This window comes from Coregonus lavaretus (assembly GCF_964263955.1).
Source record: "Coregonus lavaretus genome assembly, chromosome: 25".
Classification (NCBI taxonomy): Eukaryota; Metazoa; Chordata; class Actinopteri; order Salmoniformes; family Salmonidae; genus Coregonus; species Coregonus lavaretus.
In genome coordinates this window covers 38,043,588-38,616,706 of record NC_140012.1, presented here as the reverse complement: position 1 = coordinate 38,616,706, position 573,119 = coordinate 38,043,588, and the positions used below count along the sequence as shown (strand labels likewise).

General features: G+C 41.3%; 1 protein-coding gene across 3 annotated transcripts; it reads right to left on the bottom strand.

Moving 5' to 3' along the window:
• Positions 1-107,661: 107,661 nt before the first annotated feature.
• Positions 107,662-515,988, bottom strand: LOC311101197 (CUB and sushi domain-containing protein 1-like; the record flags this gene model as incomplete). Of its 3 annotated transcripts, none has more annotated exons than XM_084142297.1 (71): positions 107,662-107,821; positions 114,251-114,313; positions 114,643-114,778; positions 114,916-115,003; positions 115,445-115,557; positions 115,673-115,834; positions 116,044-116,106; positions 116,482-116,661; positions 117,459-117,570; positions 117,747-117,820; positions 119,079-119,252; positions 120,627-120,800; positions 121,701-121,880; positions 122,058-122,234; positions 131,231-131,413; positions 131,855-132,028; positions 132,724-132,912; positions 137,552-137,725; positions 137,879-138,052; positions 138,680-138,853; positions 140,662-140,856; positions 141,425-141,610; positions 142,934-143,122; positions 144,215-144,361; positions 144,510-144,698; positions 145,427-145,540; positions 145,862-145,942; positions 146,284-146,429; positions 147,412-147,589; positions 148,502-148,690; positions 149,767-149,976; positions 153,250-153,366; positions 153,475-153,544; positions 175,795-175,913; positions 183,973-184,077; positions 189,778-189,874; positions 190,305-190,429; positions 191,595-191,798; positions 193,417-193,512; positions 194,847-194,960; positions 195,404-195,520; positions 206,811-207,005; positions 208,722-208,909; positions 209,758-209,896; positions 210,713-210,904; positions 211,368-211,570; positions 212,271-212,397; positions 213,981-214,172; positions 214,296-214,452; positions 224,369-224,538; positions 226,479-226,667; positions 232,550-232,765; positions 232,995-233,111; positions 235,934-236,122; positions 238,599-238,786; positions 238,951-239,089; positions 239,378-239,572; positions 241,519-241,845; positions 242,759-242,941; positions 250,907-251,019; positions 251,349-251,452; positions 261,086-261,207; positions 263,223-263,347; positions 263,839-263,920; positions 274,519-274,596; positions 275,898-276,010; positions 285,010-285,217; positions 286,308-286,502; positions 364,456-364,568; positions 405,744-405,960; positions 515,922-515,988. In XM_084142297.1, 71 exons carry the CDS (start codon positions 515,986-515,988, stop codon positions 107,662-107,664), a joined length of 10,755 nt encoding a protein of 3,584 aa, XP_083998423.1. The 3 variants fall into 3 exon arrangements, with proteins under 3 accessions (XP_083998423.1, XP_083998424.1, XP_083998425.1); XM_084142298.1 differs by having other exon boundaries at positions 114,643-114,763; XM_084142299.1 differs by lacking the exon at positions 114,251-114,313 and having other exon boundaries at positions 114,643-114,763.
• Between the last annotated feature and the right edge of the window lie 57,131 nt (positions 515,989-573,119).

Below are 573,119 nucleotides of genomic sequence, written 5' to 3'. Positions count from 1 at the left end.
TGGCGCAGTGTCTCCCGAGTGGCGCAGTGGTCTAAGGCACTGCATCGCAGTGCTAGCTGTGCCACTAGAGATCCTGGTTCGAATCCAGGCTCTGTCGTAGCCTGCCGCGACTGGGAGACCCATGGGGCGGCGCACAGTTGGCCCAGCGTCGTCCAGGGCAGGGGAGGGAATGGCCGGCAGGGATGTAGCTCAGTTGGTAGAGCATGGCGTTTGCAACGCCAGGGTTGTGGGTTCGATTCCCATGGGGGGCCAGTATGAAAAATAAAAAAAGTATGTATGCACTCACTAACTGTAAGTTGCTCTGGATAAGAGCATCTGCTAAATGACTAAAATGTAAATGTAAACATGTTGATGGCCAAAGTCAGTATCTTTGCGTTTATTCTTTGTAAATCTTGTATATTTGTATCTTAAAATGTATCAAGTTGAGGGACTTATGACCAGTTTCAATGAGTGTTCAGAGTAACACCTCTGCACTTTCCTTCATACCAATGGACACGGGCACACTACTTAAAAATGGGATGTTTTCTCATCAGTTCATCATACAGTCAGTTTGTTGTCTTTGCTGAACGTTGCTGTTCAAGACAATATATTGACCGAAGCAGAGTTGACTGATGCAGGGATGCAGAAGAAGGTACATCGATTCTGTTCAGTCTTGAGGTGGCGCATTGCCTCACTGTTTTGATAGAGGTAATGTACTGTAACATGCCAGAACATGACATCAACCATTGTGAAAGCTCATTGGAAACCGTAAATGTTTGATGCTTTGAATTAACGTAAGAGGATCGTGTCAGGTTGCTATAAATGCCCTCATACAGACTACTTCAAGTGAGGGATCACCAAAATGCTTTTATAATTAGATTTTTGTCAACAACGTAAGGAATTTCAAGTGGTCAGGGCCGCTTGGTGTTTGGTGGTGATGCCCACAAATTACATCATGTTTCATGTTGTTTATAGAGACCTACTTCATTGGAATATTTTCTTTGGTTCCTTATTTCCAAAGCTGAAATTGAGCTGTGCTTTGCATACCTGGACATGCTGTTACCTCTCCATGAGTCAAGGTCATCGTAGTTCAACTCACCAAAGTTTTCTATGAGGTGAATCACTGGCGAGTTCCCTGTTGCATTTCAAACCAATTTAAATGATTCAACAGCGCTTCAATGGTGCACACCCCTCACCCATTCAAATGGATTTGATCCTTGCATGCTATTGGAAATATGCCAGCAAGCAGTACCATTGCTCTTCGAGCTACTGCAAAATAGATTGAAGCTTCTTCCTCGGTATCAATTAATGTTTTTAAAAGTGATAACATTTAAAGAATAAAAGGCCAAAATACAAAAATTCCCAATAGTTCAGGACACATGAATAATGGATCGAGCTTTGGGGCTTCCAATTTAGTGTCTGGGATTGTTGAGAATAGACTGGGACCTTAAAACACCCATGCAGGTCCATTCTGCAGGATCAGGCCTGGAACCATACTGACAAGTTGAGTAGCAAATCTTGATGATAAATATTTTTCTGTATAATCTAAACCCTTTCAGGTTAGGGATGGTCACGCACACACAACACACAACACACACAACACACACAACACACAACACACACACACACACACACACAATGACAGGAGAAGAGTTGAGACAATTGATAGATATCCTTCAGGGAAACTAGAATCAACATGTTCAAGAGAAGGTGACATTATAAAACGAACGCTATTGAGATGTTACATCTGAAGTACTAGAGCGTTTGAATATCTCAAGGAAATGCCCACGTTTTAGCTCAGTAAGACATGCTCTGCATCTCATAATTAATTGGCCATATGGTCACCGTGACAATAACGATTCCTCTCTGCGAGATTATTTAGATGATTTACTTGTGCTCAGATTCTGGGTTGACCAATGATATTATATGGGAATGCTTTATACTGTTCCTCTGTGGTGTGGTAACTCTAGGACACTCCTGTTCGGAAAGATGTGGTGTTGTAGTGACTGTCTCAGGAGGATGAGTTCCCCAAACCTATAGTAGCCGATGTTACTGCATTTAACCAGTCTGAGGCATTTAACCACCATGAGTACAATACCTTTACGGCTAGCAGCTATTGATCCTATTCTGTTTTTACCTTTACGGCTAGCAGCTATTGATCCTATTCTGTTTTTACCTTGGGAGAAATACTGATTCTAATTGTCCGCAGTAAATAATTCTATAAATTACTCTCTTAATTCAGTAGACGTTTTTTCTGCACTTTAAATGTTACTCAAAAGTTAAACAACAAAGAGAAACATCTCCCCAGCCCTATAGGAGTGAAAAGGTAAAGATTCCTGCACAGATAAACACTAAATTAAGCTTTAATTCATCTTTATTGGTGGGTGGTGTTGTGCTGAGGGCAAACAGAACACTCCCCTTCAATGTGCAAACGGCACCTGCTGAAGTAACATGCGACCATCGCCTTCAGGGGAGAGCCAATCAAACCAGACACAGCCTCCAGTCCTGTGCTCCGAGCGGCCTCCTCTAGGGATTTTTAACAGTGCTCTCAGCCAGCGACGTGCTGACCTCCTGTCTGGCCTGGCAAAGAGCGGTCTCCTGCGGTTACTGCACTTTTAATCTCGCTGTGCCTCCTCTCCAGGAACAAAGGCCTCCACACCAGGTGACCAGGATTTATCATCTGCAAACACGCCTAATGGCCAGGTTTTTTTGTCCTGTTGATCATTTAATGTGCAGGTCTATCTGCAGTGTATCGATGACAGCAACCCCAGCATCCATTTGATTTCACCTCCAAGTAAAGGATAGTTTGAGGGAGTTTATAAGAGGGAAAAGCACTATTTATGGTGTGCCCAGCCATTGTGCAATACCATTGTTGAATACAGCAGAATGTTGACATTCTTTTAGCATCAGCAGTAACAAGGACTTGAGCAACCAGGGATACCAATATCAGCACCAGCTGAAAAGTACAGAGACAGTTCCAGTGGCTTTGAGAAGAAATGAGATGCTCCACAGTGGGGCAGGGGCACCATCAAACTCTCTGCGTTTCACTTACTGTAGAGAGTTTGTCCAGAAAGTTGATCTTCCAGTAGTTGGGGTATGTTATGATGGTGATGATGATGAAGTATCGACAGAACAACCACTGCAAGTTAATCCAAATTCCGGAGATCTAATCTTCGCCCACAGATGGGATCAATCGGCAGACAAGACAAAATGATACCGAAACTACAGTAAGTGGTCAAAGAAGTGCACCTCCTTACTGGTGACATGGGAGTTCAGTATCCTTAAAGGTAAGAGTGAGAGCAGTTATCTCAGCTGTTATTTTGTTGCTCAGAGATGTTCAGTCGCCCCATCCTCCCCATTAACCTCTCTCTCCTGCCACTGAACAGAAGGGGCGCCACAGTAAGCCCATTTATTCCTTTAACAGTCATCTGCCAGTCCCTGCTGTGAGCTTCATTGGGTTGTTATCTTGGCTGGTGAGAAAATACTTTTAAAAAGTGCCAGATTCAAAAGTATTTTCTTGGCCTGAACCTTTACATCTAGTCAAAAATAGGGATAAACTAAACTACAGTTAAAGGGAATGCACACAGACTTTTTTTTATAGAGACTTATGAGGTTTGCTCAAACAATGTTCAAATATGGTTTGAACAGCATACTGCAAACAAGCTTTGGCAGCACCATAGCGCCTACAGGGATGGGCCAGTGCACTTTGCTGACATGCTCAATCAGTGTCAAAGGGTAGGTAACACTCATCCTCTCTAGCTAAGTCAGTACAACTACCTCTGGTCCAAAGATGAGAAGAACAAAAAACAATGACATTTTTTGACTTTACAAATTTGCTAAACGCTTATGTTTTTCTTGTAATTCTTTAAAGCCTTATTGTAATAGACCCATGTGTAGGTTACCCAAGTTCTCCAGAGGTGAGACTTGAGAAGCGAAAGCAACAGATTAAAAAGTGTTAGACACAGCAGGGTTAATTCACTCTGGAGAAAAATCAATCAACAATTCATGAGTCAGTGACAAATGTATTCTACAAATTGACATTTTAAGACACGAACAAAAGGAATCCTCTGTGAGACAATATGCCTGGATGGTCAATAGCTACATCTGAAGACGTTAATATCCCTGTAGTTATTTAAATCTGATATCTAATGAATCCCCTGTGGGATATAAACGAGTCGTCGTCATACTGAAAGATATTAAAACATTTTCTTTCTTCTGTTCTTTGTTATCATCAGCTCATTCACTCTGCCCATCATATTGACCCTGTATTAAAGAACCTTACAGGATTTGATGAAGCCTATGTTCAGAGAGTGTTTTAGGCTTTTGGGAGCGTGCATATTTCAGACGCATAATTCAAGAATAAGCAACGGCAGCACTTTTTAAGGCCAACTGATTAAACTGTTGCAGTTCAATAGATTGATGAAAGAAACCAATTATGCTTTGTTTTCAAGTATGATGGTAATTGCATTAAACAATATCATACCACCAAATTGGATTTCCTCTATTAGAGTTAGGCCTATTTCCTTCGTGGTGTTAATCCACAGGCTTTGGATAGGATAATTCATTGCTATTCATCTGGAAATCCTCCTCCAGTTGAGGGATCATGAAGAAAAATAACTTTGTAGTACCAATGTAATCAATTAATGTGTACTTATGTTTCACTAAAATGTAAGTTGAGAATCATAAAGTTCTTCAGTCTCAGCCTTTGCACATGTTTATGCTCCTTTATACAGTATGAGAAAAAGCAGATTTTGCTCTCCAGCAAATAACATAACATCATGTGGAACAGACATTGCAGCAGTGAGAGAGGAGACAATCTAAAGCAGGAGAGAAGACAAGTCTACACAAAAAGGGTTCCAAAAGGGTTCTTCGGCTGTTCCCATAGGATTTTTTTTTTTTTTTTTTAGGGGGTAGCTTTAATATTTCAGATAGATTGTAACTTCCATCAATGTAATTGTCTGCATAATTTCCAATCCCTGTATGTTTTTTTCTCTCGCAAATATATATATATATATACATACTGTCACGATCGTCGGGAAGAGAGGACCAATGCGCAGCGTGGAATGTGAACATACTTTATTTATTATTCACCACACGAACAAAACAACAAACGATACGAAACGTGAAGTCCTTGGTTACAACACAAACCATACGGAACAAGATCCCACAAACACTGTGGAAAAACAGGCTACCTAAATATGGTTCCCAATCAGAAACAACAAGCAACAGCTGATTCACGTTGCCTCTGATTGAGAACCACACCGGCCAACATAGAAACAAACGAACTAGACAATCACCCTAGCACACAAAACACATAGAAACCACACACCCTGGCTCAACATAACAGAGTCCCAGAGCCAGGGCGTGACAGTACCCCCCCAAAGGCGCGGACTGCGACCGCGCCAAACATAAACCGAACAGGGGAGGGCATTCCTCCTCGGAGGCGGTTCCGGCTCCGGGCATGACCCCCACCCTCCAACCAACCCCCCAAAGCGCCCCTGGTCCGGTCTGGCCCTGCTGGCCGGAGCTGGACTGAACACTGGTGGAGCGGATTGCTCTAGCTCCGGAGTGGAGCAGCTGACCGGTGCCGGACCAGGCACCGGTGAAACAGGCACGGGCTGTGCCAGACTGACGACGCGCACCACAGGCTCGGTGCGGGGAGCAGGGACGGGCCGGACCGGGCTGACGAAGCGCACCACTGGCTTGTTGCGGGGAGCAGGAACAGGCCGGACCGGGCTGACGACGCACACCATTGGCTCGGTGCGGGGAGCAGGGACGGGCCGAACCGGGCTGACGAAGCGCACCACTGGCTTGGTGCGGGGAGCAGGAACAGGCCGGACCGGGCTGACGACGCGCACCATTGGCTTGGTGTGGGGAGCAGGGACGGGCCGAACCGGGCTGACGAAGTGCACCACTGGCTTGGTGCGGGGAGCAGGAACAGGCCGGACCGGGCTGACGACACACACCATTGGCTCGGTGCGGGGAGCAGGGACGGGCCGAACCGGGCTGACGAAGCGCACCACTGGCTTGGTGCGGGGAGCAGGAACAGGCCGGAACGGGCTGACGACGCGCACCATTGGCTTGGTGTGGGGAGCAGGGACGGGCCGAACCGGGCTGACGAAGCGCACCACTGGCTTGGTGCGGGGAGCAGGGACGGGCCGAACCGGGCTGGCGACGCGCACCACAGGCTCGGTGCGAGGGGCAGGAACATGCCGGACCGGACTGGCAACACACCCCAGTACCTCTCGCCATGCCTCTACATTCTCCCTCCCCCTGGTGACCAGTGACACCTGTAACCTAGTGGCCTCCTTTGCCAACCCGCTGAACCACTCTATCCCGGCCTCCTGCTGCCCTGTCGTCCACGGCGTGAGCCCCCCCTAAAAATGTTCTGGCCGTCTCTCCTCCCCGTGGGCCAGGCCTCCATGGCTCTCGCCAGACTCTTGCTCCACTGCTCCAAAGTCCAGCCTCTCTCCTCCTCCCGCGGCTTGACCCAGTCGAGGTTGATATCCTTCAGAGTCACCTCTGGCGTTGGCTCCTAGACACGCTGATTGGTCCAGTTATGGTGGGATCTTCTGTCACGATAGTCGGGAAGAGAGGACCAATGCGCAGCGTGGAATGTGAACATACTTTATTTATTATTCACCACACGAACAAAGCAACAAACGATACGAAACGTGAAGTCCCTGGTTACAACACAAACCATACGGAACAAGATCCCACAAACACTGTGGAAAAACAGGCTACCTAAATATGGTTCCCAATCAGAGACAACAAGCAACAGCTGATTCACGTTGCCTCTGATGGAGAACCACACCGGCCAACATAGAAACAAACGAACTAGACAATCACATAGAAACCACACACCCTGGCTCAACATAACAGAGTCCTAGAGCCAGGGCGTGACACATACATACAGTATATATATATATATATACAGTGGGGAAAAAAAGTATTTAGTCAGCCACCAATTGTGCAAGTTCTCCCACTTAAAAAGATGAGAGAGGCCTGTAATTTTCATCATAGGTACACGTCAACTATGACAGACAAAATGAGAAAAAAAATTCCAGAAAATCACATTGTAGGATTTTTAATGAATTTATTTGCAAATTATGGTGGAAAATAAGTATTTGGTCAATAACAAAAGTTTCTCAATACTTTGTTATATACCCTTTGTTGGCAATGACACAGGTCAAACGTTTTCTGTAAGTCTTCACAAGGTTTTCACACACTGTTGCTGGTATTTTGGCCCATTCCTCCATGCAGATCTCCTCTAGAGCAGTGATGTTTTGGGGCTGTCGCTGGGCAACACAGACTTTCAACTCCCTCCAAAGATTTTTTATGGGGTTGAGATCTGGAGACTGGCTAGGCCACTCCAGGACCTTGAAATGCTTCTTACGAAGCCACTCCTTCGTTGCCCGGGCAGTGTCTTTGGGATCATTGTCATGCTGAAAGACCCAGCCACGTTTCATCTTCAATGCCCTTGCTGATGGAAGGAGGTTTTCACTCAAAATCTCACGATACATGGCCCCATTCATTCTTTCCTTTACACGGATCAGTCGTCCTGGTCCCTTTGCAGAAAAACAGCCCCAAAGCATGATGTTTCCACCCCCATGCTTCACAGTAGGTATGGTGTTCTTTGGATGCAACTCAGCATTCTTTGTCCTCCAAACACGACGAGTTGAGTTTTTACCAAAAAGTTATATTTTGGTTTCATCTGACCATATGACATTCTCCCAATCCTCTTCTGGATCATCCAAATGCACTCTAGCAAACTTCAGACGGGCCTGGACATGTACTGGCTTAAGCAGGGGGACACGTCTAGCACTGCAGGATTTGAGTCCCTGGCGGCATAGTGTGTTACTGATGGTAGGCTTTGTTACTTTGGTCCCAGCTCTCTGCAGGTCATTCACTAGGTCCCCCCGTGTTGTTCTGGGATTTTTGCTCACCGTTCTTGTGATCATTTTGACCCCACAGGGTGAGATCTTGCGTGGAGCCCCAGATCGAGGGAGATTATCAGTGGTCTTGTATGTCTTCCATTTCCTAATAATTGCTCCCACAGTTGATTTCTTCAAACCAAGCTGCTTACCTATTGCAGATTCAGTCTTCCCAGCCTGGTGCAGGTCTACAATTTAGTTTCTGGTGTCCTTTGACAGCTCTTTGGTCTTGGCCATAGTGGAGTTTGGAGTGTGACTGTTTGAGGTTGTGGACAGGTGTATTTTATACTGATAACAAGTTCAAACAGGTGCCATTAATACAGGTAACAAGTGGAGGACAGAGGAGCCTCTTAAAGAAGAAGTTACAGGTCTGTGAGAGCCAGAAATCTTGCTTGTTTGTAGGTGACCAAATACTTATTTTCCACCATAATTTGCAAATAAATTCATAAAAAATCCTACAATGTGATTTTCTGGATTTTTTTTCCTCAATTTGTCTGTCATAGTTGACGTGTACCTATGATGAAAATTACAGGCCTCTCTCATTTTTTTAAGTGGGAGAACTTGCACAATTGGTGGCTGACTAAATACTTTTTTTCCTCACTGTATATATATATATATATATATATATATATATATATATATATATATACAGTGCTATGAAAAAGTTTTAGCAATTTCCCCAAACCATCACACCACCACCACCATGCTTGACCTTTGGTATGATGTTCTTACTGTGGAATGCAGTGTTTGGTTTTCGCCAGCCATAATGGGACCCATCTCGTCCAAAAAGTTTGCCAAAAAGCACCTGGATGATCATCAAGACTCTTGGAAGAACATTCTATGGACAGATGATTCAAAAGTATAACTTTTTGGACGACATGGTTCCAGTAATGCCTGGCAAAAACCAAACTCTGCATTCCACAGTAAGAACATCATACCAAAGGTCAAGCATGGTGGTGGTGGTGTGATGATTTGGGGATGCTTTGCTGCCTCAGGACCTGGACAACTTGCCTTAATAGAAGGAACCATGAATTCTGCTCTGTATCAGATAATTCTACAGGAGAATGTCAGACCATCCGTCTGTGAGCTGTTGCTGAAGCGCAGCTGGGTCATGCAGCAAGACAATGATCCAAAACACACAATCAAGTCTACATGAAAATTGCTAAAAAGCAACAAATTGGAAGTTTTGGATTGGCCTAGTCAAAGCCCAGACCTAATCCCAATTGAGATGTTGTGGCATGCTTGAAAACCCACACGTCACTGAGTTAAAGTAGTTCTGCGTAGAAGAGTGGGACAAAATTCCTCCACAGCGATGTGAGAGACTGATCAACAACTACAGGAAGCATTTGGTTGGAGTCATTGCAGCTAAAGGTGGCACAACCAGTTATTGAGTGTAAGGGGGCAATTACTTTTTCACACAGGGGAATTGGGTGTTGCATAACTTTGTTTATGAAATAAATGAAATAAATATGTAATTGTTGTGTTATTTGTTCACTCATGTTCCCTTTATCTAATATTAGGGTTTGGTTGAAGATCTGATAACATTCAGTATCACAAATAAGCAAAAGTAGAGAAAATTAGAAAGGGGGCAAATACTTTTTCATAGCACTGTACACATACATACACACACACATATATATATATATATATATATAGACACACATACACATACACATATACACATACATACAAACACACACATATATATACATACATACATCCATACACACACACATATCCATGTAAAACCTTCAGTGGAAAGGGTTTTATATGGAACCCAAAAGATGACAGATTCAGGCAGCGTGTATACCATCCACCGCTTCAGAGTATATTACTCACTAACGTTCAGTCCTTGGACAATAAAGTAGATGAGCTCAAGGCGAGGAACTCCTTCCAGAGAGACATCAGGGACTGTAACATACTCTGTTTTACAGAATCATATCAATCCGGATATATTGTCCCCGTCCATTCAGCCAGCGGGGTTCTCCGTCCATCGCACGGACAGTAAGAAATAATTATCCGGGAAAAAGAAAGGCGGAGGGGTTTTGTGATTAACAACTCATGTTGTGATTGTGGTAACCACCAGAATGGCGTCGAAGAAGATAGCAGCCATTTTACAGCCCTCTAATTAGACTCCAGCCACCCTAGTAGACTCCAGCCACCCTAGTATATTCCAGCCACCCTAGTAGATTGCAGCCACCCTAGTAGATTCCAGCCACCCTAGTCATAGACTGTTCTCTCTGCCACCACACTGCAAGCGGTACCGGAGCGCCAAGCCTAGGTCCAAAAGGCTTCTTAACAGCTTCTACCCTCAAGCCATAAGACTCCTGAACAGCTAATCATGGCTACCCGGACTATTTGCATTGCCCCACCCCAACCCCCTCTTTTACGCTGCTGCTACTCTGTTTATTACTTATGCATAGTCACTTTAACTCTACCCACATGTACATATTACCTCAATTACCTCAACTAACCGGTGCCCCGCACATTGACTCTGTACCGGTACCCCCCGTATATAACCTCCCTACTGTTATTTTATCTTACTGCTGCTCTTTAATTATTTGCTATTTTAAAAAAATCTTAAACTGCATTGTTGGTTAAGGGCTTGTAAGTAAGCATTTCACTGTAATGTCCACACCTATTGTATTCGGCGCATGTGGCAAATACATTTTGATTTGATTTGATTTGATGTGCAGGAACTCAAGTCCTTTTGTAAAATACCTCACCATCAAATGCTGACCACATTACCTCCCGACCACGGTGTGGCGGTAATACGGTCACCGCAACAGCCCTACTCCTGAGAGAATTTTCTTTGGTCATCGTCACTGCCGTGTATATTGCCCCCCAAGCTGACACCTCGACGGCTGTCAAGGAACTACACTGGACTATGTGCAAACTGGAAACCTCATATCGCATTTATTATAGCTCTGGACTTTAATAAAGGAAATCGGAGGAACATGCTACCAAAATTCTATCAACACATCTCCTGTGCTACACCTGCATTAATAAACTCTGGATCATTGCTACTCTACCTTCAGGGATTACAAATAAGATCATGCCTCCATTCTGCTCATCCCCACCTTAAAACTTACACAGGAAGCACCTGTGGTAAGGACTGATCAACGTTGGTCTGACCAATCGGAATCTATGCTTCAAGATTGTTTTGTTCACGCAGACTGGGAAATGTTCCGGGTCGCCTCTGAGGATAGTATTGACGTATACACTGACCTGGAGACTGGGTTCATCAGGAAGTGCATAGAGGATGTTGTTCCCACTGTGACTATTAGAACTTATTCAAACCAAAAACCATGGATAGATGGCAGTATTGGCGCAAAACTGAGAAGCACGAACCACCCATTTAACCATGGCAAGGTGACTGGGAACATGGCCGTGTACAAACAGACCAGCTACAACCTCTGTAAGGCAATCAAAGAGGCAAAATGACAGTACAGGGACAAAGTGGAGCCGCAATTCAACGGCTCAGACATGAGACGCATGTGGCAGGGAGTCCAGATAGTCACAGATTATTAAGGGAAAGCCAGCCACGTTGTGGACACCGACGCCTCACTCCCGGACAAGCTAAACACCTTATCCGCCCGCTTTGAGGAAAACAACATTGTGCCGCCAACACGGGCCTTCGCCGCTCACGAGGACTGTGTGCTCTCATCTCCATGGCCGATGTGAATAAACCACTTAAGTGTGTTAACCCTCTCAGGGCTGCCGGCACTGACGGAACTCCTCCCTGTGCAACTGGGTCCTGGACTTCCTGACCGGCCAACCCCAAGTGGTGAAAGTAGCTGATCTTCAACATGGGGGACCCACAGGGGAGCGTGCTCAGCCCCCTCCTGTACTCCCTGTTCACCCATGACTGCGTGGCCACGAACGCCTCCAACTCAATCATCAAGTTTGCTGACGACACAACAGTAGTAGGCCTGACTAGCAACAACAACCAGACAGCCTACAGGGAGGAAGTGAGAGCCCTTGCGGAGTTGTGCCAGGAAAACTAAGGAGCTGATCATGGACTACAGGAGACAACAGAGCGAGCACGCACCATCCACATTGAAGAGGCCGCAGTGGAGAGGGTCAAAAGCTTAAAGTTCCTTGCGTGCACGTCGCTGACGACCTGAAATGGTCCCTTCACTCAGGAGGCTGAAGAAATTAGTCTTGGCTCACAAACTTCCACAGATGCACCATTGAGAGCATCCTGTCAGGCTGTATCACCACCTGGTATGGCAATTGCACTGCCTACAACCGCAGGGCTCTCAACTGGTACGGTCAGCCCAACGCATCACTGGGGGCACACTGCCTGCCGTCCAGGACATCTACAGCACCCGGTGTCACAGAAAGCCAAGTAGATCATCAAGGACCTCAGCCTCCTGAGCCACGGCCTGTTCACCCCCCTGCTGTGGCAGTCATGAAATTTGGTTAGCCGGTTATTGTCATACAAAAGACTGCCGGTCTCACAGTAATTGGTCCTGTGTGGCTCAGTTGGTAGAGCATGGCACTTGCAATGCCAGGTTTGTGGGTTTGATTCCCACGGGGGACCAGTACGAATGAAAATGTATGCACTCACTAGTGGATAAGAGTGTCTGCTATATGACTTAAATGTAAACGACAGTTAATTAACATAAACACATTTAGCATCTCCACGCATACAAGCCACTGATGCGAGCCTTTGGAACATCTATATTTCAAAAGTATAATAAATCAATTTAATATACACCATCACAATAAATCCATTATTTATTTTAGGCAGGTCTAAAGAACCATTACGATATGAAGAAAATATACTTCAGAAGAACAGAATATGAGTTGGCCAACTGTATGGCTATTCACCATGCCCTAGGCTGTAGGCTTGTTCAATGAGGCAGACAAGATATGCTTATAAGTCCTGTGCCATTAATTAATATGATATGATTTTATAGTAAGAATAATATAATTGAACTTAGCTGAATAAAATAATAAGGATATTTTTCCCATTCCGGAGTGAGTGCGCCTATGAAACGGATATGTTGAGCAAAATAGTTATCTTTGAAATAGATCCTATACCCTAGATTTAGAGTTATTTGTCAACTTTAGTTGTGAATGATACAAACCTTAGAATGTCTTAGAAATAAAAACATATACATTGGGGAAAAAAAGTATTTCGTCAGCCACCAATTGTGCAAGTTCTCCCACTTAAAAAGATGAGAGAGGCCTGTAATTTTCATCATAGGTACACGTCAACTATGGCAGACAAATTGAGGAAAAAAAATCCAGAAAATCACATTGTAGGATTTTTAATGAATTTATTTGCAAATTATGGTGGAAAATAAGTATTTGGTCAATAACAAAAGTTTCTCAATACTTTGTTACAGTGGGGAAAAAAAGTATTTAGTCAGCCACCAATTGTGCAAGTTCTCCCACTTAAAAAGATGAGAGAGGCCTGTAATTTTCATCATAGGTACACGTCAACTATGACAGACAAATTGAGAAAAAAACAACAAGAAAATCACATTGTAGGATTTTTAATGAATTTATTTGCAAATTATGGTGGAAAATAAGTATTTGGTCACCTACAAACAAGCAAGATTTCTGGCTCTCACAGACCTGTAACTTCTTCTTTAAGAGGCTCCTCTGTCCTCCACTCGTTACCTGTATTAATGGCACCTGTTTGAACTTGTTATCAGTATAAAAGACACCTGTCCACAACCTCAAACAGTCACACTCCAAACTCCACTATGGCCAAGACCAAAGAGCTGTCAAAGGACACCAGAAACAAAATTGTAGACCTGCACCAGGCTGGGAAAACTGAATCTGCAATAGGTAAGCAGCTTGGTTTGAAGAAATCAACTGTGGGAGCAATTATTAGGAAATGGAAGACATACAAGACCACTGATAATCTCCCTCGATCTGGGGCTCCACGCAAGATCTCACCCTGTGGGGTCAAAATGATCACAAGAACGGTGAGCAAAAATCCCAGAACCACACGGGGGGACCTAGTGAATGACCTGCAGAGAGCTGGGACCAAAGTAACAAAGCCTACCATCAGTAACACACTACGCCGCCAGGGACTCAAATCATGCAGTGCAAGATGTGTCCCCCTGCTTAAGCCAGTTTATGTCCAGGCCCGTCTGAAGTTTGCTAGAGTGCATTTGGATGATCCAGAAGAGGATTGGGAGAATGTCATATGGTCAGATGAAACCAAAATATAACTTTTTGGTAAAAACTCAACTCGTCGTGTTTGGAGGACAAAGAATGCTGAGTTGCATCCAAAGAACACCATACCTACTGTGAAGCATGGGGGTGGAAACATCATGCTTTGGGGCTGTTTTTCTGCAAAGGGACCAGGATGACTGATCCGTGTAAAGGAAAGAATGAATGGGGCCATATATCATGAGATTTTGAGTGAAAACCTCCTTCCATCAGCAAGGGCATTGAAGATGAAACGTGGCTGGGTCTTTCAGCATGACAATGATCCCAAACACACCGCCCGGGCAACGAAGGAGTGGCTTCGTAATAAGCATTTCAAGGTCCTGGTGTGGCCTAGCCAGTCTCCACATCTCAACCCCATAGAAAATCTTTGGAGGGAGTTGAAAGTCCGTGTTCCCCAGCGACAGCCCCAAAACATCACTGCTCTAGAGGAGATCTGCATGGAGGAATGGACCAAAATACCAGCAACAGTGTGTGAAAACCTTGTGAACACTTACAGAAAACGTTTGACCTGTGTCATTGCCAACAAAGGGTATATAACAAAGTATTGAGAAACTTTTGTTATTGACCAAATACTTATTTTCCACCATAATTTGCAAATAAATTCATTAAAAATCCTACAATGTGATTTTCTGGATTTTTTTTTCTCATTTTGTCTGTCATATTTGACGTGTACCTATGATGAAAATTACAGGCCTCTCTCATATTTTTAAGTGGTAGAACTTGCACAATTGGTGGCTGACTAAATACTTTTTTTCCCCCACTGTATGGGCTGCATGATGCGACTATAGGCTACTGATGATTTGAGAAAGTCGCAAAAAAAGCTTGTGCTCTGTTCCTTGCCTCAGGCTGCACATTCTGTTCTCTCATCAAGTGATCATATTTTTACCCATCAGACTATTCTCAATGGAATCTTGCCTTTACTAATATGTAAAATTAGTTTAGATTTAGAATGGTCCGTTATCAAATGGGCAGGAACAGGGGCAGAGGGAAAAAGACGTCAGCCATATTCACTGGAATAGCGAATGAAGGCCGCTTTCCGGCTTGTTTGTTTTTCAATCATGCTGGGTCGGCTACTCCGGTTATTTCACTCCATGCATCAACCACTGTTTGAGGAGCATGCAGCCTCTCGCTACGCGACAGGTGATATTCCGCCCAAACTCTGTATGCCATGGGCTCTCCAACCCTGTTCCTGCAGCTACCCAGTGCTTAATTTGGGAAACCAAGTGAGATCTGTCATGGACATCGATAGTAACATGTTTCCACAACTAAACATATTTAATTAAAATGTTGGCAGCCCCTCTTGCTGCACGCTTGAGACAGGAATGAAGGAGAGAGAGGAGGAGATGGAAATGCATGATGGTGAGATTCTGTATCTAAAAGGTAATGTGTCACTATTACTAGTATAGTACTATTAGTAGTATTAATTATAAAAATATACCAAATTCCCTATTTCTAGGTTATTCTAAATAAAATACAAATTCACTATAATTGTAGGCTAACTCTGTAAGCCACCATGCACAATCAATGAACCAACAGCATCACCTAGACCTATACATTATCTCCCAGACTCATGGATATAAAGTCTGGAACGTAGCATAAGGTAACATCCAGTATGCATAATAATACAGTCCACACTCAAAGGTGATTACTAAAATGTGTTTAATTTTGGAGTAGGCTAGACCAATTATGCCTTCAGAAAGTATTCATACCCCTTCACTTATTCCACATTTTGTTGTGTTACAGCCTGAATTTAAAATGGATTAAATATATTTTGTTTTCTCACCCATCTGCACACAATACCCCATACTGACAAAGTGAAAAACATGTATTTAGAAATGTTTGCAAATGTATTGACAATTATATATAGTTATATCTCATTTACATAAGTATTCACACCCTTGAGTCAATACATGTTAGAATAACCTTTGGCAGCGATTACAGCTATAAGTCTTTCTGTGTAAGTCTCTAAGAGCTTAGCACACCAGGATTGTACAATATTTATTTGTACATTATTCTTTAAAAAATTATTCAAGCTCTGTCAAGTTGGTTGTTGATCATTGCTAGACAGCCATTTTCAAGTATTGCCATAGATTTTCAAGGCGATTTAAGTCAAGATTGTAACTTGGCGACTCAAGAACATTCAATGTCATCTTGGTAAGCAACTCCAGTGTATTTTTGGCTTTTTTGGTGTTTTAGTTTATTGTCCTGAAAGGTACATTTGTCTCCCAGTGTCTGTTGGAAAGCAGACTGAACCAGAGTTTTCCTCTAGGATTTAGTCTGTGCTTAGCTTAATTCTGTATATTTTTTATCCTGAAAAACTCCCCAGTCCTTAACGAGTACGAGCACACCCATAACATGATGCAGCCAACACTATGCTTGAAAATATGGAGCATGGTACTCAGTAATGTGTTGTATTGGATTTGCCCCAAACATAACACTTTGTATTCAGGACAAAAAGTTAATACTGTCTATTCACACCATTATATATGCACTGAGTGTACAAAACATTAGGAACACCTTCCTAATATTGAGTCGCACCTCCTTTTGCCCTCAGAACAGCCTCAATTCGTCGGGGCATGGACTCTACAAGGTGTTGAAAGCATTCAACAGTGATGCTGGCCCATGTTGACTCCAATGCTTTCCACAGTTGTATCAAGTTGGCTGGATGTCCTTTGGGTGGGGGACTTTTTTTTTTATACACACAGGACACTGTTGGATGTGAAAAACCCAGCACAGTTGCAGTTCTTGACACACTCAACCAACCCAGCAGCGTTGCAGTTCTTGACATACTCAAACCAGTGTGCCTGGCACCTACTTCCATAGTCTGTTCAAAGGCACTTACATCTTTTGTCTTGCCCATTCACCCTCTGAATGGCAAACATACATACATACTGTAATCCATGTCTTAATTGTCTCAAGACATAAAAATCCTTCTTTAACCTGTCTCCTCCCCTTCATCTACACTGATTGAAGTGGATTTAACAAGTGACATCAATAAGCATCATAGCTTTCACCTGCATTCACCTGGTCAGTCATGTTCCCATTGTTTTGCACACTCAGTGTATATTTATATTCTGGACTCTGACATTGCTCGTTCTGATATTTCTTAATTTCTTTCTTTTAACTTTTTGGGATTATGTGCGTATTGTTTTGTATTTCTAGGTATTATTACTGCACTGTTGGAGCTAGAAACACAAGCATTTTGCTGCACCTGCGATAACATCTACAAATATGTGTTAGCGACCAATAAACGTTGATTTGAAAATTATTCTACCTGGAACCAAAAGGATTCTACCTGGAACCAAAAATGATTCTTCAAAGGGTTCTCCTATGGGGATAGCCGAAGAACCCTTTTAGGTTCTAGATAGAACCTTTTTTTCTAAGAGTGTAGAAATGGAGAATGTCCTGCACCATTGTCTCCCCTGCTTTGCCGCTATCCGAATCCTCCCAGCACTGCTACACAATACAGGGATTAAAAAAGGGGATTGTCGTCTCTATCAGCTAGGCAGCCTTTCATATGCCAGGAGCACGGGGGGGGGGGGGGGGGGGGGGGGGGGGAGGCAGTAAAACCTGTGTTGAAATGAGCCGTTCACAGTTGTCCTACTTACACATCCGAAACAAAAGCCTCCCTCCACCATGGCAGGATGCACAAGCATGTATGTCTGTGCTTCTGGTTGCATAACGTTTGGTTGGGTGGTGTATACTTGCGCTTCAGCTGAGCAGAACAGCTGTGGATGTACCTGGAGACACTAAGCAGATGCGTTTATTAGCAGGCTTTTCACGCAAAATAATTGTTGGAGACAGTAGTCTCTATAGGATTCAAGTAAAACGGCATTACAGAGATTAAAGAGTAATGGGCCAATGTGATATAATGAGTAGGTGTTAGGTTTGTGAGTGGTTACGCTTAGCCGTCATGTGAGAGGTGGCTTTCCATGCTAATGCTTTTGGATTTGCTCAGAGGTCTAACAGAGGGATAAGAGTTTGTGTGAGGTTTGTGAATGACTACACTTATTATTTTTATTAGGATCACCATTAGCCGACGCCAATGGGGACAGCAAGTCTTCCTGGGGTCCAACACATAACAAAAAACAAATTCCAGACAAAAATACTTTACAATTTACATACATTTAGAACATTAACATAAACATTACAGACTACAGTTGAAGTCGGAAGTTTACAGTGGGGAAAAAAAATATTTAGTCAGCCACCAATTGTGCAAGTTCTCCCACTTAAAAAGATGAGAGAGGCCTGTAATTATCATCACAGGTACAAGTCAACTATGACAGACAAGATGAGAAAATAAAATCCAGAAAATCACATTGTAGGATTTTTAATGAATTTATTTGCAAATTATGGTGGAAAATAAGTATTTGGTCAATAACAAAAGTTTCTCAATACTTTGTTATATACCCTTTGTTGGCAATGACACAGGTCAAACGTTTTCTGTAAGTCTTCACAAGGTTTTTACACACTGTTGCTGGTATTTTGGCCCATTCCTCCATGCAGATCTCCTCTAGAGCAGTGATGTTTTGGGGCTGTCGCTGGGCAACACGGACTTTCAACTCCCTCCAAAGATTGTCTATGGGGTTGAGATCTGGAGACTGGCTAGGCCACTCCAGGACCTTGAAATGCTTCTTACGAAGCCACTCCTTCGTTGCCCGGGCGGTGTGTTTGGGATCATTGTCATGCTGAAAGACCCAGCCACGTTTCATCTTCAATGCCCTTGCTGATGGAAGGAGGTTTTCACTCAAAATCTCACGATACATGGCCCCATTCATTCTTTCCTTTACACGGATCAGTCGTCCTGGTCCCTTTGCAGAAAAACAGCCCCAAAGCATGATGTTTCCACCCCCATGCTTCACAGTAGGTATGGTGTTCTTTGGATGCAACTCAGCATTCTTTGTCCTCCAAACACGACGAGTTGAGTTTTTACCAAAAAGTTCTATTTTGGCTTCATCTGACCATATGACATTCTCCCAATCCTCTTCTGGATCATCCAAATGCACTCTAGCAAACTTCAGACGGGCCTGGACATGTACTGGCTTAAGCAGGGGGACACGTCTGGCATTGCAGGATTTGAGTCCCTGGCGGCGTAGTGTGTTACTGATGGTAGGCTTTGTTACTTTGGTCCCAGCTCTCTGCAGGTCATTCACTAGGTCCCCCCGTGTGGTTCTAGGATTTTTGCTCACCGCTCTTGTGATCATTTTGACCCCACAGGGTGAGATCTTGCGTGGAGCCCCAGATCGAGGGAGATTATCAGTGGTCTTGTATGTCTTCCATTTCCTAATAATTGCTCCCACAGTTGATTTCTTCAAACCAAGCTGCTTACCTATTGCAGATTCAGTCTTCCCAGCCTGGTGCAGGTCTACAGTTTTGTTTCTGGTGTCCTTTGACAGCTCTTTGGTCATGGCCATAGTGGAGTTTGGAGTGTGACTGTTTGAGGTTGTGGACAGGTGTATTTTATACTGATAACAAGTTCAAACAGGTGCCATTAATACAGGTAACGAGTGGAGGACAGAGGAGCCTCTTAAAGAAGAAGTTACAGATCTGTGAGAGCCAGAAATCTTGCTTGTTTGTAGGTGACCAAATACTTATTTTCCACCATAATTTGCAAATAAATTCATAAAAAAACCTACAATGTGATTTTCTGGATTCTTTTTCTCTCAATTTGTCTGTCATAGTTGACGTGTACCTATGATGAAAATTAGAGGACTCTCTCATCTTTTTAAGTGGGAGAACATGCACAACTGGTGGCTGACTAAATACTTTTTTCCCCCACTGTAAATACACCTTAGCCAAATACATTTAAACTCAGTTTTTCACAATTCCTGAAATTTAATCCTAGTAAAAATTCCCTGTCTTAGGTCAGTTAGGATCACCACTTTATTTTAAGAATGTGAAATGTCAGAATAATAGGAGAGAGAATGATTTATTTCAGCTTTTATTTCTTTCATCACATTCCCAGTGGGTCAGAATTTTACATACACTCAATTAGTATTTGGTAGCATTGCCTTTAAATTGTTTAACTTGGGTCAAACGTTTCGGGTAGCCTTCCACAAGCTTCCCACAATAAGTTGGGTGAATTTTGGCCCATTCCTCCTGACAGAGCTGGTGTAACTGTGTCAGGTTTGTAGGCCTCCTTGCTCGCACATGCTTTTTCAGTTCTGCCCACACATTTTCTATAGGATTGAGGTCAGGGCTTTGTGATGGCCACTCCAATACCTTGACTTTGTTGTCCTTAAGCCATTTTGCCACAACTTTGGAAGTATGCTTGGGGTCATTGTCCATTTGGAAGATCCATTTGCGTCAAAGCTTTAACTTCCTGACTGATGTCTTGAGATGTTGCTTCAATATATCCACATCATTTTCCTTCCTCATGATGCCATCTATTTTGTGAAGTGCAAAAGTCCATCCTGCATCAAAGCACCCCCACAGCATGATGCTGCCACCCCTGTGCTTCACGGTTGGGATGGTGTTCTTCGGCTTGCAAGCATCCCACTTTTTCCTCCAAACATAACGATGGTCGTTATGGCCAAACAGTTACATTTGTGTTTCATCAGACCAGAGGACATTTCTCCAAAAGGTACGATCTTTGTCCCCATGTGCAGTTGCAAACCGTAGTCTGGCTTTTTTATGGCAGTTTTGGAGCAATGGCTTCTTCCTTGCTGAGCAGCCTTTCAGGTTATGTCGATATAGGACTTTTACTGTGGATATAGATAATTTTGTACCTGTTTCCTCCAGCATCTTCACAAAGTCCTTTGCTGTTGTTCTGGGATTGATTTGCACTTTTCGCACCCAAGTACGTTCATCTCTAGGAGGCAGAACGCGTCTCCTTCCTGAGCGGTATGACGGCTGCGTGGTCCCATGGTGTTTATACTTGCGTACTATTGTTTGTACAGATGAATTTGGTACCTTCAGGCGTTTGGAAATTGCTCCCAAGGATGAACCAGACTTGTGGAGGTCTACAATGTTTATTCTGAGGTCTTGTCTGATTTCTTTTGATTTTACCATGATGTCAAGCAAAGAGGCACTGAGTTTGAAGGTAAGCCTTGAAATACATCCACAGGTACACCTCCAATTGACTCAAATTATGTCAACTAGCCTGTCAGAAGCTTCTGATGACATCATTTTCTGGAATGTTCCAAAGCTTTTTAAAGGCACAGTCAACTTCTGACCCACTGGAATTGTGATACAGTGAATTATAAGTGAAATCATCTGTCTGTAAACAATTGTTGGAAAAATTACTTGTGTCATGTACAAAGTAGATGTCCTAACCGACTTGCCAAAACTATAGTTTGTTAACAAGAAATTTGTGGAGTGGTTGAAAAACTGGTTTTAATGACTCCAACCTAAGTGTACGTAAACTTCCGACTTCAACTGTATATAAACAATACAACTAAAGAATAATAATGTGTGTGTGTGTGTGTGTGTGTGTGCACATCTATCAGTTACATCTATCAGGATGGCTCACCCCTCACAGTTCTGGGGGACTTCAACTTCCCTACGTCTACCTTTGACTCATTTCTCTCTGCCTCCTTCTTTCCACTCCTCTCCTCTTTTGACCTCACCCTCTCACCGTTCCCCCCTACTCACAAGGCAGGCAATACGCTTGATCTCATCTTTACTAGATGCTGTTCTTCTACTAATCTCACTGCAACTCCCCTCCATGTCTCCGACCACTACTTTGTATCCTTTTCTCTCTCGCTCTCCTCCAACACTACTCACTCTGCCCCTACTCAGATGGTAATGCGCCGTCGCAACCTTCGCTCTCTCTCTCCCGCTACTCTCTCCTCTTCCATCCTATCATCTCTTCCCTCTGCTCAATCCTTCTCCCTCCAATCTCCTGATTCTGCCTCCTCAACCCTCCTCTCCTCCCTTTCTGCATCCTTTGACTCTCTATGTCCCCTATCCTCCCGGCCGGCTCGGTCCTCCCCTCCAGCTCCGTGGCTTGATGACTCATTGCGAGCTCACAGAACAGGGCCCCGGGCAGCCGAGCTGAAATGGAGGAAAACTAGACGCCCTGCGGACCTGGCATCTTTTCACTCCCTCCTCTCTACATTTTCTTCATCTGTTTCTGCTGCTAAGGCCACTTTCTACCACTCTAAATTCCAAGCATCTGCCTCTAACCCTAGGAAGCTCTTTGCCACCTTCTCCTCCCTGCTGAATCCTCCTCCCCCTCACCCCCTCCTCCCTCTCTGTGGATGACTTCGTCAACCATTTTGAAAAGAAGGTTGACGACATCCGATCCTCGTTTGTTAAGTCAAATGACACTGCTGATCCTGCTCACACTGCCCTACCCTATGCTTTGATTTCTTTCTTCGCTCTCTCTCTAGATAAAATCTTGCGACTTGTGATGGCCGGCCGCCCAACAACCTGCCCGCTTGACCCTATCCCCTCCTCTCTTCTCCAGACCATCTCCGGTGACCTTCTCCCTTACCTCACCTCGCTGATCAACTCATCCTTGACCGCTGGCTATGTCCCTTCCGTCTTCAAGAGAGCGAGAGTTGCACCCCTTCTCAAAAAACCAACACTCGATCCCTCTGATGTCAACAACTACAGACCAGTATCCCTTCTTTCTTTTCTCTCCAAAACTATTGTGCGTGCCGTCTTTAGCCAACTCTCTTGCTATCTCTCTCAGAATGACCTTCTTGATCCAAACCAGTCAGGTTTCAAGACTGGTCATTCAACTGAGACTGCTCTTCTCTGTGTCATGGAGGCTATCTGCACTGCTAAAGCTAACTCTCTCTCCTCTGCTCTTGTCCTTCTAGACCTGTCTGCTGCCTTTGATACTGTGAACCATCAGATCCTCTTCTCCACCCTCTCCGAGCTGGGCATCTCCAGCGCGGCTCACTCTTGGATTGCGTCCTACCTGACCGGTCACTCCTACCAAGTGGCGTGGCGAGAAGCTGTCTCCGCACCACGTGCTCTCACCACTGGTGTCTCCCAGGGCTCAGTTCTAGGCCCTCTCCTATTCTCGCTATACACCAAGTCACTTGGCTCTGTCATATCCTCACATGGCCTCTCCTATCATTGCTACGCAGACGACATACAACTAATCTTCTCCTTTCCCCCTTCTGATAACCAGGTGGCGAATCGCATCTCTGCATATCTGGCAGACATATCAGTATGGATGACGGATCACCACCTCAAGCTGAACCTTGGCAAGACGGAGCTGCTCTTCCTCCCGGGGAAGGACTGCCCGTTCCATGATCTCGCCATCACGGTTGACAACTCCGTTGTGTCCTCCTCTCAGAGTGCGAAGAGCCTTGGCGTGACCCTGGACAACACCCTGTCGTTCTCCGCTAACATCAAGGCGGTGACCCGATCCTGTAGGTTCATGCTCTACAACATTCGGAGAGTACGACCCTGCCTTACACAGGAAGCGGCACAGGTCCTAATACAGGCACGTCATCTCCCGTCTGGATTACTGCAACTCGCTGTTGGCTGGGCTTCCTGCCTGTGCCATTAAACCCCTACAACTCATCCAGAATGCTGCAGCCCATCTGGTGTTCAACCATCCCAAGTTCTCTCACGTCACCCCGCTCCTCCGCACACTCCACTGGCTTCCAGTTGAAGCTCGCATCTGCTACAAGACCATGGTGCTTGCCTACGGAGCTGTGAGGGGAACGGCACCTCCGTACCTTCAGGCTCTGATCAGTCCCTACACCCAAACGAGGGCATTGCGTTCATCCATCTCTGGCCTGCTGGCTCCCCTACCTCTGCGGAAGCACAGTTCCCGCTCAGCCCAGTCAAAACTGTTCGCTGCTCTGGCACCCCAATGGTGGAACAAGCTCCCTCACGACGCCAGGACAGCGGAGTCACTCACCACCTTCCGGAGACATTTGAAACCTTACCTCTTTAGGAATACCTCCATGCAGATCTCCTCTAGAGCAGTGATGTTTTGGGGCTGTCGCTGGGCAACACAGACTTTCAACTCCCTCCAAAGATTTTCTATGGGGTTGAGATCTGGAGACTGGCTAGGCCACTCCAGGACCTTGAAATGCTTCTTACGAAGCCACTCCTTCGTTGCCCGGGCGGTGCCTTCGTTGCCCGGGCGGTGTGTTTGGGATCATTGTCATGCTGAAAGACCCAGCCACGTTTCATCTTCAATGCCCTTGCTGATGGAAGGAGGTTTTCACTCAAAATCTCACGATACATGGCACCATTCATTCTTTCCTTTACACGGATCAGTCGTCCTGGTCCCTTTGCAGAAAAACAGCCCCAAAGCATGATGTTTCCACCCCCATGCTTCACAGTAGGTATGGTGTTCTTTGGATGCAACTCAGCATTCTTTGTCCTCCAAACACGACGAGTTGAGTTTTTACCAAAAAGTTCTATTTTGGTTTCATCTGACCATATGACATTCTCCCAATCCTCTTCTGGATCATCCAAATGCACGCTAGCAAACTTCAGACGGGCCTGGACATGTACTGGCTTAAGCAGGGGGACACGTCTGGCACTGCGGGATTTGAGTCCCTGGCGGCGTAGTGTGTTACTGATGGTAGGCTTTGTTACTTTGGTCCCAGCTCTCTGCAGGTCATTCACTAGGTCCCCCCGTGTGGTTCTGGGATTTTTGCTCACCGTTCTTGTGATCAGTTTGACCCCATGGGGTGAGATCTTGCGTGGAGCCCCAGATCGAGGGAGATTATCAGTGGTCTTGTATGTCTTCCATTTCCTAATAATTGCTCCCACAGTTGATTTCTTCAAACCAAGCTGCTTACCTATTGCAGATTCAGTCTTCCCAGCCTGGTGCAGGTCTACAATTTTGTTTCTGTTGTCCTTTGACAGCTCTTTGGTCTTGGCCATAGTGGAGTTTGGAGTGTGACTGTTTGAGGTTGTGGACATGTGTCTTTTATACTGATAACAAGCTCAAACAGGTGCCATTAATACAGGTAACGAGTGGAGGACAGAGGAGCCTCTTAAAGAAGAAGTTACAGGTCTGTGAGAGCCAGAAATCTTGCTTGTTTTTAGGTGTCCAAATACTTATATTCCACCATCCGTGTAAAGGAAAGAATGAATGGGGCCATGTATCGTGAGATTTTGAGTGAAAACCTCCTTCCATCAGCAAGGGCATTGAAGATGAAACGTGGCTGGGTCTTTCAGCATGACAATGATCCCAAACACACCGCCCGGGCAATGAAGGAGTGGCTTCGTAAGAAGCATTTCAAGGTCCTGGAGTGGCCTAGCCAGTCTCCAGATCTCAACCCCATAGAACATCTTTGGAGGGAGTTGAAGTCCGTGTTGCCCAGCGACAGCCCCAAAACATCACTGCTCTAGAGGAGATCTGCATGGAGGAATGGGCCAAAATACCAGCAACAGTGTGTGAAAACCTTGTGAAGACTTACAGAAAACGTTTGACCTGTGTCATTGCCAACAAAGGGTATATAACAAAGTATTGAGAAACTTTTGTTATTGACCAAATACTTATTTTCCACCATAATTTGCAAATAAATTCATAAAAAATCCTACAATGTGATTTTCTTGATTTTTTTTTCTCATTTTGTCTGTCATAGTTGACGTGTACCTTTGATAAAATTACAGGCCTCTCTCATCTTTTTAAGTGGGAGAACTTGCACAATTGGTGGCTGACTAAATACTTTTTTCCCCCACTGTATACACCTGTTCTGAAAGGTGCCAGAGTCTGCAACACCACTAAGCAAGGGGCACCACCAAGCAAGTGGCACCATGAAGACCAAGGAGCTCTCCAAACAGGTCAGGGACAAAGTTGTGGAGAAGTACAAATCAGGGTTGGGTTATAAAAAAATATCAGAAACTTTGAACATCCCACGGAGCACCATTAAATCCATTATTTAAACATTTTAAGAATATGGCACCACAACAAACCTGCCAAGAGAGGGCTGCCCACCAAAACTCACAGACCAGGCTAGGAGGGCATTAATCAGAGAGGCAACAAAGAGACCAAAGATAACCCTGAAGGAGCTGCAAAGCTCCACAGCGGAGATTGGATAATCTGTCCATAGGACCACTTTAAGCCATCCACTCCACAGAGCTGGGCTTTACGGAAGAGTTGCCAGAAAAAAAGCCATTGCTTGAAGAAAAAAATAAGCAAACACGTTTGGTGTTCGCCAAAAGCCATGTGGGAGACTCCCCAAACATATGGAAGAAGGTACTCTGGTCAGATGAGACTAAAATTGAGCTTTTTTGCCATCAAGGAAAACGCTATGTCTGGCGCAAACCCAACACCTCTCATCACCCCGAGAACACCATCGCCACAGTGAAGCATGGTGGTGGCAGCATCATGCTGTGGGGATGTTTTTCATCGGCAGGGACTGGGAAACTGGTCAGAATTGAAGGAATGATGGATGGCGCTAAATACAGGGAAATTCTTGAGGGAAACCTGTTTCAGTCTTCCAGAAATTTGAGACTGGGACGGAGGTTCACCTTCCAGCAGGACAATGACCCTAAGCATACTGCTAAAGCAACACTTGAGTGGTTTAAGGGGAAACATTTAAATGTCTTGGAATGGCCTAGTCAAAGCACAGACCTAAATCCAATTGAGAATCTGTGGTATGACCTAAATATTGCTGTACACCAGCGGAACCCATCCAACTTGAAGGAGCTGGAGCAGTTTTGCCTTGAAGAATGGGCAAAAATCCCAGTGGCTAGATGTGCCAAGCTTGTAGAGACATACCCCAAGAGACTTGCAGCTGTAATTGCTGCAAAAGGTGGCTCTACAATGTATTGACTTTGGGGGGGTGAATAGTCATTTGTTTTTCATCTTCAAAGTGGTAGGCATGTTGTGTAAATCAAACGATACAAACCCCCAAAAAATCCATTTTAATTCCAGGTTGTAAGGCAACAAAATAGGAAAAATGCAGACTCTCTTATCCAGAGCGACTTACAGTTAGTGAGTGCATACATTTTCATACTGGCCCCCCGTGGGAAACGAACCCACAACCCTGGCGTTGCAAGCGCCATACTCTACCAACTGAGCTACAGGGGACTTTACAGTGTCAGAAGAAACACCGTACAGCTGGCGACTGAAGTCAGCGTGCATGCGCCCAGCCCGCCACAAGGAGTCGCTAGAGCGCGATGGGACAAGGACATCCCGGCTGGCCAAACCCTCCCCTAACCCGGACGATGCTGGGCCAATTGTGCGCCGCCTCATGGGTCGCCCGGACGCAGCCAGCTGCGACACAGCCCGGGATCGAACCTTGGTCTGTAGTGCCGCCTCTAGCACTGCGATGCAGTAACTTAGACCGCTGCGCCACTCGGGAGGCCCCCATAGGCATTCTTGTCTGTTCTTTAGATGTTATATCCTTGTATTGCTGCTACTGTATCATCAAAGTGAGTTTCAGAGATGGCCAATATACAGTTTTAATGTTATCCAATGTTAGCAAGTTATTTACAATGTGTGAGGTGGTTTCCCATTATCCACTGGAATTCGATAGACAGTCTGTCGTGGTGATGAAAGACTTCTGACATTGGATTACTGACAGATGAATGATAATGATCACTCACAGGTTGGACAGAAAGGTTTGCCACTAGGTATACTCACCCTTAGTAGTGGAGTGTCCCAGAAAATGATCATGATTTGGCATGGACAGGAATGAAAAAAAATGACAGAAAAATGTTCACTGTATTTGATTATATACAACATATTTAAATGCATTGTTTTCATGATGCATTAAAATCAGAGGTGTAGTCCAGGGTATACGCTGGTATACGGCGTATACCTACTTATTTTTCAGTCAGCATTGCGTATACCCACTTCTAAATCCCCCCTGATGCGCATCATTCAGTAATATCTGTGAGTCAGATTGCCTATTTTCTTCCTCGGGGATAGTGAAGCCATGACCCACCCTCCTCTGCCTCTAATTGGCTGGTACTCGCTGCTTTCACTGATTAGATTGGTTAACTTTAGGCATGAGGACTGATGAGCCAATCAGAGGCAGAGTAGGGCGGGTCATGCCGAGGAAAATATTGCTAATACCTCAGGTGCCAGTGAAAAAAAAAAAAAAAAAAACTCAGGTACCGGTGCCACTTGACTACGATAACGGCAGCAGACCAAACAACGGATGAAGAAAGGACACAAGCGGCGGTGTGCCACCCCAGTTGATGGAAGACATCATTCTGAGGTAAGTTTTAAGGTGGTTTCCAAATGAATCATTATTTTAAACTACTGGCAAATTGCCAGTGACTGCACATTTAGAGGAGAAGAGATGTTGCCGCCAATAGTTAGTGCGAGTCGGCTAACGTTATGAAGCTAGCTACGTAGATTGGGATAATGTGGGGAAACCGGGGCATTGTTGGTTTTCAGTAAGTGTTTAATCAACCCAGTTCATAAGAATTTCATACCAGACTGATGAAACTGATTATCTCAATGTTTATGAAGCTTGTTTATTATTGTAAAGGTCTAAATTATAACGTTAGCCAAGTTACTAAGCCCTAAATTATAACATTAGCCAAGTTACTTAGCCCTAACTAACCTATATGATCTAGTTTAATTGCATAGTAGCTAAGCTGGTAGTTGATTTTTAAGTAAGTTAAAACACAAGAATGGGGACAAATAGTTTAAGATTCAGCCTAAAACAATATTGAGGTCTAATCAGGCTGTCTTATTTTGTATAGGGACAGGTAACCATGAAAAGGAAGGGAGATATTGCAGACTTTTTTGTAAAGAGGCACAAATCAGGCCCAGATCAGGCCCAGGCAGACCCCACCCCTAAAACCAGCAGCCCTGGCAGCTCTCAACCGGGAGCTAGCCAGGCAAGTCAGTGTGAGCATAGAGAAGGATCCAGTCTACCACCACCAGGTCAGAACACACAGGCAGTAAATTGCATCTCCAGTTTATTGAAAAGTGAAGCCTCACACTGTAACAAAAGGTGATTTTGACAGATTAAGCCTCATTTTGAATTTCTGTGTGATGTTATTTATTTTATTGCCCTTCTATTTATTTTGTCTGTATCCATGTTTGTTTTTTACAATGCTACTGTTATATAACATTTTGTACATTTTGTGTTAAATTTGTTGTTTTTTTGTTAAATAAACTCTCCCAAGTATTTCACTCACTAATCTCCTGTATGCTTCAGCTTCACTTGCTGAAAATATTTCCACTTGGTTATGCAGATTGTTAATGTAAAGAGGGGGACCCATGTCTTGCTGATGACTATTGTGATCACAGTAGTGTGTGTGTGTGTGTGTGTGTGTGTGTGTAAGTGTGTGAGAGAGAGAGAGACAGGGAGATGCATAATTAGTTTTGTTGTTGTCTGTAGACATCAATAATGACTGGCCAGACCTGTGGAGTGCTAAACAAACAGAAGACTTCAAATCCAAGAACCCCTGGTTGGGATCCAAAAACAAAAAATTGGGTAAGTTTAGGTAGATTGCTAGTTTGGGTAACTTCTGAAACAGTGGGCACAGATAACTTTGTGTGTGTGTGTGTGTGTGTGTGTGTGTGTGTGTAAAGGACCATGCACACGTACAGCTGTGGATACAGGAGTAGTTACATTGTTTGTTTATGCTTCGCAGGATGTCTGGTCTGTAGCAGTGTGAACTCCATTGGGATCGACAAGGAGCAAGGTGTATCGCTCTCAAGAGAATGGATGAACTTTGAAATTCAAGTGTCTGGCCAGGGAAGTAGAACAACAAGTTTGTCAATCTTGAGAAATAAGGTGAGGAAACATGCGTTGTCCAAGGCCCACACTCAGGCTGTGAAGGTGGCAGAGCAACAGAAAGAAGCTGCCATTGAGAATACAGTGGAGACTATGACTGAGTCCTACATGAAGGAAACTGAAGCTGTGTTTCGAACAGCCTACCATCTGGCCAAAAAGAACCGACCCTTTTCTGACCATGAGAGCCTCATTGAGCTGCAGGAACTGAATGGTGTAAAAATGGGCTCAATACTTCATTCACGTTACAGTGCAACACAAATAATACAACATGTTGCTAGTGAGATGCAGAGCAAAATCATCAGTAGCATTATAGCATCATCCAGTAAGTTAGCTGTCCTAATTGACGAGGCATCTTCTTTAAGTCACAAAGCTGTCATGACAGTTTCTATTAAAGCATCAATTCAAGAAGAAAGCCCTGAGTTCATATTCCTGGAACTTGTTGAACTGGAAAATCAGAGAGCAGATGGCATATTACAGGCGTTACTCACCTGTTTAACTAATGCTGGCTTTACAGAAGAGTGGCTTCATGAAAACTGGGTAACATTTGTATCTGATGGAGCCAGTGTCATGCTAGGAAAGAAGTCAGGAGTAGCAACCAGACTGACTTTGAGATTCCCAAAGCTTTTTGTATGGCACTGCATGAACCATAGACTTGAACTTGCTGTGTCAGATGCAGTTGATGAGGTAAACTCTGTCAATCACTTTAAAACTTTTATCCAGAAGCTATACTCTCTGTATAGTGTGTCAAACAAAAATGAACGTGAACTTGTTAATGCAGCAGCTGAAGTAGGCTCACAACTTCTTCGCATTGGCAGAATCTTGGATGTACGCTGGGTGGCCAGTAGCTTTCGGACTGTTCGTGCTGTTTGGACATCCCTGGGAGCTCTTGTGCAGCACTTTAAAAATGCTTGCAGTGATGAGATGAGGTCCACCAAAGAGAGGCAGATGTACAGAGGTTTGTTAGACCGTGTTCAAAGTCCAGAATTCATTTGTGACCTTGGCCTCATGTACGACACTCTCCATGAACTAAGTCTCCTGTCACAGGAGCTTCAGTCTCGTTCTATAACGCTCCTCAGAGCAGAGCATCTGCTGAAACGCTCAATCAGAGTGATCCAGTCATTCAAAGAGAGTCCAGGTGAGAAATATAGTGAGGCTTTAGAAGCAAAACAGACTGGGGAGTATCGGTCTATAGCCCTGAAAACAAATGCAAAGCTGAAGTCTATCAATCCAGGCCAGTTCTTACAAAGCCTTGTGAACAATCTGGAGAAACGCTTGTCTTTTGAAGATGAGACCATCATGGACCTCAGCATCCTTGATCAGAGTAAGTGGCCATCAAAGCCCAGCATCCGCCATGGTGAAGAACAAGTTAAGCGACTGTGCAAGCGATTTAACTTGTGCACAGACCAAGCACTGAATGGGATGCGGGACCTACTGGAAGAGCCCAGTAGTGAGCCCAAGGACCTAAAACCACTTATGAACTGTATGAAAACATTCCCTGTCGGTACAGCAGAGTGTGAGAGGAATTTTAGCCTTATGAACAATATAAGCTCAGACAAGAGGGCTGTCCTTCTGATCTCAAACATATCAAACTTGATGATGATTAATATCAACGGCCCACCAACTTCCAAGTTTGATCCTAGAAAATATACAAGGACCTGGTTGAAGAGCCATCGTGCTGCCTCTTCGGTGCGTTCTAGACAGTGCAGTGTGAAAGCTCCTGCAGAAAGCAAATTTGTCTGGAATATACTGTAGTATGAGCAAAGGTCAGAAACCCAGTGCTGGGTTGAGAGAGTATATCACTGTTGATGTGTTGTTAATGCATATATTTTTGTTAATTGTTAACTAAATATTGTTGTAACATATTTTGTTGAATGATTTACCGGTAAATGAACATGTTCAAAACAAAGCATATAGCAATATGAACAAGGATGCATTGTCACCTTCAGATTTGAAGTATTTTATTTAAATAAATGTGCAAAAAATAATCGAAACACCATTTCCTGTTTGCCTCATGATAAATACATTTTACATTCATCCAGGCTGCTCTTGTGACCAGTAGTAACTACAAACTGCTCCTAATCAAGTCATGATCATTTTATAATAGTGTGCAAGTAGAAATTACATATTTTTGGGTAAACTAAATCATAGTCTTACATGTCACTGTTTCTAAAACAGGGCTTTTTTCTGGACTACTTAAAAAAAAAAAGGTGAATACTGAGAGTATACCCACTTCTCCAGGGACCACTACACCACTGATTAAAATGATTTGATTCACTAAAACCTTTTCCTCGTTCAACTGTAATATTTATCCACAAACACACCATTGGTTTAAATATGGTGCTGCCTATTACAGATGTACACCAGGAAGTATTGAAAAACAAAAAATGGAGGGAGAAAATGTGCACAATTATGAGGGTAAATATACACACACCCAGTTTAGCTCTCACAAAGCCATTGCCTATGTAGTTGTTGTTGTTAGCATGCTACTGTTATCTTCATCCCCCCTGAGCACGCCCAGCATTAGGATCCATTTAATGGCTGGCACACACTCAGTGGTAACTCTTGTGTGGTGGCAGCTGGAGGAATTCCTGTCCCAGCAGCCCTCGGGCACGGAGTTAAGTTTTGAATTGTGACTGCGTATTGGTCACCTCAGCCAGGCCCATTTTGGAACTAATTCCAAAAGATAAACAGACAACGGCTTTATCAGGAGACAGGCAGGCACACTGTTTGGCTGTTTATTTACGTATTTATTCCCTCTTTCCCTCCTCTATACAAACATGCTGCAGCTCTTCATTCTACATGCAAATACTGTAGCCTTAAAATCAATGATTCGTTTGAGTTTAGCTGAAGTTTGTTACATGCCTTAAATGAAAAATCCACCCAAAAACACCGATTCCTGTAATTTACAGTGTTAAATAACACTATGTGAGAACAGTGTTTTTTTTGGTTAACACATTTTTCATTTTTCCATTATAATAAGGTTGGTAGCAACATGTGAAAATCAGTGTGGAAATCTGTTGTAGCTCAAGTTGACTACAAAACCTACAATGCAATGCTCTATCTAAGGGCTGGCTAGCTAGAGAGCTAGCTAGGTACTTAGCTATCAAATGTAGCTACACATAATAATACCAAACTCATATCAGCATGTGAAGTAGCTAGTTAGCTGTAAAATCGGCTAAACAAACTGCAATATCAATTTAGGAGTCTACAATTTCACCATGTTCAACTTGCAGATCGATGTACCTCGCAGAGTGGAGTCTGACATTCGCAACGTCCATCCAACGGCACCATGCAATGAAGTCTGGACTGAAGAGGCAGACAAATAGGAGAAATGTGGTGGACCCTCTGCAGTGGTGGAAAAAGTACCAACTTTTCATACTTGAGCAAAAGTTAAGTTACCTTAATAGAAAATGACTCAAGTAAAAGTGAAAGTTACCCAGTAAAATCCTACTTGAGTAATGGTCTAAAAGTATTTGGTTTTAAATATACTTAACTATCAAAAGTTAATGTAATTGCTAAAATATACTTAAGTATCAAAAGTAAAAGTATGAATCATTTTCAATTCTTTATATTAAGTCAACCAGACGGCACCATTTTCTTGTTTTTTTTTTAATTTACGGATAGCCAGGGGCACGCTCCAACACTCAGACATCATTTATAAATGAAGCATGTGTTTAGTGAGTCCACCAGATCAGAGGCAGTAGGGATGACCAGGGAAAATGTATGGAGTAAAAAGTACATACTTTTATTTAGGAATGTAGTGAACTAAAAGTAAAAGTTGTCAAAAATATAAATAGTATAGTAAAGTACAGATACCCCAAAAAACGACTTAAGTTTACTTAAGTACTTTACACCACTGATCCTGTGTTAAATTACAAATTTCTCGAGGTAGGAATATCGCAAAAATATGATCAATGGCTAATTCGAGAGAAGACAACCTCCTGCATTATGACATTGGCCAGTATTGACATGTATGATAGATGTTTTCACAATCTAAAATTCGTTCCTAAGTATTCCTATTAACTTCCAGTGTAGTGAAAGGGTGTTATTGCAATGCTATGAATTTCTGCCTGCTTGAATGGCAATAGAGCAGATACACATGAAAACATGACGGCTAAAGGTAGACTACACAAACTCATATAATGAACTCAGTTCGCATTTAAAGTATTGATCATTATGATCATATTACAGAATAAAAAAGTATCAATAAACCCAGTATGCAAAGGAAAAGAAACAAAAAGAAGCCATCTAAGAGCCCAATTTTTGCAGCACTAATCGCCTCTGATTAATTGAGAGATTCAAGGAGCCATCATCTTTAAGTAACATAGTAGATTCAAAACATTGAATATTTACATTTATACAATGAGTGGGTCTAATCCTGAATGCTGATTGGTTAAAAGCGCATTCCAGCCGGTGTCTATTCCACAAGTAACCAACGGCTAAATCTATGATGTTAAAATGCCTATTTACTCTGTTCCATCTGACTGGACAATCCGCTGTCTCATCAGACCAGCCAGGCAATTTATAAACTTGATCTCCACTATAAAAACTATCTTGACATTATCTCACATTTCTTTTAGACTAACATTTAGTTTTCAACAGGAGAGATTTGTATAAACCTTGCTGTCTGTCTCTCCGATATTTGCAACATTGTTTCAATATTCAAATTCGATCTCCAGCTAATGAAGGTGTCGGGACTCGGGAGTCGGGAGTCTGGACAAGACAAACAGGCAGGCAGCGTTTCTCAACCAGTTGAAATCATGAATCAGCTGGCATCATTTTTATGGATATATACAAATAAATGTACATTGAAAAAAGGTTAAACGAAACGAATTGCAGCTAGTTTCCAGCTTCAGTTTGAAGTTATTGTGTTAGCTATGTTGTTGGCTAGCTCCTCTGAACAACAGCGTCCTGACGAGAGAGCATATTTTCTCTGCCAGGCGAAATCGCGCCTCATTAGCTCATTGTTATGGATGTACCCAAATAAATGTCACAAACAGCTTAAACAAACGCAAATGCAGCTACTTTGCTGTTATTCTGGCTGCACTGTTTGACGTGACTGTAAGTTAGCCATAGTTGGCTAGCAAGCAAGGGATAAGAACGTTACCAGCCAGTATGGCAATGGAACATTTAGAACGAATGACTGGGTCGCGTCCATAGATACAGAACAAAAATACTGAATGACTGGGTTGCTTCTCTGGCAACCGAACAGATAGAACGAACGACCAGCCGGCTTGGGTAGCAACCCGAGATTTGTGTCAGGAATATTCTAGCTCTTTTTTTTCATAATCTTTTTTCTTTGTTGAAGTTTGAATACAATTCTCTATTGAATACAATAAAGTTTGATTTTTTAAACATTTAAAGATCATTTGTTTATCTGGAACATTCAGAAAATGTGTCCATGCCTGAGTTGGCTTCATTAATTAGTGAATTAAAATTATTGTGTGATAAAATCAAATTAGTATCATCAGCAAAGAGAATGGGAAGTATGGTAGAAGACACAGCAGCAAGGGCATTGATATAGATTAGGATTAACAAAGGTCCAATTATCGAACCCTGTGGCACACCACAAGATATCTTGCCATGGTAGATGCACAGCTATTTGCATAAACAAATTGTTCTCTATCATAAACATAACTATATAACCAATTATATGTATAATCATGAAAACCGTAAAAATGCATTTTAGAAAGTAATAATTTGTGATCAACCGTGTCAAACGCTTTGGATAAATCTATAAAGATGCCAAGAGCGTATTCATTGTTGTTAACGGCTGTAAGTATTTCATCCATAAGTTGCAAAAGAGCCATATCTGTGTAGTAGTTTTTACGAAAACCATATTGATGATCATATAGAATACATTGTTGAAACCCTATTGGTGCTCATATAGAATACAGTGTTGAAACCATATTGGTGCTCATATAGAATACATTGTTGAAACCCTATTGGTGCTCATATAGAATACAGTGTTGAAACCATATTGGTGCTCATATAGAATACAGTGTTGAAACCATATTGGTGCTCATATAGAATACAGTGTTGAAACCATATTGGTGCTCATATAGAATACAGTGTTGAAACCATATTGATGCTCATGTAGAATACAGTGTTGAAACCATATTGGTGCTCATATAGAATACAGTGTTGAAACCATATTGGTGCTCATATAGAATACAGTGTTGAAACCATATTGGTGCTCATATAGAATACAGTGTTGATTTAAATGTTTCAACATTCTCTTATACACCAATTTTTCTAATATTTTAGAAACACAGTAGTAGTACAGATATAAAACATGGTAGTACAGATATTGGGCGATAATTTGTAAAGATCTTGGATCCCCAGATTTATAGAGGGGGATAACTTTGGCAATTTTCAAATCTTTAGGAACAATACCAGTTTGCATAGATTTGGTGAAGATATACAGTACCAGTCAGAAGTTTGGACACACCTACTCATTCAAGGGTTTTTCTTTATTCTTTACTATTTTCTACATTGTAGAATAATAGTGAAGACATCAAAACTATGAAATAACACATATGGAATCATGTAGTAACCAACAAAGTGTTAAACAAATTTGAGATTTGAGATTTTTCAAATAGCCACCCTTTGCCTTGATGACAGTTTTGCACACTCTTGGCATTCTCTCAACCAGCTTCATGAGGCGTGCCTTCTTAAAAGTTAATTTGTGGAATTTCTTTATTTCTTAATGGATTTGAGCCAATCAGTTGTGTTGTGACAAGGTAGGGGGGTATGCAGAAGATAGCCCTATTTGGTAAAATACCAAGTCCACATTATGGCAAGAACAGCTCAAATAAGCAAAGAGAAACGACAGTTCATCATTACTTAAAGACATGAAGGTCAGTCAATAAGAACTTTGAAAGTTTCTTCAAGTGCAGTTGCAAAAACCATCAAGCGCTATGATGAAACTGGCTCTAATGAGGACCGCCACAGGAATGGAAGACCCAGAGTTACCTCTGCTGCAGAGGATAAGTTCATTAGAGTTACCAGCCTCAGAAATTGCAGCCCAAATAAATGCTTCACAGAGTTCAAGTCACAGACACATCTCAACATCAACTGTTCAGAGGGGACTGCGTGAATCAGGCCTTCATGGTCGAATTGCTGCAAAGAAACCACTACTAAAGGACACCAATAAGAAGAAGAGACCTGCTTGGGCCAAGAAACACGAGCAATGGACATTAGACCGATGGAAATTTGTCCTTTGGTCTGGAGTCCAAATTTGACATTTTTGGATCCAACCGCCTTGTCTTTGTGAAACGCGGTGTGGGTGAACGGACAATCTCCGCATGTGTATTTCCCACCATAAAGCATGGAGGAGGAGGTGTTATGGTGTGGGGGTGCTTTGCTGGTGACTCTGTCTGTGATTTATTTAGAATTCAAGGCAAACTTAACCAGCATGGCTACCACAGCATTCTGCAGCGATACGCCATCCAATCTGGTTTGGGCTTAGTGGGACTATCATTTGTTTTTCAACAGGACAATGACACAACACACCTCCAGGCTGTGTAAGGGCTATTTGACCAAGAAGGAGAGTGATGGAGTGCTGCATCAGATGACCTGGCCTCCACAATCCCCCGACCTCAACATGAATTGAGATGGTTTTGGGATGAGTCAGACGGCAGAGTAAAGGAAAAGTAGCCAAAATGTGCTCAGCATATGTGAGAACTCCTTCAAGACTGTTGGAAAAGCATTCCAGGTGAAGCTGGTTGAGAGAATGCCAAGAGTGTGAAAAGCTGTCATCAAGGGTGGCTATTTGAAGAATCTCAAATATAAAATATATTTTGATTTGTTTAACACTTTTTTGGTTACTACATGATTCCATTTGTGTTATTTCATAGTTTTGATGTCTTCACTATTATTCTACAATGTAGAAAATAGTAAAAATAAAGAAAAACCCTTGAATGAGTATGTGTGTCCAAACCTTTGACTGGTACTATACATAAACATAGATTTGGTGAAGTTATACTGTACGTTAGAGGCTCAGTGATCTAGGGAGACACTGATTTCACCAAAGAGGAACAAATCTCATCATGACCTGCTGATGATATCTTTAAGTTACCAATTACCTCCATCACCTCCATTACATCAGGAGGATCAAACTGAAGCAGAGAAGGGAAATCTCCCTTAATGTAATCCAAGGGATTTCAATCAGTTTTCTCAATTTTCTTTGACAGAGGAACCCACATTTCACAAAAAAAGTTATTAAATTCACATTAAATAACATCAGGATCACTATAGGTCTTATTTCCAACAATAAATTGAGATGGGATAGTTGTAGATGCCCTTTTCTTATTCAACAGTTGATTGATGATTTTCCAAGTTGACTTTATATTATTTAAAGTTTTTTTTTTTGACTGAGGATTTTTTGTGACCGGTTGTAAACCAAGGTTTGAGAAACCCTTCTGCTGCTCTCTTATGTGGTTTAACTAAGGGAAAGCAGTGGTGAAATACAGAATTGAAAGATGTGAGAAAAATCTGGTAAGCAGACTCCACATCAGCCTGATTATAAAAAATTTGAAATATTATCAATCAACGTCTTAAAGCACTCACAATTACTTTTGTTAAATATTCTACATTTAATGCTACTAATCATTCCCATTGGTTCATTTTCAGCTACCAAAGAGAAGTGGAAAATTGGAATGTGGTCAGAAATGTCAGCATAGAGTATAGCTGTATTAACCACATTATTCAAATAATTTGTACAAATATTATCAATAAGGGTGGCATTCAGTGTAGGGTCTAATTTTGTTTGTACACATCATTATTCTTGCTTTCATTGGCCGTGTCCCTGTTGTGTCTCAACAAGGAGGTGAAAACAAACACAGTGAAAATGCATTAACCTCCAGATCACCAAGGTTTTTTGAGCCAGCATGCTGGAGATGAATGTGACAGAGAATCACTGCGAGGTCTCGTTGAAATTCCTGGGAGCATATATTCTGTAGTTTGTCCTTTATCATCAACCCAGGAAGGTACAAAAATTGGGTGTAATTTTTGTCAGTAATTCACTGCAGGGCAGGCACAACTGGGCATTTCTAATTTAGTCCGTTAAATGTTGTTATTATTGCCTCATGTCGACAGGTTAAAAGCGGCATCATCCACTTTCACAGGCGCTTTCTAATATACAGGCTTCCTCACCAACATACTCATTAACCTCCATCTTACGGTTGAGTGCTTTATCTCTAAATTCCTGAAAACCATTCAGGGCTTTTGTCTAAAAAGTGACATGTCCAGGAATATTCTCCACCGGGCGCTGTGCCTTTCCAGGGCAATACATGTACATGCCACCACCATCACCTCCACATAAACGTCACTACAAACTTTTTACACAGGAAGCCCAATTCTGATATTTTTTCCACTAATGGGTCTTTTGACCAATCATATCAGATATATTAACATCAGATCATTTTCAGAGCTGATGTGATTGGTCAATTAGCGAAAAAAAGATCAGAACTGGGCTGCCTGTGTAAACGCCTTTAGAGTCCCATTCCCAATCCCTCTAGATTCTCATCTTCTGAAGGTAAGTTTATGCACATCTTGGTTGCGTGAAAGGCATAACAATACAACTGTTGAACACTGGTCTTGTTCTTGGCTCATTTTCAAAGCTGCAGACAGTTAAGCAGTTGTTAAGACACATTTATGATCACGTCAAATTGACCCACTGGTAGTTCAACTTGGCTTTGAAAGGTAGGACATGCAGTGTAAAAACGGTTTGTTTTTGTTACAGCCTCTTCTTTCCGAGCATGCAAACATCTCTGGGCTACTGTATGCCGATGTTTATGCATGATCGCTAGCTGGAGCTGCAGCTTGGCCCTGTTGGGGACAGGGGGGACCAAGAAGACTACTAGAGACACTCATGCCCAAGAGCCTGTTTCCTCTCCAAAACACAACCAACCGCCCTGGAGCACTTGGCAGAAAAAACATCAACAAAGGTCAATACCTTAAAATAGCTGTCAATTGGATGTTGATATACAGGGTGTGTCGTACCGTATGAAGTACGGAATAGTTTTCTCTCTCTCTCTCTCTCTCTCTCTCTCTCTCTCTCTCTCTCTCTCTCTCTCTCTCTCTCTCTCTCTCTCTCTCTCTCTCTCTCTCTCTCTCTCTCTCTCTCTCTGTAAATAGTGCTTGAAAACCTAATCTTCAAGCACTATTTACAAAACCTCTGACTCCTCTCACAAAATGAAACATTCGCCTCAAAACAGTTTTACCTGTGTTCAAAATCAAACACTGCTCTCAAATCATAAACAAAGTGATCAAAATGATATACACTCTCAAGCAGTCACTAAACAATACACCGAAAAATAGAAAACACATTGTTCAAAACATACAGTTCTCAGGGATAAGTATATTTTTTATCTCAAAACAAATTTCATATTTTCCGTCATTGTCTTTTGATGAAGGAAAACGTGTTCTATCATAGTAGCTCAAAATTGATCAGAAATTACTACTCTGCTTTGCTCTTTGCAATTTTGTTTTTTGTTCTTCCTCCTCCTTGTACCCCTATTTTTACAGTACTGTACCCTGCATCTCACAAACTTGTCCTTTGTCTCTGTGATACTGTAATTCTTGTTCTTTGTTGATATGAACCTGCAACCAGTCAAAATCTATTGAGCAGTCAGTACTGTTAACAAATGGAAAGCACAATGTTCAGGGCCATACAATTTGTCCATTGTACAGTATACAGCCTACAATGCACTGTACTACAGTATACAATACTAAAAGGGACAAAAATACAGTAGTATACTGTACCTGTTCTCTTCTCTGAATGTCCTTACTTTGGTGGACACAGAAAATCGTCTCAAATTGGGTTGCACTCTAAGTCCTGCTTCCCTCATTGTCAGTCCATGGACAAGAACATGGTCTATGACTGTTGCTCGAATTTCATCAGATATTTCCACTCTTTGTCTTCCTCTTCGTCCTCCTCTTCCTCTTTCTTGCCCTCCTCCTCCTCTTCGCCCACCTCGCATACGCACTCGTCCTCGTCCTCTCACATTGTTTCTTCTATCCATTCTCAGACTTTCTCTTTCCCACCTTCAACAACCTGTTTGCTCTCTGAACTGGCTTATAATGGTTGTGTCGCATCATTTGAAACAGGTTAAATCAATTTTGAGTGGTTGTGTTCAATCAATGACATGTGTTCTCTATTTGTATTTCATTGTTGCCACTTGTGTTTACCAGTATGGATGAGATGTGCATTAGAGTGCAGAATGTGTTTTGAGAATGAGAATGTGTTTAGAGTTTTGCTGAAAAGTCTAAGTGAGATCTGCAAATTGTGTTTTACCATGCGAAATGGTTTAAGGTATTGACAACAGACTGCATAATTAGCTAAATGAGTCCAGGCAACTGAGAACTTTGTTCAGCCAATGGGTTTTAGTGTTTTAGCAATTGAGAAAAACTGTAAGAAAGAACTAGAACAAAATAAATTTGTAAACAGCATGTACTGCGTTTTAATTACATAATTTAACATACATAAATATTTGTATTTATCTAATATGATATTTGCTGTTAATAGTGTTATTTGTTAAGTCCTGTCATTAAAGAAATTACCTTTAGCAAAATCTAAGACTCACATGTGTTAATTGGTTGCATTAGGCTTTTATCACTTCCATTATACAATAGCAGACAAACTACAGATGCCAACACTGATATTTTGGCCTGTCTTTGAGGTAGACCTAAAAGGCTGTGGAAAAGAGGTGGGAAAGCCAAGTTACAGTCAGGTTCAGAAATCTTCCATTGTGCTGGCCATGTCAATTAGCTATTCTAATTACAGGTCTTTCATTAATTCGATTAGGGTAATTAAGTGGTCTTAACCCTCTAAGGTCTAAGGGCCCCGAGCTGGGTTTCCACTAAGCAAACATATGGAATTATTTTAAGATGGTCATACCAAGGATCATTTAGCTATTTGATTTTGAATTGTAGGACCCCTTTAAGTATAAACATTGAATTTGGTCTTACTGCTAATAGCCCATAGAAATGCATTGAATAACACTTAATCACTCTAAATGAAATCATGGCTGGTGTTGGATGAAAGGTCAGAGAAAGTCTGGCCTGTTTAGAGCCATGAACTTAACAGTACATACTTCACTGTATAATTACCCCTGAGTGGCTGGACCCTTACAGAAAAAACCCATGATTTCACATGTGGAACATCACATAATTTCACATAACATTTCACATGTGAAATCATGTGAAAACGTGTTTTTGGAACACTTCACTTGATCATGTTTTCACATGTTGCTTTACATGTTGTCACCTGTTATCACATTAACTTCACATAATATAACTTGATCACATGAAAACTTGTTTTTGTAACACCTCACGCGACCACGTGAAATCCATGTGGTTTTTCCGTAAGGGGAGAGTTGATGCACCACAAAGTTGTTCATTGCAGAGAATTAAAGCAAAGTGGCCTCCCTCTCTCGCTTCTTCCCTGGTGCTCTAAATGATATTTTGTTTTCATGCAGGCTGGATGGTGGTAGTGAATCTCAGACATCCTGTTTTAAATCCTATTCAGTTCAAATGTACAAGTATTCAAGTATATCAAGTATTCATCCCACTTGGCGTTTTTCATATTTTGTTGCATTACAACCTGTAATTTAAATAGATTTTTATTTGGATTTCTTGTAATGGACATAAACAAAATAGTCCAAATTGGTGAAGTGAAATGAAGAAAAGAACTTGTTTCAAAGAATTCAAAAACATAAATAATGGAAAAGTGGTGCGTGCATATGTATTCACCCCCTTTGCTATGAAGCCCCTAAATAAGATCTGGTGCAACCAATTAACTTCAGAAGTCACATAATTAGTTAATAAAGTCCACCTGTGTGCAATCTAAGTGTCACATGATCTCAGTATATATACACCTGTTCTGAAAGGCCCCAGAGTCTGCAACACCACTAAGCAAGGGGCACCACCAAGCAAGCGCCACCATGAAGATCAAGGAGCTCTCCAAACAGGTCAGGGACAAAGTTGTGGAGAAGTACAGATCAGGGTTGGGTTATAAAAAAATATCAGAAACTTTGAACATGGAGCACCATTAAATCCATTATTAAAAATTGAAAGAATATGGCACCACAACAAACCTGACAAGAGAGGGCCGCCCACCAAAACTCACAGACCAGTTAAGGAGGGCATTAATCAGAGAGGCAACAAAGAGACCAAAGATAACCCTGAAGGAGCTGCAAAGCTCCACAGCGGAGATTGGAGTATCTGTCCATAGGACCACTTTAAGCTGTACACGCCACAGAGCTGGGCTTTATGGAAGAGTGGCCAGAAAAAAGCCATTGCTTAAAGAAAAAAATAAGCAAACACGTTTGGTGTTCGCCAAAAGCCATGTGGGAGACTCCCCAAACATATGGAAGAAAGTACTCTGGTCAGATGAGACTAAAATTGAGCTTTTTGGCCATCAAGGAAAATGCTATGTCTGGCGCAAACCCAACACCTCTAATCATCCTGAGAACACCATCCCCACAGTGAAGCATGGTGGTGGCAGCATCATGCTGTGGGTATGTTTTTCATCGACAGGGACTGGGAAACTGGTCAGAATTGAAGGAATGATGGATGGCGCAAAATACAGGGAAATTCTTGAGAGAAACCTGTTTCAGTCTTCCAGAGATTTGAGACTGGGACGGAGGTTCACCATCCAGCAGGACAATGACCCTAAACATACTGCTAAAGCAACACTCGAGTGGTTTAAGGGGAAACATTTAAATGTCTTGGAATGCCCTAGTCAAAGCCAAGGGGGGTCAATACTTTTGCAAGCCACTGTATTTTCTCTCCATTAAATTAAATGTGATACATTTTTTAATAAGGCTGTAACGTAGCAATAAGTGGAAAAAGTGAAGGGGTCTGAATAGTTTCCGAATGCACAGTACGACTAATAAAACTTGAAACTGAAACTAGGAGAACCTGGAGGCAAGAGAGCTGAGAGAAAGGGGCCACCCTTTGCCTTGATGACAGCTTTGCACGCTCTTGGCATTCTCTCAACCAGCTTCAACTGGAATGCTTTTCCAACAGTCTTGAAGGAGTTCCCACATATGCTGAGCACTTGTTGGCTGCTTTTCCTTCACTCTGCGGTCCGACTCATCCCAAACCATCTCAATTTGGTTGAGGTCAGGGGATTGTGGATGCCAGGTCATCTGATGCAGCACTCCATCACTCTCCTTCTTTGGTCCATTTCTGAATAAGGCTGTAACGTAACAAATGTTGAAAAAGTGAAGGGGTTTGAATACTTTCCGAATGCATTGTATGACTAATAAAACTTGAAACTGAAACTAGGAGAACCTGGAGGCAAGAGAGCTGAGAGAGAGGGGCCAACCAACACACCAGGGGAGCCCTGAAACATGCCAAAAATGCAGGAGTTCACACAAACTAAAAGGGTCAAGCCCTGAGGCAATTGAAGGTGTCTGGTGTGTTATACAGAGAACCCCACTTCCCAGTCTGGCCTTTACTCCAACCTAGAGAGGTTTTCAGATACATTAGATGATCAGTAAGTACCAAATCCCTTCCTACACCAGAAGCACAGATCTGTAAGCACGTTTACAGTGACATTTACAAAGTAGGGCTTAGTAGCTGCAGGGTACAAGTAGAAAAACAGCTCTGTAATGATTGCCATTTGTGTTAGCAAAAACTCAATGTTTGCTCTAAAATGTTGCCCAGTGTTTTTGGTTCTGAAGGAAGAACAAAAAAACAAACAAACTTGACCAATGAGGAAATACTTTGTTTGGCAATTAAGTAATTGTTTACTCAGAGAAGTGCTTTAAGATCTGTGTTTGTATACCCCAAGCAAGCAACATGGTCTGACACCAAAGTAGTAAGGCTGCCCGAGTAAGTCCAGTGTTCATAAAACGTCTCAGAGTAGGAGTGCTGATGAGTTTTGCTACCCTGAGGCGTTTTATGAACCACCTAATCCATAACCAACTGACATCCAAACCTGTTACTGAGGTCAGTGGTGTTGTATGAGGATGCTATAAAAGGCCCACTCTCCAAGTATAAAACCAAAGCGGAGAAAGATCAACATTTTAATACAAAAGTAATTGGTGAAATATTTTTGAAATTATGCCAGCATGTAAATTGTGGGGCTGTTTGGTGGGAAAGGCAGGGATTGGAATTCCCAGAGTTCATTGCTTTTCTTCGACTCCTAATCAAGCCGAGAAGTCATGTGGAAATGCTGTGGCATCGATATGCAGGAAGGGGAACAGTTGAAATACACGGGAGTATGCAGTTGGACTTAATTGTGTTTTGCCAGCTTCCAGGAGGCCAAATGGAAGACAATGGCAAGCTGTGTGGGCAGCATGTCAGAGACAAGTGATGGAAGGCCTCCATTCTTTACTGGAAAAACTTGTCGTGCCCTGGAGTCTCCATTCCTGTGTGATATACTGGAGTCTCCATTCCTGTGTGATATACTGGAGTCTCCATTCCTGTGTGATATACTGGAGTCTCCATTCCTGTGTGATATACTGGAGTCTCCATTCCTGTGTGATATACTGGAGTCTCCATTCCTGTGTGATATACTGGAGTCTCCATTCCTGTGTGATATACTGGAGTCTCCATTCCTGTGTGATATACTGGAGTCTCCATTCCTGTGTGATATACTGGAGTCTCCATTCCTGTGTGATATACTGGAGTCTCCATTCCTGTGTGATATACTGGAGTCTCCATTCCTGTGTGATATACTGGAGTCTCCATTCCTGTGTGATATACTGGAGTCTCCATTCCTGTGTGATATACAGGAGTCTCCATTCCTGTGTGATATACTGGAGTCTCCATTCCTGTGTGATATACTGGAGTATCCATTCCTGTATAATATACTGGAGTCTCCATTCCTGTGTGATATACTGGAGTCTCCATTCCTGTGTGATATACTGGAGTCTCCATTCCTGTGTGATATACAGGAGTCTCCATTCCTGTGTGATATACTGGAGTCTCCATTCCTGTGTGATATACTGGAGTATCCATTCCTGTGTGATATACTGGAGTCTCCATTCCTGTGTGATATACTGGAGTCTCCATTCCTGTGTGATATACTGGAGTCTCCATTCCTGTGTGATATACTGGAGTCTCCATTCCTGTGTGATATACTGGAGTCTCCATTCCTGTGTGATATACTGGAGTCTCCATTCCTGTGTGATATACTGGAGTCTCCATTCCTGTGTGATATACTGGAGTCTCCATTCCTGTGTGATATACTGGAGTCTCCATTCCTGTGTGATATACTGGAGTCTCCATTCCTGTGTGATATACTGGAGTCTCCATTCCTGTGTGATATACTGGAGTATCCATTCCTGTGTGATATACTGGAGTCTCCATTCCTGTGTGATATACAGGAGTCTCCATTCCTGTGTGATATACTGGAGTCTCCATTCCTGTGTGATATACTGGAGTCTCCATTCCTGTGTGATATACAGGAGTCTCCATTCCTGTGTGATATACTGGAGTCTCCATTCCTGTGTGATATACTGGAGTCTCCATTCCTGTGTGATATACAGGAGTCTCCATTCCTGTGTGATATACTGGAGTCTCCATTCCTGTGTGATATACTGGAGTCTCCATTCCTGTGTGATATACTGGAGTCTCCATTCCTGTGTGATATACAGGAGTCTCCATTCCTGTGTGATATACTGGAGTCTCCATTCCTGTGTGATATACTGGAGTCTCCATTCCTGTGTGATATACTGGAGTCTCCATTCCTGTGTGATATACTGGAGTCTCCATTCCTGTATGATATACTGGAGTCTCCATTCCTGTGTGATATACTGGAGTCTCCATTCCTGTGTGATATACTGGAGTCTCCATTCCTGTGCGATATACTGGAGTCTCCATTCCTGTGTGATATACTGGGCCAAACTGTAAATTACATTTCCATGACTTGTTCCCTTTGTATAATTTCCTGTGATTACTTTATGATTCCTTGGCCAGTATGCCCTTGCTCGTTGTTTGTGGGTCTGTAGTCGAAAAAAAATCAGTCGTACTTTCATGACTCTGCAGCATTAGCACTCTTTGTAAACTGATGGGGACAGAATGTATTTCATAAAGTTATGAGGGAGAACTAGAAGCACTGCACTGATTTAGAGAAAATCCCATTATTTTTGATTTATTACAGCTTGGCTATGAATATGAATTTAAATAAGAAACAATATTATATATCCACCGAAGCACAATATCTCTCTCCACAGATCATTCCATTATTTTTCTTACTTCCGATGATTTACCAATAAAATATGTTTTTATTTTAAATCCAAGATGAGTTTGGCTCTGAACGGTTAAGATCCCACTGTCAGAAGTATAAACATTTCAATGCACATCATTCAAAGAGACTCCATTGACATCTTGGCTCAGGTTACCTTGAACGGATCTGGGGGGAAGGACTTTTACCCCTTCAAACGTTCCTATCGGTGTTATGCAGAAGCGAGCAATAGTTCAGGGAAATAGCACCCCTCAAACAGATATGCTAATATTCACATACAGACGCAGACTGTTTTGATGATCTGGTGGTAGAGCATACCAGGCACGCACACAGATATAGCCCTAAGGGTGCTGGAGCACCTGCACTTTTGCCCTCCTATGAAAAAAGTGCCCTTTTGATTAATGGCGGGTTTTTTTTTTAACACAAATTAATTTTTATTTATTTTTAAGCTATTTTTTTATCTCGTAACTTTAAATACAACGAATTGCCTATCAAACTAGATAATTTCTCATGAACTCATTCATCTTGAAAAAGTCCCCACCCCACCCTTCTGCCAGTGCGAGCGCTGCAGTGCATTGCTGCGCTTTTCCTCGTCGCATGCACGAGCTTCCCATCTGCGCTGGCCAGTGAGTTTGAAATGAATACTGCCAGTGGGTTACTTTGGAATTGCTAGCATGTGTTGTCTCACAGTCAGGAACAGGGGAAGGGGCAACTGCAGTTTGCCTCTGTCAGTAGCAGAACAAAATCGAATCAAGTAAAGACCAGTTAGCTTGTTTAGACAGCATATCCTAGCTAACTATCTGACTCATCTAGCCTACATTAGAGATGATCAGCTCATATAGCCCACCCCAGTAGTGGTTCTATCTAACTCCTTTTCATCTGTGGTTCTAGCTTGCTAGCTTTGTTTAATTGCATATATTCATCTGATTTAATTATAGAAGTGAAAGTATTTTGTCTCACAGGCAACCTTAGCTGTTGATTGCAAATCAATACCACTGGTAGAAATTAATGGTAGATGAGCAATCAGAATACAGATCCTGTATTTTTTCTCAACACTTTTTTGTTGTTGTTTTATTTTACTTTTTTATTAAAAAATAAATGCACTGTTGGTTAAGGGCTGTAAGTAAGCATTTCACTGTAATGTGTGCACCTGTTGAATTCGGCGCATGTGGCCAATAGAATTTGATTTGATTTGATTTGAATAACTTTGACAACGGGGTTTACATTTAGCTCTGTCGTAATTTCTAGATGCAGTGACATTAATATATTGTGATATTTACACTCATCCTAATGAAGGATGATGGTTATAATACATCTGCCTTTCCTGACCACCTCCTCTGACCACAAGTATTATGCAGAGTGCATTACATTAGCACATTTATACTACATCAATGTAATTTCCAAATCAGTTTGAAAATGAATAGCTGAAAACGATTATTTGTCGCAATCTGTCTTTTCAAAATGACCACATTTTGTATTCAGAAATAACCCTCTGAGAAATATGGCATTGGAAACCATAGTCAGATGAGCACAGGCACACAGTCTGCAGCAGAATGAGGGGGGTATCACTGCTTCTTAGCAGCCACTCCTGAGATGTTTACGTCATGCACCCGTAACCAAGGAAGTGAACAGGTGTCGGCAAGCCTTACAGCTCGGATGTCATGCTGCTAGATCAGACGCCTGGTCTGACAGAATGAAAAAAAAATCAGTAGTGATTTAAAGCGCAGAAGCATATCCTATCACAAGCTGTCCACTGATAATGGAGCCATGTGGAAACCATAATAGGAAATGTGATTCACTGGGTCCTACCCTTGCTAGGTGAGAAAACAAAAGTGATTATCAATATTTCCTCCAAACCCATCTTCTAGTCAGATCCAATTTTTTACCCAATGATTCCATTAGACTGAATTCGCCATGGTACTGAACCCTGGACAATAGGGACAATCTTGTGTGCGGCTCCTAAGGGTTTGACATGGCAGAGTTGGGCAGATTAACCCTGGCAGCTAGCCCGCCAGGAATGCTCTGTCCCTCGTGTGACAGTTTTCAGATTGCAGGATTGGCAAGACAACAATTCAGCTGAGCACAAAGGGTGTCACTGCTACTCCCATTAGGATCTGCAGGATGACATCTGCATTATGCCCCTCAGAGTATCTCACCACCCACATTTATATTCAGTTTTCATACACGTTCAAGGGACCGTCAAAGTAACGTTTTAGAATATACTGTACTGTACAGCTGCAAGCATTGATGATAATGTTTCTACAGTTCTGAACTGAACTTGAAAATGTTTTGAAATGTATGAGCTCTTAGGAAAATGTTTAATATAGGCATGCTGGTGAGATGTAAGGGCCTGGGGTTTGGGTAAGGGCCTGGTGTTAGGGTAAGGTTAAATATAGGTATACTGGTGAGTGGTTAAAGGCCCGGTGAAGTCAAAACGTGATTTTCCTGTGTTTTATATATATTTCCACACTATGAGGTTGGAATAATACTGTGAAATGATAATGCCCTTTAGTGTGAGCTGTTTGAAAAGGCCGCCTGACATTTCAGCCTGTGGTGGGATACAGTTTTGGGTAAATGAGTTAATAGACCAATAAGAAAGAGAGGTTATAAAGGTTATAATATAATAACATGCCTGGATTCAACCCACTGCCACTCACGCATTACGAGTGTTGTGCGTTACGCCCCCCCAAACCAAGAGGCTAAGTAATTTTTGTTAAGCAACAACAGCAAAGAAATCATTCATACTTTAGTTTACTATTGTCACGGTGCTATTGCCCATGGCTCATGTGGGGATAAGACCTCATCTAGGTCCAAATGGCTCCTTAACAGCTTCCACCCCCACGGGGGGCCAGTATGAAAAAAATGTATGCACTCACTAACTGTAAGTCACTCTGGATAAGAGTGTCTGGTAAATGACTAAAATTTAATGTAAAATGTAAGAATGGATGTCTTAGGAGCTACTGAAGCACCCCCTAGAAACAGACTTTCAAATTACACCATTCCCTTTTCTATATATAAGGGTTATACACTTATGAATGGATTAATGGAACAACAGTGAATGTCTTCTTGGTGTTATTGGCAATATCTTAAGGACAAGGGATCTCAATAAAAATGCTGTGCCAAAAAAGGGACATCATTGTCTTTTTATTGTCCCTGAATCACTGTGTCTGCTCTGGGAATAATACAACATATCTTCCTTGACAGTTTGCCCAGGACAAAATGACAGAGGGATCTGAAATTGATTTTATACAGATACTAAAATAAACAAGGTCATATTTCACAAGGGAGCTGATAATACCCCCTCCAAAAGCTGTGAAATCCGCTGCTGCTCTTTGGAGGCAGAACACAACTAGGCCATAAATAAAGATGATTGCTCTATGTTATGGTTGAAATGGAAAATGCGAATTGTCCTTAAATGGACTAAAAGAGCTTGAGAGGTTGCAATCCATTTGCTATGCCTTCTGTGCAGAGTCATTTATAGCATTGGATGTTGACAATGCAACCAAGTTGGTGCGTCACAGGTTAAAGAGTTGTTTAAATTTCACAGCTCTCTTGACTCTGAAATATTTTGCTTGAGGCTGTCAACAACCGATGAGTAATTGTGCCAGTCACTTAGACAAAAGAAACACCTGAGCAAATGAAGCTGTAGTCTCGAGTTGACATAAACACAAGCAGAGTCAAACATGATGTAAGCTAACCTCTCTTCCTAATAGCTTCTATTTCATGATTCATTCTGGTGACTCTTATGTCATGACAAATTCAATCGGAAGTACTCTGTGGTAAAGAAATCATATGCCATATTTAATTTGAATTTTCATTTTACGACCATAACAATACTCTGGCTTCTGCTCCTGACCTCTGACTTCTTCCATCATGCATTAGGCCTAGTCATCTCGAGGGCAAGACTTAGAATATTAAATATAAGTTAGCTAAATCACATTTAGGTCGCTCCACCAATTCAGTGCCTTTTTAGAAGTGGAACTTGGTAAAAAAACAACAACAAAAAAACATTTGATTTCACCTCATTTTAACATTCTGTCATAAAGACCACATGTTCAACTTCATAAAAAACAATTTTTCCCATCTCAGAGGTTAAATAAAGAAAAATACTGTAGGAAGTGCTTATTAAGTGCCAAATAAATTAACAGGGTTGACAGACGATTTCATCTTAAATCAGCCATAAAACCCCTCTTGACAGGGGGAATGGAAGCTTGTTGTATGCAACAGGGAGTGGCAATTGAATGCAAGCTTCACAAAACAAAATGAAATTGCTAAAACATTTCTAGCTTGTCCATCTATGGGTAACAGGGTTGATGTGTCATGCTCGGCCCACTCAGCTCACCTGCTTTTACACTATGATTTGACTATTAGACGTTGAATGTTTCTTACAATTTTTTTTTTTTAAAGGAATAGTTTCACCATATTAAAAACGAGAGTTCAGTTCACGTAAAAGGGTTGACCTTAAAATGAGGGGACAGACGTAAATTAATCACTAATCACATGAAACAAATAATAATTTTCAGAAATTACTTTTTCAAAGCAACAAAATAACTAAGGCTTTACAATGATGGTGAAACTTAAGACATTTTTGGATTAAGTGGGTTGAAATCTTCCTAGAAGTGATACAGCGTTGATGGAGGGACACGTCAAAATGCTGAATTTTGGCAATTTAGCAAGCCATTATTCATATTAAAAAGATTAATTGAATTTTCCATGTGGTCTACATTAAAGGGCACTTCATTTAATATAACAGGCTTTTAAAAATGCAATATTGGTGCACAATTTCTACATAAAACATCAATAGGACGCAAAAGGCATTCATTTCATGGAACGACCCATTTACCTTGTTCAAATAGGCCTCATCAGGGCTCATGGAGGTGCACGCAGACACAGTGCTAAGGGACTATTTTTATGCAATCATTTTTTCCTTCCCTTTAAAGAATTTATAGCACAATTCCTCACAGTTATAATAGGTGTGATGTATAATTTGTTGACATGGTAAATCGTGAATTACACACAACCGGTCAAAAGTTTTAGAACATCTACTCATTCAAGGGTTTTTCTTTATTTTTACTATTTTCTACATTGTAGAATAATAGTGAAGACATCAAAACGATGAAATAACCCATATGGAATCATGCAGTAATCAAAACATTGTTAAACAAATCAAAATATATTTGAGATTTGAGATTCTTCAAATAGCCACCCTTTGCCTTGATGAAAGCTTTGCACGCACTTGGCATTCTCTCAATCAGCTTCACCTGGAATGCTTTTCCAACAGTCTTGAAGGAGTTCCCACATATGCTGAGCACTTGTTGGCTGATTTTCCTTCACTCTGCGGTCCGACTCATCCCAAACCACCTCAATTTGGTTGAGGTCGGGGGATTCTGGAGGCCAGGTCATCTGATGCAGCACTCCATCACTGTCCTTCTTGGTCAAATAGCCCTTACACAGCCTGGAGGTTTGTTGGGTCATTGTTCTGTTGAAAAACAAATGATAGTCCCACTAAGCCCAAACCAGATGGGATGGCGTATCGCTGCAGAATGCTGTGGTAGTCATGCTGGTTAAGTGTGCCTTGAATTCTAATTAAATCACAGACCGTGTCACCAGCAAAGCATCCCCACACCATAACACCTCCTCCTCCATGCTTTACGGTGGGAAATACACATGCAGAGATCATCCGTTCACCCACACCGCATCTCACAAAGACACGGCGGTTGGAACCAGAAATCTCCAATTTGGACTCCAGACCAAAGGACACATTTCCACCGGTCTAATGTCCATTGCTCGTGTTTCTTGGCCCAAGCAAGTCTCTTCTTATTAATGGTGTCCTTTAGTAGTGGTTTCTTTGCAGCAATTTGACCATGAAGGCCTGATTCACACAGTCTCCTCTGAACAGTTGATGTTGAGATGTGTCTGTTACTTGAACTCTGTGAAGCATTTATTTGGGCTGCAATTTCTGAGGCTGGTAACTCTAATGAACTTATCCTCTGCAGCAGAGGTAACTCTCGGTCCTCGTTAGAGCCAGTTTCATCATAGCGATTGATGGTTTTTGCGACTGCACTTGAAGAAACTTGCAACGTTCTTGAAATTCTCCATATTGACTGACCTTCATGTCCTAAAGTAACGATGGACTGTCGTTTCTCTTTGCTTATTTTAGCTGTTCTTGCCTAAATATGGACTTGGTCTTTTACCAAATAGGGCTATCTTCTGTATACCCACCCTATCTTGTCACAACACAACTGATTGGGTCAAACGCATTAAGAAGGAAAGAAATTCCACAAATTAACTTTTAAGAAGGCACTCCTGTTAATTGAAACGCATTCCAGGTGACTACTTCATGAAGCTGGTTGAGAGAATGCCAAGAGTGTGCAAAGCTGTCAACATGGCAAAGGGTGGCTATTTGAAGAATCTCAAATATAAAATATATTTTGATTTGTTTAACACTTTTTTGGTTACTACATGATTCCATATGTGTTATTTAATAGTTTTGATGTCTTCACTATTATTCTACAATGTAGAAAATAGTACAAATAAAGAAAAACCCTTGAATGAATAGGTGTTCTAAAGCTTTTGAGCAGTAGTGTATACAGTTGAAGTCGGAAGTTTACATACACCTTAGCCAAATACATTTAAACTCATTTTTTCACAATTCCTGACATTTAAATCTAGTAAAAATTCCCTGTTTTAGGTCAGTAGGATCACCACTTTATTTTAAGAATGTGAAATGTCAGAATAATAGTAAAGAGAATGATTTATTTCAGCTTTTATTTCTTTCATCACATTCCCAGTGGGTCAGCAGTTTACATAGACTCAATTAATATTTGGAAGCATTGCCTTTAAATTGTTTAACTTGGGTCAAACGTTTCGGGTAGCCTTCCACAAGCTTCCCACAATAAGTTGGGTGAATTTTGGGCCATTCCTCCTGACAGAGCTGGTGTAACTACGTCAAGTTTGTAGGCCTACTTGCTCGCATATGCTTTTTCAGTTCTGCCCACACATTTTGTATAGGATTGAGGTTAGGGCTTTGTGATGGCCACTCAAATACCTTGACTTTGTTGTCCTTAAGTCATTTTGCCACAACTTTGGAAGTATGCTTGGGGTCATTGTCCATTTGGAAGACCCATTTGTGACCAAGCTTTAACTTCCTGACTGATGTCTTGAGATGTTGCTTCAATATATCCACATCATTTTCCTTCCTCATGATGCCATCTATTTTGTGAAGTGCACCAGTCCCTCCTGCAACAAAGCACCCCCACAGCATGATGCTGCCACCCCTGTGCTTCACGGTTGGGATGGTGTTCTTCGGCTTGCAAGCAACCCCCTTTTTCCTCCAAACATAACATGGTCGTTATGGCCAAACAGTTTTATTTTTGTTTTATCAGACCAGGGGACATTTCTCCAAAAAGTACAATCTTTGTCCCCATGTGCAGTTGCAAACCATAGTCTGGCTATTTTTTGGCGGTTTTGGAGCAGTGGCTTCTTCCTTGCTGAGCAGCCTTTCAGGTTATGTCGATATAGGACTTGTTTTACTGTGGATATAGATACTTTTGTACCTGTTTCCTCCTGCATCTTCACAAGGTCCTTTGCTGTTGTTCTGGGATTGATTTGCACTTTTCGCACCAAAGTACGTTAATCTCTTGGAGACAGAACGCGTCTCCTTCCTGAGCGGTATGACGGCTGCATGGTCCCATGGTGTTTATACTTGCGTACTATTGTTTGTACAGATGAACGCGGTACCTTCAGGCGTTTGGAAATTGCTCCCAAGGATGAACCAGACTTGTGGAGGTCTACAATTTTTTTTCTGAGGTCTTGGCTGATTTCTTTTGATTTTCCCATGATGTCAAGCAAAGAGGCACTGAGTTTGAAGGTAGGCCTTGAAATACATCCACAGGTACACCTCCAATTGACTCAAATGATGTCAATTATTCTATCAGAAGCTTCTAAAGCCATGACATCATTTTCTGGAATTTTCCAAGCTGTTTAAAGGCACAGTCAACTTAGTGTATGTAATCTTCTGACCCACTGGAATTGTGATACAGTGAATTATAAGTGAAATCATCTGTCTGTAAACAATTTATGGAAAAATTACTTGTGTCATGCACAAAGTAGATGTCCTAACTGACTTGCCAAAACTATAGTTTGCTAACAAGAAATTTGTGGAGTGGTTGAAAAACAAGTTTTAATGATTCCAACCTAAGTGTATGTAAACTTCCGACTTCAACTGTATGTTTCATAGGAAAACGCAGTATGCATTATACCTTATTGTATTACCTATCCTATACAGTATATCTAAACAATCAAATCAATCAAATGTATTTATAAAGCCCTTTTTACATCAGCAGATGTCACAAAGTGCTATACAGAAACTCAGTCTAAAACCCGAAACAGCAAGCAATGCAGATGTAGAAGCATGGTGGCTAGGAAAAACTCCCTAGAAAGGCAGGAACCTAGGAAGAAACCTAGAGAGGAACCAGGCTCTGAGGGGTGGCCAGTCCTCTTCTGGCTATGCAGGGTGGAGATAGTACATGTCCATTAAGGCCAGATTGTTCTTCAAGATGTTCAAACGTTCATAGATGACCAGCATTTTCATTCTCTCCTTTTTCATATTTGTCAATTAAATCGATTATACTTAGACATTTTCCTTCTCCCCCTGATCAAATATTGAAGTTCAGTATACATTGCAATGACTTCAGGAACCCTGGACATGCTGTAATTCCATCTAGTGTTTCATCCTGATTTTTTAGATTTATAGCTGCTGTAGTTGATCAATTTCAATTTAAAATATTCATCACAGCTAATCTGTGGGATCTTTTGTTGCTTCACTCCTCTGGAGACCTACATGGCCGTTCCATTATTTCTATACGTCTCCCAGAAGCATCAGGAGGTTATCTGGTACCATCTACCAGACAGACTTATATGGAGGTCCACTTCTGCGTCTTGGTGCTACCTTCATTTCCTGGATTTACTTACATTTTCCCATCCACCAGGAAAAACATAAGAAAATAAAACACACCTGAGCATTTAATTGTATGGCAGACTTAATTCATTTTCTTTTTGCAATGTGTCCTTTTGATTTAGAGGAAGACATACATTTTTCACTTAAATAAAATAGGACAAGTTATCACCTTTAATAAAATGTCAAACAAAACCAAAATAAGCCCAGGGTCTATCTGATGTGCCTGTCATTCAATTATCCTGAAAAAGATAGATCTATTGAAAAAGGCTCGCATGGGACTGATAAGAGAGGGCATTTTTAAGATTAGAGGTTTTACGACAGGTCCTGCTCAACACTTTGGAGAAGAAAAAAAAGAACTTAGCCTTTGGGGTTCACTTATATTGGCCCATCTTTCTTCAATTGAGGTGACTTCAATTGTGGGTCTGGCAGAATAAATAACTGTGGCAAAAAATATATATAGTGTATTCTGGAAAGTATTCAGACCCCTTGACTTTTTCCAGATTTTGTTTACGTTACAGACTTATTCTAAAATTGATTAGGCAATCTACACATAATACCCCATAATGACAAAGCAAAAATAGTTTTTTTGTTTGTTTGTTGCTATATTCTATATACATAAGCATTCAGACCTTTTACTCAGTACTTTGTTGAAGCACCTTTGGCAGCGATTACAGCCTTGAGTCTTATTGGGTATGACGCTACAAGCTTCGCACACCTGTATTTGGGGAGTTTCTCCCATTCTTCTCTGCAGATCCTCTCAAGCTCTGTCAGGTTGGGTGGGGAGCGTCGCTGCACAGCTATTTTCAGGTCTCTCCAGAGATGTTTGATCGGTTTCATGTCCGGGCTCTGGCTGGGGCCCATCAAGGACATTCAGAGACTTGTCCCGAAGCCATTCCTGCGTTGTCTTGGCTGTGTGCTTAGGGTCGTTGTCCAATTGGAAGGTGAACCTTCGCCCCAGTCTGAGGTCCTGAGCGCTCTGGAGCAGGTTTACATCAAGGATCTCTCTGTACTTTGCTCTGTTCAGCTTTCCCTCGATCCTGACTAGTCTCCCAGTCCCTGCTGCTGAAAAACATCCCCACAGCATGATGCTACCACCACCATGCTTCACCGTAGGGATGGTGCCAGGTTTCCTCCAGACGTGACGCTTGGCATTCAGGCCAAAGAGTTTAATCTTGGTTTCATCAGACCAGAGAATCTTGTTTCTCATGGTCTGAGAGTCCTTTAGGTGCCTCTTGACAAACTCCAAGTGGGCTGTCATGTGCCTTTTACTGAGGAGTGGCTTTCATCTGGCCACTCTATCATAAAGGCCTGATTGGTGGAGTGCTGCAGAGATGGTTGTCCTTCTGGAAGGTTCTCCCATCTCCACAGAGGAACGCTGGAGCTCTGTCAGAGTGACCATCGGGTTCTTGGTCACCTCCCTGACCAAGGCCCTTCTCCCCCGATTGCTCAGTTTGACCAGATGGCTAGTTCTAGGAAGAGTCTTTGTGGTTCCAAACTTCGTCCATTTAAGAATGATGGGGTTCTTGGGGACCTTCAATGCTGCAGAAATTTTTTGGTACCCTTCCCCAGATCTGTGCCTCAACACAGCTCGGAGCTCTACGGACAATTATTTCGACCTCATGGCTTGGTTTCTGCTCTGACATGCACTGTCAACTGTGGGACCTTATATAGACAGGTGTGTGCCTTTCCAAATCATGTCTAATCAATTGAATTTACCACCGGTGGACTTCAATCAAGTTGTAGAAACATCTCAAGGATGATCAATGGAAACAGGATGCACCTGAGCTCAATTTCAAGTCTCATAGTAAAGGGTCTGAATTTTTATGTTAATAAGGTATTTCAGTTTTTTTGTTTTAATACATTTGCAAAAAATTCTAAAAACTTGTTTTCACTTTGTCATTATGGGGTATTGTGCGTAGATTGATGAGCAAAAAAAATAGTTAATCAATTTCAGAATAAGGTTGTAACGTAACAAAATGTGGAAAAAGTCAAGGGGTCTGAATACTTTCCGAATGCATTGTATTCTGACTGGAGTCTGCTTTAAGACATGATCCCATGCAAATGGATGGGCCAATGAATGGTGGAGCAACATACTTTTATTTAATATTAGACAAGTCATTTGTAGCTGCCTCTTGGGAGTTAGGACCCAATTGAACATCTTATCTAACAACCAAATATCTTCCAAGTAAAGTTGACATCAATTTAATTTAACGCCTGTGTAGAAAGTTTTTGTTACAGATAAGATTTTTTTTGAAGATAACACAGAGATATACACAGATAGAGTGAGATCTTAAAAACAGACAGAAAGTGTACACTCGTAGAAAAAAGCGTTCCAAAAGGGTTCTTCGACTGTCCCCATAGGATAACCCTTTTTGGTTCCAGGTAGAACTATTTTTGGTTCTAGGTAGATACCTTTTGGGTTCCATGTAGAACCCTCTGTAGAAAGGGTTCTACATGGAACCGAAAAGGGTTGTACCTGCAAGTACTTGTGCACTTAACATTAAAAACTTGAAACTTGACACCTGGAACCAAAAGGGTTCTACCTGCAACCAAAAAGGGTTATTCAAAGGGTTCTCCTATGGGGACAGTCGAATAACCTTTTAAGGTTCTAGATCCTTTTTTTCTAAGAGTGTAGAAAGAGAAATATGCCGTGAACCTTACTCTTTTGAAGGTGTACAGTGGGGAGAACAAGTATTTGATACACTGCCGATTTTGCAGGTTTTCCTACTTACAAAGCATGTAGAGGTCTGTAATTTTTTATCATAGGTAGGTACACTTCAACTGTGAGAGATGGAATCTAAAACAAAAATCCAGAAAATCACATTGTATGATTTTTAAGTAATTAATTTGCATTTTATTGCATGACATAAGTATTTGATACATCAGAAAAGCAGAACTTAATATTTGGTACAGAAACCTTTGTTTGCAATTACAGAGATCATATGTTTCCTGTAGGTCTTGACCAGGTTTGCACACACTGCAGCAGGGATTTTGGCCCACTCCTTCATACAGACCTTCTCCAGATCCTTCAGGTTTCGGGGCTGTCGCTGGGAATTACGGACTTTCAGCTCCCTCCAAAGATTTTCTATTGGGTTCAGGTCTGGAGACTGGCTAGGCCACTCCAGGACCTTGAGATGCTTCTTACGGAGACACTCCTTAGTTGCCCTGGCTGTGTGTTTCGGGTCGTTGTCATTCCACGACCCATCTTCAATGCTCTTACATTTTACATTACATTTTAGTCATTTAGTCCAGGGTAGGGGAGGGAATGGCCGGCAGGGATGTAGCTCAGTTGGTAGAGCATGGTGTTTGCAACGCCAGGGTTGTGGGTTCGATTCCCACGGGGGGGTATGATTTTTTTTTTTTATAATGTATGCACTCACTAACTATAAGTCGCTCTGGATAAGAGCATCTGCTAAATGACTAAAATGTAATGTAAAATGTAAGAGCATTGAAGATGGGTCGTGGAATGACAACGACCCGAAACACACAGCCAGGGCAACTAAGGAGTGTCTCCGTAAGAAGCATCTCAAGGTCCTGGAGGGGCCTAGCCAGTCTCCAGACCTGAACCCAATAGAAAATCTTTGGAGGGAGCTGAAAGTCCGTATTGCCCAGCGACAGCCCCGAAACCTGAAGGGTCTGTATGAAGGAGTGGGCCAAATCCCTGCTGCAGACCTGGTCAAGACCTACAGGAAACGTATGATCTCTGTAATTGCAAACAAAGGTTTCTGTACCAAATATTAAGTTCTGCTTTTCTGGTGTATCAAATACTTATGTCATGCAATAAAATGCAAATTAATTACTTAAAAATCATACAATGTGATTTTCTGGATTTTTGTTTTATATTCTGTCTCTCACAGTTGAAGTGTACCTATGATAAAAATTACAGACCTCTACATGCTTTGTAAGTAGGAAAACCTGCAAAATCGGCAGTGTATCAAATACTTGTTCTCCCCACTGTATATAACTCCCTGTACATTTCTGACTGCAAGTTTATGACAGGGATGACATGACCCTATGTCTGGCAGGTGCAATGAGACTCTCTCGGCCTGTAGGAGGGAATTTTAATGACCGTGATGGTAAAACCAGGTGTTACTGCTGCATCCCAATGTCCCAATAACCCACAGGCTCCTTGAAGCCAGGTGGAACTGGCCTGTGCTCGGTTGAACATTCCTCTTTCTTCTTTTATATTAAAGATTAGGCATATCTTAGTCTTATTCTAAGTATGCCTTCAACCCTCAATAATAATCCTTCAATGTGAGCCAGTTGGCTTCAACTGCTGTATAGGGCCGTGTCAATCAAAGACCAAAATATCTTTCTCTGTCTCATGCCTCTCTCTTTTAATTGCCTTCAAGACATTTGCCCCGCTAGTGTTTGTCCCCTCACAGATCCTCAAATAGCATATGCACCAATCACATTTAATTTGTCAAATGTATCCTCTCTTCCTGTTTGCCTTCCTCTCATTCCACACAATCCCATGCTGTTTTTTTCTTCTCCAAGCGGAGTGTGTTCAGCATGTGTAAGTGTTGGGTCTATGACAGCTTGTCGCCCGAGGCCATCCACTGAATATGTGACTGATCCTTGGTGAGGTGTGGTGGCATCCTCAGGCATGTGGCGGTGGTGGCATGACAAGCATAGAGACCCCTGGGTAGGTCAGTGGTACAGGCAGCTAGCTGTGCTCATACATGTCTAGGGTAATTCTGATAGTTGAGCACACACAGTGCAAACAGTTTGTGACATGTGTCCTATAAACATGACCATAAAACAACCCAGAAGACCTTTACTGAGTGAAGTCTATATTGTCTGCCATTACAGTTTCCTAGGACTGGAGAGAGAGAGAGAGAGAGAGAGAGAGAGACAGAGACAGAGACAGAGACAGAGACAGAGAGAGAGAGAGAGAGAGAGAGAGAGAGAGAGAGAGAGAGAGAGACAGAGACAGAGACAGAGACAGAGACAGAGACAGACAGACAGACAGACAGACAGACAGACAGACAGACAGACAGAGCGCAACAGGAAGTGACAGAGCTAAATAAAAGAGAGAGAAAGAGAGAGAGGAGAGAGAGAGAAAGAGAGAGTGAGTGAGAAAGAGAGAGAGAGAGATTGCAATTTGTCAAAGATAAATGAAGAGCAACATGGTCTGTGGGTTTGTTTTTGAAGATCATTATTTCAGATCTGAGTTGTGTAGCTAAACATCCAAAATATCTTGTGAAATGTTGTTAATTTTTAAGTTAAGAAACATGACTGCAAGAACACATCACTCTTGAGTCAGACGTTAACCGTGTAGTGAGTCAGCCAGAGAGTGAGTGTGTCTGCTTAGACCAGTGGTCAGGGAGAGAAAAAAATTGGGGGTCTCTTTGCAAGTTACAGGCAAGTCTATGGGCCAAATGCCCCCCCCCCCCCCCCTTCTGAAATTAGATGCAAACACCTACGAAATCGTGATTGGTACAAATGATCAGTGACAAATAATTTGAGTACCGGAACAAAGTTCCTCGTTAGTCGTCGCATCCATCCCACAGTCTGTTGACAGTCGCTACGATACCAGTTACGTTACGTGCATCTGTCCATGAGAGATTCATCACTACTCATTTCCCCTTTTCCCTTTCTTTCAAGAGTGCCATTTTTCTTTCGAGAGTGCCATCTTTCTTTCGAGAGTGCCATCTTTCTTTCGAGAGTGTCATCTTTCTTTCGAGAGTGCCATCTTTCTTTCGAGAGTGCCATCTTTCTTTCGAGAGTGCCATCTTTCTTTCGAGAGTGCCATCTTTTTTTTGAGAGTGCCATCTTTCTTTCGAGAGTGCCATCTTTCTTTCGAGAGTGCCATCTTTCTTTCGAGAGTGCCATCTTTCTTTTGAGAGTGCCATCTTTCTTTTGAGAGTGCCATATAATACCATGGCCTTTTAGCTTAATGTAAAACTTTAGGTTTTGCTGATACCTGCACCTGTACCTACTGCATTCCTTTCTACAGTATAAGTAATGAGGAAGAGAAATGCCATCTGCTAAGGCTCTGACTTGTATTCACGGAGTCTGATAAAGATGTCATGCGGTTCCTTGTAAGTTGCCGTTCCCTCCCTGAAATATTTGCATTCTCATCCTAGCACAGCTTGATATGACATGACAGTGATGAATGCCTCGTTCGAATGGAGACTAATGGTAATGTAATGAAAATTAAGTGCAAATACAGGACAATTATGATGATTTATGAGGGTTTGTGTTTGACACCAAGGTGGGGAACAATGGGTTAAGTGTACAGATATTCCTGTCTATTAAGGTCTGTTTTGGAGCATTATATCTACTAGCTAGCTGTAGATCCACATGGGGTGGGAAGACCAATCTACTATGATAAACGCAAGATAAAAGCATGGTCTCCTTCATAAAGTCTGTTCTATATGTATCATAGGTTCTATTGTGAGGCGGGTTTGAGAGCAGCGATAACGTCATAATATTTCTGCTTTTACCCCCAAGACAGTGAGGAAACTACAGTATTTCCTTAACTTCACCATGGTAGAAGGCCAGATCCTGTGTTGCAAATACATTTCAGCAGAGGCACAGGGATGGCCAAGAGAGTAATATTATATGAAGTACTAAATATTGTGAAGAGCATATGACTATGCTCTAATTGAGGGTTACCATGGTGACATGGAGCTGAGAGAGTTAGGGATATGGAGTTATTAATATCTGCCATCAGTCATCATTCCCACTAGTCATCAGTCTCAGTTAGCAATGCTTGCCACATTCATGCAATTATGCATATTGTGGAGAAAATAAGACAGAGAAAATATTTATGTTGAATAAAAGTGGTTTAAGGGTGCCATAACAAAGGTATTAACCATTATAAAACGGGTTGTTTGGATTCTGGATGCTGATTGATTGATAGCTGGGAGTTATTCACTACAATCCCCGGATAATGCCTGTTAACAGTTCCATTTGAATTATCAATGCGCATCCACTGTCCCACAGCCCAGCCAGGCAATTCATAAACTTAAACTCCCCTGAGAAAAAGCAACATTATTTCCCCATGCTACTAGCCTAGCATTTTGGTTTTTGCGATCTCCACCGTGCCATAGAGAATGAATGTGATGATGAGACTGACAGCTTCTCTGAGTCAGGCAAATTCATTTATCAGGATCATTATAATGCATAGATCCAAAGAAATGGCTGTAATTTCAGCTGCTTGATGTGATTTTGTGTTAGATTTAGTTGGCTAGCTAGCAAAGGAGTGACTGTGTGTTAGATTTAGATTTAGGAGAAGTAGCTAGCCTGCATAACAACCTTTTTTGCTTAGAACGGATAACCAGGTCATTTGGATAGCAACCTTGCCAACAGAATGGACGACCAGCCCGTTTGGCTAGCAATTTCAGAATCTCAGAAATAACAACTGGCTTTTCCCCAGTCTATATCATATGGTGGAAGGATGAAATAAAACTAATTGAACGCTTAATTAAAATATGTCATTCATATTTTTTTATATATGTTGGCAACTATTTTATAAAAGCAATAGGCCCTCGAACATGGGAATTAATGTGATTAACACCCTCTTAAGGGCTGTTTCACTGACCCTTCGCTTCGCGTCAGGCCTAAGAACAGCCCTTAGACGGGAGTTACTCACACAATAACCCCCGGGATTTCATGCCTCATTGCTTAAATCATTTTTTTGCTCTGATGTACATATTGCCTCTGTCATGATATAGCCTGTAGCATATTACTCTCCATGTATTTAACTGATCATTTACAACACAATCATGTAACATAGACGATGAGAGAGAGAGAGAGAGAGAGAGAGAGAGAGAGAGAGAGAGAGAGAGAGAGAGAGAGAGAGAGAGAGAGAGAGAGAGAGAGAGAGAGAGAGAGAGAGAGAGAGAGAGAGAGAGAGAGAGAGAGAGAGAGAGAGAGAGAGAGAGAGAGAGAGACCTTAACTATCTATGGTAGAGGAAGTAGCTAGAATAGTAAATAAATAAAGTGCTGCATCAACACCTTGGCACACTATTTAATATGTGCAACCAAGATCTTAGAAAAGAAACTGAGAGAAAACAGTGTTATACGGTACCCCAATATGTACCCAGTATGCTGACTGCAATTGAATTGGATCTGTTGCTTTGCATTGCATTCTCGTCAGATGGACACCTCTTAATTACAATTGAACAGCTTTTCAGTCTACCGCGATACATCCCTTCAATGTACTTATTTCAGTTCTAGGGTTATGATTTCCTCCTTTCCTTAAACAGATTAAGATTTATCACTGGTGTAAAGCACGTTCAAGATATCCCAATCAAAGTGGATTGCTATGCCTTTGGGAGACATTGCATCCTTTGATATGCTGTATCCTTCACTTAGTAAGCCTGTACAGGATTCTTACTGGATGAGTTCTCCAACGAGCTGTGAGCACCCGAACGCAACACACACTGCCTGCCCATCTCTGTGTTCCACATCAATCTGTCCCTCATCTGCTCACGTCTGTGGAGGAGACGCATGAGCGACCACCCCATCAGCTGTTCCCACATTAAAGCGCACATGCCAGCTCCCATCCGTGTCACACGGCAGCCCTGACAGCCACATGCAGACCAATTTTAAAGATTGGAAAACGCACGTCAGTTTTGAACCTGACAATCATTTCGGATGATGGACTAAAATTGGGGGGGGGGGGGGGGTATGGATCCTATTGAAGGATGAGGCTATAAAGGGGAGCTTAAATCATGTCTGTGTTGGAGGAGCCAGATGCTAATGCATCATTGAGAAGGGAAGGCTGTGAGGCTGTAGCCATCTGTGATGAAAGCAAACACACTTCATCTTCATCCCACGTTAAAAGCAGGAGGAAATCTGTGATGCAGGCATATCAAATGTATATCATAAAAGCGCTGTAAACTTCTCGTGACACCCTTTTCGCACAAAGAACACAAATATCTATAGATTGAGAGGCTGTGTTAGTTATTCATGGGACAGGGAGATTCCTCCATTAACATACAGATGTAGGATCTTAATATGATCATACTGTTGTTGCAGGAAATGCAAACTTATAGTGTATTTGAGGTTTAAAAATGCTTCCAAAGTTAGGAATTTCCACTTAAAAATGTCAGACTTGATTTGCTCTAACAAAAAATGTATCAACCCCTATAGAAATGTCGAAATAATGTACATTTCTCATCCTGTGAGAAACTGGTCAAATTAAGATCCTACATCTGTACATGAAACCTCCAGAACCTCAGTCATTTCTCAGGTTGTGAAATTAATCAGTCAACTTTCCAAATACTATTGAGCGTCAGATATGCTATCATTAAATTACAATCTCTTTTCTTTTTGCCCTTTTCTTCAGTGTGGGAGACCCATGTGAAATTAATAAATTAGATTTGAACGCTGTAATGGTAGATTTGTGTTGTTGCACATACCCGCTGGTCAAAAACTGTTTGAATCAACGTTGTTTCCACTTCATTTCAACAAAAAAATTCAGTGTGATGACGTCGAAAACTGATTGGATTTGCAAAAAGTCATCAACGTAAGGGAATTTCATATTAACTTAAATCCAATGACAGGGTGAAATGTTTTGTTGATTTCACGTTGAATTCATGTTAGTTGACAACTCAACCAAATGTAAATCAAAACTAGATGTTGAGCTGACGTCTGAGCCCAGTGGGTATGCTCTCTATTCAGTTAAATGAATACATGCATATAATAAAAGCAATCAGTCTTGAAGCAGACATTATTGGCTCGCTCATTTCCATAATTCATGACCTTGAGGCAAAGATGTCCACTGTATTTGTCACGATCGTCTTCCAAAGGAGCAGACCAATACGCAGCGTGTTGAGCGAACATCATAGACTTTATTAATTAAAGTGCCAAAACCAAAACAATAGACGATTCGTAAAGTCCACAGTACAAATGACTGACAAGGAACAAAAACCCACAACACCCAAAGGAAAACATACAGATTAAATATGGCTCCCAATCAGAGACAACCAGCCCACAGCTGACACTCGTTGCCCCTGATTGGGAGTCATTATCTCAAACATAGAAATGAACCCAACAGAAATACCAACATAGAAATACACCCAATGAAAGAACACACCCTGGCTCAATATACAGAGTCCCGGAGCCAGAGCGTGACAGTACCCCCCCCTAAAGGCGCGGACTGCGACCGCGCCTCAATAAGGGCCAAACAAGGGAGGGCTGGGTGGGCATACCTCCTCGGCGGTGGCTCTGGCTCCGGCCTTGATCCCCACCTCCTCTCCAACCCCCCAAAGTACCCCTGGTCCTGTCTAGCCCCGTTGGCCGGAGCCGGACTGACGACACGCTCCCCTGGCTTGGTGCGTGGAGGACGAACAGGCCTTACCAGGCTGACGACGCACACCGTAGGCCTGGCGAGTGGGGGGGGGACAGGCCGGACCGGGCTGACGAAGCGCACCCCTGACTTGGTGCGGAGAGCAGGAACGGGCCGGACAGGGCTGACGACGCACACCACTGGCTTGGTGCGGGAAGCTTGGATGGGCCGGACTGGGCTGGCGACGCGCACCACAGACTTGGTGCGGAGAGCAGGAACGGGCCGGACAGGGCTGACGACGCACACCACTGGCTTGGTGCGGGAAGCTTGGATGGGCCGGACTGGGCTGGCGACGCGCACCACAGACTTGGTGCGGAGAGCAGGAACGGGCCGGACAGGGCTGACGAAACGCACCACAGACTTGGTGCGGGGAGCAGGAACGGGCCGGACCGGGCTGACGAAACGCACCACAGACTTGGTGCGGGGAGCAGGACTGGGCCGGACAGGGCTGTCGACGCACACCGTAGACTTGGTGCGTGGAGCAGGAACAGGCCGGGCAGGGCTGTCGACGCACACCGTAGACTTGGTGCGTGGAGCAGGAACAGGCCGGGCAGGGCTGTCGACGCACACCGTAGACTTGGTGCGTGGAGCAGGAACAGGCCGGGCAGGGCTGTCGACGCACACCGTAGACTTGGTGCGTGGAGCAGGGACAGGCCGAACCGGGCTATGGAGACGGATAGGAGACCTGGAGTGAAGAGCTGCCACAACCCGTCCTGGCTGAATGCCTACCCTCACACACTCTGTGTGAGGCATCAGCACAGGACGTACAGGGCTGTGTACCCGTACTGGCATAACAGCACGTGACACTGGCGCAGGATATCCGGGACCGAGGAGAGGCACTGGAGGCCGCGAGCGCTGAGCCGGCACACTCCGTCCTGGCTGCATGCCCACCTTCGCACAACACGTGCGGGGTGCTCGCACAGGACGTACCGGACTATGCCGGACCACTCGCGGCACAGTGCGCATCTCCGCACTCCGCGGAACCTGCCCAGTCTCATGCTGCCATGCCTGAGTACGGGGAGTTGGCTCTGCTCTCCATCCAGGCTCCGCCAACCTGCCTTCTGGCCCCCAAACCCCGGTGGCCTTCTCTCCTCTTCTCCTATTACGCCCTGTGGCAGCCTCCTGCTGCCCAGTCGCCCATGCCGTGTGCCCCCCCCTAAAAAATCCTTGGGGGTGCCTCTCGTCCGTCCGACGATGGCACTGCTGACGCCGCTGCTCCTCTCCTGCCTGGGTCTCCCCCTTCATAGCCCTCCGGTACCGGACGGCCTCCTCCTCGGTGATCTGCCCCCAACCGAGGAGGACATCCACCAGAGTCACCTCCTGCGTGTGTTCCTGGACACGCTGCTTGGTCGTTGTATGGTGGGTTTTTCTGTCACGATCGTCTTCCAAAGGAGCAGACCAATACGCAGCGTGTTGAGCGAACATCATAGACTTTATTAATTAAAGTGCCAAAACCAAAACAATAGACGATTCGTAAAGTCCACAGTACAAATGACTGACAAGGAACAAAAACCCACAACACCCAAAGGAAAAATATGGGTCCCAATCAGAGACAACCAGCCCACAGCTGACACTCGTTGCCCCTGATTGGGAGTCATTATCTCAAACATAGAAATGAACCCAACAGAAATACCAACATAGAAATACACCCAATGAAAGAACACACCCTGGCTCAATATACAGAGTCCCGGAGCCAGAGCGTGACAGTATTTCAGTGCATGAAATCATTGATTCCCTGATTCTCTCATTTAATAACATGAAACTGCAAAAGTACTATTTTAGAGAAACTCTACTGACTGGGATTACATGAAAAAAACCTCTCTCTATCACTTTTAAAGCCTAAAATACAAAAAATTATTTTAATAAATAATATTAATAAATAGTAATGTTACATATTTTGGGTTATTCAATCAGATGTATTGCTAATGACATTACCTTTCAATAAGATGATCTGATACTTTCACATTGGTATTCTGAACACTTACGCCTTTGCTACTTTTGAACTAACATCTACTGTCAAGAGCAGTTTGCGTTCAACTCTATCAAAAGGGTTCTGCGACCAGTGCAACCATGTCGGAGAATGTACTCTAGCTTAGGCAGCAAGTGACTTTTCAGAGTTTGCCATCCATGATAGTCATTAAACAAATCTCATAATGTAGTTTTAAGGCCTCACTGACTCAGTATCGTAATTGGTTTGTTCATTTCTAGCTAGATCTCTATACAATCGAATACTGGAGAAAAACCAAGATAGATCACCAGCCTTTTTTTAAACAGTGGGAATGGTTATTATATGGTTGGATGGACCAAATGAAGGCTTGGGCCCTTTACACATGCTGCTATTAGTCAATTAAATATCTGAATAAATGTATATTGATAAACATTCACCACTGTAAAGTGTATACCACTGATATAAATTCTCACATTTGACATGTTATCTGGTATTGCGGAGAAGAAAAAAAATAAGCTAAATGGAGCTTTTGCTGTACATCTGACTACGCTATAGAGCACAGGTAAGGCTGATTAGAGTCATGTCTCTGTTCCGCCTCTTCTCACCTTGTCTCTGTGGGAATGTCCTGGAAATTAATCTATATCAACGGTAACTGTGCCCCCTGAGTGCCTGTTGGAGTGCCAACAGGGATAACTCACACCACACCGTCTTCCACGGACCACTGAAGTGTTCATGCATTTTACTGATGGTACAGCGCTGGTGCCAAACTCCTCTTTCTATAAATAACGGGGCCAATGTGTGATTTTGGGATCAACATTTCAAAATGGTTTGAAACAAAAATGATTTTTATGCAGTTCCACATGTGTAGGCTTACTTAGATGAATATACGCAAATTGTCCCATAACTCCACCTACAGTATACAACAACATAGGTCTAGGACTATACATCCTTTAAGCAGGGTTCATATAGACATTGGCAAGTCAAAAACTCCAAGATGGCGTAGCAGTGCGGTCGCGGTTTTATTCATTGTCCTAGTGTAAATATCCTGTTTCTTGTTTTTTTTGTCTATTTTGTATATATTTCTCAATTTTTACTTTTCATTCTTTAACTAAATATACTTTCCTGCAACCCGCCTCACCCAACGTGGAAAGGATTCTATTATTTTCTTTATAACTTTCATCAAGAACCTTAAGCTGAAACTAGTGTAGCTGCAACTGAATGGCTACTTGCTATTAGTCACCGTTAGCGTCTTCACCATTGTCCGTGGCCTACACTATCCACCAGCCAGCTCTAGCTCTAGCCTGGACAATTCGTCGGCCAGTCTGCACAGCATGCTATCGACCCAGAGCTTATCGGACTTTCTGCCGGAATCACTGGACCCTAGCGCCGGATCATCGCAACCAGCTAGCTAGCTGCAACCTGTTGTTGGCTAATTACCATTGCCCTATAGCAAGCACCAGTTAGCCTTGAGCTAGCCTCAGGCCCATCTCCCGGCTATCTACCTCTCTGTCAACCGGACGGGACCTCCTAGTGTTGACACTGAGCCCCGCCGATCCAACACGACTGGTTTGCCGACGAAATCGTCTGATGTGGTTTCAACAGGCTTCCCATTGCGACAAACACGAAGATCCATCTGCTAGCCCCGGCCCACTAGCACACGCAAACTACAACTGTGCTCCCTGCTAGCTGTGCTGAAGCACCAATTTGAACTGCTCTCGGACTCACATATTGCTGTTCACTGGACCTTATGATCACTCAGCTGCACAGCTGATGCCTGCTGGACTGTTCCTTTACACGGTACCCTGTCCTGTTTATTCTGTTTAGCCTCAGCCCAAACTTTATCGCTATTACCAGTTGTTGTCTTAGCTCTCTCTAATAACACATGTGATTGCTTTATGCCTCTCTCCCTTGTCAATATGCCTTGCCTATTGCTGTTTGGGTTAGTTCTTATTATACAATTTCACTGTAGAACCCCTAGTCCCTCTCAAACTGCCTCAAATAGTTCCTTTGTTCCACCCCCCATACACGCCGAGACCGGCTCAATCGGTGCCTCCAGTGATGCTATCTCTTTCATTGTTACCCAACGCTTAGGTTTACCTCAACTGTACTCATATCCTTCTCTGTACATAATGCCCTGAATCTTTTCTACAACGCCCGGAGAACTGCCCCCTTTATTCTATGTACCCAACGCACTAGAAGACCAGTTCTTAAAGCCTTTAGTCGTATCCTTATTCTAGTCCTCCTCTGTTCCTCTGGTGATGTAGAGGCTAACCCAGGCCCTGCAGCCCCCAGTATCACTCCTACTCCCCAGGAGCTATCATTTGTTGACTTCTGTAACCGTAAAAGCCTTGGTTTTCTGCACGTAAATATCAGAAGCCTCCTTCTTAAGTTTGAGTTATTCACTGCGTTAGCACACTCCGCCAACCCTGATGTTCTAGCAGTGTCTGAATCCTGGCTTAGGAAGGCCACCAAAAATTCTGAAATGTCCATCCCAAACTATAACATTTTCCGTCTAGATAGAACTGCCAAAGGGGGTGGAGTTGCAATCTACTGTAGAGATAGCCTGCAGAGCTCTATCATACTATCCAGGTCTGTGCCCAAACAGTTTGAGCTTCTACTTCTAAAAATCCACCTTTCCAGAAATAAATATCTCACTGTTGCCGCTTGCTACAGACCCCCCTCAGCCCCCAGCTGTGCCCTGGACACCATATGTGAATTGATTGCCCCCCATCTATCCTCAGAGTTCGTACTGCTTGGTGACCTAAATTGGGATATGCTTAACACCCTCGCCATCCTACAATCTAAACTAGATGCCTTCAATCTCACACAAATTATCAACGAACCTACCAGGTACAACCCTAAATCCGTAAACATGGGTACCCTCATAGATATCATCCTGACTAACTTACCCTCTAAATACACCTCCGCTGTCTTCAACCAGGATCTCAGCGATCACTGCCTTATTGCCTGCGTCCGTAACGGGTCCGCGGTCAAACGACCACCCCTCATCACTGTCAAACGCTCCCAAAAACACTTCAGCGAGCAGGCCTTCCTAATTGACCTGGCCCAGGTATCCTGGATGGATATAGATCTCATTCCGTCAGTAGAGGATGCCTGGTTGTTCTTTAAAAGTAATTTCCTCTCAATCTTAAATAAACATGCCCCATTCAAAAAATACAGAACTAAGAACAGATATAGCCCCTGGTTCTCCTCAGACTTGACTGCCCTTGACCAGCACAAAAACATCCTGTGGCGTACTGCATTAGCATCAAATAGCCCCCGCGATATGCAACTTTTCAGGGAAGTTAGGAACCAATATACACAAGCAGTTAGGAAAGCAAAGGCTAACTTTTTCAAACAGAAATTTGCATCCTGTAGCACTAACTCCAAAAAGTTTTGGGACACTGTAAAGTCCATGGAAAATAAGAGCACTTCCTCCCAGCTGCCCACTGCACTGAGGCTAGGAAACACTATCACCACCGATAAATCTACAATAATCGAGAATTTCAACAAGCATTTTGCTACGGCTGGCCATGCTTTCCACCTGGCTACCACTACCCCGGCCACCAGCTCTGCACCCTCCGCTGCAACTTGCCCATGCCCCCCCCGCTTCTCCTTCACACAAATCCAGACAGCTGATGTTCTGAAAGAGCTGCAAAATCTGAACCCCTACAAATCATCTGGGCTAGACAATCTGGACCCTTTCTTTCTAAAACTAGCCGCCGAAATTGTCGCAACCCCTATTACTAGCCTGTTCAACCTCTCTTTCGTAACGTCTGAGATCCCCAGAGATTGGAAAGCTGCCGCGGTCATCCCCCTCTTCAAAGGGGGTGACACTCTAGATCCAAACTGTTACAGACCCATATCCATCCTGCCCTGCCTTTCAAAGGTTTTTGAAAGCCAAGTTAACAAACAGATCACCGACCATTTCGAATCCCACCGTACCTTCTCCGCTATGCAATCCGGTTTCCGAGCTGGTCATGAGTGCACGTTTTCATTGACCTGGCCAAGGCTTTCGACCCTGTCAACCACCGCATTCTTATTGGCAGACTAAATAGCCTTGGTTTCTCAAATGACTGCCTCGCCTGGTTCACCAACTACTTCTCTGATAGAGTTCAATGTGTCAAATCGGAGGGCCTGTTGTCTGGTCCTATGGCAGTCTCTATGGGGGTGCCACAGGGTTCAATTCTTGGGCCGACTCTTTTCTCTGTGTATATCAATGACGTCGCTCTTGCTGCTGGTGACTCTCAGATCCACCTCTACGCAGACGACACCATTTTGTATACATCTGGCCCTTCATTGGACACTGTGTTAACAAACCTCCAAACGAGCTTCAATGCCATACAACACTCCTTCAGTAGCCTCCAACTGCTCTTAAACACTAGTAAAACTAAATGCATGCTCTTCAACCGAACGCTGCTTGCACCCGCCCACCCGACTAGAATCACTACTCTCGACGGGTCTGACCTAGAGTATGTGGACAACTACAAATACCTAGGTGTCTGGTTAGACTGTAAACTCTCCTTCCAGACTCACATTAAGAATCTCCAATCCAAAGTTAAATCTAGAATCGGTTTCCTATTTCGCAACAAAGCCTCCTTCACTCATGCTGCCAAACATGCCCTCGTAAAACTGACTATCCTACCGATCCTTGACTTCGGCGATGTCATTTACAAAATAGCCTCCAACACTCTACTCAGCAAATTGGATGTAGTCTATCACAGTGCCATCCGTTTTGTCTCCAAAGCCCCATATACTACCCACCACTGTGACCTGTACGCTCTTGTTGGCTGGTCCTCACTACATATTCGTCGCCAAACCCACTGGCTCCAGGCCATCTATAAATCACTGCTAGGCAAATCCCCGCCTTATCTTAGCTCATTGGTCACCATAGCAACACCCACCCGTAGTATGCGCTCCAGCAGGTATATCTCACTGGTCATCCCCAAAGCCAACACCTCCTTTGGCCGCCATTCCTTCCAGTTCTCTGCTGCCAATGACTGGAACAAATTGCAAAAATCTCTGAAGCTGGAGACACTTATCTCCCTCACTAACTTTAAGCATCAGTTGTCAGAGCACCTTACCGATCACTGCACCTGTACACAGCCCATCTGAAATTAGCCCGCCCAACTACCTCATCCCTATATATTTATTTATTTTGCTCATTTGTACCCCAGTATCTCTATTTGCACATCATCTCTTGCACATCTATCATTCCAGTGTTAATACTAATTGTAATTATTTTGCACTATAGCCTATTTATTGCCTTACCTCCATAACTTGCTACATTTGCACACACTGTATATATATTTATTTCTGTTGTATTTTTGACTTTGTTTTGTTTTACCCCATATGTAACTGTGTTGTTGTTTTTATCGCACTGCTTTGCTTTATCTTGGCCAGGTCGCAGTTGTAAATGAGAACTTGTTCTCAACTGGCTTACCTGGTTAAATAAAGGTGAAATAAAAAAAATAAAAAAAAATAAAGGACTTTCAGGGACTTTGTAAAACATTTAATTGTAATTTTCAAGGACCTCAATGTTATACAATTGGATCATTTAAATAATTGTAGATATAGGGCCTAATATAGAACCCCCACCCCCCCACTGCCCATTCTCAAGGGGGACCAGTACGAAAAAAGATATACACTACCAGTCAAAAGTTTGGACACACCTACTCATTCAAGGGTTTTTCTTGATTTTTACAATTTTTTATATTGTAGAATAATAGTGAAGACATCAAAACTATTAAATAACACATATGGAATCATGTAGTAACCAAGAAAGTGTTAAACAAATCAAAATATATTTTATATTTCAGATTCTTCAAATAGCCACCCTTTGCCTTGATGACAGCTTTGCACACTCTTGGCATTCTCTCAACCAGCTTCATGAGGTAGTCACCTGGAATGCTTTTCAATTAACAGGTGTGCCTTATTAAAAGTTAATTTGTGGAATTTCTTTCCTTCTTAATGCGTTTGAGCCAATCAGTTGTGTTGTGACAAGGTAGGGAGGGTATACAGAAGATAGCCCTATTTGGTAAAAGACCAAGTCCATATTATGGCAAGAACAGCTCAAATAAGCAAAGAGAAACGACAATCCATCGTTACTTTAAGACATGAAGGTCAGTCAATACGGAACATTTCAAGAACTTTGAATGTTTCATCAAGTGCAGTCGCAAAAACCATCAAGCGCTATGATGAAACTGGCTCTTATGAGGACTGCCACAGGAATGGAAGACCCAGAGTTACCTCTGCTGCAGAGGATAAGTTCATTAGAGTTACCAGCCTCAGAAATTGCAGCCCAAATAAATGCTTCACAGAGTTCAAGTAACAGACACATCTCAACATCAACTGTTCAGAGGAGACCGTGTGAATCAGGCCTTCATGGTCGAATTGCTGCAAAGAAACCATTACTTAAGGACACCAATAAGAAGAAGAGACTTGCTTGGGCCAAGAAACATGAGCAATGGACATTAGACCGGTGGAAATGTGTCCTTTGGTCTGGAGTCCAAATTGGAGATTTTTGGTTCCAACCGCTGTGTCTTTGTGAGACACAGTGTGGGTGAACGGATGATCTCCACATGTGTATTTCCCACCATAAAGCATGGAAGAGGAGGTGTTATGGTGTGGGGGTGCTTTGCTGGTGACATTTATTTAGAATTTATTCAGAATTCAAGGCACACTGAACCATCATGGCTACCCCAGCATTCTGCAGCGATATACCATCACATCTGGTTTGGGCTTAGTGGGACTATCATTCGTTTTTCAACAGGACAATGACCCAACACACCTCTAGGCTGTGTAAGGGCTATTTGACCAAGAAGGAGAGTGATGGAGTGCTGCATCAGATGACCTGGCCTCCAGAATCCCCCAACCTCAACCCAATTGAGATGGTTTGGGATGAGTCGGACCGCAGAGTGAAGGAAAGCAGCCAACAAGTGCTCAGCATATGTGGGAACTTCTTCAAGACTGTTGGAAAAGCATTCCAGGTGAAGCTGGTTGAGAGAATGCCAAGAGTGTGCAAAGTTGTCATCAATTCAAAGGGTGGCTATTTGACAAATCTCAAATATATTTTGAATCATTTAACCCTTTTTTGGTTACTATATGATTCCATATGTGTTATTTCATAGTTTTGATGTCTTCACTATTATTCTACAATGTAGAAAATAGTACAAATAAAAAATAAACCTGGAATGAGTAGGTGTGTCTAAACTTTTGACTGGTACTGTATATATGAAAATGTATGCACTCACTACTGTAAGTCGCTCTGGATAAGAGTGTCTGATAAATGACTAAAATGTAAATAAATTGGATACATGCATGATGATTTTTCTGTGGCCGACGCAGGCACACATAATAAAGCCATGAATAGTGGTAGCATGAATCTCACCATCACTGTTCTTATAATGAGAAAGCAACCAAAAACCAGGTTCCTTTTGTAATGGAAGGATGTGAATGGAAAGCCAAGTTGCAGCCAACATTAGAAGTTGTCGTCCTCATAATAAGCGCACATGGTTTTACCTCAACAGAGTAGCGCAACACCATTCAATTGAAGCAGCGGGAAACAAACGAAAGCCTCCACATCTCTCACAAAACGCATCAAAAATGAAATCAAGCATAAGGGAGCAGGATAACTTATAAATTGGCTATAATAGATACAAGGTATTTTCAAGGAGCCTACTTGAATTTCTGAGCTCTAAATTCAAGTTCAAGTAGGCTACTTGAAGCTCTTGTATTGTTCAAAATTGCAGGTGTAAAATGCAAACCAAAATGTATTTGTCATGTTATTTCATTACCAGATCACAGTGTGAAGAAGCCCACTAGGCTATGTAATTTGTTGTAATTATTTCCAGAATAATAAATAGGAATAGTGTTGGGCACAGTAGATTCTGTGTCCAATCCGAGGCACAAAAACATAAACTCATTACCCTGATGCGTTCTCTATTAATCTAAGGAGACCCTGCTGTAAATCAAGCAGACAACAACAGATGATCAACATCAATTCGGTAAGGATATTAGCAGTGGCGACTTAAGCGTGTAAATCGCGGTGTGGTATACTCAACCAATTTTTTTTTAGATGCATGCTAGCAAAGCCACTACACAACACTGAACAATAGGCCTACATTCATTGCACTCTAATGGTGACAAACGGTGCCCACAAACTGTTAGGGCCTACATAAAGCTGTCCCGACAGCAGAGCTTTCCTTTCAGCACAATGGAGTAAATCCTTAACATCACTACACCTGGCTATCAGCGGAGCCTCGCCTGGCAGCGAAACAGTTCATTCAGCCTCATTTACTGCCTTTTTTTAAAACATAGCTGATATGGCTGACTTGCTTAAACAAATACGGTATCTACTGACTCATTGTGGATTTGTGTAAGTTGATAAGAACTTCATTCTCCTTCAATAATAACACCGACATGAGTTTTTACTTTTGAACCATACATTATTACATTTACAGTGCATTCGGAAAGTATTCAGACCCCTTTTTTCAACATTTTGTAAGATTACAGGGTTATTCTAAAATTGATTAAATTGTTTTTTTCCCTCATCAATCTAAACACAATACCCCCTAATGACAAAGCAAAAACAGGTTTTTAGAAAAGTTGTCCTATTGGAAGGTGAACCTTCGCCCCAGTCTGAGGTCCTGAGCGCTCTGGAGCAGGTTTTCATCAAGGATCTCTCTGTACTTTGCTCCGTTAATCTTTCCCTCGATCTTGACTAGTCTCCTAGTCCCTGCCGCTGCAAAACATCCCCACAGCATAATGCTGCCACCACCATGCTTCACCGTAGGGATGGTGCCAGGTTTCCCCCAGACGTGATGCTTGGCATTCAGGCCAAAGAGTTCAATCTTTGTTTCATCAGACCACAGAATCTTGTTTCTCATGGTCTGAGAGTCCTTTAGGCGCCATTTGGCAAACTCCAAGCGGGCTGTCATGTGCCTTTTACTGAGGAGTGGCTTCCATCTGGCCACTCTACCATAAAGGCCTGATTGGTGGAGTGCTGCAGAGATGATTGTCCTTCTGGAAGGTTCTCCCATCTCCACAGAGGAACTCTGGAGCTTTGTCAGAGTGACCATCGAGTTCTTGGTCACCTCCCTGACCAAGGCCCTTCTCCCCCATTTGCTCAGTTTGGCCGGGCGGCCAGCTCTAGGAAGAGTTGGTGGTTCCAAACTTCTTCCATTTAAGAATGATGGAGGTCACTGGGTTCTTGGGGACCTTCAATGCTCAGATCTGTGCCTCGACACAATGCTGTCTCGGAGCTCTACGGACAACACCTTCGACCTCATGGCTTGGTTTTTGCTCTGAACACCTACTCATTCAAGGGTTTTTCTTTATTTTTACTATTTTCTACGTTGTAGAATAATAGTGAAGATATCAAAACTAAGAAATAACACATATGGAATCATGTAGTAACCCAAAAAAGTGTTAAACAAATTAAAATATATTTTATATTTGAGATTCTTCAAATCTCAAATAGCCACCCTTCGCCTTAATGACAGCTTTGCAGACTCTTGGCAATCTCTCAACCAGCTTTACCTGGAATGCTTTTCCAACAGTCTTGAAGGAGTTCCCACATATGCTGAGCACTTGTTGGCTGCTTTTCATTCACTCTGCGGTCCGACTCATCCCAAACCACCTCAATTTGGTTGAGGTCGGGGGATTGTGGAGGCCAGGTCATCTGATGCAGCACTCCATCACTCTCCTTCTTGGTAAAATATAGCCATTTTACAGCCTGGAGGTGTGTTGGGTCATTGTTCTGTTGAAAAACAAATGATAGTCCCACTAAGCCCAAACCAGATGGGATGGCATATCGCTGCAGAATGCTGTGGTAGCCATGCTGGTTAAGTGTGCCTTGAATTCTAAATAAATCACAGACAGAGTCACCAGCAAAGCACCCACACACCATAACACCTCCTCCTCCATGCTTTACGGTGGGAAATACACACGCAGAGATCATCCGTTCACCCACACCGCGCCTCACAAAGACACGGCGGTTGGAACCAAAAATCTCAAATTTGGACTCCAGACCAAAGGACACATTTCCACCGGTCTAATGTCCATTGCTCGTGTTTCTTGGCCCAAGCAAATATTTTCTTCTTATTGGTGTCCTTTAGTAGTGGTTTCTTTGCAGCAATTCAACCATGAAGGCCTGATTCACGCAGTCTCCTCTGAACAGTTGATGTTGAGATGTGTCTGTTACATGAACTCTGTGAAGCATTTATTTGGGCTGCAATTTCTGAGGCTGGTAACTCTAATGAACTTATCCTCTGCAGCAGAGGTAACTCTGGGTCTTCCATTCCTGTGGCAGTCCTCATAAGAGCCAGTTTCATCATAGCGCTTGATGGTTTTTGCGACTGCACTTGATGAAACATTCAAAGTTCTTGAAATGTTCCGTATTGACTGACCTTCATGTCTTAAAGTAACGATGGACTGTCGTTTCTCTTTGCTTATTTGAGCTGTTCTTGCCATAATATGGACTTGGTCTTTTACCAAATAGGGCTATCTTCTGTTTACCTACCTACCTTGTCACAACCCAACTGATTGGCTCAAACGCATTAAGAAGGAAAGAAATTCCACAAATTAATTTTAAGAAGGCACACCTGTTAATTGAAATGCATTCCAGGTGACTACCTCATGAAGCTGGTTGAGATAATGTTTTAAAACTTTTTTGGTTACTACATGATTCCATATGTGTTATTTCATAGTTTTGATGTCTTCATTATTATTCTACAATGTAGAAAATAGTACAAATAAAGAAAAACCCTTGAATGAGTAGGTGTTCTAAAACTTTTGACCGGTAGTGTAGACAGGTGTGTGTCTTTCCAAATCATGTCCAATCAATTTAATTAACACAGGTGGACTCCAATCAAGTTGTAGAATCATCTCAAGGATGATTACATTTACATTTTAGTCATTTAGCAGACGCTCTTATCCAGAGCGACTTACAGTTAGTGAGTGCATACATATATATATATTTTTTTTATACTGGCCCCCCATGGGAATCGAAGCCACATCCCTGGCGTTGCAAGCCATGCTCTACCAACTGAGCTACAGGAGCTACACGGGGCCCATGATCAACGGAAACAGCATGCAATTGAGCTCAAAAGTCTCATGGCAAAGGATCTGAATACTTATGTAAATAAGGTATTACTGTTTAAAAACCTGTTTTTGCTTTGTCATTATTGGGTATTGTGTGTAGATTGCTGAGAAGAAGAAAAAATGTTTAATCCATTTTAGAATAAGGCTGTAACGTAACAAAATGTGGAAAAAGTCACAAGGGGTCGGAATACTTTCCGAAGGCACTGTATATAAATATTAGGACGAGCAATGTCGGAGTGGCATTGACTCAAATAGAGTATATATTTAAATTTTTGTCATTTAGCAGACGCTCTTATCCAGAGCGACTTACAGGAGCAATTAGGGTTAAGTGCCTTGTTCAAGGGCACAGACTGATTTTTCATCTTATCGGCTCAGGGATTCGAACCAGCGACCTTTCTATTACTGGCCCAACGCTCTTAACCACTAAGCTACCTGCCGCCCTATTTATATGAGATGAGTAAAACAGTATGTAAACATTATTAAAGTGACTAGTGCTCCACTATTAAAGTGGCCAGTGATTCCATGTCTATGTATACAGGGCAGCAGCCTCTAAGGTGCAGGGTTGAGTAACCGGGTGGTAGCCGGCTAGTGGTGGCTATTTAACAGTCTGATGGCCTTGAGATAGATGCTGTTTTTCAGTCTCTCTGTCCCAGCGTTGTTGCACCTGTACTGACCTCGCCTTCTGGATGATAGCGGGGTGAACAGGCCGTGGCTCGGGTGGTTAATAACCTTGATGATCTTTTTGGTCTTCCTGTGACATTGGGTGCTGTAGGTGTCCTGGAGGGCAGGCAGTGTGCCCCCGGTGATACGTTGGGCAGACCGCACCACCCTCTTGGAGAGCCCTGTGTTTGCGAGTGTTGCAGTTGCCGTACCAGGCGGTGATTCAGCCTGACAGGATGCTCTCAATTGTGCATCTGTAAAAGTTTGTGAGGGTCTTAGGGGCCAAGCTGAATTTCTTCAGCCTCCTGAGTTTGAAGAGGCGCTGATGCGCCTTCTTCACCACACTGTCTGTGTGGGTGGACCATTTCAGATTGTCAGTGATGTGTACACCGAGGAACTTGAAGCTTTTCACCTTCTCCACTGCGGTCCCGTCGATGTGGATAGGGGCGTGCTCCCTCTGCTGTTTCCTGAAGTCCACGATCAGCTCCTTCGTTTTGTTGATGTTGAAGGAGAGGTTATTTTCCTGGCACCACTCCGCCAGGGCCCTCACCTCCTCCCTGTAGGCTGTCTCGTCGTTGTTGGTAATCAGGCCTACTACTGTTGTGTCGTCTGCAAACTTGATGATTGAGTTGGAGGCGTGCGTGGCAACGCAGTCATGGGTGAACAGGGAGTACAGGAGGGGGCTGAGCACGCACCCTTGTGGGGCCCCTTTGTTGAGGATCAGCGAAGTGGAGGTGTTGTTTCCTACTTTCACCACCTGGAGGCAGCCCGCCAGGAAGTACAGGACCCAGTGCCCTGAGCTTAATGATGAGCTTGGAGGGTACTATGGTGTTGAAGGCTGAGTTATAGTCAATGAACAGCATTCTAACATAGGTATTCCTCTTGTACAGATGGTATAAGGCAGTGTGCAGTGCGATTACATTGGTGTCCGTGACATGGCTGGTTTTTCCTTTGCAATCTGTGATTGTCTATAGATCCTGCCACATATATCTCGTGTCTGAGCCGTTGTATTGCGACTCCACTTTGTCTCTGTACTGACGTGTTGCCTGTTTCATTGCCTTACGGAGGGAATAACTACACTGTTTGTATTCAACCATATTCCCAGTCACCTTGTCATGGTTAAATGCGGTGGTTCGCGATTTCATTTTTGCGTGAATGCTGCCATCTATCCACGGTTTCTGGTTTGGGTAGGTTTTAATAGCCACAGTGGGAACAATATCCCCTATACACTTCCTGATGAACTCAGTCACCGCGTCCGTGTATATGTCAATGTTATTCTCAGAGGCTACCTGGACCTTAGCAGGGGTACTTCCTGTTTGAGTTTCTGCCTATAGGAAGGGAGGAGCAAAATGGAGTCGTGATCTGATTTACTGAAGGGAGGGCGGGGGAGGGCCTTGTAGGCATCCCGGAAGGGGGAGTAGCAGTGGCGAGTACTACAGTCAATGTGTTGACAGAACTTCTGTAGCGTTTTTCTCAAATTTGCTTTGTTAAAATCCCAAGCTACAATAAATGTGGCCTCAGGATATGTGGTTTCCAGTTGGCATAAAGTCCAGTGTAGTTCCTTGAGGGCCGTTGTGGTGTCGGCTTGAGTGGGAATGTACACGGCTGTGACTATAACTGAAGAGAATTATCTTGGGAGGTAATACGGTCAGCATTTGATTGTGAGGAATTCTAGTTCAGGTGAACAAAAGGACTTGAGTTTCTGTATGTTATCACAATCACACCATGAGCAGTTAAATATAACACAAAAAAACGAAATACTGCAAAGTTGCTTAGGAGCTAGAAGCAGAGCTGCCATGTCTGTCAGCGCCATCTTGAGTTCGAGTGCCTGTTGACAGGTGTATCGGTCAAAATCGCAGTTTTTCTCCTCTTCCTACCCCTTGTTGAAATCTTCCTGGGCCCTGCTTTTGGGAAGGAGCGTACATCAACTGGGTTGAAATCAGAAGAGTAATAAAGTGTTTCCCAGCCACAGCCTGATACATGTGGGGAGGTGCCCTGTGAAGTGGCTGGAGAGGTGTCCTGGAAGGCAGCTGGAGAGGTGGTCTGAGAGGCAGCTGGAGAGGTGTCCTGGAAGGCAGCTGGAGAGGTGTCCTGGAAGGCAGCTGGAGAGGTGGCCTGGAAGGCAGCTGGAGAGGTGGCCTGGAAGGCAGCTGGAGAGGTGGGCTGGGAGGCAGCTGGAGAGGTGTCCTGGGAGGCAGCTGGAGAGGTGGCCTGGAAGGCAGCTGGAGAGGTGGGCTGGGAGGCAGCTGGAGAGGTGTCCTGGAAGGCAGCTGGAGAGGTGGCCTGGAAGGCAGCTGGAGAGGTGGCCTGGAAGGCAGCTAGAGAGCTGGCCTGGAAGGCAGCTGGAGAGGTGGCCTGGAAGGCAGCTGGAGAGTTGGCCTGGAAGGCAGCTGGAGAGGTGGCCTGGGAGGCAGCTGGAGAGGTGGGCTGGGAGGCAGCTGGAGAGGTGGGCTGGGAGGCAGCTGGAGAGGTGGGCTGGGAGGCAGCTAGAGAGGTGGCCTGGGAGGCAGCTGGAGAGGTGGCCTGGGAAGCAGCTGGAGAGGTGGCCTGGGAGGCAGCTGGAGAGGTGGCCTGGGAGGTAGCTGGAGAAGTGGGCTGGATAGCAGTCGGCACATTGGGCATAAATCAGCTGCCCTCAAGACATACTCTGACAACTTCTGCTCCTGGTCATCCATGAAGACCCTACTTCCACTACGGTAGCCTACATGAGGAAGCTCTCTCAACCCCTTCTCCAGTAGCTTCTTTCTCTCTTTGCAGAATCTGTACAGCGTCACATGACATATGTCATACAACTTTGCAACCGATCTGATTGACTTCCCCTGCTCTGCTACATCATTTGACGCTCTTTTCAAAGTGTGGAGAGGTACTCCCATGTCTGTCTTTCTTTTCCATGATCAAGGTGTTGTTTCCTACTTTCACCACCTGGAGGCGGCCCGCCAAGAAGTCCAGGACCCAGTGCCCTGAGCTTAATGATGAGCTTGGAGGGTACTATGGTGTTGAAGGCTGACCTTCTAGGCAGAGTTGCAAAGAAAAAGCCATATCTCAGAATGGCCAATAAAAAGAAAATATTAAGATGGGCAGTCTTGAGATATGGTTTTTTCTTTGCAACTGCCTAGAAGGTTAGCATCCTGGAGTCGCCTCTTCACTGTTGACGTTGAGACTGGTGTTTTGTGGGTACTATTTAATGAAGGTGCCAGTTGAGGACCTGTGAGGCGCCTGTTTCTCAAACTAGACACTCTAATGTATTTGTCCTCTTGCTCAGTTGTGCACTGGGGCCTCCCACTCCTCTTTCTATTCTGGTTAGAGCCAGTTTGCGCTGTTCAGTGAAGGGAGTAGTACACAGCGTTGTACGAAATCTTCAGTTTCTTGGCAATTTCTCGCATGGAATATCCTTCATTTCTCAGAACAAGAATAGACTGACGAGTTTCAGAATAAAGTTTTGTTTTGTTTCTGGCCATTTTGAGCCTGTAATCGAACCCACAATTGCTGATGCTCCAGATACTCAACTAGCCTCAAGAAGGCCAGTATTATTGCTTCTTTAATCAGCACAACAGTTTTCAGCTGTGCTAACATAATTGCAAAAGGGTTTTCTAATGATCAATTAGCCTTTTAAAATGATAAACTTGGATTAGCAAACACAACATGTCATTGGAACACAGGACTGATGGTTGCTGATAATGGGCCTCTGTAAGCCAATATAGATGTTCCATAAAAAATCAGCTGTTTCCAGCTACAATAGCCATTTACAACATTAACAATGTCTACACTGTATTTCTGATCAATTTTATGTTATTTTAATGGACAGAAAAATGGCTTTTCTTTCGAAAACAAGGAAATGTCTAAGTGACCCCAAACTTTTGAACGGTAGTGTATATATATATTTTTTTACATTGTTTGCAAACTGATATGTGACATGAATGAATGTCAAAATAACATGCAAAACAGGCAACAACAAAAAAATATATACTGTATATACGTTTTTTTTGCTAAACAGGTGGAGCTCAAAACAGGTGGGGCACCACTGAATGATGGGTTGCCACTGGATATTAGATCCAACGTGGATCCAGGCATAACTGTCTTCACAGGCAAAACGAATGAGACACAAAAATATTCTGGCCATTCCTCACGAACACCTATTTTTCCAGCATTTGGGCTGTTGTTGCATCACATTCACTATCACAACAGCTGTTCGCCACTTGACTGTCATTCGGAAATTCCTTCCTGGATCAGATGATGATGTGTGAAAATATCACAGCATAATTAAACAGCTCGACACAAAATGCGCATCCAACAAGTATTATGCATAATTATTGAAGAACCACATTAATAACAGTATCGATTTATGTTTTAAGTATCAAGGTAAGGTGACTGTTTCGGTTAGAAGCATTCGATTTTGCAATGGCATACATTTTTGGGGATTTGTGTGCCTATGAAAACTGTTTTCACCCCATAACATAAGGAGACACAAAATGTTTCATAGTTACACTCCATTTCTGAGATCTCTATACAAAAAACTGTCCGACAGCGAGATCCAGGATTCTTACAGGGTTCAAGTTCAATGTCTACATTACCTGATTAATGCTTAATATATGATATAACAACAAATTACACTGCCATAAATGCAAGGACAGAAAAAGTAATGTTTTACCTCACACGATTTTGTACAAATCCATCAAGATACCAACCACGAGAAAGGGTTTCATACAGTGCCTTCAGAAAGTATTCATACCCCTTGACTTAGTCCACAATTTGCTGTGTTACAGCCTGAATTTTAAATGGATTAAATGGGATTTTTTTCTCTCACCCATCTACACACACCCCATAATGACAAAGTGAAAACATGTTTCTAGAAATGTTAACACATTTATTGAAAATTAAATACAGAAATATCTCATTTACATAAGTATTCACAAGCCTGAGTCAATGCGTGTTAAAATCAGCTTTGGCAGCGATTACAGCTGTGAGTCTTTCTGGGTAAGTCTCTAAGAGCTTTGCACACCTGGATTGTACAATATTTGCACACTATTCTTTTACAAATTCTTTAAGCTCTGTCAAGTTGGTAGTTGATCATTGCTAGACAGCTATTTTCAAGTCTTACCATAGATTTTCAAGCAGATTTAAGTCAAAACTGTAAATAGGCAACTCAGGAACATTCAATGTCGTCTTGGTAAGCAACTCCAGTGTGTATTTGGCATTGTGTTTTAGGTTATTGTTCTGCTGAAAGGTGAATTTATCTCCCAGTGTATGTTGGAAAGCAGACTGAACCAGGTTTTCCTCTAGGATTTTGCCTGTGCTTAGCTCCATTCCGCTTATTTTTTGTCCTAAAAAACTCCCTAGTCCTTGCCGATGACAAGCATACCGATAACATGATGCGGCCACCACCATGCTTGAAAATATGAAGAGTGGTATTCAGTAATGTGTTGGATTTGCTCCAAACATAATGTTTTGTATTCATTTCTTTGCCAAATTCTTTGCAGTTTTAGTGCCTTATTGCGAACAGTATGTATGTTTTAGAATATTTTTTATTCTGTACAGGCTTCCTTCTTTTCACTCTGTCATTTAGGTTAGTATTGTGGAGTAACTACAATGTTGTTGATCCATCCTCAGTTTTCTCATTTACATTTTAAATGTACGTCATTTAGCAGACGCTCTTATCCAGAGCGACTTACAAATTGGTGCATTCACCTTATAGCCAGTGGGATAACCACATTACAATGTTTTTTTTTTTTTTTTTTTTTTTTGGGGGGGGGTAGAAGAACAAATTTCTCCTATCACAGCCATTAAACTCTGTAACTGTTTTAAAGTCACTATTGGCCTCATGGTGAAATCCCTGAGCGGTTTCCTCCAGGAACTGAGTTAGGAAGGATGCCTGTATCTTTTTAGTGACTGGGTGTATTGATACACCATCCAAAGTGTAGGATAATTAATAACTTCACCACGCTTTTTTTTATTATCCATCTACCTATAGGTGCCCTTCTTTGTGAGTCATTGGAAAACCTCCCTGGTCTTTGTGGTTGCAATCTGTGTTTGAATTCCAATGCTCGACTGAGGGACCTTACAGATAATTGCATGTGTGGATTACAGAGATGAGGTAGTCATTAAAAAAATATGTTAAACACTATTATTGCACACAGAGTGAGTCCATGAAACTTATTATGTGACTTGTTAAGCACTTTTTTATTCCTGAACCTATATTTAGGCTTGCATTAACAAAGGGGTTGAATACAGTACTTATTAACTGAAGACATTTCAGTTTAACATTTTTAATTAATTTGTAAAATTTTCTAAAAAAATAATTTCACTTTGACTCTATGGGGTATTGTGTATATGCCAGTGACACAAAATCTCAATTTAATCCATTTAAATTCAGGCTATAACACAACAAAATCTGGAATACTTTCTTAATTAAGGCACTGTAGGTTGTAGACCCCTTTACGGCAGTCAAATGACCAAATTGCCCTCTAGTGGCCTCATAGGTGGAATGTTATTAATAAAAAATGTTACTTAGAAAATCAGGTGTTTCTATTTCATACGGTTTTGTTATATTTCAGTCTTCTGTGATGTATATAAAGTTTAACATTGGGATGCAATCTCAAAATTGAATACATTTTAACTCTATATATGACATAAGTCTTCTTTTTTTAAAGCCCATAACCATGTGTATGAGGTGTATACTTTTGTTTAAAAGTAGAAGACTATCAAGAAACACTGTGACCCTGATTTAACGCACTGCAGTAAAAGATTAAATCAACTCGTGAATTTTATTGAATATAGCTATGCTCCCCCCTTACATCTTAGTGTAATGACATGACCAAAATTGGCATATTATTATCAATGACTTATCAACAGCTATACATACACTACTAGTCAAAAGTTTTAGAACACCTACTCATTCCAGGGTTTTTCTTTATTTTTACTATTTTCTACATTGTAAAATAATAGTGAAGACATCAAAACTATGAAATAACACATATGGAATCATGTAGTAACCAAAAAAGTGTTAAACAAATAAAAAACTATTTTTATTTGAGATTCATCAAATAGCCATATTTTGCCTTGATGACAGCTTTGCACACTCTTGGCATTCTCTCAACCAGCTTCACCTGGAATGCCTTTCCAACAGTCTTGAAGGAGTTCCCACATATGCTGAGCACTTGTTGGCTGCTTTTCCTTCACTCTGCGGTCCGACTCATCCGAAGCCATCTCAATTTGGTTGAGGTCGGGGGATTGTGGAGGCCAGGTGATCTGATGCAGCAATCCATCACACTCCTTCTTGGTAAAATAACCCTTACACAGCCTGGAAGTCCCACTAAGCCCAAACCAGATGGGATGGCGTATTTCTGCAGAATGCTGTGGTAGCCATGCTGGTTAAGTGTGCCTTGAATTCTAAATAAATCACAGACAGTGTCACCAGCAAAGCACCCCCACACCATAACACCTCCTCCTCCATGCTTTACGGTGGGATATAAACATACGGAGATCATCCGTTCACCCACACCGCGTCTCACAAAGACACAGCGGTTGGAACCAAAAATCTCAAATTTGGACTCCAGACCAAAGGACACATTTCCACCGGTCTAATTTCCGTTGCTCGTGTTTCTTGGCCCAAGCAAGTCTCTTCTTCTCATTGGTGTCCTTTAGTAGTGGTTTCTTTGCAGCAATTCGACCATGAAGGCCTGATTCACATAGTCTCCTCTGAACAGTTGATGTTGAGATGTGTCTGTTACTTGAACTCTGTGAATAATTATTTTGGGCTGCAATTTCTGAGGCTGGTAACTCTAATGAACTTAACCTCTGCAGCAGAGGTAACTCTGGATCTTCCATTCCTGTGGCGGTCCTAATGAGAGCCAGTTTCACCCTACGTTGTCACAACACAACTGATTGGAAGGAAAGAAATTCCACAAATTAACTTTTAACAAGGCACATCTGTTAATTGAAATGCATTCCAGGCAACTACCTCATGAAGCTGGTTGAGAGAATGCCAAGAGTGTGCAAAGCTGTCATCAAGGCAAAGGGTGGCTATTTGAAGAATCTCAAATATAAAATATATAGTGATTTGTTAAAAAAAAAATTGGTTACTACATGATTCCATAAGTGTTATTTCATAGTTTTGATGTCTTCACTATTATTCTACAATGTAGAAAATTGTAAAAATAAAGAAAAACCCTTGAATGAGTTGGTGTTCTAAAACTTTTGACCGGTACTGTACACACGGGACAATTCATCTGATTTCCACTGCCCTTGTCTTATGACTTTCCATGTTGTCACATGTAATGAGGACACATAACAGGGAACTCACCTATTGCCTTGTTGTTTTCCTGGGAAGCATTCGGTGCTTGCTGCTGGCTGCCAGTGTGTTTCCCTTCCTGGACAGCAGTCAGTGTTTCCCTCCCTTGACAGCAGTCAGTGGCAGCATATCTAAGCTCTGAACCTCACAATAATGGACTATTTTGTCGAACAGCTAGATGCTTTGCTCCAGTGACCCCTGTTGTGTTTACAGCCTTGTAGAGAGCCATGTCCAAACAAGCCAGTCTGGGTGCAATGGGTACATCTTGCCCAGGACAGCCCTGCGGTATAGTCCTCACACAGTAGACTAATTGCCAACTACATATTTACTCACCTGCTAGGGTATCACCTAATGTCCCATAAACTCCAGGCTGAACCCCCAGCCAATGGAGTGGTGGCTCAGACACAGCCATCCTCCCATGTACTGTACAGTGCATTCGGAAAGTATTCAGACCCCTTTACGTTTTCCACATTACGTTACAACCTTATTCTAAAATGTATTAAATTGTCCCCCCCCCCATCAATATACACACAATACCCCATAATGACAAAGCAAAAACAGGTTTTTAGGATTTTGTAAAGGATTTTCTGCAAATTTATAAAATAAAAAAATACTGAAATTCCACATTTACATAAGTATTCAGCGATTACAGCCTTGAGTCTTCTTGGGTATGACGCTACAAGCTTGGCACACCTGTATTTGGGGAGTTTCTCCAATTCTTCTATGTAGATCCTCTCAAGCTTTGTGAGGTTGGATAGGGAGTGTCGCTACACAGTTATTTTCAGGTCTCTCCAGAGATATATTCGATCGGGTTCAAGTCCGGGCTCTGGCTGGGCCACTCAAGGACATTCAGAGACTTGTCCCAAAGCCACTCCTGCGTTGTCTTGGCTGTGTGCTTAAGGTCGTTGTCCTGTTGGAAGGTGAACCTTCGCCCCAGTCTGAGGTCCTGAGTGCTCTGGAGCAGGTTTTCATCAAGAATCTCTCTGTACTTTGCTCCGTTCAACTTTCCCTCGATCCTGACTAGTCTCACAGTTACTGCCGCTGAAAAACATCCTCAAAGCATGATGCTGCCACCACCATGCTTCCCCGTAGAAATGGTGCCAGGTTTCCTCCAGACGTGACGCTTGGCATTCAGGCCAAAGAGTTCAATCTTGGTTTCATTAGACCAGAGAATCTTGTTTCTCATGGTCTGAGAGTCCTTTAGGTGCCTTTTAGGAAACTCCAAGCGGGCTGTCATGTGCCTTTTACTGAGGAGTTGCTTCCGTCTGGCCATTCTACCATAAAGGCCTGATTGGTGGAGTGCTGCAGTGATGGTTGTCCTTCTGGAAGGTTCTCCCATCTCCACAGAACTCTGGAGCTCTGTCAGAGTGACCATCGGGTTCTTGGTCACCTCCCTGACCAAGGCCCTTCTCCCCCCGATTGCTCAGTTTGGCCGGGCGTCCAGCTCTAGGAAGAGTCTTGGTGGTTCCAAACTTCTTCCATTTAAGAATGATGGAGGCCACTGTGTTCTTGGGGACCTTCAATGCTGCAGAAATGTTTTGGTACCCTTCCCCAGATCTGTGAGACAATCCTGTCTCAGAGCTCTACGGACAATTCCTTCGACCTCATGGAGGATATTTTCTGGAAATGTATCAATTATTATTTGCATGCTGTCACTTTCAGAAGAAATACAATTTGTAATTTTTAATGTTAAGTTTTACTCAATAGTATGTCAATTTCTGAATGGCTATGCTTTTATTTGTGACATATTTTACCTACCATCAAACATCAATAACGCTTACTTACTTCTTTGTGATTTTTCTTACCGCAGCAGAATAATTGACAGTATAGACTTATGCTGAACTGTAGGCCCTAATCTTACTCAACCAAAGAGAGTTTTCTTCACAGGAATATACTGTAGAATGCTGTGAATATTTCAGCCTTCTGCCTAATTATTGATGGTAGTAAAATGACTTGGAGAGCAGGGATGTGTGAACTTAGTGGAGAGGAGACTCAGTGTCGCTACCGCTGTGACATTCCTGTGGACGTAAAGTCCCTCCAATGCCTCGTGAAAGATGTTCAGAGGCTACCATAAACTGGATGCCGTTTAAATCCAATCCCAGTGACGTTGTCGTCGCCCTTGCCTCATTTTAATTTAACCACTGAAGTCATTTGGGGGGCTCTGTTGGAGAAACAGGACACATGATACCGCCAGGATGTTACATATATGCATGTGTGCACTGTGTGCAAGCACACACGTACGACACACACACATGCATGCGCATACACCTTTACAAAATTTTTTATTACCAGTACATTCAAATAGTCTGATTTCCCTTATGGAAAAACCACATGAATTTTACATGGTATCACGTGTAAAAAAACAAAAACACGTTTTCATGTGATCACATGATCTTATGTGAAGTTAATGCGATGTGACAACATGTAAAGGAACACATTATAACATGAAACTACACATGTGAAAATGTGATCACGTGAAGTGTTCCAAAAAAATTTGAAAACATGATTTTACGTGTAAAATTTCACGTGAAATCATGTCATTTTCCACATGTGAAATCATTGGGTTTTTATGTAAGGGATAAGAACAGCCTGTAGTCTTCAAAGTGTCAAACATATTTGAGGAACTGTATCTCAAAATGTGATACATGCACTTAACAACACATATGAACTATTTCATGTCTAAGAGAACACCATATGAGAACAGAACAGAACAATTCTGCCAGTCATGGTTGAAACATTCCAACACGTCTTAGAGATAAGAAACATAATGCATAGACAGATGGAAAATTATGCTTGAGGCTCTTACCATTATGGGTCAGCATGGTACTGTAGCATGGTACTGTCCAGTATGTCAGTATGGTACTGTCCAGTATGTCAGTATGGTACTGTAGCATGGTACTGTCCAGTATGTCAGTATGGTACTGTCCAGTATGTCAGTATGGTACTGTCCAGTATGTCAGTATGGTACTGTCCAGTATGTCAGTATGGTACTGTCCAGTATGTCAGTATGGTACTGTCCAGTATGTCAGTATGGTACTGTCCAGTATGTCAGTATGGTACTGTCCAGTATGTCAGTATGGTACTGTCCAGTATGTCAGCATGGTACTGTCCAGTATGTCAGTATGGTACTGTCCAGTATGTCAGTATGGTACTGTAGCATGGTACTGTCCAGTATGTCAGTATGGTACTGTCCAGTATGTCAGTATGGTACTGTAGCATGGTACTGTCCAGTATGTCAGTATGGTACTGTCCAGTATGTCAGTATGGTACTGTCCAGTATGTCAGTATGGTACTGTCCAGTATGTCAGTATGGTACTGTCCAGTATGTCAGTATGGTACTGTCCAGTATGTCAGTATGGTACTGTCCAGTATGTCAGTATGGTACTGTCCAGTATGTCAGTATGGTACTGTAGCATGGTACTGTCCAGTATGTCAGTATGGTACTGTCCAGTATGTCAGTATGGTACTGTCCAGTATGTCAGTATGGTACTGTCCAGTATCAGTTTGACAACATTTTCCACAAAAGTGAGTCAGGAGTTGAACGAACTCCAAGATGAAACTTGGCTCCCATTTCTTATTTTTCATTGAAATCCATGGTGGAGACCAGTCAGCATGACTTTCATTCTTGATTGATCAGAGTTTTCCATTGAATGATGATAAAACTCAACGCATCAATGATGTCTCTGCAGGGTAGCTGGTAGAAATTCCTTCTTGCCCTTAAATTCCATATTTATCACTATGCAATCACTTGGTTGCTAGCAGGAGACTTGTAAGATTTATTTCAGATTGTTGTTGAGGGGAGAAATTGTAAAATACTTCACCAGGATTGCACTCCGTATCAGTGACTGAGTTTCAGAATTGTGCTCCATGTCACTTGTCAGGTCCAATCTGTTGGCTGTATGGTCCTCTGTCAATCTGTGGAAGAGAGTTACATATATTCCATGTTTGTGCCTCTCTGGCACAATTTCCAGATTAAATTGGTAATCACTCTAGCCTGGAATAGAGAAAAAACAATCTGCTAGAGGTTCAGAACCATTAGTCATGCGTGACTGGATGCCCCTCCATCTGTCACCTTTGAACACCATTCTAGAATGTATACTGCCCCATTCAAACATATGGCAAGCATGACTAAACAGAAAAGGTGTTAGGTAACACCTTTACATTGGGTGGCATGCTCCCACTTCACAAACCACAACTTTCAAGGCTTGGTTAAATAATGAATTAAAGTATAAGGAAATTAATTACATGTTATATAAAGAAAGGCATAAGAGATAAAGCACTAGATTAAATTACCTTTTATAATCACCATTTGTATAGATGTCAATGACAAACTACATCTGGAGGGGAACAGGCTAATACAATAGTCTTGTTACTGCAACAGCTAGCAGAGGTGGTCAACACAAAAAAACTGGCAGCTTGGGATACTTTATCCATCATAGTAATAGTATAACCTAATTGACGTTACCAGTTGACACAGGGTTGACTAGAGTGTATCCTAACCTTAAATGAAAACCTTTTATTATTATTAAAAAAATAATGTCCTTACAGACATCTAAGCAGAAAGTGGGCACTATTACAGTTTTAATGGAGACTGAGGGCAAGAACAGGCCATTCAACGGAATACCAGAACTCTGTGTAACTACACTGTTTACACTGTCATTATGGTAAAAGGCCACAGCTCAGTCAATTATTTACCACTCAGTTCATTATTCACAAACACAGAGCTCAAGAGAAGCTTTTGGCGTGTCAAGTTGTCACTTGATGCTTGACACCTAAGAGTATGCTTCTCCCAATAGTACTGCTGTAGAACTAATCCTTCTGGATAAGAGTAGACATGTAGCCAAATATTGACATTTTCCCAGCAACAGCTGTGGGTTGAATTACAGTATGGGGAAACACCTGGACATGTTTCTTTTGCCAGTAGGCTTAATCTGTTTTACTTTTTCTTTCCCAACAAAATGTACAGACCAGGGATGTATACATTATTACCTTCACTCTAGTGGCAGGTAAAACACACTTAAAAGTGGTTTGGCACTCTTTCACTTTGTAAGTGGCATTTCCACACCTATTTTGCCAAGTTAGAGCATTCGTGTTTACTCTTCACCGCTCGTCATCTTGGCTGGTGTTCAGCTTTTACCCAGCTACTTTTGTTTATCACTACGTCCCTGGTACAGACCTATGTTCCAATAGGAACCTAATGTAGGAGGTTGAGATAGAACAAAAAAAAAACAAGCAGGGTATATGCACTGAAGATGGCATGGGTATGATATGTTTTGATAATGCAATCCTTCAAGGAAGAGATTATTTCCCATGAGAAGTATACTGTGCAGTCTTAGCTTGCAGCAGGCGGAAAGGGTGTGCTGAGGGCTAGAGCGGAAAGCTGTTTGTAAGGCTCTTTAAAGATGAGACACAGAGTCTGTGGAAGCTCCTGCTCCAGGCATAGATGTTCTTTAGGATTGAATAGTAATACAGAATTCTGCAGGTCAGCTTTCTCTTGTGCCTAAGTGTCCGGTTCATACTAATGCGTTAGGGAGATATTGGACTTGTACTGAACTGATATCACATGAAGCTGTCCCTTGCCTTTCGCTGACTCACTGAAGTTATTTTTTTCTGCAAATGGGAGTTTTATTCCTACTGGAAAATGTACTCCCATTTGGATACTGTGTCCAGACTATGTATCATACATAATTAACTTTGGGATCCAATTTTTATAATCCAAACTGTTTTTACTATCTATCTTTTTATGGACCCTTGTGTTCAACTATTGAAGCTACAACCACATAAGCGTTGCCATTAAACTATCTTAAAGAGCTTTCATAAGGAACTGAAGCATCTTTATTTTGATATAAACTACAAAGTCTTTCTCATTAAATTAAATATTGTGGCAGTATTGCTGGCAGTTCAGCTCTAAAAGTTACTGTGTACATAATATCTTCCATATTTACACACACGTTAAGTTCCTAAGATATTGATGGACACATGAAAGTGCTACAGACTTGTTGTGGATGAGGAAAACATATCTAAAAGGTTGGTGCTGCACAGATGGACTGAACATGAGTCATTCTTGCTGACTGGAGCAGTGATTTGGTGCCCCATTAAAGGTTAACTGTGAAATGTGTCTTCAAATGCTGCTATTACTATTTTTGGAGCTGTGGTTGCTTGGAGCCATCCACACTTGAGGTCTCTCTATTATTTCATAGCCAGTAATGTTCTTGTGAATATGCTTGAATTCTAAGAGTGTGTGTGTGTGAGTGAGTGTGAGTGTGTATGTGTGTGAGAGAGAGAGAGAGAGAGAGAGAGAGACACAGAGAGAGAGAGAGAGACTATTAAGGTTTAAAAGGCATGTTGTAATGTATTTTGAAATTATACCCACCTCAGAATCTCTTATAGATTACTTTTCTTATTGTCTTATCTGCAAACTGCGGTGGCAAACCTGCCTATCAACTATAATCCAGGCTAACAGTACGGTTTTATTATTTGCTGCCTTGGTGCCAGATGCTCGTCCATATACGTATATATACTTAAATCCCATTCCTTACTTTTTTGTGTGTATATGTTGTGAAATTGTTAGATATTACTGCACTGTCGGAGCTAGAAGCACAAGCATTTCGCTACACCCGCTATAACATCTGCTAAACACGTGTAGGTGACAGATAAAATTTGATTTGATTTGATGTGAGCCATCGTGTCACTGTGTTAATCACAAAATAAAATATAAAATAATAAATTCTAATGATTACTGGTGTAAACATGACTGATGCAACTCACAGGGCATGTTCTGTTTGCACATAATTATATTTAAATGAGTGTTTAGTGTTTAAGTCTAATGAGGTCAAAAGGTGAGGCCCTTGACCACAGCTAATGACAGGGCTGAGGGGACAAATAAAATAGCATTTGTCACATGCTTCGTAAACAACAGGTGTAGACTAACAGTGAAATACTTACTTATAATAGAAATACTATTCTCTGTTGCGCTTTGCAGTCGGATGTGAAGCAGTTGCCATAACAAGCGGTGATGCAGCCAGTCAAGATGCTCTCAATGGTGCAGCTTTAGAACTTTTTGAGGACCTGAGGGCCCATGACTGATCTTTTCAGCCTCCTGAGGGGGAAGAGGCGTTATCGGGCCTACTTCACGACTGTGTTGGTGTGTGTGTGGACCATGATAATTCCTTAGTGATGGGTGAACAGGGAGTACAGGAGGGGCCCCTGTGTTGAGGGTCAGCTTGGCGTATGTCACCATGTGGGGGCAGCCCATCAGGAAGTCCAGGATCCAGTTGGAGAGGGAGGTGTTCAGTTCCAGGGTCCTGAGCTTAGTGATGAGCTTGGAGGGCACTATGATGTTGAACGCTGCGCTATAGTCAATGAACAGCGTTCTCATGTAGGTGTTCTTCTTGTCCAGGTGCAAGAGGGCAGTGTGGAGTGCAATAGAGATTGCGTCATCTGTGGATCTGTTGGGGCGGTATGTGAATTTAAGTTGGTCCAGGGTGTCTGGGATGATGATGTTGATGTGAGCCATGACCAGCCTTTCAAAACATTTCATGGCTATAGATGTGAGTGCTACAGGGCGATAGTCATTTAGACAGGTTACCTTTGCCATTCTTGAGCACAGGGACTATGGTGGTCTGCTTGAAAGATGTAGGTATTACAGACTGGGTCAGGGAGAGGTTAAAAATGTCAGTGAAGACACTTGCCAGCTGGTCAGCGCATGCTCTGAGTACGTGTCCTGGTAATCCGTCCGGCCCCGCGGCCTTGTGAATGTTAACCTGTTTAAAGGTCTTACTCACATCGGCTACGGAGAGCGAGATCCCACAGCAGTCCAGATCAGCTGGTGCTCTCATGCATGGTTCAGTGTTGCTTGCCTCGAAGCGAGCATAGAAGGAATTTAGCTCATCTGGTAGGCATGCGTCACTGGGCAGTTTGCGGCTGGGTTTCCCTTCGTAATCTGTGATAGTTTGCAAGCCCTGCCAAATCCGACAAGCATCAGAGCTGGCGTAGTAGGATTCGATCTTAGTCTTGTATTGACGTTTTGACTGTTTGATGGCTCGTCGGAGGTCATATCGGGATTTCTTATAAGCGTCCGGATTAGTGTCCCGCTCCTTGAAAGCGGCAGCTCTAGCCTTTAGCTCAGTGCGGATGTTGCCTGTAATCCATGGTTTCTGATTGGGAAGACATTGGATTGGGCCTCTGAACAGCAAACAGGGAACTAAGGAAGATAAATTGAACATACGCCACAGATTGTAGATTTTTCTCATTCTTTCAATGAGCCAATGCAATCATGGGAGACACACAGAGAACAAATGTGTCGCTTGCCATTAAATAGAGCCGATTGATGACTCCCTTTCTGCTTAAATCTGTTTTCACTTCCAATCCTGTACGATTAAAGCTACATTTATTTTAATCCCATGAACATAAAATAGGGAAAAACATTTGTATAAAATAAGATAATGCTTCACTAGATCTGTCATGTCTACAGCAGTACTAACAGGACAGATTTCCCTAAGTTTACTTTTCAATACCATCGTTGCGTTTCAGTTTTTATTATTTGGTGTGTGGTTTTATGATATTTTTGTAATCTAACAAAGGGATGGTTATGTTGATGCACAAGAGCCCCTACTGATTCATTTGTTTGGACTGCAGCACACAGGAGTGGATGACAATGTATTGATTTAACACTGCTCTTTCAATCTTTAAGTGATTAAAGGGGAAGCCTAAAGCCTAGTGTTTCCCTTCCCCTTTAAGACTATCTTAGGGAAACAAAAGGAATCAATGGAATCCCATCAGAAACCATGATGCCTGGCATAGCAAAGGGTACATGAAATCAATATATTAGAGCAAAGAGATGGCCAGCACATTTCCAGGCAATGCAAGAAAGCACGTGTCAGCAAATGGTTGATAATACAGTTATAATATGATAACTACAGTATTATTCTGGCATTATCTATAAGGCGAAGTGGAATGATAACCAGCAAAGCTCAGGGCCTTTTCTGCTTGAGGGAAATTGCTGCTGAATTAATCAAGTCTCACTGGTTTAGAGGGCTTGCAGGTCACATCCCACAAAACGAAATTTTTAAAAAGGGACGAAAATCCCAGATCATGAAATGTGGGTTACTATTGCTTTAACTGGATAAAGAGATGTTGTAACAGTTGCTTACCTTGAGGTATCTGTATTGGTCAGCTACGGCAGTGAAGGGCATCTTCATGGGTTCTCGATCAGGAACATGCTGTGTTCTACATTAGTAACATTGTCATGCAGACAGATATTTTAAGACACAGTTGTTGTGGTGAAGAAGGCGCAACAGAGCCTCTTCAACCTCAGGAGGCTGAAGAAATTTGGCTTGGAACCTAAAAGCCTCACAAACTTTTACAGATGCACAATTGAGAGCATCCTGTCGGGCTGTATCACCACCTGGTACGGCAACTGCACCGCCCACAACCGCAGGGCTCTCCAGAGGGTGGTGCAGTCTGCCGAACGCATTACCGGGGTCAAACTACCCACCCTCCAGGACACCTACAGCACCCGATGTCACAGGAAGGCAAAAAATATCATCAAGGACATCAACCACCCGAGCCACTGCCTGTTCACCCCGCTATCATCCAGAAGGCGAGGTCAGTACAGGTGCATCAAAGCTGGGACCGAGGGAATGAAAAGCTTCTATCTCAAGGCCATCAGACTGTTAAATAGCCATCACTAGCACATTAGAGGCTGCTGCTGCCTATTGAAATCACTGGCCACTTTAAGAAATGGAACACTAGTCACTCTAATAATGTTTACATATCTTGCATTACTCATCTCATATGTATATACTGTATTCTATAATATTCTACAGTATCTTAGTCCATGCCGCTCTGTAATTGCTTGTCCATATATGTATATATTCTTAATTCCATTCCTTATTTAGATTTTTAGATTTGTGTGTATTGGGTATATGTTGTGAAATTGTTAGATATTACTTGTTAGATATTACTGCACTGTCGGAGCTAGAAGCACAAGCATTTCGCTACACCCGCAATAACATCTGCTAAACACGTGTATGTGACAAATAACATTTGATTTGATTTATAGCATAAATAACAGTGTTCATTCTATCATATTACATTTCATAATGTATATCTCTATTATATCTACAGTGGCTTGAGAAAGTACTCACTCCCCTTGGCATTTTTCCTATTTTGTTGCCTTACAACCTGGAATAAAATTGTATTTTTGGGGGGGTTGTATCATTTGATTTACACAACATGCCTACCACTTTGAAGATGCAAAATATATTTTTTTGTGAAACAAACAAGAAATAAGTAAAAAAAACAGAAAAATTGAGCGTGCATAATTATTCTCGGGATGATGAGAGGTGTTGGTTTTGCGCCAGACATAGCGTTTTCCTTGATGGCCAAAAAGCTCAATTTTTGTCTCATCTGACCAGAGTACCTTCTTCCACATGTTTGGAGAGTCTCCCACATGCCTTTTGGCGAGCACCAAATGTGTTTGCTTATTATTTTCTTTAAGCAATGGCTTTTTTCTGGCCACTCTTCTGTAAAGCCCAGCTCTGTGGAGTGTACGAATTAAAGTGGTCCTATGGACAGATACTCCAATCTCCGCTGTGGAGCTTTGCAGCTCCTTTAGGGTTATCTTTGGTCTCTTTGTTGCCTCTCTGATTAATGACCTCCTTGCCTGGTCCGTGAGTTTTGGTGGGGCGGCCCTCTCTTGGCAGGTTTGTTGTGGTGCCATATTCATTCCATTTTTTAATAATGGATTTAATGGTGCTCCGTGGGATGTTCAAAGTTTCTGATATTTTTTTATAACCCAACCCTGATCTGTACTTCTCCACAACTTTGTCCCTGACCTGTTTGGAGAGCTCCTTGGTCTTCATGGTGCCGCTTGCTTGGTGGTGCCCCTTGCTTAGTGGTGTTGCAGACTCTGGGGCCTTTCAGAACAGGTGTATATATACTGAGATCATGTGACACTTAGATTGCACACAGGTGGACTTTATTGAACTAATTATGTTACTTCTGAAGGTAATTGGTTGCACCATATCTCATTTAGGGGCTTCATAGCAAAGGGGGTGAAAACATATGCACGCACCACTTTTCCGTTATTTATTTTTTTGAATGATTTGAAACAAGTTATTTTTTTCATTTCACTTCACCAATTTGGACTATTTTGTGTATGTCCATTACATGAAATCCAAATAAAAATCCATTTAAATTACAGGTTGTAATGCAACAAAATAGGAAAAACGCCAAGCGGGATGAATACTTTTGCAAGGCACTGTATATCTTATTATCATCATGATTGTAAATCTATTTTCATAGTTAGAGTAAGGCCAGGATTCAATCCGTTCCTACTTTGAGCAGACATATTGTCACGGTTTCGGCCGAGGCTGCCTCTCTTCCTTGCTCGGGCAGGCTTCGGCGTTCGTCGTCTCCGGAATACTAGCTGCCACCGTTGCATGTTTCTATGTTCGTTTGCTTTTGTCTGATTGTTGTTACACCTGTTATCGTTTAGTGTCATTAGTGTCCTATAAGTTCTCGTTGTGTTTGTCAAGTGTTGTGTGTGATTGTTTTACTGTCGTGCGGTTGGCTAGTAATTCTACTGTTTGCTTGGTTGAGCTATTTCTCCATAGTGTTTGGAGTGTTTTGTCGCACCTGTTAGTGCGCCCGTTTGTTTTCGCCTACGTGCGGAGTTCTCGCCTCAGGGCATTTATTCGTGCTTGTGTTTTGTGCATCTACTAAAGTCTTTTGGACTAACGTTCTGCGTCCTGCGCCTGATTCCACCACCACACCCACCTACAGCTACACTGACAGAATCACACACCTGCTCGAATGGAATCAGCAGGAGCCGCAGCCGCACAGGAGACGTTGGAGGACAGAGTCCGGGAGCAGAATGACCAGATCCTGCGGATGGGGTCCGCCCTGCAGGAGGTGATCACCACCCTCCAACGCTGGGAGACCCGAGGGACACCCCCAACGCCATCTTCCCTGCCCTCACCATCGGCGAGTCAGCCCCTTCCCGCTCCGGAACACAGAGGAGTTCGACTCTCGCTCCCGAGGGCCTACGATGGGACCGCTGCCGGGTGTCAGGGCTTCCTTCTCCAGGTGGAGCTTTACCTGGCCACCGTGCACCCGGCGCCCTCGGGACACGAGAGCGTGTCCGCCCTGATCTCCTGCCTTTCCGGCAAAGCGTTAGAGTGGGCCAACGCTGAGTGGAGGAGAATAGACGCTACTACCATCACGTACGCCGAGTTCTCCCGCCGCTTCAGGGCGGTGTTTGACCATCCCCCGGAGGGGAAAGCGGCGGGGGAGCGTCTGTTCTGCCTCCGGCAGGGCAGGAGGAGTGCCCAGGAGTTCGCGTTGGAATTCCGGACTCTAGCGGCGGATGCAGGGTGGAATGAGCGGGCCCTCCTTGATCACTACCGCTGTAGTCTACGTGAGGAAGTCCGTAGGGAGCTGGCCTGTCGGGACACCAGCCTCTCGTTCGACCAGTTAGTCGACATGTCCATCAGGCTGGATACCCTGCTAGCTACCCGCGGACGTCCCGAGGGGGGTCCGTCCATTTCATCCTCCAGCGCCTCCGAGCCGTGCCCCATGGAGCTCGGGGGCGCTGGCGCTAGAGAGAGGAGGGGTCGGAGTACGAGGGGGTCCATCTCCTACACCAACTGTGGTTGGGGAGGACACACCGCGGCTAGGTGCTGGGGATGGCCTCCTCGGGGAGAAGACGACAGGCCCCGCACTGGGGAGCCCTTCCAGGTGAGTAGGCGCCCCACTCACCCAGAGCTCTCTGTTGCACACTTCTGTATACCTGTGCGTTTTCCACAGGTCGCACCTCATTCCCAGCATAAGGCGCTGGTAGATTCAGGCGCGGCTGGGAATTTTGTTGATAAGAGATTTTGTTTAGCCTTAGGGATTCCCCTTCTCCCTGTTGACGTCCCCTTCCCCGTTCATGCCCTAGATAGCCGTCCGTTGGGTGCGGGCTTGATCAGGGAGGTCACGGCGCCACTTAGGATGTGTACGCAGGGGGGTCATCAGGAGATGATCCAGCTATTTCTGATCGACTCGCCTGCGTATCCGGTGGTGCTGGGCATGCCCTGGTTGAGTACCCATAACCCGTCTATTTCGTGGCAGGAGAGGGCTCTGATGGAGTGGTCTGCCCAGTGTGTGGGTCGATGTTTAGGCGTTTCCGTAGGGGCTACCTCGGTGGAGAGTCCAAACCAGGTGCCCGCATTGCACGTTCCCCCTGAGTATGGGGATTTGGCTATTGTGTTCAGTAAGTCGAGGGCGACGCAGTTGCCTCCCCATAGGCAGGGAGATTGTGCGATAGACCTCCAGGCAGGAGCTGCGCTCCCACGGAGCCATGTGTATCCTCTGTCTCAGGAGGAGAAGAGAGCTATGGAGACTTACATAGACGAATCTCTGAGACAAGGATACATACGGCCCTCCACTTCCCCTGCGTCCTCGAGTTTCTTTTTTGTGAAGAAAAAGGATGGTGGGTTACGCCCGTGCATTGATTACCGTGGTCTCAATCAGATCACGGTGAAGTACAGTTATCCACTCCCGCTGATTGCGACCATGACGGAGTCATTGCACGGGGCGCGTTTCTTCACTAAATTAGATCTCAGGAGCGCGTACAACTTGGTGCGCATTAGGGGGGGCGATGAATGGAAGACAGCCTTTAGTACCACCTCGGGCCATTACGAGTATCTTGTCATGCCATACGGGTTGATGAACGCTCCTTCAGTTTTCCAATCATTCGTGGATGAGATCTTCAGGGACATGCAGGGGCAGGGGGTGGTCGTGTACATAGATGACATTCTCGTGTACTCGCCTACCCGAGTCGAGCATGTGGCCCTGGTGCGCCGAGTGTTGCGGAGGCTGTTGGAGCACGACCTGTATGTCAAGGCAGAGAAGTGTCTGTTTTTCCAGGAGTCGGTCTCCTTTTTGGGTTATCAGTTGTCTGCGTCAGGGGTGAAGATGGAGGTAGACCGGGTGTCAGCCGTGCGTAATTGGCAAACGCCAACCACTGTGAAGGAGGTGCAGCAGTTTTTGGGGTTTGCGAATTACTACCGGAGGTTTATCCGGGGTTTTGGACAGGTGGCAGCTCCCATAACGTCTCTTTTGAAGGGGGGTCCGGTGCGTCTGCAGTGGTCAGCCGAGGCGGACAGGGCGTTTGGGAGGCTGAAGGACCTGTTCACCTCGGCCCCGGTGCTGGCACATCCGGATCCCTCTTTACCATTTCAGGTAGAGGTGGACGCATCGGAGGCCGGTATAGGAGCCGTGCTTTCGCAACGGTCCGGCGCGCCACCTAAACTCCGCCCCTGTGCTTTTTATTCCAAGAAGCTCAGTCCGGCGGAGCGAAATTATGACGTAGGGGACAGGGAGCTGTTAGCCGTGGTACAGGCCCTAAAGGTGTGGAGGCACTGGCTTGAGGGGGCTCAACACCCTTTCCTCATTTTGACGGACCACCGTAACCTGGAGTACATCCGGGCAGCGAGGAGACTGAACCCTCGCCAGGCGAGGTGGAATATGTTTTTGACCCGGTTCACATTTAAGATCACGTACATCCCTGGGTCACAGAACGGTAAGGCAGACGCACTGTCTCGGCGGTATGACACGGAGGAGAGGTCCGTGGAGCCCACTCCCATACTGCCGGAGTCTTGTCTGGTGGCACCGGTAGTGTGGGAGGTCGATGCTGAACTCGAGCGGGCGTTACGCACCGACCCTAGTCCACCTCAATGCCCGGAGGGTCGGAAGTACGTTCTGCTCGAGGTTCGGGATCGATTGATCTATTGGGCTCACACGTCACCCTCCTCTGGACACCCTGGTATCGGCCGGACAGTGCACTGTCTTAGTGCCAAGTACTGGTGGCCCACGTTGGCGAGGGATGTGAGGGTTTATGTTTCCTCCTGCTCGGTGTGCGCCCAGTGTAAGGTGCCTAGACATCTGCCTAGGGGTAAGTTACTACCCCTGCCCGTTCCACAACGACCATGGTCTCACCTCTCGGTGGATTTCCTCACTGACCTTCCTCCTTCACAGGGGAATACCACTATACTGGTCGTTGTGGACCGGTTTTCTAAGGCCTGTCGTTTGCTCCCTATGCCGGGCCTTCCTACTGCCCTGCAAACCGCCAAAGCACTATTCACCCATGTGTTCCGGCACTACGGGGTACCCGAGGATATTGTGTCTGATCGAGGTCCCCAATTTACCTCCAGAGTCTGGAGAGCTTTTATGGAGCGGTTGGGGGTCTCGGTGAGCCTCACCTCGGGTTACCACCCGGAGAGTAATGGGCAGGTGGAACGTGTGAACCAGGATGTGGGTAGGTTTCTTAGAACATACTGCCAGGACCGGCCGGAGGAGTGGGCAAGGTACGTTCCCTGGGCCGAAATGGCCCAGAATTCCCTACGCCATTCCTCCACTAACCTAACCCCTTTCCAATGTGTGTTAGGTTACCAGCCGGTTCTGGCACCTTGGCAGCAGAGCCAGATCGAGGCTCCTGCGGTGGATGAGTGGGTGTGGCGCTCGGAGGAGACATGGAACGCTGCACACGTCCACCTGCAGCGGGCCCTCCGTCGTCAAAAGGCGAGCGCCGATCTCCACCGCAGTGAGGGACCGGTGTACGCACCTGGTGATCGAGTCTGGCTCTCTACCAGAAACCTGCCCCTCCGCCTGCCCTGTCGGAAACTGGGTCGGCGGTTTGTAGGGCCATTTAAAGTCCTGAGAAGATTGAACGAGGTGTGTTACAAATTACAACTACCTGTTGAATATAAAAGTATTAACCCCTCGTTCCATGTGTCTCTTCTCAGGCCGGTGGTAGCTGGCCCACTCCAAGAAAGTGAGATCAGGGAGACTCCTCCGCCCCCATTGGACATCGAGGGGGCACCGGCGTACTCCGTGCGGTCCATCTTGGATTCGAGACGTCGGATGGGGGGTCTCCAATATCTAGTGGAGTGGGAGGGGTACGGCCCGGAGGAACGGTGCTGGGTGCCGAGGAGAGACATTTTGGACCCGTCTCTCCTGACGGAATTCCATCGTGGGCACCCGACGCGCCCTGCTCCGCGTCCTCCTGGTCGTCCCCGAGGCCGGAGTTGGCGCACGTCTGGAGCCGCGCGTCAAGGGGGGGGGTACTGTCACGGTTTCGGCCGAGGCTGCCTCTCTTCCTTGCTCGGGCAGGCTTCGGCGTTCGTCGTCTCCGGAATACTAGCTGCCACCGTTGCATGTTTCTATGTTCGTTTGCTTTTGTCTGATTGTTGTTACACCTGTTATCGTTTAGTGTCATTAGTGTCCTATAAGTTCTCGTTGTGTTTGTCAAGTGTTGTGTGTGATTGTTTTACTGTCGTGCGGTTGGCTAGTAATTCTACTGTTTGCTCGGTTGAGCTATTTCTCCATAGTGTTTGGAGTGTTTTGTCGCACCTGTTAGTGCGCCCGTTTGTTTTCGCCTACGTGCGGAGTTCTCGCCTCAGGGCATTTATTCGTGCTTGTGTTTTGTGCATCTACTAAAGTCTTTTGGACTAACGTTCTGCGTCCTGCGCCTGATTCCACCACCACACCCACCTACAGCTACACTGACACATATGCAGCGTTTACTATGAATACGGTCTCTGCCAAGGCGGGAACATTGCCTTTAAAGGCGCAGCCTAAGTGCAAACATTCAGATTTTGTTTTCTTGTTATATAGATCTGACTATAGCCTAGTAAAATATGTCATGACACGAATGGAAAAGAAAACAGTTCCACATAGATAATGACCATAATTATATAAAAAAGTTTAATATGAAATAATGTTTTCAAAATAAGTCATAGAACATGTGTCATAGAACCTTGTGTAGGTTTGTTTTCTCTCACATAAACAAATATATACGAGCAGTGTTTTAAAATAACAGCTTGTATATATCGACATTTGCAAGAAAAGTTTAAACAATAGATAATATACATTTTATATTCATACTCAGATAGACGATAAATGTACATTTTGTATAGTAAAAACATTTATTTTAACAAGTTTTGTACCTACATTAATCAAAAAAGTACAGCATATTTAATAATTTTACAAATTCTTCATAAAAAATATATTTCTGTACAAAAACATTTTCTTTTGCACCTACTTCCAGTCAGCAGCACGTGATATCTCTATGTTGTAAAATGGAATGATATTAAATTGAATGCAGTTATACACCTCTTTAGTTGGGAAACCATTTTACAGATGTTGAAAGAAAAACGTTATTGCAGCAAGCCCAAAGGAAGGCAAAATGTGGATTAAAAGCAGTGGGTCTTACATCAAAATGTTTACAAAGAAAGGGGATGATTTGATTCATTTCCGTCTTAACCCTATTTATTAACAACACTGCTGTACAGTGTGTAGGTGTGTAATGAACACTAGATATCATTTGAAATGTAAAATGCTAAATCGTTTGTAGAAAAATTAAGGAAATTAAAATGCTTCTGATTCTCCAAACATACTTCACACATAAAATGCATCATACTCAGGGGAATCTAAGTTGTGCTACTATGGCCACAAATACAACAGATATGAAATGGAATCTGATATCTCACAAGATTATAATACACATTTTGTCACTGGTGCATTGATCTCTAAGCAAGTGCATATGAAAACAGATTTCGAAAAGCCAAGCTAAGATAGTTCCTTTACTGTAAGTTTTGAACATTATTCGTGAATACATGCATAACCAAAATTCTTAGGAAAAACAACAAGCTAATTCTATGACTTTGGAATCACAGTGTACTGTAAGCATTCAAGTAGCCTTACACTCTCAAGCGTTAGTGTTGTAATAGGTCATTTGTAACTGTGACAGCTTTTGAATTGAATAAGGCAGTGTTTCTTGGAGTGTAAGTAAGTAGTCTGTGTTCAATTCATCATAATTGACTCAATACCCTTAAGGATAGGAGGGACATATCATAAAGGGGGGAAACAGATTATTAAAACTAGCTTCTAAACGACCTGCTCATGCCACTGCTAAAGGAGGATTGCTATCCAACTTGATTCCCCACCTTGCCTTTAGTAGGCCTACCAAAACAAGGTTGTGTATCAGAGTTAAACATGGCATAATCTTATGGCACATATAAACTAAAATACATTTATGCATTAAAACTGTGATTTAAAGCAACGGCAGAAATTATGAAAAACAAACATTTGATTAGTCCCAGTATTGTAGAGTAGAAAAATGAAGTCCGTCTGCGCGGATATGAATATGAGCTATATTTGAAACGTAAGCGAATTTGCAGCAAGACCACAAGATAGGACTGCAAACTGTTGTGTAGGGTTCCGAATGTTAACAATGTTCAATGCCTGGGTAATGTCAAATAAACTACAATATGAACAGCAAACTGATGATCGAAAATATAAACAAACATTAATGACTAACATGCATGATACATACTGTAAGTATTTGATGCAATTTACAGTATACAACAATATTGAGCATTGTTGTTTTTTTCAGAGCACAGGAGCCAGATCAGTTTGCTCTGCGGTAATATTAATCTGGGAATAAAATGAAAAATCATTCACGATTGCTGCACATTTGCATGTACACCAGTTGCTCCTTAATTTTTATTTGTGGATTTAAATGTTGCTTGATAAGCTGCATGGTATTTGTGACTCCAGAGTTAAAATGCATTTATATAACCATGTAAAACAGTAAGGAGGGTGTTCCATACATTTATTTGCAAAACTAATATTGAAAATAAAATAAGCATCTCTATTGATAAACAGTAGCATGACATCATGCTCCTCGTGAATATGGAAATATACTGTATTTTTAATCTACAAATGGTCAAAAACCCTGTACGTCATTTTTCAGTTAGTTTGAAAATTCCTCTTTTGACTCATTTCATACCCATTCATAACACACTAGTGCAAAATTTGTGCGATAAAGTTTTTCAACACAACAGGTGAGCGAGTTCCTAGATTAGATAGCCATGTTCTCCTGCGAGACAGTTGTAGTTATAGCATATGTTCCCTTTATTGGAGAAGTCTGGCAAGGAATGAGCAGCAACATGTTCAAAGTTACTTCCTCCTTTGTTGTACATCTTCACTGAAGAAAACACTTTTTTATCAACAATTATGTGGCTTTTCAAGACACTTTAGTATTTCCCCAAGCAGGGCCTTTGGGGGCCAAAAGACAGAACAAAAAGTAAAAAGGAAGGAGAATGAAAACAACTTTCAAAGAAAAATAAAATGCAGAACTCCTTGATCCTAGAGAGAATCTTCTCTGCTTTATTTTCCTGGCCACATACATGATCTCTGCTCCATAGAACACCAATAGTTGTCGTTTTATTTTTCGTGGCAAGTCCATATAAAATTGTCATTGATTTTAAATTGTGTCTTTTATCATCTCCACAGAGAGGTTATAACGTGATGAGTCAAAGAAATATTGGCATCTGGCGAAAAAGAAGATACTGCTTACCACGAGGTATGGCTGTAAAAGCCAGTACAATGTTGGCGATAAGAGGGCTATACCACTGTGCAGACTGTGTTCAGAGTTGTATCAAACCTCACAGCTTTCGCCTCAGTGGGTTTCATGTTTGTGTCATACATAGGGTTTTCAAACGACGCTTGTCCATTTGTGTTTTCATGACCGGTGTAGCCATTATATTGTACTTTTGGTCTTGTTCTGAAAGGTAAACAAATAAAAAGTGTTAATACATTTACGTTATATAACTAATAAAAAGTGTTAATACATTTACGTTATATAACTCTACTAGCTATGACTGTTTTTTTAAACTTATCAGACAAATGTGACTTTGTTTCATGAAGGGATGTTAATGAATAGCAAAAAGTGCAATGACGAAGCAAAAACTCTTTCCCACTTGAGGAATCTCTGTACATTATTGTAACTGCATCTTCAAATATACCAAATAAGAAGTAATAAAACCCATAGCTAAGGAAAATATGTTTCAGCTCTCACTGACCTGTTTTTAAACTTCAATATAAGATCAATGTAAAGACCTTGATTCCCAGGAGCATTTTGTAAATCTTTACTTCGAATCAAATCAAATTGTATTGGTCGCGTACACAGATGTTATCGCGAGTGTAGCGAAATGCTTGTGTTCCTAGCTCCAACAGTGCAGTAAACGTAATGTTCCTTCCATTACCTTACAAATCTCACTAAGTAAGACAAATGCAGGTTAAGTGACTACCTGGAGGGTTTAGTGTCTTCTACATGAACGTTGTGTGGCTATAAAAAGTCCATCAACTGATCCCACATCAAGGCATGGTTAAAGCAGGATCTATCTGCATGTGTGGAGAATACCTCTGCATTTTCACCAACACGTTTCCAAAGCCTTGCAAAGTGTCTGTGGGAGTATGAACGCGGTAGAGTACAGATGTAGGATCTTAATTTGAGCCAGTTTTCTACAGCAGGAAAATAATCCTGCAGCAACTGGAAACGTGAAACGTGAATTATTATGTGAATTAAGGGAAAATGAAGTAAGAAATTTCAAAGTGGACATTTCAAACTTCAGAAGCCATTTTAAACCTGAAATACACTACAAGTTATACTGCAAAACGGTGATCAAATTAAGATCCTACATATGTAAGTGGAATAAAGCCTAGTGGCTAAACATGTATAATATGGGTATGCAAAATTCTATACAGAAAGAAAGAAGATGTCACAAATTCAGCCGAGGTTGCCCCTCCTCCTTGCTCGGGCAGGTTTCGGCGTTCAGCATCACCGGCTTACTAGCCTCTACCGCTCCATTTATCATCACTCCATTTGTCTTGTCTTGTCTTGTCAATCACACACACCTGGTACTCATTCCCTCATTAGTCTGTGTATAAGTATTCCCTCTGCCCCCTTGTCCTTTGTGAGTGATTGTTCGTTGTGAGAGTGAGTAGCTCGGTTGAGCTCTTTACTTGTATGCAGCCAAGGTTGATTTTCTCTTGTGCTAGTTTCGTTCTGTCGCTATATACGCTACATTATTGTACACTGAATAAACTCTTGATTTCGGTGTTTTACCTCCTGCGCCTGACTCCGTCATTCACACCTCATCACAGAATCACTCACCCGCTATGGAGTCAGCGGGAGAAGAGCGCACACCTGGAATCGTGGCAAGGGTCCAGGAGCATTCCACGATGCTGGCCAGCTTGGGGGAAGCGATGGATCGGGTTCTTCAGGTCGTCCAACGCCTGGAGAGGAGAGGAACCGATCTGTCGAGACCAGCTGTCCAACCGGATCCAGCGACCTACATCACAGCACCCGGAGGTATCAGATATCCCGACCTCGGCTGTTCGATGGGACGCCGGCTCTATGTCAGGGATTCCTTCTCCAACTGGAGCTGTACTGCTCCAGTGTCAGGCCGGCGCCATCAGATCGAGAGCAGGTGTCCGTCCTCATTTCCTGCCTCTCGGGGAAAGCCCTGGAGTGGGCCAACGCGGTTTGGAGAGAAGGAGGAGCCACGTTGGAGGACTACAGGGAGTTCGCCCGCCTATTTCGGGCGGTTTTCGATCACCTGCCCGAGGGTCGAGGGGCGGGTGAGCAGCTGGTCCACTTGAGGCAGGGGACAAGGACAGTACAGGAGTTCGCGCTGGAGTTTCGGATCCTGACAGCAGGGTCCGGGTGGAACGAGCGGGCCCTGATCAACCAGTTCCGGTGCCATCTACGGGAGGACGTCCAACGGGAGCTAGCCTGCCGTGACACCAGTTTGTCTTTTACCGAACTGGTGGACATGGCCATTCGTCTGGATAACCTGCTGGCAACCAGAGGACGTCCTGGAGGAGGTCTGCCCGTTCCCACCCCGACCGACGCAGATCCAGAGCTCATGGAGCTGGGTGGTACCGCGCACCGAGAGAGCGGAGGACAACAGCGCCAGTGCCACTCGGATGGCACGAAGGGACATTCCACCACACGTTGTCGTCAGCTCTTTTGGCTCAGGAGGCGGCCGGCAGGGCACTCTCGCATCACCCCAGGTATTGAGCACCCACTCTTGTTCAGAGCCTGCTGAGCACTGTACTATACCCATATACTTCCCTGATCACATGAGAGTTCCTCAGTGTAAGGCGCTAGTCGATTCAGGCGCAGCTGGGAACGTTATGGACAAACCTTGTGCACGCCCCCAGGGCATTTCATTAGTTCCCCTATCCATTCCACACCCCATTAGAGCACTTGATAGTCGACCATTAGGGTCCGGGTTGATAAAGGAAGTCACGGTACCAGTCACCATGATCACACCAGGAGACGCATTGTGAGCAGGTCACTTTTTCCATCATTGAGTCTCTTGCTTTCCCTGTGGTGTTAGGTATTCCATGGCTAGCGCTCCACAACCCCACTTTCTCATGGCTGGAGAGGGTTCTCACGGGGTGGTCGCGAGAGTGTCAGGGTAGGTGTATGGGTGTTTCCATTGGTGCAACCAAGTCTTCTCTAAAAATAAAGCAACTAAATTACCACCTCATCGTGCAGGGGATTGCACAATAAACCTTCGGGTAGACGCTGTACCTCCCAGGAGTCATGTGTATCCCCTGTCGCAGGCGGAGACGGAGGCTATGGAGACATATGTCACCGAGTCCCTGCGCCAGGGGTACATACATCCCTCCACTTCACCTGCCTCAAGTTTTTTTTTTGTGAAGAAGAAAGACGGCGGTCTGCGCCCGTGCATTGACTATCGACCACTGAACAAGGAGACGATTAGATTTAGTTATCCTCTCCCCCTCATTCCGTCAGTGGTTGAGTCATTGCATGGAGCGCGCTTCTTCACTAAATTAGATCTCAGGAGTGCGTACAACCTGGTGCGTATCCGAGAGGGAGGTGAATGGAAGACAGCATTCAGCACAACCACGGGGCATTATGAATACCTGGTGATGCCCTATGGTTTGATGAATGCTCCCTCAGTCTTCCAGTCCTTTGTGAATGAGGTGTTTCGGGACATGTTTGGTCGCGGTGTAGTGGTCTACATCGACGACATCTTGGTGTATTCCGCTACGCGTGCCGAGCATGTGTCCCTGGTTCGCAAAAGTACTGGCCTGACTGTTGGAAAATGACCTTTATGCTAAGGCAGAAAAGTGTACGTTTTTCCAGCAGTCCGTCTCTTTCCTTGGATATCGCATTTCTACCACAGGTGTGGAGATGGAGAGCGACCACATTGCAGCCATGCGTAATTGGCCGACTCCAACCACGGTAAAGGAGGTGCAGCACTTCCTTGGCTTCGCCAACTATTATCTGAGGTTTATCCAGGGCTTTGGCAAGGTCGCAGCTCCCATTACATCTCTGTTGAAGGGTGGGCCGTCCCGGCTCCGCTGGTCTGCTGAGGCTGACCTGGCCTTCAGTAACCTGAGGGAACTGTTCACCTCGGCCCCGGTACTGGCCCACCCCGATCCAGTGGAGGTGGATGCGTCCGAGGTTGGGATGGGAGCAGTCCTGTCTCAACGCTCAGGCACGCCACCCAAGCTCCGCCCCTATGCGTTCTTTTCAAAGAAGCTCAGCCCGGTGGAGCAGAACTACGGCGTTGGTGATCGGGAGCTGTTGGCTGTTGTCCGAGCTCTGACAGTGTGGAGACATTGGCTCGAGGGGGCGAAACACCCATTCCTCGTCTGGACGGACCGCCGTAACCTGGAGTACATCTGGGCAGCGAGGAGGCTGAACCCTCGCCAGGCCAGGTGGGCCCTATTCTTCACCCGGTTTGATTTCACACTGTCATACATTCCGGGTACGAAGAACGTGAAGGCAGACGCACTGTCCCGGCTGTATGATACAGAGGAGAGGCCCAGAGACAATACCCCCATACTGCCAGACTCCTGCATGGTGGCGCCGGTAGTATGGGCGATGGACGCGGATATAGCGCAGGCATTACGCACAGATCCATCTTCACCGCAGTATCCAGCTGGGCTGCAGTACGTGCCTGCGCTTATCCGTGATTGTCTGATCTACTGGGCACACGTCACCCTCCTCTGGTCACCCAGGTATCGGTCATACAGTGCGCTGCCTGACCGAAAAGTACTGGTGGCCTACCTTGGCTAAGGACGTGAGGGTGTATGTTTCCTCCTGCTCAGTGTGCGCCCATAGTAAGGCACCTAGGCACCTCCCAGCGGGTAAGTTAAAACCTTTACTAGTTCCACAATGACCATGGTCTCATTTGAGTGTTGATTTTTTAACTGATCTGCCTCTCTCTCAAGGGAACACCACCATCCTGGTCATTGTGGACCGCTTTTTGAAGGCCTGCCGCCTCCTTCCTCTGCCCGGTCTCCCCACGGCTCTGCAAACTGTGGAGGCCCTGTTTACACACGTCTTCCGGCACTATGGGGTACCAGAGGATATAGTGTCTGACCGAGGTCCCCAGTTCACGTAAAAAGTCTGGAAGGCGTTCATGGAATGTCTGGGAGTCTCGGTCAGCCTGACCTCTGGGTTCCACCCTGAGAGTAATGGGCAGGTGGAACAGGTTAATCAGGATGTCGGTAGGTTCCTGAGGTCCTATTGCCAGGACCGGCCGGGGGAGTGGTCGGTGTTCCTGCCATGGGCAGAATATGCCCAGAACTCTCTCCGCCACTCCTCTACGAACCTAACGCCATTTCAGTGTGTTTTAGGTTATCAACCGGTTCTGGCACCGTGGCACCAGAGCCAGACGAAGCTCCTGCGGTGGATGACTGGTTTCGGCGCGCTGAGGAGACATGGAACGCTGCACATGTTCACCTCCAACGCGGCGTGCGTCGTCAGAAGGCCATCGCTGACCGTCACCTCAGTGAGGCCCCAGTCTTTGCTCTCGACCCGGAATCTGCCCCTCCGCCTGCCCTGCCGGAAGCTGAGCCCGCGGTTTGTAGGGTCGTTAAAAGTCCAGAGGAGAATCAACGAGGTCACATATAGGTTATTACTCCACCCTGATTACCGTATTAACCCCTCGTTTCATGTGTCTCTCCTCAGGCCGGTGGTGGCTGGTCCGCTCCAGGAGTCTGAGGTGCGGGAGGTCCCTCCACCTCCTTTGGACATCGAGGGGGCGCTGGCGTACTCTGTCCGGTCCATCCTGGATTCGAGGCACCGGGTGGGGGGCCTTCAGTACCTCGTGGAATGGGAAGGGTACGGTCCGGAGGAACGGTGCTGGGTCCCGGTGAGGGATATCCTCGATCTCTCTCTGCTGAGAGACTTCCATCGTCGCCATCCGACTCGCCCTGCTCCGCGTCCTCCTGGCCATCCCTGAGGCCAGTGTCGGCGCGCTGCTGGAGCTGCGCGTCAAGGGGGGGATACTGTCATGAATTCAGCCGAGGTTGCCCCTCCTCCTTGCTCGGGCAGGTTTCGGCGTTCGGCATCACCGGCTTACTGGCCACTACCGCTCCATTTATCATCACTCCATTTGTCTTGTCTTGTCAATCACACACACCTGGTACTCATTCCCTCATTAGTCTGTGTATAAGTGTTCCCTCTGCCCCCTTGTCCTTTGTGAGTGATTGTTCGTTGTGAGAGTGAGTAGCTCGGTTGAGCTCTTTACTTGTATGCAGCCAAGGTTGATTTTCCCTTGTGCTAGTTTCATTCTGTCGCTATATTCGCTACATTATTGTACACTGAATAAACTCTTGTTTTCGGTGTTTACCTCGTGCGCCTGACTCCGTCATTCACACCTCATCACAGAAGAAAAATTCTAACTATCAAAACAGACTGATCCTACATGATGTAATTATAACATTGTCAAAAGACAGTATTCAAAAGCTGACATTTATGGGTTTGTAGCATTTGGCATACAAAATGAGTGAAATGTTAAAACTTACAGTATACATTTTCTTTATCTATGTGAATATGAAGATACTTTCTAAGCATGATTCTGTATTCATGTTAAAACCCAATACTTCAGTAAATATAACAGTACAAAACAAATGGATTCTCATGATATCTTATAGGCAAATGTACACAAAAAACGAATAGAACAACATTCAGTTGGTAGAAATATGCTGACAGCGAGATGACAATATGAGATCAAAGAACACAACATATTCATTTGTGCCTAACACATTTTAAAACATTGTATTTTTATTTTTTTTCACAAAATGAAAAAAGTAAAAGAGGATAATGACGATGTGGAAGTAGGAATTGTTGCTTATAGTGATTTAGTTTCTTATATCTTACCTGCCGCCCGCCCTGATTACGTCTTTGGGTCTCTCATTGTCATCAGTGTCTTGTGAAAGTACCCTGTCAATTTTTCATGTACTTTAATATTGCGTAATTTCCATTTTATCTGACAATAATGTCACATACTTTCTTTCTTTTGCTTGTTCAGTTAGCTTTGGAAAACGCCAATGCTAATTTATTGTAAACGTTTTGTTTCGCACTCATCTAACATTTGATTTTGTTATGTAACGATCTATCAACTGAAACTTTTAAGGATCACTCATCGTTGGTGAATTGGCACAGGAGTTTCCCATAACTTATAAGAGACTACGACGCTTAACGTCCAAGCATATATGGACAAACATCACCAATGCAGGTTACCAAGACATCCAATAGCCGGCACTCCTTACCTGTGTTTGTAGAGGTAAAATGCAAACCCTGACAGAATAAGGACAAAGAATGGCACTAGTATGGCAGCTGCTACTGAACTGCTGTTGGTACCATAGTATGGGGGATTTGATGGCTCCAGGTCTGTTGTAAAGATACCTAATAAAGAAACATAACAGTACAATCATTGTTGTCAAACTTCTTGGAGTAACTTATGTAAAAGCTATGGTATCATCAGTAAAATGTAACTGTGCATGTCGTTTTTGTTTATTATTAAGATCACACAATGATTGTACCTCCTCTTGTTAGTACAAATCTTCCAAAGTCCTTGCTTTGAATGTGACCCTGGTAAACAAAGGTTTTCTTGTCAGACTCTGCGGTCACCTAAACCAACACAAAAGAGAAGGGGAACAAAATTAGATTTTTGCAGATTTGTCAGGGCATACAGTAGTTGAAATGCAGAACCATTACACGGCTCTCGCTATTACCCATTCACCTCATATCCCTCCTTTGTCCTCATGCAGCTTATCGGTGTCTCTATCACCTTTGAAGTGACTAACTGCTATAGTGTTCACATTAAGATATCTCTTTGAACTTTACAAAACTACAGTCAAGCAAGAACTTCAACTGACACATTTACATTCAAATCATTTTAGGGCATTAGGCCATACAATGTTAAGTTGCAGTGTCTTGTGTTGGGTATGGAAGACAAAACCTAGTGCCAGAGCTGCGTATTGATGACAAAATATTGTTATGTTTCCTGATTAGCTTTGAAGTCCATCATTAGGCCCTTTATTGATCATTTAATTCAAATAAAATACTTACGTAGCCATCCATTGCCCAGTTGTCGTTCTTGAATTTACTGAAATGATGCTCTGTTGGACCGCGTATCTGGTAAACCTTTAGTAGCAAATGGTTTTCCTCCTTCTTGTACGTTCCTGAAAACAACGGAAATTGGGTTATCGGTTGGTGTTTACTGTTGTAATGTTGACTTCCACTGTAATATTTGCCTAATCAAATAACGTCAGGGTTAACATGTGTATGGTGCTTTACCAGCAAGTTTAAGCTGCACTCTGCTCTGATCCAGAAGTGTGGCATTGACTCTACTGGTTGTTTCATTGAATCCATTTACAGTAATAGTGGCAACTTCTCTTGCCCCAAGATACTCATAGAACCCGGTCCAGACAAAGTTTAAAGAAAACACATCTACAGGAACTGAAGGAAAGAAAGACTCATGTTATACTGTATGACCAGAACAAGATAAGGTACCATAATTCATCAAGATTTTTCTTTGCTTTTGCGTCATCCATCGTCTGTACAGCCATTATTAAGAGAAACCTCAGATGTACAGTAAGGACAGTACATGTTACATTGAATGGACAAGCATTTGAACATGAACCAATTACTCAGAGAAGATAACGTACCACCAATCTTGTTTTTCTGAACATCTGACTCCACTCCTTTTTTACCATTTATTTTTGGCCCAACTGAAAGATGGAAGAAATAATTGACTACATGACATTTATGGACGTGACCTACTCACTGCCAGTTGCTGCTTGTAGCCGTGTAATGACAACATTTTTTTTGGGCTACATTTTACCAGAGCGATTCAGACTTGATGATTGCTGAAATGTTGTATACTAAATTACCTAGATCTTCTCAGCTAGCACAGAGCACACAGCAAATTAACTACTGTGTTGAATACCAATGTAGGGGAAAATAGGATTGACACATACAAGTAGCAGATGAACTGCTAATCTAAGTATATGGCCAATGGTATAATTTATTGTCCTCAGGTTGTGAATGGTTCACAGGAAATAGTGACATTTGAATAACAGGCACATTCCAGTGCATAAGTATACCTTTGCAGACAGGTGGCTTTCCGGACCACTTTCCATCAGGTTTACATGTCCTGTGCTCTGATCCCCCGGCCAGGAAGAATCCGTCCTGACATGTATAAATCAAAGTATAGCCCAGAGTTGGTAGATCAATAGCCTTCACGTCAATGTTAGACAGTGTCTCGGGCTGTCTGCAGGCATGGGCTACAAAAAAGAAAGCACGAAGAAGAAAAAACCATGGTAAAACACAATACATTCACTCTACCACTGACCAGCATTACCGGTCAGAATACAGCAGCCCCACACCCACACCAGTATCATGGAGTTATGTAGAGATCAAGCAATCCTATCAGGAGCAAACATATAAAACAAGGCCAGAGTGGTGCTATCCATCTGTAACATAATATATGAACTCAGTCTTCACACTTTCCTGTTGTCAATTTAAGCCTCCCCACTCCCAAGCCTCTGACAGTGAAGCCGCTTTATGTGGAGGAGACGCCTGAAGAATTTCGTGGGGTATGCTGTCAAAATCGCCCACTGATTTACCACTCACATACGAACAGCTTAAACTTGGCTAACTTTATCTCTTCTTTGCTGAGGGCAGCAATCCCTACTTAACTTCCCTCCATGAATCACACAGCCCTTTCTCAAATGTCAATTCCCTTTTGACCATCCCTCAATGGTTTCTACGTTGTGATCTTTCTATTAACCATACATACAGCTCAAGACCTATAATCCTGGACAGAGTTATTAAGGAGAGAGCTGGAGAACATGACACTACCATGATCTGGAATGCAGTAAATGAAAGGGTTACATTTTCTAAACCAATGCTCTACTCCCTTTGGCTGTCATACCCCCCTCTATACCGCCTGTGTCTCTCCCTTTAGTCATTAACAAGTCAACGCTAAGAAAATGTATACCTGGCAGATTAATAAATAACTTTTTCCAGTTTTCTTGACAATGTCTTGTCACACAAAAACAAATATTTCAGAAAGTCTTACCGATACATTCTGGTTGCACACCACTCCATGTCAAATTTTCCAGACAGGTTCTTGTTGTAGATCCCAGTATGTGGTAGTTTTTACGGCATTTGAAGGAGATTTTGCTTCCAACCTAAAACGGAAGAAGACTCATTACTATAAATGGTCTAAAAACAACCAGAGAATTGCTTTGACTGACCAGAATACTATTTTGGACTATTGTAGCAAATGATCTGAGCACAAATGACAATACAAAGATCTACTGTATGTTTACCCACAATTTGACATCGCTAGAAGTAAGGACCTTACCTCAAATCCTTGGGATGTGACTGGTATCCCATTAGATGGTGTTCCAGGGTCTCTGCATGTGCTATATGCAGGATCTAAAGAAAATGAAATGTTTAGCTCACTGACTACCAACATCATCATCACTGAAGAAAAGATGCAAACACTCAACAACATGACACCACACTACACTACACCACACTACACTACACCACACTACACCCCACTACACCTCACCACACTACACTACACCACACTACACCCCACTACACCTCACCACACTACACTACACCACACTACACCCCACTACACCTCACCACACTACACTACACCACACTACACCCCACTACACCTCACCACACTACACTACACCACACTACACCCCACTACACCTCACCACACTACACTACACCCCACCCCACTACACCTCACCACACTACACTACACCACACTACACCACAAAACACTATCCTACACCACACTACAAAACACTATCCTACACCACACCACACTAGACCACAGCACACCACACTACACAACACACTACACTACACCACACCACATCAGACCACACCACAACTAAGGAAGCAGACAGTGGTGTAAAGTACTTTAGTAAAATACTTTAAAATACTACTTCAGTAGTATCTGTACTTTACGGTTTATATTTTTGACTACTTTTACTTATAATAATATGCCATTTAGCAGACGCTTTTATCCAAAGCGACTTACAGTCATGCGTGCATACATTTTTACGTATGGGTGGTCCCGGGGATCGAACCCACTACCCTGGCGTTACAAGCGCCATGCTCTACCAATTGAGCTACAGAGGACCACATACTTCACTACATTCCTTTAAAAAATATTGTACCTTTTAATCCATACATTTTCCTTGACACCCAAAAGTGCTCGTTATATTTTGAATGCTTAGCAGGACAGGAAAATTGTCAGATTCACGCACTTATCAAGAGAACATCCCTGGTCATCCCTACTGCCTCTGATCTGGCGGACTCACTAAACACACATGCTTGGTTTGTAAATTATGTTGGAATGTTGGAGTGTGCCTCTGGCTATCCGTAAATAAAAAAAATAAGAAAATGGTGCCGTCTGGTTTGCTTAATATAAAGAATTTGAAATTATTTATACTTTTACTTTTGATACTTAAGTATATTTTTGTAATTACATTTACTTTTGATACTTAAGTATATTTTAAACCAAATACTTTTAGACTTTTACTCAAGTAGAATTTTACTGGGTGACTTTTACTTTTATTTGAGTTATTTTCTATGAAGGTACTTTTTCCACCACTGGCAGCAGATGTGCATTATTATTATGGTATGAATGGGCAGGACGACCCACCTATACATGAGGGCTGCATTCCACTCCAACTCCCATCCACCTGACACACTCTCCTGGAGGACCCGACCAGGATGTTGGGGTCCCTGCAGTAGAAGGTGACCTCTGACCTGTAGGTGAACTGTTTCCCCTCAGCATAACCCTCTGCTGGGGTGCCTGGGTCTCCACACAGCACAGCTAGGCACAACAAAGCACAGAGACCATTAATCAAATCACACACACTTCACATCACACACATCCCCCGGGTTACGTGGGTTTCGGAATCTTAATTCATAATTTTTCAATTGCACAACTGACCAGCTAGTCATTCATAACATGGCTCTTGGAATTACAACATTACGAGGTGAAAAAAAGATAATCTTGTTGTGAGAGACAGAAAGCACCGTAGCTAAACTAGACCTGTTCTCCCCTACTGTACAATGGTTTCAAGTTGCTTTTTCATAATAGGTCTTTCATGTTTGTGAAATGCCCCACATACATGTTCCACAAAGAGTTTAGCAGCGGAAGTCACTCAGACCCGTTTCAGATCCACAGTATGAGAAGTTGTTATTACAGAGTGTGTCACAACTTCCACGGAGGCTGCCTCCCCTCCTTCTTCGGGCAGGCTTCGGCGTTCGTCGTCACTGGCTTACTAACCACTGCTGCTCCCATTATCATCACTCCACTTGTCTTGTCTTGTTATCACACACACCTGGTTCTCATCCCGTCATTAGTCTGTGTATAAGTGTCCCCTCTGCTCCCTTGTCTGTGTGGGTGATTGTTCCATGTGAGAGTAGAGTAGCTCGGTTGAGCTACTCTCTTATTGTATTGCCGGGGTAGATTTATTCCCCTATGCTTGTATATCGTTTGGAGTATTTCCGTACCGTGATTGCCAGGGTAGAGAGTTTCCCCTGTGCCTATGTTTGTATGTCGCTATCCAGCGCAACTGTGACGGAAAGGAATAAACTCTGTATTCGGTGATTTACCCTCCTGCGCCTGACTCCTTCTATCACACTCATCACAGAGTGGGCTCTCCTGCAGGCTTTCCATGACAACCCACTTTCCATGACAACCCACTCTGTGCATGGAATTTCGGAACATTCTGGCACTACTTCTGGCACCGTGTCAGGAGGTTTATGATCAAGGCCTGCAGGCTGCAGCAGCAGACTCCGTCCATGTATCTTGTAATGCTCATGTTATGGGCAGCCCTAGCTGCGGATACTTGAGGGATCAATTTAGGAAATGTTGACATTCTTTTTGCATCTGTCACAACAGTTTCCCAACCTGTCAAATCTGGCATTTCACAGAGGGTTTAGCCGGGTCATGCACCCCCCAGCGGCACAACTTTAACAGGGCTATAGGAAGGATAAGTAGGCCAGGTGTGCACATTTAATTTGCTTTAAACTGATAGGCACTGCTTTCATAAATTTGATGCGTCTACTATAAAATATTTTTTAACACAAACAGAGCAATAGGTAAACACTGCTAAGCTTTGATAACACTGCCATTGCACTAAAGCTTAGATCAAGTGCTCAGATTTTCAGTCTTAAAGGTACTTGATTTTCAACTTACGAAGACATTGAGGGATCTCCCCTCGCCATGTGCCGTTCCCCTCACATGAGACGATTCCAGGGCTGGATAGCTGGTACCCATCGAAACAGCTGTAGGTGACACTGGAGCCCCACTGCAAGTCTGACCCCTCAACCTTCCCATTGCGAACAGCAGGAGGCCGGTCACACATGATCACTGATGTGGGGACAAAACAATATCATCAGGATGGATGTAATGATTTTCAGTGAGTAAGTACTGCATGTTAACTCAAAACATATCTTTTAATGTGCTAGAAGGGAATGGATGATTTATCGCGGTTCATATCCTCTTTGATGATCATATTCTGTCTTCCACAGGGAGAAAGTGTTTTCATTTGCCTATTAATGGCAAGTAATATAGTTAATTCGGAAGTAGACGTCCCATTAATCACAATACATATCCGATATGGTCTGTGTATCTGTTTTCGATTATATGCAGGGTATTGCATGAACTGTTATTTCCCGTTGAGACGATAAAATATTCTAACTCTGAAAGAAATCATTGCAAATGCTGTGGTATTGGATGTCTATTCTGTAAAAGCAGGAATTTCTGGCATATTAAAACAGTATTCACACACAGGACTGCAATTGGTCTATAACCACATGTCTGGTAAAGTGCTACTGTGGGAAATTCTATGTAAGTGCACACATTCACTCTCTGCCTGTCAATCTGCTCGGGAGGAGACTTCCCTGCTCTATGCTTGTCTGCATTGCACCACTAACTGGATGCATCGTTTTCTCCACACGTTTCAAGTCTGACATCTGATAGCACAGATCCTACACATTTCATGGATAACATCCCTTCGGTCTGTGTAAGTGAATAATTTGTGCTCGCTGTGCCAAAAAGGTAGAGAAACTACTCCAAACAGGATCAAAACACTTTTGAGTTCTTTTGATCTCTGAGTGCTTGAAATTCTGGAGTGTGGTGATATCTGTAGTATATTTCTCTGGTTGCGCCTTCTCATCTCAGCCCTCAGTAAAGAAATGAAAGTAGAAATGTTTGTTTCTTTGTAAGCCAACAACAAGTATTACTGAGTCATAACCAAAGTTGAATTACCTTTACAGTTAGGCTTGGTTTGGTTCCAAGACCCGTTCTTGGTGCAGAGGAGCACGGATGAACCGACAGTGTCCATGACGTGGCCTGGGTTACAGTGATACTGAACAGTCTTGTTGAAGGTGAACTCATTCCCTATGTAAATCCCATTGGCAACAGGACCTGGATCTCCACAGCTGATCACTGTTGAATTGGTCAAACATTTGTACATGCAGTACTGTATAAGCATAATCAAAAGCATAGAGTGGCATGTAGGATTAGGTGTATTGTGGCCACGTCTCATGGTCTAGGTTGAATGAATACAAGATGTGTGTTAGACGAGCCCACTGTAGAGCTTCTACAGTGCACAGTACAGTATACCTGTGCAGTCCAGGGCTGAGCCGGTCCAGGTGCCATTGGTGGTGCAGTGGCGAGTGGTGAGACCTGAGGTCTCATATCCTTCCCAGCAGGCATATGCCACGGAGCTTGAAAACACTATTCCATCACTGAAGACAATCTTCCCATAGGCAGGAGTACCTGGATTTCCACACGAAATCGCTGAAAAAAACATAAATAGATAAACATTTTTAAAAAACGAAAAACTAGAACATTCGTCAAGGTAAATTTAAGGTAAATAAACCATATATTAATTGTCACTTGCAATCATGAAAGTACTACTCTTGGCTATGGTGTGGATAAAAGGAATCTACTCTATAATAAGTCCAATCTTTCTACAGTCGTGGTCAAACGTTTTGAGAATGACACAAATTCTAATTTTCACAAAGTCTGCTGCCTCAGTTTTGATGATGGTAATTTGCATATACTACAGAATGTCATGAAAAGTGATCAGATGAATTGCAATTAATTGCAAAGTCCCTCTTTGCCATGAAAATGAACTTAATCCCAAAAAAACATTTCCACTGCATTTCAGCCATGCCACAAAAGGACCAGCTGCCATCATGTCAGTGATTCTTTCGTTAACACAGGTGTGTTGACGAGGACAAGGCTGGAGATCACTCTGTCATGCTGATTGAGTTAGAATAACAGACTGGAAGCTTTAAAAGGAGGGTGGTGCTTGAAATCATTGTTCTTCCTCTGTTAACAATTGTTACCTGCAAGGAAACACGTGCCATCATCATTGCTTAACACAAAAAGGGCTTCACAGGCAAGGATATTGCTGCTAGTAAGATTGCACCTAAATCAACCATTTATCGGATCATCAAGAACTTCAAGGAGAGAGGTTCAATTGTTGTGAAGAAGGCGTCAGGGCCCCCAAGAAAGACCAGCAAGCGCCAGGACCGTCTCCTAAAGTTGATTCAGCTGCGGAATCGGGGCACCACCAGTGCAGAGCTTGCTCAGGAATGGCAGCAGGCAGATGTGAGTGCATCTGCACGCACAGTGAGGCGAAGACTTTTGGAGGATGGCCTGGTGTCAAGAAGGGCAGCAAAGAAGCCACTTCTCTCCAGGAAAAACATCAGGGACAGACTGATATTCTGCAAAAGGTACAGGGATTGGACTGCTGAGGACTGGGGTAAAGTCATTTTCTCTGATGAATCCCCTTTTCGATTGTTTGGGGCATCCGGAAAACACCTTGTCCGGAGAAGACAAGGTGAGCGCTACCATCAGTCCTGTGTAATGCCAACAGTAAAGCATCCCGAGACCATTCATGTGTGGGGTTGCTTCTCAGCCAAGGGAGTGGGCTCACTCACAATTTTGCCTAAGAACACCTCCATGAATAAAGAATGGTACCAACACATCCTCTGAAAGCAACTTCTCCCAACCATACAAGAACAGTTTGGTGACAAACAATGCCTTTTCCAGCATGATGGAGCACCTTGCCATAAGGCAAAAGTGATAACTAAGTGGCTCGGGGAACAAAACATCGACATTTTGGGTCCATGGCCAGGAAACACCCAGACCTTAATCCCATTTAGAACTTGTGGTCGATCCTCAAGAGGTGGGTGGACAAACAAAAACACACAAAATCTGAATAGAATTATGCAAGAATGGGCTGCCATCAGTCAGGATGTGGCCCAGAAGTTAATTGACAGCATGCCAGGGCGGATTGTAGAGGTCTTGAAAAAGAAGGGTCAACACTGCAAATATTGACTCTTTGCATAAATGTAATGTAATTGTCAATAAAAGCCTTTAACACTTATGGAATGCTTGTAATTATACTTCAGTATACCATAGTAACAGCTGACTAAAATATCTCATAACACTGAAGCAGCGAACTTTGTGAAGACCAATACTTGTGTCATTCTCAAAACTTTTGACCACAACTGTACAGTACAATATATTTTACAGGTGCTGGCCAAGCAGATCAACTTAATTGTAATCTAACCGAAACAAGACATTAAAATAAAATACCTATTGATTTGATCCAATTAGTTAAAGCTTTTTAAGGAAATGCCTTTTGTCAGTGATTTGAAGTGGCATTTTAGAAGACGGTGATAAATGAAATGGGATCTCACTCTCATAGATATCGGCTTTAAAAACCAATTTGGTTAATTGGGAACAACAAGGCTATTCCATAAATAATGAGTCATCAGGGACATATTCACAAACATAACCACATGACTCACATGAATAGATCTTTCAGAGCTTTCACTCACACAACCTGCTGAAAGAGATTGTCCGGTGCTTTTGTATACCTTTTAGCCAGTAGTTCTGAAAGTAGCGCTCACAAGCTAAAAAAGTGGTCCCCAAAAAATGGCATACTACATCACATATGTGCACCACGTCATTGCTCTTTCTCTTGCTCTGCTGTGTGTGCATCTTGCTAGCTGTCACTCAAATGGCGAGGGGCTGAAGCTCATTGGTTGAACTCGAATTGCTAGGGGGCTAGCCCACGTGGGGGAAAATGTAGGGAAAACAGCTTCCAGAAAAAACGGTTGTTTTTAAAAACTAGGGATTTCATGGCTAATTTAGGTAAGACAGTAATTATTCTCATAGATTATGCATGTATGAACTACACATTGACACATCCAGCCCAATGCGGGAAGTTTAAAAAAAACTTCACCAAAGTTCCAGAGGATGTCTTTAAATACTCTCAATTGGGCTTAAGCATTTTCATCTTTGTTTACAGAAGGGGAGAACTAGCAGCATGGGAATCTTCAGAGGGCATTAATCAAAGAGGGATCTGGCAAAGCATGACATCAGTTGTGAGGAAATATGCTCTCCGCTTTCCTCCATGTGAAAATGAATGACAAATGTACACAAATGCTGATCTCAAAAAGTAATGAACGCTTTTGTATTTGTATTTATTATGGATCCCCATTAGCTGCAGCCAAGGCACCAGCTGCTCTACCTGGGGTCCAGCAAAATTAAGGCAGTTATACATTTAAAAAACATTACAATACAGGCCTCTACTACCACATATCTATAACACAAAATCCATGTGTACATGTGTGTATAGTGCGTATGTTATCGTGTGTTTGTATGCAAACTTTACAGTTGCTTTGATTACAGTGGGAATCTCCGGGGCATTAGCTAGTGCTAGCTTTGAGTGTTTATGTCTCAATTAGGGTTGATTGAGCACATACTCATTAGCTCAAGTCATAGAATAGCTAAATAGCTGAACATTTAAAGAGATTGAATGGGATCTTAAGCACTAATACATTCGTAACATATTGTACGAATTGGAATTCGTAACATATCATACGATCTGCAGGACGTAAAAATACGAAATGGATGACGTTGTAAACAATTGTGCACAATTTTCAGGTACCTGTTTTGGATTGTGACCACTACTTTCAAAACTACTAGCTGAAATTATACAAAACCTCTGTAGCATCACCTTAAGAGCAGTAAACTCCATTATTCATTCATCTTGATAAGAATGACTAGCATTATCGCTGTGTAGACATAATATCACTCCAAAGCTGCAACAGGATACTCTGTAGATTAAAGGAAGCAAATCCCCCTGTACAGCTTCCCTTAACAATGTAACCACTTAGAAATAGAGAACAACTGGTCCATTAAAGAGTTAATGAAGTCCCTCAGTGAGACCACTGAGACCATATGTATTTCCCGACTCAAAGTCATTATTTCCCAAGTGACAGCTGTCTTGTGGTCTCCCTGTGCATGACAATGTGTATTTAGTACTTGGGCACAGCATTATTTGTATAACAGAAATAGTGCGCAGCCTTCCACTTTGAATCTCCCAAGCAGTGATCCGTCTCAACTCCCTTATAGCAACCGTTAAACCAATTGGCACACTAGATAAAGATGAGCAAAAAAGACTGTATAAAATAAATACAAATACAATATTATATGCTCAAATAAAATGGGGGAAATTACTAATACAATTGTTTAGAGAAAGATTTTGTTTAACAAGTAATACAAAAAATAAAATAAATAAATAGGAGTCAAAATTACTGGATAATATGCATTGCTCTTTCGAAGGCCAAACCTACCGCTGGTGTGTGTGGCCAAAGACCTCTATTTCCTGTCATCTGACCATAGCACTGGTTCCAATCCAGGTGCCAATGCCATTTAGCAAACTCCAGGCGGTGCTATGGTCAGATGACATGAAACATAGAGCTCTTTGGCCACGCACACCAATTGTAGGTTTGGCCTTCGAAAGAACAACGCATATGCATTAAATAACTCATCCCAACTGTAAAATATGGTGGAGGATCTTCGATGTTATGGGGCTATTTTGCTTCCACTAGTCCAGAGGGCCTTAGTTAAGGTCAATGGCATCGTGAACTTTACCAAGTAGCAGGAGATTTTTGTAATTGAAAGAAATGTTAATTGACCACAAAACCAACATTTTGCAATGGCATCTCAGTCTCCGTACTTGAATCCCATTGAAAACTTGTGTCATTATACTCACAGGGGGAGGGTGCTGGATATTGACGCACCCATGCATCAATCTAAGTAACATAATAAAAAAATCCCCATAAAAATCTGTCAGTTTAAGCTAGAGATATCGCATACGCCTACAGTTGAAGCCGGAAGATGACATACTGTACACCTTAGCCAAATACATTTAAACTCAGTTTTTCACAATTCCTGACATTTAATTATAGTAAAAATTCCCTGTCTTAGGTCAGTTAGGATCACCACTTTATTTTAAGAATGTGAAATGTCAGAATAATAGTAGAGAGAATGACTTTTATCTCTTTCATCACATTCCCAGTGAGTCAGAAGTTTAAATACACTCAATTAGTATTTGGTAGCATTGCCTTTAAATTGTTTAACTTGGGTCAAACGTTTCGGGTAGCCTTCCACAAGCTTCCCACAATAAGTTGGGTGAATTTTGGCACATTCCTCCAGCCAGAGCTGGTGTAACTGACTCAGGTTTGTAGTCCTCGTTGCTCGCACATGCTTTTTAAGTTCTGCCCACAAATGTTCTATAGGATTGAGGTCAGGGCTTTGTGATGGCCATTTTGCCACAACTTTGGAAGTATGCTTGGGGTCATTGTCCATTTGGTAGACCCATTTGCGACCAAGCTTTAACTTCCTGACTGATGTCTTGAGATGTTGCTTCAATATATCCACATCATTTTCCTTCCTCATGATGCCATGTATTTTGTGAAGTGCACCAGTCCCTCCTGCAGCAAAGCACCCCCACAGCATGATTCTGCCACCCCCGTGCTTCACGGTTGGGATGGTGTTCTTCGGCTTGCAAGCATTCCCCTTTTTCCTCCAAACATAACATGGTCGTTATGGCCAACCAGTTCTATTTTTGTTTCATCAGACCAGAGGACATTTCTCCAAAATGTACGATATTTGTCCCCATGTGCAGTTGCAAACCGTAGTTTTACTGTGGATATAGATACTTTTGTACCTGTTTCCTCCAGCATCTTCACAAGGTCCTTCGCTGTTGTTCTGGGATTGATTTGCACTTTTCACACCAAAGTACGTTAATCTCTAGGAGACAGAATGCGTCTCCTTCCTGAGCGGTATAATGGCTGGTGTTTATACTTGCATACTATTGTTTGTACAGATGCACGTGGTACCTTCAGGCATTTGGAAATTGCTCCCAAGGATGAACCAGACTTGTGGAGGTCTACACATTTTTTTCTGAGGTCTTGGCTGATTTATTTTGCTTTTCCCATGATGTCAAGCAAAGAGGTACTGAGTTTGAAGGTAGTCCTTGAAATACATCCACAGGTACACCTCCAATTGACTCAAATGATGTCAATTAGCCTATCAGAAGCTTCTGAAGCCATGACATCATTTTCTGGAATTTTCAAAGCTGTTTAAAGGCACAGTCAACTTAGTGTATGTAAACTTCTGACCCACTGGAATTGTGATACAGTGAATTATAAGTGAAATAATCTGTCTGTAAACAATTGTTGGAAAAATTACTTGTGTCGTGCACAAAGTAGATGTCCTAACAGACTTGCCAAAACTATAGTTTGTTAACAAGAAATGTGTGGAGTGGTTGAAAAACAAGTTTTAATGACTCCAACCTAAGTGTATGTAAACTTCCAATTTCAACTGTATGTCAACCTTCTGCATCTGTGGTGGAAGGTGGCCGAGATACAGAGGTGTTTGTCAGACCATGAGACATCCCGAAAATCGCTCTTCTAACGAAGACCACTCTGTGGAAAGAACACAATGGTGTTCTCTGTTTTGCTCTACGACCCCCACATGTGTCACAGGACTCGTCTAAAGGTAACCCATAAAAATGAATGGAGGTAGTTTTGTGCCCAAGAAAATAAGGGGATATGTGTTCAAAAAATAATTATTATTTCCTGAGCAGACACTTCAAAACCGTATTCCTTATGATACATTTCTTGGGGGTACATAAAGGGTCCTAAAATGAAAAAAATAAAAATAATTCTAAAACAATTCCTGCTTAGTAAAACATCCTCCCCCCCAACGGCTTAGACTGTTTTTAGGTTAAACAAAATCTCTTTCTCTGAGCAATTGTATTAGTATAGGGTGTCCAATCAAAAACGCATCTTTTGACCAATGGGTAAAATAATATGTTAATTGTGTAGATAATCCTGGGCTACTGGCCACCTGACAGGCTCACTTTCCCACTGAACTCATCACCTTTCTTCTCAAATCCACATGACATAAAACAATATAGAGGTAAGATGGATATCAATTTTGGGACATGACATGTAGTATTTTCATATATTAGTATATGCTTTTCATATTCATTCAAATTTCCTGTTCTTTTTCTAAGATTTCTCACAAAAACAAGCATGTCAAGGGAGCACTAAGCGTATACCAAACTTTTTATTTTCAAAGCCGTTTACATTTAATTCAGCTTGTGTCATGCAAATTTAGCTTTTTATGACCCGCTGAAACAACTTTGAAGATGACGACCATAAAATGTTAAATCCTCTAAAGTTTTTACGAGAAACCTGCGCCGATTTGTCAACATAGCTCGGTGCTTATTAACGGATGTATTAGGTTACGAAATCCAACTTTTTTGATATAATGTTAATGATATGTTAGAGAAAGACCCCACTGAATGATTCATAACATGAATAATCATATTTGTCTTGGTAAAATGTATTTTATAACACAAAGTGAAATTTCATCAGCAAAGTCTGTTTTCACACACTCTGGGCAGAGTGGGTGGACACCCTAATTAGTATAAAATAATTTCCTTTGTTTTAATTCAATATACAGTAGCTTGTTATATTTGTATTATTTATTTTATACTTTATTTTTTGTTCATCTTTATCAAGGGTGCAAATAATAATGGACCTGAAAGTATACAGTGCATTCGGAAAGTATTCAGACCCCTTGACTTTTTCCACATTTTGTTACGTTACAGCCTGATTCTGAAATGGATTAAATTAATTATTTTCTTCATCAATCTACACACAATACCCCATAATGACAAAGCGAAAACAGGTTTTTCGAAATTTTAGCAAATGTATTACAAATACAAATCAGAAATACCTTATTTACATAAGTATTCAGAGCCTTTGCTACGAGACTCGAAATTGAGCTCAGGTTCATCCTGTTTCCATTGAACATCCTTGAGATGTTTCTACAACTTGATTGGAGTCCACCTGTGGTAAATTCAATTGATTGGACATGATTTGGAAAGGCACACACCTGTCTATATAAGGTCCAACAGTTGACAGTGCATGTCAGAGCAAAAACCAAGCCATGAGGTCGAAGGAATTGTCCGTAGAGCTCCGAGACAGGATTGTGTCGAGGCACAGATCTGGGGAAGGGTACAAAGAGATGTCTGCAGGATTGAAGGTCCCCAAGAACACAGTGCTCTCCATCATTCTTTTGTTATATTTTACCCCCTTTTCTCCCAATTTAAATTATGACCTTGTCTCATCGTTGCAACTCCACAATGAGCTCGGGAGAGGCGAAGGTCGAGTCATACGTCCTCCGAAACATGACCCGCCAAACTGCGCTTCTTAACACCTGCCGCTTAACCCGGAAGCCAGCTGCACCAATGCGATACAGTGCCTTAGACTGCTGCGCCACTCGGGAGGCCCAGCCTTCATCATTCTTAAATAGAAGAAGTTTAGAACCACCAAAACTCTTCCGAGAGCTGGCCGCCCGGCCAAACTGAGCAATCGGGGGAGAAGTGCCTTGGTCAGGGAGGTGACCAAGAACTCGATGGTCACTCTGACAGAGCTCCAGAGTTCCTCTGTGGAGATGGGAGAACCTTCCAGAAGGATCACCATTTCTGCAGCACTCCACCAATCAGGCCTTTATGGTAGAGTGGCCAAACGGAAGCCACTCCTCAGTAAAAGGCACATGACAGCCCGCTTGGAGTTTGCCATAAGGCACCTAAAAGACTCTCAGACCATGAGAAACAAGATTCTCTGGTCTGATGAAACCAAGATTGAACTCTTTGGCCTGAATGCCAAGCATCATGTCTGGAGGAAAACTGGCACCATCCCTATGGTGAAGCATGGTGGTGGCAGCATCATGCTGTGGGGATGTTTTTCAACGGCATGGACTGGGAGACTAGTCAGGATCAAGGAAAAGATGAACAGAGCAAAGTACAGAGAGATCCTTGATGAAAACCTGTTCCAGAGCGCTCAGGACCTCAGACTGGAGCAAAAGTTCACCTTCCAACAGGACAACGACCCTAAGCACACAGCCAAGACAACGCAGGAGTGGCTTCGGGACAAGTCTCTGAATGTCCTTTAGTAACCGAGCCAGAGCTCGGACTTGAACCCCATCGAACATCTCTGGAGAGACCTGAAAATAGCTGTGCAGCTACGCTCCCCATCCAACCTTACAGAGCTTGAGAGGATCTGCAGAGAAGAACGGGAGAAACTCCCCAAATACAGGTGTGCCAAGCTTGTAGCGTCATACCCAAGAAGACTTGAGGCTGTAATCGCTGCCAAAGGTGCTTCAACAAACTACTGAGTAAAGGGTCTGAATACTTATGTAAATGTCTTATTTCAGTTTTTTTTTATACATTTGCAAACATTTCTAAAAACCTGTTTTTGCTTTGTCATTATGGGGTATTGTGCGTAGATTGATGACGGGAAAAAAACTATTTAATCCATTTTAGAATAAGGCTGTAACGTAACAAAATGTGGAAAAAGTCAAGGGGTCTGAATCCTTTCCGAATGCACTGTATATGGCAGGGGACTCACCTTCACAGACTGGCTGGGTGCCACTCCAGGAGCCGTTGAGGAGGCAGGTCCTCTCAGCCGAGCCACTCAGGGAGAAGCCGGCTTCACAGGTGAACCTCAGCAGGCTCTTCAGCTGGAACTCGTCCCCCAGCCTGGAGCCATGAGGTGGGATTCCAGGGTCACCGCACTCCCCAGAACTACCGCCTCATGAGGGAGAGAAAATATACAACACTCAAACGACCTCCCATCACTCACCGCAGCAGGTCCATAGGCAGCGCATATCAGTCATTCTAGCCTTGTTTTCTGAGATGGAAATAGTATTTTCCCCCCCTTCCTTTTAACCTCCATGAAAGGCTACCAAGGCTCTCCCCAGAGTGCTTGCATCCTACAGCTCTAGCTACCAAACTTGGAAAACCCACAGAAACCCATTGTTTTTTCAGCTGGGGTTGACTTCCCTGAAACCTGTCGATCTCTGTTATTTCTGTCCATTAGAGAGCCTTCAGGTCTCCCCTGCCCGGCAGTGTGGTACACTCTTAGAAAACAAAGTGCTATCTAGAACCAAAAAAGGTTATCCTATGGGGACAGCCGCAGAACCCTTTTGGAACCCTTTTTTCTAAGAGTGTAGGACCCTGCTGATGGATATACCTGAGCAGTAGGGTTGTGGGCCGCTCCAGCGCCCGTCCTCCTGACAGTAGCGCGTGGCGTTCCCAATCAGTGCTCGGCCGCGGCTGCAGGTGTAATGGACCACGGCTCCGTTGGTGAACTTCCTACCTGACATAATAGCTTGGGGCGGTGTGCCAGGATCCCCACAGGAAATAGCTGCAGGTGAAACGGAGAGAACATTTTCAGAGAGGACAGTTGATAGAAATACTTCTTTATATCCATCATGGGTCTAAAAAATATATATATATTTTTTAAATGTATTGTCACATACACCAGATAGCTGTAGTGAAATGTGTTGTTTTACAGGGTCAGCCATAGTAGTACGGAGCCCCTGGAGCAAATTAGGACACATCGACAGATTTTTCACCTTGTCGGCTCGGGTATTCGAAACAGCAATCTTTTGGTTACTGGCCCAACGCTCTAACCGTTAGGCTACCTGCCACCCAGGATATCCTTCATTTTTTCTTGTGCCTTCAGTGTTACTGTTACTGTCTGTTATTGTTATCAAGTATATGTCTTTTGAACCCAGCACCTAAATACTTGTTATTACTATAAACTTTTGAGTTGAACCAATTGCTTATTCTATGCCTTCTGTGTTACTACCACTACTACTCGCACTACTCCCACAACCCCTTTTAATCACTAACATTAACACTATATACAAAATTGTCAGCACAGCCATAATGATTCTATACTCTTTCTTTCTCACCACATATTTCCCCCACTATAAGAACGGTACATTTACTCTTTTTATAATTCTCCAACAGCAACTAACCACACCACTTGGGACCCAGATTCCACCTCAACCACTTCTTGTACCCTGAGCAAGACAATCCCAGCATATTACTTACAAAGGCACTGGGGAAGTGATCTGTCCCAGAGGCCGTTTGACTGACAGGTGAGAAGCGATGAGCCGAGCAGATAGAAGGCCTTCTTGCAGTGATACATCACACTGGTTCTGTAGTTGAAGCTCTCGGGGAAGCGCTGCTGCGGGTGACGAATGGCATTCTCCACAAAGCCTGGATCGGAGCAGTTTACCACTGCAAGATAAAACCGGCCGCATGCTTAAAGTCTGACAATGAACCCAAGAGTGAGAAGAGAAGGGAAATCAACGAGAAAGCTTGAATAGCAGGATTCCGATTCATTTCAAAACAACCCATCCATGCTTTTTAAGATATACAGCTTCTCTCATGTACTGTAACTACAGATTTTCTACAGTCAATAGCATTTGACATAAAGTTTCTCTAATAACTGTGTAGCAATGTCATACATGTGGGTTGATATGCAGTTTCTGTTTAGTTTTGTTTTACTTGGAACAAAATGTAGATTCCTTATTTACTCCAGTTGCACTTAAAACCAGCAGGGCATGAAGCCCCAGTAACAATAACAAGCTGTACCTCTTGCCTCAGAGTTGGCTGAACATTGTTTTCAGCTATTGCCCTTCAACAAAAAAAATGCCTAAAGTTAAAGTAATGTCCAGGGCAAACTAAACAGATCGCTTTCCCTCAGTGACAGCTGCCAATGCCTTGGCAGTCAATGAAACCCCTAGGGACAGAGAGGTAGGAAAAACTCCTCCAAAATTGATAATTGGCACATGCTATTGGCGTGTTCCTTACCTTTAATAGACACCATTATTCGGGTTACCCTCTTGAAAAAAGGTGATTGTTGGAAGACTATTACTAAAGGAACCCTGGGTGAGGGTGTGGGAGTGCAGAGTGGCTTACAAAATTACATTGAACAGAGTGTCAGTAGCAGGGAGCACACTGACATACTGTAGGAATACTGAACAGGCTGAGGTAGCAGGGAGCACACTGACATACTGTAGGAATACTGAACAGGCTGAGGTAGCATGGAGCACACTGACATACTGTAGGAATACTGAACAGGCTGAGGTAGCATGGAGCACACTGACATACTGTAGGAATACTGAACAGGCTGAGGTAGCATGGAGCACACTGACATACTGTAGGAATACTGAACAGGCTGAGGTAGCATGGAGCACACTGACATACTGTAGGAATACTGAACAGGCTGAGGTAGCATGGAGCACACTGACATACTGTAGGAATACTGAACAGGCTGAGGTAGCATGGAGCACACTGACATACTGTAGGAATACTGAACAGGCTGAGGTAGCATGGAGCACACTGACATACTGTAGGAATACTGAACAGGCTGAGATTGTTGTGGCAGGTGAAGGAGGCTATTTCATATTTTTTATATACATTTTTTTAACCATGTTATCCCTTGCTTTTTCAGCATGGAGGACTATTCTATTCATACAAATACATGTCATTATTGATTTTTAACATGGGTCTTTACTGAAGTTGCGCAACATGAGCTCATGGGCTCTCATGAAGTGTTTGATTAGATTTTCGAATACATTTGCATTGATGTCAGAGTGATTAGAGGGACAATAGAGTGCTGATTACCAGGCAGTTAGTAAGTTTGGTAGGCTACTAATGACCATCAGCAGCATCAGAGCTTGGAGAAGCCTAATTACCGTGAATAAATGGTCACGTGGAATTTGACTGCCTTCATGACTCGTGACCGCCGGTGTGGCGGTAATACAGTCACCGCGACAGCCCTAGTCTTTAGAGAACGGTTAATCTGATGGTGAGATACACACTGAGTGTACAAAACATTAGGAACATATTCCTAGTATTGAGTTGCACCCCCTTTTGCCCTCAGAACAGCCTCAACTTGTTGGGGCATGGACTACAATGTGTTAAAAGTGTTCCACAGGGATGCTGGCCTTGATCTTGATTCCAATGCTTCCCACAGTTGTGTCAAGTTGGCTGGATGTCCTTTGGATGGTGGACCATTCTTGATACACACGTGAAACTGCTGAGCATGAAAAACCCAGCAGTTCTTGAAGTGGATTTAACAAGTGACATCAACAAGAGATTCACCTGGTCAGTCTATGTCATGGAAAGAGCAGGTGTTCCTAATGTTTTGTACACAAATTGGGCAATTTTTATTCTTCATTGATCCTGAAGAGGGGATAGAAATAGACATCCATTATTATTTGGCCTGTAAACTGGAGATAGTTTGAGACCAGGTCAGAGGCACAGCACAAGATGTCCCGGATACTGTTAACATGTTCATGTCAATTTCACCAGGCTTCCTCAAGAAAATAACCACTAAGATGAATTATTGATCCGCAAAGACCTACACAGTCCTTTGTGTCAGAAGATGTGCTGTAATGTAACATGGTCTGTTGCATTCCATTGGAATTTCTAAAATCACCTGGCTAGAACAGGAAATTCCTTAAAATGGAACTGACAACATTTTAGCAACATTAAATCTTATTCAAATCTGTTCATATACACCCCCAGGAAGAATATGACACTTCCAAAAAAAAAATCTGACAAGCGAGCACTTAGATATGGTCATTTTCAAGTTTTCGTAAATTCTTAGAATATTTGGGAATTACGTATACTAAGGTATTTGTGAAAATTCTATAGCAATAAAGAGTGGGAAAGCGGCCGTGCGTTTGGACAATTAATAGACACTGCAGTAAATAAAACCTAATGAAAACATCTGTCTCATCCAAGACCGGAGTCTACGCAGACCGGTGCGCCATAGCCAATTAGAGCTACAGTAAGCCTTTATGCAAACAAGCCATTTGCCACACAGGCCTGCCATCATTCACTTTGAAATGGACTGTGTGTTTATAATAATAATAATAATATGCCATTTAGCAGACGCTTTTATCCAAAGCGACTTACAGTCATGCGTGCATACATTTTTTTTTGTGTATGGGTGGTCCCGGGGATCGAACCCACTACCTTGGCGTTACAAGTGCCGTGCTCTACCAGCTGAGCTACAGAGAACCACGTTTACCGGCAGTTGCAACAGCACGACTTTAGATCATTCGAATGCATTTGCCAAAAGCCACAAAAGCAACCTCAATGAATTTCTGCAAATATGTAAATACCACAGGAATCCTATTACATTTGGGAACTTTACAGTCCTATTGATCAAGCAACCATGAAAAGGTAGGCTTTCTCTCCCTCAGTTATGCACATCAACAAGATCAACAACTAATGCTAGCCAGAGCAAGATGAGCTCAAATGTAATGAAGGAACATTAGATAAACTCTCTCAAACTTTTTCAGCTAGTTGCCCATCAAAATTGCACTGATAAACGATGGGGAATTGTAGCTTCCTCATCCTTCTGCAGCTTGCCTGCCAATGCATAAATTATTGTCCCAACCAAGCACCCAAGCTAACTGGCTAAAATTGGCTAGCTTGCTAGCTAGCTACTTCCAGACACAAATGAGAGAACACCTCACTCTGACCATTTTGCTCGCCATAGCAGAGCTGGTTAGGCTGTTTACATGCTATCTAGAGCGTTCTTGACTAACTATTACTTTTTTTGCCTACATTTACTGACCCCGGTCATATTCAGCAGGTGTTGCGCATTCATAAATTAATCAGTTATTCTGAACTCTTGCACACTCAGACAAGTGTGCTCTGAAATCGGAGTAGGTAGCCAGAGTGAATTTGCGAATGCAAGAGATATGTTAACTGCATAACAGTCGTTCAAGTTCTTGCTAGCTAACCAAATGCCACCTGCATCTCTAGCTGTGTATAGCCAGCGAAAAACGATATGAGGGGGAAAAAGTCAGTCACTCACCCACTCCTCCAATAGCATGGCATGACATCCTCCTAGCAGCTAGCTAACGTTAGGCTCCATGTTTTTAGCTTGCTACATAAATAGATACGCTAGCCTATTAGCCACGTCATGACTGACTTGTGATCATTGCCCTTGCTAGTTTGATTGTATTGACATTCCAAGCCTTAGTTACATTCGTCCATTTTTGTCCAAAATATTGAGTCATTGAAACTGACAGTGCATCCCAAATGGAGGCAGCAAACAATGTACCAGGCCAGCTGTGATTTATAACCTGTATCGTATCTGAAGATTATGCCTTTGTTAAATGTTTTTCATGAAGAAATGGAATGTTGTTTGTGTTAGTATCAAGAGGGAATGTTTTGGGTGTGACGTCACATACAACAGACCGGAAGTGTCTTGTAGACAGGGGAGACTGGGGATTGGCCAGAAGAGGGAGCTTCATTGTTTATAAATAGGGGGGTTAAACAAAGAAGAAGTCAGAACGAGCAGCCATTCGGAGGCGTCGCTCTCCGGGTGTCATGTCACCTGTCATTTATGCTGTAACCTCGTGATTTTAATAAAAGCCTCTAACACGATGCAGCATAGACGGACTCTTTGTTGACAGCAATAATGGCCACCATTCACCCGATACGACACCTGATAGCAATATTTTTTTACCTACCAATAAATGTATTGGTGAATTATATTAATCATAAATTGAACTGCATCCATCTATTCTGGCAAAAATACCTTAGTGTACTTCATGGAATATTGAGTCAAATATAACCTATTTTTAAAACCTCTTATAAAGTTGGTTTTGTAGCATAAACTGGGAATTTAATATTTTTTACTGATATTGCGATTGTGTGTTTGTTTCATATCTGCAAAGTAGTCAAAACGCTGTCAGTTCCACTTTAATACACAATGAGTAAGATTAATGTTTGGTTTGTGAGCCATCGACATGCACAAACTATCAATACAAAATAAAGTATGCACTTTACCCACAAATGAAATGGATATATCTGAAAAGCTTTGAATTTATTTTTGACCGTGTCTTACCTCTACATACTGGAAGAGGGTTGCTCCACTGTCCAGTCATCCTGCACTGAGCTCTTGAGGCACCATGCAACATATATCCTGTGCCGCAGGTGAAGTTGACCACATCGTTCAGGTTGAACTCGCTGCCATTAGTTCGACCATTTGCTGGGTTTCCAGGGTGACCACAGGTAATGGCTTTGTAAAAAGTAGAGGTAGCCAAGAGAGAGCAAAAATAGTTTTACACAATTATTAGTGATGGTGATTCAAAGGTCGAGAATTCCTGTAAATCTCTGATCGTTAAGGGAGAATCGATGAAGGCAATAACAAAACTTAAGTTTCTCCACTTACAAACACAAACAGGAGCTTGTCCGGACCATCTGTGGTCTTGTTGACAGATCCTAACCGATGTGCCAATAAGGCGAAAGCCAAGGTTGCACTGATATACAACAGTGTCACGATAACTGGAGCCACCTCCACTTATGTGACCATTGATGATAGGATCAGGGGAGTCACAGTGGCCAGCTAGAAGTGAGAATAAACCAAATACCTGCATCATATTTTCAGTTCTTAGATGATACTTGAAATAGTTGACACATTAGTATGGATTGGCATTTAAAAATACAAACGTTCTTCTTAGAAATGGTCTCAAGACTGTAATAACCATTTGGCACTTTGACATATGAAAACATTTTAAAAAATGTTTTATCCTTTCCTCCCCCAATAATGAATGTCTTTGTGCTGAGAACTGCCTCAATAATTTTATCTGATCGATAATCTAATCTATAATAATGTTGGTGGTACAATATATCTTCATTTTTAACTGACATTTTGTAGTTGACTGCTGTGGTCGGATTAAATCTAATGGATAGAATGATCAGTATAAGAAGTTGCCTACCCTAAATCAAATTTGGACACTGGTAATTGAAGATAAATTACCTTAAAAGAGGTTGACCTTCAAGAGTTTGAAGCGGATCAACTGTAACCTGAGGAATCTTAATGTGTTTCTGGCATAATGATTTGAAAACCAATAAGGTGCTCTACCCCATTTGGTGTTCGTCCAAGATCATAACATTGGGGGACGTCCAGGATGACACAATTTTGGGGCTCGTCCAGGATAAGAAAATACAGAAATAAACATTTATACTGTACCAAGACACTTGGTTTCCACTCCGCTCCAGAGCCCGTTGACCCCACATTCCCTCACATGTGACCCCACCAGTGTGTATCCCGTATTACACATGAAGATCGCTGTGGCACCAAATGTAGTCAGGGTTCCTATCTTGTTGCCATAGGGAGGAGAGGGGAGGTCCCCACACGAGATAACTGGAAGTGACACAGACAATCAGAGACTGAGTTATACTTGGTTGCACGCCACTGTGTCTGAGTGGAAACAAATTCTACAATGAGGACTGATTAGTGGAGCATTTTGATCTACAGTGACTAGATATCCCTGAATGAAAGGCATGCAGAGAATTGTGTATTTCAGTGGAGGCTGTTGGGAGGAGCTATAAGAGGATGGGCTCATTGTAATGGCTGGAATGGAATCAATGGAACGCTATCAAAACCATCAAACATTTGGAAACCACGTTTGACTCCATTCCATTGATTCCATTTCAGACATTACAATGAGCCCGTCCTCCTATAGCTCCTCCCACCAGCCTCCACTGGTGTATTTGTACTAGAACACTAAATGGGGAAGTGGCACATCATGTCTTACAGCAGCTGAATGATTCAGCCCTCACAAGTTACCTGTAAATGTTACAATAAATGTAAATAATAATATAATAATAATATGCCACTTAGCAGACGCTTTTATCCAAAGCGACTTACAGTCATGCGTGCATACATGTTTGTGTATGGGTGGTCCCGGGTATCGAACCCACTACCTTGGCGTTACAAGCGCCGCGCTCTACCAGCTGAGCTACAATATGCAACTACCTTATGTAAACACATATTGCTGGCCGTTATACTAACATTCATTATATATTGTCCTTGTTTTTGTTTTGTCAGACCATTCTAATGTATGCAACAGTATGCTTGTTTGTTTGTCATTGTGCATTCACCTTCTTTAAATTCACCTACGGTCTGGTTCACCACATGAATAGAAAGGAGTCAGTAAAAATTACAGTATGTAAGGACATTGGCTATAGATGAAAATGAGTACTCATGCAGCATATCAGGGATGGAAATGAAGCTATCCCGCTAGCTCGAGGCTAGTACTTTTCTGACCGGGCTAGTAGAACATTTTCCCAACTAACCCACCGGCAAGTCAAATGTTTTTTTTTAAAGTTTCGCATTACAGAGTTTGGACCCAGGCTAGTTACAATAATGCTGTATTCTATTAGCCCAGCTGGCCAGTGCTCAAAATACTTTAATTCCATCCCTGAGCTGTATGTCTTCCCCGTAAGGAGGCACCCCGGGAATGATCAGAAAACACACCAGGGACTCCTGGATGCACCTAATCAAACCCAAGGCCAATGTGCCTTTGCCTGTCCACAATGGCATGTAAACACATTAAATATGAAGTCCCCGCTAATCAGAATGTTTACATTCTCCCTCTGACCTCTAATTAGGCAGAGCCTATTTTCCCTGATTACTTCATCACCACTACAGTTGTTTACACAACATGTCTAAGTAGAGGAAATAGGTAGAGCTGTGATCAAAACAAATTGCATGTTTGGATACTGCCTTGTGACTTCCCAGCTCCCACACCAAATCCTGGGGATTATGCATGTTACGGTCCAGAAATACACTGGGAGCCACAATGAGGCAGGGAGGATTTCAGACTTATTAACTGCCAGTCTGAATTACAGCCCTTGTCAGACAATGAAATTGCTCTCAGTAATTAGAAAAAGGTACTATTCATACTCGAAATGTCAAGTATTTTGCACTCCACTCTCATGACTGATCATCATCCCGTGTAGCTCAGTTGGTAGATCATGGTGCTTACAACACCAGGGTTGTGGGTTCGATTCCCACTGGGGACCAGTTAAAAACATATATATATGAAAATGTATGCACTCACTATTGTAAGTTGATCTGGATAAGAGCATCTGCTAAATGACGTAAATGTTATTTTCTGTAACTCTAAGCAGTGCAGACTGGTGGTACATGCACAGTATGTATCTTACTCTTGCAGGTAGACCTCTCCTCGATTCCAGCCCAGGTTCCATTAGCTAAGCACTTGACGGTCCTCTGTCCTCCCAGGTAGAAGCCAGGAGTGCAGCTCAGCATTATCTGAGCTCCAAATTCATTCAGTGACCCCGAGATCAGCCGCCACACCATGTGTTCTGAGAGCACGCTCTCAATGTTAGGACATTGGATCGCTGTGGGGGGAGACAGAACAGGCCAGAGTTAATGGAATACCGCGACCCTGGCCTTCATTCTGAACACACTCAAAAGTCCAGACATGACAGAGAAATCTCAATTTCCTTTACTTTCTCCAACTTCAGTGATTTGATATTCTAAAAGCCTTGTGATGTGTGTATTATCGGTCTTTGTCCTAGAGTCTATACAGAGTATTATATTCTATTAATAAAACCGCCAAAGCACTTTCTGAGACCAAATGTTTTTGTTATATATATTGTATTCACATAAATCACACTCATTGTAGTATGAACATGTAATTTAAACAGTCATGTCCCAAAATGACTTAAACATGATTGCTTAGAGTGTTTCTGGTAATGCAGGCCTGAGGGGGCGGGGTTGCATCCTACCATTTATTTTGTGTGAGTGCTTAGCCGCAAAGATCTAGTCATTATTGCTCACCCGTTACCTGCTCCACATTACTCTCTAAGGAGGATGTTAATGAGACCTGCATTGACTGCAGTGGCTCAATGAGGCAAGCGATTTTAGCGTACTGTTGGCATAGAAACAAAGGGTTATTTTTCTCACGTAAACAAAGAGGTGGGTGTGCAGTGTTGCTCCATGTCCCGTCCTCCAGACAGACGGCGCTCGTGGAGAGACTTGTCTCCATCCTGTACCCTTCATTGCACTGGTAGTTCACTTTGCTTCCCACTGTGTACTGGAAACCATGGAATGAACCATTGGCAGGAGACTGAGGGATTCCACAAGATATAGCTGCCAATGGAAAGATATGAAAATATAAAAATTATACTCTCATCAAACGATAATTTCTCACCCTGCAACTGTTTATTCAAATCAGAATTTCATCTACCTAAGCAACAGGAACATCTACCAAAGCAACAAAGCAACATATTTTGAGAACAGTTCAAGCTAGTAGATGTTTTCATAGTTCCAGTAAAAGCAGTGGGACCAATTAGGCTGTTTTCTTGTCAAATTTGATCACAACCTTACGTTTAAATTGGATTAAACAGAGAAGCCAGAATCCTCCTCTGCCTCCCCATGACCTTAAGAACAGCTGAATGAATTACTCTCAGCACTTACAGAAATTATGCCACATAATTAGTGGACACTATGGCCACTTCTCATCACATGAGTGTTCTGTGTTCTGACTATAGTGGCCGTGTGTCTCAAAGGGCAGGGATTAAAAGGAAGTAAGCTAAGTATGTACCAGTACTGTTAGTATGTACCAGTACTGTTAGTATGTACCAGTACTGTTAGTATGTACCAGTACTGTTAGTATGTACCAGTACTGTTAGTATGTACCAGTACTGTTAGTATGTACCAGTACTGTTAGTATGTACCAACTATTAGAGTACATTGGAAACCAGAACTTTACCCTTGAAGATTGTGGCATTCACTTGCTTAAACCCACGCTTACTGTTCGAAATACCATGTTTAGAATACCGTGCAAATGGAACAGACGATCTCATCATATAAAATTATAATTTCCTATCAGGTTTAGTGAGGATAACAAATAGCTATCTTGTTTTGTTCGCTTGTTACCCACCTATAGTTGACCACAATTGAGTGGACACAATTTCCAAATAATTATTCCCTTTCCTTTGTACCTTTAAATAGATAATTGTCTTGCATGCTCTATCGCAAACAGGCGTTAAAGATAAAACCCCCAGAAGTAATTAGCTCCACCTTATCCTCTATTCCTTTATGCAAAAATAAATCTTGTTACAGCAATGGGCTGTCACACTAGTGAACACAATGCAGAAAGGCTCAGTTACATAACTGTCGATGATTATATATTTCTGAACAAAGTTTGTTAAAAGACTTCTCAGAATCTACTCATTAAGATATTTTCTATGATATTAGGAAATATTCATGAATTGTAGCCTGCTATGTTGAAGACCAAATAGAAAAAGAAACAGTAAATGAATCACAATTCCTCCAGATTTATGCAGACACAAACACATCTCAACATTGTGACAAGAGGGAGCCCAATCACATTTGCAAGACTTTCACCAGACATAAGATTAAAGTGAATCCCCCTCGAGTCAGTAAATGCCATTCGCCGTTCTGCATTACCTTGACATAGTGGAGCTGGGGCATCCCAATGATACAGTCCATTCAGATGTAACCGGCAGGTGGAATTTCTGGGCCCCACTAGTCTGTAGCCAGCATAACAATAGTACGCCAGATTGCTTCCTGGGATCTCTCTTGTTCGGTTAAGCACCCCTCCATTTGCAGGTGGGTCGTTAATGCTACAATAAGGAGCTAAATTGAAAAGAAAGGAGCAATTTAAGTGTTTTCTATATCATTCCTCCTTCTAAATGATGAACGATATACACTAGATATACATTAGTATTTTATATTACATTACATTAGTATAACATTACATTAAATCCATCCAACCAGTGAATAGTACTAAATGGTTAAGTCTAGGTTCTGGGTGATTAGACCTCATGTTAAAACTCCAAGCATCAGTCTAATTTACTTTGATGAAAGACCAATGGACTGTTAAAGACGAAGGGAAAAGTCCCCTGGCTGGGTAAAGACTTCTTCACTCCCAAAGCAGTTTTGTAAAGATCAAGCGGAAGTGTATTACCCTGTCTGTGTTCAACATCCCTGCATTATTTAAAAATACTTTTACATAGTTTGACAGCACCGAGGTAGCCACTCTGAAGCCTTCAGAAACCATCACTTATTCTGACACGTCAGGCCTCAATGCAATGTCAAATTTTTCATTCATGCACAAGGGATGGCAAATTGAATAAATGGGGAAACGTGGAAACAAACTGGAATAATAACTAGCACAGGGGCTGGAATGGCAAAAGGGTCGACTAAAATGAACAGAGAGAAGAAAAGTGACAGAAAAGGCGGAGAAATGGAGAGTAATCATTGCCACCAGGCTTTGTGAGCTATAAATCATGTTTGGTCATTGGTGGAAATGTCGGTTTGAGGCACCGGACATGGCGGTTATTCATACAAATTCATCATCGGATCTTTGACCTCTATTATGGAGGACTTGCAAAAGGATCCCTGCAGGTATACAGTCTAATGAGGGCTAACTTGGAAAAGTCTGACTGCCTCACACTCTTTGACCTACATTGGATTCAAAGCAACAGCCTCAGAGGAAAGAGACTGGTGCCTAAGCTTCTCTGACACCCATTCCTGAGGAAAAAGGCTATGGCGCTGTCCCCCTTTTTGAATGTCCTGTAATTCAAATGTTTCATTTGGTGTCTGTTATGAAACATAACAGTCTCCCCTAATAAGAATTGTGATGCATTAGCAGAAATAGTCATCCCCACAGCACATGGGCGTTAAAGCCTTATCGCAAAATGAAACATATTGTTATGCACTACAAACCTGTGTAGCGGATTCTGAATCCTCTTTTGCTGGTTGCATGATCAGTGGACCATCTCAGGTAAAGGTGGTTGGTCTTGCTTGTAAAGTTTAACTGTGTGGAGTGATTTCCACTAAGGGCCACAAGCAAAGGGCTCTGGCCAGATGGTCCTAACAGATCAAAAGAAACACTCACCAATGACAGTGCTCGTCGTAAGGCATTTGAACATTAAAGCATCTCTGACATGGCATAAACATTTTAGAACAAACAAAATAAAACATGCATATGACTTATTTGGCTGTTGGAAGAGGAAATTACCGTCAAAGATCTCAAGTTCGTCGAACTGCTTCTCACTCTGAAACATCTCCACAAAGATGGAGATGGTGTATGCAGGTTGAACTCTGATGACCCAGGAGCAGGTCTGAGAGTTGGGGTAGTTTTTAGGGAAACCTGGACTAAGGATAACTCCGGATGAGGAGGAGCGTTCCTCATTTGCAGGACACTGGGCTAAACGCACAACAAACACAAGTAGACAAATGAGAAATAGGTCATTACTGCTACGGTACACATCTTTATCACCCCAACTGTCCTTCTCTTGAACTTCTCCAGGTTGCTAAATCCAAATGAGCTCAGGGGTTAGTGATCTATGGCAAGAAAATAATGTGAAGGCATTTTCCATTTTCCTGTTCTATTCTACCCTGTGGGCAAATGATAATGAAAACAAACCAAATGGACCATAGCTGCCTCGCTGCATTACGGAATTACAAAATTTAAGGAAACTCCGCTGCGCTTATCTCCATATCTCCCCAGAAAATGTGCTTTGTGCTGTGCTAATGGAACCATACTGCTACCTTCCATCTGTGTCATCACATTGGCACTATAATTAGAAGTGATATGTATGACATTCATAAGCAATTCAATCTGTGACTCACTTTCTGTCAGTGCTCTGATTTCAAAGAGTCACAGAGACTCTGGCTATACTCTAGCTGCACTTAGTTTTTTAACAGGCTGATGCACACCTTGGTACAATGCCTAGTAATAGTGTTGTATAAAGGAGTCATCACAAGGATACAAAGAAATGAGGATAGAACGTCAGATTGAAAAAGCAGGGCAGGCAAACTGACACGCTTGTAAAAGCAGATAACATAGATCATTTCTTGGAACTATCTGAGCTGAAAGTTTACCTCCTGTTATAAATGGAAAAATGATCAGAAAAGGTCAGAACATTCTCTTACCTTCACAAGTAGGCGGAGGACTCTCAAACTGGAGATGAGAGTTGAGCTTACAGGTAAGCTCACTGTTGCCTACCAGGGTAAATCCAGGGAAGCAGCGATACTTCACAACGTCTCCTGGACAAAATAATTATTTCATACGTCTTATAGCAGATGTGACATTATCAACGACTGATGGAAACCTACATTAGATATCAAGTTTATGTCTCTCGAGACATTACCAACAACTATATTACATAACAGCTTGCGTTATAACCCTAACATGGTTGTCCAAGGTCATTTCAAATAAAGGTTCACACCACCATGGTGTACCTCTTTGACTCAAAGTCACATAGGAACATGTTTAAACTGAATCAAGTAGCGGACCACTGTCTGACTTCCCACCGCAACTCTGAATTATAACCCCCAGTGCTGACCATCTCTCTGGTACACACTTACCTATTTCATAATCTTGATCTTCATATACTATTTCAGCTTCTTCCACTGTTGGGGGAGGTGGACATTTCTTCAGACGATAGGCTGGAGGGGAGAAATAATGAATAAGTAGTTGACCAAAATCACATATTCCACAGTATATTAGACTTATGGATACGTATTCTATCCTTTCACCTATTTGACAAACATAAAAAACTAAGAAATCACCCACAGGTGGTTATAAAAGAAAATAAAGGGATGTGTATATACATATAAATACAATCACATTCACCCGGTTGACCACATTCACCCGGTCACAAAGTAAAAACATGAGAATACTTTATTTCTGATATATTTTCAAAACAGGGAATCAGCATGCTTTAGCAGTAACAGTATGCATTGCATTTTTAGCTACAACATTTGTTTAATTTGGAAGAGAAACTAACCATGGAAATTGAGGACAAAGAATCCACTCGTGGAGAAGTCGCTGTGAAACTTGATAAGGACCTGATTGAAAGAACTGTAGGCTGACTCTAGTGCTGTATTACCACTGAAAATCCCAAGCTGTGGGTAGCTGTGCTCAGGGCCATCCCTGGAAGAGGCCAGAAGACATTGAAAGTGCATTACATTTATAACGCACACATTAAACAGTGCAATGATGTCCAGAATTTCAGTGTGGCTCGGTTGAATTGATTTGCTCTCAAATCTATAGCAAGATTTGTGCTGACGTTCATATAAAAACCATTACATTACAGACTGTGTTGAATGAAAACAGCAAATAAATGATGACTTTACAGACTACTGGCCTCTGTTAATGGCTACTGAAGATGAATAACCTATATAACTCACAGAGGGCTGTATTGTGGCAGAAAGTGTGTATTTTACCCGTTGAAATACATCGTTTTAATCCACTCTCGGGTGCTGCAGATTAAACCAGTTCATGCACTTATTCTATTGTGACTATCAAGTGCATCTTCACTAGTCAAAGGAATAAAAGCACTATGTTGATTTGTTTCCTTTCTTGCTGTATTTACAGTATAACTCTGGGTTTTCCTGTGCAGGTTAGCACTGAAGAGTGCCCACTGGGCAAAAACTGGCTGAATCAACATTGTTTCCATGTCATTTTAACCCCCAAAATCATTTGACGACGATGAATCAATGTGGAAAACTAATTGGATTTGCACGTTGAATTCACGTTAGTTGACAATTCAACCAAATGTAAATCAAAACTAGACGTTGAACTGACGTCTGTGCCCAGTGGGTCGTCACTAGCTGGCATATCCACAAAGTCATAAAATTGGAACCCTAACCTTAACCACACTGCGTGCTAACTCTAACCTTAAATTAAGACCAAAAAGCTATTTTTCTAGAATTTTTCCAATATTGCCAATTTTTACTTTGCAGCTGGCCCATCTAGTGGAAATCACTCAGGTTTGCCTCAAGGACAAGACTCATCCCAATACATGTCAACCTGCTCGTCCTGTGCTGTGAAGTAAATGGTAGTTCTTCACAGTAAAATACATATCAGCCAATGATGAACTGATGGGGCTTGTGAGAAACCATGAAACCCTTACCATACAGCAATGTAATCTGTGACAGGCTCCGTCTGAAGCAGGGTGAAGTTGATGTAAATGCCATGTCCATGTGGTACGGTGATAAGCCAGGTGCAGTCCTGTGAGTTAGGGTACTCATTTGGGTACTGGGGCGAGAATATGGTGCCATTCTGAGCTGTCATATTGTAGCCACATGGAGCTGCAGTAGAAGAGAAGATGGAGCGGTTTCATCACAGAGGGTGTGGCTCAGTTGGTAGAGTGTGGCGCTTGCAACGCCAGGGTTGAGGGTTCGATTCCCACGGGGGGGGGACCAGTACGAGGAAAAAAAGTATTAAATGTATCCACTCAAGTTGCTCTGGATAAGAGTGTCTGCTAAATGTAGAGCATTTAGTAGGAATTGATGTTAAGTGGATTGGTCGGTCTCATTTGCTTGGCTTATTTGTCTGCTAACAACTTAAGAGCATTTTCTTCACCAATTGAACCTTCATTTCAAATATCTGTACTACTTGTAGATTAAATATGAGCAGCAATCACGAGAGCAGTTTTGACAACAGAGTAAATCCCACATTGTGTTATATTATCATGGTAAGTGTCACTTTCCCTGTTTTCTAGGATTAGTCAACCCTGCACATTGAACTTTGAACCCAAAAGGGATGCAGTGATGACTTCAGCTGCTTCAACAAGAACCCAGTTTACCAAATACACCTCCAAAACACAATACCATGACGCTGAAAGGTGTCGTTGAATGAGGGCCACCTCTTAGAAATCTTTGCAGGTATTGATTGAATAAGCCTTTGCCAGCTCGTACACTGCTCAATGCAGAAGAAATGTAGAACGTGTCCCAGTAGTGTGGGTCTCAACTGGAGCAGTTTTCAAAGGCAGTAATCTGAGAGGCAGTTTCTGGAAACACTGCCTTTTTTCATACAGTATTTTTTCTAACAGAACAGAACAGAACTTCAACAGCATTACGAGGGTTATATAATAACATCTAGTATAGGGCTGATACAAATGTCCTAACAAATACATTCTAAAATAGTTTGATAAATAAAGCAAAGAAGCCATTGATGCTTTTGGTAAATATCTGTTATGTATCATATTAACCCATGCTCACCCTCACAACGGGGAAAGGGATGATTCCATTTTCTGTTGATTCCATGTTGGCATGTGAGCACAGGATGTCCAATCAGAACGTATCCAGGAAAGCACTCAAAAGTTATTGACTGGCCAGCATTGTAGTCATTATTAATAATATATCCATTAGGGAATGGAGTAGGGTCTTGGCAATTCTGCAATTCATATGCTAAAACACAAGAGAGCAAGACAGAAAAAAACGTGGGATTACACCTAGAAAATGTCACATTTATGACAAGCTTATGCAATAAAAATACATATTTCTTGTAACAGGAATGCACATACATCATAACAAAATAAAACATATTTCAACAAGAAATGTTCAAACGAATTCTGTGGACTCTCGTCCACAGCCCACAGGTGACCCATCCCACTTAACCTTTAGAGACAGTACCGGAACACACATGCCACCTGTCAGACACATTTCCACGAAATGTCACTGTGACATGTCTATTTCAAGCATATGCCAACAACAAAGAATGAATGCCAGGAACACCAAGAAACGTTTCTATTTCAACCTAAAAATACAGCAACGTCACGCCAAAAGATATTGAAGCTTGACAGCGCTGGTAATTGACGATCAAGTTCACATTTCTTTTTGCATACTATGAGCGAGCAATTGTTAAATGAGATGTGGTGTTTTGTTTGGTGAAAGGAGAAGAGGAAAAGCCAGGATCTGAACCCTCTGGCCTCGATGTGGGGGAAGACGACACACAGGGTTATCTCTTGAAAAGTGGAAGCCATGAACTCAACATCTACAGTTGCCATAGACCTTAACAAGGACCACAGGACCAGTGGAAGCAAAATAGCCCCATAACATCAAAGTGCACTCAACATCTAAATGCCGCTCTCCATTGATTCTGAATGGTTTGTCCAGGCGGGAGCAGCCACATAACGGAGTAACCTCTCAATGATCCTGAGAGGGCAGATTCTCCGATAATTTAACTGACAGGTACTTAAGTCCTTGAAGCGGACATTCCATCTATTTTGCATTTAACCTTTAATCACCCTGATTTACGTCCTAAAAAGAAAGCTAGAGCATATCAACAGAAGATAGATAAAAACGGTATCAATAAGGATTTCACATCAGACATTCCCATAGATTATTTCCCAGATTTGGCACAAACGCCCCCAAAACAACATCCAAGCCTTGTTGCACCACAATTGTCAATTGAAACCAATAGAGACCAAGCTCTTTTAGGTGAGGCGAAACCATTTGGTCGATGAAACCAGAGTACACCTCACCTTGGTAGGCCAGTTTGAATCCCTGCCTGTTTTCGGAGTGGTCACTGTAGAAGTGAATCACAGTCTCATGTGTTGTACTCAGCAGGTTGGGCGGCAGCTGACTTCCGCTGAACTGTCCAATCAGAGAGCTGCTGTGCTGTGGCCCATTTCGCACCTCTAAAAAATCATGGTTGTCTTCAGAGGAGAAGTTGAGGAACTGAATATGAGCCCCTGTAAAACACAGAAACATTATATGAGATATACTGTATGGACAACGTCTTCGGCTGTTGGAGCTATGTTTATTTCATAATCAAAACATGCATCAAAACCTGCCCTCTCTCTTTGAAAGTTATGGGCAAGTCTATGGGCCAAATGTCCCCTCCCCTTCTGAAATTCAAAAGATGCTAAAACCTGCGAAATCATGATTTGTTCAAATAACCAGTGACGAAAAACACAAACACTGAAACTACTGCTGCTCGTTAGCCCACGCATCCGTTTCCTTCCTGACAGATTCTACGGTACCAGTTACTGGATGTTTAGGTAGATCTGTCCACCAGAGATTACCTAAAGTGTTAACTATTATTAATAATATGCCATTTAGCAGACACTTTTATCCAAAGCGACTTACAGTCATGTGTGCATACATTTTTACGTATGGGTGGTCCGGGGATCGAACCCACTACCCTGGCGTTACAAGCACATGCTCTACCAATTGAGCTACAGAGGACCACAGTGATTAACAGTGATGTTGTGAAATTGCGGCGTGTGTACATGTTTTGTAATCATGTAATGCATTTAGCCATTACCTTGGCTCATTTCATGTGCTTTTGACCTAATTGTACTAGCCTATTTTTGTCAAGGTACATCATGTCTGCATGTTGAGAAAAACTATTCAACTCACTAATATGTTATGATGGTAGAAATGATTCAGCAATCTAATACTGAGATCAGCTCATGTTTTTCCAGGGGAGACACAGAAATGGGAAATGAATACAATCAATTTAAGTGTGTTTTTCTGTTCTCTTACGTTCGGTTCTTCCAAGGGTAGCAAAAGGCCTGATGCTGGAGGAAAGCATTTGCCACTTGGTGATGCTTAGGAGAATCCTTTGAAGGATAATCTTGTTGTTATGCAGCCATGTACCACTTTCTCACAATGCTTTATCCTACCCATTCTGTCTGTCCTAAAAGCTGTAATCAGCGTCTGCAAAGCCTCTTGTGTCTTTTTAAAAATATTGGGCCCTGTAAACAACACAAGCGAATGCATTTTTGGTACACACACAGCCCAAAATGATCATTCTTGTTTTTACTTGTGGAGTTCTTGCTTGATAAGGCAGAAAATTGCTTTTGGATATCTCGATGTGTTACAATATTTTTCTTATGTTAGGTAGAGAGAATTCTTTGTGCTCAGAGGCAAGCCTAAATAGCTTTTTAAATCACACACAATTACCTTGTTAACATCTGGAGTGGTTACTTTGTTCTGGACTCATTTGAACTGTGAAGCACCACAAATATGTGGGCTGCAACCCACAGCTCTCTTGTAAATTGCTAAACAGACTGCAAAGGTCTCAAAATGGAGATAAAGCAAGGGGATAGCTAAAGGGGATCCATTTTCATAAGGAAGATGTCACAGAACCACAACTACCTTTTGTTAGTTCCAGGCAGAGATGTAAATCACTAATATATTGTCTATTAATGTTCTGTATTATGTCATGTTTGATGTTTTGTGTGGACCCCAGGAAGAGTAGCTGCTGCTTTTTCAACAGCTAATGGGGATCCTAATAAAATAGCAAATAGCAAATATATTAAATAAAGAAAATATATACAGTGGGGAAAAAAAGTATTTAGTCAGCCACCAATCGTGCAAGTTCCCCCACTTAAAAAGATGAGAGAGGCCTGTAATTTTCATCATAGGTACACGTCAACTTGAACAGACAAAATGAGAAAAAAATATTCAGAAAATCACATTGTAGGATTTTTAATGAATTTATTTGCAAATTATGGTGGAAAATAAGTATTTGGTCACCTACAAACAAGCAAGATTTCTGGCTCTCACAGACCTGTAACTTCTTCTTTAAGAGGCTCCTCTGTCCTCCACTCGTTACCTGTATTAATGGCACCTGTTGGAACTTGTTATCAGTATAAAAGACACCTGTCCACAACCTCAAACAGTCACACTCCAAACTCCACTATGGCCAAGACCAAAGAGCTGTCAAAGGACACCAGAAACAAAATTGTAGACCTGCACCAGGCTGGGAAGACTGATTCTGCAATAGGTAAGCAGCTTGGTTTGAAGAAATCAACTGTGGGAGCAATTATTAGGAAATGGAAGACATACAAGACCACTGATAATCTCCCTCGATCTGGGGCTCCACGCAAGATCTCACCCCGTGGGGTCAAAATGATCTCAAGAACGGTGAGCAAAAATCCCAGAACCACACGGGGGGACCTAGTGAATGACCTGCAGAGAGCTGGGACCAAAGTAACAAAGCCTACCATCAGTAACACACTATGCCGCCAGGGACTCAAATCCTGCAGTGCGAGACGTGTCCCCCTGCTTAAGCCAGTACATGTCCAGGCCTGTCTGAAGTTTGCTAGAGTGCATTTGGATGATCCAGAAGAGGATTGGGAGAATGTCATATGGTCAGATGAAACCAAAATAGATATTTTTGGTAAAAACTCAACTCGTCGTGTTTGGAGGACAAAGAATGCTGAGTTGCATCCAAAGAACACCATACCTACTGTGAAGCATGGGGGTGGAAACATCATGCTTTGGGGCTGTTTTTCTGCAAAGGGACCAGGACGACTGATCCGTGTAAAGGAAAGAATGAATGGGGCCATGTATCGTGAGATTTTGAGTGAAAACCTCCTTCCATCAGCAAGGGCATTGAAGATGAAACGTGGCTGGGTCTTTCAGTATGACAATTATCCCAAACACACCGCCCGGGCAACGAAGGAGTGGCTTCGTAAGAAGCATTTCAAGGTCCTGGAGTGGCCTAGCCAGTCTCCAGATCTCAACCCCATAGAAAATATTTGGAGGGAGTTGAAAGTCCGTGTTGCCCAGCGACAGCCCCAAAACATCACTGCTCTAGAGGAGATCTGCATGGAGGAATGGGCCAAAATACCAGCAACAGTGTGTGAAAACCTTGTGAAGACTTACAGAAAACGTTTCACCTGTGTCATTGCCAACAAAGGGTATATAACAAAGTATTAAGAAACTTTTGTTATTGACCAAATACTTATTTTCCACCATAATTTGCAAATATATTCATTAAAAATCCTACAGTGTGATTTTCTGGAATTTTTTTTCTCATTTTGTATGTCATAGTTGACGTGTACCTATTATGAAAATTACAGGCCTCTCTCATCTTTTTAAGTGGGAGAACTTGCACAATTGGTGGCTGACTAAATACTTTTTTTCCCCCACTGTATATATAAAAATAAAGCTATTATCTCTGAACTTCCTAACATGGCTTCTCCTTATCATTATCATAGCAGGTTCCTCACCATATCCAACTGGTAACAGAATCCTCCATGTACAGTCCATGTTACCAGGGTAGTTGCCAGGGAATCCAGGACTTAAAATAACATCGGCCAAGTCAACTGCTGTTCCACCGCACTTTGCTGGAAAATAAAAATGCACACCTTGAAAAAATACTGCAGACAATGAATAGCACTGAAACTGTAACACAATTGCCTTGAATGTGACCACCTCTAAGTAAAAGTTCTTACCGATGCAGAGTGGGGGAGGGTAGTTCCAGCGCCGCACGGTCCCTGGCATACAGGATATATGAGAGTGGCCCTGGAAAATGTAAAGGTAGGGGGTTTCTCTCTATAATGTAAAGGTAGGGGTTTCTCTCTCTAATGTAAAGGTAGGGGTTTTCTCTCTCAGGTGTAAAGGTAGGGGGTTTCTCTCTATAATGTAAAGGTAGGGGGTTTCTCTCTATAATGTAAAGGTAGGGGTTTCTCTCTATAATGTAAAAGTAGGGTTTTTCTCTCTAAAATGTAAAGGTAAGGGTTTTCTCTCTATAATGTAAAAGTAGGGGTTTTCTCTCTATAATGTAAACGTAGGCGGTTTCTCTCTATAATGTAAAAGTATGTGGTTTCTCTCTATAATGTAAAAGTATGTGGTTTCTCTCTATAATGTAAAGGTAGGGGGTTTCTCTCTCTAATGTAAAGGTAGGGGGTTTCTCTCTATAATGTAAAAGTAGGGGTTTTCTCTCTATAATGTAAAGGTAAGGGTTTTCTCTCTAGTATGTAAAGGTAGGGGGTTTCTCTCTATAATGTAAAGGTAAGGGTTTTCTCTCTATAATGTAAAAGTAGGGGTTTTCTCTCTATAATGTAAAGGTAGGGGGTTTCTCTCTATAATGTAAAGGTAGGGGGTTTCTCTCTCTAATGTAAAGGTAGGGGGTTTCTCTCTAGTATGTAAAGGTAGGGGTTTTCTCTCTATAATGTAAACGTAGGGGGTTTCTCTCTATAATGTAAAGGTAAGGGTTTTCTCTCTATAATGTAACAGTAGGTGGTTTCTCTCTATAATGTAAAGGTAGGGGGTTTCTCTCTCAGATGTAAATGTAGGGGGTTTCCTTCTATAATGTAAAGGTAGTGGGTTCTCTCTATAATGTAAAAGTAGGGGGTTTCTCCCTATAGTGTAAAGGTAGGGGTTTTCTCTCTATAACTCTATAGTGTAAAGGTAAGGGGTTTATCTCTATAATGTAAAGGTAGGGGGTTTCTCTCTATAATGTAAAGGTAGGGGGTTTCTCTCTATATTGTAAAAGTAGGGGTTTTCTCTCTAGAATGTAAAGGTAAGGGTTTTCACTCTAGTATGTAAAGGTAGGGGGTTTCTCTCTATAATGTAAAGGTAGGGGTTTTCTCTCTCAGATGTAAAGGTAGGGGTTTCTCTCTATAATGTAAAAGTAGGGATTTTCTCTCTATAATGTAAAAGTATGGGTTTTTTCTCTATAATGTAAACGTAGGGGGTTTCTCTCTATAATGTAAAAGTAAGGGTTTTCTCTCTATAATGTAAAAGTAGGGGGTTTCTCTCTATAATGTAAGGGTAGGGGTTTTCTCTCTCAGATGTAAAGGTAGGGGGTTTCTCTCTATAATGTAAAGGTAGGAGGTTTCTCTCTATAACGTAAAGGTAGGGGGTTTCTCTCTCTAATGTAAAGGTAGGGGGTTTCTCTCTAGTATGTAAAGGTAGGGGTTTTCTCTCTAAAATGTAAAGGTAAGGGTTTTCTCTCTATAATGTAAAAGTAGGGGTTTTCTCTCTATAATGTAAACGTAGGGGGTTTCTCTCTCAGATGTAAATGTAGGGGGTTTCCTTCTATAATGTAAAGGTAGTGGGTTCTCTCTATAATGTAAAAGTAGGGGGTTTCTCCCTATAGTGTAAAGGTAGGGGTTTTCTCTCTATAACTCTATAGTGTAAAGGTAAGGGGTTTATCTCTATAATGTAAAGGTAGGGGGTTTCTCTCTATAATGTAAAGGTAGGGGGTTTCTCTCTATATTGTAAAAGTAGGGGTTTTCTCTCTAGAATGTAAAGGTAAGGGTTTTCACTCTAGTATGTAAAGGTAGGGGGTATCTCTCTATAATGTAAAGGTAGGGGTTTTCTCTCTCAGATGTAAAGGTAGGGGTTTCTCTCTATAATGTAAAAGTAGGGGTTTTCTCTCTATAATGTAAAAGTATGGGTTTTTTCTCTATAATGTAAACGTAGGGGGTTTCTCTCTATAATGTAAAAGTAAGGGTTTTCTCTCTATAATGTAAAAGTAGGGGGTTTCTCTCTATAATGTAAGGGTAGGGGTTTTCTCTCTCAGATGTAAAGGTAGGGGGTTTCTCTCTATAATGTAAAGGTAGGAGGTTTCTCTCTATAACGTAAAGGTAGGGGGTTTCTCTCTCTAATGTAAAGGTAGGGGGTTTCTCTCTATAATGTAAAGGTAGGGGTTTTCTCTCTATAATGTAAAGGTAGGGGTTTCTCTCTATAATGTAAAAGTAGGGGTTTTCTCTCTAAAATGTAAAGGTAAGGGTTTTCTCTCTATAATGTAAAAGTAGGGGTTTTCTCTCTATAATGTAAACGTAGGGGGTTTCTCTCTATAATGTAAAGGTAAGGGTTTTCTCTCTATAATGTAAAGGTAGGGGGTTTCTCTCTCTAATGTAAAGGTAGGAGGTTTCTCTCTATAATGTAAAGGTAGGGGGTTTCTCTCTCTAATGTAAAGGTAGGGGGTTTCTCTCTATAATGTAAAAGTAAGGGTTTTCTCTCTAGAATGTAAAGGTAAGGGTTTTCTCTCTAGTATGTAAAGGTAGGGGGTTTCTCTCTATAGTGTAAAGGTAGGGGTTTCTCTCTATAATGTAAAGGTATGGGGTTTCTCTCTCTAATGTAAAGGTAAGGGTTTTCTCTCTATAATGTAAAAGTATGTGGTTTCTCTCTATAATGTAAAGGTGGGGGGTTTCTCTCTATAATGTAAAGGTAGGGGGTTTCTCTCTATAATGTAAAGGTAGGGGGTTTCTCTCTATAATGTAAAAGTAGGGGTTTTCTCTCTAGAAAGTAAAGGTAAGGGTTTTCTCTCTAGTATGTAAAGGTAGGGGTTTTCTCTCTAAAATGTAAAGGTAAGGGTTTTCTTTCTATAATGTAAAAGTAGGGGTTTTCTCTCTATAATGTAAAGGTAGGGGGTTTCTCTCTATAATATAAAGGTAGGGGGTTTCTCTCTATAATGTAAAGGTAGTGGGTTTCTCTCTCTAATGTAAAGGTAGGGGGTTTCTCTCTATAATGTAAAATTAGGGGTTTTCTCTCTAGACTGTAAAGGTAAGGGTTTTCTCTCTAGTATGTAAAAGTAGGGGTTTTCTCTCTATAATGTAAAGGTAGGGGGTTTCTCTCTATAATGTAAAGGTAGGGGGTTTCTCTCTCTAATGTAAAGGTTGGGGGTTTCTCTCTAGTATGTAAAGGTAGGGGTTTTCTCTCTATAGTGTAAAGGTAGGGGTTTCTCTCTATAATGTAAAGGTAGGGGGTTTCTCTCTCTAATGTAAAGGTAAGGGTTTTCTCTCTATAATGTAAAAGTATGTGGTTTCTCTCTATAATGTAAAGGTAGGGGGTTTCTCTCTATAATGTAAAGGTAGGGGGTTTCTCTCTATAATGTAAAAGTAGGGGTTTTCTCTCTAGAAAGTAAAGGTAAGGGTTTTCTCTCTAGTATGTAAAGGTAGGGGTTTTCTCTCTAAAATGTAAAGGTAAGGGTTTTCTTTCTATAATGTAAAAGTAGGGGTTTTCTCTCTATAATGTAAAGGTAGGGGGTTTCTCTCTATAATGTAAAGGTAGGGGGTTTCTCTCTATAATGTAAAGGTAGTGGGTTTCTCTCTCTAATGTAAAGGTAGGGGGTTTCTCTCTATAATGTAAAATTAGGGGTTTTCTCTCTAGACTGTAAAGGTAAGGGTTTTCTCTCTAGTATGTAAAAGTAGGGGTTTTCTCTCTATAATGTAAAGGTAGGGGGTTTCTCTCTATAATGTAAAGGTAGGGGGTTTCTCTCTCTAATGTAAAGGTAGGGGGTTTCTCTCTAGTATGTAAAGGTAGGGGTTTTCTCTCTATAATGTAAACATAGGGGGTTTCTCTCTATAATGTAAAGGTAAGGGTTTTCTCTCTATAATGTAACAGTAGGTGGTTTCTCTCTATAATGTAAAGGTAGGGGGTTTCTCTCTCAGATGTAAATGTAGGGGGTTTCCTTCTATAATGTAAAGGTAGTGGGTTCTCTCTATAATGTAAAAGTAGGGGGTTTCTCCCTATAGTGTAAAGGTATGGGTTTTCTCTCTATAACTCTATAGTGTAAAGGTAAGGGGTTTATCTCTATAATGTAAAGGTAGGGGGTTTCTCTCTATAATGTAAAGGTAGGGGGTTTCTCTCTATAATGTAAACGTAGGGGGTTTCTCTCTATAATGTAAAGGTAAGGGTTTTCTCTCTATAATGTAACAGTAGGTGGTTTCTCTCTATAATGTAAAGGTAGGGGGTTTCTCTCTCAGATGTAAATGTAGGGGGTTTCCTTCTATAATGTAAAGGTAGGGGGTTCTCTCTATAATGTAAAAGTAGGGGGTTTCTCTCTCAGATGTAAAGGTAGGGGGTTTCTCCCTATAGTGTAAAGGTAGGGGTTTTCTCTCTATAACTCTATAATGTAAAGGTAAATGGTTTCACTCTCTAATGTAAAGGTAGGGGGTTTCGCTCTATAGTGTAAAGGTAGGGTGCTTCTCTCTATAATGTAAAGGTAGGGTGTTTCTCTCTATAATGTAAAGGTAGGGGGTTTCTCTCTCTAATGTAAAGGTAGGGGGTTTCTCTCTCAGATGTAAATGTAGGGGGTTTCCTTCTATAATGTAAAGGTAGGGGGTTCTCTCTATAATGTAAAAGTAGGGGGTTTCTCTCTCAGATGTAAAGGTAGGGGGTTTCTCCCTATAGTGTAAAGGTAGGGGTTTTCTCTCTATAACTCTATAGTGTAAAGGTAAATGTTTTCACTCTCTAATGTAAAGGTAGGGGGTTTCGCTCTATAGTGTAAAGGTAGGGTGCTTCTCTCTATAATGTAAAGGTAGGGTGTTTCTCTCTATAATGTAAAGGTAGGGGGTTTATCTCTCTAATGTAAAGGTAGGGGGTTTCTCTCTCAGATGTAAATGTAGGGGGTTTCCTTCTATAATGTAAAGGTAGGGGGTTCTCTCTATAATGTAAAAGTAGGGGGTTTCTCTCTCAGATGTAAAGGTAGGGGGTTTCTCCCTATAGTGTAAATGTAGGGGTTTTCTCTCTATAACTCTATAGTGTAAAGGTAAATGGTTTCACTCTCTAATGTAAAGGTAGGGGGTTTCGCTCTATAGTGTAAAGGTAGGGTGCTTCTCTCTATAATGTAAAGGTAGGGTGTTTCTCTCTATAATGTAAAGGTAGGGGGTTTCTCTCTCTAATGTAAAGGTAGGGGGTTTCTCTCTCAGATGTAAATGTAGGGGGTTTCCTTCTATAATGTAAAGGTAGGGGGTTCTCTCTATAATGTAAAAGTAGGGGGTTTCTCTCTCAGATGTAAAGGTAGGGGGTTTCTCCCTATAGTGTAAAGGTAGGGGTTTTCTCTCTATAACTCTATAGTGTAAAGGTAAATGGTTTCACTCTCTAATGTAAAGGTAGGGGGTTTCGCTCTATAGTGTAAAGGTAGGGTGCTTCTCTCTATAATGTAAAGGTAGGGTGTTTCTCTCTATAATGTAAAGGTAGGGGGTTTCTCTCTCTAATGTAATGGTAGGGGGTTTCTCTCTATAATGCAAAAGTAGGGGGTTTCTCTCTATAATGTAAAGGTAAGGGTTTTCTCTCTATAATGTAAAAGTAGGTGGTTTCTCTCTATAATGTAAAGGTAGGGGGTTTCTCTCTCCGATGTAAAGGTAGGGGGTTTCCTTCTATAATGTAAAGGTAGGGGTTTCTCTCTATAATGTAAAAGTAGGGGGTTTCTCTCTCAGATGTAAAGGTAGGGGGTTTCTCTCTATAATGTAAAGGTAGGGGGTTTCTCTCTATAGTGTAAAGGTAGGGGGTTTCTCTCTATAATGTAAAGGTAGGGTGTTTCTCTCTATACTGTAAAGGTAGGGGGTTTCTCTCTCTAATGTAATGGTAGGGGGTTTCTCTCTATAATGTAAAAGTAGGGGTTTTCTCTCTAGAATGTAAAGGTAAGGGTTTTCTCTCTAGTATGTAAAGGTAGGGGTTTTCTCTCTAAAATGTAAAGGTAAGGGTTTTCTCTCTAGTATGTAAAGGTATGAGTTTTCTCTCTAAAATGTAAAGGTAAGGGTTTTCTCTCTATAATGTAAAAGTAGGGGGTTTCACTCTATAATGTAAAGGTAGGGGGTTTCTCTCTCAGATGTAAAGGTAGGGGTTTCTCTCTATAATGTAAAGGTAGGGGGGTTCTCTCTATAATGTAAAGGTAGGGGGTTTCTCTCTATAATGTAAAAGTAGGGGTTTTCTCTCTAGAATGTAAAGATAAGGGTTTTCTCTCTAGTATGTAAAGGTAGGGGGTTTCTCTCTATAATGTAAAGGTAAGGGTTTTCTCTCTATAATGTAAAAGTAGGGGTTTTCTCTCTATAATGTAAAGGTAGGGGTTTTCTCTCTATAATGTAAACGTATGTGGTTTCTCTCTATAATGTAAAGGTAGGGGGTTTCTCTCTATAATGTAAACGTAGGGGGTTTCTCTCTATAATGTAAAGGTAAGGGTTTTCTCTCTATAATGTAACAGTAGGTGGTTTCTCTCTATAATGTAAAGGTAGGGGGTTTCCTTCTATAATGTAAAGGTAGGGGTTTCTCTCTATAATGTAAAAGTAGGGGGTTTCTCTCTCAGATGTAAAGGTAGGGGGTTTCTCCCTATAGTGTAAAGGTAGGGGTTTTCTCTCTATAACTCTATAGTGTAAAGGTAAGGGGTTTCTCTCTATAATGTAAAGGTAGGGGGTTTCTCTCTATAGTGTAAAGGTAGGGGGTTTCTCTCTATAATGTAAAGGTAGGGTGTTTCTCTCTATACTGTAAAGGTAGGGGATTTCTCTCTCTAATGTAATGGTAGGGGGTTTCTCTCTATAATGTAAAAGTAGGGGTTTTCTCTCTAGAATGTAAAGGTAAGGGTTTTCTCTCTAGTATGTAAAGGTAGGGGTTTTCTCTCTAAAATGTAAAGGTAAGGGTTTTCTCTATAGTATGTAAAGGTATGAGTTTTCTCTCTAAAATGTAAAGGTAAGGGTTTTCTCTCTATAATGTAAAAGTAGGGTTTTTCTCTCTATAATGTAAACGTAGGGGGTTTCTCTCTATAATGTAAAGGTAAGGATTTTCTCTCTATAATGTAAATGTAGGGGGTTTCCTTCTATAATGTAAAGGTAGGGGTTTCTCTCTATAATGTAAAAGTAGGGGGTTTCTCTCTCAGATGTAAAGGTAGGGGGTTTCTCTCTATAATGTAAAGGTAGGGGGTTTCTCTCTATAGTGTAAAGGTAGGGGGTTTCTCTCTATAATGTAAAGGTAGGGGGTTTCTCTCTCTAATGTAATGGTAGGGGGTTTCTCTCTATAATGTAAAAGTAGGGGTTTTCTCTCTAGAATGTAAAGGTAAGGGTTTTCTCTCTAGTATGTAAAGGTAGGGGTTTTCTCTCTAAAATGTAAAGGTAAGGGTTTTCTCTCTAGTATGTAAAGGTATGAGTTTTCTCTCTAAAATGTAAAGGTAAGGGTTTTCTCTCTATAATGTAAAATTAGGGTTTTTCTCTCTATAATGTAAACGTAGGGGGTTTCTCTCTATAATGTAAAGGTAAGGATTTTCTCTCTATAATGTAAAAGTAGGGGGTTTCACTCTATAATGTAAAGGTAGGGGGTTTCTCTCTCAGATGTAAAGGTAGGGGGTTTCTCTCTATAATGTAAAGGTAGGGGGTTTCTCTCTATAATGTAAAGGTAGGGGGTTTCTCTCTATAATGTAAAAGTAGGGGTTTTCTCTCTAGAATGTAAAGGTAAGGGTTTTCTCTCTAGTATGTAAAGGTAGGGGGTTTCTCTCTATAATGTAAAGGTAAGGGTTTTCTCTCTATAATGTAAAAGTAGGGGTTTTCTCTCTATAATGTAAAGGTAGGGGTTTTCTCTCTATAATGTAAAAGTATGTGGTTTCTCTATATAATGTAAAGGTAGGGGGTTTCTCTCTAATGTAAAGGTAGGGGGTTTCGCTCTATAGTGTAAAGGTAGGGTGCTTCTCTCTATAATGTAAAGGTAGGGTGTTTCTCTCTATAATGTAAAGGTAGGGGGTTTCTCTCTCTAATGTAAAGGTAGGGGGTTTCTCTCTCAGATGTAAATGTAGGGGGTTTCCTTCTATAATGTAAAGGTAGGGGGTTCTCTCTATAATGTAAAAGTAGGGGGTTTCTCTCTCAGATGTAAAGGTAGGGGGTTTCTCCCTATAGTGTAAAGGTAGGGGTTTTCTCTCTATAACTCTATAGTGTAAAGGTAAGGGGTTTCTCTCTATAATGTAAAGGTAGGGGGTTTCTCTCTATAGTGTAAAGGTAGGGGGTTTCTCTCTATAATGTAAAGGTAGGGTGTTTCTCTCTATACTGTAAAGGTAGGGGGTTTCTCTCTCTAATGTAATGGTAGGGGGTTTCTCTCTATAATGTAAAAGTAGGGGTTTTCTCTCTAGAATGTAAAGGTAAGGGTTTTCTCTCTAGTATGTAAAGGTAGGGGTTTTCTCTCTAAAATGTAAAGGTAAGGGTTTTCTCTCTAGTATGTAAAGGTATGAGTTTTCTCTCTAAAATGTAAAGGTAAGGGTTTTCTCTCTATAATGTAAAAGTAGGATTTTTCTCTCTATAATGTAAACGTAGGGGGTTTCTCTCTATAATGTAAAGGTAAGGATTTTCTCTCTATAATGTAAAAGTAGGGGGTTTCACTCTAAAATGTAAAGGTAAGGGTTTTCTCTCTATAATGTAAAAGTAGGATTTTTCTCTCTATAATGTAAACGTAGGGGGTTTCTCTCTATAATGTAAAGGTAAGGATTTTCTCTCTATAATGTAAAAGTAGGGGGTTTCACTCTATAATGTAAAGGTAGGGGGTTTCTCTCTCAGATGTAAAGGTAGGGGGTTTCTCTCTATAATGTAAAGGTAGGGGGTTTCTCTCTATAATGTAAAGGTAGGGGTTTTCTATCTAGAATGTAAAGGTAAGGGTTTTCTCTCTAGTATGTAAAGGTAGGGGGTTTCTCTCTATAATGTAAAGGTAAGGGTTTTCTCTCTATAATGTAAAAGTAGGGGTTTTCTCTCTATAATGTAAAGGTAAGGGTTTTCTCTCTATAATGTAAAAGTATGTGGTTTCTCTCTATAATGTAAAGGTAGGGGGTTTCTCTATAATGTAAAGGTAGGGGGTTTCTCTCTATAATGTTAAGGAAGGGGGTTTCTCTCTCAAATGTAAAGGTAGGGGGTTTCTCTCTATAATGTAAAAGTAGGGGTTTTCTCTCTAGTATGTAAAGGTAGGGGTTTTCTCTCTAAAATGTAAAGGTAAGGGTTTTCTCTCTATAATGTAAAAGTAGGGGGTTTCTCTCTATAATGTAAAGGTAAGGGTTTTCTCTCTATAATGTAAAAGTAGGTGGTTTCTCTCTATAATGTAAAGGTATGGGGTTTATCTCTCAGATGTAAAGGTAGGGGGTTTCTTTCTATAATGTAAAGGTAGGGGTTTCTCTCTATAATGTAAAAGTAGGGGGTTTCTCTCTATAATGTAAAGGTAAGGGTTTTCTCTCTATAATGTAAAAGTAGGTGGTTTCTCTCTATAATGTAAAGGTAGGGGGTTTCTCTCTCAGATGTAAAGGTAGGGGGTTTCTCCCTTTAGTGTAAAGGTAGGGGGTTTCTCCCTATAGTGTAAAGGTAGGGGTTTTCTCTCTATAACTCTATAGTGTAAAGGTAATGGGTTTCTCTCTATAATGTAAAGGTAGGGGGTTTCTCTCTATAGTGTAAATGTAGGGGTTTTCTCTCTATAATGTAAAGGTAAGGGGTTTCTCTCTATAATGTAAAGGTAGGGGGTTTCTCTCTATAGTGTAAAGGTAGGGGGTTTCTCTCCATAATGTAAAGGTAGGGTGTTTCTCTCTATAATGTAAAGGTAGGGGGTTTCTCTCTCTAATGTAAAGGTAGGGGGTTTCTCTCTATAATGTAAAAGTAGGGGTTTTCTCTCTAGAATGTAAAGGTAAGGGTTTTCTCTCTAGTATGTAAAAGTAGGGGTTTTCTCTCTAAAATGTAAAGGTAAGGGTTTTCTCTCTATAATGTAAAAGTAGGGGTTTTCTCTCTATAATGTAAACGTAGGGGGTTTCTCTCTATAATGTAAAGGTAAGGGTTTTCTCTCTATAATGTAAAAGTAGGGGGTTTCTCTCTATAATGTAAAGGTAAGGGTTTTCTCTCTATAATGTAAAAGTAGGTGGTTTCTCTCTATAATGTAAAGGTAGGGGGTTTCTCTCTCAGATGTAAAGGTAGGGGGTTTCTCCCTATAGTGTAAAGGTAGGGGTTTTCTCTCTATAACTCTATAATGTAAATGTAGGGGGTTTCTCTCTATAATGTAAAGGTAGGGGGTTTCTCTCTCTAATGTAAAGGTAAGGGTTTTCTCTCTAGTATGTAAAGGTAGGGGTTTTCTCTCTAAAATGTAAAGGTAAGGGTTTTCTCTCTATAATGTAAAAGTAGGGGTTTTCTCTCTATAATGTAAAGGTAGGGGGTTTCTCTCTATAATGTAAAGGTAGGGGGTTTCTCTCTATAATGTAAAGGTAGTGGGTTTCTCTCTATAATGTAAAGGTAGGGGGTTTCTCTCTATAATGTAAAATTAGGGGTTTTCTCTCTAGAATGTAAAGGTAAGGGTTTTCTCTCTAGTATGTAAGGGTAGGGGTTTTCTCTCTAAAATGTAAAGGTAAGGGTTTTCTCTCTATAATTTAAAAGTAGGGGTTTTCTCTCTATTATGTAAACGTAGGGGGTTTCTCTCTATAATGTAAAGGTAAGGGTTTTCTCTCTATAATGTAACAGTAGGTGGTTTCTCTCTATAATGTAAAGGTAGGGGGTTTCTCTCTCAGATGTAAATGTAGGGGGTTTCCTTCTATAATGTAAAGGTAGGGGGTTCTCTCTATAATGTAAAAGTAGGGGGTTTCTCTCTCAGATGTAAAGGTAGGGGGTTTCTCCCTATAGTGTAAAGGTAGGGATTTTCTCTCTATAACTCTATAGTGTAAAGGTAAATGGTTTCACTCTCAAATGTAAAGGTAGGGGGTTTCGCTCTATAGTGTAAAGGTAGGGTGTTTCTCTCTATAATGTAAAGGTAGGGTGTTTCTCTCTATAATGTAAAGGTAGGGGGTTTCTCTCTCTAATGTAATGGTAGGGGGTTTCTCTCTATAATGTAAAAGTAGGGGGTTTCTCTCTATAATGTAAAGTTAAGGGTTTTCTCTCTATAATGTAAAAGTAGGTGGTTTCTCTCTATAATGTAAAGGTAGGGGGTTTCTCTCTCCGATGTAAAGGTAGGGGGTTTCCTTCTATAATGTAAAGGTAGGGGTTTCTCTCTATAATGTAAAAGTAGGGGGTTTCTCTCTCAGATGTAAAGGTAGGGGGTTTCTCCCTATAGTGTAAAGGTAGGGGTTTTCTCTCTATAACTCTATAGTGTAAAGGTAAGGGGTTTTTCTCTATAATGTAAAGGTAGAGGGTTTCTCTCTATAGTGTAAAGGTAGGGGGTTTCTCTCTATAATGTAAAGGTAGGGTGTTTCTCTCTATAATGTAAAGGTAGGGGGTTTCTCTCTCTAATGTAATGGTAGGGGGTTTCTCTCTATAATGTAAAAGTAGGGGTTTTCTCTCTAGAATGTAAAGGTAAGGGTTTTCACTCTAGTATGTAAAGGTAGGAGTTTTCTCTCTAAAATGTAAAGGTATGGGTTTTCTCTCTATAATGTAAAAGTAGGGTTTTTCTCTCTATAATGTAAACGTAGAGGGTTTCTCTCTATAATGTAAAGGTAAGGATTTTCTCTCTATAATGTAAAAGTAGGGTGTTTCACTCGATAATGTAAAGGTAGGGGGTTTCTCTCTCAGATGTAAAGGTAGGGGGTTTATCTCTATAATGTAAAGGTAGGGGGTTTCTCTCTATAATGTAAAAGTAGGGGTTTTCTCTCTAGAATGTAAAGGTAAGGGTTTTCTCTCTAGTATGTAAAGGTAGGGGGTTTCTCTCTATAATGTAAAGGTAAGGGTTTTCTCTCTATAATGTAAAGGTAGGGGTTTTCTCTCTATAATGTAAAAGTATGTGGTTTCTCTCTATAATGTAAAGGTAGGGGGTTTCTCTCTATAATGTAAAGGTAGGGGGTTTCTCTCTATAATGTTAAGGAAGGGGGTTTCTCTCTCTAATGTAAAGGTAGGGGGTTTCTCTCTATAATGTAAAAGTAGGGGTTTTCTCTCTAGAATGTAAAGGTAAGGTTTTTTCTCTAGTATGTAAAGGTAGGGGTTTTCTCTCTAAAATGTAAAGGTAAGGGTTTTCTCTCTATAATGTAAAAGTAGGGGGTTTCTCTCTATAATGTAAAGGTAAGGGTTTTCTCTCTATAATGTAAAAGTAGGTGGTTTCTCTCTATAATGTAAAAGTATGGGGTTTATCTCTCAGATGTAAAGGTAGGGGGTTTCTTTCTATAATGTAAAGGTAGGGGTTTCTCTCTATAATGTAAAAGTAGGGGGTTTCTCTCTATAATGTAAAGGTAAGGGTTTTCTCTCTATAATGTAAAAGTAGGTGGTTTCTCTCTATAATGTAAAGGTAGGGGGTTTCTCTCTCAGATGTAAAGGTAGGGGGTTTCTCCCTATAGTGTAAAGGTAGGGGGTTTCTCCCTATAGTGTAAAGGTAGGGGTTTTCTCTCTATAACTCTATAGTGTAAATGTAATGGGTTTCTCTCTATAATGTAAAGGTAGGGGGTTTCTCTCTATAGTGTAAAGGTAGGGGTTTTCTCTCTATAATGTAAAGGTAAGGGGTTTCTCTCTATAATGTAAAGGTAGGGGGTTTCTCTCTATAGTGTAAAGGTAAGGTTTTTTCTCTAGTATGTAAAGGTAGGGGTTTTCTCTCTAAAATGTAAAGGTAAGGGTTTTCTCTCTATAATGTAAAAGTAGGGGGTTTCTCTCTATAATGTAAAGGTAAGGGTTTTCTCTCTATAATGTAAAAGTAGGTGGTTTCTCTCTATAATGTAAAGGTATGGGGTTTATCTCTCAGATGTAAAGGTAGGGGGTTTCTTTCTATAATGTAAAGGTAGGGGTTTCTCTCTATAATGTAAAAGTAGGGGGTTTCTCTCTATAATGTAAAGGTAAGGGTTTTCTCTCTATAATGTAAAAGTAGGTGGTTTCTCTCTATAATGTAAAGGTAGGGGGTTTCTCTCTCAGATGTAAAGGTAGGGGGTTTCTCCCTTTAGTGTAAAGGTAGGGGGTTTCTCCCTATAGTGTAAAGGTAGGGGTTTTCTCTCTATAACTCTATAGTGTAAAGGTAATGGGTTTCTCTCTATAATGTAAAGGTAGGGGGTTTCTCTCTATAGTGTAAAGGTAGGGGTTTTCTCTCTATAATGTAAAGGTAAGGGGTTTCTCTCTATAATGTAAAGGTAGGGGGTTTCTCTCTATAGTGTAAAGGTAGGGGGTTTCTCTCCATAATGTAAAGGTAGGGTGTTTCTCTCTATAATGTAAAGGTAGGGGGTTTCTCTCTCTAATGTAAAGGTAGGGGGTTTCTCTCTATAATGTAAAAGTAGGGGTTTTCTCTCTAGAATGTAAAGGTAAGGGTTTTCTCTCTATAATGTAAAAGTAGGGGTTTTCTCTCTATAATGTAAACGTAGGGGGTTTCTCTCTATAATGTAAAGGTAAGGGTTTTCTCTCTATAATGTAAAAGTAGGGGGTTTCTCTCTATAATGTAAAGGTAGGGGGTTTCTCTCTCAGATGTAAAGGTAGGGGGTTTCTCCCTATAGTGTAAAGGTAGGGGTTTTCTCTCTATAACTCTATAATGTAAAGGTAGGGGGTTTCACTCTATAATGTAAAGGTAGGGGTTTCTCTCTATAATGTAAAGGTAGGGGGTTTCTCGCTCAGATGTAAAGGTAGGATGTTTCTCTCTATAATGTATAGGTAGGTGGTTTCTCTCTATAGTGTAAAGGTAGGGGGTTTCTCTCTATAATGTAAAGGTAGGGGGTTTCTCTCTCTAATGTAAAGGTAAGGGTTTTCTCTCTAGTATGTAAAGGTAGGGGTTTTCTCTCTAAAATGTAAAGGTAAGGGTTTTCTCTCTATAATGTAAAAGTAGGGGTTTTCTCTCTATAATGTAAAGGTAGGGGGTTTCTCTCTATAATGTAAAGGTAGGGGGTTTCTCTCTATAATGTAAAGGTAGTGGGTTTCTCTCTCTAATGTAAAGGTAGGGGGTTTCTCTCTATAATGTAAAATTAGGGGTTTTCTCTCTAGAATGTAAAGGTAAGGGTTTTCTCTCTAGTATGTAAGGGTAGGGGTTTTCTCTCTAAAATGTAAAGGTAAGGGTTTTCTCTCTAGTATGTAAAAGTAGGGGTTTTCTCTCTAAAATGTAAAGGTAAGGGTTTTCTCTCTATAATGTAAAAGTAGGGGGTTTCTCTCTATAATGTAAAGGTAGTGGGTTTCTCTCTCTCTAATGTAAAGGTAGGGGGTTTCTCTCTATAATGTAAAATTAGGGGTTTTCTCTCTAGAATGTAAAGGTAAGGGTTTTCTCTCTAGTATGTAAGGGTAGGGGTTTTCTCTCTAGAATGTAAAGGTAAGGGTTTTCTCTCTAGTATGTAAAAGTAGGGGTTTTCTCTCTAAAATGTAAAGGTAAGGGTTTTCTCTCTATAATGTAAAAGTAGGGGTTTTCTCTCTATAATGTAAACGTAGGGGGTTTCTCTCTATAATGTAAAGGTAAGGGTTTTCTCTCTATAATGTAAAAGTAGGGGGTTTCTCTCTATAATGTAAAGGTAGGGGGTTTCTCTCTCAGATGTAAAGGTAGGGGGTTTCTCCCTATAGTGTAAAGGTAGGGGTTTTCTCTCTATAACTCTATAATGTAAAGGTAGGGGGTTTCACTCTATAATGTAAAGGTAGGGGTTTCTCTCTATAATGTAAAGGTAGGGGGTTTCTCGCTCAGATGTAAAGGTAGGATGTTTATCTCTATAATGTATAGGTAGGTGGTTTCTCTCTATAGTGTAAAGGTAGGGGGTTTCTCTCTATAATGTAAAGGTAGGGGGTTTCTCTCTCTAATGTAAAGGTAAGGGTTTTCTCTCTAGTATGTAAAGGTAGGGGTTTTCTCTCTAAAATGTAAAGGTAAGGGTTTTCTCTCTATAATGTAAAAGTAGGGGTTTTCTCTCTATAATGTAAAGGTAGGGGGTTTCTCTCTATAATGTAAAGGTAGGGGGTTTCTCTCTCTAATGTAAAGGTAGGGGGTTTCTCTCTATAATGTAAAATTAGGGGTTTTCTCTCTAGAATGTAAAGGTAAGGGTTTTCTCTCTAGTATGTAAGGGTAGGGGTTTTCTCTCTAAAATGTAAAGGTAAGGGTTTTCTCTCTATAATTTAAAAGTAGGGGTTTTCTCTCTATAATGTAAACGTAGGGGGTTTCTCTCTATAATGTAAAGGTAAGGGTTTTCTCTCTATAATGTAACAGTAGGTGGTTTCTCTCTATAATGTAAAGGTAGGGGGTTTCTCTCTCAGATGTAAATGTATGGGGTTTCCTTCTATAATGTAAAGACCACTGCGCCATTCTCCCGAGTGGCGCAGTGGTCTAAGGCACTGCTAGCTGTGCCACTAGAGATCCTGGTTCGAATCCAGGCTCTGTCGTAGCCGGCCGCGACCGGGAGACCCATGGGGCGGCGCACAATTGGCCCAGCGTCGTCCAGGGTAGGGGAGGGAATGGCCGGCAGGGGATGTAGCTCAGTTGGTAGAGCATGGCGTTTGCAATGCCAGGGTTGTGGGTTCGATTCCCACAGGGGGAAAAAAATATATAATGCATGCACTAACTGTAAGTCGCTCTGGATAAGAGCGTCTGCTAAATGACAAAAATGTAAATGTAAATGTAAAGGTAGGGGGTTCTCTCTATAATGTAAAAGTAGGGGGTTTCTCTCTCAGATGTAAAGGTAGGGGGTTTCTCCCTATAGTGTAAAGGTAGGGATTTTCTCTCTATAACTCTATAGTGTAAAGGTAAATGGTTTCACTCTCTAATGTAAAGGTAGGGGGTTTCGCTCTACAGTGTAAAGGTAGGGTGTTTCTCTCTATAATGTAAAGGTAGGGTGTTTCTCTCTATAATGTAAAGGTAGGGGTTTCTCTCTCTAATGTAATGGTAGGGGGTTTCTCTCTATAATGTAAAAGTAGGGGGTTTCTCTCTATAATATAAAGGTAAGGGTTTTCTCTCTAAAATGTAAAAGTAGGTGGTTTCTCTCTATAATGTAAAGGTAGGGGGTTTCTCTCTCCGATGTAAAGGTAGGGGGTTTCCTTCTATAATGTAAAGGTAGGGGTTTCTCTCTATAATGTAAAAGTAGGGGGTTTCTCTCTCAGATGTAAAGGTAGGGGGTTTCTCCCTATAGTGTAAAGGTAGGGGTTTTCTCTCTATAACTCTATAGTGTAAAGGTAAGGGGTTTCTCTCTATAATGTAAAGGTAGGGGGTTTCTCTCTATAGTGTAAAGGTAGGGGGTTTCTCTCTATAATGTAAAGGTAGGGTGTTTCTCTCTATAATGTAAAGGTAGGGGGTTTCTCTCTCTAATGTAATGGTAGGGGGTTTCTCTCTATAATGTAAAAGTAGGGGTTTTCTCTCTAGAATGTAAAGGTAAGGGTTTTCTCTCTAGTATGTAAAGGTAGGGGTTTTCTCTCTAAAATGTAAAGGTAAGGGTTTTCTCTCTAGTATGTAAAGGTAGGAGTTTTCTCTCTAAAATGTAAAGGTAAGGGTTTTCTCTCTATAATGTAAAAGTAGGGTTTTTCTCTCTATAATGTAAACGTAGGGGGTTTCACTCTATAATGTAAAGGTAGGGGGTTTCTCTCTCAGATGTAAAGGTAGGGGGTTTCTCTCTATAATGTAAAGGTAGGGGGTTTCTCTCTATAATGTAAAGGTAGGGGGTTTCTCTCTATAATGTAAAAGTAGGGGTTTTCTCTCTAGAATGTAAAGGTAAGGGTTTTCTCTCTAGTATGTAAAGGTAGGGGGTTTCTCTCTATAATGTAAAGGTAAGGGTTTTCTCTCTATAATGTAAAATTAGGGGTTTTCTCTCTATAATGTAAAGGTAGGGGTTTTCTCTCTATAATGTAAAAGTATGTGGTTTCTCTCTATAATGTAAAGGTAGGGGGTTTCTCTCTATAATGTAAAGGTAGGGGGTTTCTCTCTATAATGTTAAGGAAGGGGGTTTCTCTCTCTAATGTAAAGGTAGGGGGTTTCTCTCTATAATGTAAAAGTAGGGGTTTTCTCTCTAGAATGTAAAGGTAAGGTTTTTTCTCTAGTATGTAAAGGTAGGGGTTTTCTCTCTAAAATGTAAAGGTAAGGGTTTTCTCTCTATAATGTAAAAGTAGGGGGTTTCTCTCTATAATGTAAAGGTAAGGGTTTTCTCTCTATAATGTAAAAGTAGGTGGTTTCTCTCTATAATGTAAAGGTAGGGGGTTTCTCTCTCCGATGTAAAGGTAGGGGGTTTCCTTCTATAATGTAAAGGTAGGGGTTTCTCTCTATAATGTAAAAGTAGGGGGTTTCTCTCTCAGATGTAAAGTTAGGGGGTTTCTCCCTATAGTGTAAAGGTAGGGGTTTTCTCTCTATAACTCTATAGTGTAAAGGTAAGGGGTTTCTCTCTATAATGTAAAGGTAGGGGGTTTCTCTCTATAGTGTAAAGGTAGGGGGTTTCTCTCTATAATGTAAAGGTAGGGTGTTTCTCTCTATAATGTAAAGGTAGGGGGTTTCTCTCTCTAATGTAATGGTAGGGGGTTTCTCTCTATAATGTAAAAGTAGGGGTTTTCTCTCTAGAATGTAAAGGTAAGGGTTTTCTCTCTAGTATGTAAAGGTAGGGGTTTTCTCTCTAAAATGTAAAGGTAAGGGTTTTCTCTCTAGTATGTAAAGGTAGGAGTTTTCTCTCTAAAATGTAAAGGTAAGGGTTTTCTCTCTATAATGTAAAAGTAGGGTTTTTCTCTCTATAATGTAAACGTAGGGGGTTTCTCTCTATAATGTAAAGGTAAGGATTTTCTCTCTATAATGTAAAAGTAGGGGGTTTCACTCTATAATATAAAGGTAGGGGGTTTCTCTCTCAGATGTAAAGGTAGGGTTTTTTTCTCTATAATGTAAAGGCAGGGGGTTTCTCTCTATAATGTAAAGGTAGGGGGTTTCTCTCTATAATGTAAAAGTAGGGGTTTTCTCTCTAGAATGTAAAGGTAAGGGTTTTCTCTCTAGTATGTAAAGGTAGGGGGTTTCTCTCTATAATGTAAAGGTAAGGGTTTTCTCTCTATAATGTAAAAGTAGGGGTTTTCTCTCTATAATGTAAAGGTAGGGGTTTTCTCTCTATAATGTAAAAGTATGTGGTTTCTCTCTATAATGTAAAGGTAGGGGGTTTCTCTCTATAATGTTAAGGAAGGGGGTTTCTCTCTCTAATGTAAAGGTAGGGGTTTCTCTCTATAATGTAAAAGTAGGGGTTTTCTCTCTAGAATGTAAAGGTAAGGTTTTTTCTCTAGTATGTAAAGGTAGGGGTTTTCTCTCTAAAATGTAAAGGTAAGGGTTTTCTCTCTATAATGTAAAAGTAGGGGGTTTCTCTCTATAATGTAAAGGTAAGGGTTTTCTCTCTATAATGTAAAAGTAGGTGGTTTCTCTCTATAATGTAAAGGTATGGGGTTTATCTCTCAGATGTAAAGGTAGGGGGTTTCTTTCTATAATGTAAAGGTAGGGGTTTCTCTCTATAATGTAAAAGTAGGGGGTTTCTCTCTATAATGTAAAGGTAAGGGTTTTTTCTCTATAATGTAAAAGTAGGTGGTTTCTCTCTATAATGTAAAGGTAGGGGGTTTCTCTCTCAGATGTAAAGGTAGGGGGTTTCTCCCTATAGTGTAAAGGTAGGGGGTTTCTCCCTATAGTGTAAAGGTAGGGTTTTCTCTCTATAACTCTATAGTGTAAATGTAATGGGTTTCTCTCTATAATGTAAAGGTAGGGGGTTTCTCTCTATAGTGTAAAGGTAGGGGTTTTCTCTCTATAATGTAAAGGTAAGGGGTTTCTCTCTATAATGTAAAGGTAGGGGGTTTCTCTCTATAGTGTAAAGGTAGGGGGTTTCTCTCCATAATGTAAAGGTAGGGTGTTTCTCTCTATAATGTAAAAGTAGGGGTTTTCTCTCTAGAATGTAAAGGTAAGGTTTTTTCTCTAGTATGTAAAGGTAGGGGTTTTCTCTCTAAAATGTAAAGGTAAGGGTTTTCTCTCTATAATGTAAAAGTAGGGGGTTTCTCTCTATAATGTAAAGGTAAGGGTTTTCTCTCTATAATGTAAAAGTAGGTGGTTTCTCTCTATAATGTAAAGGTAGGGGGTTTCTCTCTATAATGTAAAAGTATGTGGTTTCTCTCTATAATGTAAAGGTAGGGGGTTTCTCTCTATAATGTAAAGGTAGGGGGTTTCTCTCTATAATGTTAAGGAAGGGGGTTTCTCTCTCTAATGTAAAGGTAGGGGGTTTCTCTCTATAATGTAAAAGTAGGGGTTTTCTCTCTAGAATGTAAAGGTAAGGTTTTTTCTCTAGTATGTAAAGGTAGGGGTTTTCTCTCTAAAATGTAAAGGTAAGGGTTTTCTCTCTATAATGTAAAAGTAGGGGGTTTCTCTCTATAATGTAAAGGTAAGGGTTTTCTCTCTATAATGTAAAAGTAGGTGGTTTCTCTCTATAATGTAAAGGTAGGGGGTTTCTCTCTCCGATGTAAAGGTAGGGGGTTTCCTTCTATAATGTAAAGGTAGGGGTTTCTCTCTATAATGTAAAAGTAGGGGGTTTCTCTCTCAGATGTAAAGTTAGGGGGTTTCTCCCTATAGTGTAAAGGTAGGGGTTTTCTCTCTATAACTCTATAGTGTAAAGGTAAGGGGTTTCTCTCTATAATGTAAAGGTAGGGGGTTTCTCTCTATAGTGTAAAGGTAGGGGGTTTCTCTCTATAATGTAAAGGTAGGGTGTTTCTCTCTATAATGTAAAGGTAGGGGGTTTCTCTCTCTAATGTAATGGTAGGGGGTTTCTCTCTATAATGTAAAAGTAGGGGTTTTCTCTCTAGAATGTAAAGGTAAGGGTTTTCTCTCTAGTATGTAAAGGTAGGGGTTTTCTCTCTAAAATGTAAAGGTAAGGGTTTTCTCTCTAGTATGTAAAGGTAGGAGTTTTCTCTCTAAAATGTAAAGGTAAGGGTTTTCTCTCTATAATGTAAAAGTAGGGTTTTTCTCTCTATAATGTAAACGTAGGGGGTTTCTCTCTATAATGTAAAGGTAAGGATTTTCTCTCTATAATGTAAAAGTAGGGGGTTTCACTCTATAATATAAAGGTAGGGGGTTTCTCTCTCAGATGTAAAGGTAGGGTTTTTTTCTCTATAATGTAAAGGCAGGGGGTTTCTCTCTATAATGTAAAGGTAGGGGGTTTCTCTCTATAATGTAAAAGTAGGGGTTTTCTCTCTAGAATGTAAAGGTAAGGGTTTTCTCTCTAGTATGTAAAGGTAGGGGGTTTCTCTCTATAATGTAAAGGTAAGGGTTTTCTCTCTATAATGTAAAAGTAGGGGTTTTCTCTCTATAATGTAAAGGTAGGGGTTTTCTCTCTATAATGTAAAAGTATGTGGTTTCTCTCTATAATGTAAAGGTAGGGGGTTTCTCTCTATAATGTTAAGGAAGGGGGTTTCTCTCTCTAATGTAAAGGTAGGGGTTTCTCTCTATAATGTAAAAGTAGGGGTTTTCTCTCTAGAATGTAAAGGTAAGGTTTTTTCTCTAGTATGTAAAGGTAGGGGTTTTCTCTCTAAAATGTAAAGGTAAGGGTTTTCTCTCTATAATGTAAAAGTAGGGGGTTTCTCTCTATAATGTAAAGGTAAGGGTTTTCTCTCTATAATGTAAAAGTAGGTGGTTTCTCTCTATAATGTAAAGGTATGGGGTTTATCTCTCAGATGTAAAGGTAGGGGGTTTCTTTCTATAATGTAAAGGTAGGGGTTTCTCTCTATAATGTAAAAGTAGGGGGTTTCTCTCTATAATGTAAAGGTAAGGGTTTTTTCTCTATAATGTAAAAGTAGGTGGTTTCTCTCTATAATGTAAAGGTAGGGGGTTTCTCTCTCAGATGTAAAGGTAGGGGGTTTCTCCCTATAGTGTAAAGGTAGGGGGTTTCTCCCTATAGTGTAAAGGTAGGGTTTTCTCTCTATAACTCTATAGTGTAAATGTAATGGGTTTCTCTCTATAATGTAAAGGTAGGGGGTTTCTCTCTATAGTGTAAAGGTAGGGGTTTTCTCTCTATAATGTAAAGGTAAGGGGTTTCTCTCTATAATGTAAAGGTAGGGGGTTTCTCTCTATAGTGTAAAGGTAGGGGGTTTCTCTCCATAATGTAAAGGTAGGGTGTTTCTCTCTATAATGTAAAGGTAGGGGGTTTCTCTCTCTAATGTAAAGGTAGGGGGTTTCTCTCTATAATGTAAAAGTAGGGGTTTTCTCTCTAGAATGTAAAGGTAAGGGTTTTCTCTCTAGTATGTAAAGGTAGGGGTTTTCTCTCTAAATGTAAAGGTAAGGGTTTTCTCTCTATAATGTAAAAGTAGGGGTTTTCTCTCTATAATGTAAACGTAGGGGGTTTCTCTCTATAATGTAAAGGTAAGGGTTTTATCTCTATAATGTAAAAGTAGGGGGTTTCTCTCTATAATGTAAAGGTAAGGGTTTTCTCTCTATAATGTAAAAGTAGGTGGTTTCTCTCTATAATGTAAAGGTAGGGGGTTTCTCTCTCAGATGTAAAGGTAGGGGGTTTCTCCCTATAGTGTAAAGGTAGGGGTTTTCTCTCTATAACTCTATAATGTAAAGGTAGGGGGTTTCACTCTATAATGTAAAGGTAGGGGTTTCTCTCTATAATGTAAAGGTAGGGGGTTTCTCGCTCAGATGTAAAGGTAGGATGTTTCTCTCTATAATGTATAGGTAGGTGGTTTCTCTCTATAGTGTAAAGGTAGGGGGTTTCTCTCTATAATGTAAAGGTAGGGGGTTTCTCTCTCTAATGTAAAGGTAGGGGTTTCTCTCTATAATGTAAAGGTAGGGGGTTTCTCTCTCAGATGTAAAGGTAGGAGGTTTCTCTCTATAATGCACTGTAAAGGTGGGGGGTTTCTCTCTATAATGTATAGTTAGGTGGTTTCTCTCTAGAATGTAAAGGTAGGTGGTTTCTCTCGATAATGTAAAGGTAGGATGTTTCTCTCTATAATGTACTGTAAAGGTAGATGGTTTCTCTCTATAATGTATAGTTAGGTGGTTTCTCTCTATAATGTAAAGGTAGGGGGTTTCTCTCTCAGCACACTGAACTCAAAGACAAATCACAGTTTGCCTCTGTTGCTGAGTTGACCTTGCATACAAGACATGCGACACAGGACACATCTTTACAAATTTACTTAGGGCAAAAGCTTAGCAACACGTTGACATAGCAGTGGGAATATAGCACACATGATTCTCTAAAAGGCTCTCACCTGCAGCATGTATCCCGGTTCACAGCTGAATGACACCACCTCATTGACCATGTACCTGTCTGCTGTTTTGATCCCGTTGGCAGGCACCATTGGCTCCGGACAAGTGGTGAGACCAACGGCTGGATGAAGCATAAAGAGAAAAAAGGTGTCATCATGCCTGCTTAGATAAATACTTGATGTTGCACATCACAGGAATGATTGGTCTTCAATACTCAGTATGGTGATCCTGTTTTGATGTTTCAGAGTACAGTATTTATCAAAGCTGGAGCAACAAGAGGCAAACACATCAGAGAGTATTGCAAAGCCAATTGGATATGATTATTGTATGCTGTCAACAGGCTCTGGTATAGCCTATAGCTATTAAAATAGATAAGATGATTATTGATTTTGTCATGATGACATAGAATTTTTGTACGTTTGTTACGTTTTGTATAGTTACATAATTTGTCATTTGGATGGTTATAAACCCGGTCGTAGGAAGGTCATGCAGATACATAACTACAGTTGGTACCCAGGGGCACAGGATACTGACAACGTCATGAAGCTATAAGTGTATTTTGTGCTGTAGTGTGTAACCATTGTCTCTATGCTTTTTTATTTAGAACGCTAAAACAGTATTGTAAAAAAAATCTGAAAATAGCATACCCACTGATCCGTGTTATTTAAATATGCATTGTGATTTTGCTCATTTCTTGGAAACATCTTCCAGTGGGTTAAAACTGTACACACTGCAGGAGGAGACAGTGAGAGAGAATGTTGCCATGACAACCACCTTCGTCAAGCCAATGAAAGGAGATCCTGTATAAATTTGTCTTATTTGGATTGCACCACTCAGCAGGTAGCACTGTGCAGTTGTGAGTGTGTGTAAAACTCTCTCATTTTTCTACCCATCAATAGCAAAGGACTTTCACCTGCGATGCCTACATTACCCAACACAACAAAAGCCAACAGACACTGACACACTGCTAATGTGTAGGTGACTGTTTCAAACAGGGAAGCCCAAATGGCTGTGGGCAGCTAGGGCGAGACTAGGGAGATTAAACATTGGCTTTGGTTCAAGGAGAATTCACAGCAGAATTCGGAGCAAGGTACTTTCAATAGATTCTAAGGAGCATGTACTCCTGTTCAGGAGGGAGTGAGGCGAGATGTACAGTATGCAGCTGGTAAAAAACCGATGAACCACAAAAGGAACACTGGGCATTTCTTTAAATGCTAAGGCATCAGAACCCTGGCTTGTACCAAACTACTAACACATTTATTTAGATCAATTTCACTTGTTAATTCCAATTCCATCTAGCTGAAACTCACAATACACATACCAACCATTGGAAGTGATTTTCTGCAGAATAAATCAATAAAATGCCACATGGCCATAGTCTCACTCTCAGAGGATAAATTATAACCCTTGAGGGAAAAAATCTGACATTTTCTCTACAATCACAACGGACTGATCCAGGCAGGAATTCAGATCCAAAAAGTCGAACATTTGATACACTTGTCTCCTCACCCGAGCTCTAACAAATTCAGCATCTTGATGTGTGATAAAAACACGTGGCATGAATCTCATTATAGATTTGGCACTTCGTAACTACCGTGCACAAGACAGATTCAGTCTAGGATCATTAAGATGCAGCCACAGTCATCCGATGCTAAACATTCAGGATAAACCTAAAAGTCAATGACAACCATCTCTATGCAAATATAACAAGCTCCTCTCGTTCTGACAGAAAGTCACAAAGCTATTCTTCTTTATTGATATCTACTTTTACAGTACATGTAGCTCTAGGTAAAAATGTATTATAAACTGGGTGGTTCGAGCCCTGAATGCTGATTGGCTGACAGCTGTGGTATATCAGACCATATACCACAGGTATGACAAAACATTTATTTTTACTGCTCTAATTACGTTGGTAACCAGTTTATAATAGCAATAAGGCACCTCGGGGGTTTGTGGTATATGGCCAAAATACCACGGCTAAGGGCTGTATCCAGGCACTTCGCGTTGCATCGTGCCTAAGAACAGTTCTTAGCCGTGGTATATTGGCCATATACCCAGTGGTGGAAAAAGTACTAAATTGTCATACTTGAGTAAAAGTAAAGATACCTTAATAGAAAATGACTTAAGTAAAAGTGAAAGTCACCCAGTAAAATACTACTTGAGTAAAAGTCTAAAAGTATTTGGTTTTAAATATACTTAAGTATCAAAAGTAAAAGTAAAAGTATAAATAATTTCAAATTCCTTATATTAAGCAAACCAGACAGCACCATTTTAATTGTATTTTTTTTATGGATAGCCAGGGGCACGCTCCAAAACCCAGATACAGTGGGGAAAAAAAGTATTTAGTCAGCCACCAATTGTGCAAGTTCTCCCACTTAAAAAGATGAGAGAGGCCTGTAATTTTCATCATAGGTGCTGTCTGGTGCTTCATCATAGCAAGGGGACACGTCTGGCACTGCAGGATTTAAGTCCCTGGCGGCGTAGTGTGTTACTGATGGTAGGCTTTGTTACTTTGGTCCCAGCTCTCTGCAGGTCATTCACTAGGTTCCCCCGTGTGATTCTGGGATTTTTGCTCACCGTTCTTGTGATAATTTTGACCCCACGGGGTGAGATCTTGCGTGGAGCCCCAGATCGAGGGAGATTATCAGTGGTCTTGTATGTCTTCCATTTCCTAATAATTGCTCCCACAGTTCATTTCTTCAAACCAAGCTGCTTACCTATTGCAGATTCAGTCTTTCCAGCCTGGTGCAGGTCTACAATTTTGTTTCTGGTGTCCTTTGACAGCTCTTTGGTCTTGGCCATAGTGGAGTTTGGAGTGTGACTGTTTGAGGTTGTGGACAGGTGTCTTTTATACTGATAACAAGTTCAAACAGGTGCCATTAATACAGGTAACGAGTGGAGGACAGAGGAGCCTCTTAAAGAAGAAGTTACAGGTCTGTGAGAGCCAGAAATCTTGCTTGTTTGTAGGTGACCAAATACTTATTTTCCACCATAATTTGCAAATAAATTCATAAAAAATCCTACAATGTGATTTTCTGGATTTTTTTTCCTCATTTTGTCTGTCATAGTTGACGTGTACCTATGATGAAAATTACAGGCCTCTCTCATCTTTTTAAGTGGGAGAACTTGCACAATTGGTGGCTGACTAAATACTTTTTTTCCCCACTGTATCATTTACAAACAAAGCATTTGTGTTTAATGAGTCCGCCAGATCAGAGGCTGTAGGGATGACCAGGGATGTTCTCTTGATAAGTGTGTGAATTGAACCATTTTCCTGTCAAAATGTAATGAGTACTTTTGGGTGCCAGGGAAAATGTATGGAGTAAAAAGTACAGTCGTGGTCAAAAGTTTTGAGAATGACACAAGTATTGGTCTTCACAAAGTTCGCTGCTTCAGTGTTATGAGATATATTTGTCAGATGTTACTATGGTATACTGAAGTATAATTACAAGCATTCCATAAGTGTCAAAGGCTTTTATTGACAATTACATTAAGTTTATGCAAAGAGTCAATATTTGCAGTGTTGACTCTTATTTTTCAAGACCTCTGCAATCCGCCTTGGCATGCTATCAATTAACTTTTGGGCCACATCCTGACTGATGGCAGCCCATTCTTGCATAATCAATGCTTGGAGTTTTGTCAGAATTTGTGGGGTTTTGTTTGTCCACCCGCCTCTTGAGGATCGACCACAAGTTCTCAATGGGATTAAGGTCTGGGGAGTTTCCTGGCCATGGACCCAAAATGTCGATGTTTTGTTCCCCGAGCCACTTAGTTATCACTTTTGCCTTATGGCAAGGTGCTCCATCATGCTGGAAAAGGCATTGGTCGTCACCAAACTGTTCTTGGATGGTTGGGAGAAGTTGCTCTCGGAGGATGTGTTGGTACCATTCTTTATTAATGGCTGTGTTCTTAGGCAAAATTGTGAGTGAGCCCACTCCCTTGGCTGAGAAGCAACCCCACACATGAATGGTCTCAGGATGCTTTACTGTTGGCATAACACAGGACTGATGGTAGCGCTCACCTTGTCTTCTCCGGACAAGGTGTTTTCCGGATGCCCCAAACAATCGGAAAGGGGATTCATCAGAGAAAATTACTTTCCCATTCCTCAGCAGTCCAATCCCTGTACCTTTTGCAGAATATCAGTCTGTCCCTGATGTTTTTCCTGGAGAGAAGTGGCTTCTTTGCTGTACTTCTTGACACCAGGCCATCCTCCAAATGTATTTTGCCTCACTCTGTGTGCAGATGCACTCACACCTGCCTGCTGCCATTCCTGAGCAAGCTCTGCACTGGTGGTGCCCCGATCCCGCAGCTGAATCAACTTTAGGAGACGGTCCTGGCGCTTGCTGGACTTTCTTGGAAGCCCTGACGCCTTCTTCACAACAATTGAACCTCTCTCCTTGAAGTTCTTGATGATCCGATAAATGGTTGATTTAGGTGCAATCTTATTAGCAGCAATATCCTTGCCTGTGAAGCACTTTTTGTGCAAAGCAATGATGACGGCACGTGTTTCCTTGCAGGTAACCATGGTTAACAGAGGTAGAACAATCATTTCAAGCACCACCCTCCTTTTAAAGCTTCCAGTCTGTTATTCTAACTCAATCAGCATGACAGAGTGATCTCCAGCCGTGTCCTCATCAACACTCTCACCTGTGTTAACGAAATAATCACTGACATGATGGCAGCTGGTCCTTTTGTGGCAGGGCTGAAATGCAGTGGAAATGTTTTTTTGGGATTAAGTTCATTTTCATGGCAAAGAGGGACTGCAATTAATTGCAATTCATTTGATCACTCTTCATGACATTCTGGAGTATATGCAAATTGCCATCATCAAAACTGAGGCAGCAGACTTTGTGAAAATTAGTATTTGTGTCATTCTCAAAACTTTTGACCACGACTGTACATCATTATCTTTAGGAATGTAGTGAAGTAAAAGTAAAAGTTGGCAAAAATATAAATAGTAAAGTACAGATACCCCAAAAAACTACTTAAGTAGTACTTTAAAGTATTTTTACTTAAGTACTTTACAACACTGCATATAACACCTCCTCATGCCTTATTGCTTAATTATACAGTTGATGTCCTTTACAAACACTGGCTCTCCCCTATTCTGCATAACACTGCAGAAATGGCATGGCTATAGCAGGCATAATGCTTCCAGGAACACATCCTGCCAATGATGTGTATTAATATTGAAGAAAATTGGCAAATAATACATACTAAATTGTCCTGACATTCTCAGCATGTCTCAGTTTTGTCCAAAATCTATTAGTAAGGGCCACCTTAGATGTTCTGCTCAACATGTCCTCAAGCCTCCCTGGTCTGAACCTGCCGGCTCTGCCATGTTTTAGCCAAGTGTTGCTATGGAGAGGCGAAGGGTTAAACGAGACAATTCAAAGCTAGGGATGATTAGGTTGCCGTTGCCATGATTGTATTAAGGAGGTTCCAGGGTGGCAATTGAGCCAGGACTCCAGGGTTAACACGCCTAATCTAGCATGTATGGTTGTGTTGTGGGGTGTGTAGCGACCAGAAGGAGTCATGCCCTGTGTTAAATATATCCTCTTCATGCCGCGGTGAGATAAATCATCTATCTCTAATCAAGATAAGAGACTGATTAAAAAACGTTGGTATGTTTCCTGTTTAGATCCCAGGATCACAGGGCTATTCAACTATATTCTTACGGGGGCCAGATGTATACAAGTTTCATTGCAGGGGGACATTTTCCACATGCTTTGGAAGAACTGTATAAAAAAGCAGGGAAACAGAAGGCAGGTACGTGTTCCTGAGAGTCGTAGCTTTTAGGAATGAGGTCATAATATTTTGTAGCTTAAACCGTTCAAACGCTAGAGCCAAATTCATATGAAGAACACATGATTAACATGCCACATAGGCGCTAGAAACAGCAAAAAAACTGCTAGAAACTGCTAGAAACCACACTTTAGACAACCACCATAGTGTATTGTATTTGTCACATGGACCGACTACAATAGGTGCAGACTTTACTGTGAAATGCTTACTTACGAGCCCTTTCCCAACAACGCAGAGTTAAAAAGTGTAAAAAAATAGCAAATAAGAAAAAAAGGAAATAGTGACACAATACAATAACGACTATATACAAGGGGTACCGAGTCAATGTGCAGGGGTATGAGGTAGTTGAGGTAATTGAGGTAATATGTACATGTGGGTAGGTTACTAGGCAATCAGGATATATAATAAACAGAGTAGCAGCGGCAGATGTGAAGATTGTGAACGTGTGTCTATGTGTGGCGTCAATATGCATGTGTGTGTGTGTGTGTGTTTTGTGCATGTGAGCGTATGTAATGTGTGAGTGTTTTGACACTGAAAGCCGGATTTTGGCAGGGATTTTTTTGCAGATCATTTATTAATGTTCAGAATTGATGAAAGGGATTAATAAATGGGCCGGATCTGGCCCGCGGGCCGCCATATGAACAGCCCTGCCGTATCACTGTCACGCCCTGACTTATGGGACTCTAGTATGTTGAGTCAGGGTGTGGTGTTCTATGTTGTTATTTCTATGTTCTCATTCTAGGTATTGTGTTTCTATGTTTGGCCGGGTGTGATTCCCAATCAGAGGCAGCTGTCGCTCGTTGTCTCTGATTGGGGATCATACTTAGGCAGCCTGTTGGCATCATTAGTTGTGGGATCTTGTTCCGTGTTTAGAGGCTTGTATTGTGTTTAGCCTGAGGACTTCACGTTACGTTGTTCGTGTGTTTAGTTTATATAATAAACATGTATGCATTTCACGCTGCGCCTTGGTCTGACCCGTCCTTCAACGTCCGTGACAATCACATAGCACATAGGCTGCACATGGGGGATAAACTTCTAAGTGGGCTGAGAGAGGGGAAATAGACGAATTGGGATCCTCACCGAGAGGCCTTGGAGATAGTGGCAGAGGACGTTGAGGTGTTAAGAATGAATAAGGTGAAATGGTTTACATCAGGACTGTCCACGGCAGCTAAAGGGCACTGTTTCTTCTGTTGAGACAGAGCCAGATGAGGCAAGCAGCCACAGAGACAGATGATCTCTGATGCTATCAGTGTCCACACAGCACAGTTTGGGAGCCCATTTCAGAATTGAAAAGAGGAATTCCCATCAGGCTCCAACCCATGTAAGAGACAGTGGTAAAAGGTAGAGAAATGGGATTTTATCAGACAGTTTCCTTTGTATTTATTTTTGGGTTAACATAATTCTTGTTGTCATGTCAGTGAATTATGCTGTACTTGTTGAACAATTTATGCTAATGTTGTAAGTTTGTTGTTTAAATCTTCCTGACATCAAAGCCATGACACGCATCTTAATGATTTGTGCACATAGCATGCTACAGATCAATCCAAACTCATCTCCCGGCATGTCCAGCCCATCCATTATCTCAGCCAATCATGGCTAGCGGGAAGGTTCCTGTCTTTTTCCGTGGCTAAACCTACTAGGCTTGTAATTGAACTATTTTATTCGCATTTACAGATGGAATACAAGTCTGTTATTAAGGCACATTAAAGTTCACATGTTCCAGAAGGGATTTCTGCCCCACAAAAACGCATTTTGATAAAACATTTATGTTTACGTTCAAATGCCTCTCCTGTGAAGAAGTGAAGTCGACATATGCCTAATTTCCTGAAACTAGTCAATTATGTACATTATGTGTTATTGGACCCTACTAAAGCACATAGGTTTATACAGTACAGTATTGATTCAAGAGGGGGCAATTCATTGGTCTACTGTCTTTTGTTGTGCTAGTGAAAGTAGGTGAGCGAGATAGCATCCAAAGGCAATTTTCCCTTAGACAAATTACTGTATTCAGATCAGATCTTACTCAGTAGGCTACAGTAGTGAGTTAATAAGACAGGTGGACTGAGTGTCAACTATGATGACAGCTTTTGGTTATTTTTCTAAAGCTTTTTAAATGTCAAAATGCACATGCCTCACCCAGAGCTGCTTCATTTTTAACATTACAAAAGTAGAACGCCCCGTTGAGTGCTTTTGATCATGATTTTTAGCTGCACTGTATGTGATGCTACTACATACCCACTGCATCCTTGTTATAAACAAGGAAGCAGAAAGAGAGAAAGAGAGAGAGTGAAAATCTTGTAGATTCCTTTTTTTTCACAGGGTCAGAGGGTATGGAGATAATGAAAGTTTCATGATGAGACACACTCTGTACTCACTTTTGTACTCAAGGTGGAATCCAGCAGCAACAACACTGATATCACTCTGGAAGTGAAGGTAGAGTTGGTTGGAGGTACTGTTCAGCAAGGCTGGAGCAGTTGTACCTGAAATACATCACACAGGAGACATCTACATTCATCTCACTGTTGAAAGAAGTTCCATTTGCAATTCTGATTATATATATGGATGTTCTCTTGAGGGTTGGTTCGTCAAGTGACTAGAGTTTATATCAATGGCCAAAACAGAATAAGGTGTACAGCTGTTCACTATTCTATGGACATGTTTCATCCTTTATAAACCAGATGAAAAGATGTGAAAGGAGGGAATGGGAATTAAAAAACATGCTTTGATGTCTAACAGACAATGGTCACTGAAGTTTATGCTGTTCTTCAGTATCTGAGCTCCCAGGGGAGAGCTCTCATCAAAGGTTTCCAAGGGGCAGTCAACCATACCACCACTGAGAGGGGAAAGTCTACAGAGCTCACAGGGAGCCATCAGGGTGGTAGATATCCTATGTTTTTGGACGATATGCTTTGGCTCAGGCTGCTGAAAATCAGAACACAGTTTTCATTATGAGTAAAGCAAACATGCTGTTGAAAAAGAGTGTATGTGCCGTTATATAACCTGAAACAGTGTCATTCATCACTTGTGTCAAACTTTATAATAGCAATAAATCTATTGTGTCTTGGGCATTGGTCAGTTTAATAAAGAAATGTTGAAACTCCCCTAGGCAGATTAAAGATACAGTAACATATTCTGTTGAGACACCAGCTTTTCTATTTTTCAGGATATTATTATGTTCAAACCCCAGCTCACAAGTTCTGTGACATAGTATTTTTATGCTCTTCAACGATGTCACACATAGAGTTGCAAAAACCTGGTAATGTTTCCAAAAATCCTAGGTTTTCCAGAAACCCTTGTTTGAAAATTCCTGGCACCAGGAGGGAATAAACCGGAAATCTGAAACCTCCAACCAGGATTTCTAAAAATCTGTGGAAAGTTTCCAGAATTTTGCAACCCTATTATTACAATTATTAAATGTGTATCCTCCGAGCCATCTTCACAGGTTTTAAAGCTATGCTATGATATAGCAATATAACCTTCACTCATTCATGACATAACGTTGACTGATTTAACACAAACGACACGTTTATAATCAATCACATGAATAACTCTGATGAAATGACTAAAGCTCTCCTGCAAAATACTGACTTGAAAGATATTAAGATACAGTATGTTCACCTGCAAATCATGTCAGTGAGCTACCCACTTTGCAATGGGTTTCTGTAATGTTATGGGATCCAGCACAGCATGGCAGTAGAAGAACGGGCGGGCATAAAATTGTCTGAGTGCATTATGCTGATGATTGTGGTCTGTAAAATGCACCTTTACGCTTGAATGACTTGACTAATAATTTCTGGATTAAGTTTGACAGCTCTGTAAAGCTCATCCGTTGTCCAGCTATTCAGAGGTCCATCATCTCTATTAGTGAGACGGGCAACTCCAGTGTTTCCAGAGCTTGTCAGATAAGTCACAGATGAGCTTAAAATGCACTTTGCGGGATTGAATCTGGCACATTTAGTTTGATTAGGGAGTCTAGAACCTTGTTATGATTTAAGAAATTCTTGATGTGAACTTTCAGCCAGGAAGCAGGGTAATTTGATTTTTGTAATGATGGAAAACCAATCTTGAAATACAATTTACCATTATGTTTTTTTTTACATTAACCATTTGGCATTCATTTCTAAACATGATGAAGCAAAACCCCATCAATAGCCACAATGGCCACAGATTGAGAGAGGTATAGAGAAATAAACTGTCGCTATCGAGCGACGGCAACAGTAAATGAGCAACTACACAGGCTATCTGCATTGACCCTTTTAACTCATCACATACAGTACGCTGATGCTACTGTTTATTATCTGTCCTGTTGCCTAGTCACTTTATCCCTGCTTATAGTATATGTACATGTCTACCTCAATGACCTCGTGCCCCTGCACATCGACTCGGTACTGGTACCCCGTGTATATAGCCAAGCTATTGTGTATTTATTCCTTGTGTTATTATTTTCATATTATTTCTATTTTTTCTCTCTGTATTGTTGGGAAGGGCCCGTAAGTAAGTATTTCACTGTTAGTCTACACCTGTTGTTTATGAAGTGACAAATACAACTTGATTTGATCTCTGGAGTCCTATAAAATGTATTTCAGATTGTGGCTTTAATTACTTTTGTCGTGAATACTTACATTTGAAGTATGATTAATTTGTGATCGATGGAAATATTTCCATCGATCACAAATGAATCATGCTTCAAATGTAAGTATTCATGGCAAAAGTCAATAAAGCCACAATCTGAAATCAATTTTCCAGCCAAGGAATACCAAACTATGCAACAGCAGCTACAGTAAGTTAACTTTTTCAACAAATATCACATTTACCGTTTTCTCAACAGCATATACTCCTCATTTGCACACTCTACTGTTAATAGTGGTAATAGGGGATAGTGGTAAACAAAAAAGATAAGCCTCATTCAATTGTAATTTAATTGGTATTTGATGAAGTGTGATTAATCCTGTATGATACATCATGCAAAAAGGAGGGAGACAGAGAACACAAAGCATTTCCGACAGTTTAATTAAGAGAATTATCCTAATAGATTTGTTACTAAAAGAAGAATAAAAAGACTGATTGTAATGGTGAGGATGTCAAGGATGTAAAGGCGGACCACACAACGATGAAGGGGAAACCGTGCATCTTAACGTGCCACCGCACACCATACGTCCTTCACCCCTCCCCTCTTTCTTATTCCCTCCTAATGTCACTGATTGCTGATTTGGAGACATTTCACCAATGTTAAAGATGACTCAGTGCCTGTGCCATTTGGACAACCCAGCTCAAAATGGAGGCAAATAACCATTGTATTTTCCTTTAGGGTCAATGAGTCATACACAACCATCACCTAGTGTTCTCTGACATAATTATTTATTTCTTCACTAGATGGCTTAGACAACCTTTTTTTTGTTGCATTTAAAGCCTTGGCTTAGAGGAGTGAAGCGGCGGTGAACCAATACATTCAGAATGATATCTTAGCATAGACATTTTGCCTTAAAGCCACATGACTCCCTAGTTGCCTGACCTTTTCTAAGCCTGTTGTTATGACACTAGCTGAGTTCATTACAGGCTTGTAGAAGGCATTGCTCGGGGCATGGCCACACGTATCTCCATTGGGAGGCACAAAAAAGGTTAATCCCCCTTTCCCGCTGCAGGAGATTCCCTCCTGCTGGAGAGACCATGGTAATCAAATCAAATCAAATGTTATTCGTCACATGCTTCGTAAACAACAGGTGTAGACTAACAGTGAAACACATACTTACGGGCCCTTCCCAATGATGCAGAGAGAAAGAAAACAGTGAAATAATAGAAAAGTAAAACACGTAATAATAAAAGTAATAATAAATACACAATGAGTAATGATAACTTGGCTATATACACGGGGTACCAGTATCGAGTCGGTGTGCAGGGGTACGAGGTAATTGAGGTAGATATGTACATATAACTAGGAATAAAGTGACTAGGCAACAGGATAGATAATAAATAGTAGCAGCAGCGTATGTGATGAGTCAAAAGAAGTTAGTGCAGAAAGGGTCAATGCAGATAGTCCGGACAGCTATTTGGTTAACTATAGCTCAGCTGGTAGAGCACGGCGCTTGTAACGCCAAGGTAGTGGGTTCGATCCCCGGGACCACCCATACACAAAAAAAAAAAAAAATGTATGCACGCATGACTGTAAGTCGCTTTGGATAAAAGCGTCTGCTAAATGGCATATTATTATTATATTATTTATTTAACTAACTATTTATCCGTCTAATGGCTTGGGGGTAGAAGCTGTTCAGGGTCCTTGGTGCATCGGTACCGCTTGCCTTGTGGTAGCAGAGAAAAGAGCCTGTGACTTGGGTGGCTGGATTCTTTGACAATTTTTAGGGCCTTCCTCTGACACCGCCTGGTATAGAGGTCCTGGATGGCAGGGAGCTCGGCCCAAGTGATGTACTGGGCTGTACGCACTATCCTCTGTAGCGCCTTGCGGTCGGATGCCGAGCAGTTTCCATACCAAGCGGTGATGCAGCCAGTCAAGATGCTCTCAATGGTGCAGCTGTAGAGTTTTTTGAGGATCTGAGGGCCTATGCCAAATCTTTTCAGCCACCTGAGGGAGAAGAGGCGTTGCCATGGCCTCTTCACGACTGTGTTGGTGTGTGTAACAGATGTGTCCATTCTCACATCTTTATTTTGTAACATAAAGGATGTGTAGTTTTGACCCACAGGAGGACATCCTAAAATACCACAGATGGGAAGGCTTGACAACATAACCTGCCACGGAAATCCCCCACAGTTTAACACTCCCACACAGCTAACACCTATCAGTTGGCATTTAGCATAATCAGGTTATATAAAGGAGGACAGACGCAAGTTAAGACACCCTCCACCCACTGATGCACCCAATGATTTATATATACATTAGATGGCTGACAGGGGCGCTGTTTTGAAGTCGCCGCGCCTCCATCTTGGCACTCCCCCAACATTGTATAACATATTTTGGAAGCTATAGAAATGCATTTATTAATGTCTACATTTGTTTTTGCCAGCTTTATTCTATTACAGACACCTTAATGCATACTTTTACATTATATTATGTGAGCTAAACATAAATATATACCAAAAAAACATTTTCCTTAAAGAATGCTTTTTAGAAAGTACTAATGTTACTGTCCCCACTACAACAACAACAACAATACATACATCCATGTCAAAATCCCTGCTGCAGTGTGCGCAAACCTGGTCTAGACCTACAGGAAACGTATGATCTCTGTAATTGCAAACAAAGGTTTCTGTACCAAATATTAAGTTCTGCTTTTCTGATGTATCAAATACTTATGTCATGCAATAAAATGCAAATTAATTACTTAAAAATCATACAATGTGATTATCTGGATTTTTGTTTTAGATTCCGTCTCTCACAGTTGAAGTGTACCTATGATAAAAATTACAGACCTCTACATGCTTTGTAAGTAGGAAAACCTGCAAAATCGGCAGTGTATCAAATACTTGTTCTCCCCACTGTACATCCATGTCATTTTGTTCTTGAAACATTGAATTGAAATCCTGCAGAATTCCATTCATTCCTATGGAGGAGTTACCACATGTCCCCAATGTACATGTCCGTCGGTACCTTCTTCTCCAACTGACCTTGCTTACTGACTAATTTAAAATGATGTACACATACTGGAAGTTATGACCTAATGGATCTACTCAAGATTGATAAACCCACACATTTGTCATACAGGGGAAGCGATGGAATGTGCCCATACGTATCACTGATCATGCCTAATGCAGCCATAGCATTCAACATCTTCATTAGATAGCAGACACAGCTGTTCAGTTGCGGAAATGCTGTTACTAGGATTAACTGGGAGGCAACGAAGGCCAAGATGGCTGCCAACTGGATCTCAAAAGGTCTCTGGAGCTAATACTGTGAGTCATCCAACATGGCGATAGAGACTTTGGTCTGCTGTGTAAAAGATGGCAGAGAAAAGTATTGGACCCATGATCAATGTTCAGTCCCCTAGAAGAATTACGGAACATAACATGAGTGGGTTTCATTTTTATTGTAGTCTTCAAAATAATAGGCCTGTAAGAATTCTGTAAAACACACAAAACCTAATTCGCAATAAGTATTATATTGCACACAGATATGATCTCTCAAGGGGAAACGTGTGGTTCCATACATGATTAAGTAATCCAATTCCCACCTGAAAAGCTTCCAAGTTTAGGAGCTGTCATGTCCCCTCCATCATAGATTTCCAAGGAATCCCAATTATGCTCGGTGGCGAAGCTCATTACTTGAATCTGCAAAATAAAAAAATAAGTAAATAGAGTGACAAAAATAATGTACATGCCATCTCTCTTAAAGGACAAGTATTTTTAATGGTTAGATGAGATACTTGGTGTTTGTTATTGAGGGAAGCTTTCTTTCCTGCTACAGACTTAGAAACAGGTTTTATACTGTGCTTTTGTAAGAACTATTTAAAAAAAACGAGTTGTTAGGGCACGATCAACAGCAATAAGACTGCAGCTGTTTTTTATGTGCTTTAAAACTACTTCTGCTGGCAGCGGGTCTAATTTAAACCGTCTGATTTTCTTTTCTTCTCAGTAGGATGACTGTCGGTTAAAATGTGCTACAGCCTGTCACTCAAAAATACATCTTTCCCTCTCTTCTCTGTCTGTCGGTGTAGCTTATTGCTTTTGATGAGTTCAGACCTGCCCCCTTTGTACTTGCCTGAATCCCAGCGCCTTCGGTGACAATGATTTTCCACACGCAGTTCAAGCTGTTCCCATAGGGCTCTGGGAATCCGGGGGAGAGGATGGTGCCTCTTCTCTCTGTCAGATTACCGCTGCATGGAACTGGGGAGTGAAACAGAGGGGAAATTACAGTCACACTGAATGGGCCACATGCCAGGTTCCTGTAGCCATGGTGAGTCAAGACACAGAGGGGAAATTACAGTCACACTGAATGGGGCACATGCCAGGTTCCTGTAGCCATGGTGAGTCAAGACACAGAGGGGAAATTAGAGTCACACTGAATGGGCCACATGCCAGGTTCCTGTAGCCATGGTGAGTCAAGACACAGAGGGGAAATTAGAGTCACACTGAATGGGGCACATGCCAGGTTCCTGTAGCCATGGTGAGTCAAGACACAGAGGGGAAATTAGAGTCACACTGAATGGGGCACATGCCAGGTTCCTGTAGCCATGGTGAGTCAAGACACAGAGGGGAAATTAGAGTCACACTGAATGGGGCACATGCCAGGTTCCTGTAGCCATGGTGAGTCAAGACACAGAGGGGAAATTTGACATAAGTCATTAAAGCAATAAGGCCAGAGGAGGTGTGGTATATGGCCAATATACACAGATAAGGGCTGTTCTTATGCACGACGCAACACGGAGTGCCTGGATATAGCCCTTAGCCGTGGTATATTGGCCATATACCACAAACGCCCGAGGTGCCTTATTGCTATTATAAACTGGTTACCAATGTAATTAGAGCAGTAAAACATTTTTTTTGTCATACCCGTGGTATATGGTCTGATATACCACAGCTGTCAGCCAATCAGCATTCAGGGCTCGAACCACCCAGTTTATAATTCTATATAGAACATTATTGTGACTAAAGAATCATCTCACTTCCCAATATCGTGGTATATGTGTGGTGTTTATGGTAACTTACCAATGTAAAAAAGGATGACATATCTATTAGATGTTCTACTCACAGTATGTTCTTAAAGGGCAATTCCACCACATTTCAACCTCATATTCATTATCTCAGCACCATACCAATGTCTACATATGTAAAAACGGTGCATTCCTACGTTTTGTCGTAAAACATATCTAAAGTAAAAACGTTTATTTTAACGGCAGATCGTGGAAATGCGCTGTTTTCACATATGTAGACTCCGGTATGGTGCTGTTGAAAATATCAGGTTAAAAAGTGGTGGAGTTTCCATTTTACAAAAACATTTATCCATCTTTAAATCAATCTCCACAAATGTGACTGATTTGAGGAGGCTTACCAGCACAAGCGGGCACAGTATCATTCCACTGGGCTAGCGCATTGGGGACCACATTGCATTTGATGGCTTTGGATCCCTGTAGCAGATACCCAGGGTTGCACTCAAAGCGAACAACGGAGCCAGCGGAGAACTCGGACCCAATCCGTCTACCGTAGCGCGGCTCTGGGACAGAGCTGCACTGCGTGTCACTGGTGCGAGGAACAGCTACAAAGAAAAGAGTACCCAGTGTTTTTAACACCTAGATGGGTTAACACTTCGCCTAAAGCTCACAGGAAAATTGCAATACAATGTGGTAGGAATATATGATTTGTCATTATGGACATATGAGACCTTTAGAATGATCTCAATGTATCATCAGCCATACTAGTGGCTAATGCATGCTGAAGTGAATCACTTTGTTATTCAACCATGAACCCTCTCAGGACACCAAGGCATGGAAGATGACAATGAAACCCCATATATATATATGACTGGGAACAACCTGTACTACAGTACATCAAAACATGATGTACCACTGCATGCATGCCCTTGTCCCCTGTTCTCTGACAGACGTGAATGTTTTTCACATGGGAATGTGAAACTACATATCCGATTTTCACGTGAAAGTTTTTAACACAGGAAACCGCAAATTTCACATGTGAAACTGCAATTCGCATGTTAGGTGAAAACATGTTATTCTCCTCACATGTGAAAAGGTGGTGTTAACATGTGAACTCTAAATGTAATACATGTGAAAATATAGTTTTCACGTGTGAAATTTAAGCTCAACGAAATGTGATTTTCCCATGTGAAACTGCAGATTTCATATGTGTGGTTTTTTTGGGGGGTGGGTAAGGGTTCAAAAACTATTATATCTCTGTAGTATACCTTGGTGCAATATGGAGGCCTTTACTGTTGGGCTGGGAGGGATTGTGTCTGATATTTCTAGATCTGTACCAGAGTGGATGAATGCTCTGCAATCTTGGATACCTCCAAGTACCAAACAAACTAGCCTAACTGTCAGGGAGTATTTTAAAAACCCTTCCATCCCCACAGTCTGGTGAGCACTGTACTGTATGTGTGCTCAACTTCCTTCACGAAAGATCACGATTTGAGATGATCCATTTTTACAAGGCAGCTGACAGTAAAAATTCATGTAATTCACACAGATTATTTATAACAATTTTGACAGAGAGAGAAAATGCTTGATGTGTCCTGAGGTGAGCTATTATCTACATGAGAGAGAACCTTTAAATGACACTAAAATAAAGCAGACATGACACCTCGATGATAAAAGCCAAAGGCATCATTGGATTTAAGGAATCCGAAAGGATTGAGTTAAGAAAGAAATAAGACAAATCATACTCTGCCATCCTGGAAACGTTTTATAAAACATGTGGGTTTATATTTTATATATTCATGTGTGACATTTTATATTGATTATGCAAGAGAGAGAGAGAGTCCTTAAATATTGGATATGACACTTTCAACATACTGTTCTATACTGTATCTGTATGAGCTCTTCTGCTCATTGCCTACTAATACAGCTAGAAATCCCTTTTACCATGACATGCCTTGCGCAGGTATAATGATTAGAGTACTGGCACCCTAGGCTCCCATGGGGCCAGAGAGATACCGGCAACCCCCTGAACAGCCTGACAACCATAACATGGATAGATAAGACCCTCTGGTGCCTGGGGAGGGAGGGCTTCAGGAGGCCTCCAGGACCCTCAGAAACACACCTACTGCCACAGGGGTAAGAACAGTGAGGAAGGGTCATGCATGTGACCCGAGTGCGTATATATTCCAACATATTACCTGTTCATACAGTATGTAAACATACCTTGGTAAACAAAGTGGAAACCCCTGGCGGAAGGACCATTCTTTGCAGTGAATCGTACCATAATTTGGTTTGATGTCGCCAGGGGCAAGGTCTCTCCTGCAAAAAAAGGATGAATAGCTTTTTTTTTTAACACACACAATATGCTGACTCACAGTGTTAACCCTCTGAAGCCAACATCCCCACCTTCTTGTGTGCTATACAGAACATACCTAGGCTGCATGATGAATTGCTTCTTACAAATATACTAGCTCCCCATTCAAAAGCTTGATGGGTAAATAGCATGCTGTTGGCAGAGTATGGTCTATGCAGTAGAGGACTATCTTAATGATAAGGAGAAGAACAACAAAGTCTTATCAATAATGAGAATGTTGGACAAGCAACCAACTTTGTATAGGCTACATATTTGTAGGCCTGAGTCTTGTAAAACGTAAACAGCCGTGACGATGAAAGCATGGTAGGGAGGGCCTTCTTGACGGCGCGAACCTATTGAAAGCCATGATATTTGAAAGCCTATAATTAGTTCGAGTAGCTTATTGTGGATGTGGCTAATGTAGGTTGCTAATCAGCCTCCATTAAGGTGAACGCAGCCAATGCATTATGATCTAATGTATCATTATAATTCAAATGTCACCATGAATAGACAGGGAAAACACATCAAGTTACTTGATGACAGAAACTCTCAATTAACATTGCAAAGGAATAGTGTACAGAAAAGATTAGTATAGGCATCTTGGACAAATGTCAGAGGTAATTCATGTGTTATCTAATTCAGTATAACCGTTCCATTTTAATTTTCTATAGCACATCACATACTGCATTACTAAATGGTGAAATCCAACGTTTTCAAAGACAAAGTAAAATCAAACGATCATCATCTCCCTTGGGAATGTATTGTTGCTCTGCCGAATAACACACATCTGAATAGTACAAGGTCCCATAGAAACAGTTTATATCCAATGGCCTTCATCAATCCTCAGAATAATGTAAAGTTGAGGCTGATTTCTGTTCTGAAATATAATTACCTTCCTCTGTTAATACCAGCGATAAATCAGATGAGGACAGCTGTTGAATTTCCGTATTTTATTTGGTGGCTTGAAAGAATAAAAAATACTGAGAGAGTGGCCTAAGGACTGAAACCATGTCTTTAGATCTTCATAATCATTGAAGCATTGCTTATTTCTGATATGGCTGTCCTTCCTGCTCTCGCATGGATGTCATGTCGCAATATTAATTACTGAAATGAAAACATTTTGAATGAGACAGTAACCAAGTGCCAACAGCAGTTATTAATACAGGGATCACGCTGAGACCTTTTTGTATTAACACCTCTTGTCTTCCCCAACAACATCCACATGTGCGTGTGTGTTTTCCATTGGTTTTGTTCATTTAAAAGCTATAAACAGTGGAAAGAATGGAAAGCTATTACTTACCTGAATGAGACCCAGCGAGGGAGCTTAGCAGCCTGGCATTCTGATTGGCCCCATCAAATAGTTCCACTGAGTCATTCATTGCTGTCTGAAAGTAGGCAAACTGCCCAAACACCACTGAGGAGACAAAATGGTGACATCATATACGTTACCTCAGTATGTAAAACGTTGCAACAAAACAATCCTATCCACAAATGGTTAACCAAGTGTTTAAAATGTCTCTTGTCGACAATGACACAAGGCTAGCGTGCTAACTACCCAGGTCTCAGGGTGGGTGATGTCACCACACAACAGGCTAGCCAACAAGAAAGCATGACTTGTATGAGGTCAAACAAGAACCAGTGATGACTCTAGCATACCTTGATTCATGATTCAGCACTTCATGACTGAACTATGCTTTGTATAAGTCTGGGAGACTAACTTAAGGTACACACTTTCCACAATGATAATATCTGAAAATGATGGTAAATACTCCATTGGACTGTAGGCAGCTAAATCAGAGGTTTGAAACGAGTCAGATTAAGTCTAAGTGCTGCTTTAATAATGTTGATTAACCTTACCAAATTCTCCAGAGACAGTAATGTAGTAGGAACAGGTTTGACCAGTGGTGTAGTTGTGGGGGAAGTTAGGAGAGAGCACCACGCCTTCAGATGCAGCATAATGACCACCACAAGGAGCTGAAAAACACACCCAAACAACCTCTGTGTTACTCAATTCCCAGAGACAATAATCATGAAAGGACAAGCACCATGTAACTGTAAGTCGCTCTGGATAAGAGCGTCTGCTAAATGACTAAAATGTAAAATGTAAATGTATACGCATGGGAGAAAAGACAGTGCACTAGCTGCGAGCTGTTCTGTTGGAAGAAAGATGTGCTGTGCGTTCTCTTAACATCTGGAGCGTCATTCGACATTCACAGCAGCTCAATAATAAAGGTTCTAAAATAACTCAACCCACAACTTGTTTTGTTACATAGGCCTAAGTCAATAACATTGGTGAAATGTGGCATTTGAATGAAACAAAACAAAAAACAGTTCCATGTTTTTAACTTTGTCTTTGTTGTTTTTAGTCCCTTCTGAAAAGAACCGGTACAACCTGTTAAATGATGTCTGCTGGGACCTTTTTCAGCAACCCAACTAACAAAAAAAACATGTTTATCAGAGGCAAAACATATTGATCTAAACTCACTGTACAAAATACAAACACAGTTTCAGACCAACATTAAAGGTTAACATGATTAAGATTCCATAAATCCCTGTGTTTATGTGGCTCTTAAGCATGTGTACAGTAAGTCCTTAATATGGCCTGCAATGGGTCCAGAGGTGAAATATACTGATGTCAATGGCTCCATGGACACACGTGGCTTCACTTGAAGGACATAGCATGAGGGCCATGCATGAAGGGTAAAATAAAATAATCGAGGGTCCCCACCTTTAAAATGTAAGGTCAATGAAAACAGAACACAAAAGGAGGAAATCTGTCAATGTCAAGATTCTATTATCATACTGTACATGGGCCCCTGGACTAGTAGTGTACTGCCCCTACTAACTACTTTGAGAAACTCTGAATAAATACTGGCAAAGGGAGAAAAAATGACTGAACACACAACATTAGGGGGCAGCGAGCTCTGGTCCTCTTCTGTTCTCCCTGACCCTAAATCACTAGTTAACCCTTCTTCTAATTTCCTTTCATAGTATTATTACTTGCTGTACTCCCTTCAGAAAATGTCAACGCCCCAATCGCTTGATACCCTCATGTGTTCTTCCGGCACCTGCCTTGTTCCTTCCATCCCCTTTGTCCTTGCTACAATGATCATCGATTGAGATTCCTGTCACATCTCCAGCACCCTAAGGCTCCCAGGGCATCACTCCACCAGGTCTGCTCCTTCATGCCCACAATACCTTGCTCCCCCAGGTCTGTTCCTTCATCTGCCCACAATACCTTGTGGAGCTTATAAACCTGGTGTCAGGATGCAGCTGCGGCTCATGGTCCTCTGCTTATCAAACTCCTTCCCCATACCTTTGATCACATCACCCTCGCCTCATACTTTCTATGGGAAGACAGAGTTTCTGCTGTAAAAAAAATCATTAAACACCCCTGGAGTGAGAGATGTAGTTAAAGGTCCAATGCAGCCATTTTTATGTCAATATCAAATCATTTCTGGGTAACAAGGGATCGTTTCGGGATTTTGGCAATGAGGCCCTTTATCTACTTCCCCAGAGTCAGGATATAATTTGTATGTCTCTATGTCCAGTAAGAAGGAAGTTAGAGGTAGTTTAGTGAGCCAATGCTAGCTAGTCATTGCGACTTCCAGTCATTGCGCTAACGCTAGTTGCACTAACGCCAGTTAGGAATTGCGCTAGTGCTAGTTAGCAACTTCCTTCAAACTGCATGCAGAGACATGCACAAGTTCATCTGACCTTGGGGAAGTAGATAAAGGGCCTCGTTTCCAAAATCCCAAAGTATCCCTTTGAGTACCATACTTCAATTAAAGTGGTCAAAAAGAAACAGAAATAGCTTCTTAGCAAAGAGCAATTTCTCAAGCAATAATTTTGCTAGGAATGTCAGAGTGGTCTCGGGAAGGGAAAACTGAAAACTAGATGTTATTGGCAGAGAGGTTTAAAAACTCTCTCTTATTGGTCTATTAACTAAAATTCCATCCCACCAAAACAGGCTGAAATTTCAACCGGTCTTTTCAAACAGCTCCTACACTAAAAGGGCGACATCATCATTTTCACAGTATTATTCCAACCTCATAGTGTGGAAATATATATACAACTCAGGAAAATCGAGTTTTTTACTACACTGGGCCTTTAACACAGATCCCGTCAGTAAAATTGGGTTTGTTTCCCACGGGGGGCCAGTATGAAAATATATGCACTCACTAACTGTAAGTCGCTCTGGATAAGAGCGTCTGCTAAATGACTAAAATGTAAAAATGTAATTCATAAAGAAAGGGTGTCTGATAATTGTTGAACTGTTGGCATTGTAAGCAGTGTCATGTCAGGTGAAAGTGTACTTTCTCTTCTAGGTATCAAATGCTGGATCACTCACTCACTATTTATCATAAGCAATATTGGATTTAATTATTTAGTCTGTCAAGACAGGTTAACAATCTTCATGATACATGAACAAACCAGGGCAATGACATAACCCACTTCTCAAAGATCAGGGATAAGCATTTCACTGTTAGTCTACACCTGTTGTTTACAAAGCATGTGACAAATAACATTTGATTTGACTTGGGGTCAATGTACTCAGCAGACATCTAACTGTGGGTTACCATGGTGATACTGAATATTACAATTTAATATTAAATATGCTGTTGAGATCACTGGTTACTTGAGCATCGGTCAGCCAGTATGAATTATGATGATAGTAGTTAAAATGTTTTACTGTCATGACTAGGTGAGAGTGACAGACAATGACAAGCTTCCAGAAGCTTCCAGATTTTCTGTGCAATATATAGAAATATACTACATTTAAATAGACACTCTTTCCAGAAGTGACTTACAGGAGCAATTAGGGTTAAGTACCTTGCTCCAAGGCGCATCGACAGATTTTTCACCTAGTCTGCTCTGGGATTGGAAATAGCGACCTTTCAGTTACTGGCCCAAAACTCTTAACAGGTAGGCTACCTGCCGCCCCAGTGAATAGAAATATGGACAAAAACAAAGAAAAACATATTTTTTTAAATCCACAATTTCAATTTTGTCTCATCGCTGAAACTCCCTAACGGGCTTAGGAGGCGAAGGTCGAGTCATGCGTCCTCCGAAACATGACCCGCCAAACCTCGCTCCTTAACATCCGCCCGCTTAACCCGGAAGCCAGCCGCACCAATGTGTCGGTGGAAACACCACTCAACTGCGATGAGGTCAGCTTGCAGGCGCCTGGCCCACCACAAGGAGTCGCTAGAACGCGATGAGCTAAGTAAAGCCCCCCCCCCCCGGCCAAACCCTCCCCTAACCCGGACGACGCTGGGCTAATTGTGCACTGCCCTATGGGACTCCCGATCACGGCCGGTTGTGATACAGCCTGGGATCGAACCCGGATCTGTAGTGACACCTCTAGCACTGCAATGCAGTTTCTTAGACCGCTGTGCCACTGGGGAGGCCCCCAAGACAAACAAATTAAATGACACTAGACAACATGCTCAAATCAACACCAGATAATACGCCAGCCACTATAGCAGCATGCCAAGATAGTCATCGTCAGACCTTATTTCTAATAATTTTATATGGGAATGTACATAATTTAGCTATTTAAGGACATTCAAACATAGCATCATGTTTATGCATACAGTAATGTAACAGATGCCACAAGCCGCTTAAAACCTAACAGACCGTACAATGTTGGCTGCTATCACGTGCCCGATTTGAATACAGCTCTACACCAATGTAAGCAAGTGTGATTTCCCTTCACTAGTATCATGGAAACAGATGTGTCTGCCACCTGACCTCAACGTCTCATCTAGAGGAGTCAGCCGTGAAAAAACATCCATGTAATACCGCATCAGAGATAATGTGAGAAAGAGAGAGGGAGAATGAAAGCGTGCATGCATGAGACAGATAGTATGAGAGAGAGAAAGAGAGAGAGAGAGAGAGAGAGAGAGAGAGAGAGAGAGAGAGAGAGATGAGAGCACAAGTGTGAGAGAGAGAGAAAGAGAAAGAGTTCAGACGTGACCACTGAGGACCATAGTGTGGATAGAGGACCATAGTGTGGATACAGAGGACCATAGTGTGGATAGAGGTCCATAGTGTGGATACAGAGGTCCATAGTGGGGATACAGAGGACCATAGTGTGGATAGAGGACCACAGTGTGGATACAGAGGTCCATAGTGTGGATACAGAGGACCATAGTGTGGATACAGAGGACAATAGTGTGGATAGAGGACCATAGTGTGGATAGAGGACCATAGTGTGGATAGAGGACCATAGTGTGGATACAGAGGACCATGGTGTGGATACAGAGGACCATAGTGTGGATAGAGGACCATAGTGTGGATAGAGGACCATAGTGTGGATACAGAGGACCATAGTGTGGATAGAGGACCATAGTGTGGACAGAGAACCATAGTGTGGATAGAGGACCATAGTGTGGATGCATAGGACCAGAGTGTGGATAGAGGACCATAGTGTGGATACAGAGGACCAGAGTGTGGATAGAGGACCATAGTCTGGATACAGAGGACCATTGTGTGGATACAGAGGACCATAGTGTGGATAGAGGACCATAGTCTGGATACAGAGGAACATAGTGTGGATACAGAGGACCATAGCGTGGATACAGCGCTCCATAGTGTGGATACAGAGGACCATAGTGTGGATACAGAGGACCATAGTGTGTGTGGATACAGAGGACCATAGTGTGGATACAGAGGACCATAGTGTGGATACAGAGGACCATAGTGTGGATACAGAGGACCATAGTGTGGATACAGAGGACCATAGTGTGGATACAGAGGACCATAGTGTGGATACAGAGGACCATAGTGTGGATACAGAGGACCATAGTGTGGATACAGAGGACCATAGTGTGGATACAGAGTACCATAGTGTGGATACAGCTATTGCATTGCTATGCCCTCAACACAGAAGCACACAGACATGCCTAGATCCAAACAAGCTCTAATGCCTATAGTCTATGCAGTTCATCTGGCGCCGTCGCGGCCGTGTGTCAACAATGCCCGCCTCCGAGGGGCGCCATACCACCGTGCTTTAACCCTATTACACACCTTCTATTTACAGTCATGGAGGATTCCTCATTCAAGAGACAGTCTTTTACTGTAGTTACTATGGAAACGAATAAAAGACCTGTTTGGATGAGAGAAGCTGACAGAGCGAGGGGGGGGGGAAATCCTTTATTATTTAAAGGGATCTCACCCCTTTCTAATTAGTTTTGTCTGAAAGCCCAAGGAAGTGCCTCGGAGTGAATCAGTATTCCAAAAAGCAGCGGAAAATCACAGCCCAGTGAAAAATTTAAAAAGGCTAAAATTTGGTCTTCAGTAGATATACTGCAAGTTTTTCATGGGTGCTATTTTCAGAGGGGATTAAAATATAAAAGGGTAGAACATGAAGTAGCTAAATAAAGGTGAAGAGAAGGGTTGTTGGTGTTAAATATAGATGGTATCATGGTTTTGTTTTTGCATTAATATTCCTTTCTGAACATGACAGTTGTTTAAACTGTCAGTAAAGCTGGACCTCCAGAGGCTAACCACCACCCTGAAGCAACAATAACAACACAACACATAACTGATACATTTAAAGTGTTTGCTTTACTCCAATACTGTACCACTTACCTGTATACACTCACGCTTCTAAAAATGGGGATTCATTGGGTACAGGGAAGTTTTCACTGACAAATATTCCCACCCCCTTCCCCCACAGTCCTTATTAAATACATAACGATTCCTTTCATTAGTCGGGTGATACTGGGGACATTAGTAATCATTTCCCTCAACCGGCAGCAGAATGAGTTTTAACATTCACAGTGAGTCCTCCCTGTCTCACTGTGACTGATCTGCATATAACCCACGTGGCACTCTGGCGTTTCACCGTCACTCAAGAGGCCTTGGCTTGCAGGCACAGCCACAGCCTTTAGAAATGGCTCTTTCTTTTGCTCACTTATGAACACAACCAGCAAATAGCTTTCTTCACCTCTTCATCGTCAGGCAAAAAAAGCTCAATTCAACCACAGACAAGAGGGTTAAACGTGCGTTCTCACAGACTGTACGCTTATGTTCAGGCATGTTGAAAAAGGCTAGGCAACTGATGTACGTTTCCCAGACATCAAACTATGAACTAGCAGCTTACAATGGATTTCCTCAATCAAAATGCTGTTTCATCTAGCCAAAATCTATGACCTTGAACTAATGATTCCAACTATGAAAACTAAATCATTTCCCTTCCTTTCATTGATGTTCTTCAGAACATGGCTTTAGTGTAGCGTATGCACACCCACAATCCTCCTTGAAGGTGACATAAATAACATATTTCTAGGATTAGACATAAACATAACTGACAGACCAAATGGCCCGTGAAACAGAAACAGAAACATCCCCTTAGTTTTCAGAGTGATTTCCAATTGTGCCTGCTGTGTGCTTTTCATTTTAGAAACAGAATAATGTGGAATTCATATCTCCGATCAAATGTTGTGTGTCATTGATGGCAGGCTATATACAACTGTTGAGAAAGGTCATAAGCCAGAATAAGCCATTTAGCTCATTCCTTTCATACATTTTGTCTTATCCAGAGCGACTTACAGGAGCAATTAGGGGTAAGTGCCTTGCTCAAGGGCAACGACAGATTTTTCACCTAGTCGGCTTGTGGAATCAAACCAGCGACCTTTTGGTTACTGGCCCAACGTGCTTAACCGCTAGGCTAGCGTTCTCTTTTAAGCCCAGGGTATCGATCAACAAAGGCCATTGTGCCATTCTGGCATTGTTGAGAGGCTTTGTGAATCGCTAACATCATGTCTCACCCTTTACAATCCACATACTTCTCCTTTACGGAGTCTAGGGATTAAAAAGCATGTGCTCGAAAATCCATATGGGACCACACAGAACATAGTTGTTCATTGTCACGGTTAAACAATCTTGATAATGGCAAATTATATATCAATAAGCTCTTAGCAGAAAGACCCTTTTCCATTGAAATGTATGAAAGATTCAATGAGACAAGAGCGAGACTAGAGAACACCTGAAAGTCAATTTAATGATGGAATGGAGAAGCAGACAGTGATCCTGAGGTCCTCAGCTGTACCACGAGTTCAAGCAAACTGTGTCCATGACCAAGCCATAACTCTAATTACGCAATGCTACTGAATCATTCCATTAAGAATGACAAATGGAATGTTTAAGCCACATCCATAATGCACAATGGTCAACAAGGGGAATGCAGCTCATGGTAATAATTCTCTAGCTCTCCGCCAAACCAAAATAAATAAATAAATAATAAAATGGGAAAGGCAAACAGCCAAATATACCATCAGTGTGAGAAAATAAATGATCTGGGAGTGAAGAAATGAAAGCTATACCTCTCTAGGGGCAGAGGCATTTTGGCTCAATCAAAAAGGGTCAACTAATCAACACATGTTGTTTAAAAGCTCAAATCCACTTAGACTGACTTACAGACAGGGGTTAGGAGTGTTAGCAATGTAAAATCATTATACGGTCCCTCCAGGAATTTGCAGGGATATTTTGTGATATTTGCGAGCAAAAATGCTTGATTTTGCTGAGGCAATTCTGACATTTTGCATGGCAATATGTGATGATTTTGTCCAATTTGTCGTGAAAATGCACTGATGAGGAAAAAAGTTTGTTGATGTTTAACTTGATTGAATCGTATTATGCAGTAAATGTGCAGTGATTGGATGAAATTGCGAGACCTCTTTTTATACTGCGGTGGTGGGTCAGTTTTATGCGATACTATTGCGATGATTTGACTGTTTTAAGCAGAAATAATGCAGTGATTGGTCAAATTTGCAAACCCTCGCATAATATATGGTAAATTGTTGGTTTTGCAAAGAAGTCATGCGATCGCAGAATAGCAGAATCCTGGAGGGACTAACTATAGATCCATGGCTTCATTTGTAGTTCCTCTGCTGATTTGTTCTGCAGTCTCCTGTTGCTTCAGCTGTCTATTGGTGCTCAAAACCCTCTCTATTGTTTATTTGAATGCCAGAGTAACTTAATGACATACAATCAGATTCACAAAAGCCCCAAATCTCTTAAAGGAAGGAGCTCAGGTGGATTTTCGCTCATGAGTCTCACACTCCCCGCCCGACAAGATCTGACACTTGGGTGAAAATTGGTTTTAAAAATGTGAAGCTAGCTAATCTTGCTTATGTTTCCTTGAAAATAGCTTATTATCTAAAAATGATCAGCTTTATGCATACATCTAGAAATTTGAATTGAAAACAACATAATTCCATGTTCATCACGTCGACCAGAACACTTTGGTGTGTGTCTCTCATATCCAAGTCATGTCTCCAGTGGCCATGCTGCTATAAGGTAGAGGCTCAGAGTGTGAAGTGGCAGGGTGGAGGCATAGAGACAATGTGGCAGCAACTACACAGCCACCTGTCTGAGTTTCTGTGTCTCCTCAGAGACGCACAGACATGAAGGAGAGAGAGAGAGGGGGGGGGGGGGGGGGGGGTGAAAGGACGAGTGAGTGGCAGTTGTCACCGCCCAAGCTCTCACAACTGTCAATAAACTGATAGAAAGTTCAGCCGTGGTCTTTAAAAAACCCATACTCCCTTCTTGTGCAAAGACAAAAAGGGGTCCACAAAACCTTTCGGTGAAACCAGTAAAAAATGGCTTGATATTAGCCTTGATTGATAGTGCCGATGATGGTTAGCCTCGCAAGCCGCCTGATCTCACAAGCTTACATGAATGGTTCTCTCCCACAGAGCGGTAATCAGTCTGGTAATTAAGAGGCTAGATGAGGGTACCAAGACAAATCAATTAGGAGATGATTGTGGACTACAGGAAAAGAAGAGGACTGAGTACACCCCCATTCTCATCGACGTGGCTGTAGTGGAACAGGTTGAGAGCTTCAAGTTCCTTGGTGTCCACATCACCAACAAACTATCATGGTCCAAGCACACCAAGACAGTCGTGAAGAGGGCACGACAAAGCCTATTCCCCCTCAGGAGACTGAAAAGATTTGGCATGGGTCCTCAGATCCTCAAATGTTCTACAGCTGCACCATCGAGAGCATCCTGACTGGTTGCATCACCGCCTGGTATGGCAACTGCTCGGCCTCCGACCGCAAGGCACTATAGAGGGTAGTGCGTACGGCCCAGTACATCACTGGGGCCAAGCTTCCTGCCATCCAGGACCTCTATACCAGGCGGTGTCAGAGGAAGGCCCTAAAAATTGTCATAGACTGTTCTCTCTGCTACCGCACGGCAAGCGGTACTGGAGCGCCAAGTCTAGGTCCAAAAGGCTTCTTAACAGCTTCTACCCCCAACCCATAAGACTCCTGAACAGCTAATCATGGCTACCCAGACTATTTGCATTGCCCCCCCACCCCACCCCACCCCCTCCCCCTCTTTTACGCTGCTGCTACTCTGTTTATTATCTATGCATAGTCACTTTAACTCTGCCCACATGTCATATTACCTCAATTACCTCGACTAACCGGTGCCCCACACATTGACTCTGTACCGGTACCCCCTGTATATAGCCTCCCTACTGTTACTGCTGCTCTTTAATTATTTGCTATTTTTATTTTTTACTAATCTATTTTTTTCTTAAAACTGCATTGTTGGTTAAGGGCTTGTAAGTAAGCATTTCACTATAAGGTCTACACCTGTTGTATTCGGCGCATGTGGCAAATAATTATCCAGTCACATTCCTTTCCTGTTGGGTATGGCTGTGGATAGTTGGGTGATAGAATCACCCCAGCAGGGCCTGTCACGTTGCCACCGCAGGTAGCTATCACATCAAGGAGAGTGAGGGCAACACACAGGTTTTAATACGACTTGTCTCCATCACATTAACTGTTTATGTTGATTGAAGTGACAAAACAGGCCACCACGCATAGACGTTCAGTGACAAACAGTAGCGATGGAATTCCTCCCTGCCACTGTCATTCAGAAAGGTTATTAGCATCTTTGCTTCTATATTTTTACCATTGTGTGAGGCTTGTTTGAATGTCAATTCAAGTGTGTGCTAAGTAAAATAAGACTCCGTTTGAGTTCCAATCCTGTCAATCACGTACTTGTTTGTAAGCAGTATGAAAAATGTATGCACTCACTAGCTGTAAGTTTCTCTGGATAAGAGCGTCTGCTAAATGACTAAAATGTGAAATGTAAGAGCAACATTTTTCTAATCTTAGTAATCTTCCACCATTACAAATGATTCTGGCTATAAATGGCCTTCCATCAAACAATTATTAGTGGTGTGGTAAACATGCCAAAAGACTAGAAGTGACAAAGCGCACTGTCTGACAAAGGATTGGTTGACAATGGCTGAAAATGCCAATTACATTTCAGTTACTGATGAATCATTCTTCACAGGGGGATTCACACTCTACTGAGACATGGTTTACATTCCTAATGTTACGTTTCATTCTTTCTAATAATAAACATGTCACTCATTCAACATAAAGTAATTAAGCAGACACAAATGAGTGGTGGTTCATAAAACACTGTCTACGTGTATTTTCAGATACAACAAATCCTTCAATGAAAACAACGCAGTGGCCTAGCATACACATCCCAAATCGCCTTCTTGCAGTGGAATAATCGTAAAGGGAACATCTACCTATTGTACAAAGCCTTTGTTGACATCAAGCCATGAAGAGAAATAACAGTGAAGTCATTTCTCCATTACTGTGGAGGTCAAAGCAACATACCTATACAGGTAGGAGGGTCTGGCTGCCAGTAGAACCTGTTGTTGAGCTGTACACAGGTGATCTTGTCCAGGCCCTGGACCTGGTAACCTGGGTCACACTGGAAGGTGATGGTGTCCTCAGGCTCCCGACTATCCCCGTAACGTGTCCCGTTCTGGGGTGTCCCACCCCATCCCCACCCCCTCTTTTACGCTGCTGCTACTCTCTGATTATTATCTATGCATAGTCACTTTAACTCTACCCACATGTACATATTACCTCAATTACCTTGACTAACCGGTGCCCCCGCACATTGACTCTGTACCGGTACCCCCTGTATATAGCCTCCCTACTGTTATTTTATTTTACTGCTGCTCTTTAATTATTTGCTATTTATATTTTTTACTTAACACTTTTTTTTTTTTTTCTTAAAACTGCATTGTTGGTTAAGGGCTTGTCAGTAAGCATTTCACTGTAAGGTCTACACCTGTAGTATTCGGTGCATGTGGCAAATATAATTTGATTTGATTTGATTTAGACTTAAAGGGAGGACAACAACAAGGTACTCTCTCTGTGATAAGCTGTTGGGAATCAGATTTTATAACCGTAGGTAAACTGAAAACCTCTTACCTTTACACGTTGGTAGGACCTTGTCCCATATAGGTTTTCCATCCGGACCGAAAACGCATGTGACTGTGGCTGGTCCAACAGCAGTATAACCTGAGTTACATTGATAGGTCACCGTGGAGCCCAGTTTGTAGTCCATGCCCACGCGACTGCCGTTCATGATATTTCCAGGGTCAAAGCATGCCTCCCTGGGTTTCTCTGTGGAGTAGAGAACGTACACAAGCTTAAGATAAAGTACCGTGCAGGACCATAGACCTTGAGCAGAGAGACTTGATTTCAATACAACACCAAGGAGGAAAATGTCAAACCAAAATGATTTTTGCTAAAGCATTGCAACTTATCCATAAATGCAAAAGAAATTCAGCAGTTGAAAAGCCCAGATATCATGAACAGGCAGGGTATGGTATCCTGGGTTACTGGGTGCATTCAAATAAATCAAATCAAATTTTATTGGTCACATACACATATTTAGCAGATGTTATTGCGGGTGTAGCGATACGCTTGTGTTCCTAGCTCCAACAGTGCAGAAGTATCTAACAATTCACAACAATACACACAAATCTAAAAGTAAAAGAATGGAATTAAGAAATATATAACTGTATGAACATTCCAGGGATTCTCAGAAGCCGCTACTGATGTGTCTCTATGGTGAACCTTCATGTAGGAGGCAGAACACAGGGAGAGGAGAGTACAAAAGAGCAGGTAGAGTTGCTCCAAAGAATCCTCAATAGTAAAGACCAGCACAAGGTAAGCATGTGGGTCTGTAGGAAATAGGGGGGCAGCTAGTGTCCTTTTGGGAACAGACACTCGGAGAACGACAGTTGGAAAAAGCTCTGGAGGTGGTGCTTGTATACACTGCCAAACAAGATGACAGCTAACAGCCCACTTCTCTCTGCTGCCTTGTGCTTTGGGGAGCAGTGAAAGTAGGAGGGTAGCGGTGGGAGATTTTATCACTGAAATTGCCATAGTGCATCACAATTTTATCCGCATTCCAATACCCAGAGAGGGAAAATGCTTCTCAACACACAAGGCCAAAGTATACATGCCAATGCCCATAACCTAAAGCTACATTTTGACATGGATTTATGAATACATTAGAAATAAAGCAGTAGAAAACATCATTAAAAATATATGAAGTATATTACAGTAATAAGTATGAAACCAGAAATGGTAATTCCATTATTTTAACCCGCTCTTATCAACATTTAAATGACCTTAGTTAATGGTGCATGAATGGGGGAAAAAACTATGAATATAGGAGATTGATTTACAGAAAAAATAAGTACAGATTATATTTTCAATTAGAGAGAAGAAACATTTGAGTGCTTTTAGCCTCGGGATATGACACATCTTACCGAGTTCCCATGGAAGGTAATTAACTGCTTTTATTGACAAAAGCACAGTGAAATACATGACCAACAAAACAAAACAACAAATTATGTTATTGATTGGTTTGAATAAATCTTCCAAGAAGAACGAGAGGTTGAAAGGGCAAAATACTATACACATCTGTGTTCATGTGTTTTGTGACTTTCATTGATTTGCCGTAACAAATCAAACCAATTATCCAGTTGATCTAGTTCTATCATCAATGCCTTCAATCAAAAGGCATTTAATAAAAAGAAGTAGGTTCGAATACATACTGTTGTTCAGATACTGCATAGCTCTCTGTAGACAACAGACAAAATAGGGACAGCTAGCTGACAGGAAGAAAAACATGCAATAAGGCTTATTATGAAAAAAAGATAGTCTATAAAATATATTCTCCAGTTCCTGGAAATCTTTCATCTTAGAAATCTATATCTGTTGAAAACATTTTTTATAGAGACATCAACCTTACGATATGGCCAATGCTATACACTTTCAAAGAAACCTAGGGTCACCTCCTGCGAAACTAACATGTTGACAACTTGCCTTTGAATTCAATGGCAAAGCCAGACATCCCGAGGGAGGCGTCACTCCTGAAGGCGAGGAAGAGGCTGTTGCCACTGCTCTCGATGCGCTCCGGGGCCTGATTTCCCTGCAGGCTGCTGATCAATGGACCGTTGGAGTTATCCCCCTCATAGACGTGCAGGAAGTCATAGCTGGGCTCCATGTTGAAACTGGGAGAATGCAATAGAAAACAATGTTTATTAAAGACTGATGCCTGAATCACAGGTTTACATTTATTGGGATGACTCGTGTACTGGAGGCAGCTCTGCAGGGTGGTCACTAGCTGGCACAGCCACAAAGTCATAAAATCTGATTTTAAACCTAACCCTAACCTTAACCACACTGCTAACCTTGTGCCTAACCCTAAGCTAATTTTCGTTTTCATAAATGTTTATGATTTATATAGCCAATTTTGACTTTGCCACTGGCCCATCTAGTGGAAATCCAGGACAAGAGTCATCCCCAAAAACATAAACCTGAGCCTGAATCACACTGTAGGGCCAAACCAGAACCATACTCTGTTGGCTCGGATGCTTCCATTCACATTGTCCTTACTAGCAACTATGGCCAGGCCAGTTCAGCTCGCCTTGGCCCTACAGTGAGAATCAGGCATGTGGGGGCCTGTCTATACTGTCTGTAACTGTCATTAGAGGGATGGTGAGCTAGTAATGTTCAGATTAATCTAAGATCAACTGATAAGAGTTTGTTTGGATTTTTCTCATTTGAACCAATGTAATTCCTGTGGGTTGCGGTGCTTTGTAATTCGAGGAACTATAGTACATTTCATCAAAGCTATTCCATTTATATCTAGGCATATAGTGTAATACAGTAACACACATCGATTTGGATAATATTTGAACAAACGCAAACTATTTCACCTCAAACACAGATGTGTTTGATGTTTGTTTACGGTAATTACCAAACTGACAAAGACAGAGTGGATACGCTCCTTCCATCTGCTCTTTGACCTTGGTACTTATTACCGTAGGTGCCTCGCAGCGTAGTGTGAGTGACATACCTTTTGAAAATTAGGGCTATAACAAAGTCCGGGTTGACTTTAATTCTCCAGTCACATTCCTTTCCTGGTGGGTATGGCTGTGGATAGTTGGGTGATAGAATCACCCCAGCAGGGCCTGTCACGTTGCCACCGCAGGTAGCTATCACATCAAGGAGAGTGAGGGCAACACACAGGTTTAAATACGACTTGTCTCCATCACATTAACTGTTTATGTTGAAGTGACAAAACAGGCCACCACGCATAGACGTTCAGTGACAAACAGTAGCGATGGAATTCCTCCCTGCCACTGTCATTCAGAAAGGTTATTAGCATCTTTGCTTCTATATTTTTACCGTTGTGTGAGACAAGTGTGTGCTAAGCAAAATAAGACTCCTTTTGAGTTCCAATCCTGTCAATCATGTACTTGTTTATAAGAGCAACATTTTTCTAATCTTAGTAATCTTCCACCATTACAAATGATTCTGGCTATAAATGGCCTTCCATCAAACAATTATTAGTGGTGTGGTAAACATGCCAAAAGACTAGAAGTGACAAAGCACACTGTCTGACAAAGGATTGGTTGACAATGGCTGAAAATGCCAATTACATTTCAGTTACTGATGAATCATTCTTCACAGGGGGATTCACACTCTACTGAGACATGGTTTACATTCCTAATGTTACGTTTCATTCTTTCTAATAATAAACATGTCACTCATTCAACATAAAGTAATTAAGCAGACACAAATGAGTGGTGGTTCATAAAACACTGTCTACGTGTATTTTCAGATACCACAAATCCTTCAATGAAAACAACGCAGTGGCCTAGCATACACATCCCAAATCGCCTTCTTGCAGTGGAATAATCATAAAGGGAACATCTACCTATTGTACAAAGCCTTTGTTGACATCAAGCCATGAAGAGAAATAACAGTGAAGTCATTTCTCCATTACTGTGGAGGTCAAAACAACATACCTATACAGGTAGGAGGGTCTGGCTGCCAGTAGAACCTGTTGTTGAGCTGTACACAGGTGATCTTGTCCAGGCCCTGGACCTGGTAACCTGGGTCACACTGGAAGGTGATGGTGTCCCCAGGCTCCCGACTATCCCCGTAACGCGTCCCGTTCTGAGGTGTCCCGGGGTCATTACAGGTCATGGCAGTAGTAGCTGAAATCACACAAATGAATCACTTATAAATATAAACATGAGACAAATGCTGACATTTTGACAACACGCATTTAATTCATACAACTCAATTTTTTTGCTGCCAAATGCTGATTATGATATACGGTAATATAATATTTTATGTGAAATCATTGGACTGGCAGCAAACTGAATTGTGGCGACTACTTGTCTTTGAAATAATATTTCCAGAAAATATTTGCCATTTATATGCAAATGCAATGCTCCATTTCATTTATATTTGCATGAAATATTTATGGTGCAAAAAATAATTTTCGTCATAAGAGTGGTTTATACGCGGACATAAAAGACTTAATAACAAGTTCAAATCGAGGCTGAGAGAGGGAAATATCAAGAAACATACTGTAGCCTTTGTTTGAAAAGTTACTGGTATGAATGTCATATCAGAATTCCTCTGGTCTGTTGTAACAGGTGGAGTGCTACTTACTTGAGAACTGAATGGAGAAGCCTGACTTGCTGATGAAGTAATCACTGTCAAACTGGAGCGTTAAGATGTTGAAGGTGCTGTGGGTGTCATCGGGCAGAGCTGACCCACTCCATTCCTTCAGGAGAATACCCCCCTCTGTTGGACCGTCCCACACTTTCAGGATGTCATGGGCCACTTCCGTGTCAAACACTATGAAGTGGAGGCTAAATAGAAAGAGAGGGAAGTATTAATTATACACTATGCAGCTCGTCAAGAATTAGAACCTTGCATACTATAGTCTGGCCTTACCATTGGTTCACATCTGTGACAAACACCTAAACAGTCAACCACTGACCAAGGGTAGCTACCAACTAGTAATACGAAATCCTCATTGGAGTTCTAGCGAACCAGTCCTCAAGTAATGCCTCAGACCAAGGAAACATCTAGATCAGAACGGTCTTGCTCACCAAACCATTTAAGGAATGTTTTAATTATTTTCAGTGGCAAAGTAGATGGAGGATGAATTCTTTAAAAAGTTCATTAGTCAGCGATGTCAATTGTATCTCTCACCCTTCTTGATCCTTAGATTGCTTGAATTGAATTGGCATATCTAATTTCTATGGCATTTCTAGCGGGCATAATTGGTTTATCTTTGGAGGTTATTGTTTGGTTTTGAAGAAGCGAGTAATGGACCTAAAGGAATAGATGCTAATGGCAAGGAAGGCCTAGCAGTGGGGTGAAATGCAATCAGCAATGGCACATTTAATCACAGCTCATTTTCCAAAAGTACAGCAGAACAATTGCTCCGCTATACTAGGACACGCCTCGCAATAAACTAGCTGATTTCACTTCACATTTAAATGGAGTCAAGGAAAATTGGGCTATTGTGTATCTAATCGCCTTTTCCATTGTGAGATACTGTACCTGATGGTCTTGCCTGTGTCCGCTTCGATGGACCAGGTACAGTGGAGGTTGTTGTCGTAGGGCGCAGGGTAACCCGGGGAGAGTATCCGTCCAGATATTGCACCTGCGATGTGGCCTCCACATTCAGCTAGATGAGGAAACCGAAACATGTATCTTACCATGGTCATCAGAAGCCCTAGTGTTCAGTGTAAATATGTTTGGGCTCATATCATCACAATAGAAATCCAATTAAATAAGCTAACCTGATCTTTGAGGTGTCTTAATCCTGATGAACCTTAGGCTGGCTTATCTCTCTGGCATCAACCAGCCCAATTCATAAACATCCCATAATACATTGCATAACCACACTTGAAAGAACCTAATATGTTCTCTAGCTTCTCCACATACATATGTGTATTATTTTATTCACTGCTGACAACAGAAAAAGAAGAGAGGATATCCCTATTATGTCACTTCCTTCAAAGGAAAGAAAAAATACAATGACGGCCTGAGGCAATGTCATCCATTTTCCATGCTACTTTTCTGCAGTATAGAAATGTGTCTGAACCGAGCTGGGATAATTAAGGAATGAGGCTGAACTGAAGAATGACACTGTAATGTATCAGTTCTCACCAGCACAGAAAGCTCAGTGTCCTACTTAAATTAAGAGAGAGACACACAAGGTATCTACATACATAGCTTTAGGGGTAGTAATATAGCCAGCATTAGGGGATAAATGCTCATAGCTGTTAACTAGTGTAACTATTTCGGTACAGTATAACAACAGTATGACAGGAGGGGGTTTGACTCGTAGTTGGCCTGAGAGAGTAGAACTGGCAGAGATCGTCAGATAATGGAATCAGTAAGATATTAATAACAGTGGGACAGAACGCAGACAACACAACAGAGTCCATATACTTGTTCATAAGAGCAACCTCCTGTAGCTCAGTTGGTAGAGCATGGCGCTTGCAACGCCAGGGTTGTGGGTTCGTTTCCCACGGGGGGCCAATATGAAAAATGTATGCACTCACTAACTGTAAGTCGCTCTGGATAAGAGCGTCTGCTAAATGACTAAAATGCAAATGTAATATATTCAATAGTATGCGTCAGATGAAAATGAATCCTTTGATATGGGCATCTTGAACATTGCTCTGATAATTGATATGTCAATAGAATCTTCCTTAGGAATGGAAATGGTGTGTATTGCCATAGTCAGGGAAAGCTCCCTGATGATTCCTACTACTGTACATCATATCTTATTTCCAAATTCTATCCTGTCTATACACACCACGTATTTATATTCTGGATTCTGACACATGCTCACTCTACTATATCTATCAGGGATGTAGAGCATGGCGTTTGCAACGCCAGGGTTGTGGGTTCGATTCCCACGGGGGGCCAGTATGAATTTTTATTTTTTTTAAATAATGAATGCACTCACTAACTGTAAGTCGCTCTGGATAAGAGCGTCTGCTAAATGACTAAAATGTAAATGTAATCTACTCTGGGTTGTTAATTGGACTCATTCTGTCATTTCTTGATTTCTTGTTTAATATATATATATTTTTTTGTGTATTTGTATTGTATTTGTTAGACATTCTACTGCACTGTTGGAGCTAGTAACACAAGCATTGAGCTGCACCTGCTATAACACCTGCAGATCTGTGTACGCGACCAATAAACTCTGATTTGATGGTGAGATTTGTCTATTTTCCGCAATTACTCACTCACCTAGACAGAAAGGCAAAGGTTTGTCCCAAACCCTACGGTCTCCACTTAGGCATGTCAGAGTGCTGCTCCCATGGAGAGTATAGCCAGGGTTACAACTGTACAAAACAAATGTGTTCGCAAAATGGCCGTCATCTTGAATCTTGTATCCGTAATTCGGAGTTCCTGGTTCATCACACTTGACAAGGTCAAAACCTAGAAAGACAGATTTGACGCTTTAGCCCATTCAAACATTAAAAGGACATCTGTCCAGTGCCCACTAAAACATGAATCAAGGAATATCTATATAGGCTGTGTCTCTGGACATAATCTACTCACTGCTGTAGGTCAGTCTGAATCCCTTGTTGGTTTCACTGCCGTTGCTGTTGAACTCAATCCAGAGGTGATTTGAGGTACTGTTGATGATGACATTGTACATGTCAGTTTTGGAGAAATTGCCAAGAAGACGATGTGAAGTATCCTTCCCGTCATACACCTGTTGATGAAAGAACCAGGTTTGTCAAAATACTATTCATATTCAAGGGAATATTCAATAGCGCACTCTACAGTATGCAGCCTCTTGCAGTACAATTCCATGATTTGCTGAGTGGCAGCGTAAGAGTTTTGAGTGAGTAGTTAGCATTCAATCCATCAACAAAAGCATAAAGAGCAGGTAGATACATATTGTACATAAATACTATGAATATATACACAAATTGGAGAATAACTAAAGTGTGGCTTCCAGAGGATAGTGTTCAAGACAAAGGCAGAAACATGTTAAAGCGGGCAACCAGAAGGGTGCCTATTCCAAAGAACATACATTTTTAGACTTACAGTGGACTACACAGAAATATGATACACAGAGATATGAGAATGGCGCCAGAAGGAATGGCACCTGTTTTTCTACGGGCTCCTGACTAATTGTGCTATTTTGTGTATTTTTTGGTGCTGATCTGTCACGACTTCCTCCGAAGCTGCCTCCTCTCCTTGTTCGGGCAGGCTTCGGTGTTCGTCGTCACCGGCCTTCTAGCCACTGCCACTCCTCTTCTCATCAATCCATTTGTTTTGTCTTGTTTTTACACACACCTGGTTCATATCCCCTCATCAGTCTCTGTATAATTATTCCCTCTGCCCCCCATGTCTTTGTGTGTGATTGTTTCCATGTGGAGGTGTCGATAGCTCGGTGGAGCATTACAGTTAAAGTCGGAAGTTTACATACACTTAGGTTGGAGTCATTAAAACTCGTTTTTCAAACACTCCACAAATTTCTTGTTAACAAACTATAGTTTTGGCAAGTCGGTTAGGACATCTACTTTGTGCATGACACAAGTAATTTTTACAACAATTGTTTACAGACATATTATTTCACTGTATCACAATTTCAGTGAATCAGAAGTTTACATACACTAAGTTGACTGTGCCTTTAAACAGCTTGGAAAATTCCAGAAAATGATGTCATGGCTTCAGAAGCTTCTGATAGGCTAATTGACATCATTTGAGTCAATTGGAGGTGTACCTGTGGATGTATTTCAAGGCCTACCTTCAAACTCAGTGCCTCTTTGCTTGACAACATGGGAAAAGCAAAATAAATCAGCCAAGACCTCAGAAAAACAATTGTAGACCTCCACAAGTCGAGTTCATCCTTGGGAGCAATTTCCAAACGCCTGAAGGTACCATGTTCATCTGTACAAACAATAGTACGCAAGTATAAACACCATGGGACCACGCAGCCATCATACCGCTCAGGAAGGAGACGCGTTCTGTCTCCTAGAGATGAACGTACTTTGGTACGAAAAGTATAAATCAATCCCAGAACAACAGCAAAGGACCTTGTGAAGATGCTGGAGGAAACAGGTATAAACGTATCTATATCCACAGTAAAACAAGTCCTATATCGACAACCTGAAAGGCCGCTCAGCAAGGAAGAAGCCACTGCTCCAAAACTGCCATAAAAAAGCCAGACTACGGTTTGCAACTGCACATGGGAACAAAGATCGTACTTTTTGGAGAAATATCCTCTGGTCTGATTAAACAAAAATAGAACTGTTTGGCCATAATGACCATCGTTATGTTTGGAGGAAAAAGGGGGTTGCTTGCAAGCCCGAAGAACACCATCCCAACCATGAAGCACGGGGGTGGCAGCATCATGCTGTGGGGGTGCTTTGCTGCAGGAGGGACTGGTGCACTTCACAAAATAGATGGCATCATGAGGAAGGAAAATTATGTGGATATATTGAAGCAACATCTCAAGACATCAGTCAGGAAGTTAAAGCTTGGTCGCAAATGGGTCTTCCAAACGGACAATGACCCCAAGCATACTTCCAAAGTTGTGGCAAAATGGCTTAAGGACAACAAAGTAAAGGTATTGGAGTGGCCATCACAAAGCCCTGACCTCAATCCTATAGAACATTTGTGGGCAGAACTGAAAAAGCATGTGCGAACAAGGAGGCCTACAAACCCGACTCAGTTACACCAGCTCTGTCAGGAGGAATGGGCCAAAATTCACCCAACTTATTATGGAAGCTTGTGGAAGGCTACCTGAAAGGTTTGACCCAAGTTAAACAATTTAAAAGCAATGCTACTGAATACTAATTGAGTGTATGTAAACGTCTGACCCACTGGGAATGTAATGAAATAAATAAAAGCTGACTTAAATCATTCTCTCTACTATTATTCTGACATTTCACATTCTTAAAATAAAGTGGTGATCCTAACTGACATAAGACAGGAAATTTTTACTAGGATTAAATGTCAGGAATTGTGAAAATCTGAGTTTAAATGTATTTGGCTAAGGTGTATGTAATCTTCCGACTTCAACTGTATGTACTTTATCGCCGGGATATTCACCCATGTGTTTTGTTTTCCCCAGTGCGCCGTTAAGTCGCACTGTAGTTGTTTTACGCATTGCTGCGAACCGCTGTATTGGCCGAATAAACCATTATTCTGGGATTTACACCTCCTGCGCCTGACTCTGTCCAAATCATCTTAACTTTTTTTGCACATAGTGTTTCCTCCATCGTTTCCTATGACCAAAAAGAGCTTCTGGACATCAGAACAGCTATCAGTAACCTTGATTTCTACTTTAGTGAGTCTGATTAGACTACAGTGGCAAATTAATAAATCGCCTCTACCCTCTGTTCTATTGGCGAAAGTACAATCACTGGAGAATAAACTGGACGTGCTCCGTTTGTGACTATCCTATTAACGGGACATTAAGAACTGTAATATACTATGCTTCTCGGAGTCATGGCTGAACAAGGATATGGTACCAGTCAAAGGTTTGGACACACCTACTCACTCAAGGGCTTTTCTTTGTTTTCTACTATTTTCTACATTGTAGAATAATGGTGAAGACATCAAAACTATGAAATAACACATATGGAATCATGTAGTAACCAAAAAAGTGTTAAACAAATCAAAGTAGCCACCCTTTGCCTTGATGACAGCTTTGCACACTCTTGGCATTCTCTCAATAAGCTTCATGAGGAATGCTTTTCGAACAGTCTTGAAAGAAGACTTGGTCCTCTGTAGCTCAGCTGGTAGAGCACGGCGCTTGTAACGCCATGGTAGTGGGTTCCATCCCCGGGACCACCCATACACAAAAATGTATGCACGCATGACTGTAAGTCGCTTTGGATAAAAGCGTCTGCTAAATGGCATATTATTATATAAGGAGTTCCCATATACAGTGGGCAAAAAAAGTATTTAGTCAGCCACCAATTGTGCAAGTTCTCACAATTAAAAAGATGAGAGAGGGCTGTAATTTTCATCATAGGTACACGTCAACTATGAAAGACAAAATTAGGAGAAAAAAACCCAGAAAATCACATTGTAGGATTTGTAATGAATTTATTTGCAAATTATGGTGGAAAATAAGTATTTGGTCAATAACAAAAGTTTCTCAATACTTTGTTATATACCCTTTGTTGGCAATGACACAGGTCAAATGTTTTCTGTAAGTCTTCACAAGGTTTTCACACACTGTTGCTGGTATTTTGGCCCATTCCTCCATGCAGATCTCCTCTAAAGCAGTGATGTTTTGGGGCTGTCGCTGGGCAACACGGACTTTCAACTCCCTCCAAAGATTTTCTATGGGGTTGAGATCTGGAGACTGGCTAGGCCACTCCAGGACCTTGAAATGCTTCTTACAAAGCCACTCCTTCGTTGCCCGGGCGGTGTGTTTGGGATCATTGTCATGCTGAAAGACCCAGCCACGTTTCATCTTCAATGCCCTTGCTGATGGAAGGAGGTTTTCACTCAAAATCTAACGATACATGGCCCCATTCATTCTTTCCTTTACACGGATCAGTCGTCCTGGTCCCTTTGCAGAAAAACAGCCCCAAAGCATGATGTTTCCACCCCCATGCTTCACAGTAGGTATGGTGTTCTTTGGATGCAACTCAGCATTCTTTGTCCTCCAAACACGACGAGTTGAGTTTTTACCAAAAAGTTCTATTTTGGTTTCATCTGACCATATGACATTCTCCCAATTCTCTTCTGGATCATCCAAATGCACTCTAGCAAACTTCAGACGGGCCTGGACATGTACTGGCTTAAGCAGGGGGACACGTCTGGCACTGCAGGATTTGAGTCCCTGGCGTCGTAGTGTGTTACTGATGGTAGGCTTTGTTACTTTCGTCCCAGCTCTCTGCAGGTCATTCACTAGGTCCCCCCGTGTGGTTCTGGGATTTTTGCTCACCGTTCTTGTGATCATTTTGACCCCACGGGGTGAGATCTTGCGTGGAGCCCTAGATCGAGGGAGATTATCAGTGGTCTTGTATGTCTTCCATTTCCTAATAATTGCTCCCACAGTTGATTTCTTCAAACCAAGCTGCTTACCTATTGCAGATTCAGTCTTCCCAGCCTGGTGCAGGTCTACAATTTTGTTTCTGGTGTCATTTGACAGCTCTTTGGTCTTGGCCATAGTGGAGTTTGGAGTGTGACTGTTTGAGGTTGTGGACAGGTGTCTTTTATACTGATAACAAGTTCAAACAGGTGCCATTAATACAGGTAACGAGTGTAGGACAGAAGAGCCTATTAAAGAAGAAGTTACAGGTCTGTGAGAGCCAGAAATCTTGATTTTTTGTAGGTGACCAAATACTTATTTTCCACCATAATTTGCAAAAAAATTCATTAAAAATCCTACAATGTGATTTTCTGGAAAGAAATTCTCAATTTGTCTGTCATAGTTGACGTGTCCCTATGATGAAAATTACAGGCCTCTCTCATCTTTTTAAGTGGGAGAACTTGCACAATTGGTGGCTGACTAAATACTTTTTTTCCCCACTGTATGCTGAGCACTTGTTGGCTGCTTTTCCTTCACTCTGTGGTCCAACTAATCCCAAACCATCTCAATTGGGTTGAGGTCGGGTGATTGTGGAGGCCAGGTCATCTGATGGAACACTCCATCATCCTTCTTGGTCAAATAGCCTTTACACAGCCTGGAGGTGTGTTGGGTCATTGTCCTGTTGAAAAACAAATGATAGTCCCACTAAGCGCAAACCAGATGGGTTGGCGTATCGCTGCAGAATGCTGTGGTAGCCATGCTGGTTAAGTGTGCCTTGAATTCTAAATAAATCACTGACAGTGTCACCAGCAAAGCACCCCCACACCATCACACCTCCTCCTCCATGCTTCATGGTGGGAACCACACATGCGGAGATCATCCATTCATCTACTCTGCGTCTCACAAAGACACAGCGGTTGGAACCAAAAATCTAACATTTGGACTCATCAGACCAAAGGGCAGATTTCCACCGGTCTAATGTCCATTGCTCGTGTTTCTTGGCCCAAGCAAGTCTCTTCTTATTATTGGTGTCTTTTAGTAGAGGTTTCTTTGCAGCAATTCGACCATGAAGGTCTGATTCACACAGTCCCATATGAACAGTTGATGTTGAGATGTGTCTGTTACTTGAACTCTGTGAAGCATTTATTTGGGCTGCAATCTGAGGTGCAGTTAACTCTAATGAACTTATCCTCTGCAGCAGAGGTAACTCTGGATCTTCCTTTCCTGTGGCGGTCCTCATGAGAGCCAGTTTCATCATAGCGCTTGATGGTTTTTGCGACTGCACTTGAAGAAACGTTCAAAGTTCTTTACATTTTCCAGATTGACTGACCTTCATGTCTTAAAGTAATGATTTCTCTTTGCTTATTTGAGCTGTTCTTGCCATAATATGGACTTGGTCTTTTACCAAATAGGGCTATCTTCTGTATACCACCCCTACCTTGTCACAACACAACTGATTGGCTCAAACACATTAAGGAAAGAAATTCCACAAATTAACTTTTAACAAGGCACACCTTTTAATTGAAATGCATTCCAGGTGACTACCTCATGAAGCTGGTTAAGAGAATGGCAAGAGTGTGCAAAGCTGTCATCAAGGCAAAGGGTGGCTACGTTGAAGAACCTCAAATATAAAATATATTTTGATTTGTTTAACACTTTTTTGGTTACTACATGATTCCATATGTGTTATTTCACATGTCTTCACTATTATTCTACAATTTAGAAAATAGTAAAAGTAAAGAAAAACCCTGGAATGAGTAGGTATGTCCAAACTTTTGACTGGTAATGTGCATCTAGCTAGTTTTTCAATGCATCGGCAGGACAGAACGGCAGAGTCCGATAGGGGGGGGGGGGGGGAGTCTCAAGGTCCTGCTCGCCTGAGTTAGAATACCTCATGATAAGCTGTAGACCATGCTATTTACCAAGAGAGTTTTCATCTATATTTTTCATAGCTGTCTATTTATCACCACAAACCGATGCTGGAACTAAGACCGCACTCAATGAGCTGTATAGGGCCATAAGCAAACAAGAAAATAAACATCCAGAAGCGGCACTTCTAGTGGCCAGTGATTTTAATGCAGGAAAACTGAAATCCATTTTACCTCAATTCTACCAGCATGTCACCTGTGCAACTAGCGGGAAAAAATCTCTAGATCACCTTTACTCCACACACAGAAACGCATACAAGGCCCTCCCTTGCCCTCCCTATGGCAAATAAGAACATTACTCTATCCTCCTGCTTTCTGCTTACAAGAAAAAACTCAAACAGAAAGTACCAGTGACACACTCAATACAGAAGTGGTCCGATGAAGCGGATGCTAAGCTACAGGACTGTTTCACTAGCACAGACTGGAATATTTTCCGGGATTCATCCGATGGCATTGAGGAGTTTACCACATCAGTTACTGGCTTAATTAATAAGTGCATCGATGCCGTTGTCCCCACAGTTACAAGCAACATCCACACTGAGCTAGAGGCTAGAGCTGCTGCTTTCAAGGAGCAGGACACTAATCCGGACGCTTATAAAAAAATCCCGCTAACCATTAAACAGGCAAAGCTTCAACACAGGACTAAGATCGAATCCTACTACACCGGCTCTGACACTCATCGGATGTGGCATGGCTTGCAAACTATCACAGATTACAAAGGGAAATCCAGCCGAGAGCAGCCCAGTGACGCGAGGCTACCAGACGAGTTAAATGTCTTCTATGCTCGCTTCGAGGCAAGCAACACTGAACCATGCGTGAGATCACCAGCTGTTCCAGACAACTGTATGGTCATGCTCTCCGTAGCCGATGTGAGTAAGACCTTTAAACAGGTTAACATTCACAAGGCCGCAGGGCCAGACGGATTACTCAGAGAATGTGTTGACCAGCAGGCAAGTGTCTTCATGACATTTTTAACCTCTCTCTGACGCAGTCTGTAATACCTACATGTTTTAAGCAAACCACCATAGTCCCTGTGCCTACGAACGCCAAGGTAACCTGTCTAAATGACTACCGCCCCGTAGCACTCACACCACGTCAACACCATCATTCCAGAAATCCTGGACCTACTCCAATTCGCATACTGCCCCAACAGATCCACTTATGACGCAATCTATATTGCACTCCACACTGCCCTTTCCCACCTGGACAAAAGTAACACATATGTGAGAATGCTGTTCATTGACTACAGCTCAGCATTCAACACCACAGTGATATCCAAGCTCATCACTAAGCTAAGGACCCTGGGACTGAACACCTCCCTCTGCAACTCGATCATGGACTTCCTGACGGGCCGCCCCCAGGCGGTGAGGGTAGGCAACAACACATCCGCCACACTGACCCTCAACACAGGGGCCCCTCAGGGGTGTGTGCTTAGTCCCCTCCTGCTCCCTGTTCACCCACGACTGCATGGCCAGGCACGACTCCAACACCATCATTACGTTTGCTGACGACACAACGGTGGTAGGCCTGATCACCGACAACAATGAGACAGCCTATAGGGAGGAGGTCATAGACCTGTCAGTGTGGTGCCAGAACAACAACCTCTCCCTCAACGTGGGAAAGACAAAGGAGCTTGTCGTGGACTATTTGGTATTTGGTATTTTATTAGGATCCCCATTAGCTGTTGCAAAAGCAGCAGCTACTCTTCCTGGGGTCCACACAAAACATGAAACATGACATAATACAGAACAATAGACAAGAACTGCTCATGGACAGAACTACATAAAAAAAATTTAAAGGCACACGTAGCCTACATATCAATACATACACACAAACTATCTAGGTCAAATAGGGGAGAGGCGTTGTGCCGTGAGGTGTTGCTTTATCTGTTTTTTGAAACCAGGTTTGCTGTTTATTTGAGCAATATGAGATGGAACAGAGTTTCATGCAATAATGGCTCTATATAATACTGTACGCTTTCTTGAATTTGTTCTGGATTTGCGGACTGTGAAAAGACCCCTGGTGGCATGTCTGGTGGGGTAAGTGACTACAGTAAACGGAGAGCCGAACACGCCCCCATTCACATCGAAAGGGCTGTAGTGGAGCGGGTCGAGAGCTTCAAGTTCCTCGGTGTCCACATCACTAAGGACCTATCATGGTCCAAACACACCAACACAGTCGTGAAGAGTGCATGACAACATCTCTTACCCCTCAGGAGGCTGAAAAGATTTGGCATGGGCCCTCAGATCCTCAAAAAGTTCTACAGCTGCACCATTGAGAGCATCTTGACTGGCAACTGCTTGGCAGTCAACCGCAAGGCGCTACAGAGGGTAGTGCGTACAGCCCAGTACATTACTGGGGCCGAACTCCCTGCCATCCAGGACCTCTATACCACGCGGTGACAGAGGAAGACCCTAAAAATTGTCAAAGACTCCAGCCAACCAAGTCATAAACTGTTCTCTCTGCTACCGCACGGCAAGCGGTACCTGAGCGCCAAGTCTGGGACCAAAAGGCACCTGAACAGCTTATACCACCAAGCCATAAGACTGCTGAACAGTTAACCAAATGGCTACCCGGACTATTTACATTGACCCCTTTATTATTTCTTTATTTATCTTAATTGTTTTGCACTGACTCTCCTGCATCGGCTCTATGCACACTCACTGGACTCTACCCACATACTCACACGTACTACACTGACACTCCAACACACACACACACACACACACACACACACACACACACACACACACACACACATTCACACTCTACATACGCTCACACACACAAAACACACACACACATGCATATTGACACCACACACACACACACACACACACACAGACACACACACACACATGCTGCTGCTACTCAGTTTATTATATATCCTGATTGCCTAGTAACCTACCCACATGTACATACTGTATTACCTCAATTACCTCAACTACCCCGTTCCCCTGCACATTGACTCGGTACCGGTACTCCTTGTACTTAGTCTCGTTATTGTTATGTTATTGTGTTACTATTTCCTTTTTATTTAGCAAATATTTTTCTTACTTTTTTAACTCTGCATTGTTGAGAATGGGCTCGTAAGCAAGCATTTCACTGTAAAGTGTACACCTGTTGTGTTCGTCGCATGTGACCAACACAATGTTATTAGATTTTCTGTTTAAAGAGATTGAATGGGATCTTAAAGGACAATTCCACCACTTTATAACCAGTTATTATGCTGTTAGTATATATGCAATACTGTAAGATTTGATACACATTTTGATGTTTTATTGTTTTTGTTAGTTATACTGCACGATTCCTAGTTTTTGTGATTTTGAAGCTTGTGTCTGGCCCTCGTCTACATCATACTACGTCTCCCATGATGCATAATTAGTGGTCTTCAGGGATTGTTCACAACTTATTTTTCTCATGGGCCTCTCTATGCCTCAAGCTCTGGCATCATGTCATTTTAATGAAGGCATTAATAATTCATGATTTGACTGAGTCACTACCTCTGGTCTCTTACGGGTTACATTGGATCGTAACTGCATTCAAAGAGTTGATGCGGCAGTGAAAAAGTCCCACATTGAGCCCTTTATTAACTATTTGCACACCTTGCAATGAGAAGATTATGCGTGGGGCTGTATTGATATGTAACATCTACAGAGTAAATATCCAGTGTAGTGTATGAGTGATGTGAGACTCACCTTCAGGTAATCCCCCTCGTGGAGCAGGAAGTTAGTGGCCGTGACACGGATGCCCTTCCCTGCCTCCGTCTCAATGCGGTAAATGCACTCATGGTTATTGTCATAATTGGATGGATAATTGGGTGATAGCAGAACCCCCTCACACCCAACGGTAGTGGCTCCACATTCAGCTAGGCAGAGAGAGAGAAAGTGCAAGAGAGGGAGAGAAAGTGCGAGAGAGAGCGAGAGAGAGAGAGAGAGAGAGAGAGAGAGAGTATGATATTAAGACATTTCATTCATGGCAATCTGCGTTTAAAGTCAGAAAAATGTCTTGATTATCTTTAGAGAACTGTCATATTTCCCTACACACTAGAAGCTGCTCATTCCTAGCTACAAGAGAAAGAGAGAGAGAGAGAGACAGAGAGAGAGAGAGAGAGAAGACCTGTGAGAAAATTCATATCTGTCCGTTATGAAACTGAACAGGGGCATTGAAGGAGCAGTTTAACAGAAAGAGAAGAGTTCACCACAAACGTTCAGCAGTTTGAACCCAGAATACTTCAGCAGCTGCTGCCCTGTTATCCACTGATGGGCAAATCAGGTGTTTCCCTTGCTGGAATTGTTATGAATCTCCACAACAGAAACTTGAGAGGAATATTAATTAATGAACAGCTCTCTGCATTAAGTGTGTGTTCGTCACTAAGGCTCAGGGCTGTGCTGGAATGAGATGTCCTTGTAGTTAATATTCTGATGTTGTACCTCAGATATAGAAGCAAATGTTGCCTGTAGACCTTGAGTCGTGTGAGCTTAAACTCTAATTTGGTTCACGTGGGGTGATTGACTAATTTTCTATACTGAACTTTTTATGAGAAAACACATGGTTATTTGTAGGGGATGACAAAATGACAGCCAAATCATCTTTGGTTTCTAACTCTGCTTATAAAAGAGTACTTAACTGATCATAGGGACAAGTTGAGTTATATTCTTGAGATTGTTAACCATTTGACAATATTCAGAAATGTACACTACCGTTCAAAAGTTTGGGGTCACTTAGAAATGTCCTTGTTTTCGAAAGAAAAGTGAAGAGGCGACTCCAGGATGCTGACCTTCTAGGCAGAGTTGCAAAGAAAAAGCCATATCTCAGACTGCCCATCTTAATCTTTTATTTTTATTGGCCAGTCTGAGATATGGCTTTTTCTTTGCAACTCTGCCTAGAAGGTCAGCATCCCGGAGTCGCCTTTTCACTGTTGACGTTGAGACTGGTGTTTTGCGGGTACTATTTAATGAAGCTGCCAGTTGAAGACCTGTGAGGCGTCTGTTTCTCAAACTAGACACTCTAATATATTTGTCCTCTTGTTCTCTTGCTCAATTGTGCACCGGGGCCTCCCACTCCTCTTTCCATTCTGGTTGGAGACAGTTTGCGCTGTTCTGTGAAGGGAGTAGTACACAGCGTTGTACGAGATCTTCAGTTTCTTGGCAATTTCTCGCATGGAATAGCTTTCATTCTCAGAACAAGAATAGACTGACGAGTTTCAGAAGAAGGTTCTTTGTTTCTGGCCATTTTGAGCCTGTAATCGAACCCACAATTGCTGATGCTCCAGATACTCAACTAGTCTCAAGAAGGCCAGTTTTATTGCTTCTTTAATCAGCACAATAGTTTTCAGCTGTGCTAACATAATTGCAAAAAGGTTTTCTAATGATCAATTAGCCTTTTAAAATGATAAACTTGGATTAGCAAACACAACGTGCCATTGGAACACAGGACTGATGGTTGTTCATAATGGGCCTCTATACGCCTATGTAGATATTCCATAAAAAATCAGCCGTTTCCAGCTACAATAGCCATTTACAACATTAACAATGTCTACACTGTATTTCTGATCAATTTGATGTTATTTTAATGGACAAAAAAATGTTTCTTTCGAAAACAAGGACATTTCTAAGTGACCCCCAACTTTTCAACGGTAGTGTAGCTCAATCAATCAATCCATTAGAAACAAGCTCATGCACTTGCATTACACTATATGTTCAGTATAGCCCCTTCTCCTGCCATTGGCAAAGTACAGTACAAGTTATTTCAAAGTACAAGTATTCCCAGTTTGTCCAAATGAAATGAAAGCATGTGTCTACCTACCCACACACCTTGGCAGGGCTCCACTCCAGACCCTCCGGCCTCCCCCTAGGCAGGTGATCTTATGGTCCCCCTCCAAACGATAACCCGGGAAGCAGGAGAAAATGAGAGAGTCCCCCACCCCAAACTGGAACCCAACTCGTCGGCTGTAGGCTGGCACTCCTGGGTCTTCACAAGGCTCTAGGCTGTACTCTGTGGATTTCGCCAACATGTTTCTTAACCCTCAAACTGCCAACATATTTTAACTGGGGTCATTTTGACCCCAAGAAGAAACTATTGGAAAAAAAGCAACAATCATAGTAAAATATCAACTTCATCTTCTTATCAAAACATAATTAGACATTTAAATAACGATGGCCGGCAGGGAGGTAGCTCAGTTGGTAGAGCATGGCGTTTGCAACGCCAGGGTTGTGGGTTCGATTCCCATTGGGTATGAAAATTAAAAAGAATAATGTATGCACTAACTGTAAGTCGCTCTGGATAAGAGCGTCTGCTAAATGACGTAAATGTAAATGTTATCTGGAAAACAAAATGTATCAAAACAGACTGTTACTTTAGCAAAATGTTGAATTTTTTCCCAAAGTACAATCCACATTAGTACTAAGATGCAGATTTACCATAATTTGATTGTAGTATCATTTTGCTTTTAGAGTTTTTGAATACATGTTTTCATATATGGCCCGTTATTTGTATACCTTGTTAAAAAGGTACAATGTGTGACGACGATATGCCTTTGAGTTATCTACACGTGTGGGGCCTCTCCCTCTCCCCACACAAACTGACCAATTGTTTGGTACGAATTCTCAACTCCACTGTTGTATAATACAGTGGAGTTCAGTGATGAGTTTTGGCGGAGTGTACCTCCAACTACATCGAGTCGGTATCAGTCTTTAATGAATACCTTGTAGCCTACCTATGTTTGTCCTGTGTAAAGGCGTTCTTTTCTATGGGTGCTGCCATCCATATTTTTGGATAAAAATAGCATTTTACACGGCCACCGCCAAGGGAGCAGTTGTTTGTTAACGGATAAGGAGCAACCCGTCATTGCACTGCATATTTAGTAGTTTTGTCAGGGGATGCATAGAAGGCTATTTTTTTATCAAAAACTATGGATCCCAACTCCCACTGACAACAATCAGGACAAGCACAGGTACAAAGTAATTAAATAATTGGTATTTATAAAGGTATTGAGTGGTAGCGCATGTTTGAAGTCACTAACTTCATATTCCATTGTAAAACAGTGGATTACGCGGTGCAATTTGACAGAGGTCACATAGAATGACGTTTTTATCCAAAACTACGGATTGCAACACCCAAAGAAAATAACATCTTTACACAGGACAAGCATAGGTACAAGGTACGATTTAAAGAATTGACATTTTTACAAGTATCGTCTGATACCGACTCGATGTAGTCCGAGGTACACTCCGCCAAAACTCATCAACACTCAACTCCATTGAGATGTGATGTAGCCTACATATTGTGGAGCTGAGAATGCTCAGCTAGTATGAACATTGCTTGCTAACCATGCTATCCCTTGTCCTTTCAAACACTGATACATGTGTTTTGTAATCAAAGTCTGGTCAGTCAAAGGGTCTTGTTATCATTAATGATGTTACGTTTGATTCCGGAGCTTCGAAGCATTCGTTGAAATTGCTGAAGCCTCGATCTCACCTACAGTGTCATTGCCATCAAACTAGCATGTGAACACGGCATTCGAAGCAGTGTGCTGTATGGAACGCCATGTGTGTATCACTTTATCAGAAGTACGTCATCAATGACTTCCAAATGCTTCGTTTGAACACGTTCTTTTTCAAATTGTGTGTTGCAAAATGTGAGATCCCACTGATTTCTCCTTGGTTTCGGTGCTTTCTTCGATTCCAAACTGCTTTCAAACACCGACTTCTACTGAACACAATACTTACAAATATATATATAGTTAGGATTTTATATATGTATATTTTCACTTGACAGGTAGCTTCGCAGGTAGAGTAGGGAACTATGACATATTCAGGGAATGAGGGTATGAGGTCGAATCCCGTTGAAGGCACACTATTTAGACAATTGTTTTATGTGAAACCACACTTTGCACTGTTGTTCAAATAATTTGTTTTATTTAGTATAGTATAAGCTTCTGTCTTAAGCAACCTAAATAATGCCATGGATATAGTTTTGGAAAAATAATAAACATGAAGGCAAAAAAGGGAAGCATGATGAGAACCTTGTACTCGAACGGATTATAGGCTACTGAAATTAACGATTTACCGCTGCGCCATGGAGTTTTGATTTAAAACTGTGGAGAAATAAACATATCTGATAATCACACACTGCTATTTATTGCTGACCAGCATGTCACTAATGTGCATTGCGAACAGATAATGAAGATCCGCGTAATGAACCATTTTTCTGCACAATTTGACAAAAACTCTGAAGCCTTCAGAAAGCCTCGGATTCCCATCACTAGTTATTATTATTATGCATTTTGAAATGTTTGTATTTCCTGTTTGGTAACGCCAACCTGTCCTATTCTCTACTCACCACCAATGTGAAGTTGCTCCTACTTGAGCTCACCGGTGAAGACCACAGGTTAGGCACAGGTTGCAAGCCTCTCCTTATTTGGTTTCTCTGAGGTGTTGTCATTGTTTATTGGAAACGTTCATGTTTATGCTAATTATGTATTTGTTTTCATGAACGTGTTAAGTATTGACCACTAGAATGTTCATTGGGTAATTGTAATAACTTTAAAGTGTGTTATCACTGTTCTGTGAGAATTTACCTGTTTAAAGGTGTAAATGGTTTATCCCAGGTGATGGGGTTATTATTTAGGATTCCCCATTCCTCATTCAGGGAGGTTTGTCTAAGTAACATGCTGTTACTACAGTGGGGAAAAAAATTATTTAGTCAGCCACCAATTGTGCATGTTCTCCCACTTAAAAAGATGAGAGAGGCCTGTAATTTTCATCATAGGTACTATGACAGACAAAATGAGAAAAAAGAATCCAGAAAATCACATTGTAGGATTTTTTATGAATTTATTTGCAAATTATGGTGGAAAATAAGTATTTGGTCAATAACAAAAGTATCTCAATACTTTGTTATATACCCTTTGTTGGCAATGACACAGGTCAAACGTTTTCTGTAAGTCTTCACAAGGTTTTCACACACTGTTGCTGGTATTTTGGCCCATTCCTCCATGCAGATCTCCTCTAGAGCAGTAATGTTTTGGGGCTGTCGCTGGGCAACACGGACTTTCAACTCCCTCCAAAGATTTTCTATGGGGTTGAGATCTGGAGACTGGCTAGGCCACTCCAGGACCTTGAAATGCTTCTTACGAAGCCACTCCTTCGTTGCCCGGGCGGTGTGTTTGGGATCATTGTCATGCTGAAAGACCCAGCCACGTTTCATCTTCAATGCCCTTGCTGATGGAAGGAGGTTTTCACTCAAAATCTCACGATACATGGCCCCATTCATTCTTTCCTTTACACGGATCAGTCGTCCTGGTCCCTTTGCAGAAAAACAGCCCCAAAGCATGATGTTTCCACCCCCATGCTTCACAGTAGGTATGGTGTTCTTTGGATGCAACTCAGCATTCTTTGTCCTCCAAACACGACGAGTTTAGTTTTTACCAAAAAGTTCTATTTTGGTTTCATCTGACCATATGACATTCTCCCAATCGTCTTCTGGATCATCCAAATGCACTCTAGCAAACTTCAGACGGGCCTGGACATGTACTGGCTTAAGCAGGGGGACACGTCTGGCACTGCAGGATTTGTCCCTGGCGGCGTAGTGTGTTACTGATGGTAGGCTTTGTTACTTTGGTCCCAGCTCTCTGCAGGTCATTCACTAGGTCCCCCCGTGTGGTTCTGGGATTTTTGCTCACCGTTCTTGTGATCATTTTGACCCCACGGGGTGAGATCTTGCGTGGAGCCCCAGATCGAGGGAGATTATCAGTGGTCTTGTATGTCTTCCATTTCCTAATAATTGCTCCCACAGTTGATTTCTTCAAACCAAGCTGCTTACCTATTGCAGATTCAGTCTTCCCAGCCTGGTGCAGGTCTACATTTTTGTTTCTGGTGTCCTTTGACAGCTCTTTGGTCTTGGCCATAGTGGAGTTTGGAGTGTGACTGTTTGAGTTTGTGGACAGGTGTCTTTTATACTGATAACAAGTTCAAACAGGTGCCATTAATACAGGTAACGAGTGGAGGACAGAGGAGCCTCTTAAAGAAGAAGTTACAGGTCTGTGAGAGCCAGAAATCTTGCTTGTTTGTAGGTGACCAAATACTTATTTTCCACCATAATTTGCAAATAAATTCATAAAAAATCCTACAATGTGATTTTCTGGATTTTTTTTTCTCAATTTGTCTGTCATAGTTGACGTGTACCTATGATGAAAATTACAGGCCTCTCTCATCTTTTTAAGTGGGAGAACTTGCACAATTGGTGGCTGACTAAATACTTTTTTTCCCCACTGTATATCTCTGCCATACTCAGATGTTTATGGGCATTTTGCCCTGTGTTTGAGGTGCGTTTGTATTTGTACTCGAGTCGGGTTATTATATTATTGGCAGAGCAAGTTTATTAAAAACCCAATGCAGCCATTTTTATCTCAATATCAAATCATTTCTGGGTAACAGTTTGGTAACTTACTCTGATAGCAAAAAAACTACAAAATTGCTAGGACTGTCTAGGAGTGGTCTGTGTGGGGAGGGGAAGGGTGCCAATGCAATGCATTAACCACAGAGTGGATCAATCCATGAGTGGAGGAGCCTAGCGGGAGGGATATTTAACCTGAAAACTATCTGTTATTGGCAAAGAGGTTCGGAAATCTTATTGTAATTGGTTGATTCACTTATACCACCCGATCATGTCATCAGGCAAGCCAAAACTCCACCCATCCAAAACCTGCTGATTAGAAGGTCCTGTGTAGATTGTATTTCCAAACAGCAACTCTAAAAAATAACACTGATCACATTTTTCCCACACTTTTACAGTGTTAGTTTCATCAGCTGTTGTACACATATGAAACAAAACATAGGAAAAACAGAATTGTGCCTGCACTGGGCCTTTAAATATTTTTGTCATGTTTGAAGTTTGTATAGAATTGACCTGTTCCCACGGGGGGCCAGTATGAAAAATGTATGCACTCACTAACTGTAAGTCGCTCTGGATAAGAGCATCTGCTAAATGACTAAAATGTAAATGTATATCTTTGTAGATACGACTCTGGAGCCAGTCTTCTCCATCACCTGCACTATAAATAAATACCAACTATTTCAGCATTTGATCTACTGACGTCTAAACTGTTACTGCTTCACATTGACTTAATAGGCTGCCGAGTCCTCAATCCATTTTTTATCAAAAACAGTGTTCTAATCAGCAGTGGTGGAAAAAGTACCCAATTGTCATACTTGAGTAAAAGTAAAGATACCTTAATAGAAAATGCCTCAAGTAAAAGTAAAAGTCAACCAGTAAAATCCTACTTGAGTAAAAGTCTAAAAGTATTTGGTTTAAAATATACTTAAGTATCAAAAGTAAATGTAATTACTAAAATATACTTAAGAATCAAAAGTAAAAGTATAAATCATTTCAAATTCCTTATATTAAGCAAACCAGACGGCACCATTTTCTTATTTTATTTATTTACGGATAGCCAGAGGCACACTCCAACATTCCAGCATGTGTGTTTAGTGAATCCGCCAGATCAGAGGCAGTAGGGATGACCAGGGATGTTCTCTTGATGAGTGTGTGAATTGGACCATTTTCCTGTCCTGCTAAGCATTCAAAATGTAACGAGTACTTTTGGGTGTCAAGGAAAATGTATGGAGAAAAAGTACAATATTTTTTTTAGGAATGTAGTGAAGTAAAAGTAAAAGTAGTCAAAAATATAAATAGTAAAGTCAAGTACAGATACCCCAAAAACGACTTAAGTAGTATTTTAAGGTATTTTTACTGAAGTACTTTACACCACTGCTAATCACTGAAGTCACCTCATATCTTTGAATCTACATGAAAGGAACTCTTAAAATGTATCCTCAACAGCTGATCACCCTTTATACACAATACGTGACACCCACCTGAGAAGGACATGTTGAAACCTTCATAGGACATGGAGAAGTCGGAGACGAAGCGGAGCTGGGCGCTAAAGTTTCCAAACAGGCCGGCCTTGATGGAGGGGGGCAGGACGGAGCCAGTGAGCCTGGCCACGGGTTCCGTGAAGCTGCCATCCTCTGTGATGAGCAGGTAATCATGGGAGTCCTCCAGGTGGAACGTATGGAAGAGCAGCTGCACTCCTGGAGAGTTTCAGATAAGATTAGGCCTCCCTAAGTCACACATCAAAAACCCTGTATCCACGTCACACCAGCCCTAAGGGAAGGCTGGGGCTTAATGTTAATGAGGATATAGAGATTCATCATTCAAATTGGGGTGCTGTAGGGCTAGTCACAGCGGTTTTTACTCACTCAGTTGCTGCAACAAATGATTGGTTGGTTCTTACGGTAGAGAGCTATTAATACGTCTTACCTTTACCATGAGACACCTCTATTGTCCATGTGCAGTTCAATGAGTTTGGGTAGAAATCAGGAAACCCAGGGGAGAGAATGGTTCCTTTTTTACCAAAGATATAACCACCACACAACGCTAAGGGAAACAAAATGAAACACATCATGAATGAGTTGAATGAGGCATTGTTAGTTTTTTTGAACTCCCATATTTTGAGAACTGAACGTTTCCATTATCAAAGGGTAATTCCGCTACTTTTCAATCTCATATTCATTATCTCCAGCACCAAACCAGCATATGTGAAAACAGCGCTCTGTGACATCACAGGGTAGGATTAAAATTAAGAAACATATTAGTTTTCAAACCTGCAACGTGTTTCTAGCTAGGGAGGGTATTTTCTTGCTCCTCATGTCACCGCAAATCTCATAATGTTTGAAAATCACTGTTTTTAAAATGTTTAAACTTTTGACGATGTCATCGGGAAGAGCTTTTTAATGGGTTTTTATTCTACAAAATGTAGAAATGCTCAGTTTTCACATATGTAGACACTTGTTTGTTGCAGAGATAACGAAAAGTGGCGGAGTTGCCCTTTAATGATTCATTCATGCAATTTTTTTTGTGTAACAATCAGGGGGGTTTTGAAAAATTTATTATAACAGCATTTAAATAAATAAAGATGCAAAAGATTATGAACTTGTATCATTTGATTTTTGATCAGTATGGCAATATCACTGAAAATTGCTCAAAGAAATTGCAACATAAATAAAAAGAATCCGGGTGGTTTAATACCCGAATCTAGGTCAGAGACTGCAAAAAATATCCCTGGGTGTAAGAGGATCTCTTTTGCACTTAGTAAATGTTCTAAACAAACTTTTAGTTTCTCCTCCATGTTATTTGTAGAGACAAATCTGATGACAGTGTGAAACACAGACATAGACACATCATGTTCCCAGATGAAAAGCCTCAGAGATTACCCAGCTAGGGCTGAGTAAGATGAAGACTTGGGATACTGTATGCTGATAGTGAGTCTGTCTGGGAAGATCAAAAGGGAACTTAATAACCGAGGCAGAATTCTGACAGGAAAGGTCCTGTCAGTGGAGACAGTCAGGCAGAGTCGTCTAAACAACAACTTGTCACTGCCTTAATTACGAGATGAATGAAAATAAAAAAACAAGTTAAAGGAATGCCCTTAAAGGAAATATGCTAATCTACTATGGTTTCTGTGTATGTATCACGGGATAATTGTATTTCCTGTGATTGTGAAGCATGACATTTGTGGCATGAATGTGTATGTGAATAGACAAACAGAGGTCCACAACCTCTAGCCTGTGAGGTTGAGTCACTCAGCATTTTTAATTGGTGTGAGTATCAGTTAAATGCTGTGAAAATAGCTGAAAAAGGCGTTCCCAAGATAGTATGGAGTTGGCACTTGCAATTATACCCGATTCCGTAGGGTATGGAGATGCTGGTGATTAAATGGGGCTCATGTCGCGTGTTATCATACTCGCCCAAGGCTACCACTGAAAGTTAATCAGCGAGGATGGCTCTTTTGAGTGTGAGACAAATAAAAATCTCATAATTGCATGGTATCCCAACAAGCATCTATATATGTACTGAGGTCTGATTCATCCCGTTGGAAGGAAGAGGGGAAGATATTTTTGTTGTACTTGATTGCCCCAACGTGAGGGATCCTTGGAAATCATTAAAAATTACTTCTGGTATAGTTATCACAAAGGGACATGGACAAGACACATTTGTGGGCGTGAACAATCCATATAGTACCGTCTTTGTCATAAATAAAATAATCATAAAGGGAACTTAATCTAGGATCTAATATGTATTCACTAACTGTAAGTCGCTCTGGATAAGAGCGTCTGCTAAATGACTAAAATGTAAAATGTAAAAAATAAAGCTGGCCCCGCTTTTAAGAGATTAACTCCTGCTTCCACCATAAACGCAGCAGTGGGCAGGGAGGAGGCAGTTGCTCAGGGTGCAGGACTAGTGGACCATTTCTACAGGAAGTGAAGCGTGCATTCCTGCTGCGACGTCTAAGAATGAGGGTTCTAAGAACGACACTACAAGAACAAACCAATGATGGATGATCAATGTTATGTTCTGTGATCGTTCTGTGTTCTGTGGTTCATTATTTCTCACCATTCGCAAAAAGGATTATGCCCTAATCCTCAGTCTAATATAAAACATTGTATCTATTCCTGAAATGAATGAGTGATAAATCCCATTTAAAAATCAGATAGCAGCTTTGCCTGGAACAGGACCTGTCTATTGCATATGCCTACAGCCCCCTTGTGAAATGATAGAGTGAGTAAGAGGGACAAAGAGGCAGATACAACGGCAGCAAACGTTTTACATATCTGAATGGGATGTGGAAATGCCACCACTGTCAATCATGAAGGTCAAGTTCAGATGAGAACAGTCTGAATTAGACTCAGCTAGAATAGAAGACACAGCTTATAAACTCGTTGTCTGGAGGATGATATTGGACGACCAAAACCTGATGATCTACTCCATTTACTGGGGGGGAAAAAATGCTGTACAAGGTTATTTTTATCCCAAGTAGCGGGAAACAAATGAGATAAGCGGTTGGAATGATGTCTTCTTGCAGAATCTCCACCCTGCCTACCAACTCTCAGACTCTCTGTTGTCTGCCGCTCAAAGTTATCTTAAGTGTGCATATTCTAGTTACCTTTCCTCTCATCAGGAATCAAAGAACTCAGCCCCTTAGGGTTGTCAAAGAGGTGTACCCTTTCCACCAGATAAGACAGAGCGATTGGTTAGCAGTGTGCTGTGTCTCCCACATCTCTCTCTGTGAATGTGATGGGGAGTATGAGGAGAAGGGGTGATGGCCGAGTAAGTGCTGCCATGCATGTCAGTGCACCTGACAGGAACATGGAAAAGGAGAGGAAAGAAGGGTTGGACGGTGCTAGATCGGGGTACACTACCATCACAGCTGGGCAGTGCGTGGTTCCACTGATGGTTCCTCTCGCACACGATTGGTATCTCATCGCTCAGCGTATATCCTTGATCACAGCTGAATGTCACCCTGGTCCCAATGGCAAAATTGTTCCCATACCGCTTTCCATTGACTGGGATCCCAGGATCTAAGCAGGAATCTGTTTCCATCATAACGCCTGTGGGGATAGAAATAGCTATTTAATTTCACCTTCAGGCCTTAAATTGAATAGAAGATGGTGTCAGAATCGCTCTTTACTGTATAAATCATGAGAGGGAGCCACAAGGAGTTCTCTCTCCTTCCCCCTCTCATTCTATTTCATCCCTTGGTGGAGGGTTGTCCTCATAAGAAATATTGTAATAATAATCAAATGTATATTTTATTAAGGAGTTTTTCCCAATAAAATACATCAAATATGTTTAGAAAACACCATTTAGGGCATTAATTAGTGAGTATGTAGTATGGAAGCCTGATTAAAGTAAGTATGTACTCCACTCTTGGAAGAGAATATGTTCTCTATCATAGTAGACTGATGGATGGCAGTTGTACATTTAAGTGATAATGCCATTGAACCCGGTGTTTGGAGGATATATTAGCATGGGTGTTGTTAGGCCCGAGACGAACACTGTCTTCGAGGGCATTATCACTTTTATACAACGGATTACCAACATATTCAAATAATGACTGACATATTTTTCTAAAAAAAAAGTTATTTTGATTAATTTATTCATACTATTTAATCTTTCCACAAGATATAGTCCCGACACAAATCTAGGGATGCTACCCAAGCCGGCTGGTTGTTCGTTCTATCGGTTCGGTTGCTAGAGACGCGACCCAGTCGTTCAGTCTTATTTTTGTTCTGTATCTATTGATCTTTTCGTTCTAAATGTTCCATTGCCATATTGGCTGGCAACGTCCTTATCCCTTGTTTGCTAGCTAGCCAAATACGGCTAACTTACAGTCACGTCAAACAGTGCAGCCAGAATAACAACAAAGCTGTTTTCTAGTGACATTTATTTGGATACATCCATAACAATGAGCTAATGTTGCGCAATTTCACATGGCATAGAAAATGTGCTCTCTCGTCAGCACACTGTAGTTCAGAGGAGCTAGCCAACAACACAGCTAACACAATCATTTCAAACTGAAGCTGGAAAGACTTCAAACTAGCTGCACTTAGTTTAGTTTTACCTGTTTTCTATTGATAGTTCTTTGTATATATCCATAAAAATGATGCTGATTCATGATTTCGACTGGCTGTGGGACAGCTGGAGATCAAATTTCAATATTGAAACAATGTTGCAAATGTCGGCGAGACAGACAGCAAGGTTTATATAAATCTCCGCTGTTGAAAACCAAATGCTAGTCTAAAAGAAATGGGAGATAATGTCTAGGTGCTTTTTATAGTGGAGATCAAGTTTATAAATTGCCTGGCTGGGCTGATGAGACAGTGAATTGCGCAGTGAGATGGAACAGAGTAAATAGGCATTTTAACGTCATAGCTTTAGCCGGTGGTAACTTGTGGAATAGACACCGTCTGGAATGCGGTTTTAACCCATCAGCATCCAGGATTAGACCCACCCGTTGTATAATGTTATTTACGAAATCATTCTCTCTAAGGGTGCGTTTGTAAATTCGCTCCGGTTATCTACTCTGATTCCAGAGTGCAGAATAACTGATGGATTTACGAACACGCAACACCCGTTGATTATGGCCGGTGTCAGTAAACGTCGGCAAAAAAGCGTAATTAAATTGTTGCCAGCAGCACAGTTACAGTCACTAATGCTCTGGATAACATGAAAACAGCCTAACCAGCTCTGCTAGCGTGAGTAAAATGGTCAGAGTGAGGTGTTCTCTCATTTGTGTCTGGAAGTAGCTAGAAAGCTAGCCAACATTAGCCAGTTAGCTTGGGTGCTTGACTGCCGTTGTGAGGTCAGAACACTCCGATCAACCCTACTACTCGGCCAGAGCGTCCAGTGTGTGCTCTGAACGCTCAGAAAGCGAACCGCTCTGAATTTACGAACGGACAATCTGACAACGCTCTGAATTTACGAATGCCCAGAGCGTACTCTGAGTGCACTCTGGCACTCCAGATTGAATTTACGAACACACCCCAAAGCATTAATTTAAAACAGCCTTTGTGACATCACTTTCATTCCACAGTTATGTTTTCCTTTTTAACATTCCTAAGATATTTTGGCATATCATAGAATTTGGAGAAAGAATTAGACTAGCTATTTTACAACGCTATTCAATTATTGATAGATTACTTAATAATCTTATTGCAAACCACAGCCTATTGCTATTATTAGTGATATAATCAAGTTACATCTCATGAGTTAAATTAGGTTTCCCTACCTAATCTCAAATTTTTTGGCATTTAAATCGCAGCCCTGTTCAGGCAACAACCCCAATGAAGACAAGTTATCCAAATGAAGTGTAAATCTAATTTCACAGCTCCTACACCACTTCAATATGATCACAACACCCACACACGAGCTGAGTTAATATTGACATCAGCAGCACACACAGTAAAGTGAGATTGCACCAGCCGTTGTAGCCATGAAACAATGTGTGGATTGACAACACAATGTCCTCCACTTTTCAAAGGTAGCCCTGTGGATACATTTCAAATTGAAAACAGTAGAACTCACTGTCATAGCGGATCTGGAAGCCCACGCTGGAGCGACTGTTGTCCGTGGTGAATAGCAGGTACATGTAATTGCTGGTGCTAATGAGAAAATGGGGCGCCTGAGTGCCATGATACTCTCCGATTAAAGGAGAGGAGTTGGAGGGGCCATCCCGAATCTCCAGTGTGTCATAATTAACCTCGGTCTGAAATCTACATGGAAACAGACAGACAGAAAAGGAGCGAAAAGAGAAGTGAATTAGAAGCTACTATTTCATCCAAACATTTCTATGTAGCCTATCATGGCAGATTATCTCAAACGGAATGATTGAAATAGCTTCATCAGGGATAAGACACATTTGAAACAAAATAGAAACCTGTCAAAGGATATCTTGATGGCATGGTCTTTGCTGGCTTCAATGACCCATTCACAGTTCAAAGAGTCTTTGTAGTATCCTGGCCAGCCAGGTGACAGCAGAACTCCGGTTGGAGCTGTTAAATGTCCCCCACATGGTGCTAGAGGGGAACATATCTTAGTGGCAATGTTCTGACATAGAGAGCTTACAAGTCTATATGCAACAGCATGCAGCATTTATCCATATAGACTGTCAAGGGGAAACTTTACTAGTTATTTTTGAGTTGTAGCACACTTTCTACAATGTTACACCAATAGACAACAATAAAGCAGACCCCCTACATGACATGCCCAGTGCCCACCCACTCCAACCCAAGGGAGTCAGGATGACATTGGCAGACTGTCTACTTATAGGATTACATGGATTATTGTTCAACATTATACAGTACCTTCACACCGAGGAACTGCTGCATTCCACACAACGTTGCCATCCTGAATGATGCAGGTTATGGACTCAGACCCATGGGTTTTGATGAAGCCTTCATCACATGTGAAAAGCACGGAGCTCCCCAACAAGAAGTGCTCCCCATACCGCTGGCCATTGACTGGGATGCCGGGGTCGTGGCATTCATTCTGACCAAACGCTAGAGAGGAAAATAAAACTGGTTTCAGTGTTTTTCAGTGTTGCTGTTTTTTAATCAATAAGAAGACATCAAACTGGATTCTGTGTCACATTTAACTAATTTGTCTTATCCCAGAGAACACGATGAGAACCTGGTTAATTATTTAGTCATTGAGAATAGATGCTAATCAGCCAACAAAATGAACACAGCACAGTGGTGAAGACTGACGCCATGGAGGCAACACTAATTTCCCTGGCTCATTGTTATTACACTCCTGCTTGCTGACAGTAACTCCCCATGCCAGATTGGGAGACATGTCCCTCTCCTCCTGACACAGCGACACGCCAGTTCTATGGCGCTGCTATTGAGATGCCACACCACCGGCTCCCCAGCCATCCCCATCACATGGCAGACACCTCCCCAACGAGAACCCCCCCCCCATCCCTGTCTTAGTCACTGACAGGAGGGTCCAGCGGATGCTGATGTGGAATAAGAACAGTAACAACATCCTCCTTCATTTCATTAACCTTCCCCACCACTGCAGCCTGCCTCTGTTCCTCTGTGGAGGAGAGACATGTCGCTGCATTGTCTCCCAGGCCAGGGGAGTGCAATGAGACAATGTGTCCTAGAGATAGCAAACAGGCATTGGGGACAGCAATATTCAGACCTAATTTCAGCTCGGTGTGGCACAAGCATAATTCCATTAACATTGGGCACACCCGGATCAGTTCAATATTTTTGTGCCACAGTGTGTCTATTTCGAGGCAGAGGACCTGAACAGACCTCTCTCTACCATTGCTGTTTCCTGTTCCATGATACTGTCTCTAAATTATCAGCAAAAATTTTAAAATGTATGGCTTTAAATGTTTACCTTACATTTACATTTTACATTTTAGTCATTTAGCAGACGCTCTTATCCAGAGCGACTTACAGTTAGTGAATACATCTTTTTTTTATACTGGCCCCCCGTGGGAATCAAACCCACAACCCTGGCGTTTATGCTCTATCAACTGAGCTACATCCCTGCCGGCCATTCCCTCCCCTACCCTGGACGACGCTGGGCCAATTGTGCGCCGCCCATGAGTCTCCCGGTCGCGGCCGGCTGCGACAGAGCCTGGATTCGAACCAGGATCTCTAGTGGCACAGTTAACACTGCGATGCAGTGCCTTAGACCACTGCGCCTTCAAGGTTCGGAATTGTCTTCCAGTACTATTGTTTTTCTTATCTCGTGTTTACAGATAAAACATGTTTGGGGCCGACTGGTAGACACAATTGCATTAAAATATGCATTAAAATGTTAATATTGTAAATGATTAAAATGCCAAACATTCCCAAGGCCCTTTTAAATGGTGTAGTATTGAGAGAAAAGGGCAAATGTTTTATTTCATTTGTCATAATGTCATCTGTTGAATAGAAAACAGAGTGAACACCCTGGGCACAGACGTCAATTCAACATCTATTCCACGTTGGTTCAATGTAATTTCATTGAAATGACGTGGAAACAATGTTGATTTAACCAGCGTGTGCCCCGTGGGAAATAATTAAATAAAATGTATGGGTAAGTAGTAAAAGTGATGCACTACGTATATCTTTAGACCAGTTAATCAAATGTAATAGAATTAGTAATAATTCAAATGAGATTTTCCTGATTTTAATTATAGGTAAAAGATAAATGTGTATACACAAATCTTTGGCCATACAAATTGTTAAATACAATAGTACCACAGTTCTAGCTAATGGATCTCCATTCTCAGATAGGGATCCTCTAATTGAAGATTGTTAATAATGTTGATTCGTTAGCTCCCTTGTGAGAGTATACCTGACTAAGTATTTGATTGCACACATCTGAAGCACTAAAGAGACAACTTGACTCAGTAGTTGTGCCACAGGCAGTTCTGAATTGCATAACAGAAGACATTGTGAGGGGCCTCGAGTCTACAAAATATTGCAAAATCTCCAATATTTACTTGTGTAAGTGATGTTAAATCCTTTCCCAGTGTTGGAGTGGTCAGACTGGAACTCCAGGCGCATGATGTGTCCGTTGCTGGCGATCTGAGAGGGTACGTCCTTCCCGGAGAACGTGCCGAATGTGGTGGGCTCTGACATCCCGTCGTCTTTCACAATGAGGTAGTCAAACTGGGGCTCTACCTCAAAGTCGCTGAAAATGAGATGAATCCTGCTCCCTGACTCTGCGATAATGAGCCACACACAGTTCATGTTGTTCCCATACTCCTCGGGGTAGTTGGGGGAGAGGATTATTCCTGATGGGGTGGTGAAATTGAAGAAGCAGGAGACTGTAAAAATAGATAGGGGCACACACACACACACACAGATCTGCCATCATGCTTTGATGCATCACACAGTGAGCGAAATTAGCTATTTTATAAGACATCACTGAAGACGTTTTGTTTGAAATGGGACGGATACATGCTTTCCTTTGAATGCTTCAGGTGCTACACATTCTATTCACTGTACTAGGTGGAAGAATATAACCCAGTGTCATGACAGTAGAGGATATTTAACTTTTACATTTTAGTCATTTAGCAGACACTCTTATCCAGAGCGACTTACAGTAGTGAGTGCATAGAACCAAGAGCTGATTGCCCTTGGCTGATTAGCTGCTTAACCCTTGTTGGATGGTTGAAAAGATTGAACTCTAACAATACAGCATTACCTGCAGCAGAGGCTCTTACTTTACATCTGAAAAGTCTCCCTTCTCAAAAAAGAACTCTTAAGGCCTCTGTATAGAAACTATAATGAATAAGCTCAGTGTCTAAATTATGGTGGTAATGATCTTTGAATTGTATAATAATATAATAATAATAAATAATATGCCATTTAGCAGACGCTTTTATCCAAAGCAACTTACAGTCATGCGTGCATACATTTTTTTTTTTTGTGTATGGGTGGTCCCGGGGTTCGAACCCACTACCTTGGCGTTACAAGCGCCGTGCTCTACCAGCTGAGTTACAGAGGACCACCCATGGACCACCCATGTATGGTTTTCCAAAATAGACAGCGGGAGTGTTGACCAAGCCCCGAGAGATGATGGCAGCTTTACATGAGTCAGTGGGGATAGCCATATCACCTTCCTTCCCTAGCTGGCTGGTTCCCTCGGACTGTTGGGACGGTGTCGGTGTATCAGATGGATCAATCTCAATGACAGCGCTGTTAATTAAAGTCATGCATTTTTAAATGGTATCTTACACACGCAGCTGGGTTTGTTTCCAGACCACTGGTTGTTTTGCTGGCATGATATCATTCTCTCGCCGACCAACTCGAAGGCCGCCTGACACTCGAACGTCAGCATGTCGCCGTGTAAAAAACGCTCCCCTGTTCTTCTGCCGTAGGCCGGGATGCCAGGATCCCCACACCCTCCTTTGTCGATTTCTGTAAAAAATATACAAGTGTTACAACGTTGAAGTTCATTCAGTGGTTTCAATTCCCAAGGACATCCGGCAAGTTGATCTTAGGGTTGAATCTCCTAAAACTGACATCCACTGAGCAATCATCAGATCCTGAAAACATAACATGACAGCTTTCCTCTAACACAACATTCCTTACACAAGGAAAATAGTCTTAGAACCATGGATGGTTCACATGATACAAGCTATCCCTGGTATAATCCAAGAGAAAACAAGACAGCGAGAGTTTATTAGTTCCTCTACGTGTTCAGGTAGAGCAGGAGTAAAATGACGTTCTGGAAGAGTTCATTTTTTTGTGTTAACAACCAGCCTGTCAGCTCAGCTGCTGCCGCTCCACTAGCCCATCTGAGCAATAATCTACAGGGGATGGGTTTTATTCCAGCAGCACATTCAACAACCTTTGTGAGGTGTTAAGTGTCAGTTAAATACCTTTGGACCTGCCAAGAGCAATTAGTTGAAGGATCTATGCAGAGGCTCCACAATCAGTAAGGGCATATCAGCCCAATCGCAACCGTGATAGAGATGTAAACTGTCTTACTAAGCCTTCGCCATTCTCTTCAATACTAATATGTAAATATGTCTCAAGTGGCTGGCCATCACTGAATCTACCGTCCAATAACCGACATTATGATGAGCTGGGAGTCAAATCAGCAGTCCAGAACATGTTTCCCATTTCAATGCATATTGTGGGTGAAATTACAAACATTGTTGAAACAAGTAAACAGGAGATAACATAAAAATATGTGTATTTGAGGTACACAGTGGACTGTTTCAGAGTTAATGCAAATATTTCAGAGATGTCATAAACAAGTCAAAGCATCATATCAATGTCCACAAATAACAGATAACAGAGACATTTTTTATTTATGTTTTGTAGATTTTATTTCCTTCTTAATGCGTTTGAGCCAATCAGTTGTGTTGTGACAAGGTGGAGGGGGTATAGAGAAAATAGCCCTATTTGGTAAAAGACCAAGTCCATATTATGGCAAGAACGGCTCAAATAAGCAAAGAGAAACGACAGTCCATCATTACTTTAAGACATGAAGGTCAGTCAATACGGAACATTTCGAGAACTTTGAACGTTTCTCCAAGTGCAGTCGCAAAAACCATCAAGCGCTATGATGAAACTGGCTCTCATGAGGACCGCTACAGGAAAGGAAGACCCAGAGCTACCTCTGCTGCAGAGGATAAGTTCATTAGAGTTACCAGCCTCAGAAATTGAAGCCCAAATAAATGCTTCACAGAGTTCAAGTAACAGACACATATCAACATCAACTGTTCAGTGGAGACTGCGTGAATCAGGCCTTCATGGTCGAATTGCTGCAAAGAAACCACTCCTAAAGGACACCAATAATAAGATGACACTTGCTTGGGCCAACAAACACGAGCAATGGACATTAGACCGGAGGAGTCCAAATTTGAGATTTTTGGTTCCAACCGCCGTGTCTTTGTGAGACGCAGAGTAGGTGAACGGATGATCTCCGCGTGTACGGTTCCCACCGTGAAGCATGGGGGAGGAGGTGTGATGGTGTGGGTGTGCGTTGCTGGTGACACTGTCAGTGATTTATTTAGAATTCAAGGCACACTTAACCAGCATGGCTACCACAGCATTCTGCAGCGATACGCCATCCCATCTGGTTTGCGCTTAGTGGGATTATCATTTGTTTTTCAACAGGACAATGACCCAACACACCTCCAGGCTGTGTAAGGGCTATTTGACCAAGAAGGAGAGTGATTGAGTGCTGCATCTGATGACCTGGCGTCCACAATCACCCGACCTCAACCCAATTGAGATGGTTTGGGATGAGTTGGACCGCAGAGTGAAGGAAAAGCAGCCAACAAGTGCTCAGCATATGTGGGAACTCTTTCAACACTGTTGGAATAGCATTCCAGGTGAAGCTGGTTGACAGAATGCCAAGAGTGTGCAAAGCTGTCATCAAGGCAAAGGGTGGCTACTTTGAAGAATCTCAAATTTAAAATATATTTTGATTTGTTAAACACTTTTTGGGTTACTACATGATTCCAAATGCGTTATTTCATAGTTTTGATGTCTTCACTATTATTTTACAATGTAAAAAATAGTAAAAATTAAAATAAACCTTTAATGAGTAGGTGTGTCCAAACTTTTGACTGGTACTGTATATACAGTGGGGAGAACAAGTATTTGATACACTGCCGATTTTGCAGGTTTTCCTACTTACAAAGCATGTAGAGGTCTGTCATTTTTATCATAGGTACACTTCAACTGTGAGAGACGGAATCTAAAACAAAAATCCAGAAAATTACATTGTATGATTTTTAAGTAATTCATTTGCATTTTATTGCATGACATAAGTATTTGATACATCAGAAAAGCAGAACTTAATATTTGGTACAGAAACCATTGTTTGCAATTACAGAGATCATACATTTTCTGTAGGTCTTGACCAGGTTTGCACACACTGCAGCAGGGATTTTGGCCCACTCCTCCATACAGACCTTCTCCAGATCCTTCAGGTTTCGAGGCTGTCGCTGGGCAATACAGACTTTCAGCTCCCTCCAAAGATTTTCTACTGGGTTCAGGTCTGGAGACTGGCTAGGCCACTCCAGGACCTTGAGATGCTTCTTACAGAGCCACTCCTTAGTTGCCCTGGCTGTGTGTTTCAGGTCGTTGTCATGCTGGAAGACCCAGCCACGACCCATCTTCAATGCTCTTACTGAGGTAAGGAGGTTGTTGGCCAAGATCTCGCGATACATGGCCCCATCCATCCTCTCCTCAATACGGTGCAGTCGTCCTGTCCCCTTTGCAGACAAGCATCCCCAAAGAATGATGTTTCCACCTCCATGCTTCACGGTTGGGATGGTGTTCTTGGGGTTGTACTCATCCTTCTTCTTCCTCCAAACACGGCGAGTGGAGTTTAGACCAAAAAGCTCTATTTTTGTCTCATCAGACCACATGACCTTCTCCCATTCCTCCTCTGGATCATCCAGATGGTCATGGCGGCAGGTAGCTTAGTGGTTAAGCGCGTTGTGCCAGTAACCGAAAGGTCGCTGGTTCTAATCCCCAAGCCGACTAGGTGAAAAATCTGTTGATGTGCCCTTGAGCAAGGCACTTAACCCTAATTGCTCCTGTAAGTCGCTCTGGATAAGAGCGTCTGCTAAATGACTAAAATGTAAACTTCAGACGGGCCTGGACATGCGCTGGCTTGAGCAGGGGGACCTTGCGTGCGCTGCAGGATTTTAATCCATGACGGCGTAGTGTGTTACTAATGATTTTCTTTGAGACTGTGGTCCCAGCTCTCTTCAGGTCATTGACCAGGTCCTGCCGTGTAGTTCAGGGCTGATCCCTCACCTTCCTCATGATCATTGATGCCCCACGAGGTGAGATCTTGCATGGAGCCCCAGACCGAGGGTGATTGACCGTCATCTTGAACTTCTTCAATTTTCTAATAATTGCACCAACAGTTGTTGCCTTCTCATCAAGCTGCTTGCCTATTGTCCTGTAGCCCATCCCAGCCTTGTGCAGGTCTACAATTTTATCCCTAATGTCCTTACACAGCTCTCTGGTCTTGGCCATTGTGGAGAGGTTGGAGTCTGTTTGATTGTGTGTGGACAGGTGTCTTTTATACAGGTAACGAGTTCAAACAGGTGCAGTTAATACAGGTAATGAGTGGAGAACAGGAGTGCTTCTTAAAGAAAAACTAACAGGTCTGTGAGAGCCGGAATTCTTACTGGTTGGTAGGTGATCAAATACTTATGTCATGCAATAAAATGCAAATTAATTACTTAAAAATCATACAATGTGATTTTCTGGATTTTTGTTTTAGATCTCTACATGCTTTGTAAGTAGGAAAACCTGCAAAATCTGCAGTGTATCAAATACTTGTTCTCCCCACTGTATATATATAAAAGAGACTGCAGTTCAAAAGAATACATCTCAGTGACGGTGAGACTACTGCACTTACAACAACAATACGTTTCCATTATTCCATAACAACAGGTTTACTCGACTCTGATCCCAAATTGTAATGTATCTGGAAATGCATGATGACAAAAACACACTTTCCCTCCCTCTCACTCAGCTCCTTGTGAGACATCCCTCAAAATCAATGTTCTCGCAGTGAGCCTACCTTAGCTAGTTGTACTAGAGAAAATCTTAATCATCACAGAATGAATAACAAATAGGCCCATAGAATGTGCTACAGGAAGGAATTAAGGAAATAAAATACAAGTTAGGGGCAACATATTCACTAGAAGCCTGTGCCTAAAGGAACTGCTTACCTGCTAGCAAAGTGAGTTTGATGGTATGATGCAATGATTCTTTCCTTAATCCTTAACGTTTATCATAGTATGTGGCAATTTACTGATTTATACAGTGGCTTGCAGAGGACTGGGCTTTGACTAGGCCATTCCAAGACATTTAAATGTTTCCCCTTAAACCACCTGAGTGTTGCTTTAGCAGTATGTTTAGGGTCATTGTCCTGCTGGAAGGTGAACCCTCCGTCCCAGTCTCAAATCTCTGGAAGATTGAAACAGGTTTCCCTCAAGAATTTCTCTGTATTTAGCGCCATCCATCATTCTTTCAATTCTGACCAGTTTCCCAGTCCCTGCCGATGAAAAACATCCCCACAGCATGATGCTGCCACCACCATGCTTCACTGTGGGGATGGTGTTCTCGGGGTGATGAGAGGTGTTGGATTTGCGCCAGACATAGCGTTTTCCTTGATGGCCAAAAAGCTCAATTTTAGTCTCATCTGACCAGAGTACCTTCTTCCATACGTTTGGGGAGTCTCCCACATGCCTTTTGGCGAACACTAAACGTGTTTGCTTCTTTTTTTCTTTAAGCAATGGCTTTTTTCTGGCCAGTCTTCCATAAAGCCCAGCTCTGTGGAGTGTATGGCTTAAAGTGGCCCTATGGACAGATACTCCAATCTCCTCTGTGGAGCTTTGGTTATCTTTGGTCTCTTTGTTGCCTCTCTGATTAATGCCCTCCTTGCCTGGTCCGTGAGTTTTGGTGGGCGGCCCTCTCTTGGCAGGTTTGTTGTGGTGCCATATTATTTCAATTTTTTAATAATGAATTGAATGGTGCTCCGTGGGATGTTCAAAGTTTCTGATATTTTTTATAACCCAACACTGATCTGTACTTCTCCAAAACCTTGTCTCTGACCTGTTTGGAGAGCTCCTTGGTCTTCATGGTGCCGCTTGCTTGGTGGTGCCCCTTGCTCAGTGGTGTTGCAGACTCTGGGGCCTTTCAGAACAGGTGTATATATACTGAGATCATGTGACACTTAGATGCACACAGGTGGACTTTATTTAACTAATTATGTGATTTCTGAAGGTAATTGGTTGCACCAGATCTTATTTAGGGGCTTCATAGCAAAGGGGGTGAATACATATGCACGCACCACTTTTCCGTTATTTATTTATTCAAATTTTTTGAAACAAGTGATTTTTTCATTTCACATCACCAATTTGGACTATTTTGTGTATGTCCATTACATGAAATCCAAATAAAAATCAATTTAAATTACAGGTTGTAATGCAACAAAATAGGAAAAAACGCCAAGGGGGATGAATACTTTTGCAAAGCATTGTATGTGCCTATAGACAGTCTTCAGATGAACAAGCCTGACTGAATACTCCCCCAGATTGTATATACATTAGACATGGACACCTACTGTATGCAACCCCTGAAAATAAGTCCCACCTCTAGTGGTTTTGCTGTCAACTGTGACACCTGGACTGTAGACACTGGTTTGAAATTGGGTTTACACAAAGTTAATTGAGGTTGTGTCATTGTGCAGGGTTATGCATCGTGTTAAGTTGTCGATTGTGCAAACTGTCAGTGTGACCTTATAACGTAAGGGTTGAGACTTGAGGAGGTAATAGTCATCTCTAAATGGAAAGTGGATTGTCAGTGTGACCTTATAACGTAAGGGTTGAGACTTGACGAGATAATAGTCATCTCTAAATGGAAAGTGGATTGTCAGTGTGACCTTATAACGTAAGGGTTGAGACTTGACGAGATAATAGTCATCTCTAAATGGAAAGTGGATGGTCAGTGTGAACTTATAACGTAAGGGTTGAGACTTGAGGAGGTAATAGTCATCTCTAAATGGAAAGTGGATGGTGGTGACAATGGACTTTCCATTCAATGTTTCCACACAAAAATGTAAACTAATAACTTTCAAAAGTTCATAGAGGGTCGTGGTCCATGGATAACCTCAACAGTTTAGAAAACAAGATAGACTCTGGCGTCTATTCCAATAAACTACCAACTAGCCTATAGCATAGCTGTTTTATGGGTTGTAATATTGTTTACAAGCTAATTGCCCTGCTTAATCCATATTGGTGTCCTGCCATTTCTGGCCTGGTTCTAGCTGTAAAAAGGTATCTGTGAATTAATATTCAGTAGAGTTCATTTTTGTTTCACAGAGTTTCACATTGATTCATTATTAAAGCAATACAAACACGGTCTCCCAGTCAGAACAATAATTTGTCTAACTGTGGCAATAAATCGGCATACCAGGTTTGATTGAACAGGGGCTTAAATACAATTTACTTCCACCTAGCAGTTGAGTGGAATGGAAAACAACTTCCAAAGCAAACAGTGTCCCTACAGTATGTATCAGCAACGCAAATCTCTTCCCTCTCACAGCATGACACTACTTTAATGTGGGTCTGACTTTGCCAGAGTGACTTATTAGTGCCAGTTCAGTGCTATTCATCAATTGGAAGGAATTAGTCCAACCATCTGATACTGGGAATGAATAACCGTTTATGCTGGTGGAGGCAAATTCTGCACATTAGTGTTTATTGAAACAGATGCTTAGATATATTTATAGATGGGGCTGCAAAACTCTGGTAACTTTCCAAAAATTATCCGGTTTTCCAGAAAGCCTGGTTTGAACATTCATGTATTTACAACGGAATAAGCAGGAAATCCGGGAAATCTCCAACCAGGCTTTTTGGAAAACCAGGGAATTTTGGTTAAGTTACCAGAATTTTGCAACCCTATTCATAGAACTTTGCGTTGCTGTTATATGTTAGCCTATCCAAAATCAGCCAGTGCATTTCATTTGGATAACTCTAACATATCAGTGACTATGTCGAACACATGCTGGCCCATTTGGATAACTCTAACATATCAGTGACTATGTCGAACACATGCTGGCCCATTTGGATAACTCTAACATATCAGTGACTATGTCGAACACATGCTGGCCCATTTGGATAACTCTAACATATCAGTGACTATGTCGAACACATGCTGGCCCATTTGGATAACTCTAACATATCAGTGACTATGTCGAACACATGCTGGCCCATTTGGATAACTCTAACATATCAGTGACTATGTCGAACACATGCTGGCCCATTTGGATAACTCTAACATATCAGTGACTATGTCGAACACATGCTGGCCCATTTGGATAACTCTAACATATCAGTGACTATGTCGAACACATGCTGGCCCATTTGGATAACTCTAACATATCAGTGACTATGTCGAACACATGCTGGCCCATTTGCTTTAATCTTTCGCTGAAACTGTAGAAATGATGACTTGGCTGGAATGCGGTTTTAACCAATCAGCATTCAGGATGAGACCCACCCGTTGTATAATGTTATTTACGAAATCATTCTCTCTAAGGGTGCGTTCGTAAATTCGCTCTAACTATCTACTCCGATTTCAGAGCACTCTCGTCTGAGTGTGCAGGAGCGCAGAATAACTGATTAATTTACCAACGTGCAACACCTGTTGAATATGACCGGTGTCAGTAAAGGTCGTCCAAAAAACGCAATGAAATTGCTGAAAAGTCGCGCCAACTTTGAGACTCAAATAAGCATGGCCTCAACATTAAATGGTAGATGTACAGGGTTTAAATCCGGACAAATCCATTATTTGGCAGACCATTGAATATGTTCTCAAAGAAGAAAGGAAGTGTACCTTCATATGTGGCCTTGAACCCTTGTGACCCGATGGTGTCATCAGACTGGAGATGGAGCCACATCTGGTTGCTCAAACTGACTATCAGGTCAGGAACACTGGACCCTGTCAGCCTGAAACACATCACATGGAACTCAATGACTCATTAACTTATTGTCTCTTACTCAAATCAGAACCTTTATTTATTGTTTTCATGCTCCAAAAATGATGGTCATTATTTTCAAGTAAAGGTGTAAATGTGTATTAATTTATGACAATTATGTTCAATGTATTATCTGAATAACTGCCCCAATGCATTGTCCTATTTCATCTGTGTAGACTAGAACATAGTTCGGTGCAACTTAAAAATCTTACGGTGAATGCTGGGGGGAAAGGTTAGAGGGAACATTTCGAGGGAAAGTTTTGAGATAGTATAAATTCAGGGCATCTGCAGAATACTCACACATAGAGCACTCTCCTGGCATCGCCAATCTTCCCTCCGTCCCCCACTGTTAGCGTGTCATATCCTCTCTCAAGATCAAACTCCTCAAAGGCAAGCTTGATAACCTGCTCAAAACAGGACACATGTTCCACATTGGTTCAAGGACAGCCACAATATCTTGGCCATAAACCATTTTGCAATTGTACTGTTTACATAATGCTTATTTTCTTATTCTTCTATTCATTCTGATACAAAGTGCTTTGTTTTCCTATAAATGGTATCAATTAAAATAATTAAATCATAACAAATTCCCTTTAAAATCATGGAAAAAGTAAACAATCCATATCTGGGTCAACCGTGGTTTGGGATGTAGCCCTTTCCTGCAGTCAAATGAACTAGTGGCCTCATGGGTGGAATGTTATGAATATTTTCATAATTTCATAATGTATGAACATTATAGAAGAAGAAAAAATCTCTATATCTGACATGGTACAGGTGTCTTCTTTTTTTAAACCATAACCATGTGTGTGAGGTGTATACTTTTGTTTCAAAGTAGATTTGTTTAAGACTACCAAGAAACACTCTGTGTGACCCTGATTTAGCCTACTGCAGTAATTAAATCAATATTTCAGGATTGGTGTGGTTTTGCATCAAAATCCAATAAAATGTTAATAATGTTATGCGCTATGATTGAATTCCAACCATAGATCCCATGAAATAATATTGAGTCTTTTATCATGTATTGTAGAAAAACATCATAGTACTCTGGTATGACAAACATAGCTTATTCGTATTAGAGCAGCAAAAGACATTGCAGCTGCTGCAGCTCTATACTTTCAAACGCATCTGTTTTGTGTGTGCTGTGATAAACAGAATAATTAGCATTGCATAGTATTTGCAAAAAGCACCACTGTCCCAGCTACCAGGGAGACTGAAATAATGAAACCATGAAATACATTTGCAAATAATTTAGTGGTGGCAATGCAATGATGAAATGGAAAAGAGTAGTTCAATTATTTGCAATGCCTGGGCATGAACAAAGACTTGAGAAAAAAAGATGCCTCCACTTTTGATGCCGGCACAAGAAGAAAGGCAGTTAAAAGAAAATTGGATTTGAGAAGAGATTGCTTGAAGGGAAGAAATGAAGCTTAATTAGGACAAGTCCATTATCAACATCCTCAAATTCTCTCAATTGGACCATTAAAAAACCATTATTCCCATCCATATTTCTCCTCCTGAGACTCCAAGCGCAAATGTATTACCTGTGTAGGTTGGGCTATCCTCACTGAAATGTGTAGTAGCAAGCCCAAAGTGAATGATCAATGTGAGAGCCTAAACCCTTGGTACGAGTTCACTGGTAGCTAGTTTACTTTTCAGGAGCCACTTATCACTCACCCTGCATTGTAAACTCAACTATTCTGATATACTGTATATATGTTTTTAAACATTGCAGAGATTGATGATAATAATAACTAATGTCAAGATCTAACACATTTTTCCTCAATGACCAACGGCTGCTAAACCAAGAATAATAGTCATTTTAATGGAACTTAACAATACAATAATAGATTTGTAGATTTGATCAACTTGTTTAATTAGACTGCAGCCCCCTCTGTTTCTAATTCAATCGTCATGCATTGTACTACAAAGCGCACGAAAACTCAAAATTGTCTAAGGATAATTGTGGCTTTGTGGCAATCCAATGTCCATGAGATGTCAATCTTTGTTGACCTTTGACACCTCCGATACAGCATGTGCCACCTGAGAGAAATAGCATTAAAGGAAAATTCAACCCCAAAACTATATTTTGGTATTTGTTTCATTAGTCCATTGCTGACATAGTCCCAAAATGTTTTGCTTGTCAGCAATCAAGTTTTCAAAATATGTAACTTTCAAAATACATAAATACATCCTGTATGATGCAAAATGCATCATATGGGGATGATTTCTGTATTTTGAAAGTTTCATCTCTTGAAAACCTGAGTGCTGACAAGCAAAAAAAAATCGGACTATGTCAGCAATGGACTAATGAAACAAAATATCATTTTGGGGTGGAGTTTTCCTTTAAAGGAAACCAATATGCGCTAAAATTGAATTCCGACCTATGCTTTAATAACAATGAAATACAGAAACTATACAAATACATACAGCAATGTGATGATGTCATGGTGACTGTAACAAGCAGATAGACAGACAGAGCTAGGAATAAATTAGCAATTACACACTGACCTGCCATTTACAATAATAATAGAATATGGAGAGCAATATCCATGTCCATGGCGACTCTCTTTTGGCAGCCAGTAATGATTTAAAAAATAACCTATCCAACAGCCTCATTGGAGTGGTTAAGGACATGCCTTGACCTCTAAAATGAGAATTATCTTGAATGACAGAGCAAGATTCCTAAATGTCCTCACAAAAGGCATGGATAACACGATTGGTCAGCATCAATATGAACAGAAAGCATTACAGCTCATTATGCTTGTCAGGTAATCAATCCATCCGTAATGAATTACAGAGTTCAAGATGCAAAAAAGATTAGGGAGATGTTTAAAATGGTAAACACAAAATTGTATCATTCTAGATAGAGTACGCCATAGCTATAGTCTACAATAAAGTCCACTGATTATAAAGAGATAATACATTAATACAAAGGAGATTATAATCTTTTACAACAAATACCAATGTGGAGGATACATTTTATTCAATGAAATGTCAAGCTGTGCCATAACCATACATACATCCTGAAACAAGTGACTGTTGGCACTCTTCACTAGTCTTCTCTCTATGTCTCTGTGATACCATACCGTCAACAGAGGTAAACATATGTTGTTGTTTTTTACGCAACTGTGATTCTGCTAAGTACCTCTGAAGTTTTTGGACAAGCAATCTGTGTGGAATGTCAAACTTTGTAGTAAGCAGTTTGAGGCAATCTTAAATGAGATGTCTACAATACCACCCTCTCAATTACCCTGTCAAAAACAGAAAGTGTTTTTACAGAAGACTTAGCAAGAGGAGAAAACTGCACTTGTGGTCTATATCAACACAATTGCAAGCTGACAGCGCACCTTGGTGATTGTTCCTTCAACTGGCTTATATACAATATTTTAGGGCACTTTTGATTTCTTCATTTTATTCAGAACCAGAAGGCATGACAACTGGCTCAATGGTTCTGTTTTGTCTTCATTTGTTGATAAAACTTCTAAAATGCTTTTAAAACATCCATTTGACCTTGTATAGGTTGTTGATGTTTTGTAACTCATCCAAAATAATCACTGTCTGATTGGAACAACTGTCCCTATACATTTTGCCTACCGTTTTGTGTCCCAAGGATATTGTTTTGTCAAAAGCATTACACTATTTGTTTATGAATACTGTCTACTAGTTACATACACAAACACTGACACATCGGAGGTAAATACAGAGCATTCGGAAAGGATTCAGACCCCTTTACTTTTTCCACATTTTGTTAAGTTACAGCTTTATTCTAAAATGGATTAAATAAATAAAAAAATCTACACACAATACCCCATAATGACTAAGAAAAAACCGGTTTTTAGAAAATGTTTATATATATTTTTTCTTTGAAATACCTTATTTACATTAGTATTCAGACCCTTTGCTATGAGACTCGAAATTGAGCTCAGGTGCATCCTGTTTCCATTGATCATCCTTGAGATGTTTCAACAACTTGATTGGAGTCCACCTGTGGTAAATTCAATTGATTGGACATGATTTGGAAAGGCACACACCTTGTCTATATAAGGTCCAACAGTTGACAGAGCAAAAACCAAGCACAGATCTGAGGAAGGGTACCAAAAAATGTCCGCAGCATTGAAGGTCCCCAAGGACACAGCGGCCTCCATCTTTCCTAAGTGGAAGAAGTATGGAACCACCAAGACTCTTCCTATAGCTGGCCGCCCTGCCAAACTGAGCAGTCGGGGGAGAAGGGCCTTGGTCAGGGAGGTGACCAAGAACCCGATGGTCACTCTGACAGAGCTCCAGAGTTCCTCTGTGGATATGGGAGAACCTTCCAGAAGGACAACCATCTCTGCAGCACTCCACCAATCAGGCCTTTATGGTAGGGTGGCCAGACGGAAGCCACTCCTCAGTAAAAGGCACATGACAGCACGCTTGGAGTTTGCTGAAAGGCACCTAAAGGACTCTCAGACCATGAGAAACAAGATTCTCTGACCTGATGAAACCAAGATTAAACTATTTGGCCTGAATGCCAAGCGTCACGTCTGGAGGAAACCAGGCACCGCTCATCACCTGGCTAATATCATCCCTAAGGTGAAGAATGGTGATGGCAGCATCATGCTGTGGCAATGTTTTTCAGCGGCAGGGACTGGGCGACTAGTCAGGATTGAGGGAAAGATGAACGGAGCAAAGTACAGAGAGATCCTTGACGAAAACCTGCTCCAGAGCACTCAGGACATCAGACTGGAGCGAAAGTTCACCTTCCAACAGGACAATGGTCCTAAGCACACAGGCAAGACAACGCAGGAGTTGCTTCGGGACAAGTCTCTGAATGTCCTTGAGTGGCCCAGCAAGAGCCCGGACTAGAAACCGATTGAACATCTCTGGTGAGACCTGAAAATAGCTGTGCAGAGATGCTCCCCATCCATCCTGACAGAGCTTGAAAGGTTCTGCAGAGAAGAATGGGAGAAACTCCCCAAATACAGGTGTGCCAAGCTTGTCATACCCAAGAGGACTTGAGGCTGTAATCGCTTCCAAAGGCGCTTCAACAAAGTATCTGAATACTTATGTACAGTGAGGGAAAAAAGTATTTGATCCCCTGCTGATTTTGTACGTTTGCCCACTGACAAAGAAATTATCAGTCTATAATTTTAATGGTAGGTTTATTTGAACAGTGAGAGAAAGAATAACAACAAAAAAATCCAGAAAAACACATGTCAAAAATGTTATAAATTGATTTGCATTTTAATGAGGGAAATAAGTATTTGACCCCATCTCAATCAGAAACATTTCTGGCTCCCAGGTGTCTTTTATACAGGTAACGAGCTGAGATTAGGAGCACACTCTTAAAGGGAGTGCTCGTAATCTCAGTTTGTTACCTGTATAAAAGACACCTGTCCACTGAAGCAATCAATCAATCAGATTCCAAACTCTACACCATGGCCAAGACCAAAGAGCTCTCCAAGGATGTCAGGGACAAGATTATAGACCTACACAAGGCTGGAATGGGCTACAAGACCATCGCCAAGCAGCTTGGTGAGAAGGTGACAACAGCTGGTGAGATATTCGCAAATGGAAGAAACACAAAAATAATCTCCCTCGGCCTGGGGCTCCATGAAAGATCTCACCTCGTGGAGTTGCAATGATCATGAGAACAGTGAGGAATCAGCCCAGAACTACATGGGAGGATCTTGTCAATGATCTCAAGGCAGCTAGGATCATAGTCACCAAGAAAACAATTGGTAACACACTACGCCGTGAAGGACTGAAATCCTGCAGCGCCCACAAGGTCCCCCTGCTCAAGAAAGCACATACAGTGGGGGAAAAAAGTATTTAGTCAGCCACCAATTGTGCAAGTTCTCCCACTTAAAAAGATGAGAGAGGCCTGTAATTTTCATCATAGGTACACGTCAACTATGACAGACAAAATGAGAAAAAAGAATCCAGAAAATCACATTGTAGGATTTTTAATGAATTTATTTGCAAATTATGGTGGAAAATAAGTATTTGGTCAATAACAAAAGTTTCTCAATACTTTGTTATATACCCTTTGTTGGCAATGACACAGGTCAAACATTTTCTGTAAGTCTTCACAAGGTTTTCACACACTGTTGCTGGTATTTTGGCCCATTCCTCCATGCAGATCTCCTCTAGAGCAGTGATGTTTTGGGGCTGTCGCTGGGCAACACGGACTTTCAACTCCCTCCAAAGATTTTCTATGGGGTTGAGATCTGGAGACTGGCTAGGCCACTCCAGGACCTTGAAATGCTTCTTACGAAGCTTTTGGGATCATTGTCATGCTGAAAGACCCAGCCACGTTTCATCTTCAATGACCTTGCTGATGGAAGGAGGTTTTCACTCAAAATCTCACGATACATGGCCCCATTCATTCTTTCCTTTACACGGATCAGTCGTCCTGGTCCCTTTGCAGAAAAACAGCCCCAAAGCATGATGTTTCCACCCCCATGCTTCACAGTAGGTATGGTGTTCTTTGGATGCAACTCAGCATTCTTTGTCCTCCAAACACGACGAGTTTAGTTTTTACCAAAAAGTTATATTTTGGTTTCATCTGACCATATGACATTCTCCCAATCCTCTTCTGGATCATCCAAATGCACTCTAGCAAACTTCAGACGGGCCTGGACATGTACTGGCTTAAGCAGGGGGACATGTGTTGCACTGCAGGATTTGAGTCCCTGGCGGCGTAGTGTGTTACTGATGGTAGGCTTTGTTACTTTGGTCCCAGCTCTCTGCAGGTCATTCACTAGGTCCCCCCATGTGGTTCTGGGATTTTTGCTCACCGTTCTTGTGATCATTTTGACCCCACAGGGTGAGATCTTGTGTGGAGCCCCAGATCGTGGGAGATTATCAGTGGTCTTGTATGTCTTCCATTTCCTAATAATTGCTCCCACAGTTGATTTATTCAAACCAAGCTGCTTACCTATTGCAGATTCAGTCTTCCCAGCCTGGTGCAGGTCTACAATTTTGTTTCTGGTGTCCTTTGACAGCTCTTTGGTCTTGGCCATAGTGGAGTTTGAAGTGTGACTGTTTGAGGTTGTGGACAGGTGTCTTTTATACTGATAATAAGTTCAAACAGGTGCCATTAATACAGGTAACGAGTGGAGGACAGAGGAGCCTCTTAAAGAAGAAGTTACAGGTCTGTGAGAGCCAGAAATCTTGCTTGTTTGTAGGTGACCAAATACTTATTTTCCACCATAATTTGCAAAGAAATTCATAAAAAATCCTGCAATGTGATTTTCTAGATTTGTTTTCTCAATTTGTCTGTCATAGTTGACGTGTACCTATGATGAAAATTACAGGCCTCTCATCTTTTTAAGTAGGAAAACTTGCACAATTGGTGGCTGACTAAATACTTTTTTCCCCCACTGTATACAGTGCCATCTGAAGTTTGCCAATAAACATCTGAATGATTCAGAGGAGAACTGGGTGAAAGTGTTGTGGTCAGATGAGACCAAAATCGAGCTCTTTACCATCAACTCAACTCGCCGTGTTTGGAGGAGGAGGAATGCTGCCTATGACCCCAAGAACACCATCCCCACCGTCAAACATGGAGGTGGAAACATTATGCTTTGGTGGTGTTTTTCTGCTAAGAGGACAGGACAACTTGAAAATGAGTCGTGGATGGGTATTCCAGCATGACAATGACCCAAAACACATGGCCAAGGCAACAAAGGAGTGGTTTAAGAAGAAGCACATTAAGGTCCTGGAGTGGCCTAGCCAGTCTCCAGACCTTAATCCCATAGAAAATCTGTGGAGGGAGCTGAAGGTGAAGGTTCGAGTTGCCAAACGTCAGCCTCGAAACCTTAATGACTTGGAGAAGATCTGCAAAGAGGAGTGAAACAAAATCCCTCCTGAGATGTGTGCAAACCTGGTGGCCAACTACAAGAAACGTCTGACCTCTGTGATTGCCAACAAGGGTTTTGCCACCAAGTACTAAGTCATGTTTTGCAGAGGGGTCAAATACTTATTTCCCTCATTAAAATGCAAATCAATTTATAACATTTTTGACATGCATTTTTCTGGATTTTTTTGTTGTTATTCTGTCTCTCACTGTTCAAATAAACCTACCATTAAAATTATAGACTGATCATGTCTTTGTCAGTGAGAAAACGTACAAAATCAGCAGGGGATCAAAATACTTTTTTCTCTCACTGTAAATGTGATATTTCCGGGGTTTTTTAACCTGTTTTTGCTTTGTCATTATGGGGTATTGTATGTAGATTGATGAGGGAAAACAAATATTTAACCCATTTTAGAATAAGGCTGTAGCATAACAAAATGTTCAAAAAGTTAAGGGGTCTGAATATTTTCCGAATGAACTGTATATTAATGTGTTAATGACTAAATTCATTATTGAATTGATTATCGTCCTTTTCCTATGAGGGAATGCGAGGTGATGCTGAAATACACAGCTCAGGTCCGAGCATAACAAGTCAAATTGTGAGTCAAAACATTCATTCAAATTATTGTGTCCACTGAATGTGGTAACAAAATGAATCCAAAATTACTCCAGACATGAACAAAATCGTTTAAGGTGCAATTTCCAAAATTGAATATTCCCTGACAGGTACTGTGTCGGGTGACTTTTCTAAAAACGTCTCCGGTGTGTTTCAATAAGTATAAACAAGGTAGCAAGAAAAAAGAACAACTGTCAGCTCACTGTCCCAAGAGACTCTGGGATCTCTGCAATCTTCGAGTCTCTTTTCCAATGTTTTAAAACCCAAGTCAAAACCCATGTTTTCCACCAAGATAAATGTTCATATGTTTCAATGATGACATTCCACAAATAAGGAAACCATGAACACTTGACTTCCACAGCAAGTTAAAAATGGCACTTGCCTCTTGTAATAATTACAGGTAAAAATATATTTCAGAACAGTAATTTAATTACAAAACATGGACAACTTTCAGATAATTCTACACTATACAATTTGCTAAATTTGTTGAGAATAGGTTTAAGGAAAGGAACAAACTTATCAATTTGCACGGCAGACAGATTGGTACATTTGAACTCACTTAATAAATCCAACGTAAATCTCTAATGAACATGTACAGTAGTATGTGCAAGATACATCCATTCTTATCAGGTTTGTTTCTGAATTGGGCATGCTGAATACCTGGGTGAGACACTTTACAAAGTAGTTTGAGAATGCTGTTCAAAGTCATTTCTAGCTTGACTTAATTTGCCCGAGTGCTGTTCTGTGGCTGCACCAAGAAGGTGAAGTCCCATCAATTATGTTCATAGGGAGTTTTGGTTTTGAGTGGACAGTGTCAACGGCAACATAACAAATACTGGTGGTCACATACAGAAATTCATATGCATCAGAGATGCAGCAATTTACAGCCAAGTGACTAATTATTCATTTCTAATCCTTTTGAAGCATTCCATTTCCTTTAAGGCACTCCTTCTTGAACTATCCATAATTTACAGCAGGAGATATTAACTACTGTTTGTTTTATCTTTAGTGCTCTGACCCCTACGTGGCACAAGGGATATAAAAGACAAGTAGAAACCAGTAATTCAGTCGTTTTAAGTGGACCCTCTTTACAAAATAAGCTTGTTTTCTGCTAATTTCCCCCTTGTATTTGTTATGCTAATTTAGTGATTCTAATACCACTTGTATGCCAATGAACACAATGGCATTGCATTAATACCGTAACATAATGATAATTATGTGCTTGGATCCCCCTTTCATTAGATGTCCTATTGGTTCACTGTCACAATACAATATATTTCCCTTCATTTGGAGCGAAAACATCTCTGACTACATCCGAAATTGTGATTTTGACATAGCCTTTATAATCAACTTGCAAAATACAACACAAACTGTGTTAAATGATTGAAGTTGAACCAGTCACCTTTCAGAGAGACTCATTAGCAAGGCTATGCATGTTGATAACTCACTGTGTTTATGTGATAGAAAGAAAGAAAGAAAGAAAGAAAGAAAGAAAGAAAGAAAGAAAGAAAGAAAGAAAGAAAGAAAGAAAGAAAGAAAGAAAGAAAGAAAGAAAGAAAGAAAGAAAGAAATGTGACTCACCTTCCTATTGTCCAGTGCTGTTATGACCCAAACACAGTGGGCATTGTTGTCGTACTGAACAGGGTAATTAGGAGAGGTGATGAAGCCCTTTGGTCCTCTTGAATTAGAACCACACGTTCTCGCTGTTGAAATAAAATACAAATACATTTATCATAATAAAATAAGTGAATGCTACATTGGAAGGGAATACCTAGTCAGTTGCACAACTGAATGCATTCAACCGAAATGTATCTTCCGCATTTAACCCAACCCCTCTGAATCAGAGAGGTGTGGGGGGCTGCCTTAATCGACGTCATCGGTGCCCGGGAGTGGTTGTTGTTGGGGGTTAACTGCCTTGCTCAGGGGCAGAACCGAAGATTTTTCCAGGTTTCCGGCTCGGGGATTCGAACCAGCAACCTTTGGGTTACTGCACCTAATTACTCAACGTTTACTTACTCATTACTTAACGTTTATCCTGAAGATTGGTGAGTGAAATCATCAAGAGGTGAAGAAGCAGTCTGACATCACCCTTTGTCTGGTTACAATTTACATTTTAGTCATTTAGCAGACGCTCTTATCCAGAGCGACTTACAGTTAGTGAGTACATACATTTTCATACTGGCCCCCCGTGGGAAACGAACCCACAACCCTGGCGTTGCAAGCGCCATGCTCTACCAACTGAGCTACAGGGGACAATGACTTAAAATGATTAATTATGAAATCTCTGATGACTACGCTGTGCGCCTGTTAATTATCGAAAAGTCAGAGGGTTCTGAAGTTGGTAGAAAAAACTCCTAAACGAGCACATCCTTAATTTACAGGTCGGAAAAACATTCTATAATTAACTCTAAATAATCACCTGGGATCATGCCCATCCGGGAGAGTAAAGAGCAGCAGTGGATCTCTGGAGGCTTTTTAACTTCACATTTAATGGCTTCTACCTGTTACTTAGCTCCGCATGGAAGGGGTGATGGTGGAGAGAGGTCTGGGGGCGAGGGGGTAGTAGAGTGTTATTCTTAAAGGGTTTACTGGGCGACGCTGTGACAAAAAGTGTCTGGATCGATCAGTACTCCCCAGGAATGGTGCTAAGAAATTGTCAAACATGGTTACTCTTTCCTTCTGGAAGGCTGACATACTGCCTCATTTCATTTTGATTAATGTCATCTGGAGGCCTGTGTCCTCTATGGCTTTGAAAGTTAGACCTCTGCAGATCTCACCTCAAGTGGACATTAGCTGCCTGTACACACCAATAATATAACTGTGAGGCGATCATCAGTTACCATCAGTATAGCCACAACTGTGTGGGTATAATTTACAGTTTGCTAGCACTTAACCTAACCTATATGGATTGCTTTAAATCTCCTGTGAAACAAAATAAAAAACATGTCATGCATGCTTCCCTAAAAAACATGTCATGCTTCCCTAAAAAACATGTCATGCTTCCCTAAAAAACATGTCATGCTTCCCTAAAAAACATGTAATGCGTCCCTAAATCTAAATGGATAGGCATTATTGATAAATAGTGCATTTAGCAAAAATATGAAAAGTAAACAAATGTTTCTGTTTTTGTACACAGTATGTGCTAGCAAAAGTTAACCATGCAGTCATAATAGTTTTGGAGTTACTGCTTCTCACAGATGGCTAACAACTACACGTCTCAATAAAGACATAAATAAGACGATTCAATGCTTTTAAATCAAGGGGATTGAATCTTGAATAGCCTTTGTAAATTCCAGCTAAAACCATGGTAATATGAGGAATAGAGAACATTCAAGTAATTGACCTGGGTAGTAGGTAACAGTTAAATCCTCAAAATGCATTAATCTCTGTACTGTCGTGCCTCACCATTAAACACCTCACACCCTCCTTATCATTGGTGTGTGTGTCCCATCTCCCTTAACGAGATGTGACATTGTACATCTTAATTTGACTGGTTTCTCAAAGCAGGAAAATAATCCTGCAGCAACAGGAAATATGAATTATTATGTGAAATGTTTAAGTGGAAATTCAAACTTTAGAAGCCTTATTAAACATTGAATACACTACAAGTTTGGATTTCCAAATGCTCTGCCACACAGGGTGATCAAATTAAGAGAGCATATCTGTACCTACAGAAAGTGTTGGGATGGGAAAAGAGCCTGCCTGGGTTCACACTTACTGCGACAGATAGGCCTGTGGTCACTCCAGGCGGCCAGCGTCTCTGTCACTCTCTGGCAAGTGATGCTCTTTGATCCCTGAAGCACATAGCTGTCATCACAGGAAAACTGGATACTGGCTCCGACCCTGTGGGAGTTGGAGAAACAAATTACCGTCAGTGACCGACATGCCGCACAGAGCACGGCATCAACTACTAACTCCTCTATGCCTGTGACAGACTTCCTTCTGTCAAATCTGCAACAAGCAACATGGGATAAAACGTTTTCTCTTTACACCAGTAGATTGCTATGATGTGTTCCAAACAACCAAATGTAACTTTTTTTGGTCTGTGTACAAGTTCCCTCAATTTCTCAAATGTTTTAAATGTTTTATGGTGATAAGTACATCTGCCTCCTTAACAAACCAGTAATGACCCTTGTTGAATTAAGGCATCTTCTCTAAGAGGGTCTTATCACCTATTGTGCGGGTGTAATTTCAGTCACTACTGGTGATGGCATAGCAGTGGGGGTTTAAAAAGGCCTATTCCACACAGCAGGGCTCGCCTTGATTAAAGCTGTTCCACACAGTTCCCATTTCACTGAGGCCAAACCTGATAAGAGTGACGCAAAGGAACCCACTGAAAGTCTGAGCCCATCCTCTTCCCATTCTCTGGAATCCCAGGATCTGGACAAATGTCTGCTGCCATGCCCCCTTGGCTCACTACAGAAAGAGGATAAAGGTGGAATACAGAGTGGTGAGAAAAGAGGTACCAAACCTATTCAATTACTAGTGACAGATATCATAGAGGAATACCATGAAAGTGGTGCAACTCAAGTGCACTGTATAGTACGTGTAAGTCAAATGTTTTATTTATTTTTATCTAATAATCTAAGTAATGTGATAAGCTTGATTGTACAGTTTTCATGACTAGTTGATTCATTGACAGTACAAAATATACACACTGATGGTTAGAAAAAAGGTTAAGAGTTTGCTATGGGATTATACAGAGGCTCTGAGACTTTTAACAAAGGCCCATATTGATGCGCCATAACAAGTGCTGACAAGAATCGGAAAGGTATTATAGTAGAAACACAGGGACAGAAGCAAGAGACAATGGTGACAAACAGCACTCTCACAATCAGGGGATTAGAGCAATTCATCCTCATTTCATGTTCTAACAAGATCACGCGTCATTAGTCTCAATGAAAGAAAATGATTCCTCTATCGCTGCCATTAATTCAGAAGCCATGAATGAATACAAAGATGAATCCACTTAAAGTTTCTGCATATTTAGATCATTGGCAGTAAAATTATCAATGAAAACTTTGGGAGACAATTTGGTTTAATAATGGCTTTCAGAATGGAAATTGCATTGATCATTGTGCGCTGTTGCACTGAAAACATTAATGTGAAGGAAGAAGTTAAAAGTCTCTAATGGCCACAACACAGACTGAAACAAATCATTACACCTAATCCCCCTCACAAAAGCGGTTCTTAACCTCAAGGGTCTTTTCCTGGTTAAATAAAGGTTGAATAAAAACATTACAAAAAAATAATCTTGCATCTAATTGTCCTGGACAATACCCTGGACACAACTTTTAGTGTATTCTATCCTGCAATATAATACACATTGCTTAATGTTAACATACACTGAGTGTACAAAACATTAGGAACATGACAGACTGACCAGGTGAAAGCTATGATCCCTTATTGATGTCACCTGTTAAATCCACTTCGATCAGTGTAGATGAAGGGGAGGAGACATGTTAAAGAAGGATTTTTAAACCTTGAGACACTTGAGACATGGATTGTGTATGTGTGCCATTCAGAGAGTGAATGGGCAAGACAAAATATTTAAGTGCCTTTGAACGGGGTATGGTATTAGGTGCCAGATGCACCGGTTTGAGAGTGTGAAGAACTACAACGCTGCTGGGTTTTTCACGCTCAACAGTTTCCTGTGTGTATCAAGAATGGTCCACCACCCAAAGGACATCCAGCCAACTTGACACAACTGTGGGAAGCATTGGAGTCAACATGGGCCAGCATCCCTGTGGAACGCTTTCGACACCTTGTAGAGCCCATGCCCTCAACGAACTGAGGCTTTTTTGAGGGCAAAATGGGGTGCAACTCAATATTAGGAAGGTGTTCTTACTGTTTTGTACACTCAGTGTATGTTAGCATATGCACAATAGCACATTTACGTAAGAAGGTAAGAAAATGGTCATACAATTTACAGAACAACAGTTGGATAGGTGCATTTATCAAAAGAACAATCCATTTTTATATTGAACTTGTTAATAAGCTTTGCTTAAAGAGAAATATCTGAACAGGTGGGTCAACAGCTATAGAACTAAAACAGCCTGTACAAGTAAATGTTTCATCATAACATTTGTATGGGTTGCATTCAGATATGAAATATGTATTTCCACCTTGTAATGACAGGAGCTTTAATGATTCACTGCTCGTGGCAATACAACGAAAACAAACCGTGAAAAGGTCATGCTTCATAACATATCCTCTTCCACCATTCCTGTGCCAGTGTGTGTCTGTGTTCTCACCTTCATTTCTGCATCATTCTGTCACATAACCTCAGTTTATTTACTGCCCCAGAACCACATTAGGTCAACTTACACATAACTGTAACTCGGTCACAAAAAGCTGGTGCAAAAGGCATTGTGAAAAAGAAAAGTGCCCCTTTTTCCATCCATTCCTTTTGATGTACAGTGGGGAAAAAAAGTATTTAGTCAGCCACCAATTGTGCAAGTTCTCCCACTTAAAAAGATGAGAGAGGCCTGTAATTTTCATCATAGGTACACGTCAACTATGACAGACAAATAGAGAAAAAAAAATCCAGAAAATCACATTGTAGGATTTTTTATGAATTTATTTGCAAATTATGGTGGAAAATAAGTATTTGGTCACCTACAAACAAGCAAGATTTCTGGCTCTCACAGAACTGTAACTTCTTCTTTAAGAGGCTCCTCTGTCCTCCACTCGTTACCTGTATTAATGGCACCTGTTTGAACTTGTTATCAGTATAAAAGACACCTGTCCACAACCTCAAACAGTCACACTCCAAACACCACTATGGCCAAGACCAAAGAGCTGTCAAAGGACACCAGAAACAAAATTGTAGACCTGCACCAGGCTGGGAAGACTGAATCTGCAATAGGTAAGCAGCTTGGTTTGAAGAAATCAACTGTGGGAGCAATTATTAGGAAATGGAAGACATACAAGACCACTGATAATCTCCCTCGATCTGGGGCTCCACGCAAGATCTCACCCTGTGGGGTCAAAATGATCACAAGAACGGTGAGCAAAAATCCCAGAACCACACGGGGGGACCTAGTGAATGACCTGCAGAGAGCTGGGACCAAAGTAACAAAGCCTACCATCAGTAACACACTACACCGCCAGGGACTCAAATCCTGCAGTGAAAGACGTGTCCCCCTGCTTAAGCCAGTACATGTCCAGGCCCGTCTGAAGTTTGCTAGAGTGCATTTGGATGATCCAGAAGAGGAATGGGAGAATGTCATATGGTCAAATGAAACCAAAATATAACTTTTTGGTAAAAACTCAACTCGTCGTGTTTGGAGGACAAAGAATGCTGAGTTGCATCCAAAGAACACCATACCTACTGTGAAGCATGGGGGTGGAAACATCATGCTTTGGGGCTGTTTTTCTGCAAAGGGACCAGGACGACTGATCCGTGTAAAGGAAAGAATGAATGGGGCCATGTATCGTGAGATTTTGAGTGAAAACCTCCTTCCATCAGCAAGGGCATTGAAGATGAAACGTGGCTGGGTCTTTCAGCATGACAATGATCCCAAACACACCGCCAGGGCAACGAAGGAGTGGCTTCGTAAGAAGCATTTCAAGGTCCTGGAGTGGCCTAGCCAGTCTCCAGATCTCAACCCCATAGAAAATCTTTGGAGGGAGTTGAAAGTCCGTGTTGCCCAGCGACAGCGCCAAAACATCACTGCTCTAGAGGAGATCTGCATGGAGGAATGGGCCAAAATACCAGCAACAGTGTGTGAAAACCTTGTGAAGACTTACAGAAAACGTTTGACCTGTGTCATTGCCAACAAAGGGTAAATAACAAAGTATTGAGAAACTTTTGTTATTGACCAAATACTTATTTTCCACCATAATTTGCAAATAAATTCATTAAAAATCCTACAATGTGATTTTCTGGATTTTTTTCCCTCATTTTGTCTGTCATAGTTGACGTGTACCTATGATGAAAATTACAGGCCTCTCTCATCTTTTTAAGTGGGAGAACTTGCACAATTGGTGGCTGACTAAATACTTTTTTTCCCCACTGTACTACACAGTAATCACAGACTACAGAATCCTTTCATACTGTAAACCATTTTTATGAGTGAACTCTCAATGTACAGTGTGGTATTGGTTTAAGTGACCATTACTTTCTATGAAAGATCAACATGCTACATGTGAGAAATCGTATATTGGAGGAAACGTACAGATGTAGGATTATAATTTGAACCAGTATGCCACAGCAGGAAAATAATCCTGCAGCAATAGGAAATGTGAAATGTCATTTTTTGTTGGGGTTGATACATTTTCTGTTAGGGCAAATCAAGTCTGACATTTTAAAGTGGAAATTACAAACTTTAGAAGCCCTTTTAAACCTTGAATATACTATAAGAGTATCAAATTAAGATCCTACATCTGTATAGTGTATTTGAGAATGTATTAACCGTATTCCATGAAACCCAGTGTAATAATAATGCTAAAATGTTCATTTCAAGCCAAGGTCAGAGAATGTGTTGATGGAGAGAGCGCTATGGACAGCCATTGCTATCCCTTTTGATCAACTGTCATGTCTTTCTGTTTGATGTTGTCTTCATATGTCACCTCCTGTGAATCCTGATATTAGTTTAAAAAGTTACACCATGCAATCAAAGCTTTTGTCCAGCTTACTGATGTGGTTTTTGCACCACCATTTCTGTTTCCTGTTCTGCCCAATGATAATCTTACTCCACTTTTCTGTGTTAGGACTATGGTTTGAAAATTCAAAGGGTCATGACTTTACTTTCATCCTAGTTTTATTTCTCAAGTTAATAAAGATATTTTGTTGGTCAGCGTGTTTTTTAGCAGATAATTTATAGCAGGGAGAACTACAACAAAGTATCCACTCCTCTCACAGCCTCCCCACTTCGACTTCTCTAGACTACTGTTATAATCAATGATGAGGACCACATAGCTCACTTCTGCTGCGAAAGGTAAACTTTCCACTCCACCAACGGCCGCTGGACTACTATCATTCAAGATCCCCGGATTGACTTCTTTAAGATAAAAATGTGGGTACTGTCACCGATAACAAACTGAACTTTGCTGCACATACAGATACCAATTTGTAAAATCATTTTATTTTCTGAGAATTATTTCATTATAAATATAACTACAGTGACTATATTTTATAGATTTGTTCATCTGTTTTAACCTTTTCCATGGCTGCCTAGTTTGGGAATTTGAAGTAAACCCCAATACTTGGAACAGACTGAATATGCTTGTGATGGTATTCAGTAAGGTCATCATGATACAACAGACAGCTCTCAGAAAGATTCACCTACTAAAGTATCTACTACAGTATCTACAGTATTTTCTACAGTATCTACAGTATCTTCTACAGTATCTTCTACAGTATCTTCTACAGTATTTAAAGTATCTTCTACAGTATCTATGACAGTATATTCTACAGTATCTACAGTATCTTCCACATTATCTACAGTATCTTCTACAGTATCTACTACAATATCTACTACAGTCTCTACTCCAGGATCTACTACAATATTGACAGTATATCCTACAGTATCTACAGTATATACATTATCTTCTACAGTTTATACAGTATCTACTACAGTATCTACAGTGTCTACTACATTATCTACAGTATATACTACAGTATCTACAGTGTCTACTACAGTATCTACTGTATTTACTACAGGATCTACTACAGTATCTACATTATATTCTACAGTATCCACAGCATCTTCTACAGTATCTACAGTATCTACTACAGTATCTACAGTATCTTCTACAGTATCTATAGTATCTACTACAGTATCTACTACAGTATCTAGAGTATCTACTACAGTATATACTACAGTATCTAGAGTATCTACTACAGTATCTACAGTTTCTACTGTATCTACTACAATATCTACAGTGTCTTCTACAGTATCTACAGTGTCTACTACAGTATCTACATTATTTCCTGTTTCTACTACAGTATATTCTACAGTATCTACAGTATTTACTGTATCTACTACAGTATCTACTACAGTATCTACTACAGTATATTCTACAGTCTCTACTATAGTATCTACAGTATGTACTACAGTATCTACAGTATATTCTAAAGTATCTACAGTATATTCTACAGTATCTACTAAAGTATCTACTACAGTATCTTAAGTATCTTCTACAGTATCTACTACAGTATCTACTATATTATCTACAGTACCTTCTACAGTATCTACGACAGTGTCTTCTACAGTATCTACAGTATCTACTACAGTATATTCTACAGTATCTACAGTATCTACTACAGTATATTCTACAGTATCTACAGTATCTACTAAAGTATCTTCTACAGTATCTACAGTATCTACTACAGTATATACTACAGTATCTAGAGTATCTACTACAGTATCTACTACAGTATCTACAGTTTCTACTGTATCTACTACAGTATCTACTACAATATATACTACAGTATATTCTACAGTATCTACTACAGTATCTACAGTTTCTACTGTATCTACTACAGTATCTACTACAATATATACTACAGTATATTCTACAGTATCTACTACAGTATCTACAGTATCTTCTACAGTAGCTACTACAGTATCTACTACAGTATCTTAAGTATGTTTTACAGTATATACTACAGTATCTACTACATTATCTACAGTATCTTATACATAATTGACAGTATCTTCTACAGTATCTACTACAGTATCTACAGTATCTACTACAGTATACAGTATCTACATGTATGTACTACAGTATGTACTACAGTATCTACAGTATATTCTATAGTATCTACAGTGTCTACTACAGTTTCTACAGTATCTATTGTATCTACTACAGTATCTACAGTATATTCTATAGTATCTACATTGTCTACTACAGTATCTTCTACAGTATCTTCTACAGTATTTACTACAGTATCTACTAGAGTATCTTAAGTATCTTCTACAGTATCTACAGTATCTTCTACAGTATCTACTACAGTATATACTACATTATCTACAGTATTTACTACAGTATCTACTACAGTATGTACAGTATCTTCTACAGTATCTACAGTGTCTACTACAGTATCTACTACAGTATCTACTACAGTATATTCTACAGTATATTCTACAGTATCTACAATATCTACTACAGTATCTAGCATGTTATAGGTAAAGATAGTGACCAATGTAGCTTGAATACCAAACTTCTTCCTTCAGGCCTGAATGTTTATACTACCCAATGTTAATCACAATAGAACAAAGAACTCTTTCATCCCACATGCAATCAATCTGCTAAACGTGTGCAGGTAGAGGTGCTTCTTTTGATCAGGATGTGCAGACCATCAAAAGAAAGGGTAATGAATGCCCACACACACTATTGTATTCTCCCGCTGTTAATTGCAAGGTTTCGACCAGAGGGTCTTCGTCAGGACTTCAACTTCAACCTGACAAAGACCTTCTGGTCGAAATGCTGCAATAAACTGTGGAAGCATTTATTTTTATTTATCTTCTATATTATCTTGTTATCCTAAACATTGGATCTAGTCTAGTTTAAAACAGCTAGCAACCAATTGACAGAGGTGGGCAGCCAGTTTGGATCAGTATCAATTCATTCTTGGTCCAATGGGGAAACCCCTTTGATGGCAAACACAGGCTCCACACTGTGTAGGTGGTTGGAATTTTAATCCAGTGAAACATGTGAAGCGACCTTGGTGATCGATGTCAGACATCTTTCCTGCCATCAGCAAAATTGACAAAAAATCTGCCATTTCAATGAAGATGAGAATAATTCTGTCCAACTGAAATGTAGCTGCAGTAATTAGATGTCTTGGAGGACATTACGAGTAGGCTGGCTATACATCCGGGGTTTGGCCAGAGTGCATGATTTTACACCTCTGCTCCTTAAATGAGCACCATGGGATCTTTAATGACCGCAGTGAGTCAGGACCTGAGCTTAATCCCTCATCTAAAAGTGTCTGGCGATGGTGATAATATGCATATTCCTGTGTATGAATGACCACATCAATTCTGCCTTTGCAGAATTTAGAAAGCTTTAATGGCAGTTAAGAGTTACAAACTTAATAATTACCTGAGCCTATTGATGCTATTCAAGTATATAAAGAGGACTTTTTTCATACATTGCATTATGTTGCTCAGTTGACAAGGTTACACCAGCGTCACACAATAGTGTTTTTATAATTGCTATTTGTTTATCCATCCAGGATCTAATATCACCATATAATGTACCTAAAATGCTAATTCCAGATTAGGAATGGTGCCTCACTTTTGCAAAGTCAGCCATTTAGTAACACTAAGTGCAATAGAACATGCTTTATGAAGCATAGCATGGAACAAATTATTAATACAATGTGGTGTTAAAGAGGGGTTGTTTTCCCCATACCATTATAGATTGCATCAAGGGCATCTTCTTGGAAAACACATTATGGAAATTGTGCAAACATTAAACGCTAAGCAAACACTGCAAGTTGGATTATGGTATGTGTGTACATTTGGATGTGTGAAAATCATCATAATCAATTATGCACAGAATTATGTGTGATAGCTACTCATGTCTAACTTATAATCAAACATATTACCACTTAAAAAACTATTTATTTAAAAAAATACTATGACCTTAATTGTATAGAGACATTTCTTCCCTGGATACTAGCTGGGTTCTAAATGCATTTTGGGCCATCAGCCAGTGTGAATGAAAAAAATTAACTGTATTTCTTGTTACAGCGTTTCGATCAAAGGTGGTTATTTGTCAGGTCAAAGATATTGTATGTGCACATACATACAGATGTAGGATTGTAATTTGATCACCCACTTTAAAATTTCAGATGTGATTTTCCCTTGTGAAAAATCCCCTACAAAAATGTCCATTAATTAATAATATAATAATAACTCACATTTCCTGTTGCTGCAGGATTATTTTCCTGCTGTAGCAAACTGGCTCAAATGAAGATCCTACATCTTTATCCATACATTTTACAATTTAGTCATTTAGCAGAAGCTCTTATCCAGAGCGACTTTACAGTTAGTGAGAGCATACATTTTTTTTTTTTCATACTGGCCCCCCGTGGGAATCGAACCCACAACCCTGGCGTTGCAAGCGCCATGCTCTACCAATTGAGCTACACAGGGCCACAACACAGCTGAAACCACCTGAACACCATGCATACGTCAGACTGGGTAGATTTAGTGGATTTAGTATATGATAAATCTGGCAGATAAAATCTGTTAGGGGGCATTTAAATATAACCATGTGTAGTATACCCCATGGGTAATGAATAGCAATCGTGCAATAGAATTATGCACATACACTACCAGTTTAAGATTCTTCAAATAGCCACCCTTTGCCTTGATGACAGCTTTGCACAGTCTTGGCATTCTCTCAACCTGCTTCATGAGGTAGTCACCTCAAATGCATTTCAATTAACAGGTGTGCCTTCTTAAAAGTTAATTTGTAGAATTTATTTCCATCTTAATGCATTTGAGCCAATCAGTTGTGTTGTGACAAGGTGGGGGGGTATACAGAAGATAGCCCTATTTAGTAAAAGACCAAGTCCATATTATGGCAAGAACAGCTCAAATAAGCAAAGAGAAACGACAGTCCATCATTACTTTAAGACTTGAAGGTCAGTCAAGTCAGTTCAAGAACTTTTAGAGTTTCTTCAAGTGCAGTCACAAAAACCATCAAGCGCTTTGATGAAACTGGCTCTCATGAGGACCGCCACAGGAATGGAAGACCCAGAGCTACCTCTGCAGAGGATAAGTTCATTAGAGTTACCAGCCTCAGAAATTGCAGCCCAAATAAATGCTCCACGGAGTTCAAGTAACATACACATCTCAACATCAACTGTTCAGAGGGGACTGTGTGAATCAGGCCTTCATGGTCGAATTGCTGCAAAGAAACCACTACCAAAGGACACCGATAAGAAGAATAGACCTGCTTGGGCCAAGAAACACAAGCAATGGTCCAAATTTGAGATTTTTGGTTCCAATCACCGTGTCTTGATGAGACGTGGTGTGGGTGAATGGACGATCTCCGCATGCGTATTTCCCACCGTAAAGCATGGAGGAGGAGGTGTTATGGTGTGGGGTTGCTTTGCTGGTGACACTATCAGTGATATATTTAGAATTAACCAGCATGAGTACAACAGCATTCTGCAGCGATACGCCATCCCATCTGGTTTGGACTTAGTGGGACTATCATTTGTTTTTCAACAGGACAATGACCCAACACACCTCCAGGCTGTGTAAGGGCTATTTAACCAAGAAGGAAAGTGATAGAGTGCAGCATCAGATGACCTGGCCTCCACAATCCACTGACCTCAACCCAATTGAGATGGTTTGGGATGAGTCGGACGGCAGAGTAAAGGAAAAGCAGCCAACAAGTGCTCAGCATATGTGGGAACTCCTTCAAGACGGTTGGAAAAGCATTCCAGGTGAAGCTGGTTGAGAGAATGCCAAGATTGTGCAAAGCTGTCATCAAGGTAAAGGGTAGCTATTTGAAGAATCTCAAATATAAAACACTTTTTTGGTTACTACATGATTCCATATGTGTTATTTCATAGTTTTGATGTCTTTACTATTATTCTACAATGTAAAAAATAGTAAAAATAAAGAAAAACCCTTGAATGAGTAGCTGTGTCCAAACTTTTGACTGGTACTGTATTTACATTGATCATATAACTATCAATGGACCCATACAGATGGCATGAATTATTACACAAAGTGGGCTTGTCCAATGTAGGTGGAGATCCGGAGGAAGAAAATCACTCAGTTTGACTTAACTTTGTAAGAAAACCTACTTCGTTTGACTCTGTAGCTGCTGCTTCAGCTACAGCTAATGGGGATCCGAATAAAATACTAAATACCACATCCTAAAATACTTATCGTAATTTAAAATGCTTATCGTAACTGTACATTTCTGGACTGTTTTGGACTGCCTGGGGAAAGACAACACTATTTAAGATATGCTTGATTTTATGATTACAACTGTAATGTGGGTAAAAACTGCACCTCATGAGCATAAGTACTTACAAACAGCATTTTTGTGGTTTGTGTCTTTGCTTGGAAGCATTTTCACCCCTCTGGACTTCAGTTCAATGGCCTTTTTCACTGTTGGAGAGAGAATATACTGCATATTATAATCCATTTATGTAATTAGCATATATTATATATTAGTATTATATTAATTAGCAAAACACCCTAAGAGCAAAGGCTGAAAGAAAATCTGTGTCACAACGTGCAAACACTTCTGTGAGATTCCTTGATATGCAAGCAGCTTCCCCCTCTCTCTCTCTGTCCCTCCCTCCCTCCCTGCCTCCCCAAAATCCTTTGAAGCTGGGGTTCACAAGCAGAGATGTCAAGCTGTCCTCCAGGTGAATGCAAAGGGCCAGGGTGGTGCCAATGTGCCCAGGCTTCTGTGCTCTTATTGGGGCCGTTTGGCATTTATTGGGAAGACTCATGTACTGAAGGCAGCTCTGCAGGGTCGTCACTAGCTGGCACAGCCACAAAGTTATAAAATCAGATTTTAAACCTGACCCTAAACTTAACCGCACTGATAACCTTATACCTAACCCTAACCTTAAATGAAGACCAAAAAAGCAAATGTTTGTTTTCATGATTTTTTATGATATATAGCCATTTTTGACTTTTCAGCTGGCCCATCTAGTGGAAATTGCTCAGCTCTGCCTTCAGGACAAGATTCATCCCAATAAACGTCAACCAGCCTTATTGAGGCTGTGCTATTTAGTCTTTATGGATCAGTACATCCAAGGCACAGGAGTCCTTTGTTGTGCAGGGCAACGGAGGGCCAGCTTGAATAGTGGTGGACACACAGTCACCTAGCACCATTGGGCTCAGTTCCCAGCAGGCAGTGCACTGGATGCGTAGCCTGCATTTGTGTCTGCCGGAGCCAATTTGGATTTGGATACAATCTAATCTGGTAATTATGTCATGCAGGGAAGCTAATTAAACCCTGAGAAAGCTGAAATAGGTTCAGTATGAGATATCCTCTCTCCAATATGACTTCATCGCCTCGCCAGGTATTAATAAAAGGAGTTTTGTAATTTTACCGGAAAATACACACAAATGCAAAATAATAGGAATATAATGTGCAGAATGGGTTTAGTTTCCGAACTCTCTTTTAGTCAGAAGTATCTTGGGCTACACTTAGTGACTAAGCCTGGAGGACCTCAAGCCTTGTTGAACTTCGTCAAAAGAAACCAGAGAATTAGCTATGCATATACCTGCGAACCGTGTGCTGGCAGAATCCAGGCCAGGCCAAGATGTCATGTTTAGCTGAGCTCTGGCAGAGCATGCCAAGTGATGTGGTAAAAGAACTCACTGCCAAGTGCACTGACGACTGCCTGCAATGGGAGGGGATCTCTCCCAGCCCTCTGACACTGACCCCTTACCTTGGTACTGGGCACTAAATCCTTTCCGCCGATGGTTGCTGTCGGATGTGAAATGCAGCCGTAGCCAGTTCTTGCTGCTGATGACGGGGGAAGGTAGATTCATACCGGTCAGCCTGGAAGAAAATAAGATTCTAATTTCAACCAAGTGACCCAACACCTCCATCAAAAGGACACTCAAAAGGAAATACATGGGCCGCTGTTAGTAACAATGGAACATCTGCACTGCATGACTTCAGGAATCATTACACAGAGTTTAAAAACAAATACAAATAAAGGCATTTTAATTAATTATATGAAGAGGGCCTTGGTCCTCTTTTCTTTTGATGACCAATTTACCCCTTTTACCAAAGAGCACCTTCTGTCTATCTAAATCTACTATTCTTTTTTTGTATAAGAACATTTTCGTTGTAAAATCACACGCATTGTTTACTCTAGCCTGATTGTTTCTAGCCTGAGTTATACAATGCCATACTCAATTCAACAGCAGTTTGTTTTATATTTTGCAGGGTTAACTTTGCTGCTCTAGCCCATTTACTTCACAGATGCCTTGAGTAATCATCACACATTTTGATATATTTTCAGAATGGCTATATTGCCCCATTCCGCTGGTTTAAATGGTTTAGGAAAGGTAAAACAACAAGCTAATTGCATATCCCACGGCGTGCAACCATGTGCATGAACTTTGTGTGTCTGGTTTGTGTTTGCAAGCATGGATGCTCAAATTGGAGGATGAAGAACCCTGGAGGATGAAGAACCCTGGAGTATGAAGAACCCTGGAGTATGAAGAACCCTGGAGTACATTTACATTTTACATTTTAGTCATTTAGCAGACGCTCTTATCCAGAGCGACTTACAGTTAGTGAATACATATTATTATTTTTTTTATACTGGCCCCCCGTGGGAATCGAACCCACAACCCTGGCGTTGCAAACACCATGCTCTATCAACTGAGCTACATCCCTGCCGGCCATTCCCTCCCCTACCCTGGACGACGCTGGGCCAATTGTGCGCCGCCCATGAGTCTCCCGGTCGCGGCCGGCTGCGACAGAGCCTGGAGTATGAAGAACCCTGGAGGATGAAGAACCCTGGAGTATGAAGAACCCTGGAGTATGAAGAACCCTGGAGTATGAAGAACCCTGGAGTATGAAGAACCCTGGAGTATGAAAAACCCTGGAGTATGCATTATAAATCTGGGGTCTAGTTGTTTTATTTTATTTTCAATTTCTCTGAGTAATTGTATTAGTATAAAATAATATAATTTTCACATTTGTTGAGCATACAATATAGCTGGGTATTTGTATTATTTATTTGATAGTCTTTTTAGCTAATCTTTATCAAGGGTGCCAATAATTTGGGAGGTGACAGTACAGTTATCATTCAAATCAATCTTTACCGACATGCTGTGCTATCTGTATTTCCTGATCATAATGAAGTCTTTATGGGAAGCAATTTAGGTAAAGTACCTCAGACCATGGACACATCATGATTGTTCCACCAACGCTTCAGGCATTTTAGTTACACAAGTCCAGTTCAATCTCTGTTTATTTCAATAGCCTCCCAGCAACTGAAACCAATACCTGTTGATTAGCCAACTCTTAAATCTTCACAAACAGTACTAAAAACACAGTGGTTATTTCAAGTACAGCAGCACATTTCCTTTTAATTCTTGCTCCTTTTCCTTGTGCCTTGTATTGGGAAGACCTTTTGCCTTATTTCTGCTCAAACTACCTCTTCCTCTCAGCCTAGTTTTCACACTCCAATGAGCAACACTGTTAAAAAGAAATGGAGAAAACCCAAACAACACTCAGCATTAATTGCTATTTGCTCACTGTCCTGTGCCAATTCCGGCTGGACCTTCAATCCTAGCCAATGCAAGGGAGGTTTTGTAAGAATGAAATGTGTGATCTATCTATTCTAAAATGATAGAAAATTGTCTTTTATCTTGTAAGTAAATCCTTGTTTGTCAATCTATTTTACATTATAAGGGGGCGGGGGTTGGGCAATAGTTTATAATGGCTTTATAACCTTATGATTTAATTGAGTAGTGGTAGTTATGAGATCATGATGTTCAGAAAAACCAATGTGATTAATTAATACAGTAGCAAAGTGGGTGCAAAACTTCAAAGAAAATGAGTTTCTATTTTATGCAGTAGGTATTATATAATTAGTTCAGCTTTGAGAACAGAATGTCTGAAAGGTCATGAGGACAAGCATATCTGCACTGATGACTTTTACTAGTATGTGAAGACAATGGAGAGCCTTCCACGCACATTCTACACATCGTCATATGACAAAATCCCCTAGGATGAACTATAATAACGCTTTGATCACACTTCAAGGCACAACACTTTCTCAACAGTTGGACACTACACTCTTGGAAAAAAGGGTTCTTCAGAGGGTTCTTCTATGGGGACAGCCGAAGAACCCTTTTAGATTCTAGATAGGACCTTTTTTTTTCTAAGAGTGTACCTCACAATGGTTGTGCAAAACTTACTGTCCATACACATTAATCAAAAATATCCGTTGTCACACATGAAATGTGTCAAATGCATTCAACATCTATTATTCTGCCTTAGAGTTTATAAGACCTCTATCACCTTCAAAACCTCTCACAATAACATGATTGGCATGACAGCTGCCAAATAGAGCCATACATAGAGGGAGTTGGGTCATTGTAGCTTCTGTCAAATATGTTTCTGATGATCATATCCTAATCTGAACTTAATTGGTTAAAAGGTGCGATGTGACCTAATTTGTCGCCATGGAAGCACTTGACACATCTCTTTCATATCCATTGCTAAGTGACTAATGATGCTTCATGGACACTATTGATACACATACTGTATTATGGGCTGTGTAATTTAAAGTGGAACTGACAGTGTTTGAACTACTTTGCAGATATGAAACAAACAGACAATCATAATATCAGTCAAAAATATAAAATACCAGTTTATGCTACAAAACCAACTTTATAAGAGGTTTTAAAAATAGGTTTTAAAAAACATTGTTTGCTGCCTCCATTCAGGATGCACTGTATAAGTTTCAATGACTCAATATTTTGGACAAAAACTGACAAATGTAACTAAGGCTGGGAATGTCAGTACAATCAAACTAGCAAGGACAATGGTCACAAGTCAGTCATAACGTGGCTAATAGGCTAGCGTATCTATTTAGGTAGCAAGCTAAAATCACAGAGCCTAACGTTAGCTAGATAGCTAGCTAGCTAGCTGCTGGGAGGATGTTATTTCATTGGAAGAGTGGGTGGGTGACTGACTTTTCCCCCTCAAATCGTTTTTCGGTGGCTACATAACTAGAGATACAGGTGTCATTTGGTTAGCTAGCAACAAAAATGTGAATCGCTTTGCTAGCTAGCTAGCTAGCTAGCTATGCTGAACTTCAACGACTGTTATCCAGTTAGCATATCTCTTGCATTCGCAAATTCACTCTGGCTATCCACCCCGATTTCAGAGCACTCTTATCTGAGTGTGCCAGAGGGCAGAATAACTGATGAATTTATGAATGCTGAATATGACCGGTGTCAGTAAATGTAGGCAAAAAAGGTCATAGTTAGTTACGAACGCTCTAGACAACATGTAAACAGCCTAACCAGTTATGTTAGGGCGAGTAAAATGGTCAGAGTGAGGTGTTCTCTCATTTGTGTTTGGAAGTAGCTAGCTAACAAGCTAGCCAACTTTAGCCTGTTAGCTTGGGTGCTTGGTTGGAACAAGCATGCATTGGCAGGCAAGCTGCAGAAGGACGAGCAGGCTACAATTTCCCATCGTTTATCAGTGCAATTTTGATGGCCAACTAGCTGAAAAAATTTGAGAGGGTTTATCTAATGTTCCTTCGTTAGATTCTAGCTCATAATGCTCTGGCTAGCATTAGTTGTTGATCTTGTTGTTGTTGAAGTGCATATAGGGAAAGATAGCCTACCTTTTTATTGTTGTTTGATCAATAGGACTGTAAAGTTCCCAAATGCAAGAGAACTCCCGTGGTATTTGCATATTTGCAGAAATCCATTCAGGTGCATTTTGTGGCTTTTGCCGAATGCGTTCTAATGATCTAAAGTCTCACTGTTGCAACTGCCTGTGAAAACACAGTCCAGTTCAAAGTGAATGATGACAGGCCTGTGTGGCAAATGGCTTGTTTGCATAAAGGCCAAATGTAGCTCTGATTGGCTAACTGTAACTCCGGTCTTGAACGAGACAGATGTTTTCATTAGGTTTTATTTACTGCAGTGTCTATTAATTGTCCAAATGCACTGCCACTTTCCCACTCTGTATTTATATAGAATTTTCACAAATGACTTAGTATACGTAATTCCCAAACATTCTAATAATTTAGGAAACTGTGAAAATGACCATATCTAAGTGCTCGCAAGTCAGAAAATGTAAAAATAAAAGTGTCATATTCTTCCTTGGGGTGTATATGAACAGATTGTTATAAGATTTAATGTTGCTAAAATGCTGTTAGTTCCACTTTAAGCAAGCTTTTGAAACTTCTGAAAATACCCTCTTGAAGCGAATATGCCATTTGGGTGACATCAACATTGATTTTAACAGCTCAAGTCGAAAATATCCCTTGTGCTGACGGCGTCTCAGGGAGAGTTGGGATATAAAAATAATAATAATTCCAATTCACACGTGTATTAATACACAATTGTACATGTGTGAAATTGGAAAAAAATATAATCATCCACCAAATTATAATATTATTGGTTTAATTTGTATCACATTTATGAATTAAATAAATAATTTTGACATTGGCTGGAGAGTTCAATGATGAAATGAACATATTTATTGTGCTATGAAGTGTGACAAAATCTGGCATGACAGCTTGTCAGGCACCTGCCTGCCAGGATCATGTGGTGGAAATTGCTTCAGGAAAGCCTTCCAGGGAGCTCCCTAAGAGCACGATATGTATCAGGCATCAATACAGGAATTTGATCACCTGTCAGTTGTCAATCTTGTTCACCAAGTCTCATTCCTTCATGTCTGTTTGTATATCAATCACAAGTCCTTACCTCTTGTGTCAACAACGTATCAGTGACCAAGATATAATATTCTATAATCGTATTCATTTGTCTGAGTTTAATTAATTCAGACAGAAGCAGCTCCTGTCAACTCCATGTATGTGTGTCATTCCATGAACAGAGTGCCTTTTGGGTAGTGTAATTTTGTCAGAAATAACTATTTATTTCAACTTATTTTAACATTCTGTCATAAAGAGCATGTTTTCAACTTCATAACAAACATGTTTTTCCATCTCAAGAGGTTAAATAAAGAAACATTACTAGTTACAATTAAAGTGACAGGGTTGACTGTACAGGGTTGGCATTTCTAGCCTATCTGTCTATGGGTAACAGGGTTGATGTGTTATGCTCGAAGCACTCAGTTGCCCACCACAAAACACCAGAAAATTGCCAAAAAGAGTAGAACTAGCTCACCTGCTTTTACACTATGATTTGACTATTATGTTGAATGTTAGTTTTAACATTTTAAAACAAGAGTTCAGTTCACGGTACAGAGTTGACCTTAAAGCTAAGGGACAACTGGAAATTAATCACTAATCACATTAAATAAGTAAAAAACCTTTAGAAATTACTTTCCCAAAGCAACAAAATACCTAGGGCTTTACAATGATGATGAAAACGTGAGAAAATATTGGGGTTAAGTGGGTTTAGAAAAGTCCTAGAAGTTGGACGAACATGACTTGGGGACTTGGGGAAAATGGGGATTTTCAGAGAAAACAAATAACTAATTGTAATGCATAATTACATTTTTAATATGGTTTAGATCAGTTACAGCATAGACAGGGCCACTGGAAAACGTGTGGCGAGGCGGCATTTGCCACAGCACTTTTCACTTTTGATTTTGTTTAATAAAATATATTGATGCAAAGCGTTAAAAAGAGGGGCAAAGTGCTGTTTTATAGACCGATTTGCCTCATGATTTGTCAACTCGTGCACAATTTCTCTGTTTTGGATGAGCTGGAGTTTATTAATTGAATTTGCAGGCAGGCCCCAAAAAATATTCTCTCTTGGCCACTGTAGTTCTTAATATATCCTTACAGTGTACTTAGCTATGTGAGAGAGAAACCCCCCTTATTGAATTCTAACTATATATACAGATGCGAAATGGTTGTGAGATGGTTGCTTTAATGTAAATGTTATGTGACATAACTACAAATTGATTTGCCATAATTATATTACACTGTTTACTGCATTGGATGTAATTGATCACCCAGCTGTGTGCAAACACAACACATACTGAAAGCAAACATGCTGCTGTTTTTCGACGCCAACCCACCACTGGTGTGCATGGCCAAAGAGCTCTATTTTCATGTCATCTGACCATAGCACCAGTTCCAATCCAAGTGCCAATGCCGTTTATCAAACAGACTCCAGGCGGTGCTATGGTCAGATGACATGAAAATACAGTGAGGGAAAAAAGTATTTGATCCCCTGCTGATTTTGTACGTTTGCCCACTGACAAAGAAATGATCAGTCTATAATTTTAATGGTAGGTTTATTTGAACAGTGAGCGACAGAATAACAACAAAAAAATCCAGAAAAATGCATGTCAAAAATTTTATAAATTGATTTGCATTTTAATGAGGGAAATAAGTATTTGACCCCCTCTCAATCAGAAAGATTTCTGGCTCCCAGGTGTCTTTTATACAGGTAATGAGCTGAGATTAGGAGCACACTCTTAAAGGGAGTGCTCATAATCTCAGCTTGTTACCTGTATAAAAGGCACCTGTCCACAGAAGCAATCAATCAATCAGATTCAAAACTCTCCACCATGGCCAAGACCAAACAGCTCTCCAATGATGTCAGGGACCTACACAAGGCTGGAATGGGCTACAAGACCATCGCCAAGCAGCTTGGTGAGAAGGTGACAACAGTTGGTGCGATTATTCGCAAATGGAAGAAACACAAAAGAACTGTCAATCTCCCCCGGCCTGGGGCTCCATGCAAGATCTCACCTCGTGGAGTTGCAATGATCATCAGAACGGTGAGGAATCAGCCCATAACTACACGGGAGGATCTTGTCAATGATCTCAAGGCAGCTGGGACCATAGTCACCAAGAAAACAATTGGTAACACACTACGCCGTGAAGGACTGAAATCCTGCAGCGCCCGCAAGGTCCCCCTGCTCAAGAAAGCACATATACAGGCCCGTCTGAAGTTTGCCAATGAACATCTGAATGATTCAGAAGAGAACTGGGTGAAAGTGTTGTGGTCAGAGGAGACCAAAATGGAGCTCTTTGGCATCAACTCAATTCGCCGTGTTTGGAGGAGGAGGAATGCTGCCTATGACCCCAAGAACACCATCCCCACTGTCAAACATGGAGGTGGAAACATTATGCTTTGGGGGTGTTTTTCTGCTAAGGGGACAGGACAACTTCACCGCATCAAAGGGACGATGGACGGGGCCATGTACCGTCAAATCTTGGGTGAGAACCTCCTTCCCTCAGCCAGGGCATTGAAAATGGGTCGTGGATGGGTATTCCAGCATGACAATGACCCAAAACACACGGCCAAGGCAACAAAGGAGTGGCTCAAGAAGAAGCACATTAAGTTTTGATAAAACACTACATTTAATAGTTGGCTCAAATACATCTATGCTGTAACTAATCTAAAGCATGTTAAAAATTTCAATAGCAGTGTGTTTTCATGAAAATAAGTTCTCTGAAAATCCCCATTTTGACTATTTTAACCCACTTAACCCCTAGACTTTCCCACGTTTTCACCATCATCCTAGCTATTTTGTTGCTTTGGGAAAGTAATTTCTAAAGATTTTCACTTCATTAATGTGATTAGTGATACATTTACATTTGTCCCTCAGCTTTAAAGTCAACCCTATACCGTGAGCTGAACTCTTGTTTCAATATGGCAAAACTATCCCTTAAAAAAAAAAAAATTCTAAAGAAACATTTAACATAATTTTCAAAGCATATGCAGAAAAGTACAATGGCCACCTCAGTCTCCGGACTTGAAACCCATTGAAAACCTGTGGGTCTTTCTCTGAGCAATTGTATTAGTATAAAATAATAGAATTTCCCAATTTTTTGGAGCATACAATACTATTTATTCTATCTAGTCTTTTTTGCACATCTTTATCAAATGTGCCAATAGTTATAGACCACACTGTATCATGGGATGGTGAAGTAATGCAGTTATTCATAAAAAAATATGTTTTATTGTCACATACACCAGAAAGGTGCAGTGAAAAGTGTTGTTTTACAGAGTCAGCCATAGTAGTACGGCACCCCTGGAGCAAATTAGGGTTTAGTGCCTTGCTCAAGGGCACATTGACAGATTTTTGACCTAGTCGGCCTTAGGTATTCGAACCAGCAACCTTTCGGTTACTGGCCCAACACTCTAACCGCTAGGCTACCTGCCACCACTGCCAGCATTTTATCATGAAACTAATATGATATCGCTATTGTATTGAAAAAATTTAACTGACATCGATACAGATTTTCCATATCGGTGGTGACTTTTCCATACTAGTGTGAAGGACGTTGGAAGGAGGATGTCCTAAAATGGACACATTGTTTTTAAATGTAATTCCCTAACAGAAATGGAAGCCTAATCAACAGTCTTCACAGGCAGTCTCAAAAGTCTTCACAGGCTGTGTATGTGTTTAAATACAGATATTTCATCCCATTCTGCTCAGAACACACGCTATAGTGCTCTGCATTGCAGTAGCATTCCGTTGATAATAGGCCTTGAATATTATTTGGTCAAGGAATTCTCAAATGGACCGGTTCTTGAAGTGTTTCAAGTCCTGAAATGTCACACTTTAGCTTTTGACAGGACAAACTTAAACATTATTATCTATTCTCCAAAAGTGTTGTGAGGTCCTGTACAACTTTAGTGACTCATCTTCATATTCTCTCAATTGAAAATAAAGGTCTGTTATTGACATACTAGGATCAACCGTATAACACAATAACACTTTAACTTACATAGTTTTCATATATGAGTGAATCACCATCAATTACTTTTCTAGCAATTAGCAGAGCAGTGATGCCATGACAGTTGCCACCATTAGAATACAAGGAATTAGGTGCTTTAATTATATTGTGTTTGTTAATTACTTACCATATTGATGGTGCCTCAGTCCCACTTATCTCCAGGAAGTCGTATCTGTCTTCCAGCTGGAAATCACTGAAGACCAGGGCGATGGTGTCCCCTGGTTCAGCCAGAATACTCCATGTGCAGCCTGCATTATTCTCATACTCTGAGGGGAAGTGTGGACTTGATATCGTCCCTGTTGTTCCCCTCAATGTCCCACCACAAGCTCCTTCGGCTAAAATGAAGATAATAAGTGAGAGACAATTGCATTACTGACTGGGTCACAACTTGCTCTTAGAAAATAAAAAAAGAGTCCTGACTCTCTCAATTGTTCCAGCTCCTATTGAGTGGACAAATATTTACTAGTAAGAGATAAAGGTTTGACAGCAACTAAGATTGGCCTTGCTCCTGACAGAATAAATGTGGTTGCCGTTGCAGGTTGCAAGTTTAACAACCAAAACAGTGGCCATTGAAAGCTATTGTCTTGTGACCGTCCTAAGACCTCTAAAACCTATGATTTGATACTTCAGGTTCAAGGATAATCCAGGATCACCACAGCTTAATGACAATCCAGGATCAACACAACTAAATGATGATCCAGGATCAACACAACTAAATGAAGATCCAGGATCAACACAACTAAATGATGATCCAGGATCAACACAACTAAATGACGATCCAGGATCAATACCACTAAATGACAATCCAGGATCAATACCACTAAATGACGATCCAGGATCAACACAACTAAATGACAATCCAGGATCAATACCACTAAATGACGATCCAGGATCAACACAACTAAATGATGATCCAGGATCAACACAACTAAATGATGATCCAGGATCAACACAACTAAATGACGATCCAGGATCAACACAACTAAATGATGATCCAGGATCAACACAACTAAATGAGGATCCAGGATCAACACAACTAAATGATGATCCAGGATCAACACAACTAAATGACGATCCAGGATCAATACCACTAAATGACAATCCAGGATCAATACCACTAAATGACGATCCATGATCAACACAACTAAATGACGATCCAGGATCAATACCACTAAATGATGATCTAGGATCAACACAACTAAATGACAATCCAGGATCAACACAACTAAATGACGATCCAGGATCAATACCACTAAATGATGATCCAGGATCAACACAACTAAATGATGATCTAGGATCAATACCACTAAATGATGATCTAGGATCAATGCAGCTAAATGATGGTCATGGGAATGTCTTACGCTCCAAACAGTATTGTAAACTAATATGACATAATATGTAAATACACTACAAACTGTGTCTTACCTCGACAAAATGGTGCTGGGAAGTCCCACGATGCGCCGGTACCAGGACTCACAATACAAGTGAGTGCAGCATGTCCCTCCAGTATATATCCCATAAGACAACTGTAACGGATCTTGTCTCCGATGTTGTACCTTGTTCCATGAATTACTCCTTTAGGTATCAACCCTGGATTTCCACATGTGTGACTTGGTAGCACTGAAAAACAAAACAACAGATAATTTGTTAAATTCCTTGGCAGACCTCATTGTTATTCTGTTGTCAAGAGTCTAGCACAGGGGATTCCAAACTTTTTTGGCCTTTGACCCCATTTTGACATAAAAAATGATATGAAACAAGAGCGATTATTTCTCTCACGACTCCATTTTCAAATCAGATGACCCCACAACGCTGGTCTAGCACCAAGATCATTTCAGGTCCTCATCACCCACAAGAATATAAGGGTTCCATACTCAGCCACCAGTGTTCTCAGTCACAACAGAAGAGTCAACATCCATCTTTCACAAAGACATTTAGTACACAATTTCCTCAGGTCAAATAAACACCTTTTATTCAGCAATGCCTTTCCACATGTTTTAAAGTTTTAGAAAATGAAGGTCAATTATATCATTTTATTGTGTAGTTCTGCTAGTCAGTTTTTATGGTTATATTTACTGTTCCACTTTATTTGTACAGTGAACAAAAATATAAACGCAACATGCAACAATTTCAAAGATTTTATTGAGTTACAGTTCATATAATGAAATCAGTCAATCTATGGATTTCACTTGACTGGTAGGAGCATGGATCCGAAAACCAGTCAGTATCTGGTGTGACCACCATTTGCCTCATGCAGCGAGACACATCTCCTTCGCATAGAGTTGATCAGGCTGTTGATTGTGGCCTGTGGAATGTTGTCCCACTCCTCTTCAATGGATGTGCAAAGTTACTGGACATTGGCGGGAACTGGAACATGCTGTCGTACACGTCGATCCAGAACATCCCAAACATGTTCAATGGGTGACATGTCTGGTGAGTGTGCAGGCCATGGAAGAACTGGAAAATGTTTAGCTTCCAGGAATTGTGTACCGATCCTTGCTACATGGGGCCGTGCATTATCATGCTGAAACATGAGGTGATGGCGGCGGATGAATGGCACAACAATGGGCCTCAGGATCTCATCACGGTATCTCTGTGCATTCAAATTGCCATCGATAAAATGCAACTGTTTTCATTGTACATTGCTTATGCCTGCCCATATCATATCACCATGGGGCACTCTGTTCACGAAGAGCACACTTCTCCAGCGTGCCAGTGGCTATCGAAGGTGAGCATTTGCCCACTGAAGTTGGTTACGACGCCGAACTGCAGCCAGGTCAAGACCTTGGTGAGGACGACGAACACGCAAATGAGCTTCCCTGAGACGGTTTCTGATAGTTTGTGCAGAAGTTATTCGGTTTAGAAGCGAACCGGATGGACATCATGAAAATGATCGGAGAGGTTGAGGGTAGAGGAAGTTCAGGAGTAAAAACAAGCAAAATAGAATTATTGTAAAATTGACTGTGTCCATAAAATGTATATAGTTTGTATAAGCTGGAAGTAGAGGCCTAAGCATTTTTGTTCACTAGTTTACTCCAATTGGGGAAGGGGTGGTGGGGTTGGAAAGTAATAAAGGGAAATATATATATATTTTTTGTATGTGTATGTATGTATGTGTATATGTATACAGTGGGGAGAACAAGTATTTGATACACTGCTGATTTTGCAGGTCATAGGTACACTTCAACTGTGAGAGACGGAATCTAAAACAAACATCCAGAAAATCACATTATATGATTGTTAAGTAATTAAAAATCCCAGAACCACACGGGGGGACCTAGTGAATGACCTGCAGAGAGCTGGGACCAAAGTAACAAAGCCTACCATCAGTAACACACTACGCCGCCAGGGACTCAAATCCTGCAGTGCCAGACGTGTCCCCCTGCTTAAGCCAGTACATGTCCAGGCCCGTCTGAAGTTTGCTAGAGTGCATTTGGATGATCCAGAAGAGGATTGGGAGAATGTCATATGGTCAGATGAAACCAAAATATAACTTTTTGGTAAAAACTCAACTCGTCGTGTTTGGAGGACAAAGAATGCTGAGTTGCATCCAAAGAACACCATACCTACTGTGAAGCATGGGGGTGGAAACATCATACTTTGGGGCAGTTTTTCTGCAAAGGGACCAGGACGACTGATCCGTGTAAAGGAAAGAATGAATAGGGCCATGTATCGTGAGATTTTGAGTGAAAACCTCCTTCCTTCAGCAAGGGCATTGAAGATGAAACGTGGCTGGGTCTTTCAGCATGACAATGATCCCAAACACACCGCCCGGGCAACGAAGGAGTGGCTTCGTAAGAAGCATTTCAAGGTCCTGGAGTGACCTAGCCAGTCTCCAGATCTCAACCCCATAGAAAATCTTTGGAGGGAGTTGAAAGTCCGTGTTGCCTAGCGACAGCCCCAAAACATCACTGCTCTAGAGGAATGGAGGAATGGGTATGGGCCAAAATACCAGTAGCAGTGTGTGAAAACCTTGTGAAGACTTACAGAAAACGTTTGACCTGTGTCATTGCCAACAAAGGGTATATAACAAAGTATTGAGAAACTTTTTTTATTGACCAAATACTTATTTTCCACCATAATTTGCAAATAAATTCATTAAAAATCCTACAATGTGATTTTATGGATTTTCTCAATCAGAAAGATTTCTGGCTACCAGGTGTCTTTTATACAGGTAACGAGCTGAGATTAGGAGCAATCAATCAATCCGATTCCAAATTCTCCACCATGGCCAAGACCAAAGAGCTCTCCAAGGATGTCAGGGACAAGATTGTAGACCTACACACGGCTGGAATGGGCTACAAGACCATCGCCAAGCCGCTTGGTGAGAAGGTGACAACTGTCAATCTCCCTCGGCCTGGGGCTCCATGCAAGATCTCACCTCATGGACTTGCAATGATCAAGAGACCGGTGAGGAATCAGCCCAGAACTACACGGGAGGATCTTGTCAATGATCTCAAGGCAGCTGGGACAATAGTCACCAAGAAAACAATTGGTAACACACTACGCCGTGAAGGACTGAAATCCTGCAGCGCCCGCAAGGTCCCCCTGCTCAAGAAAGCACATATACAGGGCCGTCTGAAGTTTGCCAATGAACATCTGAATGATTCAGAGGAGAACTGGGTGAAAGTGTTGTGGTCAGATGAGACCAAAATCGAGCTCTTTGGCATCAACTCAACTCGCCGTGTTTGGAGGAGGAGGAATGCTGCCTATGACCCCAAGAACACCATCCCCACCGTCAAACATGGAGGTGGAAACATTATGCTTTGGGGGTGTTTTTCTGCTAAGGGGACAGGACAACTTCACCGCATCAAATGGACGATGGACGGGGCCATGTACCGTCAAATCTTGGGTGATAACCTCCTTCCCTCAACCAGGACATTGAAAATGGGTCGTGGATGGGTATTCCAGCATGACAATGACCCAAAACATACGGCCAAGGCAACAAAGGAGTGGCTCAAGAAGAAGCACATTAAGGTCCTGGAGTGGCCAGGCCAGTCTCCAGACCTTAATCCCATAGAAAATCTGTGGAGGGAGCTGAACGTTCGAGTTGCCAAACGTCAGCCTCGAAACCTTAATGACTTGGAGAAGATCTGCAAAGAGGAGTGGGACAAAATCCCTCCTGAGATGTGTGCAAACCTGATGGCCAACTACAAGAAACGTCTGACCTCTGTGATTGCCAACAAGAGTTTTGCCACCAAGTACTAAGTCATGTTTTGCAGAGGGGTCAAATACTTATTTCCCTCATTAAAATGCAAATCAATTTATAACATTTTTGACATGCGTTTTTCTGTATTTTTTTGTTGTTATTCTGTCTCTCACTGTTCAAATAAACCTACCATTAAAATTATAGACTGATCATGTCTTTGTTAGTGGGCAAACGTACAAAACCAGCAGGGGATCAAATACTTTTTTCCCTCACTGTATGTATGTATGTATGTATGTATACAGTCGTGGTCAAAAGTTTTGAGAATGACAAAAATATTAATTTTCACAAAGTCTGCTGCTTCAGTTTTTATGATGGGAATTTGCATATACTCCAGAATGTCATGAAGAGTGATCAGATGAATTGCAAATAATTGCAAAGTCCCTCTTTGCCATGAAAATTAACTTAATCCCCAAAAAACATTTCCACTGCATTTCAGCCCTGCCACAAAAGGACCAGCTGACATCATGTCAGTGATTCTCTCGTTAACACAGGTGAGAGTGTTGACGAGGACAAGGCTGGAGATCACTCTGTCATGCTGATTGAGTTAGAATAACAGACTGGAAGCTTTAAAAGGAGGATGGTGCTTGAAATCATTGTTCTTCCTCTGTTAACCGTGGTTACCTGCAAGGAAACACGTGCCGTCATCATTGCTTTGCACAAAAAGGGCTTCACAGGCAAGGATATTGCTGCTAGTAAGATTGCACCAAAATCAACCATTTATCGGATCATCAAGAACTTCAAGGAGAGAGGTTCAATTGTTGTGAAGAAGGCTTCAGGGCGCCCAAGAAAGTCCAGCAAGCGCCAGGACCGTCTCCTAAAGTTGATTCAGCTGCGGGATCGGGGCACCACCAGTGCAGAGCTTGCTCAGGAATGGCAGCAGGCAGGTGTGAGTGCATCTGCACGCACAGTGAGGTGAAGACTTTTGGAGGATGGCCTGGTGTCAAGAAGGGCAGCGAGGAAGACACTTCTCTCCAGGAAAAACATCAGGGACAGACTGATATTCTGCAAAAGGTACAAGGATTGGACTGCTGAGGACTGGGGTAAAGTCATTTTCTCTGATGAATCCCTTTTCCGATTGTTTGGGGCATCCGGAAAACACCTTGTCCGGAGAAGACAAGGTGAGCGCTTCCATCAGTCCTGTGTCATGCCAACAGTAAAGCATCCTGAGACCATTCATGTGTGGGATTGCTTCTCAGCCAAGGGAGTGGGCTCACTCACAATTTTGCCTAAGAACACAGCTATGAATAAAGAATGGTACCAACACATCCTCTGAGAGCAACTTCTCCCAACCATACAAGAACAGTTTGGTGACGACCAATGCCTTTTCCAGCATGATGGAGAACCTTGCCACAAGGCAAAAGTGATAACTAAGTGGCTCGGGGAACAAAACATCGACATTTTGGGTCCATGGCCAGGAAACTCTCCAGACCTTAATCCCATTGAGAACTTGTGGTCAATCCTGTAGAGGCAGGTGGACAAACAAAAACCAACAAATTCTGACAAACTTCAAGCATTGATTATGCAAGAATGGGCTGCCATCAGTCAGGATGTGGCCCAGAAGTTAATTCACAGCATGCCAGAACGGATTGCAGAGGTCTTGAAAAAGAAGGGTATTGACTCTTTGCATAAACTTAATGTAATTGTCAATAAAAGCCTTTGACACTTATGGAATGCTTGTAATTATACTTCAGCATACCATAGTAACATCTGACAAAAATACCAAAAAACAATGAAGAAGCAAACTTTGTGAAGACCAAAACTTTTGACGACGACTGTATATATATATATATTTGCGAGAAATAAAACATGGGGGATTGGAAGTGATGCAGACAATTACATTGATGGAAGTTACAATCTATCTGCAATATTAAAGCTGATCTACCCTCCCCCCCAAAAATAATATATATACAATTGGATTTGATTTGATTTGAAGCTCTCTAACAGGGATGTAAACAAATGTGTGCACAACATTTGAGAGACATACTATGTTTTTGCGTATGAACATGGGACCAACACTTTACATGTTGCGTTTATATTTTTGTTCAGTATATTTTAATTAGACAAAGCTTAAATGTGGTAAAGTCTCTGTACAGGAGAACTACGACGTTGTAAATAGAAAGAGGTTAATTAATTGCTGAAGTATTTAAACATGCATCATTTCTTCATTTATTTTGTTAGTTGAAAAATTGAAATCGAATGGAATGCATCAATGTTCTCACACATAAATAAAAAACTCACTAGGGTAAAATGAAAACATCATCAATCTTAAAACAAAACATTGCCTGTCTTGTAGAATAGAACATCTCTACTTTAGCACAACCCAACAGATACCACAAATAAGGGACTATATTAATATTTTATTGTACATTATGCAAGTATCACTTTTATTGATCTTTAAGACACATTCCAAAACCTCAACTTCCAGGGATCATGTCAAAGAGCATTGTTACATCCTGTCAACTCCTAAACAATTGTGTCAAACTACTCAAATCAGCCTTGGGACCGGTCTGCAACACAAAATAAGGGGGAAACATTATTTTACCCTACACTGAGCATTGCTTTAATCTACACTTCTGATGCAATTCCGGATAGAATATCGATACTTTATGACACAAATAGATCATCAAATTATATATTAGAGTATACTATCTCTATCAGCGTTATCTCAAGGACAGATGGACTGTGCTTCGAGTTTACTAGATGGTTTATTTTTTCCCTCATTTCATCTAAGCACCAATAAACCTATCGTGGATGTTCCGGCTTAATTCAAATACAGTGAGGGAAAAAAGTATTTGATCCCCTGCTGATTTTGTACGTTTGCCCACTGACAAAGACATGATCAGTCTATAATTTTAATGGTAGGTTTATTTGAAAAGTCAAAGACAGAATAACAAAAACAACAAAAAAATCCAGAAAAACGCATGTCAAAAATGTTATAAATTGATTTGCATTTCAATGAGGGAAATAAGTATTTGACCCCTCTGCAAAACATTACTTAGTACTTGGTGGAAAAACCCTTGTTGGCAATCACAGAGGTCAGACGTTTCTTGTAGTTGGCCATCGGGTTTGCACACATCTCAGGAGGGATTTTGTCCTACTCCTCTTTGCAGATCTTCTCCAAGTCACTAAGGTTTCAAGGCTGACGTTTGGCAACTCGAACCTTCAGCTCCCTCCACAGATTTTCTATGGGATTAAGGTCTGGAGACTGGCCTGGCCACTCCAGGACCTTAATGTGCTTCTTCTTGAGCCACTCCTTTGTTGCCTTGGCCGTGTGTTTTGGGTCATTGTCATGCTGGAATACCCATCCACAACCCATTTTCAATGCCCTGGCTGAGGGAAGGAGGTTCTCACCCAAGATTTGACGGTACATGGCCCCATCCATCGTCCCTTTGATGTGGTGAAGTTGTCCTGTCCCCTTAGCAGAAAAACACCCCCCAAAGCATAATGTTTCCCCCTCCATGTTTGACGGTGGGGATGGTGTTCTTGGGGTCATAGGCAGCATTCCTCCTCCTCCAAACACGGCGAGTTGAGTTGATGCCAAAGAGCTCGATTTTGGTCTCATCTGACCACAACACTTACACCCAGTTCTTCTCTGAATCATTCAGATGTTCATTGGCAAACTTCAGACGGGCCTGTATATGTGCTTTCTTGAGCAGGGGGACCTTGCGGGCGCTGCAGGATTTCAGTCCTTCACGGCGTAGTGTGTTACCAATTGTTTTGAGATCATTGACAAGATCCTCCCGTGTAGTTCTGGGATGGTAGGTGAGATCTTGCATGGAGACCCAGGCTGAGGGAGATTGACAGTTATTTTGTCTTTCTTCCATTTGAGAATAATCGCACCAACTGTTGTCACCTTCTCACCAAGCTGCTTGGCGATGGTCTTGTAGCCCATTCCAGAGTTTGGAATCTGATTGATTGATTGCTTCTGTGTACAGGTGTCTTTTATACAGGTAACAAGATAAGATTAGGAGCACTCCCTTTAAGAGTGTGCTCCTAATCTCAGCTTGTTACCTGTATAAAAGACACCTGGGAGCCAGAAATCTTTCTGATTGAGAGGGGGTCAAATACTTATTTCCCTCATTAAAATGCAAATCAATTTATAACATTTTTGACATGCGTTTTTCTGGGTTTATTTGTTGTTATTCTGTCTTTGACTGTTCAAATAAACCTACCATTAAAATTATAGACTGATCATTTCTTTGTCAGTGGGCAAACGTACAAAATCAGCAGGGAATCAAATACTTTTTTCCCTCACTGTACATGTCATTCAATATAAATATATAACTGCATGCCCCGAATGCAAATGCTGCGTCCCTAGTGCTGCGTTCTGTGGACCTATGAAATAACTACTTCTGTGCTGATTAAAGCTTGAATGAGCTCAATGTCTAATTGCAGTTCCTAACTGGAAATAAAATCAATGGGGTACTGAAAGCCTGATACAAGCCCCCAGATTCAGTCTGGTAGCTGAGTCCTCCCCCTGCCGCCTTTCCCTTATGAATCAGACCGTCTCTGCCACGCTGCTAAACCACTGGATCAGACCATCTCTGTCACAGTACTGTCCTGCCTTAGACAAAACAAGCATAGGTACCGTACCTACACTAATGTTAATATAAACACATGAGTAATGAAGAGAAGACTCTAAGCCTGCACAATTAGCATAACCTATATTGCCCAAAATGTGTAAAATGATCAGGATTGGTTAAGATCTAGAGGACATTTTAAAAAGAGTTTGAAATGCAGCAGTTTTCCGGCATGGTTGTAATCAAAACCCTCATAAATTATTCCCGCCTCCGGATGGATGCTTCACCATTTGGGATTTTGAAATAAATGCTGTAACTGGTATTGGGAGTAATATAGTCTCTTTTTAGCACTGTCAAAACGAGGCTCTCAGCCTTCTTCATGAATCAAGGGATTACTACAAACACATGATTGTAATGGCTACATGAGCCAAGATGCAGTAGTTGAAAGACAATATGAAGATTTTCAGACACTCCAGATTTTCAGATTAAATAGTTATCTCATAGCTGGAATTCTATTAGCAACATTGAAAAAATATAGGCCAAATTCATTTGCAATGTGAAAATGTCAATTAGAAGAAGAAGGCCTCCAGACAGAAAAGTATGCCCATTGTCAGGCTGGTTCCCAGAGTAGCCCTCTACAAGATCTCCACCAGACTCTTCATCAACCATTTCCCTGACCACCTTCCTCTGATCAAGCCATGAACTGTCCTTCTCCACCAGACTCTTCATCAACCATTTCCCTGACCACCTTCCTCTGATCAAGCCATGAACTGTCCTTCTCCACCAGACTCTTCATCAACCATTTCCCTGACCACCTTCCTCTGATCAAGCCATGAACTGTCCTTCTCCACCAGACTCTTCATCAACCATTTCCCTGACCACCTTCCTCTGATCAAGCCATGAACTGTCCTTCTCCACCAGACTCTTCATCAACCATTTCCCTGACCACCTTCCTCTGATCAAGCCATGAACTGTCCTTCTCCACCAGACTCTTCATCAACCATTTCCCTGACCACCTTCCTCTGATCAAGCCATGAACTGTCCTTCTCCACCAGACTCTTCATCAACCATTTCCCTGACCACCTTCCTCTGATCAAGCCATGAACTGTCCTTCTCCACCAGACTCTTCATCAACCATCTCCCTGACCACCTTCCTCTGATCAAGCCATAAACTGCCCTTCTCCATCTTTGGAGGATGCATGCACTCAAAGACTTGGCCTCTATTGGTTGACCTAGCTTACTATAGCTAGGCTACTCATGATGATGTATCAAGTGCTTTGAAATTGTCATGAAAAGCACTATAGAAATTAAATAAATTATTTGTATTATTAAATCATGAGCAACAGCCTTTGGTGGAAAACAACATGTTACAGTATGTATGGTGTTCATTAAGGCCTATGGCACGTCTTCCCAATACAATTGGGATTTTCTCAAGGAATGACTCACTTTCCTTTAATCCCCATGCCAAATATACAGAGACTGATATTTCACCCTTAAAGGGAAAATCCACTTAAAAAATATATTTTGGTCAATTTTTCATTACAATCACAAAATGTTTTGCATGTCAGCAATCAAGTTAAGCTGTACAACTTTAAAACAGAAAATGGTCACTTGCCAATATTTTTTCTTTGATTTACTTATTTTTTTGCACTCTCTCCTGCACCGGCTCTATGGATACTCACTGGACTCACACACTCACACGTACTACACTGACACTAACACACACACACAGACACACACTACAGTGCATTCAGAAAGTATTCAGACCCCTTGACTTTTTCCACATTTTGTTACGTTACAGCCTTATTCTAAAATGGATTAAGTTGTTTTTTCACCTCTCATCAATCTACACACAATACCCCATAATGACCAACCAAAAACAGGTTTTTAGAAATGTTAGCAAAAAAAATAAAAAATAAAATAAGGGAAATATTACATTTACATAAGTATTCAAACCCTTTACTCAGTACTTTGTTGAAGCACCTTTGGCAGCGATTACAGCCTCGAGTCTTCTTGGGTATGACGCTACAAGCTTGGTACACCTGTATTGGGGAGTTTCTCCCATTCTTCTCTGCAGATCCTCTCAAGCTCTGTCAGATTGGATGGGAAGTGTTGCTGCACAGCTATTTTCAGGTCTCTCCATAGATGTTCGATCGGGTTCAAGTCCGGGCTCTGGCTGGGCCACTCAAGGACATTCAGAGACTCTCCTGCGTTGTCTTGGCTGTGTGCTTAGGGTCATTGTCCTGTTGGAAGGTGAACCATCACCCCAGTCTGAGGTCCTGAGCTCTCTGAAGCAGGTTTTCATCAAGGATCTCTCTGTACTTTACTCCGTTCATCTTTCCCTCGGTCCTGACTAGTCTCCCAGTCCCTGCTGCTGAAAAACATCCCCACAGCATGATGCTGCCACCACCATGCTTCACCGTAGGGATGGTGCCAGGTTAATGACAAGACAAGACCATGTGCATCTTTCAGTCATTCATTTAAGCCATTATTCATGTAAAGATCTGTTTGTTTTCAAGGATGAAGAATAAACCCTCTTTAATTCCAATCAATATACAGTACATGCACTTCCTCATTACAGGGCGCTCAATGAGTAACACAAGTTGGTTTTCAAGTAGGCCTAGATTTAAATGATTACCTATAATGTGAAAATGATGGGCATCCATTAAGATCTATCAGCCTCCACAACAAATTTACACTTTTTAACGACCTCTGAAATTACAGAAAATGCACTGTCAACAGACTGGATTTGCTTCCCCTCGCTGCCTGCCCAAACGGATTCCATCACTGGCCAGCTAAATGTAACATCCCCTGCAGTGTGTTTTGGTTCAGAGAAGAGGGCTGCTCCAGAACTTCTCTCTGTTGGAGATGTGATGAAAAGATGTGATGAGACACTACCTTGCAGTCCCTCACACTCAATAGCAATGTGTAGATGTTGGTAAGTCAACGAGTGGCATTTATGAAAACATTTCCACTAAAAAAAAGTATGTAACTAGTGGTCATTCAACCAAATATCACATAAAATACAGAATGGGACAGCTCTTTTCTGTGGCAGTACTTTGGTTGGATTCATTGTCGTTCCCATACAGTTTGTGGCCCTACTGAGGTTCCATCCAGGCACAAACTATCAATTCCCATTTAATGGGGGATGACAGATGTAAATGTGACTGTAAATGTGACTGCAAGCTGTTAAATGAAGATGCATTAAGTCGGAAGAGGATATAAGTCAATTTCCCACAGACCTTGTTGCTCAGGAGGCTGTTCATTATTCCCCATCAGCTCAGAGGTTTGTTGGTAACCTTAGCGTCTGTTTTGCCCCATGATTCATTTGCCTTGTTCGAACGAATCCCATGGCATGACTGGACTAGCAGTCATGGGTCATTTCTGGTATTGTTTTGACTGCCCTGAGCTGATAGGTCTACATCAGCTCACCGGACAAACACATTAAGTGTGACAGAGAGAGTTGGGGAAATTCTTGAAATGCATGAACTTTACAATCCTTCCAAAATGCAATCTGGAGTTACATATTTGTAATACCCTGTTAAAACCATGTATTAGAAAACTGTTTCAATACAGCCTTTGCTGGTTTGCCTTGCATCAAACACGTGTGTGGTTTCATGTGCAAACTTCACAGAAACAACCTGTCAATCATTTAAGAGTCACTGTTGGTCGAATTCTTTAATGTACAGTCCACTTAAATATGTCAACCTTTACGTTCATGTGAACTAAAGTAACCCTGGTTTAGCCAATTAGAAGCCTTGTGTCTGGCTGTACTGACAGCATGGTAAAAATTGTGTTTGGTTACCCAGCTAGAAAGATGGTCCTCGAATGGAGAGGAAGAAATCTGCATATAAAAAAATGAATCACTTCATGGGCACAAACCTCTCAGTGTTGCTGCCAGCAGCCTAAACCCACTGGGCACACACTGGATGAATCAACGATGTTTCGACGTCATTTCAATAAAATTACGTTGAACCTACGTGGAATAGACATTGTATGACGTCTGTGCCCAGTGGGAAGCCTCTTCAGCAGAATCACATTTGTCTTTTGAATATCAGTGCGCTCTTGAGAAAGGGCTTATCGGACAAGCGGAACCATGCATTGCCAGACAATGCATTGCCAGACCCCTAAAGAGGATGTTTACTTTTAAAGCATCAGCAGATATTGATCCTTGCACCCTCAGTGAAATTAAAGTGGGAGAGAGAAATGTGTTCTGTCTTTTTCTTTTATGGGGGCTTTCTCTTTTATGGTCAACCCACACGTTATTGAGAATGGGATCTGACAGTGTGCACAGGGGGTGGCAGAATGATGTGTGAGTTGGTCTTAGACTGTGTTTGCATGGTTACATTGTAATGACTCAAGTGGCAAGTGGTAATACAGTCAACCTACTGCCTTGTGACTAATATGGAACTGATAGTGTAGGTTTCTTCATTGACATGCGTGGAAACAAATTATATGATATTTCTTTTTATTTCTTTTTTTACCACAAATGCACATCAAAGTATGAAAAAAGCAAGCGATAGCTATCCCAGGTTGTCACCCTGCTTGGAAACCTACTTGTGTCTTTTGGACAAGAATTTGCTGAGTCTTGACGTTATGATTTATTGAGTTTAGCCTTCAATTCCTAAACACATCCAAAACCATGGTGTTCAGTTGTCATGAATTCCTGCTGAGGATCAACTGAGGGATCTGTATTATGCAGTACATTGAGACCAGAAAAAAAAAACTATTAGAACTGAATTAGCACTGCCACAAAAACAGCACTGCCACAAAAACAGACAAAGCTAACATACTTTTTTTCATATGATGATATATTATTTTAATGTAATTTCACTTGATAATAATAAAAGGAATGTGTTTTTCATTTTCCCTTTACATAGCTCAATCCATTAAATATAAAATAACAAATATCTAGCCCATGGCGATAAAACCATAAAGACACATGTCGTCTGTATATAATAAGTGCTGCTGGGAAAGGGACAACATGCACATCGTGCGAAGACTAGCACTTTTCCAAAAATACATGTGGAAATAATCATTAACATACTATACGTATCAATGTCGTTGATATCTGTCAAGTTACAAGAGTATCATGTTGTGCTCTAACAAAAATAGCAGGTCAATAACTTTGAATCAATAGCTTTGGAAAGTTAAGCATGTGGGCAATATCATAATTTTCAGTCAATAATCACTGCAGCTAATGCTCTGATAGGTATATTATCCTCATATTGATGTTCTTCATAACACGTTTTATTGCTTCAGTCCATGCTGCGAAAATGGCCATTCACATGGGAACGTCTAGACAAGGACTACCACCAATCAAGGATATTGATTTGATGAGGGTAGTTATTTGCCATCTCTCTTACCAAGTTTACTTTGAAAACCGACATGCCAAATACTGTCATACCTTGTTATTTTGAATTTCCTTGTGTGAAAGCTTCTTTTGGAGTTGAAAATGGATCCAGCTCTACATATACAAAACCCACACACAGACACGTTCAGACAGATCTTCAAAACCCACACACAGACACGTTCAGACAGATCCTGAAAACACACCAGGTCAGTAAAACAATATACAGATGAATTGGTAAGAATTGCCTGTTACCGCTACAACATACAGTATAAAAACACAAGCGGCCTCATTCACAGAAGTCACCTCTCCAGTCACAGATTACAGTCAATTTGCATATCAACATTAACAAATTCACCATAGGCACAATTGTATAAAGGTTGATCATTATAACTCAATTAATTTGAATGTTATCCAGCCACAGTGTGTTGTGTAGACAAGTCTTGACCTTTATATAATGACCTTTATCTATGACCTTTCAAAGCTGTATCTCAATTAGAATATTTTGCATCTTCAAAACAGCTTGGGATCATAAAAAGAAAAAGTACAGTCTAAATGTATATATACTGTATATATATATATATATATATATATATATACATACATATATATATATATATATATATATATATATATATATATATATATATATATATACACTGAATCAAAATATAAACGCAACATGTAAAGTGTTGGTCCCATGTTTCATGAGCTGAAATAAAAGATCCCAGAAATTTTCCATACGCACAAAAAATGTATTTCTCTCAAATTTTGAGCACACATTTTAGGGAGCATTTCTCCTTTGCCAAGATAATCCATCCACCTGACAGATGTGGCATATCAAGAAGCTGATTAAATAGCATGATCATTACACAGGTGCACCTTGTGCTGGGTACAATAAAAGGACACTCTAAAATGTGCAGTTTTGTCACACAGTACAATGCCAAAGATGTCTCAAGTTTTGAGGAAGCGTGGAATTGGCATGCTGATGGCAGGAATGTCCACCAGAGCTGTTGCCAGATAATTTAATGTTAATTTCTCTACCATAAGCTGCCTCCAACGTCGTTTTAGAGAATTTGGCAGTACGTCCAACGGGCCTCACAACCGCAGACCACGTGTAACCATGCCAGCCCAGGACCTCCACATCCGACTTCTTCACCTGCGGTATTGTCTGAGACCAGCCACCCGGACAGCTGATGAAACTGTGGGTTTGCACAACCAAAGAATCGTCATCCTCACCAGGGTCTTGACCTGACTGCAGTTCGGTGTCGTAACCGACTTCAGTTGGCATATGCTCACCTTCGATGGCCACTGGCACGCAGGAGAAGTGTGCTCTTCACGGATGAATGCTGGTTTCCACTGTACCGGGCAGATGGCAGACAGCGTGTATAGCGTTTTGTGGGCGAGCAGTTTGCTGATGTCAACGTTGTGAACAGAGTGCCCCATGGTGGCGGTGTGGTTATGTTATGGGCAGGCATAAGCTACGGACAATGAACACAATTGCATTTTATCAATGGCAATTTGAATGCATAGATACACCGTGACGAGATCCTGAGGCCCATTGTCGTGCCATTCATCTGCCGCCATCACTTCATGTTTCAGCATGATAATGCACTGCCCCACGTCGCAAGGATCTGTACACAATTCCTCCAAGCTGAAAATGTCCCAGTTCTTCCATGGCCTGCATACTCACCAGACATGTCACCCGTTGAGCATGTTTGGGATGCTCTGGATTGACTTGTAGGACAGCGTGTTCCAGTTCCCGCCAATATCCAGCAACTTCGCACAGCCATTGAAGAGGAACAACATTCCACAGGCCACAATCAACAGCCTGATCAACTCTATGCGAAGGAGATGTGTCACACTGCATGAGGCAAATGGCGGTCACACCAGATACTGACTGGTTTTCGGATCCATGCCCCTACCTTTTTTTTAAGGTATCTGTGACCAACAGATGCATATCTATATTCCCAGTCATGTGAATTCCATAGATTAGGGCCTAATGAATTCATTTAAATTGACAGATTTCCTTATATGAAGTGTAACGCAGTAAAATCTTTGAAATTGGTGCGTTTATATTTTTGTTCAGTGAGTGTACAAAACTTTAGGAACACCTTCCTAATATTGAGTTGCACCCCCTTTTGCCCTCAGAACTGCCTGAGGCATGGATTCATTGAGGCATGGATTACAAGGTGTCGAAAGCGTTCCACAGGGATGCTGGCCCATGTTGACGCCAATGCTTCCCACAGTTGTGTCAAGTTGGCTGGATGTCCTTTGGGTGGTGGACCATACTTGATACAGACTGAAAACTGTTGAGCGTGAAAAACACAGCAGCGTTGTAGTTCTTGAACACTTTCAAAGATATATATATTGTAACGATTTACTTTGACAACATATCAATAACAGATTCATTAAACATCTATAAGCATTTCATAAACATGTTACAAGAGGTCCCAACTGCATTATTAAAGGCTAGTTAATTATATCCATAGTATAGGGTCCCCTGTAGCTCAGTTGGTAGAGCATGGCGCTTGCAACGCCAGGGTTGTGGTTTCGTTTCCCACGGGGGGCCAGTATGAAAAATGTATGCACTCACTAACTGTAAGTCGCTCTGGATAAGAGCGTCTGCTAAATGACTAAAATGTAAAATGTATATCTATAGCACATTTATATCATGCTATGCAAGAGCTTATATTTAGGTCTCTTAATAGATGCATCATTACAATGACAGCGTAGTGTCATCGTTATGGCTGTTCTCAAAAGTGTGCTTCTGCCATACCAGTGTCAGTGAATATGCCAAAGGCCAACCACGTTTTGAAAATTATGCTGATATATATGCCTGTACCAACCCCATTTCCCCCATCTGCCGGTATAGGCCTGTGACTTACCTTCTTCTTCTTCTCACTGAGGTCAATGGTGCGTGAAAATCCCCACAGGGTTGAATCCTCAGGGTACATTTTACAGATCAAATCATGTAGTTGAGGGTCATATCATAACTCACAACTCATTAACAGCACTCCTCCAGATCAAAATTAAGTTGGTCATACTGGTCTATAACGCACACACGAAAGGTCTATGTATGAATTATACGCAAAGTAAAGTAAAATCTATTTCACCATTCGTAAAGCATTTATAGCTAAGCCCTTCATGGTAATTAACTGTGCAGTTTGCATTCGGAAAGAATTTAGACCCGTTGACTTTTTCCACATTTTGTTACGTTACAGCCTTATTCTAAAATGGATTAAATAGTTTTTTACCCCTCATCAATCTACACACAATACCCCATAACGACAAAGTAAAAACAGGTTTTTAGAAATGTTTGCAAAAAAAATACATAATAATAACTGAAATATTATATTATAGTATTCAGACCCTTAACTCAGTACTTTGTTGAAGCACCTTCGCAGCGATTACAGCCTCAAGTCTTCATGGGTATGGCACACCTGTATTTGGGGAGTTCCTCCAATTCTTCTCTGCAGATCCTCTCAAGCTTTGTCAAGGTGGAAGGGGAGTGTTCCTGCACAGGTATTTTCAGGTCTCTCCAGAGATGTTCGATCGGGTTCAAGTCCGAGCTCTGGCTGGGCCACGCAAGGACATTCAGAGACTTGTCACGAAGCCGTTCCTGCGCTGTCTTGGCTGTGTGCTCAGGGTCGTTGTCCTGCTGGAAGGTGAACCTTCGCTCTGGAGCAGGTTTTCATCAAGGATCTCTCTGTACTTTGCTCCGTTCATCTTTCCCTTGATCTTGACTAGTCTCCCAGTCCCTGCCGCCGAAAAACAACCCCACAGCATGATGCTGCCACCACCATCCTTCAATGTAGGGATGGTGCCAGGCTTCCTCCAGATGTGACTTTTGGCATTCAGGCCAAAGAGTTCAATCTTGGTTTCATCAGACAAGAGAATCTTGTTTCTCATGGTCTGAGAGTCCTTCAGGTCCCTTTTGGCAAACTCCAAGTGGGCTGTCAAGTGCCTTTTACTGAGGAGTGGCTTCCGTCTGGCCACTCTACCATAAAGGCCTGATTGGTGGAGTGCTGCAGAGATGGTTGTCCTTCTGGAAGGTTCTCACATCTCCACAGAGGAACTCTAGAGCGCTGTCAGTGACACACCTACTCATTCAAGTTTGGACACACCTACTCATTCAAGGGTTTTTCTTTATTTTTACTATTTTCTACATTGTAGAATAACAGTGAAGACATCAAAACTATGAAAAAACACATATGAAATCATGTAGTAACAAAAAAAGTGTTAAACAAATCAAAATATATTTTAGATTTTAGATTATTAAATTTTAGACCATCTCAATTGGGTTGAGGTCGGGTGATTGTGGAGGCCAGGTCATCTGAAGCAGCACTCCATCACTCTCCTTTTTTGTCAAATAGGCCTTACACAGCCTGGAGGTGTGTTGGGTCATTGTCCTGTTGAAAAACAAATGATAGTCCTGCTAAGCGCAAACCAGTAGGGATGGCGGATCGCTGCGAAATGCTTTGGTAGCCATGCTGGTTAAATGTGCCATGAATTCTAAATAAACCACCGACAATGTCACCAGCAAAGCACCCCCACACCATCACACCTCCTCCTCCATGTGGAACCACACATGTGGAGATCATCCGTTCACCTACTCTGCGTCTCACAAAGACACGGCGGTTTGAACCAAAAATGTCAAATTTGGACTCATCAGACCAAAGGACAGATTTCCACTGGTCTAATGTCCATTGCTCGTGTTTCTTGGCCAAAGCAAGTTTCTTCTTATTATTGGTGTCCTTTAGTAGTGGTTTCTTTGCAGCAATTTGACCATGAAGGCCTGATTCATTTATTTGGGCTGCAATTTCTGAGGCTGGTAACTCTAATGAAGTTATCCTCTGCAGCAGAGGTAACTATGGGTCTTCCTTTCCTGTGGCGGTCCTCATGAGAGCCAGTTTCATCATAACGCTTGAGGGTTTTTGCGACCGCACTTGAAGAAACTTTCAAAGTTCTTGAAATGTTCCGTATTGACTGACCTTCATGTCTTGACGTAATGATGGACTGTCGTTTCTCTTTGCTTATTTGAGCAGTTCTTGCCATAATATGGACTTGGTCTTTACCAAATAGGGCTATCTTCTGTATACCCCCCTACCTTGTCACAACTGATTGGCTCAAACGCATTAAGAAATAAATACATTCCACAAATTAACTTTTAACAAGGCACACCTGTTAATTGAAATGCATTCTAGATGACTACCTCATGATCCTGGTTGAGAGAATGCCAAGAGTGTGCAAAGCTGTCATCAAGGCAAAGGGTGGCTACTTTGTTTAACACTTTTTTGCTTACTACATGATTCCATATGTGTTTTTTTCATAGTTTTGATGTCTTCACTATTATTCTACAATGTAGAAAATAATAAAAAATTAAGAAAAATCCTTGAATGAGTAGGTGTGTCCAAACTTTTGACTGGTACTGTAGGTAGGGGTAAAAGTGACTAGGCAATCCGGATAGATAAACAGAGTAGCAGCAGAGTATGTGAAGTGTGAAAAAGTGTGAAAGCGCATCTATGTGTGTGTGTGTGTGTGTGTGTTTGTGTGTGTGTCTATGTGTGTGAGCGTATGTAAATCCGCAGACACTCGGCCCTCCGTGGAATGAGTTTGACACATGCCAACTAGGCCTACTATCCCCTCCTATACCTTAGCTGGCATCATTGATGTTGTGTCAGATTGTAACCAGCCATAATGAACCTTATAGGCTACAGTGAGGGAAAAAAGTATTTGATCCCCTGCTGATTTTGTACGTTTGCCCACTGACAAAGACATGATCAGTCTATCATTTTAATGGTAGGTTTATTTGAACAGTGAGAGACAGAACAACAACAAAAAAATCCAGAAAAACGCATGTCAAAAATGTTATAAATTGATTTGCATTTTAAATGAGGGAAATAAGTATTTGACCCCTCTGCAAAACATGACTTAGTACATGGTGGCAAAACCCTTGTTGGCAATCACAGAGGTCAGACATTTCTTGTAGTTGGCCACCAGGTTTGCACACATCTCAGGAGGGATTTTGTCCCACTCCTCTTTGCAGATCTTCTCCAAGTCATTAAGGTTTCGAGGCTGACGTTTGGCAACTCGAACCTTCAGCTCCCTCCACATATGTTTTATGGGATTAAGGTCTGGAGACTGGCTAGGCCACTCCAGGACCTTAATGTGCTTCTTCTTGAGCCACTCCTTTGTTGCCTTGGGCGTGTGTTTTGGGTCATTGTCATGCTGGAATACCCATCCACGACCCATTTTCAATGCCCTGGCTGAGGGAAGGAGGTTCTCACCCAAGATTTGACGGTACATGGCCCCGTCCATCGTCCCTTTGATGCGGTGAAGTTGTCCTGTCCCCTTAGCAGAAAAACACCCCCAAAGCATAATGTTTCCACCTCCATGTTTGACAGTGGGGATGGTGTTCTTGGGGTCATAGGCAGCATTCCTCCTCCTCCAAACACGGCGAGTTGAGTTGATGCCAAAGAGCTCGATTTTGGTCTCATCTGACCACAACACTTTCACCCAGTTCTCCTCTGAATCATTCAGATGTTCATTGGCAAACTTCAGACGGGCCTGTATATGTGCTTTCTTGAGCAGGGGGACCTTGCGGGCTCTGCAGGATTTCAGTCCTTCACGGCGTAGTGTGTTACCAATTGTTTTCTTGGTGATTATGGTCCCAGCTGACTTGAGATCATTGACAAGATCCTCCCGTGTAGTTCTGGGCTGATTCCTCACCGTTCTGATGATCATTGCAACTCCACGAGGTGAGCTCTTGCATGGAGCCCCAGGCCGAGGGAGATTGACATGTCTTTTGTGTTTCTTCCATTTGCGAATAATCGCACCAACTGTTGTCACCTTCTCACCAAGCTGCTTGGCGATGGTCTTGTAGCCCATTCCAGCCTTGTGTAGGTCTACAATCCTGTCCCTGACATCCTTGGAGAGCTCTTTGGTCTTGGCATTGGTGGAGAGTTTGGAATCTGATTGATTGACAACCCTTTAAGAGTGTGCTCCTAATCTCATCTCGTTACCTGTATAAAAGACACCTGTGAGCCCGAAATCTTTCTGATTGAGAGGGGGTCAAATACTTATTTCCCTCATTAAAATGCTAATCAATTTATAACATTTTTGACATGCGTTTTTCTGGATTTTTTTGTTGTTATTCAGTCTCTCACTGTTCAAATAAACCTACCATTAAAATTATAGACTGATAATTTCTTTGTCAGTGGGCAAACGTACAAAATCAGCAGGGGATCAAATACATTTTTCCCTCACTGGGCTATATAGCCTTGGCTAGAGGTTCAACAATTTGCAGCTCTGATTTTCTCCCCATCATAACGTCAAGGAGGTAAATAACTCAAATAATAATAATGGCTTCCTTGAAAAGGGGCAAGTGAGCTTTACAAAAATGCCAGAAGTATTACTATACTAGTATTGAAGTATTACTATACTAGTATTGAAGTATTACTATACTAGTATTGAAGTATTGCTATACTAGTATTGAAGTATTACTATACTAGTATTGAAGTATTACTGTACTAGTATTGAACTATTACTGTACTAGTATTGAAGTATTACTATACTAGTATTGAAGTATTACTATACTAGCATAGAAGTATTGCTGTACTCAACAAATCGCATTAGTTTGACCCATAGGAAAAAAGCAACTGCAACTCGCATTTGCGGACCGTGGCGCGAGAGCGACAACACAGATAAATAAATAACAGAAAAAATAGCCTTCATGAAAGTAAGAGCGCGAGTAAACACTATTGTTTCTAGTTGAGGTTAGTTACAAGTCAAGTCACCTGGCTTCGCATCAGTTCAAATGATTGATGAGTGACTGAAGTGACTGCCTGGGAGCTGTGTGGGAGAGCCGGGCAGATCAGCTCAATCAGACCACATGACTGAAAGATGTCAATTCTGCCAATGAGAGGATTGCTGTATACATGCATGCTTCTGATTGGACAAAACAGACGGAAAGGAGCTTCATGTCAAATTAAATTTTACATTTTAGTCATTTAGCAGACGCTCTTATCCAGAGCGACTTACAGTTAGTGAATACATATATATATTTTTGTATTTTTTTTTTTTTTTTCATACTGGTCCCCCGTGGGAATCGAACCCACAACCCTGGCGTTGCAAACGCCATGCTCTATCAACTGAGCTACATCCCTGCCAGCCATTCCCTCCCCTACCCTGGACAACGCTAGGCCAATTGTGCGCCGCCCATGAGTCTCCCGGTCGCGGCCGGTTGCGACAGAGCCTGGATTCGAACCAGGATCTCTAGTGGCACAGCTAGCACTGCGATGCAGTGCCTTAGACCACTGCGCCACTCAGGAGACCTAAATTTCCATTAGTCTCACTTGGAATTCTCGCCTTGTCACATTTCTGTCAACTAAAATGAAATGTAATTTGTAATAGTTATGTTTTTTTTCCAGGGCATCTCATCTCATTATTGTCATAGTTTTAGTCAGGATAAATAGGTTGTTGACAACTATTTTTCATCATAGTTATTGTTGACGAAATGAACACTGCGTGGGAGGGGGACTCATTATACAGTGTATGTATAGATTTACTGCATATCTGCCAGCAATATACAGGTAATTGCCTAAATAAAGGAAACACTTGAGTAAATGAGGGATACATAGTATATTGAAAGCAGGTGCTTCCACACAGATGTGGTTCCTGAGTTATTTAAACAATTAACATCCCATCATGCTTAGGGTCATGTATAAAAATGCCCAGTTGCCCAATATTTTGGCTACCATAGATTGAAGAAGAGATATCAGTGAGGGGTCTCAAAGGAGCATAGGGGGTTTAAAGGGTGTCTGTGTATGTGTGTGTGTGTGTGTGTGTGTGTGTGTGTGTGTGTGTCTCAGTTACCAGATCTCAACCCAACTGAATACTTACGGGAGTTTCTGGAGCGGCACCTGAGACAGTGTTTTCCACCACAAAGCACCAAATGATGGATTTTCTCATGGAACAATGGTGTCACATCCCGCGAATAGCGTTCAAGACACTTGTAGAATCTTTGCCACGGCGCATTGAAGCTTTTCTGGTGGCTCGTGGTGGCCCAACACCCTACACTCTTAGAAAAAAGGGTTCCAAAAGGGTTCTTTCGGCTCTCTCCATAGGAGAACCCTTTCTGGTTCCAGGTAGAACCCTTTTTGGTTCCAGGTAAAACCATTTTGGGTTCCATGTAGAACCCTCTGTGGAAAGGGTTGTACATGGAACCCAAAATGGTTCTACTAGGAACCAAAAGGGTTCTACCTGGAACCAACAAGGGTTCTTCAAAGGGTTATCCTATGGTGAAAGCCGAAGAACCCTTTTAGGTTCTAGATAGCACCTTTTTTTCTAAGAATGTATTAAGACACTATATGTTGGTGTTTCTTTTATTTTGGCAGTTACCTGTACAAAGCAATACTGAAAACAGTATTCACATTTTTACAACATTTACATTTGATTACTTTGTGGCCCAGAAACCCATTTTTCCCACTAGTGATTTGGATATTCCTCTCTACTCAATCTTTTCAACAGATGGATATGCACCTGCATAATCTAATCCAAGAGACACAGCTTGACACAGAGCGCCAACATGAATGGCACATTTGGGGACACATAATTTTTCACCCTGCACTTTGTGGCAATGGAAGGTCCTATTCTATTGGCCAAGGATTTCTTCTTTCACACGCTGTGTGGTGCTACGACATCCCTGATAGTTGTATGTACAAATCTGTTTATAATGGCCATCTGAGCTTCTGGAGGACAAATCTGTTACTATGCAACTCAATTAAAAACATGGTTACTCACTCCTTCTCTGACCCTAATTTAGTCACACTAGTGATAGAATGGTATTACAACATTGATATAGATACAGTAATTACAAGCCAATTCAGACCACAATCTGCCCCTGCACCCACTGTGTATTGCACTCTATATCCACCCATTCTGATAAGAGACAATTTCATCCAACCAGACAATGTCCCTTTGTGACAGTAGAGAATTTTCTTTTACATTTTTTTTTTTTAGTCATTTAGCAGACGCTCTTATCCAGAGAGACTTACAGTTAGTGAGTGCATTCATTTTTTCATACTGGCCCCCCGTGGGAAACGAACCCACAACCCTGGCATTGCAAGCGCCATGCTCTACCAACTGAGCTACACGGGGCATGTAATCCTGCTATCCAAAATATGTTTTAAAAGTGTGAAGGGAATTCAGTCAACTTGATTATGGTCCTGGATTCAAAATCACTATACCAGTAGTGCCTGGCTACACCAACAGGGACGGCTTGTTCAATAGGGCGATATGGGCGACGCACTGCCAAACGGGAAAAGGAAGGGATTTTTTTTCTAATCAATTATTTAAAAAAAAAAAAAAAAAAAAAAAAAATATATATATATATTTTTTTTTTAAATAAATTTATAAAAAATTATATCACGGCAACAGCAGTTATCAGTGTTCACGTCTGATCTGACAGCCACTAAATGTCAAATCAGGCTAAAGTCGTGCTTCAAATGGCCCCGCCCGTTTTTTGGGCGATTTCAGTCAGGTTGAAAATCGCCCAGAAGTCTCTCATAGCCTGTCATGTAAAATCTATTTTTTTCACATTTCAAAGCTTTCAATACATTCTCTATGGGTGTCTGTGGGCTTGCACTTACGCGCTTTCGTCATACATAACGTAACCACGAATGAACGTAACTAAGAAAAGACCAGGTAGCAGCCTCAATCAATTCACTACTACTATCAAAATGGCTAGGCTTCAGTCCAACTCGATTGTGTCTTTGAAAGAAGTTCCTTTTTGTCGGCGAACAAATTAAGATAAATTGGCAACGAAACAATTAGGACCTCCCAGACCAAATTTAATAATTCAACAGGTTTCTACTAAAGGCGGAAAGTCCTACACCCGAGGATTTTCCAAAAATTGGTACGAACGAAAAAAGACATTGCGACTCACTCAACTGGATGACGAGGGATACAGGCTAGCTGTCCGCCGCCACAACGATGAGGTTAGTGTTGATAATCACAAGTTTACTGGATGTGGATATGGTGTAATAAAGGCAGTTTATTCAGAGGTAAATATATCTGGAATCGCGTTCACGGACCCGTTCGTCAAACTCTTAGGGAGCTATACATTAAGCCCCATTACTTACCATATCAGATAAGAGAAATTGCTGCAGCTACATATATTTTACATCCTGGCCCTACATAGTACACTATTTGCATCACTTACCAAAATATTACATGTGGTCATATATGCTTGGAAAGTGGAGATGCCATAGAACGTCAAAAAAGTAAACATTGCTGGAGACACATTGTCGTTTTGGAGAAGACATCGCGTTTGCTAGCGAAGAGATTTGTTGTGGCAAATGAACTTGGCCTGGGAATTGCCAGGAACCTCACGATAAGATATATGCATCAGCATTGCGAGTCTCATGATTCTATACGTATTGCGATTCGATACTGTGATTTTATTGCGCACCATATGTCTGTTGCAGAGGGATCAGAAAGCCATGAGAACGAGTTTTGATCAGTCATGGAAATAAAAGTGCTGAAAACTAATTGGCTCCCAATGTGAAAAGATTGAGAACAAGCTATGAAGGAACAATAATGGTGTTTTGGTGCAGGTACAGCCAACTAGCGCTAAAATATTGCGATATTGTCAATACAGTATATCGTAAAGTATCACTATGTAACTCGATTTCTTTCACCCCAATCCCTCAAATTAACGGTAAATAACTGAATTGTTTGCCCCACATTTAGCTAAGATGATTAGCTAGCCAGCTAAAATGTTTTATTTAGTTAGCAGTCGCATCTACAATAGTTTACTGTCAATAACATGTCTCCAAAAATGACGTGGTGTCTCCAATTGTGTTGACATTTTACAATTGCAATGCGCATCCATGAGTATCCACTTTCTGTAGCTCAGCTGGTAGAGCATGGTGCTTGTAACGCCAAGGTAGTGGGTTCGATCCCCGGGACCACCCATACACAAAAATGTATGCACGCATGACTGTAAGTCGCTTTGGATAAAAGCGTCTGCTAAATGGCATATTATTATTATTATTATTATCTGAAGAGAGCCCCGAAACATTGTGTGCAGACATTTTATGCAATAAATGAAGTAGGTTCAATCTAGTAGTTCTGATCTTCTGATTGGTCCTGATGAGTTGGGCGAGGTCACCTCCAGGCTACTGTCACTGTTGCATTGGCTCTGAGTCGGGTTCTCTGTCTTCAAATGTTCAGCCTAAGAGAGGGGATTTTTGTGTGTGTGTGTGTGTGTGTGTGTTTAACAGTGATGATGTGTGTGTGTGTGTTTAACAGTGATGATGTGTGTGTGTGTGTGTGTGTGTTTGTGTGTGTGTGTGTCCTCAGAGCAAGAACTCGTGAGTTGGAAGAACTGAGAGGCCTATGGCGTGGGTGTTGTCCTTGGCCACCTGCTGACAAGGCTGACAAGATAGGACCCTTTTGTCCATTGTTATTGGATAGGAACAGAACTTATAACCAGCTCCTGACCTAAATAGATCTTAGCACAACATTTTACTCAACATATCATATTCCATATTCACTATAACAAATATATTTACTACGACATTAGCAAGAACCGCCACATCCTCAGCCGGCTAATCCAGTGTGTGAAGTTTTGCGGAGTGTTTGAGTTAGCTTTGCGAGGCAAAGATGAAACTGAGGGCTCCACCAACCCTGGTAAGCCAACACTTTTGAGATCAGTCAATAAATGCTTCTGGTATTGACTTATATGCTGCCCCTGTCTTCATGTTGTTGCTGGACATATCTTTTTTTTAAATGTGTGTAGGTCACCTAAATCATCAGAAAAATTGCCCCTCCTGAGAATTTTTTCAGGAGCCGCCACTGTACACCAATGTACCCGATTGGCGCATTTATTTATTTCTGGACGTATTAAGTATCAGTGATTATATCTAAGGAAACATTGGTTTGATTGATGGTTTCCCTTATCTTGACATTCATAGTGTGTCTCAACACACACGGTTCCTGCTCTATCCTAAGCTTTTTACCTTTGATGCAATAGAAATGGATGAACAAGTATATGGTCTGTCTAGAGTCTAGACGATAAATAGATAGAACATGTGTTTTCAGTTTGACCAGTAGCTTGAATTTGGAGGATCAGAGACAGGATGTAAGGAAGTCACCAACATCTGCTGCCGTGAGGCTTCAAAAACTGCTCACCTTCACATTTTACTTATACACAAGAGCAAGCACTGACATTGAGGCCTTTCACCCCATATCCATTTCAATTATACATAGTACATTATCCTTGTTTTATAACCTTGTAATTTAAATAATTTACATTGTGTCCAGTCATAAATTAGATGTAAGTTCAAGCTTTGTTACAGTTTCCTGTCATCGAGCAGGGCTATATCTGAGCTTGTCTCTCAGAGAAATCACAAAATGTGCCGAATACGTGTTTGAAATGTTGCAAAAGTTTCATCTGTTAATGCCAGTGTTGTTGTCCCAACTGAGTAACCTGCTCGAGGCCTAGGATTCACACACAAGGTCCTCGGGTCACCAAGGTATTCTCAGTCAAGCTGTTTCCCAACCTACTGGGAGGTACCACTGGGAACTAGTAAGGAGGGTGACCTTAAATAAAGAAATGATGAGTCTGTCTCAAACGACCTTACTCCAATTCCAGGAAACAAACAAATTACTATTTCTTCTTAATGTATTACTGTATGACAGGGCTCTCATACACAACAATGGGAGCGTCAGTAACAGAACCTCTATCGATGAGACGCCGCAAGGAGTCCCTGATCTGCATGCTCCTTGAATCATGGAATTTCATAATATGGAAATACCTGAAGTTCTACCATCACTTGTAAAGATAATGTATCTGTTTTATCACTACAACGGGCCATCTCAATGGTCCAAAGTATTTTCCTCTCCTGGTCTGCTCTCCATCATTTACATTCATTTGACATTACATGACTAGTGTAAGCATAATGGCTGCCTGGGATTGTACTTTTTCTTCTCCAGTTCTTACACATCAACGCAGATGAAACAAAGGAGCTGAGGAGAGGAAGCTGCTATTGATATACACCCCTAGTAGATGATAATGAGGCACCTGCCATTTTGTTTGCTTTCAGCATGTGTTGTGTTTGCACACAGCTGGGTGATCAATTACATCCCATTCCGTAAACAGAATCATATAATTATGGCAAATGAATTGGTAGTTATGTCACATAATATCCCATTTACAATAAAGCAACCATCTCACAAGCATTTCACATCGATATACAGTATGTAGTTAGAATTCAATAAGGGGGGTTTCTCTCTCATGTAGCTAAGTACACTGGAAGGATATATTAAGAACTACAGTGGCCAAGAGAGAATATTCTTGGGTGCATAACTACAAATTCATTTCATAAACTACAGTTCTTCCAAAACAATGCCCCAAGGATTCTGACACAAACAAAAAGGTCTGCCCACATCACTCCCATCCTTGCTGATCTCCATTGGCTTCCTGTTCCTCAAATAATTGACTATAGAATTTTCCTCCTTGTCTACAAAGCCCTCAATGGCATTGGACCCGCTTCCTGTCAGACCTACTTTCCCCGTATGAACCTCCACCCACCCTACGTTCAAGCCACGCCAAACTGTTCCATGCCCCCAGGACCAGGCTCTGCACAATGGGGGACCGTGCCTTGTCCTTCCACACACCACGCCTTTGGAACTCCCTTCCAGATAAACTCAGTACTGTTCAGACTGTTGGAGCTAGAGATGACCTTAAGACTCATCTCTATCGGCTAGCCTACCCTCCTAGATTTTGATTATTACTTTCACGATATGGTATGTATATATACTGAACAATTTAAAACGCAAAGATGTTTAACTGAGTTACAGTTCATATAAGGAAATCAGTCAATTGAAATCAATTCTTTAGGCACTAATCTATGGATTTCACACGACTGGGAATACATATATGCATCTGTTGGTCACAGATACCTTAAAAGAAATGGGCGTCACAATGGGCCTCAGGATCTCGTCACGGTATTTCTGTGGATTCAAATTGCCATCGATAAAATGCAATTGTGATTGTTGTCCATAGCCTATGCCTGCCTGCCCATACCATAACCCCACCGCCACCATGGGGCACTCTGCTCACAACATTGACATCAGCAAACCACTCGCCCACATGACGCCATACACGTGGTCTGCGGTTGTGAGGCCGTTTGGAAGTACTGCCAAATTCTCTAAAACAATGTTGGAGACAGCTTATGGTAGAGAGATTAACATTCAATTATCTGGCAACAGCTCTGGTGGACATTCCTGCAGTCAGCATGCCAATTGCACGCTCCCTCATAACTTGAGACATCTGTGGCATTGTGTTGTGTGACAAAACTACACATTTTAGAGTGACCTTTTATTGTCCCCAGCACAAGGTGCATCTGTGTAATGATAATGCTGTTAAATCAGCTTCTTGATATGCCACACCTGACAGGTGGCTGGATTATCTTGGCAAAGGAGAAATGCTCACTAACAGGGATGTAAACACATTTCAGGGATATTTTATTTCAGCTCATGAAACATTGGACCAACACTTTACATGTTGCGTTCATATTTTTGTTCAGTGATATATATTACTGTTTTATTTAATTGTTTTAAAAAAAACGATTTTCTATTTTATTTTATGCACTTTGAGATTATTCTTGTATAATGAAAAGCACTTTACAAACCTAACCCTAATTTTAACCACAATGCTAACCCTAACCTTAAATTAAGACCAAAAAGCAAAAAAAAATATGTTAATGAATTTTTACAATATAGCCCATTTTGACTTTGCAGCTGGCCTATCTAAGGGGAAATCTCTCAGTTCTTCCTCCAGGACAAGACTCATGACAATAAACGTCAACCTGCGTTCTGCTACTGGTAGGTGTGAAAGGCTACCATAGTACTGTATTTGAAAAGTCAGGTCCTGTAGTTCCATCTTAAGGTGAATCACCACTGACCTGGTGCAGGGTTAAATAAAACTATGGATGTTGACAGACACCTTGGTTTTCCCAGTCTCTCAGGGAACCTTCATTTTCTGGAGCTCCACTGTAATTTTCCACTCCATGGTAACTAATACAAAGCAATTACTGCAGGCTTTTTGTTTGACTGTGTTTTCTGATGAGGAAGGTCACATCACTCACAATATTACATTATGTAAGACTGAGGAGAAATAGTCTATGACAGACTTTGGACCTTCTGTACTTTTCAAATGTATTCACCATCATTTGTGTACTTATTGTACAGTATTGTACATGTAGAGGCCAGATGTATTATGCTGGATCTTTTGTATTTTGTGAGAAATAAAATACCAAAAAGGACATGAAACTGTCAGAATGTATAATTCAACTGTTCTCTTAGAAGAGAAAAGCTGTCCCTTAATGTACATTCTGACTGAAAGAGACATGCTATTGCTTAATCTTTAGACCATGTAATAGGAATTGCTGAAATGCAGCCATTTCACCCAAAATGTGAAATGCCTGATTCATGCAAAAGCACATTAGGCTAAGTATTATTGCTGAAGGCTACAGTACGACTATCCAATCTGGGGCTGAACCTGTAGCACTGAGGTCAGAAGCACATTCACTTGTTATATTTTTTCATTTTTTATTATTGAAGAAAACACGCTTAATACAGTCCATTGAGACTCAAACAGTGCATCAATTACTGTCTCAAATTATATTTATATCCCACCCATATAATTACAGATGTCCTCATGATTACTTTTATTCAATCTTATTGTCCAGCATAAATGTCAAGATCACTAACCATATTAATAAATTGTGTGACAAGTCACTATTGTGATATTTTCTCTCTAATGAAAGATGTAGGTGCTGATATGATCGACAACACTCAACAAGGTTTGAACTCCATGTTTCTTGAGTGCCAGAAAAGTGCCAAAGCAAGGTTACTTATCACTGGAGCGTGTACACCGAACCACCTCCATTACACTTACCTGTTCTGTCAAGTCTAAATGGTATCAGGCACCATACTGTTTGAAATGTAAAAGGCCTATCTCCAACCTAAACAGATGTGCATTGAAATGCATGTACATTATATAAATGGGAGGTCAATGGCACAGAACCACATACAGCTGTCACAGCTGCAGGAGGCCTAGTGTTATTGATAGTGCTGCTGTTGTTAGTCTGCCTGAGAGGAGTACACCACATCAGTCACTGGCTTCATCAATAAGTGCATCGATGACGTCGTCCCCACAGTGACCGTACGTACATACCCCAACCAGAAGCCATGGATTACAGGCAACACCCGCACTGAGCTAAAGGGTAGAGCTGCCGCTTTCAAGGAGCGGGACTCTAACCGGGACGCTTATAAGAAATCCTGCTATGCCCTCCGACGAACCATCAAACAGGCAAAGAGTCAATACAGGACTAAGATTGAATCGTACTACACCGGCTCTGATGCTCGTCGGATGTGGCAGGGCTTGAAAACGATTAAAGACTACAAAGGGAAGCACAGCTGCGAGCTGCCCTGTGACACAAGCCTACCAGACGAGCTAAACCACTTCTATGCTCGCTTTGAGGCAAGCAACACTGAAGCATGCATGAGAGCACCAGCTGTTCTGGATGATTATGTGATCACGCTCTCCGTAGCTGATGTGAGTAAGACTTTTAAGCAGGTCAACATTCACAAGGCCGCAGGGCCAGACGGATTACCAGGACGTGTACTCCGAGCATGTGCTGACCAACTGGCAAGTGTCTTCACTGACATTTTCAACATGTCCCTGACTGAGTCTGTAATACCAACATGTTTCAAGCAGACCACCATTGTCCCCGTGCCCAAGGACACTAAGATAACCTGCCTAAATGACTACCGACCCGTAGCACTGACATCTGTAGCCATGAAGTGCTTTGAAAGGCTTGTCATGGCTCACATCAACACCATTATCCCAGAAACCCTAGACCCACTCCAATTTGCATACCGCCCCAACAGATCCACAGATGATGCAATCTCTATTGCACTCCACACTGCCCTTTCCCACCTGGACAAGAGGAACACCTACGTGAGAATGCTATTCATTGACTACAGCTCAGCGTTCAACACCATAGTGCCCTCAAAGCTCATCACTAAGCTAAGGATCCTGGGACTAAACACCTCCCTCTGCAACTGGATCCTGGACTTCCTGACGGGCCGCCCCCCAGGTGGTAAGGGTAGGTAACAACACATCTGCCACGCTGATCCTCAACACGGGGGCCCCTCAGGGGTGCGTGCTCAGTCCCCTCCTGTACTCCCTGTTCACCCATGACTGCATGGCCAGGCACGACTCCAACACCATCATTACGTTTGCTGACGACACAACAGTAGTAGGCCTGATCACCGACAACGATGAGACAGCCTATAGGGAGGAGGTCAGAGACAACAACAACCTCTCCCTCAACGTGACCAAGACAAAGGAGATGATTGTGGACTACAGGAAAAAAAGAGGACTGAGTACACCCCCATTCTCATCGACGTGGCTGTAGTGGAACAGGTTGAGAGCTTCAAGTTCCTTGGTGTCCACATCACCAACGAACTATTATGGTCCAAACACACCAAGACAGTCGTGAAGAGGGCACGACAAAGCCTATTCCCCCTCAGGAGACTGAAAAGATTTGGCATGGGTCCTCAGATCCTCAAAAAGTTCTACAGCTGCACCATCGAGAGCATCCTGACTGGTTGCATCACCGCCTGGTATGGCAACTGTTCGGCCTCCGACCGCAAGGCACTACAGAGGGTAGTGCGTACGGCCCAGTACATCACTGGGGCCAAGCTTCCTGCCATCCAGGAGCTCTATACCAGGCGGTGTCAGAGGAAGGCCCTCAAAATTGTCAAAGACTCCAGCCACCCTAGTCATAGACTGAGCACCAAGTCTAGGTCCAAAAGGCTTCTACCCCCAAGCCATAAGACTCCTGAACAGCTAATCATGGCTACCTGGACTACTTGCACTGCCACTGACTGGGGAAGCCAAGACAGGAAAAAAGCCATATTACAACCTATGTTATGATAATTGTGTTATTTGCTCTATAACCCACATACCGCTGTTGCTCTTTGCAGAGGTTGGCTTACCTGCCTGCTTACCATTAGGCCAACCATACAGATATGAGTATGCATGATTACAAGCACGTTGCTAATGTAGTTTAGTGCCTTTTCTCATAGCAATGACAGCAGAACCAGAGTTGTGTCCATTAAGCGGGTGATTTATTTACCCAAAGACACGAAAATCCAATGAATTCACAAAATTTCAGGTCACTAAATGAGTACATAAGTAGGTCTATACAGTCTCTCCCCACTCACCACTTCTGAGAGTTATCTACACAACAACCTATGGCTGTCAGAGGTTCAACAAATGGCATGATTTAACGTGTTTCCAATACCTGAGAAGGAACAGGATTTCATTTACGCAGGAGAATAGCTAAAAGGAGTAATACAACATATAAAAAGGAATCAAAGTTGAGATCAGAAAATGTTTTGGGAAATTGTTCATTCAAATCACTGATCAAGTATGGTTCAAGAACAATCCTTGATATTTTCTACTGATCTACATTATTCCACATAAGGCAACTTTTGTGCCGCAGCCAAGCACTGCTTTAGTAGGATTCGTAAATGTTTTTGATGAAAGGTAACATCTTGTTTTTTGTGTAGCTTTTACTACACAATCATGATGCTATGATGCAACATCAAAAACTTTCCCTCAGAAACAGGACTAGCTATTGACTAAAAAGATGAATGGATTAGTCAGTAAAATAATCCACTCTTTGCTGATTCATCTCACAGACATGAAGAGGTACAGTGCTTTAGTGAAAAACTCTCATTAAAAAATCTCCCAAATGTCAACGTGCCCCAGACACTTAATGACTTCTTCAAATGACATAACACAATGACTGCTGTGCCATTAACAAGTAATACAAGTCAGAAAAGGACAGTAAGTGAAAGAAAGAGAGAGAGAGGAGAAGAGGGAACATTGTGTAGAAAGAAGACGAAATTCCCATCTTAATTAAATAGCTCTCTCTCTCTCCTCTGTCTGATCCTGATGGGATTCAATCTGACATTGAACACAGATACACACCAGATCCTGCGCGTCGCAGCCAGAGATTGTCTATTATATTGACAAGCTATTCGAGTGACCACTTTAACGATGGAAATACATGTCCTCAAAGATGGAAGGCAGGCGGGAGGAAGTGAGATCAGGTGGGACCCTTCTTGCCAATGAGAGGGCAGATATACGTGTGACCAACAGGACATAGTGATACAGTGCCTTCGGAAAGTACTCAGACCCCTTGACTTTTTCCAAATTTTGTTACGTTACAGCTTTAATCTAAAATGGATTAAATAAATAAAAAATCCTCAGCAATCTACACACAAGACCCCATAATTACGAATCGAAAACAGATTTTTAGAAATGTTTGCTAATTTATGAAATATAAAAAAACAGAAATACCTTATTTACATAAGTATTCAGACCCTTTGCAATGAGACTCGAAATTGAGCTCAGGTGCATCCTGTTTCCATTGATCATCCTTGAGATGTTTCTACAACTTGATTGGAGTCCACCTGTGGTAAATTCAATTGATTGGACATGATTTGGAAAGGCACACACCTGTCTATATAAGGTCCCACAGTTGACAGTGCATGTCAGATTAAAAACCAAGCCATGAGGTCGAAGGAATTGTCCGTAGAGCTTCGAGACAGGATTGTGTCGAGGCACCGATGGTCACTCTGACAGCGCTCTAGGGTTCCTCTGTGGAGATGGGAGAACCTTCCAGAAGGACAACCATCTCTGCAGCACTCCACCAATCAGGCCTTTATGGTAGAGTGACCAGACGGAAGCCACTCCTCAGTAAAAGGCACATGACAGCCCGCTTGGAGTTTGCCAAAAGGCACCTAAAGACTCTAAGACCATGAGAAACAAGATTATCTGGTCTGATGAAACCAAGATTGAACTCTTTGGCCTGAATGCCAAGTGTCACGTCTGGAGGAAACCTGGCACCATTCCTACGGTGAAGCATGGTGGTGGCAGCATCATGCTGTGGGGATGTTTTTCAGCGGCAGGGACTGGGAGACTAGTCAAATCAAATCAAATCAAATTTTATTGGCCACATGCGCCGAATACAACAGGTGCAGACATTACAGTGAAATGCTTACTTACAGCCCTTAACAAACAGTGCATTTATTTTTAATAAAAAAGTAGAATAAAACAACAAAAAAGTGTTGAGAAAAAAAGAGCAGAAGTAAAATAAAATAACAGTAGGGAGGCTATATATACAGGGATCAAGGCAAAGACGAACGGAGCAAAATACAGAGAGATCCTTGATGAAAACCTGCTCCAGAGCGCTCAGACTGGGGCAAAGGTTCCCCTTCCAAAAGGACAACGACCCTAAGCACACAGCTAAGACAACACATGAGTGGCTTTGGGACAAGTCTCTGAATGTCCTTGACTGGCCCAGCGAGAGCCCAGACTTGAACCAGATCAAACATCTTTGGAGAGACCTGAAAATAGCTGTGAAGCAATGCTCCCCATCCAACCTGACAGAGCTTGAGAGGATCTGCAGAGAAGAATGGGAGAAACTCCCCAAATACAGGTGTGCCAAGCTTGTAGCATCATACGCAAGAAGACTCAAGGTTGTAATCGCTGCCAAAGATGCTTCAACAAAGTACTGAGTAAAAGGTCTGAATACTTATGTAAATGTGATATTTCAGTTTATTTATAATAAATTAGCAAAAATGTTTAAACCTGTTTTTGCTTTGTCATTATTGGGTATTGTGTGTTATGTGGGCAGCTTGTCTCTCCCTGTTCTGTTTCCCTTCCTCCTTGTTTTGTCCCCTCTTTTTCTGTTGTATGTGTGTTTGTCCCCTTTATGTGGGTGTGTCTGGAGTGGAGCAGGGGGCGGGCTCAGGATCTGCCTCTCCTGTGCAGCTGCGGGTTGTTTCCAGTGATTCCTGCCTACGCAGCTGCATCCTATTCTCTCATCAACCTACACTACTTATTCCTGGGCATGGCTCTCCACCGGCGCCAGATCGTTGTTCTTACCAGAGCGGTAACTTGGCTCACCAGTAAAGTTATTTTGTCTTTGTCTTCAGCTTGGCTCTCCACTCTCCTTAACCTGTCGTTTGTTTTGTCTTTAGTTTCGAACATACCTCCCAACCTGCCTGCCTTCCTGCCTGTCGGTCTGCCTGCCTGCCTGCCTGCCTGCCTGCCTCAGCCTCTCCTTCCTCCGGAGCCGACTAGCCCACTCTGTTCCTTTACTTCAGTTGTTTTTGGACTAAGACAATTTTAACTTTTATTAAATATTTTTGTTTCTTCCACTCCCTTTGTCGTGTTTGTTTCTCTGAGTGCTGGGTTGAACCATAGCCATAACAGAACGATCTGGCCATGGACCCAACAGAGAGACAGCACGGGGCAAACGAAGACAGCTTCCAACAAGCTATCCAGGCTCAAGGAACGTGGCTAAGACAGCATGACCAACTGATTCGGACTCTTTTGGAAAATAATCATCAACTGCTGAACCAGGTGACTCAGTTAACTACACAAGTCTCTAAATTGTCTGTTATCAGTTCTCCATCTCTCTCTGACCCCCAGTTTGATGCACCCCAAGTTGGTTCCTCGGACATGATGCAGGCTTCGTTCCATCGGGAACCCCCTGTCACGTCGCCTGAACCGTTCAATGGAGAATTGGACAAGTGCCGGGGATTTTTGCTTCAGTGTGACTTGATTTTTCGGCAGAGACCACTGTCATTTTCTACTGATTCCTCTAAGGTACATTATGTTCTGGGGCTGTTAAGAGGGAGAGCTCTGGTTTGGGCTGAGGCTGTATGCTCAAATCAAACTTTGACTGGATTGACTTTCGCTGATTTTTCTGCTAAATTGAAGACTGTTTTTGACCATCCTGACCATGTGGGTAATTCCTCCAAGATACTTTTTAATTTGAGGCAGGGTTCTAACAGTGTGGCAGAGTACTCTATTGAGTTCTGGACGTTGGCAGCGGACTCCAAGTGGAACAATGTGGCACTTCAAGGAGCATTTCTAAACGGTTTAAATGAAGCCATTAAGGATGAACTGGCTGCTCGTGATGAGCCACATGATTTACATTCTCTCGTTTCCCTGTCCATCAAGCTAGACAATCGGTTGCGGGAGAGGCGTCGGGAGAGAGGCGATCGGCCACATCTAGGAGGACGAGTTCCCCAGCCTCCAACCACTCGAGTCTCGCCTCTCCGGAGTCGGCAGCTTCTTGTTCCTGATTCCATCCCGAGCACAGAGGAGGAACCTATGCAAGTGGGTCGAGCTCGACTACCTCCAGCTGAGCGGCAACGGCGCCTCCAGGCGGGTGAGTGCCTGTACTGTGGAGACGCCACACACATTCTGGCTACATGCCCTAAGCGGCCAAAAGACAAGGCTCGCTCGTAACGGTGGGTCTACTTGCGAGCCCAGAGTTAGATCCTGAACCCATCATTCCCCGATTACAAGTACCTGTAACCTTACGTTTCCAGAGTCATTCCCTGCCACTCTCAGCTCTCATAGACTCAGGTGCAGAAGATAACTTTATTAGCCACCAGTTCGTTACACAAGCTCGTATCCCCATGGAGCCACTACCTACCCCCATCCGGGTCACAGCCCTTGATGGGCGCCTCCTCGCGGAGATAACTCATCAAACCACCCCCGTTTCCCTAGTGATTTCTGGCAATCATTGTGAAAGCATTCAGCTAAGAGTTATGTCTGGCTCAGCTACCTCCCTAATCCTTGGCTTCCCCTGGTTGGCTCTTCACAACCCACAAATTGATTGGACACGTCACACCATTTTCAGTTGGAGCACTAACTGCCATTCCGAGTGCCTGAGGTCAGCGGTTCCCCCCACTAAGTGTAACCCAACTCCTCCCTCAGCTCCTCTTGATCTGTCATCTGTCCCCAAAGAATACCATGACCTAGCGGAGGTTTTCAGTAAGGACAAGGCTCTGTCTCTACCACCACACAGGCCTTATGATTGCCCTATTGAACTGCTTCCTGGTGCTCCCTTGCCCTCTAGTCGGTTATACAATCTGTCCCGACCGGAAAGAGAGGCAATGGAGCAGTACATTGGTGATTCTCTGGTCTCGGGCATAATCCGTCCCTCGTCGTCTCCTTTGGGTGCAGGTTTCTTTTTCGTGGAAAAGAAGGACAAGTCGTTACGCCCCTGTATCGATTTCAGGGGTTTAAACAACATAACTGTTAAAAACAAGTATCCCCTTCCACTCATCAACTCAGCTTTTGAACCTCTGCATGGCGCCACAGTGTTTTCCAAGCTCGATCTCAGGAATGCTTATCACCTTGTCCGAATCCGAAAGGGAGATGAGTGGAAAACCGCTTTCAACACTCCACTGGGACATTTTGAGTATTTGGTCATGCCCTTTGGGCTTTCAAATGCCCCTGCGGTTTTCCAAGCCATGGTGAACGATGTTCTTAGGGATTTTTTGAACCGTTTTGTCTTTGTATACCTGGATGATATTCTTGTTTTTTCCAAGTCACCCGAGGAGCATGAGTCACACGTCCGTCAAGTCCTTCAACGGCTCTTGGAGAACAAGCTGTACGTCAAAGCAGAGAAGTGTGAGTTCCACAAACAGTCTACATCGTTCCTTGGATTCATAATTGAGAGCGGGCAGGTGAAGGCGGACCCCGAGAAGATCCGGGCAGTGACGGAATGGCCCACACCCACCACCCGTAAGCAACTTCAACGATTTTTGGGCTTTGCTAACTTCTACCGTAGATTCATTAAGGGTTTTAGTAGAGTGGTGGCACCCCTTACAAGACTCACATCTCCTAAAGTCCCTTTTCGGTGGTCCCCTGAGGCGGAGCAGGCGGTAGGGGTTTTGAAGGAACTGTTTTCCACCTCCCCCGTGTTGATACACCCCAATACCTCTCTGCAGTTTGTTGTGGAGGTGGACGCGTCGGACTCAGGTGTGGGAGCAGTCCTCTCCCAGCGCTCCCCCACTGACCAGAGGCTTCACCCCTGTGCTTTCTTCTCCAAGAAATTGTCACCCACAGAACGGAATTACGACGTTGGAAACCGGGAGCTGCTGGCGGTCAAGCTTGCACTGGAAGAGTGGCGGCACTGGCTGGATGAAGCTGAATTGCCGTTTGTGGTCTGGACTGACCACAAAAACTTGGCTTACATCCAAGCCACTAAGAGACTCAACTCACGCCAAGCCAGATGGGCCCTGTTTTTTAGTAGGTTTAACTTTATTCTTACATACAGACCGGGGTCAAGAAATGTTAAACCAGATGCTTTGTCCCGCCAGTTTGCTGACCCTTCGGAGACCAGCGAGCCTGAGGCAGTCCTGCCTTCCTCATGCGTCGTGGCGGCTGTTCAGTGGGAGATCGAGTCTCTTGTGAAGACTGCACTTGCCACGGACCCGGGACCGGGTGATGGACCTCCCAACCTACTCTTTGTTCCCGAGACGGTCCGGTCTCAGGTGTTGCAGTGGATTCACACCTCCCGTTTTGCTGGTCACCCTGGGATGAGACGCACGTTGACGCTGCTTAGGAGACATTTTTGGTGGCCTTCAATGGAAACTGACGTTCGGGCTTTTGTGGCAGCCTGTTCAACCTGTGCTCGGGGCAAAGCCTCCCATCAGTCCCCTTCGGGGCTGCTGCTACCCCTCCCAGTTCCCAGCCGTCCCTGGTCCCACATTGCCATGGATTTTGTCACCGGCCTACCCAAGTCTGAAGGTAATGATACTATACTTACCATTGTGGACAGATTCTCTAAATCTGTCCACTATATAGCATTACCAAAATTACCGTCTGCCAGTGAGACAGCGGACCTCCTAGTCCAACATGTATTCCGTCCCCATGGAATACCTGTGGACATCGTATCTGATAGAGGCCCACAGTTTACTTCCCGTGTTTGGAAGGGTTTCTGTTCTGCTTTGGGTGCTTCCGTTAGTCTGTCCTCAGGGTTTCATCCCCAGACCAACGGTCAAACAGAAAGAGCCAATCAGAACCTCGAAGCAACCCTTCGGTGTGTGGCTGCTCAACATCCATCATCCTGGGCTAAACATCTGCCCTGGATAGAGTACGCCCACAACTCCCTCACCGCCTCTGCCACCGGTCTTTCACCCTTCGAGGTTACCATGGGTTATCAACCCCCTCTGTTTCCTGCTCAGGAGAAGGAATTGGCTGTTCCTTCGGTTCAGGAGAACCTCCGCCGCTGCCAGAGAGTGTGGAGCGACGCTCGGGAAGCATTGCTTCGGACCACCGACAGGAACAAGACAACAGCGGATAGGAGCAGGACTCCCGCACCTGTGTTTCATCCTGGTCAAGAGGTTTGGCTGTCATCTAAGAACGTACCTCTTCGTACCAAATCACGCAAGCTGTCTCCTCGGTACCTGGGTCCGTTTGTGGTGGAGTCCATTATTAACCCCGCTGCGGTTCGTTTGAAGTTGCCTTCAGCCATGAAGATACACCCTACCTTCCACGTCTCCCAACTGAAACCTGTGTCCTCCAGCCTTTTGTGTCCGCCGGCTGATCCACCTCCACCTGTTCGCCTCATTGACGACCATCCGGCCTACACCGTCAGTAGGCTCCTGGACTCTCGGAGGCGGGGTAGGGGTCTCCAATACCTAGTCGATTGGGAAGGTTATGGACCAGAGGAGAGGTCTTGGGTCCCTAAGCGTTTTGTGTTGGATCCTCAGCTGATCACGGACTTCCATCACGACAACCCTGACAGGCCTGGTGGGTCGCCAGGTGGCGACCATTGAGGGGGGGGTACTGTTATGTGGGCAGCTTGTCTCTCCCTGTTCTGTTTCCCTTCCTCCTTGTTTTGTCCCCTCTTTTTCTGTTGTATGTGTGTTTGTCCCCTTTATGTGGGTGTGTCTGGAGTGGAGCAGGGGGCGGGCTCAGGATCTGCCTCTCCTGTGCAGCTGCGGGTTGTTTCCAGTGATTCCTGCCTACGCAGCTGCATCCTATTCTCTCATCAACCTACACTACTTATTCCTGGGCATGGCTCTCCACCGGCGCCAGATCGTTGTTCTTACCAGAGCGGTAACTTGGCTCACCAGTAAAGTTATTTTGTCTTTGTCTTCAGCTTGGCTCTCCACTCTCCTTAACCTGTCGTTTGTTTTGTCTTTAGTTTCGAACATACCTCCCAACCTTCCTGCCTGTCGGTCTGCCTGCCTGCCTGCCTGCCTGCCTCAGCCTCTCCTTCCTCCGGAGCCGACTAGCCCACTCTGTTCCTTTACTTCAGTTGTTTTTGGACTAAGACAATTTTAACTTTTATTAAATATTTTTGTTTCTTCCACTCCCTTTGTCGTGTTTGTTTCTCTGAGTGCTGGGTTGAACCATAGCCATAACATTGTGTGTAGATTGATGAGGGAAAAAAGCAATTTAATCAATTTTAGAATAAGGCTGTAACTTCACAAAATGTGGAAATAGTCAAGGGGTCTGAATACTTTTCGAAGGCACTCTAGATAAGGCACTCATCTTTGTATCTGTGCCATTATAGTGTCTGTGACAGCATGGGCAGCGCCATTGAGTGTATCTTTATTTTAAAATAGTCAATTGTCTTCTTCTTCATTCACGGTTTGCTCCCAACTCATAGGAATCCCCACCCAGTTGACTACTTTAAAATGGTGGAAGCCCTCAATGGCAATGTCCATGCTAAAACAAGTTATATCTAACAGGCACAACTCCAATTATGGGGTAAATGTATGCAATGCCACTTATATCAGTGCATTCGTAACAACCTAACCATTGCAAAACTTCTATTCGATCAAATAAGCCTCACTAAGCAAATTAGCAATTCAACTTTCTGTTGACCAAATTCGACACTCTCATTGACCATATAAAAATTCCTCACTTCATGGGCTTATTTTCGTGGACAGATTTTGGGTGGAGTAAAACCTCTCGCTTCACCTTTTCCTCTCTGTCGCAGCACAGACTGCCTTTTGGGATCGGTCTCTATCCTATAGCATCCATATTAGGGCATCATCTGACGTCTGTGTCAACCCTCAACCCAACACAAGTAAAGTCTCGCTCCTGTCCAGGTCAAGCATCAACCCTCCACCTCATGGCTCAACCTTACCTCGGGGCCAAATTATGGGATGGTTGATGGCCTTATTTGATACATTTGCGTCTTAACCTGACCAACAAAAAAATATGCTTTTATTTTGAGCGAGACAACTTTACACAGCTGTATCACTGGGACAGGACAGTGCACACACATACACACACACACACACACACACACACACACACACACACACATTTACACAGACTAATTAAATCTCACTTAACAAATGTCTGTTTATTATTGTCTAAAAGCACTTGATTGCAACACAATTTGTGACGCACTTTGTTTTAATCTAAAGAAATATGCTGTTATGGTAGTAGCTATATGAGCTCTCTCAGGCCACGAGGGCACTGACGCACCACTACCTCTCTCAGGCCACGAGGGCACTGACGCACCACTACCTCTCTCAGGCCACGAGGGCACTGACGCACCACTACCTCTCTCAGGCCACGAGGGCACTGACGCACCACTACCTCTCTCAGGCCACGAGGGCACTGACGCACCACTACCTCTCTCAGGCCACGAGGGCACTGACGCACCACTACCTCTCTCAGGCCACGAGGGCACTGACGCACCACTACCTCTCTCAGGCCACGAGGGCACTGACGCACCACTACCTCTCTCAGGCCACGAGGGCACTGACGCACCACTACCTGCACAAATCCAAGCTGGCTAGCTTACAATTGCTATCTATAGCAATTTGTCATTTCGCTGAATGAAGATCCTGGGTCAACACAACTAAATGACGATCCAGGATCAATACAACTAAATGACGATCCAGGATCAATACAACTTAATGACGATCCAGGATCAACACAACTAAATGACGATCCAGGATCAATACAACTTAATGACGATCCAGGATCAACACAACTAAATGACGATCCAGGATCAACACAACTTAATGACGATCCAGGATCAATAACGCTAAATGACGATCCAGGATCAATACCGCTAAATGATGATCCAGTATCAACACAACTAAATGACGATCCAGCATCAATACAACTAAATGATGATCCAGTATCAACACAACTTAATTACGATCCAGGATTAACACAACTTAATGACGATCCAGGATCAATACCGCTAAATGACGATCCAGGATCAATACGGCTAAATGATGATCCATTATCAATACCGCTAAATGATGATCCCTTATCATTACCGCTAAATGATGAGCCCTTATCAATACCGCTAAATGATATTCCAGGATCAATACAACCAAATGACGATCCAGGATCAATCCCGCTAAATGACTATCCAGGTTCAACACAACTAAAAGACAATCCAAGTTCTCTCCATTTAGTCGGAGCGATATATTAACTTTGACATCATCAAACAGTACAAGTAAGCCTATAAAAGTGTGTCTACATGTTCCTATCAGCAAACATTTCCTTTGTTTTAACATTGTCATGGAGCATTCCTAGGCAACAGATGAATTCTGATAGGTTGGTCTGACCTCCCCTTCACAGATGCTTTTGCAAACCTTGTCATTTCCAAATATAATAGGGATCCATGACAGAAGCAAATATTGCCTTTTGTTTGTGTTTTTCTTTCTTTACAACCACACATAATAATTTTCATCTAATGCATTATAGCGAGTTGAGAAGTCTGAGTGAGACCTCAATGCATTCATTTTTCATTACCTTGACATTTGTATTCAACACAAAATTATAAAAGATCTTGTGAAAATATAAAATGTTTCCGTGCTGTTTTCTGCACCATTCTAGATGACACCTGATCATAGAGACATAGACAGGACCATTTTTGCTTCAGCAGAGTGCGATGTTTTTTGCTACTACATTCCAGCTATGGAACCTTAGCCAAAGATGGCGGATAAATGAAGAAATCCCATTATGTCCGTTTACCATTGAAGAAAATGGTCACAGTTCCGGTCTACTTAAGGGGTGTCTCTCCCATAGCCACCAATGCGTTAGCAGCTGGGTCTGGTCTATTTAGTTCATTGACTGTATATTATGAACCAGAAAAAAAGGAGCCTGTGAAATGTCTCGCTTTCTTTTCAGTCTCTGCCTTAGCATCCTCAGCCATCATTTGCATTTCTGTGCTGGAGTTGCAGTTCCATAGAGTCACCTGTTGAGGGCCCCATGTCTCACAGATTGTACCATTTAGAATGCCTGGTTTAGATAACGTACACATTTTTATGTGTTATATATGTTTTATAAAATACATTGTACATTCGAGGTTCTTATGAATTTGGGGGGAGGGATTTACCTGCTCACTGATTGAAAGTAAAGACCAGGGAGTGAAGAATTACAATTCCACTGTCAGCAATAAGACACCTGTTTTTGCTCCTTAGTATCATTAGCACTGGCATGTTTCCCTGAGATGCTGAGAGATGGTACTCCATCACAAGCCCATGTGACAAACCCAGACACATTCTTTAGGTCTCATTTTCTACATTTAGACGGGCAGCCCAATTCTGATAGATTTGTTTCACTATTTGGTCTTTTGATGAATCAGATCAGCTCTGAAAAATATCTGATGTGAAAAGATCTGATGTGATTGGTCAAAAGACCAATTAGTAGAAACAAATATCAGAATTGGGCTCCCTGTCTAAACGCAGTCAGGAAGTCCATTCCAGCTTTTGCTTGAGCGTCCTCATTTGCATAGGAATGAAAGGCCCGATATGTGTGAAGGCTTCCATTGATTAGAAACACACTGAGGGCCGCAGCAGAATCTTTCCTCTGTCACAAATGGATTCCCTTTTCATCATAAAAAGGGAGGCAAGTGGATGCTCAAGAAAAGCTGAAAAATCTCCTAAAAAGGCATTTTCCTTTTTCTTTTATCTATGAACTGTTCTAAATGCAGGCAAGGAATTCCATTTGACCACAGAGAACTCCACTGATGCATGCTATTTAGGTTAGTTAGGTAATGGAGGTAGGTTTTTGCTTGGATGTATTATTTTTCCTTTTTTAACAATGCATATTAATGGTGTGCCCACTGGGCACAGACGTCAATTAAACATCTATTCCACGTTGGAAATGACGTGGAAACAACGTTGATTCAATCAATGTATGCCCAGTGGGTGGGCTCTTTTAATATCCACAAAGAATCCATCCAATATCTTCTTTAAAAGGTCTATTTAAGGTTAACTATTAGGTTTTATAACCTATCCATTTAAGTACTCCATTAGCACAGCAACCTCCCCACATTACTGGCTGACAGTAAGGCGGCTGGGCAATCATTAGAATTCTAATTAATCGCAGGTCTCCAATGGATGGTGGTGAGCCTTTTCAGTTTGAGAAAATTACACAATCTAACTATTTTATGTGTGGGGAAAATAGCCCTCTAACTTTTTTATGTGTGGGGAAAATAGCCCTCTAATATCTTTATGATGGGGAAACAGCCCTCTAACTTCTTTATGATGGGGAAATAGCCCTCTAACTTCTTTATGATGGGGGAAATAGCCCTCTAACTTCTTTATGATGGGGGAAATAGCCCTCTAACTTCTTTATGATGGGGGAAATAGCCCTCTAACTTCTTTATGATGGGGGAAACAGCCCTCTAATATCTTTATGATGGGGGAAACAGCCCTCTAATATCTTTATGATGGGGAAACAGCCCTCTAACTTCTTTATGATGGGGGAAATAGCCCTCTAACTTCTTTATGATGGGGGAAACATCCCTCTAACTTCTTTATGATGGGGGAAACAGCCCTCTAATATCTTTATGATGGGGGAAACAGCCCTCTAATATCTTTATGATGGGGAAACAGCCCTCTAACTTCTTTATGATGGGGGAAATAGCCCTCTAACTTCTTTATGATGGGGGAAACATCCCTCTAACTTCTTTATGATGGGGGAAACAGCCCTCTAATATCTTTATGATGGGGAAACAGCCCTCTAATATCTTTATGATGGGGAAATAGCCCTCTAACTTCTTTATGATGGGGAAACAGCCCTCTAACTTCTTTATGATGGGGAAACAGCCCTCTAACTTCTTTATGATGGGGAAAATAGCCCTCTAACTTCTTTATGATGGGGAAACAGCCCTCTAACTTCTTTATGATGGGGGAAAAAGCCCTCTAACTTCTTTATGATGGGGGAAAATAGCCCTTCAGGATCTCCTATAGACTGGCTGGTTGTTTAGCAACAAAACCGACGCGTGCCCAACTATGGGGCAAAACTGATGGGGTTGGTTAGACTGTTGACAACATGTAAACTATATTTTGTCGCCAATGTTTATTCAAAAAATTAATACATTTGCACAATGAGGACTTGTTGTCTCTCAAATACATCATTACAGTTGTTGGTTAGCTAGTTAGTGAATTTTTAGCCATATTAGCATTGACATGAAATCAGTCAAACACCTCAAAACAAGACCATTAACAGGAACATGATTAAACTAGCTGAAATGAGTCACTTACGATTCACCACATGGCAGTTTCTTGTCATTGTTGGTAGCTATCTGGCCAACCAGAATCACAACAACTCATGGACTTCTGCCACATTGAAGCGTGTGGATTGTTTACGTGACGTTGTCAGCTAACCCATCTATTCAGCCTAAAGATTCCTCATATGAACCCCTTGTAACCTAATGCAGTGATTCAACTTTAAATAATAATCAGATAATACATTATAAAATCTGCAAGACATTAAAGTGTTTTTAACACATTAGCTATCATACTGAGAGAAGTGAAGTGCTGAATCATAGATAAACTACATTTGGCCAGCAAATGTTTTCATCTAAGCTATTGACAGCCTGGACTCATACATTTCTTTAGCGTACAACTTTTTATTTCCACAAATGTTAAATCTACATGGTTAGTTCATTGTGATGCAAGATAATTACTGTGTCTTTGAAAAAAGAAAGACAAAGATTTGCTTATAATTTACAAAATTATAAGCACTCTCATTCCCCATGATTGACAAACCATAGCATATGCCAATTCAAAACTTCAAAAAATATTTTCTAATCAGCAGATGTTATTGCGGGTGTAGTGAAATGTTTGTGTTCCATTTCCACTGCCTCTAACAGCGCCACCATAATGTGACCACACAGCCGACCCAGATGTAAACTGATCTTAATTAACCTTTTACTGAAATGCGCTAAATCAGGGTCACAAACTGTTTCTTGGTAATTTTAAACAAATCTACTTTGAAACAAAAGTATACACCTCACACACATGGTTATGGGGTTAAACAAAAGAAGACACCTGTACCATGTCAGATATAGAGTTGAAATGTATTCAATTTTGAGTTTGCATCCCAATATTACACTTTATATACATCACAGAATAATGAAATATAACAAAACAGTTTGACATAGAAAGACCGGATATTCAGCAGATGTTTTGAAATAATGTTTATTAATTATGAAATTACACTGAACAAAAATATAAACATACCATGTAAAGTGTTGGTCCCATGTTTCATGAGCTGAAATAAAAGATCCCAGAAATGCTCCATACGCACAAAAAGCTTATTTCTCTCAAATGTTGTGCACATATTTGTTTACATCCCTGTTAGTGAGTATTTCTCCTTTGCCAAGATAATCCATCCACCTGACAGGTGTAGCATATCAAGAAGCTGATTAAACAGCATGATCATTACACAGGTGCACCTTGTGCTGGGGACAATAAAACGCCATTCTAAAATGTGCAGTTTTGTCACACAACACAATGCCACAGATGTCTCAAGTTTTGAGGGAGCATGCAATTGGCATGCTGACTGCAGGAATGTCCACCAGAGCTGTTGCCAGAGAAATGAATGTTAATTTCTCTACCATAATCCATTTTGCCAATGTCATTATAGAGAATTTGGCAGTACGTCCAACTGGTCTCACAACCGCAGACCACACGTAACCATGCCAGCCCAGGACCTCCACATCCATCTTCTTCACCTGTGGGATTGTCTGTGACCAGCCACCCGGACAGCTGATAAAACCTTGGGTTTGCACAACCGAAATAATTTCTGCACAAACTGTCAGAAACCGTCTCAGGGAAACTCATCTGCGTGCTCGTCATCCTCACCAGGGTCTTGACCTGACTGCAGTTCGGCGTTGTAACCGACTTCAGTGGGCAAATGCTCACCTTCGATGGCCACTGGCATGCTGGAGAAGTGTGCTCTTCACGGATGAATCCAGGTTTTAACTGTACCGGGCAGATGGCAGACAGCGTGTATGGTGTCATGTGGGTGAGCGGTTTGCTCATGTCAACGTTGTTAACATAGTGCCCCATGGTGGTGGTGGGGTTATGTTATCGGCAGGCATAAGCTACGGACAATGAACACAATTGCATTTTATCGATGGCAATTTGAATGCACAAAGATACCGTGATGAGATCCTGATGCCCATTGTCGTGCCATTCATCCTCCGCCATCACCTCATGTTTCAGCATGTTAATGCACAGCCCCGTGTCGCAAGGATCTGTACACAATTCCTGGTTGCTGAAAATGTCAAATTTATTTCATGGCCTGTATACTCACCAGACATCTCACCCATTAGGCATGTTTGGGATGCGCTGGATTGATGTGTATGACAGCGTGTTCCAGTTCCCGCCAATATCCAGCAACTTCACAGCCATTGAAGAGGAATGTAACAACATTCCACAGGCCACAATCAACAGCCTGATCAACTCTATGCGAAGGAGATGTGCTGTGCTGCATGAGGCAAATGGTGGTCACACCAGATTCTGATCCACGCCCCTACTTTTTTTTTTTAAGGTATCTGTTACCAACAGATTATTCCCAGTCATGTGAAATCCATAGATTAGGGCCTAATGAATTTATTTCAATTGACTGATTGACTTCCATTTATGAACTGTAACTCAGTAAAATCTTTGAAATTGTTGCATGTTGCATTTATATTTTTGTTCAGCGTATGAAAAATATTAATAACATTCCACCCATGAGGCCACTGGGTACTTTCTGCAGGAAAGGGGTCTGCTGTAAACTCAACATTACTAATAACAAGTAAGATTCTAGCATGCCATAAGAAGCATATATAATAAGCAGCAACAAATAAAATATGTCTCTAGAGGGGCCTTGCCCCTAGTCTATATGGCTTATATGTTGAAATTGATTGCTTAACCACAAGTTAATTAAGACAAAGCCTATTCCCCCTCAGGAGACTAAAAAGATTTGGCATGGGTCCTCAGATCCTCAAAAAATTCTACAGCTGCACCATCGAGAGCATCCTGACTGGTTGCATCACCGCCTGGTATGGCAACTGCTTGGCCTCTGACCGCAAGGCACTACAGAGGGTAGTGCGTACGGCCCAGTACATCACTGGGGCAAAGCTCCCTGCCATCCAGGACCTCTATACCAGGCGGTGTCAGAGGAAGGCCCTCAAAATTGTCAAAGACTCCAGCCACCCTAGTCATAGACTGTTCTCTCTGCTACCGCACGGCAAGCGGTACCGGAGTGCCAAGTCTAGGTCCAAAAGACTTCTCAACAGCTTCTACCCCCAAGCCATAAGACTCCTGAACAGCTAATCATGGCTACCCGGACTATTTGCACTGCCCCCCCACCCCATCCTTTTTACGCTGCTGCTACTCTGTTAAGTATTTATGCATAGTCACTTTAACTCTACCCACATGTACATATTACCTCAACTACCTCAACTAGCCGGTGCCCCCGCACATTGACTCTGCAACGGTACACCCCTGTATATATAGCCTCCCTACTGTCACTTTATTTGACTTCTGCTCTTTTTTTCTCAACACTTTTTTTGTTGTTGTTTTATTCTAACTTTTTTGTTTAAAATAAATGCACTGTTGGTTAAGGGCTGTAAGTAAGCATTTCACTGTAATGTCTGCACCTGTTGTATTCGGCGCATGTGACCAATAAAATTTGATTTGATTTGATTTGATTTGAAAGTAATCATGTCTTGTGGATTCCGATACCCTTCAAAACGGTTTGCTGGCTACATCCTTAATATTGTCATGTGCATGTACCAACATAAAGTTGCTGAGTAGTTGTACCGTTTTTAAGGCTAGAAGAAGAAGAAGAAGAAGAAGAAGAAGAAGAAGAAGAAGAAGAAGAAGAAGAAGAAGAAGAAGAAGAAGAATATTTTTTTCCCTCACTGTACAACAACTGAGAACATGTCAAGAAGGAATTCTTGAGAAGTAGAGTTCTTTAGGTAAAACCGTCAACACAATCACACATTGTACTTCAAATAACTAGATATTTTTTGACATTTCTCCTCAACCAAGTTTCAAGTTTGTAATGTCACAGGCACAAGTACAAAAATAATAAATACTCCTGAAATGCTATTCTTGCAAACTCCAAACTCAAACCCAGCTCCAAACCAATAAATATCAATGTAGTACTAAAAATAACATAAGGTAGAACAAAAACGCACAAGAAATAAAAATAAGAAGAACATGAGAAAGTAAGAAGCTATATAAAGGTTCAGTTCCAATAACATATTTACAATGTGCAGGGATACTGGAGTGATAGAGGTAGATATGTATAGGGGTAAGGTGACTAGGCATCAGGATATATGATAAACAAAGTAGCAGCAGCGTAAATTATGCTTGTATGTGGGTGTGTGTGTGCGGGTGTTAAGTCAGTATAAATGTGTGTGCATGTTATGTGTGTGTTGGAGTGTCAGTGTGCGTGAGTGTGTAGAGTCCTGTGAGTGTGCATAGAGACAGTGCAAAAATACACATGAAATACAATGGTCAACTCAAGACAGTCCGTGTAGCCATTCTGTTAGCTATTTAGCAGTCTTATGGCTTGGGGATAGAAGCAGTTCAGGAGCCTGTTGGTGTCAGACTCTATGCACCGGTACCGCTTGCCGTGCGGAAGCAGAGAGAACAATCTATGGCTTGGGTTGCTGGAGTCTTTAACGATTTCCTTCCTTCCACACCACCTGATATAGAGGTCCTGGATGGCAGGGAGCTCGGACCCAGCGATGTACTGGGCTGTCCGCACCATCCTCTGTAGGATTGAGATTGAGGGCGGTACTTTTGCCATACCAAGCAGTGATGCAGCCAGTCAAGATGCTCTCGATGGTGTAGAACTTTTTGAGGATGTGAGGGCCCAGTATATTTAATGTGTCTTTAGCGATGGCATTGTTTGAGCATTTGGCTCATCTAAAGTCAAACCCACCTAATATTGGCCACAAATGGCTCATTGTGGATATCAACATAGCCACTTAAGCACTTTCTTAAGTGAATCATAGTACCCAGGCTTAATGCAGGATTAAGTTAATCTTGTACCCTTGTGAATTTGTAAATATGCGGACATATATCTTAGCTTGATAAAGGTAAACATTCTCTGAATCCCAAAATGACTGACATTTACAAACGGGTCAGGTTAGGTATAGGCACGCTAGCGAGTGGTTAGGGTTAAGTGCTCCCAGTTTAGGATGGTAGCTAGTGGTTAAGGTTAGGGTAAGGTTAGAAAACCAAAACATGCCTGTATTCGAGCAGCTGTCACTCACAGATTTCAAGTCCTGCCCAATTATACCCCCGCCAATCGAACCCCAACCAACCTCCATGCATACCTCCCTCCATGGTCTTGTAATGCATTGCAAACCACCCCCAAACAAGTTTTTAAGGAAGTAATTTCAAGAGACGAGGAAGATTGCTTTTCAAATGTCCTCATGATGATTCAGGTTTGTTTGCAATTAATTAAGATACTGACCTCAATAATTATTTTAATTATATACAAAAACCCTGACAGTTTTCCACTCTAATGCCAAACTTCAAATGCAGTCTTGGTTCACTTCAATTATATATTTGTTTACTGAATGAACAAACCAATTACGGAGGCAAAGTGATCTCATCTTCAAATGTCTAATTTGACAAAACATTCTAAATAGTTCAGTGATGACAGGGGTAAAAGGGTTAATCCAAATTATAAATTGAATATGATATTCTATGTTGACCTTTTCAGCCTTTTTGTATAATTATTCAGTCACTGCACACTGGTGAAACTCCACTGCTTTACTTAACGTGACTGTAAATTACCTGCACATATTAGTCAAAATGCATCAAGTGTATTCTCTTGTAGCAGTATTGATAAAACTTAAGAGGCACTTATTTGCTTTCGTATTCATAAGCCTTCATGTTGCATGCAACATCACAAAAACTTGGTCAACAAACTTCTTTCAATACTGTATGCGTATCTGGCTGACCAATCATCTTTAAACTAAAATACAAAAAGTCCTGACTTGAGATTAGTGTGCCTATAACTGTCATTTCTGCACAAATTTCCAATTGACAGTATTGCATGACTTTTTATAAGTGAAAATGATTTGGCCCTTTATTTTTTATGAGTTTACTGATATATTGCAGTGGTGTGGCCGAAACATCAGCATTAAAAAGCATGGGTTTCCCTATGAACCCCTTGCTTTGTCTTTCTGCAGTGAAATATTGAAATAATGACCATCTCATGCCTGCTTGGTATATCACACACCTGGCTTTCTTGGCTGTTGACATCACAGCACTGTTGACAGCTTGGTTCTGATGTGGTCTGTCTTTTGAGCCCAGGGCTGTTTTTGTTCACCATCTGTTTGTGGGAACTTCGGATGGATTTTCATGTCATCCTGAATGTCAGTCATGTTGGTTTGCAGTTGGTCACTTCCTCTTGACTGCTTCATCATCTGTTTGTGCATTGGATGTTCCCTCTCCCTCTCTTAGCATGTCTTTCTAAGAAGCACTAAGTGTCTCTGTACTGCGTCAAAGCACTAAAGACCCATTGCCTCAATGCCATTCTAGATGGTATATGCAGTAAATGACATTGTAGATTAAATGTAATGTCAAGGTATATCATTGTGTGAAAAAGTGTATTTTAGGCATTTACTGTTGATGTGGGCTTTGTTGCCTGCCTTGTTATGTAAAGCCTCACAAATAAATATGTTTTTGAAAATTATGTTAATTGTTACATTAGCTTCTCAAAATATATTGCTATGAGGATTTTTACAAAAATTATAGTTATAAAATAAAACATATTTTCTCTATTCTTGTCAAGCAAGAAAGGTTTTCATAAAGGCCTCCAGCAGAGCAAGTCAGATTATGGCAACCCAACCTAAATAGGAAGTCATTTGTGTAAGCTGTTCCAACGAGATACTCTCTTAAGTAAAACTTTGAAAGAGACAGATTTTGGTATGACTGACTGGTTTCCATGACAATTTTGCAAAATACATGGAGAGAAAGGGAGCAAGACAAAAAGGAAGATAAAGTTCTCAGTCCTTGAAGACAAACTTTACAGAAACCATAGAGCCTATTTGCATAAGTACAAAATGTCTTACATCCACAACATAGTATTCCCTGCAGCATTACAGTCATTTTCAAGCCTAAAATGGATAAGGTAACTTGGAACAATGCATGCAGCCTGAAAGTCCTCTGACATTTCAATTGAGGGAAAAGGGACATACACTGTATATCCATTTCAACCACTTTTGACTAGAAATAAAATTGGTCGATCAAATGTTTAAAAAACAATATTAAAGGCCTATCACTTTGAAGAAAAGATAAACAAAATCTTGGGAATCTCAGAGCAGAGAGAATAAACCAAAAATAAACCATAATCACAACTCAGTTAAAGAACTGCATTGATTTCAGATGATTACATGAAATGTGATGCTGACAGGCCTATTTTGAATTTGCAAAGTCATATTAAGACCCAGTTCTCAGCTTGACTAGCCAGTCAAACTACAAACCTTATGGAATGACTAAACAGCAAATATCGAACTGAAAAGGTGAATGCCTTTCACTTGGATGCGATCTTGCTGTTCACATTGTAGACAATTTGACCTCTATTTCAGTCATTCTGAATTGCGGCTGTTTGAATTGTGATTTAAAAGTCTGGAAAAGTAATAAAAATGACCAATGTCCGTGAAACACCAAATAGTACATGCTGTTAATCTAACATTGCATTCCCTGTCTAATAGAACACTGCAGCCTAAGGCTATTTGCAGTATTTCACCCCTTACTTTGCTAATTACCATTTGCTCTCGGGGCCGTACCTTGACCCCCTGCGACTATTCAATAACTCATTGTTGTACAAAAAAAAAAAAGGGGGATGCTGTGACATGAATGAGAGAACTTTGATTAAATTGATGATTATATTTCTGATAATGCCATGCATTAGGTATCAGTTTTAGTCATGTTTTAAACCCGAGCTATAGTAGTTGTCATTGTGAATTAGGTAAACCTACAGTTACTGACCTGTTCACCGGATGTGCTACCTTGTCCCGGACCTGCTGTTTATGACCCTCCATCTCCCTCGCTCTCTCTCTCTCTCTCTCCCTCCCACTCTATCGCACCTGCTGTCTCAACCTCTGAATGATCGGCAATGAAACGCCAACTGACATTTAATCCTGAGGTGCTGACCTGTTGCACCCTCTATAACCACTGTGATTATTATTTGACCCTGCTGGTCATCTATGAACATTTAAACATCTTGAAGAACGATCTGGCCTTAATGGCCATGTACTCTTATAATCTCCACCCAGCACAGCCAGAAGAGGACTGGCCACCCCTCAGAGCCTGGTTCCTCTCTTTCTTCCTAGGTTCCTGCCTTTCTAGGGAGTTTTCCTTCTACATCTGCATTGCTTGCTGTTTGGTGTTTTAGGCTGGGTTTCTATATAAGCACTTTGTGAAATTTGCTGATGTAAAAAGGGCTTTAAGTAAATGTGATTTTAAATTTGATTTGAGTTACTGAGAAACACTTCCTGCACATACATCCGATATTAGAGACGAAAATGCATAAGTGTAAGCATTCTGTTTGAGACGTTTAGATTCTATTGGAGTATAATACTTATAAGTAGACCTGTATTACCTGCCTTAACTATAAACACTTTCTTAATTAATAACTTCACCATGCTCAAAGGAATATTCAATGCCTGCTTGTTTTTTTACCCATATACTAATAGGTGCCCTTCATTGCAAGGCATTAGAAACCTCCCTGGTTTTGTGGTTGAATCTGTGAAATTCACTGCTCAACTGAGAGACCTTACAGATAATTGTATATGTGGGGTACACAGATGAGGTAGCCATTCAAAAATCATGTTAAACACTACTCTGTAGCTCAGCTGGTAGAGCATGGCGCTTGTAACGCCAAGGTAGTGGGTTCGATACCCGGGACCACCCATACACAAAAAAAAAAAATATGCACGCATGACTGTAAGTCGCTTTGGATAAAAGCGTCTGCTAAATGGCATATTATTATTATTATTATTATTATATGCAGACGGAGTCCATGCAACTTATTATGTGACTTGTTAAGCACATTTTTACTCCTGAACTTATTTAGGCTTGCCATAACAAAGGGGTTGAATACTTATTCACTCAAGACATTTTAGCTTTTCATTTTTAATTAAGTAGTAAACATTTCTATAAACATAATTCCACTTTGATATTATGGGGTATTGAGTGTAGGCCAGTGACACAACATCTAAATGTAATCCATTTTAAATTCATGCTGTAACACAACAAAATGTGGAAAAAGTCAAGGGGTGAATACTTTATGAAGGAACTGTAAACTGTTTGCAGGTATCCAATTCCTGTCTGAATTCTGAAATAATCTAGTTTTAAAGGCACATTCTGTCATTTATTTGTTCTCTGTGGCCACAGGACAAATTTCACAATCATAGCTTGAACAGAAGCCCATGCACCAGGGGCCTCATTAAAGGTGTGTGCGCACAAAAAAAGACTTTAAACCTTGCGTGCACCTGTTTTCCCACAAAGGTTGGTATTTATCAATTTTGAACTTAACGGGAAAGTGTGCATATATCTCCACGCAAATCACCAACCATGCATGCACACAACTTCTAGAAGGTTGATCAACTGTATTGCAAGCAAACAGTCTTATTGTTCATTTGGGGGTAATGGGAGGTGTTAGATGCACAGGAAATAATGGTAGGCTAATAAAAACATTAAAATGTCGGTCTAATGATAAAGCAGATGCATTTGCCATTAGTATGGAGATCGCATAGCAGCATGTAGCCTAATATGATTATTTTACTTTTGTTATATAGGCCTGAATCATAATCATATAGCAGGCCATGTATCTCCTTTTCTGCCATAACTGGTTTAAATTATTCACGCTACACAACAAATACAATCGCTCATTCAATAGCCAAGCATGCTCGAAAGTAAATAGACTGGTAGCCTTGAAAGTATGTGACAGTATGGGTAAGCTACAGTATTGCTGTGCGATAGGATTAGGAGTGTGACGTCATATCCTATTTAATTTCAGAGCCTATACCATTGTAGCAGGAGAAACACAATCATGTATTGATGAACAAAATATTGAACAACAATTCGTCTTTCGCATATAAGTATGGGCTGTAGCATTTACTTTTAAATTGTTTGAAAGGACAATCAAGCTTGCAGAATGTGTTTGGCACTATAGTGCGGCATTCATTTTTAGTTTGGAAAAGTCACTGCAACATTCTGCCCACACCTCTACAGAATTGTGATCAATTTGCCATTGTGCTTTCTTTTAGAAACGGTCATGGCCCTGTTCCAATGTCTCCAAATCATACAGCAAATGAGGGTGTTTTTCTTACCATAAAAGGTAAATGGTTGGGTTGGAGCACTCGTTCACGACCGCGCAAATATAATATGTCTCTGATTTATCAGTGAAAACAGGCATACAGTATATGTTGCGTGCGACAGTTTTATAAATCCCAATAATTTGTGGTGCATGCAAATCTCATAGGTATATACTGTATTCTATTCTACTGTATTTTAGTCAATGCCACTCCGACATTACTCGTCCTAATATTTATATATTTCTTTATTCCATTATTTTACTTTTAGATTTGTGTATTGTTGTGAATTGTTAGATTCTACTGCACTGTTGGAGCTAGGAACACCCGCAATAACTTCAGCTAAATATGTGTATGTAACCAATACAATTTTATTTTATTTTATTTGAATCCTAGAATCTCCACATATGCCAGAATTTTGTAAGAAAAGTACGAACGGTTGATAAATGAGGCTGAGGTTGATATTTTGACCAGAATGAAACTACAGATTGCACTTTTAATCTTCTCAAGCTATTAATCCCCAAAAGACCCCAAATGTTTCACCTTCATTTTAGTAATGCCACACAACATTCCCTCAAGGAAAGCACTGAATTTAGAAAGTAAAATGAAACTAAGATTGGTGCCAACATGTAATGTAACATTTTAAATTACAACACATCATGGGGATTGGATGATGTTTTAATTAATTAAGTGGTTTACCGTATGTATTGACACAACCACATATTAGGAGTTTAGGTGTTTCATGCCCACCCATACATACAGGTAGCTTAATTGGTGCATTTTCCATATTGTATGCACACATGTCTGTAAATCGCTTTGGATAAAATCGTCTGCTAAATGGCATATATTATATTATTATTATTATTTTGATCTCTAATAGGTTAAAAGCTTTTATACTTTAAGTGCACGCCATTCCGACGAATTACAACAACGTGCTCAATAATATCCTTTTAAGATGGAAGATTAACTTATCTTATTAGATCTGAAGTGTGCTCTCAATATAGTCATGACACATCTAAAGTTCAGTACCATGGTAACCATCTTCAGAAAATGTGTCTCCTTGGTAATTTTAAGGAGTTTGTGTTTGTTCTCTATGACTCAGAACTATTCCTCTCTGTGTCGTGTAATTAAAACAACCTGCTGCTGTGGATTCCCTTCTATGGAGCAAAGAAGGAAAACAGAGAGAGATGGGAGATCTCTGAGGGATATAAAAAAAAAATCCTCAGCTGCTTGACTACAAACTCAGATGACAAGCCATAGCTAGGCTGCCACCTGATGTACCAAAGTAAAATCTTTATTTGCTTGACATTCTCATGACTGTCACAGAGGACATACAGTGGCTTACGAAAGTATTCACCCGCCTTGGCATTTTTCCTATTTTTTTGATTTCCAACCTGGAATTAAAATTGATTTTGGGGGGGTTTGTATCATTTGATTTACACAATATGCCTACCACTTTGAAGATGCTAAATATTTTTTGGGGTGAAACAAACAAGAAACAGGACAAAAAAAATGGAAAACTTGAGCGTGCATAACTATTCACCCCCCCAAAGTCAATACTTTGTAGAGCCACCTTTTGCAGCAATTACAGCTGCAAGTCTCTTGGGGTATGTCTCTATAAGCTTGGCACATCTAGCCACTGGGATTTTTGCCCATTCTTCAAGGCAAAACTGCTCCAGCTCCTTCAAGTTGGATGGGTTCCGCTGGTGTACAGCAATCTTTAAGTCATACCACAGATTCTCAATTGGGCTGAGGTCTGGGCTTTGACTAGGCCATTCCAAGACATTTAAATGTTTCCCCTTAAACCACTCAAGTGTTGCTTTAGCAGTATGCTCAGGGTCATTTTGATGCTGGAAGAGGAACCTCCGTCCCAGTCTCAAATCTCTGGAAGACTGAAACAGGTTTTTCCTCAAGAATTTCCCTGTATTTAGCGCCATCCATCATTCCTTCAATTCTGACCAGTTTCCAGGTCCCTGCCGATGAAAAACATCCCCACAGCATGATGCTGCCACCACCATGCTTCACTGTGGGGATGGTGTTCTCGGGGTGATGAGAGGTGTTGGGTTTGCGCCAGACATAGCGTTTTCCTTGATGGCCAAAAAGCTCAATTTTAGTCTCATCTGACCAGAGTACCTTCTTCCATATGTTTGGGGAGTCTCGTCGATGAGTGTACGGCTTAAAGTGGTCCTATGGACAGATACTCCAATCTCCACTGTAGAGCTTTGCAGCTCCTTCAGGGTTATCTTTGGTCTCTTTGTTGCCTCTCTGATTAATGGCCTCCTTGCCTGGTCTGTGAGTTTTGGTGGGCTGCCCTCTCTTGGCAGGTTTGTTGTGGTGCCATATTCTTTCCATTTTTTAATAATGGATTTAATGGTGCTCCGTGGGATGTTCAAAGTTTCTGATATTTTTTAGAACCCAACCCTGATCTGTCCTTCTCCACAACTTTGTCCCTGACCTGTTTGGAGAGCTCCTTGGTCTTCATGGTGCTGCTTGCTTGGTGGTGCCCCTTGCTTAGTGGTGTTACAGACTCTGGGGCCTTTCAGAACAGGTGTATATATACTGAGATCATGTGACAGATCATGTGACACTTAGATTGCACACAGGTGGACTTTATTTAACTAATTATGTGACTTCTGAAGGTAATTGGTTACACCAGATCTTATTTAGGGGCTTCATAGCAAAGGGTTTGAATACATATGCACGCACCACTTTTCCGTTATTTATTTTTTTGAATTTCTTGAAACAAGTTATTTTTTTCATTCCATTTCACCAATTTGGACTATTTTGTGTATGTCCATTACATGAAATCCAAATAAAAATCCATTTAAATTACAGGTTGTAATGCAACAAAATAGGAAAAATGCCAAGGGTGATGAATACTTTTGCAAGGCACTGTACCCTTTGGTCTCCCATGCAGGGTTTTGACCAAGCCCTGCTTAGCTATGATATTTGTCACTGACTATTACCAATGTGTCATTGTGAGAATGATTGTTGAAAGATCTTCAAACTAAATAGATTCACTGATGCTATCGGAGTCATTCCAAAGGGTAGGTTTAACAGAGCAAATTAAATGTGACCATACATTATCACTCATATATCATCAATGATGCTATTTATACTGTATGTTGGATTCACAAACAAAAAGCTAAGTTAAAGAATAGGACTAAATCAAATCAAACTTTATTCAAAGTGCATTTAAAGTTTCATTTGATTTGATTTAGTCCTATTCTTTAACTTAGATTTTTGGTTGAGATGGAGATTTGAATCCAATATATCAATTATTAATTTGCAGACAAACTGGAATTAAAGCCAGACTAAGTCAGTGGCTCAGATGGAACTATGCAAGCAGAAAATACATCTCCTTCAAATGGTGATATGTGGTTGCACTGACAACCAAACACAATTCAATATCCCTTTGAAATACAATAAATAGCCTAAAGTTAACGCTAATTTACAAACTAATGTAATATTCAACCTTAAAATGAGTAACACATCCATGGCCACATTTTGTGGTTACTGTAACTATAAATGTCCTCTTATGTAATCATATAAAGTGTGCATGTACCCCTAAGGTCGATGTCCGCGCCCCTTGGAAATCGAATTAGCATAATACAAACATCCCCTTCAGAATTCGTCAGTTTAAGCTAGAGATATCTGTTTTTTTTGCATTGGATGCGTCTCAATCCACTGCATCCACCTATGTCGCACTTCCGCATCTGTGGTGAAAGGTGAAAGAGGTAGAGCGGTGTTTGTCAGACCATGAGACATCCCTAAAAATCTGTCTTCTCACAAAATCATCTGTAACGTCCGAACGGTTTGGCCTACAAACTATTATGACCCCTCTATGGAAAGATGGTGTTCTCCGTTTTGCTCTACAACCCCCACAAGTGTCTAGGGACTCGTCTGAAGTCACTACAGCCGATCTGCCAACTTCTGTCTGTAGCGTCCAAACAGTTTGGGCTACACACTAATGACCCCTCTGTGCAAAGGCGAGACTCTCACAAACAGGTACATGTTGGTTGTTTTGCTCTCGGATGCCCACAAGCCTCACAAGACTCGTCTGAAGGTCCTCCGGTACCAGTTGAAAACATGAATGGAAGTACAGTAGCTTAGTGGTTGTAATCTCATTGATCAACATTTCAACCAAATATTACTCAATTATCCACATTAAAATTATGTGGTGTGCCCAGTGGGTAGTTTGTTTAAATTGAATGTGTGGTTGAATAGTTTGAGTTAAAATGCAATGATATGCATGTCAAATAATCTTGACAAGAATAGTTAATGGACAGACCAATTTAGTCATCCACATACATTCATGTCATCTGATTAGCAGCAGTGAGTGGATAATTAAAAATATATGTATGAAAGACAGCTCATCGTTTTCAGCTGTCCCCAAGTCCCTGTGGCCATATTTTAAAGCTCATTTTAAAAGTCACAAGAGGTTATAGCTCTCTGGAAAATGATTGCTGCTGTTTATCCTTCTTAATTAAGCAAAGGCTTTAATTCACTGTGTTGACATGGGATATTAGTGTGTGGAGTTTTCAAGGGAGGGCTGTAGGGTCTGAGTCTCTTGTGTCCCTAGTGGAAAGCTGTCATTTACGAGGAGTCACTTGATTGCTTATTAGGTTTGGGAGTGCCCCGAGAATGGACGATTAGTAGATCCGGAGAAAAGCCATGCAGAGAGGTTGGTAGGCATTCAGATCCCAAAACCTCCCAAAATACCTGTCACATTAATGGAATGGTCAACTAATGGTGCATATCGCTTGGAGAACTACAGTACAGACATTTGGATGTATAAACTCCACAATGTTGTTCCAAATTGTTTTTTTGTCATAATTTCTGAATGATAGAAATATTAACTTTTTGGGTAGAACTGTTGAAGATGAAGAAGGCTATTGAGGTATTTCAGAGAGAAAAGGGAGTTCAGTGATTAGCATTCTGGGTGAATATATTACTCAGTATGACGAAGGGCTTGGGATCGAACGGGATGACAAGAATACAAGTAGCCCCTTCATGTCTCAGTGAAAGAACTTCCTGAGAATCCCTAATCACCTGGCATTGATAACACTGGCTTTTGAATGTTTTAAAAGCTTGCTGTCTACAAAGAAAACTCCAAAGGTGCTGTCTAGGTCCCCAGGGTGGATGGTCCTTAGAATACCAAGCCACCCCAGATTGGAGCTGACTGAAGAAATCATCCACAGCTCAATGCCCTCTGCACTCAAGATTGTCTCTGCGAAGCGAACTAAAAATAAACCGTTTTCCCTATGGTCTCCTCAGGCCTACCTCCTGTCAAAGGTAGACCTAACTTCTCATACCACTTGTTGTCTGACTGCAGGGAGGGAATAGGGAAGGTATTTTCTGTTTAATAAAAAAAGATTGAGCTTCCACATTTAGAAGAAAGGAAACTTCAGATTACTCCATATATGTGGCCACAGGCAAGCTATTTCTATCCATAAATGTTGCCACAAAGCTGAAGCTGCAGGGCACTGACACTATATTAAATAATCAGAGTTACACTCCTCTTCCACTTTTTAGGAAAATGGAGGTGGCTTCCCAGATTGACTACTGTATGATACATTGGAGTATATCAACTACATGATATGCTGGAGTATATTATATCAATGTAAGGTGCTGTATTTATTTGCTTAGTTCACCTTGTTCTTGAACGTAGCCCTGTTTCTTTGTGTTCTTGAACGTAGCCCTGTCTTTCATTTTTGTTCATTTCAGTTCATTCTGTTTGTGCCTTGTGAGGTATTGTTTGTTGTTGTCTCTACTAAGCCTTTTCCTTGCTCGTTTATGAGAACCAGTTATAGCCTTCAGTCCTAGTTTTTGATTCTCCTGCCTGTTTGCCTACCTGTGTATGACCATTGCCTGCCTGTGACCACGATTCCTGCCTTCTGCGAAGGCGGAATAAACACCTGCCACGCTCTGCTTGTGAATCTACACCTTTTTCTCCCTGAGTATTCATTACAATCAAATGCTGCTACAACTTTGATCATCAGAAATGTAGGTCAAGGGATTGAATGGGAATGACCTTTAAAAAAAGTATTGGATGATAAAATATGTCAAGATGGTACTACTCCATTATGGATGTCTTTGTTTGTCATGTGAGTCATTGGAAATAAACAATGTATATCTTCAAAATATGTTTAACTATCAAGTCCTTGCATCCATAATGACGCTCTGTCGAGGGGTTACATTTCCCCTTCCCCGGTGTTTTGGCTCTATTCAATTAGACAAACTATAGATATCTACATGTTTTTTTTTTGCGTTACTTGATTTCATTTTCAGCTGTTCTACCTTTTTTTTAATGTGGTTTAACTAATGTATGGGTTACTACAAACAAAATCTTCAAAACATCACCAAAAGCTTTGATCTGATCTAAGGAGTGCATCGTGTGTTTCTTCCACTTCACTATTCATGTATTTATTTTGCAGAGGAAGTGTCAAAATGATCTCTTCTTTGGGTGCTACTATTCCAAAGGAAAGCAAGATACAGAGCAATACACAGATATTATTACTTTTGTCAAAGTGTTTAGTCTTTTGATATAATTGGAATAGCAAGCATACAAATAAGGAAGTGATGTGGTCTCTAGATGTGATAAAGTTGATATTAAAGTGATATGATGGGGTGGGGGGGGGTGCTGTCTGGCGTGGTTTGTGAATATCTCTAAAGGGTTTTCATCCTGAGCCAAGATTCAGAAATAATCAGCTCATAGCATAGATTTTTTTATTGAAACAAACTAACTTCTTCCACATAAAGCAATTGCAAAACCCAGTGGGCCCATTTCTGTGACAAATATGCCAGGCCCTTGTTTTTGTTGCCAGGGAAAATGTTAAGCAATGTAGAGTATAACTGGTGCATAACATTAGTGCCACAGTAAAGCAACAATCCCATAGTGTCGTTTATCTTGTTCAGTTCAGAATCTAGTTCAGGCCTCCTGAGTGGCAAAGCGGTCTAAGGCACTGCATCGTAGTGTTGCGGCGTCACTACAGCCTGGGGTTCGACCGGGTGTCCCATAGTGTGGCGCACAATTGGCCCAGCATCGTCCGGGTTAGGGGAGGGTTTGGCCGGGGGGGAGGCTTTACTTGGCTCATCGCGCTCTAGCGACTCCTTGTGGTGGGCCGGGCGCCTGCAGGCTGTCGTCAGTTGAAAGGTTTGGGGGTTTCCTCTGACACATTGTTGTAGCTGTCTTCCGGGTTAAGCGAGCGGGTGTTAAAAAGCGTGGTTTGGTGGGTCATGTTTCGTAGTACGCATGACTCGACCTTTGCCTCTCTCTCCCCGTTGGGGATTTGCAGCGATGAGACAAGATCTTAATCACGAAATTGGGGAGAAAAAGGGGGGTAAAAATTACAAAAAAACTATAATAATTTAAACAAAAATCTAGTTCAATACGCGTCTAATCACAGTTGCTCTGAGGATTACAACAACAGATAATCTGAAGAAAAAAATATCAACATCTCATTTATTTTCCCACTAAAGTGCTTCATTTCTAATTATTTTCATGTTGTGTCCCAGCTCAAATAGCCCAAGTTTATTTTAATTCTCTAGATCAGTCTATGCATAGCTGATAAGAATGTTAATTTCCTCCACTCTTCCATGACGAAGTCCACGACTCCACAAGCTAAATCAGGTAGTGATAAGAAGACGTTAGCTTACAGAGAGGGTTTACACAGGGGATTTGTGTGTTTACTCAGAATGCAACGCAAGTGAGTACACACCCTGGTCTCCATCTGTATCTGATCCATTTCCAAAAGGGTCACTACGTACAAATACATTAAAACCTCTGTCCATTAGGCCTTCCCATCTGATATCTCTTTCAGACCAACAGACTTTCTATGAGTTGCTTTCAGAATTCATTTCAATGCCCAGAGTCCACTTGTCGCTGGAAGTAATGGATTATTAACGCAGACGTGGCAGAATGTGATCTTTACTGAATTATACTGTATATCTTTTGACATGTTAGTGTCTTCAAAAGATATATATATTTTTTTACATTATGTTCTTTGGAACTGGCTCATTTAATTAACTGAAATGACTGAAATGACATCATTTTGTGTCAACAGACTGTTTTGATGAGAAATTATACACAAATGTTAAGTTATTAATTTCTACTGAATACAAACATTATTCACCTCTGTGTAGCCATCATCCCTTCAAAACACCACTGTAGTCTATGATAACAACCTCTCCCTCAACATGATCAAGACAAAGGAGATGATTGTGGACTACAGGGAAAAAAAAGAGGACTGAGCATGCCCCCATTCTCATCGACAGAGCTGTAGTGGAACAGGTTGAGAGCTTCAAGTTCCTTGGTGTCCACATCACCAAGGAACTTGGACCTATCCAGGACCTCTATACCAGGCGGTGTCAGAGGAAGGCCCTAAAAATTGTCAAAGACTCCAGCCACCCTAGTCATAGACTGTTCTCTCTGCTACCGCACGGCAACCGGTACCGGAGCACCAAGTCTAGGTACAAAAGGCTTCTTAACAGCTTCTACCCCCCAAGCCATAAGACTCCTGAACAGCTAATCATGGCTACCCGGACTATTTGCATTGTCCCTCCACCCCACCCCACCCCCTCTTTTACGCTGCTGCTTCTCTCTGTTTATTGTCTTGGGCTCCCGAGTGGGGCAGTGGTCTAAGCCACTACATCTCAGTGCTTGAGACGTCACTACAGACCCCCTGGTTCGATTCCAGGCTGTATCACAACCGGCCGTGATTGGGAGTCCCATAGGGCGGCGCACAATTTGCCCAGCGTCGTCAGGGTTTGGCCGGTGTAGGCCGTCATTGTAAATAAGAATTAGTTCTTAACTGACTTGCCTAGTTAAATAAAGGTAAAATGAAAAATAAAATAAATAATAGTCACTTTAACTCTACCCACATGTACATATTACCTCTCTTACCTCGACTAACCAGTGCCCCCGCACATTGACTCTGTACCAGTACCCCCTGTATATAGCCTCGCTACTGTTATTTTATTTTACTGCTGCGCTTTAATTATTTTTTACTTATCTATTCTTTACTTAATGCTTATTTATCTTAAAACTGCATTGTTTGTTAAGTGCTTGTAAGTAAGCATTTCACTGTAAGTTCTACACCTGTTGTATTCGGCGCATGTTGCAATTAAAATGTGATTTGATTTGAGTCAACACCAGTCAACCACTCTCTCCTAATAATGGGTCACTTCCTTATTTTCCAAATGTCACCTTTGCTCAAACATTGGTGACTCCTACTTTTTTGCCTCTGGCTTCAATATTACCATCAACCAGTTCTTTCAACAACAGTACCCTTAACTAACCACATTTGGACCTGACACTTGACAACCTAGTGTGCCCTGTAAAGGATTTCAAAGTGTTCTGAGACGTATGAGACATTGCGTTCATGATTATAAAAGTTTCATGTTTAATTATGTTTAATTGAATGTTAAATGTAATTAGACCTTTTTAAAATCCAGTGCTTTTACATTACAGCACTAAAGTACCAAGGTGTTCCTGAAATATTTAAAATATATCCTCTGTAGGTAGAGTAGGTAATCATTATATGGTGAGTTTAGAGGGAGATGTGATGAATATATGTATGAATATGGAGTCAGAATACTTAACACTATACAGACTGAAATTGAAGGGAGTTTGTGTCAACCTTCCTTGCATCTCATTGACTATACCTGTCAGTTAAATGCAACAGCATGACTCATTCTAAAAGTCTAAGATATTAGCTTCTATTCAATTTCTCGCCAAGTTTTAAAGATGCTGCAGGTCAATGGTGTTCAAACCATTTAACTGATTTCGTAAGAATTACAATATGGGTGACTTATTTGAAGCTTTAATCATACCTTAAAAGGGATAATAAACTTACAGTAATACTCACCAGACAGCAAGATTGATCTGTTATTGATCTGTTATATATTCTGTACTTTTTATGGCTGAATACTTTTTGTTCATTTAAAAAAATATATTATTAATAAGCCCATGATATCTAAATGAGAGAATAAACAAGAGTGGAGAGTGGTTCAGACTGTGAGGTTGTACAGTCATGCCATATTGCAGAGAAATATGTTTTACCAGATGTCAGGAATTGGATCTATTTGAGTATTTTAGAAGTGACACTGAGCCTGCACATGAATCGGCACCATCTTGTTTTAACCAATACTGCACTGTGCAGGAGGTACTGTGTGTGACATTACTGATCCATTTATTTATTTTTATACTGTTTTATCTCGCAGTAGAAAGTTCAATGTTTGTTATTGTGGGAGGAAATTATGGAAGATAATCTCCCATAAGGATAAATCTGGGAGATAATTATGTCAGAAATGCACTTAAGAAAATCTAAACAACTGCAAGATGTATTCCTTTATCCTCATGGGGGACATCTTATATGTTTCAGACATCAATTGTCAATGTTTTTTAGGCTAATATTATAGAAAATAGTAATAAGTGATTATGCTTGGCAGGCTATTAAGTAATACCACATCATCAATGTTGATAAGTAGCCTGCAGGCTTGGACAAATTCTAATTTCAAAATAAAATGGGAAAACATATTGAGCTCCTTTTTGTGGGCGAGGCCTTCCCAGAAACATTCCAAAATGTCTGTCTTTTGAATATAGATTAAGTCATCAACACATAATTAATCCTGAAGGTTATCACAAGTCAATAATTCAGCATGGCACACTGTAGATTTCATATTTTGGCTATTATTTACATTAATGTAGAGAGGCCGCCCAGCAGACAGAGGAAGGAACGCGTTTAGACTACGGATCCCACACTGCTTAGCATACATTAGCTCATGAGGGTGACGGGGTGAGAAGGTTCTGCAATTAAACATAAGGTAATGCATTTCACATATGCCAGCGTGTGGCTGCGAAGTAAGAAAGCACTGGCATAGGACATTGGAGAGGAACTGTGCATCGCAGTGTTGTAGTGAGTCCGGACTCGAGACCACATATTGAGTGTCTCAGTCTTGTCTCGGTTTCGGATACATTTGTACTCGGTCTTCACTCGGTCTCGGACAGTGAGAACTCGTAATTTCTTCCAAAGACCAGTGGAGTAAAAAACTAATAATCAGCTTCCATTCCATTCAGTCAGCGCATAAAACCGCTTCGCCAGGCCAAATATATACACTCCTTTCTTGAAACATTAATACAGTATGTTAACAGCCTTTATATCTATTATAGACATGTTTGCGCAGTGGCGAACCGATAGGCCTTCAGTGTGTGACAGTTTCGTGATTCTGAAAGGACAGCAACCGTAATACCAGCGTACTCATGTAGGAGAGTGCACTTTTTGTAAAACACAAAGGGACAGTGGTGTAGTGTAGGCTATACGCAGGTATATACCGTATACCCACTTTTTTTTCAGTGGGCATTGCGTAAACTCACTTCTTAATCCCTATTGATGCGTATCATAGTGGTGTAGTGGCGGTATACGATTTATCAATTATCTAGTACAATAGAGAAATCATGCACAAAAGTTGCCTACACAATCGCAAAGCACATGAAATATATTCACATGTGCGCCACACATATAGTCTAGTTTCAGCGGAATATCATCTGCAGGCAGCAAGAGTGTGCAGCTCTCAACTGCTTTTGGCATGAAGCAGCTCACAGAAGAATGACATCGTTAGCCGGTAAGGTAGGAAAGACGTTTCAATTTACGATATCTACCAGTAAATGGTAACTAAGGCAACAATGAGTTTGTAAACCAGGTGTTGAAAAAGTTTAGTCCGAAGTGTTGATTAATAAAATTCACCAATACATTTCTTGGTTGTCCAAAAAATATTGCTATCAGGTTATAAATCACAGCTGGCCTGGTACATTGTCTGCTGCCTCCATTCGGGATGCACTGTTTCAGTTTCAATTACTCAATATTCTGGACAAAAACAGACAAATGTAACTAAGGCTGGGAATGTCAATACAATCAAATTAGCAAGGGCAATGATCACAAGTCAGTCATAACGTGGCTAATAGGCTAGCGTATCTATTTATGTAGCAAGCTAAAAACATGGAGCCTAACGTTAGCTAGATAGCTAGCTGCTAGGAGGATGTCATGTCATGCCATGCTATTGGAGGAGTGGGTGAGTTTTTCCCCTCATATCGCCTTTCGGTGGCTATACACAGCTAGAGATGCAGGTGTCATTTGGTTAGCTAGAAATAACTTGAAAGACTGTTAATCAGTTAGCATATCGCTTGAATTCGCAAATTCACTCTGGCTATCTACTCCGATTTCAGAGCATCATCGTCTAAGTGTGCCAGAGCACAGAACAACTGATGAATTTACCAACGCGCAACACCCGCTGAATATGACCGGTGTCAGTAAACGTAGGCAAAAAAAGTAATAGTTAGTCAAGAACGCTCTAGATAGCATGTAAACAGCCTAACCAGCTCGGCGAGTAAAATGGTCAGAGTGAGGTGTTCTCTCATTTGTGTCTGGAAGTAGCTAGCTAGCCAGTTAGCTTGGTTGCTTGGTTGGGACAAGCATGCATTGGCAGTCAAGCTGCAGAAGGGCGAGGAAGCTATAATTCCCCATTGTTTATTAGTGCAATTTTGATGGCCAACTAGCTGAAAAAGTTTGAGACGGTTTATCTAATGTTCCTTCATTAGATTTTAGCTCATCTTGCTCTGGCTAGCGTTAGTTGTTGATCTTGTTATTGTTGATGTGCATAACTGAGGGAAAGAGAGCCTACCTTTTCATGGTTGTTTGATCAATAGGACTGTAAAGTTCCCAAATGTAAAAGGACTCCCATGGTGTTTACATATATATTTTTAATTGTTTTATCACATCATGCATTATCAATGACTTACAATGACAGAACACGCAACATTGACCAACACATGATACAAATAAAATAAAAATAAAATGTTTTTTTAACTGCAGTGTCTATTAATTGTCCAAACGCATGGCCGCTTTAGCATTTAAAAAAATGCCTTAGTTTACATAATTCCCAAACATTCTAAGAATTTATGAAAACGTGAAAAAAAAAAAAAAATTGTGTCATATTGCTGCTGGGGGTGTATATGAACAGATGTAATATTTAATGTTGCTAAAATGCTCTCAGTTCCACTTTAAATGCAACAATGTTTAAAGTTATTTTCAAAGAGATGGCTAACAACAGCAAGCGCGCTGAAATATAAAACACAGTTCCACTCACCAGATGATGATCGTTTGAAACTTAACTTACTTTTGAAAGTTATTCTTGAAAAGGGAGAAGCTAACAAGTTAGCAACAACATCCTCTTTGATAACACCTGCTGCAGCCACTGCAAACTAGCCGACAACAAAAGCTAGCTAGCTAGACCGTGGGAAAACTACTGCTCGCTATTGCGCAGTGACCGGTTGGCCTTCAAGAAGGCAGAAGTTTCCATACGTTTCTGTAAAAATGGTCCCACCCGTTAAGTCAAAATGTGATTTGTTGATTCCACTGTCACTCCAAAATGGGGGGGGGGCTGTGTTAATGAGCTGTGGACATTAATTTGACAAAGACTGCAGTACATAATTCCACACAATTCCGAGTGGAAACAACAGCCCTGATACCTGGAAACTAGACTGGCATTGCAGGTTGGCTTTTCCCGTGAGGAAACACATGGATGGACTGTTAATTATGAAAGGGAATATAGAGGTCACAGTTTGAACATGAAGAACAAAAAAAATCTGCACTCATATAACATTGATTAATTCCATTCAATGTTTCTACATTTTCTCTGTTAGCACTGTAGTGATTTACTGTAGTACCATCTGTGCGTTATGCCTCGATAATAGATAATAGTACCATCCCACTGGGCACACACTGGTTGAATCAACGTTGTTTCCACGTCATTTCAAAGAAATTACATTGAAGTAACATGGAATAGACGTTGAATTGACGTCTGTGCCCAGTGGGATCTGTTTGTTATTCCTTGATAAAGGAAGTCAGCAGGAACTAAATTAATTCCAAACTCTGCTAAACGAGAGCTCTGAATATCTCAGATTCACCATGCAGACTGATGAGAGAAAAATAAACTACCTGGACTTATGGATCCTCAAAGAGAATGATACATTACATACAGACTTATACACAAAGCCCACAGACCGCAATACCCTGCTACGTGCGGATAGTATGCATCCCCTTCCCCTCAAGAATGGTCTACCATTTGCCAGTTACGCAGGGTTAAACGAATCTGAGGCGACCAGTCAGATTTTGACAGCAATGCTAAGAAAATGACAGATACATTTAAAATGAGAGGCTACAAGGACAAAACTCTTGATGCTGCAATGATGAAAATATCTCAAAAACCAAGAGAGGAATTGCTCAAAACCAAACCAAAGAAGAAAAACAATGCAACAGTCACCAAGTGTTCGGAGAAAATGAAAGCAATCCTGAAAAAGCACTGGCATATTCTGCAATCGGACAAAAAAATTGCACACCTCTTCAAGGAACCCCCATCGGTGGTCTATAAGCGTGGTCGTAATATTGGGGATAGCTTAGTGAGATCTGACCTGCCCCCTGAGCCCACACAGACACTCTTGACACCCAGTCCAAATGGGAACTACAAATGTGGCTCATGCGCACAGTGCAATAGCACTACAAAAACATCCTTCTTCAGAGACCCACATACAGGTCGGAAAATCCCTGTTAGGGATATCATCTCATGCAAGACAAAGGGAGTAATCTATCTCATCACCTGTTCATGTGGGAAAGCCTACGTAGGACAAACGAAAATACAATTAAAACAACGCATAGCTGAACACCGCAGCTCAATCAGGTGTAAGAACACTGACTATCCAGTAGCAGCTCACTTTGTTGAAGCTAACCATCCCATCTCCTCCCTCAAATACACAGGCATTGAGCATGTTGCTCTACCAAGGAGAGGAGGTAACAGCGAGATCCGACTACAACAGAGGTAGGCCTACTGGATATACTATTTATAAACAGTGACCCCTAGTGGTCTGATTATTGACTTTGATCTCAGGCCCTTCTTATGAACAATTATATTTTCTATGAACAAGTCTTATAAATTAATATATTATTTCTACAGCTTATCTGTGCACACCCAATATGTTCCCCCTGTTGATGATGCTTATTATGCATTATGGTTGAACCAAAAGATTACATGTAACAAAAAATTTATGAAATTGGAAACAATTAAATATATATGTGAAATTAAATTAAACAATAATGTATGCTGATGTTAATCTTATGCTAATGCTAATGATAACAATAGCCTAATATATTAAATATGCTGTAAACTATTGTCTTTTAACAGTTTCACTCAATTCATTCTAATCAACCTAATAATTATGACACACCCCTCACTATTGTCATTGGTTGCACTAATTGCACTGTTTTGTCTACATTTCCCTGAAGATGCCACGGTGATGCCGAAACGTTGGTGGTTTACCCAATACATTACTGGGAGTTTATACAGAGAGTGTGCGACTCCTTGTTTTTATAGCATACAGTTAATTCACCGTTAGTCAGCAACTCTACAGTAAATAATTTTATCTGGGTGTACGCCAGCTCATGCTTGTTATACCTCGATAAAAGGGCCATGAATTCAAGGACTCAATCCAACTACCCTGGGGTCTGGACAGCGCGAGAGACCGTAGACATGTATAGACTAGCTGAGAAAAATGTACACACATTCAACAGGAAAACCCATATATTTTCAAATTGTGCCAAAGGCCCGCCCTGTCCTACGACAGTGACTCTGGCCCTTAGTATCTGGTCATTTGATTTCTAATTCACATCAACGTCTCAAGTTAAAAGTTGGAGCCATTTCAATGACTCAGCAGAAAATAGTTGGTCCATTCAGTTACAGTTTCAAGGAGGCGTCCCTCTCTTTTTAATGCCAAGTGCTACTTCCATCTAGACCAGCTAGTTTTTTGTCAATTTTTGTAATTATTTTTTTTTTGTACAACTTTTCAGTCTAAAATGTGGACAACGTGTTAGAGCTGTGCTCCCAGAGCGGAGCCAAGTTTTCTTTACACCTGTGAAATGTCCATGGTCCCAGGCCACTGAGCCTTGAAGGTTTTTACTCTGACCCATAGTGATCTGTCATGGGTTCTACAGATAGGTGAGCCCATGAGGGTCACTGTTGAGTGAGCCAGGGAGTAGGACACGATTTACATTGAACATCCCAGTTTATTTCCACAATGAGCAGAATGTCAGTCTATGAGTTCAGAACTAGAGTGCTTTCATTTCTGCAATTTCGGCATGGCATTTTCTGACATATACTTGAATATTATTATATATTATTGCAGCTTGGAGTGAGACAATCTGAACATAGCCACTGTATTATCAGTTATGGTATCAAATGAAAAATTCACAAAAAAGTTTAGAGAAATATACAAATGTTGATACAGAACAGAAATGTTTTTTTCTGATATTACAAATCCTTTTGACTTGTGGAGTTCACTAAAGCAGCTCCCTTAGGCTGGTGGTCCAGATAGAAGGATGAGCAGAATCAGTGTAAAGGTTCGAGCAGATTTTCAGCAACAACTTAAAACATGAACTCCAAGAGGCAGCTTGAATTTTATTGGATATGTAAGGCACTCCGTCTTGGAGTTTGTCCTTGATCGTCGATATAAGGATCTGTCATTAAAACCACAAACACTCAGCGCTGATTGATCTGAATACCAATGTCGATCTTCCCCTATACTGTAAATACCAATACATTCACATAATGTGGATTAATGTGTTTCTAAATTGTAGATATGGCAAGCTGCAAGGCTTGTGAGCGTTAAATATTCACATGCATCTTCAAGGTATTCAACAGTATCTGTGTGCACTGTGCTTTTATCATTCAAATGACTTCTGTTTCATAGCTTGGCCATTTAATGGGATTAGCTCACCTCACACTATTGGCCTTCCAATATGTCCAAGCCATCATTTTATTTCACAGGCGATAGTCTATCATCCTTTGAATGCTCTGCAGCACTTGATTATTGCCTCTCAGGCTTTTTTCAATATGAAATATCATTATGGCTCTAAACGAAGCTGTTGCAAAATAAATACCCATGAGGTATATAATTCCCTATAAGGTTCATTACAAAAAGAAGCCTATCAGCAAGATGCAGCAATAAACATCCTCCTCAAGGAAATAGTAAACAGGCCTATATTCCCCTTTAATGTCATGGGAAATTCCCTTATAGGATCCTGTTGAGAATGATCCCCTGTAAAAAATAAATAAAAATGCAGGACTGAAATAATGGTAAATCCTGAACAATGTGGCAAATAATGCTGAGTGCTTGACTCTTGTTCTATGGGATCTGAAACCAATGTAAATGATGTGTTTAACTGATGTAGCTTGTCGCTTTTTATACCTCCAATACACCACGCACCAATATACCACGCAAAAATATATATACACAACATGCAACAATTTCAAAGATTTTACTGAGTTACAGTTCATATAAGGAAATCAGTCAATTGAAATTAGGCCCTAATCTATGGATGTTACATGACTGGGAATATAGATATGCATATTTTGGTCACAGATAGGTAGGGATGGGGATCAGAAAACCAGTCAGTATCTGGTGTGACCACCATTTACCTCATGCAGCACGACACATCTGCTTCGCATAGAGTTGATCAGGCTTTTGATTGTGGCCTGTGGAATGTTGTCCCACTCCTCTTCAATGGCTGTGCAAAGTTGATGGATACACTGTCATACGCGTCGATCCAGAGCATCCCAAACCTGCTCAATGGGTGACATGCCTGGTGAGTATGCAGGCCATGGAAGAACTGGGACATTTTCAGCTTCCAGGAATTGTGTACAGATCCCTTGCGACATGGGGCCGTGCATTATCATGCTGAAACATGGCGGAGGATGAATGGCACGACAATGGGCATCAGGATTTCGTCACGGCATCTCTGTGCATTCAAATGGCCATCGATAAATCTAATTATGTTTGTTGCCCGTAACTTATGCCTGCCCATACCTGTTAAGATAATTTATTAACTAACTATTTCAGTGTCTCTGTGCGTCTCCCAAAAGGTTGTAAGGCTTTTGGATCAAGAAACGGACAGAGATCCCAGTCTGCAATAGCCAGGTGGTCTTTATTCAGAGAACTCTGCCCAGAGAATTCTGTTATCACAATTTCAGAGTCCATCTTTTATACACACACGTCATACAAAAATCCCACCCCGCTTTAGGCGGGCTGTATTTTTCCACTGTACATGGGTTTAGCTCATGTTTTCCTCTGCTCTCCTGACCATCAGGTCACACACACATGTTCTTATCATAGTCTACTCCCTGCTCGGGCAGGCTGCATTCCTCAGTTATCGCCGTCCTCACAATATTCTGCAACATGTTTCATACTCTCTTCCAAGCCTAACGGTTCCTCTTCTTCTTCGCCGTCCGGCCCAACTCCCACTCACATTGCCAAACAGCAACACAATGTAATCTCAACTTGCCCTACGCTCACACATTACCAGGTAGTAGATTCTAACACATCTCACACAGTTTCGGAGTGTAATAATTAGTCACTACCAAGAAAGTACTAATCATACTTAAAACAAGAACATTTCACAACTCTATTTAAGGGTGGAACATTTAGTCATTACTTTTAACTTGTATATATATTTTAATATCTATATCAATACCATAACCCCACCGCCACCATGGGGCACTCTGTTCATAACGTTGACATCAGCAAACCGCTCACCCACATGACGCCATACACATGGTCTGCGGTTGTGAGGCCGGTTGGACATACTGCCAAATTCACTAAAATGACGTTGGAGGCGGCTTATCGTAGAGAAATGAACATTACATTATCTGGCAACAGCTCTGGTGGACAATCCTACTGTCAGAATGCCAATTGAACGCTCCCTCAAAACTTGAGACATCTGTGGCATTGTGTTGTGTGACAAAACTGCACATTTTAGATTGGCCTTTTATTGTCCCCAGCACCAGGTGCACCTGTTTAATGGTCATGCTGTTTAATCCTCTTCTTGATATGCCACACCTGTCAGGTGGATGGATTGTCTTGGGAAAGGATAAATGTATGTAAACAAATTTGCGCACAAAATATGAGAGAAATAGCCTAAGCTTTTTGTGCATATGGAGAATTTCTGGGATCTTTTATTTCAGCTCATGAAACATGGGACCAACACTTTACATGTTGCATTTATATTTTTGTTCAGTGTATTTTGTCTCAGAGAATATTTCCAGCAAATAATATTCAGATATTTCTTAAGTTGATTTTAAAACATCTTCATGTTGCACTGTGCAAGAAAGGTAAATAAATCCCTTGACAAGAGACTCAAAGGAATGATTAAAAGTGGCACAGGGATTTAAATCCTTCCAGTTTGCCAACTTTAGTGATTTGAAGATGGCATCTTGTTGGTTGCAGTTAGTACTATGGGGAACAATATCTCTAACAAACAGGATATATATTTATATAATATATTTTAAAAAATTAAAAAACAAAAAAAACATGAGAGGCCACTTTCTCAGTACTATCTAGTACATATTGATTCATACCTAGGTGTGACAAATAACCAGTGGGGCTCCTGTACATTTTCTCAAAGTAATGTTTTCAAAGATAATTTGAGGAAAGTTACTATTTTTCCCTTGGTCTAATATGAGAGATGCGACTTCTTAGATTATTGTTGTTACTCTACATGGATTGTATTCTAACTTTAAGTGCGTGTCCCCGTAGAGCCTTAAGACTAAAAGGCTGAGTAAAATAGCATATATGTATGCTACTGTAGACCTCTAAAATATATTTTTCATTGCAACAACATAGTAGCCCAATTATTTCATATAAAGCTGATTCCCGGCGTAAAGCACTATTCTGAATTTTCAAAGCTTGGTTAAAAACTACATTGGAAGTTTTCACTTTATGTTGGGAAATTAATTGATTTATATCTTTGGAGCAGTACCCTCATGGAGTCTGCTCACCGCTGCAGAATTTTGTCCTTGTCATTTATTTGAATCTTTCCAATAAAGGTCTAAAGAAATATACTTTATTGAATATTAGCGGCAATGATTGAATTACAACGGGATCACAAAGATGCAATATTGGTTTTCATACTCCTCATTTGCCATGATTTCAGAGCACAATGACGGCAGATAACTGCTTAACATGGATAGTTCCAAAAAACATAATAATGGTTCCAAAACACGTACTATGGTTCCAAAACACAGCTTTTGTCTTGTCAGAACAGGTTTGTGTTCTCAATTAGCTTCAACAATAGTAAACCAATTAGCAAACATAGCTATTTCTGATTCCTAAGAGCATCCTGGGAGGGAAATACGCTGCTAGGTTATAAATCCATCTCGCAGACACTGCTGTACCAATCAAGACTCTGCAGGCAAATAGATTACAATTACTCAAGTGTAATGGCCCATAAATCACAAACTAAGGGCTGCTGGGAAAACCTGCAGGTTGCATAGTTGGATGACATCATATCTCAATTTCAACTGCAATAAAATGAAAATGACAAAATAACTTTAGTTACCATAAATACTATCAACACTCTAGGGGTCCATTAACGCCCTTCATCATAACAATGGTTGTGACACTTTCATCAATGAAATCATGGCCTGTATCAGAATTCTCCAAAATCCAAGACAAAATCTGCAGTCAATTTCGATTTCGACTCCAATGGTTACATGGAAAATCGATCTTTGTCAGCTTAAATGGAATCCATTCAGCCAACCAGAAGAAACACCCATATTAAAACTCCATCACCCTGATGGATAGGCTATTAATGTTCTGTGAGGCCAGCCACTAATGCATAATAAAAAGAAGATGTGACATTCACCTAGAACGCAACAGAGACAGTTCTTCTTCTATGTGGAGAAATAAAGTAAATGTAAAGAGAACGCAGTCTTGCTAATCTTATTCATTCTGTAACATACAGCAGCTCTAGCTAATTCTGAGGCAGTGGTTAGACTAGTACTTCAATTGGATCCAAAAACAGTAGATTATGCTAAGTTATCAGGAAATAGTGTTCTGATACAATTAGATTAGCCTATCATGGTTCATTATTTCATTATAACTCACAGCAAGAACAATCTCACACTACACACAATAAACCAAATAGTACCTCAGACAACCAGCAACAAGTGATGTTACCAAACGAGATTGATATTGCATTTAGGGAATTGAGTTTTGGTATCCACTCACAACCCTGTAGCAATAACAAAACCCTGAATCCCTAGAGATGAAAATGTTCAGAAGGAGGAGAAAAATAAATAAAAAGCTTATCCTTACAAAGGTTTACGAGCAAAGCGCCATGCTCGTGCATCATTCATAGCCTAGGTCCCAGTGTCTCATGAGAGATCATGAAGTTTGCTGCAGTGTATGCCAGCCTGAGAGATGTTTTCCTACAAGGGGGGTGAGTTGAGACTCCAGTGATATTAGACTTCATGGAAAATATATGAGATGCTGTGGTTTGTGCTGTATCCTGTGTGAAACAGACTATACAGGCTTTGTAATGACCATAGTTTGATACAGTCGACCGGAACTCACATGAAATGCCACAACTACCAACCACAGGTTTAATAACGCAAACTGTAAACTGAAACGTGCTTAGCAGACGACATCTATGGCAGTACACCTCTCTGCATAAGGCTTAAACAGTAACCAAATGACATGGCCTGAAGAGGTGCACGTTAAGTGTACACTACTTAGCAGTGTTCATCATACGAAATGCACCCCGCTCTCTGAAAGCATATTAATATGCTGATTTTGAGACACCGATTCATGAATTACCCTATAATACAATAATAACATAGTCGTATATGTATTTTATATTCAGAATCTGTGGCCCATGGGGGAATCAAACAAACTACTCTGGTGCAGCAATCACAATCCACCGCCAACTTAGCCATTGAAATAACTCAATATAGAATAGAAAATCAAGTCAATAGTTAGACAATGACCATTTTGTTAACACAAATATTTGTTTAACCCTTTTTGTTAACCCTCTCTTACATCAATTCAGCCAGGTTTTTAATTGGAGAAATAATCAATAACAATAGGTCTTACCTTCATAAATTGCTTTAAATCCTTGTGCACTCACAGCAAAATCTGTTGTGAACCAAAGGGCCATTATTGACCCTGTGCTCACAATAGGCGACGGCAACATGAAGCCAGATAACCTGCAAAGAGAGAAATGTTACATTAGATTTAGTAATTGTTATTAAATAATTAAGTACCCTGCATTATTGTTAGTGGTCCCAGATTGGTACTGTGGTCGTGTCGCATATGTGAACAGTTTTCATAGTTAGACAGTTTTCATCAAAAGAAACAAAATGCTTTACACTCAGCAGAAAAGGCAATGACATCAGGCACACAATAACAGGGAACAAGAACAGAAGGACCATAGCATTGCTAGACCGGTTCAAGGACCCAGGAGCAAAGACCTTCACTGGGATCAAACACTAGCACATTCTGATGAGATCATGTCACAGAAACAGTGCAGAAATAAACCCAACTGATTTTCCCTGGACGCTTACATCTCTAGTGTCCACATCCAATTATAGATAAAGCTTCCCAAAATGTGTATAGCTGCATGTGGGGCACTCACAACTTTCTATTTCCTAGACCCAGTACGGACTGGTCAGATTCTACTTCCAAAATGGCCATCCGGTACTTGTTGTACCGACCCGTTAATGCACAAGTCAAGATCATTAGGCTGCCAAAAATAAGTAGAGTGAAAGTACAGTGGCTTGTGAAAGTATTCACCCCCCTTGGCATTTTCCCTATTTTGTTGCTTTACAACCTGGAATTAAAATAGATTTTTTGGGGGTTTGTATCATTTGATTTACACAACATGCCTACCACTTTGAAGATGCAAAATATTTTTTTCTTGTGAAACAAACAAGAAATAAGACAAAAAAACAGAACTTGAGCGTGCATAACTGTTCACCCCCCCAAAGTCAATACTTTGTAGAGCCACCTTTTGCAGCAATCACAGCTGCAAGTATCTTGGGGTATGTCTCTATAAGCTTGGCACATCTAGCCACTGAGACTTTTGCCCATTCTTCAAGGCAAAACTGCTCCAGCTCCTTCAAGTTGGATGGGTTCCGCTGGTGTACAGCAATCTTTAAGTCATACCAAAAAAAATAAAAAATAAAAAAAATACCACAGATTCTCAATTGGATTGAGGTCTGGCCTTTGACTAGGCCATTCCTAGACATTAAAATTTTCCCCTAAACCACTCCAGTGTTGCTTTAGCAGTATGCTTAGGGTCATTGTCCTGCTGGAAGGTGAACCTCCATCCCAGTCTCAAATCTCTGGAAGACTGAAACAGGTTTCCCTCAATAATTTCCCTGTATTTAGCGCCATCCATCATTGCCGATGGAAAAACATCCCCACAGCATGATGCTGCCACCACCATGCTTCACTGTGGGGATGGTGTTCTCGGGGTGATGAGAGGTGTTGGGTTTGCGCCAGACATAGTGTTTTCCTTGATGGCCAAAACGCTCAATTTTAGTCTCATCTGACCAGAGTACCTTCTTCCATATGTTTGGAGAGTCTCCCACATGCCTTTTGGCGAACACCAAACATGTTAGTTAATTTTTTTCTTTAAGCAATGGCTTTTTTTCTGGCCAGTCTTCCGTAAAGCCCAGCTCTGTGGAGTGTACGGCTTAAAGTGTTCCTATGGACAGATACTCCAATCTCCGCTGTGGAGATTTGCAGCTCCTTCAGGGTTATCTTTGGTCTCTTTGTTGCCTCTCTGATTAATGTCCTCCTTGCCTGGTCTGTGAGTTTTGGTGGGCGGCCCTCTCTTGGCAGGTTTGTTGTGGTGCAATATTCTTTCCATTTTTTAATAATGGATTTAATGGTGCTCTGTGGGATGTTCAAAGTTTCTGATATTTTTTAAATAACCCAACCCTGATCTGTACTTCTCCACAACTTTGTCCCTGACCTGTTTGGAGAGCTCCTTGGTCTTCATAGCAAAGGGGGTGAATACATATGCATGCACCACTTTTCCGTTATTATTTTTTTTCATTTCCCTTCACCAATTTGGACTATTTTGTGTATGTCCATTACATGAAATCCAAATAAAAATCAATTTAAATGACATGTTGTAATGCAACAAAATAGAAAAAACGCCAAGGGGATGAATACTTTTGCAAGGCATTGTAGCTAACGTTGCTAATTTAGCTAATGTAGCTAACTTCTAACTATCCAAAATGTGTTACTGAACAGAGTACCAAGCAAATACATCATAATTACTCGATAATAACACATTATTGTTGATTTGTGACAATAAGGTTTAGGTACAAACACCTAGTAACCTACTTCAATAGTATGGGGTCAAAGAAGCTACATTTACATTTGAGTCATTTAGCAAACGCTCTTATCCAGAGCGACTTACGGGAGTGATTAGGATTAAGTGCCTTGCTCAACATCTTTTTCACCAGGAATTTGAACCAGCGATCTGTTACTGGCCCAACCCGCTTAACCACTAGGCTACCTGCCACCCTAGTTTGCCTATAATCGTCTTTCAACCCATCAAGCTAAGAGTTGTAAAGTCTGTAAAAATATGGTAGTACAGCACTAATCCATCACGTCTATCCAATAATCATTTCACAGAAGGAGGCTTTTAATCCTTTCTCAATGACACCCTCTCTCAAGGCTGATATGAATCATACTAGTCACTGAAATCAAACACTTACCATAGATATTTCCTAGCTACCAATGGCATCCCTCTACTAGTAGTGTAGCATGTTCACAAAATGTTGTATGCAGTTCTTGTTTCCAGTAGAGTATCTACTCTGTCATGCCTGGCAGGTCTTTTATCAATCATTCATTTTCCCCTATTGTTATGTCCAGTGATGTTCCCTCTTACACTTGTTCTGCCATTTTGTGTTTATCTCATTTCAAACGTGAGCAGCGTATGAATCCCCCCCCCCCCCGCTGTAATGTTTACCGCTAATGGTTTGAGTCACTCACCTGTGAGACATACTGTATGTTTCCCACAGCTACTAAAAATGACATAGCCTCAGTGTATTATTGCTGTTAGCTTCTGTTAGCTCACCAATGGCTGTCCACACACCGGGTATTACCGGGTAAAATAGATTGGCAGGTAATATGACACAATCTCTTAAATGCCACACTATTTAATATATGCAACATGAGCCACCCAGTCTTCATGACCCAGTCTCTAATCCAAACGATCTAACTAATTCAGACACAGGCGTCCGCGTCAGAAACATGTTTCAAGCTACGCTTGTGGAGGACGACAGGCAGGTAGCCTAGCAGTTAACAGAATTGGGCCAGTAACTGAAAGGTCGCTTGTTCAAATCCCAGAGCCAACTAGGTGAAAAATCTGTTGATGTGCTCTTGATTGAGCAAGGCATTTAACCCTTATTGCTCTGGATCAGAGCGTCTGTAAAATGAGGTTGGAAGACCAACAAGGTGTTAAACGGTTTACACTGAGGATGATTGTGTAGTCCTTGTGAAAACCTCTGGCAATAACATTGGTTTCAGGCCATTGTTAACAGATCTATGTATACTCTACAGAAAATGGCTGTGTATTATGTCAATGATACGCGTATGTCCTTACTTAAATATTGACAACACTATTGGTTCAAATGAAGGGATAAAACCCTAAACAGCTTCAACTCGCTGAAACACCATCTATGCACCCTTCATTCAATTAGAATAGGCTCCTTATCCTTGCTTGACATTGAATGATTGTTTGGGTTAACTTTCAGTTCCTCTTGGCGAATCACTTGAAAAGTTGTCTAAGAGTCAAAATGCATGAAATAAGTGGTTTCTCCATCACCTCAAAGGCGAGACCCTTGAGTAAATGCAGCACTTGTTCACAGATGAAAACTCCTGATTAGCAGCTGCACTGACAACAGATCTGAAAAGAGAATTCTTATTGACACTGCCATGGCCACATCACTATACTTTGGAAGCACACAATTAATTAGATGGTAATTGTTGTTATATGGATAATCCTTGAATAAACTCACTGGAACTGAGGACTAGGAGGACATATTCAGGACATTCTCTTTAGTTTGTCAATCAGTCTTAACGGAGAAGGGGAGTTGTGAAAACATCTGAGTAATGATAATAGCAAGACTAATGCCAAGGTCTGGTCACAGAGACTGTGTTAGTGGTTAGTGGTCCACCATTACTCCATTTCAAATGGAGCAGTGGCAGATTGCAAACATTGTTTTCTCTGAATCAACAGACTGTTGGATCACGGCATAACAGCACCTTTCTGCAAGTAGAGACAGTTATGGGGTTTAAGCGCTTAGATTCATGTTGTCAGCTTTTTGCTCTTGGGGAAAATAACTTCCTCATCAAGTACAAAGAACTATAATAAACTTGGAAAAGTAACTAAGTGATCAGTTAGTCATATACACAACTGTGTCCAATTACTTCACACTTTCTTAGAACTCCCTCCCTTTTAAAGTGGCTTGATCTGGAGCTTGATTGCAATGTATCTCAATGGACTCCAAGCAAAAGAACAACGCTTTGTGTGGAATAAAGGCAGGCAGCTCTTAAATTACCTTTATATTCTGTGATGGGGCTTCCTAGAAATGAGAGCTGCATGCATAATTGCACTGGTGAACACTGATTATAAGATTAGGATAGCTGACCTCTGAATGTCTGCCTTACAAGTCTTCAGTGGTATCTTTTAAGTGAATGGTGAGCAGCATTACCATGTCATATACGTAGGATTGCTTCGTCGATATAAATTAACTATATGTACTTTTTCATTTCCAGTGTCTGCCATGTTATTATCATGCTGTATAAAATAGGGTTTTAATGAAATCACTCTGATTGATGTGTTGATGAAGAATCCAATATGTAGATTTATAAGAGACTTACCATTAAATATTTCAAAAACAATGACCAATAACCTTTTGAATTCATCAGGAATTCTCTTGCCACCCACACATCCATTCATAAAGGACCTTCATGAGGGAATTAAAGAGAGAAAGTTCACTGAGACTAATGCCGTCAGAAAGACAAGTCACATAATGAAAAAAATAGTCTGATTATCAAGTGTCTGAGAAATCAGTTCCGCTTAGGCTTTGCCGTTCGACTCTTTCAATTCCTCAAAGCATTCTTTAAAGTCAATTTGTCTCGAGTGTAATACCTCTGTGGGGGCCACAGAGAAGTAGCTACAATGTCAAGGCTTTTGTTTCAGTTCTAAGGTAAGGAGAGCAGTGCAGTTCCCTCGGCCCTATTCATATTGCCAGGTATCACTTCAAGAGTGTTCCAGAAGTGCAGCTTCGCCTTGCAAAGAATATCCTTGGCTTTCTTAGAAGAGGTTTAGTTTCCTGGCTTTGTGAAGCTCTAGAATGAACAATAACGGTCATAGAAATAAGTATATTGCGATTTCCTATTGCAAAGTTTAAAGTTTCCGGAATTCTTAGTCCTGTTTTCTTATTCACTTGGTATTATAGAACTGTTCTTTTCATCTTTCTGCAGCCTGGTTTGTGAATAGAGGTATCTCAGTAGTCCACAATGTGTTCACACCTCAGTCACAGACACAGTAGCTGATTATATATTTTCAACCAAGTGTTTTGTTTGAGGATTTGTATTCTTATTATTTGTACAATTTCAGAGATTCTGAGATGAACTGTAGGAAAAGCTTAGTTGACAGAGACACCTACTGTGGACTCAGAACTTAATCTAACAGGGAATTCAACAACTTTTACATAATCAAACATAATCACGAGCCAGGCAAAAGTAATACATAAAAGTACAATGAAGTCTAAGTAATCTCCTTCTGTGTTTCGAAACCCTCAAACTGTATTACAGCAGCTGCAAGGTGCTTGGAAACAACACTAGATAAAACAAGCAATAACTACGTTTGAATGCTTTAATATATGTTTCGCCACACCATGGACTCAGGCAACTGTCTTAGAAATACACCCCAATATACAGAATAGTCAACCATGAAATGGACACCCGACAAGGCCCAAGTCGTGGCTGAACGACGACATGGATAACATACAGCTGGCGGGATATACACTGCATCGGCAAGATAGAACAGCTGTCTCCGGTAAGACAAGGGGTGGCGGTCTGTGTATATTTGTAAACAACAGCTGGCGCACAAAATCTAATATTAAGGAAGTCTCGAGGTTTTGCTTGCCTGAGGTAGAGTATCTCATGATAAGCTGTAGACCACACTATTTTACCAAGAGAGTTTTCATCTATATTTTTCGTAGCTGTCTATTTACCACCACAAACCGATGCTGGCACTAAGACCGCACTCAAAGAACTGTATAAGGCCATAAGCAAAGAGGAAAACGCTCATCCAGAGGTGGCGCTCCTAGTGGCCGAGGACTTTAATGCAGGGAAACTTAAATCAATTTTACCTAATTTCTACAAGCATGTTAAATGTGCAACCAGAGGGAAAAAAACTCTAGACCACCTTTACTCCACACACACAGACGCGTAAAAAGCTCTCCCTCGCCCTCCATTTGGCAAATCTGACCATAACTCTATCCTCCTGATTCCTGCTTACAAGCAAAAACCTAAAGCAGGAAGCACCAGTGACTCGGTTAACAAAGAAGTAGTCAGATGACGCAGATGCTAAGCTACAAGTCTGTTTTGCTAGCACAGACCGGAATATGTTCCGGGATTCTTCCGATAGCATTGAGGAGTACACCACATCAGTCACTGGCTTCATCAATAAGTGCATCGATGACGTCGTCCCCACAGTTATCGTATGTACATACCCCAACCAGAAACCATGGATTACAGGCAACATCCAAGCTGAGCTAAAGGGTAGAGCTGCCGCTTTCAAGGAGCGGATACTAACCCGAACGCTTATAAGAAATCCAGCTATGCCCTCCGACGAACCATCAAACAGGCAAAGCATCAATACAGGACTAAGATTGAATCGTACTACACCGGCTCCGATGCTTGTCGGATGTGGCAGGGCTTGCAAACTATTACAGACTACAAAGGGAAGCACAGCCGAGAGCTGCCCAGTGACACGAACCTACCAGACGAGCTAAATTACTTCTATGCTCGCTTCGAGGCAAGCAACACATAAGCATACATGAGAGCATAAGCTGTTCCGGACGACTGTGTGATCACGCTCTCCGTAGCCGATGTGAGTAAGTCCTTTAAACAGGTCAACATTCACAAGGCCGCAGGGCGCATTGCCCAGTACATCACTGGGGCCAAGCTTCCTGCCATCCAGGACCTCTATACCAGGCGGTCATAGACTGTTCTCTCTGCTACCGCACGGCAAGTGATACCGGACCACCAAGTCTAGGTCCAAAAGGCTTCTTAACAGCTTCTACACCCAAGCCATAAGACACTCCTGAACAGCTAATCAAATGGCTACCCGGACTATTTGCATTGTCACTTTAACTCTACCTACATGTACATACTACCTCAATTACCTCGACTAACCTGTGCTCCCGCACATTGACTCTGTACCGGTACCCCCTGTATACAGCCTCACTACTGTTATTTTACTGCTGCTCTTTAATTATTTGTTATTTTTATTTTTTTACTTACCACTTATTTTTCTTAAAACTACATTTTGGTTTAAGGGCTTGTAAGTAAGCATTTTACTGTAAGGTCTAGACCTGCTGTATTCGGCGCATGTGACACGTACAATTTGATTTTAAATATATATTAGTATATCCATCACATGGCTCGCAAGCCTTGGCTCTCCTTGACTCACAGTACAAGTGCATCAATCATAGGAGTCAAACACAAAATCTGTTCTCTGTTACAGAATTGAATTAAAGTCACAACAGGTGACTAAATACAAAGTCACAACAGGTGACTAAATGCAAAGTCACAACAGGTGACTAAATACAAAGTCACAACAGGTGTCTGTCTGTCTGCCTGTCTGCCTGCAGCCTGCCTGCCTGTCTGCAGCCTGTCTGTCTGTCTGTCTGCAGCCTGCCTGTCTGCCTGTCTATATAAGCTACTGCTCCAAGCAATTTTCACAAAAATCTAAAGTAGGGCAGGAGAATATTCACATTATTTCACCCCCTCACGCACAAACCTGAAAAATACAATGAATCAAATAGTCTCTTTGGGGATGAAATGGATTACTTGACAAACCATTCTGTACTAATAGAGCAATATTCTTCAGTAGTCTGTCAGTCCAAAATGCCACTAATGCCATGACATGTGGGGAATAGTAATATCCATAGGAAGAGTTTAAATGTGTTTTATGAAGTCGCTGGATTCCAGCTATCTTTTCATGCTCACAAACACTTGGCCTGGCCAGAGCCTCTTGGTAAACATGAACAACGAAATGCACACATTAGTGATTTGTCTGAAATGCACATAAAATACTTTAAATTGGCATGATGTCTCATGGCCTACCTTTTATTGACAAGATAGTCGACTGACCGCAAAGTCGGAAGGGAGGCAAGAGGAGGCAAGACAGGTGGGAATGAGAGGGCAGATACACGTGTGAACAACAGACACAACTGCGATATAAAATAGTTTTTCTCAAAGTTGCCGGAATGCCACGTCCCTTTATATCAGTACATTTGTAACAGCCTAAACATTACGAAACTTCTATTTGATCAAATAAGCCTCACGTAGCATTTTTTTTTCTTGTTGACCAAATTCGACACTCTCTCAAAGACCTCTATATAAAAAATCCCCACTTGGTCTGTTTATCGCTGTATTCTTGCGCAAACAGATTTTGGGTGGAGTTAATCCTCTCGCTTAGCTTCTTCCTCTCTGGCACATGTCAACAGAGAGGAAGAGGCGAAACGAGCGGGATAACTGGGTCTTCTCCAGCAGGTGCTGTTTTTTTTTTGCTCACCAAGCGAGGAGTTATTGTATGGAGGTCAATGAGAGAGTGTTGAATTTTGGTTAACAAAACATGTTATGGCTTATTTGCTACGTGTGGCTTATTTGAGCGAATGGAAGTTTCGTAATGATTAGGTTGTTACGAGTGTACTGATATAAGTAGAACACGTGACATCCCGGCAACTTTGAGAAAAAACACTTTATATCGGAGTTGTGCCTGATCGTCACTAGTTACCACAGCCACAAAATCATAAACCCCTCCTATTTCTACAATTTCTACAAAACTTAACCCTAACCTTAACTACACTGCTAAACTTATGCCTAACCCTAACCTTCAATTAAGACCAAAAAGCACATTTTTGTTTTCATAAATTTCTACGATATAGCCAATTTTGACTTTGTGTCTGTGGAAACTAGAGAAAACCATTGTGCCTGTTGTTCAACCGTGTATCTGCCCTCTCATTGGCTAGAAAGGTCCCACCTGATCTTGCCTCCTCCCGACTGCCTTTCATTTTTGAAGACATTTATTTTCATCATTAGAGCGGCCACTAGAGTATCTGGTCAATATAATGTATAATCTGTGATGTCAAACACGAACAGGAAGTTCACTGAAAGGACACTGTCGTTTGGAATGCCTGATTGAAACTGGGTTAAATAGGGCCTGAACCTAAAATGGCCACTCCTTTCAGGTCCTACATGTTTTATTTATTTTTATTTAACCTTTATTTAACTAGGCAAGTCAGTTAAGAACAAATTCTTACTTACAATGACGGCCTACCCCGGACGACGCTGGGCCATTTGTGCGCCGCCCTATGGGACTCCCAATCACAGCTGGATTGTGATATAGCCTGGAATCAAACCAGGGTCTGTAGCGATGCTTCTAACACTGAGATGCAGTGCCTTCGACCACTGCGCCACTCGGGAGCCCGAGTGTTACGTTATAAAGATCCCAATACAGTCGTTTTCGGAGCTAGTCAAGTTTATTGAACAGGCAAAGAGTGTGCTATCGTACACCTAAAACATGTACATGCAAAACAAAGGTAGAAAGCTCACACTATCCCGGGACAAAAAAACACCTGATGAAGAAATACACAGGAAATAATCACTCCATGGTAACTGTTAAGGGCTGTCTGGCAAATAAAAAGGCCTTGAAAGTAAAATGGCTTTGCCTGGTTACCCAGACTCCTTACTCTGGCCCGCCCACGAACATTAGTTTCTTCTTCGCAAATGAGTCTGGATCTGAGTACATCCTCGAACACATTCAGGGCTGTCTGATTGGTCCAGAAACCGATGGGTTGGGCCAGAGCCAGAACACACATGGGTAAAGCGGCAGTTTGAAAATACTTTGATTGGTTAGAGACGGTCCAATCGCTGATGACTTTGTTTTGTACAACGCCCCTCGTGCCCCTCGTCACCAAAAATGACTTCAATGACGGCAGTCTCAGACTTAAGCATGTAGCGAATGACAGAGCAGCGGAAGAATTTAGTATGAGTTGTCAGGATAAAAATGGCTGCCCTATCAAACAAATGTAGTTTTTTTAATTATCAAAGTATTTCATGAGATTAATTATTGATCAGGAGGAAAACAAATAATTATTTAATCTCCTAAATGTTATTTAAGAATTACCAACACTAAATCAAATATAGCTTTTGTCCAGCCTCTTAGCAACCTCTTGTGGCAGTAAAGCACTGGAAATACATTTTAAATGTGATTAGCAGCATGTCCAACTGTGAACTGGGTTTCCCTGTCTGTGCAACTTACAGTAGGTGTGTATTATGCAAGCTGAGTGCATCATTTCGCACACACATTTCTTGCACTGTCAAAATATAACCCATTATCTAGACTGTGCCATTAAATTAGGGTTAATCACTCTAAACCTTAAACCATAGACATGAAGACAGAAAGGGATATTCCTGAATGTTCAACTTCAAACTCAAGGTCTCTGTGGCTCTTTTTGCGGGGAAAGATTACGGAAATCTTAAAACTGCATAAACTAATGAAGATGACAAGTTGATTAATTAAAGCATGAGGCAAAATAAGTCCAGCATTTGTCTCTGCATGATGCTCCACTGGTCACAGGAGCTGTTAAAACAAAGTGGGGTAATTTTCATCTTTCAAAAGCACTAAACTCAAAAATATTAATGTAGGGACGCCAGGGAAAGGTTTTATGAAGGTGACTGTGCAGGCACTCTTATTTTAACATGTAAAACACATTTAGTATATGAAAGAGATCAAATGCCCTAAGAAGTTGGATTAATGGACAGGTTAATTCATAGGGAGATAGAAAGAGTGAGAAAGAAATAGAGAGAAAGAGGAAGAGAGAAGGAGAGAGACAGAGAGAGGAAGAGAGAGAGAGAGAAAGGCAGAGGCAGAGAGAGAGAGAGAAATATTTCTTATGAAATATTTGTCAGCTAGGAGATTCGATTTCTAGTGCATCATTGCCCTGCCTAGTCATACATATCTACAAATCTAACAAATGTCTATCAAATAATCCAGGTGCTCCAGTCAACTAAAAGGCCTTTCGGTGCAAAGTGAGGGTGACCTTGTAAAATAAACAAAATAACATAGTAAGTGCTTTTTGCATTCACACCGTCATTCCACAAAATGAGTGCCTTTTGTGTCCCTTTGATATTTTAACTAGACATTGTGCACAAATATAATAATTTAAAACCCTGTTATATTAAATGAAGTGCCCTTTAATATAGACCACATGGAAAATTCAATAACTCAGATTTTGTATATGAATAAAGACTTGCTAAAGTGCCAACATTTTGACATTTGTCCCTCTGTGCATCCTCTATGACTTCTATGAACATTTTAGCACACTTAACCACAACATTTCTCCTAGTTCTCACCATCATTGTAAAGCCGTAGTTAATTTGGTGCTTTGACAGTCATTTCTGAAGATACTTTTTTTTCATTTCATGTGATTAGTGATTCATTTTAAGGTAAAACAAATAACAAGAACTGTCCCTGATTTTAAGGTCCACCCTGTTACGTGAACTGAACTCTTGTTTTAATATGGTGAAACTATTCCTTTTTTAATTTAAATTTTTAGAAACATCTAATAGTCAAATCATAGTGTAAAAGCAGGTGAGCTTGTTCTACTCTTTTTGGCCATTTTCTGGTGTTTTCTGATGTAAAACTGAGTAGGTCGAGCACAACACGTTAACCCTGTTCCCCATAGATAGACAGCGGTGGAGGCTGCTGAGGGGGAACGGCTCATAATAATGGCTGAAACAGAGTGAATGGAATGGCAACAAACACATGGAAACCATGTGTTTGATGTATTTGATACCATTCCACGAGTCCGTCCTCCCCAATTAAGGTGCCACCAACCTCCTGTGATAGACAGGATAGGATAGGGTTAAGAAACACTATGCAAATAGAGTTTGTAACAATATTTATAAGCCTGCAAAATTAAATATTTGGAAAATAACCATCAATATATGTAATTATGACAACCCTAGCATTCCCTTCGCCACGTTGCCTCAACAAAATCGACTTTTCCTTTCATTAAAGGGACAAATGTGTACTCTCAAGGGCACACACTTTCATTAGTGTGGTTATTGCAGCAATGTCCTTCACTTACAGGGCTTAAAGACACTTAACTGATCATGGTCTATGGTGGTCTAGCAGTCTAAGCTGCCTCTGGAGCACATGTACTATGTGCCACTGCCAGCATGGGTTCGAATCCTCTTTCTCGCTTTTACATTTCACCTGTCTCTCCCTATCCAACACAAATACAAAATAGTTTTAAAAAAATAATCATTTCCCTGGAGTATGTCCTCCTACGATACACTACATAGCCAAATGTATGTGGACACCTGCTCGTCGAACATCTCATTCCAAAATCATGGGCATTAATATGGAGTTGGTCCCCCCTTTGCTGCTATAACAGCCTCCACTCTTCTGGGAAGGCTTTCCACTAGATGTTGGTACATTGCTGCGGGGACTTGCTTCCATTCAGCCACAAGAGCATTAGTGAGGACGGGCACTGATGTTGGGCGATTTGGCCTGGCTCGCAGTCGGCGTTCCAATTCATCCCAAAGGTGTTCGATGGCATTGAGGTCAGGGCTCTGTGCAGGCCAGTCAAGTTCTTCCACACCGATCTCTACAACCCATTTCTGTATGGACCTCGCTTTGTGCACGGTGGCATTGTCATGCTGTAACAGGAAAGGGACTTCCCCAAACTGTTGCCACAAAGTTGGAAGCACAGAATCGTCTAGAATGTCATTGTACGCTGTAGTGTTAAGATTTCCCTTCATTGGAACTAAAGGGCCTAGCCTGAACCATGAAAAACAGCCCCAGATCATTATTCCTCCTCCACCAAACTTTACAGTTGGCACTAGGCATTGGGGTAGGTAGCGTTCTCCTGGCATCCACCAAACTGCCAGATGGTGAAGCGTGATTCATCACTCCAGAGAATGCGTTTCCACGCTCCAGAGTCCAATGTCGACGAGCTTTACACCACTCCAGCCGACGTTTGTGTGCGGCTGCTCGGCCATGGAAACCCATTTCATGAAGCTCTGGACAAACAGTTCTTGTGCTGACGTTGCTTCCAGAGGCAGTTTGGAACTCGGTAGTGAGTGTTGCAACCAAGGACAGACGATTTTTATGCGCTATGCGCTTCGGCGGTCCTGTTCTATGAGCTTGTGTGTCCTACCACTTCATGGCTGAGCCGTTGTTCCTCCTAGACGTTTCCACTTCACAATAACAGCACTTACAGTTGACCGGGGCAGCTCTAGCAGGGCAGAAATTTGACGAACTGACTTGGCTGGAAAGGTGGCATCCTATGACAGTGCCACGTTGAAAGTCACTGAGCTCTTCAGTACGGGCCATTCTACTGCCAATGTTTGTCTAAGGAGATTGCATGGCGGTGTGCTCGATTTTATACACCTGTCAGCAACGGGTGTGGCTGAATTAGCCGAATTCACTCATTTGAAGGGTTGTCCACATACTCAGTGTATAATTATATGGTGTCATCCCACTGCGAGTTTTACAGCCATCAGCAACAGAGTGACAAAGATAACCATTTAATGTTCACATACTTTTGTATATATAGCGTACATCACTCCAGTGATCATACTTGAGTGCCAGATGCCATAGAACCATGATATCAACATGACCCTCACAGATAATATCATTCCCAATCCATCTTTGAAATGCCTTAACAGAGAGACTGCTTCCCCCTTTATCCCATAGAGTGTTATGCAATATTCTAACAGAATATTAAGCGCAAGCATATGAATCAGAATTGTTGTGGTTTGCATTTTTGTCTGAATTACAAAAATAAAGTAGGTAAAGGATTATCTCGGCAACCCAGTTACCAGTTTTCATTGAATTTAGACCCACTGTCACTTGATCACGTAGAATACGTCAACCAGCACAATAATGAACAATCATGTGTCAAATGTGCCTGTTATAACCTGGTGGTTAATCCGAGTAATCCTGATATGCATACAGCAGCAGTTCTGAGAAACATCCCATATTCCATTTGATGTAAAAAAAGAAAGAAAGGGGAAACAGAGAGAAAAGAAGGTAGTTGTCTTTCCCCACTAGCACTGACTGCTAATAACTACTCTGAGGGAAAATTTACTTGCTATGACTGTGATATGTGGTTGTCTCACCTAGCTATTATTTTTATTTAATTTTTTTATTTAGGGGTTAGATCAGCTTTAATATTGCAGATAGACTGTAGCTTCCATCAATGTAATTGTCTGCATCATTTCCAATCCCCCATATATGTTTTAGTAAAAAAATATATATATACATACAGTGCCTTCAGGAAGTATTCAGACCCCTTGACTTTTTCCACATTTTGTTACGTTACAGCCTTATTCTAAAATTGATAAAATAAAATAAATTCCTCATCAATCTACACACAATACCCAAAATGACAAAGTGAAAACAGGTTTTTATAAATTTCTATTGTTTTATTTTATTTATTATTATTATTATAATATATATATATATATATATATATATATATATATATATATATATATATATATATACATACAGTGAGGGAAAAAAGTATTTGATCCCCTGCTGATTTTGTACGTTTGCCCACTGACAAAGACATGATCAGTCTATAATTTTAATGGTAGGTTTATTTGAACAGTGAGAGACAGAATAACAACAAAAAAATCCAAAAAATGCATGTCAAAAATGTTATAAATTGATTTGCATTTTAATGAGGGAAATAAGTATTTGACCCCTCTGCAAAACATGACTTAGTACTTGGTGGCAAAACCCTTGTTGGCAATCACAGAGGTCAGATGTTTCTTGTAGTTGGCCACCAGGTTTGCACACATCTCAGGAGGGATTTTGTCCCAATCTTCTCCAAGTCATTAAGGTTTCGAGGCTTACGTTTGGCAACTCGAACCTTCAACTCCCTCCACAGATGATCTATGGGATTAAGGTCTGGAGACTGGCTAGGCCACTCCAGGACCTTAATGTTCTTCTTCTTGAGCCACTCCTTTGTGGCCTTGGCTGTGTGTTTTGGGTCATTGTCATGCTGGAATACGCATCCACAACCCATTTTCAATGCCCTGGCTGAGGGAAGGAGGTTCTCTCCCAAGATTTGATTGTCCCTTTGATGCAGTGAAGTTGTCCTGTCCCCTTAGCAGAAAAACACACCCAAAGCATAATGTTTCCACCTCCATGTTTGACGGTGGGGATGGTGTTCTTGGGGTCATAGGCAACATTCCTCCTCCTCCATACACGGCGAGTTGAGTTGATGCCAAAGAGCTCGATTTTGGTCTCATCTGACCACAACACTTTCACCCAGTTCTCCTCTGAATCATTCAGATGTTCATTGGCAAACTTCAGACGGGCATGTATATGTGCTTTCTTGAGCAGGGGGACCTTGCGGGCGCTGCAGGATTTCAGTCCTTCATGGCGTAGTGTGTTACCAATTGTTTTCTTGGTGACTATGGTCCCAGCTGCCTTGAGATCATTGACAAGATCCTCCCGTGTAGTTCTGGGCTGATTCCTCACCGTTCTCATGATCATTGCAACTCCACGAGGTGAGATCTTGCATGGATCCCCAGGCCGAGGGAGATTGACATTTATTTTGTGTTTCTTCCATTTGCGAATAATCGCACCAACTGTTGTCACCTTCTCACCAAGCTGCTTGGCGATGGTCTTGTAGCCCATTCCAGCCTTGTGTAGGTCTACAATCTTGTCCCTGACATCCTTGGAGAGCTCTTTGGTCTTGGCCATGGTGGAGAGTTTGGAATCTGATTGATTGATTGCTTCTGTGGACAGGTGTCTTTTATACAGGTAACAAGCTGAGGTTAGGAGCACTCCCTTTAAGAGTGTGCTCCTAATCTCAGCTCATTACCTGTATAAAAGACACATGGGAGCCAGAAATCTTTCAGATTGAGAGGGGGTCAAATACTTATTCCCCTCAGTAAAATGCTAATCAATGTATAACATTTTTGACATGGGTTTTTCTGGATTTTCTTTTTTGTTTTCTGTCTCTCACTGTTCAAATAAACCTACCATTAAAATTATAGACTGATCATTTCTTTGTCAGTGGGAAAACGTACAAAATCATCAGGGGATCAAATACTTTTTTCCCTCACTGTATATATATTTAAGTATTGTTTAGCGGTGTTGATGTTTTTGTAGCGCACATGTGATGGTAGAGCAAAACCAATACCCACTGGATTTATGCAAATAATCATGATATCATTCTGAGAGGTAAGCATAGGCTACTTTGAAGTTAACATTTAATTGAGAAGGTTTTTGGGAAAGCCTTTCCATCTACCAGAAGACTTCACTAGCTTAATCGCTACCCGCTACACAAAGGGGTGGATGCACGCACTGCACACACACAGATGGGGAATTCTCATTGCCTCTTCAGAAAGTTGCAGGAAATACGAATCACTGATACATTCTGTTCATGTGTTATGATCAACTTGCAAAAATGTATTGATTTTCGATACATTTAGTTAATTCCCTACTAAGTTCAATACATTTTTGAGTATTGTTGAATGACATGTTTATGTCTGGATTGCGTGATTCCGTCAGCGTTCTCTGCATAGCAGATTTCCTAGGGCCCTACATGTGCAGGCTGAGGAGTGAGATTCACAGTTTCACAGCTACATTCACCCCCCAAACTCACCCCACAGCTGAGCGCAACTGTAGATCCCAGTCACTTGGCACCATTGAAAAGAATGTCACACTGCTTGCGTATCGAGTTCTGCTTCCCCCTGATTAGGCTCATACCAAGGCTCGAACTCAGGACCACTGCCTCGCAAACACGCGTAACCGCACTCCTAAAGCGTCTTATCAGTCGCGTCACCAAAAAACCTAGCTATTCGGCAGCGCAAGGGGGGGACACTTCAAGCTGAGGAGTGAGTTTCACAGATCCCCATCTGCTACACAATTTAAGGCGCTGTACTTTGCTTCCTCTGAAACTCCTATAAATCAATCCATGGTACCATTTAATCACTGAGGTTAGAGTGAGTTCAAGTGGCATGTATTGATACTGGATGAACAAGCCTGTGTGTACGCATTGAGCTACACTAGATCATGTCTGAAATTTCAGAGCCTTTCAGAGCCTGCCTCCATTTTATATTGTATACAGTGTACTACCAACAGATACATTGTGTTGGATATCTAACTGGAAAGGTATGGTCAAGAGTTCTCACTGTGCCAGTAAATCCATTCATTTTCTGAATTGAAATAGGTGTTGACAATCAGCACATTAGTCAGTTGAAACGTGGCGTTGTATTGAATGGCTACAGTCTTGTACTTCATAATTAATTGCTGGTTTGTCCTCTGCCTCTGTCTTTGACTTACCCCAGGGCCTTGGCATCTATATAGCAACTATTCGCTTTCAATTATTAGAGAAAAGCAATTATTGCCCAAAATAAAAGGGAGTAGCCTCATTCAAGCATAACAGTTATTCTAGCTGCCTTTTAATATAAGATTAAAGACGTGATCACATTTGCATGGTGACCATTAACATCTATCATGCTCATGGTTTAATAGTCGTTTGCTCATAAAAACCTTTTACAATAACTCCCGTTTGAAAGGTCCCGTTTGAAAACTCCCTTTCTTCAAGGGATTCTTTTTGTTGTAGCCCCAGACAAGCACACCTGATTCTACTTGTTAACTAATCAATTCCTTGACGAGTTGAATCAGGTGTTTTTGTCTGGGGCTACAAAAACAAATGTGTGCTGTAGGGGTACCTGGAGGACTGGAGTTGGGAATCACTCCTTTAGCGTAGTTAATTTATTGGCCGCACTACAATACATCACAGGAGGTTAGTGGCACCTTAATTGGGGAGGACGGGCTCGTGTTAATGGCTGGGGCGGAATAGATGGAATGTTATCAAATACATTAAACACATGGTTCCACGTGTGTGATGCCATTCCATTTACTCCATTCCAGCCATTATTATGAGCCGTCCTCCCCTCAGCAGCCTCCACTGCATTACATAGTGCTTGCTCCTTAACAACAACATTGGTAATTCCCATGTTCAATATACCTGATATTCAATCAACTGCAGATAGTGGTTTTCCAGATAGGGCTTTCATAAGTACATTTGATTTGCACAGCAGCATGACCCGAGTGGAGGGAGTTTGTGTGGGACTGTTGTTAATGGCAAACCTGGCTGAGAAATGATCCAGTGTACTCAACCAGACTGACAATTTCTATATCAAGTTTCAACAGAACAAACCACTTTTGGGGAAAACTAGGCTTGCATGGAGAAAATAGCCAACCAAAAAAGGTGTCTTGGCAATGTTCATTGTCATTACCAAATGACATTGCTTCCTGCGTTCTTTGTGTTGAAGAATCAAGAAAGTCATATGCCTGGGGAAATAAAAATGTACTTGGTGGAGGTTTCATTTACTACAGATAAAGCTCTGGCTCAAGGCATAGTCATGCTGTCTATCAAACTGTCCCTGACACCGTGTACGATTGGGTCGATTTGAACAGACATGATTTATGTCTTTACATTGTCATTCAGATCTGACCAGTCATTGCCACGTGTCTGTCTGGCCTGTGGTAAAGTGTGGGGTAGCACTGTGTTGGTCTAGAATGTAGATGACATGGGAAGACAAGGGCGGTGGTCAAAGCAACACTGACGTTGTAAGTCACTTCCTCTCCAATACGACCACCAAACATACCAAAGGTTGTATAAAAATAGATATTTCAATATTTTATTTTTCTCTCTCTCTTTTACCACTAATGTATGTTTTTCTTGGTGGCCCACTATTTAATGGTGTACTTTAATAATAGTAACTTTAATTCCCATATGGCTTTAAATAATCTTGAATCACCAATTCAGCTTTGTATAATGCCAAACTGAATTTAAAATAAAATAATACAGTTGATATTCAGGCCATTGCAACATTAGCCAGTATATTAGCTGCAAGCCGATGATACATTGCATTCTGGGGAAACAAGGTGGGAATAAAGCCACATGAGAATTAAAGTTACTATTATTAAAGTTAAGAATATTCTTCACTATTCCCACTAATACCTTGACCAGCTAGCCACCTCAGAATTAGTATGTTAAAAAGTTGTGATGACTTACACGTGACTGTGATTTAAAAGCTACAGTAGATTGTTTACCAATTCAGAGAAAATGTTGTGTGGGTGATATTACCTAGCTTCAATACTTTTAAAATATATTATTTCACTGGCCTCCCACCTATAGTTTAAGATTCAGTGTTAAAACCTGTGCTTATCTATTCCTTTCTAATGTTATTAGCTAATAGTCGGGCAAACCTGAAGCTGAACATTGTTAGAGGCTTCACTTTTTACAGCTTTAATCACCACCTGCAATCCAGATAAACCTGGGGCTCCAGTATACTGCTTCAATACCGCTGATTGTTTAGAGCAGAAACTTTGGGTTTTCTGTCCTATCTGCTTCAAAGTACTGTTGTCTTGTCATTCTGAATGGGCTTGATCACATGATAAAGGATGAGGGGCCTTCATGGACATTGCCATGATGACACAGAAAAATCTTCTGAAACGGATGGTTGCCCCAGTGATTAGAAAGGCATGGCAGTCCACATGAGGTTTCTGAGAAATATTCCTCTCAAGGAGATGTCTTAGGTCACTCAGAGGATATCGTACATAGACTGCAACCTGGAAGGTCCAAAAAGTATAAAGATGAATCCATCTGTCATTTATCATACAATACTGTCTCTGAAAAGATAGTATGTGATCATACTGAAAAGGCATAACCAAGCAATACACAGACGATGCAAAAATGTGACTGGATAGTCTGATGTTGACCAAAATATGAGCATCAATATTGACAAAATTAATGCATCCCACAGATAATGATATCAGGCAACAAAATGACATCCACTGGGACAATTTGAAGAGGCTTATAGCAATGGGGGTTCCACTCCAAAGGAATCATCTTGCATATCAGATGGATTGTTTTTTGAATGTGAGAATGTAATTAAGAATCAAGGCATCCAGCTGAGATCACTGTGAGGGGAGAAATACAAATGCAAGGGTTCTTCAAAAATATATACAAAGAGGTGTGTGTGTGTGACTACATATCTTATTAAACAATAGCCTAACCATACACATTAACAGCAGATGAGCAAATACTTTGCATTTTCATTTCTGCAGACCAGTTTTGTCATTCTTTACCATGTTTACTTCCATATCAAGTAGTGTTTATAAAGTGAACAAAAGGGTAACAGCCTGCTATTTTCAGTGCTGTATTCTATATCACCTCAGGGTTGTTAGACTGTACCAACACATTTCATTGTGGATTATTTTCAAGCATCTGCACAACTAATAGTTGGTTTATATGTTATGTATGTAACCTTGTAATACATTGCATAAAATTACAGCGCTTGTGTCCTGATGTTAACTGAATAAGTCAGCATTAAATCAGCACGGAATAATTCGCCACACTAGATTCTCTGCATGCAACCAGTTGAGGATAGAACTGGGTTAGGCTGAACCATTATTTAAAATATTCTATTGAACATCCTAAAACATGATTGTTTGTTCACCTGCTGAAAATCTCTGCAGTGATGCCTCCCAGCACTGAAAAATGGGGAGTGAATTTTTGTCTCTGTCTCTGAATGCCATGGAAATATGCCTCGGAAAACTGCCTGAAATAACCAAAAAATCCTGTGGGAACTGCCACCTTCAGCATTAACGGTGAAGGATTAGATTGCTCCACCAGAAATATTCCTCCACCGTCTTGCCATTGTGGCCAGTAAAATGGTAGAAAATCACAGACGGATCCTACAATATACAGAACCAGAACTTCTTTATTGAGCTACAGAATGGAGTATAAAAATGTATATTCCACATAATATACCACTATTTTTCAGTATGTATTATGTCAAGGGCGCGTGAATCAAGACACGCTTATACAGCAGTGTGTCACGATCGCTGAAGGAGGAGGACCAAGGCGCAGCGTGGAATGCGAACATATTTATATTTATTAATGATTACACTAACAAAACGATAACGTGACGTCCTTGGTTACATACACAAACCAATACGGAACAAGAAACCACACCAAATGAATGCCAAACGGCTACCTAAGTATGGCTCCCAATCAGAGACAACGAGCTACAGCCGTCTCTGATTGGGAGCCACCCTGGCTAACATAGATATACAAAACCTAGAAATAAACACCCTGGCTCAACATACGAGAGTCCCCAGAGCCAGGGCGTGACACAGTGGTTGGAATCAGAATCTTCTCTCAACCCTTTTCTGTCGCATGGTGACGTGCCTGTGCCTGAGAGACAAAGAGAAGTGGCCGAGGAAACTCTAAATTGACTTTCAACACAGTGTGAGGAGAAGATGGTTGGACTGCTTTGTCAACAATCTCTGCCTCCATCTCATTGGTCACCTCATCCCACACCTGGTGTTCTAATTATTTTTTACACTGTTCAATTTCTTGCCTGGCCCTGGGGTTTTGAAAAGTTATACAACAGTGAACATTGGTTTCGTTTCTCTCTTCAAATAAGTTAGACTGCTGTTCTTTCCCCTGATGCTCTATCTCTCTCCCTCCCACCCTTCCTCTCCCTCTCTCTCCACCATTTCGGTCTCTTACTCCCTGCCCTCAGTCTCTCACCATCCTTTTAATCATATTGTGCTACAGTATGTTCTATCTCAGTGGAATAGCAACATATATGAGGGGTGATGTATTGCAGACGTTCGATAAAAAATAGATATACATGAATTATCTGAATACTATTTCCATTTGCAGTGAACAATAATATTGTGTATACAGTGGGGGAAAAAAGTATTTAGTCAGCCACCAATTGTGCAAGTTCTCCCACTTAAAAAGATGAGAGAGGCCTGTAATTTTCATCATAGGTACACGTCAACTATGACAGACAAAATTAGGGGAAAAAATCCAGAAAATCACATTGTAGGATTTTTAATTAATTTATTTGCAAATTATGGTGGAAAATAAGTATTTGGTCAATAACAAAAGTTTCTCAATACTTTGTTATATACCCTTTGTTGGCAATGACACAGGTCAAGTGTTTTCTGTAAGTCTTCACAAGGTTTTCACACACTGTTGCTGGTATTTTGGCCCATTCCTCCATGCAGATCTCCTCTAGAGCAGTGATGTTTTGGGGCTGTCGCTGGGCAACACAGACTTTCAACTCCCTCCAAATATTTTCTATGGGGTTGAGATCTGGAGACTGGCTAGGCCAATCCAGGACCTTGAAATGCTTCTTACGAAGCCACTCCTTCATTGCCCGGGCGGTGTGTTTGGGATCATTGTCATGCTGAAAGACCCAGCCACGTTTCATCTTCAATGCCCTTGCTGATGGAAGGAGGTTTTCACTCAAAATCTCACGATACATGGCCCCATTCATTCTTTCCTTTACACGGATCAGTCGTCCTGGTCCCTTTGCAGAAAAACAGCCCCAAAGCATGATGTTTCCACCCCCATACTTCACAGTAGGTATGGTGTTCTTTGGATGCAACTCAGCATTCTTTGTCCTCCAAACACGACGAGTTGAGTTTTTACCAAAAGGTTCTATTTTGGTTTCATCTGACCATATGACATTCTCCCAATCCTCTTCTGGATCATTCAAATGCACTCTAGCAAACTTCAGACGGGCCTGGACATGTACTGGCTTAAGCAGGGGGACACGTCTGGCACTGCAGGATTTGAGTCTCTGGCGGTGTAGTGTGTTACTGATGGTAGGCTTTGTTACTTTGGTCCCAGCTCTCTGCAGGTCATTCACTAGGTCCCCCCGTGTGGTTCAGGGATTTTTGCTCACCGTTCTTGTGATCATTTTGACCCCACGGGGTGAGATCTTGCGTGGAGCCCCAGATCGAGGGAGATTATCAGTGGTCTTGTATGTCTTCCATTTCCTAATAATTGCTCCCACAGTTGATTTCTTCAAACCAAGCTGCTTACCTATTACAAATTCAGTCTTCCCAGCCTGGTGCAGGTCTACAATTTTGTTTCTGGTGTCCTTTGACAGCTCTTTGGTCTTGGCCATAGTGGAGTTTGGAGTGTGACTGTTTGAGGTTGTGGACAGGTGTCTTTTATACTGATAACAAGTTAAAACAGGTGCCATTAATACAGGTAACGAGTGGAGGACAGAGGAGCCTCTTAAAGAAGAAGTTACAGGTCTGTGAGAGCCAGAAATCTTGCTTGTTTGTAGATGACCAAATACTTATTTTCCACCATAATTTGCAAATAAATTCATTAAAAATCCTACAATGTGATTTTCTGGATTTTCTTTCTCTCATTTTGTCTGTTAGAGGCCTCTCTCATCTTTTTAAGTGGGAGAACTTGCACAATTGGTGGCTGACTAAATACTTTTTTCCCCCACTGTATTAAGGGGAAGAAATTCATTGCCAGTCTGTCATCAGGGAAGATGTCAATGGGTTCTCTAGAATAGAGTGCATTTTCCCATAGAGAATAAAATGTGTGACTTAAGTGTTAACATACACTGTTATTAACCTTATCTGATAGATTGTGATCCTTGAAATGGTGCCAAGAAAATTCATATTGAAATTGTTACTCAATGTTCACCTCTTATGGCGGAAATGAATTGGATTGTTTTTCATAAGAGTCCAGGATGGCAGCACTATGACGTCAAGCGTTCAGCTATAAATTGTACTTAATTGGGAGATTGTACATGACACACCAGGTGAACTGTATTCATGGAGAGACAACTTTTACTCATAAGGAAAACTTGCTAGAAGTGAGATGATCTGTGTAGAATCAGATATGCATTATAGGAGGTCATTATGAGAGGCCAGTGTAATATGACATGCCGATTGCAGTTCCCAAATCAAACTGTTCATATAACACTTGTGTTTATTATAGATGGCTATGACCACCATACATAAACACTTCTGTTAGCATAACGAAGCCTATCTGTTTCAGCCTCGAGTCAGAATGAAAAACCCACAGTGTATGTCTATATCCTCTGTACTGCCCACTAGTTTATGTGGTATCTTCATAACTGTAGCTCCATACCAATATAAGAAGACTATGATTAACTTTCTCATTGCATGATTACAGTGCCTTCAGAAAGTATTCACACCACTTGACTTTTTCCACATTTTGTTGTGTTACAGCCTGAATTTAAAATTGATTAAAAAAAAAAAAATCTAACCCATCTATGTATGCACAATACCCGATAATAACAAAGTGAAAACGTGTTTTTAGAAATGTTAGCAAATGTATTGAAAATGAAATACAGAAATCTAATTTACATAAGAATTCACACCCCTGAGTCAGTACTTTGTAGAAGCACCTTTGGCGGTGATTACAGCTTTGTGTCGTCTTGGGTATGTCTGTATCAACTTTGCACATCTGGATTTGGGGATTTTCTCCCATTCTTCCTTGCAGATTTTCTTAAGCTCTGTTAAGTTAGATGGGGAGCGGCGGTGAACAGCAATCTTCAAGTCTTTCCACAGATTGTCAATGGGATTCAAGTCTGGGCTTTGGCTGGGCCTCTCAAGGACTTTCACATTCTTGTACTGAAGCCATTCCACCATTGCTTTGGCTGTATGTTTGGGGTCATTGTCCTGTTGGAATGTAAATATTTGCCCCAGTCTAAGGTCGTTTGCACTCTGAAGCTGGTCTCATCAAGGATTTGCCTGTGTCTGGCTCCATTCATTGTTCTCTCTCCCAGTACCTGCCGCTGAAAAGCATCCCCATAGCATGATGCTGCCACCACCATGCTTCCCTGTAGGGATGGTGTTAGACGGGTGATGAGCTGTGCCTGGTTTTCTCCAGATATAGCGCTTTGCATTCAGGCCAAAGAGTTACCTTTTTGTCTCCTCACACAAAATATTTTGCCTTATGTTCTCAGAGTCTTTCACATGCCTTTTTGCAAGCTCTAGGCGTACTGTCATGTGCATTTTTCTCAGGAGTGGCTTCCATCTGGCCACTCTCCCATAAAGCCCAGATTGCTGAAGTGCTGTAGAGTCTTGTCCTTCTGGCAGGTTCTCCCATCTCAGCCAAGGAACTCTGTAGTTCTGTCAGTGGTCATTGGGTTCTTGGTCACCTCCCTGACCAAGATCCTTCTTGCCCGGTTGCTCAGTTTGGTCGGACGGCCAGCTCTAGGCAGAGTTGGGTAGTCCCATATTTTTTCAATTTCTCAATGATGGAGACCACTGGGCTCTTGGAAACTTTAAAAACTCTAGAAATTGTTTTATACCCTTCCCCAGATATATGCCTCATCACAATTCTATCTCGGCGATCTACGGACAGTTCCTTGGACTTCATGCTATAGTTTCTGCTCTGACATGCACTGTCAACTGTGTGACCTTATATAGACAGGTGTGTTTCTTTCTAAATCATGTCCAAACAATTGAATTGGCCACAGATGGACTCCAATTAAGTTATAGAAACATCTCAAGGATGATCAAAGAAAATTGGATACACCTGAGCTCAATTTGGAGTGTCATAGCAAAGGGGTGTGAATACTTATGTAAATGAGATATTTCTGTATTCCATTTTCAAGAAATTAGAAAAAAACTCTAAAAACATGTGCTCGCTTTGTCATTATGGGGTATTGTGTGTACATCGCTGAATAAATTCAGGCTGTAACACAACAAAATGTGAAATAATTCAAGAGGTATGAATACTTTCTGAAGGCACTTTTCTAAATGGCTGCTGGAATGGCTATAAAACACAGACATGTCTGGTCCAAGCCCAGTAGCCTGTTAAGTTGCTTTGTGAGAAATAATAATAATGATCAACTTTATTTGTGTAGCACTTTTCAATGCAAGTAACAAAGTGTTTCACATCATAAAATAAAAGTACTAACAAAGAAACATAGACAGGAGGAAGGAGAATGAAAAAAGATAGCCAATCAAAATCATGCATTGAAATCATACATTAAAAGCATTTTTATAAAAGTGTGTCATCAGCATTTTTTTTATTTTTTAGAAGAGGCACTGAATCTGCAAGCCTGATCTCCTCTGGCAGACCGTTCCAAAGTCTAGGGGCCCTAATGCCAAATACCCTGTCTCCTTCAGTTTTCAACCTAGACTTTGGAATGGTCATCAGTGCCCTGCCAGAAGATCTCAGGCTGCGTCCTGACTCATAGGGAGATAATAGATCAGAGATATAGGATGGGGCTAAACCAAGCCGTAAACACCATTAATACCATTTTAAAATGTATTCTAAAAGTGACTGGTAGCCAGTGTAAAATAGGTGTGATACGGTTACATTTTCTGGCGCCTGTCAAAAGCCGAGCCGCAGCATTTTGAACTAACTGTAAACGATGGAGTGATTTCTGACTGACACATGCATACAAAGAGTTGCTTAAAGAAAGACCAATACTTAGAAGTAGGAGAAGCATTGTTATGCAAATATTATGTTAAGCAATGGCACCAAGTCATCTCCCGGTTTACGATTGAGCATCAGCATTAATGTCTTTTTTTTAAACCTTTTTTTTTTCATATTCATAACACAATCATGCAGCCTTCATGATACTCCTTCAGGCCTCCTCTGACATTCTTTATCACAAGCAGAACTGGGTTCATCCTCTTTCTGTACTTTATCACAGACCCTAGAGCAATTACTCTTCCTCTGGAAGGGCGCCTGCAGCAGCGCTCCTATCCTCACATTATAATAATTCTGTAGAAGAGAAAAAAAAATTAGCAAAAACATGACAGCAACCTCACACGTCACTCGCTATCTGGGATGAAGGCTGCTTCTCACTTAACAGCCAACGTTGGTGCCAGTTTCTAGGATGAAAGTGAAGCTCTGCTCTGGGCCTGTGAGTTGTGACGGTGTAATGACAGGGTTATATAGGCCTTACTGTAGGTGGTGTGGTTGGAGCAAACAAAGGAAGACGAATCAGAGTTGATAGAGAACTGCAGTAGACAAGGCACAGTGGGATGTAACTGAACCGAGACTACTGTGCAAAAAAAAAAAAAGGAAAACACTGAGATTTTGACTTTCCTTTGTGGGATGAGGAGGTTGAGATGGTGGATACCTTTCCCCAGCCTTTTTTATTATCTTTGAGACTTCATTAAGGGAATTATTTATTAGTCTTACAAAGCATGCTACTGAATACAACACGGTTTGGAAATGGGTTAATATCCAACTATGAGTAGCTGCTTTATTTGTTTCAAGGATGATCTTCTTTATAGATCCCAGAGCTTTCCAAGCTTGCTCTTGTAATGAAGTAGTGATACTAGCAACATTACCTCACTATAGAGCGAAAGATTATGATTTTTTGTCTCTAACCACTGCCAGTAGTGGAGTTCATTACCTCTAAGTACATATAAACACTGTGTAAAACAACAGTGAAATGAAAGCCTCATCAACACACCTTTTGCAGAACCCACAGAGAAAAGGCATGTCACGATCTCCCATTTCCAAACAGAATGCCTAATCCACTGGCCCTTCAGTTGCTCTTTTCTTGTTTGGTAATGAGGCATATTCTAGAGAAGAATGTAAACAACTTAACTTGATTGCCTCAGAGGATCAGAGAAGTGTTAAATCAATCTACTATACGCCATACACACATTCCATGTAAGCTAAAGTGATAACCACAGGAGTCGATTTCTCATTGGATAAAGAACCATGGAAATCTAATCCAACCTGCCTTTTATAACATCCTTATAATTAACCATACACAAAAATGTATGCACGCATGACTGTAAGTCGCTTTGGATAAAAGCGTCTGCTAAATGGCATATTATTATTATTATATTATAATCAACATTGTACGTCACAACAGAACCGCTGGGGAGCATGATGTTAAAGCATTATTCCTGTCTTCATGCCATACAGCCTGCTCATGTGAGTCAACAGTGTTGCAAACATGTAATTATGTTTTTAGAATGTCTCCGACAGAGTACCGTAATGATATCAGTGACATTCCAACAGCGTGGGTTTCAACCTCCTGACCGACAACATGCAGATGAAAAGGGCTTACACATTTTTTAAAAATCGACATAATATATGTTGTGAAGTAAATGCCTAGGATAGTGTATGGCCATGCGCGGTAGTCATACATTGTAACTGTATTTGGCATTTGCATTTTTGTTCTTCCATTGTATGTATACATTAGTGTGGCAGAAGCAATTAAAACACTGTCACAAGCTTACAAGTGTTTTATCCAGTGTTGGAGAATTCATTTATTCACTCGCAAAGTCAGCAGTGACGAGGCAAGCAATTTGGAGACACTTTAGCCTAGTGGCAAACTCTGAGCACTTTTGAATCAAGATTACAAGGAGAGAGAAAAGCGATGGGCAATACAAGCCCTCTGTGCGATAAAACAACTGTGCATCCTGCTGCGAAGGTGATGACATGCTATTGGGCCAACTCAGAGTACAAATAGCTACTTAAATCTTTACTGTAGACATACAGTGCTGCTCCCCCCCACAGCTTCTGTTGCAGCCTTAAAGGGTAAAGGGAAGTGAAAAGCTCTTTCTTTACCTCCTTCCATTTTCTGGATTTTCTTGTTTCCAAGAGTAACATACATTTACATTTCAAGTAAATAGGTAAGTCAGAACATGGTGTTCTCTAGGTCCACATCATGTTGTGTTCTGATGTTCTCATTCCATCCAGTACTGTCATGTTGTGTTCTGATGTTCTCATTCCATCCAGGACTGTCATGTTGTGTTCTGATGTTCTCATTCCATCCAGTACTGTCATGTTGTGTTCTGATGTTCTCATTCCATCCAGTACTGTCATGTTGTGTTCTGATGTTCTCATTCCATCCAGTACTGTCATGTTGTGTTCTGATGTTCTCATTCCATCCAGTACTGCGGTGATTGCCTGTCTTCAGGTGCCAAAGAGGCTATTTCTCACCCTAGAAATCACTAACACTTAGTAGTAATTACTCCTGTGCCAGTGCATTATTAGATTCAGCCAAACATGGTTTCTGTTCACTCAGACGCCAAGATGTAAAACAGAAGAAGGGAAATATGGAACATCATGTCGCTTTCCTTGTATAGAAAAGATGATGGTAAACTGACAGGGATCTAGCGCATTCCTTTAATATTCCTTTCAGATTGAAAGGAGTGCTCTGTAACTTTTCTCTCCCATGTAGTTGGCAGACATAAAACACAAGGTCATAGGTGGCCGTTATGGTATGAGGGCCGTATTGGGAATTTAGCCAGGACACCGGGGTTAACACCCCTACTCTTACTATAAGTGCCATGGGATCTTCAGTGACCACAGAGGGTACCTACACTGTTATTACATAGTAATTAATTAGTTACTCTGTAATTACACAAAAAAATACAATATAAAATAATACGAAATAAAAGTAACAAATAATGAAAGAGCAGCAGTAAGAATAACAATAGCGAGGCTATATACAGGGGGTACCAGTACAGAGTCAATGTGCGGGGGCACCGGTTAGTCAAGGTAATTGAGGAAATATGTACATGTAGGTAGAGTTATTAAAGTGACTATGCATAGATAATAAACAGAGAGTAGCAGTAGCGTAAAAGAGGGGAGTGGGGGGTGGGTGTAGCCATTTGATTAGATGTTCAGGAGTCTTATGGCTTGGGGTTAGAAGCTGTTTAGAAGCCTCTTGGACCTAGACTTGGCGCTCCGGTACCGCTTGCCGTGCGGTAGCAGAGAGAACAGTCTATGACTAGGGTGGCTGGAGTCTTTAACAATTTTTGGGGCCTTCCTCTGACACTGCCTGGTATAGAGGTCCTGGATGGCAGGAAGCTTGGCCCCAGTGATGTACTGGGCCGTACGCACTACCCTCTGTAGTGCCTTGCGGTCGGAGGCCGAGCAGTTGCCATACCAGGCAGTGATGCAACCAGTCAGGATGCTCTCGATGGTGCAGCTGTAGAACCTTTTGAGGATTTGACAGCCTATGTAAATACCATGTAAATATATAGGTGTATAGCTAGGTACACTTACTGTAAAGTAGAAACCATTTGTCTTTCAAAAATAATAAACATGACATGGTTTGAAAACTATTGTGCAACTGTAACAAACAAGAGAGGTCATTCAAGTGTATTGCAATAACAATTGTTCATGTTCATTTTTTTTGCTTTGATATGCATGACTGCCATATGAGACATTATGACATGTAATTCTTCACTACAATACACAGTACAGATGTTGGATATTAATTTGAACCAGTTTGCTACAGCAGGAAAATAATCCTGCAGCAACAGGAAATGTGAATTATTATGTGGATTCTAATTAATGGACATTTTTGTTGGGGTTGATACATTTTTCTTAAGGGAAGTCTAATTTCAAAGTGGAAATTACAAACTTCAGAAGCCTTTCTAAACCTCAAATACACCACAAGTTTTACACTTCCTGCATTGCAAGAAAGTTATCCTGCAACAGGGTGATCAAATTAAGATCGTACATCTGTAGGCTTCCATCTTTTTACAATACACAGGATAACTCCCTTTCAACCTGCATCCATATTCAGTCTGCAGAATGTTCAGCTAGCAGAATGTTATTCAGAGGTTAGGGGAAGTGTCATTCTCAATGGACAGCATATACATCATAACAGGTGCTACATGTGAAGGAAATCTGTGCAGCATAATGCCTCCTATCAGTCGGAAAGGCCAGTCTGCCCGGCTGTGGTCAGCATGTTCTCTTTTGGATGACCGTTTCAGTGCCCTTTAGCTACTCTCAGAACTGCAAAGTGCTACTTCTCTCGTCCAATGAATGTGAAGAAGTCTTCTTCTCTGGTGAAGTGGTGTTTATTTATACTTTCCCAAGACTGTTGTGTTTATTCATAGTCCTCAATACAGCTCCATACGGGGTTTGTTGTGGGCCTGCAGTACTGTACAGCTGTGTGTTGCTAGTGTGGCACTATTTGTTATCTTTATATTAAAAAAAAAATGTGCCTTCAACTTTTGATACCATTCTGAGACATGTATAAAGCAGCTTATAGAATTATCTAAGCGCAACAATACGACCAACCGGGCAAAGCCACTTCCTCCACATCCTCCCCATGCTTACTTAGTTCAGCTAGCTTGAGTCCCTATCCCCCTGTGCTGGATTTGTTCAAGTCACTGGTTATCTTTGCCTGCCCTATTTTCCTTGCTGAATGTAGGGTATTCTGTAAAAATATGTAGGATGCATGCCATTATCATAAGAACACATGAATTTAGGTTTCACTGACACCTTGTGGCAGTAAGTCACAGTCAACAGCCAGCATCTTAGAGGTAATCAGCACGTTTTAGGAGCTGAGGAGAGAGACAGAAAGGGCATCTGTGACGGTAGCAGGCAGCGTTTATTGGTCGTGCCCCACAGCGTAATAAAGTTTGACACTGCAGTCATGGTGTGCAATGTTTTTCACTCCACAGACACAGAGGTAGAGTCCCGTCTCAGCCCAGGAGAGGCTCACCAGAGACGGATACTATTTGTCACCCTCCACAGACACAGAGGTAGAGTCCCGTCTCAGCCCAGGAGAGGTTCACCAGAGACGGATACTGCTTGTCACTGGAGCACCGCTCCAAACCCTCTGGTAGTGCCTTGTGTTTAATTAGCATAAACACAGAATGCTATTACCATACTATTAAATCCTTAATGATAAAGAGCCATTGGTGAAAAAGGGGGACGGGGTAAAGAAAGCCCCCTTTACAGAGTGAGCTATGATCTTTGGAGAGGTGACCAGATATCCAGATAGCCAGTGATCTTTGGAGAGGAGACCAGATAACCAGTGATCTTTGCCCGTGTAATGACCTGCTTAGGCTAGTTATTGCCCTGATGTAATCAATCAATCAATCAATCACATTTATTTATAAAGCCCTTTTTACATCAGCAGATGTCACAAAGTGCTTATATATAAACCCAGCCTTAAACCCCAAAGATCAAGCAATGCAGATGTAGAAGCACGTTAATGACATCAACACGTCAGCACACAGCATGAGGTGTGTGTTAACAGACTATTAAGAGAGAAGTTATTCATGTCTTCACACACACTTAAATGAGATGGAATGAGGAAGCTGTGAAAACCAGATGGAGTGCTTCGAGCCTTTACCATTTTGGAACAGAATTGATAGAAGTGGAGATCGAACTTTCTCTCGAGCGGCCTCAACAGTCGGGAGCGCTCTCTCTGCCTCTGTCTGTAACTCAGACTTGCTCACCGTTCTCAGATTTGTCTTTTGGTTAAACTTGTCTTTTTAAACTTAAAAGTAGGCCTATATTTATTTCTTTTTTGCATGTCTTACTGTTTAATGTACTTCACTAGTGGTTTTGCTTGTGTGTTGCAGGACACTTTTTAATTTCTCTCTAAACACTTGCTTTTCCACATAACTTTATGTATTTGCATGTCCTTTTAAACGTTGTTATCTTGACCTTGAACGCTGTACACCAGTTTATTAGGTACACCACCCTGTTCACGAAAATGGTTCGCTCCTACAGACAGGGAAGGGGATACCTAGTCGGTTGCACAACTGAATGCATTCAACCGAAATATGTCTTCCGCATTTAACCCAACCCCTCTGAATCAGAGAGGTGTGGGGGGCTGCCTTAATCGACGTCATCGGTGCCCGGGGAGCGGTTGTTGTTGGGGGTAAACTGCCTTGCCGGCTCGGGGATTTAAAAAAGCAATCTTTCAGTTACTCTCCCAATGCTCTAACCGCTTGGCTACCTGCTGCCAGTGACTCACGTGGCCGTGGCTTGCTAAATAAAACAGGCAGAAAGGCATCGAGGCATTCAGTTACTGTTCGATTGAGCGTAAGAATGGACAAAACAAGTGACCTAAGCGACTTTGAGCAATGTATTGACGTCGGTGCCAGGCGCGCCGGTTCAAGTATCTCAGAAACGGCTGGCCTCCTGGCTTTTAACGCACAACAGTGTCTACGGTTTACCGAGAATGGTGCGACAATCAAAAAACATCCAGTCAACGGCAGTCCTGTGGGCGAAAACAGCTTGTTGAAGAGAGAGGTCGAAGGAGAATGGCAAAAATCGTGCAAGCTTACAGGAGGGCCACAAACAAGCAAATAACAGTACAGTACAACAGTTGTATGCAGAACGGCATCTCGGAACGTACAACTTGTCGGTGCTTGTCACGGATGGGCTATTGCAGCAGACGACCACACCGGGTTCCACTCAGAGTGAGTGGAAAAACTTTGTCTGGTCCGACGAATCCCGATTCCTGTTGTCTCATGCTGATGGCAGAGTCAGGATTTGGCGTAAACCGCATGAGTCCATGGCCCCATGTTCCCTGGTATCAACAGTACAGGCTGGTGGCGGTGGTGTAACGGTGTGGGGAATGTTTTCCTGGTACGCGTTAGGTCCCTTAATATCAATTGAGCAATCCATGCCCCAAAGAATTCAGGCTGTTCTGGAGGCAAAGGGGGGTCCGACCTGGTACTAGATGGGTGTACCTAATAAACTGGCATTATAATGAGTGTATAATTAAATGTGTATTCATCATTAGCCTGGTATTTTAACACTGGCCAAGAAACCGACTGACATTTTCATTGATCTAGGGCTCTGAAGCGTTACAGATTGCGCAATAGAAAATGAAAGGTAATTTCAGATTGAGCCGACATAATGCAGTGTTTACCGTGAATGCAGTCTCCACTAAGGTGGGAACTTTGCCTTTAAATTTCAATCGCACCGTAAAGCTGAACTTCCGCGAATACGGATTGAATAAAGCCCAAGTAATGCTACAGGGCACAGCTACTGTATGCACTTGAAGTTTAAACTTAACTTCCTGATTCTCCTCCTGTACGACACTTCCACAAAGCTTGGTTTGCATTTTGCATTGGGCAGATTGTGCAGAGGGATGACGGATACAAATCCAGAGAGAGCACACATGACTTACAACCCAGCAGGTTTTTTCGGGTGGGTGGAGTTCGCCTGCGATTTCAAGCCATTTGTTGTGAAACATTTCACTGAATGTATTTTGCTCTGAGCAATGGCTAAGCCAAGCGCAACCAGAGTCAAGGAAATCTAGTAAATGTCCAACAAGCACAGATTCTAAAGACATGTTGCGCTTAGACATCGAATTGGACAGATGCTTTTAGAATTTACATTAAGGCATTGCCAACCAAGTCACGTCTGTTCAGTATCACAGACTCCCCGCTATAGGTTCATATTGACAGGTTTTCTACAGATTTGTGGATACATCATGACACCCATCTGTTAACTTCCATTTTAAAACTAAACCTAGTCAATCAATATTAGCTTAACACCATTTCAGGTTTTGTCTTTTCAATGTCTCAGATCATTAAGAAACAAATATTAAGCAATTTGTCAGGACATCCATTAGGCTAATATGAACTGTATATCACACACACACACGTTAAGGTTCATAAAATTATAAAACTGAGGGAGGGGCTGGATGAAAGATAATGATTCTGTAAAGGAAGCTGATAGACGAAGTGAAGATGACTTCATTACTTGATTACATTTTGTGATATTTTGTATCATAATCCTAATGACTATATCAACTCTTTTTTTCTTTTCTTTTTTGTTACAAGAGGATCAAGGAGCATGGTTTTTAAAACACCCTCGAGCAGGGTATCCCAGAGCACTTAAAAAGGGCAATAAGAAGTTCATTAAGCTTATGTGAACAGCCTGTGAATAGAAAATGAATGAGATGGAAGTCACATAAAACCAACCAAGGATGGCTTATTTTATGTACAAACAGCGAAAGGGATATGATGCACAGTAAAGTATGTAGTATTTCTAGAAACAGTAAGAGATCCAGAGCTATAATTAACACCAGTCTCTCTTAGCGACACTGCATGCCCTACATATTAGCCCCGGAGTGAAACTGCAGAACTAAGGCCTACACCTTTGGATCTGAAATACAACAGCTTCTACCTTTAGCCTTGGTAAGTACACAAATCCATGGAAAACATTTCAGTCATTTAGCAGACGCTCTTATCCAGAGTGACTTACAGGAGCAATTAGGGTTAAGTGCCTTGCTCAAGGGCACATCGACAGATTTTTCACCTAGTCGGCTCAGGGATTAGAACCAGCAACCTTTCAGTTACTGGCACAACGCTCTTAACCACTAAGCTACCTGAACTGAAAGCATACCTAAAGCACAACTGAACGCATACTTAAAACACAACTGAAGGCATACTTAAAGGACATTTGAAAGCATACTTAAAGCACAACTGAACGCATACTTAAAGCACAACTGAACGCATACTTCAAACACAACTGAACGCATCCTTAAAGCACAACTGAAAGCATGTACTGCACTATACTGTGATGAGGTAAGCACCCGTCCATTGTCACCATCTCCATTTAGGAAGAGTTACTCTTTGTCAGGCCATATGCATATGTCAGGGATTTCTCTCTAAATGTGTTCCCTCTCTGATCAGGCCACGTTAAGCATCTGCACAGAATCCCTTCGTCTGTCTGTCTGCAGCTAGTTCAGTACCAGAATAAATGAGACCTCAAATCCATTGGTATGTTGTTGTTCTTTTTGCATCTGCATTAGGCCACTTTCTTTCAGCATACAAAATGGCAAAACACAATAATTATAATAATGATAATCATCATCATCATCATCATCATCATATATCAATAATAATAGTAGTAGTAGTTTTACTATAGCTACTCCACATTCTGCTACTGGTACAGCCCATGCAGTCCATTGGACTTCATAGACATTACAATAAGGGGCTATAGTGCATTCAGACAGTATTCACACCCCTTGACATTTTCCACATTTTGTTGTGTTACAGCCTGAATTTAAAGTGTATTAAATTGAGATTTTTTTGGTCACTGGCCTACACACAATACCCCATAATGTCAAAGTACAATTATATTTTTTACTAGTTAATTAAAAATGAAAAGCTAAAACATCTTGAGTCAATAAGTATTCAACCCCTTTGTTATGGCAGGCCTAAATAAGTTCAGGAGTAAAATATTTTTATTTAACTAGGCAAGTCAGTTAAGAACAAATTCTTATTTACAATGACGGCCTACACCTGCCAAACCCGGACGACGCTGGGCCAATTGTGCGCCGCCCAATCACGGCCGGTTGTTATACAGCCTGGAATCAAACCAGGGGGTCTGTAGTGACGCCTCAAGCACTGAGATGCAGTGTCTTAGACCGCTGCGCCACTCGGGAGCCCATACACTCAGGAGTAAAATGTTGCTTAACAAGTCACATAATAAGTTGCATGGACTCACTCTGTGTGCAATAATAGTGTTTAACAAGATTTTTGAATGACTACCTGATCTCTGTATCCCACATACAATTATCTGTAAGGTCCCTCAGTCGAGCGGTGAATTTCAAACACAGATTCAACCACAAAGACCAGGGAGGTTTTCCAATGCCTCGCAAAGAAGGGCATCTATTGGTAGTTGGGTAAAAATGTCAAAAGCAGACATTGAATATCCCTTGAGTTTGGTGAAATTATTAATTACACTTTGGATGGTGTATCAATACACCCAGTCACTACAAAGATACAGGCATCCTTCCTTACTCAGTTGCTGGAGGGGAAGGAAACCGCTCAGGGATTTCACCATGAAGCCAATGGTGACTTTAACAGTTACAGAGTTTAATGGCTGTGATAGGAGAAAACTGAAGATGGATCAATAACATTGTAGTTACTCCACAATACTAACCTAATTGGCAGAGTGAAAAGAAGGAAGCCTGTACTGAATAAAAAATATTCCAAAACATGCATCCTGTTTGCAACAAGGCACTAAAGCAATACTACAAAAAATTTGGCAAAGCAATTAAGTTCATTTTTGTCCTGAATACAAAGTGTTACAGTGGGGAAAAAAAGTATTTAGTCAGTCACCAATTGTGCAAGTTCTCCCACTTAAAAAGATGAGAGAGGCCTGTAATTTTCATCATAGGTACACGTCAACTATGACAGACAAAATGAGGAAAAAAAATCCAGAAAATCACATTGTAGGATTTTTAATGAATTTATTTGCAAATTATGGTGGAAAATAAGTATTTGGTCAATAACAAAAGTTTCTCAATACTTTGTTATATACCCTTTGTTGGCAATGACACAGGTCAAATGTTTTCTGTAAGTCTTTACAAGGTTTTCACACACTGTTGCTGGTATTTTGGCCCATTCCTCCATGCAGATCTCCTCTAGAGCAATGATGTTTTGGGGCTGTCGCTGGGCAACACGGACTTTCAACTCCCTCCAAAGATTTTCTATGGGGTTGAGATCTGGAGACTGGCTAGGCCACTCCAGGACCTTGAAATGCTTCTTACGAAGCCACTCCTTCGTTGCCCGGGCGGTGTGTTTGGGATCATTGTCATACTGAAAGACCCAGCCACGTTTCATCTTCAATGCCCTTGCTGATGGAAGGAGGTTTTCACTCAAAATCTCACGATACATGGCCCCATTCATTCTTTCCTTTACACGGATCAGTCGTCCTGGTCCCTTTGCAGAAAAACAGCCCCAAAGCATGATGTTTCCACCCCCATGCTTCACAGTAGGTATGGTGTTATTTGGATGCAACTCAGCATTCTTTGTCCTCCAAACACGACGAGTTGAGTTTTTACCAAAAAGTTCTATTTTGGTTTCATCTGACCATATGACATTCTCCCAATCCTCTTCTGGATCATCCAAATGCACTCTAGCAAACTTCAGACGGGCCTGGACATGTACTGGCTTAAGCAGGGGGACACGTCTGGCACTGCAGGATTTTGAGTCCCTGGAGGCGTAGTGTGTTACTGATGGTATGCTTTGTTACTTTGGTCCCAGCTCTCTGCAGGTCATTCACTAGGTCCCCCCGTGTGGAACAAGTTCAAACAGGTGCCATTAATACAGGTAACGAGTGGAGGACAGAGGAGCCTCTTAAAGAAGAAGTTACAGGTCTGTGAGAGCCAGAAATCTTGCTTGTTTGTAGGTGACCTAATACTTATTTTCCACCATAATTTGCAAATAAATTCATTAAAAATACTACAATGTGATTTTCTGGATTTATTCTCTCTCATTTTGTCTGTCATAGTTGACGTGTACCTATGATGAAAATTACAGGCCTCTCTCATCTTTTTAAGTGGGAGAACTTGCACAATTGGTGGCTGACTAAATACTTTTTTTCCCCGCTGTATGTTTGGGGCAAATCTAATACAACACAATAATGAGTACCACTCTCCATATTTTCAAGTATAGTGGTGGCTGCATCATTTTATGGGTATGTTTGTAATCGTTAAGGACTGGGGAGTTATTCAGGATAAAAAATAAACGTAATGGAGCTAAGCACAGGCAAAATCCTAGAGGAAAACCTGGTTCAGTCTGATTTCCACCAGACACTGGGAGATGAATTCACCTTTCAGCAGGACAATAATCTAAAACACATGGCCAAATCTACACTGGAGTTCCTTACCAAGAAGACAGTGAATGTTCCGGAGTGGCCGAGTTACAGTTTTGACTTAAATGTACTTGAAAATCTATGGCAAGACCTGAAAATGTTTGTCTCGCAATGGTCAACAACCAATTTGACAGAGCTTGAAGAATTTTGAAAAAAATAATGGGCACAATCCAGGTGTGGAAAGCTCTTAGAGATTTACCCAGAAAGACTCACAGCTGTAATCGCTGCCAAAGGTGCTTTTATAAAGTATTGACTCAGACGTGTGAATACTTATGTAAATTATATATTTCTGTACTTCATTTTCAATAAATTTGCTAAAATTTCTAAAAACATGTTTTCATGTTGTCATTATCGGGTATTGTGTGTTGATGGGTGAGGAAAAAATATATTTAAACAATTTTTTATTCAGGCTGTAATAATATGTGGAATAGGTCAAGGGCTATGAATACTTTCTGAAGGCCCTGTATATGCTACATAAAAACTTAATGGGCTTCTCTTTACGCCCTAGACTTCTGCTTGCAACAGAAGAATGCATGTTACATCTGCGTCATTATACTAGGTGCTATGCATGTAATCACATTGAGCGGGCGCTGTCTCACAATTTAAATTAATTAAGTAAGTAGCCTTGGCTTGTACAAGCTGGAATGGCTCAAAGGTGCAGGAGTCTATCTCCCGTGTCTGTAGTGTGAGGCAGCTTGATGTACAACTACACCCCCTGGACAGGACACTAGTCAATCACAAGGCCTTACCCCCAATCTATCTCCTTAATACTGATTGCCAAGCAGAGAAGCACCAGATCCCATTTTTAGAGTCTTTGGTGTGACTCGACCGGGGAATCGAACTCCCAACATTCCAATCTCAGGGTGAACACTCAAACCACAATGCCACTAAGTTGGTCAACACTTTCAATTACCACTCACATATTTACTTGGTAAATACTTTTCAGCGGCAAAAGCTTATCTTCACCCTCTTTATGCAAATAGTTGTGTCAATCATCTGTTACTTAAAACATTCTGCATCTAATTAAAGCCATTCCATTTTCACTTGGAGCACAGGTATTTTGAGATTGCCTTTATTGATTGTAGGTCCCCATTACTCACTTCAACACCCAGAGGGTGCCCTCCGTACCAACCTATCGGCATACTTCAAACCTGGGAAGTGCAACCTTGGCAACCACAGGAAAGCCGTTTAGCCTGCATGTCGTTACAAATGTTCACTTGTTTCAGAAGTTTTGAGTTGATTGTCTCTTTTATAGCAAGATAAAGACTCACTGTGGTACTTTAAGTACAATTGGGAATGAATGAATGCCTTTATAACACCAATATAACTATTCAGTGGGTACACAGGAATGTTCAACACAACAAAACAACAATGTGTAGCGCAATAGCACAAAATTCGATATGCTGAAATAAGCTGTCATGTCAGCATGTACAGTGCCTTTAGAAAGTATTCACACCACTTGACTTATTCCTCATTTAGTTTTTGTTGTGCTACAGCCTGAATTCAAAATGGATGAATTATAGTAGTAGGAAGCTATCAAACTTGACCTCCTTCTAATCTTCACGCTCTCCTTCTCAAACTGAACAGAACATAGGCTAGTCCGCACACAAGATAGTGCATTTTTTTTGGACTAGGCATAATCCCTTTTTTTTTTTTGAAAGAAACATTTCACTCTCCTCCTAACCTGCCACCGTAGCCCTACACAGCACAGCCATTTTTTGATCAGCAAGTGCAGAGCAGGCCGGGGCTCAGGGTTGTAATACCCATTGCAGTGTGTAATGTAGCCTAGTTTCATTTACAACATCCCAGCAGCTTTCTTAGAAATATAACTTTGCTCTGTGCTTCTCTGAGCATGCACTTCGTAGCCTATAGCCTATAGGCTATGGATTGTTTGATTGAGACCACACTAAATAGCCTATAGGTGCAATTGACATTGCACGCCCAGCTGAGAATCAGAGATGAGAGGCGGCATCGGGCACACATCCATATATAGCCTAACAAGCAACTAATTGTAAACCAACTAATTTAGTCAATTACAAATTACATGACCCTCCTCTGGACTAGATATAAAAAAAATCAAAACCATCCCCTTGACTGAAATTGAAAAAGTGTGACCCTCCCCCATTTTCCTCCAGGTAACCATTCTGTAAATGTCAATCTGTCCCTAATTAATAACTTCACCATGCTCAAAGGAATATTCAATGTTTTTACATTTACCCATCTACCAGTAGGGGCCCTTCTTTGCGAAGCATTTGAAAACCTCCCTGATTTTTGTGGTTGAATCTGTGTCTGAAATTCACTGCTCGACTGAGGGACCTTACAGATAATTGTATGTGTGGGGTACAGAGATGAGGTAGTCATTCAAAAATCATATTAAACACTATTATTGCACACAGAGTGAGTCCATGCAACTTATTATGTGACTTGTTAAGCACATTTTTACTCCTGAACCTATTTAGGCTTGCCATAACAAAGTGGTTGAATACTTATTGACTCAAGACATTTCAGCTTTTCATTTTTTATTAATATAAATAATAAAAAATAAAACAATGTCCTTCCACTTTGACATTTATGGGGTATTTTGTGTAAACCAGTGACACAAAATCTAAATGTAATCAATTTTAAATTCAGGCTGTAACACCACAAAATGTGGAAAAAGTCAAGGGGTGTATATTAACTGTATATTAACAACCTTGACATTGCTAGCGCCACACAGGACCACTAACGTTACAACAATACAGTAGCACTAAAATCCAATGAATGCAAAACCAAGCCATTGTTAAGAAATATTCTCAGATCACCACCCAGTAGACCTACATAGAAAAATGCATATGGGCAAGTAAAGTCTGTTACCTCATTTTCAGGTTTCCTGGCTGTGGTTGTCCGTCATAAATAGAGACGATGTCACAGTCCTCTTCAAGAGCAAAGGTGTGAAATGATAACTGTATCCTGTTTCGTTCTCCTGTGATGATGATCCAGGTACAGTTGGCATAGTTTGGGTAGCCGTGGGGAAAGCCAGGACTCTCTATTGTTCCATTTAGTCCTTGTACAACACCACCACAAGTTTGACCTGAGGACAAAATCAAAGACAGACATTAGATATAATATGGATCTTTTAGATGACCAATGTAAGAATTTACATGCTGTAAATTCAGGAATATTATGCATGACTCATACTTTAGAAAAGGTGTGAAACAGCTATTTACTGTCCTCAAGTATGCCACTGAAACAGCATTGTTGTAGCACAACACATCACTCCCTTCCATTACCCATTAGAAGCCTCAGGCCTGAACACAAGAACCTCTCTTCACAAACATTAAATATATATATATATATATATATATATATATATATATATATATATATATGTGTGTATTTGGGTATGTTTTAAAGTGTTGACATATGCAAAAGTATGGTCAATTTTCCTCAGTTCTCCATTTCACGTCTCATCTCTCGCTGTTTTATATGGTGAGCAGCATGAGGGGGCCCTCCAATATCTTGGCTTATGACTGAAAAGCAGTATGCATGAAAGAGGAGTAATTTTGTATTGTTAACTGATGGACTCAAACTAAAAAGATACCCAAACCCATTGGCCTTAATCATAATCTTACCTGGAACAGCGAGACAACTTGCAATCACTATTCTGAACTGTTCCCCAAGGTGAGAAATACAGCACACACAACAACGCTTGCACACACCATGATTATACCAAGTCATTATACCTCATCAAAGAGGTGTAGAATCTTTGATGAAAGGAGATTATGCCATTGTCCTTTTAACCTCTCAAGCTTTGCAATGAAAGAGTAACAAGGTTAAATCCTGACATTCATTGCCAAGAATCATTAGCTAAAGTAAATAAACAGAGTGTGTTTCTGCATGGAGATGTCAAGCAATGATTTCAATTAAATGTGCTTGTTGCTAATAATCCCAGGCAGACATTTGTGTCAATCCAAAACCACTCATAGAAAGAAGACAGACATGTTTTTCAAGGAGAGTAGCTGAAAGGTTAGGGGTATTTTTTATTACCTGCCACTGTAAAACATTACTCTCAATTTCATATATGTTGATGTATTCTAAGAACCATGTTGCTATTCTAAGAAAATGTGTTATTCTAAGAACCATGTTGTTGTTCTAAGAACCGTTATGTCAGAAATATAAACAGTCCACAATTGTCTAGACTAGAGCTCTACATTGACAAATAACGATGAAACTACAAGCATGGGGGGTCTGTTCATATGTAAGAAAAACACTATTTTTGGAAACAAATGGAGAATGAAAAAATGCAGAATCATCAAAGCTTTGTCAACGTTTCTGAGAAAATATTTTGATAACTATGTTACCATCAAATTACAAAATCGAAAGATCTCTGAAATCATAAGCAGCAATAAAAACTGAAACACAAAAAAAATGACATTTTGCATGGACGCTACCAACCACAGCCATTATATTGGGTGAATATGACTAATCATACTGTTGTCTGGTAGAAGACATTACTTTCTGTTCACATTTAGTAAAAAATGTATCACTTTATGCCGAAACACCATTACTCAGCACATTAGTAATCCGTGAAGGACATGGAAGGTTAAAGAAGGTACCTTTTTTTAAGAAGAAGATGGACTTGGTATACCATATTTCTCTGTAAAACTATGCACTTGACAACATGCTTGACTCAGAAAGGGCTACAGTAGTTCAATAAGCTTTAGATGGTGTAACCATTTTGTCTCTCTACCCTAGCATATTTCACACAAATAAATAGACAGTCTGCAGATGGGACATGCCATCTCTCCAAATTGTTGACACTCATTGAGCACACCAAATGTGCCTAAAACATGCTCAGGCTGTAACCAGATGATGCTGGATTTGTTTGATGTTGGACACCCTCAGACATCTGTATACTGTTATTGTCTCTAACAGTATAACAGTAGGGGACTTTCTGGTCCAATGCACATTGTGTTTGTACTATAATACTGTAGGTTGGCATTTGGGTTCAGGACCATATGTGTTGGCATAGTTTTGTCATATTTTATTTGTTAGCATGACTGATAATCATAAGCTCAAATATAACCTGCAGGTCAAAAGCAAGTGCATTGTAGTTCATTACCAAAGGCACTATAAATTACCTTGTTTTTCACCACAAAATGTCCCCCCCAGTGCAACATTAATGAGATCCACAACCAGGGATTAATTTTGTCAGGATAATATAGACTAATGCACTAGTTTGAACTGACAGATAGTAGAGCTGCCCTTGCAAAGGACCAACTTGCTTGTGGAACATGAAATACAGCCTTAATTGTGCCACTGATAGCACTCTGTATTGATTAATTAACATTATCACTGCAGTAGCCAACCTGTGGTCGATGGTCAATAAATTCCCACACTTTGCCTCAATAACAACCAAGCAGGGGTCAGCTTTTGAAATAGATAGCATTGAATAAACAGTCATATACAGTGGCTTGCGAAAGTATTCACCTCCCTTGGCATTTTTCCTATTTTGTTGCCTTACAACCTGGAATTAAAATGGATTTTTGGGGGGTTTGTATCATTTGATTTACACAACATGCCTACCACTTTGAAGATGCAAAATATTTTTTATTGTGAAACAAACAAGAAATAAGACACAAAAACAGAAAACTTGAGCGTGCATAACTATTCATAACTATTCATAACTATTCAGTCAATACTTTGTAGAGCCACCTTTTGCAGCAATTACAGCTGCAAGTCTCTTGGAGTATGTCTCTATAAGCTTGGCACATCTAGCCACTGTGATTTTTGCCCATTCTTCAAGGCAAAACTGCTCCAGCTCCTTCAATTTGGAAGGTAAACCTCCGTCCCAGTCTCAAATCTCGGGAAGACTGAAACAGGTTTCCCTCAAGAATGTCCCTGTATTTAGTGCCATCCATCATTCCTTCAATTTTGACCAGTTTCCCAGTCCCTGCCGATGAAAAACATACCCACAGCATGATGCTGCCACCACCATGCTTCACTATGGGGATGGTGTTCTCGGGGTGATGAGAGGTGTTGGGTTTGCGCCAGAAATAGAGTTTTGGTGGGCGGCCCTCTCTTGGCAGGTTTGTTGTGGTGCCATATTCTTTCCATTTTTTTATAATGGATTTAATGGTGCTCCGTGGGATGTTCAAAGTTTCTGATATTATTTTATAACCCAACACTGATCTGTACTTCTCCACAACTTTGTCCCTGACCTGTTTGGAGAACTCCTTGGTCTTTATGGTGCTGCTTGCTTGGTGGTGCCCTTTGCTTAGTGGTGTTGCAGACTCTGGGGCCTTTCAGAACAGGTGTATATATACTGAGATCATGTGACAGATCATGTGACACTTAGATTGCACACAGGTGGACTTTATTTAACTAATTATGTGACTTCTGAAGGTAATTGTGTCACGATCGTCTGAAGGAGGAGACCAAAGCGCAGCGTTGCGAGTGAACATGATTTATTAATAAACGTACTCACGAAAACAAAACAAAGACGATGCGTGAAGTCCAAAATAGACAACAACAGAAACTGAGACACTGGAACATGGAACAATAACCCACAACTAACAACAGAAAACCTACATCTTAAATATGGCTCCCAATCAGAGATAACGAGCCGAACAGCTGACACTCGTTACCTCCGATTGGGAGTCAATGAACACAAACAAGCACAATCACCCAACATAGAAATACCACAACCTAGACACCCCAACATAGAAATACACCCAAAACAAATGAACATGAACACCCCTGGCTCAAGAATAAAGGTCCGTGGAGCCAGAGTGTCACATTACCCCCCCCTAAAGGTGCGACCTCCGGGCGCACCAGCAAACAGTCTAGGGGAGGGTCTGGGTGGGCGTCTGTCCCTGGTGGCGGCTCAGGCCCAGGTCGTGGTCCCCACTCCACCTTAGTCAACCTCCGCTTTCGTCTACCCTTCCTCATGACCACCCCCCAACTAAACCCCACTGGATTAAGGGGCGGCACCGGACTAAGGGGCAGCACCGGACTAAGGGGCAGCACCGGACTAAGGGGCAGCACCGGGCTAAGGGACAGTACCGGACTAAATGGCGGATCCTGGCTGGCTGGCTCTGGCGGATCCTGTCTGGCGGAAGGCTCTGGCTGATCCTGTCTGGCGGAAGGCTCTGGCTGATCCTGTCTGGCGGAGAGCTCTAGCGGCTCCGGTCTGGCGGACGGCTCTGTAGGCTCATGGCAGACGGGCGGCTTTGCAGGCTCATGGCAGACGGGCAGCTCCTGCGGCGCTTGGCAGACGGACAGTTCAGACGGCGTTGGGCAGACGGGCAGTTCAGGCGCCGTTGGGCAGACGGGCCGTTCAGACGGCGTTGGGCAGACGGACAGTTCAGGCCCCGTTGGGCAGACGGCAGACTCTGGCTGTCTGACGCGCACCGTAGGCTTCCTACGTGGCACAGGAACAGGCCGGGCTGGGCTGGCGACGCACACCGTAGGCATCCTACGTGGCGCAGGGACAGGCCGGGCTGGGCTGACGACGCACACCGTAGGCATCCTACGTGGTGCAGGGACAGGCTGAACCGGGCTGGCGACGCGCACCGTACACTTAGTGCGAGGGGCCGGAACAGGCCGTACCGTACGGGGAACACACACTACTGGCTGCACCTCGGGACTAGGAACGGGCCGGACCGAACTGGTTACACACCCCAGTACCTCATGCCGTGCCTCAACACTTTCCTTCCCTGCTTCACCCAGTAGCCCCCTTGTACTGGCGGCCATATCTGCCAACCTCTTGCACTCCTCCGGGCCGTACACCTTCTGCCCCGACGTCGTGAGCCCCCCCCAAAAAATTTTCTGGGGGTCTCTCCTCCCCGTGGACCAGGCATCTATCTTCCTCGCCAGACTCTCCAGACTCTCCATCCTCTCCTCCCAAGTCCAACTTCTCTCCTCCTCACGCGGCTTGACCCAGTCGAAGTGGATATCCGCTAGATTTGGAAAGGGCGTTGGCTCCTGGCCACGCTGCTTGGTCTCGTTGTGGTGGGTTATTCTGTCACGATCGTCTGAAGGAGGAGACCAAAGCGCAGCGTTGCGAGTGAACATGATTTATTAATAAACGTACTCACGAAAACAAAACAAAGACGATGCGTGAAGTCCAAAATAGACAACAACAGAAACTGAGACACTGGAACATGGAACAATAACCCACAACTAACAACAGAAAACCTACATCTTAAATATGGCTCCCAATCAGAGATAACGAGCCGAACAGCTGACACTCGTTACCTCCGATTGGGAGTCAATGAACACAAACAAGCACAATCACCCAACATAGAAATACCACAACCTAGACACCCCAACATAGAAATACACCCAAAACAAATGAACATGAACACCCCTGGCTCAAGAATAAAGGTCCGTGGAGCCAGAGTGTCACAAATTGGTTGCACCAGATCTTATTTATGGGCTTCATAGCAAAGGGGGTGAATACATATGCACGCACCACTATTCCGTTATTTATTTTTTTAGTTATTTTTTTCATTTCACATCACCAATTTGGACTATTTTGTGAATGTCCATTACATGAAATCCAAATAAAAATCAATTTAAATTACAGGTTGTAATGCAACAAAATAGGAAAAACGCCAAGGGGGATGAATACTTTTGCAAGGCACTGTAGATATATACAGTGGGGAGAACAAGTATTTGATACACTGCCGATTTTGCAGGTTTTCCTACTTACAAAGCATGTAGAGGTCTGTCATTTTTATCATAGGTACACTTCAACTGTGAGAGACGGAATCTAAAACAAAAATCCAGAAAATCACATTGTATGATTTTTAAGTAATTAATTTGCATTTAATTGCATGACATAAGTATTTGATCACCTACCAGTAATAATTCCGGCTCTCACAGACCTGTTAGTTTTTCTTTAAGAAGCCCTCCTGTTCTCCACTCATTACCTGTATTAACTGCACCTGTTTGAACTCGTTACCTGTATAAAAGACACCTGTCCACATACTCAATCAAACAGACTCCAACCTCTCCACAATGGCCAAGACCAGAGAGCTGTGTAAGGACATCAGGGATAAAATTGTAGACCTGCACAAGGCTGGGATGGGCTACAGGACAATAGGCAAGCAGCTTGGTGAGAAGGCAACAACTGTTGGCGCAATTATTAGAAAATGGAAGAAGTTCAAGATGACGGTCAATCACCCTCGGTCTGGGGCTCCATGCAAGATCTCACCTTGTGGGCCATCAATGATCATGAGTCCCGTCTGGACTACTGCAACTCGCTGTTGGCTGGCCTCCCTGCCTGTGCCATTAAACCCCTACAGCTCATCCAGAATGCCGCAGCCCGTCTGGTGTTCAACCTTCCCAAGTTCTCTCACGTCACCCCCCTCCTCCGCACACTCCACTGGCTTCCAGTTGAAGCTCGCATCCGTTACAAGACCATGGTGCTTGCCTATGGAGCAGTGAGGGGAACGGCACCTCTGTACCTTCGGGCTCTGATCAGTCCCTACACCCAAACGAGGGCATTGCGTTCATCCACCTCTGGCCTGCTGGCTCCCCTTCCTCTGCGGAAGCATAGTTCCCGCTCAGCCCAGTCAAAACTGTTCGCTGCTCTGGCACCCCAATGGTGGAACAAGCTCCCTCACGACGCCAGGACAGCGGAGTCACTCACCACCTTCCGGAGACATTTGAAACCCCACCTCTTTAAGGATTACCTGGGATAGGATAAAGTAATCCTTCTACCCCCCCCCCCCCCCCCCACCCCAAAAAAAAAAATTGTAAAGTGGTTTTCCCACTGGCTATAGGGTGAATGCACCAATTTGTGAGTCGCTCTGGATAAGAGCGTCTGCTAAATGACGTAAATGTGCCCTTGAGCAAGGCACTTAACCCTAATTGCTCCTGTAAGTCGCTCTGGATAAGAGCGTCTGCTAAATGACTAAAATGTAAATGTAAATGTAGGAAGGTGAGGGATCAGCCCAGAACTACATGGCAGGACCTGGTCAATGACCTGAAGAGAGCTGGGACCACAGTCTCAAAGAAAACCATTAGTAACACACTACGCCGTCATGGATTAAAATCCTGCAGCGCACGCAAGGTCCCCCTGCTCAAGCCAGCGCATGTCCAGGCCCGTCTGAAGTTTGCCAATGACCATCTGGATGATCCAGAGGAGGAATGGGAGAAGGTCATGTGGTCTGATGAGACAAAAATAGAGCTTTTTGGTCTAAACTCCACTCGCCGTGTTTGGAGGAAGAAGAAGGATGAGTACAACCCCAAGAACACCATCCCAACCGTGAAGCATGGAGGTGGAAACATCATTCTTTGGGGATGCTTTTCTGCAAAGGGGACAGGACGACTGCACAGTATTGAGGGGAGGATAGATGGGGCCATGTATCGCGAGATCTTGGCCAACAACCTCCTTTCCTCAGTAAGAGCATTGAAGATGGGTCGTGGCTGGGTCTTCCAGCATGACAACGACCTGAAACACACAGCCAGGGCAACTAAGGAGTGACTCCGTAAGAAGCATCTCAAGGTCCTGGAGTGGCCTAGCCAGTCTCCAGACCTGAACCCAATAGAACATCTTTGGAGGGAGCTGAAAGTCCATATTGCCCAGCGACAGCCCCGAAACCTGAAGGATCTGGAGAAAGTCTGTATGGAGGAGTTGGCCAAAATCCCTGCTGCAGTGTGTGCAAACCTGGTCAAGACCTACAGGAAACTTATGATCTCTGTAATTGCAAACAAAGGTTTCTGTACCAAATATTAAGTTCTGCTTTTCTGATGTATCAAATACTTATGTCATGCAATAAAATGCAAATTAATTACTTAAAAATCATACAATGTGATTTTCTGGATTTTTGTTTTAGATTCCGTCTCTCACAGTTGACGTGTACCTATGATAAAAATTACAGACCTCTACATGCTTTGTAAGTAGGAAAACCTGCAAAATCGGCAGTGTATCAAATACTTGTTCTCCCCACTGTATATACATATATATATATATCCTATGATCAAGAAGCTGAGAACCTAAAAGGTAGCCTAAGCGATATGACGTAGATGCAGAAAGTAAACAGCATAGTGGATCAATTTCCGCAACAACTAAGATCGTTAAAGCGCGAGGCTCAACTTCTCCACTGTTTTGGGCCCGTCGCTACCACACTAACAGCGTGAAGCGAACCCTTGCACATGCGCAGATACTGTGTGTGACTGTGTGAGAGCGAAGTGTTGCATCTCGCTCATCTCAATATCTGTGGTGCTGCTCATGGCAACGTCATTTCTCTGGGTCTACCTTTAAAAATTAAATAAAAATATAATGTAGAAGCATTTCACATTTGATAATGAAACAAAGGTCATGTTTGACATTCACGGAAGAATTTAGGGAAAACAATGGTAACAATCATCTCATGAAAATGTATGTAAGAGATTGTTGTTCTCCCTTTTGCAAATGTCATTCACATGATTTCGAGTAATGTCATTCACATGATTTCGTGTCAGTCAATCATAGTCCACTGTAATTGAAGCATGGATTTTCAATTTGCCCGCTTTTCCAATGACTCACAATGCTGCATCGTAACGGTGTCACAATCTTGATGTGTGATAGTCAATGCAATTATAGGACATCACAAAGCCACTTCTCCCCACAACACCTTAGATTGGAACACTGCAATGTGAAACCACCCTCTGCCTTATATGATTCTGTTTGGTTGGCTTGATGTTAGCTTTGTTGGTCAGATAATCTATGGCAATTGCAATAATGGAATTTTCTTTAAATGTGTGTGGAAATGTTTGCAGGCATGTTTGCTGAAATGTTGATGTCTCCTTGGAGCTTAACAATTACTCCTGCTTACAAAAGAGGCTCATCTCAAGCTTGAATTAATGTCAAAATGGCAAGGGATTCAAGAAGATTCGCTGATAATAGTAGCTTGCCGTGTTACTTGTGGGTTTATTTGTATTTTTTTTTACATATCTTTCCTCAAACAGTTGGTTCTGACCTTATATGAGAGGTTGGAATATTAGCATAATTACATTGTTACAGTTAGGGTTAAGGTCAGGTTTAGAATAAGGGTTAGGGTTAAGGTTAAGGTTAGAGTTAGGGCTAGGGTTTTGGTTAAAGGGTAATAAAATAAAATATCAACTTCATATTCATCATCTCCAGCACCACCCCATCATCAACATATGTGAAAATGGCGCGTTTCTATGTTTTGTAGTAAAAAAGTGTTTCAAATGACATCATCAACCAATTAGTAGGCAATGCCTAATCTAAATTGGTTAAAATCACTTGATGCACAGCGATGATGTCATTGGAAACACCTATTCTCCTCTGTTTTTACTACAAAACATAAAAACGTGCAATTTCCACATATTATGTTGAAGGTCGGGGGTGTTGCTGGAGATGAGTTTAGGGTTAGGATAAGGGTTAAGGTTAGAGTTAGGGTTAGTAGATATTTCATTGAAAGTCTGTAGATTGATAATTGTTATGGACTGCACCAAGTGTTGACCATGAAGCCAGTGAAGTAGATAACTTATTTCAGCAGAAGTGCTCTTGTACTGATTGGTGTATTTCTGAACGTCATCGGATGTCATTGTTCTAACACAGCATGCTGTGATCACTCATTAGAGTATCATTAATATATGTTTACTGTAAATTAATAAAAAGGTAATTTGCCCCCACCCCTGGAGACGCAACCAACTGGGTATTCATCATAGATGTCAGTTCTCTTTCCTTATTCATGGAGTTACAGTGCTTTGCAAAAGTATTCACCCCCTTGGCATTTTTCCTATTTTGTTGCATTACAACATGTAATTTAAATGGATTTTTATTTGGATACATAAAATAGTCAAAATTGGTGAAGTGAAATGAAAAAAATAACTTATTTCAAGAAATTCTAGAAAATAAATAAAGGAAAAGTGGTGCGTGCATATGTATTCACCCCCTTTGCTATGAAGCCCCTAAATAAGATCTGGTGCAAACAATTACCTTCAGAAGTCACATAATTAGTTAAATAAAGTCCACCTGTGTGCAATCTAAGTGTCACATGATCTCAGTATATATACACCTGTTCTGAAAGGCCCCAGAGTCTGCAACACCACTAAGCAAGGGGCACCACCAAGCAAGCGGCACCATAAAGACCAAGGAGTTCTCCAAACAGGTCAGGGACAAAGTTGTGGAGAAGTACAGATCAGTGTTGGGTTATAAAAAAATATCAGAAACTTTTAACATCCCACGGAGCACCATTCAATCCATTATTAAAAAATGGAAAGAATATGGCACCACAACAAACCTGCCAAGAGATGGCCGCCCACCAAAACTCACGGACCAGGCAAGGAGGGCATTAATCAGAGAGGCAACAGAGACCAAAGATAACCCTGAAGGAGCTGCAAAGCTCCACAGTGGAGATTGGAGTATCTGTCCATAGGACCCTTTTAAGCCGTACACTCCACAGAGCTGGGCTTTATGGAAGAGTGGCCAGAAAAAAGCCATTGCTTAAAGAAAAAAATAAGCAAAGACGTTTGGACTCCTGAGTGGCGCAGGGGTCTAAGGCACTGCTTCACAGTGCTAGCTGTGCCACTAGAGATCCTGGTTCGAGTCCAGGCTCTGTCGCAGCCGGCCGAGACCGGGAGACCCATGGGCGGCGCACAATTGGTCCAGCATCGTCCAAGGTAGGGGAGGGTTTGGCCGGCAGGGATGGGGGTTTGTTTCCCACGGGGGGCCAGTATTTAAAAAACATGTATGCATTCACTAACTGTAAGTCGCTCTGGATAAGAGCGTCTGCTAAATGAGTAAAATGTAATGTAAATGTGTTCGCCAAAAGCCATGTGGGAGACTCCCCAAACATATGGAAGAAGGTACTCTGGTCAGATGAGACTAAAATTTATATATTTTTGCCATCAAGGAAAACACTATGTCTGGCGCCAACCCAACACCTCTCATCACCCCGAGAACACCATCCCCACAGTGAAGCATGGTGGTGGCAGCATCATGCTGTGGGTATGTTTTTCATCGGCAGGGACTGGGAAACTGGTCAGAATTGAAGGAATGATGGATGGCGCTAAATACAGGGACATTCTTGAGGGAAACCTGTTTCAGTCTTCCAGAGATTTGAGACTGGGACGGAGGTTCACCTTCCAACAGGACAATGATCCTAAGCATACTGCTAAAGCAACACTCGAGTGGTTTAAGGGGAAACATTTAAATGTCTTGGAATGGCCTAGTCAAAGCCCAGACCTCAATCCAATTGAGAATCTGTGGTATGACTTAAAGATTGCTGTACACCAGCGGAACCCATCCAACTTGAAGGAGCTGGAGCAGTTTTGCCTTGAAGAATGGGCAAAAATCCCAGTGGCTAGATGTGCCAAGCTTATAGAGACATACCCCAAGAGACTTGCAGCTGTAATTGCTGCAAAAGGTGGCTCTACAAAGTATTGACTGAATAGTTATGAATAGTTATGCACGCTCAAGTTTTCTGTTTTTGTGTCTTATTTCTTGTTTGTTTCACAATAAAAAATATTTTGCATCTTCAAAGTGGTAGGCATGTTGTGTAAATCAAATGATACAAACCCCCAAAAAATCCATTTTAATTCCAGGTTGTAAGGCAACAAAATAGGAAAAATGCCAAGGGGGGTGAATACTTTCGCAAGCCACTGTACACACTATCGGTCAAAAGTTTTAGAACACCTACTCATTCAAGGGCTTTCTTTATTTTTACTATTTTCTACATTGTAGTATAATATTGAAGTCATCAAATCTATGAAATAACACATATGGAATCATGTAGTAAACAAAAAAGTGTTAAACAAATCAATATATATTTGAGATTTGAGATTCTTCAAATAGCCACCCTTTGCCTTGATGACAGCTTTGCACACTCTTGGCATTCTCTCAACCAGCTTCACCTGGAATGCTTTTCCAATAGTCTTGAAGGAGTTCCCACATATCCTGAGCACTTGTTGGCTGCTTTTCCTTCACTCTGCGGTCCGACTCATCCTAAACCATCTCAATTTGGTTGAGGTCGGGGGATTGTGGAGTCCAGGTCATCTGATGCAGCACTCCATCACTCTCCTTCTTGGTAAAATAGCCCTTACACAGCCTGGAGGTGTGTTGGGTCATTGTCCTGTTGAAAAACAAATGATAGTCCCACTAAGCCCAAACCAGATGGGATGGCATATCGCTGCAGAATGCTGTGGTAGCCATGCTGGTTAAGTGTGTCTTGAATTCTAAATAAATCAGAGACAGTGTCACCAGCAACGCACCCCCACACCATCACAACTCCTCCCCCATGCTTCACGGTGGGAACCACACACACGGCGGTTGGAACCAAAAATCTCAAATTTGGACTCATCAGACCAAAGGACAGATTTCCACCGGTCTAATGTCCATTGCTCATGTTTCTTGGCCCAAGCAAGTCTCTTCTTCTTATTGGTGTCATTTAGTAGTGGTTTCTTTGCAGCAATTCGACCATGAAGGCCTGATTCATGCAGTCTCCTCTGAACAGTTGATGTTGAGATGTGTCTGTTACTTGAGCTCTGTGAAGCATTTATTTTGGGCTGCAATCTGAGGTGCAGTTAACTCTAATGAACTTATCCTCTGCAGCAGAAGTAACTCTGGGTCTTCCTTTCCTGTGGCGGTCCTCATGAGAGTCAGTTTCATCATAGCGCTTGATGGTTTTTGCGACTGCACTTGAAGAAACGTTATTGACATTTTCCGGATTGACTGACCTTCATGTCTTAAAGTAATGATAGACTGTCGTTTCTCTTTGCTTATTTGAGCTGTTCGTGCCATAATATGGACTTGGTCTTTTACCAAATAGGGCTATCTTCTGTTTACCACCCCTACCTTGTCACAACATAACTGATTGGCTCAAACGCATTAAGAAAGAAATTCCACAAATTCACTTTTAACAAGGCACACCTGTTAATTGAAATGCATTCCAGGTGACTACCTCATGAAGCTGGTTGAGAGAATACCAAGAGTGTGCAAAGCTGTCATCAAGGCAAAGGGTGGCTACTTGAAGAATCTCAAATATAACCTTTATTTTGATTTGTTGAACACTTTTTTGTTACTACATGATTCCATATGTGTTCTTTCATAGTTTTGATGTCTTCACTATTATTCTACAATGTAGAAAATAGTAAAAATAAAGAAAAACCCTTGAATGAGTAGGTGTGTCCAAATTTTGACTGATACTGTATATACACTACATGGCCAAAAGTATGTAGACACCCCTTCAAATTAGTGGATTCAGCTATTTCAGCCACACCCATTGCTGACAGGTGTATAAAATCGAGCACACAGCCATGCAATCTCCATAGACAAACATTGAAAATAGAATGGCCTTACTGAAGAGCTCAGTGGCGTTCAACATGGCACTGTCATAGGATGCCACCTTTCCAAGAAGTCAGTTTGGCAAATGTATGCCCTGCTAGAGCTGCTTTGGTCAACTGTAAGTTCTGTTATTATGAAGTAGAAACGTCTAGGAGCAGCAACGGCTCAGTCGCGAAGTGGTAGGCCACACAAGCTCACAGAACGGGACCGCCGAGTGCTGAAGCGCGTAGCGCGTAAAAATAATCTGTCCTCGATTGCAACACTTACTACCGAGTTCCAAACTGCCTCTGGAAGCAATGTCAGCACAAGAACTGTTAGATGAGAGCTTCATGAAATCGGTTTCTATGACCGAGCAGCCGCACACAAGCCTAAGATCTCCATGTGCAATGCCAAGCGTTGGCTGGAGTGGTGTAAAGCTAGCCGCAATTGGACTCTGGAGCAGTGGAAACCATCTGGCAGTCTGACGGACAAATCTGGGTTTGGCGGATGCCAGGAGAACGCTACCTGCCCGAATGCATACTGTAAAGTTTGGTGCAGGATGAATAATGAACTGGGGCAGTTTTTCATGGTTCAGGCTCCTTAGTTCCAGTGGAGGGAAATCTTAACGCTACAGCATACAATTACATTCTAGACGATTCTGTGCTTCCAACATTGTAGCAACAGTTTGGGGGAAGGCCCTTTCCTGTTTCAGCATGACAATGCCCCCATGCACAAAGCGAGGTCCATACAGAACTGTTTTGTTGAGATCGGTGTGGAAGAACTTGACTGGCCTGCACAGAGCCCTGACCTCAACCCCATCGAACACCTTTGGGATGAATTGGAACGCTGACTGCGAGCCAGGCCTAATCGCCCAACATCAGTGCCCAAGCTCACAAATGCTCTTGTGGCTGAATGAAAGCTAGTCCCCGCAGCAATGTTCTAACATTGCGTGGAAAGCCTTCCAAAAAGTGTGGAGGCTGTTATAGCAGCAAAGGGGGGACCAACTCCATATTATTGCCCATGATTTTGGAATGAGATGTTTGACGAGCAGGTGTCCACATACTTTTGGGAATGTAGTGTATATATACGTTTGGGGTCACTTAGAAATGTCCTTGTTTTTTAAATAAAAGCAATTTTTTTGTCCATTAAAATAACATAAAATTGATCAGAAATACAGTGTAGACATTGTTAATGTTGTAAAGGGCTATTGTAGCTCGAAACGGCTGATTTTTTATGGAATATCTACATAGACAAACATTGAAATCCCTTCTGTAAAGGGAGTTGTACACAGCTTTGTACGAGATCTTCAGTTTCTTGGCAATTTCTCGCATGGAATAGCCTTCATTTCTCAGAACAAGAATAGACTGATGAGTTTCAGAAATTTTTTATTTTTTTCTGGCCATTTTGAGCCTGTAATCGAACCCACAATTGCTGATGCTCCAGATACTCAACTATTCTCAAGAAGGCCAGTTTTATTGCTTCTTTAATAACAACAGTTTTCAGCTGTGCTAACATAATTGCAAAAGGGTTTTCTAATGATCAATTAGCCTTTTAAAATGATAAACTTGGATTAGCAAACACAACGTGCCATTGGAACACAGGACTGATGGTTGCTGATAATGAGCCTCTATACGCCTATGTAGATATTCCATTAACAATCAGCCGTTTCCAGCTACAATAGCCATTTACAACATTAACAATGTGTACACTGTATTTCTGATCATTTTGATGTTATTTTAATGGACATTTCTAAGTGACCCCAAACTTTTGAACGGTAGTGCATATATATATATATATATATATATATATATATATATATAACAAGAAGCTTATGAGTTATAGTTATAGTTATAGCTGCACAGTAATAATTTAACTGCACTTCCTATTTAAATAACATTGACCATGTCTGCTGTCTCTCTCCATGCAATGCATTTTCAGTCGTATTTTTAAACACCCACACAAATACTATAAATAACAGTAGCACAAAATCACAATCTGTAGGGAACACATCAACAATGCATATCAGGAGCCAGACAAAATAGCTTCTCTTTTGATGCATTGTTTACATTCAGTTACAGAGTGGGAAAAATTTAAAATTAAGGATTCTCCCAGTCCATATATTTAAAAGGTTTGTTGATAGTAGGTTGGACTTAAATAATCACCATGGCAACCTTGAAAGGAACCAAGAGCACATATCACAGGAGATGACACCTTCCAGACAAATGCAGGCAAACCCTGCTTTACCTGCAAACCCTGCTTGTACTGATACCATCAGCCTTCTCCAACTGATGAATTCAAGGTTTCCAAGGTGCCAAGCTTAAGGTAAATCAAAGAGACTATGAATACATAAGGTTTGTTTTCACAACATTCAAAACAGTGCAGAGGGGGGTTTGGGGGGCAATGTTTTTTGGTCAGCACGAATATGTGGATGTCAGGGGTAAGCAGTCCTGATTTTGCTGATTTGGAGTACAGAGGCATCTGAGCCTGATTTATGACATACACAGCCAGGGACATTGTACATTACCAGCCGTTGTTTCACATTGTTAGCTGGAAGTTAGTATTACGTCACCAGACTCCATAGTTTCATATTAGTCTGCATGTAAGTTTGGCCTAGCGAGACTGGCTGTAGGTGAATGCTGTTTCACGCTGGGTTGCATGCTAGCGGAACAGAACGTCATATGTGAAGTTGACAACGGAGGTCACAGGTCTGTCCCATGTCGATTCAATGATAACAAATTGTTCTACAAGCTAGAACCTCCTGAAAACAGGTTAAACACACACTGACTCAGCTCAGGGCACTGACAGCTATACAGTATTATGTCACACCTTGGCATATGACCCAGTGGCACATGTCTTTTCACTTTTACCAAAGTGATATCCCTCCAAAGACATTGTTCTATTGTACACAAAGGTTAGATGAAAAGGTTGACTGAACTGGCGTAACCACAGATTTTCTTTTTACATTACATGCAATTTAACAGATAGCAAGTCATCTTTGCCTTATTGCTCATCAAAATGTTAGGAGAGAAGATTCAAGCGTGAATATATTGATGTTAATGTACATAATAGTGATTGTGTTTGACACTGAATGCTACTGCTCTAGATCACTATTTCACAGAGGAATTTTCACTTACTAAGTTGACATATAAGTCACGTTGTCTTTGTACCATTGTCTTCAGCCTTATCAGCCACAACTTCAAGCCCTCCCTCATCATTTCTCACAAACTGGAAGAGAGCTGATAAACAAATTGTTGGCAAGATGAATAATTATGTATTGTTAAAAGCCTGCAATGCCTACTGCCTGAAGAGTAACACATCATTTCTTGGCCAAGTTTGTTAGAGAGACGCGTTTGACTTTGTTTTATTAGAAGATATGTGTCGCACTGGACATGGACCCAGCATATGGTAATGTTACCATATAAGATAAATAGGTCATGCATTAACCAGGCCAGAATAATATCATTTACAGCTATATAACACCTAGGAAGGCATTTATAAGGTCTGGATCTTTGTAAACATTACACCAAATGGAGGAAGAATGCTATCACCCCTGGCCCTTTGGTCCATACTTTTGTATGCTCTACTCATTCATCAGCTATTGTATTGAACCGTTATAGTAATACTACAGACTTTTATTAGAGGCAATCTGCAATTGCTACATCCATTTTCGGACTTATAAATTAATGATATGTACCCATTGAGTCTTGAAAAATGCAACTTATGAATGCCTCATGAGCTTAGTTCAACTGTCACAACCAATCAGAACCCAACATATTGTCTTGTTTTACTCCAATGTTTGTAAACAAAGTAAATGTAGACAAACACTATAAAGCCTCAAAACACGGTTAAAACTATCATTCTGATATCATGGATGGTCAGTCCTTTCATCCATAGCTCTGTCTATGAATTTGAGAGAGGTTGCATGTCTCCAGCCCTATCCCTCAGCTTGCTAGCGGAACAGGAGCTACTGTGCTATAGTTTCAGCTGCTGATTGCCCCTTTGATCTTCACTTGAAACTTCCAAAATAGATTATATAGGAGTATCCAAACGTAAATAGCTAGCTCTGTTATCATTGAGAGAATTAGATAAGGCAAAAATTCATCAAGAAATGCATTTTCACATTATGACATTATGATTTATCACATGATCACATCATGACATTATGACATTATGACATTATTACATTATGACATGATCACATCACATTATGACATTATCACATTATCACAAAGGTGAGGCAGAAAGGAGAACAAAATGAAGAGGCTTATTCTGGCATGGCTGCTGCCTCCTTTTAGGATGACTTCGTGTGGTCCTCTGTAGCTCAGCTTGTAGAGCACGGCGCTTGTAACGCCAAGGTAGTGGGTTCGATCCCCGGGACCACCCATACACAAAAAATGTATGCACGCATGACTGTAAGTCGCTTTGGATAAAAGCGTCTGCTAAATGGCATATTATTATTATTATTATTACTTCAGGTCATCGGAAACATCAAACCATTAGAATGACACAAAACAATCAACCAGTCTTAAGGTAAATCCATCAGCATGACCTCATGACTAAATAAGCTGAACCACAACTATGCATGTATGATAATAGGATGCATTTATCAACCCACACATTCAGGTTGAGGATGCCTACAAAAACAATAACAGTGGTACGAAGCTTGAGCCAATGCAGTATGATTACTATCATCCTCTGTAAAATGACCATCACTAAACCATGAGTACCATGAGTACCATATTTAAATTGGCTCCATTCCATTTATACATGTATGCATCATGTGCACTATGTGGCTGGTCCAATGACATAGCTTAGCTCATCACCAAGATCATAATCCACATGCTAGTGCTATTGCATGAGGCGACAAAGATTTTCATTTCCAACTAAACAGCAAATCAGAGATAATATTTGTTGATAAGGCTACCGTTAATGCTATGGGAAGGGGTGGTGCATTTAGTCTTTTGCTTAGTCAGAAGTGAGTTCCCATTGTTCAAACTTCTGCCTGTATCTATGCCATGTTGTTGTCCTCCATCTTACAAATAATCCGATATTTGCATAAGTTACATAATCATCCATGCAGTATAAATGCATAAAACATTTAAAAGAGCATTTTAATCAGACAAGTTCAAAGTTTGTGTTTATATCTTTAAGAGACTTATTAACCTTGTCTACATCTTGAGACAAATATATGTACAGATCTTTAGAAAGCTGTATCTTTAGAAGATGTATCCACTGACAGAAACACATGGACTTCAAATAACAAATGTCTCCCTTATTGCTATGAATAACACCATTAAAAAATATATGGAGCAGTGTCATTCCATTATACTGACCATAATTACAAGAACATTGTTTGACAATAGTCTCCAGTAAATTTGATTTGGATTAATAATGCATTTAATTGAGATAAACTTCCTAGTTAGCTATTTAACTGGCACATTTCTATTGTGATCTATTACATTTGATAATAGAGTAGCATTGTTGTGAAAGGCTGTTAATTTAATGTTAATATATCAATGTATTTATATCAATTCAATCCCATTAATGGCATATTCCCTTGCCCCATGCATGTGATGCAATCACATTATCTTTATACTCAGTCCGGTGTCCATTTTATGACATCCTCATTCAATTTTTTCAAACTCCATTCTTCTTCCTCCTCCTCCCGCCCATGTATTGCGTTACATGGATGCTCCTTGTTTCTGTTAAAGTACAGTACCAGTCAAAAGTTTGGACACACCTACTCATTCCAGGGTTTTTATTTATTTTTACTATTTTCTACATTGTAGAATTATAGTGAAGACATCAAAGCTATGAAATAACACATATGGAATCATGTAGTAACCAAAAAAGTGTTAAACAAATCCAAATATATTTTATATTTGAGATTCTTCAAATAGCCACCCTTTACCTTGATGACAGCTTTGCACACTCTTGGCATTCTCTCAACCAGTTTCATGAGGTAGTCAGCTGGAATGCATTTCAATTAACAGGTGTGCCTTCTTAAAAGTGAATTTGTGGAATTTCTTTCCTTCTTAATGCGTTTGAGCCAAACAGTTGTGTTGTGACAAGGTAGGGGGGGTATACAGAAGATAACCCTATTTGGTAAAAGACCCATGGGGCGGCGCATAATTGGCCCAGCGTTGTCCAGGGTAGGGGAGGGAATGGCCGGCAGGGATGTAGCTCAGTTGGTAGAGCATGGCGTTTTCAACGCCAGGGTTGTGGGTTCAATTCCCACGGGGGGCCAGTATGTAAAATAAAATAATGTATGCACTCACTAACTGTAAGTCGCTCTGGATAAGAGTGTCTGCTAAATTACTAAAATGTAAAATGAAGGTCAGTCAATACGGAAACTTTCAAGAACGTTTCTTCAAGTGCAGTCGCAAAAACCATCAAGTGTTATGATGAAACTGGCTCTCATGAGGACCGCCACAGGAATGAAAGAGCCAGAGTTACCTCTGCTGCAGAGGTTAAGAGGAAATTGCAGCCAAATAAATGCTTCATGGAGTTCAAGTAACACACATCTCAACAACAACTGTTCAGTGGAGACTGTGTGAATCAGGCCTTCATGGTTGAATTGCTGCAAAGAAACCACTACTAAAGGACACCAATAATAAGAAGAGACTTGCTTGGGCCAAGAAACACAAGCAATGGGCATTAGACCGGTGGAAAGGTGAAAGGATGATCGCTGCATGTGTATTTCCCACCGTAAAGCATGGAGGAGGAGGTGTTATGGTGTGGGGGTGCTTTGCTGGTGACACTGTCTGGGATTTATTTAGAATTCAAGGCACACTTAACCAGCATGGCTACCACAGCATTCTACAGCGATACACCATCCCATCTGGTTTGGGCTTAGTGGGACTTTCAACAGGACAATGACCCAACACACCTCCAGGCTGTGTAAGGGCTATTTTACCAAGAAGAAGAGTGATGGAGTGCTGCATCAGATGACCTGGCCTTCACAATCCCCCGACCTCAACCCAATTGAGATTGTTTGGGATGAGTCGGACTGCAGAGTGAAGGAAAAGCAGCCAACAAGTGCTCAGCATATGTGGGAACTCCTTCAAGACTGTTGGAAAAGCATTCCAGGTGAAACTGGTTGAGAGAATGCCAAGAGTGTGCAAAGCTGTCATCAAGGCAAAGGGTGGCTATTTGAAGAATCTCAAATCTCAAATATATTTTGATTTGTTTAACACTTTTTTTGTTTACCACATGATTCCATATGTGTTATTTAATAGTTTTGATGTCTTGAATGAGTAGATGTGTCCAAACGTTTGACTGGTAGTGTAGATGATTTGGCTTGGATTTGCCTGCAGCTGAATGACCTGTATGTTGGATCACTTTAGAATTCTCTCTGCTAAATGATTTCTCATAGTCTCTTTTGAGTCTTCACCTTTGACCTTGTCATTCTTCATTTTAATCCAATGTCTAAGTAAAGGGTAATTCATCACTCTGCGGGGAGCAGTCAGCTGTCAATCAAATATAGAACATTCTGTTAACGCCTATAACTTTGGCTTTGAGATGAGAACTGAGATGAATGTTCTGTCATAGTTTGTAATGGTCTCTGCAGAGCTGTGTACTCAAATCTGTTAAATCTACCCTACAGGCATTGACCCCTGCAATCAATGTTTGGATCGCTGACCCACCTGAATTCAATGTGCATTATAAAATGGTTAGTTCCGGCCTTGCATTTTGATTGGTTAAAAAATGGGTTCCAGCCATGCACTGGTACACAAAGCCCGCGGAAGTCACAAGGACGTTGTTACATTGGTTTTTGCTGGTGTAGCACGTGGGATGTGTGAAACGTACTAACTTTTCGCGTAGCGCCGACTGGTAAGACGCTTAAGGAGGACAGTCACGTGTGCTAACAAGGCAGAGGTCCTGGGTTCGAGCCTTGTGTGAGCCGAATCAGGAGGAAGCGGAACTCGCTGAGCAAACAGCATGACGTCCTTTACAGTGGCTTAATCATGGTGGTGGTAAAAAGTGGATCTGGTTACTACTGCGTAGAACTCTTTGTACTTGCAGCTACACTATTTGTATCACCCTGGATTGCACTGGCATAGTCTTTATTAGCTAGTTAACGGCACAGTATTATTTTTTATCCAAAACTTTTAAAATCCTAAATACTTTGCCATGTCGGTACTTAATGTCATAAAATGGTGGTAGCTTGCAATTGAAAATGTGTATTTGCCAGAGGGTATAGTCTATGTTAGAGAGATCTGGCCTTCTCTAGCCTAATTAAAAGCCTTGTTTACGCATCAACACTGATCTGACAAATAAACCATATCCCCTCTAATAAGCACTTTGTGGCCAAAATCTTAGACTGTATTTAAAGTCACCGTGCTTTGTTGCACTGCGCAAATATTAGTTCAAAAACCTGTCATGAGGTGAATTTTAGTCCAGAGGCACAAACACAAAATAGCAGTATTGTCAGACGTCTCTCATGAAAGAAAATCTCTCCCACTGGTATAATGTTCAAAAGAATCCCTTTATAATCCGGGGGGTTTATTCAATAAAAATAAAATAGTACTAACTTGGAAATAGGCCACCCCTGGTTGGAGTAAACTAACGGAAAACAATACATCTCCTATTTTCACTCACTTATACAGTACACTCTAATCTTAATTCCAACCCTCAGATTTGACATTTTTGTCATTTAGCCGACACTCTTATCCAGAGCGACTTACAGGAGCAATTAGGGTTAAGTGCCTTGCTCAAGGGCACATCGACAGATTTTTCACCTAGTCGGCTCGGGGATTAGAACCAGCAACCTTTCAGTTACTGGCACAATGCTCTTAACCACTAAGCTACCTGCCCACAGACTATCAAATCAAATTTACATTTACATTTTAGTCATTTAGCAGACGCTCCAGAGTGAGTGCATACAAAACAATCATACTGGCCCCCCGTGGGAATCAAACCCATAACCCTGGCGTTGCAAACGCCATGCTCTACCAACTGAGCTACATCCCTGCCGGCCATTCCCTCCCCTACCTTGGACGATGCTGGGCCAATTGTGCGCCGCCCCATGGGTCTCCCGGTCACGGCCGGCTACGACAGAGCCTGGATTAGAACCAGGATCTCTAGTGGCACAGCTAGCACTGCGATGCAGTGCCTTAGACCAACAAATCAAATTGTATTTGCCACATGCGCCGAATACAACAGGTGTAGACCTTACAGTGAAATGCTTACTTACAAGCCCTTAACCAACAATGTAGTTTTAAGAAAAAAAGTGTTAAGTAAAAAAAAAAAATAATAATAATAATTTAAGAGCAGCAGTAAAATAACAGTAGGGAGGCTACTATTACTATTTCCTATTTCCTATTTCCTATTTCCTATTTCCTATTTCCTTTTGCAATACATCCCTATATTTTACTGTGATGTCTTACAAGGGTCTTACTTGAGCCTCTCTATTTTTATTTTTGCCATCTCTACCACCAGCCACATATTTAGTTGTACATTTGTAAAATGTTTTTCTATCAGGCTGATGATGTCAGAGCCAAGTTATCATACAATACTTTTTATATATATTTTTCCCAACCATATGTGGTGGGCTAGAAGAAGGAACAGGCCTCACACTAAAGTCCCAGGGGTCCGTAGTGCTCTCACTGGCATGATGTTTGATAGGATCATTGGTGTGCAGTGTGCTGCTGTGAGGTAGAGCGCCCACCAAGTTAACATGTGAGTGATGTGGACAGCTAAGGTGAGCGCAAGCAGGTGCAATAGGAGCATTGGAATGGGGAGCGTGTTGTTGGCTGACTGCAGCGTACGTCGAAAAGTGAGTGGCTGAGTGCAGTGGCCAGGCAACAAGGAGTAGATGGGAGAGATGAGAAGAGAGTGTGTTCATGCTATACAGTGAAGCTTCAAAACTTCAAACAATGAGGAAGCAGGAACAGACTGCTTGGTGGGAAAATAGTTCGCTACGTCATCACACTCGGTTTACAGCTTCTTTTTTTCATGTTATTTTACAAAGGTGGAAAGCAACAGTGGATCCCTAATGGAAACCTTTGACATTTATGATATGTAGTTTGTGTAATACCCCATCAATGAAAAGGCAAATTCAATCACAACTGTAATACCAAAGAGATTGGATTGAAGCATTTGAATACTTTTCTTGCAGTAGAACCAGATCACACTAATGTGAAATATTTCAGTGGTTGATATCACTTAGAATAGGTAGCCTAAACTGCTGGATTTCTTTTATTAGGTGGAAATGTCATATTTTAAAATTGTGTAGTAAAAACCCAATATCCTTGTAATCTAACCTACTATACCTTTTTGACAGTATTCTGTTTTCCCATTTGCATAAAGTAGAATGGATAATAACATCTGAAATTTGCTGAAGCAGTAATGTCTGAGGACAAGGCTAAGGACCAGCAATTGGAGAAAAAAAACTGTACACAATGTAATTGTCAAGCAGCAAAATGTCGCCAAACCACCTGAATGATATTATCAATAATTTGGGGGGTTTTGTCTAACCAAAAGGTTGTGGTGCCTGTTGTGCCCACTGTGCTGCAGTGCTCAATTCCAGTCCTCTTGGTCAGCAGACATGTCTGCTGGTATTCGTATCTCTTTGGTACAGTACCTACTTTATCAGATATTGTCACAAATAAGGTCTCTGAAATCTGGAACCAACATAGGCTGCAGATCACGAGGACTGGAGCGCCCTTGCCATAGAGTATGCATAGAGAGTGTGCATCTCATTACATCTGCAACATTAGATAGGCCCTGTTTAGACAGAAACCCTGCAAATAAACCTTGACATACACAGGGTGCCATGGAGGGTACTTTTTTTCCTCAACACACAGTTTACATGGCCCACTTGCTACTCACACTTGGTTTGCTTTATATGCCTTAAAGGAGCAATCAGCAGTTGCTACATCCATTTGTGGACTTCTAAATTAATGATGTACCCATTGGTTCATGAAGAATATAACTTCTAAATGTCTCATGAGCTTAGTTTAACTGTCGTACCCCATCAGAACCCAAAATAGAAGCTTGTTTTGTAAACAACGTAAATGTAAACAAACACTGTATAGCCTGAAAACATGGTTCAAACTGATATCATGGGTGGTCAGTCCTTCATCCATAGCTCTGTCTATGAATTTGAGAGTGGTTACATTTCTCCAGCCGCATCCCTCAGCTTTTTACCAAAACAACTGTTGATTGGCCCTTAAAGGCCTATTGTTAAGTTGTTTATGACTCTAACTTGAAGAAAATACGATACAAATAAAACAGAATTACATTGGAACTAGCAAAACACTTTCTCTGAGGCAACGGAAATGCCATCCACAGAGCATAGCAGTAAGGAAAACCAACTTCATACATGTTCTTTATGCCCACTGTGTTCTCACTGAGCCACCAGAAGGCCCTAGCCTTTTGGGAGCCCTAAGCTAAATGTTTTGACATAAGAGAAAAGTCTGCTAACCCTACCAAATTTCAAAATTAGACCTTGTGTATTATAGTATACTATTAGTCAGGGTCTCAACAGACGGAGTTCCTCCTTTGGTCGGGGGCCCACTAGCGCCTGCTTATGTGGCTTATTAGTAGAGCCGGCCCTGAGTGTTTAGGTGTAACATGCATGCCCAAGGCAAAAAAATTATAATAATCCTTAATGGAAATAAATCAGTGGCAAGATTGATATAGCCCTTTACCTTTACTATTTTATTTTGAGTTAAAAGCAGAAGAGGTTCAAAATCTAAGGTGCAGATTTTTAAAAATAAAATCTCATCTCATCTATGTTCAAAGTTCTTATTGAGACATTTGGGGTGAAAAATGCCATGGATGGAATTTTCAACCTTTTACAGTATGGCTTGTGACATTTTAGAATAGGTTCAATTTCACCCACTAGGCCTCTAGTGTATAAGGAAGACATAAAAGCTTCTGAATTAGGTAACAAAGGTATATTAGTCAAGAGTAAAGAGGCCTTCAGCACAATGTCTGTCGGTGATACACTGCGAGACACGCCAATCAATTTAGCCCTTTATCATGTATCATCAACTGTGGCTCTCCCTCCCTCAATAAACGACTGTATTCCCCTTGAAGCCTGTTAATTGCCATGTCCTTCAGAAATTCACTGGTACATTAGCGCTGCATTTTTCAGGTTCCTAAACCTTTCAGGTTCCTAAACCATTTTTCACGTCTGGTTGAACTGCCAATGCATGGGACTGACTCAAGTGTATTTCTTAGTGCAAATGAGTTTCTGTATTATGTAATTTAGCACCAGTTATCATGGTAGTTGTGGGGGGAGTTTGACTGATTCTCTAAAAAGAGAGTGGTACAACAATCATAGTGGATCAATCACAAATTATATGGGTAGCATGTAACAACATTGATTTTGAAGTTTAAAGGTACAATGCAGCCGTTTATATCTCAATATCAAATAATTTCTGGGTAACAATTAAGTACCTGGGGGGTGGGGCGACTCTCTTTCTTATTGATCTATTAACTAATTAACCGCATGGTGATGTCACCATGGAAGGCCAAAACTCGATCCCACAAAAACAGGTTTCAGGAAGTCTTTTCAAACAGCTCTTACACTAAAAGGGCATCATCATCATTTCACAATTTCACAGTATTATTCAAACCTCATAGTATGTAAAAATCACAATGTAGGATTTTTAATGAATTTATTTGCAAATTATGGTGGAAAATAAGTATTTGGTCAATAACAAAAGTTTCTCAATACTTTGTTATATACCCTTTGTTGGCAATGACACAGGTCAAACGTTTCCTGTAAGTCTTCACAAGGTTTTCACACACTGTTGCTGGTATTTTGGCCCATTCCTCCATGCAGATCTCCTCTAGAGCAGTGATGTTTTGGGGTTGTCGCTGGGCAACACAGACTTTCAACTCCCTCCAAAGATTTTCTATGGGGTTGAGATCTGGAGACTGGCTAGGCCACTCCAGGACCTTGAAATGCTTCTTACGAAGTCGCTCCTTCGTTGCCCGGGCGGTGTGTTTGGGATCATTGTCATGCTGAAAGACCCAGCCACGTTTCATCTTCAATGCCCTTGCTGATGGAAGGAGATTTTCACTCAAAATCTCATGATACATGGCCCCATTCATTCTTTCCTTTACACGGATCAGTCGTCCTGGTCCCTTTGCAGAAAAACAGCCCCAAAGCATGATGTTTCCACCCCCATGCTTCACAGTAGGTATGGTGTTCTTTGGATGCAACTCAGCATTCTTTGTCCTCCAAACACGACGAGTTGAGTTTTTACCAAAAGGTTCTATTTTGGTTTCATCTGACCATATGACATTCTCCCAATCCTCTTCTGGATCATCCAAATGCACTCTAGCAAACTTCAGACGGGCCTGGACATGTACTGGCTTAAGCAGGGGGACACGTCTGGCACTGCAGGATTTGAGTCCCTGGCGGCGTAGTGTGTTACTGATGGTAGGCTTTGTTACTTTGGTCCCAGCTCTCTGCAGGTCATTCACTAGGTCCCCCCGTGTGGTTCTGGGATTTTTGCTCACCGTTCTTGTGATCATTTTGACCCCACGGGGTGAGATCTTGCGTGGAGCCCCAGATCGAGGGAGATTATCAGTGGTCTTGTATGTCTTCCATTTCCTAATAATTGCTCCCACAGCTGATTTCTTCAAACCAAGCTGCTTACCTATTGCAGATTCAGTCTTCCCAGCCTGGTGCAGGTCTACATTTTTGTTTCTGGTGTCCTTTGACAGCTCTTTGGTCTTGGCCATAGTGGAGTTTGGAGTGTGACTGTTTGAGGTTGTGGACAGGTGTATTTTATACTGATAACAAGTTCAAACAGGTGCCATTAATACAGGTAACGAGTGGAGGACAGAGGAGCCTCTTAAAGAAGAAGTTACAGGTCTGTGAGAGCCAGAAATCTTGCTTGTTTGTAGGTGACCAAATACTTATTTTCCACCATAATTTGCAAATAAATTCATAAATAATCCTACAATGTGATTTTCTGGAGAAAAAAAATCTCAATTTGTCTGTCATAGTTGACGTGTACCTATGATGAAAATTACAGGCCTCTCTCATCTTTTTAAGTGGGAGAACTTGCACAATTGGTGGCTGACTAAATACTTTTTTCCCCACTGTATATTAGCTTCTGAATGTAGAATAATAGTGAAGACATCAAAACTATGAAATAACACATACGGAATCATGTAATAACCAACAAAGTGTTAAACAAATCAAAATATATTTGAGATTTGAGATTCTTCAAATAGCCACCCTTTGCCTTGATGACAGCTTTGCACACTCTTGGCATTCTCTCAACCAGCTTCATGAGGTAGTAACCTGGAATGCATTTCAATTAACAGGTGTGCCTTCTTAAAAGTTAATTTGTGGAATTTCTTTCCTTCTTAATGCATTTGAGACAATCAGTTGTGTTGTGACAAATAAATGCTTCACAGAGTTCAGGTAACAGACACATCCCAATATCAACTGTTCTGAGGAGACTTGTGAATCAGGCCTTCATGGTCGAATTGCTGCAAAGAAACCACTACTAAAGTACACCAATAAGAAGAAGAGACTTGCTTGGGCCAAGAAACATGAGCAATTAGACTGGTGGAAATTTGTCCTTGGGTCTGGAGTCCAAATTGGAGATTTTTGGTTCCAGCTGCTGTGTCTTTGTGAGACGCAGTGTGGGTGAACGGATGATCTCCGCATGTGTATTTCCCACCGTAAAGCATGGAGGAGGAGGTGTCATGGTGTGGTGGTGCTTTGCTGGTGACACTGTCTGTGATTTATTTAGAATTCAAGGCACACTTAACCAGCATGGCTACCACAGCATTCTGCAGCGATATGCCATCCCATCTGGTTTGGGCTTAGTGGGACTATCATTTGTTTTTCAACAGGACAATGACACAACACACTTCCAGGCTGTGTAAGGGCTACTTTACCAAGAAGGAGAGTGAAGGAGTGCTGCATCAGATGACCTGGCCTCCACAATTCCCCGACCTCAACCCAATTGAGATGGTTTGGGATGAGTCGGACCGCAGAGTGAAGGAAAAGCAGCCAACAAGCGCTCAGCATATGTGGGAACTCCTTCAAGACTGTTGGAAAAGCATTCCAGGTGAAGCTGGTTGAGAGAATGCCAAGAGTGTTCAAAGCTGTCATCAAGGCAAAGGGTGGCTATTTGAAGAATCTCAAATATAAAATATATTTTTTGGGCTATTACATGATTCCTTATGTGTTATTTCATAGTTTTAATGCCTTCACTATTATTCTACAATGTAGAAAATAGTAAAAATAAAGAAAAACCCTTGAATGAGTAGGTGTTCTACAACTTTTGACCGGTAGTGTGTAGATATAAAACATAGGAAAATCACTTTTTGGACTGCACTGGGCTTTGTAAGAGTACAATGCCAAACTTCCAGTCTTTAAGTGACAAAGTACATAGTGTCATAGACAAGTTTTTATTTTTAATTCGTTTGTTGTATGGCTCTAAAATGTCCTTGGTGATATGTCATTTATTGGCTTATTTATCCCCTAATTAAGTGGATGAAAAGACAGGGTACACAAAAATGCACCTTATCACTTTAAACACTTGGCACATCATTCATTTCAAAACCGGTTAAGAATGTGAGTTATACACGTCTGAATCAGAGGGCTTGTACCCACACCCTTCTAAACCCGCAGAAATGAAAATCACACTACATGTCACAGAATTAGAGGTTTCGAAGTAAAAGGGTTGGGTGTATTATGGTTTCATTTGACACCACTTATTTAAGCTGTCAAAACTGAGCCCTTGGTGTTCATGTGCTGTATTGAATTAGCTTCCAGAGTTGCATTTAAACTTAGCTTCTGCCACACAATAATAAAGTTGCAGCCCAGACTGCTTTAATCCTATGTTTCCATGGTTACATCAGCCACAGTTCTGTATAGTTCTGCACTGAAAATTATGCAATGTGAGACGCCACTGACTAAAATACCAGGATTATTAATAACATGGTAGAATTCAAATTAATGTTTAATACAAGGGCATTAGCCTACCCTTTCAATCAATTTCTCATGTTATTAAAAAGACTCACACAATAATATATCTATTTATTATTGAATGATATTTGCATTGCATACAGAACTATGAAACTTAGTATAAACCACATTTAAAATTGAAAATATGGAAGGGAAAGGATCCCTTTCCACTGAGAATGATAATATTTTTCTCATTCTCTCATGAAAGTTCTCACACACATCAATCTACTGCATGAAATGAACCAATGCATTAATGTATGATTTTTCCCTGTGCCATTCACTGAAAACCCACACTAATAGTTATATTAACAGTATTGCACTTTTCATGTAACCTACTTTTGGCCAGCTAATAGCCTAACCACCGATCAAACAACATTATGGACTAAACGTTCAAATCCTGTTGCTGCAGGATTATTTTGCTCTGACAATATAGGTCAAATTAAGATCATACACCTGTACTTCAACCCTGGAACAGAGAAGATGCTGGTTCTCATGACAGGAGAGTGGTAATGTTTAAAGCGCTGCTCAATAATGCATGACTGACGTAAACAAAAGAGCTCAGAGCTTCTGCGACCGACAGAGAGAAAGGGAGATGGATTGCATTATTTCTTTGTAATGTCCTCTCAGGACTCAAATTTTATCTCTGGGAAAATGACAGCTTGCTTAAGCATTCTCAGGATCTATGATTGTTTACTGTATTTACAGAGGCCAAATTGAGATCCAAAACCATCTTTTCAAACTCAGACAGCCACTAAAAGGTCACTGCACACAGCTCAATGAACTCTCACTCACCCAAGTAGAGATAAACCACAACTAAGTAAAATCATGATGAGCCACAGATGTTGACCTGACAAAAAAATCCACTGACAGAAATGAAGTCAACCATAATCAGTACATGCCTCCACAGTACAACATAAGGGATAATGACAAGTTTCAAAATAAATAAAATATCATTTTTATCGTGTATCATCAAACTACATTTCTCATTTACATGTTAACAGAAGGTCAGACTGGGCAAATGCCTTGGATCAGTAGGTCAGAGGGGACAAATGTCTGGGACGGGCAGTAGGTTCCACAAAGAACATTGGAAGTGACACAGTTGCAACAACAACAGCCGTTGTGAAAGGGACACATGGCGAGATGAGAGAGAGTTGCAGTTCTGGCATGATAGAACCAGTGCCAGGACTCGAGGCCAACTGATTCTGATTGGATTTTGTGTGGGGAATAAATGCCAACAGAATGTGAGCGGAGATATGAGGTTAGTGCTGAGAAGCTGGATCGGATTGAGATAGACCTTCACCCGTGTGGTGGATGCGGGAAACCGAATGTGGGTCTATCTAAAGGGTTTAGTGGAAGGCTTTAATGTCACAGAGTGGGAGAGGGGACCCGCTGGTGTGACGAAGCAGAAGCAGTGATGAATTGCCAATAAGTGTTCATGAGGTGAGTGAAAGTGCAAAGAGACAAATTGTTAAGTGATTAAAGGAACACCTCACAGGGGGAAAAGAGATTCAACACTGATTTCTTTGAACATGCATTCTTTCTTTGTTCCTTTTGGCAAACTCACAGCATTAATGTCTGAGTAAGTAAGGTTATATCTTGCAGAAGAGGTTGCTGGTTGCTGTGGAGCATAACATGTTGTTTATGTTTAGTCAAACCAGGGTCAGTATCACTATAAAAGCCTATGCAGTTTCTATGTCAAGCCCTAATGCACAATAGTGGTCACAAACTGAAGTATCGGAAATCCTTTGAAATGTCACCGTGAAAAGAAAAACCCTCTCATGCACATGGTGTTGTATGGTGGTACGGTTCGCATGACCTTCTCTTACAGTAAACATTCATCCACACATGCCCTGACCATTGATAACATTCCACGCAGACTAAATCCATGGCCATGTACTGTATGCGAGATATATATGTGAGAGTTTGACTGTTATGGTAGATGGATCATGTTTTTACATATTTTTCAGTCTGAGTAAGAGATACACACCCACTCACACACCAGGGATTTTTCTGCTATTGAAATCACCACCTAAGCCTCTTTTTGATCCAGAAAAAACCCTGCATACTGTAACAAGAGTCGCATGCAGTAATACCACTGCCATTGAAATCCTTGGGTGGGCCGCCTAAGCTTTTTTTCGGGTCGCCTAAGTCCAAACAGTACAGTATATAGATATAGATATAATTTCGGGATGGAAAAACGCTTTCAGTGTCAACTTAAATGACTAAAATATATAAAGTATATAACAGATATAAAGTATGTAGAAAATATAATGGCCCTTTATATTTTGTAAAAATATAATCTTTGACAACTAACAATCACCAAAATAAAAGCTAGACAATCAGGGAGAATTGAAAATTCCAAAAACAATGAATTTAGCAGTATTGATTTTGTTATTATGTTTGAGCATTAGCCATGGTAAAATGCGTAGAAACTACAGAAAGTTGCTTTAAAACTGCAAAACATTTTGCTCAGCTCCGTGGCAAAATGTGTAGAATTGCAGGACATTTACTTTAAAACTGAAAAATGTCTCTCAGCTCCATCGAGAAATGTGTAGATTTGCAGGAAATTGGCTTAAAAATGCAAAAAAAATGGAGCATGGCGCTTGCAACGCCAGGGTTGTGGGTTCGTTTCCCACGGGGGGCCAGTATGAAAAATTTATGCACTCACTAAGTCGCTCTGGATAAGAGTGACTGCTAAATGACTAAAATGTAAATAGGGGCCTCTAAAATTTGGGCCGACCGCGCCCATTGCCACGCCCCATGACATGCCTCCTGCCACGCCCCTTTTTGATCCAGAAGAAAACCCTGCATACTGTAGCAAGAGTCATATGCAGTAAGTAACACCAGGAAGGCACAGTGAGTCATGCTGCTGCTAAGAAACTGCAGACTCCCAAAATGTCTATCATAATTCATTATATAACAAGCGGTAATTAATCAATGGAGGTGTATTATACTTAGTTAAATGAAGTGCAGATCATTACAGATCTCTGAGTAATTATGCTATGTTCGTGATTAATTATGTAGCTGAGTACTGATGGTGGGATCAGCACCAGACAGTTTTTTTGACAATTTACTGAACATACTGCTAAGAAACTGTCTCAGGTAGCCTGCAGTACAGGGACAATGGGTATTTATTTGGTCAAAATAAAAAACTTCCCTTCAAGGTGTTGTTAAAAGGGGAGTCCAGTACATAATAGAGACATACGTCATGCAGACATCTCCTTTACATAATGTGATATCTTGAGGGACATAAAGAGCTACTTGTCCCATAAAAACAACCCTGTGTAACAGGACAACAGTGGGTACTATTTGTTTTCATTATGAAAGCATCAACCAAAGTCTTATGAGTTAAAGGGAGGGTTTTGTATAGTCTTAAAAGGTTATCGGAGCAGAACAGAGAATGATACACCCTAGCACCACAGAAGTCACCTCAACCAGGAAAAATAGACACAATTACTAACTCAACACAACAAAAGGCTACCAATCAATAGTAATTTTCCTGGAATTAAGCAAACCTTAAGCTATAGGCCAGGGGTGTCAAACGTCCGGCCCGCGGGCCGGATCAGGCCCGCAAACGGGTTTAATCCGGCCCACGAGAAGATTTTGTAAAGTATAAAAATGAGCTGCAATTTTTCAATAAAATAAACTGCTGTTCCAATTGTGTCCACTGGATGGCGCAATAGCAATTGTGTTAAGCAAGCAAACTGTTTATACCGGGGCAGAGCAAATAGGTCAAGCAAGTGCAGCCAGTCCGGATGAGCTACTTTGTTTTGCCCGCGATATTTATTACGGCTTCTACTTTTAACATTATGTGCTTTGGCACCCTCATTGCCCCAATATGTCTCTGTCAAAAAAGAGAAAAGTGGACGCAGAGTGCAGAGTGTTCCAAGAAAAATTGTCATCCTTCTATTTATTCACGGAATTGAATGGGAAAGCTGTATGTTTGGTGTGTTCACAGCATGTTGCAGTGCTGAAAGAATATAACCTTCGTCGCCACTATGTGAGTCTTCATGCCGACAAATATGACAACTTTCAAGGACAGCGGAGAAGAGAGAAGGTGAATGAACTGTTGGTGGGTCTGAAGAAACAGCAGTCTGTGTTTACTCACAGCCGAGACATCAGTGACGCTGCAGTGAAAGCTAGCTACCTCATTGCTAATGAAATCGCAGTGGCTTCAAAACCATTTAGTGAGGGTGAATTTGTAAAAACATGCATGATGAAGGCAGCAGAGATTGTGTGCCCTGAAAAGCACCAGGCTTTTGCAAATATCAGCCTGACAAGAAACACAGTTGCAGACAGGATTTCCAATCTTTCAGTGGATTTGGACAGCCAGTTGAAGCAAAAAGTAAAGTCATTTATTGCGTTTTCGGTTGCAATTGATGAAAGCACGGACATTACAGATGTTGCACAACTGGCCATTTTCATCCGCAGAGTTGATGACACATTGACCGTCACCGAGGAGTTCGTGGAGTTGGTGCCGATGACAGATACAACGACAGCAGCTGATATTTTCACTGCACTCGTCGACGCGCTGGACAGGGTCGGAGTGGACTGGTCCCGCGCTGTCAGCCTGGCTACAGATGGTGCGCCCTCAATTATCGGGAAAAAAGCAGGCTTTGTGACAAAGTTCAGAGAGAAAGTGCAATCTGCAAATGGAGGACGTGATTTTTGGACTTTTCACTGTATTTTGCACCAGGAGGCTTTGTGTTGCAAGTCATTAAAGATGGATAACGTCATGAAGGTGGTCATCCAAACTGTTAATTTCATCCGATCCAGAAGCCTGAATCACCGTCAGTTTGACAGCCTTCTCAGAGAGAAAGACCACATCTATGGCCTGCCATACCACACTGAGGTAAGATGGTTAAGCCGAGGTGCTGTGCTGAGGCGTTTCTTTGATTTATGAGAAGAAATTGAACAGTTCATGGAAGAAAAGGGCAAACCAGTGTTAGAATTTAATTCCGCAGAATGGATGCAGGACCTTGCATTTATGGTGGATGTTACAGAGCACCTGAATAACTTGAACAAACAGCTGCAAGGGCGCAACAAAGTTGCCACGCAGTATTATGACAGCATACGTTCTTTCAAGTTGAAGCTGTCATTGTGGGAGACGCAACTCGCCGGTGGTGATGCAGCTCACTTCCCCTGTCTGAAAAATGTGTGCGCGACCCAACATGTGGCAGACATGAAGCGGTTCAAAGATAAAATAACGGGACTGTTAAGGGAGTTTGAGCAACGCTTTCAGATTTTTGGTGAACTGGAGAAAGACTTCAAAGTTTTTTGTTCGCCATTCACCGTGAATCCCTCTGATCTGCCCGTCAGCATCCAACTTGAAATAATAGACTTGCAGTGTGACTTGGATTTGAAGGGCAAATTTGCCGCAGCTGGCTTGGACACATTTTATCAGAATCTATTGCCAGGTTACCCCAACTTGACAGCCCTCGCTGCAAAACTGTTGTGCATGTTTGGAACCACATATCTTTGTGAGCAAGTTCTCTGTAATGAGCATAAATAAAACAAAGCTGCGCTCAAGGCTCACGCACAAGCACTTGAATCACATCCTGAAGTTGGCTGCCACTCAGGATGTGATGCCTGATATTGATGCGCTGGTGAAAGCTAAAAGATGCCAGGTATCAGGAGTCAAATAAACTATGCAACCCCACTTAAAGTGCTGCATGAGACACCCTGATATAGTTCTGTGATCTGTGATATACTTCTGTGAATCACTGAGGCATTGTGTGTTTGTGTGTTGTTTGTCCTCAGAATTTCAAATAACTTGAGGTGTTTTATGGTTAATAGTGATGTTGTGCTTTTGGACACACTGTCCTCAGGCTCCAGCTTTATGTTTATATGTTTTTATGTTGATGTGCTATTGTTTTTAATTGATTTTATTTTATTTGTATATTTAACCTATTCTTGACTCTGTGGTTCTTGCACTTGTTTGGGGAACAGGATTTCATTATTTGTATCTACATTTCTGCCTGAGAAATGACACCCTGATATAGTTCTGTGATCTGTGAAACAGTTATGTGAATCACTGAGGCATTGTGTGTTTGTGTGTTCTTTTTCTTTAGAATTTTCAAATAAACTTGAGGTGTTTTATGATTAATAGTGATGTTGTGCTTGTACTATTTTGGACACACTGTCCTCAGGCTCCAGCTTTATGTTTTATGTTGATAGTATTAAAACAAAGAAAACAATCTGAAGTTGTTGTTTTTAAGTTATATATACCATGATTTTACTGGTCCGGCCCACTTGGGAATAGATTTTCCTCCATGTGGCCCCTGAGCTAAAATGAGTTTGACACCCCTGCTATAGGCAGACAGAACTAGAGTACTGCATATAGCATAGGCATTCACTATACAGAAATGAACAATATTTCCAAATCAGTGATGAAGAATGTGGATAAGGTTAAAAGAAGTTTGCGGGACCCTTTTTATACCATGCTAGGGCCCTTTTGTTGCAACACATGGGGAAGATCTCAATTGCATACTCCTCGCATCCCCTCTCCTCGTCTCCTTCTCAAAAACCCATTGGAGGAGAAGGTCAGAGGGGAGGGACCTCCGGCTTTCTCATCCAATGGGTTTTGAGAATGAGACGAGGAGAGGGGACGCGAGGATTATGCAATTGAGATCTTCCCAGGGTGGCAAGTGATCGCTTATTCTCATACTAGTCCCTCATTCACTGCCAGCTAGCCTCTCACATGGGACAGGTTGTCAGATGCTAGAGGGATTTTCTTCCTTATTTTTTTTTTCTTCTCCATCTGATTGATCAGTTGTTAGTAATGGAAAGACAAAGGCAAGGTCTACTTCAACAGTGTGATATTGTGTTCCGACAGCCATTGACTTTGTGTTTGTTTTCACATACAGTACCATACCATAGGGTCACTGCACCCCACCTTAAAAGGAAATACACACCAGATATTGACATAGAGAATGCAATGACTGGATGCAGTATGTGATGTAAATGAGTCAAAAAATGAATAATAGCCCATTCACATCTTGTGCAATGTATGTTGATGTCCTTGTATTTCATCTATCAAGAGATGGTGGAACTGCCATGTCCGTTGGCAATATTACAACAACTTCAAACAACAAACACAGTTGTTTTCTTTCTTAGACGTCATTGAACATCATTGTACGCGCAATAGAACAGCAGAGTATGTACTGCAAAATGTTTTTAGCACGATGCTGGATGCTCCTCTCCTCCATTCCATCAACAGAAAAACAATAACAGATGCACTGGGGCGAACAGTGGCGCTGTTTCACCTCATGGAGATCTCAGCTGTAGCCCTTTCCTGCAGTCAAATGAACAAATCACCCTCTAGTGGCCTCATGGGTGGAATGTTATTAATATTTTTCATTTTTCATCATTTCATAATTAATAAACATTATTATTTTTGAAATGCCCAAAATCCGGTGTTTCTATGTCAAACGGTTTTGTTATATTTCAGTCTTCTGTGATGTATATAAAGTGTAATATTGGGATGCAAACTCAAAATGTAATACATTTCAAATCTACATCTGACATGGTACAGGTGTCCTCTTTTTTTAAGACCATAACCATATGTGTGAGGTGTATACTTTTGTTTCAAAGTACTAGTAATGCATTTGTTTAACAATCCCTTGAAAACGGCAGATAGTTGTCCTTGCCCCCCCAGCAGCCAAACCGAACACTCTGCACCGTATTGTGAAGTTTTATTGATAATGACCTATTGGACTTTCAGGAAGCAAAGTGTCACCGGCCACATCATCATGATGATGCAAAATGCAAAGTATGAGTACCTCACTGATCAGATCAACCATGACATGCTGTACAATCTTGGTTTGTCAATAGTAAATCACAAGGACATGGATTGAATGACTTGTATTCATGTTTTCAGGTATACCAACAGGAAAAAGAACATGGATTGAATGACTTGAATTTATGTTTTCAGGTATGCCAACAGGAAAAAGTTGATGACTATTTGTCATCTAAAAATCTTGTATCTATTGACGCACCTCTGATATTTATGGGTAAGGCTGGGTGAGGTGTCTGAAACATCATTTGAAAGCCCTCCGAGTTTAGTTCAGTTAATGTCATGTTTATAACCGCTTTTTTCTCCTCAGGCTTCATATGGAAACATAATGACAAATAGTGTCCTTGAAGCTACCCTGGGAAAACATCAGATGAAGCCTCTCGCCTTAGATTTACAGTTACTCTCCTGTTGTGGTCTGAGGATAGAATCTTTCAAGATCGTCCGTCTAGCTTTTAGTGTCATGCTACAACCCGTCTTCCATACAAATGCAGGAATCCTATCTCAGAAAAACCTCAAAGATAAAGCTCTGCTATGCCCGCCCGGTTGGAGTAGACAAAGGTTAAAAGGAAACCATTTTTTTTTAAACGGTGTCCTTGGGTTCTGGTAACCCATCTAAACTCATGGCTTTCAGAATCCTTTTCCTTTAGGTTAAGCACAGGTCCGTTTTCATTTTGTTTATTTTTGTTTATTTTTTATTTATTTTTACAATGAGTCATCAATGACGTGAGACCAGCAGTCTGGTCCAGTGTGTTTTTTCAATTATATTTCTATAAACTCTGCTCATCCATTTGATATGCTTTCCAATCCTAGTAATACAAATACAGTGAATGGAAAAAGATGTCATCAAAGTTTCAAATGGCACTAACCTGGAAGATGCAACAGCAAAGTTGTGAGGGGAATTCAATGTTCCAACCTAGGCCTAGGCTACTGATAAACTATATATTAGGTATATTTGCTGAGCATTTATCGACGGGGGGAGAAGGAATGTTTGTGCCGATTGATGTATTTTCTGATGAATAGGTGGGAGTTCCCACATCCTGGCTATGTCATCACTGCGAAATTCAAAAGAAACTAGTAGATTTTATATTCAAATGAATAAATAAATACACATCACAGTTTCTTTATCGCAAATGCATGTCAATCTTTTGACTCCAATATTTTTTCTTCAACAATAATTATTTTCTGAACTTTACTGCAAAAAGAGACACATAGTATTTCCAGCTGAAAGAATTTTGCAGATAAGAAATCATTAACGCACGACACGGTTCTCTGAATATCAACATATTCCAACTCAATTAACGTGGGCCCCCAATAGTAATTCAGATTCACATTGTGTCAATCAGGGGAACTTCAAAAAGCCATTTAAGGTGACTCAAGTTAATACTCTTACATTTTGCTCTAATACATTGCCAATTATTTCAACATTAAACTGTATTATATGGACACACTCCAGTACCCAGTAACTGACTGGTGCGTACCCTTGGGAAGCATTCATATCCTACTGCCCCCACACTAGTTTGCTTAAAGGGATACTGCGAGATTCTGGCAATTAAGCAATTTTTTTATTCTACTTACCCAGAGTCAGATGAACTTATGGATACCATTTTTATGTCTCTGCGTGCAGTATGAAGGAAGTTAGACGTAGTTTAGTGAGCCAATGCTAACTAGCATTAGCGCAATGACTGGAAGTCTACAGGTATGGTAACATACGCTAGCTAGAAAAACAGCTTGACTGCCAGAATCTCAAAGTATCCCTTTAACACACTGTATAGATTGAGAATGGTAAGGAGACAGGGAAGGATCAGTAGGCAAGGTTGTTTTGTAGCTAATTGGACATGACGGCCCCTGGCCTGCCTTAACATTGTATTTATGACCACCACACACAGAGACAAAAAGAGATGGAAGCCTTTTGGTGTCTGCAGCGTTATGCTCCTTTAACAGCATTACTAATTCAGCCTTGGAATAAACTCTTATCTCGAAATTGCAGAATCTGGGGTTGATAATATAAACCAATAAGGGGTTTCCTGAAAAAAGGACTTCCACCATGCGACTAAAGACCTTGTATTTAGAGGTGACACCGACTAGGCCAGGAGGCAAAACTTCTAAATAAAAGCCTCCCACTCCTGCAGTCTCTCTCCTCCCCACAGCTGTTAGGCTGTATTTTACAGTTGTCATGGAGATAGATGTACAGTACACATGCATGATCTTAATTTGAGCCAGTTTGCTACAGCAGGAAAAAAATTCCTACAGCAACAGGAAATGTGAATTATTATGTGGATTATAATTAATGACATTTTTTGTAGGGGTTGATTCCATTTTCGTAAGGGAAGATAAAGTCAGAAATTTGCAAGTGGAAATTACAAACTTCAGAAGCTTTTTTAAACCTCAAATATACTACAAGTTTACTCCTGCAACAGGGGTGATCAAATTAAGATCCTACATTTGTATCGTGACAAGGTGAGATTGATGAGAATGTTCTACTTCTCCAATTATACTGCCTCATGACCATACAATCAGGGTATAATGAAGCCAGATGTAAAACGACTACATTTAACAACAGTTGGGGTTGTCACTGACGTCACAACATCTTGCACTGAAGCAATTTTAGCCGGAGAGACGTCTGTAACCAATGCCAACGAAAAGATGTTCATAGGTTAATAAAACATTCAAGTTTTACTTTACAGTTATGATGAAATACTATAAAGTCATAAAAGTGTGTTAATATGATAGCTTTGAGGAAGTATGGACGATAATAATAATGACTCCCCAAAATGACGTCAAGAGAGTGAACAGCATGTTGAGAGAGACCACTTAAATCTTAATGCGTTTTTCTACCCATAAACCATGTGGCCTACTACTGTTGAAACTGTGTGAAGGAGTTGGTTATATAACACCCTGGATATGCTTGGGTTAACGCTAGAATAACGAATAAGAACCAGTGTGCAGAGAATAAGCCAAGGCATGTACCACTGATTCAGACTATTGAAACTACTGAGAGCACATCCAACCTCCAGACCATTGTGTGTGGAAAGGACTTTTTTGCACATTTGAAATTGTGTTTAAAAAAAAGATACATTTTACTCTCAAGATTATAAAAGTCACTATATATTTTGCTGAATGCAATTATGTCTCGTTAATCGCACAAAGTACATGCAATTACATATCTAAAATAGTTAGACATTAGTAAATATCCATCATCACCATTGTGGCAAAACCATCAGCCCCACTCTCATCTGGGTGATTGAATGTCATACTGTAGGAAAACAAACAGGGACTAACATTTCGACAGACATCGCTAAGGGAGGTCACGAACATCTCATCTGGACGACATAGAGATAATTAAGAGTTATAAATCACTACTGTGAAAACATCAGTCTGGATTATTCCTCCATCACAGCATTGTGTCTGTCTACCAACTCAGTACATACTGTAACAGGAGTTGCCTCTGGAAGCCTCATTGAAATTAGGTCCAACAGGCAGCAAAGACGTACAGATGTAGGATTTTAATTTGAGATAGTTTGCTACAGTAGGAAAATAATCCTGCAGCAACAGAAAATGTGAATTATTATGTGGAATATAACTGATAGGGGTTGATACAATACATTTTACATTAGGGCAAATCAAGACTGACATTTTAAAGTGGAAATTACAAACGTTAGAACGCTTTTTATACATTGAATACACTACAAGCTTGCATTTCCTGCTATGCAGGAACATTCTCATCAACAAATGATTCTATATACATCTGTAAACTATGCCACATGGAACCACCAACTGTACAGTTTCCAACAGATTAGAATCCCTTCTCTACAATAATGCACCTTCCAGCATCTTTCACATACAGACCATAATAACTATGGTAGCACAGTACAGATGTAGGATCTTAATTTGTAATTTCCACTTTGACATTTCAGACTTTATTTGCCCTCACGAAAAATGTGTCAAACCCTACAAATACACTATCTATACAAAAGTATGTGGACACCCCTTCAAATTAGTGGATTTGGCTATTTCAGCCACACCCGTTGCTGACAGGTGTATAAAATCGAGCACACAGCCATTCCATCGCCATAGACAAACATTGGCAGTAGAATGGCCTTACTGAAGAGCTCAGTTACTTTCAACGTGGCACCGTCGTAGGATACCACCTTTCCAACAAGTCAGTTTGTCAAATTTCTGCCCTGCTAGAGCTGCCCCGGTCAACTGTAAGTGCTGTTATTGTAAAGTGGAAACGTCTAGGAGCAACAATGGCTCAGCCGCGAAGTGGTAGGCAACACAAGCTCACAGAACGGGGCCGCTGAGTGCTGAAGCGCGTAGCGCGTAAAAATCATCTGTCCTCGGTTGCAACACTCACTACCAAGTTCCAAACTGCCTCTGCAAGCAACGTCAGCAGAAGAACTGTTCGGCTGGAGCTTCATGAAATGGCAGAGCAGCCGCACACAAGCCTAAGATCATCATGCACAATGCCAAGCGTCAGCTGGAGTGGTGTAAAGCTCGCCGCCATTGGACTCTGGAGCAGTGGAAACGCTGGCAGTTCGATGGACAAATCTGGGTTTAGCGGATGCCAGGAGAACGCTACCTGCCCCAATGCATAGTGCCAACTGTAAAGTTTGGTGGAGGACGAATAATGGTCTAGGGTTGTTTTTCATGGTTCGTGCTAGGCCCCTTAGTTCCAGTGAAGATAAATCGTGATGCTACAGCATACAATTACATTCTAGGCCCTTTCCTGTTTCAGCATGACAATGCCCCCATGCACAAAGCAAGGTCCATACAGAAATGGTTTGTCGAGATCGATGTGGAAGAACTTGACAGGCCTGCGCAGAGCCCTGACCTCAACGCCATCGAACACCTTTGGGATGAATTGGAACGCCGACTGCGAGCCAGGCCTAATCGCCCAACATCAGTGCCCAAGCTCACTAATGCTCTTGTGGCTGAATGGAAGCAAGTCCCCGCAGCAATGTTACAACATCTAGTGGAAAGCCTTCCCAGAGGAGTGTAGGCTGTTATAGCAGCAAAGGGGGGACCAACTCCATATTAATGCCCAAGGATTATTTTCCTACTGTAGCAAACTGGTTCAAATTAAGATCCTACATCGGTAGCACTTCATTTGATGGTACTGTTTCGACCGCTATATTGTTCACACATTGTGATGTAGAAAACTGAGAATAGACTAACCACCTGCCAAGTGCATCAGGTTGCCCACCATTGAGATGTACAGCTGCCGTTCCGCTTCCCTTTGGACTTCTCCCCCTTGATTTACTGATTCTGTCAGCAATTAATCTCTTGTTGTCATCCCTTTTCAGGCATCTACCATATGACCATGCTCTCCACTGTTTGGTCTACAGTCTTCACTGTGTCTTGCCAGACTGGCATGATATACAATAGTTTTAAGGCAAGAGTCTAGCAGAGAGCAGTACGTTTATTGTTGACTATCATTTTTTGAATTCCAGTATCTCATAATTTAAAAAAACATTTCCTATTTAGGTTTGTGTTAAGATTTTGCGTTTTCGGGATTCACCTTTGTTTCCCTGATGTGATATGCTGCTCGTCTCGAGTTGCTAGGTCAAATCCACCACAATGCCCTGTTAAATAAACCAGTCTACCAAGAGACTGCCAACCGACTGTCATCATCCCTTAACCCTCGGCAAAGCAAATCAATCCGAGTGGGATTCAATCCGCAAACACAATTCTGATCCTTTGCCCTTCCATCTTGCATAGGTCACATCTGGAGAGATATCATTCTGCAGCACTGGCCCGTCTAATATTGGTTTACAGACCACCAAATCTACTAACCTTGGCAAATACCCCTCCCTCCCTCCAAGATCGCTCAATAGCATCCATTTACCCTCGAGTCTCCTGACGCTGCCTTGGTATTACTTGTCCGTCATCCCACTGTGAGGTTGCAGTCGGCTGCTGTGGACCCTCCTTTCACATAGGCCCTCAAGGCACTCTCACTGTTTAACAGGGGGGCTGTGAGGCTACATCAAAGATATGGTTCCATGTCTTTGATTTCCCATAATCCACAATCTGGCAAGGCCATATGGGCCATTCACATTGTACATAGCTAAGCTCAAAATAAGCCATACATCAATGCTCGTTCCGATTTGATTTGCAGAGCTGTCATACAACTACTACTGGAACCATAAACAGATCATTGTCTGTACCTTGCAGCTACAGGTGTAGGATCTTAATTTGATGACCCTGTTGCAGGAGAACTTTCCTGCAATGCAGGAAATGTAAAACGTGTAGTGTATTTGAGGTTTAAAATGCCTTCTGAAGTTTATAATTTCCACTTTGAAATTTCAGATTTGATTTGATATTTTTGCAAACCCTACAAAAACCTCCATTAATTATAATCCACATAATATTCACATTTCCTGTTGCTGCAGGATTATTTTCCTGCTGTAGAAAACTGTACAACCACTACTGGAACCTTAAACAGAGAATTGTCAGTGCCTTACAGCTAATGTTATGGCATTAGCTGTTAGGCTCCCGAGTGGCGCAGCGGTCTAAGGCACTGCATCTCAGTGCTTGAGGTGTCACTACAGACCCCCTGGTTCGATTCCAGGCTGTATCACAACCGGCCGTGATAGGGCGTCACACAATTGGCCCAGCGTCGTCCGGGTTTGGCCGGTGTAGGCCGTCATTGTAAATAAGAATTTGTTCTTAACTGACTTGCCTAGTTAAATAAAATTAAATTCACAAGTGCTGTTGTTATTTAACTAGCAGGAAAACTGTTCACTGAATAAACAAACAGTGTTTACTTGTGTTAACCCTGACCTACATGCAAAATCTATGCCAAAGTATGTATGTTTATGTAAGTACTCCAATGCACTTTTGATTGAATTGAGGCCCCTACTGTCCAATGAGCGTCGTGACTCAAAAGCTATGGAACACAGGCATTGTTCAGAGTGTGCCATTCAGACAACAAAAGCAAAGATTAAATGGCAATTCTAAGCCTTTCAAGGTAGAAAAATATGTATAAGGGGGTTGACATTCAGGAGATGCTTTCAGTGGTGAAATGAGAGAGGTTGCTTGAGCCCAGAACAGATTGCACTCAAATGCCGCACCTTGACAATGCTAGAAAATGAAGTGTTCCGTCACAGGTCTATCAGAGATAGCTGAGGCAGACATTCCAATGTCCTCCGTGAATCAGAAATATAAAGCTGCTTGTCCTTTCAGGGCAACAGGAAGGAGAAAAATGAAAAGGATGTCACTAACTGATAGAAACCAATATGCTATTGGAATTCTGGACGATAAAGCGAACCTGGACAGAAAACATCATCTTAAAGAGATGAGCCAAGTAGCAAGCCACGTAGTGGTACACCCTCAGAGCAGCCTTAGTACACATTTAACACAAGGGAGTTTCTCATGGAGCTCCATTACCAACTTGAAGTGAACATCTTCAATAACCCACTGGACAAAAAAAATGTTGAATCAACGTTGTTTCCACATCATTTCAACGTGAATCAACGTGGGAAACTAATTGGACTTGCAAAAAAAGTAATCAATGTAAGGGCATTACGTCTTTTTTTTCACCCAACTTTTAACCTAAATCCAGTGACATTTTTTGTTGATTGCACGTTGAATTCACATACGTTGGCAACTCAACCAAATGTAAATCAAAACTAGACGTTGAACTGACATCTGTGCCCAGTGGGAAGGTACTATACATCTTTCCAGCCATCTGCTCCAACTACAAGCCCAGAGTGTGGTCCATCTCGCACACCAATCAACAATGTTTTGAGCTGCGAACAGCAGGCCATGCATTTGTCCACCATTAACGAAGGGGCTGTCAACTGTTCAACCACATTATTTCTGTGTTCATACAGTTCAACAGAGCTCTAAGAGTTGCCATTACCTCATGCATGTTATACATTTAGCTCGCTATACTGTATGTAATGGCCAGCATCAGAAAATCCTTACTGGGGCTTTATGTGATAAAGAGACATCTTTAGCGTACTCCTGAGAAGCACTGTATCGGTATTTCAGCAGTTTCTACTGACAGAAAAGCATAAAATTAAGATACGGCTTGGTCAAAACAACGAGTGTTTTTGAATGTGTTCTTTTATCTGTGGAGATTGATGGCTAAATAATATCATTTTTTCTTCCACTGAAGGTTGCTTGCATAGAATTCCTAATGTTAAAAATTATATTTTCTTCAGAGATCAACAGGTTAATCTTGGAGTCCTCTTCTTGCCAATGTCAAATACTAACGTCTGGTAATCAGAATTAATTTGGGTCTTATCTGGGGTCATTGAACGCTTTGGGCTCAATGTTCCCACATTGTCAGTCTGAGATAACAGGGTTGGAGACCAGAGCAGCAGCAGAAGTCTAATTATTAAGGCTTGAGAAGTCACTAAAGACTGTCTTAGCCTTTTCCAATAGCGATGTTCGCAATCCTTCACCGGTAATGATAACAATCAATAGTGGAGAGCGACCTTTTGACCATTGATGTGCCGTTCTTCACAGTGCACTAAGCACTGGAGTTGTTTTTGAGACGCTAAATTGTGACCTGACCAGTTCTGACTTGGCCTCTGACATTTAGGTGTGACTTCTGAGTCACTTTGTTTTCTCTTACGAAGTGAAGTCTACCTTTGGGAGCCATCCGAAAGTATCATGTCATTACTCCCAACTCTATTGTTCAGACATTAACGGCTCGCTGCCTGGCAACAGAAAGCGTGAGCATGTGACACTTGAACTGATATTAAGCATCTACTGCACATCACCACCCTTTCCTATGGGAATTGATGGTCAGAAAGCATTGACAGATGAGAGGGTGCAATTCATTTTTTTGTTTGTTGCTTTCCTTATTTTTGGAATTTCTTCAAGCATAACATACTTTTATCAGATCTTCTGCATTCATTGAGGAGTGTTTGTTTATGGACATGAACATTAATCCAACGCCAGTGACTTATGAGTATGATTTGTCATGCAAGCTAGTGTGTGCCAAGGCAGCAGGATCTTTTACATTTATCTGATAGGGAATAGAAACTCCATAGCTGAACTAATACCAAAGGCTCTAGCACCTCTGCTTAAACAGAGGGAGTAATACGCTACAGTTTGACCCTTCCTTTAACATTTTAGTCATTTAGCAGACACTCTTATCCAGAGCGACTTACAGGAGCAATTAGGGTTAAGTGCCTTGCTTCAGGGCACATCAACAGATTTTTCACCTACTCGGCTCGGGGATTAGAACCAGCGACCTTTCGGTTACTGGCACAATGCTCTTACCCACTAAGCTACCTGCCAGTTACTTTTCCAAACTCTTAACAGACCACACTATTTCACCTAAGTCTGCCTTTCTTTCTCTAAAGAGAGTGCGGACATTTACATTCCTGTAAAACGGCTATATCAGTGATCAGAAACTAGACACAGCATTACATTTTAGCAGACGTTCTTATCCAGAGCGACTTACAGTTAGTGAGAGCATACATTTTCATACTGGCCCCCCGTGGGAATCAAACCGACAACCCTGGCGTTGCAAACACCATGCTCTACCAACTGAGCTACACGTTAGCTTTTTTTATCTCGATGTGCCAAAATATCAAATGCAATTTTTGCTTAGCCATGGATAAAACAGTGATGTGAGGCTTTGTATTTCCCTCTCTGAAAACAACAATATGTTAAAATTGACTAAGTAGAACCAGAGATACAGAAATAAAGTGTTACCATGGGGTATGAAAATAAAAAAGAATAATGTATGCACTAACTGTAAGTCGCTCTGGATAAGAGCGTCTGCTAAATGACGTAAATGTAAATGTAAATGTTACCACAGAATCTTCCATACTGATGGAACTGGGCAAATATCTTTTTCATTTTTTTTATTTTTATGAACCTATTGCTAGTCATATCTAACACATCTAGCAACTTAAATACAGTCCATTCCTAAAGCCAAGCGGTTTATTCACTTAAAAAGCAGACGGGGAGACACTGACAATTTACTTTAAGATGTGACTTAATGTAGGAACCCACCAGCAGTAATGCGATCAGAGAACAGCAAACACGTGTCAAAGACCTTTAGAAATGGCGTGGTATAGAGTGCGACTGCACATGACAAGTGCCTTTTGCCAAGCACTTACCTGGACAGTCTGCCTCTGGCTGCTCATCCAGTGAGGAGATCCTCTCAGACAGTTATTCCAAGCAGAACAGCACGGCTGATGCCTCAAAGCATAGCAGGGTCACTCACTGACGGGAATGGCTGAAAAGTTCAACGTTGCTGGAGAGCTGCGAGCACATGGATTTCTTTAATAATTTAGTTTTATGGCACGCTGTGTGAGCGTCAACCTGGGAATGGATTTCTAGAAATCTGTGTATTTGTTTCGCAATTCAGTAGAAAGCAGTAGGCCTTTTGTACAAATAAGTAGTGGAATGATCAACATGGACAGATGACATTAAATCCAAATGACTAGGGGAGACCAGGTTGGTTGTCACACTTTTTACCCTTGTGTGTATTTTCTCAGCACCAGTATAACTTACAAGACTCTTGTCAACATTAATAGAAAGACCAAGGTCTTGGGTTGAAATAGGGACTCTTTTTATACCTCATATCTTATTCCAACATGGAGTTATAAGCCATCAAACATACTCTGTCCACTTGTGACAACCAGCCCCATTGCGGGGTTGGATGCCACACAGTATGGGGTCGGTTGTCACAAAGTTTGCTAGTAGCTTCTTCCTGTAGAGATTTCTATCTGATTATCATAACATCATGTCATAACACCCCTTTTGCTCTCAGAACAGCCTCAATTCATTGGGGCATGGACTCAACAAGGTGCTGAAAGCATTCCACAGGGATGCTGGATAATGGCCCATGTTGACTCCAATGCGTCCCACAATTGTGTCAAGTTGTCTGGATGTCGTTTGGGTGGTGGACCATTCTTGATACACACAGGAAACTATTGAACGTGAAAAACCCAGCATTGTTGCAGTTCTTGACACACTCAAACTGGTGCGCCTGGCAGCTACTACTGTAACCTGTTCAAAGGCACCTAAATATTTTGTCTTGCCCATTCACCTTCTGAATGGCACACATACACAATCCATGTCTCAATTGTCTCAAGGCTTAAAAATCTGTCTTTAACCAGTCTCCTCCCCTTTACCTACACTGATTGAAGTGGATTTAACAGGTGACATCAATAAGGGGTCGTAGCTTTCACCTGGATTCACCTGGTCAGTCTGTGTCATGGAAAGAGCAGGTGTTCTTAATGTTTTCTACACTCAGTGTATACTATTCTCTCAGCAACAACAACATGTTTCTCTGTTATTTGGCAGAAAATGTGCTCTCTCTCAATTCCACTCTTTGATTGGGAGACGTATGGCACATTGTGGATTCTATTGTTTTCTAATGAGCCATTCAGACATCCAAACTGCCATTCCAACAGCATCTGCAGATGCTAGCCCCCCTCCAATCCATCACCACAAACCCTCTGTGCCTGAAGACCAGCTTCCTGGCGCTGAGGATCTGAACGCTGTTAACACGGGTTGACACCACTGTAACAGGCTCATTATGTACACAATGAACCATGATGCACATTCCCTCCCCAAACTCTGCAGCAAACTCAGCAACACACTTACTGACTGGCGTGAGTCCAATTAATCTCACTCACGGCACTGTGATGCTGATGCTGAATCACACGAGCATCTTTCTCTTCGCTTAACGCTGTGTACAATTTAACGTTCGGTAAGTCACAAGGGAGCAAGATCATATGACTAAGTTCCCTAGATTCATGCCTGGTAAACTGACAGTGTTCTCCACCCATGATGATACTGTGCTTTATTCTCTTAAATGTTTTTTTTTGTTTTTTTTAAGTGCATGTGTGTCATGCTACAAAATAAACCAAATATACTGTTTTTGGGAGTAGCTGTTGTTATGATATGAGGGGGTAGTTTAGCATTAGCACGTAAATAGACAACTGGGCCAGGTGCTGTGACAAGCCTTGATAAGCACACAGGTGTGGCCAATCAGGGATCGGCAATCAGTGAGAGAGAGTTAGACAGGAGCCTCCCGGCCTACCAGTGGTTGTATTGTGTTATCTCTTTAACTATGCCTTTTTGTAGTTTTCTTTTTTGTATACATTTGTTTTCGTCACCAGAAACCGAACACATAATAATCTGCTTGGGCTGGCCGTCCAAGGAGTCCAGACTGAGATGGTCCATAAGTTTGCTGTCTCATGCATACAACATGGTCTGCATACTCTGATTGTTTACATAAATGCACAGATTAAATCAGGTTACAGACACTTTAGCTAGGCCTAGGACCCCTAGATTTAGCGAGTGTAGCTAAATCAGTAGGCTAGCTATGTGGTTTCATAACACTAGCTCTTTCATTTCTCGCTTCTGTAGTGATCAAAGAGAGGCTGCTTGGACTTATGAAACTCACTAGCAATTGCATTGTAGTGGTAGTTGGACTGAAGCGCACTTCAATAGAACTCAAGGTCTCTGTGAACTGTCTTGGTCTGTGAACACACACATGAAAATCCTCCTTCATGATACACATTCAATACGTAACTTCTGTGTTTTGAATGTGGAAATATGTGGCTGAATGCTGTATTTAAATTCGGTCCGGCAAATCATGTTTGTGATTCTGTAAATGTATGAATAGGAGATGTGATGTATCTCCTGCTTAAGAAATCCCCTTGCCATTTCAAAATTCATGTACTTGTGGTATTTCGTAGGAGTGCATGCAAACTAAAGAAAGATCACGTGTACGGTATACAAGGCCCAATTTGAAAGCACCTTAGATGCAAATGAGTTTAATAGTGGTGCAACACACATGTTATGCATGGTTCCTGACAAATGCATAAACAGAATCAATATATTTATACTTTAACATGGAATTAGATGTGGTACGCTCTCACGTTTTCAGTCTACAGTGTTGTCTAATTCAGTGTGATCACTAAAGTAAATTGGATTTTCTTATGATTATGCCTCCATCATTTGGAAACTACTACCCAGCTGCAGCCAGGCTGAGTTCATTATTCCAACAACAGCCTATTAGACATTATTATTCCTGCCTGGCTTGATTCTGAGTCCCCTGAAATGATTTTTTATTTGTTTAATTTAGATTCTTTAACGCTCTCTTGGTACAGTACTGTACAGGGAGATCATCGTTTTGAATCACAGCATCTTGTCAATATTTGTCAAATGTATTTCATGTGTGTCGCATGTAGAGTAACCTAATACACAACGTGATGAGGGCCAAACCTATGATCATTTGCACACAAAAAATTAAAATAAAAAACGATGATAATTTGCATTGCCTAATGAAGTGTTGATTGTACTGTGCTATCTTAAGATCTGTATTGTGAACTAGTTGGCACTGCAGAGGGTGTATACGGAAACTTCACACACTTATATTTAGCTAAAAATGGGGTGTGCCAAAGTGTTTCGCTCCTCAGTCTCCTGTTGTGTACACTGCCTGAGCAAGCTTGTTAGTGAAGCCATGCCAGCCCTTGTTGTCAACCTCATTTCAATTCCAGTCAGAGGCAGTCTACAAATCTAATCATACTGACTTATTCATCTGGAATGTATGCTCTGAGTTGAGTAAAACTACTATCTTCATTGAAAGGACATGGAGTAAATTGTGAAACCAAGGCAGTTCTTTCTGCGCCAGTCATCCTTATTTAAAGGCTCCTTAGGCTCAGACAGATGGATCTTACGAAGTAAAGTAAAGTCCATAAGGAAAGTCTAACTCTACCAACCTGCACAAACCTCCATAGCACTTCAGCAAACATTAAATGTCAGGGGGCCATGATTCAATGAATCAGAGGCCACAGCCTATATTATGAGAGAGACGTGTGGCCTACTAAAGCAAGGTAAGTGTAGTATAGCTCTTTCTAAAGATCAGTGCACAGAGTGGAAGTTTGAAGATCATTCCCACAGGGTAGTTTTCATCCTAGCTCTCTTAACTCATTTTCACCCGAATGTGTTCTTTCAATAGTCTGGATTCCCAAAGCTAATGTATTTAAAAACCTGCCTTTTGTACCACGGCGGGACACATTCCTCAGGAAATTGCTTTAGACAATACGCTGATGCATGAAACCGTGAACAAACCTGTGACGATTTCATTAAGCCGTTGACTGTTAATAAAGAACCATGGCTGTTTATTCTCCCCCCTCCTCGTCTCAATACGTCTGACTCAGGTGGTCTCGCCACAGATGATTCGGAGGCAGCATTAATTATAAACCTGGAGCTAGTCCAAGAAGCTGCACATTGAGGAGCCACACACCCCATGAAACACACATCTCAAGGGACCAACAACGACTGAACGCTAAACCTCAGAATGCCCTGGGGGGAAATTATAATAGAAAATTGCTGCACTTGGCCCTCTTGCTGATCTTGCTGAACCCATGGTTGTGTCTGAATACAGACAGATACTGTTTACTACAGGAATGAGGGCTGAGCTCAGGTAGCTATTATGATGAAAGTGGGATTGTGTATCAAAGTAATCCTAGTGTGTATTAGGTAATCTTCAAAATACACAGTACACCATGGTTTTCACATTTTTCAGCTCCTGTCGTAACATCCATTCTCTACACAAAACTCCAGGGACAATGACACAAGGGGAGGCAAGGAAAAATACAGAACAAATGGAAACTCAATTAGGTTGAACTTAAGATAATTAAATCAAGATGAAAATGAATTCTTAATTAAGATCCCTCTAGCGCTTGAAGCATCAACCAACAGATCTCAATCTGACGAATAATTGGTTAAGTAGCATAAGATTCTCCAACACCTTACGTTTTTAAAGCCATCTCCTAACATCACAACCTAGAACGCCAATCTTTTGACGTCATACAATCGCCTACAAACAGACTTTCAAATTAAATTATCAATGCAGGCTGCGACACTACACTCACTTAACTAGAAAGCCGCACAGATAAATCAAGTGGGGTGAAGTCCTTGGAGAGTAGAGTCCAAGCCAAAACCACTCTGGCCTTTGCGTTGTCACGGTGAGGTAATATCATCTAAGAGAAGTGGTTGTCTGGAAGATAATGTGCTGTTAACAACTTGACCTCATTTTTCTGGCACTGGGGTCACAAGTGATTCCTAGAATATACTTGATAAACAACAAGACCCGATGAGGGCCTGTATATACGGGTAACTGCCAAAATAAAGGAAACACCAATATAAAGTGTGTTAATAGGGAGTTGGGCCCCGAGCCACCAGAACAGCTTCAATGCATCTTGGTATAGATTCTACAAGAGTCTGGAACTCTACTGGAGGAATGCAACAACAAAAAAATCACCATTTGGTGTTTTGTTGATGGCGGTGGAAAACGTTGTCTCAGGCACCGCTCCAGAATCTCCCATAAGTGTTCAATTGGGTTGAGATCTGGTTACTGAGACACACACGCGCACGCACACACACACACGCACACACACACACACACACACACACACACACACACACACACACACACACACACACACACACACACACACACACACACACACACACACACACACACACACACACACACACACACACACACACACACACCCTTTAAACCCCCTATGCTCCTTTGATACCCCTCACTGAGATCTCTTCTTCTATCCATGGTAGCCAAAATATTGGGCAACTGGGCATTTTTATAAATGGCAATAAGCATGATGGGATGTTAATTTTGCTTAATTAACTCAGGAACCACATCTGTGTGAAGCACCTGCTTTCAATATACTTTGTATTCCTCATTTACTCAAGTGTTTCCTTTATTTTGTCAGTTACCTGTATGCTTTCACTTTAACACCAAGATTCACTTCAAAACAATTTGATAGTGGTATTTTTTTTACAGCTGTGGACAGTGTTATGTTGAATGCGTCCAATGGACATTTTAGGCCATATGTCTTGTCCAGACCTATTGCCAAAAGCGAAAGCTGGAAAGAGTCACATCATGATAATTATGTTGCCTCCATCTGTTGTAAGGAATATCATCTTGAGTTGGTGGAGGATATTGTATTCTGCTAACTGGGCCATTCATCTTCTTTTCGGCAACATCCCTATCCAGAGATATGTATTTTCTTTAAAACACAATGAGCTACTTCGGCCTCATACTCACAACACAGTCCTAATTCCAAATAGAGTGGCCTTTTTTTCTGTTTGAGCGGCGCAGTTACTTGAGATGTGAGTCCACTGGGGATTGTGGTGTTTGTGTACAAGATGGGGAAGTCCAAGGAAATAGTTGCACAATCATGACTGAAAGATGGAAAAGTTGACCTTAAACAAAACAAAAGAAACATACGGGATAGACTACTTTAACCATAGTAACGAAATAGAATAGAAGTGATATTGTGATATTGTGGTAGTATGCTAATATGTACAAGAGCATTGTCTCCATGGAAACTAATAGCATTTCTTTCAAGAGACTGAAGGAGAACGGCAGCCCTGCAGATCCTTCTTTCTGTGCCACTTGCATGGACCTAAAATATCACGTTACACCTGAGATGGCGAAATGGCAGACAAAAAGTCCTGAGCCTTCTTAATTGATTATGAATCTGAGAGAACACATGTTCATCTACTATGGACATTGCTACCATGCTGATAGCTACTGTCTCACAGCCACAAAGGGCATGCTTCCCGAGAAGAATTGCCATATTTGCTACATGTTTGCTTTAGTATCTTGCTGTGTCTCCCCTTGGAGACAGCGAAGATCATTCTGATTGATGGTTATTAATTGCCTAAGTTGTTAACCCTGTGATGTCGCGGTTGGTAGGTGATCTGCGGGATTTGTGCCAGGACGAAAAGAGAGACATCCTGTGTAATCCTGACCTGAGGTTGTTTTAAGATAATATGGCTGTAAATAATTTATTCTAGTGGAATATGTGTTGGCTTTCAACCCATCAGTTCAAAAGTACATAATGCAATCTCTATGAACCTAATACAGTAAAGATCTCATAAAACCAGAGGTGAAAGTAAGGCGGTATGGTCCGGTGTCCAAGAAAAATAAATAGTGGGAGTACGCCGTACCGGTAAAACATGAGCCTATCACAATAATGAAAACAAAATGTCAAGAAAGCTGTAGGCTATTACACCATTATTTATCATTACTGCATGTCAGAGGCGTGAAAAATGGGCGAATGGACTTGAAAATGGGTGGTATCCTACGCTCCAAAATGCGATGTGGTTCGACGAGAACACGGACATTTTGCCAAGGCAGAGATGAGTGGCCGAACCCGAGACGCGCACGGACAGCAGCGCAGGTGTTCATTCAATCGCCAAATGTCATTCCACTTTTTGGTGTTTTGTGTAACAGTAGTCTCTTTCCATTCACCACTTTGTTTGGAGGCTGGAAATATGTTCCGTGTGGAGGAACGTGCGCAGGTCGCCTAGTAAAGGAGACCTTTGAAGGGATTGACAATCAGATGAAAACATCATGACTTGTTGCGTTTATCCTACAATAAAAGTCAAATGACACGTTTATGACTAGGCCCTCAGAGATGCTATTGAATGAGTAGGGATTCTAAATATAATTCTATGATTAGGCCCCACAGCCGGCCCGCCCATTAGGCAGGATTAGGCATCCGCATAGAGCAGCAGTTTAAAGGGGGCCGCATTTTCCCAGCTAAACTGACCAAGATGCACCTCCAACAACACACGCGTCACATTATTCTGCCCCAAAACAATGATAACTTCTCTCACCCAGTGGCATGAGGGCTATACAGGTGAGCGCTGATGCCGCCCCATGATAAGCAGTGCCCACTTTGCCAAAGGCAGGGGTGCAAAATATTTAGCTTAGCACTACTCAAAGCGCCTCTCCAGGGTGCTGTTGGAGAGACGCAGCGTTACGGCGCTCCACCAACGCTCCATCAAATTCATTTAACATAAATGACGTAGCCTACGGTAGAAAGAGTAGTAGCCTATGTGGTTTTTCTGTAGCCCAAAGACTGGAGACCAAATGTATTACAATGTCATGAGACAGACACTTTTTAAATCATTAACATATTCATGAGAATAGAGAGAGAGTGCTGGAGAAAGTTATCTAAAAAGGCAAACGGGCAGACATCAACTTTGGAGCTGCTGCGGCATAATCAAACAGAGGTGGACAGTAAATGGTGCTGAAAGTAATTCATTTCAACAATTGCTTTCATTTTAATTTGACTTCACTAACAACAAGAGGGCTTTGTTGGAGCCTATTTCTTCCTATAAATAAAAAAAAGAGGTAGGCCTACCTATTTGACAGACGCAATTATGCTATCCATAGATTTGTCGGTATAGCCAAATCCTCCAATACTGTCACCATGCACTCGTCTGAGAGGGGCTTGATGTGATTGGTTAAAACCAGGGCTCAAATCCTCCAATATTGTCACCATGCACTCGTCTGAGAGGGGCTTGATGTGATTGGTTAAAACCAGGGCTCAAATCCTCCAATATTGTCACCATGCACTCGTCTGAGAGGGGCTTGATGTGATTGGTTAAAACCAGGGCTCAAATTGAGTCAGGGTATGCCATATCCTTTCTTAAAGAAAAGGGAAAAAAAGGATACCTATTGTTAGATAATATAAAGCGTTCTATAACAATGCTTAACTCTGTGATGCCTTATGCTAGAAACAAGCTTTAAAATGACCACAAAAGACTTGACTCTGATACATAAGGGGATTTATTGATTAATCTCTATGAAATTCTGAAGCTGAGCTGCGGCCTTCAATATTCGAGGACACAAAACATGTACTTTGCTATTCTGTCCCTATTAATTGAGCTTGTCACTTTCTGAAAAGAGAAGATCTTTAAACCCAGGCAGCTACACTACATGACCAAAAGTATGTGGACACCTGCTCGTCGAACATCTCATTCCAAATTCATGGGCAGTAATATGGAGTTGGTCCCATCTTTGCTGCTATAACAGCCTTCACTCTTCTGGAAAGGTTTTCCAATCGATGTTGGAACATTGCTGCGGGGACTTGCTTCCATTCAGCCACAAGAGCATTAGTGGGGTCGGGCACTGATGTTGGTTAGGCCTGGCTCGCAGTCGGCGTTCCAATTCATCCCAAAGGTGTTCAATGGGGTTGAGGTCAGGGATCTGTGCAGGCCAGTCAAGTTCTTCCACACCAATCTCGACAAACCATTTCTGTATGGACCTCGCTTTGTGCACGGGGGCATTGCTATGCTGAAACAGGAAAGGGCCATCCCCAAACTGTTGCCACAAAGTTGGAAGCAAAGAATCGTCTAGAATGTCATAGTATGCTGTAGCATTAAGATTTCCCTTCACTGGAACTAAGGAGCCTGAACCATGAAAAACAGCCCCAGACCATTATTCACTATTCCTCCACCAAACTTTACAGTTGGCACTATGCATTCGGGCAGGTAGCGTTCTCCTGGCATCCGCCAAACCCAGATTCGCCCGTTGGACTGCCAGATGCTGAAGCGTGATTCATCACTCCAGAGAATGCATGTCCCCTGCTCCAGTCCAATGGCGGCGAGCTTTACACCACTCCAGACGATACATGGCATTGCGCATGGGGATTTTAGGCTTACTCGGCTATGGACAGCCATTTCATGAAGCTCCCGACGAACTGTTCTTCTGCTGACTTTGTTTCCAGAGGCAGCTTGGCACTCGGTAGTGAGTGTTGCAACCGAGGACAGACGATTATTACACGCTTGTGTTGCCTACCACTTCGCGGCTGAGCCATTGTTGCTCCTAGACATTTCCACTTCACAATAACAGCACTTACAGTTGACCGGGGCAGCTCTAGCAGGGCAGAAATTTGACGAACTGACTTGTTGGAAAGGTGGCATCCTATGACAGTGCCACGTTGAATGTCACTGAGCTCTTTAGTAAGGCAATTCTACTGCTAATGTTTGTCTATGGAGATTGCATGGCTGTGTGCTCGATTTTATACACCTGTCAGCAAGGGGTGTGGTGAAATAGTCGAATCTACTCATTTGAAGGGGTGTCCACATACTTTTGTATAGTGTATTAGGGAAGCACTTCTGTTGTTGGGTTAAACAACGGACGAGTAGCCAGCAGTTGAAGCTTAACATTTTCTGCGCCATTCGAGCATCTGGGTGGAAAGGCAACTTTTGAAAGTGCCATGCTTAGATTCATAAGGATGTCTAATATTGAATTATTTGCAAACAGCAACAGTTTCATTGCAAACAAGACACTATGGTATGAAATTGGAGAAATATGGTAAGAATGCCGATTTCTCTGTCCATTCTTCCCTGAAACTTCTATTTTCATTATTATTTTCAGTGCCATTTTTTCTTTATTGCAAGCTGTTTTTCCCAATCAACGCACAAATAAATATAAAAAAACTAATTTAATAGAGACATTGGTGATTTTATCAATGCAATCAGATATTAGGATATGTTATTAACATTGAACTGATTTATATAGCCTACTAATCAGATGTGTTAAACATTGTGTTTAATTTGTAGCATAGGCCTATGAATTGGGCTGCTATTATGTTCTGTTCTGCCGACTATTAGCTGAGAAAAAAAGTGGCCCAAGCCAAACCTATTGTCGACCCCTGCTGCACAATATTCTAGTTTAGTGGGGATAGGAGGGGGGCGGCAATTTTTTGTCTTGCCTAGGGCGGCAGAACATACAGGGCCGCTCTATTGCCAATAAAGAAATTTGGTACACACAGGAGGTCCTGTACCTGGAAGAAATTAATCTACTTTCATCCATTAAACCATTGGATTAATTGACTATAGCACAGTATACTAAATAACTGGTAGCACTTCATTTTACGGTATATAAATGACCTTGTATTTACTTACAATTATTTTGTAATTATTATTAGGAAATTGCATGGTAAAATGGCAGTTACACAATAATAACCTATGAATCACTTGTTTATTTCATTGGTATTGACTAAATCAAAAACCCCTGGGCACTGGTTGATCCCAGGTAGTTAACTATTGTGTTGAATTATGTTAAATAAGTCCCAGAATGTTTTCAAATACCAGTGGGTACAGCACTGTAAAATAAAATGATAGCAAATCATTAATATAGCAGTATTGCTGATGTGTGTCCAATAGGCAAATATCATACCTTGAATTGAGTGCCATCAAAATGCTACGTCATGCTTTGTCAAAATGCTAAAGGACCGTGAGATGAAAATCAAGGAATTATGTAAGGAAAATTAAATCACGGGCTCATCATTTTCCCTCTTGCAATGTACAGTGTATAACACCACAGAGAAACATGATGCACAGCGGTGCCGTAAGAGGGATGGTTAAATGTGCCTTGCTGATTCTACGATTAGACAGCAAGGAATTCTAATACACCTTGAGCCCCTTATAATGATCCCAGGGTCTGTTGGCTGTCAAAGACCACGGTAGTTTGTGATGGTAGAGTACAAAAGTACCAATCAATTACTCCCAATGGTATGGTTTTCCCCTTGTTCTGATCCTTAAGTCAGAAGGTGATCAGGGGGTATGAACTATGCACAGATGGGCTTGATTGATACAACACAGCATGGCGTATCAAGCAGATATTCACAGAGGGAAAGTGACACTGTAACTAAAACTGTTAACTGTGACTTCGGAGGTCTGCACTGCTCTCCTACGGTGAAAGCTCATGAGGACGGAGAAGGTAAAGGAACAAATTAGACTATGGCCTAAATTAAATGGAAATCATGGCACTGCCATACTACTAAATATAGTCTTGACAGCTTCATTCATTTTGATGTAATTGCTGCCAGAGTGGTGCACTAGCTTACAACATTTCCCTTTGACATCTTGAGGTGTGATTTCAACAAGGGCAGGTGTCTTTGCCCTGTAGTTTTCTAAAGGCAAAAGAGGAGGATTAGAATGAGATGGATTTAGCAGTGCTAAAATATTCATCTTCTCCTTCTCCATGTCCTGGATTGGCAGAATTGAAATGCTGTTTGGAGCTCTCCCCGTATTGTTTTTCTAAAATGGAACTAGGTCAGCTCTGGCAAGTGTGTTGAGCTCATTGCGGAGAGGAGCATTCAGTCTCACCCCCTCTGGTATGCATCATGTGCTAGGATATTTTTTTTTAAAAGGCCCTGTCAGGTCTGCCCTCCTCTACATGTTTCAGTGGGCAATCCAACGCTGCTCTCGAGTTACCTTTCACGCTGGGCCCACCTGTCACCCGAGACGGATAAGTAGATGGCCAGCTGCCAGAGTGCATGGCACCATAAGTCAACACACAGACCTCCGAGGATTTTCAGGGGTTCAGTTCTTCCTCACCTCCCTGGCTTTACTTCCAGGACAGATAACAGGAGGAGATTAGAGTGTCAATCAGACCCTGTAATCAATATTCAGTCAGTCTTTTAGTCTCAGGTCAAGTCTCACTCTTCTCCACAAGCTGACAATACATAGTGTCTCTTTGTAAGGACTCCTAGTTTTAACTGCACCTACAGGAAAGACATGGAGGGTCAGAGGATTTTGAATACAGGACCATTCGGGTGACTTTCTGGGGACATACTGCTATGCTGACATCTGCCTCCATGTACAGAAAGTCTATTTTTGAGTCGTGAATAGGATACATCTTGTTTGTCACCTGGCAACTACTGATTCCATGGATCTCAGTGCGCTCACTTTCTTACATTTTCACTGTTAATGCATATATACCAATGATTTACTTGAGCTAAGGCCAGTCACCTCATTCTAAAAATATATACATACATGTACACCTAGAATTATTCCTTCATTACGGATAGACAAGTAGCAGTAAATCGTCTGTTGTTGCAGTACAGTGAGTCAGCTTTCATTAACCTTCCATTCTAAAGGGAATGAGACTTTTGAATGCATCCTTTTTAAGGAATTGAAGCACAAAAATATCATGCTTTTTGAGAAAATTACTGGTTTAATTAAACATACAGTGCCTTCAGAAAGTATACATGCTTAACAAATGTGTGTGTGTGTGTGTGTGTGTGTGTGTGTCACCTTACGCAAGTGATCAGATGAAGTAGTTGGCTTACAGAGAAGGCCAGTGACACAGGGCCTTTCCAAGATTTTGTGAATCCTCGCCCCAGCATTGAATGACAGAGCACTGCCAACGAACTTCCAGACAGACAGATCATTCTAAAAGGTACTGTACCTTCTAAACCCTTTTTCTAAACCCTTTTTTACTCAGACAGTATAAGTACACACTTCGAGAATCAAATCAGATATGATGAGACCAAAGCAAAGCTTCTGTTTTATCTGTATTTTTAGACCAACTGACACAGAGACAGAACATTTAAAGGTGTGTGGTGTGCATCATCAATTAGGAATACAAACACATGCTGACGCCCACTATACAGTTCGAAGCTATCCTTCGCATACTCCTGTTTTTACTTTACATATGAGAAAAAAAAACAGACTCATGTTCACAGCTCAACATCTCTTTCACTGACCACCCCCCTAATTAAACAAACGGTGCATTAAGAGTACTTATTAGAGAGCCACTTCCAGGGAAAATCATTCAAAACAGAATTGAGGCTGTATGAAGGGGCAGTCAGCGTCAGCATGAGAGCTGTCTGGTGTCAGGGTTCAGAGGTTAATTAACTGGAGGATTACAGCGATGTCGTCCAATAACACAGAGGACTGGGGTCGCCTTTCATTGTGACTCAGTCATATCGTGGCAGTGTAAAATGGGGGCAGGTACGACACCATGGTCGCAGAGAGCACTGTAAAGTTGAATGAACAGCAGGTCCAAATGTGATTTCCCTCAGCGTTGTCTGTGGCGATTTGTGTTATTCATATCTGGGGTCAGCACGAAAATAAATTGTTGTTGATCCTTTAGAATTCAATCAGTTGTATGCATTGCTCACAAAATGGAAAATGTGTAACTCTCCCTCTTAGTCTGACCTCTGTTTCAATAGATGGTTATTTGAAATGATCTGCAGAAATACCAAAATATCCACTAACACCCAAATTGTGATAAACGCTGGGGCAAAAATGGCACAGCATATTGTAGCATTGAAGTGAAACACTGAATGAAACAGATAGTATTTATGTCAACATACAGTACATCAAAGGCATTGATCTCGCTTTTATTTAATGATGTAACTTCTCAGTATAGAGAAGATATTGTTTCATGAGTGGCAGTATTAATTGTATCTAATAAATATGATTTAATGACGACGTGGAAATATTGATGTTGACTGGATATCACAGCAGGACAAATGATAGTTACCGAAGTAATTTGACACCCATTGACTTTAAGGCCACAATGAACACAAACGTAGACTACTTCTGATAATAATCAACTATTTCTTGCACATTTTTGCCGTCCGTGAAAATAGAGGATATTATTGGCACTGAACAGGTGCTGAACAGGTAAGCTAGTAATGCCTTTCAGTATCATCATTACAGTACTGGTTCCTTTTTCTTCTTTGAGATTTCATGGAAAAATCTGACTCAATTTTAAATAATGGCAACAAGAGACATTACATTTTCAAGGCTTGTAGATGTTCACTTGCAAACAAAGGTGAGAGTGGGTCTCCGTCCTCTTTAGAAAACACAGATTTCTAAGAAAATGTAAGACATTATTGGAAACACTTACGCAAATCATGTTTTAAGAGGAAGACCTCTAGCCCTACCAGTTATCAGGACGTTTTCCCAAGGTGCACCATCTAAGGAACAGAAGATACACATATTCTACAAGAACCAGGGCTGAGGTAGCTAAGAGCTGAAAGCATGGTGAGAACCAGGGCTGAGGTAGCTAAGAGCTGAAAGCATGGTGAGAACCAGGGCTGAGGTAGCTAAGAGCTGAAAGCATGGTGAGAACCAGGGCTGAGGTAGCTAAGAGCTGAAAGCATGGTGAGAACCAGGGCTGAGGTAGCTAAGAGCTGAAAGCATGGTGAGAACCAGGGCTGAGGTAGCTAAGAGCTGAAAGCATGGTGAGAACCAGGGCTGAGGTAGCTAAGAGCTAAAAGCATGGTGAGAACCAGGGCTGAGGTAGCTAAGAGCTGAAAGCATGGTGAGAACCAGGGCTGAGGTAGCTAAGAGCTGAAAGCATGGTGAGAACCAGGGCTGAGGTAGCTAAGAGCTGAAAGCATGGTGAGAACCAGGGCTGAGGTAGCTAAGAGCTAAAAGCATGGTGAGAACCAGGGCTGAGGTAGCTAAGAGCTGAAAGCATGGTGAGAACCAGGGCTGAGGTAGCTAAGAGCTGAAAGCATGGTGAGACAGACAGGTCTTTAATAGGGTACATATAAAATACAAGTAGGCTATACCTCAGAGGAATGGAAACAACATTAAATATGATTTAGCTGTACCCTCCTCTTGGCTAACAACAATATGAAGTGTCCAAAGGCACAAGTAGAGAATTACATTTCGGCAACGATTTTATGGAACAACACCCCTTTATGGTTTTGTGGTCCCTAGACTCAACTTTATCACTGGGAAAAACAGAATGATCAAGAAGGGTCAATGGGAACATGAGTGCTATTCAGTGGCCTGAGAGACGATTACTTCTCTGGTGATATTTCAGCTTGGCTATACAAGAGGGACATTTGGGTTCAGCTGAAGCCAAGGCTGTGAATTAATCCCCTAGAGTTTCTCTTCCATGAAATGTTCATGTGGCATGGAGATCTTTACTTGGATCCATCGTTGACCAGATGGTGCCTGAACACAGGCTTTTCTCACTACATTGCCCATTTATATCTGTCCGGGTGAGAGAGTGGGTGTGGAGTCAGTTCAAGTCAAGCCCATTGGCAGCAACGTCTGGACACATGCACCCCGTCAACAAAAGACCTAAACAGAAGGCATCTACCCATCACCCCCATGGGATTCCTCCACAGTAGTTGACATTTTACATTTAAGTCATTTAGCAGACGCTCTTATCCAGAGCGACTTACAGTTAGTGCATTCATCTTAAGATAGCTAGGTGAGTCTTAGTAAGTCGTAGTAAGTCTTAGTTGCTGCATGAATATGAAAAGAGAAACAGTAGAGTGGTTTGCCACATTATTTAAATGGGACTTATTTTCGAAACAACAACAACAACATTGCCCATGGCAATGGTTTTAAAACCTTTGGGTTGCTCCCGTTCGCCAACTACTTTTCTCCTCAGGGACCTATAAGCCTATTCATTCTGGAATTAGCGATTATTCCTTTTTGAGAAAATTACTGGTTTGATTAAACATACAGTGCCTTCAGAAAGTATACATACCCCTTGACTTTTTCCACATGTTGTTACAGCCTGAATTTAAAATGGATTAAATTGAGATGTTTTGTCACTGGCCTACACACAATGCCCCATAATGTCAAAGTGGAATTATGTTTTTCAAAATGTTTACAAATTAATGAATATGGAAAAGCTGAAATGTCTTGAGTCAATAAGTATTTAACTCAGGAGTAAAAATGTGTTTAACAAGTCACATAATAAGTTGCATGGACTCTGTGTGCAATAATAGTTCTTAACATGATTTTTGAATGACTACCTCATCTCTGTACCCCACACACACAATTATCTGTAAGGTCCCTCAATCAAGCAGTGAATTTCAAACACAGATTCAACCACAAGCCCAGGGAGGTTTTCCAATGCCTCGCAAAGAAGGACACCTATTGGTAGATAGGTAAAGAAAAAAAAAAAGGGAGTTGCTTACCAAGAATACAGTGAGTGAGTGAGTGTCAGAGTTACAATTTGGACTTAAATCTGCTTGAAAATCTATGACAAGACCTGAAAATGGTAGTCTAGCAATGGTCAACATATAATTTGACAGAGCTTGAAGATGCAAATGTTGCACAATCCAGGTGTGGAAAGCTCGTAGAGACTTAATTAGAAAGATTCACAGCTGTAATCACTGCCAAAGGTGATTCTAACATGAATTCACTCAGGGGGTTGAATACTTATCTAATCAAGATATACTAGTGTTTTTGTTTTATATAATGTTAGAATGTTTCTTCCACTTTGACATTACAGAGTATTTTGTGTAGATCGTTGACAACAAAATGACAATTAAATCCATTTTAATCCCACTTTGTAGCACAACAAAATGTGGAAAAAGTCAAGGGGTGTAAATACGTTCTGAAGGCACTGTATTCCTTAAAGCACTTTGCTCCCCTGGCTAAGTAAGCGTCTTCTATTCATTACTTTTGGAATATTTGATTGCACTGTTAGCTTCCCCTGTTGACAGAGGAGATAAAATAGTGACTCACAGTACAGATCTATCAGATTGTTCCATGCTTAATTCGTTAAGCTGTGAACAGAAACTGGTAGAACTTGACAAGTAGGATATTTGTCACAACCTCCTTACTTCCTGTGATGAGTCTTACACCATATTGTCTCATTAGCATAACTGGCATTACAGTTCCCCCCCACCCCATGCAGGATGGATTCTCATTAACTGTAAAAGCATCAGAGAGTTGAAAAGACATTAGTGCCATCTTGTGACTAAGTTAAAACCTCTACATCTCTACATAAACAAGGCATTTTGACAAATCAACAAAATACTATTGAAAAATACTGCATTTACCATACTCTCTGATCCAGAGTGACTTACAGGAGCAATTAGGGTTTCACCTAGTTGACTCTGGGATTCAAACCAGCGGCCTTAACCACTAGGCTACCTGCCGCCCTAAACCGCTAGGCTACCTGCCGCCCTTAACCACTAGGCTACGTGCCGCCCTAAACCGCTAGGCTACCTGCCGCCCTTAACCACTAGGCTACGTGCCGCCCTAAACCGCTAGGCTACCTGCCGCCCTTAACCGCTAGGCTACCTGCGGCCCTTAACCGCTAGGCTACGTGCCGCCCTAAACCGCTAGGCTACCTGCCGCCCTTAACCGCTAGGCTACCTACCGCCCTTAACCGCTAGGCTACCTGCCGCCCTTAACCGCTAGGCTACCTGCCGCCCTTAACCTCTAGGCTACCTGCCGCCCTTAACCGCTAGGCTACCTGCCGTCCTAAACCGCTAGGCTACCTGCCACCCTTAACCGCTAGGCTACCTGCCACCCTTAACCGCTAGGCTACCTGCCGCCCTAAACCGCTAGGCTACCTGCTGCCCTTAACCGCTAGGCTACCTGTTGCCCTACTGCTAAAATCACAACAACTGGATGCACTATCCAATTTTCATCCCAGTGTAAATGACCTATACCAAAATAATCTCTGGTGTAGACATGTCCTTGATTAGGAGCAGTCTAATTCTAAAGTACAGCACCACAAGTGTAGAGCTAAATGTACAGCACCACGAGTGTAGAGCTAAATGTACAGCACCACAAGTGTAGAGCTAAATGTACAGCACCACAAGTGTAGAGCTAAATGTACAGCACCACAAGTGTAGAGCTAAATGTACAGCACCACGAGTGTAGAGCTAAATGTACAGCACCACGAGTGTAGAGCTAAATGTACAGCACCACAAGTGTAGAGCTAAATGTACAGCACCACAAGTGTAGAGCTAAATGTACAGCACCACAAGTGTAGAGCTAAATGTACAGCACCACAAGTGTAGAGCTAAATGTACAGCACCACAAGTGTAGAGCTAAATGTACTCCTGCCAAAGTGAGTCCTAGTTGTGCCTTGTCCTGTCCCTCCTAGTGTTCAGCTAATATTCATATATTTCTTAATCCATTCTTTTAGATTTGTGTGTATTGTTGTGAATTGTTAGATACTACAGCACTGTTGGAGCTAGGAACACAAGCATTTCTCTACACCCACAATAACATCTGCTAAATATGTGTATGTGACCAATAACATTTGATTTGATTTGATTTGTTTTACTCTCATCAGCTATACCAGGGGTAGGCAGCCTTGTTCCTGGAGTGCCTCAGGCTCCAACTAGGCACCACACTTGACCAACTGAGCTAATTGATCAGTTCAGTGATTGCCTAAATTCAACACACCTGGTCTTCCAGGTCGGTTAAATCAAAAACATGAAATGCTTGCGGCACTCCAGGACCAGGGTTGCCTACCCCTGCCCTACAGTATACACTGGCACCATTACTGTAAAACCCCAGCCACGACAACCAGGTTAGATCCACCACATGGATGAAAACATCTTAGAACCAAGAGCCCAAAGACTGAGCCCAATGTTATTCACTTTGCCAAACGATCAAAATAAACGTGTCAGAGACATGTTTTAATTAAACCAAGGCCTACAATTGACCTGCCACAACGCCAGGTCAGTCCTTTGATATTCACATTAATGAAAATAAAATGTTAGCAAAAAAACAACCACACAAAATGAAAATTGAAAGCATCCAATCTGTGTGGGTAGGAGAATGACAGAGAAGAGTCAATCTGTGTAGGTAGGAGAATGACAGAGAAGACTCAATCTGTGTAGGTAGGGGAATGACAGAGACAAGGTCTGTGAAGCAATGTGTTCCAGTCAGTCTTAGTCCACCTCTCTGTAGCGCTAGCTAGTTAGTATGAATAAAGACAGGAGAACCAATCAGTCTAGTCATTATCCCCTGGGTCAAAGGGCAACAGCTCCCAGAGGGACTGCTTTTCATTCAATCATCAGTTGTTTTGGAGGTTAACTGACGTCAGCTGGACTGAGATGATTTCTTTGAGCCTCAGCCTGTCTGCCACAACCCTGGTCAAGTTACAGGAAATGAGGAGTGGTGAAAAGTGTCTCTCTCTCTCTCTCTGCGCCCGGACGAGAGAACCTTTGGGAATATAGTGTTGAAAAGTAATGAAAATAAAATAACCATGGAACATGGACACACCGCTCAACGTCAGGAAACTTGTGAGGTATGAGAACCACTGATCAAAGATGCGTTATAAAAGTGTTGTATAATTTCAGCCAGTAGTTTTGAAAGTAGCGCTAAAGAGCCAAAATGGGTCCCCAGAAATTGTCCACAATTGTGTACAATGTCATCACGTCATTGTTCTTGAGCCTCTGTAGCGTGTGACCGAAGAGAAAAAACACTGTGGTTTTCATGTGGTGTGCATGTTGGGCTCACCCCGCAATCTCATTGGGCTATGCTGACCTGATCTCGCCTCCCATTTTAACCTTGAAACCTCTTTTGAACATCATTCCACCTGCTAATCAACATTGTCCATCAAGTTCGGTTGTTGCAGGCTCCTGTTGTAGTGTATGGTCTTCATCTGACTGGTATCGCAAACGTGCAAGCGAATGTGATAATATGTAATTTTATACAACGGAAAATGTATACTGATGTCCTGCTCCTTGAAAGTCATGTATAGATTATATCATATGCCTACGTTATGAATGATCCCTGGCGATCAACAGCTGCAGTACTGCCTACATTGGATTAACCCATGTCATGGAATACATGTGTGAAAGTTTATAAAGAAAAAAGGTGGACACATGGAATTAATTTATTTGGATGGATGGGTGACACAACATAAAGGTCAATATTTTCGTACTGTATCTAAAAAGTGGGTGAAACTTTGCAGTATACATTTCTCGAGCGCATCAAAGTTGTGTGTGTTGTGCCACAATTCAAAAACAACATGGATGGATGCGCGCCTTGTAAAAACCTTATGCACAATATATTCCACTGAGCACAGTGTTTCTGATGGGATTGACAATGATATTCTAATGTATTTGTGTGGCTACAATGCCATCTTTAGCACACAACATTTTCTGGTTGGCAAAGAGAAATGCATTGAAAGAGATAAATGAAAACTACTACCGAGGTCTACTAGATATAACTTATAATTTCAGATGTTTTCTAACTTCACTACATGACAGGAATGAGCGCGTAATCTCATGCACTAAATCAGGGATGGGCAATTCCAGTCCTCGGGGGCCTAATTGGTGTCACACTTTTGCCCCAGCTCACGCTAACACACCAGACTCAAATAATAAACTAATCATAATCTTCAGTTTAGAATGCAATTAGTTTAATCAGCTGTGTTTGCTAGGGACGGGGGGGAAGTGTGACATCACTCCTGCCCCCGAGGAGTTGCCCATCCCTGCACTAAATGATGGCAGGTTAGAATGTAATTCTGTGCCTTTTTTCGCTGGGAGAGGACTGTAGATCGTTTATTATGAATGTATGAGCCATACATTGACAAGTCGAGTCAAAACGGGATGTTTAAAAAACAATGAGGTAGTTTTCAACCTTCCGTAACATCTCTTAAATATAGATCTTTGGGTGAAATACTCAATTACTCAACACACCATTTTACAATTTAGCTCTTTAATTTCGAATTAGGCCTAATCAATACAGTCAGCGTTAACAGAATTTGGATTTTTTGAAAGGTCAGATAACTGTTGGAACGCATAGCCCATGAAATGTTAGGTAAACAAAACCAAACATACGCAGATTAGCCAACATTTCGGTATGCATCATTACACTGGCAGCTCTCTCTCTCTCTCTCTCTCTACCCCCTCTCTCTCTCACTTTCTCTCTCTGAGACCTATCTTGTGCATTGTGCGATTTAGAGGAACTCTCTCCCTGTCGAATAGAGTCAATGGAATTGTATCCTCAATCCAGCTAATTCTGTGCACCATTAATTACAACCCTGGCTGCAGCTGGTAGTGGGAAATGAAGATAGCTGTTCAAGGGCACGCTCTCCCTGCCTGGCTGGTGGTATCCTCTCATGTCCCCCTTCTGGAAGGCCCCTCTCATCCACCAATATTGTCTCAGACTATGGGGGCTCGGAAATGTGGTTTGGTTGAAGGGCTCTTTCTACGCATTAAAGAGCTAACACCATTTACTGACAGAGCCTCCACAGCTGTTGTCCGCTTTAGAGCATGGTCTTCATAAAACTGTGGGAGTTGCACTGCCAAAGTGGCATGACTGCGAGCGGTGGCTAATTGTGTTAGCATCTGTTGCATTCAAGTACCCATGTGTCTGAACTGAAATCTGGTGACCCTTATGTTGGGCTTTACAGAGCACCCTGAGACTCAGGTACAGGTATGTTTGTCAGGCTGTGGGGTAACTAATTGCCAGATCAAAGGATTTAGCATACAGATGGAGGACCTTAATTTGACCAGATTCTCACAGCAATAAAAGAATCCTGTAGAAACAGGATGATCAAATGAAGATCCTACACCTGTACCATTTTGGCTAATACAATCCCTTTCTCTCTTGGTACTATTAAAAGCAAATGTGTAGGAAGGTTTTCCATTTCCTGACTAAAATCGTCTTGATTCCAAATCTGTAAGTTGAAATCGATTTCCCAACACAACGTTGACTGTGACATACAGAATATAGATACAGTGCATTCGGAAAGTATTCAGACCCCTTGACTTTCTCCACATTTTGTTACGTTACAGCCGTATTCTAAAATGGATCAAATTATTGATTTTTTCATCAATCTAAACACAATAACCCATAATGACAAAACAAAAATAGGTTTTTAGAATTGCTTGCAAATGTATATACAATTTTTTTTACATAAGTATTCAGACCCTTTACTCAGTACCCTTGTTGAAGCACCTTTGGCAGCGATTACAGCCTTGAGTCTACTTGGGTATGATGCTACAAGCTTGGCACACCTGTATTTGGGGAGTTTCTCCCATTCTTCTTTGCAGATCCTCTCAAGCTCTGTCAGGTTGGATGGGGAGTGTCGCTGCACAGCTATTTTCAGGTCTCTCCAGAGATGTTCTATCAGGTTAAAATCCGGGCTCTGGCTGGGCAACTCAGGGACATTCAGGGACTCCTGCGTTGTCTTGGCTGTGTGCTTAGGGTCGTTGTCCTGTTGGAAGGTGAACCTTCGCCCCAGTCTGAGGTTCTGAGATCTCTGGAGCAGGTTTTCATCAAGGATCTCTCTGTACTTTGCACCATTCATCTTTCCCTCGATCCTGACTAGTCTCCCAGTCCCTGCCGCTGAAAAACATATTCACAGCATGATGCTGTCACCACCATGCTTCACCGTAGGGATGGTGCCAGGTTTCCTCCAGACGTGACGCTTAGCATTCAGGCCAAAGAGTTCAATCTTGGTTTCATCAGACCAGAGAATCTTCTTTCTCATGGTCTGAGAGTCCTTTAGGTGCCTTTTGGAAAACTCCAAGCGAGCTGTCATGTGCCTTTTACTGAGGAGTGGCTTCCGTCTGGCCACTCTACCATAAAGGCCTGATTGGTGGAGTGCTGCAGAGATGGTTGTCCTTCTGGAAGGTTCTCCCATCTCCACAGAGGAACTCTGGAGCTCTGTCAGAGTGGGCACCGGGTTCTTGGTCACCTCCCTGACCAAGGCCCTTCTCCCCGATTGCTCAGTTTGGCCGGGCGGCCAGCTCTAGGAAGAGTCTTGATGGTTCCAAACTTCTTCCATTTCAGTATGATGGAGGCCACTGTGTTATTGGGGACTTCAATGCTGCAGAAATGTTTTGGTACCCTTCCCCAGATCTGTGCCTCGACAAAATCCTGTCTCTGAGCTCTAAGGACAATTCCTTCGACCTCATGGCTTGGTTTTTCCTCTGACATGCACTGTCAACTGTGGGACCTTACAGTGAGGGAAAAAAGTATTTGATCCCCTGCTGATTTTGTACGTTTGCCCACTGACAAAGACATGATCAGTCTATAATTTTAATGGTAGGTTTATTTGAACAGTGAGAGACAGAATAACAACAAAAACATCCAGAAAAACGCATGTAAAAAATGTTATAAATTGATTTGCATTTTAATGAGGGAAATAAGTATTTGACCCCTCTGCAAAACATGACTTAGTACTTGGTGGCAAAACCCTTGTTGGCAATCACAGAGGTCAGACGTTTCTTGTAGTTGGCCACCAGGTTTGCACACATCTCAGGAGGGATTTTGTCCCACTCCTCTTTGCAGATCTTCTCCAAGTCATTAAGGTTTCGAGGCTGACGTTTGGCAACTCGAACCTTCAGCTCCCTCCACAGATTTTCTATGGGATTAAGGTCTGGAGACTGGCTAGGCCACTCCAGGACCTTAATGTGCTTCTTCTTGAGCCACTCCTTTGTTGCCTTGGCCGTGTGTTTTGGGTCATTGTCATGCTGGAATACCCATCCACGACCCATTTTCAATGCCCTGGCTGAGGGAAGGAGGTTCTCACCCAAGATTTGACGGTACATGGCCCTGTCCATCGTCCCTTTGATGCGGTGAAGTTGTCCTGTCCCCTTAGCAGAAAAACACACCCAAAGCATAATGTTTCCACCTCCATGTTTGACGGTGGGGATGGTGTTCTTGGGGTCATAGGCAGCATTCCTCCTCCTCCAAACACGGCAAATTGAGTTGATGCCAAAGAGCTCAATTTTGGTCTCATATGACCACAACACTTTCACCCAGTTCTCCTCTGAATCATTCAGATGTTCATTGGCAAACTTCAGACGGTCCTGTATATGTGCTTTCTTGAGCAGGGGGACCTTGCGCGCGCTGCAGGATTTCAGCCCTTCACGGCGTAGTGTGTTACCAATTGTTTTCTTGGTGACTATGGTCCCAGCTGCCTTGAGATCATTGACAAGATCCTCCCGTGTAGTTCTGGGCTGATTCCTCACCGTTCTCATGATCATTGCAACTACACGAGGTGAGATCTTGCATGGAGCCCCAGGCCGAGGGAGATTGACAGTGCTTTTGTGTTTCTTCCATTTGCGAATAATCGCACCAACTGTTGTCACCTTCTCACCAAGCTGCTTGGCGATGGTCTTGTAGCCCATTCCAGCCTTGTGTAGGTCTACAATCTTGTCCCTGACATCCTTGGAGAGCTCTTTGTTCTTGGCCATGGTGGAGAGTTTGGAATCTGATTGCTTGATTGCTTCTGTGGACAGGTGTCTTTTATACAGGTAACAAGCTGAGATTAGGAGCACTCCCTTTAAGAGTGTGCTCCTAATCACAGCTCGTTACCTGTATAAAAGACACCTGGGAGCCAGAAATCCTTCTGATTGAGAGAGGGTCAAATACTTATTTCCCTCATTAAAATGCAAATCAATTTATAACATTTTTGACATGAGTTTTTCTTGATTTTTCTGTTGTTATTCTTTCTCTCACTGTTCAAATAAACCTACCATTAAAATTATAGACTGATCATTTCTTTGTCGGTGGGCAAACGTACAAAATCAGCAGGGAATCAAAAATAAAAATTTTCCCTCACTGTATATAGACAGTGTGTGCCTTTCCAAATCGTTACCAATCAATTGAATTTACCACAGGTGGACTCCAATCAAGTTGTAGAATCATCTCAAGGATGATCAATGGGATCAGGATGCACCTGATCTCAATTTCGAGTCTCATAGCAAAGAGTCTGAATACTTATTTAAATAAGGTATTTCATTTATTTTTTTTGCACAAAAAAATTAAGACCTGTTTTTGCTTCGTCATTATGGGGTATTGTGTGTAGATTGATGAGGATGTAAAAAAAATAATAATCCATTTTAGAATAAGGCTGTAACGTAACAGAATGTGGAAAAAGTCAAGGGGTCTGAATACTTTCCGAATGCACTGTAGGCCTATAACTATCCAACTCATAAAACGATAAATACAATAGAATTATCTGAACAAACTTGTTTTGAAGCACAACAGAAGAGTTCTCTATTTGGCCTTCCAAAAGTATTAATCCCCTCAGTATATATATACCTGTTCTGAAAGGCCCCAGAGTCTGCAACACCACTAAGCAAGGGGCACCACCAAGCAAGCGGCACCATGAAGACCAAGGAGCTCTCCAAACAGGTCAGGGACAAAGTTGTGGAGAAGTACAGATCAGGGTTGGGTTATAAAAAAATATCTGACACCTTGAACATCCCACGGAGCACTATTAAATCCATTACTAAATAACTGAAAGAATATGGCACCACAACAAACCTGCCAAGAGAGGGCCGCCCACCAAAACTCACAGACCAGGCAAGGAGGGCATTAATCAGAGAGGCAACAAAGAGACCAAAGATAACCCTGAAGGAGCTGCAAAGCTCCACAGCGGAGATTGGAGTTTCTGTCCATAGGAAGACTTTAAGCAGTACACTCCACAGAGCTGGGCTTTACGGAAGAGTGGCCAGAAGAAAGCCATTGATTAAAGAAAAAAAGAAGCAAACACGTTTGGTGTTCGCCAAAAGCCATGTGGGAGACTCCCCAAACATATGGAAGAAGGTACTCTGGTCAGATGAGACTAAAATTGAGCTTTTTGGCCATCAAGGAAAACGCTATGTCTGGCGCAAACCCAACACCTCTCATCACCCCGAAAACACCATGTTTTTCATCGGCAGGGACTGGGAAACTGGTCAGAATTGAAGGAATGATGGATGGTGCTAAATATAGGGACATTCTTGAGGGAAACCTGTTTCAGTCTTCCAGAGATTTGAGACTGGGATGGAGGTTCACCTTCCAGCAGGACAATGACCCTAAGCATACTGCTAAAGCAACACTCAAGTGGTTTAAGGGGAAACATTTTAAATGTCTTGGAATGGCCCAGTTAAAGCCCAGACCTCAATCCAATTAAGAATCTGTGGTATGACTTAAAGATTGCTGTACACCAGCGGAACCCAACCAACTTGAAAGAGCTGGAGCAGTTTTGCCTTGAAGAATGAGAAAAAATCCCAGTGGCTAGATGTGCCAAGCTTATAGAGACATACCCTAAGAGACTTGCAGCTGTAATTGCTGCAAAAGGTGGCTCTACAAAGTATTGACTTTGGTGGGGGGTGAATAGTTATGCACGCTCAAGTTTTCTGTTTTTTTGTCTTATTTCTTGTTTGTTTCACAAGAAAAAATATTTAGCATCTTCAAAGTGGTAGACATGTTGTGTAAATTAAGTGATACAAACCCCAAATTCCAGGTTGTAAGGCAACAAAATAGGAAAAATGTCAAGGGGGGTGAATACTTTCACAAGCCTCTGTAACTTGAGTCACAGTATCGTCCTGGGGGTATGCCTGGTGTTATACTTCTGAATGGCTCTTCTTCCTACCTAATCAGTAGGCTAATGAAATACCTCTAATAAGAGTGAGAAAACCAGACCCTGTCATTGTGTCAAATTCCCTCCAATTCCACTGCAACACTCCCCTAGGTAGGCATTAGATTTAATTGAAAAACATTGTGTTTCAGTCATCAGCATCCTACCTTGGGCGGGAATAGCTTGTGTCCCCCATGTCAACCTTTCGGCAAATATCTACACAGGCATACACTTGTTTCTTTCATTTCAGCCATCTCGCAGCGGGACGGCAGTCTGCCCCACAGTCACAGGCGGATTGAATTATTTACTCTATTAGCCATTAATACCCCAAAAACCAGCGTGCTCTGACCAGCACGCTGCTCCGTGTTAATTACAAGGACTGGGACATAATCAGACACAAGATGCCTGCTTGCTTAAAAGTGACATCAATGCTAACAAGTACTGTGTGTGTGTGTGTGTGTGTGTGTGTGTGTGTGTGTGTGTGTGTGTGTGTGTGTGTGTGTGTGTGTGTGTGTGTGTGTGTCAGTGCGCGCGCGTGCATGCATACCTGTAAACATTCAAACTGCAAATTCACCAAGGGTGAAACTACTAGAGTTTTATAGAGCCAGCCACATCACAATACCCTATAACTAACACCCTGGAATAAATGTTACTGAGGATATGAATTAGTGAATTGAAACAAGCCCCTTCTAAAATTAATTTTGCACATTGACTCCTGCATGCCAATTCTTAAAGTTCCAGGCCAAATTAAACTTCCAAATCCTATTGGATATTGCTGTCAATGGCCGTCTTATCACAACAGTATTTTGACCCACGTTTTTGTTTTCAAAGTGTGTCCCTCCTCCATGTTACACTAGGCGAGATCTTATCTGCTGCCAAAACAATGGCAGTAAACCCCTCTGTTTGACTGAAGTACTGCCACGTACACACTAAGTAACCTGCACAAGGTAATGATAAATCCCAGCATGCCATCCATACGTCCATCTGATTTATGTATTCTCTTCAGCCTCTATCTGATGTAATGAACTAGAACCCCATCACTCACCTCCCAGCAAAGACATGCCTTGTCATTGAAGTGACTGAACCCAAGTGTAATAACTGCCAGGCTGGCTAATTGCATTAGTGTCCACTGCCTCTAAACTGGGACCGATTGTTTCCAGATATATATAGAGAAAAAAATATGTATGTATATATTTTTTTTTACAAATGGACACTTTCCAATCATCTGTTCCAAACTATTTTTTTGCTTCCCATACAGGCCTTCCTACTGCACATAGTAATCTTTCAAGAAGATGACTAAGAAAAAACAAATAACAAAAGGTTCACACAAAAAAATGTGATTAATGGTAACAATGGTGTAGCTTTATAGATCTCACCGTAGTAACTGCATCTGTGCTGCTGTGGAGGTAAAAATAATTTGGGTTTGCCAGAAAACTAATCTATGAAAAGAGCACTGAAACATGAACGTACAGTGGCTTGCGAAAGTATTCACCCCCCTTGGCATTTTTCCTATTTCGTTGCCTTACAACCTGGAATTAAAATGGATTTTTTGGGGGTTTGTATCATTTGATTTACACAACATGTCTACCACTTTGAAGATGCAAAATATTTTTTCTTGTGATACAAACAAGAAATTAGCCAAAAAATCTGATAACTTGAGCGTTCATAACTATTCACCCCCCCAAAGTCAATACTTTGTAGAGCCACCTTTTGCAGCAATTACAGCTGCAAGTCTCTTGGGGTATGTCAATACAAGCTTGGCACATCTAGCCACTGGTATTTTTGCCCATTCTTCAAGGCAAAACTGCTCCAGCTCCTTCAAGTTGGATGGGTTCCGCTGGTGTACAGCAATATTTAAGTCATACCACAGATTCTCAATTGGATTGAGGTCTGGGCTTTGACTAGGCCATTCCAAGACATTTAAATGTTTCCCCTTAAACCACTCACGTGTTGCTTTAGCAGTATGCTTAGGGTCATTTTCCTGCTGGAAGGTGAACCTCCGTCCCAGTCTCAAATCTCTGGAAGACTGAAACAGGTTTCCCTCAAGAATTTCCCTGTATTTAGCGCCATCCATCATTCCTTCAATTCTGACCAGTTTCCCAGTCCCTGCCGATGGAAAAACATCCCCACAGCATGATGTTGCCACCACCATGCTTCACTGTGGGGATGGTGTTCTCGGGGTGATGAGAGGTGTTGGGTTTGCGCCAGACATAGCATTTTCCTTGATGGCCAAAAAGCTCAATTTTAGTCTCATCTGACCAGAGTACCTTCTTCCATATGTTTGGGGAGTCTCCCACATGCCTTTTGGCGAACACCAAACGTGTTTGCTTAATTCTTTCTTTAAGCAATGGCTTTTTTCTGGCCACTCTTCCGTAAAGCCCAGCTCTGTGGAGTGTACGGCTTAAAGTGATACTATGGGCAGATACTCCATCTCCGCTGTGGAGCTTTGCAGCTCCTTCAGGGTTATCTTTGGTCTCTTTGTTGCCTCTCTGATTAATGCCCTCCTTGCCTGGTCCGTGAGTTTTGGTGGGCAGTCCTCTCTTGGCAGGTTTGTTGTGGTGCCATATTCTTTCAATTTTTTAATAATGGATTTAATGGTGCTCCGTGGGATGTTGAAAGTTTCGGATATGTTATTCCTTCTACCCCCCCCTTACCCCAACCCCCCCAAAAAATACAAAATATATATTGTAAAGTGGTTATCCCACTGGCTATAAGGTGAATGCACCTATTTGTAAGTCGAAAACTTTGTCCCTGACCTGTTTGGAGAGCTCCTTGGTCTTCATGTTGCCGCTTGCTTGGTGGTGCCCCTTGCTTAGTGGTGTTGCAGACTCTGGGGCCTTTCACAACAGGTGTATATATACTGAGATCATGTGACAGATCATGTGACACTTAGATTGCACACAGGTGGACTTTATTTAACTAATTATGTGACTTCTGAAGGTAATTGGTTGCATCAAATCTTATTTAGGGGCTTTATAGCAAAGGGGGTGAATACATATGCACGCACCACTTTTCCGTTATTAATTTTTTCGAATTTGTTGAAACAAGTTATTTTTTCATTTCACTTCACCAATTTGGACTATTTTGTGTATGTCCATGACATGAAATCCAAATAAAAATCCATTTAAATTACAGGTTGTAATGCAACAAAATAGGAAAAACGCCAAGGGGGGATGAATACTTTTGCAAGGCACTGTACATGTGAAGTACATGTGATGGTTTTCAGTCAAGCCTAAAATGAACAGGATCAGCTTTAGCTTTAGCAGTCCGTGTCTGAAGGCTTGCTAGGTCTTTTGAAATGTGACTCACTGTATATCTAGAAATCTGTCAAACACTGCATGCTTATGCAAGACCATTGTCTAAATGCACAAACACTCGTGTTTCACTGATTACCACGGGCAGTTCCACTGGCAATAATTTTCATCCGTTTTTAATCTTGCTAGTATGATTTGAGATCATCCACAGACGACATTCACGAAAAAAAACAATCTTAGTCTACATGAAAGAAATCACATAGCCTATGTGGCACCTCACAAAATGTGTCTAAATGGTTCACCTGCATTATCTGGTACCAAGATTGGATTTCTCTCAACCCTACCCGATGTGATGGAGTGAGCATGGTCTAAGTGGTTTGTTGATGTGTTTCTCAATCTTCGTCCATACAAACCCCCATCTCTCTTCTATTTTGATCCCCGTCATTACAATAAGGGAAAACATATTAATCAGTTATGCTAATCTGAGCAGCAGTGCACATTTTGTCACAGGGAGAGTTGAAATGCTTCATGTTGGGCAGAACCATGCATATGAAAGGGGTTGTTGTTTTCTACACTATGCTGGGTGCTATGTTTGCTGTGTATTTGTATTAATACAGTACGTGGGTTTCTCAGCCAGTAAATGTCACAGTTTATCTCTAACAGGAGAGAAAGAGCTCCAGAGAACACTAGTAATTCATGGCACATTTTTCTATTTGAGGAACAGAGGGGGTGCAAGACATTCCTGCAATGACATAATATAGACAGTGGTTGCACAGGGACAAGAGTGATCAGGAATGATATAATTATAGGCTACACATGTTTACTATAACAACCCATACAAATCCCATATTTACGGAAGTCATGGGTAAAGTAGCCAAGTAAACATTTTAAAAAATACATCTAAGAAGAAAGTCGAGAGCCTTTTCAACATGCATGTAAAAGAGACAGAAAGATATGGCCAGTGAGGAACATTGGAGTAGGCATGATTCAGCGCATTTCTGTGTTTGTCTATAAACTCTTACCAAATAGCAAACATTAGCCGAGGTCATTTTACCCATAGGGGCTAAAACATTGCTTGCCTGTGCGAATCGTTATTTATTTAATTTGTCTACATTGGCAAATTGTTGTTTTTGTTATTGTTTACATAGACCTTTGAACATTCCTATAATTCCCATGACTGTCTTAGAGTTTATCTGCTGCAGAAAGGAATGGATAGTAAAGGCCAGCCCTTCGTTGGTGTAATATTCATTGTGGATCAGTCATATAACAGTGACACACAACATGTCCACCAATAAAAAACATTGTTCTAAGGGTTCTAAGTTTTAATTTCATATATTCATTGAGTCCTTTGTGACCAGAGTAGTTTGGGTCAGGAAGTTGCCAGCCAATAAAGATCCATACACTTAAATGTATTGGAACCTTATGGTGTCACCCACAAAATGGGCCAGTAATTTTAGTTGTTGTTTTATTACAGTTTTATCCATTTTATTACTGTATTTGTTTCTCAACACCTTAGCGATCGTAATCTGTCATTTATTTAGATTTGAACACACAAACAGGGTATGCCTATAGCATGTTGGCTAAGACATTATGAGTGAGAACTGGATATTCAATGAATAGTCTCTCCATTCTCACTCTAGCCCCCTGAGCTCAATGATCATTTGGCTCTAGTCTACAGACTAGACAAACTTTGCTGGTAATTTCAATGATTAATGTTGCATTTCATGGTCTCAGTCCTTCTATCCCTTCAATTCAGGGGACTTTGCGCTCATCATCCCAATAGGCCTGTGAGGCTCAGCAGAGGGCTGTAGCACCATGGACAGCATCCACCACTCTCCCCCTCACTCTTCAGCACCACAGACAGAGCTGATGACTCAACGGTGGCAGCTGCAGCCAATTGCTAATCACATACAGTACCTGGAGGGTGATAACGCTCATGAAAGAGAGCAGTGGAAGCACACATCACAACACAACACAACACATCACAACATAACACATCACAACACATCACAACACAATACATCACAATACAACACAACACAACACATCACAACACATCACACAACACAACACAACACATCACAACACATCACATCACATCACAACACAACACAACACATCACAACATAACACATCACAACACATCACAACACAATACATCACAATACAACACAACACAACACAACACATCACATCACATCACAACACATCACACAACACAACACATCACAACACACAACACATCACATCACAATACAACACAACACATCACAACACAACACATCACATCACAAGGTAACACAGCACATCACAACACAACACATAACATCACAATACAACACAACACATCACAACACAACACATCACATCACAAGGTAACACAGCACATCACAACACAACACATAACATCACAATACAACACAACACATCACATCACAAGGTAACACAGCACATCACAACACAACACATAACATCACAATACAACACAACACATCACAACACAACACATAACATCACAACACAACACATCACAGCATAACACAACGTAACACATCACAACGTAACACATCACATAAACAACGTAACAAAACTCATCACAAAACAACACATCACAACGTAACACATAAAACACAACTGTTGTTCACTTTTACACTTTACTGTCGTTCTCTTTTACACTTTACTGTCGTTCTCTTTTACACTTTACTGTCGTTCTCTTTTACACTTTACTGTCATTCTCTTTTACACTTTACTGTCGTTCTCTTTTACATTTTACTGTCATTCTCTTTTACACTTTACTGTCATTCTCTTTTACACTTTTACTGTCATTCTCTTTTACACTTTACTGTCATTCTCTTTTACACTTTACTGTCGTTCTCTTTTATACTTTACTGTCGTTCTCTTTTACACTTTACTGTCGTTCTCTTTTACACTTTACTGTCGTTCTCTTTTACACTTTACTGTCGTTCTCTTTTACACTTTACTGTCATTCTCTTTTACACTTTACTGTCATTCTCTTTTACACTTTACTGTCATTCTTTTTTACAATGTACTGTCATTCTCTTTTACACTTTACTGTCATTCTCTTTTACACTTTACTGTCATACTCTTTTACAGTTTACTGTCATTCTCTTTTACACTTTACTGTCGTTCTCTTTTACACTTTTACATCTACCCTCTAGCCGATTCGGTGACACCAAGTTGAAGTTTTTTCACCCACTTCTCTGTCCTCACCGTGATCAAGAGTGACATTATATTTTTACAGTTGTAGCTTTACCATTTACTATGGAAGTACACAGTACAAATGCTTGCCCACTACACAAAAAGGGGTTAATTCACCCTGTTGTGTTTGTCTGCTATCTTTTTAGGAACTGGGCTACACCACCATGCTGTTGTGCCTACACCTAACATAATATGACAGTTCACAGCTGTTACTGTTCTCCTAAAGGCAGGATGAATATAGTTTTGTTAGTCCGCTTCAGTTAAGTTATATATATATTTTTTTACTGATCTGTACGGAACCGTGCAGTCCAGTGATAACAGGAAATACACTCAAAGTAAGTACACATTCAATTAATTACACTTAAATCAATGCAAATTTTAACATTTTAAAGTTCCATGTTTACTGTGAACGAAAGCTTGACACATTATAATATTGAATTATGCATTGATCAAACAAATCATGTTAAATTCTCCGGCATCGATTGGTCACTCTGACGGTTCTGTTTGCCCGATGCATGGCTACTCAGCGGTCCATATACATGAGTAAACACACAAGCAGGTGAAGGTTTGTATAATTCTTCGTTTGGATACAGAATGAAAAGGGTTACAGCGCAAGACTTAATTTGCATGCGTATTTTCTCTCAGCATTCCTGTCCTCTGAATGTCAATTTCGATTAACATCACCATGGCTCTTTTACAACACGTGACAGTTAAGGACACTTTTTTCCTATATGCATACTCCACACAGGGGAGTACAACACATACAATAAAAATAACCCTTCCAAGTAATCCCTCAGTGCCAGGAAAAAGAATCCTCCAAAACAAAAAGAAGTTCACAGAGACCCATCCTTTTGTGGGACTGTTTTTAGTCAATAAGCTACAAAATCACAAGAGGTGGGGAATTTGTGTTGATTAGCCTTCACTATCATTTACTGGTGTATATGAGTGTTGAAAATACACTTAGCATACAGTATAGTGCTAGAGAACCACTGTGTCTGCTTACTTATACTGTATGTGGCAGTGGTGTTGAAAACGTTATTGTCCATTTTATGACTGTAATATTGTCTGTCTTTACTGCTGTCTTTATGACGATTATTTCAAAAGGCAACCGCAGCTCATATGGAATTTTTTCTTTGGGGACTCTGTGGCATTGTTGTAAGGGTTTGCTTAATTCATAAAACAGATGGCACATGAATACAGGCGGAGAAGACTGAGAAGAGATAGTGGGAAGTCAATCAAGTCCTAATGCCATACAGATCTGGGAAAAGCCCTTTAGTGCTGACTTACAGTACCTTCCCACTGGTGACAGTGGTGAGTGCTGAACTGAGCAGGAGAGAGCAGTCTGTGAAAGAGAACTCTGTACAGATGTAGGATCTTAGTTTGATCACCCTGTTGCAGGAGAACGTTCTTGCAATGCAGTACATTTAAAACTTGTAGTGTACGTGACGTGTTTAAAAAGGCTTCTGAAGTTTGTAATTTCCACTTTGAAATATCAGACTTGATTTTCCCTTACGAAAAATTATTCAACCCCTACAAAAATGTCAAATTAATTGTATTCTACATCTGTAGTCTGTATAAACACACGCCAAAGATAAAAAGGTGCCTCTAATCAAAGGTCTTCCCAAGATCTGTGCGATAGCCTGAATTAATACGCATACTAATACATGCATACTAATACCATACATACGTCATAAGAAGCTTGCTTCTATTCTGCACAGTGTGCTGTCCTAGCAACACAGAATCTGGGAGTCAAAACAGCCCGTTTGATATTGAAACGCAATCAAGCTTAAAGGCCCAGTGCAGTCAAAAACGTGATTTTCCTGTGTTTTATATATATTTCCACACTATGAGGTGTACAATTGTTAAAATTATGATAATGCCATTTTAGTGTAAGAGCTGTTTGAAAAGACCGCCTGGAATTTTCACCTGTTTTGGTGGGATAGAGCTTTGGCCTGCCTGGTGACATCACCAGGTTGTACATGTGTTAATAGACCAATAACAAAGAGAGTTCCAAACCTCTCTGCCAATAACAGCTAGTTTTCAGTTTTCCGCTCTGCACTTACACAGTGTTAGCATTAGTTTACTCCAATTAGGGGAGGGATGGTAGGGTTAGGGGTAAATAATAAAGGACAATATATTAAAAAATATATGGGGGATTGGAAATGAAGCAGACAATTACATTGGTGGAAGCCACAATTGTATAAAAAAAAGTACTTATAATGTACTTAATTGTTACCCAGAAATTATTTGCTATTGAGATACAAATGGTTGCCATTTGACTTTTAAGACGGACTGGACTTTAACCACTTCCACCAACGAGGTGCAGTTCGGAATAAGAAGTAGGACTTCATAAACTCATACCAGCAGGCCTATGGCCAGGAGGAGACGTTGGCATGTCACATCCAGGCAGTGAGTTTGATTAATGTGTTAGGACAGATCGTTGGAGGCGTTATGTGAGGTAAGGCTCAGTACTCACACTGCTGCTCAGTACTCACTCTCCCTCATACACGAAGCATGAGATTTTAGTGTCGCTTAGCTTTAAGATAAACGTGAGTCATTCCTCCCTGACACTGCTTGTCAAGACGATGTTAGTGAGTGTGAGTGAGAGTCACCAGAGGAATGAGTCAGTGCGGAGGACAAGGACATCATCTCTCTGAAGCTCTGAGAGATGCCTCATGTTCAAATTCATATGGCTTTATCTTTAACTCTGCATTGTTGTAAAAGGAGCCGTAAGTAAGCATTTCACTGTTAGTCTACACCTGTTGTTTACGAAGCATGTGACAAATCTATTTCATTTTATTTAAAGTGGCAACCACTAAGTTGACAAAAAGGGGAATAGGCCATGACACTTCTGGCATGTAAAAGGTGAATAATAACCATGATGGAGTGTACATGGTGATGCCATTGTATTCCATCCATAGCGACTAGAAGAAGACGGTGAGCTGAAAACATGGCTGTATGATAACTCTAACCAATATGTCTCTTTACTGCGCTTGCTGCTGATGTTACCACCTACTGCAGCTTGTTCTACTCATTATAGCAATGGTTATTCAGTATGTTGCCTACACTAGCACCGGGAATTACCTCCGGTGACAAGACCAGACAGAAAAACATGGGCCCTGCAGTTACAGTCTGTGCATAGCTGCCAGCTACAGTAGGAGATGCACAGCCATGCTTTGTGCACTCCAGTAAGTTGGACATGGTCCCAAAAGTCTATGGCTGGGTGTTTCCTGACAGTCTGCTCAGTCAAAGCAAGAAAGCTTTGGGGATGAGGAAAACGATGGCCGCACGAAACAAGCATATGCACATCAATATGAAATAATAATGTAAAGAGTCTGAAGGGTATACCCATGTCACTATTAGGTTCCTCCAGGCTGCTCTTTTGGAGGGTATTATCTTAGAGTTTCAATGAGGGATGGGGACACATCCGGCTCCGTAAACAACCAGTCATGCTTTTCTCAATCCCATTTATGACATAATAATTTACAGTGCGTAATACGCAAAAGATGGCTGGTTTGTCAGAGTTTGGAGTGCATTTCCTAAACACATTCATCAAATGCTTCCCTGGGTGAAAGGGACAGCTAACATAAATGCCAAGAAACACAACAACCAGAGCTAAATTAGTCCTCGCAACTAACTAGCGCTGGGAGCTAAAAGGAGTTGTGCTTAGCAAGAGACATTAAGGCTATGGTCGCCTTGTCAAAATGTACCCTCATTAACTCAGACGCTTGTTGGTTATAAAGAGCATGAAAGAACAAGCATATTTTCTTATCTGTTACAGAAGCTAGTGAATAGTGGAGAGAGAGGAGAGATGGATGAAGAAAACAGTCCTTTATCTGGGAACATGCATAAACACGGATTTATCTCCAGTACCTTAATTTCTGTCTCATTTTACATTTTAGCAGACACTCTTATCCAGAGCAACGTACAGTTAGTGAGTGCATACATTTTCATACTGGCCCCCCGTGGGAAACGAACCCACAATCCTGGCGTTGCAAGTGCCATGCTCTACCAACTGAGCTACATGGGTCTCCTCCTCTGCAGCAGAAAACCATCTACAGCCACACAGTGAGTGGGAAAAGATGTCTGTAATCTGCAGCAGAAAACCATCTACAGCCACATTGTGAGTGGAAAAAAGATGTCTGTAATCTGCAGCAGAAAACCATCTACAGCCACACAGTGAGTGGGAAAAGATGTATGTAATCTGCAGCAGAAAACCATCTACAGCCACATAGTGAGTGGGAACATATGTCTGTAATCTGCAGCAGAAAACCATCTACAGCCACACAGTGAGTGGGAAAAGATATCTGTAATCTGCAGCAGATTCAGAGGCAGTTAGCACCAGAAGCTCCTAAAAATAGCAATTTTCCCCCAAACCATTATAGTTTTCACTCATGTAATTTGATGAACTTGCTGGTTAAACCCTCATGTGCACAGCCACTATTGGTTTCTTTCCATGTTTGCCTACGGAAGTTATTAACAGTTCGTGCACCATACTTTACATGTACAGTTGTTCTTGTCCCTCATTATGCTAACCTAAGTGGGTTATCAATGGAAATGTACATTCCCAATATTTGATTGTTTTTCAGAGCCTCTACATTCCAAATCTACACTCCAAATGTGCTCTTAACAGTTTTGCATTTACATGACTACACATTTTTCAAGGGTGTGTTGGTAATTGAGACACTCTTGAGAAACAGATTTTACAATAGTATACTCTCCAAATAGTATATGCCCTAAAGTGCCACTTTAGCCTGAAATCCTTCTTGAAAATCACCCCAGGTCTGGTGAAGTAGGCCTATTTCAGCTTACATTTACCCTTCTGAAGATGAAATGAATTCTACAAGGTCCATTTAAACATCACATGTTTTCCAGACCAGGTACTGTTACACAGTGCTCTATCTCAATTCCACTGATATTTCGATTTTCCCCAAAACGTAGAATGTCATATCTATTTACTACTATACAAAACTGCATCTGTGACCTACTCTGTATACTGTAGGGACTGATGTGGCTATTTTACTTCAGCTCTTCTACTCCGCACGTCTATATTCAATGGTAAAAATTTTTTATGGCATCACATATGATGAAGAAATGAATCACTCAACATTACAGAATGAAAACCTTACAATGAAACTACGTAAAGGATATTTCCATGGCAACGGTATCCTATACGTGAAAAAAATATAAAAAAATCACACATCGCATTTCAAGCCTATGATGTTTGAGAAATGACATTATTCCCAGATCCCTGTGGGAGGTGTGACCTGCTTTAACTCCCTCTTATCGGTTTCAAAATGACATTTGACTGTCACCTACTGTAAGTCTGTGCCAGAACATCCATCAACTCCATGTCCCTTTTCTCCAGGCTTTTTTCATCTCACATCCCTGTCGTCCTCTCAGTCCTCTCTGCTAGAGTGCAGTATCATAGTAACCATGTGGAACATAGACCACTCGTCCAAGATCCTCTTCTGTGTGTGAAGTAGCTCTCACAACAGACTGGGAACCCATCCATGGCCATAGCCCCCTTCTGTGCTGCTTCTTTATCTCTTGGATACAGATAGACATCAATAGGTTGGGTCAACTACAGATGTAGGATCTGAATTTGATCACTCTTTTGTTGCTGAGAATATGCAGATGAGCTTTGTGATTTAGATAAATTCACTGAAAAACCCACACTAACACACGGTTATATTAACAGTATTGCACTTTTCATGTAGCCTTCTTTTAGCCAGCTACAGTGCATTCGGAAAGTATTCAGACCCCTTCACTTTTTCCACATGTTGTTACGTTACAGCCATATTCTAAAATGGATTAAAGAAAAAAAAAATCCTCATTAGTCTACACACAATACCCCATAATGACAAAGGGAAAACAGGTTTTTAGAAATGTTTGCAAATATATTACAAATAAAAAACTGAAATACCTTATTTACACAAGTATTCAGACCCTTTGCTATGAGACTCGAAATTGAGCTCAGGTGCATCCTGTTTCCATTGATCATCCTTGAGATGTTTCTACAACTTTATTGTAGTAAATTCAATTGATTGGTAATGATTTGGAAAGGCACACACCTGTCAATATAAGGTCCCACAGTTGACAGTGCATGTCAGAACAAAAACCAAGCCAAGAGGTCAAAGGAATTGTCCGTAGAGCTCCGAGAAAGGATTGTGTCGAGGCACAGATCTGGGGAAGGGTACCAAAAAATTTCTGCAGCATTGAAGGTCCCCAAGAACACAGTGGCCTCCATCATTCTTAAATGGAAGAAGTTTGGAACCACCAAGACTCTTCCTAGAGCTGGCCGTCCGGCCAAACTGAGCAATCGGGGGAGAAGGGCCTTGGTCAGGGAGGTGGCCAAGAACCCGATGGTCACTCTGTCAGAGATCCAGAGTTCCTCTGTGGAGATGGGAGAACCTTCCAGAAGGACAACCATCTCTGCAGCACTCCAACAATCAGGCCTTTATGGTAGAGTGGCCAGACGGAAGCCAATCCTCAGTAAAATGCACATGACAGCCAACTTGGAGTTTGCCAAAAGGCACCTAAAGGACTCTCAGACCATGAGAAACAAGATTCTCTGGTCTGATGAAATCAATATTGAACTCTTTGGCCTGAATGCTAAGCGTCACGTCTGGAGGGAATCAGGCACCGCTCATCACCTGGCCAATACCATCCCTACGGTGAAGAATGGTGGTGGCAACATCCGGCTGTTGGGGTTTGTTTTTTAGCGGCAGGGACTGGGAGACTAGTCAGGATTGAGGGAAAGATGAACAGAGCAAAGTACAGAGAGATCCTTGATGAAAACCTGCTCCAGAGCGCTCAGGACCTCAGTCTGGGGCGAAGGTTCACCTTCCAACAGGACAACGACCCTAAGCACACAACCAAGACAACGCAGGAGTGGCTTCGGAAACAAGTCTCTGAATGTCCTTGACTGGCCCAGCCAGAGCCCGGACTTGAACATCTCTGGAGAGACCTGAAAATAGCTGTGCAGTGACGCTCCCCATCCACCCGGACAGAGCTTGAGAAGATCTGCAGAGAAGAATGGGAGAAACTCCCCAAATACAGATGTGTCAGGCTTGTAGCGAAATACCCAAGAAGACTCCAGGCTTTAATCGCTGCCAAAGGTGCTTGAACAAAGTACTGAGTAAAGGGTCTGAATACTTATGTAAATGTGATATTTCAGTTTAGAATTTTTAACACATTTGCACACATTTCCAAAAACCTGTTTTTGCTTTGTCATTATGGGGTATTGTGTGTAGATTAATGAGAGAAAAAACAATCCATTTTAGAATAAGGCTGTAACGTAACAAAATGTGGAAAAAGTGAAAGGTTCTGAAAACTTTCCAAATGCACTGTAATAGCCTAACCACCGATCAAGCAACATTATGGACTAACGTAAAAATCCTGTTGCAGCAGGATTATTTTGCTGTGACAATACTGGTCAAATTAAGGTCCTACATCTGTACAGTGTTCTACAGAGCCACACAACACAGCATGCTGGTAGTAGAGTGAGTCATGCCTGAATCACACACACATGGCCTGCATAAGTCTGTCTGTCTGTGCCCCACATTCTCCAGCACCACCGAGTAAGCTCAGTCATGATTTTACATATTTTTGTTTTTAGGGATAAACCACCAGCACAATCATTGTACGCCTCCACTTTTTCTGTGAAAGGGAGTAATGTTTCATAAATAAGGACAGTGCAGTTCTGCTCATCCATCTCCTGGTTTAAACTAATGTAGCTTCAATAGCAGACTTTATTAGGAGGAAGAAGAAATGGAATCATGTACCCTCCAATCAAAAGTAAATAACCCCATCTCCTTTACATATCAGATTAGCTCTAAACACATATGACAATCTGGTGTGGCTCTAAATCCTTGATCTTGCTCTCTGCAAAAGTAGGATTTTTTCGTTGTACCTCAAACTGAAAATTTAATCTAAACCATCTAACCCAGCTACCCCCACCCCGTTGGTATAACTGCTTGCTTATCATTACTTTAAAATTCCCTTTCATTCTGCGTCTCCTTTCATGTGACTATCCTTGTCAGTTTCTGATTCCAAGACCTGAGGTGCGTTCAACAAGGGAAATAGTTCGCTTGTTTTGTGTTAGCCGCGACCGTTCACTAACGTTAGCTAACATTCTGAGAAGGTAGTGTGCGGCGAACGTAAGTGTCTGTTTTGGGTCTAAACTGCTGCTAAAAATAATCAAGTAGACGTTCTACTATATTTAGTAGGAATAGCTAAGTCATTTTCAGTTTGAATATTGTCGCTAAAAAGCCACAGTAATCCTTACAAAAAGTAGCTGTTTGATGTTTCACCTTAACATTTTTAACAACTGAAATCAAATCCTTCCTCTGTGAGGTTGGCAAAGCAACCGCCCCCTTTCATATCTAGCATCTAATAATCTCACCAGGTATAATTGTTCTCTATGTGAACAGGTGTGCCTAACTCCTGAAAGTGCTATTCGTTCTGCTAAACAGTGGAGCTATTGCTTCGGTAAATCAAATGTAGAAACTTCCTTTGAAAGAGAATATACACTGTTCTACTAACATCCACAAGGTATAGAAAATGGTCTATAATGCATGGAATTGTATAGGTTTTACAAAAGTTAAGTCTTGTAAATATATACACTATAACTTAGATATCCATCAGAAGAGCATCTGGGATTTCACAACAGCAGGAGGAAGCTGAACATCATTAATCATTGGACAATTCCCAGATTTCCTTCTGACATTTATTTTTCTCGATTACAGAGCTGATCAGTGCAACTCAATTCAATTTGCAGGTTCCCTGCTAATATTGCCTCATGTATCTCCTCATGAATGCATATTTCACAGTGGCTTTCTTTGTGTAGCTACCCAAGCACATTAAGTCCCTTAGTTACAGAGGTTACAAAGCATCAGAGTCCCTTTTCAGTGTGAAATGCTCTGTATCAATGTGTATGTCACCTGATTGCTCAACATTTCACACAACATCAATCTCACTTCTCTGAGCTAGTGTGATTCAATTCGATTAACAAAGTGGCGGATCAGATTTTATCAGACCTGGGTTCAAATGGTATTTATTTTCTTTGAGCCTTCCTGGAGTGTCAAATGGCAGATTCTGAACTTGCCATTGTGTAAGTATAGCTTTGGACATTAACTCCTGAATAATCCCACATCAACACTGAGCTGGGGCTTGAGCAAATAGTCTCTGAAACTCAAGAGGAGCAGATTAGTTGTGGGGGGACAAGCAGTCCCTGAAACTGTGAAGTAAAGAGCTCATGTGGGGTGACAAGGCTGCAATGGGACGAGTGGGACCGTCCAACTCTTCTCAACGGCAGGAGTCTCATCAAGCAGCGTTATTGGAAAACAACCGTCTGAGAGGAACCAAAGCAGGTCCGTTTACTATAGTACCAGCAGGCGCTCACACACAGTGCAGAACGAAGAAAAGGGGGAGTTGGATACTGCAGCAGGAGACGTGGGAGAGGTGGTGGTCCAGCCAATTAAGTCAGGCTTATGTTCGGAGAAACTCAGGCGTTCAGCTGAAAATCGCAGCAACCCCAGCGTTTTCTCCCACTGAATATGAGATGGGTGGCGGAGTGACACTGATCCCTCGCCGTGACAGGAGAGAGGATGTAGTCAGCGGTGAGCTATGGTGCCAGAGTGATCTGTGGCACAACCTGTCAATCAGTGGAGCTGACTGAGAACCAGGTTCCACAAGAGCAAGTGACACGCATTGAACATGGTATTAGTGTGTTGGTTTATATCATTCAATAATTGCTCACGGAATGGAATAAAAGTAATATTGACTTGGCTCCGGGGTGGCCAGGGGGATTATGGGTTATTCTGAGCTGCTGAATTGTTGATAATTTCCATTCAAAACATGCTTTAAATTACATTCCACAGCAGTGCCACAAATGGCATGCTAAAAACATATTACTGTAACATTCAGGGTGGAGATATGAAGTGTCCATGATGTTGTGAAAGTCTACTCTAGATGTCCTACAACAAATGTATACGTAGGCCAACCTCAAAAGTAGCTATATGTGTATCACAATGTTCTATACTGCCATTGATTCCTGAAGAAGACAGGTTGCCCATACTAAACTCTCATTTAGGAGGCTAATTCTGCAGCTTTCCCCCTCTATTCCAACAGATGTGTTAAGCTTAATTGGAATGTATTGTATTGTGCAAATTTGAATGACCAGGGCCCTCTCTCTGTCTTCTACAAAAGGGCAGATAGGAGTGTAAAAACTACTCATTATTGCAAGCTTGGTTAGATGTTTTTTAAACATTACAGTATCTCTTTGATCTTGATAGAATAACTAAATCTGTAATTAACACCACGTTCCTCCACTCTCGCCTCAACACTTTATTGTCAAATGTGGATTAACCCCCAATTAACTTAATACCTCAGAAAATTCACCTGGAAAGTCAGTTGGAACCAAGTCTGAATATCATTATATTGTTTATTTCATAGTATTAGTGAGACTAGACAATATGACTTGATATTAAACTTGAAGTGGTCCTTTATTGAGTGTAAATAAATAAAAAATACTGTATCAAAGTATACATTTTCCAGCACTTACGTATCACCAACCCACCATTGTTTAGATGTAAACAGCATGTATTAAACATTACTTTTGCAAGTGACACCCAAAGAACCAAGCCACTGGTCACACACTGGTTGAATCAACGTTGTTTCCACATAATTTCAACGTTGAAATGGTTCAATGTGGAATAGACATTGAATTGACGTCTGTGCCCAGTGGGAAGTGACTCTTAAGAAAAATTGAATCCTATAAAAGAACATGGCACTGCTTGGGGCTGTCAGGTGGGTATTTTGGTTGCCATTACCAAGGGAATCAAAGCATTTGTTTCTACTAACCATTGACTTAACAGCAGGACTGAGGAATTGAGATGTTTCCCATTACAATGTTCAGTAGACTGAAAGCCCCAAAAGAAAATTTACTTCATGGGAGATTGTGCTTTCTCACTTGGTTTCCAGTCCAGAGGCAATGACAGCACTGAAAATAGTCACAAGCCCATTTGGAATATCATCAGAGTAAATCTACTCCATGGGAACTGAGACAAAGTTCTTTCACAGCTTGTGTTTTTTGATAGTCAAAGCAAATGCTCTCGCTGACACGTCTCATCACAGGAAAGGAATTCAAAAAAGGGGAGGATTTATTTGAAGAGTAAGACAAGTAATTATGAAATTGCAATAAGCTTTGAAGGCAGTGGTCTGTCCAGAGGGATTCATTTACTGTAGGTCGGCTAAAGGCCTTGGGGTGGAGAGTACTCCTAGGACAATGACAATACGTATAGTCTCCTCCTTTCATTAAGATTTCAATGTTAAGCATAGGCAGAAGTTAAACAGATCTATAAGAAAAGAGAACAGACCAATTATAATGTAAAATAACTTTAACTGTCAATGTCATTGAATAATCTACCTCTCTTGGATGAAAGGGTTGGATCTTAAACAGGTCTGGGTTCAAAGTGGTTACAAGACTGATTTCGATTTTACTATCGCCAATTTCAGTCAGCGGTAAGCAATATTGTCAAGTTATTGACCTCAAATCTATTCTTAGAAATATTTAATTCATCCCATTTTTAGGACATGGCAAAATTATTAAAGAAAAGCTCTACTCTATTAATCATGTTCACGTTGTGTTATTATTTTCCATCAGTACGAAGATTTGAAAAAAGAAAAGTGGTCCTGTTTGGCTTAGTTGGTAGAGCATGGCATTGTGGGTTTGATTCCCAGGGCTACACATAGAAAATATATGGCTGCATGACTAAGTCGCTTTGGATAAAAGTGTCTGCTAAATGGCATATATTATTATTATTATTATTATTATTATTATTATTATTATTATTATTATTATTATATATTTAAATGTGTTGTTGTGGGACAGTATATCAGAAACATCAAAACAAAAGCTTAACAAGTACCTCAAAGAAATCCCATGTTGGAAAGATTGACCAAAGCTGAATATCTCCTTCAAAACCAATATAGAAATGTCAAACAAAACATGGCTGTCTGCTTGGCATCTATCTTGCTAATTTATTTCCAAATACTCTGTCAGCTTGGTACCATTGTATAGAGAGTATGGTGCATTTGGCGAAGACAAGAAAGCAACACAATCATTCTGTCCCTTTTCTCTCAAGCTCACAACCTTTGATAGAGAGCCTTATATTGATTAAAATGTCCAAGATAGCCATATTAAGCTCCAGGGCCTTTACCACCAGTCAATTTTAGTTGTCTGTGTGTTAATAAATGTTTCAAATTCCCTTCCCTGTTGAAAACAGCACACTTTGAGAGGGGGTAATGCGTTTCCCTCTCCTTCATGCCTACTTGAACCTGATTGTTTTTTAATCCATTTTTTTACAAAATGGAAGTGCTGGCATTCAAATTGATAGATTTACCCTCTAAGACAGTTATTACATGGAGATACCCTAAGGAACAATGTGCTAGTAATTGCAATGTTGCAAACACGAGGATGGGCTTGTACATCATTTACCTTAATCGTTAATATTCATGATAGTCATTGGAAACAATTTAACATTCCTGTTAGAATGTGTCCTCAGACAACATGATTAGTACAGATGTAGGATCTTCATTTTATCACTCTTTTGTTGCTGAGCAATTTCCTGCACAGCAGAACATGTTAACTTCTCGTGTATTCAATGTTTTAAAAAGGCTTCTAAAATGTGTAATTTCCACCTTCAAAATTCAGACTTGATTTGCACTAGCGAAAAATGTCCATGAATGATAATCCACATTTCATGTTGCTGCAGGATTATTTTCCTGCTGTAGCAAACTGGCTCAAATTAAAATCCTACATCTGTATACTTGCCCTTCCCTACACAGCCCTCATTCTGTTGATGTGGCCTCTAATCAACAGTTAATAGAAAACATATCCCTTTGTTTACAGGAATATACTGTAGATGATGAAATGTGAAGCATTCAGGTATGCTTCTGTGGCTTATGGCACTATTCACGTGCTTTCAATTCCCAACCTCATTCAGGTCAGGTTATTAAAATGATTGTGATCGCCTCTGGGGAATTGGATTAGGTGCACCTCCTCCACCACTTACTGTCCTCTACTACTACTGTATTCGGACCTCGCTACACACACACACACACAAAAACACACACACACACAAACACACACACACACAAACACACACACACACACACACACACACACACACTACACACACTACACACACACTACACACACACACACACACACTACACACTCACACACTACATACACACACACACACACACTACACACACACACACACACACACACACACAATCCACAACCCCATAGATATCAGCCTTCTCACTCGACATAATGGTATTAATCAGTTCAAGGAGATTAGCTGAACAGCACACTGTAGCCTATTGTCTCTCTTCCTATATGCAAGAGGGCCCTTTCGTCCTCCATCTCCCTTCTGGAAGAGTTGTGGAGACATTTCATATTTGCCTTTTGAGGGCCATTCACCTATCCACACACATCTCGAAAATCATAGCTGAAAGGCCAAAGGAAACACTCACCAAGCAGAATTATTCCTCATCGTAGTGTGGCATCCAGATAGACAGGAAACAGTTCATCTCCTGTAATCTGCAGTGATAGGAGTCCAATTAAGTATGAAACAAGGCTGTCAGAAGCTGCTTGGTGTACAACAGCCCAGGAGTGAACGCAGCATTGCCTGAGTCTACACAAGTTGATGGGAACTGACTACTGCCATTAATAAAAGGCATGGTGCTTGCATATACAACTATCTCTCCAATGTGGGAATAATGAACAACCTTTGGCAGTGAGATCACTGCAAGGGTAGAAAATCAACCGCTAAGGTAATCTCCCCCTTTGGCCTTGAGGCCTTTTACCACATTCTGTTCTAAGGCTCTAATTCAATCACTGCACATTTGAAAAATTCAAACAGCACAAAATGTAAACAATCCTTGTCTGCATTCAAAATGGTTGAGATTCAAAGTAATATTTTATGGATAGGTATGGTTTTGCTTGTATTCAAGTGCCCTGGGCTTTTACGCCTGTAACCCCTACAATTCAGCTAAAACACAACCTGAGATCTATCATCTTACAGAAAAAAATGTGTGAACAGGAACATGAGAGATGAGTGTGTAACAAGACTTTATATGTAAATCTCCTATTTACACCACTGAATGATTTACACAAATTCATACATTAGGATTCACCTCAAAGTGATTTATACTTGGTGTTATTTTTATTGATTCATATACTGTAACACACATTGCCCTTCAGGGTCTCAGTCAGGATTATGTAAATAGCCTTGATTCATAAGGGAAGGTGTTTCATAACACTCCAATGTTTATCAGAGGAAATAGAGGGAGCCCTTAGTTTGCCATGTCAGTTCCCAAGGTGGAATGATTCTGCGTGGCTGTATAATATTGGTATCACTATTTACTTTCTACACAAACGCTGCATGTACAAATAGTCCCACGGGCTGGCACCGGCTACTCTGAGTAAAGCGGCTCCAAGGTTCTTCCACACTACTCCATACTGTACATCTACGTTAAAAATAACTGCTGGTAATGTGACTTTTGCTCTCCTGATCACAACCCTTTTTCCACACCAAGTAATGAGATATCGAGGATCATTTCCTCATGCAGTTGCACTACTTATAGAATTATTTTATATAAAAAATAGTTTGCTCTAAAGTCTCCATTTAATGCATAAAAAACATATACACTAGGCCTAAAAACATTATAATGTAGGTATATTTGACAACAGTTTTACACCAAAAACATTTATCATCGGCCTGACTCCTGGCATCCCAATGACGTTGTTACAAATGACAGCCAATCTTTTGGCCAACCCTCTCTCCAGCCATTTGTAATAAACCAGCTCACGCTTTGTATTTTATGCCGTGATGATTTACATGCAGCTGTGAGTTTAATTTAGAAATTGCCAGTGTTAAACCATAAATTCTGCCCTGACAGCTCATTAGATTGTGGTGAACACAGTCCCTGGTTGGGTCGGCCGCCGGGGGGCTCTTATGCGGATCCAGAATAGAGTGCTGTGTACTGTGAAACAAGAGGGCCAAAGGTTCACAGGCTCCATACTACTCATTCTGACTATGTTGTCATTATATTCTTTACTTCCAGTAACGGAGCAGAAAACCACAGCAGAAATCTGTCAATAATAAACTTCATATAAAGGGGATTTCTTGAACTTCTTGCCCAATTACTATGGACTGCATGCAGTGTACATCCATGGAAGTTGTATCAGGGACAGGCAAATCTCAGTCATACAGACTTGGTTGTCAAAGTCAGTCAGACATCAATCAAACATACGCCTAGACAAGATCCCATAATGTCCTGGCAGCCATATTGGTGCCTCCTGCGTAAATATTCCCATTCTAAATCAGTTAATATGGTATCTTAATGACTTTACATATTTTTTACCATTATGATAACATTGTGCTACCAGTAGGAGAGGTAACACCAATGATGGTAACACCAATGATGGTAACACCAATGAGACATTTCTGGTAAATGAGGAGGATTTTCTGAAATGGAGGCCACATGCTAAAAGCTAAGGTCATCAACCCTTTAAAATTCCACCACTAAAGTGATATGATTAGTCATTTTGTTCAAAATGTTATTTCCCTTCATTTCAATTAAGTAACACGAAGTGATAATTTGTATTTACACCAAATTATCAATGGAATCCTCAAATGTATGACATACTAAAAGGGTGTGATTAACTCGTAATTTTCTTTAATATGTAATATGTGTATCTATTTGTCATTTTTAAGTGTTTTTCATGGTTGCAAAGGCAAGGGACGCAAATGCCACCACAATTCAAGAACAACCCGTCTATACTGTGCAACTAACAATCCACCTCATTTTATGAATTTCAAACCAAGCAGGAACAAGAAGTATTAACAAAAAGTACTGCCTGCTGTCACATTATGATTAGCTGCTGCCAGATGACTTGCAAAAAAGTAGCTAAGAAAAATGTTGCAGGACTTTTTTGGGAACAACAATGAAGGTATCTCCTGTTTCCAGTATAGGATAATTAATTCGTACAGGACCAACTAAAACGGTGGCTTTGGCAGCAGCAACATGCATTATTGCTGCTTATCCTATATAAATATTAACCATTCAAGGTAGAAAATGATGGACATTTTTCTACACCGTAAAGCCAACTAAACAGCACCCATGTATAAAATAGAAGAATTCAGGTAGTATTTTGTGGCCTGAAAGGGAGCAGTGCTGGTGACAGACTCGATACAACATGTAGAAAACACATAAACCAGGCTTAGCTAGGATTTGTACCTGTCACTCCTCTTGATGCCACTCATTGGCCCTCAGGATTATTACATGTGGGGGATTCTCTGCCCTTCTCTTTCTCATCTATTCTGTGTGGATCAATTCAATATCATACAGGAATACATTCAACATTGTCTCTGTCACCACCAAAGCACCTCTGACGCACGTCTACATGTGTGGTTACAAAAGCATCCAACTTGGAGCTTGTGACCATCTCCCTGATCAAAGTATGTTGTCCATTAAAGGGCCAATCTGCAGTCGCTACATCCATTGTTCGACTTATAAATTAATGATGTACCCATATATTCATGAAGAATATAACTTATAAATAAATGCCTAATGAGCTTTGTTCAACGGTCGCACCCCATCAGAAATTAAAATATAAGCTTGATGTACTCCAATGTTTGTAAACAAAGTAAATGTAAACAAACCCTATATAGCCTCAAAACTATAATTTTGATATCATGGACGGTCAGTAGCTCTGTCTATGAATTTGAGAGTGGTTACATTTCTCAAGCCCCATCCCTCAGCTTTTTACCAAAACAGAGGCAGGGATCTCACTTTGCTATTGTTTCAACTCCTGATTGCTGCTTTCCTAGTGCTTGAGACTGACTGAATAAAGCTACCTTCAACGTTAAACAATTGTACAGGCATACTGTAGCTACAAAAATATACATTTCAAGTATATGACCATGAATGCAATGCAAGTTGCGATGATTCACAACTTGATAGACTCAGACGGAGAAATAGTGTTGTGCAAATCACCTTAAGTTTCCAACATATGCATATAGAATTTTCCTCAACAAATATCAATGACATTTCATTACAAAATAAATCTGTCACATAAATAAACTGTAAAATCAGAGGAGGAACGTGACTTTGACGGTAACCCAATCCATACCAGTTGCACCTTTTACTAACAAGCTGGCTTGAAACAAGACATCCGGGCTCACTCTGGGAATAATGATGCTCAAACACGAGGAAAACGTTCATTTAAACACTTTAAGTGAATACCCTGGAGACAAACCACGTTCTGACTGTTGTGATAGATCTAGATGCATCACAGTAGGTGGTCTGCAAATCTTTCCACATCTGATGTATCTTTTATGCTCCACGACTTCTTAGCTAAAGTTAATGTCAATTGTTGCTTTTATGAAACAAATGACAACAAAACGATACGAGTAGTAATCCGACAAAGTGTTTGGTTATTTTATGCATGAAATAAAGTCACAAAAAGTGTGGAATATGTCATGACCAAATGTACTGTGACTGACACAAAAATTGCCGTAAGGTCTATTCTGCTCACTGGTGAACATTAGAACATGATCTAAAGGAAAGTTATTTATGCATTTATTTTTTTCATATCAAAAATATCAAACAGAAGTATTGAGACGTATCCAATAGCCTGGTGGTTCAAACCAGGCTCAGGTTCTTAGTCATTGAAGTGTGGCCATAGTTGGATTGTTCCAATGATGGATGTGGGCCAGATTGAGGTGCATTTTCATTTTTTCATTTCTAACTGCAAACATGCCAATAGGTGGGTGTCCTGATCGCCGTTTATTACTGTGAGAAATAAAAACAGAAAATCTAACTAAATCTGGGCATTCATCATTCTTTTGATACATACCAGACCAGGATAGTACTCTCATTGGGTAAGAGTAAAGCTTTCTGAACTGGCCCCAGGAAATGGGCCAACTTTTTCCTTATTTAACCTCATACTGCAGTGGGCTAAATCAGGGTCACACATAGTGTTTCTTGGTAGTCTTAAACAAATCCACTTTGAAACAAAAGTATACACCTCACACATGGTTATGATCAGAAGACAACTGTACCATGTCAGATATAGAGTTGAAATGTATTCAATTTTGAGTTTGCATCCCCGAAGTTTTGAGGTGAAAGTTGCAATAGTCCAGTAAAATCCTAGCCTCGCAAGCCGCTGATCCTGCGAGCTTACATGAATGTTCGCTGCGGCGAACATTCATGTAAGCTTGCAGGATCAGCGGCTTGCGAGGCTAGTAAAATCCACCTTCAAAAGGTAAATGTCAAATACCAAGCAGCTGGCAACTCCTATTTTTGGCAATATTTCTGCCCTTTAGAGAATTTTGATTAGGTTGCTGGCATTTTCTTGAAGTGTTACGTAAGCCTCTCCTGAAGCTTTTCTTTTTACGATTCTCATACCCTCAGATCTCTGGCTCCAATTACTGTCAATGCATCTGTGCTGCCTGCATGTACAACATAACACTAACAATGCATGTGCTATTCTATTGTGAAACACTGCAGTTGTCCTCAGTTCTCTATTGAAGGTGTCAAAGAATCGTCCAGAAGCACCACCATTTTTATCACGTGTGATGACTCTTACTCTTTGATACTTAGCAGACTTTAGGGAGAGAGAGAGAGAGACAGTTGACAACCAATTGTTACAGTAGATCAATGCTCTTTCATATAGAGCCAATGATCTAAAGTTCCATTCCCAGCTAATTCAATTCTCCATTGCTATTTGCGTACACAGGTAAGCCCAACACAGAGAGTGGTGTATAATGCTGATTGCACTTAAGGGATGCAGCAGGAGTAAACACATTGATGTGAAAGTACAGTAGGCAGAGCACCATTCAGGGCCTCATCTGTTGCTTCTCACATATCTTTCTTGTTCAGTCTTGAAGTAAGAACTGATGAAGATTTTGTCACCAGAATGTTGTGTGGGTGTGATGTCAGATTATGATTCTGTCACTGACTACATATTGCAGAACAGCTAAAGCTGTTAAGTGCATGAGTTTTTAATGGACTATCTAAATTTAGCTCAATTACTTCCTCCATTGAAATCAGATGTCTGCAGCGTTCTCTTCCCATTTTACCAAATAAATTATTTCAGTAGTGCAATCAGAATGGGTGAGATCATCACATTTTCTGTTAAAAACGACAATTTCCTGCATATGTGTTGTTATGCTGCATTTTTGGAAAGATGTAGGCCCACGACTTGTGAGGAGGAGGTTCTCTACATATGTTGGGGGGGGGGGGGGGGCTGATATTAGCCAATTAGCTACTGAAACGAACCAACTTTGATTTAGCTGACTATTCAATAATGCAGTTGCTTATATCCATGACATTACTGACAAAACCGCTATTCCGCAAAATAATACTCTTATGTGTCTAATCTGATTCTAACATTGTTCCAGGCAGGTTGTAAAATTGAATCAACTGTTCAAAGCACAAGAGCTTAGCTAGTACTGTGTAATAGCTATTAATAGCTATCAGAAATGAGTCTGGATTCATCACACTTGATTCTCAACCTCATTTACTTTCTCAAATTCTGACGTCACGCAAGAAGTGCTAGCACACTGCCTTAATAGGAAACGCAGACGCCTCATATCTGACTAGTGAAGAAGACTCTAAAGGACTGGTCAGGAGAACCTCTTCATATCTGACTAGTTAGGATAACTATAAAGGAGAGGTCAGGAGAACCTCTTCATATCTGACTAGTTAAGAGAACTCTAAAGGAGAGGTCAGGAGAACCTCTTCATATCTGACTAGTTAGGAGAACTATAAAGGAGAGGTCAGGAGAACCTCTTCATTTCTGACTAGTTAAGAGAACTCTAAAGGAGTGGTCAGGAGAACCTCTTCATATCTGACTAGTTAAGAGAACTCTAAAGGAGTGGTCAGGAGAACCTCTTCATATCTGACTAGTTAGGAGAACTCTAAAGGAGAGGTCAGGAGAACCTCTTCATATCTGACTAGTTAGGAGAACTCTAAAGGAGAGGTCAGGAGAACCTCTTCATATCTGACTAGTTAGGAGAACTCTAAAGGAGTGGTCAGGAGAACCTATTCATATCTGACTAGTTAAGAGAACTCTAAAGGAGTGGTCAGGAGAACCTCTTCATATCTGACTAGTTAGGAGAACTCTAAAGGAGTGGTCAGGAGAACCTCTTCATATCTGACTAGTTAAGAGAACTCTAAAGGAGTGGTCAGGAGAACCTCTTCATATCTGACTAGTTAGGAGAACTCTAAAGGAGAGGTCAGGAGAACCTCTTCATATCTGACTAGTTAGGAGAACTCTAAAGGAGTGGTCAGGAGAACCTCTTCATATCTGACTAGTTAGGAGAACTCTAAAGGAGTGGTCAGGAGAACCTCTTCATATCTGACTAGTTATGAGAACTCTAAAGGAGAGGTCAGGAGAACCTCTTCATATCTGACTAGTTAGGAGGACTCTAAAGGCTAAAGAACCAGAATACAGTTTGTCTTACTCCTAAATATACTGTAGGCCTACATCTATATTTACTCCAGAGTTTAATGTTTAATGTATTTATAGTGTATTTATAGTGTACGTGTATTCTATATGTTGACTATGTTGACTTTGTGTCTGTATTCTGTCTGTACATTGTCTATTGCTGGAAGGACCTGTTCACTGAGTCAAATTCTGGATATGTGTAAATGTACTTGGGATTCTGATACTTCACATTTCTCTGAATTTTGGAGTAGGCCTACTTTTAACTGATTTATACATGAAGTATTTCCCTGAACAGCTGTGTGGACACACCAGCAAGGTCACATGAGAATTCATTGTTCTTGTGTTTAGTATGCACCCTGAGCTTCACCCCCCTGGGGTAACCATACACTGAATCTCAAAATAGACCAAAGGAGAAATAAAGCAACTGAAATATAATCACAATATTCTTACAGAACTATGGCATCTACCGCAAGTCAAGTCATAACCCTTTGAACATGTCCATAGTTATCCATAGTTATAAATGGTTCACCATAGATAGCCTGAGTGACAGCCATAACATGTATTGAGTAGGCCTAGCCTTCATCTCCCTGTCAGGAATGGTTTTGCATCTATCAACAGTAAACCTACTCTCTTTAAAAAAAAGGGTTCCAAAAGGGTTCTTCAGCTGTCCCCATAGGAGAACCCTTTTTGGTTCCAGGTAGAACTCTTTTTGGCTCCAGGTAGAACCCTCTGTGGAAAGGGTTCTACATGAAACCCAATATGGTTCTACCTGGAACCAAAATGGTTCTACCTGAAACCAAAAATGATTATTCAAAGGGTTCTCCTATGGGGACAGCCCCCCAAAACTTTTTTTCTAAGAGTGTATTGCTAAAACTGGTTCTTAACTCACCAGAAGACAACAACCACTAAATTCTCCCTGGTCCTATGTTAATGTTTTTCTATTTGGCAATGTTGATACTTATGAATGCTGACCATTCTTAGAATGCATGATGACTGCATCATCATGCATATTACCTATATGCCTTAAGTGTATTAGCGAAGTCTCAAACGCCTGTCTAACCTGGTGCAAGGATGTTCCATCTCTTACTATTTGGTCAAGGAGCTATAATATTGCCTTCCGCTAAAGCACCTCCATTCCAACCAATGAGATTACTTTGACCATGGGACATTTCACAATCCCCAGTGGTTATTTCAGAAACCACAATCCATTTAAAGTCTGTTAAATATGAATGCAACAGTAGAGTGTTCCTCCACCACACATCCACCGCAAAGCACTGCACTCACATGTCAATGTAAAGTACCCTACACAACGGACTCTGTAGAAATCATTGACAGAGTCATTTTAAATGCCCTAAATTTCTCCTCTGAACCATTCCAATTATCATATACAGTACATACCGGATGGTAGGGAACCACTTCAAAATGACAATATCATCCCTAAACTGTACCAACCAGACACTAAATTAAAATGCATATTTTCTGAATTCCAAACCATGTAGACTTTCTTCTATCACATTGATTTCACATGTGAAATCAATGTGAAAATGTGTTTTAGTAACACTTCACATGGTCATATGTTTTCACATGTTTAGTTTCATGTTATCACATGTTGCTTTAAAATGTTGTCACCTGTTATCACATTAACTTCACATGTGATCACATGAAACCGTGTTTTTTAGAACACTTCACGTGATCACTTGAAATTCATGTAGTTTTTCTGTAAGGTAACCATAAAATTCACCTTAGTAGATGAAAAATGCAACACGATTTCTGTTGACTCTGGACGCTTTTAAATGCAAATGGTCTAATTGGTTATATATGTATGAGAGGGATCTTTTAAATGCATTATATTAAGTGGGCCTCCAACCTAGTATTTACATTTTACATTTTAGTCATTTAGCAGACGCTCTTATCCAGAGCGACTTACATCAACCAAGTGAAATAACTAGACAGGGAACTATTTTTGAAGTCACAAAACTCTCCATTACTTTGTATGGGAGATGGGGTGGCTGTCACAAACTCCAAATAAAAGATTCTGCTGTCACATAGAGCCAGCTGTCTGCTAAATAATGTATGTTTTTGGCTCTCAACTTTGCATCCGTCTGTCTAATCAATGTCTTTCAATGGAAAGTGTATACCTATAAATAGGATTCTATTTGAGTGATTACACATTTTAGAGTCTAAAATGGCACGGACAGCTATGCTTCTTGCCTCTTCTAAGAATTGTAAATGTTTCTATACATTCAAATGTTTTTCTTTGTAAAACAGTGTATGTATTCTATATGTATCTTCCAGAATGACTGACAAAACTACAAGTATTTAGTATTCATGTAAAAAGCACCAGCAATAAACTACATGTATAGCCTTCTTTGTTCTATAGTAAGTTGAAGAGTGCCTTAGTAGAATAAATACTATAATACAAAATAGCAAGGGGTAAAGATTCAATGGAGGTTCATGAGTGTTAATGCTGATGCGAGCACAATAAAACTGATTCACTAGCTGCATGGCAGACATGTCAGCATGTAGCCAAGCAGATAAGAGCGTTGGGTCAGTAACCGAAAGGTCGCTGGTTTGAATTCCCGAGCCCTTGAGCAAGGCACTTAAAGCTGCAATATTTAACTTCTGGGCGACCTGACCAAATGCACATAGAAATGTGTGCTATAGATATGTAATTCTCATTGAAAGCAAGTCTAAGAAGCAGTAGATATGTTCTATGTGCGCTATTTCTATGCTTCCCATTATTTGTTTTTGCATCTTTTGTACACCAGCTTCAAACAGCTGAAAATACAATATTTTGAGTTATGGAAAAATATATTTCACAGAGGTTTAGATGGTACAATGATTCTCTACACGATACTTAATTGTTTTGTCACATAAACTGAAATGAAGCGAACTATTAGAATTTTAGAAACCAGGAAATTACGGAGCGATTTCTGCATAGTGCATCTTTAACCCTAATTGCTCCTGTAAGTTGCTGGATAAGAGCATCTGCTAAATTACTAAAATGTTTACAAAAATGTAAATCTCTTTGAAATGTCTATTGAATAAAATATCAACGCAACGTGCAACAATTTCAATGATTTTACTGAGTTACAGTTCAAATAAGGAAATCAGCTAATTGAAATAAATATATTAGGCCCTAATCTATGGATTTCACATGACTGGGCAGGGGCGCAGCAATGGGTGGGCTTGGGAGGGCATAGGCCCACCCACTTGGGTGCCAGGCCCATCCACTGGGGAGCCAGGCCCAGCCAATTATTACAGACAGAAATACTCCTCAGTTTCATCAGCTGTCCGGGTGGTTGATCTCAATCGATCCCGCAGTTGAAGAAGCTGGATGTGGAGGTCCTGGGATGGCGTGGTTACACGTGGTCTGTGGTTGTGAGGACAGTTGGACGTACTGCCAAATTCTCTAGAACGATGTTGGAGGTGGCTTATGGTAGAGAAATGAACATTCAATTCTCTACCAATAGCTCTGGTGGACATTCCTGCAGTGCCAATTGCATGCTCCCTCAAAACTTGAGACATCTGTGGCATTTTGTTGTGTGACAAAACTGTACATTTTAGAGTGGCCTTTTATTGTCCCCAGCACAAGGTGCACCTTTGTAATGATCATGCTGTTTAATCAGCTTCTTGATATGCCACACTTGTCAGGTGGATGGATTATCTTGGCAAAGCAGAAATGCTCACTAACAGGGATGTAAACAAATTTGTGCACAACATTTTAGAGAAATAAGCTTTTTGTGTGTATTGAACATTTCTGGGACCAACACTTTACGTGCTGCGTTTATCTTTTTGTTCAGTATAGGTCAGCTGTTCAAAACTATTCAAACAACGCCCAACCAAGACTATTTTTAAGAGTCATGTTCAAAAGGACTATAGCCACAGGAAAATATCCAGTTGACACATTCAAGAAGTAAAAATTAGGTAAAGGACTGACGCTACATTTCTAATCATGGCAATATTTCTGCTTAATTAGGCTGTTTCACAAATCAACAAGGTCAACCTGTTTCAGTCAACAAGTGCCTTGCTATGACTGCACTCTCTCAATGTCTAGAATGTCACATTTGCATGCAAGGCTTATGGTCTGAAGGATTCACAATGTCTTTGGTAACGAACCATTGTCATCTAATTGTCACCATGTATCTGCATTGGACAATCAAACATGCACAAGTTCTGTTGGTAAATTAAGTTAGGTTAAATAGGTTTTTACAGTAATTTCCCCTTTTTAATACAAGGTCGTTGCACATATATTGGCAAATAATTGCAACAAATTGATTTTTGTAGCCCTCTAAAGTTGTTCCCTACACATCTCTACCCCCATCATACGGTCTCCATCTGTGCATTGTAGCCTACAGAATAAGGCAAACAGTTGAGTCTAGATTTCAGTGAATCAAGGAACTTACTTTCTATCCTACGCAGAAGTTAATAAACATGTATTTGTTTACCATAAACATATTCATGGCATTGCAATGATATAGGTTGGAAATGTGTACGATGCGTTTTCTTCTAATAATCTGTAATACCTGATAAAACAAGATGAATTAGGCCTTGTCCGTCCAAAGTCCCAACATGCCTTTTCAACAAGGCATAGCAGCAGTCATTATCTCTGATAGCACAGCTGTGACAAAACTAATGGTTCTTTCACAAGCCCGGGAAACACTGAAAATGCCTGCAGCATCGCTAATTCCCCTGGAAATCATGTCACTCCCCAAAAAATATTATAGGAGTCGAAAAACCAGTGTTTGACGTATGGTTCATGCACACTAGGTCCTCTGTGCAGAAAGTAGAAGCTTCATATGCATATACTGTATCAGTCTGGATAAATGAGTACCATAGCTGTAATGAAGGTGAAAGAATAAATAATCTAAAATGGCGACTGCCTTACCGGCGACTCTTAAACTCGTCCTTTAACAGCATCCCAGGGCTAAGGATGCTAGCATATGTAAGAGGAGAACATCACAAAGTCTTACTGAAGCCAACTGAAATATTTAACCTCTGTCACTGTGCCATTTCAAACTAGATTCTTACGATGAGTATAAACAAACCATTTGGGCTAAGTCCTCTGTTTCTATGGAAATGCCAGCTGCAGTACATTACATGACCAACATGGAGAGATGCTGAATACTTCAAACTACCAAATCCTCCCTTTACTATGACAATTGCTGCATCCAAAAAAAATACATATCAGGAAGTTAGCCTGTGATGGGTGAGTTCAGACGAATGATTAATTACATGATATATAGAAGAATTGGAGTGATTATGAGATCATGTGATCAAGTATTGTGTGAGTCAGTGAAAGTTCTCATTATGACCAGATATGGGTCTTTCTATAAATAATGGGGCCGATTGGGATCAACATTTACATTTACATTTACATTTAACATTTCTAAATGTTTTGAAACAAAGATAAAAAGGCTGTTCATGCAGTTCCACATGTGTACTTAGAGGAATAAAAGGGAATATATGCAAACTGGCCCATAACTCCACCTATACAACAACATAGAACTAGGACTATACATCCTTTAAGCAGGGTTCATACAGACATTAGCAAGTCAAATGCAGGACTTTCAGGGACTTTTTCAAGCACTTAATTGTAATTTTCAAGGACCTCAATGTTATACAATTGTAATATAGAACCCCCATTCCCATTACCACTTTAATAATTGTTTTGTTTGTTTGGCCTTGCCAATGCATTGATATTCAAATTATTATTACATTTAAAAATACGTACGAATAATGCGGACATTGTGACTAAACAGATTGGATGCATGCATGGACATTTTTCTGTAGCCTATGTGGCATACACAGGCACACATAATAAAGCTATGAATAGCGGCAGCATTAATCTCACCATCGCTGTTTTTAGAAAGTGACCAAAAACCATGTTCCTTTTTTAATGGAAGAATTTGTATGGAAAGCCAAGTTGAAGCCAACATTAGATGTTGTCATCCTCATAATAACCGCATGTGGTTTTACCGCAACAGAGTAGCACAACACCATTCAATTGAAGCGACGGGAAACAAACGAAAGTGGCCACATCTCTCACAAAAACGGATCAAAAATGAAACCACAGATAATTATAAGGGAGCAGGAGAATGGTCTGCAGATTTAAATCGGTCCACGAATACAGGACTAGTAAAGGCCCAGAGCTGAAGACATCTATATCGGTCTGCTAATACAGGACTAGTAAAGGCCCAGTGCTGAAGACATCTATATCGGTCCACTAATACAGGACTAGTAAAGGCCCAGTTAACTACTTTTGTGGATTTATATTTTCTCCAAAAACATATATATTTTTTAATTTAAAAATGATTTTGGGGGGGGGTGCACCCTCAGCACCCCTACTTCCCACGGCTATGCCCTTGTATTGTTTCAAATTGCATGTCTAACATGAAAAACAAAATGTATGTGTCATGTTATTTCATTACCAGATCATGTTGTGAATAAGCCCACTAGGCTATGTACTTTGTTATCATTCTATCCAGAATAATGAATAGTAATAGCTTTGGGTGTTGCGCAATAGTATATCCTACACAATTGAACACCGTAGACTCTGTCCAATCCGAGGTACAAAAACATACTATGAAAACATGAACTCATTACCTTGATGCTTTCTCTGTTAAATCTAACGAGACCCTGCTGTAAATCAATCAGAAAACAGATGATCAACATCCATTTTTAGTTCCAACGTGGATCCAGGCACAACCACAACCGCGGATTCCAGCACTTGGGCTGTTGTTCCATTGCATGCGCTATCACAACAGCTGTTCATCACTTGACTGTCATTCGGAAAATTCCTTCCTGGATCAGATGATGATGTGTGAAAATATCACGGTGTAACTAATCAGCTGGACACCAAATGCACATCAACAAGTATTATGCATAATTATTGAAGAACCACGTTAATGACAGTATCGATTGATGTTTTAAGTATCAAGGTAAGGTGACTCCTTCGGGTAGAAGCATTTGATTTTGCAATGCATATATTACTTTGGATTTGTGTGTCCATGAAAACTGTTTCATAACATAAGGAGACACAAAATGTTACGTAGTTACACTGCATTTCTGAGATCTCTATACAAAAAACTGTCCGACAGTTAGATCCAGGATTCTTACAGGGTTGAAGATCAATGTCTAATTTAACTGATTAATGATTAATGTATGATAAAAGGACAACTTACACTGCCATAAATGCAAGGACAGAAAAGTAATGTTTTATGTCACACGATTTTGGACAAATCCGTCAAGACACCAACCATGATAAAGGGTTTTAAATCAACTCGTGAATTGTGTTGAATATAGCTTATATCTTAATGAAATGACGTGAAAAAAAATTGGCAGATTACTATCAATGACTTATCAACAGCTGTAACAAGTTGTCAAGTGTAGGAAATTCTCACTTGTACCCTGGTTTATAGAAAGACCTAGAATCCACATCCTCACTTGTACCCTGGTTTATAGAAAGACCTAGAATCCATATCCTCACTTGTACCCTGGTTTATAGAAAGACCTAGAATCCACATCCTCACTTGTACCCTGGTTTATATAAAGACCTAGAATCCACATCCTCACTTGTACCCTGGTTTATAGAAAGACCTAGAATCCATTTGCATCAGAACAAGCATGTAACCTTGCCTAATATGTCTGCAGGAGTGGGTGGGTGTGGCTGGGAGTTGTGATGACACTGCACTTCACTATCAATTGTAGGTAAAAATATGAATTGAAGGTACAAGTCTGGGGTTCACCCTATGTCAGGAGGTAGGCCTATGACCTGTAAGCATGCCGAGGGTGTTGTGTTTAGAGGTTCAGACACTCCTCAATTTAGAAACATGTAGCCCGCATGTGCAATTCCAGGGTGATTCCATGGCCTTACTACGTAAGACTAACATTGAGAGACTACATTGAGAGAATATACAAGCTCTGTGGTTAGGCTGCTACAAAACAATTGTCACTCACAGACAGCAATACAAACAGTCATCTAGGCATATGCTGCTGAGGTTGCTTTGTTACATGGTGTTATGGTATCAGTCTAGTTTTGATGACGCAAGTGAAACAATGTTGAATCACTTATGTCAATAATCCAATATTCAGATGTTACTGTACAACAAACTATGCAGTGAGCCTCCCTTGTCAACACAAATGCGTTCCAGAGGTTTTTTCATGGATAAACATTGGATGTTAGAATAGATTGTAGCATCTCAAATAGCCTATAAGCTGATTTTGAGGCATGTCATAATCATAACTGCCAATTGTCAGAACAAGATCGGAATGCACATCATCTGGTTCAGAAATGCGTAGCAGCCAGCTAGCTATGACCACAGATGCTTCTGATATATTCAATATTCAACAGTGTCCCCTGAACTGGTTACCCCCTTCAATTACATTTACGTGATTGAAACTGTCATTTTAAGAGGTATTATAGAGAAAACGTCAATGATGATAGCCTATTTGCCAAGTCGCCTATGTGTTTTCATTACTAGCAATATATTCTTAACCATTACAAATATTCATGAATTACCCATCACTGTCCCTCTGTGGTTTACCATTAAAGATAGACAGTATTTAAACTAAATTACACAAAACTTAGAGATATGATCAATAATATCTAATCTCTAGGAACCAAAGTAGTCTCAAATAAGAAGTACACACATTTCAAATAGGCCTACATGATTATTCCAATAATGGCAATGAAACGTACATGAGAATAAGAAAACCACTGCAATAATATTACAGGGAAATTATTTGCACAAGTGTATGGCAATGATTTACAATCCATGGTGAAGGCACAATAATTAACATACTGATAACGAATAATTAATAATTAGGCCAGAGGAATATTAATGGAAATGATAGCCTAATTATGAAACCTCTGTGGAGGCGAAGGTGACACAAGAGTACGCCCCCATCATTGTTTCCTTCACACAAATGTAGCGTTTTAAAACACTTAAACCCATTGGGGGGCACAGAGACACCGGTCAGCCTTGGTGAAATACAATGCAAAGCCTATCAAGGCCATATTGAAGAGCCACTTGTGCAACGGCATGCCAGTCTCGCTCGGAAAAGCAGGAATGAGACCGACCGTCAGGTTTCAGTCGTAAGCATACGTATGAGCTGAAATTAAACCTAAATTATAATCTAACCATGGACTACCATGAAAATACACAATAAACCACCATTATTAATCAGGCGTTAAATCACTGTAATTGTGAAACATTTTGCCTCTGGATAAATTGCCTACATTCAAGTTTTCTCAAACTATTAAACGTCAGATTATCACTGATATTTGCGTTAAACACATCAAACGAGATTTATGACAGAGTCACATCTATAGAGAGCAAACTCCACATATGGAAAATATTTTAACTTACCGTTAGCTGCTGTTATCAGACCTGCAAAAATAAGCAGGGTATGCTTAAATTTCCCCATCGCGGTCATGTTCGTTGGTATTCCACGCAGCCACCGGTTTCTTGGGTTTTGTTCAACGATCACAAAAATACATAGAGATCCAGCTTTGGCAAGAATATGTGACGCCTATGGTGCAGGGATTCGCCTATATTAGCTCTCATATCATCAAGAAGGGCTACTGCAGAGATACGAGATTGTAGAGATGACACCCAAATAGGTTTCCTGGATGCAAGTACAAAGACAGAATGCGTAGGCTACTAGGAGATTGCAAGAGAGGATTGAATAGAGGGAGCCTGTATCCAACGGAAGGAGTTGGACTCAACCATCATATATGATGCAGGGGAATTGTAAATCAATCTGAGTGCCTGCACTGCAACTTTGAGACTGGTAGCCTACCAATCTGAAGAAGCACCGACACAGGTACAAATGCAGACAACCCAGTGAAACGCATGTTAGCACCGTAATATCGACTAGTCACTAGACCAACTGGTGACACCGTGACCAACAAAAATTACATGTGTTTATATATTGATATTTTGTAAGTTTCTGCTATACACGAACCCTAGGAATAAAACCAAATTCACTAGATCACACGTGTAGGTTGCTACACCCGTTCCATATCCAATCAAATTCATATGCAAATGATTGTTGTGCGTAGCCTAAGTGTTGACGGTGTAGCCCAGTATGTGAGCAGAGTTGGAACACTTTATAGTCAGCTAATGTAACACTGTATAATATCACCACTCGCTTACTATCACCAATGTTATGTTCCCTCCATTTGGTTAGGTAGCCTACAAAGATATACATAAACATCGTTATATTTCACTAATGCACTTTTGTTTCAGAAGGTGTGGATGACTGAAGCTGGGATTCCCTTTACAAGGCGGATGTGTACTTGGATCTATTCGACTATAAAGTACCCTAGTCAAAAAATCCTATAGGATGAGTGATTTTTCCAATAGAATCCTATACAATTTTTTGACTAGGTTAGCCTACACTGTCCGGATTGCTGTATTGGGAGCAAAAATGTGACATTTTCCTGGACAGGTAACTAACTAATGGAAGAAAACGTATCAAATTTCAAATGTTCAAATAGGGTAGATCACAATTTGTGTTTGGTTTTTCACGTGGTCATTACCACAAAAAAGATTACTGCCAAAATAGAAAGTATTATGTCCAGCTATTTTCTGTTAACTGCGTACATTGGACAGCGACACAGTAAACTAAAACGAGTGACTGCTGCCATCTAGTGAAAATGAATACATGACCAGCCTACGGAATGAGCCGAAGTCCACCATAGTTGTATATTTACAAACAATTAATCAAGGGCCTATGCAAACAAGAGTTCTGCTGAGAGATTTTTTAGATTTGTATTTATTTATTATTATCCATAGATGAGACGATTAAAATGAAAGGACTGAATTAGAGATCAAATGGGTGGGGACATACACATGTCATTTTCTGTTGCTCTAGATTCATTTGAATAACTAAATTCACTGAGCTGAACATTAGAACTCATTAACAGTGACATTGATATTTCTGTATAGTCTGCAAGATCTAAGTATGCCATCATTTATATTTCATAGAGGAATTCATGCATTGGCAGTTCAGTGAACCACACTTGAGTGATGAGTCGAATAGCCTATGCTTTAGTTCAGTGGACTAACACAGTCTAATAGCCTATGCTTTATTTCAGTGGACTAACACAGTCTAATAGCCAATGCTTTAGTTCAGTGTGGTAACACAGTCTAATAGCCAATGCTTTAATTCAGTTGGCTAACACAGTCTAATAGCCTATGCTTTAGTTCAGTGGACTAACACAGTCTAATAGCCAATGCTTTAGTTCAGTGTGGTAACACAGTCTAATAGCCAATGCTTTAATTCAGTGGACTAACACAGTCTAATAGCCTGTGCTTTATGTCAGTGAACTAACACTGTCTAATAGCCTGTGCTTTAGTTCAGTGGACTAACATGCTTTAGTTCATTGGACTAACACAGTCTAATAGCCTGTGCTTTAGTTCAGTGTGGTAACACAGCCTAATAGCCTATGCTTTAGTTCAGTGGACTAACACAGTCTAATAGCCTATGCTTTAGTTCAGTGGACCAACACAGTCTAATAGCCTATGCTTTATTTCAGTGGACTAACACAGTCTAATAGCCTATGCTTTAGTTCAGTGGACTAACAAAGTCTAATAGCCTATGCTTTAGTTCATTGGACTAACACAGTCTAATAGCCTGTGCTTTAGTTCAGTGGACTAACACAGTCTAATAGCCTATGCTTTAGTTCAGTGGACTAACACAGTCTAATAGCCTGTGCTTTAGTTCAGTGTGGTAACACAGTCTAATAGCCTATGATTTAGTTCAGTGGACTAACACAGTCTAATAGCCTATGCTTTAGTTCAGTGATGTAACACAGTCTAATAGCCTATCCTTTAGTTCAGTGTGGTAACACATTCTAATAAAGCATTGGCTAATAGCCTGTGCTTTAGTTCATTGGACTACCACAGTCTAATAGCCTATGCTTTAGTTCAGTGGACTAACACAGTCTAATAGCCTATGCTTTAGTTCAGTGGACTAACACAGTCTAATAGCCTATGCTTTAGTTCAGTGGACTAACACAGTCTAATAGCCTATGCTTTAGTTCAGTGGACTAACACAGTCTAATAGCCTATGCTTTAATTCAGTGAACTAACACAGTCTAATAGCCTGTGCTTTATTTCTGTAAACTAACACTGTCTAATAGCCTGTGCTTTAGTTCAGTGGACTAACAAAGTCTAATAGCCTATGCTTTAGTTCAGTGGACTAACACAGTCTAATAGCCTATGCTTTAGTTCAGTGTGGTAACACATTATAATAGTCTATGCTTTAGTTCAGTGGACTAACACAGTCTAATAGCCTATGCTTTAGTTCAGTGGACTAACACAGTCTGGTAGCCTATGCTTTAGTTCAGTGGACTAACACAGTCTAATAGCCTATGCTTTAATTCAGTGAACTAACACAGTCTAATAGCCTCTGCTTTATTTCAGTGGACTAAAACTGTATAATAGCCTATGCTTTAGTTCAGTGGACTAACACAGTCTAATAGCCTATGCTTTAGTTCATTGGACTAACACAGTCTAATAGCCTGTGCTTTAGTTCAGTGTGGTAACACAGTATAATAGTCTATGCTTTAGTTCAGTGGACTAACACAGTCTAATAGCCTATGCTTTAGTTCAGTGGACTAACCCAGTCTAATAGCCTATGCTTTAGTTCAGTGGACTAACAAAGTCTAATAGCCTATGCTTTAGTTCAGTGGACTAACACAGTCTAATAGCCTATGCTTTAGTTCAGTGGACTAACCCAGTCTAATAGCCTATGCTTTAGTTCAGTGGACTAACAAAGTCTAATAGCCTATGCTTTAGTTCAGTGGACTAACACAGTCTAATAGCCTATGCTTTTGTTCAGTGGACTAACAAAGTCTAATAGCCTATGCTTTAGTTCAGTGGACTAACAAAGTCTAATAGCCTATGCTTTATTTCAGTGGACTAACACAGTCTAATAGCCTATGCTTTAGTTCAGTGGACTAACACAGTCTAATAGCCTATGCTTTAATTCAGTGGACTAACACAGTCTAATAGCCTATGCATTAGTTCATTGGACTAACACAGTCTAATAGCCTGTGCTTTAGTTCAGTGTGGTAACACAGTCTAATAGCCTATCCTTTAGTTCAGTGTGGGAACACAGTCTAATAGCCTTTGCTTTAGTTCATTGGACTAACACAGTCTAATAGCCTGTGCTTTAGTTCAGTGTGGTAACACAGTCTAATAGCCTATGCTTTAGTTCAGTGGACTAACACAGTCTAATAGCCTATGCTTTAGTTCAGTGGACTAACACAGTCTGATAACCTATGCTTTAGTTCAGTGGACTAACACAGTCTAATAGCCTATGCTTTAGTTCAGTGTGGTAACACAGTCTAATAGCCTGTGCTTTAGTTCAGTGGACTAACACAGTCTAATAGCCTGTGCTTTAGTTCATTGGACTAACACAGTCTAATAGACTGTACTTTAGTTCAGTGTGGTAACACAGTCTAATAGCCTGTGCTTTAGTTCAGTGGACTAACACAGTCTAATAGCCTATGCTTTAATTCAGTGAACTAACACAGTCTAATAGCCTCTGCTTTATTTCAGTGGACTAAAACTGTATAATAGCCTATGCTTTAGTTCAGTGGACTAACACAGTCTAATAGCCTATGCTTTAGTTCAGTGGACTAACACGGTCTAATAAAGCATAGGCTAATAGCCTGTGCTTTAGTTCATTGGACTAACACAGTCTAATAGCCTGTGCTTTAGTTCAGTGTGGTAACACAGTATAATAGTCTATGATTTAGTTCAGTGGACTAACACAGTCTAATAGCCTATGCTTTAATTCAGTGGACTAACACAGTCTAATAGCCTATGCTTTAGTTCAGTGGACTAACCCAGTCTAATAGCCTATGCTTTAGTTCAGTGGACTAACAAAGTCTAATAGCCTATGCTTTAGTTCAGTGGACTAACACAGTCTAATAGCCTATGCTTTTGTTCAGTGGACTAACAAAGTCTAATAGCCTATGCTTTAGTTCAGTGGTCTAACACAGTCTAATAGCCTATGCTTTAGTTCATTATGGTAACACAGTCTAATAGCCTATGCTTTATTTCAGTGGACTAACACAGTCTAATAGCCTATGCTTTAGTTCAGTGGACTAACACAGTCTAATAGCCTATGCTTTAGTTCAGTGGACTAAAACAGTCTAATAGCCTATGCTTTAGTTCAGTGCACTAACACAGTCTAATAGCCTATGCTTTAGTTCAGTGGACTAACACAGTCTAATAGCCTATGCTTTAATTCAGTGGACTAACACAGTCTAATAGCCTATGCATTAGTTCATTGGACTAACACAGTCTAATAGCCTGTGCTTTAGTTCAGTGTGGTAACACAGTCTAATAGCCTGTGCTTTAGTTCAGTGGACTAACACAGTCTAATAGCCTGTGCTTTAGTTCAGTGGACTAACACAGTCTAATAGCCTATGCTTTAGTTCAGTGGACTAACACAGTCTAAAAGCCTGTGCTTTAGTTCAGTGTGGTAACACAGTCTAATAGCCTATCCTTTAGTTCAGTGTGGTAACACAGTCTAATAGCCTTTGCTTTAGTTCATTGGACTAACACAGTCTAATAGCCTGTGCTTTAGTTCAGTGTGGTAACACAGTCTAAAAGCCTATCCTTTAGTTCAGTGTGGTAACACAGTCTAATAGCCTTTGCTTTAATTCATTGGACTAACACAGTTTAATAGTTGATGCTTTAATTCAGTGAACTAAAACAGTCTAATAGCCTGTGCTTTATTTCAGTGGACTAACACAGTCTAATAGCCTTTGCTTTAGTTCATTGTACTAACACAGTCTAATAGCCTGTGCTTTAGTTCAGTGTGGTAACACAGTCTAATAGCCTATGCTTTAGTTCAGTGGACTAATACAGTCTAATAGCCTATGGTTTAGTTCAGTGGACTAACACAGTCTAATAGCCTATCCTTTAGTTCATTGGACTAACACAGTCTAATTGCCTATCCTTTAGTTCAGTGTGGTAACACAGTCTAATAGCCTTTGCGTTAGTTCAGTGGACTAACACAGCATAATTGCCTATCCTTTAGTTCAGTTGGTAACACAGTCTAATAGCCTATGCTTTAGTTCATTGGACTAACACAGTCTAATAGCATATGCTTTAGTTCAGTGGACTAACACAGTCTAATAGCCTATGCTTTAGTTCAGTGGACTAACACAGTCTAATAGCCCGTTCTTTACTTCAGTGTGGTAACACGGTCTAATAGCCTGTGCTTTAGTTCAGTGGACTAACACAGTCTAATAGCCTGTGCTTTAGTTCATTGGACTAACACAGTCTAATAGCCTATGCTTTAGTTCATTGGACTAACACAGTCTAATAGCCTGTGCTTTAGTTCAGTGTGGTAACACAGTCTAATAGCCTATGCTTTAGTTCAGTGTGGTAACACAGTCTAATAGCCTGTGCTTTAGTTCAGTGGACTAACACAGTCTAATAGCCTATGCTTTAGTTCATTGGACTAACACAGTCTAATAGCCTGTGCTTTAGTTCAGTGTGGTAACACAGTCTAATAGCCTTTGCTTTAGTTCATTGGACTAACACAGTCTAATAGCCTGTGCTTTAGTTCAGTGTGGTAACACAGTCTAATAGCCTTTGCTTTAGTTCATTGGACTAACACAGTCTAATAGCCTGTGCTTTAGTTCAGTGTGGTAACACAGTCTTATAGCCTATCCTTTAGTTCAGTGTGGTAACACAGTCTAATAGCCTTTGCTTTAGTTCATTGGACTAACACAGTCTAATAGCCTGTGCTTTAGTTCAGTGTGGTAACACAGTCTGATAGCCTATGCTTTAGTTCAGTTGACTAATACAGTCTAATAGCCTATGCTTTAGTTCAGTGGACTAACACAGTCTAATAACCTATCCTTTAGTTCAGTGTGGTTACACAGTCTAATAGCCTTTGCTTTAGTTCAGTGGACTAACACAGTATAATTCCCTATCCTTTAGTTCAGTGTGGTAACACAGTCTAATAGCCTATGCTTTAGTTCATTGGACTAACACAGTCTAATAGCCTATGCTTTAGTTCAGTGGACTATCACAGTCTAATAGCCTATGCTTTATTTCAGTGGACTAACACAGTCTAATAGCCTATGCTTTAGTTCAGTGGACTAACACAGTCTAATAGCCTATGCTTTATTTCAGTGGACTAACACAGTCTAATAGCCAATGCTTTAGTTCAGTGGACTAACACAGTCTAATAGCCTGTGCTTTAGTTCAATGTGGTAACACAGTCTAATAGCCTATGCTTTAGTTCAGTGGACTAACACAGTCTAATAGCCCATGCTTTAGTTCAGTGGACTAACACAGTCCAATAGCCTATTATTTAGTTCAGTGGACTAACACAGTCTAATAGCCTGTGCTTTAGTTCAGTGTGGTAACACAGTCTAATAGCCTGTGCTTTAGTTCAGTGGACTAACACAGTCTAATAACCTATGCTTTAGTTCAGTGGACTAACACAGTCTAATAGCGTATGCTTTAGTTCAGTGGACTAACACAGTCTAATACCATGTGCTTTAGTTCAGTGTGGTAACACAATCTAATAATAATAAATAATATGCCATTTAGCAGACGCTTTTATCCAAAGCGACTTACAGTCATGCGTGCATACATTTTTTTTTTTTGTGTATGGGTGGTCTGGGTGGTCCCGGGGATCGAACCCACTACCTTGTTGTTACAAGCGCCGTGCTCTACCAGCTGAGCTACAGAGGACCAGTGTAATAGCCTATGCTTGAGTTCAGTGGACTAACACAGTCTAATAGCCTATGTTTTAGTTCAGTGGACTAACACAGTCTAATAGCCTATGCATTAGTTCATTGGACTAACACAGTCTAATAGCCTGTGCTTTAGTTCAGTGTGGTAACACAGTCTAATAGCCTATCCTTTAGTTCAATGTGGTAACACAGTCTAATAGCTTTTGCTTTAGTTCATTAGTCTATCACAGTCTAATAGCCTATGCTTTAGTTCATTGGACTAACACAGTCTAATAGCCTATCCTTTAGTTCAGTGTGGTAACACAGTCTAATAGCCTATGCTTTAGTTCAGTGGACTAACACAGTCTAATAGACTATGCTTTAGTTCAGTGGACTATCACAGTCTAATAGCCTGTGCTTTAGTTCAGTGTGGTAACACAGTCTAATAGCCTATGCTTTAGTTCAGTGGACTAACACAGTCTAATAGCCTATCCTTTAGTTCAGTGGACTAACACGGTCTAATAGCCTATGCTTTAGTTCATTATGGTAACACAGTCTAATAGCCTATGCTTTAGTTCATTGGACTAACACAGTCTAATAGCCTATGCTTTAGTTCAGTGGACTAACACAGTCTGAATGCCTGTGCTTTATTTCAGAGGACTAACACTGTCTAATAGCCTGTGCTTTAGTTCAGTGAACTAACACAGTCAAATAGCCTATGCTTTAGTTCAGTGGACTAACACAGTCTCATAGCCTTTGCTTCAGTTCAGTGGACTAACACAGTCTAATAGCCTATGCTTTAGTTCAGTGGACTAACACAGTCTAATAGCCAATGCTTTAGTTCTGTGGACTAACACAGTCTAATAGCCTATGCTTTAGTTCATTGGACTAACACATTCTAATAGCCAATGCTTTAGTTCAGTGGACTAACACAGTCTAATAGCCTATGCTTTAATTCAGTGAACTAACACAGTCTAATAGCCTATGCTTTAGTTCATTATGTTAACACAGTCTAATAGTCTATGCTTTAGTTCAGTGGATTAACACAGTCTAATAGCCTATGATTTAGTTCAGTGGTAACACAGTGGTAACACAGTCTGATAGCCTGTGCTTTAGTTCAGTGGACTAACACAGTCTAATAGCCTGTGCTTTAGTTCAGTGGACTAACACAGTCTAATAGCCTGTGCTTTAGTTCAGTGTGGTAACACAGTCTAATAGCCTATGCTTAAGTTCAGTGGACTAACACAGTCTAATAGCCTATGCTTTAGTTCAGTGGACTAACACAGTCTAATAGCCTATGCTTTAGTTCATTGGACTAACACAGTCTAATAGCCTTTGCTTTAGTTCAGTGTGGTAACACAGTCTAATAGCCTATGCTTTAGTTCAGTGGACTAACACAGTCTAATAGCCTATGCTTTAGTTCTGTGGACTAACACAGTCTAATAGCCTATACTTTAGTTCATTGGACTAACACAGTCTAATAGCCTATGCTTTAGTTCAGTGGACTAACACAGTCTAATAGCCTATGCTTTAGTTCATTGGACTAACACAGTCTAATAGCCTATCCTTTAGTTCAGTGTGGTAACACAGTCTAATAGCCTTTGCATTAGTTAATTGGACTAACACAGTCTAATAGCCTATGCTTTAGTTCAGTGTGGTAACACAGTCTAATAGCCTATGCTTTAGTTCATTGGACTAACACAGTCTAATAGCCTATGCTTTAGTTCATTGGACTAACACATTCTAATAGCCAATGCTTTAGTTCAGTGGACTAACACAGTCTAATAGCCTATGCTTTAATTCAGTGAACTAACACAGTCTAATAGCCTATGCTTTAGTTCATTATTTTAACACAGTCTAATAGTCTATGCTTTAGTTCAGTGGATTAACACAGTCTAATAGCCTATGCTTTAGTTCTGTGGACTAACACAGTCTAATAGCCTACGCTTTAGTTCATTGGACTAACACAGTCTAATAGCCTATTCTTTAGTTCAGTGGACTAACACAGTTTAATAGCCTATGCTTTAGTTCATTGGACTAACACAGTCTAATAGCCTATGCTTTAGTTCAGTGGGCTAACACAGTCTAATAGCCTATCCTTTAGTTCAGTGTGGTAACACAGTCTAATAGCCTTTGCATTAGTTCATTGGACTAACACAGTCTAATAGCCTATGCTTTAGTTCAGTGGACTAACACAGTCTAATAGCCCATGCTTTAGTTCAGTGTGGTAACACAGTCTAATAGCCTATGCTTTAGTTCATTGGACTAACACAGTCTAATAGCCTATGCTTTAGTTCAGTGGACTAACACAGTCTAATAGCCTATGCTTTAGTTCATTGGACTAACACATTCTAATAGCCAATGCTTTAGTTCAGTGGACTAACACAGTCTAATAGCCTATGCTTTAATTCAGTGAACTAACACAGTCTAATAGCCTATGCTTTAGTTCATTATGTTACACAGTCTAATAGTCTATGCTTTAGTTCAGTGGATTAACACAGTCTAATAGCCTATGATTTAGTTCAGTGGACTAACACAGTCTAATAGCCTATGCTTTAGTTCAGTGGACTAACACAGTCTAATAGCCTATGCTTTAGTTCAGTGGACTAACACAGTCTAATAGCCTATACTTTAGTTCATTGGACTAACACAGTCTAATAGCCTTTGCTTTAGTTCAGTGTGGTAACACAGTCTAATAGCCTATGCTTTAGTTCAGTGGACTAACACAGTCTAATAGCCTATGCTTTAGTTCAGTGGACTAACACAGTCTAATAGCCTATGCTTTAGTTCATTGGACTAACACAGTCTAATAGCCTTTGCTTTAGTTCAGTGTGGTAACACAGTCTAATAGCCTATGCTTTAGTTCAGTGGACTAACACAGTCTAATAGCCTATGCTTTAGTTCTGTGGACTAACACAGTCTAATAGCCTCTGCTTTAGTTCATTGGACTAACACAGTCTAATAGCCTATGCTTTAGTTCAGTGGACTAACACAGTCTAATAGCCTATGCTTTAGTTCATTGGACTAACACAGTCTAATAGCCTATCCTTTAGTTCAGTGTGGTAACACAGTCTAATAGCCTTTGCTTTAGTTCATTGGACTAACACAGTCTAATAGCCTGTGCTTTAGTTCAGTGTGGTAACACAGTCTGATAGCCTATGCTTTAGTTCAGTTGACTAATACAGTCTAATAGCCTATGCTTTAGTTCAGTGGACTAACACAGTCTAATAACCTATCCTTTAGTTCAGTGTGGTTACACAGTCTAATAGCCTTTGCTTTAGTTCAGTGGACTAACACAGTATAATTCCCTATCCTTTAGTTCAGTGTGGTAACACAGTCTAATAGCCTATGCTTTAGTTCATTGGACTAACACAGTCTAATAGCCTATGCTTTAGTTCAGTGGACTATCACAGTCTAATAGCCTATGCTTTATTTCAGTGGACTAACACAGTCTAATAGCCTATGCTTTAGTTCAGTGGACTAACACAGTCTAATAGCCTATGCTTTATTTCAGTGGACTAACACAGTATAAAAGCCAATGCTTTAGTTCAGTGGACTAACACAGTCTAATAGCCTGTGCTTTAGTTCAATGTGGTAACACAGTCTAATAGCCTATGCTTTAGTTCAGTGTGGTAACACAGTCTGATAGCCTATGCTTTAGTTCAGTTGACTAATACAGTCTAATAGCCTATGCTTTAGTTCAGTGGACTAACACAGTCTAATAACCTATCCTTTAGTTCAGTGTGGTTACACAGTCTAATAGCCTTTGCTTTAGTTCAGTGGACTAACACAGTATAATTCCCTATCCTTTAGTTCAGTGTGGTAACACAGTCTAATAGCCTATGCTTTAGTTCATTGGACTAACACAGTCTAATAGCCTGTGCTTTAGTTCATTGTGGTAACACAGTCTAATAGCCTATGCTTTAGTTCATTAGACTAACACAGTCTAATAGCCTGTGCTTTAGTTCAGTGTGGTAACACAGTCTTATAGCCTATCCTTTAGTTCAGTGTGGTAACACAGTCTAATAGCCTTTGCTTTAGTTCATTGGACTAACACAGTCTAATAGCCTGTGCTTTAGTTCAGTGTGGTAACACAGTCTGATAGCCTATGCTTTAGTTCAGTTGACTAATACAGTCTAATAGCCTATGCTTTAGTTCAGTGGACTAACACAGTCTAATAACCTATCCTTTAGTTCAGTGTGGTTACACAGTCTAATAGCCTTTGCTTTAGTTCAGTGGACTAACACAGTATAATTCCCTATCCTTTAGTTCAGTGTGGTAACACAGTCTAATAGCCTATGCTTTAGTTCATTGGACTAACACAGTCTAATAGCCTATGCTTTAGTTCAGTGGACTAACACAGTCTAATAGCCCGTTCTTTACTTCAGTGTGGTAACACGGTCTAATAGCCTGTGCTTTAGTTCAGTGGACTAACACAGTCTAATAGCCTGTGCTTTAGTTCATTGGACTAACACAGTCTAATAGCCTATGCTTTAGTTCATTGGACTAACACAGTCTAATAGCCTGTGCTTTAGTTCAGTGTGGTAACACAGTCTAATAGCCTATGCTTTAGTTCAGTGTGGTAACACAGTCTAATAGCCTGTGCTTTAGTTCAGTGGACTAACACAGTCTAATAGCCTATGCTTTAGTTCATTGGACTAACACAGTCTAATAGCCTGTGCTTTAGTTCAGTGTGGTAACACAGTCTAATAGCCTTTGCTTTAGTTCATTGGACTAACACAGTCTAATAGCCTGTGCTTTAGTTCAGTGTGGTAACACAGTCTAATAGCCTTTGCTTTAGTTCATTGGACTAACACAGTCTAATAGCCTGTGCTTTAGTTCAGTGTGGTAACACAGTCTTATAGCCTATCCTTTAGTTCAGTGTGGTAACACAGTCTAATAGCCTTTGCTTTAGTTCATTGGACTAACACAGTCTAATAGCCTGTGCTTTAGTTCAGTGTGGTAACACAGTCTGATAGCCTATGCTTTAGTTCAGTTGACTAATACAGTCTAATAGCCTATGCTTTAGTTCAGTGGACTAACACAGTCTAATAACCTATCCTTTAGTTCAGTGTGGTTACACAGTCTAATAGCCTTTGCTTTAGTTCAGTGGACTAACACAGTATAATTCCCTATCCTTTAGTTCAGTGTGGTAACACAGTCTAATAGCCTATGCTTTAGTTCATTGGACTAACACAGTCTAATAGCCTATGCTTTAGTTCAGTGGACTATCACAGTCTAATAGCCTATGCTTTATTTCAGTGGACTAACACAGTCTAATAGCCTATGCTTTAGTTCAGTGGACTAACACAGTCTAATAGCCTATGCTTTATTTCAGTGGACTAACACAGTCTAATAGCCAATGCTTTAGTTCAGTGGACTAACACAGTCTAATAGCCTGTGCTTTAGTTCAATGTGGTAACACAGTCTAATAGCCTATGCTTTAGTTCAGTGGACTAACACAGTCTAATAGCCCATGCTTTAGTTCAGTGGACTAACACAGTCCAATAGCCTATTATTTAGTTCAGTGGACTAACACAGTCTAATAGCCTGTGCTTTAGTTCAGTGTGGTAACACAGTCTAATAGCCTGTGCTTTAGTTCAGTGGACTAACACAGTCTAATAACCTATGCTTTAGTTCAGTGGACTAACACAGTCTAATAGCGTATGCTTTAGTTCAGTGGACTAACACAGTCTAATACCATGTGCTTTAGTTCAGTGTGGTAACACAATCTAATAATAATAAATAATATGCCATTTAGCAGACGCTTTTATCCAAAGCGACTTACAGTCATGCGTGCATACATTTTTTTTTTTTGTGTATGGGTGGTCTGGGTGGTCCCGGGGATCGAACCCACTACCTTGTTGTTACAAGCGCCGTGCTCTACCAGCTGAGCTACAGAGGACCAGTGTAATAGCCTATGCTTGAGTTCAGTGGACTAACACAGTCTAATAGCCTATGTTTTAGTTCAGTGGACTAACACAGTCTAATAGCCTATGCATTAGTTCATTGGACTAACACAGTCTAATAGCCTGTGCTTTAGTTCAGTGTGGTAACACAGTCTAATAGCCTATCCTTTAGTTCAATGTGGTAACACAGTCTAATAGCTTTTGCTTTAGTTCATTAGTCTATCACAGTCTAATAGCCTATGCTTTAGTTCATTGGACTAACACAGTCTAATAGCCTATCCTTTAGTTCAGTGTGGTAACACAGTCTAATAGCCTATGCTTTAGTTCAGTGGACTAACACAGTCTAATAGACTATGCTTTAGTTCAGTGGACTATCACAGTCTAATAGCCTGTGCTTTAGTTCAGTGTGGTAACACAGTCTAATAGCCTATGCTTTAGTTCAGTGGACTAACACAGTCTAATAGCCTATCCTTTAGTTCAGTGGACTAACACGGTCTAATAGCCTATGCTTTAGTTCATTATGGTAACACAGTCTAATAGCCTATGCTTTAGTTCATTGGACTAACACAGTCTAATAGCCTATGCTTTAGTTCAGTGGACTAACACAGTCTGAATGCCTGTGCTTTATTTCAGAGGACTAACACTGTCTAATAGCCTGTGCTTTAGTTCAGTGAACTAACACAGTCAAATAGCCTATGCTTTAGTTCAGTGGACTAACACAGTCTCATAGCCTTTGCTTCAGTTCAGTGGACTAACACAGTCTAATAGCCTATGCTTTAGTTCAGTGGACTAACACAGTCTAATAGCCAATGCTTTAGTTCTGTGGACTAACACAGTCTAATAGCCTATGCTTTAGTTCATTGGACTAACACATTCTAATAGCCAATGCTTTAGTTCAGTGGACTAACACAGTCTAATAGCCTATGCTTTAATTCAGTGAACTAACACAGTCTAATAGCCTATGCTTTAGTTCATTATGTTAACACAGTCTAATAGTCTATGCTTTAGTTCAGTGGATTAACACAGTCTAATAGCCTATGATTTAGTTCAGTGGTAACACAGTGGTAACACAGTCTGATAGCCTGTGCTTTAGTTCAGTGGACTAACACAGTCTAATAGCCTGTGCTTTAGTTCAGTGGACTAACACAGTCTAATAGCCTGTGCTTTAGTTCAGTGTGGTAACACAGTCTAATAGCCTATGCTTAAGTTCAGTGGACTAACACAGTCTAATAGCCTATGCTTTAGTTCAGTGGACTAACACAGTCTAATAGCCTATGCTTTAGTTCATTGGACTAACACAGTCTAATAGCCTTTGCTTTAGTTCAGTGTGGTAACACAGTCTAATAGCCTATGCTTTAGTTCAGTGGACTAACACAGTCTAATAGCCTATGCTTTAGTTCTGTGGACTAACACAGTCTAATAGCCTATACTTTAGTTCATTGGACTAACACAGTCTAATAGCCTATGCTTTAGTTCAGTGGACTAACACAGTCTAATAGCCTATCCTTTAGTTCAGTGTGGTAACACAGTCTAATAGCCTTTGCATTAGTTAATTGGACTAACACAGTCTAATAGCCTATGCTTTAGTTCAGTGTGGTAACACAGTCTAATAGCCTATGCTTTAGTTCATTGGACTAACACAGTCTAATAGCCTATGCTTTAGTTCATTGGACTAACACATTCTAATAGCCAATGCTTTAGTTCAGTGGACTAACACAGTCTAATAGCCTATGCTTTAATTCAGTGAACTAACACAGTCTAATAGCCTATGCTTTAGTTCATTATTTTAACACAGTCTAATAGTCTATGCTTTAGTTCAGTGGATTAACACAGTCTAATAGCCTATGCTTTAGTTCTGTGGACTAACACAGTCTAATAGCCTACGCTTTAGTTCATTGGACTAACACAGTCTAATAGCCTATTCTTTAGTTCAGTGGACTAACACAGTTTAATAGCCTATGCTTTAGTTCATTGGACTAACACAGTCTAATAGCCTATGCTTTAGTTCAGTGGGCTAACACAGTCTAATAGCCTATCCTTTAGTTCAGTGTGGTAACACAGTCTAATAGCCTTTGCATTAGTTCATTGGACTAACACAGTCTAATAGCCTATGCTTTAGTTCAGTGGACTAACACAGTCTAATAGCCCATGCTTTAGTTCAGTGTGGTAACACAGTCTAATAGCCTATGCTTTAGTTCATTGGACTAACACAGTCTAATAGCCTATGCTTTAGTTCAGTGGACTAACACAGTCTAATAGCCTATGCTTTAGTTCATTGGACTAACACATTCTAATAGCCAATGCTTTAGTTCAGTGGACTAACACAGTCTAATAGCCTATGCTTTAATTCAGTGAACTAACACAGTCTAATAGCCTATGCTTTAGTTCATTATGTTACACAGTCTAATAGTCTATGCTTTAGTTCAGTGGATTAACACAGTCTAATAGCCTATGATTTAGTTCAGTGGACTAACACAGTCTAATAGCCTATGCTTTAGTTCAGTGGACTAACACAGTCTAATAGCCTATGCTTTAGTTCAGTGGACTAACACAGTCTAATAGCCTATACTTTAGTTCATTGGACTAACACAGTCTAATAGCCTTTGCTTTAGTTCAGTGTGGTAACACAGTCTAATAGCCTATGCTTTAGTTCAGTGGACTAACACAGTCTAATAGCCTATGCTTTAGTTCAGTGGACTAACACAGTCTAATAGCCTATGCTTTAGTTCATTGGACTAACACAGTCTAATAGCCTTTGCTTTAGTTCAGTGTGGTAACACAGTCTAATAGCCTATGCTTTAGTTCAGTGGACTAACACAGTCTAATAGCCTATGCTTTAGTTCTGTGGACTAACACAGTCTAATAGCCTCTGCTTTAGTTCATTGGACTAACACAGTCTAATAGCCTATGCTTTAGTTCAGTGGACTAACACAGTCTAATAGCCTATGCTTTAGTTCATTGGACTAACACAGTCTAATAGCCTATCCTTTAGTTCAGTGTGGTAACACAGTCTAATAGCCTTTGCTTTAGTTCATTGGACTAACACAGTCTAATAGCCTGTGCTTTAGTTCAGTGTGGTAACACAGTCTGATAGCCTATGCTTTAGTTCAGTTGACTAATACAGTCTAATAGCCTATGCTTTAGTTCAGTGGACTAACACAGTCTAATAACCTATCCTTTAGTTCAGTGTGGTTACACAGTCTAATAGCCTTTGCTTTAGTTCAGTGGACTAACACAGTATAATTCCCTATCCTTTAGTTCAGTGTGGTAACACAGTCTAATAGCCTATGCTTTAGTTCATTGGACTAACACAGTCTAATAGCCTATGCTTTAGTTCAGTGGACTATCACAGTCTAATAGCCTATGCTTTATTTCAGTGGACTAACACAGTCTAATAGCCTATGCTTTAGTTCAGTGGACTAACACAGTCTAATAGCCTATGCTTTATTTCAGTGGACTAACACAGTATAAAAGCCAATGCTTTAGTTCAGTGGACTAACACAGTCTAATAGCCTGTGCTTTAGTTCAATGTGGTAACACAGTCTAATAGCCTATGCTTTAGTTCAGTGTGGTAACACAGTCTGATAGCCTATGCTTTAGTTCAGTTGACTAATACAGTCTAATAGCCTATGCTTTAGTTCAGTGGACTAACACAGTCTAATAACCTATCCTTTAGTTCAGTGTGGTTACACAGTCTAATAGCCTTTGCTTTAGTTCAGTGGACTAACACAGTATAATTCCCTATCCTTTAGTTCAGTGTGGTAACACAGTCTAATAGCCTATGCTTTAGTTCATTGGACTAACACAGTCTAATAGCCTGTGCTTTAGTTCATTGTGGTAACACAGTCTAATAGCCTATGCTTTAGTTCATTAGACTAACACAGTCTAATAGCCTGTGCTTTAGTTCAGTGTGGTAACACAGTCTTATAGCCTATCCTTTAGTTCAGTGTGGTAACACAGTCTAATAGCCTTTGCTTTAGTTCATTGGACTAACACAGTCTAATAGCCTGTGCTTTAGTTCAGTGTGGTAACACAGTCTGATAGCCTATGCTTTAGTTCAGTTGACTAATACAGTCTAATAGCCTATGCTTTAGTTCAGTGGACTAACACAGTCTAATAACCTATCCTTTAGTTCAGTGTGGTTACACAGTCTAATAGCCTTTGCTTTAGTTCAGTGGACTAACACAGTATAATTCCCTATCCTTTAGTTCAGTGTGGTAACACAGTCTAATAGCCTATGCTTTAGTTCATTGGACTAACACAGTCTAATAGCCTATGCTTTAGTTCAGTGGACTATCACAGTCTAATAGCCTATGCTTTATTTCAGTGGACTAACACAGTCTAATAGCCTATGCTTTAGTTCAGTGGACTAACACAGTCTAATAGCCTATGCTTTATTTCAGTGGACTAACACAGTATAAAAGCCAATGCTTTAGTTCAGTGGACTAACACAGTCTAATAGCCTGTGCTTTAGTTCAATGTGGTAACACAGTCTAATAGCCTATGCTTTAGTTCAGTGGACTAACACAGTCTAATAGCCCATGCTTTAGTTCAGTGGACTAACACAGTCCAATAGCCTATTATTTAGTTCAGTGGACTAACACAGTCTAATAGCCTGTGCTTTAGTTCAGTGTGGTAACACAGTCTAATAGCCTGTGCTTTAGTTCAGTGGACTAACACAGTCTAATAACCTATGCTTTAGTTCAGTGGACTAACACAGTCTAATAGCGTATGCTTTAGTTCAGTGGACTAACACAGTCTAATACCATGTGCTTTAGTTCAGTGTGGTAACACAGTCTAATAATAATAAATACTATGCCATTTAGCAGACGCTTTTATCCAAAGCGACTTACAGTCATGCGTGCATACATTTTTTTTTTTTGTGTATGGGTGGTCTGGGTGGTCCCGGGGATCTAACCCACTACCTTGTCGTTACAAGCGCCGTGCTCTACCAGCTGAGCTACAGAGGACCAGTGTAATAGCCTATGCTTGAGTTCAGTGGACTAACACAGTCTAATAGCCTATGTTTTAGTTCAGTGGACTAACACAGTCTAATAGCTTTTGCTTTAGTTCATTAGACTAACACAGTCTAATAGCCTATGCTTTAGTTCATTGGACTAACACAGTCTAATAGCCTATCCTTTAGTTCAGTGTGGTAACAAAGTCTAATAGCCTATGCTTTAGTTCAGTGGACTAACACAGTCTAATAGACTATGCTTTAGTTCAGTGGACTATCACAGTCTAATAGCCTGTGCTTTAGTTCAGTGTGGTAACACAGTCTAATAGCCTATGCTTTAGTTCAGTGGACTAACACAGTCTAATAGCCTATGCTTTAGTTCAGTGGACTAACACAGTCTAATAGCCTATCCTTTAGTTCAGTGGACTAACACGGTCTAATAGCCTATGCTTTAGTTCATTATGGTAACACAGTCTAATAGCCTATGCTTTAGTTCATTGGACTAACACAGTCTAATAGCCTATGCTTTAGTTCAGTGGACTAACACAGTCTGAATGCCTGTGCTTTATTTCAGAGGACTAACTCTGTCTAATAGCCTGTGCTTTAGTTCAGTGGACTAACACAGTCAAATAGCCTATGCTTTAGTTCAGTGGACTAACACAGTCTCATAGCCTTTGCTTCAGTTCAGTGGACTAACACAGTCTAATAGCCTATGCTTTAGTTCAGTGGACTAACACAGTCTAATAGCCAATGCTTTAGTTCTGTGGACTAACACAGTCTAATAGCCTATGCTTTAGTTCATTGGACTAACACATTCTAATAGCCAATGCTTTAGTTCAGTGGACTAACACAGTCTAATAGCCTATGCTTTAATTCAGTGAACTAACACAGTCTAATAGCCTATGCTTTAGTTCATTATGTTAACACAGTCTAATAGTCTATGCTTTAGTTCAGTGGATTAACACAGTCTAATAGCCTATGATTTAGTTCAGTGGTAACACAGTGGTAACACAGTCTGATAGCCAGTGCTTTAGTTCAGTGGACTAACACAGTCTAATAGCCTGTGCTTTAGTTCAGTGGACTAACACAGTCTAATAGCCTGTGCTTTAGTTCAGTGTGGTAACACAGTCTAATAGCCTATGCTTAAGTTCAGTGGACTAACACAGTCTAATAGCCTATGCTTTAGTTCAGTGGACTAACACAGTCTAATAGCCTATGCTTTAGTTCATTGGACTAACACAGTCTAATAGCCTTTGCTTTAGTTCAGTGTGGTAACACAGTCTAATAGCCTATGCTTTAGTTCAGTGGACTAACACAGTCTAATAGCCTATACTTTAGTTCTGTGGACTAACACAGTCTAATAGCCTATGCTTTAGTTCATTGGACTAACACAGTCTAATAGCCTATGCTTTAGTTCAGTGGACTAACACAGTCTAATAGCCTATGCTTTAGTTCATTGGACTAACACAGTCTAATAGCCTATCCTTTAGTTCAGTGTGGTAACACAGTCTAATAGCCTTTGCATTAGTTAATTGGACTAACACAGTCTAATAGCCTATGCTTTAGTTCAGTGTGGTAACACAGTCTAATAGCCTATGCTTTAGTTCATTGGACTAACACAGTCTAATAGCCTATGCTTTAGTTCATTGGACTAACACATTCTAATAGCCAATGCTTTAGTTCAGTGGACTAACACAGTCTAATAGCCTATGCTTTAATTCAGTGAACTAACACAGTCTAATAGCCTATGCTTTAGTTCATTATTTTAACACAGTCTAATAGTCTATGCTTTAGTTCAGTGGATTAACACAGTCTAATAGCCTATGCTTTAGTTCTGTGGACTAACACAGTCTAATAGCCTACGCTTTAGTTCATTGGACTAACACAGTCTAATAGCCTATGCTTTAGTTCAGTGGACTAACACAGTTTAATAGCCTATGCTTTAGTTCATTGGACTAACACAGTCTAATAGCCTATGCTTTAGTTCAGTGGGCTAACACAGTCTAATAGCCTATCCTTTAGTTCAGTGTGGTAACACAGTCTAATAGCCTTTGCATTAGTTTATTGGACTAACACAGTCTAATAGCCTATGCTTTAGTTCAGTGGACTAACACAGTCTAATAGCCCATGCTTTAGTTCAGTGTGGTAACACAGTCTAATAGCCTATGCTTTAGTTCATTGGACTAACACAGTCTAATAGCCTATGCTTTAGTTCAGTGGACTAACACAGTCTAATAGCCTATGCTTTAGTTCATTGGACTAACACAGTCTAATAGCCTTTGCTTTAGTTCAGTGTGGTAACAGTCTAATAGCCTATGCTTTAGTTCAGTGGACTAACACAGTCTAATAGCCTATGCTTTAGTTCAGTGGACTAACACAGTCTAATAGCCTATGCTTTAGTTCATTGGACTAACACAGTCTAATAGCCTTTGCTTTAGTTCAGTGTGGTAACACAGTCTAATAGCCTATGCTTTAGTTCAGTGGACTAACACAGTCTAATAGCCTATGCTTTAGTTCTGTGGACTAACACAGTCTAATAGCCTATGCTTTAGTTCATTGGACTAACACAGTCTAATAGCCTATGCTTTAGTTCAGTGGACTAACACAGTCTAATAGCCTATGCTTTAGTTCATTGGACTAACACAGTCTAATAGCCTATCCTTTAGTTCAGTGTGGTAACACAGTCTAATAGCCTTTGCATTAGTTCATTGGACTAACACAGTCTAATAGCCTATGCTTTAGTTCAGTGGACTAACACAGTCTAATAGCCTTTGCTTTAGTTCATTGGACTAACACAGTCTAATAGCCTATCCTTTAGTTCAGTGTGGTAACACAGTCTAATAGCCTTTGCTTTAGATCAGTGGACTAACACAGTCTAATAGCCCATGCTTTAGTTCAGTGGACTAACACAGTCTAATAGCCAATGCTTTAGTTCAGTGGACTAACACAGTATAATAGCCTATCCTTTAGTTCAGTGTGGTAACACAGTCTAATAGCCAATGCTTTAGTTCATTGGACTAACACAGTCTAATAGCCGATGCTTTAGTTCAGTGGACTAAAACAGTCTAATAGCCTATGCTTTAGTTCAGTGGCCTAATACAGTCTAATAGCCTATGCTTTAGTTCATTGGACTAACACAGTCTAATAGCCTATGCTTTAGTTCAGTGGACTAACACAGTCTAATAGCCTATGCTTTAGTTCAGTGATGTAACACAGTCTAATAGCCTATGCTTTAGTTCAGTGGACTAACAAAGTCTAATAGCCTGTGCTTTAGTTCAGTGGACTAACACAGTCTGAATGCCTGTGCTTTATTTCAGTGGACTAACACTGTCTAATAGCCTGTGTTTTAGTTCAGTGGACTAACACAGTCTAATAGCCTATGTTTTAGTTCAGTGGACTAACACTGTCTAATAGCCTATCCTTTAGTTCAGTGATTTAACACAGTCTAATAGCCTATCCTTTAGTTCAGTGTGGTAACACAGTCTAATAGCCGATGCTTTAGTTCATTGGACTAACACAGTCTCATAGCCTATGCTTTAGTTCAGTGGACTAACACAGTCTGAATGCCTGTGCTTTATTTCAGTGGACTAACACTGTCTAATATCCTGTGCTTTAGTTCAGTGGACTAACACAGTCTAACAGCCTATGTTTTAGTTCAGTGGACTAACACAGTATAATAGCCTATGCTTTAGTTCAGTGGACTAACACAGTCTAATAGCCTATGCTTTAGTTCAGTAGACTAACACAGTCTAATAGCACGTAGATTACCCGGATTCAGCCCCAGTTGGTCACATTAGCAAAAGTGTTTTCTTGGCAACAGCATTAGCAATGCCATTCTGTAAACTACCTGTAGATATTGAGTACCTTATCACTATTACTATGTAAAATAGCCACTGAAAAGCATGGCCATACAGGCTTTTATTCATAATGAATATGAAACTTTTTTGTACATTTAAATCTAAATAAAAGAGTAATCCTCTGAATAACAGTGGGTTGGAAAGCCATGAATTTATGAGCACACCAGTGGACTCCTGCCTTACTCAGTCACCTACTTGTCACTTAGCCTACTTGTTAGTTAAATCCAGTACTACAGTTCATGATACTATTTTCTCATAAAGAAAAATAGCATGACATTCAATTCATGGATTTATTGATCTATTTGACATTATGTACTACAATGGGCCTGTCTCTGTGTTGTACAATTTATGGAGGGCTTTGGGGCCAATCTATCAAACCATTGGAGGCTGCCTGTGAGTGAGAGTTGTTATGAGCACTGTGTAAGCAAAAATTATACCTATTGCACCCAACTTATGACAAACACATTTGCTAATGACAGTACTCTGCAAAGAAATAGCACCACCACAATTCACTCACACTCCACCCACAGCTTGCAGATATGTAGTTCAGCGAAGGGTGATGATCGGCAGTGCATGCACGCAATCCTCTTGTGATTAACTACCACACATCCTGAAGAAAACTCAAATGGATTTTAATGGAAGAAACAATCAACCAATGCATTGCAATCCCTGTATGCTCTACCCTGTTACCCTGCAAGTTTATCTTATAAGTGGGTAGTAACATTGTTATACAGTAATATCATAGTTGTTACATAGTTCCTAAGTAATTGCATAGTAATTGCATTGTAATTTTATTGTAATTGCATAGTAATTGCATTCTAATTGCATTGTAATTGCAGAGTAATTGAGTTGAGCAGTTGTTTCTAATTGCACAAGTGGAACATGAAACAGTTACATTTTACATTTACATTTTAGTCATTTAGAAGATGCTCTTATCCAGAGCGACTTCAAATCAAATTGTATTTGTCACATGCTTCGTAAACAACAGGTATAGACTAACAGTGAAATTCTTACATATGGGCCCTTCCCAACAATGCAGAGGGAAAAATATATACAAAATAATAACACAAGGAATAAATACACAATGAGTAACGATAACTTGGCTATATACATGGGGTACCAGTACTGAGTCTATGTGCAGGGGTATGAGGTAATTAAGGTAGAACTGTACAGTCGAGGTCAAAAGTTTTGAGAATGACACAAGTATTGGTCTTCACAAAGTTTGCTGCTTCAGTGTTTTTAGAAATTTGTGTCAGATGTTACTATGGTATACAGAAGTATAATTACAAGCATTCCATAAGTGTCAAAGGCTTTTATTGACTATTACATTAAGTTTATGCAAAGAGTCAATATTTGCAGTGTTGACCCTTCTTTTTCAAGACCTCTGCAATCCGCCCTGGCATGCTGTCAATTAACTTCTGGGCCACATCCTGACTGATGGCAGCCCATTCTTGCATAATCAATGCTTGGAGTTTGTCAGAATTTGTGGGTTTTTGTTTGTCCACCTGCCTCTTGAGGATTGACCACAAGTTCTCAATGGGATTAAGGTCTGGGGAGTTTCCTGGCCATGGACCCAACATTTCGATGTTTTGTTCCCCGAGCCACTTAGTTATCACTTTTGCCTTATGGCAAGGTGCTCCATCATGCTGGAAAAGGCATTATTCATCACCAAACTGTTCTTGGATGGTTGGGAGAAGTTGCTCTCGGAGGATGTGTTGGTACCATTCTATATTCATGGCTGTGTTCTTAGGCAAAATGGTGAGTGAGCCCACTCCCTTGGCTGAGAAGCAACCCCACACATGAATGGTCTCAGGATGCTTTACTGTTGGCATGACACAGGACTGATGGTAGCGCTCACCTTGACTTCTCCAGACAAGCTTTTTTCCGGATGCCCCAAACAATCGGAAAGGGGATTCATCAGAGAAAATGACTTTACCCCAGTCCTCAGCAGTCCAATCCCTGTACCTTTTGCAGAATATCAGTCTGTCACTGATGTTTTTCCTGGAGAGAAGTGGCTTCCTCGCTGCCCTTCTTGACACCAGGCCATCCTCCAAAAGTCTTCGCCTCACTGTGCGTGCAGATGCACTCACACCTGCCTGCTGCCATTACTGAGCAAGCTCTGCACTGGTGGTGCCCCGATTCCACAGCTGAATCAACTTTAGGAGACTGTCCTGGCGCTTGCTAGACTTTCATGGGTGCCCTGATACCTTCTTCACAACAATTGAACCTCTCTCCTTGAAGTTCTTGATGATCCGATAAATGGTTGATTTAGGTGCAATCTTACTAGCAGCTATATCCTTGCCTGTGAAGCCCTTTTTGTGCAAAGCAATGATGATGGCACGTGTTTCCTTGCAGGTAACCATGGTTAACAGTGGAAGAACAATGGTTTCAAGCACCACCCTCATTTTAAAGCTTCCAGACTGTTATTCTAACTCAATCAGCATGACAGAGTGATCTCCAGCCTTGTCCTCGTCAACACTCTCACCTGTGTTAACAAGATAATCACTGACATGATGTCAGCTGGTCCTTTTGTGGCAGGGCTGAAATGCAGTTGAAATGTTTTTTTGGGATGAGGGTTCATTTTCATGGCAAAGAGGGACTTTGCAATTAATTGCAATTCATCTGATCACTCTTCATAACATTCTGGAGTATATGCAAATTGCCATCATAAAAACTGAGGCAGCAGATTTTGTGAAAATTAAAATTAATATTTGTGTCATTCTCAAAACTTTTAACCACGACTGTACATATACTGTAGGTAGGGATAAAGTGACTAGGCAACGTGATAGATAATAAACAGTAGCAGCAGTGTATGTGATGAGTCAAAAGAGTTAGTGCAAATAGGGTCAATGGAGATAGTCCAGGTAGCTATTTGGTTAACTGTTTAGTAGTCTTATGGCTTGGGGGTAGAAGCTGCTCAGGGTCCTGTTGGTTCCAGACCTGGTGCAGCGGTAGCAGAGAAAAGAGCCTGTGACTTGGGTGGCTGGATTCTTTGACAATTTTTAGGGCCTTCCTCTGACACCGCCTGGTATAGAGGTCCTGGATGGCAGGGAGCTCGGCCCAAGTGATGTACTGGGCTGTACGCACTATCCTCTGTAGCGCCTTGCGGTCGGATGCCAAGCAGTTGCCATACCAAGTGGTGATGCAGCCTGTCAAGATGCTCTCAATGGTGCAGCTGTAGAACCTTTTGAGGATCTGAGGGGCTATGACAAATCTTTTCAGAGTCCTGAGGGGGAAGAGGCGTTGTCGTGCCTTCTTCACGACTGTGTTGGTGTGTGTGGACCATGCTAATTCCTTAGTGATGTGGCTCTCCACCCGCTCCAATACAGCCCCATCTATGTGAATGGGGGCGTGCTCGACCCTCCGTTTCCTGTAGTCCATGATCAGCTCCTTTGTCTTGCTGACGTTAAGGGAGGGGTTGTTGTCATGGCACCACCCAGCCAGGTCACTGACGACCTATCTATAGGTGGTCTCATCATCGTCGGTGATCAGCAAACTTAATGAGGGTGTTGGAGTCGTGCGCGGCCACGCAGTCGTGGGTGAACAGGGAGTACAGGAGGGGACTAAGCACGCACCCCTGAGTGGCCGCCGTGTTGATGGTCAGCGTGGGTGATGTATTGTTGCATACCCTCACCACCTGGGGGCGACCCATCAGGAAGTCCAAGTTCCAGTTGCAGAGAGAGATGTTCAGTTCCAGGGTCCTAAGCTTATTGATGAGCACTATGGCGTTGAACGCTGCGCTGTAGTCAATGAACAGCATTCTCACATAGTTGTTCCTCTTCTCCAGGTTGTAGAAGGCAGTGTGGAGTGCGCATCATCTGTGAATCTGTTGGGGCAGTATGCGAATTGGAGTGGGTTCAGGGATGATGTGAGCCATGACAATCTTTTAGAATACTTTAATGGCTACAGATGTGAGTGCTATTGGGCGATAGTCTTTTAGACAGATTACCTTGGATCAATTAGGGTTAAGCGGCTTGCTCAAAGGCACATCAACAGATTTTTTACTTAGTCGGCTTGGGATTCGAACCAACGATCTTCCGGATACTGGCCCAACGCTCTTAACTCCTAGGTTACAGTTACAGTTACTGGGAACTCTGGGGACTTTCTGGCAACTCCATTACTATGCAAGTTACTACCCACCAAATCAGAAAGTAATCCCCAAAGCATGAAGTGTTCCTAATTTAATACAAACTCACGTCAAAGACACAATGTCTTTCAAACATTATTAAATTATGCTGACAGTGACACAGCACTAAAGCCTGAAATTAAATTGTGCAACAGGTGAGAACAAGATTTCATAAAAACAGAAAGTAATTAGTGCCTATGGCTTTTTGGGTGCAGATGCCTCAACCAGGAGGTTTTGGGAGGAGATAAGGAAGACATGATTTGGAAAACCAAGGTCTCAGTATCACACAAACCATCAGTAGCTATGGAAACTTTATAACTTTGATTTGGCAATGGCCTCTAATGAGACTTCAAAGCACAATTTTGTCCCTCATTAATTACTAGACTCTGTTAGATTTTGAGTATCAGATGCATCAAGTTGGCTAGGTGTGTAGAGAGAGTGATTTTTACATTGAAGTAATTTTGCAGACGCTCTTATCCAGAGTGACTTACAGTTAGTGAGTGCATACATTTTCATACTGGCCCCCCGTGGGAATCGAATCCACAACCCTGTCATTGCAAACTCCATGCTCTACCAACTGAGCTACACGGGATATGGATGTTAGTCCCATACTGTCCATAAAAGTGGACTGAAGAAAGTAGATTAGTCATTCCGAGTTTTAGTAGGTATTTTTGTTGTATGTTTCACTTGATTGGATGGCAAGCAGTTGGACACATGGTAGTAGGTTGGTAGTAGGTTAAAAACATGAAGGTCAAGCAGACTCATTAAACCAAATATTCATAATTCTTAATTAAAAGGGTAATCATGTTCAGGAGTAGCTTAAAAGGGGCAATCAGCAGTTTAAACAATAACAAAGCATTTTCCCTACTCCTGTTTCGGTAAAATACTGAGGGATTGGGCTGGAGAAATGGAACCACTCTCAAATTCATAGACAGAGCTATGGATGCAAGAACTGACCATCCAAAATGATAGTTTTAACCATGTTTTGAGGCTATATAGAGTTTGTTTAGATTGACCTTCTTTACACACATTGGAGTAAAACAAGCTTATATTTTGGGGTACGACTGTTGAACTAAGCTCATGAAGCATTTATAATTGTATTAATTTATCCAGAAATTGACTACATATAAAACATTACAGATTGCCCCTTTAATCTAGCTCTACTAGCACAAAGAGTATGAGCAAATGTTGTAGGTAATAAATATAGCCAAAACATGTTACTGTATGAACATTACTCAGGTTTGATATCATGTTTTCATAATAAACCCATAGACTTTATGAAAGGATTGTATTTTGATATAATCAAAAATTGTTCAAGAAGTAATATTTAAAAAAATATATATACATATATACTGTATATTTCTGTTGGAAATCATGTTATAAAATGTTGTAAACTTTGACCTTACACAATGAACCAAGCTATTTCATTACAGGGATGTCTGTCACGACTTCCTCCGAAGCTGCCTCCTCTCCTTATTCGGGCAGGCTTCGGCGTTCGTCGTCACCAGCCTTCTAGCCACTGCCGCTCCTCATCTCATCATTCCATTTGTTTTGTCTAGTTTATTACACACACCTGGTTTCAATTCCCCTCATCAGTACCTGTATAAGTGTTCCCTCTGCCCCCTTGTCTTTGTGTGTGATTGTTTATTGTAGAGGTTATATGAGCTTGGTGGAGCTCCTTGGACTTTGTATCGACATATATACGGAATAAATCTTTATTCTGTGATTTACCCTCCTGCGCCACAGAATCACACACCCGCCATGGAGTCAGCAGGAGAAGAGCCCATGCCTGGAGTCGTGGCACGGGTCCACGAGCATTCCAGGATGCTAGCCAGCTTGGGAGAAGCGATGGATCCCGACCCGTCGGGACCAGCTGAGCGACCGGATCCGGCCACCCACACTCCATCACCCCGAGGGATTCATCTATCCCGACCGAGGGAGTTTGACGGGACGACTGCCCGCTGCCAGGGATTCCTCCTGCAGCTGGACCTCTACTTCGTGAACATCAGCCCGGCTCCATCGGAGCGGGAGAAGGTGTCCGCCCTCGTCTCCTGCCTCTCGGGGAAAGCACTGGAGTGGGCCAACGCGGACTGGAGAGAAGGAGGAACCGCGTTGGACAACTACGGGGAGTTCGCTCGGCTCTTCCGGGCTGTCTTCGACCACCCGCCCGAAGGACGAGAGGCGGGCGAGCGTCTGGTCCAACTGAGGCAGGTGACGAGGACCACGCAGGACTTCGCCCTGGCGTTTCGGACTTTAGCGGCTGGGTCCGGTTGGAACAAGCTGGCCCTGATCAACGGTGCAGCCTGCGAGAGGACGTCCGAAGGGAGCTAGCCTGCACCCCCCCCCCCCCCCCCCCCAAACTCGGAGTCCGTTCCGATGGAGCTGGGTGGGACAGCAATCCGGGAGAACGGAGGAGGACAGCTTCAGTGTCACTCATGTGGCAGAAGAGGACATTATACTGCACGCTGTCATAAGGGTTCTTCCAGGTCTGGAGGCGGAAGGCAGGGCATTCTCGCATCACGCCAGGTAGCGCAAACCCACACTCGGTCAGAGCCCTCTACTGCACACTGCACCATACACGTCACCTTCCCTGACTACCCCGTAGTTTCCCAGTGTAAGGAGCTGGTCGATTCAGGCGCAGCTGGGTACTTTATGGACAGGTCGTTAGCTCTAAGTCTAGGTATTCCATTTGTTCCCCTATCCACTCCACTCCCCATCAAAGCACTTGACAGTCGACCATTAGGGTCAGGGTTCGTTAGGGAAGTTACAGCACCAGTCATGATGGTTACCCAAAGGACCCATAGAGAGCATGTCAAATTTTTTAGTATTTTGTCCCCCGATTTCCCTGTTGTGTTGGGTCTTCCCTGGTTAGCACTACACAACCCCACCTTTTCATGGCCGCAGAGGGTTCTCACAGGGTGGTTGCGAGAGTGTCAGGGTAGGTGCCTAGCTGTTTCCTTTGGTGAAACCACAGTGGAAAGTCCAGACACTTCCTCCACCGTGCGAATCCCCACCGAATACCTAGATTTGGCGCACACGTTTTCCAAAACGCAGGCGACCAAATTACCACCTCATCGGGGTGGGGGGGGGGGGGGGATTGCGCAATAAACCTACGAGTAGACGCTGTGCCTCCCAGGAGTCATGTATATCCCCTGTCGCAGGCTGAAACGGAGGCGAAGGAGACATACGTCTCCGAGTCCCTGCGCCAGGGGTTCATACATCCCTCCACTTCGCCCACCTCCTCAAATTTCTTTTTTGTGAAGAAGAAAGATGGAGGTCTGCGCCCGTGCATTGATTACCGAGCATTGAACAAGGGGACAGTACGTTATAGTTATCCTCTGCCCCTCATCCCATCTGTGATTGAGTCAATGCATGGGGCGCGCTTTTTCACAAAATTAGATCTCCGGAGTGTGTACAACCTGGTGCGTATCTGAGAGGGAGATGAGTGGAAGACAGCATTCAGCACAACCACGGGGCATTATGAATACCTGGTGATGCCGTACGGTTTGATGAATGCTCCATCCGTCTTCCAGTCCTTTGTGAACGAGGTGTTTCGGGACATGCTTGGTCACGGTGTAGTGGTCTACATCGATTCTGGTGTATTCCGCTACGCGCGCTGAGCATGTGTCCCTGGTTCGCAAAGTGCTGGGCCGACTGTTGGAAAATGACCTTAATGCCAAGGCAGAGAAGTGTTTGTTTTTATATATATGGAATAAACCTTTATTCTGTGATTTACTCTCCTGCGCCTGACTCTGTCCAAATCACACGCCACAATGTCAGAAGGTTCCTGTTCTTTTGGATAGCATGGGAAACATCTCTTAACAATTTCCAAGCAAGTTTCAGTAATGGCTACTTTTGGAGTACTCTCTGAATCACATTTCCTCAATAGAGTGTCGGCCAAAACCTATTTAAAATCTTAGTGCGTAACTAACATTTTAACACACATTTCCAAACTGACAATAATCAATGTGAATGAACACGTGTGTACCATAACCTCATTGTTTTATTCATTATTGATTCCTTTAGAGTACACAGTCAAAATAAACAGAATCCATGCATCTTAATGGACTGCAACCTTGAACTTAACCGCACTGGTCATGCTGTTGAAGTGCACCTCATGCATTTTAGATGCAAGTCTTCTACATAATAACCTTTAAAATGTACCTTGGGACCTATAAACAGGTTTTTGAGAGGACACAACATCTGTGCTAGAACATCAACCCTCTTCAGATTATATGGCAATACACAGTCATCTATTTCAACAAAAAAACACTCAATCAAAAATAGTGAGAACTTGCTGACTTTATTATTTTGCCTTAAGTCACTTATTAGAACCACCAAAAAAATTCTAAGAAATTCTAATAAAATGGTTCTAAGAAATAAATATTGACTATTTTCATATAGAGATGATTTGAACATAATGTTCCACAGCATAATAAGAGAAAGCAATTGAACCTGGTTTATTGTAGTATTTACCACTGTTGAGAGGTTATATTTACCACTGTTGAGAGGTTCTATTTACCACTGTTGAGAGGTTCTATTTACCACTGTTGAGAGGTTCTATTTACCACTAGAGAGGTTCTATTTACCACTGTTGAGAGGTTCTATTTACCACTGTTGAGAGGTTCTATTTACCACTGTTGAGAGGTTCTATTTACCACTGTTGAGAGGTTCTATTTACCACTAGAGAGGTTCTATTTACCACTGTTGAGAGGTTCTATTTACCACTAGAGAGGTTCTATTTACCACTGTTGAGAGGTTCTATTTACCACTGTTGAGAGGTTCTATTTACCACTGTTGAGAGGTTCTATTTACCACTGTTGAGAGGTTCTATTTACCACTAGAGAGGTTCTATTTACCACTGTTGAGAGGTTCTATTTACCACTGTTGAGAGGTTCTGTTTACCACTGTTGAGAGGTTCTGTTTACCACTGTTGAGAGGTTCTGTTTACCACTGTTGAGAGGTTCTATTTACCACTGTTGAGAGGTTCTATTTACCACTGTTGAGAGGTTCTATTTACCACTGTTGAGAGGTTCTATTTACCACTGTTGAGAGGTTCTATTTACCACTAGAGAGGTTCTATTTACCACTAGAGAGGTTCTATTTACCACTGTTGAGAGGTTCTGTTTACCACTGTTGAGAGGTTCTGTTTACCACTGTTGAGAGGTTCTATTTACCACTGTTGAGAGGTTCTATTTACCACTGTTGAGAGGTTCTATTTACCACTAGAGAGGTTCTATTTACCACTGTTGAGAGGTTCTATTTACCACTGTTGAGAGGTTCTATTTACCACTTTTAGTACCAGGAATGACATTGACGTTTAAGGTTTAGTTTCTGATGAGATGTCAAATTAGGTCTTTCAACCTCCAATGCGGGGGAGCTAGAGGGGTGCAAAATAAATAAGTGAACAAACATAAAAAGTATTTATTTAATTCCTTAAACCATGGTACCCATACCCCCGAGGGTCCTTATTGCTATTATAAACTGGTTACCAACGTAATTAGAGCAGTAACAATAAGTGTTTTGTCATACCCATGGTATATGGTCTGATATACCACGGCTGTCAGCCAATCAGCATTCAGGGCTCGAACCACCCAGTTTATAATAATAATACATCTCTCATTTATAATATTTAAAGTACTTTAGAATAAAAATGTCCTTGCCTCTTTTGCATGGTCCAGATTCTCAGACACTTTTTAACCATTTCAAATGCACCTTTAGCCAATTGTAGCTCACCACTATCTGTAACGAAACTTGAAATCAGGTTTGTAGTGTTGTGAATTATAAGCTCGCTGGAGCTTGAATTGAAAACCCCTGCTGGTTCTGCAGGTGGCGCACTACTGGGTTAGGCCTTCATCTGCACCGGACGCTCAGACACCCCTCCGGCAGCTCTCTCCTGGTACCTGCTCAGAGACTAACAGAAACCAATCCAACAACTGAAGAAAGGTTACTAAAAATAGTTTGTGACTTTGCCACTGAGCTTAAATTGGAGGGTGGGATATGAAATCTGAGTTGTAGCAATACACACGGCTGAAGAAGTCATATCATAAAACGGAGACTCAAAAAAATACAATACTGCAATCTTATTGTGTAATAGTTCTGTCAACATTGTTTAACCTGCATGTGTATGGTTGTTGGTTATGGTTGTTCTGACCGTCAGCTATGCTGTATTTTTTCAATCCGTTATCGTAATCATTCTTGGGATAATGAAATTATAGGAACTAGCCCAAAGTAAATTCATAACTTGATTGGTCCATCCTACAAACTTGAAGGGAAATAGGTATTTTATGTGTAGAATTGCCAGGCAAATAATGGATGTACTGGTCACCTCAATTACATTCTGCCAACTTTTTATAAACACGGCCATGCAGTGCATCAATCACCACAGGGTGTAGGGGCTATTCATTACTTTGTCCATGGGCATGAACCTTGAGGAATATTTTCAATCAAAACGGGTCTTACATTATGATCAAATGAGATAGGGATGATTGATCAAAGTGAAGTTGGTAATGCACAATACGTCTATTTATCACATACAGAGGTGACAGGAATGTGAGACATAACAAGTAATACAGTAATAATGGCTTTTGCATTACGTTTCGATCAAGTAAATTTGACAAATTCTACATTTCCCCTCAAACACCTCAGGGATGCTTTGCAAGCACCTGTTGACTTAAAATCCTGAAAGGCAAATTGGTATTTATCTGAAACATAATGGATTTAAACCATGTTTCTGCAAGTAAATCGCCACCACTCAATCAAAATCCCACTTGGACATGGTCTGAAATTTAAGAGGTACAAAATAAACATGGAAGCAGTTGCTGACACCCTGAATCGGTTCAGACTCTTTGTAGATCACATTCTGTTTGTAGATCAGAAACAAACTGTGTTGAATGGGATTGAGGAACTCTTCAATATCTGTGTTTCCTTAACCTCAATAGACTGCACTCAAAAGGGATATTCTGTTTTTAAAGGGATAAAAGCAATACGAGTGCTTTTTGAATTCACTCACAAAAATATTGAGAATTCACTCACAAATAGATTGAGAACTCTCACGTAAGTGGATTGCATCAAACAGAGGGGCTGTGAGGCTACATCAAAGATATGGTTCCGTGTAGGAGCAATAGAAATGCCCTGATGTATCAAGATGTATCGTTGCTATGTTTGCGTTACAGTTAGATGCAATTTCAGGCACAACATATATTTTCTTTTTTTGTAAGAATATATATATATTTTTTTTTTTACAATACAAACATACACATACAAGCGACAATATCGCACAACATTTTCAAGGACAAAACCTTATGTGGAATGGTCAGTTGGTCAACTGAGTTGAATGCTTGGTTCTGAAAAGGGACTTCATAATAATACATATATAATACATCTCTCATTTATAATATTTAGAGTACTTTAGAATAAAGTGGATAACAATGTCGGAGCATTCAACCTCTACTTAATAGCATATTCAAGCAGTGGACAAAAATCCAAACCTTTTCAATTTCATATTCAGGGGTTCGCAGTTAAGGTGTGAGGTTAGAACAAATTTAATGCAGAACTATGCTGCAGTCAGTCAACCATTAATATCTATAATCACTGTGTCTTTCAATTCACATTCCTAACTGACTAGGGACATCTTTCTCAGTTTCGCCACCAAATGACTTCCCATGACACTAAGTCAGAATATATAATGATATGAGCTTCACTCAAAACATAAAAAAATAAACCCTTTGAAACTCAACTGAGAGATATGACAAATACATATATTTTGTTTGTTTTTACAAACAACAGATAGAAAATATATTAGACCAGCGTGGTACACACCTTACTGTGCATCAGAAGCCAAATAGACCTATCAGTGTAAAATGAATAACAGTTTGGGGGAATAACACGTGGTGTGTTCATTGCAGGTAAAGGTTTTCACCTTCTCAATTCCATCCAACCCTGTGTTGCGAAAAAGGAATAACGTGCCCTTGGCTTTAAAAATGTGCAGAATGTATTTGCTTCAGGCTTTACCCCATGAAGGTGCCCGATGTTATGTCTGACACACAATATGCATTCAAATTGAATTTTATCCATGGATGCAATGTTTAATTTACTGCACTACCTCAATGAAGAGAGGACCTTTGACCTTCACCAGAGAATGCAGGGTTGGTCCAATCAAGAAGTTGTAATAAACAAATAGTGCAGGGATGCTCAAAGTAGGAATTTTTGTGAAAATGTCAGACTTAACCAGGTCTCTTGGTTAACTTTTAATATGCTCAAATTACCCCTCCAGGGTGTAATTTATGTTTGGGCATTTCATGTGGATGTGCAGTATGTAACCCCTGTCGGTGAACTAAGCAATTTATATTGTTTATTACAAGGAGTAGACTTTATACTGGCCACAGACTAGACTAGATTAGGGGCAGATGAGGCGAGGAGACGAATGACGGACTTGGTCATTGAAGGCAGTCAGTTAACAGTGAGTGGGTGAAGCTGCCTGTATGGAAGAGCTACCCGGGGGTGTGGGAAAAGAGGCTGGCGCAGAAATACATCTTAATTAGAAATCTGTATCAAAGGAAGGATAAATAGATCGCCCTGTAAAATTGTTCCTCTCTGTCCATTTAGACCTTGATAAAGAAAAGAAACAAGTGATTCTCATTGAAAGTAACAAGTGACTCTCATTGAAAGTAACAAGTGATTCTCATTGAAAGGCCAGCAGGATGTTGACTTTCATAGGTTGTTTTGAAGTGTTACAAATATGATCACAGTACTTTATGTGTGCATATTTAATATGCATTTTAGTTTAATCATGGGTAATTTCTACCAGCATGTCACATGTGCAACCAAAGGAAAAATAAACTCTAGATCACCTTTACTCCACACACAGAGACGCACACAAAGCTCTCCCTCGCCCTCCATTTGGCAAATCAGACCATAATTCTATCCTCCTGATTCCTGCTTACAAGCAAAAACTAAAGCAGGAAGTACCAGTGACTCGCTCAATACAGAAATGGTCAGATGACGCGGATGCTACGCTACAGGACTGTTTTGCTAGCACAGACTGGAATATGTTCCGGGATTCATCCAATGGCATTGAGCAGTATACCACCTCAGTCATCGGCTTCATCAATATGTGCATCGACGACGTCGTCCCCACAGTGACCGTGTGTACATATCCCAACCAGAAGCCATGGATTACAGTCAACATCCGCATCGAGCTAAAGGCTAGAGCTGCCACTTTCAAGGAGCGGGACACTAATCCGGACGCTTATAAGAAATCCCACTAAGCCCTCAGACGAACCATCAAACAGGCAAAGCATCAATACAGGATTAAGATTGAATCCTACCACACTGGCTCTGACGCTCGTCAGATGTGGCAGGGCTTGAAAACTATTACGGTCTACAAAGGGAATCCCAGCCGTGAGCTGCCCAGTGACGCGAGCCTACCAGATGAGCTAAATGCCTTTTATGCTTGCTTCGAGGCAAGCAACACTGAAGCACGCATGAGAGCACCAGCTGTTCCGGACGACTGTGTGATAACGCTCTCGGTAGCCGATGTGAGCAAGACCTTTAAACAGGTCAACATTCACAAACCCGCGGGGCCAGACGGATTACCAGGACGTGTACTCAAAGCATGCGGACCAACTGGCAAGTGTCTTCACTGAAATTTTCAAACTCTCCCTGACCGAGTCTGTAATGCCTACATGTTTCAAGCAGACAACCAATCACACTCCACACTGCCCTTTCCCACCTGGACAAAAGGAACACCTATGTGACAATGCTGTTCATTGACTACAGCTCAGCGTTCAACACCATAGTGCCCACAAACTCATCACTAAGCTAACAACCCTGGGACTAAACACCTCCCTCTGCAACTGGATCCTGGACTTCCTGACGGGCTGCCCCCAGGTGGTAAGGGTAGGTCAAAACACCTCTGCCACGCTGATCCTCAACACTAGGGCCCCTCAGGGGTGCGTGCTTAGTCCCCTCCTGTACTACCTGTTCACCTACGACTGCATGGCCAAACACGACTCCAACACCATCATTAAGTTTGCTGACAACACAACAGTGGTAGGCCTGATCACCAACAACGATGAGACCGCCTATAGGGAGGAGGTCAGAGACCTGGCAGTGTGGTGCCAGCACAACAACCTCTCCCTCAATGTGAGCAAGAAAAATGAGCTGATCATGGACTACAGTTTCAAGTTCCTTGGTGTCCATATCACCAACAAACTATCATGGTCCAAATACACCAAGACAGTCGTGAAGAGGGCACGATAACACCTTTTCGTCTCTGGAGACTGAAAAGATTTGGCATGGGTCCCCAGATCCTCAAAGTTCTACAGCTGCACCATCGAGAGCATCCTGACTGGTTGCATCACCGCCTGGTATGGCAACTGCTTGGCATCTGACCATTAGGCGCTACAGAGGATAGTGCGTACGGCCCAGTACATCACTGGGGCCAAGCTTCCTGCCATCCAGGACCTATATACTAGGAGGTGTCAGAGGAAAGGCCCAAAAATGGTCAAAGACTACAGTCACCCAAGTCATAGACTGTTCTCTCTGCTACCGCACGGCAAGCAGTACCGGAGTGCCAAGTCTAGGACCAAAAGGCTCCTTAACAGCTTCTACCCCCAAGCCATAAGACTGCTGAACAATTAATAAAATGGCCACCCAGACTATTTACATTGAACCCACCCCCCCTCCCTCCATTTGGTTTTACACTGCTGCTACCCACTGTCTATTATCTAGTAACTTTACCCCTACCTACATATACAAATTACCTCAACTAACCTGTACCCCCGCACATTAACTCAGTACTGGTACCCCCTGTATATAGCCTCGTTATTGTTATTTTATTGTGTTACTTTTTATTTATTTTTACTTTAGTTTATTTGGTAAATATTTTCTTAACTCTTTCTTGAACTGCATTGTTGGTTAAGGGCTTGTAAGTAAGCATTTCATGGTAAGGTCTACATCTGTTGTATTCGGCGCATGTGACAAATAAAGTTTGATTTGATTTTGAAACAAGTGATTTTCAGTGAAAGAAACAAATGATTGTCATTGAAAGAAACAAGTGATTCTCATTGAAAGTAACAAGTGACTCTCATTGAAAGTAACAAGTGATTCTCATTGAAAGGCCAGCAGGATGTTTACATTCATAGGTTGTTTTGAAGTGTTACAAATATGATCCCAGTACTTTATGTGTGCATATTTAATATGCATTTTAGTTTAATCATGGGTATGGCTGTCATTGCTGAGAATAACCATGTTTTGTTTTCCGAGAGTATCTTAGAGATCAACATCTTCAGTGTCTCTACTTTAAAACCATTGATGGTTAATTGTGTAGTAAGTGGGATGATCTTCTGGGAATATGTACAGTCTAGACCAATTCTATTCAGGAATAGTTGTAAGGGATGGCATGAAAAATTAAAATTAGAATGTATGGCAGTTATTGTAGGTAGCACTGTGTAAATATGCACTACAGAGAAATACCAATGCTGATTCAATTGACTGTCTCAATAACAACATCTGTGTATCTCTGCACAGTATTTTTCTCAATTCAAACTTCACCTTTGCCTCATTATACTCAATATGATTAACATTAACACAGCTAACAGCTCAATATGATTAACATTAACACAGTTAGCAGTTCAATACAATTAACATTAACAAAGTTAGCAGCTCAATATGATTAACATTAACACAGCTAGCAGCTCAATATGATTAACATTAACACAGCTAACAGCTCAATACGATTAACATTAACACAGCTAACAGCTCAATATGATTAACATTAACACAGCTAACAGCTCAATATGATTAACATTACACAGTTATCAGCTCAATATGATTAACATTACACAGTTATCAGCTCAATATGATTAACATTACACAGTTAGCAGCTCAATATGATTAACATTACACAGTTAGCAGCTCAATATGATTAACATTAACACAGCTAACAGCTCAATATGATTAACATTACACAGTTAGCAGCTCAATATGATTAACATTAACACAGCTACCAGCTCAATATGATTAACATTAACACAGCTAGCAGCTCAATATGATTAACATTACACAGTTAGCAGGTCAATATGCCAACAGATGTACCTCACACTGGGGTCACTCTGCCATGGTTATGCATGATAATGCATTCACACCTATCTCAATTGTAATTCACACTGCCCTCTCCCACCTGGAAAAGAGGGAAATAACTATGTGAGAATGCTGTTCATAGACTACAGCTCAGCGTTCAACACCATAGTCCCCTCCAAGCTCATCACCAAGCTAGGGACCCTGGGACTGAACCCCTCCCTCTGCAACTGGATCCTGGACTTCTTGACGGGCCGGCTCCGGGTGGTGAGGGTAGGAAACAACACCACCTCCACCATGCTGATCCTCAACTTGGGGGCCCCTCAGGGGTGTGTGCTTAGTCCCCTCCTGTACTCCCTGTTCACCAACGACTGCGTGGCCACGCATGACTCCAACACCATGATCAAGTTTGCTGATGACACGACGGTGGTAGGCCTGATCACCGACGGCGATGGGTCAGCCTACAGTGAGGAAGTCAGAGACTTAGCAGTGTGGTGCCAGGACAACAACCTCTCCTTCAATGTCAGTAAGACCAAGGAGCTGATTGTGGACCATAGGAGAAAGAGGGGAGAGCACATCGACGGGGCTGTTGTGAAGCGGGTCGAGAGCTTCACATCCACATCACGAAGGACTTGACATGGTCCACATACACCCACACAGTTGAATCGAAAGAATCTTGACTGGCTGCATCACCGCTTGGTATGGCAAATGCATCACCCTTGACCGCAAAGCGCTACAGAGGGTGGTGCGGACAGCCCAGTACATCACTGGGGCCGAGCTCCCTGCCATCCAGGACCTCTATATCAGGTGGAAGACCTGAAAAATTGCCAAAGACTCCAGCCACCCAAGCCATAGACTGTTCACTCTGTTACCGTCCAGCAAATGGTACCGGAGCATTGGCTCTTGGACCAACAGGCTCTGAGACAGCTTATACCAGGTGACCCAAACAGGGCAGCACGGCTGGCTCTTAAATGTATATGGAGAGCTAACATGAATAATATGCATGTCAATCTCTCATGGCTCAAAGTAGAGAACAGATTGACTTCATCACTACTTGTATTTGGGATTTTTTTTTTGTGAGAGTATTGTCTTGTATTTGTATTTGACATGTTGAATGCACCGAGCTGTCTGTTTAGACTACTAGCACACCCATGCATACCCCACAAGACATGCCACCAGATGTCTCTTCACAGTCCCCAAGTCCAGAACTGACTATGTTAGGCACACAGTACTACATAGAGCCATGACTACATGGAACTCTATTCCACATCAAGTAACTGATGCAAGCAGGAAAATCAGATTTAAAAAATATATACAAATGCACCTTATGGAACAGCGGGGACAGACACATGCACACACACACACATGATAACATATGCACTATACACATACACATATACATTTGTGTTGTAGATATGTGGTAGTAGAGTAGTGGCCTGAGAGCACACACTTAATGTGTTGTGAAATCTGTTGTGAAATGTAGTGAAATGTTTTTTAAATTGTATATAATTGCCTTAAGTTTGCAGGACCCCAGGAAGAGTAGCTGCTACCTTGGCAGGAACTAATGGGGATCCATAATAAATACAAATAAGAATACTGCTAAATAGCCAGACCGCTAAATAGTCAATTAATGGTACCTAAACTATCTGAACTGATTCTATCTTGCACTGACCCTACACACACTCACTAGACTATATATACACCACATACACACTCACTCACACACACTATATTGACACTCCCACAAAAACCTACATACATTCACATACGCGCACACACACACATACCGGCACAACACAAACACACATAGATACACATTACACACACACACTTTTACACTCATCATTTGCTGCTGCTACTCTGTTCTTTATTTAACTCTTATTATTATCTATCCTGATGCCTAGTTCCTAGTTATTATTTAACTCTGTGTCGTTGGGAAGGGCTCGTAAGCAAGCATTTCACGGTAAAGTCTACACCAGTTGTATTTGGCGCATGTGACAAATACATTTTATTTTAATTTGACACCCCACATCCTCCAACAGCTAGCTAGGATTTCAGGTCCTCATTCTGAGGCAAAGACAGCGCTAAGCTATTTTCATTCTGTTCAGTGATCCACAGTGCAATCACACAGAATTTGCAATTAACACTGAAAGTCTTTTGTAAATATGAGATCCGTGCCATCACAAGCTTCCAAATTTAAAATACATCAAGGATCAACATGACATCATAACTCATCTAATTCTTGGCACTTGATTGTTTTACTTCCCACTGTAATTCCGTAGCATTATAATTTCCTTTGTGATGCAGATGCTGCTTTGCTTTCCTGTTTATAAAGTGGATAAAAATAAACTTGGTTTTGAATACATGATGTTGAGATATTGTCTTGACTTGAGTCCTTTTAAGCAAAAAAAAAACTAAAAATGTTTTGCTCTAAATAAAAACTGTCAGCTGCAATGCGGTACGGCCTCAGATTCTGACACTGATAATGAATAAATAAAACATGGCTGACATCCTGTGATTCGAGCCAGAGCTATCAAATAGGATTTGCTTTAATTGAGGGTGCAATCATTTTCCTTCCATTTATCTGAATATGGCTGAAGAAGTTTGAATTTGAATAAGATATCACATTTGATCAGAATTCGAGAGCCTTAATTTTACAACGCCCGTAACCCTTTCCTGCAGTCAATGATCAAAAGCGCCACCTTTGGCCTCATGGTGGAATGTTATTAATATTTGTTATAATTTCATAATTAGTATAAAAAATAAAAAATCCAGTGTTTCTATGTCAAACAGTTTTGTTATATTTCAGTCTTCTGTGATATATATAAAGTGTAATATTGGGATTCAAACTCAAAATTGAGTACATTTCAACTCTATATCTGACATGGTACAGGTGTCTTCTTTGTTTAAGCCCATAACCATGTGTATGAGGTGTATACTTTGTTTAAGCCCATAACCATGTGTATGAGGTGTATACTTTGTTTAAGCCCATAACCATGTGTATGAGGTGTATACTTTGTTTAAGCCCATAACCATGTGTATGAGGTGTAGACTTTTATTTAAGACTGTCAAGAAACACTCTGTGTGATTTATCCCACTGTAGTAAAAGGTAAAGCGACCATCCTGCAGCCATATACCTGCAGCTAATGAGTAATGTACACTACAATTTACCCTTGTATTCCAAATATATAAGTTGTGGGGTTTTCACAAAAGAGTTGTGCTCTATTTCCAAAATAAAGCATATATTCCCATCCTTATATTGACATGAAAATTCCAGTAATAAGATCCAATAATTTATAACTAACTATTGGCAAAGTTAATATTTCCAATTGACACCGCTAAAGCTGAGGACTATTTCCAATTTGCTTCATTACTCCTGCTGGGGTCATGCTAACAAAATGAGGTTAAAGGTTAAAGGTCATGCTCTGAGCTGATGATGAGAGCGTTATTCAGTTGCAGGTATCACTTTAAACAGAGTCTAACGAGGCCTCCAAGTAAAATTAAGAGAAGATTTAGAATCTACCTCCTTATGGAGTCATGCCTTGCCAACTCATATTAAATTAACATCTGTTCGCCAGTCTAATGGACTGGTTAATTGCCTATTGCAATGTACTGAATTTGAGATGCCGTTTCATTAATCAATCAAACATTGCAAATCATTGGATTGTCAAGATGATGTTGTCTCCTGAATAAAATGTGTGCAAGTAGACATCTTTGACAGCTGCTGATGAAAATGTAATGGCAAAATGTTCCCTCATATTATTTTAGTAGTAGACACCAGGATGTGTGTGAAAATGTACAAACGTTACAAAGCAATGCTTCAATGCCCCTGTATATAGCCTCCCTACTGTTATTTTATTTTACTGCTGCTCTTTAATGATTAGTTATTTTTATTTTTTACTTATCTATTTTTTACTGAACATTTTTCTTAAAACTGCATTGTTGGTTAAGGGCTTGTAAGTAAGCATTTCACTCTAAGGTCTACACCTGTTGTATTCGGCGCATGTGGCAAATAAAATTTGATTTGATTTGAAATGCTTGGTCTAAGCAAAAAGGGAAATGTAGACCTAACATACAATAACAATACAGTTATCCTAAGCAACTTACAATGATACATATTTGTATTGTTGACCTCAGCAGGAATCGAACCAACAGTCCTGATGTTGCAAGCACCATGCTCTACCAACTGGGACCAAAACCCAGCTCCCCACCTCTCCACATTCCCTTAGTATTATTCAGACTCATTTAGGTGCCAGTGTCTAACCAAGCTAGGCTTCAGAACCATGGACAGCAACACCTACAGCAGTTATATGAGATGTTGTTTAATCAGATTGTTAAAGGTAATTTTGCTGTTTGCTTGAGTAATGGAAGGGAGTTCCATGTGATCATGGCTCTGTATAATACTGTGTGTTGCCGTGAATTACTTTTGGACTTGGGGACTGTGAATAGACCCCTGGTGGCATGTCTTGTGGGGTATGTATGGGTGTGTGAGCTGAATGTTATTTGATTATGCAGACAACTCTGGAATTTTAATCACAGTAATATTTCTCATTAAAAACTAGAAAATAAGCAGTTAATCTCTTGTCAACCCTCAACCAGGAAAGACTGGCATGCATTTTGTTGATATTAGTTCTGTATGTGCAGTTAAGGGCAAGGCGAGCTGCTCTGTTTTGAGCCAGCTGCAGCTTTTGCCAGGTCTTTCTTTGCTGCACTTGACCATATTACCGGACAGTAATCAAGATGGAACAAGACCAGAGCCTTAACAACTAGTACAGTTGATTTTTGTGTCAAAAACACAGAACATCTTTTTAAAACTGACAAACCTCTCCCCAACTACTTTGTCAATATGACTTGACCATGATAATTGATCATCCAGTGTTATACCTAGGAGTTTAGCTTCCTCAACTTTCTCAATGGTGTCACTCTTTATACACAACTACAGTTGTGAATGTTTTGAACCAAATGCAATGCTTTTAGTTTTAGATGTATTTAAGACCAGTTTATTATTAATCACCCATTCTGATAGTGACTGGAACTCCTTATTTAGAATTTCAGTGAGCTCACTGGCTTTGGGTGCTGACATGTAGAGGTGGAATCATTCGCATACATAGTCATTCTAGCTTGGTGTAAGACCAGTGGCAAATCATTTGTAAAAATAGAGAAGAGTAATGGCATAAGGAAACTGCCCTGAGGGACACCGCACTGTACATAGCTGATGTCAGAGAAGATTCCATTGAAGAACACTGTCTGGGTTCTATTGGATAAATAACTCTCCAACCATGTGATGGCAGGTGATGTAAATCCATAGCAAGTGAGTTTTCAATAAATATGTATGATCAATAACATCAAAGGCTGCACTGAAATCTAAGAATACAACTCCTGCTATCATCTTATTATCCATTTATTTTAACCAATCAGTCATTGAAGTCAGTGCAGTACAAGTTGAGTGCCCTTCTCTATATGCATGCTGAAAGTCAGTAGTTAACTGATTTTTCTTTTTTTTGGGGTCAAACACAATTCTCTCCATCAGTTCACTATGAACATGCAGCAAACTGATTGGGTGGCTGTTAGAGCCAGCAAAGGGTGCTTTACTATTTTTAGGCAGTGGAATTACTTTAGCTTCCTTCCACGCCTGTCGACACACACACTCCTTTAGACTTTGGTTAAAGATATAGCAAATAGGGGTGGCAATACAGTCTGCTACCATTCTCAATAGTTTCCCACCAAGGTTGTCTATATCTGGTGGCTTATCATTATTGATGAATAACAATAGTTTTCCCACCTCTCCCACACTAACTTGACTAAATTCAAAACAGCAATCCTTAAATTATTAGATATTTTACACAAAAATATGATGGTTCACTATTCAATGTTACCATTTTACTCCTGAGTGTTGTAACTTTCACTAGTGAAATAGCCTCTACTGCTATAGGCCACCAAGTGCTAACAGTCAATATTTGGATAATATGTGTGCAATGCTTGATAGTGTGTGTGATGTTAACAGAGAGAGGTCTATTTTCTGGGTGACCTGAACATTGACTAGTTAGCAACTATCTGTCCTCTCAAGAGGAAGCTTCTAACTGTGACTAATAAAGGACAGCTAGTTGGTAACCAGTCAATGTTCAGGTCACAGGCAGTGCTAATGTCATCTCGCATGGACTTACAGTTTGTTGTCATCTTGCTGCAAGTCTCTTTCAGGACATCCACCTCTCCCTGGGAGAACTGCAAACTGTTCTTAAGGTGTTGGACCTCTCTGGTCAGATCATCCATTCTTTTGTTAGTTGAGTCCATCAGTATTTGGACAAAGCTCTTGAAGTTATTTTCCTGTTGCTGTAACAATTGCTTGTAGACATATTTTTATGATTTAAAAGATCACGCACCTGTGATAGCGAAACACTGTCCTCTCCATTACTCCAACCTTCTTTAACTTTGGGCGGCATGATGATAGTAACGTAGGGCCACGCAATTCCAGCCAGCACAGCTGGCAGGGCCGATGGACACAGCAACAAACAGCAGGGATTTAAACAGCCACAAGCCTGCCACTATCCGTGGTCCCAGCCACAAGGGCTAAATGGATTGCTGGCTGTGTTCAAACTGTCAAGGAACCTGGCTAGCTTGATAGCTAGCAGCTAGGCTAGCTGCTTTGCCAAGTAGCATCTCTTCAGACTTTATGGTTTGGCAGTGCTTGGGGTTTGGACAGATAGTAGCGGTCTCAGCAACTGAGGCTAACAACGTTGTGGGATCCAAATTAAACAGGTAGGCTAATAAACAAACAGGTCAACTAGGTTTCAGAACCATGGACAGCAACATCTAAAACTACTGTAAGTACAAGGCAAGCCATTGGAAGCCCTAATCTTTTTCTACTAGCAAAACCACACATATGATAAATGCCTGTAATTCTGTTGATATCGAAGTCCAATTACCTCAGAAGTCAGTGTAGGCCCACATTGATCGAGATAGATTGCTGTGCTCCATTTTGCTGTTTGCATTAATTAATTGCGCTCGCATCACTTCCTTCTTCACAGAGGGGAAAAAGATCAACACATTCCTGGGAACAAGTCTAACGACTAACCAAGATGAGTATAAAATATAGATTCCTTTGTGAACTGCACAGCACAGCCCTGACATTGTTACATTATGAATGAACCACAATAGGATGAAGTTACCCCTATTCAACCTTTTATATTCTGATCTTAGGTAAGTTCTATGTTTCCCCACTAAGTTAAGATTTGAGGGAGGGTAAGGTGATCCTAGATCTGCTCCAACGGGCAACTTCTACACAGAACGAAGGAACAGTCTAACAAGACTGGCAGAAACCTGCTCTATCAATTCTCCTGGGCAACGCTTCAAATGTAATTATACAGCTATCTTAGCAGAGGACCTATGCAATTACAATTGTCTGCCAAATCAATTTCAATTCTGTTCAGCCTAACTGATGCACCTTCATCTCTTTTGCTAACAGGTTCTTCCTTGAGATGCATAGGTTTGCCATTATTGATCCTCATTCGGGGTCTATCTTGCCTGCATTGAGTGAAACAGGTTTTCAGGTTTTCAGTTGTATGCTTCCATTGAGCCAATGCAGACATTTTACACAGGCTGTCAATCTGCATTGAACCTGTTTTACGAGCTAGCCAATCTGTTTGACTTAGCTTGACTTAATTTTGTTCTCGTCGACTGAATATGAAAGATATTAGTATTCCATTGAGGCGTGTGGCAGTTTTCAACCCTGTGTTTAATGCAAGATTTGTGTGACTGAAATTAGAAGTAAATATGAAATGTCGATTAACAGGGGCGCAACTTTCACTGGGGACGGCTGGGACATGTCCCCCCACATTCTGAAATTGTATTTTTGAGGGAAACATATAGTGCAGAGTACATACAGACATCTGCCCTCAGGCTATGTTGAAATAGGTATTTCATACAGATGTAGGATCTTAATTTGAGCCAGTTTGCTACAACAGGAAAATAATCCTGCAGCAACAGAAAATGTGAATTATTATGTGGATTATAATTCATGTACATTTTTGTAGGGGTTGATAAATTTTTCGTAAGGGAAAATCAACTCTGAAGTTTCAAAGTGGAAATTACAATATTCAGAAGCTTTTTTATAACTAAAATACATATAGTTTTAAATGTCCTGCATTGCAGGAAAGTTATCCTGCAACAGGGTGATCAAATTAAGATCCTACATCTGTATGGACACCCACAGTGTGGCCATTCCAAATGAACCCGTTCCAGTATCAGTAGCCTGATGATCACTGTGCGATTACTTTTGATACAGTAGGTCAAAGCAGTCATGAAAACACTTTTGTACAGTATTTAGTTGAACAGTTTGTTGACAGTTAGTTAGAACCATCTGTAGGGGACTAACAAAATTAAGTGTGAATCCCGTTGAACAAGGACTCAAATTAAATCACGTTGAACATATGGGTGCGTTTACAAGATCTTTCGTTATTGTTCAGGCAGGGAGGAGCTGGATATTTCAACCGAGAAAAACAGAGATGAACAGGTGAGAGTTGAGAAACCATTTTGTCAGCATGAGGTAGTAAGGGTGAGCCGCTAGTAGCAGCGATCCCCAGCTTGATAGAAACAGAAAGTAGCAGTGATCCCCAGCTTGATAGAAACAGAAAGTAGCAGTGATCCCCAGCTTGATTAAAAACAGAAAGTAGCAGTGATCCCCAGCTTGATAGAAACGGAAAGTAGCAGTGATCCCCAGCTTGATAGAAACAGAAAGTAGCAGTGATCCCCAGCTTGATAGAAACGGAAAGTAGCAGTGATCCCCAGCTTGATAGAAACGGAAAGTAGCAGTGATCCCCAGCTTGATAGAAACAGAAAGTAGCAGTGATCCCCAGCTTGATAGAAACGGAAAGTAGCAGTGATCCCCAGCTTGATAGAAACGGAAAGTAGCAGTGATCCCCAGCTTGATAGAAACGGAAAGTAGCAGTGATCCCCAGCTTGATAGAAACACAAAGAAAAACAGAAATACTGTGTCTCTTTGAAGAGCAAAAATAACAAGTGGGACTGGCCCACTCGACCAAAATGGTTGAATCAACGTTGTTTCCACGTAATAAAAAAAAAATGTATTTGATGACGTTGAATCAACATGGAAAACTCATTGGATTTCCAAAAAGTCATTGACGTAAGGGAATTTCATTCTTTGAACCTAAATCCAATGACATGGTGAAATGTTTTATTGATTTAATGTTGAGTTCACGTTAGTTGACGCAACCAAATGTAAATCCAAACGATATGTTGAAATGATATCTGTGCCCAGTAGGGTTTCTTCAAGTGGCTACATGTTTCAGGCACTAAAATAATTGTTGTTCATTTCAAGTAAAATGTCAATGAAGACTTGTTGACAGTTGTTATAACTCGTAATGACATTGGTTATCCGTTTTATGACAGAATTACAGTATGTAGGGTAGGCCATGCAGCAGGGGCTCCCAACGTTTTTTGGCCCACGACCCCATTTTGATATCTGAAAAAAGTATGTAATTAACAACCAATGTTTACTTTTTGTTTTGGGGCTATGGCAGCCAATTGAAAAACATTCTAACAGTATTTCTGATTGTCTTCTCAACTCACCATCACATACTTTTAATGTGGGGCTAATCCAGTGAATTGCAAATTAGTCTGACATAATGTATTTTATCTCACCACCACTAACAAGATGAGTGTGCTTGATGCATGTTGCGTCGGACGTTCTCAAAGTCAGGGGGCGTGGTTGACAGTGCGCACCTCATGTCTGCTGTCATATCCAACCTGGATCGATATTTGGTTTTAATGCAGACAAGGGCACTGAATCCAGCTTCACACAGATATGAGCTTCCGAAGGGTACCATGAGTTTTATGGTGCTTTCAAGACAACTGGGAACTGTGATAAATACGTCAGTATTCCTCAGGTCGGAAAGTCAGAGCTCTAGAAAAAGGCCAGAGTTCCCGAGTTGGAATTCCAAATTGGACGTTCAAAACTATTTGTCCTAGTCGGAGCTCGTTTTTTTCAGAGTTCCCAGTTGTCCTGGATGCACTGAAGTCGGAAGTTTCCATTTGTTTTGAATGTGGCATTAATTCTCAGAGGGAGATGGCAGGGTATTCCCTCTGAGTCAGGAACCAAAACTCCTCCGTAGTGACCCGTGAATGTATTTGGTCACATGACAGCTCGATCAACTGTTCGATTTCACTTACCGGCATGTCAACTGAGCCAGGATCACAGTCAAACGGATTGGGAAGTAGGTCCCAAAGTGCTCTTCCAAGCGTTGGAGTTGAGCAGTCATCACTCGTGTGGGACACTTACTGATGCGGTTTCAAGCATGCGTGCAGTGGATGTGGTTTGATGTAGTTTACAATCGAAGTTACCTGCTACAGTATATCTCTGAGTTCTGTGCTCTTTTACTGCCAGTTGCTCTCGGTGTATCATACAATGCGTCCATACGGCAGAGGGAGACACATTCATAACAGTGCAGAGGCCTGCCCGCCGTACCGCCATAGATGGAGCCCAATCTGGGCAAAATCACACCATTCGATCCCATGGAATCTGTTTAAAAAAAAATCTATATAGCCACGCAGCACACTAAACATCCCCTGTGCCCTTTCATGTTCGAGAATCGTGAAACAGAACAATATGTCTCCGTGAATAGCATCCCCCGACATGTTTATCGAACAAAAGTCAATTCATGGACATCTCGTCCCTCACAGCTGGCGTCCATTTTGCAGCGCATCTTCTTTTTTTTCTTCTTCTTTTTAGTTTCCTCTTGATTGCTAGTGTTACCTGACAAAGGTATTGATGTAAGTTTCTGTGCCTCTGCCTCCCCACACATTGTTTTTACCATATCGATTGCGGCTGGTAATATCAAAGTCTCTGCAATATGTGTGGTTTCATACTGTAGTATAGCGGGCCTAGCCATTCACCATGGGAATGATTCAAGTCAAGTCTGGCCTTTTCTAAGGGCGCTCTGGTAGAATTGTATCTTTTATATTTGAGTAATTTTCATTTAAATGTTTAAGGTTAGCCACATTCCAATGATTTTGAGATACAAAGACAATATTATAATATATATGTTTTGTATATATACAGTACCAGTCAAAGGTTTGGACACACCTACTCATTCAAGGGTTTTTCTTTATTTTTACTATTTTCTACATTTTAGAATAATAGTTAAGATATCAGTGTGAAATAACACATATGGAATCATGTAGTAATCAAAAAAAGTGTTAAACAAATCAAAATATATTTCATATTTGAGATTCTTCAAATAGCCACCCTTTGCCTTGATGACAGCTTTGCACACGCTTGGCATTCTCTCAACCAGCTTCATCTGGAATGCTTTTCCAACAGTCTTGAAGGAGTTCACACATATGCTTAGCACTTGTTGGCTGCTTTTGCATCACTCTGCCATCCGACTCATCCCAAACCATCTCAATTGGGTTGAGGTCGGGGGATTGTGGAGGCCAGGTCATCTGATGCAGCACTCCATCACTCTCCTTCTTGGTCAAATAGCCCTTACACAGCCTGGAGGTGTGTTGGGTCATTGTCCAGTTGAAAAACAAATGATAGTCCCACTAAGCCCAAACCAGATGGGATGGCGTATCGCTGCAGAATGCTGTGGTAGCCATGCTGGTTAAGTGTGCCTTGAATTCTAAATAAAACACAGACAGTGTCACCAGCAAAGCACCCCCACACCATAACACCTCCTCCTACACATGCAGAGATCATCCGTTCACCCACAAAGACACGGCGGTGGGAACCCAAAATCTCACATTTGTACTCATCAGACCAAAGGACAAATTTCCTCCAGTCTAATGTCCATTGCTCGTGTTTCTTGGCCCAAGCAGGTCTCTTCTTATTGTTGGTGTCCTTTAGTAGTGGTTTCTTTGCAGCAATTCGACCATGAAGGCCGGATTCACACAGTCCCCTCTGAACAGTGGATGTTGAGATGTGTCTGTGACTTGAACTCTGTGAAGCATTTATTTGGCCTGCAATTTCTGAGGCTGGTAACTCTAATGAACTTATCCTCAGAGGCAATTCTGGGTCTTCCATTCCTGTGGTGGTCCTTATGAGAGCCAGTTTCATCATAGCGCTTGATGATTTCTGCGACTGCACTTGAAGAAACGTTCAAACTTTTTGAAATGTTCCGTATTGACTGACCTTCATGTCTTAAAGTAATGATGGACTATCATTTCTCTTTGCTTATTTGAGCTTCTTGCCATAATATGGACTTGGTCTTTTAGCAATTAGGGCTATCTTCTGTATAACCCCCCCCCCCCCCCCCCCCACACCTTGTCACAACACAAGAAGGAAAGAAATCCCACAAATTAACATTTAAGAAGGCACACCTGTTAATTGAAATGCATTCCAGGTGACTACCTCATGAAGCTGGTTGAGAGAATGCCAAGAGTGTGCAAAGCTGTCATCAAGGCATAGGGTGGCTATTTGAAGAATCTCAAATATAAAATATATTTTGATTTGTTTAACACTTTTTTGGTTACTACATGATTCCATATGTGTTATTTCATAGTTTTGATGTCTTCACTATTATTCTACAATATAAAAAGTAGTCAAAATAAAGAAAAACCCTTGAATGAGTAGGTGTGTCCAAACTTTTGACTGGTAGTGTATATATATTTTTTCCTTCAGGATTTTGGAAATTCTCCCGCGTCCCCATTTTCATATCAGGCGACCACACATGGGGTCGCAACTACAAGTTTGGGAACCGCTGCCATACAGAGAGTTCAAGTAAAATGCTTGATAGCTCAAACTGATCTTTGGCATACATTTCTCATGTACATAATTTATGTGTCACATACACTGAACATTTAGTAACATTGAAAAGATATGTGTCTTGTCCAACAGCTTCAATGTAATGTGTCCATTTTCTTTTTCTCCAGTGCTCTCAACGCATCATCACAGTTTGTCACACAGAGAGTCAAATTTCTTATCTTTCAAAGAAAAATATAAATACTAGCTTCATTACATTATTGAGGAACTTCAAAAGATAACTCAATAACAAATATGTATTTTTAATTAAGGCTAATATTTAATTTTGATTCACAGGGCTCATCAAATTTCAAAGTCAATATTAAATCAATTATATTCACTAAATCTGTCACAAAACTTTGTTGCCTTTTATTCTAACTGGAATTATTTTTTAACTCTTACACAGAGACAGAAGTACTACAATATACAGCCTTCCACACCAACACACCGGAATTAATATGAACTGACACATTTCTATTATATGTTGAATGCACAGCCCCGTGGTTCTGATCGTCCCTTATATCTCTCTTACTGAAAGTGAACAGAAAAATCCATCAATCAAAATAACCATAATTATTGTTTTATGGGCTATAAAATCTTTCTCACATGGAGAACACAGCATCTCCAATTTTTTTTCACATGATATAACATTTATGTAAATGAAAAGCTCATTTAGACTAAACAAATATTTCAAATAAAAGGGTTTGGGAAATGACTTAGGTAACCTATTTGGCATAGAAAAAAACTAGCTCTGGGTCTAACAGCGTCATGCCCATAGGGGGCACAGGGGTACGTGCCCCCTCAGATTTGTCATGTTTTAAAAAACAAGCTCTGGGTCTAACAGCGTCATGCCCATAGGGGGCACAGGGGTATGTGCCCCCTCAGATTTGTCATGTTTAAAAAAACAAAACTGCCAGGACGACACAGACAGCTCAAGAGAAAAAGAGACTTAAGCATAATGATTATGACTTTAGATTGCAGGAAAAAGCTGTTTTATGGTCCAGCACCCCTCCGGACCACCCCTCAGCCATCCTCACGTAGTTGAGGCCCGTTAGATGTTTGGGGTGCATGACGCCCCCGTCTGGGTCCTTCGTTAACCATCCAGTAAATTTAGAGAAATACAACTTAAAACTTGGAATATTGTATTTTGTTATTTTATAATACAGTCCTGTGTTCTTCTGCAATCTTGTGAAGCTTATTAGAATTGAAAAGTGCAGTCAGCTTCTGTTATAGTTTCATCAACTTGCACCTTGCCTTCAAAGCTTCCTTTTTAACTTTCCTGAACCATTTCAGTGTATTACAGGGCAGGATAAGACTTACCTTACAACTGTCAGTCCCATAGCAAATTCAGTGATTGGTATTAAAGAGATCATGTGACAACAGGAGTCTGAGCTTTATTAATACAAAGATACTTGCATCTGGTTCCTGCTGCCACCACAGGCACAAGTCAAAACAGCAGTAAGCCTGCTGCAAGAGAGAAATTACAACTTGGGAAAGGGGATACCTAGTCAGTTGCAAGACTGAATGCATTCAACCGAAATGTGTCCTCCGCATTTAACCCAACCCCTCTGAATCAGAGTAGTGCGAGGGGCTGCCTTAATCAATGGGGAGGTTAACTGCCTTGCTCTAGGGCAGAACCGCAGATTTTTCCACCTTCCCGGCTCTTCAAACTAGCGACCTCTCGGTTACTGGCCCAACACGCTTAACCGCTAGGCTACCTGCCGCCCCTCTAGCCGTCCTCTCTCCTCACCCACCTCTTAGCCTTTACACTTTGTGATTAGACGATTTGTAATGGTTGAAACATGGTCATTAGCACCTCAAAAGGTGAACATCCAGGTAATACAAAACTGGATGCGAGTTTATATTAGAGTAGCACGCTCTGTAATATGATCTAACACATACTGTAGAACCTACTGAATTATGATACGAATCAGACTAAATTGCCTGTCATGCAGTAACATAACATGGTAGTATTTCCCTACAGTACCTCATTCCTCCTGGTTTTACAAAATTCAGTTGATATGCAATAGCAGTGGACATTGTGGGCTGATTTGCATTTTTTCTATTTTCTATTTTTGTGGCAGACCATGAGTTAGACTAACACAATTGATTGGCAAGTCTCTCTCCAAGGTAGCATGCTGCTGGAATAAAAACATGTTTGTGACAAAGTTGGTGAGAATAAATGATGACGGGGTCAGACTGAGGTGAAAATGGACTAACTTTCTCTTTTGAATGCAGGTCGACTAGCGGTTAAGAGCGTTGGGCTAGTAACTGAAAGGTCACTGGTTCGAATCCCTGAGCACACTAGGTGAAACATCTGTTGTTGTGCCCTTGAGCAAGGCACTTAACCCTAATTGCTCCTGTATGTCGCTCTGGATAAGAGTGTCTGCTAAATGACTCAAACGTAAAATGTAAATGTAACACGTCGTGTCACTGCATACATAAAGCATGGGTAAGCCCAGAGAGTTCTGAAATATATTCTATGGTCTTCTATGAAGTTGGCAGCTATATGATAGTCTTCTAGCTAAATTCCTATCTTGGGTTGGATTAAACAAGAAGACTTTGCAAACACAGTTTTAATTTGACTTAAAGCTTTGAGGGATAACTACCATAAGAAATGTTTAATCAGCTTAGACGCTTGTTTCACAATCTAGATGAGTATTCATGAGCCAAAGCGAAGGTGTACCAAATAATTTAGTTTATGTCCCTATGGAAAGAAAAATAATTATCACACTTTAATCTGTGAGGATGAAATATACCAATGCATAATGCTTTGTGGGAAGCTGAGGGATAAACTCAACAAAGTTTTGTTTGTGTTGCTCAGAGTAAAGAAGCACTTAAAAAAGAAAAGTCAATTACAACATTTGAGGCTGTTGTTTGATTTTCATTTGATGCTTAAATAATTGAATCCAATGAGGGTGGTGTTTCCTAATCCATCAAACAAAGGATGAAAGATCAAGGATATTTTGCCTTCAAATCTGTAGAATATGTTACAGGAGCAGAGCACTGAGTTCACAGGTTTCCCTTGCTGATATACACTGCTCAAAAAAATAAAGGGAACACTTAAACAACACAATGTAACTCCAAGTCAATCACACTTCTATGAAATCAAACTGTCCACTTAGGAAGCAACACTGATTGACAATAAATTTCACATGCTGTTGTGCAAATGGAATAGACAACAGGTGGAAATTATAGGCAAGACACCCCCAATACAGGACTGGTTTTGCAGGTGGTGACCACAGACCACTTCTCAGTTCCTATGCTTCCTGGCTGATGTTTTGGTCACTTTTGAATGCTGGCGGTGCTTTCACTCTAGTGGTAGCATGAGACGGAGTCTATAACCCACACAAGTGGCTCAGGTAGTGCAGCTCATCCAGGATGGCACATCAATGCGAGCTGTGGCAAGAAGGTTTGCTGTGTCTGTCAGCGTAGTATCCAGAGCATGGAGGCGCTACCAGGAGACAGGCCAGTACATCAGGAGACGTGGAGGAGGCCGTAGGAGGGCAACAACCCAGCAGCAGGACTGCTACCTCCGCCTTTGTGCAAGGAGGAGCAGGAGGAGCACTGCCAGAGCCCTGCAAAATGACCTCCAGCGGGCCACAAATGTGCATGTGTCTGCTCAAACGGTCAGAAACAGACTCCATGAGGGTGGTATGAGGGCCCGACGTCCACAGGTGGGGGTTGTGCTTACAGCCCAACACCGTGCAGGACGTTTGGCATTTGCCAGAGAACACCAAGATTGGCAAATTCGCCACTGGCGCCCTGTGCTCTTCACAGATGAAAGCAGGTTCACACTGAGCACATGTGACAGACGTGACAGAGTCTGGAGACGCCGTGGAGAACGTTCTGCTGCCTGCAACATCCTCCAGCATGACCGGTTTAGCGGTGGGTCAGTCATGGTGTGGGGTGGCATTTCTTTGGGGGGCCGCACAGCCCTCCATGTGCTCGCCAGAGGTAGCCTGACTGCCATTAGGTACCGAGATGAGATCCTCAGACCCCTTGTGAGACCATATGCTGGTGCGGTTGGCCCTGGGTTCCTCCTAATGCAAGACAATGCTAGACCTCATGTGGCTGGAGTGTGTCAGCAGTTCCTGCAAGAGGAAGGAATTGATGCTATGGACCGCCCGTTCCCCAGACCTGAATCCAATTGAGCACATCTGGGACATCATGTCTCGCTCCATCCACCAACGCCACGTTGCACCACAGACTGTCCAGGAGTTGGCGAATGCTTTAGTCCAGGTCTGGGAGGAGATCCCTCAGGAGACCATCCGCCACCTCATCAGGAGCATGCCCAGGCATTGTAGGGAGGTCATACAGGCACGTGGAGGCCACACACACTACTGAGCCTCATTTTGACTTGTTTTAAGGACATTACATCAAAGTTGGATCAGCCTGTAGTGTGGTTTTCCACTTTAATTTTGAGGGTGACTCCAAATCCAGACCTCCATGGGTTGATAAATTTGATTTCCATTGATAATTTTTGTGTGATTTTGTTGTCAGCACATTCAACTATGTAAAGAAAAAAGTATTTAATAAGATTATTTCATTCATTCAGATCTAGGATGTGTTATTTTAGTGTTCCCTTAATATTTTTGAGCAGTGTATATGAATGCTCCTACTGGAGATGCTGTGAATTTCAGTATCTATTTAGTGGCCTATAGCGTTGTATGTTCTTATCAAGACAAGAATATCCCTCTGTTTTTGAATACTAATCATGTCAGACTCTACTTGACTACACATGCTTGTCAAAGGCAAAAGTGTTGTAGACATCTGCTCTCCCCATGCTACATCCAAGATACATTTAAATATTAACACAGTGTGGGGATGGAGTAGATGTGACTCCTCGAGAGGCAGAATTCTCACGAGATGTTCCTGTAATATCCACAGGATCTTGGTGGACCCAGCGTCTCTGCTTCAGGATATAAAAAGGCTTTATTCTCTGCTTGAATAGAAAATGAAGTGCGTTCCCTGCTGTCACAGGTCATATTGTTAGGTGGAAGCTCCGGTGGGGTAAAGGTAACAATTTGTTTAACAGATGAAAAGGTTTGTTTACTTCTAACATAACCGTTGTCTCATTGCCATTCCCTCCTTTCCCTCTCTCACACATTGATGATTGTAGATGGGCTTTGTCTCGATTTGTGACCGACTTCAGATTTCTTTTAAATGTTTACTAAGGCTGACGCAGATACAAATCGACAAATGAATGAATAATTATATTTTTATTTTAAGGCGTTAAAGATGAAAGATTAAACAGCATGGAAACCTGTTTGAAAAGCAGTGGAAGGTATACAATTAAGCTGTGTACATACAGTGCATTCAGAAAGTATTCACACCCCTTGACTTTTTCCACATGTTGTTGTGTAACAGCCTACATTTAAAATTGATTAAATTGACATTTTGTGTCACTGGCCTACACCCAATACCCCATAATGTCAAAGTGGAATTATGTTTTGATAATTTTTTACTAATTACTACAACTTAAAAGCTGGAATGTGTTGAGTCAATACGTATTTAACCCCTTTTTTAATGCAAGCCTAAATAAGTTCAGTAGTAAACATTTGCTTATCAAGTCACATAGTAAGTTGCATGGACTCACTCTGTGTGCAATGATAGTGTTTAACATGATTTTTGAATGACTACCTCATAACTGTACCCCACACATACACTTATCTGTAAGGTCCCTCAGTCGAGCAGTGAATTTCAAACACTGATTCAACCACAAAGATCAGGGAAGTTTTCCAATGCCTCGCAAAGAAGGGCACCGATTGGTAGATGGGTAAAAAAAAGCAGACATTGAATATCCCTTTGAGCATGGTGAAGTTATTAATTACACTTTGGAATGTGTATCAATACACCCAGTCACTACAAAAATACAGTCGTCCTTCCTAATTCAGTTGCCGGAGAGGAAGGAAACTGCTCAGGGATTTCACCATGAGGCCAATGGTGACTTGAAAAGGTTACAGAGTTTAATGGCTGTGATAGGAGAACTTTGTAATTACTCCACAATACTAACCTAAATGACAGAGTGAAAAGAAGGAAACTTGTACAGAATACAAATATTCCAAAAAGTGCATCCTGTTTGAAATAAGGCACTGAAGTAAAACTTCAAAATATGTGACACAGAAATTAACTTTATGTCCTGAATACAAAGCATTATGTTTG